At 38.7% G+C, this 548,396-nt stretch overlaps 33 protein-coding genes and 3 long non-coding RNA genes across 81 annotated transcripts in view; 11 read left to right on the top strand and 25 right to left on the bottom strand.

The window, feature by feature from the left end:
* Positions 1-3,706: 3,706 nt before the first annotated feature.
* Positions 3,707-12,906, bottom strand: LOC112572777 (DNA repair protein RAD52 homolog). The gene is made up of 11 exons (XM_025252649.1): positions 12,599-12,906; positions 11,056-11,157; positions 9,933-10,026; positions 9,462-9,529; positions 8,873-8,991; positions 8,401-8,476; positions 7,492-7,994; positions 7,140-7,249; positions 5,245-5,454; positions 4,109-4,186; positions 3,707-3,851 (listed from the first exon to the last, which is right to left on the bottom strand). Exons 1-11 carry the CDS (start codon positions 12,629-12,631, stop codon positions 3,799-3,801), a joined length of 1,446 nt encoding a protein of 481 aa, XP_025108434.1. The 5' UTR covers positions 12,632-12,906; the 3' UTR covers positions 3,707-3,798.
* A 24-nt stretch (positions 12,907-12,930) lies between these two features.
* Positions 12,931-51,323, top strand: LOC112572775 (ELKS/Rab6-interacting/CAST family member 1-like). Its single transcript, XM_025252645.1, has 18 exons — positions 12,931-14,335; positions 20,279-20,518; positions 20,839-20,985; positions 24,249-24,344; positions 24,682-24,828; positions 25,077-25,244; positions 25,735-25,902; positions 26,498-26,640; positions 30,895-31,018; positions 31,231-31,344; positions 31,990-32,216; positions 33,635-33,770; positions 34,093-34,224; positions 34,525-34,685; positions 35,396-35,543; positions 35,817-35,945; positions 48,048-48,221; positions 49,443-51,323. Exons 1-18 carry the CDS (start codon positions 13,298-13,300, stop codon positions 49,608-49,610), a joined length of 3,660 nt encoding a protein of 1,219 aa, XP_025108430.1. The 5' UTR covers positions 12,931-13,297; the 3' UTR covers positions 49,611-51,323.
* A 3,138-nt stretch (positions 51,324-54,461) lies between these two features.
* LOC112572716 (paired box protein Pax-6-like) lies at positions 54,462-80,489 on the bottom strand. 5 transcript variants are annotated; one of them, XM_025252526.1, is made up of 5 exons: positions 80,087-80,489; positions 64,021-64,074; positions 63,372-63,598; positions 62,195-63,095; positions 54,462-55,639 (listed from the first exon to the last, which is right to left on the bottom strand). In XM_025252526.1, the coding sequence occupies exons 2-5, from the start codon at positions 64,031-64,033 to the stop codon at positions 55,191-55,193; spliced, it is 1,590 nt and encodes a 529-aa protein (XP_025108311.1). In that variant the 5' UTR covers positions 64,034-64,074; positions 80,087-80,489; the 3' UTR covers positions 54,462-55,190. The 5 variants fall into 5 exon arrangements, with proteins under 5 accessions (XP_025108311.1, XP_025108312.1, XP_025108310.1 ...); XM_025252527.1 differs by having other exon boundaries at positions 80,300-80,489; XM_025252525.1 differs by lacking the exon at positions 80,087-80,489 and adding an exon at positions 77,854-78,709.
* Positions 80,490-100,702: 20,213 nt separating this feature from the next.
* Positions 100,703-115,531, bottom strand: LOC112571672 (poly [ADP-ribose] polymerase 3-like). 2 transcript variants are annotated; one of them, XM_025250857.1, is made up of 12 exons: positions 115,406-115,531; positions 113,260-113,469; positions 112,800-112,931; positions 112,355-112,549; positions 111,840-112,013; positions 111,040-111,213; positions 110,464-110,532; positions 109,456-109,548; positions 109,005-109,097; positions 108,346-108,523; positions 107,956-108,099; positions 100,703-107,542 (listed from the first exon to the last, which is right to left on the bottom strand). In XM_025250857.1, the coding sequence occupies exons 2-12, from the start codon at positions 113,446-113,448 to the stop codon at positions 107,379-107,381; spliced, it is 1,605 nt and encodes a 534-aa protein (XP_025106642.1). In that variant the 5' UTR covers positions 113,449-113,469; positions 115,406-115,531; the 3' UTR covers positions 100,703-107,378. The 2 variants fall into 2 exon arrangements, with proteins under 2 accessions (XP_025106642.1, XP_025106641.1); XM_025250856.1 differs by lacking the exon at positions 115,406-115,531 and adding an exon at positions 114,913-115,105.
* A 990-nt stretch (positions 115,532-116,521) lies between these two features.
* LOC112571673 (poly [ADP-ribose] polymerase 3-like) lies at positions 116,522-123,686 on the bottom strand. Of its 3 annotated transcripts, none has more exons than XM_025250859.1 (11): positions 123,524-123,686; positions 123,187-123,332; positions 122,594-122,738; positions 122,176-122,322; positions 121,317-121,490; positions 121,034-121,099; positions 119,148-119,240; positions 118,589-118,681; positions 117,924-118,101; positions 117,460-117,603; positions 116,522-116,998 (listed from the first exon to the last, which is right to left on the bottom strand). In XM_025250859.1, the coding sequence occupies exons 3-11, from the start codon at positions 122,603-122,605 to the stop codon at positions 116,835-116,837; spliced, it is 1,071 nt and encodes a 356-aa protein (XP_025106644.1). In that variant the 5' UTR covers positions 122,606-122,738; positions 123,187-123,332; positions 123,524-123,686; the 3' UTR covers positions 116,522-116,834. The 3 variants fall into 3 exon arrangements, with proteins under 3 accessions (XP_025106644.1, XP_025106645.1, XP_025106643.1); XM_025250860.1 differs by having other exon boundaries at positions 123,552-123,652; XM_025250858.1 differs by lacking the exon at positions 123,524-123,686 and having other exon boundaries at positions 123,187-123,512.
* Positions 123,687-125,567: 1,881 nt separating this feature from the next.
* On the bottom strand, positions 125,568-145,229 carry LOC112572324 (copine-8-like). 6 transcript variants are annotated; one of them, XM_025251938.1, is made up of 21 exons: positions 145,025-145,229; positions 143,430-143,520; positions 142,822-142,900; positions 142,226-142,329; positions 141,489-141,528; positions 140,099-140,175; positions 139,776-139,801; positions 139,534-139,562; positions 139,030-139,133; positions 138,640-138,744; positions 138,316-138,357; positions 137,954-138,029; positions 137,658-137,711; positions 137,231-137,292; positions 136,438-136,590; positions 135,312-135,384; positions 134,501-134,628; positions 133,645-133,747; positions 133,379-133,436; positions 132,858-132,934; positions 125,568-132,585 (listed from the first exon to the last, which is right to left on the bottom strand). In XM_025251938.1, exons 2-21 carry the CDS (start codon positions 143,507-143,509, stop codon positions 132,421-132,423), a joined length of 1,635 nt encoding a protein of 544 aa, XP_025107723.1. In that variant the 5' UTR covers positions 143,510-143,520; positions 145,025-145,229; the 3' UTR covers positions 125,568-132,420. The 6 variants fall into 6 exon arrangements, with proteins under 6 accessions (XP_025107723.1, XP_025107727.1, XP_025107724.1 ...); XM_025251942.1 differs by having other exon boundaries at positions 143,430-143,517; XM_025251939.1 differs by lacking the exon at positions 145,025-145,229 and adding an exon at positions 144,831-145,009.
* Positions 145,230-147,972: 2,743 nt separating this feature from the next.
* LOC112571511 (gelsolin-like protein 2) lies at positions 147,973-160,983 on the top strand. Of its 2 annotated transcripts, XM_025250524.1 has the most exons (15): positions 147,973-148,060; positions 151,481-151,548; positions 151,855-151,935; positions 152,781-152,854; positions 153,050-153,124; positions 153,476-153,547; positions 154,014-154,144; positions 154,437-154,551; positions 154,757-154,864; positions 155,097-155,180; positions 155,432-155,520; positions 155,711-155,783; positions 156,385-156,480; positions 157,316-157,455; positions 158,261-160,983. In XM_025250524.1, exons 2-14 carry the CDS (start codon positions 151,533-151,535, stop codon positions 157,409-157,411), a joined length of 1,110 nt encoding a protein of 369 aa, XP_025106309.1. In that variant the 5' UTR covers positions 147,973-148,060; positions 151,481-151,532; the 3' UTR covers positions 157,412-157,455; positions 158,261-160,983. The 2 variants fall into 2 exon arrangements, with proteins under 2 accessions (XP_025106309.1, XP_025106308.1); XM_025250523.1 differs by lacking the exon at positions 157,316-157,455 and having other exon boundaries at positions 147,974-148,060.
* A 784-nt stretch (positions 160,984-161,767) lies between these two features.
* On the bottom strand, positions 161,768-177,657 carry LOC112571512 (gelsolin-like protein 2). 2 transcript variants are annotated; one of them, XM_025250525.1, is made up of 11 exons: positions 177,502-177,657; positions 173,422-173,550; positions 172,916-173,064; positions 172,178-172,249; positions 169,172-169,299; positions 168,423-168,531; positions 167,581-167,691; positions 166,936-167,016; positions 165,825-165,986; positions 165,424-165,519; positions 161,768-163,105 (listed from the first exon to the last, which is right to left on the bottom strand). In XM_025250525.1, exons 2-11 carry the CDS (start codon positions 173,507-173,509, stop codon positions 163,007-163,009), a joined length of 1,095 nt encoding a protein of 364 aa, XP_025106310.1. In that variant the 5' UTR covers positions 173,510-173,550; positions 177,502-177,657; the 3' UTR covers positions 161,768-163,006. The 2 variants fall into 2 exon arrangements, with proteins under 2 accessions (XP_025106310.1, XP_025106311.1); XM_025250526.1 differs by having other exon boundaries at positions 173,422-173,527; positions 177,502-177,652.
* A 3,096-nt stretch (positions 177,658-180,753) lies between these two features.
* Positions 180,754-202,627, bottom strand: LOC112571852 (gelsolin-like protein 2). Its single transcript, XM_025251190.1, has 14 exons — positions 202,324-202,627; positions 191,999-192,048; positions 191,379-191,459; positions 190,888-190,961; positions 190,205-190,279; positions 186,751-186,822; positions 186,312-186,439; positions 185,674-185,782; positions 185,178-185,288; positions 184,736-184,822; positions 184,411-184,520; positions 184,167-184,248; positions 183,928-184,023; positions 180,754-183,697 (listed from the first exon to the last, which is right to left on the bottom strand). Exons 2-14 carry the CDS (start codon positions 192,003-192,005, stop codon positions 183,599-183,601), a joined length of 1,131 nt encoding a protein of 376 aa, XP_025106975.1. The 5' UTR covers positions 192,006-192,048; positions 202,324-202,627; the 3' UTR covers positions 180,754-183,598.
* A 550-nt stretch (positions 202,628-203,177) lies between these two features.
* Positions 203,178-206,988, top strand: LOC112572401. Its single transcript, XR_003100984.1, has 2 exons — positions 203,178-204,633; positions 205,965-206,988. It is a non-coding gene; the product is annotated as an uncharacterized LOC112572401 (long non-coding RNA).
* A 404-nt stretch (positions 206,989-207,392) lies between these two features.
* LOC112572400 lies at positions 207,393-211,116 on the bottom strand. Of its 3 annotated transcripts, none has more exons than XM_025252065.1 (5): positions 210,613-211,116; positions 209,288-210,272; positions 208,894-209,087; positions 208,060-208,557; positions 207,393-207,757 (listed from the first exon to the last, which is right to left on the bottom strand). In XM_025252065.1, exons 1-5 carry the CDS (start codon positions 210,636-210,638, stop codon positions 207,658-207,660), a joined length of 1,803 nt encoding a protein of 600 aa, XP_025107850.1. In that variant the 5' UTR covers positions 210,639-211,116; the 3' UTR covers positions 207,393-207,657. The 3 variants fall into 3 exon arrangements, with proteins under 3 accessions (XP_025107850.1, XP_025107851.1, XP_025107852.1); XM_025252066.1 differs by having other exon boundaries at positions 210,907-211,116; XM_025252067.1 differs by having other exon boundaries at positions 211,013-211,116.
* Positions 211,117-212,860: 1,744 nt separating this feature from the next.
* Positions 212,861-217,434, bottom strand: LOC112572399. Of its 2 annotated transcripts, XM_025252063.1 has the most exons (6): positions 217,033-217,433; positions 215,844-216,767; positions 215,526-215,719; positions 214,751-215,224; positions 214,114-214,472; positions 212,861-213,901 (listed from the first exon to the last, which is right to left on the bottom strand). In XM_025252063.1, the coding sequence occupies exons 1-6, from the start codon at positions 217,039-217,041 to the stop codon at positions 213,270-213,272; spliced, it is 2,592 nt and encodes an 863-aa protein (XP_025107848.1). In that variant the 5' UTR covers positions 217,042-217,433; the 3' UTR covers positions 212,861-213,269. The 2 variants fall into 2 exon arrangements, with proteins under 2 accessions (XP_025107848.1, XP_025107849.1); XM_025252064.1 differs by lacking the exon at positions 215,526-215,719 and having other exon boundaries at positions 214,751-214,923; positions 217,033-217,434.
* Positions 217,435-218,119: 685 nt separating this feature from the next.
* Positions 218,120-231,633, top strand: LOC112571542 (inner nuclear membrane protein Man1-like). The gene is made up of 14 exons (XM_025250581.1): positions 218,120-219,084; positions 220,537-220,595; positions 220,789-220,867; positions 221,089-221,195; positions 222,599-222,651; positions 223,488-223,630; positions 223,910-224,011; positions 224,891-224,999; positions 225,278-225,398; positions 225,765-225,801; positions 226,882-226,969; positions 227,460-227,565; positions 227,974-228,052; positions 228,337-231,633. Exons 1-14 carry the CDS (start codon positions 218,160-218,162, stop codon positions 228,486-228,488), a joined length of 2,160 nt encoding a protein of 719 aa, XP_025106366.1. The 5' UTR covers positions 218,120-218,159; the 3' UTR covers positions 228,489-231,633.
* A 493-nt stretch (positions 231,634-232,126) lies between these two features.
* Positions 232,127-242,839, bottom strand: LOC112571545 (pyruvate dehydrogenase E1 component subunit beta, mitochondrial-like). The gene is made up of 12 exons (XM_025250589.1): positions 242,706-242,839; positions 242,530-242,598; positions 240,512-240,622; positions 239,478-239,540; positions 238,996-239,031; positions 238,742-238,804; positions 238,437-238,481; positions 237,744-237,921; positions 237,324-237,434; positions 235,290-235,381; positions 233,984-234,125; positions 232,127-233,778 (listed from the first exon to the last, which is right to left on the bottom strand). The coding sequence occupies exons 1-12, from the start codon at positions 242,736-242,738 to the stop codon at positions 233,630-233,632; spliced, it is 1,092 nt and encodes a 363-aa protein (XP_025106374.1). The 5' UTR covers positions 242,739-242,839; the 3' UTR covers positions 232,127-233,629.
* Positions 242,840-243,593: 754 nt separating this feature from the next.
* Positions 243,594-247,015, bottom strand: LOC112571546 (putative ankyrin repeat protein RF_0381). The gene is made up of 5 exons (XM_025250590.1): positions 246,841-247,015; positions 246,289-246,440; positions 245,759-245,955; positions 245,385-245,493; positions 243,594-244,815 (listed from the first exon to the last, which is right to left on the bottom strand). Exons 1-5 carry the CDS (start codon positions 246,974-246,976, stop codon positions 244,411-244,413), a joined length of 999 nt encoding a protein of 332 aa, XP_025106375.1. The 5' UTR covers positions 246,977-247,015; the 3' UTR covers positions 243,594-244,410.
* A 334-nt stretch (positions 247,016-247,349) lies between these two features.
* Positions 247,350-260,202, top strand: LOC112571544 (isocitrate dehydrogenase [NAD] subunit gamma, mitochondrial-like). Of its 7 annotated transcripts, XR_003100846.1 has the most exons (16): positions 247,350-247,407; positions 247,951-248,031; positions 248,660-248,757; positions 248,939-249,054; positions 249,487-249,544; positions 250,694-250,826; positions 251,606-251,739; positions 252,263-252,365; positions 254,618-254,764; positions 255,461-255,555; positions 255,713-255,773; positions 256,399-256,487; positions 256,797-256,813; positions 257,903-257,926; positions 259,271-259,310; positions 259,490-260,202. XR_003100846.1 is itself a non-coding variant. In XM_025250585.1 (15 exons), the coding sequence occupies exons 1-13, from the start codon at positions 247,369-247,371 to the stop codon at positions 256,801-256,803; spliced, it is 1,161 nt and encodes a 386-aa protein (XP_025106370.1). In that variant the 5' UTR covers positions 247,350-247,368; the 3' UTR covers positions 256,804-256,813; positions 257,903-257,926; positions 259,490-260,202. The 7 variants fall into 7 exon arrangements, 5 of the variants coding, with proteins under 5 accessions (XP_025106370.1, XP_025106373.1, XP_025106369.1 ...); XR_003100847.1 differs by lacking the exon at positions 256,797-256,813 and having other exon boundaries at positions 259,274-259,310; XM_025250585.1 differs by lacking the exon at positions 259,271-259,310.
* On the bottom strand, positions 260,080-267,484 carry LOC112571543 (DNA/RNA-binding protein KIN17-like). The gene is made up of 10 exons (XM_025250582.1): positions 267,256-267,484; positions 265,260-265,354; positions 264,682-264,848; positions 264,018-264,251; positions 263,726-263,768; positions 263,292-263,448; positions 262,889-263,011; positions 261,585-261,684; positions 261,297-261,397; positions 260,080-260,608 (listed from the first exon to the last, which is right to left on the bottom strand). The coding sequence occupies exons 1-10, from the start codon at positions 267,373-267,375 to the stop codon at positions 260,540-260,542; spliced, it is 1,209 nt and encodes a 402-aa protein (XP_025106367.1). The 5' UTR covers positions 267,376-267,484; the 3' UTR covers positions 260,080-260,539.
* A 41-nt stretch (positions 267,485-267,525) lies between these two features.
* Positions 267,526-275,943, top strand: LOC112571529 (deaminated glutathione amidase-like). 2 transcript variants are annotated; one of them, XM_025250563.1, is made up of 10 exons: positions 267,526-267,964; positions 268,289-268,444; positions 269,320-269,526; positions 269,726-269,938; positions 270,456-270,627; positions 271,227-271,346; positions 272,613-272,788; positions 272,972-273,040; positions 273,750-273,864; positions 274,466-275,943. In XM_025250563.1, the coding sequence occupies exons 1-9, from the start codon at positions 267,722-267,724 to the stop codon at positions 273,855-273,857; spliced, it is 1,464 nt and encodes a 487-aa protein (XP_025106348.1). In that variant the 5' UTR covers positions 267,526-267,721; the 3' UTR covers positions 273,858-273,864; positions 274,466-275,943. The 2 variants fall into 2 exon arrangements, with proteins under 2 accessions (XP_025106348.1, XP_025106347.1); XM_025250562.1 differs by lacking the exon at positions 274,466-275,943 and having other exon boundaries at positions 273,750-274,162.
* Positions 275,944-276,183: 240 nt separating this feature from the next.
* On the bottom strand, positions 276,184-278,760 carry LOC112571534 (3-beta-hydroxysteroid-Delta(8),Delta(7)-isomerase-like). Its single transcript, XM_025250574.1, has 3 exons — positions 278,375-278,760; positions 277,776-277,812; positions 276,184-277,224 (listed from the first exon to the last, which is right to left on the bottom strand). The coding sequence occupies exons 1-3, from the start codon at positions 278,667-278,669 to the stop codon at positions 276,867-276,869; spliced, it is 690 nt and encodes a 229-aa protein (XP_025106359.1). The 5' UTR covers positions 278,670-278,760; the 3' UTR covers positions 276,184-276,866.
* A 1,741-nt stretch (positions 278,761-280,501) lies between these two features.
* LOC112571530 lies at positions 280,502-285,932 on the bottom strand. 3 transcript variants are annotated; one of them, XM_025250565.1, is made up of 3 exons: positions 285,796-285,932; positions 283,984-284,080; positions 280,502-283,294 (listed from the first exon to the last, which is right to left on the bottom strand). In XM_025250565.1, exons 2-3 carry the CDS (start codon positions 284,074-284,076, stop codon positions 282,440-282,442), a joined length of 948 nt encoding a protein of 315 aa, XP_025106350.1. In that variant the 5' UTR covers positions 284,077-284,080; positions 285,796-285,932; the 3' UTR covers positions 280,502-282,439. The 3 variants fall into 3 exon arrangements, with proteins under 3 accessions (XP_025106350.1, XP_025106351.1, XP_025106349.1); XM_025250566.1 differs by lacking the exon at positions 285,796-285,932 and adding an exon at positions 285,223-285,349; XM_025250564.1 differs by lacking the exon at positions 285,796-285,932 and adding an exon at positions 284,769-284,895.
* On the top strand, positions 285,377-289,554 carry LOC112571541. The gene is made up of 2 exons (XR_003100845.1): positions 285,377-285,504; positions 285,802-289,554. It is a non-coding gene; the product is annotated as an uncharacterized LOC112571541 (long non-coding RNA).
* On the bottom strand, positions 288,812-296,398 carry LOC112571533 (protein rolling stone-like). Of its 3 annotated transcripts, none has more exons than XM_025250571.1 (4): positions 296,260-296,390; positions 292,880-292,998; positions 292,444-292,545; positions 288,812-292,185 (listed from the first exon to the last, which is right to left on the bottom strand). In XM_025250571.1, exons 2-4 carry the CDS (start codon positions 292,883-292,885, stop codon positions 291,364-291,366), a joined length of 930 nt encoding a protein of 309 aa, XP_025106356.1. In that variant the 5' UTR covers positions 292,886-292,998; positions 296,260-296,390; the 3' UTR covers positions 288,812-291,363. The 3 variants fall into 3 exon arrangements, with proteins under 3 accessions (XP_025106356.1, XP_025106357.1, XP_025106358.1); XM_025250572.1 differs by having other exon boundaries at positions 292,939-292,998; XM_025250573.1 differs by lacking the exon at positions 292,880-292,998 and having other exon boundaries at positions 296,260-296,398.
* Positions 296,399-296,737: 339 nt separating this feature from the next.
* Positions 296,738-346,449, top strand: LOC112571522 (tubulin glycylase 3C-like). 10 transcript variants are annotated; one of them, XR_003100839.1, is made up of 21 exons: positions 305,053-307,169; positions 307,890-307,964; positions 310,331-310,532; positions 311,151-311,261; positions 311,731-311,864; positions 311,967-312,198; positions 312,526-312,581; positions 313,518-313,541; positions 314,898-315,026; positions 315,214-315,328; positions 317,361-317,702; positions 318,077-318,216; positions 318,590-318,648; positions 319,011-319,162; positions 319,400-319,495; positions 322,197-322,455; positions 325,914-326,019; positions 329,233-329,380; positions 329,742-330,602; positions 339,066-341,229; positions 341,304-346,449. XR_003100839.1 is itself a non-coding variant. In XM_025250552.1 (21 exons), the coding sequence occupies exons 1-21, from the start codon at positions 306,573-306,575 to the stop codon at positions 339,072-339,074; spliced, it is 3,969 nt and encodes a 1,322-aa protein (XP_025106337.1). In that variant the 5' UTR covers positions 305,053-306,572; the 3' UTR covers positions 339,075-339,208. The 10 variants fall into 10 exon arrangements, 8 of the variants coding, with proteins under 8 accessions (XP_025106338.1, XP_025106339.1, XP_025106337.1 ...); XR_003100840.1 differs by having other exon boundaries at positions 339,066-341,517; positions 341,590-346,449; XM_025250552.1 differs by lacking the exon at positions 341,304-346,449 and adding an exon at positions 336,443-336,564 and having other exon boundaries at positions 339,066-339,208.
* On the bottom strand, positions 297,598-300,388 carry LOC112571536. 3 transcript variants are annotated; one of them, XR_003100843.1, is made up of 3 exons: positions 299,810-300,388; positions 298,597-299,467; positions 297,598-298,307 (listed from the first exon to the last, which is right to left on the bottom strand). XR_003100843.1 is itself a non-coding variant. In XM_025250576.1 (3 exons), exons 1-3 carry the CDS (start codon positions 300,038-300,040, stop codon positions 298,762-298,764), a joined length of 492 nt encoding a protein of 163 aa, XP_025106361.1. In that variant the 5' UTR covers positions 300,041-300,388; the 3' UTR covers positions 297,598-298,761. The 3 variants fall into 3 exon arrangements, 1 of the variants encoding a protein (XP_025106361.1); XR_003100842.1 differs by having other exon boundaries at positions 297,598-299,149; positions 299,347-299,467; XM_025250576.1 differs by having other exon boundaries at positions 297,598-298,838; positions 298,966-299,149.
* A 4,582-nt stretch (positions 346,450-351,031) lies between the features above and the next one.
* Positions 351,032-357,563, bottom strand: LOC112571540. Its single transcript, XR_003100844.1, has 4 exons — positions 357,423-357,563; positions 355,228-355,269; positions 353,292-353,360; positions 351,032-352,865 (listed from the first exon to the last, which is right to left on the bottom strand). It is a non-coding gene; the product is annotated as an uncharacterized LOC112571540 (long non-coding RNA).
* Positions 357,564-373,053: 15,490 nt separating this feature from the next.
* Positions 373,054-408,823, bottom strand: LOC112572132 (DDB1- and CUL4-associated factor 1-like). Its single transcript, XM_025251682.1, has 11 exons — positions 408,777-408,823; positions 408,589-408,733; positions 407,782-408,006; positions 407,411-407,501; positions 406,403-406,504; positions 406,066-406,142; positions 405,462-405,551; positions 399,499-399,772; positions 395,876-398,227; positions 394,031-394,130; positions 373,054-373,331 (listed from the first exon to the last, which is right to left on the bottom strand). Exons 1-8 carry the CDS (start codon positions 408,821-408,823, stop codon positions 399,629-399,631), a joined length of 921 nt encoding a protein of 306 aa, XP_025107467.1. The 3' UTR covers positions 373,054-373,331; positions 394,031-394,130; positions 395,876-398,227; positions 399,499-399,628.
* On the bottom strand, positions 408,589-412,019 carry LOC112571538 (DDB1- and CUL4-associated factor 1-like). Of its 2 annotated transcripts, XM_025250578.1 has the most exons (6): positions 411,428-412,019; positions 411,177-411,238; positions 410,654-410,711; positions 409,691-409,762; positions 408,882-409,043; positions 408,589-408,670 (listed from the first exon to the last, which is right to left on the bottom strand). In XM_025250578.1, exons 1-5 carry the CDS (start codon positions 411,497-411,499, stop codon positions 408,900-408,902), a joined length of 408 nt encoding a protein of 135 aa, XP_025106363.1. In that variant the 5' UTR covers positions 411,500-412,019; the 3' UTR covers positions 408,589-408,670; positions 408,882-408,899. The 2 variants fall into 2 exon arrangements, with proteins under 2 accessions (XP_025106363.1, XP_025106362.1); XM_025250577.1 differs by having other exon boundaries at positions 408,609-409,043.
* Positions 412,020-418,460: 6,441 nt separating this feature from the next.
* Positions 418,461-447,924, bottom strand: LOC112571521 (DDB1- and CUL4-associated factor 1-like). Of its 2 annotated transcripts, XM_025250546.1 has the most exons (38): positions 447,299-447,924; positions 446,834-446,910; positions 443,862-443,935; positions 443,399-443,521; positions 440,667-440,804; positions 439,927-440,185; positions 438,518-438,739; positions 437,886-438,019; positions 437,365-437,466; positions 436,923-437,081; positions 436,224-436,264; positions 435,670-435,808; positions 435,087-435,302; positions 433,268-433,437; positions 432,935-433,054; positions 432,688-432,790; positions 432,376-432,495; positions 431,944-432,015; positions 431,432-431,513; positions 430,954-431,090; positions 430,493-430,574; positions 430,070-430,185; positions 429,055-429,243; positions 428,597-428,787; positions 428,276-428,351; positions 427,347-427,408; positions 427,120-427,183; positions 426,402-426,473; positions 425,668-425,807; positions 425,336-425,417; positions 424,542-424,775; positions 424,172-424,262; positions 423,613-423,714; positions 423,265-423,341; positions 422,664-422,753; positions 421,135-421,261; positions 419,706-419,753; positions 418,461-419,098 (listed from the first exon to the last, which is right to left on the bottom strand). In XM_025250546.1, exons 1-38 carry the CDS (start codon positions 447,391-447,393, stop codon positions 418,950-418,952), a joined length of 4,575 nt encoding a protein of 1,524 aa, XP_025106331.1. In that variant the 5' UTR covers positions 447,394-447,924; the 3' UTR covers positions 418,461-418,949. The 2 variants fall into 2 exon arrangements, with proteins under 2 accessions (XP_025106331.1, XP_025106332.1); XM_025250547.1 differs by lacking the exon at positions 419,706-419,753.
* A 1,692-nt stretch (positions 447,925-449,616) lies between these two features.
* On the bottom strand, positions 449,617-458,611 carry LOC112571532 (glyoxylate/hydroxypyruvate reductase A-like). Of its 3 annotated transcripts, none has more exons than XM_025250568.1 (10): positions 457,576-458,606; positions 457,169-457,297; positions 456,841-456,878; positions 456,441-456,580; positions 455,335-455,411; positions 454,996-455,083; positions 454,014-454,134; positions 453,261-453,328; positions 452,677-452,803; positions 449,617-452,013 (listed from the first exon to the last, which is right to left on the bottom strand). In XM_025250568.1, the coding sequence occupies exons 1-10, from the start codon at positions 457,688-457,690 to the stop codon at positions 451,927-451,929; spliced, it is 990 nt and encodes a 329-aa protein (XP_025106353.1). In that variant the 5' UTR covers positions 457,691-458,606; the 3' UTR covers positions 449,617-451,926. The 3 variants fall into 3 exon arrangements, with proteins under 3 accessions (XP_025106353.1, XP_025106352.1, XP_025106355.1); XM_025250567.1 differs by having other exon boundaries at positions 457,169-457,300; positions 457,576-458,598; XM_025250570.1 differs by lacking the exon at positions 456,841-456,878 and having other exon boundaries at positions 456,441-456,576; positions 457,169-457,300; positions 457,576-458,611.
* An 880-nt stretch (positions 458,612-459,491) lies between these two features.
* On the bottom strand, positions 459,492-463,855 carry LOC112571539 (ragulator complex protein LAMTOR5-like). Its single transcript, XM_025250579.1, has 4 exons — positions 463,698-463,855; positions 463,073-463,134; positions 462,635-462,752; positions 459,492-461,906 (listed from the first exon to the last, which is right to left on the bottom strand). Exons 1-4 carry the CDS (start codon positions 463,835-463,837, stop codon positions 461,852-461,854), a joined length of 375 nt encoding a protein of 124 aa, XP_025106364.1. The 5' UTR covers positions 463,838-463,855; the 3' UTR covers positions 459,492-461,851.
* On the top strand, positions 463,841-493,480 carry LOC112571527 (beta-TrCP-like). Of its 2 annotated transcripts, XR_003100841.1 has the most exons (14): positions 463,841-463,954; positions 465,025-466,099; positions 473,493-473,558; positions 474,090-474,234; positions 474,738-474,898; positions 475,604-475,694; positions 476,188-476,252; positions 476,497-476,622; positions 476,828-477,006; positions 477,538-477,616; positions 478,062-478,255; positions 478,954-479,011; positions 479,424-479,639; positions 480,693-493,480. XR_003100841.1 is itself a non-coding variant. In XM_025250560.1 (13 exons), the coding sequence occupies exons 2-13, from the start codon at positions 465,284-465,286 to the stop codon at positions 479,565-479,567; spliced, it is 2,124 nt and encodes a 707-aa protein (XP_025106345.1). In that variant the 5' UTR covers positions 463,841-463,954; positions 465,025-465,283; the 3' UTR covers positions 479,568-493,480. The 2 variants fall into 2 exon arrangements, 1 of the variants encoding a protein (XP_025106345.1); XM_025250560.1 differs by having other exon boundaries at positions 479,424-493,480.
* LOC112571535 (ADP-ribosylation factor-like protein 6) lies at positions 493,340-497,577 on the bottom strand. The gene has a single exon (XM_025250575.1). The coding sequence runs from the start codon at positions 497,293-497,295 to the stop codon at positions 496,723-496,725; it is 573 nt and encodes a 190-aa protein (XP_025106360.1). The 5' UTR covers positions 497,296-497,577; the 3' UTR covers positions 493,340-496,722.
* Positions 497,578-497,628: 51 nt separating this feature from the next.
* Positions 497,629-516,677, top strand: LOC112571525 (transcription initiation factor TFIID subunit 3-like). Its single transcript, XM_025250557.1, has 10 exons — positions 497,629-497,952; positions 500,798-500,970; positions 501,331-501,576; positions 502,033-502,183; positions 503,481-505,254; positions 506,572-506,706; positions 507,230-507,384; positions 508,512-509,694; positions 509,882-509,985; positions 510,505-516,677. Exons 2-10 carry the CDS (start codon positions 500,799-500,801, stop codon positions 510,638-510,640), a joined length of 4,056 nt encoding a protein of 1,351 aa, XP_025106342.1. The 5' UTR covers positions 497,629-497,952; position 500,798; the 3' UTR covers positions 510,641-516,677.
* Positions 516,365-536,704, bottom strand: LOC112571526 (importin-9-like). Of its 2 annotated transcripts, none has more exons than XM_025250558.1 (25): positions 536,511-536,704; positions 535,314-535,462; positions 534,433-534,634; positions 533,981-534,069; positions 532,933-533,019; positions 531,781-531,900; positions 531,545-531,645; positions 530,419-530,477; positions 529,032-529,183; positions 528,666-528,764; positions 526,980-527,086; positions 525,174-525,313; positions 524,424-524,502; positions 524,000-524,228; positions 523,408-523,486; positions 522,424-522,572; positions 521,738-521,863; positions 521,182-521,254; positions 520,401-520,603; positions 519,941-520,107; positions 519,535-519,674; positions 519,092-519,225; positions 518,393-518,501; positions 517,113-517,186; positions 516,365-516,960 (listed from the first exon to the last, which is right to left on the bottom strand). In XM_025250558.1, the coding sequence occupies exons 1-25, from the start codon at positions 536,644-536,646 to the stop codon at positions 516,844-516,846; spliced, it is 3,120 nt and encodes a 1,039-aa protein (XP_025106343.1). In that variant the 5' UTR covers positions 536,647-536,704; the 3' UTR covers positions 516,365-516,843. The 2 variants fall into 2 exon arrangements, with proteins under 2 accessions (XP_025106343.1, XP_025106344.1); XM_025250559.1 differs by having other exon boundaries at positions 518,393-518,498; positions 536,511-536,699.
* A 118-nt stretch (positions 536,705-536,822) lies between these two features.
* On the top strand, positions 536,823-543,335 carry LOC112571528 (dolichyl-diphosphooligosaccharide--protein glycosyltransferase subunit 1-like). The gene is made up of 10 exons (XM_025250561.1): positions 536,823-537,188; positions 537,648-537,706; positions 538,224-538,533; positions 539,341-539,547; positions 539,877-540,069; positions 540,210-540,309; positions 540,477-540,615; positions 541,181-541,300; positions 541,554-541,799; positions 542,616-543,335. The coding sequence occupies exons 1-10, from the start codon at positions 536,940-536,942 to the stop codon at positions 542,796-542,798; spliced, it is 1,806 nt and encodes a 601-aa protein (XP_025106346.1). The 5' UTR covers positions 536,823-536,939; the 3' UTR covers positions 542,799-543,335.
* Positions 543,336-543,420: 85 nt separating this feature from the next.
* The window catches only part of LOC112571520, a 24,692-nt gene continuing 19,716 nt past the window's right edge, over positions 543,421-548,396 (bottom strand). Inside the window, exon 8 of the mRNA XM_025250545.1 lies at positions 543,421-548,396. This exon is cut by the window's right edge and continues 13,186 nt beyond it. Within this exon, the coding sequence (XP_025106330.1) occupies positions 547,255-548,396 (1,142 nt within the window). The 3' untranslated portion in view covers positions 543,421-547,254.

Raw genomic sequence — 548,396 nt, 5'->3', positions numbered from 1 at the left:
TACTCTCCCCAACCCCACCCTATATTTGTGTGCGAGATGATAATGATAGGTGGCAAGGGGAGACTAATTGTTCTGCTGTATTATCTCTGAGAGAGATACACAACGAATGTGCACAGAGAACAAATTTCTTACGTGTGTGTGTGTGATGATGATTCTGGTTCGTGGGATACTGCTTATTCTCAATAAATCATTCCCTCTGCCACCAGAGATTGTTTCGAGTACTCGATGTGCTTATTTCTCTTTATACTACAGACTGGTTAGCTTGTGGACTCGGGCTAAAGTTTGCACCTATGTCCATTTGTTAATTCGAATGTGCAGCATATAACTGCTAGCGAGTGCTTCACATATTTTCTGAAAAGCGCCTCTTCAATTGTCAGATAGCCAGTCCGTCACTGGTACTGTAGTATCTGTATAGGGGCCTAATGAACGGAAAGATGTTGACTCTTGGTGAATGACCTGTAGTTGCACTTCCGACAAAGGGCGTTGTTCAGTGCGCGTGTCTAGAACGGATGATGTACAGCAATAAGTGCAGTCGACACCTCAAGACACGAATTTCTGTTTCTTTCCAGGGGCAGCTGGGGAAACATGTAAAACATACAAAAATATTGATAGATTTTGGCAGCTAGCGGGCATATTGCCATGTGATAATATTGTTTTGCGGGTGCTTGCGTGTCTGCAAGAAAATTTTTGCGCTAGAGGAATTTTTCAAAATTAATAAACCGTAATTCATGTGCGCGCTGAATCAGTTGAAGTTCGCATGTGTACTTCACACACACACACATACACACACACGTGTGTGTATATCATAATCACATCCGGAAATGTAAATATGGTAACCAAAGAAAATGAACCACTCAGAACACGTAATATTACAATACAAAAACTGTTAATTCTAGTATTGCTTCAAGTCAGTCAGTTGTGGCTTGACCGGTACCTGTCATTGGGGGGATCACAAGGAGAGACGCAGCAGCTGACAGGGCCCGCCATTCCAACCTATTGTGGGCGAAAGTCAGCAGACGACCAGTCCAGTCTTTGATGTTCGTAAGTCAGTTCTTTCTCTGACCACCGCGGGGTCGACTACCCTCCAAGGTGCCTTGAAGGACAGTCTTCAACATGGGGTCGTGCCGGGTCACATGCCAAAGACCAGCTTACGTCGCCTGACCTTTGAAAGTAGAGAGAATACGGGATACAGTTATTTTTATATGAATGTTTGAGTATTCTTGGCATGGCGATCGGTGTATCATTAGTGTTTACTGCAAGCAACACGCCTCTTAATAACAAAGTTATGTTATAGCATTTCAAATAATCGAACCGGGGAGTTGCGCATCAGTTACAGCGCGTATGGACGCCACTGACGAACTAATCACAACACAATATTTAATGAGCAGTCGTGTAGCAACAAAAGTGGATAGTGGGTACCGGTATACCACCATCGTTTCTCATGCAATTTGATAACCTAAGTTGATTGCCAAAGAATAGTTGATTTATACTTGCTTTCGTCGAATGGATACTGCTGTATTATTTGAATAAATATGTGGAATACGATGTGTATCATACATTTAGTGCACATTTATGCACCATGCATTATTTGAGCCGATGTTGATTGCAATGTTTTTTGGCCTACATATTTATTAGTCTATATCCCCCCTACCCTGCAGAAAGTCATACAAACACTCGAGACCTGCCAAAGGGTGTAGCTAGTAGAGTGGAGTAGGGGGAAGTATAATGAGATAGCCAGAGGTGTTTATCTGGCTGGCGATGTCTGTTGAAGTTCTGCATGTTGCGTGTTGGCCATGGAAGACAGCACGCAGTTCGCTGGAACATTTTGACTACGCAGTTTCCTTGAAGGGCTTAAAGGTCTTTCCGCAACAATTAACACTTTGCCTCAATGAAGAACGAGCACGAACGCACGCACTCGTACGCCGGGGATGGGGTGGGGAAGAAGATAACTCATTATATTCGCCTTGCACCTGGTATGATTAAAAATGTAAGAAAAACTGAAGGTTTCTTGGAACAGCTGCTGGATCAGATCTTTCAAGCGAGAGAAGAATGGAATGTAGAACTCGCGCCCTCAAGGAACGGGCGTAGGCAACAATCCCCAGCTCCCCAATCCCCCGCACCCCTCCTTCCAGTCTCCTCGAAGATTAGACCTCTTTCATTTCAAAGCGAGCTTCAATAACAACGCCCTGCCTACAAACATGCCTCACACAGCGTGACCTTAACATTTATCTTTTATTTGCGTCTTCAGTTGTTCTTGCAGCCAAGGAAAACAGAACACTGATCACAGAACTTTTGGAGTTCATTTTGTGATTTGCATATTCACCAGGTTTTTAATCCTAACAGAAAGCCTACACAATAACATCGTGTGTTTTCATACCACTTCACGGATCCTCATGTCAAAGAAAGCGCCTACTGTTCAGGATAACATTTCAATACGCGGTTTCCTGCCCCTGTCCTACAATCGGCTGTTTGACCACAGACGTGTATAAGTTCCTGGTTTGTTGTCAGACCAGACGCTCAGATGTTAGAAAATGCCAAGAGCAAGTGAATGAATACACGTACGTCGCTCATGACGATGGTGCTACCACATAATACTACCCCGATCTGTAAGAAGTCGTACCAAAAATAGCACGGGCAAAAGTTCAAAGTGAACTAGTCTACAGAAACAGAATTAAGTTTCATGTGGTATTTCCGGTGTAACCACATCATCACGTCAATGAACAACTCGAAATGTATAAATGATGTGACTGTCTAGTATCCATAGCTCATTTCCCTTGACTTCAACTGCATCACCTCCTTGTAGCAAGTTGTTTGAAATAGGAATCCCAAATTCTCATGACAACGTGATAACTAGTACCCTTTTCGTAAAAAACACCACGGATTGTCACCAATGTCTTACAACGATCACCCAAAATGATGGTGGTCTGCAGTTTCTCTCAGGCCGGACGATCTGATTTACATCACTTCATGCATGACTTGGTAAAGATAAACAAGTAACTATTTTGCCAGCTGCTCATATCTTTTGTTCCTGATTGTCAAAAAATAAAGGCACAACCTCACACTGGTTTTTCAGGTCATTAACCTGCCCTGTTACCATATTCATGTCTTTTTGTGAAGCCATGTGCTAACAATACTGGTTGAACATAACAGATTACATTAACAGTTGGTAACTTCTCCTTCCTAAAAATTGTCTCCCCATTCCTGTGAGGTGTTAGGGACCTTTTTTTCCAAGGTCAACATTTTCTCTCATTTGCTGTCTTCCCCAAAAATCTCAGGAACCAGGTACCTGCTAAAACAGCTGGATTGACTCAGGGAAGATCACAGTGCCATACAGGCATCAAACCATTGCACCTCCCTGCATTCTCATCTGCTGTTAGTGAACCCATGCATGGGCCTTCATTTTACTTTTATCTGTATCTGGCCAATATATCACTACAAAAATCAGCTGAGGATTCTCATGATGCACTGAACTGCCTTTGTATTATATAACTAGCTTCAGAAGCCTTAATGGAACAAACATGTTCATCCTTTGGAATTTTTTTAAAAAGTTTTTGTTTTAAAAATGTGAGATCTCTGATTTGGGGTCATATCTACTGAAATTAGCCACAGCTAAGTAAGAACAATTAAAAACTGAACTTGTAATGTTCTTCTGTCAATAGTGCACCCATAAGAAAAAAAGAGATAAAATGTAAACATAACATTTTTAAAAAGTTTAAGTACTTCCCCTTTATTATGGCATTTACAATTTCAAAAATTTCAGCATGCATTTCATCTAATACCAAACTGACGTTTGATAGGTTATGATACATCTCCAAGTCGTCTTCTTTTAGCAACATCTAGATTACTTTCATCTGAAACAAAAGGAACACAACCGTGTGAGGTTATAATACTCTATAACTAAGCTGAATAATTATGCATTTTGGAAACTTTTAAACAGATGTTTTAGAAAATGGAAAGAGGACAAACTGTATCTGTTTTACCTAAACTTTATTGTCTTTTTTTTTATAAAGATCTTTTTTGAGTTCACATCTACATTTAGCCTCATAAGTGGTTCACTTTTTTATGGATTAAAAACAATAAGCAATGGAGTAATGCAGTGAAGATTTACCATCCAGTTTCTTCTTGGTTCCATCTTCAGCTTTGTCTCCCACATTAGAACTTTGGGCTTGCGTCAAAATAAAATCATCTGCAAAGAATAATAAAGAGGATCTTATAATGTGCATGTCCCTATTAAAAAGAAGGCTCGATGCTCTTTAGAAGGGCAAATAACAAAGGCATAAAATTCATTTAACACATAGATCAAGAAATGTCAGCAAATAAAAACACAACACAGACATAAACACAAAGCAGAATAACTGCATATTAAGCAAGCCAAGTCAGATAAGCATAAAAAAAAAGGACTGGTATGAGTGGAAAAAGGTGAGTTTCATGTGGCGCATGGAACTGACAGAAAGTATTGACCAGACATAGTGTGGACAAACTCAAGACTCCAACCACGGACATGTATAGGTGGACTGCTGTCTGTCTGCTGAGACCAGCCCTTAGCCTCTTGCAAATTTCTCCGGTGTTAGTCTTTGCGAGACTAAACAATGAATGTGACTAAAGAAGATGATTTGTATACACCAGCCTCATTCTAGTAAAGTTAAAACATGGCTAAAGCTTTTGTACATACACCTGCCTTGTTTTAGTAGTTGGAACTGAAAAAAAATCATCTGCAAGCAGTCCAGTTATAGAAAGAAGAGAAAGAAGTTCATGCTCCAACTGGTAACTCGTTCCAACAGCAACAGTGACTTGAGACTTCAAAACACATGGCTGTTAAATTCTGGCTAACACAATTATATGTGGCATAGTAATTAAAACCAGTCATGAAAAAGATGAAGCAATTGCAGAAAAAAGATCAGAGTTAAATCTATGGTGCTGACACACAGCAAGGCAATTGCAAGATGATGCAGATATGCCACTAGTCAACAAAGTGGTCCATGTAAAAACGCAGGCACAGAAATACAATCCAGAAGATAGTAAGCAGCATTACAGATACACTGATAAACACCAGACACACAGCTCAACGTAGATCTACAGGAAAAGATGTAATGAGAGTGGTCATCCTCTAGCCAGTTAGGGAAAAAGATATCACTCAAATCAAGCAGGGAGAATTTAACTGGACTCTGCCCTGTAACTAATTTCCTGTAGCATTAGTTTCCCTTGCACTATTTATTTAATAACAGATGCACATCCACTGCTCACCAAACTCATCTTCTCCAATTATAAAGCCGTCAACATTTCTATTTTCAACCTCCAAGCATTTTTTCCCTGTGCTTGACTGCTGGCATTTTTTATACTCTGATGCTGGTGTCGAGGTGGCCTTGGGAAGTCCTGGTAAGGTCATATCAACAGAATGTGGAGGCAAACTAGTTGTACTCACACACTTGCGAAAACGAGGGCTCTGTCTTTGACCTGCAGAAAACATTCAAAAAATTAATTAAAATAGCAAGTTATATTATCTGCATTCACTCAAATCTATCCAACAACAATTTAAGTTTTATTACAACTAAAAACTAAAACTAAAAAGGCTCATATAATATTTAAAACATCTATAATCAAACAGTTTGTTTTGCAGGTACAAAACTTAGAGATCTAGAGATAGGTTAAGAGCAGGCAGCAGATCTACTATTATATTTAAAACATTTAAGCTGTATGCTGGTTGTTGGCATCTAGCTAGTACGACTGTGCGGCTTGCTCCAATGGTTTATATATATATACACTAGAACTATGCCACATCATGTAATAGTAACATGACTGAAAAGCAAAAAAAAAAAAACAAAAAACAAACAAACAAAAAAAAAAACCCCACAACCACCTTAGCTCTGCGCAGAGTGTGATCTTGCTCATGATGGTGCATTATAAGTTCCCATTATTATTATTAACAGAAGAGCATTGAAAATTTTATTTTACCAACTCTTTATATTTATTTTAACAGAAACGACCGATAACTGAGTTTTTTTGTGGTAGTTTTCATCGGATGAAGGTAAATCCGCTTTAGTCAATTGTCACTATCGAATGGGACTGTCTCCCTTGAAAGGCTATACCCATTTTCAAATGTTACCATTCCTTGCCATAAATATCACTTTTATATTTGGCTTTGTCATTCTTCACTTCTTGAAGTCATGGCCAAAAAATTATATACTTTTCATCTGTAAGATACAGCATATTAAAAGAAAGTCTGCTTTGTTAACATTGTAAGAGGATGATGATGCCCATGCAAACACAACAGTCAAATCGGCAGGGGAAGTTATTCTGAAGCCATGATTCAATTTCTGGATCATACAGAAAAGCAAACAAGCACTTTCAATTTTTTTTTTAAATATATATATACTTCAAACATTTAGCATAATCAATTCTCAGCATATATTTTTAGCTTTTCCCTGACTTCTGATGAATTTTTCAAATACTGACTTTACCATGGACTGAGAATCATTTTTCAAAGTATACTGACTTTTCAAATTTTTCCTGACCCATACAGACCCTGTACCCTTGAGACGACGGATTTTCAAACACTTGTTTGTGTTTGTCACCACTCCTGCATTAGGGCCTAGGTTAAGATCTCTCTTCAGGACACTTTTTGTTTGTGACACCTGTTTTCAGGCCTGGCCATCTCAGGTTATTTCCATCTCCTGCCTCTTCCCTCATAGTGCGAAATCACCTTGAGGTGAAAGTATTTTCCTGCTTAACAAACTTTTTCTGATTGTGGGCTGAGGTGTAAGTCATTGAGGGTTATTGCAGCCACATGGCAGTCTTGGATAAGGGCAGTCTGTTCTGTTCATGTCGTCATTTCATTTTTCCATTATAGTTCCATCTCTCCATTCGTTTACCTTTAAAATCTCACATGTTCAGTTATAATTTTCAGTCAGGAACTTTTGTATGGTTTTACTCTTTATGCCAATGTGTGTGGATGTTGGAAGTTGAATTTGAATTTGGGAACAGGGTTTTTGTCTGATGTTTTGCCAGTATTTTTAAGGCAAGTAATAAAGTAGTGTTAAGACGCATCTCCTGGCCATTTTATTAAACATGCTCACAAAGTGGTGCTCCTTGATAGGAAAAAGTAAGCATAGGTTACATATTAAAAATAAAATACTATTTACCATGATGGATTTTCTCTCCATGATTCTTAGTATGTTCTAAAAACTCTTGCTGGCGAAGCTGCTTGCGCAGTAGCCGCTGTTGGCGTTCTTGTTCCACACACTGTTCCAAGCTGAAAAAAAAGAGTAGTGCTTTTCAAGACAAATGTATCTGGTACAAGTGTATACTGTGCTTGCACTGATGAACGAAAATACTATAATGAGAAATGTATTTAAATATCTACATTCCTGGCATTAGATTATTTGAAAATGAAAAATGCAAATGTTGAGTCACTAATGTCATCAGGTAGTAAAGGAAAGTAGGAAATAGGTTTGTGATTAGAAATGAAAATTATTCAAAGTGTTTTGCCGTCACCTTTCAACAACCAGTTGTTCTGTGCTTTGTATATGCCCATTTCCTGGCTTGTCTTGCACACTCTTCCTATGTGGATCTGCACTGAGCAAACTATCAGTATCTATTGAAATAGCCACGGCAGGTTGTGGGCACATTGTACCAGGCACTCTGTTTTCAGGGCTTGAAGTATTATCGGCAGAGTCAGCATTTTTTCCCCTTAAGCTATTGTTTAAAGGTCTTTCCATAACTCTAGTTTTAATGTTGGGAGGACTGAGTGGCCTTTCATTTTCCTTTGTCACAGAAGAAACATTTGTGTCATTTTTGTTGGCTGTCTCAAGCAGGATCTGTCCAGGTTCTGGTCTGTCTGTCTGAGCTGTCATGGCAACCTGCAGTGTTCTAGAAACAAAAGGGTTGCACTGAAGTGAATTGAACAAAGCTCTAGACTTCACAGATCTGCGTGCACGCTCTGTCTTGTCTTCTTGAATTGTTCGCCTCATGTCTGCCACACTGTACACCTCTGGTGGCTAAGCAAAACCATACACAAAGATGTTACTATAGCCATCCCACAGCAGATAGCTCTTAACCAAAGGACTATAGTTTACAGCAAGATAAAGCATACAAATCCCCAAAAGATGTCATACATGCTCTGTCCCTCAGGGACATATACATGAATCCCCACTAAAATATTATTTGTAAATCGACTGTTAAACCAAAATATCACAGGCTTTCAATAATTTGTTTTAATAAAATGCTATGCTGGATGTGTCCGTTATGAAATGTGACAAGGCAGACTTTTTGAGGCGCATGTTTTTTTATTTTGTTTTCTTTCCCATTTATTAAGTTTCATTAACATTTTTATTGCAATGTTTGTTTATTTTAATAAATAATACAATTATATTATCATCATCATCATAACGCATAAAAACTTACTGGTTTGGGAGCTTGACTGATGCATTTCAGATAGTCCTTGTCCCCTAGGCAGTTTCCAAGACTGTTTCCAAAACACCTGTAAATATTGTACATAATCTGTCAATGCAGATGACAATATCTTGCTCATCATGTTCCTCTCTCCCTATAACCCCTACACACACACACAAAATAAAAACATGCATATAAATGCATCCATCAATGTACCTACATCTGCATGATTTTCTTGTCTCTTTATCTGCCTCATCTACATGCACTCTATCATATATGTACTACAACTACTGTTGACATAAAAAATTTTCTATTTACTACTATTACTACAATGTTAAAAAAAGCACTTTTTGAAATGTTGAAACTCTTTGCGTAAAGCAGGTAAGGAAGTAAAGCTGATTGATATATTCCTATGTGCATGAATTTTCTTTTTCAGTAGATTTGAAAAGGAAGTTAAAAACAGAATGATGGACAGATATCTTACTTAAGAGCTCTCTTAAGTCCATCAGTGACAGCCTCTTTCCGAGCCTTCTCTAGTGACAAAGCCTTGGATTTCATCCCTTCACTGACCCCATAGCCAACATCTTCATGATAAACTCCATCCTTCAATCAATTCACAAGAGTGATGACAGCACATTCCAACCCAATTGTAGCACATATAATTTAAAGAAAACTGATATAACTGGTCACAATTATATCTTTGTTGATTTACATTTTCTGTAGCTCAATTTAAAAAAAAGCATGTCAAAAGATTAGATAAACATGTACAATTCTGTGTTTGGGGGGTACATATTGTGGCAAAAAAAAGGGGCTGTTTCAGTCGTAGAGTGACATGTGAACATGTTTGTGTGGGTGAATGCAATGTGTTGTAATGTTTTTTCATAGACTGCTCTAATGCGAAATTAAAATTTTTATTGCAACATATGTTCTAATGGACAGTAAATTAATACTATTTAGAAAAAACAGCTGTTTAGAAAAAAGACACAATGACAAAAAGTGTCAAAATGCTACAATATATAAGATGGATGATAAATATAATTATACTTCAATACACCTTTGTATTGTGTTCTCACCTTCAGTTGTACTTTAACTAGTGCACTGACTCCCACATAGTATTTACCATTGATGTGGTCCACAAAATCTGAGGATAAACAATATTCCAACAAATCAAAAATCAAGATCTGAAGATATTGCTTTATTAGTTGAGAACTATGCAAAAATTATAAAGTAAATAAAATCATGTAATATATCTGCAACTAAACCATATTGGTGGTACCCTGACTAAATTTACCAGATCTTCAATTAAAGTAGGTTTGGCTTTACCTCTAATGGGTTGTTCAATTTTGATACTTCAAGTATGCTGTATGATGTGTTCTCCATCAGTCACAATTTATGGCAATGCATGCCTGCACAGGGTTTAGAATAATAGGATAACCTTCAAATAAGTTGCATTTGCTATCCATCTCTGGCATCTAAGGAAACAACAAACAGTTTGGATTTATTTGTCTTGTAAGCAGATGCTATATGTTACCAATACTGCTCACCAACTGTTTGCTGTGTCACTGAGTGTGACCATCCATTGAAACCAAATGTTTCATTGGCCAAACTGATGAGACGCCAGCCCTCAATATATGCTAGCTGAAACAGCAATCAAACATAAAACTGGGGAAAACTAAGGAATTTCTTTAAAGAAATGCAATAGACAAAAAGATAAAACTATGTAAAATGAACATAAGGTTTTGTTTTGTTTTAAATACATTCTGAAAAATTATATAAATGGTAATAACACAAAAAAAACCCAACAAACCCATAGTGTTGCAGAGTCAGCAAATCACTTGATCAAGCATCAATGTTGTGTCTCATATAACTTATTCTTCAGTTGTCAATCTATTCAAAACTGCTTCATAATGCACTTAACTGGTGTCTGTTAACAGCCCTTAACAAATGTAACCTTGCACAAGTTGATTTGGTCTCAGACGTTTATGGGTGGATAGTTGTCTACCCTATCACCTTCCCTGAATTTCTATTCAAAAATCTCTAGGAGGTAAAGTGCTTAGTGCAAGGTCACTGACATTCATTTCTGCTATATACATGTGCAACAGTAAATGTGGCTAACAAACATTCAATTTTCAGTCAAATATACACTTTTTAACATCATAAATTTATTTTTAAACAAGGAAAATGTATTTATGTACAGCTAAAGGCCAAAATTCCACATAAAAGATAACAGAAAAAAAAAATGTATGACAGAACTTGAGAGGCTACACCGAAGCCCCTATCAATTTCCATGCCAACATCTGCTGTTATCTTTCAGGGTGGAATCATATGTCTTATGGCCAGCATCAGACAACTTGCTAAATGACACTAAAAATAGGTAAACAACTGAAAAAAAGGGGGGGGGGGCAAGTCTGTCCCACATTCCTCTTCTTAATCTTCTCAGCTGAAGATCTGAGCCTTCAATCTTACATTCATGTGACACAAAGTCGCTTTTGATGTTGTAATCATAGATAAATCATTATGATTTAGGTTAGAGTGGAAACAGCAAGAACAAAAAAGAACAACCAAACAAAACCAAGCAAAGAAAAAGTGGCAAAATCATAATGAAAGCCAGTTTTTGCACTGAAGCCGTTGTGCAAACGTCATGCATTAGAAGACTGATAAATATACCTTCACTCCAGCAGCACCAGTTCGTTGACTGATAAATTCTGGGCCCAGCCGTTGACGCAACACTTGCTGCACGGCTTCATGCTCTTCAATGCTGAACCCTTCCTGTGAATATAATGCTCAAAGTTTGTTCAAGGTGTTCTTTATTATACAGCTTTTGAAAAAAAATGTACATTTCTAACATCCTAATAATCTACAAACAGTCTAAACAGAGGAATTCTGCTCTATATTGATCCTACAAAGGTAATTTTGAACTAGACAAAGCTGGCAAAGTTAAGCAATCTTAACAATGTTTTCCACCTAGTTCAAAACAAATTGTGTTAAACGTTAAAAACATCCAATTATACTATTAAAGATTATACTGATCCAGTTGATAAAAGGTAGCATAAAGGATGACTGTCACATGGAAAAGCAGATTATGCAAACCCCATATTGCCATCACAAAGATGTTAAAAAATTACTGAACTAAAAAACTTTGAAACCCTTTCAGGAATCCTTGCATCGAAAATGCTTTCACTTGTTCATTCTGAAATACGGTTTTTGGAAAAGCATCTATCCATGCATTAATATAACCAGGAAAAAAACTGAAATGACTTTTTTAAGTGTAGTCTGGGTCAGGATGTGCTGGATATCAGCAGACATTTGAAATGGATGTTAAGAGATTTTATGCTGATATTTGTAACATTTGTTAATGCCGGTCTTCATAATTTTGTTTTTTTGACTTCTTCTCAAAGAATTGTACTACTGTCTGCAATCTCATCCTTATATTTAACATGAATTACCATAAATTTCAGTTTATTTAATGTACCTGTATATAAGCTGCACACACTAAATATTTTTTCAAATCTCTACTTTTTTTTTCATTAAACTCCACTGGTTTATAAGCCACAAATAATTATATAGAACTTGAAAGCTGCATCATAATAATTTCATCTTGTTTTGGCAGCTGATCTGAATGCTTCAATTGCATGTGTCTTTAGTTGAAAATGTGAACATTTAACACTTTGACATTTCCACCCATTGAAAAATTAACTGAAATCTGAAAAATCCGCAAACAATTAAGCCACAAGCTGGGGGAAAAAGCGTGGCTTATAGTAAAAAGTTGAAGTTATTAAACTGACAAAACAGAGGTAATTAGTGCACTGAAAACATCAACCCATCTCACAATAAAAGCCTAACTAGTTTTTGTGACCAATATTTTTGGTAGGATCTTAAAAGAGCGGGTAGAAGAAATGAATAATTATTGTCTGTTAGTGTTTTTCACGGTACTAGCAACTAAGGCTAGATGTTCTCTTTTTACGACTTTAGGGTTCAGCACTTATAATACTACTGGAACTAACAAAATGTTTGGAGGAACTGTAGGTAATGATGCATGTTGTTACGGACGCCACAAAATATACCATAGGTAATCGGGAATAAAAACAACCCTATAGCCTTAACCCGAACCCAATCCTAATTCTAGCTCCTCTTCCCAGTTTGTAACAAATGTCGCAGGCATCATGGACTATCCTAAAGTAAACTTGTACCAGAATGAGTTATGGCATACCTGGCCAAAAACTGTAACACACTTTTCTGTCATTTTAACTGTATCTCGGTCACCTTTAATGAAAGTTTTCAAAACTCGCGCGAATGCAGGTCATTCGGCAAAAGAGTTAAGCGGCACATCTACAGTGAAACCGATCCGTTCAGCAGGTCTGTAGCGCAGAGATAAAATAAACAATCTGTTGTTCAATGAGCAGACTAGATGTTCACCTAGAAGACTTAGCTTCGTTTTTTCCTTTTCTGTCTTGAGCACATTATTGTCGCAGTTATGAATGGCGTCACTAGTCTATGGCTGCCGGAAGAACTCGGGGACAAACCGGAAATAGATGTCGCAGCGAGGATGCTAATGTCTGCTTGAAGGGAGGGCGGCTGTAGTCGGTGGCAGTGGATTACTAAAATGCTAGCAGCAAGACTTTAAGAGTGGGAAGTTTTCGGCATTGAGAGAATTGACCTCAGTGTTTGTTTCGTGAGTACAAAATGACGAAGAATTTATAATGAAGGAAAATGGTGAAGTGATCAGTGTAGACTACACCAAAGATGGTGCTGCGCATGCTGGAAGTGTGTCTGCTAGTGCTAAGAATGGACGATTGACATTTGCCAAGGAGACCCCCATTTTTTTTTAGGATGACATCTTTGTGACAGTAAGATAATTATTCGAATGTAAAGATTTCTTAGGTATGTTTCTTGTTTATTAGTAGGTCTTATGCCTGAATTCAAACTGAAAAAAATGTTTAGCAAAAGTCGGTCGTCGAGCCGGCACAAAATGGAGACGGACACTGGGGAGTCTGGGATCAGCAAGTTGAATGGAGGAGGACCCATTCCAGGAACCAGCCCAGAACACCATAGCCAGAGCGGATCATTCTCGCGTCATGGCTCCCGATCTTCGCTCTCTGGTGGCAGTGGTAATGGCAGCAAGTCCAGTTCTCTGGAGCGGAGAGGTCGCATAGCATCTGATGGTGCTGTCAGTGGTTTAGAAGACAGTGGTCGGTCAAGTATGACAAGCCCTCTTAACCTTCCCATGGAGCATCTTCAGTCATTTAATGCTACATATGGTGGTGGACAGCGCACTTACTTGGAAAGTCTATCTATTCCTCGCCAGCTGACTAGCCAGATATCATCCAAAAACCCAGTCATTAGTCCCACTCACCATGCCAGAAGTCACATAGGACATGGACATCATGGACGTGCAAGTAGTGCCAGCAGTTTATCTACCACTGCCTTGCGTGACCGATCACTTGATCGTTTGGAACGTGACCATATTTATTCAGGTGACAGATCCTTAGATCGACATTTAGATCGCATGCAGCTGTCCATTGCCATGGATAGCCAAAGGGATAGAAGTGCAAAAACATACAGCCGTGACCGTTCCCTAGATCGTGAGTATCCACATATGGGGGCAAGGTCACTTGAGCGAGATCACAGTTCAGTTGCACGATCACGATCCTCTGACCGTGGTGGCGACTATCCTGTTTCATCATACCTCACATCAAGTCCATCACCTCAAGATTACAGAAATAATTTCATTTTCGAGCTTCAAGTGCAAGTGACAGAGCTGCATCAAGAATGTGCTAAACTACAGAAGGAGGTAGAGATTACACGAGACAAACTGAGTTCAAGCATGAACAGTATTAAAACATTCTGGAGTCCAGAACTTAAAAAAGAGCGATCAATGAGGAAAGAGGAGACTGCAAAGTGTAATATGTTTAATGAGCAGCTGAAAGTAACTCAAGCAGAGTTGAAGGTAAGTCACTGTTACATTTAATATAACCTTTTAGCTTTTACTTTTCAGTGCATCCTTATGCTGCTAGAAGTTAAAGGCCTACCTAAGTGCACCTCCCCCATATGACTGAGCTATTATAGAAAGAAATTCCAAATAATGCAGTTATGCAAATCAAGCCTTAAAATATCAACATTTACCATTACACTGAAAAATATTGTTAAACTAAGGTGTTAAGGGAGCCAGTGAGCACTGATGTATGAGGGAGAGATTGGTGTGGTGGAGGGGAAGGAGACAATAAATAATAAGACACAAGACTTTTTGATAAAACTATGAAGTACTGAGCACATATGCTTCTAGCAAAATTTTAACTGAAAACATAGAGGTCACATAAAATTACCAATACTTTAATTTAATTGACCAAATTAACTAGACTGGGTAATATCAAGCATATGTATAAACAAGAAGTATACTTTCTGTTCTGTTTCTCATTGCAACCTATCGTTCTATTCTGTTTCTTATCCCAAATCATTTACTGGTGGCTAAACATGGGTTTTGTTGGTTATTAGCCAGTCTTTGTAATACTTATGCTTTTACATTGTGCTCAGAGAGTTAAGTAAAAAAAAAAAAGAAGCCATGTCCAACTTGGCCAGCTTATACAGTGGCATGCATACATTGTCAAACCTTTTAATTTCTCATTTGTGTTCTTTATTAGAGAACATGAAGGAAAATGTGATCTTTCTAGCCTTATGCATCATTTAGGTGAAGAGTGTATTCTTGCAGTTTATGTGTGCATGCAACGCCTGTAAAATCTTGCTAACCTTAGTTTTAGACTGGAACAGTGATCATTTAAGCACATTGATGGAGCTGAATAATACATCCCCACTATATACAATCAATCACTTATTTGCATTTTCTGAGTTTATAGATGCCTGTATGTGTAGTCAATGACCATTGTGATGTCAGCATATTCCCAGTTCTTATTATTTGTGCACCAGCCATCATTTCTTCACACAGCTTGGGAATAAGGAAATACTCTTTGGTAATCTGTTTAGTGTTTGTTGGCTTTACTTCCTACTCTTTTTTGTTCTATAATCACTCCCTTTGTATGCAAAATGTAAAGATAAGTATAAATTCCAAATAGTTATGTAAAAAAAAGAAGGCTTTGCAATACAAACATTGACTGTGAAATTAAGCACAGGCATTAGTGTATTTTGCCATGGTACTGTATTTCTTGCATGAGACTGAGTGTGCAGGAAATTAATGTTAATAATAATCAACAGAACAAACACTGGCTGCCAGATTGGACTGAATTGTGGATTGTGATGTGGAGCTTTGAAGTGCAGAGTGAATCACCCACCACATGTCAGCCTTAGGACAGCCAATAACCTTATTGATCCTATTCAGTCCTGGGTCTTGAATTTTTCTAGTCCTGCAGAATTCTTGGTCTGGATATATGGATAGTGGTGTGAAAAAATGGTGGGAAAATAAGGAGATCTATTAGCTGGCTCCTGTAGTCTGCCAGACGAACATTTGCATTGGTTATTCAAATTGCCAAGCATTCACAGGAAGTTACAACATGATGAGGGGAGACACCATAAACCACAACTGCAAGCTCTTACATGTTGTGGCCCAAAACGTTTGTCTCTATAAAGTGCTAATTCAAATACCATATACTTGGAAAAAAGATAACTATTTCTGGTCTTGCCTGGGGACAAAACTTCCAGGAGGGCATTTCAGACTGACAATTTCCAAATCACCATAATCGTGACCATTGTATTTCTTGTTTATCTAGAAATAATTAAAAATTAGTGCCTTCATGCACCAAATAATTATCACATCAAAATATAATTATTTGGCAATTCCTCTATATATATATCAATTTTCTTAAGACTCATCAAGTATTTTATTTTCATGTCTGTAGTCATCCACAGCTCCATGTCCTAATTACTAATGTTGCAGCCAGCTTGTACAGGGCAGGTAGTGGTGCTAATGTGTGTTTTGGTACTAGATTTATCATCAGAAGGTAAAGCTAGAAGAAGAGATTGGTCCTTAACTTTCATAGGCTGTGCCCAAGGTGTGAATCATTTTTCACTGCCCCTGTGGCCACTAGGCTGTGAAACTCGGTGTTGCACTATGCTGTGTGTATGCATACAGGGCCGCCGAGAGCCAGCCCGGGCCCCGGGACAGACGACCTCTCCGGGCCCCTTGTACTTGTAATCGTAAATTATTTTCCCAGTATATAATGTTTGTTTACAATTCGAATCTCAATATCTACACTCAAACTCAACTTCTGCATGTGTAATGCTTGGGTGTTCTGTCCTTAGACCTTTCTTTAAAAGAAAAAGAAAAGGAGAAGAAGAAAAAAAATCCACTGACCAAGGCCGGGCCCCCTTGACAGCCACGGGCCCGGGTACACCACACCCCCCTGTCCCCCCCTCTCGTCAGGCCTGTATGCATAGAAAAGGGAGGTAGATACTGGTGAAGAATTTGCAGTAAAATGATGTCGCCAGCATATCTTCTATGCATTTTCGCTCAGATAGAAGATTCTAGTTTCAGTGGGACAGAGTCCTGACCTTGACAGTTCCAGGTATTGATTTAACCCAAACTTCAACTCCCAAAATGAGGAAAAGGCCAACAAGCAGAGTGCAACTAGCATGCTCAGCGTACACAAAATAAATTTGATTAATTTTTGTGACTTGTTATATTACATGTATAAAGTGACACCTTTGTGCCCTCGTAAGGTGAATTTAAAAAGAGATGTTTTTGTATGCAAGAGCATGTATGCATCAACATGCATGCATGTAAATCAGTCTTCAGAAAAAAGGAAAAGAATTTTTTTTTCTATATTTGAAGCTTTCAGATTACCTTTGGTGGTGATATTCAACAGTAGTGTTATTTCCTCGTTTAACAAAATTTTTCTCTTCCCTCCCACTTGCTTGTCATGTGGGTGTCATGTTTCGTTACCATCTCAGGTGTAATAGCAAGATTAAGTATACAAAGTGAAACCTGTTTGTAGTTTTACAAACAAAGACTTTGTTAGATTTATGTCTAAAACTTCAGTTTCTTTTTCAAGTCAGTCAGATGTTTGACTCTAATGGCTGATACCGGCCCCCTATACATCTACAGGCTTTCGAGCAAAAACTACTGAATTGGAAAACCTGAAACAAGATTAAATTTTACACTTGCTTGCTTGTGGAAATTGTCACTAGCATCACTTTCAAAAATGGGGATTTGTTGGGAGGTGAGAGAGGAACTGTCATGACAAAAAAGTTGTAGGCTTATATTTGTTTCAGAAGTATAGCTGCATTCACCACTTTAGGTGGATCTGTGCCAAGCTTTCATGTAGAGGGGGTGGGGGGGGAATTGGTGTTTTACGCCGTGTCAGCAACTGAGGCTATAGGATTTCCCCATTTTCTTTCTCTATTGTCTTCATTAATTTACTTACAAAATGTCTTTTCTCTAAATTACAAAAGTATTTAGAATTTTTTTCTCCTTCGAAAATCCATTTTGCTTCCGATCGTATCCTCAATCCTTCAACTCTATGTTCCCTAATATTCTGTAGTTCATTTTGCATGTAAAACTTTATTATTAGTAGAGTTGCTGTAGCATGGTATGCAGTTACATTGCAGTCAGATTCAGAGCAGAAGATTTCTGGATTAAAGGGCTGTGACAGAAAAACTCTCCTTATCACCCAGAAGGAATGAAAACCTGCTTTATCAGGAAGAGTAAAAGGAAAAGAGTGATTGGGTTCTGCCTTCCACATACCATGTCCTAGACTGGTGAACCACTTACAGTTCACTGCCTGTTAGCCCACGTGATAGTGGGATCTTTACCATTATACAGCATATATAATACAATAACTTTGTCATGTTTATAATTTAGTTTATTGGTGCCACCACCTCCACCACTACTATTCCACATACTACAGTGACAAATAACAGCTGCAATTGGTAGTACATGTATAACTAAGCTGTAGTGACCATCTATGTTGAAGGCATTCACCTAGAAAACATTATGAACTCATTGTTTTGCTACTATTATTATTCTTATGTCTGTGTGTTTATATTGTATTCGCCTTGAGTCTGACTGATGCTGGAGAAAGACACTATACAAATGTGCTATTTATTATTATACATACAAATGATAGACATCAGGTGTAACTCGATGCTGAACTGAGATTAGTACATGGCTGTTGTTATAAAAGTTCAGCTAAGAGCTGGAAACTAACCTCTCCTTCAAGTGCATCTGAAGCATGAACAGCTTTCTGGTATACAAAGTTTATCAAACAGGATGCTAATTAAGATGCAGAAGGATCTTTAATGACCCATTAATGACCACAGTGCTTGCTGTATGAGAAAGGAAGAGCTGGCATGCATGAACATATTTTCTTACTATCTTAAATCTCAGTGTGAATTTATGGTAGTCTGGCAAATAAAACTGGAGTTTGCTTTCTAGTTATTCAGATGCCCAGTCAGATTGCTGATATTTGTTTTTAAAAAATTTACGGAAGAGAAGAAAACCTGAAACAAACATTCATCATTCTGCCCTTACTGAACACCAAGCCCGTTCTTAGCCCACATGGGCCCAATGACACCACTGTCTTCCTCAAAAGTTACAGGGAAAGGATTAATGGGAGATATGACTCTCTTTATGCTTAAAAGATAAAGCATGCAATACATCATTAATTTGGAGCCTAGTTACCATATTAATCAAAAGTGTAGGGCCTTAGCCAGGTACCTCTTCTGCCTGCCCCTAAGCACCATTGCTTTCCCAATTTCGGGCCATCACTTTTTAATGGAGCATAAAAAGACAGCAACCTATTTTCAGTGGACATGTCATTTGTATTAGATCTGTTGGCTATGATAATCTATTTATATATTTTCCAGATCATGAGCTCCTTTCTTTTTCTGCTTCTTTCTTTTTCTTTTTTTTTTCTTTCTCTTTCTGTTTTGTCTAATTGTTGTCTTTTTCTCTTACACACTAAAAGACTGCTGATTTATTCTCATTTGCTTATTTTTGGTCACACTCAGAGGCAAGCTTTTGAGATAAAAAGGATCAACAGGTCCAATCACATTGTAAAACTTGGTGTAGAGGAGTAGTGGCCTCAACCTCAGTTCCTGTGATGCTTCATTCTTTTGTGCTCTTTCCTGGGGTGGAAAATTATCACCTTGTCTAATCTCGACAGGTAATGGTAGCTGTCTGGTATCTTGGTGATCTATACAAAGCCTTGATGATGGTCTTCATCTCTGCTAGTCTTTGTTTTCAGTTTCATCCTACCTGGCTTCGGCTCCTAATTTTGCGGTTCTGTCAGCTTGCTCGTTGCTTTCAACACCACAGTGTGAGGGTATCCCCTGCAGTACTGTGTTTAGGTAATTGGTATTTATCAGTGCTGTTGTCAGCTTAGGTAGTTGATTATTTTGAGGATCTTTTAGGACAGACAGGGCATCTGTTAGGGACACCACTTGTAAATCTATGCTTGCTTAGCTGTTGACACTGGCCACTGCACAGATCAGGGCTTCAATTGACTTTGTAGTCTGTGCATTGAAAGCCTGTTGGAATGGCTATTATCTGCCTGTGTCCATCAGGGTACTGGATTTATACCCCAGCTCTTCCATTTCAGATGTCGTCCATTGCTGACTGATCTTTGTAAGCTTGTATTCAATCTTCTTGGGAGTACTTTTCTAATGATAAGCAGAGGGGACCTGGTTCTCTACTTCTGCAGGCACTTGTAATTACTTGACCCTTAATCAAGGTGCAGTCTCGCAGTTCCTTCATACAGTTTTCAAGATTTTCTCATTGCCATCAGCTATCCAGGGAAGGATCATTTTGGGTTGTGCCTCTGGTTTCATTCTCCACACATGCCCTAGCTATTACATTCATCTTTTTTGGAGTGAGATATTAAGTTAAATGTCATGTGGGGCGAATTTTTCCCTGCCTTCATTTTTTTATTTTTTATTTTAACAGAGACACCGTGAATTGATCCATGAGCTGCAGTCCAAGATGGGAACAGGTGAAGGAGTGGAGATAATTGCTGCAGCAACTGTTGCGGAACTGGAAACTGTAAAACGAGAGAAAGACAGCCAATGCAAGGAGCTTCACATTCTGCGCCGTACTGTTGATGAACTGGAAATTCGTATAGAGACACAAAAGCAGACGCTTGCTGCTCGTGATGCAAGCATTAAGACGCTGTTAGATATGTTGCAGGTAGGAAAATGCATTGTTATTCCTGCTGATAAATAAGTTTTATTTACAATGAAAATTGGGTCATTTTTTTATCTTTAGTTGGTCTTTGTTGTTACATATTTATGATGCTTTTTCTATTTTCTGATAAACAAATAGGTGGGCTGGTTCAACATAGGTATGCTTATATTTAATTAATTATTAATGAATTACTCTGTATGAAGTAATTTATAGCCGACTGTAAAGAAAGTAAAAGTCAGATACAAGAGGATATCTTTTAGATTATGTCTAGTAAAACTGTAAACAATGATGTTCTTAATACCTTGCTTTTGTGTGCTTCTCAGGGTAAAGGCATGGCTGTTGGGCAGCTGGATGTTGAAAGACAAGAGTTGGAGTCCCTCCGTGCTCAGACCATCATAGATGGATCCAAGATCCGACAGCTGGAGGCTGCTGTTGACCTCAAGGAAGCTGAGATCCTCAAGCTTGCTAAGGTCAAAAGGGTTCTGTGTTATTGTTGATTGTAATCAAGATTGTCTGTGGTAATCATGATATTGTAGAGGTTATCATTAGTGATAATACAGGGACCGATATTCGTCTGCCAGTTAGGAGTTGGAAGCATATATACATAGATGTCTAAAAGTGTACTTGTACTTGCAATTACATATGTATGGCAGCTTGAACCTAATACTGATGGTGATTACTCCCTTTTTTAAACATAGTTCCAGTATTGATATGAGTGAACCAGTCTTGTGTGATGCACTCCCAGTGTCAACCGACTTATAACATATGAGTAGGATATTGTGAATGCTAGAATACACATTCTGAAAAAAAAGGCAAGATTAAATAAGAAAAGAATCTCAGTCTGTTCTGAGACTTTTTGTGATGGTGTAGGTGATGGTGGTGGTGGTGGTGGTGGTGTGGGAGGGGGGGACCTGGAAATGAGCGCAGTTCCAGTCCAGAGATGATGCTAATTCAACAACTGCTTGTTCTCCTGATTACACCGCTTTACAACACACGGTGGTACACACCATGATAAACAATACAACCACTGAACAAACAGCACCCTGATGCATCATAATCCTCCCAACTCTTGTGCCTCGGAGCACTGGCAAGAACACTGATTTTTTTTTTTTTCTCTTTTGAGAACCGCAACTTCTCATGTCAGCTTTGGCATTGAAGTTTTGGTCTCATAGTCCTTGGTGTTTCTAATTCATTGACTAGCTCCTTGCATCAAGGTTCTCTAATCCAAACATCTGGCTTTCTCCTGAGTCTTTGCCCTCCTGGATCATATCTTAGTCCCAAAGAAAAGTCCCTTGGCATTGAAAGATAGCTGTAGATGTGTTGACTGTCAACCAAATACTCTGTTGTAAGTGCAAACAAACTAAGAAGTGTCCAGAAAGTTCTTGTTCCTTTACTTAAACTTAATAAATTCACACACATGACATACAACCAGAGATGTCACTGGATGAACATAAAACCCATATCCTTCAACCAGTCATCAACTAGCCAAAATGAACAATGAGGGAGATCGCACTCCACTGACAAGTGACCTGCCCAAGTCCCACCTACAGGTGGTAGGAGGGAGAAAAATCTTTGATCACTGTGCTATGGGGTTAAGTCCTGCTGGTCAGGTTTGACAAACCTCGGATGTCCCCCCCCCCACCAGTCGCAACTATTGCGCCAGGTCTCTGCCCTAGACAACATTCACACCTCAAATTGTGGCAGTTTCCCCCTCTCCCCCTCCCCTCATCAACAGGATGCTTTTCATGCTTGGCTTGCTCTGGGTGCTTGTCTAACTTACATAAATGCCCAAGCCTATACACAGGGCCTTTATAATTACTAAAGAGTACTCTGGTGTTGGAGGTGTGGTCATTTTTAGTCTAAACTTTAACTGTGGGCAGTGTTAATGCCCCATTTAAAGTTACCACATGACTGTGTACTTTTCCTGTTTGAAAGTAGTAAAATAAGGTAGCCAAATTCTGTGTTGGAGACAGGTCATTAGGTGTCTATTACAACAAAGATTTACATTACAAAAAGCAATAAAAGATGACTTCAAAACTCAGTAGAACTTGAATTCTGTGCCTCTTGTGAAATATTTTTAAGTATTTTGCATGTTGCTGATGGTGTAGGGATATTTGTTTTCAAGTACAGTACATACTTCATGGCAAACTTCATGACTGCTGATCTCAGTTTTATCGTCTTACCCTCTTTGACTTAGATTTACAACAAGAATTCAAAGAGAAAATTCCATGCTGAATGTAAGATTTTATGCAAATGCTCTTTGAGATTTTGAGAGAAATTATAATTGGCTCCGTTGTAGGTTTGTAGTTGTAGATGCTTGAACACAATATTTTTTTCATCAACCGAACAACATTGGGATGTTCCAGACTAACTGCACTGTCAAGGATGATTGAGAATGTCTTAAGAATCAAATGTCCATTACAGACAATAACATTTTGACTTTTTTTCCAAAACCCTACCCCCACAAGGTATTGGCATATTCTCAATTTGCTTGAATATGTGTAGTGCTCAAATAGAAGGAAAAAAACACTTCCTCTAAAATGGCTGAGTTACTCAGTGAATAAAGGAGTAAACTGCATGCAAGAAATCTTTTAATCTAGTCTTTCTAGGGGCTTTAAATCGGTTTTGACTGTGGTGTATTGTAAATGTCTTTGTGGCACTTTTTAAACTAATCTGCCTTTTGTCATCATGATTAGGCAGAAAAGAGAAGGTGCTAAATTATAAGAGGTTCTTTTGGCACAGAGTTGTAATTTCACTTTGTTGCCACTTTCCCCCCTCTTACAGGCCTTTTGATGAAATAGATTGATGTGCTATCTGATGGTTCGGACTTTGACCTTCCTGCTTCTTATTACATAATTTTCTTTTTTACTAATTAATTTTCTTTTTCAACTGATCATGTTGCTATGTGTTGCAGGTAATAGTAGCATCTGTAAAGGACAAATTATAAAGAATAAGCAAAGTTGGAATAGCTCACCACATTTTTAGGGACATTATTAGTTATCACATCCTCATTATGCAACAGGGAAAAAATGTCATCTCTCACTTTTTATGTCTGTGTATATATATATATCTGTTGTACTGTAAATCTTGAACATGGAATAAGGTTTAAAGTTAATGTTTTGATTTTAGAATGAACATAACAGCTGATAGAAGCAATTTCATACTCCATAAATTATGTTTGTGCTTGTCCATAATTCTTTTGAAAACTGAATGAAAGAAGAATTTATTTTTTAAAGCTACAAATTTTATATAAACCTTCTATAAAATTTTGTGGTTGCTGTGTGATTGTTGCAAATTTCAGCTTAATCACAAACATCTGTCTCAAAAGATGAAGGTGCAGTCAATGTGATGTCAGGTTTTTGTGATGTCATTGCACAAAGCACTCTAATTTGCATAACATGATAATGCTTGTGATACATTATCATCATTACAGTTGTGTTTCAATTTTCTTGTCAATTTCTTTTTACATTCTCTTGATAAACAACTCACTACGTATAGCTAGCAACAAAGTGATAGCTACATCATCCAACCACTTATTTCACTTACTGTGTATATTATAGATATGACTGCAGTCATTTTTATACTTATTCCAAGATTCACCTGTTGTATTGTAAATAATAGTGCACAAAAATGTATGAACTGGATAGTCCTTTATGAGAAATAATTTTTTTTGCCTTATTTAAGTGGAGTATAAAGAGTAAAATATTTATTTTAAAATTTTTCATATTTTAAGGAATCAGAATATCTGAGAGAAAATATGAGCACATCTTTGGATATACCACAGTCTGCTATCAGCAGTCATACAATCACTGCCATGCTTGAGGCCAAGGCAAGTGCTGTTGATGAATATTGGTGTCTAAGGCTACAATCAATAATTGTTTCTTAAAATTGTTTTGTCATTTAGCCTTTGTACCTCATTGTGGAAATATTTTCAAGGTTCAGTCAAAAGTTTGGTAAGAAACTAAATAGCAGCCTGTTATAAACACTAGTTATATGCACACATAATTTCATTAACTGGTTCTTTAGCTGGTTTCTAATCTGCAGCTAATCATATAATTTATATTACAAACTAATGAAAAGATTCCAATAAATGTAAGCATTTTACTGTTTTGCAGTATGTCAGTGTTTGGCTCTAACCTGCAGGAATGTACATTTTCTTGATGTAGGATTTGCAAATAGCAGGATTACAACATGAAGTGCAGACTCTAGAAGAGAAACTGCTGAAGTCAAAGGAAGATCTGAGCTTAGACGATAGGCATGACTCTGCCTCAAAGGATAGTTCTATAGGAAGGGACAAGCAACTACGAGCAGAGGTAATTATGAGAAATAGGAATGGTAGCATAAATTTCTGAGACATTCACAAATTGATGTTATATTTTATTGCACCTTTGAGGTGAAAGATAATTTGATTTGCTGGGTTCCCCCCACACACACACCAATTTTATTTCAAAAACTGCAAGTGAAATTTGTACAATTATTTATGATTGTGAAAAAGTATATCTATTTATACTATTTTACAAAGTTTCAACTACTGTTAATTTTTAAATAAATTATAATGTAGATTCAGAACCTGAGAGAAAAACTAGGACAGCGTGAGCGGGAGCTTGCGAGTTTGCGGCTGCAGGAGGAGACAGTGCATCGTCAGCATCAAGAGACTTTGCACCATGTCACAGTTCTGAAAGAGCAGCTGAGCGCCAAAGACAAGCAGATTGCGATGCTCCAAGCAGATGTGAGTCAGCAGTGTGTAGTAGTTCCTTTCTCTTCTTTTTTTTTTTTTTTTGGAATAGTTTGTGTATGAAATGCCTCAGCACTTGATATGTGATTGTGTATCTCATCTGCAGTACACAAACTTTTTTCCGAAAGAATCTTTGCTTTATTGCACTTACATTTCAGGTTTTCTAAAATCCTTTTGTTTGTTAAGCAGTCCATCCAAACTTAATTTTAAAAATCCAAGTCCTACACTGAAGATACCAGTAAGAGAAAACATCCATTTTTGTGGTGGTAGATTTAAAGGGAAGTATATGTTTAATATATCTAGTAAGCTTATGTGGTGAACAAATATAACTTTTTGGCACTTTTTAGCTCTGACCCCCTTTTAGAGATGTCACAAGAGCTGACCCACAGCATACATTTCAATTTGGAATTTGTGGTGTTTCTTTCATGCTAGGCATAAACGCAATTATATTTTAGACAGGAACCATACGTTTTATATTGTGCAGATTGAAGGCTTTCAAGAGCGGCTTAAAAACAAAGATGGCACCATAGAGCGCAAGAATAAAGAGTCACAGGCAGTGGCTGCAGAGAAGCGGCGACTGGAAGCAGAAGTGGTGGAGCTGAAGGAGCAGCTGGACACCAAGGAGTGCAAGATCACCATCCTTCAGACAAAGGTTACACCCTCTCTTATTTTTTTACTGTTAGTGTATCATAAAATTCATTAAAAATTAAAATTAAAATATGCTAAGCATGTAGTGATGATAGTATTTTATGGATCTGACCTTATACATGCATGTGTACTGATGTGGGTTATAATAGATATAGCTAGAGACCTGTATGCCTCACCAAAAGGTGTATAATTGCAAAAGTTTAAATGAATAACCAGCTTGATTACATTATAGTATGGATGCATTTACTATTCCCATCTATTTAAAGATGTTTTTCATGTTTTCTATGTTTTTATATTCCCTCTCTTTAGTTAAAGGCTACTGCCTACACTGAATCAAGTCTAAAGTCTTTTACTGTCAGCAGATTTCATTCAGTTTATGGAAGCCTATCTTTGTTTCCAGTTATTTTGATGGCAATCATCCATTTGTCTGGGCTATTTGCTTTCTTTATTTTTGTTCTTTGTTCCGATCAAGTGTGTGAGATGTGTGGTGAGAACACCTGCTTACTAAGTATGATACTGCTTTGTAAAGATCTTCATAGCATTATTATTATCATTGTCATGAGTTTTATCAAGATGACTTAAAGCAAGTGTCTGTGCAGGTGGAGAGTCAGGAGGACTTAGTTCGAGAGAAGGAGGAGCAGTTGGTCCAGGTTAAATCTCGCCTTACTTTCACAGACTCCACAGATAGTGCCATCTCCAGTCTGGAAGAATCAATTACAGAGAAGGATCGACAGATAGAAAGGTTTATTGCCCTTTTTCTTGAACCCTTTTCTGTTGGGCGTCTTCTTTCATTTTCAGTCAGAGTTGCTTTTACTTTTAGTGAAATAGAGACCAGAGCGCAGCCTTAAATTTGCCACCTGTTTGTGACAGTGGATGAGGAGTAGATGTGATCTGAGGTGTATCAGACTTGGTGACTCCTTTGCTGTCAGCGCCAGTCTTTGTGCTTTGTTCTTTTTTCTCTCATTTCTCACTTTTTTTTTTTTGTAGCTTATGTATAAGGTAAAAGGAATAGGCAGAGAACAACACTGGTCCACTTTTTTAAGATCCCAATCCTTTCCTTCCACCTGCTAACTTCCCCTGATATAATCAGGTACCTGTTTTCACTAAGCAGCTACTGAGTGGCATGGAGGGAGATTTTGAACCAGCAACATTCTGCGCCAAAGTGAAGTACACTAACCATCCGACTACAGAGTTTCTCACCCCTGCCCCTTATATTAGCAATATTTTTACAGTGGTGTAGGAACCAGGGAGGCAGCCGGTTCCTCCAAAAAGATGCTGAAGAGTCAACAATGTGAACGTTGTTCACCATTAGCATGGAGTTTCCCCCCCTTCAAGACCAAGCATCTTCCTACGCCATTGTTTTATTTAAATGTCATTTACTTTTTAATCTCTTCATAACCAAAGACCTTAGATTCACAAGTGCTAAATTTATGATTCTGTGTAAAGCCATCCAAGTTCTATTGTCACTCCATGTTGTGTTGCTTGATCCTTCATCCCATTATTGTGCTAGCACTAGTTAAAAGCTTTATTTAATAGCAATAGTAATGAGTATTATTTAATCCTTGTTTATTGGTTGTATTTTTGTGGTGCTCTTTATTCATTGGTTTTGTTCTGTTAAAGTGCCTTGAGGAAATCTGATATGTGAAAGACCGTGAACAATCTTAGATAACATGAAAAGTCTGAGGACAGGATTGGCAAAAGTGCAAAAGACATCTTTTTTTGGGGCTATGACATCTTTAACTATGTCTCAGTTAAATCATCAAGCTTTTGTGTTTGTTCAAGAGTTTTCTAAAGTTAGGTTGAGTGTAATCAGATTGTAACTATTTTAATACTTTTTTTTTCATCCTTGTTTTAGCTTAATAACACCACCACATGCTATTATTTCTGTCTGTACACAGACTGAAGATATCGGTGTATAAAACAGGGGAGCTGCTAGAGAGGTACACTATATCCACTCCAATTAATGCCCAGACTGTTATCAGTAAAGTTGTTACAGGCAGCAAATTTTCAGGTTTTTCTAATGCTAAAATAGACTTTGGCTAGTCACTTCAAGTATATATAGATAATGAGTGATTATTGAAAAAGATATATCGTGACAACTACAGTGATGAAATGAGAAAAGAACTTGTGAATAAGTGCAAAACTATTTTATATTATTGATATTATTAAAGCAACAAAAAAATGCTTGAACAATCAAAATTGATTCATCTTTGGCAATATCAGTGACAAATAAGTTGCATTTGTTGACAAGTGCTACTAAATTGCTAAGACAGTTTATTTTCAAAACTTTAGTTAGGTTAGATAAGCTCAGTCATTTCATGGTGCCACACAGTGTAAGGCATGCAACTTAGAGCTTTGTGTATATTTCAAGGTGTGGGGACTCTTTGGAGTTAGTTTAGTTTAGTTTAATCCTTGTTGCTCCTTTGAGGAGCATAGGACTGCAACAACACCTCGCCAGCGGACCCTTCAGTTGGGCACAGGTGGTTCCGATGTCCTTTGCCTCGCTCTCTGCTGTTCTTTTCCAAGTCTGCTTTGGTCTCCCAACTCTCTTCTTCTCCTGAGGGTTCAGTCAAATGCCTGCTTGGCAATGGTGTCAGCTGGTTTGCACAGGGTGTGTCCTATCCAGCCCCATTTACACTTTTTGATGTCTTGGCTAGTGACATTCTGGTTGTTTTTTTTCCACAGGCAGCTGTTGGAGATCTTTTCAGGCCTTCTTATTCCCAGAATATGGCGTAAGCATCAGTTGGTAAAGGTCTGCAGTTTGTTATTGATGGTAGTTGTCACTCTCCAGGTTTCAGAACCCTACAGTAGGACTACTTTCACATCAGTGTTGAAGATGGGGGTCTTACTTCTAAAGGATAATGCGCGGGAGTTTCAGATGGGGCATAGGCTGTTGAAAGCATGCCTGGCCTTGTTGGTGCGGCTTTTAATGTCATCATCCGCTCCACCGATCTTGTTGACAATACTCCCCAGATACATGAAGGGGTCTGTTTCCAGGATGTTCTCTCCTTGGAGGCATGCTGTAAATTTTTTTATTTCTCTTCCATCCTACTATAAATCTTCTTTTGAAAAAAAACAAAAAATACTGTTGTTCGAAAAATTGACTTACATGTATTCTGCTGAAGATCTGTTGATAAAATATATTAATCTGTATTTTATGAAACAAATATTTTAATCACTGATTATAACAGATGGGCATTCATTGCAAGCATGTTCCTGATTTTGGTACTATTGTTTTTGGTAACTAAACTTTCTTTGCATGCAAAGCACAAGATCATTGTCATCCACATTTTTCTTTTCACAAATATGTTCTTATATTTCACTATAATGACCATAGTTCATAAAGAGAATGTATATTAATGATATTTATAAAATAAATAATTTTAGCTTTTTCTAAAGTAATATTATATTCTTCTAGTGTTATTTAGGCTATCATTAGTGTATCAGACCATAATAAAAAATAATCTAAAGAAAAGATCTTTTGTTTGTTTGGTTGGTTAGTTGTTATGCTCTAGATTTTGTGATTTTCTGCTTTTTAAGCCATCAGCAAAAGAGGAAGTAGATCTGCTAGATGCTTGTAGTTAACATCTATCTAGTTACAGCTAGTATAGGGCAGCTTACAGGCAGCTATGATCATGTTGTGAATGCTTTTCTTAGAATGGTTTGTTTTCGGTATGATGTGGTGGGACTGGCATGTATAAAGTTGAGAATGTTTATCTTGTTTGTCAGACTGACTTGCCTGATTTGCGCTGTTAGAAGTTGCTAAATCTTTCCTTCCCAGTGGAAAGAACAGCATGTGTTTTTCAAGGTTGATTTTTTAACCTCTGAACCCTGGGCCTTTAGCAGGGTAACCTTAGGTCAACTTTTTCACTGTTCTAAAAAAATGCTTATTTTAATTTGAAAATTAAAAACATGATTTAAAAATTATTTTGCATGTAGCATAAAACAATATTTGCAAAAACCCTGTTATTGATACAAATAATATTGCTACTCATCAGATTCAAATGAGTTTCTTCTATCCTTTGACTCACTTAAATAATCAACTATAGTTTTTCATTTTCACATTACAATTTATCAACTTTGTGAATCTCATGACAAAACTAAAAGCCATTTTACATTTAGAATGAGTAATCCAGCTGTCACACACAGAACACGTATTCTCCATATCTAGTATGCTGACATGCTGGGTAATGCTGACAAATGGTCAGGCCAGAAAGCCAGTATTTAAACTAGACTCATTTGTGGGAATCTAGTTTTCTGGCCTTCGAGGGACGAAGATTTTAGAAGTTTTAAATAATGGATTTATGTCATCCAGCTCTTTGCCTTCTTTAAGACGAAGAATCCTGCAGTATTTTTTAATTTAAGTTTATAATGAACACTATAGTGCTGTGTGTGTCTAGAGATTTTTAACAAATACCTCTTGTGTTTTTGGCCTAGTCTTCATTCTGACCAAATGTACATTGTATGATAATTCTTTACATGACTTTTGCTCTATCATCCAGATTTGGGATCGCTGCTCAGTAATTTTGTCTGCATCATCTAAATCTCAGCAAAAGATCTTGAAATTTTTCAAGTTTATTATTATCAAAATTCAGGTTTCGTGGAGTAATTCTGTGACATTTTTGGCCTGCCTAACAGTCTTGCACTGTCCATTACATGACGAGGCTACATTAAACATATGCATAGTTCTTTATTATTGCACGTAATGTTTTAAAATCTGCTTCTGAATTCTACCATGAATGCAGAGGTGATTCTAATTCAGACTTTGTCATATTCTGCTATGTTTTACTATTGAACTGAAGTCTGCAGAAAGTGTCACCATCTTTTGATGGAACAGTGGGACTTTTTTTTTTTCCTGAAAATACAGCAGGTTTCTGTTTACCCCTTGTTTGGCAACAATCTTTACAAGCATTCTTGGTTTTTCAGGATGAGCATAGCTCCTCAATACAGAGTATCGTATCACATTAAAGATAGGCTTTCTTTTGCTGCTGTGCAGGCTTCGTGAAATGCGGGAACAAGCAGACCGTGACCATCAGGAAGAGCTGAATGTATATGTGAAGACTACCCAGGATCTGAAGACACAGATGGAAGCTATGCATGTAGAGCTCACAGCCAAGCAGGTCTGTCTCCCTCATATTCTTTTGTCAGTTGGCAGCATGACCTAGCAAATAGTGACCAAACATGTTTGTAATACACAGTGCAGTAAATATTTTCACGAATCATGTTAAATTCATATTTAAATTTTAAATACTAGATACCTTACTCTGTCTTTTAACACCGGAAATGACATGCATAAATGTGCTTATATGTGCGTGTGGGTGTGGTTTAACAGACTGAGCTGTGTGAACTTAGAGAAGAGGCAGCAGAATTGAGAGCAGAAAACTTCCGAGCCAACAATAAGATGAGGCAATTGGAAGCAGCAGCAAAGGAGTACCACAGTAAAATGGTGAGTAGAATGTTTGTCACTTGAGTTTGTGTGTGTCCATTATACTTTTCAATTAGTTTGGGAACATGTTCAAACAAAGACAATAATGATATGAAAATCTTGTATATTTTAGCATGTTACTCTTATAGAAATGTTCTAACCTTGAATGATATTTAAATATAAATGTAATATATTTTATACATTTAATCAAGGTAATCACAGATATAAAAATGATAATGAAATAGATATAAATGTGACAGAAAAACAAAATATTTTCCTATAACTTTAGTTCATTATTTTTTGTTTAGCTGCATTTGTGTGTCATCATTATTGCCCCTTAAAGCAACAGTAATCAGAATTACATAATAAAATATTCAGCTGTAGGGCGTCAAAGCCATTATTAAAAATAAAGAAACTATGAAAGTTGGGCACATTCGAACTTAAGGGGTGCACCATTGGAGATGTAAGAGTCTTAGAAGTAAGAGAAACTCTTGGAGCAACATTAATACTGCAGTCATAGGGGAGAAGCTTTGGAATTGTGGTGGGTGTTGAAGACTTTCATCCAAACTAGCATGATGTCCTGTAATTTCTGTGAAAAACTTTTAGTAACATGACCTTTAAGACAGCACTCTGTTTTTCATTACCTGTTGGGGATTTGTTTCTCAGTTTCAGGAAGCAAAGACAATGCTGACAGCAGAAGTACAGACAGAGGCAACAAGGGAGGTACCAGTTAGCACTGAGCAACATTCATCTTTGCCAGCAGACACTGTTGTGGCTGGAGAGGGTGTTAATGCAGAAGCAGTAGTGGATTCTATAGAGAGCTTGCAGAAGAAACTTAGAGAAATGGAAGAAGATAAAAAGGAAAAGGAAGCACAGATTGCAGAAATGCAAGAGTAAGAATAAGAGAATGTTTCTTTCTCTTCTCTCTTTTTTTATTTTTTAAGTATATATATATATGTATGTACATTTACATGTACTTGTGAAAGTATATTGCAAGTTTGCACCTGCAAATGATTTGGTACTTGCATTAACTAGATTAGTATAGTTTGCCTTGGCAATATTAAGTTAGATTTAGAAGGGATTGTGCCCTCCTGCCAACTCCTATCTCTATTTCTTCCCTCAGCAAAACTAGAGATGCCACTGAGAGATCAAATCATCCCATATCATCTTGTAACAAGTTGTTTTCTTTAATGTCTTAAAACATCTTTTCATACTTTTCAGATATATACAATAATTAAATATTCTAAAAGATATGTAATTTAAATAATAAATACCTTTATTTTGTAATTTAAACTTTTTATAATGCAAGTCAATTTTCACATTAGCTGATTGCTGTCTTTTGCATATCATCTTAAAAACTTAATTTTGGACAACATTCAAATTGAAGAAAATATTCCGTTGGATGCTTAGATTAGCTGACACAATTTGAAACTGCATGGCAAATTAATTTCAAAAGGTATTGTGGTTCATTTCCTTCTCCTACATTAGCCCTATTCAACATATATATATATACTGATCTGTATATCACTAGCGAATGAGCACTACCTGTAATTGCCCTTGTCGGTTAATAAAGTTGTATCGTATTCAGATATAACTTTACTGTATAAAATTTTTAAAATATTAGATGCAAAGCATGAAAATACCCCACATTATCAGACTACAAACAAATGGAATACATAGAAACAATACTATGCTATAAAGAGACATGGGATTCAGATAGTACTTACCTTTGTGTTGTCAGCTTCTCACAACAAAAATTAATGTTCAAACTGGTAACCAGTAGCCTTATCTACCATTAAACATGGCATCTAGCAGAGTATTTTTTTTAATCCTTTAAGTAGAAGAAAATTTGTGGATGCATATTTGATGCAACTGTTAACAATTGCTATTCCTAGCAGATTAATCCTTCTCAAACTATGATTCCCCCCCCCCACTTTACTCTTTTCATCTGTTTATGTACAATAGCTGCATTCTTGTAACCTGATTCTGTGTAAATAGTGTGAAACATACCGGTGTCGATGGTACATGTATGTGCTGAACATGTAGAATCAGCCGTCACATCAGATTTTATTTTTTGGGCTTGTGCAAAAGAAATTTCTTCACATCAATATATTCTGAAATGTGATTAAATAAGTGTATGCACACTGTGCTAAAATTATCAATCTAATGTTACACAATGAAAAAGAAAATTGTGATTAAGTAATTATTTCATTATGTATAGTTGTCCCGACAACTTCAAATAAATTAGTAGTTGTGTACTGCTACTGTTTTGTTTTGTGCAGTAATTGTCACTTGTATATGGTGATTACAGTGTGATAAAAGAATACAGACAGAAGGTGGGAACACTGAAGAGAAACCAACAGACAGAGAAGAAGAAAAATGCTCAGCTGCTTGAAGAGGCACGAAAGCGAGAGGACACTTTCACAGATGATGCCTCTCAGCTCTCTGTAAGTATCATGACAAATCTTTCCCCATGCAGCTATTTCCTTGTTTATATACTGGCTAAAATCACTAGGAGAATGTTTGTAGCATTAATTTTAGATGTGCTGACCTATGTCTTCTAAAAACTGCCTCAAAAAAGGATTAAAAATGTAAAAAGATTAAGAATATTTCTGAAATATAATGTGGAATCTGCTTGAAATATTTCTGTTTGATTAGAATGACATTACCATCTTTTTGATTAAAAAATTGTATGGTTGAATAGTCAGTGGCTAACATTACAAAATTGATACAGTGTGACCTGTAAACACAATGAATGTATACCTTCAGATACAGATCAAACAGAAAAATGAGCGTATAGAGGAACTAGAAGAAGCACTGAGGGAAAGCGTCCGAATAACAGCTCAGCGTGAAATGGATATGGCAGAACTGCAAGCACAGATTGATGCCTCTAAAACTGCTGTAAGTCTTTTTCACATAGATTTATTCTTTTATTTCCCTGTATGTTTAAGGTTGCAAAAGTGTTTTAACTATTTTATTATTATTAAATTATTTTCATGTCAGTTATGATCTGTGACATTTAGATTTACAGTTTATCTGGTGGGTCTCCTTCCCTCTCTCTCACACACACTTTCTTGGTTTTTAAAGATGCCCTAATCGATTGTAGATGATCCAAATATCTGCTTGATGTTTACGCTCCAAATGCTTTTGTTTGGGCTCTTGAGGAAAAAAAGATTGTTTGACATCTGCTTTTTAATACAGATGGAAGAAATGAGGAAGGAAGTAGAAGCAATGCAGGCTTCATCTAGAGACTACAGTAGTAAACTGGCAACACTGACTCGTCAGTTGGAGGACCGTGATAACAAGCTTCGTCGCATGAGTGCAGAAAGACAAAAACATCTAGAGGAAGTTTATGAGATGAAGTGAGTGATACAGTTATCATGATTAATGCTTGGTTTTTAGTGCATAGTATAAGTTTTGTGTTTCTGTTCATCATTTGTTCAAATAAAGAGATTTTAATTTACTAGATTTATACAATCAAATGTTTAACAATTTAAACATCAGTTTTAGAGACATAAATTTAAATTTTGAAAGTTTAATAATTATTATTGATTTTGTTGTTGCTTGTCTGTGTTCCATATTTCTGATATGTAACATAGTAATAATAATAAAAAAACCGTGCTATTTATTTAGTGGATACTTGTGCTTGTGAGGAGCGTGTTTTTAGCGCTTGAGACAAGAACGAGACATGGGCAACATACAAAGGATGGAAAGATAAACAATAGTACTGATGACTAATAAAAGACAAACACAGAAATATAGGAATCGGATGACAAAAACTTAGAGGGTGGGGGTTGAAGATGAACTAGCTTTGTGTGGACTGTTGTTAGTAGTAGTGTTCAAGGAAGAGGTGTGTTTTTAGTGTACATTTAAAGGATTTAATGGTAGGTAAGTGACAGATATGGTTCCATTGTTTTGCTGCACAGTAACTAAAAATCCTGTGACTATATGTTGTTCTGGTGATTTTCTTATCTTCTTATTTTCCATACTTTCTATAATTCTTGTTGCATAAGATCATTTATTTGGCAGCAGTTTTGTCATATTAAACACACTTGAACCACTGTCTTTACAGACAAGAAGCTGTGCAGGCAGCCATTAGTGAGAAAGATGCCACAATTGCTCTCCTGGAGATGACCAGCACGAAGAAGCAGCGTAACCTGGAAGAGATTGAACGCTTGACCCATGAAAAACACAGCCTGCAGAGCAACTTGAGAGAAGTGGTGAGTTGAGTAGTTCATGCTTTGATGACTATCTTAAACAGTTTATAGGAGACTTTATAATTGCTTTATTTGTTTGTGTGTTATAGTTTCATTCTCATTTACATTTATTTGGGAGGTCATTATTTGAACCCATCTTCTTTGCTCCACAAACTCTTGTCCTTTGCACCACCACCACCACCACCAAAAGCAATTTACTACGTCTCACCGTTTTTTCACTTTCTTTGTAATGAGATTTTCTACAGTTAAGATGATGAACTGCATTTTTATCTTCAGACTCAAAACTTGATGAAGCTCAGGGAATCTGCTAAAGACAAGGGAGGAAATTCCAGTAGCAGCAGCAGTAGCAGCAGTAAGGGCAAGAAGACGGTAGCCCAGCGGTTACGCAATGCTCCCCCAGAACAGGTAGATCATTACATCCTCACTGCACATGACCCTTCACTGATGGACTCTTAGCATCTATAGCTGTGCTACCCTAAAATGTCACTAGTAACCATGGTAATGTAAGTTGTATCTGTGACAGAGGTTGTAGGCGCAAAAAAAAAATTGATAATGTTGCTGTTCATTAGTTTTGTTTTCTTAATCACGTAGGATGCTAGCAATGACATTTTAATCAATTACTCGCTGGTAAATGAAAAAGACACCAAAGAAATCATCAAATTATTACTTTACAAAACAGGAGAGGGTAGTCTTCATTTCTTTTAGGTAGAAATAGGAAAATGTAGAGATGTGTGATAAAGTGTTTGTCTGGTCGATCAGTACTAATTATTCAGCAAATGCTGCAGTGCTACTAGGACTTGCCTTTCGACCCCTGACAATAAAAATGTTGGGAAGACATCTACTAGTCAAAAGATGCCAGGGCATTAGCATGTTGTTTTTAAGTTACCTGTTTGATATTTTATTTGCAACTTGTGTTCTGTAGAATCTGTGAAGGCTTTTTACCCTAGAGTCAGAGGGTCTGAAGCCATAAAACAATCGCAAGAAGAAAATCTCCACATAATACAGATTGTTCCATAAATATTTTTATGACATAATAAAAAAAGCAGGGATGTTGAATGTAATTTCCCAGTATTTTTGTATTGTTGTGGTTTCTGTGATGAAACTTTTGTTAATTTTTTGGTGTTATATGGCATTGATGTATAATTATCTCCCTTTATCAGTTAAAGTGTAAATGTTTGTTATATCAACTGTGTTATTGTTTATCTTTCACTATTATTTGATTAGACTGTATTTGCTCCCATCACTGTCATTGTCATTGTTACTATAGATTGGATGTATTCTTTTCTTTTTACCATTATCATCTGAGCTGACTGATCAAAGGAAGTGGAAGGCTAGTTTCTAGAATGCTGAATGTCTTGACTCCAGCATAGAAATCAACACAGCCTGCAGCTTAGTGTATATCTGTTGCCTAGGGACATTTGCAGACATGGTAGGATGATAATACTGCAACATAGCAGCAATTCACAGATTTAAAAATATATTGGTTGAAGATTTCATGTGACGTTTAATGTGATGTGTAGTTTTATTATATATATACACACACAAGCCTATGAGATAGGTTTCTGACTTTGGGTTATTAGGCTAGTACCATTTCGCTAGTGTGCTTTGCTTTAGAGCAGAAGGCTATGAGGGTAATTGTGATTATAATAATTATAGTATTTGTAAAGCACCGCCTCTTCCAAGAGTTCTTCAAGGTGCATGTGTACAAGAACTCGTTCATGCTCATGAAGAATCCTTCCAGCAGCGCATAGAAACATGTCAGGGAAGGATGGAAAAGTGCATTAGACTCGAGAGAGATTACTGTGAAGAGGAAACCATGTAGTTTGTTTGGCATTGAAATAAATTTTTTGTGACACCAGTCCCATTACTATTAAGACACTTTGGATAACTACTCACCTCCTGACCTCCTCCTCTCCCTCCAGTTGTGTGTTCCGCAAGATTTGTGCATGAGGGTCTAGCTGGCAAAATGTGCTTGCCACACACATGAGCTAAATTCCATGCATGTTGAGTAGCAGTAGGGTTTAACTGGAAAAATGTGCTCACCACAGACTATGTTGTACTCCTGCATAAAACAGAGTAATAGATTGGATATTAACACAAGCAGGGATGGCAGGGGCATGTAGTTGGCAATATGCAGTTATTGTCACACATACGCTTCTTATCCAGATGTACATCATCTACAAGACCAAGTTTGCTTACTATTTCATGTAGAGTCTCCATGGGTAAATCTTAGTTTGAAAAACTCCAGTGCTTTTGCTATTTTCAGTATTTACTGGAGTCAGAACAAGGAGACTAACAAAAATTTCCCTCTCAATTTTTTTTACCTCTGAGAAACAGTTGACATGTATTTTTCAAGTGTAAGCTATTTGTACTTTTCGGAAATTTCCCGTGAAGTTTGCTACAACATGTTACTTCAGCCTACTGTTAAGTACAATCACTTATCTGTCTTAACACATACCCAAAGAAAAATATTCATTTTTTCCCCTAATGTTCTGGCATTTATATTTTTCATGACATCTAGTTTGTCAGCAGCTAAGGACTGCAGTGCCATACAAATACTTACTAGGGTAATGTACTTGGAAAATATTTTGTTTATTATAATCTTCATTTTAACCATGGCTTGTTTTTCTGGCAGTCAAATGTATTGCTATCAAGCATATCTGCAGACATAAACATTACCTTATTTGTAATATGTTTCTATTTCTGTGCAAATGTGATACTTTGTCAAGGCTACTTTTAGCTTTTTTTGTATTATTTTAGTATATTTTAAAAGTTTTTGCCAGACACATATGACATTATTTTCAGATGGCTACTTCTGCAGTTTTAGTTTGCAAGAGCATGTGCTTTTCCAGCTGGGGCTATATGTTCCTTATTCTCAAAAATACCAAATATTGCATTTAAACATTGCTTATACTTTTGTGGTAAATGTGATATATTATATGTGTTGTGCTTTGTATGTATGTGTTATGTGCATTTTGTGAAAACGGAAATGCTGAAAAGTTTTTAATAAAAAAGGTTTGTCTCTCTTATCACCATTTATTTTTCAAGGAAGTATCCGTTTTCTCTAAAAGACTTTTGTTTTTATCAGTATTGATCCAGAACTGGTTCTTGAGTAAGAACTACCAGTTACATAATCTTTCTTTCCTTCTCCTCCTTGCCCCCACCCATCACCCAGCAAGTCTTAAATTGTGCTGGCCGCTGGTCACATGAGAGGTTTCCATTGATGTCCAGTAAGAAGCAGTTTCCTGTAGTCTTCTGTGGTAAAAAGATTGCCTTTTGATGTCATTCTGCCAGCTTGAGCACAGTGGATATTTTGGATCTTTCCCGGCCTACATAACACTTTTTGCAATAACCCATGAATATTTTGTGTTTGGAGACAAATTCACATACGGAAAAGACGGGCTGTGCACTTGAACAAAACCACAGAGTGGAATTTGACTTTAGAATGGGAGAAGGTACTAAATTGTTACTACGTAAGCATCCAAGACCATTTACTTGAAAGTATTCCAACATCTGACACCTGGAAATTAGCTACATATAGAGTTTACAATTAAGGACCATGTTAATTTGACTAATTTTAGAATTACTTGCATGCCATTTCCGTACTGCATGTACTACAATATTATAAAGCTGTCAGCTTCAGAAAAAAAAGCAAAACCAGATTTAACCATGCAACGACGTGCATTAACATATTTCTTTACATATTTAGAGTGATGTTTCCTGTCAATCTACAAAGAAAACTTATTTCTGGAAGAATTTCCAGGAGCACAGCAGACATAGTCTGGCTACATGTTTCTATGTTAGTCTGTTTTCTTCATCTGCATTTACCATCTCCAAAGGTAAAGTGTGTGGGCTTTATTTTATTAATTTTTGTTAGCCAACATTTTCCTGTTGTACTTTCATAGTCATCCTTCCCTGTATCAGCTAGCAGATTCAGGTAGGGGGCATAATATTAACAGAGAAGGGTATACAGGGTATGGTCATCTTCTCCATGTGGGAATTTTGTGGGTTCTCATCATGTTTTTTTGTTACTAGTGTGTATTAGTAAATTTATGGTCTAAATGTTGAACTGCAGAATTTAAATTAACTTAAGCATATTTTTTGCATTAAAAAAATTTTTTTAAGCATAAAATCAACATTTTTAGAGCATGTGTGACAGTGTCACTAATTAGCTTCTAACTGATCCCTAACTCCCTAGTGTTTCATTCATGTATATCCATAGAAAATTTAATCCTTTAAAAAAATTTTGCACTTGTTGAGTTGTCCTCTATGACATGAAAGTTGTTTTAGTTACCTTTACCTATAAAGGTTTCTTGGGAAGATACATTTTCCTGATAAACCAACATTTTGTTATAATTGACTCCAGGCTTAATCTGTTATGCCATTCTGCACTGACAGTTCAAGATCTGAGCAGTAGTTGCAACTATCTTTTTGCTTTGAAAAAGAAAAGTCACGTATTTCTGTCTTACATTCACTTATCCTAATGCTGTAGCTTACCATTTATTAAACTGCATTCTCACCACATTCTTTGGCTGATATCACCTTGATCATAATAATAACATGCTTCTATTGTAACAAGCAAACATATCATCCATGCAAAAGAATTAAGCAGTCTTCCTTCAGATGAAAAATCGTAAACAGAAAAAAATTTTAACTGTGAATTGTATGGATATATTAGTGCACACTATGTATGCTAGAATGTTTTAAAAATGAGAAACTTCCAAGAAACCAGTTTACTTTTGTGCATTAATAAAAGAAAAAAAATGTTAGAGAGAAAACTGGTTCTACATAAACAGCCCAAACAAACATCACAGCAGTAGTAGTAGACTAGATGGTCTATAAGATAGCAGAACTATTTTCGCAAGATTACAATTGACACCTTTATGCATTGTTTTGTATAAAACTCTTGATATTAAAATTAATAATTTTCTGTATTTTTTAATTCATAAAACATTCTTCTATGATGGTGCTCAGGTGCAACTTTCATAGCTTGACATTTAAGTCTAAATTGATGTTTCTCATGTTTATCCAAAGCATTATACTAGGTTAAAATGTTTACTAGCATTCGAAAGCAGATATAAGCCAACGTGCATATACTTGTCTTACCGTTCAGGAACCATTAAGATCACACCTAGCAAGTCTTGGCTAATCTTACAGTCCACTGATAATGCTATTACAAGTTTTAGCTTGAAAGAGTTACCAACCATTTTTATTGTTTTATAAATTAAGCATGATACCCTGAATGAGAAAACTGATTTTTAAACCAACTGGAAATGAAAGGTGTGTTTGTGGCATTAAATGCCAGAGTTAAAGCCAAAAAATATTTTGGCACTTTTCAGTGAAATAAATGGATCAAGTTGTGCAAAAGGGACATCAAATGTCAGATGCTAGGAAAGATTATCTTAGACACTTTAGATTTTTGCAAAACATGATCTCCATTCGTCAGCTTAACGATAATGCGCAATTTTTGGCTATCTGGTGGGTAGAATTGTAGATATTGTACAGCTTGCTTAACTCTTTGGTGACCATAGAACTAGATGCTTTGTTCAGATTTGCTTGCTTTTATTGAAAACATTTGAAATAAGAATAATAAGCCCTATCATGCATGTCTGTCTGAAGTTGCTATATATATGTATCTGGTGTTGCCAGTCTCTATGTTTCAGTCAGATTTTGTTTTTTTCCATACACTATAGAGACTCACAAATAAATTAAACACCTTGCTTGTACTTCAATTTAAACATGTAATTTTTAACAGTACTTAGATTATTGAGTTACTATTCCTGGTCCTGTGCATCATTTGTATATACCTTTTGTAAAGAATTATAAAATTTGGTTATTTCTTAGGTTGGATTTGTTCTTGCATATTAAATGTTTCCATCATCTCTTTGCCATCTTTTTCTGGCCATCTCGTTTGTGGGCAAATTTGCATTTGCTAAAGGAATGAGTATGAAGTTTTAAAGATTGTGAATGTATTTATGCCATGGATGAATCCTGTGTGAACACCATGCAAGAAATTCAAAATGCTATTTTACATTTTTAAAATTATATATTCAGTACATTTTTAAAAGCAGATTTGGAGGAATTTGGGTTTGTTGGAGCAGGGGAAGTGTGTGTGGGATGTACATGCATAAGCATGCATGCAGGGCGTAGCAACCAGGGGGCAAGGGGGGTAGCACCCACATGAAAAAATACTGAAGAGGCAAGATTGTGAACATTTTTCACTGTCAGCAAGGAGTTTGCCCTCCAAAAGCCAAGCATCTTGCTATGCCAATGGCATGTTCACACACCTGTATGCATGGTGAGATTAGAGATGGATATAAATGAATGAGGAAGAGGAAATCGTGTGTGTGTGCGTGCACATGCATGTGCGGAGAAAAATATTTTCAATTAAATGTTATCTGTATTACTTGTATCTTCTATGTATCAACCATGAATTAAATTTTCATTTGTAAATTTTGTAAATCTTATATTCATAAAATATAACTGTGATTGTCTTTCATGGCCAAGAAGTTATTAAATCTACAATGTAATGTGGATTTTTAATTTGCTTGCATGCCAGAATATACTTGCCACAAATCTTCCAAAGAAACTACATGTACACTGTTTTATTGGAATCTGTTGCAAGCTTACAAATGTAAACAACAATCACAATGGAGGCTTCTTAACAAATCATGGATTTAACAGTTAAATAGAATTTGCCACTGCCTTTTATCAATTTTTTTTTCTTTTTCTCTGTACTGTAGCCATGTGCTAGTAGATTTTGTGCTGGTGTACAATTTTTAAGTACACAAATGTAGGGAACTGGTTAGAATCTGTGTTAAGTTGTTTATCTTTCATTTTCTGGTCCATTTTGGCATTCAATAAATCCTTTCAGACAAAATCTTTTTCTATCTTGATATGTCTTTTATTTCATCTTACCTACAATGGGTAAAATGTGATTGCAACATTCCTTTTGGCAGGAAATTAACAACCAAGTATGTGAATGATGTACATGCTTGCATCAGAGCTGGCACTATTTGTTCAGAATAGTTACTTTGAAAAATGTCCTTTTAATATCAGATGCTTTGTTTCATAAATGAATTCTAACACTAAAAATAAAACTATAAACCCATAAAAATGAAACATTCAAATCAGAACATTTTATCCACATAAGCCTCCCTGACCTTGGCATCAGCAAGTTCAGAGTTTTTACTTTTTCAGTTCAGAGATTTCTGTTCTGCAGTTGTTTTCTGTGTGTGTGTGTGTGTGTTGAAAGGGGGATTTGTGTGCATTTATGCTTAAGTTTTAAACCCTATATAGCCAGCTGAGAAAAGAGCAAATCTGCTTCTCTGTGGCTATAAAATGCACTAACGAACTTAGCTGTGACAATGTTTCTGTAGTAGAATTTATTTTTGTACACCCCTATTCGTAGCCCCAGTTTTTAATTTATCCTTAGTATTGTATGTACCCTTTCTATAACTTTTGCTTTGTGCTTAATGTTTTGTGCTGCCTTGTAATCAACCTTTTTGTGAGATGTCAGAGTGTGAAATGATGGTATGGATTTTAGAGCTTGCATCATCATTCATCATCACCTAATACTACAGTTTATCTTTTAAATTACAGTATTATTCTGTCATGTTTAAAACAATTGTTTCTTTGGTATTGTCATTTTGTTATTTTGGGAGGAGACGAGGAAGTGGCTCATCTTGTTAAGTTTGGCTTCATTTGTAAGCCATGATGATGATGATTACCTTCCAAGAGATCAGCATAAATATAATTTAAATAATATAATAAAAATTATACAGCCTTTGGTCGGTCAGAATGCGTAGACCATTCGTATAGCAGGACTGTTTGTTTCTCTAGTCCTCTGTGTGTGAGTGTAGGTACAAATTTTGCAAGTCAAGAGTTAAGATTCTGCGATAGCTTTTAGGGTCATCGTTCAAAGTCAGGTTCATTTGTAATTTGTCTCAGCAGTAGAAAATATGTTAGAGCTGCAAAAGATTAAGGGTTCTATGGGATTCAATTTAGCAGACTTACACTGAACAACACCAAGCAGCATATGTGGAGGTTAACACATTTATTCCATCAGCTAATGCAAAATATAACTGCAGTGTCAAAGAAAGTTGAAAGTTGCCTTCCTCATTCACTTTTCAGGAAGTTCCACCAAACTTCTAAGTATGTATATGTTTGTAAAATGAACTAATGTTTTTGCTGTGTACTATTCCAGCATCAATAGACGCAAGTGTGCAAAGCACAGATCAGTTCTAGCAGTTTGCAATAGCAAGTGAAGTAGATGGGAAAATTATCATGCCATCAAAGATTCCAGAAATAACTTCTCTACAAAAGTTTTATTTATTTTTATTTTATTTCGGGTCATTAGGGGGTGAGGTGTTAGAGACCTCACTTTTATCAGGGCCAGCTTTGTGTGGGTGTGGTGCTGCCTTACCTTCCCCAACGCTCTATGGAGTCAGGTACCCATTCCCACCAGCAGGATTGACTAATCAGGCATTGAACCAGCACACTCTTAGTTTGGATGCCAGGGCTCTAACCACTCAGCTATCCACTTCCCCTTATTTTAACCTCCACCAAAGATATAAACCCCATGCTGTGCTGTTGGGAAGGTGCTGTAGCCAGTCAGTTATTGTGCTCAACTTTGGAGCAAAAAAAGTCGCCCATCCTAGCTTCACCTGGGCTGTCAAAACTCTACATGTCCACCCAGCATATAGAGATGTGTCCACCCAGCATATAGAGATGAATTTGTAAGGGAAGGATTGGTAAAAGGAGAGGATTTGTATACTAATCCTAACCCTGTGGTCAAGCCACAAGACCAAGATACTGCTGATAATATACAAGTAGTCTACACATTAAAAACTATCTTCTAGTACCAGTTTATCTGTAGCTCCTGACCCAATCAAGTATCCTCTAGTTCTCTTTCTCTCTCACCACACACACACAAGTGTGTATGTAGAGCTAAATTGAGTGTAAACTAAAGCTAAAGAGTGTAAAATTTTAATCTGAAATGCTGCAGAGAGTTGCGTTGTGTAATTTCTGCCTTGAGGTATGGCTTTTTCTGGATTCCTCCAACTTAGGTGTTCACATTGGTTACCATTTTCTAAAACTCCATCTTAAGTCATGTTCCAAAAATAGATATTTTGTGTACATGTTCACCTTCTACAAATCATTATCAACACAAGATGCATTCATACAATAAGGATACAATGACACTGGAACAATCAGCTTTGAGAACTTATAAGGACCAACAAGAATTAATAAAGACAGCGATGAAAAACGTGCATTTTAAAGACCTACCTGAATGGTTTGTATTTTGGGCAGATATCGGTAGATACAGGTGATATAAACCTAGCCTGCAATTTTCAGCCTCCAAATCCCATCCGTTAATGGATTATCCGCTACCTAAGTACGCGATTCGCACCAGTGATCAACGAGCGCCGCTAACAGTGTACTACGTCACGTTGGTACATCATTCACAACATTGCCTGCAGTCGACACCAATCACAGCGACAGTTGGGATTATTCGGAATTGAAAGTCTGCATCTATCGTGCTAAGTAAAAGTTTTCACGAAAAATGCAGACTGACAGCGTCCGAATAATTCGAACTGTTGCTGTGATTGGTGTTGACTGCAGGCCATGTTGTGAATGATGTACCAACGTGACGTAATACACTGTGTGACGTTGACTGCAGGCAATGTTATAAATGATGTACCAACGTGACGTAGTACACTGCTAGCGGCGCTCGTTGATCGCAGGTACGAATCGTATCGGATAATTAACGGATAGGTTTTGAAGGTTGAAATTTACGTTAGGTTTATATCGCCTATATCTACTGATATGTGGAAAAAAACACAAACCGTTCAGGTTGGTCTTAAAGTGAAAAGGGATATTGTAAAATTACAGTGTGGCAATACCAACCTGTTATAGTCAACACAATTTAAAAACAATTCAGGAGTGACTACAGTTTTAGTATTTTGTGACTGACTGTAAACAAGTGGTAGAACCCCACTGACATCGATGTACCAGTTTGAGAGTTTGGTAAAAAGTGGGCCATTAACGGTCATGGCAGTCACAGCCTAAGTCTTCTTGAAACAGTCAAACGATGTAAGCTGGTCTTTGGCCATGTCACCCAGCACAACACCTTGTAGAAAACTATCCTTCAAGCCACCTAGGAGGGTAGTCGACGCCGCTTTGGCCAGAGGAACAACTGGCTTACGAAAGTCAAAGACTGGACTGGTCGTCTGCACAGGACCTGCTATCACCCACAATAGACAAGAGTGGCGGACCCTGTCTATCCACTGTCTATGTGCTCCCTCTAACAGGTTCCAGTCAAGGGATGACTGCCTTGAGTCCCAGCACACTTAACTAAGTCACCATGGTGGCCCTTTTCTGAAACCTGTTCTTCGTGTAACTATCTTTTGAAAAGAGTGTCATGTACATAGGAAGCTAAGCTTGCAGTCTGCTGAAAAATAATTTAACTATGTGCCTAGTTTCAGAAGTATGCTTTCATTGTTTTGCAGATGTTTGTCTGTCCATGGTGGTTTCAGATTTTGTATCACTGATGTTTTATTGCTGAAAACTGACTTGTGTTGTTGAGTGGTGTTATGTGGCCTTCAGATATACCTGGTGTGAATAATTGGCATGTCTAGTATTGCTAAGTGGTGTTATGTGACCTGCAGTTATACCTGGTGTGAAATCCTCCTGTCTGGTTTGATTCCTCTTCCTACTTGGTTGTTAATTTGCAGCTTTTTCTGTTTTGGATGGTAGCATGTCTGGCACTCACTAATCATATTAAGTTGCTTTTTAGTTGGTGTTCTAGGTTGTGCAGTTGATGCCTTTGCATCCTAAATGCAGGATTTAAATATTTTGGCAAAGTTTTTAAGCTGGTCAAGTGTTGTATGAACATACAACCAGCTGTAATATATATATTCCTCCATAAATCTCCATCTGATTTTTTAATGCATTTCATTTCTATGCAGGATCAAATCAATTTACTGGTTCAAATCACTGGTTACTGATGTACAAACTATACTAAAACATGAAAGTACTCAAAAAATTAAAACCTGTCTGAACTTGTATAAACCTTGTAGTACACACCCAGCTGATATAAAAAGACATTTCAGAACCTGTAAATCTCATATATGGGATGTGTTTAACGTGTGGTCTTTGGGCTTCAGGTTTAAAGTTACAAATAGTTGGTGGACTAAAATATACTTGATTGCAGGTAACCTTTGAATCTTAAGGCATAAAAATGTGTTTGTGTTATCTTGTGCATTTTCTGGACAGGATTCCACATTACTTTCCAGATTTCCAAAGGGATCTGTGACATAAAAATGGTTGGGAAATTCATTTTTGTTGGTTAATTCTGAGGCCATCTGTGGCTAAAAGCTTACATCACTGCTGCTTGCAAGCACTGACATCTTTGTGCTTGTTACTTGCCTCTTTTGCAACAAGCTGATTTTTAATCCTTCAGTAAACTGCACACTTCAGTTAAGCAGAACATTAGAAAAAATGTGAAGAATGGCATTGCATAGCCAATACAGAAGAATAAGGAAATAGGATGTTACATTTAAGCAGATTGATGGCTCTGAGAAACTAAACATTCAACTGAAGTTAATTATTTAAAATTAACTTAAATAAATCTAGAAATGTTTTACAGAAAGCAAAAGAAAAAAGGTTTTAAAACTCTTGAAAGAAAGCCAGAGATAAGGAAACAGATCAGTGATTTAATTCTTAGCTGTTGCCATAGAAATAAAAAATAGACTAAAGAAGACCCAAGCATAACTTTGAATTCACTGTCCACACGATATTTGATAGCAGTTCTTTCTTCTTTTATGAAGCGGACAGTTCAATGATCATTATTTGATCTTAAAAGTCTGCTGGTGAAATTGTTTTTGCTAGTAAGTGGGTAGAGATACTATTTTCTCAAATCTGGATGCATATCCCATGACTGCTCGCATTACCATGCATAGAAAGAAGTCAGCAATACAGACAGCAGGGTTGCATATGAACACACATTGTCAAGACTACAATCAGAAGGAAAGAGTATGCTAATTAGATATGTCTGTGGGAAATGTGACCTCACGAATGCGACTTTTTTTCTAAGGAAGTTAGTGTCTGTAGGTGTGTATTTTGAGAATGGAAAGGAGGGGTAGGAACAGTCACCACAATTTAGGGAGTATTGCGCTTATATTCAGTCATTTAAAAAAAATTGCACCCCACTAGGCCTTTACACACTACATCCGGGGTATGACTACCTGCTATGCAATGTGTCACTGGGCAGTGACCAAAGGCAGAAAAAGGTCTCTGGTCAAAAGCCGAAGCCAGAACATCTTCAGATGTGGATTACATAAGCGAACCCTTGGCCTTATCAGCAAAGCACCATTAGTACACAGAAACTTAACAATTCAAACCCATGTCAAGATGTGAGAAATTAAAAGGTCCAAATTAGCGCCTGGATATGGCATCTGCTGTAGCCATGACACACGTGCCGCCAACTGTGTGCACTGCCGACAGGTTCTGCGCGTGATCCGCAAGCTGGAGCACAGCAAGAAGCGCCTGCACACGCTGGTGGAGAAGCTGGAGGCCGTCTGCAGCGACACCGACCCCACTCTGCTGCAAGGAGTGCCTTCTCCCGTGCTCGGCCCTTCAGTGGATTTCGCCAACCTGAGGTCCCAGTCTCTAGAGCAGGTCAGTTCTCATTAACTGGTGTAATACTTCTAATAAATAATCGTCAAGTATAGTTGGCGGTCATCTGGGCTGAGGCTGGATATCCACAGGAACGGGTGTGTGTGTTAAAATAAAGTGCGTGAGAGAGAGAGAGAAAAGAATAAGTGATGGCTCAACGGTTAGTGTTTGTCAGCAAGGACTGGGTGCATATCTATATCTAGACTTCAATAGGTGACCATCAGTACTTTGTATTAGCCAAGAAGAAGAGTGCTAGGCTAGTGTTGGAAGGACAAGAGATTAGACGACCATCAGTCCGCATCAATTAAACCCGACTGAAGAAAGATTGTTGTGATTGCTAGACCAGCACCTTGTATTGGTGTAGCTTTGCGGTCTCCTGTAAGAAGGGCATCCACAATCCTGGGGCCGTAGTTATGAAACGAGGGTACCCTGATGCCCTGGAGCAACATGGGAAAGTCAGGGACCAGCATCTCGTTTCCGAAGTTATAAAGCGGTGTCCAGACCCCACCGGTTGTTTTACTAATGGAGTCGTAGTTATAAACAGTGTTGTCCATAGGAATGGGAATCCCATGGGAAACGTCCCATGGGATGGGATGGGATGGGACAGCACACATTTGTATTTCCCATGGTAGTCGATACTTGATATTGCAAAATAAATTTACTGTTATTTCATTCATCAAGGATTTAAATCTTTCCTCTGAATCATCTATTGTATGTGAAGTAGCAGGAATTATAGAACAAAAGCCGAAAAGTGGTTTTCAGTGTTGTCCATAGGATTGTTAATACCATGGGAATCCCATGGGAAACATCCCGTGGGATGGGACGGGATGGGACAGGCATAAATTGCCATGGGATGGGATGGGACGGGATAGAAAAATATGTCCCATGGACAACCCTGGTTATAAAGCAGGGGTTCATGGGCCATATTCTAAGAAACACGAAGCTGGATGTTGCTGTATAACTAGGGAAAGCAGAGTTGCCCATTTTGCTCTGGGGAAACTACTAACTCTCGCTTCACAACTACGGTCCCAGAATTCCCCTAAAGAGCTTTATGCCATGCTGCATGAGAACACCAGCTATATCCCGTTCCTTAAGTACAGAGGTGTGACAGGGGAAAAAAAGGATAAAAATATAGAACAAGAGAAACAAAACTGGTCACGTGATCTAGCGATGACGCATTGAAAGGCGTTTTGCAGATTAGCACTTGACTGTTGTCGTCTGCAGCTGCTGTTGGAGGCGTTGAGATCGGAGGATGAGTGCCGCTCACTGCAAGGCCGGGCCAACTTCCTGTTGCAGCGCCTGGGGACACGCGCGCCGGAGCTGCTGCAGGCCTTCCTCGCCATCCTCGACTCGTCCGACACGGACAGCTGCACGAGTTGTCAAAGCAACTGATCCCGTGATCACACGGTGGCTGGCGAGATTTTTAAATTGGATAATATATATATAACATGTTATCTTTTTGCTCTGTGGTGTCATGTACAACCTATTGTTCTCTTATGTCTCTGGTCTTTCGTCATGTACCTGCTGTTGTTGATTTGAAAGATGGCGTGTTATGCTGGATCGATTCAAAGTACTTGTATTTCTGTTGATACATTACATCAAAAGGCTACAAACACTTAAAGTATAGATGTTTACTGCGCCATTCCTTCTCGACGTTAAGGTTACATCTCCTCTTAAAACCTCGCACTTTGTTTTGAGGAAAGGAGGGTAGAAAAATTCTGTCTGCAACGAACACCTGATATATCATTCACAGACACCAAACCAGGTTTTTGTTCCAGATGGTCTGGCGAGTTTTTGACCTAACATCTCACTTAAATCAGGACATGTGATCCTGGATTAATTGCCAATAAAAATAAAAAAAAGAACTGTTTAAACAATGCTAAGCATCGCGAAAAAGAAAGAAAGGGAGGTTGGGTGGCAAACCCTCTTTGAAATCTGACTTTCAATCTTTTATGAAAATTGGCATTCCTGGCGTCAGCAAGACTGCTGCAGCAGCTGTCGTGTCCAAAAGAGAGAATGAGACATGATCTAGTTCCATTTGTTTGTCGACAAAGTTCTCTCTGAGCAAAATTACACAGGTGCACTAATTGTCTAGTCCAGTAAGGACTCTGCTGACTTCGTCTGCTCAACCAGTGGTGATGGGCACATTGAACACCTAACGCGAACATCAGCGTGGAAGAAGAGGGATGTGCAATTACTTATAGTTACCTCCAGTGCCCTGGACATGGCAACTACTTACCATCATGGCTCCATCACCAGGCTATCGGAGCTTTACTTGTACCTTCTCGCGCCTTTAAAGTGAGCCTTTAAACTTTTGCGCCGCCGGACAGTTAAAGACCATCTCAGGACAAAAGTTAGGTTTTTGTAGTTGCTGGTCATTTTCTGTTAGAGATCTCCATTGCTTCCTCAATCCGTTGCAGAGATCGCTTTGCGAGATGTGCATCATGCACCGAGATGTTTTCTCACTGCTGACTGATGATTCTGTCAACTTCATATCCATCATTTTACACGATTCTGTTCCGTTTATATTCTAGGTAGAATCTGCTAATTCAAGTTTTAAGCGAGTTTCGAACTAGCTTCCATGCTTATTCTTTTTGTTGCTAATTTAGGTTCTGTTCATAGAAATAATGTCTGCCTCACTCCCCTCCCAAGTATCTCTCTTTCACGCACTTACACACACAATCCTCTCCTTATCTTCTTAATAAATTTTTGTTGGATTTTTTAATATATATATATACAAATGCAAATTTAGTATTACAGCATTTTCTGGGTTTTTTTAAGCCTTTCGTCGCTTATCTGTTCAACGACAGCAGAAATAGAAAAATTGTGATTGATTTAAAGTACTGATTCGTCAAATAATCAGTTATATAGTAGAAAGTGTATATATATATTATTTCTCTGTTTTCTAACTGATCGAAATCTTGACTTGGGTGGATAAATGCCTCTTGTCTTGTTCTCACCTACGATGACGAGGGTGAGGTTTCAGTCCGACGTGGATATGTTTGTTTTCCATTGCACTTTTTTGTTCTGACACAACCAAACTTCTATCCCAGATGTAGTTTCCCAATGTATGCTGTACATGATGTAAAAATGGTACTATTTTAATTTTGTCTTGTATTTTCAATGAGGTAAGGTTAATTAAATGGCAGTTTTATGCATGTATGTGCACGTGCGTTTGTGTGTGTGTGTGAGAGAGAGAGAGAGCGTTCTCTACTCATTTGTACATGTGAGTGAGACTTTGCGTGTGCATCTGCGTATGTATGTGTGTATGTATGCGTGGAGGAAGAGAGAGAGGGAGAGATGGTTCTTTCCGCAAGTGAAGAACGATTTATGTCTCTACTCATATCTACCACACGAGATCGCAAGAAGCAGTTAGTGTTGCCATGACACTCGATACAAGCAGCAACGTTTACCACGTCCTCGCTCTGTAACCGTTTCCCTGTCAACTTGTCCATGAACCCACCTACCTAAGTAGACAGAATGTACAAAGGGAATGAGTTCGCTGTCACATATTTCCAAAGACTTCTTGCAAATGAAGACGTTGCCATAGTTACCACGTGGCTTGGTTCTTGACGGCACCACGCGATGTAATTGCTTTGTGCAGCGACATCGTAGTATCGTGGGTTTTTGTTTTCCTGCAAGGGTAGAATACGTCTGGTAGCTACTGTTTTGTAGATATATCATGAGGTTGTATGGTTCAGTAATGCCTTATAATGTTATTGTACTCATTGCTGGAAACCAGTAGAGTACATTACTGGAATATAGTAGAGTGACAGTGACCTATACTGTACATTCAGTGCCGTGATAGCCTGGTACTAATCTCTTTATTGCATAATGCGCTCTTGTTAGGTTTAGTAACCATTTTTTCTGTACTGTACAGCAATTCCTTGAGAATGATCTCGATTTGTATGCTGATTTAAAATTTTTGAAATATAGTTGTGACAATAGTATTGATTTGTGCAAAGTTAATGTGATGTTGGCCCATGTTATTGAAATGTTACTGATGGCCCATGTTATAGTTTAATGTTGGTCATTTTATTGATAATGTGATTATGATTGCCTATATACTGATAGTGCGTATCGCATGTGTCATCGTGACTGGTTGCAGCATAGCTTGATGTGGCGTGATTCAAAAACCTAAGGTAGGACCCCCCAAAAAAATATACTTAAGGATTTCATAGTGGCTGATCTTGGCTAGAGCTGAGGCTTCTCACAAAAAGTTGGTGGCAAATGTTTACAATCCTGTCATAACCGGTGTTAGTGAGGAACAGGTCAAGTAGTGACAAAAAACGGAAGTCACAGCGCATCAGGTCTGCGCAGCTATACTGCTCAAGACATTTTGCCTCGTCCTCACGATCGCCGGTGTACAAGAAGCATTCGGTGTGTGCCAGCCCATCTTTCGACAAAGTTACAAGCGATGGCGGTGTCAGGCAAAGCAGAAAGTTTCCAGAATATCCTGGCATGTGAGGGAAATGCTGCCATTTGCCGAATCTCATCGATCTGAACAGTATTATTGATATAATATTTCCTAACCCTCCTCCCGGTGATAGCGTACAAAACTCACATCCATCTTATAAAAGTAAACCTCTTTGATCTTCAGAAACTGTTGTTTTAAACAAACAGCCACCGTTTTTAAATTACTGTAATAATCGTGTTTAAGAAAAGGTTGTATAAAACGATCCTTTTCATTCTAGATAACGACAGAACAGCAGCGATCCAACCTTTTTTCCAATGTAGCATTAGTGTAATAATTAGTGGAAGTAAATCAAAGCAGTTTAGTGCCACAGCGTTTGCTAAGTTAAACTTAGAGCGAGAGTTGATGGTGGTGATAAGATGGTGATAAGAGATGACTTGTTAAGCACAATGTCTTTTACCTGCACAACTTACCTTTCTGGCTAAAACTTGTTTCTGTCCATGAAAGTAACGATTCCTTTACCTTCTACGGGTCACTTACAAGGTAAATTTACCTGCCAGAGTTTGTAACGTGCTTGTTTTCAAATGTGTTATAAGAGAGTGTAGAAAGTTTAAAACAAAGTTTGGAAGAAAAACTGTATTTCGAGTCAATTTATAGTATGAGACTGGTCAAATGTATGTTTGTGTGAGCGCGCGCGTGTGTGTTTCTGTGTGTGCATGTGTGTGTGTGTGTGTGTGCATCTGGAATACGAGAAGCTAGTATATGCAGGTGGCATGGAGGGGGGTCAGTATCTGAAATTAAAAACTCATGCATATACCTACAGTTCGGTAATGACCACGGATATCTGTTATGTAAACTGTCATTCTTGTACAGACTGTAGCTCTCAGTCTCCTGAACAGAAGAGCTCCGTGTTCACAGCATCTGTACCGCCAGAAACATTTGATCTGATGGCGGTGTCAATCTTGTCTTTGCAACGACCAGTGTCCCAACTGTTATAAGTCTAGTCTGGGGAGGGATGGGCCAAGTTTTGCTTCTGATGACAGAGTCAAAGCTCAGTGAAAGATACTATTTCAAAACCTTAATGAGAATACCTCGCTTTCATTTTCGCAAACAGCACTATTTGTTCACAGAAAGAAGTAATCGTGACGTGGTGTGTGCACAAATGCGCCTAATTAACATAAGGTCCCAGCTCTCCCATTGGCTAAGGCCTTGACAGCGCGAACCGTAGCCAGGTACAATGCTGACGTCTGTGTAGCTGACCTCATTCCGCGCATGATGATTTTGTTGGCGTGTATGCAGAGAAAGGAGGCCGGTATTTACCTGGATGTACTTGTACTGAGCTGTACCCAGTCATAGGGAAAACAGTCTGCACCCCATAATATCTTTAAAATCTAACCCGACTACAAAATGGTTATCCAATGAAGCGCTGAAATCTTTATGAGAGGCTTTGTCCTAAAAGATGAGCGAAAATCCCTCGCGTGCAAGACGCAGTCGTTGGAACAGTGCAGTTCTTGCCTGGTTGGTTGGGAGGAGATCAAGAGGTCACAAAGACAAGCTCGCTATGGGCAACAATGACTTGCGATATATGAAAGGTTATTTTTTCAAAAAAAAGAAGAAAAATACAAGAGCATTTTTGTTACCAATTAGTGACAGCGCTTTGTTCGGTTGAGTATGAGTTTGAGTTTGACTCAGCCACTAGCTGCTGGTCATGGAGATAAGTAGCCTGTCTAAACTTGATTGCTCAACTATCAACATGATGCCACTTCGCAAGAAAGGAAGCCTCAGGCGGTGAATAACTGGACACGAAAGTTTCACAAACACTTTGGAGAGTCATATTCGCCGAATTTATTATTATTATTATTGTCAGCCTAGATACAGACGAAATGCTAGCGATATTTTCAAAATGATGAAAGCTAGTTCCAAAATGTTTGTAAACACACAGTAAGTGGAGCGTGGAAATAGACTTGATATTGCACTTATAGATATCATACAGATACGGTAAGGACTCTCTCACACACGCACACACACCAATCACTAATCGTCTTTGTCTTTGTGACATCTGTAACAAATCAAAAATAAAAACAAAACACAAATTCCCTAACCAGTAAATGCACGGTGTGGAATTGTTGTCGAAGCAGTTATCTCTTTTTCGCTTATTTCTCGCTGCCTAGGGAGAGACATAGTGATGGCATGATCTTACTGAACTGAACTGCTAGCCTCGGAGTTGGAGGGGGGATTTAGGGGCGGGGGCGGAACCATTCCTTATGTACTAACAGGTTACATATATCATCACATCACGCGCGGCTGCTTGCTCGTCATCGTCCTCATAGCTGTGATACTGGGAAATCTTCGCAAATACTAGTCTGTGACCATAAACCTCTGTGGTCAAAGCCTCCTTGAGGGATCATCTTTTTGAAGGGTTGTTTGGGAACTGTCTTCTTATCAAGGAAGTATAAATGTTTTTAGGGGTAATCTGTTTTGTTTATCAACTGTTACTTCTCCCTCTCTGTGCCTATAATGTACAACAAATAATACATGCAACTGTACAAGCTGCATGATCACGTGGGTGGAACAGGTCCAATCGCACTGCGGAAAGCTCCGAGTTGAAGAGGACAAATGGGAGCTCGGAACCGTGGGGAGCAGAGCGACTGAAAGCCCCTGGAAAATGGAGGGAATGGGGGCGGGGCTAAACCCAAGCCGTGGCCATCGCCGAGGCCGAGCGCTCCAAGAGGTCCGCCGTAAAGGTGTGGGTGGAGCAGCTTGGCCTCGTGGGCGGAGCGTGAGGGCGTGAGTGACAGGTGCTGACTTTCCCCGGTTTCCTTCGCAGCGAGCCAGATGGACGGAGGTCGCTGGAACGCGAAAACGCTTGCTGCAGACGAGACGATGATGTCGTCCCTTGCCTCCCCTGCGCCGAGAGTCTCATGTCTTCCCCTGTCATCAATTCTGGCGCAAATGTCGCTCGCTTTAGGTCTTTTCCTGCCTTTCTCTCCGTTTTTGTCTGCGTTATCTGCAATAACAAAAATTCTGAAAGTAATTTACTCCCAACAAGTATCCGACACAGTAACTTGACACAACGAACGAAGGTCTCATCCTTCCCCCGTTTGACTCTCTCCACCCATGCACCCACCGACTCCAACTCCCTTCCCCTCTCGCTCCTGACTGCCCGGATATCTGTAGAAGGCGAGTAAATGAGGACGAGAAGGAATGAATTATCAGCGTATGAATTAATCACCTTGTGGATTACGACAGAATGGTGTCAGGATCTTGATCGATGCTAGCATTTTCCTGTTCGGAGGAAGTGTCTGCTGGGTGGCGTCCTCAAACTATGGTCGAGTCTAGTGATTGAGTGTGTTCTGCGACTGATCTTCCCCTCCCCCAAGTAAAATTCCTCAGTTCTCAGTGTCTCTTTCCTTTTGGGTAGTAAAAGGTGCATCTTAAATGCGCAGTGTGTGTCCTCGTGTGTGTGCTCGTGCATGTGCATGCGCACTAAGCATGCCTTCATCTTTGGGATGACTGACACACACTGAAAGACGACGCCTTTATAAAATCATTTCAGACCTTTAATTCATACTGTCAGTATTTCTGCACTACTACACTAATCTCATTACAGTGGAACCTCGGTTAACGAACTTAATCCGTTCTGGAAAGCTGTTCGTTATCCGAAATGTTCGTTATCCGAGACAATTTTTTCCATAAGAAATAAAGGAAATAGATTTAATTGGTTCCCAGCCCCTGTTGACTCGCTAATATTTGAAAGTTACAGGCTATATCGGTATTTGTTTTAACGAGAACAGTTATAATACAATATAAATGGAGTTAAATAAACATAAAAACATTAACGAAAGCATTTAAACATCAGAAAACTTGCCGTTTTGACGGCGTGGTTGGAAGCAGGTGAGGGAAGGAAGGGGTGGAATTACTGCTTGGATTCCCCCTCCATGAGCACACGTGACATTATAAAATCGGGGGAGACTTCCCTTTTCTGTAGCTTTGAGGTTGAAGGAAAAAACTTGTCCAGTGTCTGCTCCTTCTGCATTTTTTTAAAAACTCTTCGGTAATACGACATCACATATCCGACAGACGCATGCCACCTTCATACTTTGAAATCATTTCCTTTTTCATTTCATTTGTTGGCCGCTTCCTTGTCATTACCTCACTACTATTAATTGCTCTTAATCTTCTTTGGAGCCATTATTGAGGATTATCTTACTAAAATAAAGCACAAAAATCACTAAATAAGGATGCCCATCGATAAGGAACGACCGATCGTAACTGTGTCTCGAGCGCGAATGATGACATGCTGGTCGGTCACGTGTGGTTCACGTGGCTGTTCGTTATCCGAAATTTTGTTCGCTATCCGAGACAAACTTTTAACGAAATTTTTGTTCGTTAACCGAAATATTCGCTATCCGAGGCGTTCGCTAACCGAGGTTCCACTGTATATAGTTTATTTAACACATGGGATTTAATATTCTGAGGGGCTTTAAATACTGGGAATATTTTCTCCGAGAAGCCGACCTCACATGTTCCATTCAATAAACACTTTCTGGCTGCGGATATGACGTCATCATGCTCCGGATGGCACAGACGTGCATTTTACGAAGATACATCTCCACCTGTAGGCAATAAGACATAAACCATGTCGCTGTTATTTCTGTGCAAGTGATGTGCATCTTGCAAGTATGTCTGCAAGGCGAAAAATAATGCCGACCCTACTGCCTGCAGGCACCCGTGATTGACATGGGCAGTTGCCAAATTAGCGTTTGGCGGGTATAAGAGAAACTCGTCAAAGCTCCAAATATACGATCACATGCTCACGTCTCGTTCAACAAGAAAACAAAATTCCATGCCGTTTATAGGTTTCCTAACTGTTTTCTATCATGTGTATTGATGAGAATATCTAGTAAACAGATGGAAGGCAACATCTGCTGCTAATGGCGTTTTCCTGTGAGTTGCCAGATCGAGTATTCTCTCTTCTGTGACTGTAGCTAATTCTGTCACTTTTTTTTTTTTCTTGTTATGACGAGACCTGGGGCTAAGGAGACGACTGGACGGCGATGCCTCTAGAGTCATTAACAGATTCATATCAGCAGATGTTTTTTTGCAGAAAACAAATTGTGTGAGCTGGCAGCGTTAATGACGACTGTCGACAGGCATTGTCACACCCCGCTGGCCAAAAAGCTATAAGTTGATTTCTTGAAGAAAAGTCAGGCTTCTAAAGCTCTATAAATGGGCAGATAAGTCTGGAGTTATGGTTTTTGGCTTGCCACATGTCAGTGGTAGGTAATGTCAAGACACTTTCTTATGCCAGCCACAAACAATCTCTCTCTCTCTCTGTTTCTCTCTCTTACAAGTACATAGAATATACATTCTTAAGGCGCCTCATGTCCAGACACAGTATGCTACAAGACGATCTAAAGATTGTTAAATGGTCAAAAGTTAAAAAGGTTTCTCCACCACCCAACATGCAAGATACTCTTAGACCACACTCACTTCCGCAGTCACTAAATATAATAATAGTAATAAAATAATTTTTAAAGAACACACAGTTGCGAAACAAACGTTGTTTCAACTGTAAAATGTCACAATACTGTCAACATGAGTCCTCATTCTGGACACACAGCTCCAGTCTGTTTGTTTCCTTAGATATTAGAAATCTCGCTACACTCAGTTCCACTGGAGAAGAGATGGGAGGACTGCCTGTATTCAATGGGAACTATTCATTCTTTCACATCCATACCTATATTTATTAGTAATTATTTAAGAGTATTAACTATTTAAAAAAAATTAGTGTTTGCAGATACTTTGTATTATGTAAACAAATTAAAAGCAATTAAAAATTGTATGAATTGTCTTCTTTTCTGTAAACATCCTTCACTCATTTTAATGCAATTGTGAAATTTGAAGAAATAAATCAAATTTGATTTAAAACAAACCGAGGAGTTAAATATTATATTTCTCGTCTTTGCGGCGCCATTCTTGACAAAGTTCATCTTGCATTGCACCGTGGTTATTTGTAGTGGTCATTAAGTACTAATTAGTGTGCAGGTGGTTAATGGAGTCATTGAAAGAGATTTTCTCGAAAGAGTGATCCACCGAGGGCGAACATATGGTGTCTTTGCTCGGGTAACGGAGCTCTACAAAAGTCATGGGTCAACCAGGGAGTGTCTCCCGACCTGCTGCGAACGTCCAAGGAAACCACCTTGCTCTCTGAGCACGTGCGGCTCGTGCTAGGGGAACGGTCAGACCTGGACAAAATGCGATCGCCTCAATGTGTTCGGTTAGGAACAGGTCTGAGACAGATTTATGGGAGAGCTGTACTAGCCTGGTGCTCGTTCAGAAATGAAGGAAATATTTTTTAAGAGCAGGCAAGAGTGGGTAGAGATATACGAGGAGTAAAGGAATATTTAAATGCAATTTTTTCTTTGAACCTGGTAGAGCCTACATGCATATTTATATTCTGGCATGAAATAAGATAAAGCAGATACAAAGTGTGTATGAAGGAAGAGATAGAATTTGGGGGATTACAAATTACTTTGCAGTGCCTCCCTATGAGTAATTATAGAATAAAATTAGTCACTTAAAGATTGGAACCTTTGATTCCTCGCGCTTTCTCTTTCTTCTCTCTCGTCGATTTCTCTCTCATTCAGTTTTTCACGGGCACAGAGTTGAGTGCAAAAAAATTTTAGCTTTAGATTGTAAGGTGTGACGAGATTGCAGTTCACCTGTATACTTTTCACGTTGCCGCGAAAGAGCGTCTTTCACATTTACGGGTGTTTACCTTTTTATGTCAAAAGAACACTTTATTTAATTTGAATGATAGTAATGTTTGAATATAGAATTAATGCCACGAAAAGCATGGAGATTCCAGTCTTTTATTTTGTTTCTCGATAGCGATTGTGTCTGAGACGCTGATCTGAAAGTAATAGACAGACCCTAGCTGGCTCTGCTTGAAGCCCACTAGTCGCCATATTTGAACTTACAAGGTGCTGCTGTCACAGTATTTGCAATTCATTGCCACTGTATTTTTCTCTCTCTCTCTCTCTCTCTCTCTCTCTCTCTCTCTCTCTCTCTCTCTCTCTCTCTCTCTCTCTCTCTCTCTCTCTCTCTCTCTCTCTCTCTCTCTCTCTCTCTCTCTCTCTCTCTCTCTTCTCTCTCTCTCTCTCTCTCTCTCTCTCTCTCTCTCTCTCTCTCTCTCTCTCTCTCTCTCTCCTCTCTTTTCAGCTGTCAACGTTGTAAACTTTTTATTTTCTTGAACGGTTTTACTACATTAATTTCAAAACTAACAAGGAAGGCGTCCATCTTCGTTCCATGCTGGTTTATATGACATTACGAGTGGCAAGATGGCTGCGTGGTGGCTTCAGCAAGCTCCCTTACAGTCCGTTCTATCCAGTAGTTTTAGATTAGATATCTCAATTTATTAGCACTCTCTTTCTTTCTCTCTGTTTCTTTTCTTCCTTTCTTCTCCGTTTCTTTCTTTTACTCTTCGCGACACGGCAGGTGCGTGGCGACGCTGTCTGATAACAAGAAGTTTGTAACTATCCGCCTGCTGCTCAATAATTCATCGCGCAGCGATCAGGTCAGCCGTTGCCAAGGCCAACCCATGTCGGAAGGCGACCGACAGCCACCTATGTGTCTCTGTGTCCGGCCTGGACACGCCAGGGCCGGCAACCCGGAGGTTCGTCTCACTTTGGAAAAATAACTCCTCCGCGGTCTGCTGCATGTTTGTGTGGTTTGTCGGTCGGACGACCCCCTTGGACAATGACGGCAAGACCGATGGCAAGATAAGTGGAAAGTAGTGGTGAGGTAAGTGAAACGTGATGGTAAGAAATGGAAATTGAAATCAAGCTCGGTGGCCGCACAATTTGTAAGAGCCACAGCTGATTTAAACACACATTACCACAATTACTAAGCGGAACAAATAGTTATTGAGAGTTGAAATCTTAAGTGGATGGCTGACCAGAATGGTCGGAGGATAATATAGATTACCCTACCCCTTTTACTTACCAGAATAGTACTTGTGTGTTAGTAGACTTCTTGCGCTTGTAGTTGGATATAGTGAATTTATTAAATGGTCAGAGCTCTGATTTTAGTACTCGTTCGATGAACATAATTAGAATGAGAGAATGAGTGTACAGCTGGCAAGATGCAAGCAGTCTCACTCACAGTTCTAAATAAAAGATACAGTCGTGATGTTCATTAAACTCTACCCCCTTCCACCACCACCACCTCACCGTGCATTCACCGCAGCAATGATTGTTCCATTTATCTCCATTTTCCTCTTCCCCTTCTGTCCCTCGACCCCCATTGTCTTTATTATCGTCTTTCTACTCTACCTACCCATTTATCTCCTCTTCCAGATTGTTATCTTCTCATCTTCCGCCCCTCTTTTTTCATCTTTTTATTTTCCATATCCGTCTCCCGGTCTGTTGTGACACAATATTGACTGGCCATTATCAATTGTCTCATATTTTCCTCTAACCTTCAGTCAAGAAAGTACATGCCTGTGTTTATACAGCAAACATACCTGGCAACATTTCGCCTTCAATAATTCAGCACTAAGGTTGCGAAAAATGCCCGGCGGTCGATAAAGAACACCGCAGTTTCCAAATCGCTTCGGAAGGCGAGCTGCAGACTGGAATCTGTCACGAACGTTAGCGAAGCGTCTTGTTTACCCTCGGGCCGTTTAAAGCCGAATTTGATAGGCTCCACAACCGCAACCGAGCGCCGGCGCAGTGAACGGAATCATGGCGGCAGTTCCGGCGTGTGATCAGAGCGGCTTGACGATTGCACCTGCGCGGGCGTCCTTCGGCCGTCGACGGCCTCGGCCACCTCATTTCCGGTCTTCTTGCTTCGCCCCGGCCGTGCGCAGCCGCCACCTTCCACTTCCGCTTCTCGCCCCCGACACGTGAATGTCTTTCCTCCGAGAAGACGAGAAACAGTCTGTCATGCAGCAGCGACAAGGTGGGGCTCGCAGACGTGTCGCACATCAATTTTTGTCGCCTGCCATTATCCGCGCCCTTTTGTTTCGTTTTACCGGTTTTTCTTTCTTAATTTGTTACAGAATACAGAGGTGTCTAAAGAGCTTTCTAACGGCACTTCTGTCTTCTGCAGTATTTATTTCTTTGCAGCCTCCTGTCCTGACTATTTCTCTGAAATTCTCTTCCTCGATATCCCAGCCAGACTACCACGCTTCTTATTACAGAATAGATAAAAGAGTGTAGTGGAGGGGGTTGAACTGCTACTTTCTAATTCTCTCTCCCTCTCTCTCACACACATTGTTGTAAAACGCTAGTTGTTTAAAAAAAAAACAACAACAACACAGAAATAAACAGGGGCTGAAATGGTTCAACTCATGTTCTTACGGAAGGCAGGGTCCAGCCCTTTCGCATCCTTCCATTCGCTTACCTTGCGCCCCACTGAAGCATAAAAGATACAGACACAAAGAAAAACAAATCAAACAAACAATTCAAAGCAACAAGTAGTTAGGAAAAAAAGGAGATGAGGGAGAAAAGGGAGAGATTGAAATGCCAGGACATGGTGATCGTGCCGACTGTCTCACCTGCTTCGTGGCTGGCGTTCTTCCGTTTCAGCCTGTATGCAGCGCCTTCTTTTGTTTCCCTCGTGTGTCCTGGGTTTTTCAACTCTTGATCATCTGTCTTCTCGTTCTGCTTGTCGTCTCGGGGACTGGCTGGCGCGGAGCGCGAGTTACCTTCTCTGTCCGAGGCCTGAGCGTCATTGCCTGGAGGAGTGGCCTCCCGTTCTCGCTTTACATCCACGTCTTGGCGCTTTACGTTCTTCGAGTCTTCGTCGACTTTTTGTCTCTCCAAAGGTCCGCCGTGCCTCGATTCCATGCTGTTGCTGTCGGAGTCTACTGCTGCGATGCCAGACTGTTCCGATTCCAGAACGAGGGGCTGCACAAGGCGGGGAAAGGACAGTCCAGGAATGGACAGGTTGAGTGGGTACCAGGCACCCGGATAGCTGGCCATGCTCAGCAGCCCCGGCACGCTGGCAGCACAGACGGGCCCCCCTGGAGGGCTCCCCACGGGGTCGGTTGACAAGATGTTGGGGTGAGCATGCGGCAGGGGAACCCCACCGTCGACAGCGCCGTCCCGAGGTAAGGGAAGGCGACTCTCGGACATCCCCAGCATCCCAGGCAGGCCCACGGGCATGCCAGGAAGTGACGTCACGGCGCCTCCGAGTCCGACGCCCATACTGAACTGACGGCCCAGGAAGTCCAGGCCCAGAGGGGAAGGGAAATGGGCTTCGCCGGGGTAGGTGGCGCTGGTGGAGCAAGAACTGGCGTTGCGGAGGATGCGGTTGATGCTGCTGACGCTGGGGATGGAGGCGGAGTCGCACACGCCCTGTGCCAGCAGCTGCTCCCGGATCTCCCAGGCAAAAATGGATGGCGACTGCTGCTTGAGGTCCAGAATCTTACGCACCACCTGTGGTGTCGCCACTTGCTGCCAGAGACATGAAGATCATGGTCAGGGTAATTGTGCCAGGGAGAGGATTGACAAGAACAGATGAAGAAGAAAAAGAAACCCAAAGTAAAACATACACGCATACATCGATACAAACACACAAATATACAAACAAGCAAAACTACAAGAGTACTAACATGAAAAGTAGAAGCAACACTAGTCCCAAAATATTACTAAAGAAGAAGACGAACAGCACACGATGTAAGTATAAGAACGATGTATTACATATCAATAGCCTTTTTGTGGGTCACTCACCCTCACTTTGGGTTTGTTGCCGCCTATGGAACCCGGCTTGATCGAACCAGTCTCGTAGAATCTCGTGAGAATCTTGCTCACGCAGCCGTGTGACACAAGGAGCTGTCGCGAGATGTCACAGGGTCGCACCCCCAGCTGGGCCAGCTCCACGATCCTCCTCCGTACGTTCTCTGGGAGGGGCCTGCCGTTGACGAACACTCCTCCAAGCTGGTTAACCCCAGTCTGACCTACAAAACCAATATGTCGGTGTCCACTTGTTATGTCCATCTAACCAGTATGAAATTAGTGTTATTGACAACTGGAAATAAGCACAGGGCTTCTGCTAAGGCTAAATTCTTTGGGGTCCCAGGGAGCCCTTCTTCAGATTTTTAAGGGGTCCCTGTTCTTCGCCCAAATTTGAATGGGACCCCATTGACGAAAATTGAAGGGGTCCTCCGAACTTTTAATGCGTACAGAACGCAATTTTTTGCGTAAGCAGAAGCCCTGAAGCATAAGCGGCCGTCTTTTTCATAACATCCCCTCTTCCCACCCGGGCGCTGATTTATTTTTTTTATTTATTTATTTTATTTTTTTATTTTTTTTTTGTAAACGTCTCTGTGAAGAGAAGTCACGAGAGACTCAGGTTGCTAGGATACGCTGTTACACCTACCTGTGTGCGGCATGGCGGCCTCCTGATTTGGGCTTTTCAGCACCTGGACTGATCCTGAAATGGAGTAGAAAGAATATTATGCTACACTGCACATCAAATTATCTTCTGGAACACTCAGAATGTATATGTTCCGCGTTAAACAAAGTTTTAATCGTATACTGTAATTGAAACACTTTAAGTAAAGGGTTTATGTGTTTCATCTGAGGATTTGAAAATTAAAATGTCCGTGCTTTTGTTTGAGATCATGTTTTAATGAATTTTTTTTTTTTCTTAGGCCCTTCGCCCCGCATGGGGCATAGGCTATCTACTCTCTTCTTGTTGATCTCCACAACCACCTACTGGTCAAACTTCCCAGAGTTTAAAATAATGTGATTCGTGGTGTCTCCTGTAGTCGACAAGCGGACTATGTTACACCCCTCTTCCACCAGCTCCACTTAACTGCCAGCTCGAGCTCGCATTAACTACGAGATCGCCACATTGTGCTGCTGCTGTGTCTTCATCGCCTGTGTGAGCTAATGATTCCTTAACCACCTGAGTCAGATTCTTCTTCTGCTCGTGTTGCCACTCTCACTCTTTTAGATACCATTATACAACACTTGGAAGCTTCTGGCGTCTTGTTCATGGATGTTTCAAGATCTTTATCACGGTGTAGCCACACCTTGTAAAGTGCCTACTAGGTCTTTAAGTAAACATCGAGTTGAGTTCTACGGATAAGATCATGAAGCACCGACCACATAGGGTGGGTCTCAGAACTCCACCGACAGGTACTGTAGGGTCTGGCTCCTCTAAAAGGGTAGATTTCTCAATAAAAGAATGATTTTGTCAGACAGGCAAATCCTCAACACGGGTACGCCTCAGGGGTGTGAGCTTTCCCCATTCTATTCTCTGTATACACAAATGAAATCACCATTAACAACTCTTTTCTCGAACTTGTTTGTAAGGTATGTAGATGACATAGCTCTTGTGTCCTGCCTCAAAGACGAGCAGTTCCTGGCACAGCCTGCTTGGTGGAACTGGAGGGCTGGATTGACCGCAGCCTTCTGGAGCTGAACGTTTTAAAAACGGAGGAGATGGCCTTTTGCACTACCCCTCTCTCCCCACCAATTCGAATCAAAGGGCAGCAGGTGCCAGTTTAAGTACCTTGGTACAGTGATAGACGGAAGTGATCCCACACACCAAGTGTACAGACAGGCCCAGCAAAGTCTGCACCTTTTGAGGAAACTCCTCTGCTTCTTCAACATCAGCTCTGGGGTGCTGGAGATTGTTTACAAGTCTCTTGTTGAGAGCATTCTCGTCTTTAACATTGCTGCCCGGTATCATCACCTTCTCATCAAAGACAAGGCAAGGCCAGCCAGGGTCATCCACCAGGCAAATAAAGTTACAAGAACACAACAGCTGCCACTTTCTGACTTGTACTTTCATGCAGTCAGAAAGATGGCAGATAATCCCACTTCAGACCAATCACAACCTCTCCATCCACAATTTCAGTTGATGCCCTCGGGCAGGCCTTATAAAGTGCCACGAGCAAGAAAAGCTGACTGCCACAGGTCCTTGCCAGCAGCCATCACCCTCCTGCTTCAAAGGCACAAGGACTCGTAGGCCTATCTTATATTACCTGGCATCCTCCTCAGGAGGTTTATGTGTATGCGCGTGTGTGTTGAATGTCATATGTAGATATGTATGTCATATGTAGATATGTATGTTTGTAGCGATTGTAAGCCAAAGAAAAATATCTGTCTTGGACTCTGCCTTGTACAGACAATAAAGTTTTATTTGATTTTATAAAACTCGTCTTCACACGAGGAAATGAGCTCTGTAAACTCCAACATCATCATCGTAGTCGTCGTGCTCTCTGTCTCCTTCTCTCTCTCTCTCTCACACACACACATCAAAGTGCAGTACTACAGTGTTTTCTACCTTTGTCCTAACCTTTAAAAAGCAGTGGACTAGTGACCGACCTAAAAGTAAACTTCAGGAGGGAGCAGGTGACGCATATATCTGCTGTTACAAACGGAGGCCTACAACGATTCATAATGTCTTCGAACAACGAAACACCGAGGACATTTCCGACAATAACAAAGACAGCAACGCATTCAAGTTTACCGATGTATGAAAGAGAGTTTCAATTAAAAAATGTCTTCTGCTGTGTGACTGCTACAAACAGCTCCCTCCAGTCACGCTGCGAACACATTCTCACCTGATTCTCTCCCTGCTCCCTTCCCGAAAACCCTCAGTCCAGAAAACTGAAATCGACAGAGAAATCAATGACGAGACGACATTTCTTAGATATCTGGGAATTGGATCTTTCTTCAGGGCTACAAAATAAAATAAAGCTGTACTGACATTATTACACCAGGATCTGCGCACAATGAGAAACAATTTGGGTTCGCGAGTAGTGTCGCTATAAAAAAAAATGAGCAGCTTCGTCCGGGGAAGTCACTCTGGTTACTTGAAATCATCGGAGCAGACGAGAAAACTCCATTCACCTTTTCCGATGACCGGAATTTTGAACGTCTGACCCTCCTTCAACATTAGGGTAACTCTGTGTGAAAAATTGTGATTTCTGTCTTAACAATGCACGTCTCTTTAATGTGAGTGTTCGTAATTGTAATAATTACTAACCTCGAAATGGAAAAAAAGGGTGGGTGTGTTGAATGGTTTTGAGGTGAAGTTAGTCAGCTGCCCATTTTCAGGTTGTCTAAATCGGTTATCATCTTCCGAATGAACAAGAGAAAAAAGGAGGCAGATGTCAAGATAAAGTACTTGAATATTCTGATTCATGTTTTGTCAACAGACCAAATCATTCAGAAGTGCACATTAAACGGCTTTGTGAAACAGTTACTTTTCTTTTCACCTTCTAGACGAGCGAACTGAAATTCTTTTCTTCTTTTCTTCTTTTTCTTTTGAATTGAATGCATTACATTTCTAGAAATCTGGATTTGGGTAGAGATAATAATGATAGTAACTTTATGGCGTAATTCATTTCAGAATCAAGAGTGTCTCGCTTGAGAGACTCGGACAGGAAAGGTTGTTTCTTTTCACTCACCTCTCCACCGGCGACAATTAAGAAAATGAAACTGCACTGCACAGACCACGCAGAAAGCATCTGCCACTGTTAGTGAATTTGTCAAATAGTTTCCAGGAGAACAGATTTCAAAGAAAATATGGAGACGATACCTAGTGGATTCGGAACTAGAGGCTGATCGTCCAGATAATGAAAGAGCATGTGCGCGTGACGAGTCCGAAGATATGATAGCTTCTAAGAGACCGCCTTGCTACAGCCAACAGAAAACAAGACAAAACGAGAACAAGGAAAGAACAGAAAATTCACTGAAAGGAAAAATACAATTTTTTAAAAAAACGAGTGGGCAGAGAACTAACAACGTAGAGAGTAATACAGGATATAGGGAGGGAAGCGGAAGGAATGTAAAAAGAAAAATAAATGACACAATGCATTAATAAATGAAAGAAAAAGATAAAACAGAGAGATAGAGAGGGAGAGAGAGATAAAGAGAATGATACTTGAATGGTGATAATAATGACGAAGGAATAAAAAGGAAAAGAAGGAAGGGAGACAAATATATGAATGAATGAAGAAAGAAGAAAAGAGAGTACGAGGTCGACATGATGATCATAACTACGATCACAGCGGACTTTGATTCGGCCAATGAAGCAAAGGGATTACTGTGTTGGACTCCCTCAAGCATAAATGTTAATGATTTTCACATGCTGGCGAGACCACATTCCTGGGTAAGTCTGCTGTGTTCTTCTGAAGGCGAATTCACACACCCGTGCAATGTCATTTTCTAAGTGTTATCATACTTGCTTCAGGAAGCATGTATCTATAAAAGGCGAAGAGATCACTCGGTTCGCCGTGGTCACAGGGGTTTGGCGGATGGGGAGAGGAGGGTGGTCGTTAAAATGCTGCCGATAATATTTCTGCCTTTGACGCAGAAATGAGAGCAGTTTTATTGCTGTCCCACTTGTCGGCCAGATCATCAAGGGTCTTATCAGGGCAACGCATCTGTCGGGATTGGGGCCACAAGACTGACAGACCGGGGGCACGATAAAACCTCGGTGATGTAATGTCGTGGACAGGGAGGAAAAAGTGGGTGGGTTAATGATAATCCACAGCTTCTCGTGGTGTCTGCGCGTGTCCATCGTTTTACGGCAGAAGACAATCGGATTTGAAAGGCGGGTGTTAAATTATGGAGCTATCTGGTCAAGGCACGTTTTGTGGTTACTGGAAAGAATGGAAGGAGAAATGTCCACAAGACGCAAACGTGTTGCCGAATCCACGATCTCCAACGGTCAGAGGCGGGAGGGAAAACATTTCATGGGGTCTGTTGGAAGAAAAGCTCCAGTCATTGTCATTCACTGGTAAGTCTTGATCATCGAAGCACTAGAGAAGATAACGATATGGTGTGTCTGTGTGTCCGTCCAGGTGATCCTGTTGAAACTGTATGAACTCGCATAAACCATGCACTTGGAAACATGCATCACTCTCACACTTTTCTTCTCATTCACTCTCTCACATTTTCTCTCTTCCTTCCCTTTGTTCCCCCTCCCCCCTCTCTCTCTTTTATTTTCTCTCCAGATTCTCACGCGCCGCACGTGCCTGCGATCAGCACGCATCATCACAGTTGTCTCACTCTAATGCCATGTTTGACTCTCGCCGAGTGGGCGTCACCGCCCAGGACACACCCTGTTCTCTGTAATGGCTCTACGACATCCGGTGGTCTCCCCACAGAGTGGAAAGGTCGACAGACTCAAGAAAGGGACAAGAACACACATGCGCGCGCGCCTAGAAGACGCGGGTGTCAAAGGGGGAGCAGAAGAAAAAGAGCAGATGACGACCAGCAGATGAACCTGCGACTGACCCCGCTAAATCTTCTGACAACATAAATCTCTGAGAAAATCACCGGCTTCTGTCGCCCTAAAAAGCTGCCAACACTGAGAGGTTGTCGATGGCGTTGGTGCCAGAACGTCTCCGCTGTTCTGTCTATGGTCAGCCGACCTCTTCTGCGCGATTTTATAACAGAAGACTGCAAAAGTGTTAGGCTGGGATTGTTTATCAAAGCTAACACAGGCCAGCTTTAATATCAAAAATATTCTTTATTCAATCTTAAGTTGGTTTGTGTCACATCTTTTCTTTAAATGATGTGTCAGAAAAGCGTCAGAGGAAAGAAAATTGTGGAAAACCGTGAAAACAGTTTGATAAATAAAAGAGTAAAAAGTCGAGAACCAAGATTCAGAAATAAATCTTATATTTTTACCTTTCTCGTAGATCTTTAAGACCTTCCTACGACCGCACAACCACGGCTTTCAACCTCCTGTATGCCCACAAACATAAATACTGCTTAAGACACGGAAAGTTTACGACATCACCACATAACATGGGTTCCAGAAGAGCGCTCCGGTAAAACGCTAAGGGTTCGCTAATGGAGTGGCACAATACCGGGTACAAATTAAAAACACATAAACCAACGTCTGGGATCTATTGGCCTCTGTACCATTGACCCTTATTTCCCCTCTAACACACCCGGAATAGAGAAAGCCCTCTGTTTGGAGTTTGCACCTTTGCGATTTTCCTTGCCATGCCAAAAAACGTTTGCTCAAAGGCTTTTTGAAAATTGCTCCCAGGTGTAAAAACGCCAAGCAGAGAAATATACCCGGTTCAAACCAGACTGCTTTCCACCCGTGCGCTATATTTAACAGATGTTAAGAATACTTTGTTAAAGAGCGAACTCATTTCTTGGTGACGTAAGGGCCGGGAAACATTTCTATTAAAAAGATTGATTCTACAAACAATTTTAATGCTGTGTGATGAAAAGGCATTCGGCTAAACACCTACTGAGTGCCAGGCATGGGCTCTGATTTGCTCTTCTGATTTTACACGTGTGCTAGTTATCAGGAAACTTGAGTACACTGTAAGAGAAGGGGATGGTGCCTTCGTGACATTTTCTTGGTGTTCAGAATAAGTGAACATTGTATTCTTTCCAACCAACTTCAGCCTTTGTCCATAGTCTCGCATCCACAGGTTTCTCACCTAACTCCGCATGCGTGGCTGTTGTTACAGCAACTTCTTGTGCATGGCCGCGCTTTTCTACTGTCGAGTGATAGAATACCTCTGAAATAATTTCCTGATCTATGGTATTAGAACTCTTGAAAAATGCTGGAGGCTGCATGTGAAAAGTTATTTACTTATATCTTGCTTCAGGCCACACAGCAGACCTCATGGACAAGTCGAATTGTGGAGGCGTTGTACATTTGTGTGTATGGAGAAGTGGGAGATTGGATGTGGCGGGGGAGGGGGGAAAAAGGATATCACAGAGCATGTGACATGCACTCATAAGTTCGGAGTTGCCAGCCGTGCTCCACAACTTTTATTGCCGTTTAATCGGGTACGTCATGCGTTAGCCGGGTACTTCAGTTAATAGAGAGCAAAGGTGCCTCTTCGGTGTCCCAGGACAGTTTTGTTATTCATGTAATACGCCATTGGCATGGCCACCCGCCGCTGCCACCACCACACCACCACACCACCATCAGCACCACGAAGAACATTCTTCTAGACGAGGCAAGCGTCACGGAGGACATTTGGGGATCTTAAATCATACCCTCTTGAAACCGTTTACCGCAAGTCTCACAAGGCTACGATCCGCTTTGAAGAAGAAAGCTAGTCGATTAACACCCAGCCAAACACGCTCACGTCAAGGGGTCTGTTGTGCGAGATGGCAATTTGTGAAGGTTTATGAGCGTGCACCTCTCCCGCCTCGTGCGAACGCTGACGGGAACGGGAAATAACTCTCTCGTCATGTCGTCTGCTTTTAGCCACGGTGCATACGTAATGGCGGCCACTGGAGCGAGCGAAAAGTTCGTGTAGCGTTCGGCGTGGCGGGGTCGCCTACAGCGCTTGCACACGATGAGAGGCGTTCAGCCCAAGCTGACTGGGGCCACAGGAAGACGGTGAGAAAACCCAAGCGACAAAATGGTAGAGGTCGGAAGAGGGAGCTTGGACTGTTAAAGTGCAGTCAGCCACACTATTAATAATTTTAAATTCATTCTGGCTGACAGCTGGGCGTTAGTATTCAGCCAGTGCGACTCTGTTTCCGCTTAGGTAACCACCATCCGCCCTTTTGCACGCACGCACGCGCGCGCCCACACACATATGCAACAACACCACCACCACCAATATGAAATCAACATTCACAGCACACATGAAGAAAGAAGAAGATACAAGGCTCCTTGTTGATGTCTACAGATCCAAACGTTTGCCTTCACCGAAGAAAGATCAAAACATCATAAACATTCTCACCCGTACGAATCTCTCTGTCTCCCCTTCCCGCGCTACCTTGTCACGGTCCATGATTCTGAAGTGTATCGGGCGTTCTGCAAAACTCCACTTCACAGGCCCGCTTCCACTATCGGTGTGCAAATCTCCGTGTCCACCCCGCGGGGCGCGCTGAAAAGGAGCAGACAACCGTGTCTTCTCCGAGGCGGTGACAGTGTTACGAGGTTTCCGCAGCACTACGGAGCACACGGTGAGGGCAGCAGTCAGGAATGGAAGTCAAAAGTTTGACTCGTTGACTGCAAGACCACTCGTCAAAACTTTCGGCACTACGCAGTCCATGGGCAAGGCAGCATTGTGGAACCGTTTGTCTGACACTTGTCCCTGCAGGCAGAGTGGTCAAGCCTTGGACCTGTCTTCACCTTTAAAAGAGTCAAACGTCGACCAGTTATTTTCCCAGCTTCGAGCAGTTAAAAGGTGTAATGTCATGGCTGCTCCAAGTTCAAGCAGGCAAAACTTAGACCTTGCTGCTCATTGTCTATCGCTTCCATTCCATTACATTTAAGTCATGTCGATGCTGCATCAGAGGTCGCTTGACGTCCACACCATCGCTACAGTTTCTGGAGGTCAACCTCGTAGTGCGAAGAAGCAGTAGCTCAGCTTATTGCCCTCGTTTTGTACTCTCATAAATATCTCTGCTTTAAAAAAAAAAAGTTACGGCTCCACCAGTCTTAAGCAGCTACCGTTTGAAGTATAATACTGTCGTTCCCTATCAAAAGCCAGTACTGTACACATGACAAATTTCCGCCTTTGATTGCAAAGTTTGCATGGTTAGATTATTCTGATAGCTAAAGTGTCCATTTGCCTCGGCTGCTGAGTGCTCTCGAGCACAATGAAAGAACGAGCAGTGAGACGGGCAGGGGCAGAGGGGGGAAGCTAGTGCGGGGGATGGTGGTAGTAGCGGCGGTGAACAAGTTGCGTTCTAGATCACAGCGGATGCACACTCCGTGACGGCGGACAAAGATGTGCAAAGAACCCCCATCCTCGGTTTTGTCTCGTTGGATGTTTGAGCAAAGGAGTCACGCTACAACCTATTAAATATAATTTTAGCCTGTTACCAAAATATTTTTTCATGAAAGAAAACCATTAGTGACAAAATGTTCAAGCATCTGTTTTGAAAGAAGTTGTGAACTTTTTTTTAAATAAAAGCAAATTAAAAAAAAAACAAGCAATCCCTTTTTAAACATGCCGCTATATCCAAGCCACTCATATCAATGACATATTCACTCGCGAGTGATACACCCTCGACAACTTTGTTCGACAAAGACTTTTCATTTCTGTGAGTCGCTTTCAGTATCAGGTACATTCGTCACATTTGGCGAAAAAAAAAACAACAACCAACAACACAAAACTATTAGAAGTGTGAACTTTTTTTTAAATAAAAGCAAATTAAAAAAAAAAACAAGCAATCCCTTTTTAAACATGCCGCTATATCCAAGCCACTCATATCAATGACATATTCACTCGCGAGTGATACACCCTCGACAACTTTGTTCGACAAAGACTTTTCATTTCTGTGAGTCGCTTTCAGTATCAGGTACATTCGTCACATTTGGCGAAAAAAAAAAAAACAACCAACAACACAAAACTATTAGAAGTTCTGAAAATTAATTTGTCGAAGACTGCTGTCTCCGCTTTCTGCCTTTTGCTAAAAAGTCGGCTTTGTTTCGCTTCTTTTCCACCGAGAGCAGGGTATCAGATGGTGTAAGAACCAATGTTTTAGCCTCGTAGCCGCGACGCAACAGGCGGACGCATGCGCAGTGCGAGTGAAATCAGTCTAGATTGCTTTGTGATTTTGAGTCGTGCTTTTTTTTTTAAATTTCTCTTCTTACGTCGTTGTTCAATTCTTTGAGGTACACGGACGAATAAATTCTGTGGAAAGTGATATCAGCGGAGTGTCTTAATGAAATTGTTGAGCAGATTTTTTGTTTTTACTTTAGTTTTTCTTTTTTGCGGGAGTGTGTTTGGTTGTCGATCTCTGTCAAAGCGCTGCAAAGGCCACGCTACGCAGACAGTTAACCAGATGGAAAATACAGAGAGGGGAAGAAGAAGAAAAGAAAAAAAAAGGAGGCAAGAAAGAACTTTTGCTCGGAAAGCAATATAATTTGTCACTGAAATCGATAGCATCGCTGTTTCTGCCTCCTCCTTGTAATTATTGGGCAGGTCTAAAGTTACACGAAGGTTTTTCTGCCACGGTAATGATCTAAGTGATTTTTTTTTGGCGAGGGACTCTAATTTCATGATGGCCAGCCAGTCCGTGATAGCGGGGGATTCTTTTACACCTGTAATGCGCCGACAAACGTCAAGAGACGTCATCTGTCACCTGTCACATTCGATACGACCTAACGGTTCACTCGGCGTCTCCCGGGGTCGTAATATAGACAGAAGCTCGGCGACTTGACTGACCTGGCGTTTGATGAAGACAGCAGGAAAAAAAAAAAAATTGTCTTGCCTGCTGAAGGAAAAGGCTCTCAGGTGACAGATGCTTTCCACCTAAAGGTGTAGGGGGAGGAAACCAGTAGCCATTGAATACTTCCTTTCCGATTTTAATCTTTTGTACCAGCGATGTGCGAGAAAAGTGAGACAGAGAGGTCTCTCGGCAAGTAACAAAAAATAATTTTTTACTTCCCGCCCTTATCAAAGTCATCAGCCGCGCAATCAGCGTTAAGGATATTTCTGCTGAATGCACCCATCCACCCTTTAGGAGAGGGTTGGAGAAAGAAGGTAATTGTTTATATTTCATTAAGATGACAAAGTTGTGTGATTCCGCAAAATAACCCTTTTTTTTTTCATTTACGAAAGTGACTGTAATTCCAGATCAAGATCCCTTTCGCGTATTGTAAAGAAACTGCATCTTACACGCTGCAAAGACCAATCCACTCTAGTCCAATGAGGTCCATCAAAGACAGTGAAGTGAAACAGCAGACGAGCACAGCAGAGAGCGTTAATTTGTTTTAAGACTGACTGTAGACATCAAGTATACCAAAAAGACAGGCAACGAGTATTCATATCCTCACAGGGTAGCCCCCCTCCCCACGGTTATAATATCTAAGTATGAAGTCAACAAAGAAGGTGAGACTAGCAACAAGGATTTGTTGTAGACATCAAATATATCAAGAAAGTATGACCGACAACGAGCAGAGACCCACAAGTCAGGATGTAGGGATATAATCAAAAGGGTCTACATAACTACTGTCAAAAGTAATGTATGGAAGGAATGAGCAATGACTCAAAACACAAGTGGGGGAACGGAGAGCTGAGTGGTTAGACTAGACCGTTGGCGTCCGAAATGAAAGGCGCCGCGGTTCGATACCCGTGTAACGTAGTTCACTTTCCCTTTATTCGAAAGAGGGTTGGGGAAGGTAAGGGAGCGGAGATGGGCACCGCCATCGTGTAAAGCTGACCCCGAGAAAAGTGAAGTCTCTGAGAAAAGTCATGGAAATACCTTTTACCTAAACATTCTTCGTCTCATTCTTCCTCTCTGTATCTTCTCTCTATCCCTCTCTCTTTCTCGTTATCTCTTTTTTCCTCTCTCTCTCTCTTCCCCCTTTTTGTCAGTAGCTACAGCACGTATGGTGGCAGCTTATTGACCTTACTCTTGCACTGAACACATTTAACAGCACTTTAAAGCGAGTTGGTCTGGACTGAAAGAAAATATTGAGAAAGAAACGAGACTGAATTATGTAGAATGTAACCAAGAGGAGATACTTTGTCGTAGGTTACACCATGGTCATCCAATCATCTGGTTAACATCAAGTTATCTGTAAAGCCACAACAGATTCCTAAAGTTTGGGATTTATTCTCTCCTCTCCCATTCGCTCTCTTCAGTTATATTAAAATATCAGTTAATATTAGTAAAGATTAATAACATCATGTAATGTTTCATATTAATTAGTAAGAGATTCATTAGCCTGTAAGCTCTACATCACTTTCAGACAGTTTTTGCGTAAAGATGTGGTAAAGAGGCAAATATACATGCAGGATGAAAGAGTAAAAGAACCACATGACTGCGAAAATATAACTGTCACAAAACTGTTCGAGACACAACACAAAACTCTGTGCGCGCGCGACACACACACACACAGACAAAACAACAACCAAAAAACCTTAATGAAACTGTGAAAAGTGTCAGCAAAAGTGCACGAAAAAAGTCAAGATAACCAGCAGAAGTCCAAACCCCTAAAAATTGCGACACCGTCAGGTGATAATGACTAGACAGCGATTTAAAAGCATATGAAATGCAAATCACAGTAACTGCTGTCATCTTATTGTCAAAACACTCCGGCAGACTGTTTATACACACATTTCTGCTCTTTTTTCCTCTCTCTCCATGAGCGGCTACTTTTGTGTAGATTTTGTGAACAGGTTTGCACAGTCGCCCGTTTTAATTAAAATGTCATAACCGGGCCGGTAAGGGCACTAATGAATTCAAAACTATTCAAGCTAATGGCGGGAATATCGGGGGGTTGTGGTAGTCATGTGACGATGTGACAAGAAGGTTCGCCACGTTGACACACCCCTGGGTCCCATGTAGGCCCATAAACCAGCGGGTTTCTGCTAGCTGCGGGCGTAAACAGACATGGTAGCTGGGCTTGCTAACGACTTGTCTTGAGTAGCACAAATGGTTGGACCTCACGACTCCGTGACTTCCACGATTTGTTTTTAATTAGGATACTATCTGTGGGTCCACTTTGCCATGATAGAACGGCTCGGAGAGAAGCACATTTTCTTACGATCATGGAAATGACAATAATTGTGTCTCATTATTTGCTGGTTTTGGCACAAAGTTGCTGCAGCTGTTGAATAGAGCAGTGAACAAATGCCATTGATGCTGACTGAAATACATTATTAATAAAATTAATATAAAAATAAGTGGGATTTATAATGAACGTTTTTTAATGTTGCAAGAATAAATGAATGTTTACAGATGGTTAATTCTTTGTTTTAAATACTAAAAACATTCAAATTCCTGAAAAGCAAAGCAAGTAGAAGATTTCACTGATTATGGACTAATGGAACAATCTAGAGGACCAAGAAGGTCCAACAATTTGCATGAGCATTTAGAAAATCATTTGCCACATATGTGAGATAACAGGAGGATCAGTTATAAAAGAATAAACTCTATTCTTGCTAGGGCCTACTGGCTTCAATGGCCGTCCTGACCACAGCCAAAAAGAAGGTGATTTGAATCGATAGTTCTGGAAGATGACTAACAGCCACGCAATCGCCAGTGCCAGGGATTCCACATTTTTGTCAGAACTTTCTGCATATCAAAAAGTAAGCCATCGGACACCAGTTTCATTACTTTGTTCCCCAGTCTACAGCGGCATTGTGAGAAGCATTCCATAGGGAGTAAAAGATTGTAGGGTAAATAGTTTTTCGGATTTTCAATCACATGACTTCCTCATCCATCTCTAATGTGCAATGCGCCCATCAATGCAAACTACAATGATTGAGCGCGCGCGCACGCACACACACAGATATGAAAGAAAAAAGGAAGAGCAACCAAAAAAATGTACAAGGGGACCCCGTTCTTCAGATTTAAAATTGAAATTTAAAATTTTACATTCTCTTGTCATTCGAAAATATTCCGTATCGAGTCATTGATTGTGAATTAAGAACCTTTATCTGATGACAGATGTGTAATTTGAAACAAATAGTTCTTTGTCGTAATTCGCAAAAGCGCTAGGCCTCTCGAATGGACATCTTTCAAGAATGATATCCACTGAAGTGGAGCTGGTGGAACTGGTACTCTCTCATTTTCTCACCTTGAGTGTGCGTGTGGAGAGAGATAGACAAAGAAGTGAAAGAGGAAGGCGAAAGTGAACAGGGAAAGAGAAAAGAAAGGAAGAGAAGAAAATAAGCTAGCGCTGAGAAAATGTTGCAAGGCCAGCTCCTATCTGACACAATCTTCCCAACATCAAAATATGAGTAAACTGCATACAATAATATCGGAAAATATAACTCTGGTTACAGATAAATAATGCTCACATGGTAATCAATTTTCAATAAGAGTTTAAACAATATTTATTTTACTTTTCAAAGCCCCATCCTGCTTTTTTTTTCTTTCTATTTTCCTCTTGCAAGCTTCACTCATTCCGCCACCTCCCCCAAACCTTCTCCTTCTCCCCTCCTCTAAGTGACAGATGGTGTAATGAGCTGAACAACCGCTCATTGCTCATGTGTTTCTTCTGCTCACATTCCTTTATCAGCATTATTATCACCTTTACATTTCACTACAGTATCTCATTCGGGCATTATTTAGTTCAGATTTTCTTGTTGTTATGCTTCATTGATCTGTTCGAGAAGTGTCTCTCAACATTTCGTCCTCACATTTTCTCAATATTAAAAATAAAATGTTTATTTTAACGTTTCTCCGATTGTTTAGTTTAAATTGCAGTGCATTTTCCGTACTTAGATGCTGACAATTAATGTCGCATGTCTCACATCAAACTGGTATTAACTCCAGTTATAAAGTTACTTACTGTCTGGGAGACTTGTCGACTTTTAAACACTTGGTGGAAATGTTCACTTGAAGACCTTTTCCTCGCTTTGTTCCTTTTTTTTTTTTTTTCGTCGCTGCTCTAGCAAGTAGGCTGGCTGTCACGCTTCGTGGTCGCCAGGAGAGCAGCTGCGAATGCAGTGCAGCAGACGACACGAACCGGGTACGCAGACGCACTGCCGCTGAGCGTAATCAGTGGCCGGAACCAGGCGTACGGGTGAAATAGTCACTGTCCATGATTTGTCGCCAATGACATAGCCTGGGAAAAGGGTGGGGCAGTGACAGGAAAGGAGAGTGGGTGGCGAGGGGCAGCCTCGCACGTGCCTGTCACACTTAACACCTGCTCACGCGCACGCTCAATACCTCTCAGCCAATGAGAACGCGTCTTACATGAGCGAAACGGAAATTGAGAGGACGTCCGGATGAAGATTAGCCACATTGAGCCGCCAGTCCGCGCTCATGAATGTTTGAAAAGCAGATCTCGTGAGAGGCCCCAGCGACATGACGTGAATCTCGGCAAGCAGACGACAGTGGCACATGGGCGGGAAGAATGGGCGGAGCTAGAGACCATGTCGGATCTCCGCCCAGTGCGCACACCGTTTTACTTTCAGTTTTTTTATTTGTTTGTTTTTTTACTAGACAAACTTTATCGAATTCTTTCTAAAATATCGACTAGGCTTTGTTCCAAGCCAACGAAATTTAAAAGTTCAATTAGTCTTTTTTAAAGTGTGATAGTAAATCTACCTCAAAACCTGCTTTACGGCTTGGAAAAGAAGCTACTGGTCTACTACGCAAAAAGATGTACGTTTACTCAGACAAGCGTGAGCACAAATCTCCTTTCTTCCCATAGTACATCACACCACTGACAATAAATGCACCGATGAAATAAGTAAAAACTGTCATAGCGCAATGCGGACTATAGGATTTCGCTTTGCTTTCTACCCACACCCACACCGTAACTATGAAATAAGAAAGGAGGTGAGAAAAACGGCCGATGACATAAGACGATTTTCAGTTAAGCACGAACAGAATGCACACATCAAGCGAAAGACAGAAAAACTACAGCAAAACTACTCGTGTATGGTGTTGCACAAACCGTAACTGGACACCTACGTCAAGGTTCTGGTCGGCAACAACAATAAAAACAAGATAAAAAGTAAAGGTTATCGAATTTCTTACATTGACGGAGATGCCTTTTGATTAACTGTCACCCGGAAGGATACGGGGATACAAGTTATTAACCACATAAGCTAGTTAGTTAAAATAATAACTAAAAAAAAACTAGCGGTGAAATTATGGTAATCAGAAAACAAACTATGAGAAAAACATATTTACAATGTTGTCATGAAAACGAATCTCCACTGGTAAAATACAATTCTTTACACAGCATCCAGGAGGACGTGTCAGTAAGATCGTTCGTGGTTCACTGTTGCCACCCGCCAACAAGGTTCACGAGTCAGTTAAAGAACAGTACCGACTAATCTTTTGTTAACGAGTGAACCACTTTTTTCACATATAAACAGATGAGTATTCGAACTGCTTCATTAAAAAGCTTATAAAAACGCAAAATACGATAAACAAAATTCATACAGAAGATCACTATTTAGTTTGCATGAGTATACAAATAAAGACAAAATATCGAACATAGGCATCTAAGCAAATGTTTCACATTCTCTTTGGAATTCTAATTACCTTTTTTTTTTTTCAAAAAGCCCAGTTTTAACAAAACAAACACCCATTTGATACAATAAATCAACACGTGACAAAATAAGTACAAGAAGAGAAAACGAAGAACACAAAAGCAAAAAACATCTTTTTTTCAAAACTAGAGATTGCAAAAGAACGTAAACTCATGGCACTTCATTTAGGTAAAGTTTTATTCTGTATTCTGTCTTCTTTTCTCCTGCAGGTTCACTCATCCCCACCCTCACTTTCTCTATTCCCCACCTCCACCTACATGATGATGATTGATGGATGATGATGATGACGATGATGATGAGACGTATTTATACATTCTAACTACTAATATCACTGAAGGCAACACAATCATAAATCCAGTCATTGCGAGGTCTTGTAAAATGAGGGTCTGGCCTGAGCTGAGATAGGAGCAGGTGAGACTGCGATGTTTGAAGGCTCATATTACGATAAAAGAGATCATATTCTGTGAATTAAAGTCATGTAGCTGATTAAACATACTCATTTGAAAATAACTTTACCTGCGATATTCTTGAATAGAAACCAGGAAACTCCAAATAACTGTTGACATTCTGGCAGGCACAACAGTGTGATGCGATATGCCTTAAAAACTTGTTTCGTGCGCCAGAAGATTGGCGTTCATGTACAGACCAGATGGCTTCCATGCTGGACTCCTAAGAAACTACTGAAAAGCAATATAAGCGTGTCTGGTTTGACTTTATGATACCGCTCACCATCCTTCAGCGTCCGCCATAAAAATCAGCGAGAAGATCGACGAAAGAACTTTTTGGTTAAAACAAAAACTGTTGACAGACGCAACTCAGGAAATGCCACTGTTGCCCATATTGTCGTCTGCTGCATCAATCCAGCTCACCACCCCAAGCTTTCAACGACAAGTACAGGCTATGGAGTGAACTGATCTGACCAGCCAGCAAACTGCCATGACGTCAAATTGATAGATAACAGAATTGACGTCACGCTAAACAGAAACCTGTGATGTCATGTTTAGCAGAGTTCTGCGTCATAGTTTTTGGTGTGTGTGTGGGGGGGGGGGGGGGGCAGAGGAGGGGAGAGAAGGGGAAAGAATGTGTCTGTGTGAGAGAAAGAGTTATATTATCTTTTTTATATCATGTATATGTATATTTATTATATAATATGTATATTGATAACGAGCACTAGTTTAAATTGCCCCTGGGGGTTAGTAAAATTGTATTGTGCTGGGTTGTGTTGTATTGTAGTGTAGTGTATTGTATTGTATTGTACTTTTTGGCCCACTCTGTGTGTGTTTATATATATATATGAATGGTAGGGAAAATAAATACATTGTAATCGTATCCTATTTTTTTAATTATTTGGATATGATGGTCTTCTTAGTCTTTTTTAACCAAGTACCTTCATTGGTATTTCTTGAAAAAAATATTAACCGAAACTTTTAAAATGTAAGGTTCTTAAAAACCGAGTAAAAAATATTCTGAGGGCAAGGAGCGAGAAACAGAAAATCAGCGGGCGAAATTTCGTTCTTAACCGGCCCTTTAAACACACTCCTGTCGTACGCCGCACCTTTAAACACGCTCATCTTGTAGGTCGATGCAATGAATGGAGCGGTCGTTGAAGACTATCGACTTGGCGCTTAAACACGCGGGCAGGCGGCCTTTAGCCTGCAGAAGACAGCCCCAAGAAGTACCGGTCCGCTTTTCCTGTTGTCGCGCGCCGGCATCACAGAGCCACGCGGTTGCACGTGCCGTGCCAAAAGCGCAGCGGCGGCGGCAAAGTATGTGACCGGCGCGCGCAACTTGGCTGACGGGAAATTGCCTCCATTGTCACTCGCCATGACGGGAAATGCGATTTGTGCACGACGCAAGCGACTCTGGCCGCGACGCAAGGGGTCCCCGTTGACGGACGAAGAAGTCGCCAGGGAGCTTTGCACGTTCTTGGAGGGAAGAGGATGGCGCGGGTATTTTGCTCGTGCTAGCAGGATAGCAGGAAAGGAAACTGGCCGGCAGTTTTGTCTCCACCCCCCGCTACCACCACCACCACAACCCAATCAGACCTTCCGCGGTTTGTTCTTGCTGGTTGACTCTCGGATGCAGAGGTCAGAAACCTCCGCTTCAAACTGAAAAATGCCTGCGATTAGGAGACACAGGCTATCTTTACAGCAAGCGTTTTTATAGCATGGCAGGTTAGGGTATGCAGGTTGTATTTACATCATCCTATGTACAGTATGCCAGATTATAACAGACAATTTTTACATCATGCTATCTACCGCGTGCCAGATTAGGACAAACAGGCATCTTTTGCTTTACATTACATGTACAACATGCCAGACCATCACGTGATGTACATGCCAGACTATCTGGTTCTACATACAGCATGGTCTAATCTCTAGGGTTGGTTCCATAAACTAGTTTTGTTTTCCAAAAGTGATAGCTTTTCTGATAAAGAAGATGGTATGAAGGAATAAATTGAAGACATAAAAGCGTTAGATACATCTCATGTATGCCTGGTTTTCTAACCATATATTGATGCTATGATGATATTTGTTTGTTGTGATTTTAAAGTGATTTTAAAGTGAACGTGATTAGTACTTAGAAGACGATTTCAAGAGGACCTAAAATGAAGTTAGAGTTCTTGTTACCTAACCCTATACCGAGCACATGGGCTCAGATCTTGTTCTGCACCACATCCGGGGAACATCCTTCCTTTCCAACCCAATGTCGTCCCTTTTCAGTCCCATGATTCTTAGCCTCCCCTCCTTGCGTCTTGAGCAATTATTATGACATCCTCCCACACCGACCGCACGATCACAACCTCAAATTTGTGCCGCAGCGTCTGCTCCAGATGATAACAGCTAGTGAGTTCACAGATTCTGGCCTGGGGGAAGGGGGTTACTTTACCAACCGAGAATGAACTGACAATTTTTAGGGAAGGAGAGCGAAAGAAGGAACAGGAAAAATTCATCTCCGGCGTTTTTCCTGCAATGTTTTTCTTGGGCCAATCACTGGCTGACTTTACTGCGGCTTGAAGCGCGATCGCCGAGAAGGAAGTTTTGATTGTCTTCGGAGTCGGTGCTGGAAGCAGGAGCAAGAGAGGGAAGGACAGGAAGTGCCTTGTCCCTCGCGTTTTGTTAGAACACACAGAGTCCGGGAAGTGTGGGCTACTCAGGTTTCACAATGAAAAAAAAGATAATAACATAAAATTGAATAAAACAAGAACACCCCCTTTCTTTCCCAAAGTGTGTGTGTGTGTGTTTTCTATTTACCTTTCTTGTAGTTGTTTTGACATTAAAACCCCTTTATCCTTCTAGACACAGTCCTAAGTACCCTCTACCTTGGTCATGTCCGAGGTTTAAAAATGAGACCTCTGCAAAGTCTTGAAAGTCAGGGACGTATCCTGAAGTATGACGTGGTGGCAAGAGGTGCTTTAAGTCACGTGCTATTTATTTATTGGCTAAGTATCTTTCAATAAATATTTAACAGAATTTTATCCATGTTTTACGCAGACCGAATCAATGAAAATTACATATTGCTTTTCGAGAAAAGGATATCTTTATGTACGATAAACAAACTTCTCGGTTATGGGGATTTTTTTTTTTTCAGTGTGTGTGTATGTGTTTTTTTTTTTTTTTTTTTTTTTTTGGGGGGGGGGGGGATTTTACTTTAGATCTTTCACTGAAAGTAAAAGTGTTCTTTAAACCACACATGAAACTGGACCCATTGTCGACGAGCACTTAAAGACGAGCACTTAACATTTCCGAGCTGGTGAGAATAGCCAAAGGTGAAACGAGTGTGGGAACGGTTATGAACAAAAAATAGGAAACAAAACGACAAGATGGAAGTAGGAGATGGAGGACTTTATATAGAAGCGAGACTCAAAAGATTCCTAACCTCTATCCTCTCTCCTCTTCTTTTCAGCTGAATGACTACAGGATAGACTGCATTAACAATTCATGGCGCCACTTTTGCAAACTCATTAACGCGTGTCAGGCCCACCAAGACAGACTACAACAGATTTGTCTCCCCCACACCCCTCGCTCCCGACCCTGAAGTTTTTTTTTTCTTTCTTTCTTTCTCACCTTCTGAGATGAAAGGGGATGGTGGAACCTGTTCATTAAATTCACACTTCACATCCAGCTTATTTGGCTCTCAATGTGGTGTCTGTGTTTAGTTTTCAGGGTGGGGTGGGGTGGCGTGGGGTAGGACGAACAACCATGTTGTCAGGCGGCAGTTACAGTCTCTTGTTGCTTAATTCATTTTTTTCTGACTGAAGCCAGACGGCGCTGGCGCTGGCGCTGTGAAAACTGCTCGTGCAAAGCACGTGCGGGCAAAAGTGATGGAGAAAAGCGCAGTGTGCGGTGGGAGAGAAACGCAAGGAGTGCTCAGCACCGGTCAAGGAAACGGCCTCTCAGCAGTTGAAGAGTTAATTGTGTGATTTCTGTGTTTTCCGTTCTAAGCTGAGCAGGTTCCAGTGAGGCGACGACAAGGGAGGTGCTTTTCTGTCCCAGCACGTGCACTGAGCAAACTGATCTCAGCTGAACTCGGTCACATGATCTCGCTTATTAAGCACAGTTGGCTTCACTTCGTACCATTTGTACGGCCATTGGAGACCGCCGGCGTTTAGAGTGAGAAACGACAACCGGGCACGTGAGAACTCAGCAGAGACGACAGCAGCAACAACAACAACGACGACGACGACGACGACTGATAACTTTTCCTCCTTGTTGTAATAGGCCATGACGAAGAATGGCATGGAGGTATGGGGACGACATACTCGTCCACAAATGATGGGATACTAATCGTTCTTTGCCTTCTCCAGCAAAACGGTCGTTACTCGGGTAATAGGTAAGGCCCAAAATAATGGGCAGACAACTTTCAAGACTGACGTGGCCTTTCATTCGTGAATCCTAAATAATGGCGGAAACCCAGGCGAAAGGCTAGCTAGTGTTGATAGAAATATCGTCTGGTCTAGGCCCAGTCAGGGATAAGGGCTTATTGAGGATGATGATCACGCTGTTTTTTGTTGGTTGTTGTTGTCGTCGTCGTTGTTTGTTTGTTTTTTTTTTCACATGATAACATACAGAAACGCAACTCAAACGCATACAAACGAGCTCATGAAAACACTTGCGATTGTGTCTTCACTGAAAAATCTTTATCAGGGTTTTGTTTGTCCTCCGTCGAACTGACGGGAACTGTGGAGTGGGGTGGGGGATTAGGACAAGAAGACTGGGCAGAGGGAGTGGTCTATGGGGGGAAGTTGACATTAATTACAGGCCTGTCGCATACTTTTGCTTGCAACTGGAGTTTTAGTGACAAGAGAGGGTGAAAAAACCCTGTAGTTGAACACATAGTGTAGTTCTTTTCTAATTCTCATGTTAGTCTGTGTTTCCCGCATACAAAGCCCTTAGGGACACGTCTGAAACTAATCGATAGACACGGACTGGCTCTGCCTGAAGTCGACATGCCGCCATATTGGTACTCGTAAGGAGAGACTGTATTTTGGAATGCCTTGCTACTGTATTATCGTATATTTCATAAATTGTCATCAGTGCATGCTAATTATCTTTTTCAACTTCTGTAGCTCTTGTATTTTACAACTAAAGAAGTATGTGTCGATCTGTTTCTATCATTACGAGTAGTAAGATGACTGGGTGATGGCTTCATCAAATTCTAGTACAGAGCCTAGAGAGAATTGCGACTCTGAAAGGCTTGTATTTCTTAAACTAAGTGCGAATTATTGACTCAAAATTGGCAACATTGTATATTTTAATGAATGAAGCGTAGAATGGAAAAACATGCTCTCTGGCTTTCTTTTAAAGGTGAACCACGGACGTATGTATACAGGTGGACTGATGTCTGTCTGCCGAGACCAATGTTTAGCCTCGCGAAGTTCTCCGCTGTTAGTCTCGGCTAAACAATGAATGTGACTAAACGGGAAGCTTTGTAAACACCTGCCTCATTTTAGTAGTTAATCTGAAATGCGAATAAACCGGAAGCGTTGTACAAACCTGCCTCGTTTTTGTTGTTTATCTGCAATGTGACTAAACCGGAAGTTTGCTACACACCTGCCTCGTTTTAGTAGTTAACTTGAAAAAATCGTCTGCCAGCAGTCCAGTAATACAAGTCCGTGGCTGAACTGTTTAAAATTTAACAGGTGAGCGTGACAATGACGCGCGGGCTTTGATTGCTTATCAATTAAAAATTAAATTTAAATATCCCTTACACTTATCACTTGGCACCGTGTTCAGTTGTCTTTACAAAAAGAGTACAACACAAAGATATAAAATGGGAGGATGAGGATATGATGGTCTAAAAGGACGATAGGTGGACTTGATTGTCCATTCAACCTTGCCTTGCTGTTTCACGATTGAAAATTTGATCTGCAAGAGAATGTGTGTCCTTTTGTTTTGTTTGTTGTTTTTGTTTGTTTTTTTGTTTTGTTTTGTTTGTTGTTTGTTTGTTTGTTTGTTTGTTTGTTTGTTTCGGGCACGCTGTTCTTTCTCTGCACGTGGCATCTGTTAACAGGGCTGGCTGCTTGCCGTAATATAGCCTTAGTTGCTGACACGGCGTAAAACACCAATTCCCCCCCCCCCTTTGTTTGTTTGTTGGTTGTTTTTTTTTTAATACAGAGCTGCTTAAAGCACCTGGAAGTGAACACGGACTTCATTGGGTTGATTTCCCGCGAATCACATGACCGAGTCAACAGTTGATTAAAAGGGAAAGTTGTAGTAAGACCAACACATCTCATTTCTGCTTATTTGCTGATGCTCGGCTGTTTGTGTGAGTTATCTCAAATTATTTTATTTTCTCGCTAAATAAAAAGTTTTATTGCATTTGCTTCATGTCGGGATTATTCGCCTCTCTAAACCTGGTTAAAGAGCCTCGGCGACGAACATGGAACTCAGTTCCGCCTGTTAGCGAGAAAGAATTGGCGCTGTACCCCGCGTTTGATCATGATCGTGATGGGAAGGAGGAGAGATCGGACAAAGTGCTCTGGGAAACTATCGTCTGGTCGTTGATTTTTGCAGCTGATTGGCTGTGCTCTCGTGTCAAAAGAGACAAAAAAGTCTCGTGAGCCCTCACGCAGAAAAAGAAACGAGGAAAGTGTTCGTTTTAAAATGGAGAACCAGATAGCCAGGAAAGCTGGGACTTTTTATTAATTTGTGGGACAACAAAACAAGGATTCGACCAGTTCTAGTCGGCACAACGCCCTTTGCGAGCAGTCACTTTTGATGCTTCTGTTATAGGTTTGGAATAATTATAATGAATGGTCTAATTAATTATAGAGAACCTATGAAAACAAAATGAGTGTGGTTCACAGACTGCCACTTAAGCCGTCCATTATCCACAGAAACACGAGAGTGCGCGCACCACACACACACAAGCTTGATGATTTTTGCAATAATACTTTTCTTATAGCATTCTTGTCTATCCTGTTTAATGCACTTCTGCAGTGCTTGTGAAAATTTGTTCTTGATTACCAAGACATTTTAATGGATATTCACTGAATTTTTCTTGTATATGTTGTTGTTATTGTTGTTTGTTGTTTGTTTGTTGGTTGGTTGTTGTAATTGTTGTTTTGAGCAAGACATGTGACATTTTGTCTCCGCCTACCCTCTTTTTGTTTCGTGAGGGTTTTTATTTTTGTTTTGCTTATTTTTTGTTGGGATTATCTGGGTGGAGTGAGGGGTCGGACGATAGTACAATCTAAGGTCAACAGTTTTTCTTTTGTTTTCCCCCATCCGCTGACCGCGCTGGACAAAGGACATAACTCTCAGACACGGGACTACCAGCCGGTCCACGGACAAGGGTGGTCCGTGCCTCGGTCTTTCATGTGACCAGCGGTGGACAGGCGGCAGATGTTTTCAGCGCCAGATCGCTATCGGAACCACCCTCCACGGTCAGTTGACACTGGAAAATACTGTCAATATATTTAGCGCTTTTACATCGCAGACGAGACTGGGCGGCAATGAGAGTGGCAGCTACAAATTTAGCCGTTCTGCTTTTCTTTCATTCCTAAAGCTTTATGTGTCTCCCTCCCTCCACACCCTCAGTGTCCATAAAGTGTCGCGTGCTGTTACTTTTTTAATGGCTTTGCCTCCACCCGTGTGGGTGGCAGATGTACCCGTCCGGCTCCATTTTTGCTTTGCTCGACTCAGTGTGTAGAAAACGCCAGGGAGTGCATAGTCACGTGACTTGTAACATTGCTAGGGAGATCACATCCTTCACTGTGCAGGCTGAAGCTTTCCTTTTACCAAATAATCCATCTGCAGCAACCACAAGTAGCCGCCACAAACTGTATGACCACTTTTAGTTTCGTATACAACAATTTACTTGCTTTCCTTTATGTCACCGAGTACAATAAGTGGAGAGACACATTTAAAATCAGAGTGACCCACACATAAGCTTTTTTCACATTAGCTTCCGTACGGCTTCACCAAAGTAAAGTACCATTGGAGGAATAGCTCATTTGTAGAGCTCTCTACCACAACACTGTGGAACTGCAAGTCAGTGGCAAATAACAGGAAGAAGTAGCTGGACATGGGCAATAAACAAGAAAAACCCAAGGACTGAACCCCGAGGCAATCCATATTGCTAACCAGCAGACTCTGATGCGAAACTATGTGCACTAACAGATTGGGTGTAAACAGACAGATAGGAGAGAAGTTAACACCACCAGTCAGGCCAAAAGTCAAACTAAGGAGCAGAACTACAAAGTTATAGTTAGGCGAACCTCTGGCGAAGCAAATGGAAGCATACAGAGATTTTGAATGATCTCGTTTGCTTGCTTGAAGTAGGAATCGTGACAAGAGTTTCCACAGATTTTTTTTATTTGTTTATGGATAAAGTGCAGAGGACAACAAGATAAGAAAGAATTGTAGTCAAGATCTGATTGAACAGTTCATCGGCAAGGGTGTTTGAAGGTACGAACGAAAAAAGCTGACATTTTTTAGTTTCCATATTTTATTTTTATAGCTAGTACCACTATTGAACGATCCTTTTAGATATATAGTCATTAATGTAACATAAAATTTTACAGTTTTCAAGAAAGCTAGTCAAAAACAAAAAATACCTAAAGTTGTTTCGTAAAGTTTTCTCAAAGTTGATTAAAGGACCATCCGCGGTAAATCAATGCAAAATCATGCAAAATATTATGGAAAATTCTGGATAATACAATGTAGTTTAACAGAGGCTTGCCAGACAACTGCAGTCTTCAAGGAACAGAGAAGTGAGTATTGTATTATGCTGATCTGTGGCTACTGCATCGGTGACAAGAGCTCTTCAGGGGACATTGAGAGATCACAATGTCATCATTCAACTTTGAGACCTATAGATCCCTCGTCTTGTGCAGTTGTCAAACTCACCCAACCAGAACCTTCTCGTAATATTATAATATTGCTAATGGAGTCGTATCAAGTTTTTATTACACTGTAATTACAATCTCTGTGAAGTAGTAAGAGAGTCCGTGGCTAGACAAGGATCTTGGAAGATTGATAACAAGCTGCTGGATACATTCTTATTGGCAATCGTTGCTCCAGATGTTCCTCTCCAAAATGAAAATACTGATGAGATATCATAATGCTGGACCAACGCCTCTGGAAACTAAGGTGGGTTTTATTTAAGGGGTAAGGGGAGGCGGGGGTCACATGATCAGAAGTCGTGATGTCGTCACCGCCAGACGAAGCCCCAGTCGTTAGCTGCATGCAGTGCAACCTTAGACGGCTTGAAGCAGTTAATGAGCTGCAGCAGGAGTGAAATGCAAAGAAAGAGTGAAAATTCGTCTCGAGACTTTTGTGATGCAAAATTTGCACCGAAGCCGATAGTTTGCCTAGAACTTTCGGGAGGTCTGAGTGAAAAATCGATGGTGTTAAAAAAAAAAAACACCAACGGTTTCTATACATCGGAGAACAGCAAGAGTTGCATTGTAAGAGCATGAAGGAGTCGAGCATGGAGCTTAATGAGCTCTGATCCAAGTCTTGAGTAATCGAGAACTTGACCACCCCCTCCCGCCAGTCACTTCATGGAGGAGAAAGCAGAAACTAGAGAGAGAAAGAATGGGAGGGAATAAGATGAGGGACAAGGAAGGCAGGAAACTCAGGTTGCGAGTTGTCGGCCGCTTTTTCTCCACCCGTAATGTAATCGAAATGTACGAATGTGTTCCTTAGTTTCACAACAGCGTGCCCTCTCAAGCTGAAGAAAGCTAAAGACGAACAGTTGAAAGACATTATCGCAGTCTGCATGGAATAAAGGAAATAGCCTTTTCTCTTTCTCGTTGCTTTTTTGCTTCATGAGAGCCTTCGTATTCACGAGGGGCGAAGGAACTGTTTTGCGGCACTTGATTCTCAAAAAGCGACAGTAATGAGTTTCTGGAGAAACTTCATCTGTTCGTAATTTGGATGTAGTATTACCGGTAAAGGATCATGAATTCGAAATTGTCATAAAGAAGCTGGCATTTAGCTAATAAGGCTTGCAACATGGTCACTCAAGTGTCAATTTTCTTCATTTTTTTTCATCCTCCGTGGGTGTTGAACAAGCTACAGCAAGTTGTTGCTGGTCCCTCAGGCTTTAACTTAATCCTCGTTCAACTATTATAAATAGGCAGAGATAGGTGATCTACAATCTCTCTCTCTATTCTTTTTCTCAATGTCCCCCGGTGTTTTTATTGTGTCTTTTTCCTGTTGTAATCAGACAGATGTCGAAAAATGTTATTCCTTTGTAATTTGAAGCTGTTTGGAAGAACAGAGGAGAGAAAGAGAGGGACGATAAGGAGGACGGTGAGAGATGTCTTTGTCAAAGATACATGACAAGTATTCAGTAGTCGAGACAGGACAAGTATTAAATATTTAATGCACAAGTACATGTACTCAGTACCTGAAACACAAGTATTCAGTATTTCACTATTTAGCACTAACATTCAGCATTTGACACATGACACCGTGCTAACTTCTGTAGAAAGACTCATTTTTCCTCATTAATTTCGTCGTCGTCGTCGTCTTCTTCTTGCTTTATCTCATCGTTTCTCTTTTTTTTTTTTTATAGTACTTTAAAATTGATATTTGTAATCGAATGTCTGTTGTTCAGTCAAGTGTGTACAACTCTTTTAACTCTTCAGTATGAATTTTTATGCTAGGAACAGTGTTGTCAGAACCTGGGACACCTATAAAACCTATGTAAGATGGAAAATAAAAAGGAAAAAAAGTTTATGCCTCCTGTGACAGAGTTCAAGGCACTATTCTCATTTACCTGCTGTCACATCTCTCCGCTCTTTTTCAGTGTTCAGCAGGCACCTTTCTGATGATAAGGCTACGGGTACATCCTGGTTTTCTGCTTGGGTACACGACCACCTGATCGGATCTGGGCTTTGATGTCTATGAAGCCGAGGGGACTGAGTCGGCATGCTTCTGATCCCGTGCTGTTTATGGGGGTAGGTGACAGTGTCTCCCAACAGGTATGGTTGGTAGCAGAACCATCGTGCAAGCTTCTGGCCAGGCTTCCCCACCTTTCGTGTTTTGTATACCTCCCTCCTGCCGTTTTATAGTTTAGTAATGCCTCTGCTGTCAACAATAGCTTCCATGAAGGTGAGCGAGGAAGAGTTTCTACAGGTACGAGGATCGCGAGTGAAGCTTAATCATGGAGTATGCGGGGTGTGGTGAGAGTACACAGTACCCAGGGGATTAGTGCGTCTGACTTTATAACCTTTCAGAGCAGAATGCTGGAACTCACCCATCACTCTACGCTTTGCATGTACATATAGATATCTCATTTTTCAAGAAAGTATGAAGGCGAAGGGAAGTAGAGGGTTGGGGCCCGCCTTAGGCACGCGGTGAACGTTCACAACTACCACGAGGCTTTGACCCTGTCTGAGGTCAGTAGCGCGTGTACAACTATTCCACCCACGCGAAGATACGAACCAAGATAGCAGAATTATTGAGCCACTTCGCTGGCTTCACTTCAAGATGTGCGCAGAGAAATTGTATGAATCGTGTTTGTGTCTACCCTGCCAGTAGACATAAAAATTCTATTCCCTCTTTAACTTGCCATTATTTTCACTTGTTTCATGATGAAAGGGAGTAGAGTGTAAGCATTTAATTTCGTTTTACTCTTTAAAAAACAATCCTATAGGTACTTGGTTGATCTTTTGAACCACTAATTAACGTGATAAACGGGAATCATAGTGTAGACAAAACCTCTAAGGACCAATCCAGTGAACAGGTGTCCGATCCTGGAGGTAGTTCTTATCCGGATAAATGAGGTCAAACGCTTAAACAACTTTGGTAAAGTTTGTACATGGCGTTGATATAAAACTTTACTAAGTTTGATCAAACGTTCACCTATATTTTTCTGGTTAAGAACGGCTTTAAGAGACCTGTCACGGGATCTGAACCTGGTAACTTGTGGTCCTGGTAACTTGTGCAGAAGTGTATGTGTGTAGGGGGAAGGGGAAGAAGGAGGGGGAACAATCAAACCTGTCGCACCTTCAAGCACCCCCCAGTCATGCGGTGTAAAAAGTTGAATTTTGTACCAACATTGCACAAATATAATATAAACATAACGATGTCATAACTGCGGTATTTTTAGCTATTGTGTGCACCAGTGTTTGAAAATATTTTCTAAATTGGTTTTTGTAGATTAATTCCCCCCAAATGATTCAGTGCAGTCAAGCGAGAGTTTTTATCAAATATACATTACAGAGAGTCAGCGGTTTTCTTAAAACAGAAGCAATAACTATGTGTTACAATCGCAATCACGATGATTGCTCTGTTGTTGCCCGTAAAGTGCTGAAAAGACAAATGAAGGCCCTGCAATGAAAGGCGAAAAGACAAAACAAAAAGAAGGAAAAAGATCGCAAAGAAAAATGTAAAAGTAAGGAGAAAAAAGCCAAAGCTTTAGCCGTTCAACCTGGCGGCTTGATTAAACTTAAAAACGTTTGACAAAGTTTGATCTTCGTGGCGCCAAGGCGAGTCTTGCCATCCCCATATTCCCCACCTTCCCTTCTCACTTTGTGAATATCTGCACTCATTGTTTGCTGGCTTGTCGATCTGTCTTTAGCGCCGTGACAGGTTTTTCATCATGATTGGAGACAACTACTAGTGAACTACTGCTGAGAGAAAGGGAATGGCGGCAGTAGGAAGTGGGCGCAGTCATGCATATCGTAGTCACAGCAGTCAGGCACAAGGGAAGCTTTAGATATCCTATTCGAATCAGTCAAAGGGTTGCCAAAACGCATAAAATGGAATAAAAGGCAGAAAAAGGTATGCTCTGATAAGCTAGCTTTTCTAAACAAACCGCCACAACCTGTGATTTTCAGGTAAACTGCTAGGCATGTGTGTGTGTGTTTTGACGAGTACAAATTCTGCACCGAATGACTGCCCAGCCTTAATTCCAGAAAACCTTTGTCCTTAGCCTCATCCATCCCTTGGTACCAAGCGCGTGTGTGGGAGAAGGATGGGTTGAAAGGCCGAAGGTCGCAGGTCGAATGAAGCTCAGGTGGCGCTTCACTTCAGCTAGCAAATTGCGATCCCATTTGGCAAAGTGAATGGTTTTCACAATCTGGAACAGCCGCCAACCCCATCGAGGAAAAGGTGAACAACAAAGGAGAGCTTGATGCCGGTAGCTTGTCATTCTGTTGGCTACACCAGATTGTTGTTTACTGTTCTTTTGTTGGGTACTTGTTGAAGGTAATCTATGTACCATATAATCTCCCTGTTTGTTTGAATCATATTGAGGTTATGATCATGTCTTTGTTGATTAAAGTTGGAAATAATACTCGGAGACTAACCACACAGTAGACAGATCTTGTCATTCTCTTCACACCTTTGCGGTTCGGTGGCGCAACGGTTAGCGCCTGTCACCAGTTCAGTGAAAGTTGGCTATCGTGGGTTCGGTTCTCGTCTTGGGCATGCTGTTCTTTCTCTGCATGTGGCATCTGCTTACAGGGATGCCTGCCTTGCCGTGATATAGCCTTAGTTTCTGGCTCGGCGTTAAACACCAATTCCTCCCTTTCTCTTCACACCTCCTCATCTTGATGATCATCAACTCCACCGTCGCATCATCATTATCACCATTGTTTGAGAAAGCAGTTAGCTCCTGATTCATGAGACATTGATGAGTTAACACACCGGGCCCCTGTGTGTTGATTGCAGTCGTCATTCAACCTTTGCTCACATCGTGATAACACAACAGTGGTCTGAATCACGGTCAGTAGCCAGTGTTCCGACAGTTAATGAGCAAAAAAAAAAAACTTAACAGGACTGTCAAAAAGTTGGGGAAGGGGTGTGAGCGTTGTTTAAAAAAAAAAAAGTTTAGGTCGCTCCTGATCTATTTGATGTCGTTGGAGAATGAGATGTTAGCGACCTCAATTTTCTCAGTATGCATCTGCTTTCCTCTTTCCCCTCTTGACCTTTTATCATCCCAGCATGTGTCCCGAGCAGATTAGAGGACGTTCGCTGCGAACCGGCGCACCTCCGGATTCTCCCGAAGAAAGCGGGATTTTAACCGCTACCTACCCTAACGACTTTACCCAGCGTGGTTAGGCTAACCGACAGGATAAACGTGAATCGTCATGGAGCTTTGCGGAGAATGAAGATGTCAAGACGGTGAGGCTTGACAGGTCGGCCCCGGTCGTGATGTCGAACCTTCGGGTGAGGATAAAAGGTCATTGCCTACCCTCGTTTGAACGGTCCTCTCCGTGTGCGCGCCGCTTGTGTTGGAGGTGAGAGTAGGTGGCGTCGTCGTCCAACAGCCACTTTTGCGCACGCTCCTTCACAGCCGCGACCCATAATGGTCGTCAGAAGTGCAGCGCATTGAGAGCCACCATCCAGAACGGCAGTCAAAGCTTGAAGCGTAAACACTTATCTCGGGGCTTTGATGGCGGCTCGCTGCCCACACGTCCGAGCTGAAAGGCCTGCGAGGGGCGCCGAGCCTTGCGGATCAGCCGTCCGGAAAGAGAAGCCTGTTACATGGGTTGCTTATGATGTGGTGGGCACAAAGGAACTCCAGGCAGAGGCGGCTTAATAGCCTTTTAACATCCTCCCCGCGACATTTAGCTCTGTAATGCGTGCGGCTGCCATTGCTGTCTGCACTTAGGGTTTTTTTCTTTCTTTCTTTAAACTTTGGTCCGTCATGGAACGGCGAATAGTTTGAATTTAAAGACGAAAAGTCTTCTTTTTCTTCTCTCCCCTGTGTGTGTGTGTGCGCGCGCTAGTGAGTGCAGCTCACTGTGTCTATCGCTAGTTTCTCTCAGGAGTTTTTCCTACAGCCACTTTCTCTGCGCATTGTCAACTCAAACCTTTCGGAAGAAACAGCAATTGGAGAATCAATAATCTCGCCAGACGCCATTTGCAAGGTTGCGTGAAAACAGGACCGTCCATCAAGGTGCGCAATCGAGACCAGGCTGGTCATGTGACTGCAGCCATCTGCGCCCCGGCCGCCGTTTTTCACCTTCGGGACGGGGTGCACACGAAAATCGAACACGGAGCTTGTCAAATCGCCAGTCCACCTCATTAACATTTGAGGTCTCGCTTTGGACGAGTGAACCCACCCAGAAAAAGGAACATGAGCGCGAGGGAGGGTTGTCAGACACGGAGGAAAAAAAAACAACTCTTCTGATTCTGAGGGCGACGCCTGACAACCCAATCTCAGGCTTCATCTTGCTACCCGACCAAAGTTACCGGACCAAAGCCCCCTTTTCTTGCGCAGTAACGAACGTCAGTAAATTACACACTGCTAATTGTCCATTCATCCGGTCCCAGCTTTGTGAATTAATAATACATGGTGCCTGGCTTCAGTTCCGCTGTTTTATCAAGTTCGTGCCTGGCTCTGTCTCCTGCCGTTGCCGATGCTCGAGAAACATCCTTCCTAAGGTCTCCATGAGAACCAGCCATTTTCTTCATTTGTTCGTACGAGGCTGGAAATGGCACAGAACATGTCGCTAAAGAGTCCGCACTTGCTCGTGGAACGAAGTGCAGCTGCCATCTTGTGACGTCTGGTAGAGTTTATGTAGACTGCACATGACGAGGATGGCAACGTGCGGATGGCTGTCCACATATCGGCTTGTGATTTGCTGAACGATTGCGGAGAACGAAGGTGGTCTTTTTCGCATGCTCATGGCCGTGGGTGGGGAAAGTGGGAGGGGAACGACCGGGCCATCCATTAAATGAGGCGATAATGTAAACAAAGAAATGGACTCTGTTCTTCCTTTTTCTTTTTTTAAGACGCTGCACTCACTTACCATTTCCAACGAAACTGTCTTTGGGAGAAAAAAATCCAATGAAAACAGGCGCAAAAACACACGCAAGATCCGAGGGCTTCGATCTTCTCACTGCTGCACGTGCACGTCACGTGACTGTCACACTATCCTCGTAATTAACACCAGGCCCTCCTTCTCCTGATAGTCTTTTTATTATTATTATTTTTCCTCCCATGCCTTCTTTTCGTCGTTTATTCGCCGTTTCTTTCCGTTGGTTGCTATCGGGTGGAGGGGGAAGGGGAAAGGTTAGGGGGGCAGAGCAGGCAGGTCTTTGGTGACGTTTACAGACTGTCATCATCGCCATTGTGGAAGTGACGTTCGGCCTGGGACGACTGACGAGCCCGTAATCTGTCATGATGTCTGCAGTGGGAACAGTGACACGTGCACCATGACTGGTAAGCCAACCGCACAACGTGCACCATCATCCTGGGAGGGGTGGGGAAGGACAAGGGGCGTTCTCGCCTCTCTCTGGGAGCGGACTAGGTTTCCTCGGCATCGACATGCTAAGATCGCGCTGGGTATCTTTCTTACAAGATTCCCCGAGTCCTAGCTTTAGAAAAGAAAGACGATAACAAAAGATAGAGGAAACAGTCGCCTGAAAGATTATCGTGGTTAGAATTTTGGTCTTACTCAACATTTGGCATCGACAAAACACGAGAAAAAAACGATATCTTGACAGAAAAGACTGATGGACATTTCCACCACACCCACTTCAGTAGAGGACAGTCGGAATACTTCCCCCGTCCATTCATCTGCCGTCTTGTTTCACCAACGTCATCGAGCGACACCAAACTTCATTCAAGGAATTGTCTTTTCGTTCGACAGTGTCTGCCTTTTATTACAATACAGTTAAGTGTCTACGCCACCTTTACAGATACATACATTTAATTAACCCTTGGTATTTTTGTCTAAATAAGGAGGCTAAGGGCTGGTAACTTGATTCCCCCTACCCCACATGTAGTTAACTCCCCGTAAAGGGAAATAGAGGGCGCCGGCTGTTGGATCACCACGGTGCGTCACGCCCGCAGACTCGCCGGCAAACTCTGGGAAATTATAGTAATTAATCACCTCTTTTGTACTTAAACGAATTTTTAGTCTGCCGTCGTCCACGCTCGCCTTTCGCAGTGATTCACTGATATTTTCAGATGAATATGTGATTAAAGATGATTATCTCAACCATGAAGTTGGCTAGAACCTCCAAACGGGAAGCTCCCAACGGCTGCTGGCGACTTGTGGTGGGGCTGGAAGCCAAGAGACGCAATCTGCGGCTTCGCCACTGCAATCACACGCAGCAGTCAATTTATTTCTCGTTGGCTCCTAAAAACTGAGCTGTCATTAGAACCGAATGGACAATTAGTTTAAAGTTGGAATAGAAGTGAAGGTGATAACTGTTCCATTATGAAGAGGAGTTCCGGTTTGTAGCGTCTCCGTGAATGCTCTCACTTGGACGAGCTTGCCTGTCCTCTCTCGTGAGACTCGTCTAAGTCTCGTGCTTTCACGATAAAGCATTTGACTTCACAATGACGATTTAGCCGAGTACTCAGAAAAGAATTGTAAAATTGAGTAAAGGGTCTTTATAGATATGTCTGTTTACCACGGGGGTCTTTCCTAGGAGGAAGGGGATTACGCTTTATAGCTTCAACTACGCATATCTAATAATATTATACTTGGATAAAACAAGAAAAACGAAAACAGTGTGGACTTGTTTGGGGTTGACCAGTTAGGGTGTTGGGAGAAGAGAAGCAGACATCTGATGGCTCTCTCGTGATGCGAACGGACTGAAAGTTCACACATGGCTCCTTCCGTCTCTTTTGCACCTTTACGAAGTGCAGTGTGTGAGCGCAGGAACCTTTGATGCTGTAAGGCTCCCATTTCGCTTTGTTCTTTCCCAAGCCATCAAGAGCGCTGTTGTGAATAAGAATCATGTTTCAGCCAGGTAAAAAAAAACCCGTTTTCTGTTTTCTATAGGTCGAACAGAGATGCAAATCACAGGTCTCTTTCGCAAAAAAGAAATTAAGTGAATGTGCGCATGCATGCACGCGCGCGTTCGAAAAAAGTAGAAGAGGTGTATGTGTGTGTGTGTGTGTGATATAATGATAACTTTAGGCTGAAGTATAATAATTTGCTGAGCATTATCTCATTGCTCCTATTATCATTGGTATTAAAACCTCTTTTTTTAAAACAGAATTTACAGCTGATATATATTCCAGATCGTGTGTAATATAGATTAAAAGGTAGTTCCGGTCGTAGACGACTGTGATGTCGAAAACCGCTCTTTTCGTGGAGGTGGATTTGATCGTCAGGGCGGTGCCCTTCTCAGCTTCCCCCGTTATCGTACCTTCTTTCCTTCTGAACGCCGCGATGTGAGGTATATCCAGATGGAGGCGAAAAAAAAAAAATAGAAAAGAGAAGGATCGCTGCATGAGGTCTGCCACTGCTGTCATCCATGTTCCAGTCTGCTGTTCTCCCGAAGGCGATATCTGCGCATGCGTTTAGGTTACCCCAACCTCTCCATCATGTTTCAAGAAGAACGACACCATCTCAGGTTAACACACGTTTGACCAGGTCTGCAAGGCTGTTGGCCACGTCATGACAAAAATAAAACAACACCCTTCCACCCACTCACTCCTCCCCAAATCCTCCGCCCCGGGTGCCAAGACAGCCGTCGAAGTTCCAGTTGTTTTAGCACGCCAAGCACGTGCACGTGCGAACCGGAACCGCTTCCCTCACTTTTGTCGCGCCTCATGGAAAATTAATGGATGCAAAAGGTAGGCTGAGTGTAATCATAACAGATTAAGGGCAAAAGCCCCGGCGACCTCTCTCTCAGGTCCCGTGTTTGCATGAAGCTCGCACAGTGGAGTATGAGCCGGAGGGCCTTTGCCCCTTTGCAGCGCAAAGGCGAGCGCGTTAGAGAAAAAAGATCATGGAGTTCGATTAATCACGGCAGTGAAAAGGGAAGGGGGTGGCCAGGTAACTTGCATTATTAACTAGCTTCCTTTTTTTCTATTTATTTTTCTTTCTCGATTTGTTTGCCACAGCTAGCCGAGAGCTATATTTTCATCTTCAAGAGCAACTCTGACAGAAAGAGTCGACAACCTTTCTGATGGTTTGTCAATTTCCTGTCTTTTCTCACTTGATACCAAAGTTTATTCACGAACCACAATACACAGCATATTTCCAATAATTATAACATTTTAATACTCATGCATCTCATACAAACAAGACATATAAGCAGCGTTATACATGGGTTGAATGCATAGAATGTATAGTTTACACATAAAAAACAAAATAAGTTAAGATATACTATTTTACGAATATTTTTAAGTTGTCCAAGCCACTGGAAAAATTATCTATAGACCGGAAAGTTGTATCATGTAGTACTTGTCTCTTGCTCATGTTAGTCTCTCTCTCTTTATCACTCTCTCCCTCTCTACCTCACCCCTAAACCATCTCCCCAGTATTTATGAAATGAGTGTGCCAGTGGCTTGTCTCCTAGACAGCGTGGAATGTCGGTGTTGGTTCGTGAGCTAGAATCTTTAGCACGCAATTTATCTCTGAAGGTAGCCCCTGTTTATAAGGGCTATCTCTCAGTTATAGCTCTAAACTCGGCATAAACTCCAACCAGCCAACAGCAGGTCGCTTTCCACTTACTCAAGTTGTAGGCCATCTTTCCACAAAGCATTTCAGAGAACGTCAGATCAAGGGAAGAAACTCAGTCTTTTCAGATATATTTTCTTCATGAATTTTCTCCCTTCGATCACTATTTGACTTTTTGAAAGCCGCGACATCCTAGTGGTGTCGGAACCGGAGAAGAAGTGGGGAGAGTGGCTGCCACGCCCTCCAAAAAAAAAAAAAAAAAAAAAATACCGAGGAATAAGAATGTGAATAGGATTAGGAATAGAATTTGTAAAGCACATTTCCCCCGTGTTGAGCTGAATGTACACTTATACGTATACTCGGTATGATGCGAACCGGTGGTATAGTAAAGATGCAACATACTTTCCAGTCTACTTAAAGCCTCTCTTTCAGAAATACCTATTGCAATGGGTTTATCTGAACTGTTGTTTTCTCTACCTTCTCATCTCTGCGTTCCTGACAATGCTCACTGTGCATGGGTGTTTGTGATTGTCTGTGATGCCCTTTCCTGTCAAACGTCTTCAATACCCACTGCCCTTTGTATCTTGTAAAGCACGTTGAGCTAGTCTCCCTATGGGGAAAAGTGCTTTAAAAATCATATTATAATTGGCAGCAACAGTGCATTTTTTTTACTAAACAGGGTACTTCAAGGATCATATACTGTCACTTTGTGTGTAAAAAAAAATATTGAGTATACAGGTAAAGCTATAAAAATATTTCCTTTTCAAACACGTTAGTGAATCTTTATTCATTTTTATATGCATGATAATTGTTTAAAGAGAAAAAAACTCATTAAACGGACTTGACGGAATCTTGCGTGACTGTCGACGGCTCGTCCCTTCTCCAGTGTTTTATTGTGGATGTCACTACTTAAATGTATGTATAAAAAGGTAAATAAAGCAAAGAACACAAGAAGACAAAAGAATCCTGCACACTAGTAAGAGAAAACTGTGAGATGCACTGGTGAGTTACTGGCAGCTCTACCCGTGTGGACTAGTAAAGTCCTTGTCGAATGAGGTGTCGGTTAAAATAATTGGAGATACCAAACAGTTTCACATGTTACAGCTATAACAATCATCTAGCTGTTCGGCCTTCTTTTACTTTTATTCTTTTTTATTTATTATATTTTTTTGTTTTGTTTTTGTTTTTAAACTGCTTCCCACTCAGTGACTGCGTTTGTGCGCGCGATAACAGACATGCACACCTCGTAAATCCACACTCTGATCCACACTGTTCGCTCACATAAATAACAAAATCTGTACAGAAAATTTATGTTTAATCATAATAATAATTATAATACTTGTGGCACACAGAACTATTTCACTATAGGCTCACGCGGTTAGCATTTTCACGAGAGGAAAAAAAAACAACAGCACTTTAGGAGATCATCAGTCATTTCAGCTGGACTGCTGCATTCTCGATTTTGTCACAAGTGAGATCAGTCTTCAACATAGATATTACAAACAATTGCACTTCATGGTTATTATAGTCACAACCTTGAAGCTGCCATTTGTCTCGAACCACTCAGGACCTCAGGTATATCTGCCGCCCGGCGAACTGACGAAGCAAGCGACTGCTTGATTTTATGGCTCGATGTTATTTCCCATTATTGCTGCATAAGGTCGTTTTTGTATAAGAGTTGTTACATCTTCGTGGAAATCTTTCGCTTTAGTTGTTTTTTATTTCTTCGTAGTATTCGTCCTTATCCTTCAGACAAAGCATTTCAGTGACGAGGCGAAACGTTTAGTGCAGGTGAACTCGTCTAGTATTAAAGCACTTGCTACTAAGCGAGGGGAAAAATCAAACTTCGCTCGGTATCTTTTGTCAAAGGTTGTTGTTGCGGCAGCAGATTCACGTCTGTAATTTTAGTCCTTTTGTTTTAATCGGCCTGTGTTAGCCTGTGGGCGTGAAAGTATTGTACTGACGGGTGTTTTGTCACATTTGGTTCTGTTTTCAGTTTCTGAATTTCAAGTTTTGGATTAGCAGCCGAGTGAAAATTTGGCACATTAAACAGCTCTTGCAATTTGACACAGATTATCCTAACAAGCCTGCAGTTACATTATGAAGTTAAGAGTGAACAATAAAAGTTCATTAACATTAAGACACAAAGCTCTATAATATTTATAGTAAGAAGACCTGTAATATTTACTCAAAAAATCATCTAATTCCATCACCTCAGAATTATCGTTCCGAACAAGAACAGAATCAACCACTCGTATGCATCCACACTTGTACATGCAAATACACGTAAAAATATGGAAAGATGGAGGGATCCTTCTACTTATTCTACACAACAAGGTATTAACAATTAATCTTGTCTAAATATTTAAAAGGGATTTTATTTGTAAAAGGACGATTTCAAGGACAATGTCAAAAAACAGTATTAAAAAAATGGACATCAAATCTCTGTAAACTGTCACACACCGATGCTTATGCTTAACTAGACTGCTAAAGAGTCAAATACATTTTTTTTAAAGGACGGTCAGACAGACAGAAGACAGACTGATAAAATTTACGTGTTAAATCTGACATTAAAAACTCATCTTTACAAAGCCAAGTGTTTTCTATTATTATTAACCGTGTCTAACACATAACTGTGTAGAGTAAGAATATCCAAAAAAACGACAGAAGAATAAGAGCTGCGCGTACTTAGTTATGTTAATAGACAAATAGATTAACACATCAATACCATAGCAGATAAATACCCACAAAACTTCACGCATTCATTTATTGCCAAAAATGCACATCATTCTGTCAGAAATCCTATCTGTGCTTAGATTGGTCATCCCAGCATTATGCTTGACCATTTGATGTTCATGACGAGTTCAAATAGCCAGAAAGATACGGATAATTCGAGGGTGAAAGCACCTTGAAAACCAAAAGCTGAAGAATACTTAAAAAGATTTCGTGTGATAAGAGACAAAAAAGACAATAAAATTAAGAAAAATATAAATAACAACGTAGTTACAATAAATTAGCAACTCGAAACCAAGTCGATGTTTTACTGTTTCAAAGAAAGTGTAGAGGAAGGGTTGATATCTATTTTTATTTGAAAGAATCAAGCGTAATTCTCAAAATTCTCTACTTCCACTATTTATATTTTTTTAAAAGTTAACAAATGTGTAGGATCAAATTTATCATTCACAAAAATCACCCAGTGGGAACCATACTCCGAACCGAAAACGAAACATTACTTGTAACTTAAAGATGCAGAGCAACAAGATATATATATATAGATGTGTATTTGTGAAGATACGGCGTGTACACTATTAGAGGTTAAACTCTTGAGAGACGCATTTAGAGCACAACACAAAAGACAATACACAAAACGTGAAAGCAGACAAGACAACGAGCATACAGAGTCTAGACTAATTATCACGCACCGTTACACCAATAAATAAGCTACGTGACTACTACGTCACCCCCTCCCCCGATGGCAATGGTCAATGAATGAATGAGTAGTCTCCTGAACAATGGTGAAGACAGATTGCTTACGAGTACAGTTCACTGATTCATGAATACAGAACATAGATTAATCAGTCCTAATACGCTCCGAATACACAGTACAAAATGTTACGGTTATACATACTCAGGAACACTAAATAGATACATTATTACGGATACGGAATAGAGACCAAAAAAACTGACATCCTCTCTCGCTCACACACACACCACACACGGTAGGCCGAAAAGGCCAAAGCAAACCTTCGCCGTCTACTTTCTTAAGTCGTGTGCAGGTCGCCATCAGTACAGCACAAAGCTGTTAGTGTGTTTCTGGCTAGAACAGAGCCCTACTACCAGAAATTATACTTGTAAACAGAACTCACCGATCAAGCGGAAAGACGACAATGTGTAATGACGGAGACCGTCCGTTTAAAATATTTTGATAAAGACCACAAACGTGACAAGTTTCATTTTTATTTTAAATACACTACAGTATCCTTTTCATACCAATTCTCATAAACAATCTTTTGTCACCACATTAAAACATTTCTTCTCTGCTCAGATGCATCTTTAAAAAACAAAGTTTAAGAAAGTATTTCACGGTTGCGGGTGTGGTGCCCAGCACTACATCAAAAATTGGACTGACTGCAAAACAAAACAGAAAAGTCACATAAAAACTGTCTCTTGAAAGCTAACAAAGAGAATATTAATTTTGCAGTTTCTCACAATTTATCCGCGAGCTCATAGTTAGGATGCTACTGCTGTCCAGCGCCCACAATAACGAAGCTGCATGCAACATCCAGGACCCATGAGTAAGTAATTGGTCTTCATTGCCGTGGACACCGCGATCTAATATGCATGTCAGACACGTCCATCAAGATGTAGCTTTTCAGTAGAGGCGTCACAGACTTTGCATCCGACTGCATGAAGTCTAACGTCATTACAACGAGTCACTGACGATCATCGCGTCTATAAAATGCTCAGACGCCACGACCAAAAGTACCATGAAACAATGTACGCAGCGCCAAAGTCTAACCAAATCCACGGACATTGATGTCGGTGGCCCAAACAATATCGTTAGCGCTAGGGCTAACCAAGACAATGTTACTCACAAACCAATGCGTAGCGATTGGGCTAACCGAGAAACTTATCTTTCTGAGCAGACGACAGGCAGATCAATTTAAAGGAAGATGATGTAAGCGTGAGCTGCAAGCTCGATGACATAAGATTACCAAGCGCATCGAATGGGGTTTTTATGACGTGAAAGCAGATGGATACGGGGACCATGATGATGACCAAGTTCTTCCCCCCCTTGTTTATATCAAGGTAACAGGTAATATCGTTTCTGGGATCGACTTCCGATCGAATTTTTGTATGTTTTTCTAATTTCAAATTGTTTGCTGTAGTTTTATGATGCGAAACTATTATAGTCTACAATTTAATGAAACTGAAAGACAACGAATTTTATACTTAAAATAATCGATAACCACAGACAACCCCTCTAACAGGAAAAAGGTACTTATATTCGCTGTCAACTGCCTTTGTAGAGAAAAGATGAACGCGGTCTCCGTGTAATGGTACACTGATCTGTCTACTGAGAATGATAAACCATATGATACAAAACAAGAAATATGTTAGCAGAAGAGGGATTAATGGAGGATACTGACAAAAATGTATGTGTACAGGTGAAGATGGAATTGGTAATGTTCAAGAAAAGACAAGACCAAAGATAAAACCAATCATCAGCTTTACTCCGACATGAAATTTTTAAAAAGGAAAAAAAAAACATAACAAAAATTATATTTTCAATTAGCAAGTTTTGAAGAAAATTCAGTAAGAACTCACCTTTCAGCAATTGTCTCAGTTTAAAAACTCGACAATCATTTTTCTATTTCGGAGGGTAGACTAAGGCTCCCATATATTTTCATCATTTTGCTTGTTCAACACAATTTTTTAAAAAAAGCCACTGTTTTAACTATCCAGTTCTACACTTTGTTCACAGAATCTTGAAAGCAACCGAGTCACATTTTCTTCCATTATATCATGTAAGAATAAAGCTGAATACGGTTACGAAGTCAGAGAACACTGGACTTTGTAGGGGGTGGGAAGTGAAAGAGAGAGTAATGGCACAAGAAAGAGGACATGTTACACTAGTGTAGTATTTTTTAAAAATGCACAAGGGGGGTAACTACCAAAAAAACTCCTGATCACAGATCCTCCGATGAGCCAGTTGCCTTCCTTGTTTCAGGGAAGTGCGACTGAAGATCCAAAGGCCAAGTAAAACTCCAGCCTATGCATTCATATCACAGTTCTGCTATTGATTTCAACACAATCTACAGGACCCCATAGAGCACAAAGAATCTGCTACCTATGCAAACAGTGCTATAAAAGCTTTGCAACAGTGACACAATACAAGTAATGACAAAGTACTGTTAACAAAACAGAATTAAAAGCAATAGCATCAACCCAAGTACAAAGAAGTATATATCTCCCCCTTACTAAAAAGTTTTAATTTCTCTGAAACTTGCATGCTGTGTTATACTAATATACCGATAGTTTTGATACTAATCTTCACTATGTTTGCTCACGCATATAAAATCTAATGAAAAAAAAAAACTTGTTCACTCCTGCTATCTGCTGCAATTGAGAAGGATGCTTTTAAATAAACATTAACACTACTCATTGTGTTTCCATATTTTGTAGCCTTCTCTACTACAATGACTAAAAAAAGTCAAAATGTGCTGCATGATTTCATGTGCATAGTCATCTATGTAAGTACTAAGGGGCAGTAAAAATGAATAAACAGCTATATTCATCCTGATATATTAGAAGATATACACTTCTTTGCTCTTTATATTGGATATAATATTTTTGGAATTATATCCATATACTCAGTAAATTTTTTATATTCACGTCAAAAACATTTTCTATGAAAAATGCTCTTAAACCATTATATGAACTTCACTTGTCTACACATGATAAAGCACAGCAGGTGCACACTACTCCATGCACATGCAGGCAAAGACAGGGAATATGTATAATTGTTGCAAATATGTTATTCAGAATGCCTAAATAACTTACCAGTAAACCCACATTAAATGAAAACAAACTGACAATTGGTAAACTTAAATAAAAGCACAAGACAAAAAGACAATAAGAAGAGAGTCCAGGTTCCCACTGCATGATTTAAAAATAGTAATGTGATTTTTACATTTTCTGTCAGTGCAAAAAAGGATTCCATTAGAAACTATTCTTTGGAATAAAAAGCGCCAAGATATGCCCTAAGAGTAAAGAAATTCCTTTGCACTGGAAAAGGTGGACTTGTCTTATTATAATTTTACAAGGCAGAATACAAGATACAATTAAAACTCTGATTGCACAAGGTGGCATTTATAAAATATATGCTCAGTCATGGATGTTTACAATGGAATGATCTTCAACCATCAAACTTGAAAAATGTATATTGAAAGAACAATTTACATAAAAAAGGAGAGAAAAAGGACTCTGTTTTTTTAGAAAGCTTTCTTGACATGAATAAAAAAAGGCAATTAAAATTAAATCCACTATTCTCATATATTATGTAATAATCTTACATACTATATATGTGCAAATTACATTCAAACATGATTCATGTTAAAACATTATGTCTCAGACTCTATAAATAGTCCTTTGCATCAAAAGAAAATTTGTTTTTCACTTTGTCTTTAAATATATAATGAGCGTATGCCTTCCAGGAATAAACACAAAGTGAATTTCATTGTATGTTTATACATTCTAAAGCGATACATAGTACTTATATATTCCATTGTGAAAAAGTTTCTAAGATGTCTCTTTATAGATAATATAAGTAATGTTTTTCTTGTTTTCAAGTAAGCTTCATTCAAGATATGATGCTTGCAAATAGGTCATCGTTTTATTTTGCTTCATATAACTTCTCCTTTTTTTCTCGTTTATGATAATGCAGAAGTATAAAACTAAAATTATGCATTCAAAAATATTAATTCAGTAAATTGCTTTTCTACAAGAAAATTTTTCTTTTTTTTAGGTATTATCAATGTAAAATATGTTAAATTATATTCAACAATGCCAGCTGTAGTGTGAATCAAATTAGCAGTCTTCATTGATCTTTAGGCACAAATTGCATTGAAAAATATTTTTAAAATCCAAGGCTTAAAAAACATCAAAATAAAAAACACACATTTGCTAACATTGATACTAAATCCTATTGATGTAATAATCTAAAAGAATGCATGCAAACACAGATTTAAATAGATAATGCAGACACAGAAATCAATGAGAGAGCAAAAAGCCAAGGCAGAAGTAAAAGTTGAGGAAGGCATTGTTGAAGTAAGCAAATTACTTGAAACATAAAAATCCAAAATTAAAAATGTGTCTCATGAAAACATATGTTCCAATGCTTTCTATAAATGATATGATATAAGAGAAAGCGTTCTGTAAATTGCAGTGTATGGAATGCATGAAAAGGCACAACTAAAAGTCTAAGAGCAGTAGGTACCTAATGCGGTTTTGACTCTCTTTATAGATAAGGTACTCGCTCTGGTAAAAACTACTGCTCTTGCCTGTTTGCTTGGGTTTAGCCTGTGGCACCACAACTGGCTTCCCATCAAGGGTTAATGTCACGTCATATGCTGAATCTGCAAAATCATATAGTGAAAAAGCATGGAGCTTGTCAGATAATCTAACAAATGCAGTGATTATACATACTAAGGAATGGACTGATTGACACTAGAGCTCTAGGAGCTGTGACTTCATGGTCCAGCTGCAGTAATTTTACTTATGTGCATGTTAAGCAGATCAGTTCAGCTACAATATGATTTAGTATTCATAATTTATATATTATTTTACTAAAAGTGCTTCATTTTCTTTTCTAAACAATTCATGATTATAATTACTTTCAAAGATTTCAAGTTCCTGAATGCTCAAATGTCTTCCTCTTCTCACCTGTTGGTCTCTCTCTCCCTTATTTTAGAATATTCTTTTGCCCTTGGCAGTCATAATCATAATAAAAAGAAAATTATAAAAAATTTAAATGCTATTTAGCTCTAACCTGGTTCCTGTGTGCCACATGCCAGCACACTGTCATACCCTTTGGGTGGAGTTGTAAGATTGGGGTTGTCACTGTAAATACAGTGCTGCTTGCCTATGGCTACTTCATTCAAAAACATGATGCCCTTCTTGCCAGCTGGACTCACTGCAGACAAAAACATAACAGTAAAGTGAAAAGATAAGTGAGTACTTGAGTGTCTGCCATTATGTGTGTGCACATGCATTTGAGTGTGTGTGCATTGTGATAACTTGCTCATAACTGAATGTGCATAAGTGTTTGGATTACTTCAGCACATAAATTAAAACAGTCTACAAATTATGCTTGCATGTTCAATTATCAATGAAAGATAAAACACTTTTTTTAAGTCATAATCACAAATAAGGTACACACCATATCCTGCAGACTTGTCATTTTCTGATGCAAAGTAAATCCCCCGGCCCACTCGACCTCCACTGTGAGGCATGATGCGCAAGCCTGTCTTCAAAATGGCTGCTACTACTGCCACATTAGTACCATGCCACAAAAGCTTACGCTCCTTAATGTTATCATGAGCTTTGAAATGTTCTGCCTGATGAACAAAGTCAAGGAATACATGGTTTAAAGGGTGTTACTGATGAGACTGTTGATGTGAGAAATTTGAGGCTTGGATATTGCTATGGTCAGGAAGCACTGCATCTTTTGTACAACTTCATGAATTCCACAGTCATGTTTAATTGCACACTTTCTACACAATTTAATCATGGCTCTATCTAAAGCCAATATGCATGCAGCCTTTATGGTGGACATGAAACACTTGCATGCACTGACTAAACACACACCAAATCTAAAACTGTAAAGAGTTCATATTAAAGACCTTCAAAGTTCAGGTTTAGGTAAAATTGACTTCAGTTAAAAATGTAATCTTAGAGAATTAGACTATATATAATAAGTATAGCATTGTGATGAATGATCATAATATTCATAACAGCTGGGATGATTTTCATACATGGCAACACTCACAAACCTAAACACAATACACCACCTTTGAGCAAGTAGAGCTTTTGACTCACCTCTCCTTCACGATCAACTTGCCAAATCTCTCGAAGGACAAGATTCCGCCAAGAACTAGTGGGTTTTGTCTCCTTGAAGTATTTTTCAAGGATCTAGTTAAAGAGTTAAAAATAAGATTGGATCAGTGTACTAAAAGGAGATTGTTGGGTGTCCAAGAGATTTTACAGTGATTCAAAGACAAAAATAGCAAATTGTGGATGATTTTGGGTGGTATGGTTTTAATCATTCCATGATGTAAAGGACCAATTTTTATAAAATGTCAAGGATAAGAAGGCCTCTGTGGCAAGTTTTTATTCATTTTGAAGAAGGCTAATGCTAAATAATTCACTATAGTAAAATTGGGTGGGTGGCGGGAGCTATGAATGGTTTTTTAATATAGATGATAATGCAATTATATATTTTCTGAAAAGCAGATGAACACCACATAAATACTTATTCACACACACACACCTTGTAATCTTTTGACTTTTTATCAACCAGTGTCAGTGTGCACTTGAGTAATCCATAATTCACATCCAGCGGATTAGGCACTTCATTTGTAGTCTGTCAGAAAAGCAACAATGCTCTCAAAATGTGCAAAAATACTTAAAAGCTTCCAAAAATATTTCTGTTCACTAAACAGAATTCTCTAACTGCTAAACATTTTGGAAACAAACCATACACAGTAACTCCTATTTCCTGAAGAGTATAGGAAAATTTGTCAAAGGAAAATAAGTTAAATCTTAGCACAATCCCTTCAGAATTCTCACACGAATGGTAAACCATTTACCAGCTGAAATAAATTATTTTTCTGCTGTGATTTTTACAATACATTACAACAGAATATTTTGTAAATAAGTCCTGTTGGCCTAAACCTGATCTATGATTTGTTCTTTTCCTTAAACCTTACCAAACAGATCATTTGATCATTATCTACTTTTCATCACACCGTGTGCATAGTGGCATCTTGGCATTAATTTCATGATGTTATTGCTTCCATAAGTTTAACATTGAAAAAAAGGGAACAAGGTCCTAAAGCCTAGAGATGAAAGGGACAGTAAATGTAGCTGGTTCACTGAACCTAGAGCAAAAGATTAAGTGGACTTTGAACCAAGAATTTTCTGTTCTACAGACAGAAACACAAACTACCAGCCTTATTTTATGTTACACTTCCTTAATTTTTATCTTTACAATATTCTAGTACAGGTTCAGTTTAAAAATACATTTAATAAGCTTTGACCAATTAGTATACCAAATGTTACTAAATGCATTAATCTGACATTATGACAGCAGTGAATCTTACTGCTCAACATCAGATAATCTGGGTAGTAAATGCTGTCAAATACACTCCTCAAAGTAATTCCTTAACATATCTGAATCACTTCCCTCATCAATGTTGTTGCTGCAACCGTATCATCACTGTCTTTATCATCATCACTCTTTTCCTCAAAACAAAAAAACTACCATAAAATTGTTTACCTTACTGACATTGGTGTTCTCTTTCTTCTCATTCTTCATGCTCTGAGCTATTTCTATATCTCCCAAGACCTGTATAGGAGAAAAATCCTTGCCAGTTAAGATCAACAAAAATGGCAGTAAAATAATGTGATAATTTGATTTGTGTTTACAATATTAAGGTGTTCCACTAAAAAAAAATAAATAAATGATGAAAGTACATTGACTAAATTAACTGTATGCATGTTCCCTTATAAAAAAAAATACATGCACCTGTGCATACTTGTGTACTGTGTACTTGCATATATACTCTGGACTTAAACATATCTCTTTCGGAAATACCTACTATAGCTGGTCCATCCTGTTGTCCTTTCTTCCCCACACTCCTATCTCTTCGCTCCTTCGTTCTTGTATTGCTAACCAGTGCATGCTCATGTATGCATAATGTGCTTGTTTGTACTCAGTTGTGACAACGACATTACACAGCCTCTTTCCCCACTGCCCCTGGTCTCTTGTGAAGCACATCAAGCACACTTCCATGTGAGGAAATGCGCAATATATAAATCCTAGTGCCACGCACACACATTCACACATTCTTACCCCTAGCATATCATATTTTTGCTGGACCATCTCTTGGTTATCAATCACAGGTGGCAGCCGGCGACCGAAGTTGTGTGGAATGGCAGTAAAAAATTCAGATGATAGTTTCTCAAGTGTTGGCTTTGTGCTCTTTTTCTTCACTGCTTCTTCCAACCTTTCCAGAATCTCAAAACCCTGTAAAAAATGTTTTATCACAACAAGATTGTTTACTGAAAAATATCCTGACATCCTTTCACATGGCTTACAGTCTTACACACAGTTTATATTTTCCCCATTTAAAACCAGTGTGAAATGACAGAAACAGAAAATTGTGAAGAATGAGCAGCTGATGTCAATGACAGCAAACAACAGTTTAAGGATGACATAAGAGTTGTCATGGAAACTTGTTTCTCCTGAATAAGTCATGTGTGTGCATGAACTGAAATATGTTTGCATATGCTTGTGTGCACACTTGCAGGCTCAAGAGTGTGCAGTTTAATTCTTGGTATTTTCAAATGAAACATCCAAAGAAACTTTTGCAAAATCAATTTATAATGAGATATTGTGAATATAATCTTAATATTGAGGTATCCTATAATTTGTAGCATATAAACATTTAGTACACAGTTTTATTAGACTTATTAGATAAGATAAGACTATTCCTCCAAGAGGGCAATTAGAGGAAGCACTATACAGAAGCACAACAAAACAATGCTGCAACATATCCATATCTGCAAATAAAATAATAATGCTAATAGAAAAGTTTAACATTCTCCAACGAATTAAAAAAATATTGTCTGGAAAAAATAAAAGGTACCTACTTTTGCTATTTGTGTCTTGCTTAGCTTTCCCAAAGGCATCTTCTTGACATCTATGTCAAAGCGCTGCATGGTCTCTCGGAACATGTCATTGTCAAAGATGAGTTTCACAAGCTCCTGTGTGACTGGATCCAGTGAGCACTTGGAAACCTTCTGATCAGTTTGGAGCGAAAGACCCTGCAATAGAATGACATAAGTGTACATAGAACATTAAATAAACTCGCTCCATCTACAAAAATACTTCGCAAACATGCTCTAGCAGCTTAGCATTACTTGCCGAGAACTGTGATATGCTAAATGATTTATAGGTATCTATACTCTTACATCTCACACTAAATATTGTCAAAAGGCTAAACAAAATTATTCATTTGACACTTATGTGCAAAAAACAAAGTATGATCCCTCTCTTCCCCCTACCCTCTAGTGATCACTAATGCATTGCAGTTACCATAACCAGAATCTAAATAAAGCAGGAAACAAAAAAAATATTGGAACTAAAAGATGTGTGTAGGCCATACAGCATCAACAGTGTCTTCTCCAGCATCATCCTCTCCAGCCATTTCAATCAAAGTGTATTTGCCAGGTATGGACTTAAATGTGTCTCTGTTAGCCCACTTGTTTTTTGTTTTATCTGTGAACTTCTTCTCAAAGTCTTTAACAGCATCATTTGCACTTGCAAAGGGACCTTTCATGGCATTTTGTCCTGGCTCACCCTGAAATAAAATGATAGATTTATAACTGATTTTAAAAAACGTGTAATGGTCACATTTGCACTGTATTTTATCACTATCATCATCGTTATCATCATTACTATCCTTCAAATTAGGAAAAAAAGGCATAATGAGATATACTGTTTAGTCCAGTGTGTGTGCATGTACATTGATAGATGCATCTGTTTTTATAAGAACGTGAGTTATTAATTCGAAGAGATTCTAAAAATGCATTTAAAAGGGCTGTAATTACCACACGACCCCATCGGTTCCACGAAAAATAAGATGTAGATGCATTATTTTTCAGCACTTGGATGACATAAAATTTATTGTTGTTTTGGCCAATATTGGTCTGATTCAGCATTGCATCATAGTCCAGGTACACCTTAAAAAAGAGGTCATAAGCAAAGGAAGAATGAGTGCCTTACAAAATAATGTTTTAGAAGTGAAAACAATGAGACAACAGAAGAAAAAGGCATACTAAATTAATTAATTGTTGCCACTACCCTCATCACTATCATCTTTTTCTTTTGCTTCTTCTCACATTTATGCACACACTGTTTTGTGCCTTTAAATCAAGCTGCCCTGAATTGCCTTCTGGGAGAAATAAAGTGTTACATACATGCATTGTTGTCATTCTCTCTCTCACACACACACACATGCACTAATGCTTAATAATCCGAAGTGAAAACTCAGTGACCCCCTTCACCAACCTCATAATCAGTGGCATCAGGTATGAAAGAGTCAGGCCTGTATTTCCTACTGACAGCTTTGTCTGCAGCTTTGAGAGCATTGATTTTGTCCTGTGTTGTGGCTGGCTTGCCAATCTCTGTTTCTTCAGCCTTACGCTTTTTTGCTGCTTTTCCACCATTCTTAGCCGCAGCCTTACGTTTAGGTGGCATTGTGGAAGTGAGTATCCACCACTGCAAAAAAAAAGTTAATGTACACAGATTTAAAGACTGGCACAGACATTAACTTTGAAGTATAAGAACTATCTTGCTCTTTCCTGAATAATGAATAAGTTTTGAAATGACATGAAGGATTGATGTGAGAGATTATCACATTCAGTTTCATATAATTCATTAAACAAATTCTTTTTGTATCACAATGCCACATATGGCAGTACCTTAAGTTGTTATTTCAGAAGCATGATATCATTATAAAACTAATCAGTATTTGGGAAACATTCCAAGGGATTAAGGAAGATTAAGATAATCCATGCCTGGCACACTCATCACTCAGCTGTCAATTTCCCTGGAAGAGGAAAGCCAATTTCAGTTTGTAGTCTGACTTAAGTCAGGCTAAAAAAAAAGCCTATGAATGTTCACATCTCTATAATATCAGTTATTGTTTACACCTTTTAAACAAGGAAAGCCAATGAATATTCTGTACTTATGTGAAGTCACTAATAGCATTAGTGACTTCACAGTTAATCTCACAATATTCATAGAAAAAAAAGTACCTTAGACCATGCAGTGCTGTCTGTGTGGGTGGAAAGGCCCTAAACTGAATAAGCTTTTTTTTCAAACATTAACTCATTCAAAACAATTGAAACCTAATCAATCAACCTGCTTGATTTAAAAAGAAATAGAACAAAAATGCTTAAGATTTTAACGTTTATGCAGCTGTATAAGCTTCATTTCCCTATAATGTCTGAAAGGTTAACCACAGCTCTAAGTTTAGGTCAGTGTCTGTAACAGATTACTTAATTATGCGCAGCTACAAAGGATTAATTTATGTTTGTTGGATAGAATGAGCAAAGTATATGTATATGTATAGACTGCACTATGGCTTGTGGTTTTTTTAATCAGAAAAATTTGCACTTACTAATGACCATGAGCATCTATGTGGCAAAAACTGAGAGTAATGAACTAATAGTAGCACTGGCCTGACAACAAAAAGACAAGCATGCATATAACACACACACTCTCTCACACACACTGAGGCGGTAACACATAATACGCCTGATCTATTCCAATATCGTTAAGGAATGCAAACATTTCATCATCACTGTTTGCCCGTCGCCATGTTAGCAACAGATTCTGCTAAAAGCAGGCCAAGCAACCGGTACCTCATCCGACAGCCGTCTGCACGCGATCGTTATCGACAGGCTGGCACATTATCATGCTTGGATTTTCCAACCCTTGCAAAGATAAAATATATCGCATGTGAAAATCATCCATGTTACGGCATTCGTTATTTCATTCCAATCTGCCATGAAACGAGCAAAGAAGGTCGTTGAAAATTCTTGGTTGCAACCTGTGGTACGTGGTAGCAGCTTGATGCGGAAACAGGACATGGGAAATCGTCTGCACGTACCAATACTTTACATGTCGATCACGAATGTCACTTTAATTTTTACTTACATGCACATTATTCTTGCATTATCTGTCCATGACTGAAGTTGATCCTTTGCTCTGACTTTTACTGACCCATTTTCATCCAATTCAAAGGCACATGCGCACAATAATTGGCGCTTGCATACTAAACTCAAGGGCTGCCGGCGCAGGATACCGCATGCCACCATCGATGCAAAGGGAGGTAACACAATCAAGACACGCCCACTTTATAAAGGGGGTCACTGTGTCAAACTCTGATTATGCATTTTACATTCAGATCAGGCTGATTTATCTTGTTTAAAGTAATCCACATAGACCGTATGGCATTTTTCTTGCCCTGCTGTCATAAAAATACATCACTCTAACTCACCATGCTGGTTTAAATCTACGTAAACGGATACCATGATTGAAAGACTTATCTCCCGTGAACGAAAGATTATCTTCTGTCGGAAGTTTTGATTGCTTTGGAGTATAACTACTGCTTTTATGAACTACTTCTCATTACATTAAAGAAAATTACCTCCGGCGAAGATTACGCTGAAACGTCTCTGAAAATGGAACCTTAAATATTCTCATATATCTGCTACAGGTCACAATTAAGTCCAAGAGATTTTATCCACGCTAGCGGAAAGATAACCTCAGATCGGTTGGACATGTTTGTACAAGACCCTCAAGGGTTTTTTTTTTTTTCTTTTGAAGCCAATGAAACGGACCTATGTGACGTAGTTTGTTATAGTTACATGAGTAACTAAAAGCTGCATTGCGTGTCAAATTGTCTGCTCCGCGAAGGAGAATATTTGTTAGCTAGTCAGAAAGAGGGCAGTCACTTTTGATATTTTCGTCAATTTCGACAAGGATCAGGCACATGTACAATCGGTGTGTGTGTGTAAGAGAGAGGATGGAGTAAGTGAACATCCGTCTGTTAATCGATCTGTCCATAGGCCTACAGTAATGTTACAAGCATAGCAATATCATGCATTTGTTAAATAATTTTTAAATTTTTTTTATTTATTTATTCTGAAACAATTATGGAAAGCAAAACAGGCATGCCATACAATCAACACCTACATTGAAGATCTGTATCTTCATCTCTCCATGTTTTTCAAATCCAAAGCTTTCAAAGTTTTTTTATGACTTGTGAACAGAACAGCACACAGCAGTACGTGCCTGTGTGATTTGATTTTTGTTTTCAGAGCTCTCAGCCATTCTTCCTTGTAACTGAGATGCATGAAGCTTCGTTTTGGAAAGTCAGAAGAGCTGAGCATTAATAAAATTCATATAGAAGCCATGACTATAACTGTCATCTCTGTTACTGTACTGATCTGCTTCAGAATATGCTAAAAATAAATGAACAAATTTTGTACAGATGTGAACCTTCCAGATAAGACTATACCTCTATACAATGACCCAATGTGATGTTATATACATTCTATGAGTGATAAATGAATTCTATACATAATGACAAAACTTACTGGAGAGTCCTATAAACAAGGTTGCTGCATTTTTTGTAAACTTAAAGAATTATTCAATAAACGGTCATCTAGTTATATTGCCTCTCAGTTATACTTTTATGACCTGTCACCAAAGGGAAGTATAAAAGTAAAAATGTTACAGCAGACACTCAAACTTCTAGTAACATGAGAAAATTTGTTTTATTGGAGTGACTCAACCATGATGTGCACTTCCTGGCTGAGGGCTCTGGCAACTATATTCACAGAAGGATTAAATCTAAGCACATCTGTATTTGTGCTTAATGTAAAAGTATAAAGATGTGGTAAAAATTCAAGAGGTTTGTGCACACAGATACTCCTAGTAATGGAGGAATTTTATAATAATCATTTCACAACATCTTGGTAAGTTTAACTGATGTGTAGGTGAACTCAAATGCAGAGCAGAAGTTTGCAGGCTGATCATTTAAGTATGATGATCAAATGCAAACAACAGCATGTCTAGAAGTCTATGAGAAGCAAATATCTTATTCTTGTCTGACTCTCTTTGTAGATAAGGTACTCGCTCTGGTAAAAAACACTGTGGTTGCCTGTGGGTCGAGGCTTAGCCTGTGGCACCACAACTTGTTTGCCATCAAGTGTAATTACTGTGTCAAATGCTGGGTCTGCAAAGCCACATAGCAAAAGATATATAAATATATAGCATAATAATTTCAATAGTGCTTGAGACTCAGCAGGCTATACAGAAGGCTTATCAAATAACTATCAAAAGATTTTTAAAAAAGGGATTGATTGATGACACTGCAGAACAGCAGTCTATAGCTGTAATCAACAGTATTGTCATCTCCATGATTATTAAACATTCCTCAGCCTCAAAATTAGACCCAGTAATTTGAATTAAAGAATAAACTTTGTCAAATTCATGTATAATTAACTAGCCAAGAAGCCAAATCACAACAAACTCTCATTTTCTCAATACAAGAAATTCAAGAATTTTTCATTATCCAAGTCTGACAATTATAATAAAAATGTAATTTATCATTATAATTTATTAGATAAAAGTTCACTGATAAAATACTGCCTCTATCATTATTTAATAGGTGAAAGAAAATACATGAACTCTCACCTGGTTCCTGAATGCCACATGCCAGCACACTGTCATATCCTTCAGGTGGATGCATAAGGTTCCTGCTTTCTTTGTAAATTTTCCACTGCTTGCCTATTGCTACTTCAGTAAGAAACATGAGACCTTTGTTGCCAAATGGGCGCACTGCAGACAAAATATCAGAGCTATAGGGGTAATGTGCATGGGTACCTGGCCGTACAGGACGGCAGTGCTGGCTGTGCTACTGTGTCCACTTGGGGATAGATGTTGGGGCTGGGTGTCATCCCTTCCTTCTCTCGTGGTCCCCTCCTCCCCCTCCCCTGGACCCAAAACAAACCAGCATGCCAATCAGTGCTACTTGTCCACGCTACCGACCAGTTGGCCTTCAGCTAGCATCTTAGCCAGCCTCTACCTCACTAAGTCATCCAAATAAATTAAAAGCAAACCTTTACTATTAAGTTTCTAAACAAACTGCAGGTGCACACCATATCCTGAAGACTTGTCACTCTCTGATACAAAATGAATACTTCTGCCCCCTCGGCCAGAACTGTGGGTCTTGATACAAAAGCCATTCTTTAAAATGGCTGCCACCAGTGCCATATCAGTACCATACCACAGCAGCTTGCGGTCCATGATCCCATCATGAGCAAGGAAACGTTCTTCCTGAAAATCAAAATCAAGGCCCATCTTGTATCACTCTTACAAAAATCAATCTATAGAGGTAAATGCTAGACAAAGGTTTAATTGCAAATATGGATGCTTAAGAGCACTACAATGGTGAAGATTTGTCACAAACAACTATTATTCAAATTGTTCTAAAAAAAAGTAATAATAATGTGTTCTTGGATTTTAGCAAATATTTTTCAAGCCCAGACCAGCAGCAGAAGAAGAAATTAGGTGGTGAAAACCATTCTTTCAAACATACTTGTCCCTCACAACTGAATATCTAAGCACAGCATAATCTCAAAAAACTATAATCTGTGTATTACAAAATAAAATCCAGCTGTTAGAAATGAAAGGACAGCAGAAGTTTAACAGTGCTCAAAGCTGCACTGTTTCCTTATCAGTTTAAAATATATTTCTTTGGTCATAAAGCAACACACATCTTGGGTTTTTCTTTGTGTCCATCATAAAGAAACTTTTACTTCACCTCTCCTTCACGGTCCACTTTCCAAATCTCTTGAAGCACGAGATTTTGCCATGAATTGGTAGGTTTGGTCTCATTAAAGTATCTCTCAATGATCTGGAAATTCACAAATTAAACATATTTAAAATGACATAAATCAATAAACAGAATGTAATGTCTGGCTTTATTTATCAATTCCCCTTGAAATAAACACCTAATGAACTTCGTATGATATGAACACAAAAAAATGTGTAAGAAAAATATTTATGATCATTTTTTACAATCCCAAAAAGCAAGTTATAGATGAAAATGTATAGATTATTAAATTCCAGTGAAGAACAGGTCTGGAAACAGTTTTTCAAGTTTCTAATTGGTTCCAGAGTTAGAAAAATTAAACTGTAGTAAGTTTTCCTCCAGCAGCTTTTATGCAAGTTTGTATAGATGGGGCATATTATAATGAAGTAATGTATAATGTATAATTATATAGTTGACAAAGACACACATTTATGATTTTTTACACACATGGACATACGTGCACACACATGAACACACAAAATTTTTTTTGTTTCTCTCTCACACATACCTTGTACTCATCTGTCTTTTTATCAAGCGTTGTTATTGCGCACTTAAGACATCTGTACTGCATATCCAAAGGATGAAGTTGCTCTTCTGTGGTCTGCAACAACACCAACAGTTACAGAATCAAGTACAAGCAATCACATCTTACTTTTAAAAAAATAAAAGTATGCTTTATGTACTAATAGCATGATGTTTTTGGCGCTACCACTTTATAGGTCAGTTGATTTATGTTCATTTCCTTGATATGAACTGGTCACTTGTAAGATAAGAAAACTCCAGCAGCTGACAATGGTTTTTGCACTTGGCAATTGTCAATAAGCCGATCCAGTCCACTCTTTTACTTTTTGTCAGCCAATTCTTTCCTTGTCACTTTGGCCTTGCTAAATGAATCACTAAAGGATGGTCTTCAGTGTCTGCACAGATTATTGTGTTACGTCATATATGATCAACCTGATTACTCTTGTGCCATTTTACTGTTGCCAGAAAGGGGCCTTGGGACATCTCTTTATGATAATGACAATAATAATACTTTTTTAAAATAGAAGATATCTCTCAAATATATAGCTCAGTTTATGTATCTTACCCAAAAAGTGGATAAATGTAACATAATATAAGCAGACATGCATGTGTACTCACCGAAGCAGAGAAATAGAAATGATGAGGTTACACACAATTCACACCACACACTCACTCACATGTACTCATGTATGATGAGGTTGCACATGAACACATACACATGCATGTACTAACACGTACACCTGATCAACGTACAGAGTTTCCACTAAAATACTTTGCAGATGTAATCTGGTGACAAAACTGTGTCATGTCATACTAAGATTTGCCAGATGTTTGTTGCATGTAAAAATAATAACAATTAACCTCATACAAGAATTCTACAATGACCAGACCTCTTATCTGAAACCAAATAAAACCTACTAACAAAACATCCCCAGATGCAGCACAATATGGACTGAAGGTAGAATCTGCACCGAAATGCTGCGATCCCTTCAGACAAAATAGCTAGAACGATCGAAATGCAAGCATGTTTCATATCTAAATGTTCCACGACAGTGATGACAAGGTGTCAAGGTACATATCACAACTCTCAAGAAGGAATGAGACAAATGTATCATTCATCAAAACACTTTCAAACGATTCAAACAGATACATTATCTGACATCACCAGATCATCTATACCTATTGTATATACCAGCCTCATAAATGTAATTTTCATCATTTCTTCCACTGTTGTAGAGAATAAAGACTGTATAATTTGTTTCTAAAAGGAATTTATAACATATATATATTTATACTGTCAGAATGGTAATTTTCTATAATCTTTGTATTTATGTGCAGATGAATAAACAAACATTTATGTTCATTCTAAGTCTGTGAAACAAATTTTGAAAGGTGCTATAAATCCTAAGAAAAATAAAATCATTATGGGTGAAATACATTTTACTTGCAAGAAGATTCAAAACTGATAAATGAAAACGTTAGATCAGTGGGAATGCAAACCATGAACAGTTACCCATTTCACAAATGGCCCAGAAAAAAAAAGAAAATATGATAATCTTCTCTTCTGAAATGCCTTCACATAAAACACTTCTCAGTAAATCATCGGTAACTTTTATTATATGTATGCAGAAGAAAATGAAAAGTTTAGTAAATTTCTCTCAACTCGATCTCAGTTTACTAATGATTTGGTATGTACAGTTTTTGTAAATGTAAAGTATACATGCTCTTACTACATGATACTGCATAAAATTCAGATATCATTCTTCCAATGAGTGATGAAAGCCTTACTGATCTGTTTCTCAAACTGATTCATTAACATGGAGACTGTTGTTATATTCATTATTTTAACCATTTTAAGAAAAAGCACCCTACCTGCCTGGCTTGCTGTTCTGGCTTCTCATTCAATATACTTTGGGCTATTTGTATATCTTCCAGATCCTTCAGGCAAATAAAATTAGTATGACTTCTGATGTACACAACAAGCTTTGAAAATATATTTTAATAGAACATTTAGACAGCATGAAAATATGAAAGCTGAAGCCATTTAGAAAAGTATGACTATGAGTGCTAAGAGTCCTTGAGGACAAAAGCTTGTACAACACACACACATACAAATATCTAACATATTCATTAGCATATAAACAAACTGCTTTACCCCGAGTGTATCATATTCTTTTTGAAAAAACACTGTGTTGTTTATGACAGGCTTCTTTCTGGTACCAAAGTTGCGGGGAATGACATCATAAAACTCAGATGACAGGATTGATAGTTCCTCAAGTGTATCTTTCCTTTCCAGTGCCTCTTTCAACTTGTCTAAAATCTTAAAGCCCTGAAAATATTTTTGATATCAAGTTTTATACCAACACAATTGGTGACTCTTATCTTAAACTGATATTTTTCACTTTTCCAATTCTATTTTTGATTAAGTTCTACATGGAGCCTGAAAGGGGAAATGTTACATTTTAATTTGCAGTAATAGCCATCTGATAATGGCTGAAAAGCACGGGGTTTCTTTTAGCACCTCTTTCACTTTGCTCCGTGTTTGTGTGTATGTGCTTTTGCATACAAGTCTGCATATGTGTGTCTGGGTGTGTACGAGGGTCCTTCAAAAAGTTCTAAGCCTCATCCAGAAAGAACCATGGCTGAACATTTTTGTTGGAAACGATGAGGTCATATTTGCTGTGGAGGAGATTTGGAGGACCAGGATGTCACCTTCTTCTGTGATGGGATTGCAATCCTTGAGCATCATTGGACCAAGTGCATTGCTGTCAAGAAGGACTATATAGAAAAACTGTGAAAAACTGTCATGTTTCTGCAACTCCTTCTGAGTGAGGCTTAGAACGTTTAGATACGCAAAGAATGTGTGGATTCACATATATGTATACAGGTAAGTTGTTGCATGTTTTTCATTATTTTATTCAAACTCCCAATAATTAATTTCTAATATTTCATTAAAAAAATTAGCAAAACATTATTTTGACTACCATTGATAAACTCAAATTAAAGACATCTACCTTTTCAATATCTTTTCTATTCAGCTTTTCGAAAGACATTTTGTTGAGATCAATGTCAAAGCGCCTCATTGCATCTTCAAACATGTCTTTGTCAAAGATGAGCTCTATAAGTGCTTGCGTGGCAGGATTCAGTGTGCACGTTGTGAGCTGTTGGAAAATGTTTATGAATGTCTTTTAATTAAAAGACTTAAAATATGTTTTAAAATTTTTAAAGTTCAAAATATACCATATATGCAATCTATGATACCTTATAAAATATTTATGTATTTCACATTTATATAACTTGAAGCAGACTGTTGCACTACATTAAAACAGTTCTAAGAAGGTGACAGAAAGAAATTAACTCATGTCAAAATCTAGTGATGTGTGGAGAATGAACAGAATTAACAAATATTTTCTGTGAGACATGAAAACTAGCCTGATCAGTCATTTTTCCAGAAAAAGAAAGTTATTTCAATCCACTTGGCCTTTTGTTGTATTATTTAGGTATCTCTTCTCAGGTCTCTGAAGGTGTTATCTGCAATTCCAGGTAGGGCTCCTTTAATGTTTTCTTCTGGCTTGTCCTAGAATTATGAATGCATTTTATAATTGCATTTTTAATGTTTACAATAACTATTGTAACTTACTAGCTAATGTTTAATCCCATAATTATAGTTAAAAACCAATGAATCATATCTGCAATGGTCACGAGAAACTGTAACTGGAGAGTCTTCATAAAGCCTTTGAAGATAAAAATCAAGACAGATTCAATGAAAGGTATAGAACCCAAGTGTTCAAAAAAGCATTTATGGTCATGACTTGGAGAGCAGGTTTGATGGTTTTCTTACATTTTTACATGTGTCAACAAGGCATAAATTAACTATTCTTTATTTTTCTCTGCTTGCATAATGTAAAATGCCCGCAACATGACACCCAAAACAAAACGAAAAAAAAAACCCACTAAAAGGTAACCAAACAGTGACAGCCTGGAAGCCTGTATTATATGCTGCGATGACACATATATATATATACCTTAATTGTTATCAGTGAACAGCCTGGTGCATCCACATCCTCACACTGTGTCTCAACGTACTTCATGAGAGGAATGGTTAGAATTCAAAGTTTCTTGCTGGGGCAAGACAATTCTCACTCTTGCGACCAACTGCACCAGGAAGTAGCTTTAAAAAAAACAATAATTAAGGTGACGCAGCAGGTGAGTAGTGCGAAAATCCAGAGTTGTATATGACTGCTAACAGGCGTAATATATCACATATGGACCGCTTCCGGCACTGATAGAAGGTTGAATTATTAGTAAACAACTATTTATCGTACATACGCAGTAGTTTTATCTGCTAACCGTTGACGTTACCTTATCAGAAAAGGGAAGCAAAATTCACCCGCTGTGATGATCTTAACGTGAAGCCTGACTGAGACAACTGAGATATGAAAGTGCAGATACAGTACATTCGGTATGAACAGCATCCATAAATCACAATGCTGAGGTCCACGTTTACGGTCATATATCAACAATTAGAGCCCGGATCCCCGTCAGTATGATTGTCTGATGGGTGTGTGCGCGCGGGTGAGAGAAAGCGGGTGGATGGCTCAGTTTCTTGGCGAGCAAGCAAATATATAAGGGTATCTCTGCAATTAAAGAAGTCAGCCTTTTAAAGAAGATAGAATATTGAAAGAAAAGCTTGCCAAAGATGAGATCTATAAACTCAGGACAACCTGATCCTCAGTGTACTGGTGATTTGCGCTTAACCACCATGACAGCTTGCACCCTTCCGTCTACGATGGCGTTGAAACCAAAACGCTGGACTAAATTTCGTCTATCCCTGGAAGTTCAGGATTTAAACTTGTATTGAAATGTGGTAAGCTATCTATATTTGTTTGTGTAGTACAGTGGTTCTTAACCGGGGTTCGATGAGTCGGTCTCAGGTGTTCGGCGGAGCCTCCGCCACGGAGGTCAAGACACACCCGCAATTAGTGATGACACTAAAGAAGGGTTCGGTGAATGTGCATATGAAACTTGTGGGTTCGGTACCTCAAACACTGGTGTAGTGCATGTATGCGTGCACAGGTGCATATATAAGCGTTTGTGCAAAGGATTGTATGCGATAACTCGATCATTACAAATTATCTTCTTTTCATCCCTTAACTGGCACCGGAGATTCCAGTCATAGGAGTCACAATGCAACACAGAAGTATGAACTCATGCCAGTATGCCGGTCTATCTTGACCCGAGTGAGAAGGTCCCCCAGTAGACAGCTGGTCCACTTCTTCACGGTAGTCACCTGTTGTTTTGTTTGTTTGTTTGTTTGTTTTTTCTTTGGCTTGCCATGGCGTCGGCGTGTTCAGAGAAACCTTCGAGGATCGTCTTCGGCAAGGTGTCATGTCGGACGACATGACCAAACACAATAGTTTCTGAGTTCGAGCATCATGGGGGTAACTACACTGCGGACGAAGTTGTTCGTCTTTTGCTCCCTGTAGATCCCCGAAGCAATTACTTTCAAACGCTTGGATCCGTCGCTTGGATTTTGTGAGCAGGGCCTATGCAACGAGAGACTTGCAAATCCTGAATTTGGTGCGAAAGCTGACACGTTTGCTATCCAGAATGTTATTAAGCCTGGCCATCTCTGGTGTTGCTGATCCCGAGATGATTGTGCCCCACACACCTATATCAATCTTTGAGGTGGTTGTACCCAGGTATTTAGAGGATTGCACCTGCTGTAATCGATGTCAATATTTTCTTGGTATACAGTACTAGTGTGTAGATACACAATCACAGTTGCTTCAATAATTATAAATAGCTGTTTGCATAATATTTATCCATTTATGCTGTCTAACTACATGAAATTACTGGAAGAAAAAAATAACTTTCTAATTTCTAATTGCACATTAGTTGTCAATGCCACACAGTAATGAACTGTGGTTCATAAATAGTGGTGAACTCCACATTCATGTCATCTGGTAAGTACATGATGAAAGGAGATTTTGCCACCAAAATTAGCATTTTTCTAGGACCACACCTTCTTTAATACTTAAACATTGTACAATTATTAAAGTATACATGAATTTATATAAAGAGTAATAAAATTATTAGTATTATAGTCCTACCATGAGTAAATCAGGCAAGACAAAAATAAAAACTGTTATGACTCTCAGGTCACTGAGTGGTAGTGCAACTGGATAATGTTGTTGAACAACAGATCGATGAAACAGTTGTTAGTAAGTTACACTTAACTTTCTGATCTAATAAATAATGTATTAATGGGGTGGTTAATGGTTAAGTTTGCCTTGATGTAACTTCAAACCATCTCTAACAAAAATATCCAGGCTACTTGTAGTGTTTTCTTTAGTATAAACTACAATCACTTTCGCTTTTCAATGAAACATTTTAAAACACTGTGTATTTTGAACAGTGTTTAATAGTTGAACACACATGTTAATTAGTGATGTAACAGCATTCAGTACAATTAAATTGACAGTGAGAAAAAACATACAACAAATAATTATTAGTATGCATAAGAGACTGAGTAAAAGAACAATGAGTTATAAATATGAAGAGAGGGAAAATGTGAGAAGCACGATTTTATAGGAAAATGTGTATTATGAGTAACAATTTTCATGGATATATTACTGTATATATATACACATAATAAAAGATCCATGATAAAAAAAGCTGAATGCATGAAAACAAGACATTTTAATCTACATAATTTTTATGGATAATGACAACTCCAGAAAAGTTGTAAAGTCATATGTAATAATGTAGCAAACTGGAGGTTTAATAACTGGAATGAGTGTAGAAAAAGTGCTTCACATTTATAAGCATTGATGTATGCATGTGTGTATGTTTAAGTACTGGTGGAATTCCACAGCACATCCAATGGGAAAGCTGGGAGTAAATATAAATTATGTTTTCATTTCATTTCATTTTTAGATTAAAATAATTTAATTGTGTGTGAATGATTCACATTAGTTTGCTGTAATTATTTGCCCCATAAATGATAGTTATGTGAGATAAACACACAAAATACTGAGCATATTTATGTATTAAAGGTAAACATCAATCTTGTATTTATGAATGCTTATATAGAATAAGTGATGTGTCAGGATGTGAAATTCTCACATTTTATAAACAAAGAAGACAATACTTCGAATTTCAGTGATAATCATAAGCACAAAATTGTATAGGCATGGGACTTAAAATAGTTACTGTCCCAGTAACCCCTAATAAATCCTATAAATAGATTGGTATTTTGTTCCCTGGGTAAAACCTTTTTATCACATAAGCAAAATAGTATTTTCACAAATAAATAAAAATGTAGTAAATCACTAGAAATGTATATAAGTAACAACACAGCTTCTCAATGCCTTCTGAAAATATTACTGACAAACTGAAAACAGTTACATCATCCTTTTAAGTAAAATTATTTCCACCAACATCCATTCTGTTTTCTGTACGTGTCCTCTGATAATTTTGTGAGCTCTTTCTCACAAATGCAAATAAAAACTACAATTGTTTTACAGAAAAAAATTTGTAAATCTAAACATTAGTCAACTATTAATGAAATGTCTCATAAAGTGTCCTGATGGTGTGGTGAAAGCAGTTTCACAAAAACACAGATTAGCCCTAATTAAGGTAACATTGTGTCATCATATTTTTGGCAACCAATATTTTTCAGAAAAATAATTTTTACCCTAAGAACAGGTGGCAAGAGATTGTGAAAAAATACCATGAGATCACTCTTCTATGGATGAGAAGCAGCTTGGCACAGGAAAAATATGTATAATTTATGCATTTGAGTACAAATACTGACGTAAACTGACCATTATGCAGAATGGGAGCAGCATATGAGATACTAGTCAAACACAGCAAAGTAGAAGACAACTCTTCTTGCATGAGGTTAATGTCTTTAACAAACCTGTAATTCTTGGTCAAGGAATGTTATGCTGCTCCTGTTGCGGCTCAGTTTTGTAATACTGTTTACAAATTATACTATTATGGCAAGAACACACTGACCACTGAGCATTTGTTTCATAAATGGTTCTGTAACTTGACATTAACTACATCAAACTAGCTAGACTGTTGACAGTTGAACAGCTGACAATAGGTGCATGTCCACATCATGAATGTGTTACTAAAAAAATGTCATCAGTATGGTAACTTTCTAATAATAACCAAAAATATCAGAGGCAATGCAGCACCTTTGACATGAATGGTGCAGAGAATCATACAATCAATGTGTCTTTTGCTAGCAATGCGCTGTATCACCAACTAAAAAGCATTTGTGGTGGTCGCAGAAACAATATTCTTAGCTATGATAGATCATGAGCAAACTGGACAAAATCTGAGAACAGAAAGGATACATCTCTGTGTAAAAGTGTCAATAATGATAGTTTCTTCCTCATGATAGCATAAACAGAATTAATAATTATATAAAGCTGTGGCATATATTCATTTTTGATATGTGAGTAATGAATTATAGCAAAAATGTAGTGGAATGTTGTACTATGATATAATTTCCTGCAGGGCTATAACAAGTCAAACTGGGCAAATTAGAAATATTCATTTTTTTGTAACTGTGACTGGACTGCAGATAACTATGAAAAATGTAAAGGTTAAAAAAAATGTGCGTATGTAACAATCGTTCAAACAAATTTAAGAACAGTATCACTGTATAACATCAGCAGCTGACTTTACTAAATGGCCAGCAACCCATAATGAAATTCATCACAAGATGACTATTTCAATATGCTCATTCAACTATATTGCTTACATTATTTGTCTATTGATAAAACTGGTATCAACCAATGGAATAGTGGCAAAAATGGGTTGCCTTTTCAAAGCAGTCACTAGGCAGTTATAATTCCATTCCAATATCCACTACCACTACAGGGTACAACTTACAATAATATAACAGTGTCTTCTGAGGTAAAACGGCATCTATTGATTCTTATCCCTTTTCCAGTCACCCAACTGAAGCAGGCTATATAAAAGGGAACAAATTTAATAAGCATTTGCCTACAGATATTATAAAATACAGGATTATGTAAAGTACATCTATTTTATATGCTACAGACTTCTGCAAGCTTGAGATCTTTTATTAAAAAACAATGCAAACAAAGCAACAATTCCCCCTTTATAAATATAGGGTAAATAACAACTTTCCCATAAGGGCTGATGTTCGTTTGTTAAGTTGGAGTTGAAATTAAGCCCATTTTTTTTTCAGCTTAACTTCGCAAAATCACTGTTGGCTGATATACATGTGAGCTCTTACAATAAACCTTAAGTCACCAGTCACTTCATTAAGTTAGATTTGAAATGACTACTTGCCACTTAAGAATGGCAGTTTCAGACTCATTTTCAAACCTTACATTCACACCACTCCTACCCTGCCAACTTACAAATGAAAAAAATCTTGGAAATGGAAAGGTAAAATACACATTAAACCCTTTACGGTTTGCAAAACATAGACTTGCCTGGCTATTACATTCAGCTGCAAGTGCATCATAAATAAATACAGCTAAAACATGACCAGTTTAGCCATAAAGACAAAAACAATATTTAACTGAACAAATATGTGTAAAAGTAAATTCAGTTGCGTTCTAATATTAACAAGTAGATTTTTAAAAAAACCACTTGCATTCTGAGGATAAAACAAAATACAGATAGATTCAGATAGTCCTAGAATTTGAGGATTAAACAAAAACAGCTGGGGAAAAAACCCCAAATAATCTTAAATTTACATGCAATCAATTGAGAGGAAGAAAAATTAGCAACTGAACAAATAAAGCTAGAAGTAAATACCAGCAAATCCTGAGGTTGAACATTTATACCTGTAAGAAAATGTTAAAGTATTCCACAACAAGAGGTAAAAATTACAATAACAAGCAAATGCCACAACATAAGGGCTAAACAAAAACAGCTGGGAAAAACCTCAAAACAATGTTTATGTGGAATGAATTGAGAAGAAACAAAATTCAGCAACTGACCCAATATAACTGGAAGTAAAAAACCAGCAGATGCTGAGGTCGAAAAATTAACACCCGTAAGCAAATGCTAGAATATTTTACAATAGGAGGTAAAAATTACAATCACAGGCAAATGCCACAACAGGAAGTAAATGTTGGAGTGCTCTAAAATTGTAAAGAAAAAAAAATCCAGCTATTATCAGCAAAAACACTTAGGAATTGAATTTACAATGTTTCTGCCTTTAACAAGTTTTCTTCACTTGTCTTTCTACAGCAGTGGGAGTTTCTTTGGAAGGTATGCCTGCTCTGTTGTGATGTTATCTTGAGACTTCGAGGGCTAAACAGGATAGGCTGAGATAAGCTATGTATTAAGAACAGGGCGACAGGAAGGATTAATGTCATGCCCCTCTCCTCCTTCCATGTGTAAAGCATTTCACAGGCAAGGACATAAGTTTTGCTGTAAAAATAAAAAAGCCTAAAAAATGAGAGGTTACTTCTTTTAAAAGATGATGTCACCATCCATGGAGGCTTCCTCTGCAAAACAGTGTTGTATCCTTATATCAGAATGACAAGAATGATCTTGTTCTCTTTCAAAAAAAAGTTTCACATCTCTTAGTAGTGTTGACAATGAATGAACATGGGCACGAAAGTAAAGATGGTGTTCAGAAGGCATGTTCTATTTTATCCAGAATACATAAAAATGAAAAGATATCATAGAAATATATCAACATTTTATAATTTAAAGAGATTAAAAATATTGTGAAAAGTTTGTAATATTTCTGCATTGTATTTTCAAAAGTTTTAAGATTGTCTGTTTAATGTTGGTTTTATCTTCCATGGCAACATTATAACTTTCAAACTGGACAAATCCGCTGCAATGATGGCTGTAGAAAGTTTTTTTTAAATGCAAAATAAAGGCATTAGAAGACATTAGTCTGTAAAACTCTAAAGCAGATATCTGAAACTGCCTTTCAAGAAGGAAACATAATTTACAAAATACCATCTTGTTAGCAACTTGTCTACACAAGTTCATATTCCTGAAAATAGCTAGTTTGATCACCATTACCCTTAAAAAGTTTCCTGACAAATCATCAGAATGATAAATAAGATCAATATTTTTCATCAAACTGGCAATTTTCAGGATCTCAACATGATAAAACATGTACAAAATTTTCTGTGACTCAAACTTCCAATATAATGTCAGAGTGCTTGTTAAGATAAAATTAAAGTCTGGTGATGAAATGCATTTTGATTTAAAAAATGGATCTTTGGTATTGAAATAGTGTCATAATAAAACACATAAAGTCAAAATGCTGAACCACTTTTAAAATACAGCTTCATTTTTAAAATGCACACCATTACATAACAATAAGCATCATAGCTCACAACAATGTAAGACCATTGCCAATACTGTCTGCAAAAAGTAGTTGTCTCCTTCAAATAAGCAGCATTCTTCTTTGAGGCTCTTCAAACAAAGAGGCTCTGGTCATGCAAATTCATCTACCCACAAATGTGGAACCCGCAATTTAAAAAATACAAATATAGAAGCAGTTGGCACCAAGTCTGAGAGGCCCTGCTTCCAAGTATAAAGCAGCCTGAGCAAAATATGGCAATGTGCCCTCCAAGCTTCTGCACGGAAAGTGTCAGTCCTCATGCACAATCCACAAAATTGAATTCTAGCATGAAAAAGACTATTCAAATGCCACAAAATAACAGGTCCTAATGAACCTTCATTGCACATTACTTCCAAAAAACTCTTACATCTAAAAAGATAAAAGCAAATATGTGTCACCACAAGAGAAATAATGAAAAATCTGCTACCATAAAATAAAAGAGTAAAAGAGCACACAACAAAGGCTTTAAGAGAAATAATCTCTTCTTGTGTACAAACAACTTTTCATGAAAAATGATCCATAAAATTTGTAAGTTAAATGTTTGCAGGGATGTTCATTTCTACGGGCTACCAAAAAGCTACGGGCAAAAAAGTTTACAGGAATAATGTGCATCAACAAACTTGAACTGTTAGTAAGGCTGATTGGAATATGCACTTTATCTGTAACCAGGGACACAAGGCTTTATTATCTTTAGTTTACCAAGAACAATTCTGTCTCAACTGTCACTTGGTATCAAGGATAAATCTGGCTCAGTTTTCCTTACAATAATGGGAAATGCTGGGCACAAGAATCATGATAACCCATTTAGATTAATAGGCAAGTAATTTTTTCCACAGAATCACATTAATGTTTCCATTAGCATGCACCAATAATCACCTGTACAAATGGTGACTGAAGCAAATATTGACACATTTCTACTGTCATTCTAATTTTTAAAGGTTAGTAAACAATTTTCTTCCATTAACTGGGCTGTGCTCAGTACCCACAATTTCCCCCAAATCCCCAAAGAAAACATGTTCCTTTTGATCAGGAGATACAAGCAGGGGCTTGAAACAGTGATATGTGACAATGACATGCCTAATTAACAAATGGTTCCTGCAAAAATAAAGACTAGCTGGAATATAAATTTTCAAAATTTTCATTTTATTATCTTTAAGCCAGTGGGGAGTGGCGGTCAATGAATTTGCCAAAGAGAAAAGAACCCCATAATACATAAAACTAAGCAAGAAACATGGTAAAAATACTGCTGACATTAAGAATCTTAGTGTGGTTCATTCATGAGTTGCTGTGGTTCTGGGAGCTGACTTTCACAAAGGCTCACTGAGACCTGAGAGCTTATCTGGAAAAGCTAAAAAATGGTCTTGGCAGTCTGCCTGCTATCCATTTCATGTCTACGGTTCCAGCCATTCTATCGGCTGTAGCTCTGTGTAACCAAGGTTTGGTACACTTTCGATGTCAAGGTTGTTAACCTCTTTCTATACAGGGTTATATAGGCTTAAACCTCAAGAATGGAAGCTATTTACTTACAAAAATTTTGGGAACAATACCCAGTCCTTTGGAAAATGTGCACACTCTAAGGCCTTTAAGCTTGGACAGATATAAAAAGGCAAACCCACTCTAACATTTCTACACATCTTGGCATGCTGTGCTTGGCATCAAACATCTCAAAATATGCATGGTACTTGTAACAAACCATTGTGTTGTCTGCAGCAATAAAAGCTAAAGTCACTTATGGCTCTAGAAGTGGCAGTGAAAACAGCATGCATGACAAGATTTATGGTTTTTGTCCTTGAATATTCTAGTCATCATAATAAGATGCCAGTCTTAACATTGTCAGTAAGTTTTGATTAGTTACCCTTTCAATGTGCTATTTCCAGACTTTGGCCAAGTATTATGGTGCAGCTGTGGCAGGGACTTTGGCACGAATGTCATACTTCCGCATGTATTCCAACACTTGATCTGGAATTTTAGCCAAAACCTCCTTAGCCAGTGCTGCCTTTGAGGACTCGATATTGTTGCCAAAGCGACCTCCCAGAAAATCGCGGAAAGGAACAAACTGAAATGACATCGAACATTCTATCATGCAATAATACTTTGCCACAACAATTGTTTTGTGTTAATTAGATAATTAATTGATCACCAAAGATTTCTCATAAACAGCCACTCATCTGTTACAAGAATACTAATCTGTACTCTTCTAAATACAGTTGTACTCATTCTTATATGGCATCTGTTTACAGGGCTGGCTGGTTTACCATGATACAGCCAATTTCTCTTTCCTTGCACTCATTCACATAAACTTATTTGTGCATACACAAAAGATCTAACCTGTACAATATCTCTCTCAGCTCCACGGCCATTACTGTCAGTCAACAAGCAATTGTCACTGTCAAGAATCTCCATTGCTATTGTAAAACATAAAAAACCCCAGAATTATAATCATCATATAATCATATAATTATAATCATCATCATCATCAGAAAAATTATGTCATAATAACCATCTTATTTATGGGCACCTTATTCACTAAAATTTTTATATGCACATAATGAAGTCTTAAAATGATGGAAAACAGAAGAAATCAATAACAGCATTAATTGTAATATGACCTTAATGCATGAATTAACCAAAAAAAATCAGCTAATGCATATTGTTTTATACAGCATGTTACTTGTTAGTCTTTTATTTTTATTTCTTCAGTCTCTTGAAAATGTAAGATGCTTTGTTTACAACACATGCACAAACTTGAACAAATGTTTACTCTTTTTCTCACAAGTGGATTCTTATGATTAAAATTAGGCAACTCATTATAAGAAACTTATTGAATTCCTTGAAGAGCTGTAACTTACCATCAAACTCTGCATTTCCAACACCAACAATTATAATTGACATTGGCAAACTGGATGCCTGCAAAAATCAGTCAAATCCCGAATTGTGCTTCATATTTAGGAGGAAAAAACTTAAAAATAATAAGTATATCCTTCAAAGTGCCCTATTTTTTCTCATTATAATGCAAGCTATTTTTTCCCTTAAGTTCTCAGTCCGTTTACTAACACACTTTTGCAAATATTATGCTAGGTAGTTTTATATCAACGGGTAACATAAATCAGGTTACCATGACAATAGCATTTTTGGTCTGCTGCATATCTGTGATTTCTCCATCTGTAATGATGAGGAGAGTGAAATAGGTGGATCCATCACGAGCTTCAGAAGCATATCTAAAGAGGAGAAATGCATAAAATGTATCATAAGAGTAAACAACCATCATTAAAATCAATATTAGACAGCAAAAGATCTACAATTAAGCAGGGATTCACAACCACCAAGAAATGTATATTGATTTTTAGAAAAATCTGGATATCAAAAGATAAAACTCAATGACATGATCAGATTAAATTTTCCATCATCTCCAGATTCTTGTGAAGCTAAGAAGAATATGGAGTAGTGTAAACAGCACCAAGTTTACAGTAATAAGCACCAATTTATAGCAACCAGCACCATGTTACAGCAACTATCATTAAGTCAACAAGAACCAGCACCAAGATGACAGGAACCAGCATCCAGTCCCAGGATGAAAGGATTCAAGTACCAAGCAAAGAGTGCCCAGCACCAAGACAAAAAAGACTCCCTGGCACCAAGCTAATAAATACAGGCCAAGGAAAGTAAGAGGCAATGACCTGTACAATGAAATACCTCTACCTGTGTATAGATATTTACATGTATATATATACACACATATATAACTGCATGCATGTGTGTAATGCTGAGTTTATGAAGCGCCTATGCCTATGTTTCTGCAAAAGGAGAAACCAAATCAATATTTGTACCAACAAATTTGTATAAGAAACTTTTCATTATCAGATTACACATTTCCAAACTTTTAAATACTGCCAATTTGAGATCCTGTTGCCATTCAAACAACTAATTTCTTACACATCAGAAGACAGAAAAAAAAAATCACAAATTCTGACCTGGAAAGAAGGTTAATTACAGGAGAGAAATTCGTTGGACTGTGTAGCTGAATTCGTGACAAAGCCGCCTGATATGCTTGCAATATTCCATCTACACCTTGAACACAGGGGTTCTGAGGGTTGAAATTCTGAAAAATGCAGAGATGAAAATTGTCAAATCCTTCATAATGCATATAGAGTAGGTACCTAACATTTTCTTACCGATCATTATTAATATAAAAATGGTTTTTCATAGCGCAAAACAATAATCTCTTCATCTAATAACTAGTCATTTATTGCCTTTAGTGCATGTATTATCCATTCATCTTCAGGAATATTGATGCAAATAATCATCTTCATTTATCTAAGGTGCCATTCCAGGCACTTAAAGACCAACTGATACAATCCTCAAAGTGAAACCTTGAAAATTTATCTAGCCATGTAATTTACACCTCATTAAGACGCTAGACATGTTGTTCCGCTATAGTTGCCAGGGCATCATTGGGTCAATTTGTAAGTTTTTACAATCATCATGACTTAAAAAATTTTGCACTCTAATCCAAAGGTAATGGGAGGTTATCACCTAAACAACAACCTAGTTTAAGGTTTTAAGACTGATTCTTCTAAATATATATATTACACTTTAAATGCCAACAGCTCATTAAGAAAACCTTATGTTTATATATAGTAGTCTACTCACTCCTACAGTGGAAAGTCAGTTTGAACACTTGCAAACAGGAAATCCTTTCACTAACAATTGACAAAGCACAAAGAAATGTGTTTTCATGGTTTTTTTTGTGTTTTATCTGAACTTTAAAATAAATCATCTTACCACAGCAAAATCATGCGAAACCTGACCATCTGGTAGCTTTGCTCCAAACCCCAAGACAGGGAACATCTTCTTGCTACACAATCAAAAATATTTTCTTTCTCAGAAGGTTAATGACCTGACATCCAATCCAGCAGCTGGAAATAAGACTCATGGAAAAAGTAAAAAGGTAAAGTCCCATAGCCAAACAGGAAGTGAAATGTAAGTTGTTTACTGAGTCCAGGACATAGCATTTGGCATGCAGTGCTAACCTCTCATTCTGCCAATCTTTCCTCAAAGAGGAATGCTGTTAGTGGGTAGTATTCTAGTCAATGACCCAAGTAAGCATTGAATCAGACTCCTGCTCTGATGTTAAGCTCATGCTGACTTAAGGTTCTATTGTGGTGTAATATTTTTTTCAAAGGAGGGGGGAGAGCTTGCTTTAAAAAAGACTTTTTAAAATATCTGAGTAAATAACACCACTTTGTTAATAAGATACATGCCAATGAATATCACCATGCACAAGAAAGGGTCAAACCTTTAACAAGTGGCCATGGTTAAACCTAATTAAAATGTGGTCCCAGTTCTCCCTTAAGATAAAGCCTTGACTATAGACATTTATGATATCTGTATTTTGACCTCTTTTTGTGACTGGTGATGTTTGTAGGATGTATCTTGAGAACGGAGATATATTTTACTCAGATTTTGGGAAAGAACACTGAAAAATTGACAGAGGTCTTTGAATGAGAATAAGGAAGACCTCCATTCCATCAAAATACTGCAGAAGTCATTTAATTTTGACAGTTGGACCAATCACCCTTAAAGCAATTTATTGTAGCTGACACCGATTCATCTAAGAGGCCATATTAGTAACAGATTAACCACCAATCAACAATACAGAAAATCTGAACCATGAAAAAAAAACCCAGTCATTTGAAATCATTCAACTGAAGGAAGTCTTTATCAAAACAACTAAAAGCTTGTCCAATACCAAGCAAAACAAATTTTATTTAAAGACAATCTGTTTATAAGAATGCAGGCATTGTAGAAAATAATACAATTAATGCAATACTACTAATATATTAACATAACAATAAAAGGACCAGATTTTAACCCATTTATTTTATCAATGTTTCAAAGGTCCCATTACCTATTATAGTCCTGTATGATTTCACCAATAGCTTTGATGGCAGCTACATATTGGTTTGGCTGCTGGGGATGAATGTAGTGCAAGGAACTTGGATGGGTTGGGTTACCATTGGATGCTGTGAAGTCGATTGCCACCATGAACTGCATCTGCAAACTGTTGTACTGAAGTCATAGTAAATAATATAATGTTGATGATGGATGATGAAGAATAATGATTGATGGATGGATGATGGATGGTGATTGATGATGATGGACAATTGATGGATGAAGATAATAATTTACAGAAAGAATGGAGTGAACAACAGACTGGAACTGTTTTTTTTTACACTGAGCCAGCAACAAAGGCTAAATCACAACAAAGCAGCCTGCTTTGATAAATGAACTGACAGTCACAAAAAGAGAGAAAGAAGAAACAAGATTTTCTATATAGAAAAGGTTCAGTAGCACAACGATTAAGCATGTCACCATAACAGAAGATTGTGGTATTATTATCTCAGCTATGGAATCACTAATTTTTTTTAGGATGCTTCCTGTTTAGAGGCCCAGAGTACTTCAGTATGACATACTCTTAGTCGCTATCTCACCACAAAATAACAACAATTAACTTTCCAATCTTTTCACTCTATAATCTAGCTGCACTAAACCTGTAACATAATACATCTTACTAACTAAAGCTTGTATTCGGGTACATGAGTGTAAAAAGTCTTAAATGCAACAATCAAAATGCAGTTAGTATCTAAAGAATAATAATAAAGTGATCTAAAGCTCTTTTACAAAGGAAAATATTACCTTACCCTCCTTTAATGTAATCCAAGAATGACTGATGCTGCTGAATTGTACATCTCAGGACTTGTATCTGAGATTATACAGAAAAATTGGGTTCCTGTTAATCCAATACAGATGACAATGTGGGTCTATTCATAACTATAAGTGAACTTCTAAACATTTTCCATAGGATGTTTTCAATGGTAATTGCTCAAACATTCAAGGAATGAATAAATTTAGAATATAAATATAAGAATATTGAATGTATCAATCAAAATCCTATGGTCATTTAGGCTATTCCTAAATAACAAGAAGTTGCATTTGCCTTTAAAAATAAAATAATTAGATCAGCAATTTCATCAACTTTTACAATTCCTTTTTTCCTTCTTAATCTTCAATTTTAGTGTTTGTTTATAATTCTATTCTAAGCATTTTTTTAAAAAAAAACTGTCTCACCTGTCCAGAATCTTTGTAATTCTTCTTCTTGGCCTGCTTTTTAGGGTTAATGACCTGGGACAAAAAGTATTCCTACAATGAATGGCTAACAATTAAATGTACTTCTGTGTATCTATGTAATCACCATAGTTCTTTCAAAGATCACAATCTTTTCATTTTAGGGATGATTTTTAACATCACAAACTAAATTTCACATCGGATGATTGTTATTACTAGCCACATACACACCAAGTAAATTTTAAAATGTGTACTGATTTAATTTAGTCAACCAAGAAAACCAACAACAAAATTTTTACCGGAAATATGTTAGCCTCCACTGCTCCTCTTGAAAGTTCGTTCAGAGTTGTGGAAAATGCTCCAATAAAGTCATGACTGAAACAAAGTCAACTAAGGAAATGTTTGTTTGTTGTTAACAAACATGGGTGTTACATAAAGGACAAAATCCTTCAAAATAATGCATTTTTCTTGTTTGTGATTTGCATAATTTTTATAAAAAGTTTCTATACATGAAGCTGTGGAACAGAGCTTTAAAACTTTGTGAATGTGGCATAGGTTTTATAAAGTAACTAAAATTATTAACAGCTTTGTACAGAATGACATTGTCTCATAAGCATAAGGAAGGATTTATCTCTCTCACAAAATTTATTGAAATACTGACCTGCCATCACTATCCCAGTCATAACACTCAATTTGTATGGACCTGATAACAAACAAATTGTCTATGAGGTGAGCAGTCTGCTAACTCTTTATGCCATCTGTATTAAAGAATAATTACTCAATTTTATTTTCTTTTTGTACTTCATGCACAAGATCCCACATCTAATCTTTATATACATTTCACACAGATTCAAACACAAACTATTTTACCAAGCTTGGTTGCACTATTTGCCTATTTACCTATCCAAGTAATGCATGAAATGACTTCTACTTATACATTACTTTAGAAGGTTAACATGTATCAGTTTGAAAGGAAACGTCGTACCTATTATAATCTCCATTACACAAAGTTTGTACAGAGATGGTGACGGGTCTCCAGGTTGGGTTGAGGTTGTTCTTAATCACCTCTGTCTTTTGAACCGCAGTGCAACTGTGTGCAGAACAGTTTTCACAGCCTTCAATTCAGATGAAATGATAATGTTGTGTATATGTGTTAGTGAGTCTGTGGGTATAGATTTGTGTGGGCATACATCTGAACAAGTGCATGAGTAAGCTCAGCAAATTTTGTTGTTCAAAAATTATAAACTTGGGAGGAAAAAATCTTGTTTCAAAACAACAGGAGGGCATTTACAAGATCAACTGCATATTTACATTTGTCATGACAAAAATTTTTGAAATTAGGATACTTTACAGAAATTTTAGCAAATTCTCTCACCTCTGATCATCATTAACCCGATGAAGGCGAAGAAAGGGGTCTGACTTGCCAAAAAAATCTTTTTTATCTAAGTTAGAGGCCTTGAACTGTAATGTGACCTCATCCTGCAATGCAGATCTCTGACCTTATATTTATTAAGAGTTAAAAAGAATCAGCATATACTGTATTATAAGGATGTATCCTGTTATGAGACAACAAACTATCATATTTATACATGCAATGAAAACTGTGACTGTCTTTTACTTAATGGTCTGTATGCTGGCAATCCTTAATTTTCATTCCTTTTCTCATCATTTTCTTTTGTACATCTGTGTGAGTGAGTGAGTGTGTGTTTCATTTGTGAGTAAAGCATACTTTAAAGAAGTACTTTGTAAAGAAACAAGCATACTTGCTTTTCTTTTTCGTTGAACTTACTTATATCTGTTATTGTCATTGTTTATGTACTTTTTATGTCCATTAACTGCAACATGGTCAAAAGTTGATAATGTAAAAAAAAAAAGTTACCTTTGATGCATTGACCTCCTTGAATCGTACTGCAAGACATCAAACAAAATAGTGTTCAAAGCAGTACATTATAGATAAAAATCCTGCCTCTTAAATGCCTGAAATATTTAAGTTTAGATGCTATTCAACTAACAGACAACATATGTAAATATTATTAACACATTTCCTTGATACAAACAGTATTATTTCCACTATTTCCTTACATCCAGAAGTACTGCGAGATGATGAAAAAAAATACTTACCAATTATATTTCCTTGAGCACGGCCTCTGCAAAGCATGAATATTGACTACTAGTCAGAAAATATTTTCTGAGTACAACCTATTTACCTGTAAACATTTCAAAGAGAATATAAAATTTGTCATAAGATACAATTCTCTTAAGTTTCTTCATGAGTTTATCACAGGTATGAAGGGGAAAAGTAATATAGAAAAATGTTCTTAAATTACTTGTGCCATCATTTCAAAACCACTAAAATATATTGACAAATATTCCACAAATATGCTTGCTATAAAATAACCACAGTCTCTGTCAACAGACTTTAACAGTAATATCTGATCACTCACTCAAGTGGCTTTTCCATCATTGATTCTGGGGAACTGACAAGCTGACCAACAGAGCATTTGTACCTGCCAAGCAAGGCCTGTGGAAAAATAATGTCAAACATGATAAAAATTACATCTGTGACTAGTCATCAGGAACTAATGGACAATTCTTCCATATTTATAGTACAGATGACAAATGAACACAATAATGAATTTTTCAGGCATTTCTGTAAAATCCTTGTGCAGTGTAAATTTGTTGTAACTTCTGCATATTAAATTTAAACATTCTGTTGAGTAAAACAAGCAAGGTGAGGATGGAACAACAAAGACCCTCACTGCTCTGTTCCAAAGAGTCTGGGAACTGCAGTGCCAAAACTGTAGAACAATAAGCCTAACTATCCATCCATGCAAAGTCATATTGAAAGTAATACAGAATCAGATCAGCATTACCACTGAGGAATTTCTAGCGGAAGAACAGGCTGGCTCAGATCATGTAGAAGTACAGTTGAGTAGATCTGTAACTGTAGAGAAGCACCTTCAGCATAAGCAGGACCACTATCAAAACTTCATAGACTTTTAAGAAGCTTCTGACAGAGTCTGGCCTGAGGGGCTATGGCACATGATGCAAAATTTCAACATGAAAGAGGGTCTTGTCCAAGTCATCAAGTGCTGATATATAAGATATCAACAAGTGCAGTACTGCTGAATAAACAAATGGGAGCTTTTTTTCGCACAGCACCAAAGGTGCCACCTTTCACCTGTGCTATTCAACAACTATCTGGAGAACACCTTGTGTGAAACCCTCCATAACCATCTCACTTCCATTTCCACCAGTGGAAGGCCCATTCGCAACCTATAAAAAAGCAGATAGCTACATAAATGGAGTATGGATCAAAAAGGTAAGCAGCTTTAAGTACTTGGGATCTACCCTCTCCAAGGATGGCAGTTCCATGACAGATATCCTCGTCAGAATCACAACAACAGCAAAGACTATAGACTACACAGGGTCAGGCACAGCCATAATATCAGGTTTACAACAAAGTTCAATCTGTACAAGTCCCTTACAATGACTTTGTACAAAGCACGGTACAAAGCGGTCTGGTAGGGTTAAGAGACAAAGTTAATAATTATGTTACTAAACAAAGACATCCACATTTTCTTACCAGAAAATGATTTATGTGTACAGATAAGAAGCAAAAAGAAGCACTTAAATGTTTTGCTGATCAGATGGACAGAGGTGTATTATGCTTGGGTGTAATGATTTTATTTGTGCATTTGTCTGTGCATGCATCAGTGTGTGTGTGTGTAAACGCTTTAAGCTCTCCTGTCAGGAGAGGAGGTATGTGCACCACAAATATTTATTATTATTATCATCATTACACTGACAATCAACTCTGATTGCAGCTCTTACCTGTTCTTGCAGCTGTTGGTTAGAACTGTCCACATCATATCTGCAATACAAATAATATACCAGTGGTACAGCAAGACAGAGTATAATAAATGAGTGTTAATTATCTATGTTCAACAGAAATGTAAAGAGTTCAGACTTTATTCTCACGCTGCAATGTCTTCCTCATTTGTTTACCTACTCAATATGCTCATCTCATATTAATCATTTTAAAACATCTTGGAATTTAAAAAGATGAATCTTTAATCAGTTATATCTTCTAATGTTCTAAAATATGAAATAGAAAAATGGATATCACACAGGCCACCAAGTACTGATACATACGGTCTAGACCCCCTGTTTTCAAACTGTGGTAAGCGTACCACCACCGGTACGAAAATGTATGACAGGTTGTAGGCAAGCACAATGACTAAGTCTAGACTAGTATATATATTCGTAGGGAGTAGTATTGGGAGGTGGTACTCGGTCAATTCCAATTTTTGAAAGGTGGTACTTATCTGGAAAAGTTTGAAAACCAGGGATCTAGACAACCAAAAATTAAGGAAACAAAAATAAATCTTAATGTCCTCACATTTTAGAAGATTGCAAGATTATTGCACAACATCATAAAAACAGCCAACTGGTTCATGTATATACTTTATAATCCTGTTTTTACCATGGTAAAATACTGTTACTATTTCTCAATCTCTCTCTCTATATATATATTATTATATATAATATATATAATTCTGGAGACTCACAATGTAAACATAAGTAATTGTCGCTCCTCAAAATAAAAATCTATGACGAACTTCTTCTGAAAATCTGGATCCAACGTGTTTCTGATTATTTCAGTCCGACCAGCCTGTTGAACACACATTCATGGATGTCATTCAGCCTTGCTTAATATTTAATTGATTTGTTAATCTCAAAACAATTACATCAAATACAATTCTTGTTAACATTTACTTTGCTTTCTTTTTTCATATTGCAAACAATGATGTTAGTACCTGAAATGGATTGATATTTATTTAATACACTGTGTATTAACATATAAAGGAAAGACTTTATAACAAGCATAGGTAAACTTTTCATTTTAAAATCCTTAATACAATCAACCCCACTTAAAGAGATTGTATGAAGTTCTGATCTATGTGTGCATGTATTTATTTGCATGTAATTAACATAAGACAAATAGAATTAATGCTCTTTCTTTCAACAGATTCTAGAGAAAAAAAAGAAACAAACACACACACACACACACACATGCACCCATGCATGCACTAATTCATCTTGCATGGTCATGCATTTTAAAATATTTTTTGTTCTTTCAAAAGAAATACCCTTTATCAAGTACCTCTTTCCACTGATGAGTTTTGATATCAGACACAGAAAAGACACACATAAGTCCAGTTTTAGACATGTCCTTTACATTCCTGGATGATCAAAAATGAAAACAAAATTAACACAGAACAAGTTTTGTAATGTCTTTACACAATTCCAAATGCTTGTATGTCTGTTTCTCCCTCCCCCCCCCTCTCTCTCTCTCACACACACAAATACACACACAATAGTGTGCAAATAAACAGACACCCTACTGCATACATGCTTGAATGCCGCACTGTACTGAGGAAAGCACATCTACATAAATGAATACAAGCCTCTGGTTTCATATACACTCTTTTCTCTTATTCATTCTCTCTCTCTTTCACTCACACACGCACAATGTCAAAGAAATGTAGCCTTGACATAGCCAGTACTTCTGTGACATTACAAATTTGACCTCTTTCTGTGTAAGGTAATGTTAGTAGTCAAGTAAACATAAGGAGACTGTTCACTCAGAATTCAAGCAATGGAAGTTCATACCTAGCTTTGCACAGATGTTCCGGAAAAAAATACTATTACAGATCAGTTATCCCATAAGCACTTTAAACGAAAATATACAAACTTAATGAAGCTACAAACCTGCAAGAAACATGTATTTCTATTTTTGAGGAATGCATGTTGGCTGTCCCTTTCTGAAATGGTGGATCTTGCATTGCCATCCTGCTGTCTGCTAAAAACCAAAGACAAAGCTTGTTAAATTATCATAACTAGTTCTAAATGCTCACTCCAGATCGAGAGCCTCACTGTTGATCTCAAAAGAATCTAGGAGCTACAGAAGAAATGATATCTTATGATCTCAAACATCTCATGCATAGATCCCTAGTGTAGATGTCTTCAACAGAATCAAAGAACCACTGAATCACAGAAAGACTTCATTATCAGTATTAATAAGAGAAACTTGAAACAGCATGAGCATATTTCAAGATCAGTTGGCCTTGTAAAAACTCTTCTAATAAGGGACAATCCCAGAGAGAACAAGAGTCAGAAAAAGAAAGAGATGTGAAGATAACATAAAAGAGTGGATTGGTTTGCTGTCTGCAAAAGTGAGATGAAAATTTAGAATAAATATGAACATTCAGATTGCAAGCATATATACCATGGAAATGTGTTAGGCATTAAAAACTCATAAATACAAAAAAGGAAATAATTTAAAATTTGCTAAGGGGTATGTGGTTGTTTATTTAGATGGCAAACAAGTTGTCACAACTCAAAATTATTAGAATTATATATATTTTTGAATTTTCCAGCTATGTTTGATAATGAAAATCTCTCCTTAAACTTATATGCTCAAATAAAGCATGCTAAAAAAACACTCAAAAGATAAAGCTTCACAAAACATAAAATTGGCACAGCATTACATTAATTTGTAGTTAGCAAGAAAAAAGTGTCATGCATTAAAAATTTTAGTTTTAATTAAAATAAAAGCAGTAATGAAATCTCTACGAATTCATAGCTACAAGTTTCAGCAGTTTCCAATAATATGAGTGTTAATTACCACCAGCCCACTCACTGAACTCGAAAATTCCCTTGCTTCGTCGCCTCAACTTCAAAATAAAATTATAAATTGGCCTTTTTTTAAAGTACGAACATGCATCCAGCGACCACAGCCTTGACTTCTGCACACAACAGACTACGTGAGAAGCGAGACACAGCTGTAGAGCACGCGATAAATAATTTACTAGCGGAAGCTGAGACTCAATTCGATCCCAGAGCGGCTGAAAAGCTGCTGGTAATTGTCGACACCCTGTCGAGTCTGGTTAGTCTGATTAGTAAGCTCTGCGTCTTTAAGAAATGGCTAAAAATCCTGACAGCCTTATCTCGCGATCGATCTCACGCACGATTCTGGTTAATTACCTCCGATCACGCTGCTGCTCCTTACTTTATTATTTATACCAACGATAACTTATCGGATAGGCTGTTCTGATCAAGTGATTGGGCAACACAAGCAACGCAATCACACAAAGAAAACATCTAACATGCCTCTTGACAAATATGCTGTTTGCAAATATCAGCTTTTACTTTTAGCTGCATCCAATGCTGCCGCAATGATTGAATCATTGATTTACATGCATTATTAACATGTAGAGACGATTTGTTGACTATGCTTTTCAGTTCATCGCTTTCGCTAGTGCGATCAACATGCCATGGCACTTCACAAAATACAGTGACTGTACCTGCGAAACGAAACCTCGATAAATGAATGATGATATTATGATGTTCAGCGTCTAAAGAGAAATCAGAATCAACCGAAGAAACATTTTGGATCCTCTTTGAAATATGTGAATTATCGATCAAAACTGTAGATCTAATTACACATATTCTCGATATGGTTTCGCGTAAAAGCAGTCTGCTACAGGAAGCAAAATGTGTTCCACTGAAGAAGAGTCAATCTAAGGGGAAAAACTCTTCACATAATTTTTAGTGAATGAAAAGTTGTATGCCTTGTTGCATTCATTGCGCGACTTTCTGATTTTTTTTTCTCTCTCTTTCTCAGCTGATCGACTCATTTTATTGTTTCCACAGATATTTAGACAATATTGCATAATGATGACTGGAACCAATCGTTCATGAAGTCTAAGATGTTGAAATAAATTTGTATGCCATGAAGGATGGTAAGTTTGAACAAACTTCATTGTCAAGAGTAAAATTATATACGAGTCGGAATATAGTGACTGCATGGGTGTGACACTGTAATATGATGTACGTGTATTCCAGACACGCAGAATGCAGCAAAATCGTCTCTGACCTCGCGCACATTATACATAGTGAGAACAGGAGACTGAGTAAGATAAACCAACTTATTTTCCGTGAACCTCCAACTGGAATCAGTCAAAAGGCAATTAACAGACCATCAACTGCTGTCTCGATCTTTTATAGTTGTGCACCACGACCAATAATTCGCGCAGACCAGCATAATGATAAAGATGACAGACAGTGGACAGTGAGTACACACCATTGTCAGGGAGCTAAGAATAGTCATTCAAGGATTTAAATTGTAACTTGGTTCGATTCGCTGCTGAAGGACAGCAAAGTTTTTTGTCTTGTCCATTTGATTACACCTTTAGAAAGACTGAGTAGAAATTTAAATTATTTTAAAAAATTTAATGTCACAGCAGATAGTTTCCAAGCAACTGAATTGCACCGGTTCCATATTAAAAGGTCACCCGCATAACACAGATGATCATTGACTGACCACACGAAGGTTCTGAGTTTGACTTTGCCTGATTTTATTATTTATTTTTGTCGTTGTTTACTGTTTTAGATGGGAAATGTTCCTGTCCCTATTTTTTTCCCCTAACACAGGAAGACAGCTCCTAAAAAGCAAAAGAGGGTGTGGGGTAGCAGGTGAAATGGGAAAGAAAATATTCAGCAAATAATGAGCAGACTGCAAGTCCATTCGAAACAGCGCGAAAAGAAAATCAACAGAATACATGAATTAATTATTAGATGGGTAAGGGAATAGAGAAGACTCAGAATGTACAATAACGGAAAATTTAGACCATTTGATCGTTGTTGCTTAACTCTTCTACAAAAGTTTTCGATTTTTTGGCATGCTTACACATGAGAATAAAGAGATCGTCAGATGTTTCTGTATAAGAGAGAGAGACTGCGTGTGATTGTATGTTTGGGTTTATGCATGTGTAAGGGAATGTGTGTGCGTGCGCACGAGCGCGACGTGTGTGTGTGTGAGAGAGAGAGAGAGCGGGCTCCTGTGATGTTCAAACAGATAACATTTATAATTTGTTGAAACTGATTTTCTGTGTGCTCTAGTAGTGTATGTAGTCAGCAAAGGTCACAACGGCTGCAACAGATATAGTGAAAAGTAAGCACGTGATTAGAAAGATTTTCCTTCTACGGTAATTTCGCGCTGGCTTGAGAGAACAATTAAGGTTTAATGTGTTTGTTCTTTGAACCATGTCATTTGCTCCACGTTAGTCACGCAGACACGTTCACTGTTCTTCCTTTCTTCCATGTACATTCTTTTTGCATCACCTTTATTTTAAACCTCGTTTTCTTAATGCGTCATGAAGAGGAAATGTGTGATGAAGGGACCTCACGATCGTCACTGGCAAATACTTACTGTGGCTTGACCACTGCCTCTGTCCCTCACGCCAACGTGTTCTTTCTCACGCTCGGTCAACACGAGCAAAACACCGGCTGGTTGGAACATCACACCTTTGGTCTGTGTGTGTGTGCAGAACACCAGACAGGAAAGTGCGCGTGTAGAGAGACTTTCCTAAGATGAACACACTTCAAGCTTAATTTATTAATTGTTTGTTATGTATAATTAAGTCGATCATTGGTCGGTCACAGCACTGGCGCCCTTCTGAAGTTTGCATTGTGAACATACCTTAGCGTGCATAACGTGTGTATGTATTTACTTTGTGCATGTTGTAAAAGTGAGCGTGTCTGTTATATACGAATGTGTGTGCATGGTTGTTGATGATTTAGTCAGCTATGCATGATTTATTTTATGTAAAGCGCTATTAAAAAATCTTTGGAAAGGCGCGCGCTATAAAGCTTCATTATTATTATTTAGTGAAGCGTCCCCGGTGTGTATAGTCATCATTTTCTCAGATGAATTGATAAAACTGATAACATCATACATCCTCTGGATATATTAAGTCTATACATATATATCTGATCAGCTCCTGCAGAACCATTATAGAATCGTGGCTAAAGGATTATAATTATAATTGGCATCTTGATTCTCTCCTGTGATCGTTTACATTTTGACCGAGGCAGTGATCGATTGCATCTTTCGATCAAAGAAAAAGAAATGCGATGATACTTTTGACATACACAGTAGCACGTATACTGTGGTCTTCTGCATTCCTAGATCGACATTCCTCTCTCTCTCCCTGTCGATCGTCATTACTTTTTTTCGACTGCTTGGGGAAAACAAGTTCAACCATGCGTAGCTGAGGCGAGGAGCTGCTGTTGACTGCATTAACTGATAATTTCCAACATTGCTTATCAATCTATCAGATGGTCTCACCAAGGACCTATATTCGGTAGTTACATTAGAGAAGATAGATATCTTTGCTCTGGTTACACTTCACTTGCTCAGCGCCGACATCAACGCTTGAGGCGTGACCTGTAGCCTGCCAGAACCAATCAGATCAGCCCTCGTCCATATATGGTAGCACCAGGGTCAGCACACATCCGGAAGTTATTTTGCACACAAGCATCCACCGAGTACGCTGCAGGTAGGGATTGTTTTTCTGTCTCATTTTCACTTCTGTGCAATTAAGCGATTGTTTTTATGTTTTCAAAATAATGACAGTTGTCATGTGACGATAAAGATTAATTTTACAACCATATTGAAATGCTGTGGAAGAAGGCGATGTGAAAACAAACATTGACGGTCTTTGTTTTTCGCGTCTGGTCTGTGTACTTACAGGAGACACACCCTCGAGCCTATACTTGAGTATACCCGCGAAGTTACTTCTTTTTTGTCATGAGCACCCTCTTCGGGAAGAGCTCGTGAAAAAATAGAAATGAAGAGCATAAAATGCGACATTACACACATATTTTTAATATTTATTTAGCATTATTATAGTCTTTTTAATTTGTTTGTCATGCATGACTGGTTAGAAGCGGTCCGTCACTGTTTTTCTCCGCATAAGTAGCGGTTTTCTCAACTGCTGCGTTCATGGCTGCTGTTCATGGGTTCCCCTAGATTCTTGAAAACCTGTGCAGTGAACAGTTTGCGAATGGCAGTGCAGCAGCGCATATGTCTTGCACAAACTGTCGATCAGTCGATTTTCCACCCGTCCTTGTATCGTGTGGAGAATGTTGACGTGGCTCCCTTCCGTGCACTTTACAAGATTTTCTTAATTACTTACGCATCCTGTAGAGAAAGAAGTTGCAAGATAAAAATGCATATATCAGTGAAGTTCAACGATCGAAGTGTCATACTGGAGGCGACGTATATACCATGTACATTGTACAGCTATACTAGTGCAGTAGCACGAAACGTGTAGTACACATCTGTGGTATTAGTCATCGATTGTACGTGCGCACACTGCTGGAAATGCCAATGGGGCGTACACTTGGAAAACCCATGCAGATGATAATGTGACAGAGATGCAGTTAAAGTCGTGTGACATAGCAGTTACAGTCACAAGGGAGTGGTCGTAGACAGAAAGAAGAGAATTAAGAATAAACGGGTCGTGATAATTAATGTTTGGACGAATTAATGCAGGTTAGCGGAACAACAGGTTTCCGTCTTTTACATCTACATTCACACAAATCAGAATAAATGACACAGGTATAACACGTTAATGCAGTTTTAAGGGTTTTTAAACACATTCTTGTGTTGTACATATGCAAATTAGCACTCCCACACGTACAGCTGCACGTTCAGTCCTCTTGTCCATGATCATCAGATATCATAGGCGCAGCATCTTGAATTTCAAATTTCAGTAAATGAATCTCAGGCACATAGTAAATGTATCCATGAAAAAAACTAGCCTGAAATACTAATTCATCATATTTAACATTAACAGGATGGAAGTTTTACTAGCTGTCTAAAGGTATAGGGTTTTGTCACTAAGGCCAGTACCTTTAAAATGTTGACTCTGCATTAGAGTGATACTTTCATGCAAAAGCTCATACCAGATTTTCCTCCATTTTGTTTTTTTTAAAAAGGGCAGTTGAGGCAGGAAAAATCATTGGTTTTTTTTTATATTAGCAGCATGCTCTTCCTTCTTTAGGTCATGTTAACCCTAGACTGAAGTAGGGTTAAAAAAAACACCAAACTATTGGTGATATAAAAATAGTATTTTAAAAACAGTGCAAGTACATATATATCTCTGCATGTAAGTACACATCAAGTTTATGCTAACAGTAACAGTATACAAAATTCAAAATGCGCTCTCTTTATATGTGCACACACACCAAGTTACGCATGGCTGTCCATGCATGTCTACTTAATGTATTTTCAGACAAACACATTTGCACAAACATACTTGGAGGTGAGTGGATGACTCATGTGAAAACCAAATTCAATTTTGACAAGTGAAATCATTATGTGAAGACAAGGAACAAAGGGTATCACTTCCTTCCTCACATCTTTCTTGCAAACATTGTATCCAGCGAGCTTTTATATAGTACGAATGCCCTTGGCTAAGTACATTCAAGTTTGTTGATCTATGAGTCATAAACACATTCCCAACTCTCTCTGGTCAGTTGTTTTCTTAGTGACTGGCTTTGTAAGAATGTGTGTGTGCATGCATGCATGCATTTGAGTGTATGCACAAATTTAAATGTGTACATGTACATTTTATAGGTCTGTGTGTACACACATGCACTGACTGTACAAACTTGCTTCACTGTTTGTGCAATGATGTCACTGCAGAAATAGCCAAACATAAAAGGTTGTGTTTTCTATTGCAACTTCTGTGTGTGTGTGTTATAAACCAAGCATTCTAACTGTAGCCCTGTGATAAAAATTTTTTTATTTAGAACTTAATTTCTGTTCATTCTGAAACAAAAACTTTGATATCACAGAATTCGGTATTGCAGATGCTGCAGCATTTAAAAGTAGTACTTCCTTTTAGTATTAGATGCATCAGAAAGGGGGAATAAAAGCCTATATTTAGAGACTTGGGTAGTTAAATGATGAGAAGTTTACAGTGAGCAAAATCTGAGACATACCTTCTTTCCCCACACTCAAATTTCGTCCATAGAAACAGTTTGAAATGGAACCAAACAGCCTATACAAGCTGATAAAGCTACTTGAATCAGCATCACTAGCAGCATCTAAGGAAGCAACCATTTCATGGCCAGCTTTCTAATTCTTTTTTTTGCTTATTTTACCTCTCGTAAATAAAGAATTGTCATTGTCATTTTCAATGTGGCTGTTTTGAAACATGCTTTGACATATGTCTAGACAACTCCCCTGGCTACCTGCCATCTACAGGTAAACACAAGGACTAATTGGGTGCATTTTGTTTTAATGAATGGGTAAAACTGAGTACTATTTCTCAAAATATGGGTTAGTACACCCCTTCTGTTCTCAAGATCACTATGCACAGAAAAAGGTCAAAACTATAATGACAGATAACACCTGGTCCCAGCTGTCCCACCGACAGGGAGGCAGTCAGTGTAAATGTGTCCGCATATGATCCTAACTTGTTGGTCTTTTTCTGTGCATGGTGATGTGTCTAGATGAGTATGAAGAAAGGGATGTATTCATTCATATTTGGGGAAATAGTACCTTACGCCAAGTATTACCCAATCATTAGAAAATATTTTGGCTCCGCTAGGTCTTGAATAGGGAAGTTACAAATCAGCAGGTTGACATGGTGCACACTGTCCATTAAGGCCTTTGGGTTATAATGCCTTGCCTTTTCACCTTTTTCAATAGCTTATACAACTTATAATCATAGTGCCCTGCTAGTATATGATTGCAGATATGAAGAAACTAACTAAAAATAAGGTCTAAAACAATGAATATAAATTTACAAATATTAGACAAATTATTTCACAATTTATTATGTCCATAATGGAAAAAAGTTATTTAATGGTGGTTATTTTTGTGGGATCAATCATGATTGAAGCAAATGAACTTAACATTTTTTCTGTAATATAAAATATATGCAATTATTTTAAAATCTTCTCAGGTCAGTCTCTTGAGATATTTAGTCCTGCTGAAATACAATAAAACTCATCACCATGTCTGGAAGTCGAGGTGAGTCATACATAAGCAACATTAAACAGAAATATTGATTTAGCTTTTGTTATATAATACTGTTAATGGAATGTTAGTTTATACTTAACAGATTTAGCAACCTTTATGAAAAGTCTAAAACAAAACTCTTGCAAGGTAATCTTTGTTTCCAGAAAGAAAATTTTTTCTTAAAACATAGTTAAAATTGTTTATATGAAGGAGGATTTAACTTGGTGGAAGGTCTTGAGGAAATAAAGATTTTTTTATGTTTTTAATGTATTAATTTAATAATGTTTAGGTAAGATAGAATATGTTAATTTTTTTCAGGTCTGAGAAAAGCTGCAAAGTATGACTGGAAGCAGACTAACCTTGCCAACTTTGGCTCTGACATTGACAAAAAAGTGAAGAGTAAGTGCTATATAATCAAGTGATATGTTATAAAAGTGAAAAAAACCTAGATCTGTGGTGTTCACATTGGATATTGTTCAATATTGTAAATATCTGTACAGATAAAAATGTTTTGGCATGATGCATAGACCATATGGTTTAAAAGTGTCCTCAACAGTAGAAGTAAGATAGAAAGCATGTGTACACTTTATAACTTGGATGTCTACAATGATCAATTTCTGTGTATCTTTTACCCATTGAATAAATCAATATCCCATCCTGCAAGAGAGGCGGTAAGAGTAAGGGTCCCAAGTAAGGGAAGAGAAACCAACATGCGGGCTACCTGTTATGGGATCCTAAAATGACGGAATTTGAATGTAACTGTTAGACCCATGGACCTGTATTGGTGGATTGCTGTCTTGTCTGCCAAGACCAGCGCTTAGCTTCTTGCGAAGACTTTAGAAGACTTCAGTACTTGAATAAAATGTAGAAAAAACTGCATTTAGACGTAACCAGACCATCCAGATGGATCAACAATTGAATGTAGCTATATATCCTATGGTCTGCTGCAGACACAAGACAGCAGGTTTTCAATATCAAAATTCTAAACCAATGATTTCCAGAATAATAACCACAAAAGTAAATTAAAAAATTATTGACTATTTCATTAAAAAATATTGGGAATAGAGGGGTTAATCAACAATTTTTAAGATCATTTATAGGCACTTTAATGAACAATTAAACATATGGTACCAGTCTGACTTAAGTGCAGTAAATAAAACGTCAGACAGAAGGAGGTGTGCTTGTGTATAAATGTGTTTTTGCTTTGCCATAATAGCAAGGGTTTCTGTTTTTGTCATCAACAGAGGAGTCTGCCAAAACTGAGCCTGCATGGCAAGGAGCTGGCAGAGCACCTGGTCTTCAAATCTGGCGGATTGAGGTGTGAAAACTCTTCTTTCATGCAGAATTTAGAAAAATTATTTTAATTTTCCAAGATATGTGCGTGTTTGTTTGTTTTCATACATATTGTGCATTAAATATGACAAATGCAAAGAATGGGTGCATGCAGACATAGGTATTTGCCTGAATAGTACTTTCATAGGCACAGTGATTCACAACCATGCTTATATTGCAGCAATTCAAAGTGAAAGATGTGCCAAAGGAAGATTATGGAGAATTCTTCAGTGGAGACTCCTACATTATTCTGAATGTTAGTAAATAAGTACTTCTCTTCGCTGTTACATCTCTTTATCATCACCTGCTTTCAGTTTCTCTACATTCCTACCAGTTCTTTGCTTTATTACAACCATTTCTCACCATCTGTATAGGATTTTGGTCTAGGTCTCTTCCAACACCCCACACTCACATTCCAATTCATTAACGCTATTGCTTAACTTGCATCCTTTTTCTTAGTTTAACTTTTCAGTAAACATTTTTTTCAGAGCACTTTCTCAATTCTTACTGAAGGGACATTGTAGTAATGAATAACAGAAAGAAACTTAAAGTACTACAAATGTTCAAGATTCTTCTCTCTTAATTGACTATAATTTATATTTTGCAGACTTACAAAGATAAGGATAGTGATGAACTGCACTATGATGTTTACTTCTGGATTGGAAAGTACAGCTCTACGGTAAGCAATGGCAATTGGTTTGCAATGTCCCTGTTTCTTGTTTTTGACAGAAAAACCCCCAAAGCAAACAAAAACAACAACAGGCTCATGATCTGGCATTTATATAAGTAGCAACCATCCTAAAGTCAGTCCAGCATTTCATTTTTGACAGAGCATGCTGGGAATGTTTGAGGTAAAGTGACCTGGCCAATCACATTTCTCTGTTAGTAATATTTATAAATCAGTGCAAACAAACAAGAAGCTATTCACCACTTTTCCACACATAATCATAAGTTTAATATGTGATATGGTGCTTCAATGTGTTTATGATTTTCAGATTTACCCAAGTTGCCAATCAGGCCAGGTTTTTTCCCCCTATCTTCTCTTACATTTCTTCTCATATAATTATCCCTTTTTTAGACTTGTGCTTATTAGCTTGCTGTGGATGGCATAATAGCATACAATAGTATTTCTGGTGCATTGTTAGGATGAGTATGGTACAGCAGCCTACAAGACAGTGGAGCTTGATACTTTCCTTGACGACAAGCCTGTTCAACATCGTGAAGTTCAAGGTCATGAGAGTGATTTGTTTAAGAGTTACTTTCCCAAGGGAATGGTGTAAGTATGTTAAAATGTTTGTCCCCAGAAACAAAGAAATAAGTTTTGTTAATTAAATCAATATGCTGTCATTTAGGAAAATGTACTTTGGATACTTATTAAGTCAGGATTAATTGTTAGCAAAAGGTCAGGACTAACTCTAAGTGTCCTTTGCCGACAGATTAACTGAGTATTTCTCCTCACAGTAGTGATTGAGTCCTCCTTTGTTAGAGGTTACAGGTATTTTATATTTATTTCAGTTTGGTTTTTTTTCAAAATTTATGAACTAAAATAGAATGATGTGTGTTTATAGGATAATGGAGGGTGGTGTCAACAGTGGTTTTGTGCGGGTGGCAGACAAGGCTGAGTATATTCCCAGACTGACACTTGTTTCACGTGACAAGAACAAGAAGGTGGTATTGAAAGAGGTAAGCCACCAAAACATTCTTGCACTTATTTCTCACTCATTTACTGCATCTTTGGAGCCAATACACATCATTTAGAACTGCTCTAGTTCTTTTTGGATATGTTTAATTGTTTCTCTAGTATTTTTGTTTTTAACTTATTATCCTGATTAGCTCTTAGCATGTCAGTCATTTATGGTCGCATTAGAGACATGTTTTATTTTGGCAGGTTCCCAGAAGGCTACCACTCAACTCAGATGATGTCTACGTTCTAGATGCTGGTGACATTCTCTACCAGTGGAATGGAAACAAGTCAAGCCCATTTGAGCGTAATAAGGTGACCACATACGATAAATGAAGAACAATAAAGACCAGTATCTCATATTTTGCTTAAACTGCACACTTTTGCAAGTATTTGTGGAAAATCATACTGCCAGCAAAAAAAAAAAGCAGAAAAAAACCATTGAGTTTTTAAGTACTGATGTCAGTAAGCTTAGTTTCAAAAGTTTGAAAATGTGGATAAAAATGTGTATTGCTGAAAAGATGTAGCAAATTACGTCTTTCTGCAGGCAAGTGACTTTATTTGCCAAATCAAATCTAAGCGTGGTGAAGTTTCTTCAGTGGTTTTAGAAGAGGATAGCACTTCGGACAGTGTAAGTTGTTCATATTTTTACGTCATTTATGAATTATATGTAAGATGTAATTTTTGACAAATAATTTTATTTCCAACATTTTAAATATATTTCTAAAATCTTGTAATGCAGGATAGCTTTTTCAGACTATGTTGATACAGTTATGTATTGTAATATTAAGTCAATGTGCACATTCTTTATTTATTAATCTACTTAATTCTTCCTCTGGTCAGCTGCATCTTACATTGATATTGATCTACCAAATGTTGTAGCACCCTTTCTTTGGTTATCTGAATGAAGACCCTGATGATGATGACGACTCTGATAATGAAGACCCCACAGCAGATAACAAGCTTTATAGGTGAGAAATCCTTGATATTGTTTATGTTGCTTGTTTTTCAAGCTGATTACACCTTGAAAAAAAAATCCTAAATATATTTTGACATGGAGCAAATTAAACCTTGTGTTAGTAAGTAGTGAGAAATGCTGATTAAAAAGCAAAAGCCGTATGTAAATGACAACCAAAAACCATGTTTGTTGTTTTGTTATAGAGTCAACACTGATACCCGTGACTATGAACTGGTGAAGGAAGGGGGCGTAACTCAGGATGATTTCAAGAGTGATGTAAGCTGCTTTTGAAATTATTTGGAACACACCATCATTAAAACAGAGAAACTTGTACTGATGTTATTCTGCTAGCACATTAAATTGAACAAAAAAAATATTAAATTGAAAAGAAAAATTATTGCTGAAGAGAAAATGGTGGCTGTTGTACAAGTTATTTATCAGTAAGGCTAAGCAGCACACACACACACATATATATGTTGTCTGAATATATATATATGTATAAAGTTTATGAATTATACTTAAAATTTTTTGCATGCACGTGTGTGTGTGGGTGTGTGTGTGAGAGAGAATTAGAGAGAATGGGGGAAACTGCATATGTTTACAGCGTTCAGTTCATTTATTATGATCATATCTAAGCTTTACCAGATTGTTTTCTGATGCCATAATGCAAACTGCCTATAGATTTTAAACATATAGAGTTATTCTATTGCATTCTATTTTCCGTTGCAATGATAAACACTGCTTGTATGAAGATTTACATTGTTTTGAAGATTTCAAAGATTTCCAAATGCAGTAACACAGACTCCCAGTAAAGTTAAAATACATGGTTAGCAGACAAAGATGGCCGGTGCATGGTGCTCTTTCATTTGTGTTTCAGGATGTTTTCATCTTTGATAATGGTCAGGCAGTATTTGTGTGGATTGGTGCAAATGCTTCACCTGATGAGAAAAAGAATGGCCTGCCCCTAGCACATGTATGTAGTCATCTATGGAGTTTTATTCCTCTATCTCTACTCTCTTTATGTGATGGTGAATTCCAGCGTACTTATCTTTTAGGCAGATGATCTACAAAGCTCTAATAGTTTATTGAATAAGACCAGTTTATGTCAATGGTTGGCTTTACTAGCAGTGAAATATTAAGCTATAGTCTTCTTCAGGGCAGTGATTTTATTAACCTTCAGTCTGTTCCCTTTGGTTATAAAATGTTATGACAGATGACCATTTCCAACAAAGGTTTGTTTTGTGATAGCTTGGGTTTGTTTTTTTTAAGTTCTTGTCTTCTTGACTTTGACTTGGACCACCAGACCATCTGTATATGGCTTATCTCGCTCTTACTCTGCTCATTAGATCTGAATAAATTTACATTTCATAAGAGATAACAAGGACACAATAACACTTTTTCTAGTGTTTTTAATGATTGGAAAGATGCAACAATGGAATGAATATATTGTTTTATAATAGAAAACCTTTGCTTCGCTACTCATTACATACAATAAATTTGTTTTACTAAAATATAAAGTAAATTTGTCAGTTTCTAGACCCTTCCTAATAATTGTTTTAGTTTTTTAGGAAAATATTTGCTAAAGTAAAACCATTAGACATGGATTACAATCTAAATGCGGTAGCTTTGTAATGTTTTAATTGACATCCTCATGAATAGCTATTTCTTTCTTTCTCTTATGTGTTCTTCCATTGTAATCTTAATTGCATCTTGTCAAAATAGCTGTATCATTGGTATCTAAGCTGCTGTGAGATAAATCATGACTGGTTCGAGTGTGCATGCTCAGTTCATTCTCTTGCCTTGGGCAGAACTATATTTCCAGCACTGGCCAGCCATGGCGCCCCTTGGTTGTGCTGCGGGAAGGAACCAAGTGTGAAACCTTTGCCGCTGCTCTCCGCGGTTAATGTGCCTACCAACAGCCTTTCTCATTTCAAAAGTTTGCCTCAGTGTGAGGAAACCCCAACTCTTTTTCACCTTATAATGTTATCAACATGCATGACAATGCTAGCTGTATTTTGGTATCAGCGCATGCTGCTTTCCAGTTTGTGTATGAGTTCTGTGCTCGCGAACTGCTTTTTTTGTTGCAGTTCATTTGCAGAATTTTCACGCCACTTTGTTCTTCTCTTCATCGTATCCCATTGTTGTTTTCCATGTTCTTACATGCCTGCCATTTCTATTGTGCAAGCAGAGGGGTTTGGTTTCTCCCTGCATAGTCTTTTTGATGTTGACCATCTTTCTAGTTGCTCTGGTCTTTCCCTGAGTATGTCTCCAGAGTTGTGATATTGGTGTATCAGCATTTACATTGTATTTAGGTGCTGGATAACTAATGCCTTTACTAAATGTTCCTGCTGGCCTACTGATCAGAAGCAGTTAGTGCAGCACTAGCTTCTTTTTGTCTGTGATATATGTAATACGTGATGTGTTCTTAAACCCTGATCCCCCAAAATTTTATATTAAAGCATTTAATGTTTTATTTTCAGCAGTGCTTTTGATTATGCCCTGCATTATGTGTAATGTCTACTACATGTGTATATATATCTACTATATGCATATGTCTACTACATGTGTGTATGTATGCAGATGAGCATAAGAAGATAGCAAGAGTGAGAAAGGTCAAACATGAACATATGCATGCACATGCACCTGTACTTGTGCATGCACAAACACACAAACTCTCACTCTACAATCACTATTAATATGTAGTGTATAATACTGCCTTAATACTGAGCTTTGAGTTTTTTTGATGTACGCAGAACTACGTCAGTAAATCTGGTAAACCATGGCGACCCCTCACTGTGATCAAGGAAGGCTCCAGAAGCGAAGCCTTTGAAAAGGCCCTTAAAGCATAAGCTAACATCTGTGGCTCCCATATCAAGGAAAATGTCTCTCTGTGCATCTGTTAGTATCAACTTAGTAGATCTCTTATTGCTGAGTAAATAAAGTAAGCTTGAGTTATAGGTGCTTTGTGCTCTTATTTGCAGCAGTGCTGCTATATCAGTAATAGTTTAGTTTATGATCAAAGCTTTGCTCATATATTAGATGTATTGTTGCATAGTAGATTGTGTACATTAAAAAGAAAACATTTTTGTTTTCATTACGGCCATGAATAGGAATTCTGGTGAACAAATACTTGCATTTGTTAGCTTAAAATATGCCACATGATGAGTGATGATATTTTTTATTCTACAGGAATAAGATACCAATATTTGATAATATCAATTATTTCATGTTCCGATAAAACATCAAGAAGTAGAATTTGTCTGTCTATGCTTTTTTATGATTAATTTAGGATAGAATTAAGTGCTGAAAATTAAATCCCATCTTTTAGACAGATTAAAATTGTTCTGAAGACAAGCAAAGGCTCTTTCTTTTGGAATTTGACTTATCTTGATTTGCCCAAGAGATTTTAAGCAAAAGTACAAGAACTAATTATGTAAGATTTTTTGGTAACAAAGTGCTGGTGCTTTATACTATACTTTCTGTTGCTAAATTGTTTTTGTTTTGTAATAGCAATTTATACTTGGTAATGGATGATACTTTAACTATTTTTTGCATAGCTTGCTCACTTCATAATTCAAGGAAAAAGGTTTTTTTTTTCTTCTAACAGAACAGTTTGTTTAATGAAGGTCCGTGATACTGATAATATGCAACCTGCATGTTGAGCCAGCTGCACTGACTGGTATTTAGGGTTTCTCTGCAGTGACATTAATTGTGCCTTGTAATGTATTGCCTGGTCTTCAAAATTGTTTTTTAATAGACCCAATGTTTTTTCCATAACCACCTTTTGAAAGCAATGAAATTTCATGGTAATTTCTCCAAGTATTGAATTAATTTATTTTTAAGTAGTAGTTATTATTCGTCAGAATGCATGACTATTTTGTAATGGAAACTTTGTTAAAAGTCACTTCAAAATGTTGCTAGATTGGTTAAAAAAAACTACTTTTCAACATTGTTGGACTCAGCATAAGACTGCCCAAGACATGATCATTCCACCTTCTTTGAATTTGTCTTTGCCTGTCATGGCCTACAGCGCAAAGTCCTACCCCATTTTATGTTAAGGAGTAGGAAATTGTGATTCCTGAATGTGAGTGAAAACTTGACATTTCTAGAATTTGTTGTTCTTCAGTATTTTTAAACAGGTTGTTTGAACTGGTGGTTATGTTGTTTTTCCTTTTCTTTTGCTGTAATGTGTTTACAGGGATTTGTCTCATTTTCCACCAAGTTTCTGGTCATTTCAAAAATATTTTACATTTTTAAATATGTTTTTGTTTAATATGCTTAAATAGTGAGTTGTGAAGTGTATTTTGATATTTTTTATAGTTGCTGATGTTATAGGTCAGGACATTAAATTCTTTTTCTATTAAGAATACTAAGCAAATGTATTAAAGAGGTGGTGAAGATTTAATAAACAAAAATCATAAGAAAATTTAGCTCAGTTTTAAATTTTTTAAATAACTAATTTTTTTAACATCAAATATAAAATGTAAAAATATTATGCCAAGCATGTTGATAAAGGCAGAGTTTAGATCTTTAAAGGACATAACCATACAATCAGTGGATTCCTTGACATATGAACTTATTTAATTCAAATGTCTTAGGAAAGTAGACATAGAAATAGCAAAAGTCAAATTTGAATTCTATTTTTATGTAGCGAGGAATGACGAAAGATCACTACAAAAGTATAGCGTCAGGTGCAGTAACAACAGTTTGCTTTAATAACACTTTAGATTATACACCAGCTGAAAGTATTTATGACCATTTTTTACATGGTCTGCTAATAATGATATCAAGTCTTTATTTTTATCTTGAATACTCAAAAGAAAATTACAAGCTATGTTATACCTAACCGAACTTTTTTTCATATGATGACATGCAGCATACATATTTCACAAGCTAAGGATTTAATTAAAACTTAGAGTTGGCCCTAAGTCATTAACTAGTTAGATTTTTGACTTTTTATGTTGATTCTGGAGAGGTCACCAAAATACACAGCAATGAAGGTGAAAGACGCGATGTCTCTGGCATCAAGTGATGAGAAATGACAGGTTGATCCATTATATTCTCCTCCATGACATTGAAAGACAATTATTACCAGTGTAGTTAATGACAGAATTCTGATTGAGCTAACAGGTTTTTAGTAGGCACAAAAAGAGACTATTGCGCACAACAAAAATGCTGCACATTTCCAGGAACTTGGATGATGAGCAGTAGATCTACCACAGAATCAGCCTTTATAATGTATCAAAGCAGAATTTGTGCAATAGATAAAAGAAACTAAAACAATCTCTAGATAAATTTAACTAAAAAAAAAAGTTTTGCCAGGCTTTATTTTGCTCTGTAGAAGGTGACATAGTATTGTTGCAGTCGCCGACAGTCTTCACTTATTTTATACTTAACAAATGTCTGCTTGTTTAATTCACTGATCTGTATACAGCTTTTCCACACTATTTTAGTCAATAAAGTCTATAAACTTTGTCATGAATCTTATTGATAAGTCTGAAGAGTGGATGTGATAAAATTGAAAGTCTGGTAAACTGAACAGTCATTAAGGCTGTGTAGTGGCTTAAAGCATTCGCCACAAAAATAAGTTCTTTGTTTGGATCCCGGCTCCAACACGCCTCTTTTTGTTCACAGATCTGACCAACTGCAATTTTCTTCAAAGTTTCCTCCATCCCTCTGTGGGTGTGCATGCAAGTGAGCATGTGTGCATGAATATATATATATGGTTTCTTTTCTAAAAATGTGTGCTTCCTCTGTGTGAGTGCGTTTTTAATGTCTGCATTTTTTTGGTGTTAAAAGACACTCCTGCTGCCATCACCTCTACGTCCTCTAGGCCAGTCATCAGATGGAAGAGATTTAACAGATCCTTATTTTCATTCTCAGGCACCACTGTTTGAATTTCTGCTGCTTTCTCATCAAACTGTCTCATTCAAAGCTTTCAGGCCAAAAAACCTGAACTCTCTAAGAAATATCATGAATAAACCAGCATACTATTCCACTCACACTTAGTTTTTCATCCATGCTCTTAGTTCATGTGTCGTCTGTATGCTGTTGTTTCTTGTATAGTTCACTGTTTTTTATGTGCAGAACATTGAGCCTGCATCCACAAGGCAAAATATACTTTATAAATTCTATTATTATTATATTTCATACTTTCAGAATACATGCAGTCTGCCATCACTTACTGCAAAATCAAGTCTTACCAAAGTAAATGAAGTACTTTAACATTCATGGCATTCACTAATACAATCCATTAACAATTCCTCAGATAAAGCCTTTATTTTACATTTTCAGGGTCTCAGGAAAACCTAGCTAGGTTTTCAAATCAAAATAAAAAGGTCACATAATTGTTGAGGCAAACATTGCCTGGAAAGGGTGTGTATGTGTTTTCAATGAGAGTTTGTGAAGGTGGTAGTAGAGGAAAGCTAAAAAATAAAGCAGAATCTCACATGCTGACAAGAGCTGCATAAAGATGATTAAATTTCCAGTAAAGCACTTTACAAACAGCAGATGCAATCTTTCTCTGTCCGTTTCTAAGCAAGTAGACAATTGTAAAAACAAGTTGCTCATGTTATTAAACTGATGAAGGAGGTGGAATATGATGACTGAATGAATACAATGATTTGATTATGCATTAAATGTGCTGTTTCCAGCAATTTGTTCGGTGTGTTGACTGTGGTCATATTTTATAGCTTAAATTATTTTCCATTCTAAAGAACTGAAAGTACCAAAAACATTTTTAAAATAATAAAAAAATAATTGTAGCTTGCATGATTCTCATTCTGACTAGCCTAAAATGTGGTTTGTGCAAGCTTATTTGTATATGCTTCTTCAACAGGTAGTATTAACATGGACCAGATGGAAACAAGAAGAACAACAGCGGAAGTCCTACGCTTATGTGAAGCACTGGACCATTGATCCATTCTAATATCTGAGCACTATTTGTACATTATTACAGATTCCTCTATTGGCTGACTTTGTGATTTATTCTACTTGTCTCACATTCATTTTCTATATGTTTAAACTTTTTTTCAATTTTTGTGTTTACGTTGATTAGCTGAACTGCTGTATGCTGCTTTTAGCTAAGAATATTATGAGGTATTGTGCAATAATATGTTTATCTACAGAAAGCATGTGAACGAGATTATTAATTTTTTAAAAAAGACTTGAAAGGCAGATTGTATTTTACCTATGTTAAACAACAATGGCATCTTTGTTTGATATGCCTCTATCACCAACAAGATTTTCAAACATTCAGTTCACAGAAATAATTGTTTTCAAATATTTCCTTTAGGGTAAAGAATATAAATGCTTTAAAAATATATATGTATATATTATAGTCCATTACATACAGAAAGAAGATCTCACGTAAGTTGTACTCTATTTGAGTTAAATGTAATTTTTGTAATGTCTGTCAACCGTTACACTATGAATAAATCTGTACCAATACATTTGCTGAATGGATTTCAATAGGTCCTCCAAAGAGGCTCTGTGCGTTGTTACGAGGAAAGAGCCGACACAAAGGCTGGAGCTTGACGGCCATTCTCCGACACGCAAGAGACAGGAAGCATCGGGTGGTCTGTACCCATCAAGTATCTCTGAAACATGAAAAAGTTTGATTAAAAACCATCCACATGTTGAACATTGGAAAGAAAAAAATATGAAATGTATTAGAGCATATAGTTTGCTCTTTATCGTTTCAAGTAAATCACTCGGTGGTTAACAAAACTTTGTGCAATAAGTCAAGGGACATGATTTTCAGCCTGCAAACTATTACAAGCCTGCTGCACCAACATGGCCAAGCCTAATGGTACTCTTTCAAGAGCATGCTTTAACACCTAAATGACACTCTTTCCTTGGTTCCTTAATTTGTTATTGTTCCAAGGAAAACGCTCTTAAACAACCATTGGCACGTTCAGGCGTTGATGAATGTGATATTCCCAACATGCTTCTCTTTATTCTCTTTATGCCCGTTTTGAGAAACATGACTTCTCTCACAATGTTTCCACGCTAAAACAGTCTCTTGTCTCTGAGTATGTGTTGTGTGAAGTCCTCTGTCAAAGATCTCATTAATAAGGCTCCAGGTCCAGACGGCATCTGTGGACGCACCCTTCATTACTGTGCCAATGAACTAAGTGGAGTTTGACAACATCTATTCCAGCTCTTTGTAGTCTCTGGTCACATTCCTGATATTTGAAAACTTTCGCACATTAATTGTCCCACCACTCACTAGGCCCAGTCAACCCAACAACTTCAGACCAGTCGCTCTTGCGTCCATCATGTAAATCACTTGAGAAAATTGTAAGTTCACTAAGGAGCGATTGAAGTTGTGACTGCTGCTTGACCCACTGCAGTTTCCTACAGAGCTGGAGGAGGTGATGATGCTAATTAGCTTAAGCTGTTTATAATAAATACGATGTACAAACATCTAGGAAAAAACCCAGAGCTTATGCCAGACTTCTCTGATTTTTCTTCTGTTTTGAATGCTGTGCAACTTCACTTGTTTGCAGAGATCGAGTCTAGTTTCAAACTTTCATCCATCCCACCAACTAACTCTCTGGAACCTGGACTTTGTAACAAACAGGCTGCAGAGAGTTTATGTTAATGGTCTTCTGTTAGATCCTAGTGTTGTCACCTGTACAGGTTCCCCTCAAGGCTACTGATTGTCTTCTCTACTATTCATATTGTAAACTAATATAGTTGTAGATAACAAGTTTAAATGGAACATCAACACTGATATCCTCCTTATGAGCCAGCAACTTCTTTACCTCCTAAACGGAAACTCAATCAAATCTTTCTCTGTCAGCAGTCCTCACTCGGTTCTATCAGTCCTTCATTGAAAGTCTCATCACTTTTTCTTTCATCGCTTAAATTGGTTCCACGGCCTCTCCCTAGGGAACAGGGGCAGTCTTGTCTCCCTTGTTAATATCTGTTCCAAGATCAGGAATCAGGCAGAGGGACTTGGCAGCCTTTTGTCATCAACAAATCCATAGGAAGTCCTGCGTCCTCTCTATTCCTGATCATGTGCTGGGATATGTGTTTTCACTCTTGTGGTCTGACTGTATGTACGCGATGCCTGTAGGCAGAACCAATCGTCTCCGCAGCTCATTCATTCCACATGCCATTTCCTTGATCAAATTTACTGGCCATCATCTTGTACTAGCCTGAGGTGACCTAAGGTCACTACTGTTGCTGGGAATGTGTGTGTGTATATAATGTATATGTTCACTAGTCTGTGTGAGAGAAATTATTTCAACATATTTCCAATATATATATTGCTAGTACGTGTACTATCTGGAATTGCCCTTGTGGATTAAGAAATTTGTATTGTACTTCCCTTGCTCTTTGACATGATGGTTTTTCTGCAGTGCAACAAATAAAGGGAAGTAATTTCCCGCCTAATTGACACTCTTCTTTCCGTTGTTACATCCCTTGCAATGTAGCCTCATGTAAATCGACAGCGACAGAAAAGTGTCAAATCAAGGGAAGTAGTATAGCTGCACCTAAATGATAACATTCTTTTCTTTGTCAGTTCCCTTTTTCTGTAACTTGAAGGTATTCCGTGCTTTTTGTTCTAAGCAAATCGATGATAAAAACAGAGCTCAAAAATCAAGGGAAGTAATTTTGCTATGACTTAATGACTTTTCTTTGTTATTTCCCTTGGACTGTAGTTAGCAGCAGATAGCCTGAATATACAGTATTGCGAAACGCAATAACAAGAAAGAAACATTGTTTGCTTAAAAAGTAATCGTCTTAGAATACCGTATTTATGTATGTCTTAAGCAGGATATAGAGAGGCTATTTTTTAACAGTCTGCTAAACTGTTTCCTTTGTGTTATATCAGAGTTGGTAAAGGGGCGTGTACAACACGTGAACACCGTTATATATCGTAAAAGTAGAGCAAATAGCAGCTTACGTGTGCATACACCATGGCATTTTTTCTCTCAGCTTCTGTCGTATCGCATCCTATCCACACAAAGAGCTCACTCTTTGTGTCAAAAATGAAAACATCCTAGAAAGCAGATAAAAATTGTTGTTATTTGGCGTCATCCAGAACGGAATTAATACAAATTGTAACAACAAACATACTGAGTGGGAATTTTTGTGTGGAAAGGGGATGAAATGTTTATAATCTAGGACTGAACGTAAGCAAATCACACACATACAGCAGCAAAGATGGTAAGGACTATCCAATTAAATGACATGTCTGGAACTGAAAGAAATAGAGCATCGTCGAGACATATCCAAGAACAAAACAAATCTATATATTAAAATTAAAACGGAAAACGTTACAGTGATGGAGAGAGACAGACGTACATTGCTGTCAAAGTCCGATCTGGATACGTTTCCCCGTTTCTCCAGTTTAAATGACATGGTGCCTGAGGCGTCCGACAGTCTGTACAGCTCCGGGGTTTTGTCTGCTGCCAGGAACTCTTCCTCTGTCTCGTTCTCCTTGTCCAGGTACCGGTCAAATTCCCTCTGCCATGAGATCGATGCGACATATTAAGATACATTGTTCTGTCACGGAACAGTCTGTGCCTCCACGTTTTTAGGTTATTTTAACCCCTTTGCTACTTATGAACTGCAAAAGGTATATAACATGTAATGAAGAATGAATGAGAATGTCAGCGGGAAAAGGGTTAAACGTGACACAGAGTATTTGGTGAACACTGTTCAGCTGTAGAATTTTCGGCGGGAACGAGGTTGGAAAAGTACCCAGGCACTTTAAAAAAAATTAAATTTGTATAGCGCTAGAATGGTTAACTAACATGAATGAGCTGAGTGGCTGCCATACGGGAGACTTCCAAAGAGGGGCACAACATGCGCTCTGTTGGTGCGCCTTCGCTGCTGCTGCGTCTCATCATGTCCTTCCCCGCCCTCCCACCCCACAACAACCGGTCTCATTTAGAGAAACTAGAGCGGGTATAACGTCTCTGGAGAAACACACGCGGCTATGGTGGCGCAAAAACGTTTCAAAATGAGAGAGAGCTCTTTAACTATCATTAGACTTATGGTTACAAACCTACAAGAACCCACAAAATATATGCACGTGTCTTAAACGTTTTACCAGCTGCTTCAACCATAATGAAATATTAAACTGCACAGAAGGCAACGACAATGTTATGGCTTGTGTGGTCATTAAAAAGAGAAAAGTCGAAGTGGAGTGTTGTCCTAGTCACTGCTGTGTCAAACCCAATAGTGTCATCGTGCTGGTGGTGGCCATCTGATCCACCGGTTTCAGTTTTAGTTCTTGTCGTTTTATCTCGTGATAGACATGACTTTCAGCCTGCAAACTATTAGAAGCCTGCTGCACCAACATGATCAAGCTTAAGGGTATGCCTTCTCTTTCGAAAGCACGCTTTAAACGTTATAATAGGCAGTTGAACGGACAGACATACGCACTGAACCAGTAAACAAGGAAACTTACCGCATCGCTGCCCTCGTCTACTGTCTCCACTTTCGGCTTTCCTCCCCGCTCGCTGGCCAGCTGCTTGCTGTAGCTCAAAGCCTTCATAACGATCAAACAGTTATTATTACATGATTTGAGACATATGATGTACTGCATTGTAGCACTTTTAAATAGCAAACGCAAGACTGAATGGTCCAGTCTTGTTCTTTCCGTCCACAAGACGACCCCACGTACACTCAAATTTTTGGCATTGTGCTGTACTTTTTAAAAAAATCACAGAGCTGTATGCTTCACAGGAAAATCATCATCAATCATCAATCGTTGCATAATCAGCAAACCTACTTTTGTTACGTCACAGAACATGACCTTTGGACCTTTTTTTTCTAAAGCCCAGATGAGAACTGTAGTATTTCAAGGTTTGTGGCAGATCACCAATCATGCTTAAACAAAGTTTTACTTTCGTCACTCAGATTTTGGAAATTAGTCTTCGCTAATGAGTTAAGACTCTACTTATTTTAATATAATTGCTCTCTCAGGTAAGTCTTTCAATTTTAAGAGCAACTTGACTGACTGCTTGATGTTGACTGTCTTGCTATATGCCACATCTATAGTGTGTTACAGTGATATCGGGTGAAAAGGCGAAATATGAAGCCCGCTACTGACCTGGAACCTTTCGTCTTTGTTACTGCCTCTGCCGTTCCACTGGATGAGCCTCAATCCCAGGTCCAGAATGTATACATCAGTAGAGTCTATCCGGGACCGACATCGGGGTACCTGTTTACAGAACGCGTCAGAACTGTGTTTAGGATAAGCATAGTGCTAACACTTTGTAGTTTGCTAATATAGCGCTAACACTTATTTTGCTATCATAGTGCTAACACTAAATAATAGTAGTAAAGTTAATATACAGCGATTTATCAAACTCATACAGGTCTTATTTGAGGCGTGAGCGGTCTCGGGTTGCCTCTTAGTTCAGCACCGTTAGGTTTCCGTAAAGTTTGAGTGATTGGGTTACTCGAGGATAATGCTCATGACAAAGCACCTGACTGCACGATACACGCAAAGGGCTGAGTAATACAGCAATAAAACTGGAGGATATATAGCTCATGTAGGGCACTGGATGGATGGAGGTTACGTTTGCCATAGGTTAGTCACCCACAGGTGCAGGGTATCTCTCGCTGACTCCCCGAACTATACCCCAAGAGGACAAACAGTATGTCTTTGGTGTTTGGCTGTCTGTAGATCGGAAAGAAACAGTATTTGCTGAAACTAAGGGGGTTAACTTTCGTTGCTATCAGACCCTTCTGGGAAAATGAGACTAATTTAACAATCAGCATATGGCTTCTCCTGGACAAAACCGTTGGGGTGTTCAGGTATATTGTGACGTCAGTCTCCAGGAATGCTGACAGGCCTTTTCAGTTTAGCTGGCACGTATCCGTGAACGGGTGACAGCCTCAGTGTATGTGTATTGTGTTGCTAGCCAAATGAGCTGATATCCAACTGACCTCCCTGACTCTGACTCCATGTTTGTCACCATGGAAATGTAGAAGTCGTGGTCTGTACTCTTCTGGCTTCACCTTCCGGAAGCCGCTGTCGGCGCCTCCCTCCAAAATTCTGTAAAGAACGAAAACAGAAAACTGTCTGACTTGAACATTAACTCCTAGTTCCCTTGTTTTAGAGATTAAAAACTACTTTTTAACGCAGCTGAATACACTAGAAGGACATCATTGGCTTGCGTGAGTTTAGCTAGGCCAGACAGCCAGAACAGGAAGGAGATAACTATTTTTGGATCGTTATGATAATTGATAAATGTTGGTTTTTTTTACTGTAGCCACTATGTTCGCTTTTTGCATCTCTAGTCTAATTTTAATAGCAAGTATTAACACCTAGCCCAGAAAGTAGTTAATGAATGGACTAAAAGGAGGTGAGCAGTGGGAGTAGGTGGGAGAGAAAGAAAGAAAGAGGGATGTGTATCCCCTTCCCTCAACAACAACAACAACAACAACAACAACAACAACAACAAAAACTTTGTGAAGACGTTCTCACCCTTCTACACTAACAAGCCTTAAGGGAAAAAGCAGAACCTGATTCAGCTGCAGACGTAAACAACTTTCAGCACAAGACACTTAATTTAAAGAACTTAAAGAACTCATTTGTGATAACACTTTGTGAAATAATAAAGAATTAGGCACAAGCAACTTCTACTTTGAAATAATTTTTAAGATGAACCAACCATGAATAAGCCTGCACTTACGTGACGGTCGGAAAGTAGGACCGGAAGAGAGCCGACTCGTGGTCCTGCACCTCGCGGTGCTGGATGGGAACGTCGTTGAGGTAGGTGTCGAGCTCCACTGTCTTGTACGCCGCCGTTCCGTACTCGTCCTAACGACAGGAGCAAACAGTTGTGATGAAAGCACCACCCGCATGCAGTGGTGGACAAACATCACAATATGTTGGTACTGGATGATGCTTGAACTATTTTTTGCATTGCCTTTTCATTTTATAATGCAAGGACAAGGTGATTTTTCTTCTCACAGAACAGTTTGTTTTCAGGTTGATACTGAGAATATTCTGCACCCAGCATATCTGGTTTCTCTACAGTGACATTAATTGTGCCTTGCAATGTATTGTCCACATCTTTTTTTAAATTGACCAAGCGTTTGTTCCATAAACACATTTTTGATAACAGTGAAATGTCATGGAAATTTCTCCGAGTACTGAATTGTCATTGTAAGGGCAGGTAAAGGGAGGACGGGGGTAGAGCTGTCCCTGTGTTCTTACCCTTCTGCCGCAGAAAGGGTGGAAATCGTGGGTCCTCGGATTTTTTGGGGCCTCACGTGTGTTGTGTGAGATGAATTAATTTATTTGTTATTAGCTATGTAGTTATCATCAGCCAGAATGCATATTTTGTAGTGAAAACTTTGTGCAGACCGGCATTGGTGAATGCGTTTGACATGCATTGGGAGGTGAAGGGCAGATTGATGCAGCACTTGACTACTGCAAGGAAGCAAACCTTGTCTGTCAGCCTCTGCCTCTAGACAATGTCCACGACGATCAGTAGGAATGAAGTTACCAACAAAGGTCAGCAAGTATTGGTCAAGGGAAACAATGGTGATGAACAGGAAAAAGGTAATACCACCAGGGTCCAAGTACGTGCATACTAAGGAAGTTAGTTCTGCGTGATCCTGGTGAGCAGACATTTCAGAATGGTACTTTAGGCACTGTAAATCTGTCATGAAGGAGGAAATTCTTGCACACTTCTCATTCCAGTAGTCCTTCATTATTTATGACCTGATATTTTGTGATTATGAAACAACATTTTCACAGGGACTGAGACCTCGCGTGTCATTATGGCCTGACAGTTTCATTGGCAATATTCGTGTGTGTGTGTGTGTGTGCTTAATTATTTAATTTAAAACATTTAATTATCGATCAGTTAGAGTGTTCTCCCATACTCGGTGAAGTAGGTGTAGGAAAGAACAAGGACTCTTGGTTATTATGTGCGTCGAAACAAACTGAGAATGTAGCTAAGTGAAGGGAATGTGTGGGTTGCTCCACAGCCTGACAGATCATAAACAAGCCTTCGTGGTCGAGTATAGGGCCGTGTTACACTTCGTGTTGGCCATGCGTCTTTGACAGGTCTTTATGAGGAAACTGAAAAAAATGGACTGGACTTAGTGTATTGTCAACTTTTTCATATCCATATACCGGGCAACGAGCAAAAAAAAAAATGTTAATTCAATGGGAGCATCAATCCACGCCCTCAGTAAACCTCGAAGTGAAACTTAAACTAAAAGGAGCGTGCTTTGTTTCAGAAAAGAACTTGGGCTGGGTTGTATATGACTTCGGATTTTTATTTATTTATTTATTTATTTATTTATTTATTTTATTTTTTTATTTTTTTGCTATGAAAGTGAAAGGGAAGTAACAGCTAAACAAACGTAAAAATGAAACCGTAGAAAAAAAAAACATATCCCTTTCGCACGCATTCACAGAGGGAAAAGGAAGCGCAGCTGCGGAATAATTAACATACACTGGCAGTTTGTACTTCCTTTCCACCTGTTTCGAGTCACGTGACGTATTCCCCCCCCCCTTTTTTTATAGCAATATTCTAGATCAGACCACGTGTATAGGTGGACTGCTGTCTGTCTGCCGAGACCAACACTTAGCCTCTTGCGAAGTTCTCCGCTGTTAGTCTCAGCGAGCCGTAACAAAGAATGTGACTAAACCGGAAGCTTTGTGCAAACCTGCCTCGTTTTAGTCGTTAACCGGAAAAAAATCGTCTACCAGCATTCCAGTAATACAAGTTCGTGATCAGGCTTACAGTCGGCCTACATTTCTGATAAACAGGAAAAGATTACACTTGCTATAGGCTCAAAGGCTTTATAGACATCGCACCCACTAACATCCCCACAGGATAAACAGGAACTCGAATTAGCAAAAGATTTCATCTGTAATGACATTTGAAATCTTCAACATACTGAGGTCCACTGAGCCGGCATAGCAGCGCTGACTTATCTAAGATACACAGGAAAATTATTAACTCTTGTTCACCAAATGGATAGGGAAGTAATTCAAACTTTCCGTCTCTCACCAGCAGCCATAAATCAATGTCTATGTTCAGTGTCTGAGGCCTCAAAAAACAATTCCATAAAGATAGTGTAGTTTTGAGCAAGTTAAGTTTCTAGTTGATTCACTACCTGAGTCATTGTTAACTGATATCCTCCTCGGCTCATAGCTTTTCTAGGTTGTCTTACATGGAAACCGGACTAACAGGATATGTCTCAGGTGGTAAACCATTTCATAGAAATGACTGAGACCGTCACCACCTGTCACTTCTGGGAAACGACCGTTCGCGTGAAAACCTCGACTGCAGGGGAAAATAAAGGAATAAAATAGCCTAGATGTTTGAGAAGTGGGCAACCATTTTGCCTCCGAACTATATCGCCATAATCACACGGCTCTGCCACCTGTGTTTCAACAGTCAGCTTTCCCTGTATATAATTCACTGGCTTCTTATGAAAACAAGACTGTTATCATTAAAGCCAGAATGGATGAAATTTTAGTTTACACGATCTTCAAGCTTAATTTTAAAAATTGTGTGACTCAAAGTTTTTTGCCTCTCGTTGTCTTTTCTGCCATTAAAAATGTCACTTTTTATATGCAATATTATAACTTTACACAGAATTAAATAACATGGAAATATGTAAACTAAAAAAATTGAAAACAGGAAAGATAATCGTATGATATCTGGGCTAACCTGAGTGCTGTACTTTCCAATCCAGAAATGAACATCGTACAGAAGTTGATCGGAACCTTCTTCTTGGTAAGTCTGATGACAGAAATTCAGAGATTTCAAAACAGACATGAGCAAACAAGTGAAAAAAGTAGATTGTACGGTCTTTAAGGGTCAAGTTGGATGCAATTGTTTCTAGTCTGGGTAAAGCTCAAAATCTCAATGTACTGTTCTCGAGATACATACAAACACCACCAGACACAGAAAGGTCAAGCTATTGACGGCACGCATAAGACACAGATACACATACATGTACATATAAGTAATATATAAATATATTATACCAGCTCTCCTTCTTGTAGAGTAATTGTAATGCAATACTACTAACTATAATACAGTACAGCATGCTGAAAGAAATGTGGCAAAGTGTAGCATTTATTTTGAATGTGTCTAACGGAACGATTCGATAAAACTTCCCTTCCCTGTAAAAAAAAAATTAATATGCTTCTTCTTTTTTTTACACAAAGGGAAATTAAGGCACACAGAGAGAGAGAGAGAGAGAGGAACCAGCAAGTAGAAAAGAACTAGGCATTGAAGCTTTGATCACATTACAAGCTCTTGCCAAAAAAGTGCAGCAATCCTGGTAAATTTCCCAAATATGGTTGAAAGAAGAGTTTCTTTGTTATTGACTTCGGAAATGTACACAGATTGGAAAAAACAAAGACTTCTTAAAAGAACACAAATACTTGGAGGTACCCTTACATTTAAGATGATGTAGGAATCTCCATTATAGAACTTGCCATACTCGCTCTTTGGCCACTCAGTCACTTTGAACTTGACGATGCGCCAAATCTGTAGACCAAACTCCTGTCCTGCTTTCCGCCAGGCAGGCTCACACTCGGCCGACTCCTCTGAAAACACACAGTCTCACAAGTTAACAACAGCAGCTACCCTCAAATACTGGGGAAAAATAAGTAAAATAAAATTCAGATTTATTTAATGCATACTTTCACTGTACTGTACACTCAATACGTTTTACAAACATTGCATATCATTGACCAAAGACCATAAATATTGATACAGTCTTTATGTATATTCGTATGTTTAATTCAAATCATTTCAAGATGTGACAGAAAACAAAATTTGTAACGTTCCTTTAAGGAAAGAGCTAGAGAAAACATTATTTATTGTCAAGTCTGAAATCAGGAAGACGAGGAGACGAAAACAAAACACAAAAACCAGCTAGCACGAAGGTTTTGGCAACTCACTTTTCACTTGATTTTCGACGTCTGATCCAAACAGTGCGAGGTTCGAATCCTTCCAGTCGTACTGTTTAGGCTTGATGAGACCTTCCATGTCTTGTGTCTGCGACAGCTGAAGTTTCAAATTCTGTTATCCTAAAACAGGGCAAAATGAGTCAGAAATTAAAATGGTAAATTACAACTGTGCATATTGGCGGTGGACATAGAGAAGACAGTGGATCTTGGTCAGAAAGATAGAGAGACAGAGAAAATGAGACAGTCAACACGTGAAAAAGATCTTACGTATCGTACTCACAGAAATATATACACTTCTTTGAAAGATTATACAAATAACCATATTGACATGAGAGACACCCAGTCAGTCGTATGTGAGAATATCAACATATACTGTTTACATATTCTCTCTTTGAGTGGGTTTGTGTGTTGTTTATTTATATATTGTGTGTGCACGCGCGCGTTTCCATAATCTATCCATCCCCCTTTTCCCTCTGCTGACATTCTGCCCTTATGTGAAAACATTTCTCCCTTTTTATCGCCCACTTCTTTGTGTCAATTATGATGATGATGGTGGTGCGACATGATTGTTTTATCTGCTCTCTGGCTGCCTGCCTACCTGCCTCCATGCTTGTCTACCCGTGCACCTCCCCCCAACCTTTTTATTTTAATGAGGCAACTGCAGTGCAACACCACTCTTGTAGACTTCCCTGCACTAAAACACTTACATGAATGAAGAGGGAACAAAATCAACATGGCAGTGACGCAGGATATGTATGTATGTAATCGATGGTGTGATGGAAGCTGTGTGGTATGCACGCAAGCTTTGCATGAATCCGATTATACACCGGGTGATCAAAGCACTGGCAATCTCCGATTTGAAAAAAACACTAGAGATCTTGAGAGGGAATTACAGAATCCAAAATAGCTTTAGCTCTTTCCTGTCTTTCCTGTGTTTTGTGTATGTAATATATGAGCAGTCTCTGGTCTGGACAGCAGACATCGAGGAGTACCATTAAAGGAGAAAGCGAGGCGGGCTACAAGTCGGACCTACATTTTGCTTCGTAGAAAACTTTTGGTTTGCAACTGAAGACGGATGGGAAATTTGAGAAATTAAAGATGATACCACAGATAGCGAAGTATCATCATTTCAGCCGGAAAAGAATGAGCCTGGTCATGTAAGCTCATTCTGTTTGTTACATGATAAGCGACTAAGCCTTACATCTCATTTTTGTGTGTGAGAGAGAGATTCAAATTTCTTCCTTCTTCCTGCGAGCATGAGCTCGTGCAATGCTTGTGTAAGAAACACGAAATGGAGAGAGCGAAAGAAAGAAGAGGAATAATGAAAGAACCTGGCTAAACCATGGACACATTTGAAATGAGTGTTAATGTATGTGGATAAATCGTTGAAGAGGGTTACAAAGTTGAAGAAAGATAATGCGGCGGTCTTCCATTTATATATATATACCTTTATGAGAGAATAAATAGTACATTAAGAGGTTATTTAGACCCGTGTGACAAAAATTAAAGAAGGAAAATTTAAGGCATTGTTTTTTTTATGAAACTAGATTTTTACACGTTTATTTGATTACAAAAATAAATGTTCCATAAAAGTTAAAAATTAGTTTTGCTTCCCACAATTGAATAACGATCTTCATTTCTATACGAGATATGCTTGACAAAGCGAGAAACATAGTCTGTTCTATTGATTGTGTGATTGCTGATAAGGGTTTACGAACATCCTCGAGACCTGACACCATTACAAATCCCGGCAATCTGTGTTTTATTACAGGTAGGCGGTGTGAATAAAGGACACGACATCATGGAGCCATTGCTGGGTGTAAGGTGTTGCCTCTTTGTAGTGACAGCAATCGGCTATGACACCTTTTGTTGAGGTTTTAAGACTGAAAAGACAGATTACAAAACTATCATTTCATGTACCCATCCCGTTTCTGAGAAAAGGGGTGTGACTGACTCAGACCCAACACGGACTTTCAAAATTTTGTAAAAGCAGTGAACAATTTTATCAGATGTTTCGCTATTATCAGGCTTTTCTTTGATTACATTGACAAGCAGTCGATTTTGTCCCTTTAAAAGGGTCAGCTGGGCCTCATCTCAAGTAGTTTAGACACAGATAATCAAGAAAGATACAATGCTGCTTGAGAACGTGCTTCAGAGCTGCAAAGGTAGTTTCCCCATCTGTGGTAAACCGATCGCCCCAAGGAACTACGGATACCAAGCCTCAAATTTCGCAGGTTGAGGGGTGACTGAAGTAATGAAAGATGACCCAGGGATTACACTTCATCGATGCCTCCAGTTACCGACTTCGCAGTTTGGAATTGCGCACGAGAGGTCATCAAAATAGGCCTCGTGTCCAGAGGTGCACACATCCTTGTAGAATCTTTAGGTCCTCAGTCTCTTGAATAGTCTGCCTAAGTACATAATGTCCCGGCATTGCACGTTTTCAAGAACTGCTTTTTCCATAGAAACGCATTTAGCAGACTAGGATCTCGATCTCCTCCTTGTTTTCGGCTAAGATCTCTCCACGAGGGAAGTGTTCCTCGGAAGGTAAAACCTCAACAGGCCTACTGCTTTACAATTACTATAAGCTAACTTACCCAACATTTTACCCCTACGCTCGACAAATCTTGTTCCATGGCAAGTAACATAAGAAATACAATGTTCAAACAACCTTTGAATTCTGGTGACACACCCCGACCACGATGGGCGTCACTGCCATTGACAAGAACAATAACAAAAATGTCCTGCTATCGTTTGAGCCAGTGAGGAAATTAACTAACGATTGATAACGGACTTTCAGTTCAAACGTTTAAAAGATTCTCCTTCCCTCTCTGTGCAGTCAGTCTGATTTAACCGGTATGATCCAATATCTCACGAATGATTTTTTTTCCCTTTTTCTAAGTGTACAAATGTATGGAAGAGTTCACGAGTGACAGTATTTCTTTACTTTTGGGTTGACCTTGTTCAGAACTTGTACTTGTGTGTTGATGTCATAAATTTATGTGCGTTTAAAGACAGAAGTCAAGTGGGAATGACAGAGTGTGTGTGTGTGTGTTTTCAGTAGGAAGTACTGACGAGTCTAGTTTTACAACCGTAGTCACCTTTGAAATATTACAGGTGGACGGGTGGATTACAGCCTATCAGTGACTTCATGAGCTTCCACCTAGGAGTTACCAACGGCGGCCATTTCCCACAAAACTGAAATACGTTTACTTGTTCTTTAATAACATTGATTATTTAACACTAGATATTTTAGTTCTTTTGTGGGGTGGGGAGGAGAGAGAGATAGTTGGGAGCTGGGGGTTGAGAGCGAAAGGAACCCTAAGCTTACAGCAACAACAATCAGAACTATTTAACTGCCAAGAATTAAGGTCAATCGTAGAGGACAACTACAACATTTACCGCCAAGCAGATAAGGCTACTTGAGTGCAAAACTATACTGTTAGAGATAAAGGTATACTGTCGCTGTTCAAGAAATAACATTCAATTCTCAGAGGGCGCAGACACAGGTTGAGGAGAGTCGGTCATTTTAAGGCAAATCTTTCCAATGAGGCTGTGCTTCTCCTTATAAAGGTCTTCGTTAATGGACATTTACTAATATGGAAATATCACATACTGTGACTATGTCTGATGGCCACTAAACCAACTGACATATTCATATGTCTGCCAGGGCCTCTAAGAACAAAATTCCTTGTGTAGGAAAAGAGTCTTCTGCATCAACATGCCAACATTCATGTGTTTGCATGTTCCAGACTAGCTCTCCAGTTCACTGGTATGTATTGACAAATATTTTACACCTAGGCATACAACCAGTTAGGTAACGGCTTTTTTGCAGGCTTGAGGAAACAATGCCTCCAGGATCAATCCACCAGCATCAGCCTCTTTGAACGATCCTCTCGTAACTCAACGTTTTTAGCGGAAATTCTTAAAATTTAATTTTTAACGGAAGCTCTTATTTATTACATCTAATAATTGTAATCCTTTTCCCAACAATCGAACAAAGGAAAGAGACAGGACATTCAGTTATCAAACTATTTTTAAAACAAATTAAGCAATTGATGTGCATCCTACCTTAGCAAGCGCTGTGTCGTCTGCTTCCCAACTGTGCCAGTGCGCGGCGCGTGGGTCGCGGCAGGACTTTTATACTGTGTGTCTTCCGGATTGTGTAACATGCAGCCAGCAATGCAGACGACCTGTCCCAAAAGCTCTCTCCAACTGACTGCTCGGTTGTCGCCAGGCAGTTAACCTGTCATCATCGATAACTGCACGCAGCGAGTCAGCCGGTCGTTGCTGGCAATGACAAAAGCGTATGTAGTGACATTTCTCCCCGAGACTACTTGCATTGGTATTGCAGACTTCATTGAAAACATACAGGCGCGTGCACACACACACACGCGCGCACACACACACACACACCGATCGATAGGTAAGTGCTGTTCACGCACATGCATAATATACCTACACTATATAAAATCTCGCACATTGTGTTTCTATCCCTTCTACTTGTCTTTCTACATATCGTGCACAAACACTGACAAATACTATTCGCACACATGCAGACAAGCAGGCCTGACGAGAGTGGGGGACAGGGGGGTCTGGTGTACCCGGGCCCGCGGCTGTCAAGGGGGCCCGGCCTTGGTCAGTAAATTTTTTTTCTTCTCCTTTTCTTTTTCTTTTAAAGAAAGGTCTAAGGACAGAACACCCAAGCATTACACATGCAGAAGTTGAGTTTGAGTGTAGATATTGAGATTCGAATTGTAAATATACATTATATACTGGGAAAATAATTTACGATTACAAGTACAAGGGGCCCGGAGAGGTCTGTCCCGGGGCCCGGGCTGGCTCTCGGCGGCCCTGCAGACAAGCATACACTACACAGATATGCACGCACATTCTCTCTCTCACGAAAGAGATATTCAAACATGTTTTACGGTCTGATGACAAGATATTGCAGATTGGTAGGTACTATTCACATATATGCATCTATACATATACTACACACAACTACACAAATTCTCTCTAGCACACACAGAAACTCTCTCTGTCTCTCTCTCACACACATCCCTTGCTGGGTGTAAAGCAGGAAAGATGAGCATGATCTTTCCTGCTTGCCTTGTGATCGAGTGGGGTGTCGCTTTTATACTGTTTTAAATGTCGTTAGCTATTTATATGCACTTAATGTTGTAAAGTGAAAATAGTCGACAAGTGAAAGGGGAAAACATGCGAGGTTATCATTTGCCACTCCCATTTTAAAAAAAGAAAAACAAACAAACCCCTCGTTAGTCTCATTATTCTTGTTCTGTATTGATAGAATGTTGTTTATGCACTCTACATGTTCCTAGGGGAGTGTGACTAGGTGAGTGCAAGTTGCACCCGGTTTGAAAATCTATGTGATACTTCTCTCCAATTAATGTGGGAAGTAGAGCAAGGCAGATATAAAAGCTCGACGATCTTTTCACACAAACTTGATAAAAGTCTGGTGGTGTGCAGCTGGAGACCAGGCGTTCCCTACTATCTTGTACTTATTTCAGTTTAGTTTAGAATGCAGTTTAGTGTTGTTGTCATTTAGTACATGGACAGACAAACTGAATGGTCGTTGAACACCAGTCATATGAAAATCTGACAAATAGCCACATATTCAACGATGTGTGTTTGGTTAGCCTAGTTTGCTGTCAGCCAGGCGAATTTCAAAATGTTGACGAAGATTGGCAAAGTTGTGTGTGAAGGTAACAGGAAATGAATACTTTTTGCTTTGTATTTTTTTTTTTTTGGGGGGGAGGGGCACTTTTGTGACACTTAAGCTTTGTTCAAGATAAAGATCAAACTTGCTTATCAATGCTTTGTTAGTACAACTGCCAATACAATGGGATTTGAGGCCACTTCAACACTTTGCCCGGCTAAGAATGGCCTTTAGTAAAAGAGAAGATAAAAGTAGACTCCGTCCCACTCTCTTATTATTTATCCCTACCCTTAAATTACAACAAAAAAATTGCATGCGTGGTGTACGAACATCACAATTTTTTTCCTCATATTATTTTGCTTGAACACACCAGCAAAAGTTTAGGAAGAAGAAAACAAAAACACTAACAATAAACAAGCCGCGAGAAATGTACACCTACAAAACATGGCCGACTATATATACCTTGTCAAAAATAATATTTCTGCAAAATTTGGTTAGGATTGAACAAACTGCGTGCTCTGCGTTGGGTCAACTAAAGTAGACAGAAAAAACTGCTTGCTATGCTTTGATTAATTATATAATTATTATTTATCATTGTCGTCGTCTACACACACACACAGACACGCTCGGGCGGTGATGCAGCACTGCAGTAAGCCGTGCGGCACGAGGACGCGCAGCATGCACGAGATCGCCACCATTTGTCTGCACGTGCACGCTGTCGCCACTGTCCCTCAGCTTGCACGACACGTGAGCAAGTGAGCTGAGCGGTAACGACATTTGATGAGAATCCGCTTACAACGGTCTATTATTGGTATCAGCGCCCAGTAAGCCATCGGTAATGTAATACGAGCGGTGGACCTTAGAAACACCTGCCGCTCTGTAATTAAAAAAAAAAAAATGTGACGAGTCACTAAAGAGCCAGCAGGAGCTACTCCAAAAATCACCTGTGAATGTTTTAGCGATGTTTGTTTGGGAAAAGAGTGGACGGGGAACAAGGGGTGGTGGTTGTCATACAGTTCTTCTATTTCTTCTCTCGGCCCAGAATTTGCGTAAACATAGATCATGGGGCCCTCTGAAAAATTCTTGTTCTCAAATGATGGTCATGCACGAATTCCAGGTATGCTTGTCCGGGAAAGTTTTTTTAAAATTATTTTTACTTTTTACTTTTTAACATTCTTCGGATTGTTCGTTGTAGAAAAAACACAATAAAGAGCTACTGTTATTAATTTAACCGAAACTAAATGGAAGACACGAGTAACCATCACTCGCGCTGCACGTCATTTACGATCTAGTGGTTGTCTCCCTTGCACAGGGTGTAAGAGTTGTCCCTTGGGTGAAGCGTTTCCCGGTTTATTTCCCATGACAAAAAATAAGGGAATAGAGACAGAGGCGATAGGAAATATATTGTGTGTGTCACAGTGTGTGTGTGATTTTGCATGCTTGGTCGTGTTTGAGAGTAAAAGAGGGTGAGAGGTATGGCTGAGAAAGCTAAAAAGATATTAGGAATGGAGAAATTAAGAATTCGTTCAAGCTCGCTCAAGTGAAAGAGAGAGTGGAGGAAGGAGGATGGAGGGAAGTAATAAAAGAGATAGAGAAGGCCGTAGGACAAACAATTTATGACAGGACGAAAGACACGCAGTAACGACCTTTTAAAAATACTTTAATAGTACATGTGAAACAAAACATGCTTGATTCTTTTGCAGTTATATATATATTCCGTAGTAAGCAATCATTTCAAAAATCTTTCTAAATTCACTGTATATTTTATGGTGATATATCTGGTTGTCTCCTCGCATTGCCACGACAGTATGAGAAAGCCATCTAACTCTACTATCCTGGTGCCCATGTGCACTATAAATAAAATAAACTTTCAAAATTCACTACTTTCAAAATTGACTGTTCAGAAATAAAATGTAATACGTTTAAGAACAGAACATTACACGTTTGAAAAAATATTAAATGATTGAAAAGTAGATTGTTACAGTCTTTAAAGATAACATTTGTAGAAAAGATGTTTTAGAAAAAAAGCAGAAAATGAAGAAGCAAGTTCTCACAATTTCATCAGTATCCAACAGTTCTTTTACAACCTACTCGTCAACACCTAGATTAGCTACATGGCAGCTATTTGAAACATAGTTTGTGGAGAGCATTCTCTACACTTTATATAATTATGCTCAGTTTTTCATAAAATCGTTAGATACAAAATAACAGTTTTGAAACATCCATTACTAAGAGACAGAATAAAATCAGCATGTTAGTGCTTGGGACAAATGTTCCTCAAAGAATTTAATTCAGATTTTTGAAGGCAGATCAACAAATAACTGGATGTAAAGTTTCTGATGGCAGATCTCTGCAAGGCCCTTCAAGAGAGATTCATACTGATACTGAGATGAAGATTTCTGACAATGGCAGACCCACAAAAGGGAAAAGTCAAGAAATATAAGAAAATCTTCCTATTCCATTCAGTCACATGTCCTGAGTTCATCTCAGGGTGGTGTGCTCTAAACACACCACTTACAACTTTTAGGTGCTGAATGCTTGTGGATACATGAAAGCTCCACTCTTTATATCTTCAGTGTAAATGTTTGGCTTTCCTTCTGGCATCTCCCTTTAAGATCTTTATACACAATCCATAAACATTTGCGAAAAATATCTGAGATCCCGTGGTTAAAGGCCACAATACTCAAGAAAAATATGAATAATTTTGAAAAAATCTTTAGCCTGTCGTTCATTTAAAGTTAGTAAGTAACTATCATTTAGCATAATTTTCAGAAACATGTAAGGCAGGTAGGTATATGGAAGTATGAGACTGAACAGATAAAACCACTAGTGAAGATATGGTTATATTGTGTACAAGAAAAATAAAAACAGCACAACAAAATAACAATTGTGAGTTGTACTTGAAATTCGTGTCCATCAGGCTTTAAGTGAAATCACCAAAAGTTTCAACTGTTGCTTAGTTCTTTTCTTACACAAGAACAAGGAGCAGTTTACAGTTATAGTCACAGAACCAGAGCCTAGAGCTTTGATGGCTAAAAGCAGAGTTGCAGATGGTGTAGAACATAATCTTCGAAAGTAGCAAATAAATACTTTAATGTTCCTGAGCTGTGTGCACAACAATGTTAAAAACGGTTGAATTAAAAATAAAAGAAGAAACCTAATTTAAAGGACCTCCAGTTGATAGATGGTTATTAATTTTAACAAAAACAATCATGAAACAAAGAAAGAGAATCTACTCTTCGGTGAGAGTCTGTTTCACAATACTGCAAACAGTGTTAAACAAACAGCCTGGGCTTCCTGAAGTCCATTTAAATCACAGTCAAGTGCTTGTAAAAAGCACTAATCGCTTTTCTAGCAGCAAAGATAATACTAGACATTCTAAATGGATTAACACTTCTAGGAATTTTTCATTCGAGAAATGATCATGCTACTTTTTGTAACTTTAGAGACATCCGAAACCTGTAAATGGCAATTTGAAGTAATGGGAAAAAAATACGGCAGTGGATAAGGTGTTCTGGAGGTATAACCTATTTAATTTGAACATCCATAATACAGCATGCACTTTGTTGTAGCACGCTACAGTGCCATCAGGACTGAAAGGGTTAAACAGAACAAAAGTATTATGTACCCAAATTTACAAAGTCGAAAATTTCGCAAGGAAGAGGGCATTTGACAGAGGGGGCACCAGTCACACATCGCTTCAGCAAACATCTCTTGAAGTACCTCGACCACTGCTGCATTTCAGGATGACATATACCTCCAGCATCTGAGCACAGCAAGCTGGAGGTAAGCCAACAGAAAGCAGCCATTTGCATTTTCTCTTGCTTGCATCTAAAGCATGTCTCTGATTAGTATATACATAGTGATGTGAATTTTAAAAGTAATAAGAAGGATAGCCATTGTTTACATAAACCTTTCTCCTGCTATGTTTCCAGCCCTATCCAGCTAAATACAACTCTGCGGACCCAGACACGCGGAGATCCTTGAGACAGTACAGGTGGGGAGAAAAAAGGTTAAGATTAAATAGGTATTATCATGCATTGCTCATTTTTTTTTTCTTTTTCGCACGTGCTTTTTCTACCTGCCCATTTCTCCACATTTTCGCAATGTAATGTACAGTGGTACGAAACACGCCTAGGATGTCGGAATTATCATTCTCGTGATTTTTTTTTTAAAGTTTTCTGCGATTTATCACTTCTATCACTTATTGTCTACAACACAGAGAAAACAGTGAAAGTGCGACAATGCTTCAATTTTTAAGAACCCCTCGCAGATGATAGATATAGGTGTAAAGTGGATGGTTGTAACAGAGGAGATAGCTACAAAATGCGTCACGTGACTGCAGCTGCAATGTCATGTAATGGCGTAGTAGTGCCTAAAGATGTTGGTATTGTTTCTGTCATGTTGCTGGCCCTGCAGGCGTCTCTGAGGCGAGGCAGGCACAGATGGCATCAGACGAGACTTGGGTGACGAGCCAGGTGAGTGGCATTAGTACGCGGTGATGGCGGTTTGAAAAGCTTTGCTCTCCATGCCTTCCTTCAAGCAGGTGACAGGTAAGAAAGGGTGTGGGCTCTTCATCAGGTAATTCTGGACACACACAGAGCCCGTTTCCACGATGGTCACAATCATTATCATCACAATTAACGCCGTCGACAAAGACAAGAATAAGCAAATAAGGCAGGCACTGATAAGTATTCCAATACCCTATTTTAACTTAGGCCAAGAAAACCATGAGCTATTCCTGATTAATTTCTCTCCCCTTCACGCGCGCGCTCACGTGCTGCACACACAAACACGCACACGTACGTGCTACTTACATGAGCATATGTCAGACCGTTGCCTTTCTCAGTCTCTGAAGCATTTTTGCCGATCCAGACAAAGAGATCCTTCAAGGTGTCGAGAATGAACACATCCTGCACCACAAAGAAAGAAGTGGCGGCTAGAGTTATGAACTGTGAGGAAGACAGACTTCTGAGATCATAGAAGTCTGAGGTGATAAACAATTCAGTATGGGGAAAAAATCGTTAGTAAAAAAAGCAGGGCGAAGGTCACTCACATTGCTCTTGAAATCCTTTTTGCTGATATCATGTCCCTCTTTGGTCTTGGAGAACGCCAGTTGGCCTCCGCTGTCAGTGAGTCTGTGTGAATGAGGACAGATAAACAGAAATGGTAATAGAGGCAGGGGAGAGAACATCGAACATGCGGTCAGATGGCAACATGAAGATTGAATCTTTTTAAAATAGATATTTTCAAGTTACAAAACAAAGACAGACACAGACCTAATCTCACTTTTCTTTTACCTGTACAAAGAAGGGGGCCCCGTCACGATGGTGGGAGTCTTGACCTCGTCGTCGTCATCATCATCATCGACCTTCATATCCGCTTCGTCCACAGCCTTGAAGAACTTTTGCTTTAAGACAAAATCAATCAATCCATCAATTAATGAATCAACCGATTCATTACTCCACCAACCTCTAACAAAAAGACAATGCAAACATAATTGTTAACTTAAATTATCCAGAGAACCGACCAATAAACATCAGCTGATTAGTTAGTCTGTTATTCACGAATGTTGATTGTCTGTTGTGTCTGTTTATGACGTATTGTCAGTAGACAACAGCATACCACTAGCTCATCGTCGTCTTCTTCGTCAACAATCTCAGAACGGCATTTGGGACGTTGAGACTTGAGATCCCTCAAGAGTTGTGATGCCTGCAACACCAGAGAACACAGGGTATAGCAGGGTATAGCAGAAATCAACAAATAACTTGCTCGACTTGAAAAACATTTTTTAAAGGGAGTGCACCTCTGTTTTTCTTAGTTTAAGTGCATTGGTGTGAATGCCGGAATGGTGGCAATGTTTTGGTAAAAGGTGGGAGTTATCTTTTCACTTTGTCCAACTAATTATATATTAATTAATTAATGACATTTTACGATATTTTACCAGGCTGGATAGGGACTGAACAAAGAAAGGCCTGCACGTGCTTCCGAGAACAGCGTGAGTAGTAACTGAAGCAATATTAACAACAGAGGAAAAACAGAAAGAAAGAAAAGAGAAATAGCTTACTTTATATTTTTCATCTTTGTTGCACGTTTTTCCATTGAACTGGTAGAGACAGGTGCCATCGTCCAGGATGAACACATCGTCCGAGGTGATCTTAGATTTCTTCAATGTGATCTGTAAACAAATACACACATATTCGTCCATCCAACTATCAATAGGTACATGAGAGGAGTTGGTTTACACCTTGTAAAACACCAGCCTCGGAGCTTCTTCGCATTATTTTAGTCATTAAATGATATTGTTAATGTGTTATAGTTCTGATTATAAGAAAACGCATTTTATGATATTTTTGTTTGTTCACTGAATCCCTCATTCGCTCACACTCACTCAAATGTCCCACTTTGCATACCTTGGAGTAGTAATCACACATGTCTATGACAATAGGAGGTAGAAAAACCGCTCCTATGAGACCTAATGTCTAAGAAAACCAAAACTTATCTGTCCTTATCACAAACTTATCTGTCCCTAAATTATTCTATCACTGCAGTACTCGCATTACCTCCTTTGCCTCCACTTGTTTCCCCTTGCCCTTGATCTGCAGGAGGCGTGGTCTGTAGTTCTCGGGTGTCACGTGACGGAAGCCGCTGTCCACACCTCCCTTCCAGTAACTTAACACATGCACATGAACAAGCAATAAGGTGCACGAAAAAAAAAAAACCCACAAGCATTAATACTCACACACACACACAGTCTTTCATAAACTAATAACTACATTTATAAATTCTTGAAGATTAGATATGATAAGCTCAATCATCAAATATGAAATCTGCGGCACTTTGTCATGAGCCCTAAATGTTTAAATTCATTGTAAATTATGATAAAATTTAAAACCGAAGCCCAGTGAACGACCTATTTGTATCGATATCATGAGGTATTGCACCAAATACATTTATGCCCGTTTTTCCGATGAACATCTTGTCAATAATACTTCTTTGTTGATTTTCTGTTCTTTGTTTCTTACTCAAGACTGAAATCGAAATAAGCTAATTATATCTTTTTTTATCCAATATAATGTATAAATCCACATAAAGCAATAAGATGGCGTGGACATACACAGGATACACACGAGCGCGTGCTCCTTGTGATATGTTTTTGCTTTTATATATATATATATTTATTTATTTATTGTGTACACACGTGATCTTGGGGAAGTAGGACTTGAAGAGATCACTTTCATAGCCCTGCACCTCGCGGTGCTGGACAGGGACATCGTCCAGCAGGGTGTCCAGCTCCACCGTCTTGTAGGCCGCCGTGCCATACTCGTCCTGTTTAACACACAATGTCTTCCCTCCTTAACCCTTCATTTGCTCTGTTTCTGTTCTTGCGTGTCTGTCTTGAACCATGGAGATATATGCCAGGCAAGAAGTAATAATATGACAGGGATATCAGAGGTGATCCCAAAAGAACGAAGAAAAACATACAAGGCAGACACTGGAAACAAACTGCTATTACTAAGAGATTGGCTAAGGAATCGTTTGCATTTAAATTAGTAACTTAGACAGTTTTTTCTCCTAAGTTAGATTATTTTCATGACTTTTTATGCGTGTGCTTAAGAAGAAAATGAAGATGGCTGTACCTGAGTGCTCTCTTTTCCAATCCAGAAGTGAACATCATACAGAAGCTTATCGCCCTGCTCGTCTTTGTAAGTCTGAAATGCACATCAGTCATCTAAACAATTTTAAAGACCAGGGCTGATGTGCACAAGCGAACTTAAATTTCTTACTTAAGTTGGCCGACTTAACCGCAAACTTTACTCAGCTGAGTTCGCTGCTGGCGAGAATTCTCATCGGTGTGCACAAGCGGACTCAGCTGCTTGCTTAGTTAAGAAATGGGTCAAGACAGTGACCTCTCGTCCTTTTCGGAATTGCCCGGGAATTCTCTCGCGTCACTGGCTATTTATAGACAAACAGCCAATCAACAATCGCTTTGTTCGTGTGTTATGCTTTTATGTTTGGTCTTGTTCAGTCTTTTCAACCACGATACTATCTTTTGAGATTGAGGTATTTGCCTGAAAAAATGGAAACAATTATCAAAAAAAGAAGAAAAAAAAGACCTACGTAAAAGACTGTATAAAATTAAACTACGATAGCAAGCTTGCTAAAATAAGAATGTTGTACAAAATACGGTTAAAGAGACAGTTAACTCCATTAGGGAGAGTAGCAATACTTATAAGTCCTTAATTTTATCAAAACTAGTACACCTTTGGTTACTACTACCTAACTCTCCAGACTTTGTTATAAATGACGTACAGAAATCTATCTTTAGGTTTGTATGGAATGGAAAAAAATGATATAATTAATAGAAAAATATCCAGGCTGGAGGCATGGGCATACCTGATGTTAAAACTTATATGAATGAGTTAAAATTATCATGGCTGCAGAAAATAAAGAAAAGTAACCACAACTGGAAAAAAATCTTCTGTCTACACATAAAATAATAGGTTATTTGGACAAACTGGGCCCTGCAGTTTGCCACTACATGTATATTAATGCAAAAAGCTTCTGGATGGATATACTAAAAGCATACAGGATTTTTGGAGAGAATATAGTGTGTGATAAACATGAAATTTTGTCAGAACCTATCTTTCGTAACGATAGAATAACAATTGGGAATAAGCCAATTCTGTATAGAAGATGGGTGGAGAAAGATGTATACTCAAACACTTGACAGATGAAAGAGGAAACTTTCTATCATATCAAGCTTTTAAAAATAATTATGATGTTAACATTGACTTTGTCTCTTTTAATGGTTGCATAAAGGCCATAAAAACATACATAAACTTAAATAGAAGGAATAAAACAGATTTATCTCCTTCTACATATGACACAAACAAAACTCTAAGAATAATTCGAACAATACAGAAAGGAGCAAGACCATATTATGATAAAATATTATCTAACGCATGTATACCAAACTGTTGCTTTCACTGGGATAAAAGGATAAATAGAAATGTTGATTGGCATGTTATATTTAAAGCAATGGCTAATATAAAAGATATTAAATTAAAACGGCTTCAAATCAGAGTGTTACATAGAATCTGGGCGACAAGAGTAATATTATTCCACATGGGACTAGAGGAGGATGATGTCTGCAGCCTTTGCAGAGATGATAAAGAAAATATTCAGCATATTTTTTTGGAAGTGTAAATTTGTTAATTTTTTTTGGAAAAACTTACAAAATTGTATATTAGACAAATGTGCAAATGCTCCTAAGATAACTTTTAGTGAACATTTGATTTTATTTGGATGCAATAATAACTTTGAGACAGATGGTCCACTTGATTTAATTTTATTGCTGGCAAAAGCATACATATATTCTTGTATATTTAAAAAAGTTATCCCCCAGTTAGAATTACCCTATATCCAAATATTGAAACACAGATACTGAATTGAAAAATTTAATGCATGTTTAGAATTAACTGAAGAAAAGTTCGCTAAACACTGGCTATCCTGTGAACATCTTGTTAACTAAACTAAATACTGATTATATACATTTATCTGATCTTGATTATCAAAAACTACATATGTCTTGGTATATATTAATATTGTGCTGTCATCCTATGACACATGGGCTCCAAGGTGCATTCTATGATGATTGCTTTATTTGTGTGGCTTCTCTGGGCAGATGTATGTATTCTTAAAATGTTTGTTAATTTATGTGTATATGTTTGTTTTTTATGTTGGTATATTGTAAAATATTGCTTGTTAGTTATGCATACATATATTGTTATGTATCTCTAAATAATCATGTATCCCTTATGTCTCCTCGTAGTCTGGATACCCTATACCTACTTGAAAATGTGTGTGAATAGACATGTTTTCCTTCCCTGATTTGGTATTTGTATACGTGAAGATAATATATGGGTGAGCTATGCCTCAGATGTAGCTAATGTCATAAATGTATAGATAAGTATAAGTTCAGTGTACAGTTGAAATGTGCGAACTGCCTGAAATATGTGTTATTTATTGATGTATGTTGAAAGCTATCAATATTTGTGTAGGCTACAACTAAAAGACAAACCATGCAGCCATGATAATTTTAACGCATTCATATAAGTTTTAACATCAGGTATGCCCATGCCTCCAGCCTGGATATTTTTCTATTAATTTTATAATTTTTTCCCATTCCATACAAACCTAAAGATAGATTTCTGTATGTCATTTATAACAAAGTCTGGAGGGTCAGGTAGTAGTAACCAAAGGTGTACTAGTTTTGATAAAATTAAGGACTTATAAGTATTGCTACTCTCCCTAATGGAGTTAATTAACTGTCTCTTTAATCATATTTTGTACAACATTCTTATTTTAGCAAGTTTGCTATCGTAGTTTAATTTTATACCGTCTTTTACGTAGGTCTTTTTTTTTTTTTTTTTTTGATAATTGTTTCCATTTTTTCAGGCAAATACCTCAATCTCAAAAGATAGTATCGTGGTTGAAAAGACTGAACAAGACCAAACATAAAAGCGTAACACACGAACAAAGCGATTGTTGATTGGCTGTTTGTCTATAAATAGCCAGTGACGCGAGAGAATTCCCGGGCAATTCCGAAAAGGACGAGAGGTCACTGTCTTGACCCATTTCTTAAGTAAGCAAGCAGTTGAGTCCGCTTGTGCACACCGATGAGAATTCTCGCCAGCAGCGAACTCAGCTGAGTAAAGTTTGCGGTTAAGTCGGCCAACTTAAGTAAGAAATTTAAGTTCGCTTGTGCACATCAGCCCAGATGCTTAAGTGATTATCCTGTACTACAGTCAAGCGATACTATTTCGTATATATGACCATAAGATGACAAGCATGCAACCTGCAAGCTCCAAAAGGTATTTGTATCATCCATGTGTACCTTTGGCTGAACAAATTCTCGGCTTTATCTCCCATTGTCTTTCAATAGATCGCATCAAGAGCATTAATAATGTGACAAATAAAGATAAACATTTGAGAAAGTTTGGTACATTTTTTACATGACAGTTATTTAAAACTTTGCCAAACTTGGTCAAACGTGTGTCCATATGTGTGAATAGCATCCAGCCAACTTACATTAAGAATAATATAAGAGTCACCGCTGTAGAATGATCCATAGTCATCAGTGGGCCATGTGGTAACCTTAAATTTCTGAAACAAAAAAATACAGATTTGAGCAACAAACAAACAAAATTACTGGATTGAGCTGGTCTCTGATGTTTGCAACCACTTCAACAGCATTTTCAACCAAACCGGTAAAATATAAATATATCACACCGATCCTTATACTAAAAGGACACAAAACTCTTAAGTAAACATCTAAGAAAGTTTACCAACAATTTTCAAAAAAAATCTGTACAGATAGTTGGGACGAAACTATTTTGCTTGGTACGATTGGAGTAGGTCTTGGTCATATATTTATGCCACTTGGTCCTGCAGCCTAGAATTTGGATAGAACTATTTTACTCTGCTTGTGTGTGATTTGGTATCAATTCACACTAAGTTATGAATCGAGAGGGACATTCACCCAGCCGTCAGTTATAGCTCTGATGACAAGAAATCCCTGTAGGATATTATTTTTTTATTTGTTCCCTGAATCCATCATTCGCTCACACGCCCTCAAATGTATCACTTTGCATACTCTGGAGTAGTGCATATCTTAAAGCCAAAAGCAGGTGAGATTTTTATGATGAAGTATATGCGCAGACATTAATTTATTATTAGCGTGCTCGCCCTTTTGAAACCATGGTAATACCTACGTTTATCCTCCATATCTGTATCCCGGGTTTCTTGCCGGCCTGTTTCCAGGCTGGTTCAGTCTCTGCTGAGGCCTCTGCCAACGGGAGGAAGTATTTTTGGTAAGAAATGTCTTTTAGTTAGCAAAATCTTGGTTTGGATACAAAACGGTTAAATGAAAACCGCGAAGAAGAAGAAATGGAGGAAAAGAAGGACAATCTTCACAATCAGCAGCAGCAACAGAGACAACTTTAAAGATGTGATACAGACCAATAGGCAGTGAGATAAGTGACATAAACATGCCATGTGCTCGTGCGCGCGCGCACATACACACACTCTCTCTCACACACACACCATGGGGATATACGTTCGTGTGCACACACTAGGACACAGAGAAAGAACACATGAAACAGCAGTGCAAAGTTCATTGCCTTTGAAATCCTTTTTTTGCTGAGTGAGTGGTAGAGCGACAGACGAAGCCCATGCACAACAAAGAAAGTAACTCAATACTTACTTTTTACTTTCCTATCCGTCTCGGACCCAACTAGAACCATATTGGAATCCTTCCAATCGTACTTCTTAGCCTTGACGAGCCCTGGAATACAAACAGGAAGTCGAGGGATTACAACAGAAACCCTATCCTTATCCCCCTTCCCCCTTAACATTGATTCTTGCTTATTGTTCGCTAGTGTGTGACAGGATTCGAGTCCAGAACATGGTTTCGGAATTGGTCCTCGGAGAAAAGGAAGTCCAAAGGCAAGGAACTCTAAAATCGCCTTGTTTGATCCCATCCTCCCCCCTCACGGCCACCACACAACGATCGACACTTTTCTTGTCCACAGGTAAATGTCTGAACATGCCGGCCATACATTCTAGTGTGTTCACCATGTATCTAACGGGACCTAATTCAGAAAATAATCTGAAGTAAATAATCATTCAAACAAGCTCCGAATCTTTTTCCATCCTTTCACCTTCAACTCTACCCCATCCATTTATTTCTAATCTCTTGGTGAGTCTTTTATTAGTCCATCAGTTTAATAAATGAGACGACATTTTAATGTCATTCACCTGATGTGTTTTATAATATCATTTATCTCCATAATTGTTTACATCGTAGGATTTAGGAAGATTTACCTGACATGGTTGTCTCGCGCCTCTTGCAGGTCTCTTCCGATTAGAAAATGCTGCACACATACAAAAAGGAAACAAATGAACAATGATGTGAAACTTATTATACATTTGCACATATTATTTCGGGAGTTTAGTCCCTGAAGAGCTGAGATTTTAGTGTTGAGACTAACTGTTGACCCCGAGGAAAAATCTGTCGAAAAAATGCGACTATCTTCTCGCCGTCCTACTAGGAAATGCGAACCAGCTAATGCTAGACTGTTAGATATGACAAAGAAATTGGGAATTTTTCAAACATAGTATGTACTACATTACTGTTGTACATTTGCCGCATGTGATACAAAATAACAGTGTTTATCAAGTTCTTCCTCTGTCTCTGCATTTGAAAAGGAAGCATGGTTAACACGTGTGCAGGTGCTATCAGTTCCAGGCAAGGTAGAAAATTTGTTTTGGACAAAATAAGATTCTTAGAGCTATCCCCCACAAGATCACCCTCGAAGGGTTATCTCTCTTGTCTCCTCAGCTCGTGAATCCAGATTATTTCAAGTGTCTGTCATCAGCAGTTGACTGCGAGAGCTGCAGTGAAAGAACTCAAGGTGCACGCTAGTCACACCCACGTTCGAGTCCCCTTCCCCAGCCCCTGCTTGCCATGACACCAACAGGTACGACAACTATTTGTACTCCCACACACCTCCTTCCTGTCCCATGAGTGTAAATATGTAGTGCTTGAAACTTAGTTGCACAGGATTGTTGGCCTACTCTGCAGGTAGTTTAGTTTAAATCTTTTCTTCTTTATTCATTTGATACTGCTAACTTCTTCAAAGCATCCGGTAAAGTATTGTTCGCAACAAACAGTGAACCAGCGGCAGGCTGTAAAACCATGGTCTTTGTGGAGAGAGAGAAGAGTGCAAAGAAACTGTTCTCCTCTCAAGTTCTATTTTTCACATAACAGTTTTATTTCTATTTCCTCTCTGAACTGTGGTGGCTAAATCGTTCTTGGCAGTTTAAAGGGACCCACAAGAACAATTCTAAAGCTGTTTTGTTGAATACCTTTCATCCCATACGGAAGGGGTTTTATGAGAGAGGATGATTTAGAGCTTTACAACCAATCAACCAATCATCAGTATGTAAATCTTTTAAGCTGTTAAATAGTTTGAAAACGGTCTTCTTGTGAGCGTGTGAAGCATTTTTCATAAATTCTTTAGGGGCCAGCCCTGGAAATGTGTGTATTCATTCACCACAGTGACCTAATCACTGGTGAGTTTTCACAGTATATGCAGAGTTTATTAAAACATAGGTGTTGTGCGAGTTTTTTAATAAAAAAATTCAAGCTTAATTTGTATTGCCGCTTCAATGTTGCTAACATAACACCACGGATTACTATTCATTCTCTCTTTCTCTCTCTCTCTTAAAGAAGTGGGGGATAGTTGGGGAGTGTTCGTGGCCTAGCTTGCGGCAACATTTGGCAGTGCTACATCAATGCCGGAAGCAGGCCACATTTAAGCGAGAAACTAAGAGTGATCCACACACACCACAGGCAATGTCCTCATGGCTGCACCAAGTGCTTTTCAAAACATATTTTAGAAAAAAAATCGTTATATATAGCACAAGATTAACCACTATAAAAACTGATCCAATAACCGAGTTTAGTTTGCAACATCACAAAAACAGTCAAATTTTGAGAACATTATTGCGATATACAGGAGCTGCACAACTCTAAAGCTTGGGGTAAAATTAAAACACAAAAAACATTCGCAAGGTGTGTACAACATGTTGATGCAGAATATATCAGGTGAAAAACAGGTAATTTAGAATTGTAGAAATATGTTCTGATAAAAAGTCTGTTTAGAAACATTGTATAACAAAAACAAAGATATTTGTCCTTGTAGATTCATCACCACCGCCATCGCCGCCTACCACCATCACCGCAACCCCCAAACGACTAACAGAGGCTCGCGAACACACTACAGAGATTTCTCAGTGGTACTGACTATCAAATATGTTGCCGACTAAGATGGCCCTTAAACATATTTAAACCACTTCTCTTTAAAGTATCCTAACAGAGACAAACGGCCGTACTACCGCTGAACTTTACTCCCGTTGAGTCCGTTAATTTTTATCTCCCCAGGATATGAGGTCTACTTTTTCTCGAGATATCAGACTTGTCTGGGTCATATAATAAATGACAAATAGCGGTAGCAATAACAAAAGGTATTTATAGTAATGGGGCTTTCTTTATTGAGAACAAAACAGACTTTATTTGTGTAAGAGTTTTGTTTTTTGTTTGTTGTGTTTTCGTTTGTTTGCATGTTTATTTTTTCGGGGCTGGTCCGGTGGTGGGTTTGGTGTTTTACGCCGTGCCAGCAACTATGGCTATATCACGGCAAGGCAGCCAGCCCTGTAAACAGGTGCCACCCGAGACGAGAGTTGAACCCAGGACAGCCAACCTTCACTGTATTGGTGACAGGCGCTAAAGGGGTAGAAATCAATACATTGAGGTTCGAGAATCTTGTGTTCCGATCTCGTCTCGGCATTTCTGTTCTTTCTCTACCTTTTTTTCTCCTGTGGTTGCTTTACCATTACATCATTCGTTGCTGGCTCGCTGTTAAAGCTAGTTTAAAAAAGAAGACGAAGCCGTGTAGGGAGAGGAACTTTAAAATGATAACAGGAGTTCGTGTTGCCTTTAATACTCCAGCCGTTCGCCTACATCACGTAGTGACATGAAGATCAGTACAAAAGTAATGAGACAAGTTCGAAATATATGACAGTCCTGTTACATTCTTGAAAAGCATGTCCCTTTGCTTTACTCCCATATGACTCAGACATACCCATTGTATCTCACAGTACCCTTATGCCCTGCTTTTTTCTTTTGCCCTTTCCGTGGCACGTAGAAGGTAAGTGTCTATAAGCATTTTTTTTTTTTGTCGTTGGGGAGTGAGGTGATGAGACCGCAGTTTTCTCGGAGCGAGCTTTATAGGAGGGCGGTGGTCATCTCGTCTCCCTCACTACTCTACTTCCCCTGTTCTGTTGACAGCTGACGACTTGAGGTTTGCTGTGCCACACGAGTATCGAACCAGCACAACTTTCAGATGACTCTAACCACTGTTTTCCGTTATCCGTTACACAGTTTGCTTTGTTTGACCTAAAGCTGGATTGCACCTTGCATAGAATTCTCATTCAGTTCTTGGAATGGATGACATTATCGAAGCGCCAGTCAATGACACTTTCTAACGATAAGATGAGCGTTAACGATGCTGTTTCGGTGGTTGGGGCAGTTGAGCTGAAACAAAATCCTACTCCAAGTCAGAGTGCGGAAGACCGTTATCGGATAAGAGACAAGAGATCCGGCAGGGCGAAGAAAAAAAATTTACATTGAGTACTCTGAAAAACAATATTTTAAAATATATAACACGAACCAGGAAGGTAGTAGGGCTAGTCTAGGGTCTGCCGGTGATCAGTACAGTAGTTGTAAATTCCGTTTCAAATGTATTGAAAGAAGAACCATAAAAGGCTTCAGTCACCCTAGGGGGCAAGAAGCAGAAAAAAAAAACAGATAAAAGGTTTGCCATCCAATTCGGTCATGCCCTCGTGTCAGAAAAGATAGCAGGTAAATGAATGCTGTTTGGTAAATAAGGTAGGGAACATGGTTTCTGCTGTATGAACATCAATAGCTCTGTGGGCAAAGAAGATTTACAGCCATTGAATCTTTATTCCTCTCCTCTCCTCTCATTTGTTTCCCGTTCTATTTCTATTTTCAATACACATAAAGAGACACATTGACCGTGTGAGTGAGTTGGTGAAGGTGGAACAGGAAGCAGGAGTGAGTAGCTAGTAAGTCTGAGATATTTATTTTCAAATTCGGTACACTATTCGATTTAGATATCTCAGGGAAAAAAAGTGTGTTTCTGTCTTTATGTCTTTGTTTCTACTTCTCCATCCCCCCAAAAAGAATCAAATTAGCATACATCATGGGTTGCTTGTGATCCTGCGCCACACAATGACACAATACTGCTACATCACTTGCCTGAGGCATATCAACAGAATGCAAACTGAAGACCGAGGCTATTACACTCAAAAGCCCATAAAAGTTCAAGCTGAAATGCTCATACACCGCACCCGCACAGCCACCCGACCCCGCCCACTACACACGCCCACACGTTGAAGGTGGACATGGAGAAATAAATTAACTCACGATGAAAGGGCGTTTACCAACTCCTGCGACAGGCTGGAATGTCATGTCATAGCAATGATAAACCGAGCAACAGTTCGAAAAATCAGTTTGAATAAGCAGTTAGACCCAGATACAAAATTTTAAAAATAAAAGTGGTTTAGGAGTAGTAACTCTTGCAATAAGAACTATTAACATGTGTGGGTCCAGGAAGGATGTTCCTGCTTAATATATTTTGAAACGCGGGTAAATGGGAAAACAGCTTTACCCTGGTGCCACCATTACTCCTGTTAACTTGTCACCATGGTAACGTAAATTTGCCGTGTTTGATTTTAGCGGCCACCCAGCGGTTAGGCGCATTAATAATTTCTGTCGGGTGTTTCTGTCTGTAGCCCACGGAATTACAGGCATTGTAGTCATCTAACCCGTGAACTGAAGCTATTGCGAAACATTCCCTTTCCCTACCTGTACAAGGAACACATATTCCCCAGAACACCTTTTCCCCAACTGCAAGGCTGAGATTAGGACGGTACATAAACTATATACGGTTTGGATATCTCTTCTTTTTATTGCCATCTACTGCAGTGTTTCGGCAACAAAGCTTGTGGACAATAAATAATTGTGCCCATTCCTATCACTACTGTTTTGATCAGTTGGAAGACAATCAACTGTTAGAGAATATTCGGCGGGAGTGATGAACTGTTTGATGGTGCTTTTTTTCTCAACAGAACAGACACGGACACAATCATAATATAACAAAGTTTTGCAGTGCTGTCTATCACCAGAAGCGATCTGTCATAAAATGGTCTTTTCGTTTCACATCCATCTTTTCCTTTCAGGTCTTGACAGGAGTGTGTATTGACTGACTGCTCTTAGGGAACACGCATGATTTCCTCTTTGAAAAGAAAGAAGGAAACAGTGTTATGGAAATTCCTTGTTCAGCGGAAATGCAGGGGTTTATCTAAAGAACTATGTACATGGCCATGGGCTAGTCAGAGCACAAAGCAAGACAAGCTAAAGAAGTCAACTGCAGGTTGAAATAATGAAAAATATAAATAAATAGCTTCAATGTAAAAATGAGGAAAAACTGAAGGTTGCTAATTATCTATCTTTTTGCACACGAACGGAAAGACAAACAAACAGGCAAACAGGGAGGAATCTGCTACTTGAATGACCTATCATTAAAGCACAGGACCGATCAACTCCACTATTTGAGCTCGACACCAAGCAATGTGCGACCGGTAGCAGACGAGCACGCGACATTCGAGCTTCGTGGAGTGGGCTCGGTGTGAGCACTACAGACTGAACAGGAGGGTCAGGCTGAGAAATGTACAGATGAGAAGGTCGATCGCGAGAGCTGCAACAGCTCGTCATGTGCTAATCATCGTCAATGACTGCTTATCAGCCACCAGTGTAAGCAAACTTCCTGCCCGCATTTTACATGCTTCGGCCTTTGAGAGTGACTCACTACAACATCAATAGGCCGCTACCTGTCAGGTCAGCCGCCATGATGTCAACGAGCACGGCAACTCGGGGCAAAGCGAACCAGCTGTTGCAGATTGGCAAAAGAGTTTGCACACATACACACAGACTCACAAACACGCAAACAGTCGCACGCATGACTCTCAAATCGAACGCATGCGCAATAGAAACAAATGCGTGTACGCACCGCAGAACCAGGTAAAGAGAGATATACACATTCTTCTGTGTGATCGCGCGGAATCTCGGTGAGAGAAACAAGCTGGCAGAGACAAATGACCATATCTTAAATTTTATGAACAAAGCAAAAGCCGATATCGCAGATGGCGCGTGGTCACAAGGCGATGGTAAATTAACCTCTTGTCTGTCTAAACGGTCGATCCCTGACACGCTGATAACACCAGGGCAAGAAAGACAGAATAAATATCAGAAACAAATACTGGAACGACAAAGCGACCTACAAATATTCCAACATACCTGCTGTACTGACAGCTAAGCCTTCGTCTGACAACGGTGAGTTTCCATGGAGACGAAACGCAGTGATGCAGCTTGGGAAACGTTGCATAGGATATGGACTAATCGACCTTCGCAGGTGCGCTCAAGAAAAGCTTGCCTGACCTAAAGGAGAAGAGTCCATTGACTTATGGGAGAACAGTCCCTGGGCTGACCCTCGAATAAAAATGGTTTATTGAAAAAGTTTACAGTCTGCAACTGTCAATGGATGGTTTAGGTTAAAATGGTTATCATCCTCTGATCATTCTCTGCATCTGAAAAGGCTTGTTGTAGTTTCTATGACTATATTTCACTAATCTGTGCTTGGCTTGCTTTATTACTTTTGTACTCTACTGTATCTTTATCTTTATAAAAGTAATGCCACGCTTTTTTATGAGAAATTTTTACACCAGAATGCAACCCTCACCCATTCCTTCCTTAAAGCAGGGAAGCTGTTTTATTCATCAGTCTTTGGCAGAAAATATTATTCTTGCTAGTGGTGCTAGTGGTTGAGACTTCGAGCTGCCTTATTGGACTACGTCTTTGGAAAAGATTGTCTGAAATACCCTAAGACAACACATTAGAAACAATTAGAAGGCAAGAAAAGCAGCTTGAAGGAAGGGTAACTTGCTATTCCGCCACTCTGTTAACTTTTTGCTACATCGCGACAGAACACCGAACATAGAATGACGATGTTGACAAGATAACCTTTCTGAGCTTGGAAAATAAAGGACAGAGCACGTGCACTCTCACAGAAATCAAAGAAAATTACATTATTTTATTTAGCTGTGGACGATCCAGCACCGTGAAACAAAGCAATTTGTTGGGAGCTATGATGGTGGTGAGTGGTTGCGTGGGTGTAGGTGGGAAGCGGCATTAGTGTTGATGGGCGTGTAGATAATATAGGAATTTTGAACAAGAAATTCAAAAGTTACTGAAACAGGAAGTGTTCACATGTAGGTTTGTAACTTAAAATGAAAAAGACAGTGCCCACATGTGATCTTGCAATATCAAGAAACAGGACACTGCCAACGCGCAGTATAATAAAAAGGACACTCCCCAAAGGTGGCTTTGCAATGATAAAAGAGAGATACAATGCCCAAACTTAAGTTTGCAAAATAACGAAACAGGACACTTCCTACTCGCAATTTTGAAACAAACAAACAAAAGAACCGTATTGACGAGTAGGTCTGCAATAAAGAGAGCAGGTGTGCAGTATCAAAGATACAACACGTGTCTACGAATAGTTTTGCGATATAAAGGACTAAGATGGTACCCATAAACATTTTTGCAATATAAAGAAACACTACTGTACCCAGGTGCGATTTTGCGATATATCGGAACATGTATCGTCAGCAAAGTGATTTCATTACACCTAAAGTCGTCCATTGTTCTGCCTAGAGACGAAGACATCTGACAGGTGGGCACCCCGAAAAGAAGGATGCATCACTCGTGGTAGGAGATAACACCGAGACAAGATAAATTCCCCACAATATGAGATATTTCTTGCAGAAAAAAACGAAGGTGACAGTAGAGGCTACGAACTAAAAATACAGAAGTGCACATTAACCTGTAAGCCGGCGGCTTTTATTGGCTTTGCGCAAAATAACTTACGGCTGAATGTGTTTGTTCATGCATGCTTGAACATGCAAAAATCGTTTGCACAATTTAAAAATGTTTATTACTTAAAAATTAGCTTGATTCGGTTGAATTTATTACTTCAGATGGTAAACTTGAGAAGTTATTTCTCACTTAACCCGATATGCTCTCCCTTGCTCAGGAGGAACGTGCTAAGCTCTCACGCGGGTTAAAAATCCTCATGTCGAGTTTTGGGCTGTGTGGATGAGATATTATATTATTATACACGTGTCGGGCTTATTAGCCGAGGGGGGTGTGTTGCAATCATGGCGAGGTGCTGGGCGTTGCCATCGTCTGCTGTGTGTTTGCTGTAGAGAGCTGCTGACAGGAGAGGTCAAGTGCGTTCATGCTTTCTTGTAGGCGAGCGCGTTTGTGGTGACATGTCAACCTGCGCGTGCAAGCGTGGATATACTGTTGATGTACAGACATGTGAGTGTGAGAGAGAGCTTATGTGTGTGTGTGAGAGGGGAGGGGATTAAAGCTAGGTAAATGATATCCCTGTACGTGTGTGTCAAAAAAATAATTCCTTTATAGTGGTGCAACCAGCCTTTTCACTTCCTAAGTTTCAGTTACGGGATATTTAGGAGAAAATGCATGGGCTTTTCCCATACCATGCATTTTGTTCCTTGTCAGTCGCATAAAAAATCTTTGCCTGACAACCTTCCAACAGATGTATTTTTCCACTTCCCTCTCTGTCTCGTGCACTAGCAGACAAACACGTGCCCACCACTACTCACATACACACATTTAGCCATGGCCATCCAACTCACCAACCTCAGTGCACCATCTGAAATCTTCACACACTTTAATCACTGCACACCAGGCTATGTCAATTGGCCTAAGAAAGCTGAATTGAGCAGCAAACCTTTTTGTTTTCTAAATCAATTTGCACGATACAATTCGTATCATACAACAGCATTTTTTTCTCAGATGATTCACAGAAATAAATATGCTAAATTTTTTGGTGCCCTCATGTAGCCGCTGAATAAATGGGTTTCATGAGTGTTCGTATCTCCTTTCCGCACATAAAGAGTCAGAAAATTTCTACGCACGAGTGAAGATACTAAACTCTTTTGTGAACAGAAAAAAATGCAAAACTTTTTATTCAGTCTTTCCTAGGTTTTTCTAAGGACTCTGTTAATAGCAACCAGGAAGTTTTAGGGTATTCATGGTTATAGACCAATCTTCTTGTCCACCTTTAGAACACGTGATTCCGATACATGACTTTTCCCAGCCTGCCTATTATAGGTAAAAAAAAAAAAATCCTTTCTTTTATATTTGCTTGTATCATTCGACCGTTCCTTCTACAAGACCAACACAGTTACAATGCAAAGTATCATCGTCTGCACACCTATCTTCCTGTGCAACTTTTCTCAAAGCGTGTGTGTAGGCCAGGTTGATGATATTATTATCACATGTTCTTAACAGTAGACCAGTTAAGTCTGTTAACCTCTCTAACTACCCCCTAAGTCTCTAACAGCCGCGCCCTGCTACGCAATTCTTCTGAAGCTGAGGTGTTGTCGAGGGTGTGGATCTGGTTTATCTGAAGGTAGATAAGGTGAAGGAAAGAAGTAGATCAATTAATGAAACAATTTTTTTTTCTTTCTTTGTTTCTTCTTCTTCTTCTTCTTCTTCTTCTTCTTCTTCTTCTTCTTCTTCTTCTTCTTCTTCTTCTTCTTCCTCTACTTCTTCTTCTTTTTTTTTTTTTTACTTCTACTTCTTGTACCTTCTTCTATTTCTTTTACTTCTAATTTTTTTCTCCAAAAGACTCTTCATTTACTTTGAATAGCAGAAAGCCACGATAGAGTTTAAGGCTGAGAAAAAAATCTGTCATCAATTTTGTTGCTTCTTCGTGTCACATCATAAAGCGATAAGAAAAAAAAACTCTAAACTTGTCCCCTCCAAAAGCAAACTGTGTTATTCACATGCCTCGCCCTGTATCTATACAAGACTTTGGTACATTGCACAATATTTGATAAGAGACTGAAAGCGCTTTTTTTTTTTTAAACCTTAATCAGCGATAGACTGGCAGCAGCTAATTAACGACTGTTGGCATCACGTGGCTGTAATGACAATATAACACACTGTCACAGTGTAACACACTCGTTCAACTAGCCTCCAGCGCTGTTCTAATGCCATCATGAGCGACTGAGGCCTGACAGACTCATCAAACATGACACATCATATCGACCGGGACTGTGGCTTGAGAGAAAAAAAAAATCAACCGAAGCTGGTATTGACGCAGTCAGAAGTGTGACAGAGGTGGCCATAGTGACACAGCGGTTGTAACTTCCCTCTTGGCTGACGACAAGGTATCCGAGCGATGAACGGACCACCACACTTGCTGCATTCGCACACTGATTAATTAAAAGACCAACCGGTGTAGCCTCCTAACCTCTTTCATTCGAGACTACAACCTGTACAAACGCACTTTTACAAGGAGAAAATTTCTTAGTTATTCAAACAAAGTGTCTTCCGGAAGATTTTTCTCGAACACTAGTAGATGTTTCGTTAATATAATATCCAAAAACTTTGGAGAAACGAAGCCACTTACCGGCAAAAGTGCAGCACAGTCAGCGGTGCAGACGACAAATCAGCCAGGTAATGCGATCACGAGTGCGAGGCGGAAGTAAAGGTGGACTGGCTGGAAAAATAGACCTCACGGATATTTCTTCCGCCTACGGACCAGAGGGAGCAGGAGTTGAACCTGTACTTTCCAGTCTCTCGTCTGCGCCCTGGTGGTTCAGAAGCCACACATCGTCTGCTCAGTCTCTGCTTTCAAGCTGAAGTGGCAGCGGTCCGAGAGAAAGATATCTCTACACCAGAGCGATGTGTGCAGAAGGAGGTCACCCGCTCGGCTAAAGGCTCCTTCAATAATTTTAAAAGCCTTAAAAGGCGTGTCTCCGCCGAGGTGGTTAAAATAAATCTTTGCTTGTGTTATCTTTCGGGGAAACATGCTGTCAAACTTTTATTTCGTCGGTCTTATTGGTTGTTAGCTGAGGTCGTTAGAGTTGACCCTTGGATAATATTTTGATGTAGTTTTTCTCGTCCAGCGGAAGCTCAGATGCTGTTAAGTATATAGGATTTGATGTAGTTTGAATGTGGTTTTAATCATTGCAATCGTGATTAATGTCAGATAATGAATGAGTGTTTTTTGCGTCCATCTTGCATAGTCACATTCCCCGCCTACATCCACCCCCGCCTCTCTCTCTCTTTACTCGGGTGTCTATTTACATGCACACCCAAACAAAAACAAATAACTGCAACACTCGCTCCTCGCTCAATACAACACGATCAATTATTTCAAGTTTAAGGTAGGTCACACTTTTTAAAAACCGTTTGATCGATCTCGAACTGAGCCATTACATGTACATTAACTCATACAACAGTAACTGCTAAGCTGAACAATAAATCTGGGGATTAATTATTTCCCATACAATTTTAAGTATCTACTTTCCTGATTGGAAATGTGTATGTGCGTTAATTAATGTTGTGTTTATTATCGTGCTCTTATTGTTCCGCAAGTAATAACGAACACATGACACGGAGAATAGAAAGAGATTAAAAGGACAGAGGAAGACTGAAAGATCAGAAGAGCGTGTTTGTGTGGACTAGGCTCGTCTGATCATGATTTATTTATTGCCATGCTTTTTGCTGACTATTGATTTTTGTTGTCTAACCATTAGCTATTCATTGTTCTCAGAAAATCGTTTGCCCCGATATGCTTATCCGTGCTCTGTGATCCCAGTTATCATTGATGTAACCCCAAAAGTAACAAAGCATTTTTTTAATTATTGATTTATTTGAAGTTGTTTGCTCTCCACAAAGGTGGAAACACACAAAGCTACAGCTAGGATTACCGATTGAATAATATGCAATAATGTGATGCAGTTATTGAACTCCTTATGGACGACACAAAATAATAAAATCACACAAACTCCGCCATTACATTTTACTCTTGTTCCACAATAAGTTTAAAACAGACCGGTACAACAAAACTTTTTTTTAACAAACTCAGGTAACAACGAGACTGTCTAACCTTGCTGACTTCCATTAGTCAAACAGCATGAAGTAGTCTTTGCAAGAAAGTACTTCGCAGTATCTTTCCCTGCTACATGACTATAGCTATCCTAAATACATGACTATAGCTATCCTAACAATACCGCGGTGGGCATATCTCTCCCAACACCAATACTTATACTGGATCCGCGTTTCTAAAGTTCAGGAAGTAAAAAGTACCTAAAGAGTCAGTCACACCACCCTGAAATACCCTTACTAAATTTTGCCTAATGGTGACACAGGATACCGGCGTATTAAGAGAGATTAACAACTGACTGAGCAGTTGACCGTTTATGCGCCATAGTGTGTTCCTTATACGCCGTGTTAGCACACCTCAGGCAGGTGGGTCCTTTGGGCGGACAGTGCCACTCCCTACCACCCTACCTTTCAAAACCTGTTCTGCGACTCTTTCTCCCTTTAACTCCTGTTCCCTCACCCACTTAAAAAAAAAAAAAATGTTCAGCAAACGGATATTCATAGCCGAGAATTCGTCTGTAGTGTGCAAACTTCTTACTGCTAAAGGGACCTGTGAATTTCGGTGACGAAGGAAGTGGAGAAAGGCTACAAACTCTAATTAATATGCAAAGCAGTTTGAACGAACGAATGAACCGAGAATACCAAAAGCCCAAAGGAAAGTAGAGTGTAGTCACTGAAGTGCAACTGTCCCGGCGACTGGAAGGAATAACGACATAAATAGGGAGAGAAGCAGCAGATAAACCTGATTCAGTCCATGATAATAATGATATACAAGCTACATCACTAAATTGACGAGGTGTTAATGCCACAAACTCCATACAGAAGCCAGGTAACACAACCTTGTGAGGTTAAAGTATGAATCGGAGAGTGGGTGCAGTGCGAGACTATACACGCGCAAAGTACGAGCGTTTATATTTATAGATGTGTGTTAATTTGATGTCATCGCGTTTTCTGGACAAAGGCAGGGAGTTCAAATCCCGGCCTGTCTATATCGGACTTTGATTGTCTCGCTTCATACATTAGGTCCATTTTTGTACTCGGGTGATTGCTTCTTTACGAATGCCTGTTAAAGATGGGTACAATTTTTCGCACTCACATGATAAGCTGAAAAGTACACTTGTAAATTTTTCTTAAACAATTACAATAAGTAAAAATAAGTTAATGAAGTAAAAATAAAGTTAACGTTAAAAATTATAAATTAATTATAATCTATACAGCATACATAACAATTAATCAATAATTTTTTTATACAAAACAACACGAATTTAAATACGAGGTCTACAATTGCACTAAAGATTCACGAAAAAGATTAAGAATACACTTCAAAAACAAAGTGATGTCTATATCTGCACGAAAATATAATATTTATGATATTTCTTGCTTTTTTCCCCGGTTGCATGATTGCATGTAAAATGTTTACAAAGAAATGATGTGGTTTTACTTGCACGTAAGATGAGAATTATACTTGATTATAAAAGATGAAAACTTCAATTGCACTAGAAGTAAATACATCAAAAATAATATTTAAGTTTGCACATGGTACTGTGTTTACAAAACTATAATCCCATGTAAGATATCAGAAGCATATACTTGCTCGTAAAAGAAACAACAAGTAAACCTTGAGGATAAATTATACGGCTGGAAGAGGGGGGATGGGAGCTCATAAATATTTTGCTGTCATGTCTTACAAGATACAAGATACAAGACATCTTTATTGTCTATGGTGGCAAGAGACATAGACATTTTTCTTTGTTGGGAGCTCCGAAAAAAAACCCATACTAGTAGGTCTCCATGCTTTTCATAGACACCAGCATTGTATATTTACACGGTATTTTACCGGCTCCAAAACCAGTTAATATGTAATATATTGCTGATAAAATGAAGGCTTCGGTTTCCCTTTGAAGTGTTGTTTTTTGTAAACATCCGGACTTGTCGTATTGAGTCGTCAGTCCACCAGGGCACATACAAACTTACATGCATAGTAAATTTTCATATTTAAAAGGCAAGTCAACATGTGAGCTGATTTTACAAGACGTATTATCACTCGACTCCACAACATGTTGACTTGTGTGAGTTGTCAGCAATTCGTGTCGGCTTGCGAGATAATTTCTCCAGATGACTTGTAAATTGTTTTCACAACTGTCTATGTCGAATTACGAGGTGGGGACGCCCGTGTCACATCAACCACGATGGCCTGGACGACACAGCGCGAGATGGCGTACAAGCAGCCCATGTCATCCAATGGAAACTTGTCGGTATCCATGCCCTCCCTCAGACTCGGCAGCCACACCACCACCTTCCTCTCCATACCCGACACGTCACCCATGTGTGAGAACGTCACCTTATCCGTGACGGCGGTGGCCGTGTCTTCGACATCACTCTCCAGCCATCCGGTCCTTCGCCATGCTCCTCACCACGCGCACCTCCATTCCCACCTCGCGCATGCCCAAGACTACTTCATTCACGTGACCTGACTCTGGGTCGTCTTTCACGTCATGGCTGTTTGTCAACACGAAGACGTCACGAAAGTCTAACGGTTCGGGTCCGCCTGATGGACTTTCCTCTCGAGGGCGTCGCTGGTGTTGTCGTGGGAGTCGCTGCTGCCGCTAAAGTGCTGCTGCTGCTGCTGCTGCTGATGTCAAGTCTCCAGCTGTGGTGCAGCTCGTGACATCGTCATCAGGGTGGTCACCGTCGCTGTCTCTGACGACAGGGTTCGACTCGCAGGGTTGCGATGGACATGGTGCTGGCGTCGCAACACTAGCCATGGTACTAGGTCTTGGAAGGCCAGACGTCGGCCAGTTTTTTTCTGTTAGGATCAAAGAACATGCGTTTCCCTCTGTGTGTCAATACAATAAAGAACGACATGAAAGTTTGAGGCAATATTTTACAACACACTAGAGTACTTGCAAAAAGTATTTAATCTTGTTCACTTTTCACAATATAAGAACTATGAGAATAATGAAAGTGATATAAAGTATGTTATTAACGTATAAAAAACTTGCTTGAAAACAGTTAATATGCCGGTCAGATAATTAGCCACCGACTAGACAAGTGACTTTGTTAATGCTACAAAAGTATTATAGGGCAATTTTTGTATTTAGATTGTCTTAAATGATTTCACAGTTCTGAATATTTTTCAGTGCTTTGCTGTTGTTATGAAATTTAGAGCCTGACTGATGATGACTTTAAAAAAAAAAAAAACTTACAGAACCCAACAATTATGCAGAGTCTCTTCAAATGTGAGCCAGGGGAGATAACAAACTCTAAACAACTTTTTATTTCCCTTGACAACATGAAAGAGGATAGCTTAGTAGCTAGAGCAGAGACTTTCGAGCTAAGGCGTGTCCACTAGCCGCTTTGATAGCCCATGACAAGCTGACCAAACTGTGGAACGGGTACCTGCTCCCTGGGAAGGTTGGGAAGAGTAATGAAGGTACAGAATATGGACTGGCCCTGAGTGCAGTCTCACTCTTTAACGGCTGTGCGACTGTCTCCTTGCTTAGAAAATTAGCAACTATAGAAAAATGCTGACGGAGAATAGAATTTGGGTAGGACATACAGACATAAACTTGCTAGTCGCTGACATACCCGCAACACCCACTCCAAGTTCTCGGAGTTTGTCGCCGATGTTTCGCCCACACTGCCTGCAGTCGGTGGGCCAAGTGCCCTGGTGACCTTCGCCCCCATGTCGCAGATGTATGACATTGGTCCGTCGCATGGTGACGGTACACCCGCGCTGGAGTAAGGGTACACATCTTTCAAGCCACTGAAACCTTTCTGGACCTCTTTCTGCACCAGTGGGGAGGACCTCAGAGGGTCTGTTATCATTTCTTCTTTCAATATCGGGTTTGCCTCATGCCAGCCTCGCCTTAGAACTGCTGACCAGAAATGGAGATGAAGGAACCCGCTCCTTCAACTCTTCGACGAAGACACGATAACGTTTTGCCTTGTCTCTGCTCAAGAAAGAAAACATATTAGGATTCTCTTTGATTGCAATGCGCTTACATATAACTTTTCATTCTAGTGTTGACTATTCTCGATCTCACAGTGTAGGTTGTTATATCGCGGTTTTGCATGTACGTACAATTATTTTGTCTATACTCCTGTTTCTGGTAAGGAACAAAGCGCAAGGAGAAAAAAGGTACTAGCAATATACATCACTTTTGTAAAAGACAAAAGAAAGATATTTTTGTCATTGTTTGATAAACCGACTTACTAACTGAACAATCGAATAAACTAAAAACATGAGCTGTACCCGTCACCACTGCCGTATTCGTCAGCGACGATGATGTGAAGATGGCCGTTCTCAGCTTTTTCCTCCAGCGTCTTCACGATCGCCCTCATGTTGGTGGCCTCATAGAAGTCCAGAAAATGCGGCACGACGCGATCTATTGCAGCGGATGACCCGCCATGGGACTCAGGGTGAGTCGGGTGGAACGACCGTTGCAGATGGTTACAAATGAGGCGTGAGACGCCGTAGTTGGCCGGGCGCGTGCTGACCACGTGCACCGTGTGACCCTCCTGTAGCCACTGCAAGCCGCGAAGCGTCAGCACCACCGTCTTGCCCGTGCCGGGTGGCCCCGTCAGCAAAACAAGGGGATCTCTGGAAGACAGCAGCTCCAACTGGCGGTAGGTGAGAACCAGGGAGGTCAGGCGCTCGCCGAGTTCCGAGACGGCTTGACCCAGAGTTCGAATCTCAAGACGAGGCCGCGTTATACAGCGGACAAAAACGGTTGTGGCGGGTCCGCAAAACCTGCGATAGGACTGTACACGTCAGAGATATTCTTACAGCCCTCTCTGGCTGTACTGTTGTTTCTGTGTCTGCTTTCATAACTTATGAAAGACATAGTGAGTAATGAGTAATGAATGATTAAAAAAATCTATTATACAGCGCATTTTTCAGATAATTTAAAGCGCTTACACAGCCACACACGTTAGGCAAGGAATCCAATTTACTTTACATTCATTCAAACTCACACACACACAGGGTGGAGGAAATCGGAGTACCAGAGAAAACTACCGACAATAAGCCCTACCAACATATATGACATCCAGAAAGTGGAGTATTAGAGCCATTAGATTGGCTCACCTTGCAAATATCTCGTCGTACTGAGATTCTCCTAAAGAACAGTTGTTCCCGCCTGGCATTCGGAGATCCCACCACTTACACATCCTGTCCATTCGCAAGGAAGTTGTGGTCTCCTTCATCTCGTCTTCACACAGACAGAGCTCCACAGCACGTTTTGCAGAGGCGGGATTCAAACCCAGGCCTTTGCACAGCGCCTGCCAATAATTTTCATTTCAAATCACGACTACTTCCAGACTTCTACAAGCTTGTCTGCATTACACAGAGCAAGACAGTGAAAACACAAAGCGACTGAACTCCCATCACCACCAACTACGATCAGAAATAGCTAAAGCAAGAAACTTGTTCAACTATTGCTCTCCTAACTCTGTTAACATTTTGTGAACTGGTAACTCACCTTCAGTGTCTTCTTATTTTCCTCTTTTTCCAGAATCTCCAGCAGACGACACCTTTTAACGCTGGGCAGAATCATGGTCATTTTTATAGGCGGCTTGAACTCCAGGTCACTCAGAAGGTGATTCAACAGGTTCTCGGACTTTTTCATCTGCTCGGCCGCTTTCTGGACTTTATTGATCACGTCGCTCTCTCGTCTATCTTTCTTGGCCTTGTCATCGTCTTCATCTTGCCCCCCTCCGCTCCAAGACCCCACGGACTTGATTTCGCCGGCTAGTATTCCACGGTGGCGGTGAATCACCAAAACATCGAAATCTCCCCCTCGTCCGTTTCTGAAGTGCTTCTTGTCACGCGCCCGTGGAAACCGCATCTCTTCGTTGACTTGAGCAGCCGCCGCGTAGTGCTCCTCGTTCAAGTAGTCGAGGAAATCGAGTTCCGACAGGATCAAGCAAGCTTTATGTTCCTCAGTTCCAGAAGTGTTGGAACGACTAGTCTGATCGCCGCTGGAGAAGAATTCCATCAGACATCGCAAAACCTGCTCCTGTGCATCCTCACTTCGCATGTCGGAGTCGTGAGCTCTCAGCAAGGACGGCTCGGCCTGATCCGACATCCCGGACCACACTCTGCCAGCTGTCGGGGTGGTGTCCCCGCCACGGTCCATAGGTATGCTCCCTGAAAAGGGGTGTGGCTCTAGAGACTGACAGTCGCCTTCAACGGGAACGTGAAGCCCGTTGTAAGATGAAAGAGGTACGAGAACCCGCTGTTCAGCCACATTTTTCATTTCATAAGGAACTCGCTTGAAGAAGACAGGAGGCACGCAGTAAGGCCGCGTATGGCGATCTGGGTAGAAACGCTGGATCGTCTGTCGCCAGAACTCACGGAGTTCCTTTTTGCTCAGCGATGCTGGCTCCCCTGACTCTTCTTCTTTTGCAGGTGGTCGTTCACTTTCCATCGTACTTAGTTTATTCTTTCCACGTAAAGGGTGAGGGCTAAATAAAAAAGTATTTTCTTGCTTATTTTGCGTCTCGTTAATAAAGAATAATCATTGTTATTAAGTTCATTTGAATCATGTTTAAACTTTCACCTAGATTACCTACAGCGTTTCAGTTATAATTGCATATTAAAATCAGCTTTAATTATTCGCACATAAGAACGAAAACAAATTTAAACAGCTTTGTTACGGGTTGAGGGTGGGGTCAATGAGCTCAGCAGATGTCGGCGCTTATTTCGCAGCACGTGCAACAAGGACACATCATGTCTTACTGTCGTCTACTGTGAGTGAACATTTTTTTACTAGCGTCCTGTGGTCTCGATCGTTTCTGCACTTACCTCATAAATTCAGCAGAAATGCACATACACAGGCCTTTGTGCACACGGCATTTACATTAGACAAGAGTGAAGTCGAAACTTTGGTCTACGAACTACATGAGAATCCTGAGCATATATCGATTCGAGCTCTCATCTAATGGCAAAAAAAAAAAATAAATAAAAAAAAAAAATAAAATAAAATCGAAAAGCTATAAGCTATTATCACACAGCTTTGTTTTCCATCGAGACCATTTTGTTGGTGGTGAAGGTGTATATAAATAAACGTGCAGACAATGGTGGAGCACCTTGACTCACCGTGTCGTCCCTTTGTCAGCTTTGATGGCAGCGCTTCGGGGAATTTCAGTTGCTAATTATAGAAAGAAATGAATCATACAGACCAACACATTGCAATATATCACACCTTCATAGCTTCACTGACTTTCAGGCTGATGACGGAGAGTAATTGTCCGTTAATGACCTTTTCTCGTCGTATCAGTTCCAAAGTCGACCACAGCCCGTCAAAGATCTTTTTGTTTACGTGTTTCTACCTTTGTGTTGCTCCGCGTGGGTTTTCATCAGCGCTATAAATAGCTTCCAGCGCCATAACAATCACGCAAGTAACAATAATGCATTACAGTAACGGGATCAGGGATCATTGACAACTAACACTTAGCTATGGATATGTCTTTAAAGAGGAAGCTGCTTTTGGTATAGATGGTGTAGGTTTGTTTGTACGCTTTGTTCTGTTTCTCGCGTTGGCACTGAAAGGAGTAGTCTTCTCCTGTCTAAACTGTTACCAGTGTTATTTACTACCGGAAATTAAGTTTGTTTGCACTTGCAGGTAGGGCTTTGAACTGGTCAGCGCATGCAAAGTCTTGTTGATTTGTCTGTGTTACTGGGCATACTTTTGTTACTTTTGTTTACATGCACGCGCGTGCACACACAGAGGTACTCTCTTATCTCCCCTCCTCTTTCGATCTACTTTCGGGTAGCGTGACGACAGTTACCCACTGATCGATCCACGAACTTGTATTACTGGACTGCTGGCAGACGATTTTGTCTAGTTAACTTAAACGAGGCATGAGACTTCAAAGCTTCCGGTTTAGTCATAGTCTTTGTTAAGGCTCGCCGAGACTAACAGCGGAGATCGACTTCGCAAGTGGCTAAGCGTTGGTCTCGGCAGACAGACAGCAGTCCACCTATACATGTCCGTGAATCGATCCACTATGTACAGAAAACACCTGTCACTTGCCACGTATACATTACGCTTCTAGTAATCACAGAGTCAGTTGTAAATTAGTTTTGAAAGCAAACCGTGCTGCTCTGCTGAATGAAGAGGATTCTTGGATTTTCCGTTAGATGTATTTATAGTGCCACGGAATGCTCTCATCGACTGCTATAAAAACCGGTTTCATCTGGAGCGACAGGTACAGTCCTCTTAAAAATAAAATGTATGTTGGGGTTAGAGAGAGGGGATCGTATTGAAGTGTTTGAGAGAGCTTCTGTGTGTCCATGTAAACATATGATATATGTATACATGTATAAGTGAATGTGGTTGTGTGTTCGTGTGTAAACGAGTGTCTGCTTGTGTGTTTGCATGTTTAGTTTATTTATGTGTTAGTGTATGTGTAAGCATGAACGTGTGTGTGTGTTATGTGTGTAAGAGTGCAATGAGTGTAGGTAAGAATGTGTGTCGTTGTGTGGGAAAACTGCTAGTGCGACATCTCAGCTGCACTGAGTACATTAGGAGACACAGCATGGAATGAAACACCCTGAAAAGTTTGAAAATGTCGCCACGGTTAAATATATACTTCTCAAAGTACGATGCAACTGCTGACTACCTATGGCATTTAATTGGGCCGTCCGCAAAATAAATATAAACACTTTAAGGAATTACCACTGGCTTTATTGATCAATCACCATCAACAAAAAATAAAAAATATTAAATTTTAAAATAGGATGTCAAGAAAAAGAACTTGAGGGCGAAAATGAGTTGGGTAAGAGAGAATAAAAGAATTAAGGAGGGGATAACTAAATTTATTTTAATGCAAACGGCACACTACTTCCTATAACACTACTGCCTATAAGACCCTAAAAGGCTTTGAAATGCAGCACGATCATACCACAACAACCATTATATTTTTAATTAGAAACGTACAATTATCTCATATGATGATTATTATCATCATCACAAATAAGTCTAAAAAAACACAACAAGATAAAATTAAGAGACCAGTACAATCAGAAGTTTATCCTCAGCTGCTACCTCTTTTTTTTTTTTACAAAACAGTTATTCGACAACAGATAATTTCATCTAAATATTTACAGTACATTCGTCTACAGACATAAATTTGTACTTTTCCCTTTCACTACTTTGCTTAAATAAGTGTATCTCCAGAAATCATGATGACACGAGGCAATACGCTGACTTCTTTGAATTAGGTGCACCAGAAAACACGAATACTTCAACGTGTGTTAGAAAGCAGGTCAAGTTCTTCGTCAATCAGAAGTCAGGTCGACTTCAAAAGAACCACCCTTTAAATGTAATGACTTTCTCTCGCCGGATATAGCTTTAGTTGCTGTCACGGCGTAAAACTAACAACGAGCCAACCTTCTTAAAGAACAACCTATCATCAAAAGGAACGTTGACTTGTTACATCTGGAACCACGTCGACCTGTCACGTGGGCGTCTCCGGAAGCACGTCCACCATGATGGCCTGGACGCTACAGCGCGAGACGGCGTACAAGCAGCCCATGTCTTCCTGCTTTCTGACCGATGCTTCATCTTCCACGCCCTCTGGCAGCCCCGGCAGCCACACCACCACCTTCCTCTCCAGACCCGACACGTCACCCATGTGTGAGAACGTCACCATATCAGTGACGGCGGTGGCCGTGTCTTCGACATCACGCTTCCAGCCATCCGGGTCCTTAGTCTTGCTCCGCACCACGCGCACCTCCATGCCCGCCTCGCGCATGCCCACTACTACGTCATTCACGTGACCTGATTCTGGGTCGTCTTGCAGATCGGAAGTGTTCGTCAAAACGAAGACGTCTCGAAAGTTTAATGGCTCGGGTCTCCTGACGACCTTTACTTTCGCAGGAGTCTCAGGTGTTGTGGGAGTTGCCGTTGTTGCCAACCTTGGTGTTGTCGGAGCTTCTAGATCCTTGACCGCAGTACTGCTGGTGTTCGTGGCGTCAGCCGCAAGATGGTCGATGTTCTCGTTGACGGGATGCATGGTAGAGGCTGTGCTGCTGTGGGGACGGGGCCCTTGCGTGACCATGTTTGGGACCGCTGAAGTTGGCCAGGCCTCTGTGAGGATGAGATTAGCTTTTCATTGCTGAAGACATATAATTTTCTTTTAACAATTACTGATTAAAATCTTTGTCAATAGAGAGAGAAAACAAGAACATACTCATATAAACCTAAATATCTGAATATGGATGGCACTGAAGCCAAGCTCGTAAGTACGTCTTGATACGATACCAAACTCAGCAACACCTGTATCTTACATAATTACATACCCTTGGCACCCACACCCAGTTCTCGGAGTTTCTCGCCGATGTCTCGACCACACTGCCTGCATTCAGTGGGCCAGCGACCCTGGTGACTTTTGCCCTCGTGTCGCAGACGTATGACCTCTGGTCCGTCCCACGGCGAGGGTACACCTTCACGAGAATAAGGGTACACGTCCCTCAGATTTCTAAAGCCCCGCTGGACCTCTCGTTGTACAACTGGGCTTGATCTCAGGGGCTCAGTTAGCTTTCCCACTTTCAGTACTTTTGATCTGCTGGCACGTCTGAGGACCGCTGCCCAGAAATGGAGATGAGGGACCCGCTTGTGTAATTCTTTCAGGAAGAACTGATAACAGCTTGCCATGTCGCTGTGCAGTAGAAAGAGAGATTACAGATAAGTTGTAAGCTGTCGCCCTCACACGAAGAGTGACCAGCACAGTCACATCATTGCTTTCGTGAAGTTAGAGATGATCATGAGGGGTATCTTTGAGGCAGATGGAGAAATGGATTGATAGTGAGAGGAAAATAGATGGGGACTAAAGAAGTTACAAAATATTTGCTTTAGTCTATATACACTACCATCATTTTGTGCTCAAGTTCATGAATGACTCTAGTATGACTTTAATGTAATAAACTGTTGCCAGACCTTTCATTGCCGCCGTATTCGTCAGATATGATGTAGAGATGATCGTTCTCAGCCTTTCCCTCCAGCGTCTTCACGACCGCCTCCCTGTCGCTCTTTCTACGAAAGTCCAGGTCGTGGAGCATGACGCGGGTTGTTGCAGTTGTTGAGGCTTCCTGGCAAGACCGCTGCAGCTGCTGAAAAATAAGTTTGGATATGCTAAAACTTTCAGGGCGCGTGCTGACCACGTGCACCGTGTGACCCTCCTGTAGCCACTGCAAGCCGCGAAGCGTCAGCACCACCGTCTTGCCCGTTCCGGGTGGCCCCGTCAGCAGAACAAGGGGATCTCTGGAAGACAGCAGCTCCAGTTGGCGGTAGGTGAGAACCAGGCATGCCAGGCGCTCGCCGAGTTCCGAGACGACTTGACCCAGAGTTCGAATCTCAAGACGAGGCCGTGTTATACAGCGGACAAAAACTGTTGTGGCGGGTCCGCAAAACCTGTGATAGGACTGTACACCTCTGAAACCTATTTACTCCTCTGTCCCACTGTGAGCGTGCGTGAGTGCGTGTCAGCAGGTTAGTGAATGGCCGAGAACTGTAATGTTTATTTTACGGACAATCGTGCTTTAAAAGGGGGACACATTCAAAACAAGGAATTAAGACTTGTTAGATTACATTATAAATTAGATAATTAGCAATGCGTTACAGCAAGGGAATCATTGACATCACTTGCAGGAATCTCTCTTTCTCTCTTGCTCTCAAAAACGAAAAAGTCTGCAGTTGCAACGTCTTCGATCACCTTGCCAGGAGGTTGTCGTACAGAGATTCTTTCAAACAATAGTCGCTACTGGCTGGCATTCGGCGATCCCACCATTGTCGCATCCTGTCCATTTGTAGCGAGAGGTCAGTCTCCTGTATTTCTTCTTCGCACAGGCACATCTCTACAGCCCTATCTGCGTTCGATGTTTCCAAGCCCAGACCTTTGCACAGTGCCTGCAACCCATTTTTAGATCATCATCGTCGTCGTCGTCGTCATCATCATCATCGTCGTCGTCCTCGTCGGCGTCGTCATCATCATCAATAGTAGAATAGTAGTAATAATATGTTACCTTCTTACCTTTAACGTCTTCTGGTTTTCTTTCCTTCCAAGAATTTCTTGCAGACGACACCTTTTAACACTGGGTAGAATCAAGGTCATTCTGAGGGGCGGCTTCGACTCCAGGTCACTCATAAGGTGATTCACCACATTCTTGGATTTTATGATCTGCTCAGCGGCTTTCTCGACTTTATGGATCACGTCGTCATCTCCTTGATCTCCTGACCTCCATGACCCCACGGACTTGATCTCGCCGGCTAGCATTCCGAGGTCACGGTGAATCACCAGAATGTCAAAATCACCCTTTCTCATGTATTTCTTGTCTTGCGGCCGTGGAAAACGAAGGTGCTCTATTGCTCTAACAGATTCTACATAGCTCTTTTCGCCCAGGTAATCTTGAAAGTTGAGCTCCGATATGACGAAAACACCCGGCTGTTTTTCAAAAAAATTCTTCAGACAATCCAGAACCTGCTCTTGAGCATTGTCACTTCGCATGTCGGAGCTGCTCACTTTTAGCAAAGACGGGTGGACCTGCTCTGACATTCCCGACCACACCCTGCCAGCTGTCGGGGTGGTGTCCTCGGGGATGTTATGGAAACAGTCTTGTCTGCAATCCGGCGACGTGGGTAGGGGACCTAATTGCAAAGCCTGACTGCTGTCTTTACAAGGGACGGGTGGCTCTTCGGAAGGCGACAAGGGAACAAGGACCCTCTGTTCAGCCACGTTTTTTTCTTCATAACGAACTCGCTTGAAGAACACAGGAGGCACGAAGTAAGCTCGTCCCTGCCGATCTGGGTAGAAATGCTGGATCGTCTGAAGCCAGAACTCAAGGAGTTCCTTTTTGCTCAGCGATGTTGGCACCCCGGACTCTTCTTCGCCTGCTGGTGGTTGATCGGTGTCCATGATGGTGCTGACTTTTTTTTTTCTTAAAACATCACCTGTTTTCTGTTTGGACCAGATCCCGTTTTAAAAAAAGTGTGAAAAGTGTAAGTATCCTACCTGCGCTGCTCGAGCACACATTGAAATTAGTAGCGATAGTGCGTTTTTGAAACGCCCTCTCGTAGCTGTCCACAAGAATTAAGTTTACTTACTTATTTTTTTAAAACCATGCGTTAATTATAAGAGCAAAGAATTATAGCCAGGTCATGATTATCGTGAAAACTTAGTCCTGTTTAACTTCTGATTTGCATTGTGTGATCTTTTTACTTACCACATACATTCAGCAGGAACGATCAGTAGCAGATTCAGGCTTTGCGCACGGGGCATCAAAGCAAAACGATAAATGGGAAATCAGCCTTTCAATCGACGACAGGCAGCGATTCTAGCTGTTCAGATCGATTCAAATACTCGTTTTTAGCTGACAGCATGTTTTTGTCTCTGAGAACCTGATCGAGAGCTCGCTATAGAGACCTTGTTTTCCCCACCTGAAATCACGTCTGTGAAATGTTTTCTGTCCATACCAGCGAGTCCCCACATGCAGTTACTAAGAATTCGATACACTGTTGATGCCCTTGAAGGAAGGGAAAAAAACAACAATTAATGGTATGACCGTATGGGAAATTTCAAATGGTTCTGTTCTGAGTACTCAGTTTTCGTTTCGCTTTCAGCACCCCTTGCAGGCACACACGCGTTTTGTTTCGCTCTCGCTATTTCGGTTTTATATGGCGTAAAGCTTGCTCTGGGAGTTTCTCCACTTCAAGTATTTATATCACTACGAATGGTCTTGTCAATCTTTGAGGGGTGGGGTGGGGGTCAGAAGTGCTGTATGTCGGAGGTTTTCTTTGGCTACTCCGGTTTCCTCCCTCTCCATTATCCCTCTCACCCTATGTGCCTCTAGGCAAAAGGTCTTTCCTGCCTAACTAACCAGGCATAACCAAACTGTCGATCTTACAACTGACAGTAGAGACAAGCCTGATCCACGGTTTGTGCATTTTCGACGGCCAATCCAGCAGGATGATTTACCAGGAGAGGTAAAAGAAGGAAGAAAGAGACAAATTAATGGACCTTTGCCATTCACACGTTTCAGTAGCATACGGAGCAGACGGCCAACAAGGCGAGAAGTAAAGAAGCACACCATTAGACACAAAAAATAACACAGGTGAACAAATAAACAGAGACATGAAGTTTGAATACATAAAAAGAAATTTTAATATAGTTTTTCTGTGATACTTCAAGCTGCAAAGTCCGTTTCTACGAAAGAAAAAAAAACAACAATAAACACACACATAAACTGCGTGTTTTTAACCTCCACAATTAGAAACCTAGCCAGAAGGGGCGTAACTCGAACTCTCCTCAAACGCATGCGTAATCCGCACATCCGGAGCAGAGTCTGAAAAGATGGCGGATTCTCTTACTGACGAAGAACTCGTGAAAGAGTTGCAAAGCTACGGAGAAAAAATTACCTTTCCATTTAAGGCTAACAGGCGAAATATTCTCATAAAGAAGCTAAACCATCTGAGGTCGCGCAATAAGTCATTATCAGATAAGGGAAAAGGCAAGCGAAATACGTCGGGACCACTACCAAACTTGGACGCCTTGAGCTCAGACGATAGCGATGCCGACGATGAAACGGGTACACAGGCTCCACTGAGTGCAACAGGTCAGAGTAGTAGTAATCATGGTTCTCTGGATCGCTCAGCTTCCAGCAAAATAACTGAGGTTGTCAATCGCTCACTTCGTCGACGTCCAAATGTATCGCCGACAGGAAGTGTGTCAGTTCGCCTCAGACCTTCAGAAGACATTCGCAGTGCCAGGAGACTGACAGGAAGACCTTCACTGTCCAGACGTGATGAAACTTTAGATACTAACGTTTCTTTGGTTAGTGATCCGTACCAGACCCCACGACTGTATCCAGATCTTTCGTCACTGAGTCCTGCCAGAGACTCGTTCCACAACGCTAGCAGGCAAAGCGACTTTAATTTCGAATCTTCGGATTCAGACCTTGACGGAAGCTCCTATGAAGTGGAAAATAAATCTGTTAACACTAGTTTCGGTCTTTTGAGAGGCAGGCGTACACCAGCCAGCAATCATGTCACGCCGGAAAGAAACTTTTCACAGTACAGTACTCTTTCCCCAGAAAACAGTTTTACATTAAGAGAAAGTGTGGCCGCACGTAAACGGCGGCGGCGATGCTATCCAGAGCATGTTTCACTTGGTCTAGTTGGCATTGCACTAGCATTTTTCATCATCATCACATTATGTTACTTTTTTGTCCGCAAAGAAACCTTCATCGGCTGGATCTTCGGCCATGGTGCTTCTCTTGGTAAATATTTTGTTTGTGGTGTTTTTTTGTCGTTCGTTAGTTATTTTAACTAAACAGAAAGTATAATAAATGCCATAAGTTTGGAACACATTTGATATAAGAGGGACAGCAGTCCACACTTCATTCATTCATCACTAAAGCTGGGTGGGGTTTCATATTTAGTCACGTGACCTAACAAGTACACTCTCATTTTAACCATTGCAAAGAAAATAAAACTGGTATAGCCCTGTCATCTGGATCATTACAAGCAGTTTGTTAACTGGAAACAGCCGTCAGTTGTCTCTTAAAACCAATACAAGGCAAATCTAAGCCGATTCCTCCCCTTTTCCTTCCTTCCACTCAATATGATGCACAGCGTCCAAGAATATCCAGAATTTTATCACCATTTTCCTCACTCAGATTACACTTCCAGCTACTCTTAATCATTGAGCACTCACATAGAGACTCTAAAAATACTTCTGATTGTTCCTTAACAGCAAGAATAAAGTCTTGCAACACTTCATTGAAAGTAAATTCTTCAGGAGAATAACGGCATGTAAACAGTTCCTTTTTTTTTTTTTTTTTTCCATTGCTATCTTTCACTGACTGACATCTTTTGTTGACCTGTTTTGGTGAGGGGTGTGTTCAGTAGTTGGTAGGCCTTTTTTATTGTTATCTCATGCCATTCCCTATTCTATGGCTTTCTGTAGGCCTTTCTGATATAGCAATTCACTGCTTTGTACTTGGAAGCTGTTCCAGAGTTGTTTTTCTTCATTTTTCGTATTTCCTTCACCTTTTGATGAAAGTACAGACCTTTGTCAAGTTGCTAGGGAGTGAGATGTTAGAGACCTCACAATTCTCAGGGCCAGTTTTACATGAGGGTGATGCCCGTCTTCTCTTCCTCTGTCTTATATATATAGGACTCATAATGTTCTTTCCTCTAATATACCACTGCTCATTTCTTCCTCAGGTAGGCTTGTAGCTTGCTCATGTGAGCCAATTTGCCACCTCTGTGCTGTGCATGTTGGTCTGGTCTTTTTTTCAGTTTGTATGCCTTAATTACTAAAGGAGAGTTCCTGTTGATGAGTTGTCAAACCAGAACATTGATCAGTTCTATTTTCTGGAATTTATGAAGTTTACAGCAGGTTAGGGCTTTACAGAAAGCTTGGTCCTTGATGTGAGTGTATTCACCAGTCAAACACTATCTTGCTTCATGTTCAGCAAAATCTAAAGGCATGATTGAATGATTGATACATTTTCAGTATACAACAGTAAGATAAGGCATTGTCATAAGTGTTCATAAGTGTGAAATAGGGAAAAGAGCTTTTATCATGCTTTGTGAAGTACTGGAGTCAGATCTGAAATAAAATATTTTTGACCTATCATAAGCATTGACCTAGTTTTGTTCCATAGCTTTTTTTTTTTATGTTGACCAGATGCAATTGTGTGGGGTATTTTTTATTTTTTTGGTAGCTCCCCAGAACACTCATCTTCTCTGTCCACCAGGAGTCCTGTCCATCAACTCTTCAACGGTAATGTTAGCATATTGTGATATAAATTGATATGAAACAACATGTATATTTTAAGTTTTTTTAAAATAAAGACTAAAATAAAATGTTTTCATCTTACAATCAAGATTTTTGACATAGCTTTTTAAAAAGTACAACTGACTCAGAGTGGAGTCTTTATGCAGATTAATCTAATTAAAATGTTTTCTTTTCACAGTATTGCTGTGACAGTAGAAGTTTTGAGAAGGCAAGAGTGGAAATCAGAGATCTGTTTACTGAACTTAGTTCAAGGAAAGGTAGGCTGCATTTAGACAAACTTATTTTCCTAAATGTAAAATGCCTCTTTGCTTTATAACATTCAGAAATGCATCTTTTACCTTCTTATCGCTTTCATTTTCTTCGACTTACTTTTGTTGCAGTAACTTTACCTCTATGAAGTAAATTTGTACCAACAATTTTTGGCAGCTCGAATATGTAATGAACATTTTTTATCTCTATTGTTGTTTATAAATTTTAGGTCAAGTGTTGTGTAATAATGCAGACAAAAGCATCCAGCGCTTCACTGAAAATCAGCTGCGGCAGCGTTTGGAAAGAGCAGCAGAAAATAAGGAGGAGGTAGATCAGGTATACCTCTTAACTCTTCCTTCCTAGGTTAGGAAATTTCAGACCTTTTAGTTCTCAGGCTCCAAATTGCAAAGAGAACAACAAAAATGCAAAAGCTGTCATACACAAAAAGGGAAAAAATAATTACTTGAAAGCCACTTTATCTAAAGTATAATAAAAAGTAACAGCTTAGTGGTCTAATGCATGAATGGGAGCTTTCTATTCTAGGGGTGGATTTCAATCTTGGACACCATTTTTAAGTTAGAACTGGGACAGAAAGTAAATTTCTTCAAAATTAAGAATGGCTGAAAATAAGGAATCATTAGGTCACAAACAAGTCAACAAGGCAACATAAACACTTATTGCATTTGTGACCCTTTCAGAAATGGATGTTGGTGCAGGTATAAACAGTAAAGCAGGCTTGCTGTTTCACTTTGAGTCAATAAGCAAATAAAGGGAATATTTGTTTAAAGAAAGAAAAGACAGTCAAGAATTTTGTTATGTGCTCAAAGTAGGTAATGATGACATTAATAGGTGAAGGAAATGACCTCAATAAGATAATGCTGCAAATAGAAATGTTAATGCATGGCTCCAAAAATCAATATTTATGGCAAAGGTAGTGAAGTCTTTTTTTCACCCTAGTTATTTTGGACAAATAAGCAAAATTTGTTTAAGATTTTTAGTAAAATTGCAAAGTTTGAGGCATAAAATTAATCATTACATTGTCAATATTGACATGAAATAATGTAAATTTAAACATAATTGGACAGGATTGCTGATAAAAGATAGGATCTGTTATAAACAGAAGACTTCTTATTCGTAACGGCCATGTATTTACTTCTAGGAGGTACAGTTTAATTTTCCTACGTATATCTAATACAAATTAAGCATGCTAGATGGGTTGTTAAATAGTGTATAGTGATTCTCTTTTGCACCATGTAGCTTATTTATAACTGACCCCTTTTTTAATGTTTCTTTTGTTTTAATTTATTTGACAAAGATTTTCTTGTTCACTTCTTTTTCACTGCACATAATGACAGTTGGTGATAGAGGGAGAAGACTCACTCAAAATTAGTATTGACTTGTGCAGTTTATTTGAAGAAAGAATCACATTTGACTCAGGAAAAAGAGGACTTTGGCAAAACACAGTCCAGAAGAGAAAGCTTATTGATAGCATGATAGCCAAGACCAGCTAACTTATCCACAAACACATTCAGCACAAAGTGATAGCATTGAAATTATGCACAAACTGTTTTTAGACAGGAAGACTAGCACAAAAATGAATCACTAAAATTTATACTCCAAGTGATGTTATGGGAAACCGATGCTTTATTTAAGGGGTCATTTTTATTGCAAAGAAATGAAAGTTGTACTTTGAAAAAGTACTTAGTAACCTTACATAAAGTATGGTTTAAATGTTGCAGTTGTTTGATTGCATTATTCATCACATCATTGCCAATCCTCACTGGAACCTAAGGTAAGATTTTATGCAGTGGCTATTTTTCTCCATAGAATTGGTATAAGGGCTGTAAATGGTTCATCCGTGTCCAGGGTGTGGAATATAGGAGGTTGACACCAGTCTTTTTTTTTTTCCCTTGTATGTCTGGTGCCCATCACTGTTTGTGGCCAGAGGGTCTTTTTCAGTCCGTGGCTTGTGACCCTTGCAACCAAGTACTTAAAAGTTTGACATGTTAGCCAAAACACTACAGACTTTAACTTTCAATATAGGAGCATAGATAACTGGTGCATGACATAGGCTGTACTCCCTCAAAAGATCAGATGTAATGCAAAACACCAGTTTGCATCAAATGTTTCAGAAAAACTGTGAGAGCATCAGTTGCAAGGGAAAGCACACAAAATTGGTTTAAAGTTCTTTCTCCAGTCACAGACTCTGTTGGTGGGGGGAAGTCATTTTAGCTGTCACTTCATGAAGGTTCCTCCATCCACCCTATTTTACATCCACACACATTGCTCAACATCAAACAGGTCTTTGGGGGATTTTTCAGTCCAGAAAAACAACATTTTAGAATAAAGAAAAGACTGAAGAAGAGCATGAAAAGGTTGCAAAGGGGGTTGTTCTCTTTCTTCTATTTTTATATACCTGAAAGTATCCTGTATTAATAAGAAGTCATAATTTTTTACTTCTCAGTCCAATTAGTTCAAACAAATTTCATTCAAAATATGTATTTTTCAATTTTGATAAGCAGCAGAATTTTTTCCAAGCACTTTTCACTTGAAACCATCATAGACACATGCTGTGCTCCCTCCCACCCCCACCTCCCAACCTCCACTGTTCTGTTATACTCTTTTCAGGCCTTTCAAAAAAGATGATCAGGTGGCAGAATTTGTCAAGGATGTGGATTATGTTGAATCAGCAGTGGCATCCATGGGATTTTTTTGCCGTCTTTGGCGGTCATTCTCGCATGTGATGTGGAGCATCTTTGTTCTATTTGCTGGTGAGTCCTGAAGCTTGCACTGTGTGTGTGTTTTACATACACATATTTTATGTAATATATCTTTTTATATGTTATTTATTAATTTTATTAATGCATGCACCATTTGTATAATAGAATGCCTTATGATTATGTAAACCATATTTCAACAAGTAGTCAGAACTTTTTTTGTGGGTTTCAAAATATATAATAAGATTTGGATAGCTGTTGATGAACCATCAATAACTGCAGCAGCTGTATCAACAGCATCGGTTGCTTCAATGATGGTACTTTTTCTTGCAGGAGTCAGTGGACTTATGCTGCTCTTTGTGATACTCTGGTGGCGCATCAAGGCAAAGGAAAAGGAAGAACAACAGGTGTTCACAATGGTGGAACAAATTATAGGTAAATCCCATGCATGGCTTTTAGATCGTGTTGCATCACATGCATGCAGCTCTGACTATTTACACCTGAATGGGATATGTGTGATATCTTTTGTTCAATATCAAGACATTGACCGCATACCACTGATTTTGTTGTTAGCATGAAAATTTCTGTTTATATCACGTACAACCACAATTTTCATATTTCCATGTTTTAGGCATTTATTATCAAGAAAGCAGCTAACAATAACTTTCTCCTTTTCTTAAATATACATTTGTGATAATTTAGAACCTAACAGTGATCTTTTCCACTTATCTCTTTACATTCATGTGTTTTGATAAAGGCAGCTGAGCGGCAAACAAATTGGCCCCCTCTCCCATTTTCACCACTAGTGTGTAGTGTGTACTGCATATACACTGAATAATTAATGAAATACCCTCATTGCTGCACTAATACTCTTTACTTTGCCTTTTAATGACTTTAGGTCAGATTTAGGCCTTTTTGATTGTTGTTTCAGAACCGGATATACTAGGGAGGTGTCTGATGTCATAACCCTTTCGAAATGCTCTGTTGAAATCTCTCTGTGCATGATATAGCAGTAGTGGTTCATTTTTTGTTTCTTGTATGTATGTGTGCGCGTACGTGCTTTTGTTCTAATGATCAGCTGAAATTTTGCAGGAATTCAAATAAGCTGTGTACATAATTGTGCACCTGTTAATTGTATTTAAAGCAGCCAAGAGTTGGTCAAATAACTATGTATAGATTGTATATGTTAAGTCTTTTGATCTGGACTTGCATTCTGTTTGCACTTGTTTGCCTTATCGGCAGTGAGTTCGTATGCATCTGATTACAGAATTACTGCAGTCAGTATCCAGAAAGGTGTTTGTTTGCTTTTGACAGATCTATTAAAAGAACAGCATGAGTTATCTCAGAAAGATGATGGTGCTGACCAGGCTGCAGGGCTTGCGGTGCAACATGTCAGAGATCAGCTTCTGCCTCCATCAAAGAGGTCAGCAGAAAATGCAGTATTTTCCCTTTCCTAGTTTTTCCTTCAACCATCATGAGGCGAATGGCCTGTAGGAAAGAGAGTGCATTGCTACTGCCTGTTAACAGTGTATTGTTAAAGCTTTATTTCTCTGGGTGTTATTTATATACATTTCATGTAAATCATTTTTCCTTTTCTTATTTTAAAAATGAGACCTGACATTTTTTGCTGTGACATTGCAAGTGCTGTCCATACATGTTCTTATAAGTTCTGTGGAAATTTCTTGTGGTTTTTGTTGCTAGAAAGGCTCTGCAACACATCTGGGATCAGGCAGTCAAATTTATTGAAGCCAATGAATCCCGGGTGCGCTTGGAAACACAAGTCATTGAGGGTGAAGAGTTTACTGTGTGGCGGTGGATTCAGGTATGCTGTGTGATGTTGATAACTGTTGTTAATTTTTTATTTCAATATGTACTAAAAGGATAAGTAAGTGCATTAATTTCCTTCATTTTCATGTTCTTCAACAAGAGCACAGCTGCAAGAGCTTAGGATTTAGTAAGCCACTTGTGTTCAGATGCAAGTGTAGAAAAATTTGGAATTCAAAAAACAAAATTTATTTCTGAAATACCAGGCTTAGTTCCCCGACCAACATATTTGCAGGCTTAGGTATCTTTGAGATGTATTTTTGTATGTTTATTTACATGCATAGTTAAAAGTTACTAGTGTGAAAAACAATATAATGTTGGACATCCTTGTAGGACACATCTAGATGACTGATTACAATTGCAGGCTACTCCCAATGGAGGCAAGGTTTGGCAAGGTCAAGGTAAGTCTTTTATTATGAGATTTGATTGAATTAGTTGATTGAAGGTAGGCATACAGCTTGCAAGATCATTGGGGGTTTTTTCAATTTATGATAAAACTGCTAAATGTTATCATATTCCTTCAAATTTTAAGCGTGGGCCATCCCTCTAGAAATTTAAATTAGATGGCTGCAGAACATTCCTTTTTCATTAAATTCTTATTTTAGTGAGGTGGGGTATATTTTGTTTATGTCACTGTTGTCAAAATATTTCCTAAAGTTTGTATCTGATTTTTATCAGATTTTGTTGATTTGCATGCTATTTTAGTAATTTAACCTTAGTCAGGCTTGTAGGTGCAAAGAAAACTGGTTTTTCACAGCAAAGAATTTTGGCAATTAATTGTGTACTTCTAAATTGTTTTCTAATGTATCAGTCAGTTTGAGAATGGTTCATTTCATTACAGGACTTGTGCAAAAGATATTTGCAAAATATCGTAGGGATATCTTTATTACTGTGAAGATGCAGTTTACCACCATTTATTTGGTGTAATTCATGTCATGTTATACCCTACATCATTAAAATATGAACTGCATTAAAAAAAGCTGTTCTGCAGCCACCTAGTTTAAATTTCTATAAAGAGTAATGGCCCATGGTTCTTCAATCAAATATATTTTGTGGTTTTGTCATAAATTGAAAAACACATGAAAATACTTTCTTGCAAGTTAATTGTATGCATTGGATCTTCCAAGTTGAAATGAAATGTGATACTGTAAATGTTTTTTCTAGATCATTAGATATAATCAATATATCTGTAGATATCATCAATTTCAGTGTTTGCAAATAATTGCTGTTGGCATGGTATGTATAAAAACATGCTGTAGCCACAGTTAGTGAGATAGGATGGAATATCATGTAGTCCAACAACCTGTTGATAGTACAGTGTCACTGATCCCTCAGCAGATATCATATATCAGATCGTTTAAAAAATCAAACTGGTCGCTAAGACATTTTTTTTTTTTTTTGGCATCATTAACCTTTTTTGTTGGTCATGAAAAAATGCTTATGCTGTACTTAAGTTTTATTTTTTTTATTTTGTTTTGCAGCATTTGGTGAGCACAATGATAACAACTCTACATCTGTCTATAGCCCAACTCCTTGCCTAAAAATCAGGAATATGTTTGACAGAGAAGTGTAAGTACAAACATATAAAATTATATAATCCCAACTTCAAAATCCCTCTGATTTTCATGTATAGTTTCAAGGGCTGAGGAAGGGAGGGGATTGTTTTGTTTTGTTCATGATGCAGAGTACTTGTGGGGCTTGTTTGATCTTTGGAAACCCAAATCTTTATTAGAATGAAAGCCTCTGTATCTGTCAGCCAGACTGCGGTCATGGCAAAATGGTTAATGCACTATTAGATCCATCCAGTTTTGCTTGTACTAGTGTAACAGATTTTGCATATTCTTGTGCCTTTATGGAGGCGGGAGGAGAAAAGAGCTCCCAACAAATCTTTAATGCTTGTTAGATTTTTTGGAAGCTCTTTTCCCCAACGAGATATATATAGGATAGACTTTTTTCCACAAGTTAAGCAAGTGAAAAAAATGGAGGCTTAAATTTTTGCTGTTGGAACATTGCAAAAATGAGAAGTAAGTTAAAGGAACAATATTTTCCTGCATACTAGGGAGAGTGATGAGAACTGGGAAGAGAATGTGAAAGATGCATTACTTGAAAAATGCCGTGACATCCGAAGTCTTGTTCACATCTATGTTGATAAATCATCCCGTGAGGTATGTTCATTCTTTCTCTCTTTGGCTAAAAGTTGTCAGCTCAAGGACTGACTGTGAAAAGCATGAAAGAGAGCATCATCGTTTTTGATGATGTATGCATTGCTCTGCTGATGGATATTTGCTTTGATCACAGTGTTAGGAAAAGGGCAGAAGAAGCATGAGGGAGCATTTAAATAAAGTTAATTCTGCTACTTTTTTCCTTGGTCATTTTCTTGATTTTTCTTTGCTGTCAGAACTGTCATGATGGTGGAAGTGAAAGTGATGCTATGTGAAACAGCAGTGTTTCACAAGTGTGACATTCATACATTCATGTGTGAGTAAAAGGTGAAGTGGGGTAGTATGTGTTGGTTCTGTGAAATGTTTTAAAGGGAAAATTGTAGAATACCTGTAAGTGTTATATGTGTGCAGGGTTGTGTCTATGTTAAATGCAACAGCAGAGAGACAGCAGGGAAAGTCAGACAAGCCTTGCATGGTTGGTGGTTTGATGGTGAGTTGGTTTAAATTAGTCAGCCGTTTGCTCACAGCTTTATTGCTCATGTTCATTTTGTTATACAGTGTCACAAATGTTTTGCTCAGGAGGTTTTGTAGATGTGGTAAGCAGAATCATGAATAGAATTCCACTGTATTTGTACAGAATTACTTTTTCCTTATCTGCCAAAGATACTGGGTAGCCTTTTCAGTCTCAATATATTATTGATTTCTTAACATTTTGTGCTTGTCCTCCATGTTTTCCCACCTGAGATGGTTGGCCAAAATTCTTATGTTTTCTAGGACGCTTAGTAACAGTGAAGCACTTAAAGGTGGAACACTACCACAATCGCTGGCCAGAAGCAAAGTTTGCATGGAGACCTCTTCAGCCTTCTACCAATCAGATGCGCTCACTTGCACAGCCGTACCATCGCTCCTCTCTTGAGATGACATAGTACCCACATTGTGGTGTTGGAACATGTGAGTCAAGGGCAGCGAAGTGACACAGGAAGAGGGACTAGCTCACCATTCACTAAGAGCAATTGTGGGTTGGGGTGGAAGAGGGGAATGAAGATGGTAACAATGATACTCAGTTTGCAGAATGCAGGTGGTGCTGGTCATATGGATGCAGTTGTTGAACTAATCATGATTGTGTTATAAATATGGGACAGGTGGAAGAGGGCTTAAGGGCTTTCTTTTCCTTTATAGACAAACGGAGAACTTGGCAGTGATACAAGTCTCCGTGACATCTACTGTCATCCTTCACAATACATGTATCAACATTTGAATTCACCTGGTGTTTTGTTTCCACACTACAGAATATATCAGATGTTTTTGGTTGGATATATTTTGTCTTTGAAGACTTGCAAAAGGAGGGCATAGGAGATGTATGGCTATAACTTTGGGGTTTTTGTTGTTGTTTTTTGGTTTTTTTTTGGAGGGTTTTTTTTTTTGTAGGATGGGTAGGTTGTGGTAGGGGAGGAAAGGTAATTGTGTAGTGGTGGAGAGATTTGCAATAGTGAGAAACTGCGATCGGTTGGTATGGAGCATTACTGAGATGTATGTATTCTTTATTCTCAGTTTTGTTCATATGTATTGCTCTGTGTACCTGCTACCTGTTTAAAAGTCATCTTTACATTGTACTCAAGTTAGTGGTTAGCCTTTGGCATGGAGTAAACTAGTGGAAGCATTTAGTCATGACTGCTTCCTGCTCTGCTTGATGGCTCCATATATGCAATAGCTACCCCTACACTCCTCGCAAAAGCCAAACATCAAAGAAATGCTTCATCTCTGTCAGATTGTGCAGATATATTAACCTATTACCATGTCAGAAGAATTATCTTTCACTGGAATAATAAACCTTAAACAACAATAATAATCCCCCTTCACTTCCTGTCAGAACCATCAAGATACAGTTGTTTCAGTCACTAGCTTTCATATTGCAGTCTGTTTACTTCCACTAATACTAATTGGTCTGGTACTGTCGCATGACTTACACCTGCTATTAGGAAAGTTTGCTAACGCAAAGTATCCTTTCCACCACTCCTTTGCTGCTACCTTTGCCTTGTCCCCCTTCCCCTGCCCCACCTCACACATATTTACAAAAGGAAAGGTACCATTTATTAATACCTTTATTGTGGTCCTTCATTTGGAAATATGGCACTGTAAATAACAACACATTCTCATTGCTTAACAAATTACTTCCTGTATCTTCTGTTGCTGCCAGTTCATTATGCTCACTGCACTTGCCATTTGAATACTAACAGCAGAGATATTATAACTTAATGATGGGTTGTCTTGTCTATTACAAGAAGCATTCACAGTTTGCTGAATTTTAGCGATCTTTGTGGAAGGAATTTTCAGTTTCACAAAGTATAAGTTTTGGTTAGTTAAAAGAAGCATCTTGTAGAAGTAGGTGGTCTGTTCTGCCCACCTTGGAGAAGTGTACCCAAACAAGCAAAAGAACAATCATGCCTCCTTGTTTGTTAAATATTCTAGAGACCAAAGCCCAGTTTCTCCAAAAAAATTCTCATGTCTTTTTTGTGATAGTTATGGCTCACCTGCTAGAATCTCGGGTTTTGTTGCATTTTTGATAAGTTATTTTTGTTTGTCCAGGATGCACTGATGCAAAATTTCAAATTATGGAAATGTTTTTGAATTTGAGACAGAGTACTTCAAAAGGGGGAAATAAAGTTCAGACAAAGAGTCTTTGTCGGTCGGAGATGGTGAGACTGAACTTTTATGGAGAAGTGGCTGTTCCACCAACAATGGCATGACAAGACATTAGGAATCAACCTTTTTTTTTTTTTTTTTTTTTGGTTAGTCCATTGATGATCTCTGAAGTAAAACGTATATTGTGGTTTGGAAATGTGCAGCATATGCAGGGAAGTCACAGTGTGCAGATGATTGTTGGAAGGGTTGGGGGAGCACCTGACAAGCAGAAAGACCTTTCGCCTGCCCTACCGTAAACCAGAAGAGTGCATTTCAGGGGAGTATTGGCTGGGGTGTTTTTCCTGCTGCTACCACATTAAACCTTAAATGATGAACTCCTAGTCTTCATCATTTTCACTATGATGGTCAAACTAAATGAAATTTCACCACTGTCTGGAGTGCTAGTTTATTCATGCTGAATGCAGATCATTTGTGCAAAAATGACTGGAAAAACTTCTGTGAAAATTTGGTAGTAGATGTAGAGACTTGAGCAGTAAAAGGTTAGAAGAAACAGCCTTTGAAACCAGTGGCTCATCTGCTCATGATCCGTCTGTTGGTCTTGCTATCAAGGACTAAAAATATTTGCCTGTTTTCATCACTCAACATGGACTAATTGTGTACCTTGCAAACACCAAGCATCAAAAATGCATGTGTCATCTGAATCTTTGTCATGCATAATGGTATCCCACTCCATTCAGATTCTGCGTCACATTAGCATTCTGATCGAGTCATTGGCTGATTACTGGCTTCACCACCACCACCTCTCTTTTAATTCCGTATAGGGTGACCATTTACTTTTGCATGTTTTAAGTATTATATATTAAATGTCAGCTTTCTCTCCCCTGCCCCTTCCACCCAAGCAATTAACAGTTCTTCACACAAAAACTGGTAATCCTGCTCGCTATGATTATTACTACTACGATTGGTGTGTATCTGCCTTTTAAAAATCCTTGTATCCTGCGTCGGTAAGTGCAAAGAGACACGCAATCGTATGTTATAAAAGATTTGGGGGACATTTTTTAACATATTTTCCCTATCACTGCAAGTGAACTTTTTAAAAACCTCAAAATTTGAGGATGATGTTCACGAATCTAATCAGCATTTAGCATCAGGCCGAAAAGTTGTTTGCTTGTGACAAGGAGAATACCTGTCCTTTCAGAAGCACCTAGTGGAGATAGCCGGAGTAATCAATGGCTGCGGACCTTATGGCATTTCTTTGTTCACTTGCAATCATGAGATGCATGTACATCTTTTTGTGTGCATAGTGTATGTGTGACCATCACCAGGTACAGAGGGGGTGACTGTTTTTTAACGTCACTGAAAAAACATTTTGCTACTTCTGTTTTTATTGTGTAAAATAATAAAATACACCCAGGTGTTCAGAAAGTATTAATGTCTTTACAAATTTTTTTGTCACTCTTAAAAAACTTTTTTTGTGTGCTTTTTGTCTTTTAATTTTGAGAGTGGAAAAAATGGGAGATGTGAATGGTTGCTGATGGTATTATTTGCACACTGATAGGTGCTTGTTGGCTTATTAGATTGTGTCTACACAGTCATCTGAAAAGACTCACTTAAATGACTTTCTTAAGTGGGCTATATTAGTCTTTTTCTGTAGCGAAAGCAGCTAAAAGGCAAAATGCTCATGGCAAGCAGTCTATAGTAACCCAATTAAGGCATGATGTGGTTTACCTGCTGCAAATGCAGAATATGGATTACAGGTAATGTACATAGGCTAAGTACCAGATAGTGTTGCTTCCTTTGTGCAAAACAAGCCAACATTGTCACTATGCTTGTGGTAAACGTCACTGTGACAATACTAGCTTGTTAAGCACATTTGTCATTTCACTCGACAGTCATCTCCATCATACATCACCAGCACCTGGAAATCTCAAATGTGCTTTATTTTTCTTTTAAATTGGACTATAACTCTTGCATCCAATCTGTAAGAAGTTACCAATAAAAATGTTCAGGAAGGCTGACTAAATCAAATGAAGAGAAAACTCTACACAAGCACTACTGTTGGAGTATTTTTATCCACTGAAACAGTACATCAGATGACAAAAATATACAAAAGTTAACTATTTCACAAATTATTCCACTTGCACTCAAAACAGTAGGAACTTCTCTCCCAAAAAATACATAATTACCCCTCTCTTCAAAAATACCCCACAAACAAGCAGGCAACTCAGAAAAAAAAATGTGCTTTACTTCAAATATCAAACTAAGGCCCCAGCTTCATCCATTCACCCAAAGTCACTGTGTTTATTAAAGTTCAGCTTTGACTAAAAGCTTTTATGCAAACTATTTCCTTCAGTTCCAGAGAGCGAACTAGAACCTGTCACCTCAATCTTTCCATTCAAGATGGTTTAATAGATTTAAACATTTCTTGTATCAGTTTGCCATGGGTAAAACATGACAAGAAAAAAAGATGCTTTTCTACCTGAAGAATCAACACTAGTTTTTTTAAATTAGCCCTATACATATGTTATGGAGCTGCTATATTCCTTGGAGCATTTCACTGGCAAGATGAATCAGCAATCTAAAGCACTTCTCTAGTTTGAGCTTGCCTGCTGTTTCAAATGACAAAGATTTTCTTCATAACAGGAAGTATCCTGAAACTTTTCCAAATATCAATCATTGCATAATCATATAAAACAAATTTCTTTACTTTCTAAGACAGTCTGGCATGTTGATTCATGTTCTTATCTGTTAACCATGCACACTGAACACATATCAGCTTCCCAAAGCATCAGATCATTCATATCCAAGAACAGTGTAACAACAAAGTGAACAAAAACAACCTGTAACACATAATTTCAAAAATGGGATTCCATGTATGAAACTTGGATAAACCATGATTTGCATCTTGTGCTTTGTGGTGTAGCATTACACTGATTGTGTTGTTAATTGTTCTCAATCATGATTAAGCAAAATGTACTTAATTAGATTGCTATGAACCAGCTCTGTACAATACACAATGCATCAAGCTAAAGAAGTTTTTAAATCAGAAAACTCTCCCAGAAGTTTCATTGACAAACAAGTGCTAGTGTCTACTGTTACCAGCAAATAAAAGTGAGTATTAGGGAAAAAATATTTTTAAGCACAAAATAACAATTTCTAGTGGTTAATGTGGCTTCAGTAATTGAGCTATTTTAATTTTGCATGTTTTGCCTCACTTCGACTGCAGGAAATTTACAGTGATATAACATGCATAGTTTTTTTAAATGCTGTTTTTATTCTTTCTCCACACATGGTAGTACAAAGGAAACCCCATGCATGTCATGCACTCAAGATTCTGATACCTGTACTCAAAAGATGGTTATGATTTTCATCTACCTTATCGGCTGCCTGCCAGCCACTATTTATCAGCTATAAGCACATAAGGTCAAGGAAGATTGAGCGATTTCTTCACAGCAGTGATGATATTGAAGACTTGAGGCAATGCTCGTTCTTCCAGTGATTTGGCATATGGCATGGGAACATCAGCACCGGTCACGCGTAGGACAGGGGCATCAAGGTAGTTGAATGCTGCACCTAGAAATCCCAGAAAGAAAAGTGATCAAGAACACACTGACATATGGAAGAGTGTAGCTGAAGTTAAGAGTGTCCAAATCTAGCAAAATCACAGGTTACAGAACACGAGAATCAAAATGTACAGACAACAGCCCAATCCAGCAGGCAATTCTTTACTTGCTTTCTGTGGTACATTTCTGGTAAACAAGAACAAAAAAGAACTCACTTTCCATGACTCGTGCACAGACCTCTGCACCAATGCCACACTGAGGCCAGCCTCCTTCTACAGTCACCAAGTGGTTTGTCTTCACCACTGATTTAATGATTGTTTCTTCATCCAGTGGACGCAGTGAACGAAGGTTCACAACCTGTTTCATAAAAAGCATCACTTACAGATGTGTACACACCATTTCTTCTGTTAAAGAATAATCTCAGATCTCAGACCTAATTAATAATGATCATTTATCATGCACATGCTTCCACATAATGGGTAGCTCATGGTGTTTACAAAGTAAAATAACCATAAAACCCTCATATACCATTGACTGGCCAATAAAGTACATTTTGTACATTACAACCCACAGCAACACTGCCATCATCACACCAAACACTACTCACCACTGACCAACCCACTGGCAAAAACACTGGCATATATAAAAGCATGTTACTTCTGTCGATAATCTGTATTTAATTTTCTAAAGCATCTGCAGTTATTACAGTTATGCGACAGGGCCAAGGTGAGAAACATCACAATCCCTGGGTTTCTTTTTGCAATGAGTGATTATTAAAGTTGAAGAATCAGAAAAAAACACAGACCTGAAAAACATAGAGATAACTCTAGATAATAAAACAGTAAAAGTAGGTAAAGACAAGAAAGCAGCAGATTACAAATCACAAATGCCTCAGGAAGAATGGGCATGTGTAGTATGATTTATGATTATGTACAATCAACACTGCAATCCAAACTGAATTGCCACTTTATATTACAAAATTGTTAAAAACCTTGAATTAAAGCTTTAAAGCATAATCAGTTATTTAAAAGTTTGAAAATAACCTTATTCTAAACTACAAACAAGTAAATTGTCAAGGCAAGAATAAATGTGGTACACCTGGCTATTTTTTTATTTTGATGCATTGTCAAGACGTGAAAGAAAATAACACACCACATGCAAAGTCCAAGATCTCTAAGTCACCCAAATGAAAAACACTTCAGAGATGGAAAAAATTCTTACTACATTTCAATGATTATAAATTAATTGTCCTAAATGTGCCAGAATATCATTAAAAACAAAATCGGTGTCAAGATGGCAACCATTTTATTTGAGAGTTGAACAAATGCAAAAATTGGCAACTTCTTAAAAATAAGACTGCTTTAGAATGCTAATAAGTTCAACATAAAGAGTATGAAAGAAAGGGAAAAAAAAAAAGAAAAACTACTGTCTTGATGATTGTAACATTCAAGAATACGAATCTTTCCTGGATAAAAACTAGTTTTTTTCTAACTAAATTTCTTGTAGCATTCTGTGGCTTACCTCACACTCAATGCCTTTCCCAGCTAGCTCTTTGGCAGCATCCAGACACTTGCCCACAGCAATTGAATGAGCAACTAAAGTGATGTGGGAACCTGCAAAAACAGCTGCCATCTAAAGAAAACAGAACATCAACCTGTGTGCTCTTCCATATGCCACCTGAATGAGGCTCCCAAGAATGCAGAGAGGCATAAAAGTGCATGTGAAAGTGCAAGACACTTAGACAAGCTTATTCACCTTTTCTGCAGGTTTGCTCTTTCTCAAGACAACTACTGCTCAAAAAAATTACAAACTTGTAGCAGTAAAATGTCTTTCTTTGAGCTCTTACACGATGGCAATTACCATGCGGAGTCCACCCTACTGGCTACCTAAATTCCAGCTGTCTGCTCCCAATTGGTCGGAACTGGCCAGTCAACAAAAAGCATAAAAACTCATCCAACTTCCCCAATCCCACTCTGCCTAGCCAGTGTTCATCTCTCCAGTTGAAACTGTGAAGAGATCCACAGAAGGCAGGAGGGAACTAGCTTTCATATCAATAGGTAAGTCATGAAAGAAAGAAATTTTGCTACCAAAAATAGTAACTCTTCTTTGTACTGTACCAGTTAACATGACCATGGAGAACAAGAGGTGGAGGGCATGGTTGTCTGAAAGAGGCTACTGCTCTTTAAGCAGAAAGTTTTAAGATTTCAACCATTCTTGAGAAGATGAAACAGGGTAAGTCAGATGAAAGATGCTGTGGGAAATATGTTGAACTGCCAACATGCTCCAGATTGAATCAAGAGAATTAGTGTGAGCTGCAATAAAACCTGGCAAACAAAAAATCAGAACGTCAGACCACTGCCTTAATGCAGTCAAGTAAGGTCAGAAGACAGGTATGAATCTCTGAAACTCAAGCAGCCAAGGCATCTACTATCAAAATGCAGGTCTTCCAAGTAATTAGTGTAACAGGGGCTTGAGACAAGGGCTCAATGGCAGGGGAGTTTAAGAAGTCAAGGTTAGTTGGTTGATTGTTGGAGTTTTATGCCATGCCAGAATTAAGGTTATGTCACAGCAAGGGGATATTAAAGGCAAGGACCTAATGTGTCATATACGTTTTAAATGAACAACAGCATTTGCATCCAGGTCCAACTCTTTATGGGCAGAAGGAAATGTATCAGAAAAGTTTTTGGTAACAAGAAGCAGAAACTGACATGCAAGTCAAAAGCCACTAACACATGCTGCATATGTGACAATGAATGCACCAACTTGCCTAGCTGGTCAACAGGGATAGGAGGGAGGTAGAATATGACAAGCACAACACCAAAGGGAAGCCATGGCATAGAAAATAAGAAAGGCTCACCACTAACTGGCTGAACATTAGAACCTATTGCTGCCTAATTATCCATCACTTTAAGCCCCATACCCAGAAAAAATGTAGTGGTACAGGTTGACATAGTAAGGCCCTGAGAGACAGGGTGTGGAGGGGGTAGAAGAGAAGAAGGTTCGAGCTGTTGGGAACACATACACCCAGTCTCTCAGCAGGTGCAGGGATGCAGAAAAGAACTTGTTACTTGCTGTAGGGGGACGAAGCATTTATGTCCATTTATCATACATTCTTGTCTTTCTCCATAGCTAAAGAATGTGCATCTTAACAAGCCAAAATGTCTGTTCCCAACAGTTTGTCCCTGACCATCAGCACGCATATGTCAGACTAGGAGCTAGTTCAGTGAACTCCACATACTCATGTTGTCCGGTACAGTATGAAGAAAAAACCCAAATACTTTGCATGGTTGTAGATCCTTTAGCTAGCAAAGCAGCATGAAATGGTGACTTATTCATCACTTGATTAGCACAGTGAAGATCATTTATAAGATCCTGCACATACTCCACATCTAATATTCTAATTCCTACTGAATCTAAATTTCTTGTTTATAATCTGACCTATGAACTGATAAGTGTAAGCACACACTCTAAATTTCAGTCTCTTTTCCAAAGAACAGACCACTGTTTTTCCACACTAGTTATTCAAAAGTGAGAGGGTAAAGTGAAATAACCTACCTTCTCTTTCAATCTTAGCCTTTCCGAAAGGAATGACGAAATCTTTGCTTAATGCTTCATCCGGAATTTCAAATGTGTGACCATATAAGATTTCATTCTCGAGACACACAACTGCACATAGCAAGGAAAAACAAATTAAGGAGACATAGAAAGATCAATATAACATGTACTAACAAAGGATAATCATTGAAAATATAAGTCTGTATCTTTTTTTCCAAGTCCCTTAATTCCATAATGGTCAGAGTGTATTTTGATAATTATTGGCATAATTATGTCGCATATAAATGACAGCTGACTTTAACAGCTGTCATTGATAGTACAAGATGACAGTTAACATTGATATTAGAGACAATAGATATTATCCCTTCTCTTAGTTCTTCAACTACAACAAATGATGTTTCGTATTGGGTGTCATCTTACCTGGATCAGGATCTCTGATTGCAGTCTTCAGCAACCCACGGCAGTCCTCAGCAGAGTAAGGTGACACAACCTTCAGGCCAGGGCAGCTACTGTACCAGGCACCAAAGCACTGTGAGTGTTGTGCTCCCACTCCTGATGCAGCTCCATTAGGCCCACGAAACACGATGGGAACAGGCACCTGAGCACAGTTCACCAAAACTATGATCACATTTTTGTTTTCAATTTTTAAGACTAAAGACTTTCTTTACTTTTAAAAGTTTATAGTCAAATAACCTTAACAAAATATAAACCATACAAATTTTGACACCCACAAATCACCTTCATCTTCAACACAATCAATCCTACATGCAACTATTGTCATTATGTGACCTTTGGCCAGTACATGTTAGCATAATAAAATTATAACAGTTAATCATAAATGTCTCGTGAGTTAACAAGGTAACTTATTCCAGCTGGTCAGTGTGACCATATTTCATCTCCTCAGCAAATCAGATCAAATAAAATGTTTCATTTTTTGGTCAGTTTAATTTTTGCAGTTTGTGTAATGACTGTAATCCTGAGTGGTTTCATAAACATGATAATATTATCTGAAAAAGTCGACCGTGTCATTTTTAATGACTAATTATTGGAGCATAAATTAGCTCTTAAAATGTATTCTTGTACCACAGACAACTGAAAATAATGGCCACTCACAGTGCCTGCAGACATATAGAATGTCTTGGCTGCAGAGTTTATTACCTGCACAATCAAAAGCACAGAGAAAATGGATATGGTTATAGCATCAGGTTGCATTAAGGGGGAAAAAAATTTTCTACATAACTAAAAGGGATTGTCACCGCTTGTGTTGTTTCAAATAAATAAAGATAATTCTTTTACCATCATATTTCAGTGCTAGGGGCTTTGATCTGAAGAACCCAAGTTAACCCAAGTTAAGATAATGTATATTAGGGCAGTTTCATCAAAGTCACCAAATAGGGCAAAGGTTAAAAAGCACTGACATGATCAATAGCTTGCATTGAGAAGTTGAAAGTCATGAACTCGCAAATGGGTCGCAGTCCAGCCTGAGACAAACCATACAAGGATAAGGTATTCAGATTAAAAGAATCAATGATATGCAAAGACAATAAATGCCTTTTTCATCACTAGTATTAATATTGCTACATAAAGAATAGCAACAAAGACAACAAGTGACCAAACTGACTAATGCCATTTTCAAAATATTCAGTTTCCAGTTAGTCTCTTTAGCACATACCATGGCAGCACCAACTGCAATTCCAGCAAATCCCATCTGCACAAATAAAGAGAGATCCACTCATGATTAACATGTTTTAGCACAGATATGCATCTGTAGTGGAAGGAAGAGATTGTTGCTGGAGACATTTCTTAGATTTGTAAAAATATATTTAAGTTGTATAAAGTACTGTGAGCCAGACTTTGGTTGGAGAAAAGTATTATTAAGTTTTCTGACAACTATTATTTGCTATATCTTACTATGCATATACATTTTGTGAAAGAATGTTCTTAAGTCAGAATAAGTCAAGTGGAATGTGACAAAAGCTGCTTATAATAACTTATGGGTTTCTCAGTATCATTCATACATGCTCACTTTAAGTTATAGAAATAGTAACATATATAAAGTTTAACCATACAACACACACTCACACTCTGCAGCTGATACTTACAAATGTAATACATTATGCTTTCAACTTGAAAAGTATAACCTGTTATGCTTACTTCTGTAATGGGTGTATCAATAACTCTTTTGTCACCCCACTTCTTCCACAGACCTCGAGTCACCTGAAGCAGATGCACAATAGCTAAAACACTGTGTTCAACATCACCTCAGCTAATACACTGAGCATTACTACTAAATGCCAGAAGCATCTGAAAAACATCTAAAAAGAGCCACTAAATCTAAAAAGGATATATATTCTATTCTACTGAATTCAGCCTATGACTATTTTGGTCAGTAGATTTTGAGAATTTTCCTTTTTTTAATTTTCTATAAAACACTGGTCTAACAGCAGTCAGTATTCCAACCTGGCAAACCAAAATGAGGCACACTGTTCACATCTACTGCGTGAAGGACTGGAGCAAAATCTTTTTGGAAAATAAATCTTTCATCAAACTTCTGACAGATTTATTTTGATAAAGAGAATTAAGTGAAAAGGCAAGGGAAATTGTTTCCACTCAATATTTTGGGTTGCAGAGCAATCATTTACTTACAATCTTGTCTAAAATACACCACTAGGGTGACACGTGAAGGCTGCCATGTTGGGGGGGGGGGTTGTTTTGTTTTGTTTTGTTTTTTGTTGAATGACATCATGCAACCTTTTTTGATGCTTATATTCACTTTCATTTTATTAAGTGCAGTTGTCAAAACACTGGCATCATGGATCCAGGAATCGTGGCATAGAATTTGGAACCTGGGTACAGTGAGAGAGCTGAGTAAAATGGAGAAGACTGGTGTGACGGAGAATACTTTTCTTATCAAATGATGCCACATACATCACAGTTTGTTTCCTTTCATTAAACAGTACAAAACCTGGTATCCCTTAAGAATTTTTGCGCAGTTGTGTTAAAGACACTACAGTTGATTTGAAACCCTGAACTGTAAATGGAAATGTTTCAAAATGTCAGTCTCTATCATTTAAGCCCAACTTGTCACTTCCATGCCTTTTCCTTTGAATGTATGGTGGTACTGGTGGTAGAAGTAGTGATAATGATAATTTGACAATCAATCAGTAATGAACTGTATGACCTCTCACCTTGTAGGCACCATCATACTGTGCAACCTCTTCCCCAAGAATGAACACCCTCTCATCTCTTTCCAACTCCTCATCCATAGCAGAATTAAGTGCATCTCTCACTGTCATTTGCTATGGAGGCAAAACATAAGACTGTAAAATCCATGGAAAGTGATTACTTTTTTTTTATGTGGTGAGGCAACACAGACATGCAGGCTATACAAATATCTGATGCTATATTAAAGATTTATCAGTAAGCTGATAGACATCAACAATTTAGACAAAACAGCTGATGACAACAAACCACAAAAAATCTTGCACGATGCTCTGGAAGGGCATATGCTCACAAAAAAGAATGAGAAATAATAAGGTGAGATCTTTATCCATTTCTAGCAGAATTAAAATTTGATAGATACATTGTCCTCATTGTATACTGAAAATCTAGAGTTTTTATTTGCAAACTAAAATTTACAAAACCAGGTTAGAAAATCATGGTTTTTATTTGTTTTAAATCGATATGGGGGAAACAGAAACAAAAACTTGGGGGGAAAATCAATCAACACAAGGTCTTTTGTTTATTCAAGAAAAATATCTTTGAGAATGCTAGCTTTTTCACAAAAGAGGTTGACTTGTTCCGTTCATACATAAAATCCTGCAAAATTCCTGTGTGCTTTATCATGTGTTTTGTTAGTATGTACTCCTATATTTTGGATCATAAAAGCAATCATTTTTGCAGGTTAAGGTACTTGTCTAAAATATCATAGTACTGAATCTTATGATGAATATAAAGAAAGATTTGCTCATATTATTAATAATATATATTTGATCCTGTAGGTAGAGCAAAAATGCTGGGTTTGCTCCAATTCATCTATAGCAGGGGTGGGCAATTAATTTTCGCAAGGGGCCGCATGAGAAATTGGGATGGTTTTAGAGGGCCGGACTAATATAGTTAACTCAGTTTTACCCAATACTGTATATATAGTATATATACAGGCGGGCAGGCCAGCAGGCGGGCCGGTCAGAGACAGGAGGCGGGCCGAATCCGGCCCGCGGGCCGGCCTTTGCCCAGGTCTGATCTATAGGATCAATTTGTCCACCTCATATAAACATTGTGTGTGCAGAGTATATAAGCCTACACTGAGACTAACTTGTATTTTAAAAAAGTGTATTTTGAATTTTTAATTGCTACTGAATTGTAGTCCCTCATTCAAAACAAGCAGACCAATTATCACCCAGACTGTGAAAGATGAACGTCATTATCTACCGCTGCTATACAAATTTATCATCTTTCCTTTTTATTAGTCCCTTTTTTCAGGTGCAAACGTTTACAGTGTGTAGTGAGCCACTGTTCTGATGCACCTTTATGCATAACACATGAGAAAACTATTTTGCCTTGGGAGACTGCTCTGCCATTAAAACTATTTTTATACATGTTTAGTTAAGGTTCAATTTGTTGGCTTCCTGGTTCATGTGATGGTTCACTGCACCCATTTTTTTTAAGTTTTCTGAAGCAGAATGTGTAGTTTGGGATAGGATGAATGTAAAATGGGTGGGCCTCTGTCTTTATGTCTTTCTTCAGCAAGTGGAGATAAGATTTATTGCTTTCTGTAATGACAGAAAATTACTGTGTAAATTATTTCAAAAGCAGAAGTATTGGTAACTGAAGTAACTTGCACAAGCGATTTTTTTAAATACAAAATATAAATTTTCCGTTTGTAATATTAGTATTACAAAGATAAATACTGAATCATCAACAGTTTTTTGTTGTTTTTTTGTGTATTTTCGATGTGGGGTTTTTTTTTTTGGGGGGGGGGAGCTGCATTTAAAGGGGAGGTAAGCAGATAACACCAACAGATCATGAGGAATAAGGTTATCAAGGTCATCGTCTCCAGGTTGCTTATTATTTGGAAAAAACAAATCGATGTACTAAATTTAAGAAGATTTATGTAAAAGAGCTCGTGGAGGCATTTCAAAAGTCATTTTATTTGCCTAACTTTGCATATGCAGACACATCGTGTAAACACTTTCATAGGCCTTACCTGCACCATCTTTGGTGAGGAAATGCTTAACTGACGTCTGATTGTGTTCCATGATGATAACTGCGCCAACTAAGACAGAAAAAAATCTTCAGCATAATGGAAGACCACCACAACTCTAAAGTTAAATATCGAAACTTTTCGTTCTTAAAAGGGTACTAAAATGCATGGAAACTTACTTTATGTACCCCGCGATATGACAAAGCTGCCATTCTGATTCAAGTGTGGTAACCGCTGTGGCAAAAGCATTTGATGTCCCCAGTAAGCTCCCTTTAATAGAATTCCCTGCGACCATGGATGCGTGTCAGACAAGTTCGTGCTGCGACCAAGGTCGTGTATATAAAAAAAGGATATTAGCTCGTGCTGCGACGTTGCTATTGGGAACCTACCAAGGGGTTATATAAAACCACCGACGTGTATAGTTACAAGTTCGTGATAAAACTTCGTGGAAGAATCTTGAAGAAGAAAGAGAAAACTTCCAAATGATAGACATGCGAGTGCTGCTTCTGGTTCACCAAGTTTCGTCTCCGTTGACATATATTTATATGTGTTCGTGATCGAGTGTGTTTAACTTTTGTCCTTTAATAACACTACTGTGCATTATCGTTCATGCATAATCGTTTTTAGTTAATACTACCAATCGGTCGTAGTTTGCGAGCGCAGTTTTACACTCGGGAACGAATTGTTGACAAATGACATGTGATGGTAATGCAGACCTGTCCAAGACCTAATTTAAAAATTAAAAGATGGGTGCAAGAAAGTCGCGCAAGAAAGAAGAATGATATGCTATGACATCTTGAATGTTTGGACTAGTCGCCCGTTTATTTTTATAGATGTTTCACATACACTGAGACATAAATACACATACATTTATTTTTCCCTTCACCTTGTCTTAAAATTTATACGTCCATCTTAGCGCAAAATAGGCAATGCCTTTTTGCAGTTTTGTAATTATTTAATATTTTATATATAAATTTAATAGTTAGGTGTGGTTCTTCCACTAAATTTGTTTATGAAAAATACAGTGACGAACATTTTTATCCAGTCACACATTATACACACTTGCAAAATGTAAAACAATTTAATGACCAGAATGTGGACACTAACACGGGCCCATCAAGCCCATTACAAAGAAACCAAACATAAATACTATCAACAGCAAAAATCACTGGTAACAAAATAATTTTCTGAAAAACGAAGAACTTAAATAAGAAATACTGCTGCTTTTGAAATAGGTTAAAAGAAGACATATGCCAATAATGATAACAACTGCTAGCAAAATGAAAATCCAATTTTGTATACACTACAGATGAACCCATCTTATTCAAGGAAATAATAAAAATACATCACATGAAAGCTGTTTAATAAATATCAGTATTATTGTTCATTAAATAAATTTGAATAATGTTCTTGTTCTCAGGCAGCAAAAATACCACCTTAGAAGGTTTTGGGAAGCTATGGAAAAATATTTAGGCAAGAACTTCATCAATTCACTACTTCAAATTTTTGTGTTTACTGCAGGCATCTGCATGTAGACAAAACTTTTTACAGCAACAAAACTCACCATCATTTCATCATGAACTGCCTAAATGGCTAGAAGTAATCACCAAATGTAACACAGAGTCTTTGGGCTTTTTGATTCTTAAATTGTTTTCTCATTTCTAAAGTTCTGTTTTGTCACAAAGCAACAATACTGATAACTTACCTCAGCAGCACATTTTCTAAGGTTTGAGTCTTTACATATATATATATTCCATTATCCTGTATTCTTATTATTTGTTGGTCGATCCAGAGAGTGCAACTTGTTTTTGGCTGTGATGCAGTGTGGTATAAATATTAAATTTGCTCTTTTTCAAGAAAAGGGGCACCTTTCAATCTTCTAGTTCATGACAATATGGAACTAGTGACTAGGAAATCTTTGAGGATTTGAGGAATTTCCAATTTGCTAGCCACTTGATAAAGTCTAATACCCAGCAGACATCTGACATGTAGCCGGCAGATGTGCTTGAGTGAAAGTGGATGACTTGCTCGATACCGAACATATTCTATAAGTTCAGGTTCTTCCTCCTCCATGCTCCAGAAAATGCTGTGCTGTACAGTGTCATCTCGACTTACATTGTACCCCTCTGAAAGGAGGCAGCGCACCATGTCGTAATGCTTGCTATGGCAGGCAGTGGCTAAAGGGGATATGTAGCAATGAGAGTTAATATTACACCCTGACAATGCCAGGAACTGCACAACATTCACTTTATTTGCAGCAGCAGCAGCTGCAATGGGAGTCTCACCCATCTGAAAATGAAAATCACAGTTTCTTCAGTTGCAACAGATTTTTTTTTTTTAGCTTTTACAATAATAATTTTATTTCTTGATTCAGACTTCCAAAACATAACAAGGACTTATTGAAACCCATGCAAGTTAAAGATTTTAATGCTGACTTCCGATTCCATCAGTTAATGATGATTAGATCAGCATTACCACTTTCAATATAAAAGAGCTGATATAGTGAATAAAAGAAGTTCTAAAAACAAAAGCTTGATAAGGATGTGTCATTTAACTTGTGTATAAATTTTTAACAGCAGGATCATTATCCTGTAAGGCTCTATTGTTTAATGATGATATCAGTTCTTCCAAATGAAATTAAAAGAAAAAATTACATTTTAAGATACAAGCAATAGATGTCTAAAAATAATGCATAACTGCTTAAATTTATTTCACTAGAAAAAGTTTATATTAATTTATGATGCATGGATAAGATTTATTGAAAGCTACATTCTGATGACCAATGATAGTTCAAATTTGAAGGATAAGAAGTTTCCTGTTTTGGTCACTGGGTATATTACTGACAAAAAAAAGTTTACCTTATTTCGTTTGTTGCAGTGACAGCCAGATGAGATAAGAGTTGCTATTATATCCAATGATGCTACTTGTGCAGCAAAGTGGAGGGCACTATCGCCTTCAGATGTCACCCTTTATGCACATAATGAATCAAGTAAAAGTAGCTGACAAAACTTTGATGCAGTTTTCTAACCTCTTCAAAGAATGATTTACTTTTATCTGCATGAAAATTACAAAACACAAAAAGATTAGTTGCCAGAAAAGAAACTTAGCAGAAGCAGCCACAATAGAATTAGGTATAAAAAAGAAATTTTATCTAATAAACATGAAGAAATCATGATTGGCATCACTTGCACAAGTATTTTCATCAGCCCTTTTATTGTTTACTAGTAGGTACCTATTGACATCAGCTCCTTTGTGCAGCAGGTAAGTGACTACATCTGCATATGATGACAAGACAGCCAACATCAAAGGTGTGTAGCCAATATGATTGCAGTGGTCTACATCAACACCATAATCAAGCAAAACAGAAAGCGTTTCAATATTTCCACTGTTAACACACTCGTGAATTGCTTCATCACCATCAGTGTTTACCTGTAAACAAATGGAAAAAAAACCCTAGGTTGCTGGAAAGTGAGGTGTTTGATACCTCACTTTTCTCAGGGCCAGCTTTATGTGAGGGCACTGCTTATCTCTCTCTCTTGCTGCCTTACCTTCCCCAGCCCTCTATGGTGTCGGGTACCCATTCTGAACAGCTGGGTTAACTCTGCCTACTCTGCATCACAGTAAACAAAAAAAATCATTCTCCCCAACACCTTTGGACTAATCATCCTATAAAGGCCTATAAAAATGCTAATATAATTTTCAACAAGAAAAGGTATTTTCATTCTGCAGCTGCTGAAGACATCATAAGAAACATGTGCTCACCACATTTACTTTGCTTCCAGACTGCAGAAGTAATCGAACAACATTTGCAGTGCCACTGGCACAAGCATGAGCTAAGGCCGTGCGACCTTCATGATCTCCAGTATTGAGATCAGCTCCTTTTTGGACCAATCTTTGCACAACTGACTGAAGACCTGAAAGTGGTTAAAATGATTTCCACCAATTAAGATTTTTTTTGTAAAGTGTAAATATAGTTTAAGTTAGTAGTTAGTGATAACAATGTTTACTTTTCCTTGATCCATCAGCCAACGGACTAGAAATGATAGTTTTATGCAATGACTGCATGCTTGTATAAATACTACTTCTCTATTTAAGTATTTAAAAATACATAAGAGCTATTATGGGGAAATGATTATTTCTAAAGCAAAAACTATGCCATTCAAATCCATAAGCTTAGTGCATGATTACAATCATAGGACACATATATTTCGATAAATATATATAGTCTTTCGAGAGTAAGCAGTAATGCATAATTTGTATTTTTATCATGTGAGTGGTACATGAGCTACTTTTTTTTTTACACTCAGTTATTACCTAGCTTGGATGCTAGGATGAGAGAGGTGACCTTATTTACTGAACCATTAATGTCAAATCCCGGATGTTCGATCAATTCCAGGGTCTTCTGAACATCCCTTTTTTTGATTGCTGACAAAACATACCTATGTATCATGCTGTTAATTGAATCCAGCTTTCAACGTGAATACATGTTGTGCGGACTAAAGAATTACAAAGAGCCTTTTGTGACCGAATAACAATATTAAATCTGCATGCTAGGATATTCACTAATGATCGAAGACGGATTTTGCCTCTGCGTCAGAATATGATCACGAATATCTCATGGAATGATTGAAGTGATCGCTATTATAGTTATAAAAGATTGCAACTTGGCAGCACGCTTTTGTATTCTTTCTCCTGTTCTTCAATTTTAAATCTGATACTTTACCAACTTTGTCTAATAATTTTCTCAATAAACGAGCAACAAAGGTCCACGAAATCGTTAGTGGACACCATTGTTTTGATTGACACCGGAAGTCGAACTTGGTTGTGGTGAAGGTCACAAATATGGCTTCGTCCACAGCAAGACGATTTTTACTGAATGCAGTAAGTCTAAGTTTTTCAGGTCATTTGTTCTATGCAAAGAAGACCAAGAAAACTTAGACTTGTTATAATTACGATTTACATCCAGATGTAATGACAGTGGAACGTTTATAGTTGTTTTGCACGCAACATCCGCAGAATTAAGCATCAATCCATCCACGGACGTTTAATACAAGTTCGAGATCCATCAGTAACCACATGGATCTGTCAGAAACGGATTTGTTCATGTGTCATACGAGCAAGAACCTTCACGAAACATTTTAGTTACAGTCTACAGCACGCTTTACGAGAGATGTTACCTTTTCCCTCTCATTTAATTTGTAGTTATTCCGGATTAAAATGAAACATGATTGTGAAAAAACGTCATGGATTGATCGCATGTGCATTGTCTACTTGCTTGACTCTATCAGGTGGCATATTTTTCAAATAATAACAAAGGTGAACCAGAAATTTGTTAATGTTTATGTTGCATGTAGTATGTTTGTGTGCAATAGGGTTAAAGTGATCGCTTTATGTAATATATATAAACTGTTTTTTTAATCATAGGTCTGCAAACAGAGCTTTTGGCCTCAAGCAGGAAGTGGCATCTATCATAGCTACTCTACAGCTGCAACAGCTCTGGAGCCGGTAATTTTTAAAGAGTTTTAAACAAAACTAAAAAATACAAAAGCAACCGTATCTCAAGAAAGAGTGATATCCTTTCACCTATTCAGCTAGAGAGGGCAAGTCTGTGTTGTAATATTGTCTTGACTGACATCTTCATTATGCCTGCCACTGTGTGTTTAGAATATGTTGCCCTTTTTATGTAGTTGGTGTTTGCTCCTTTTTGATAAGAGGATCTCACAGCTGAACCGATGCCACAGTACGTCTTGGTACCTTTTGACCTTCGTCGATTGTGGATTTCCATATGTGTTTGGAGCTCATTCATCATTCCAGTTTGATTGGTACTGCCTGTGAGGTGTACCACTTGGAACTGAGTCTGCTATGGATGTGTTTTCCTGCTTGTGTGCTATTTAGGTGGTGGATTGCTGTGTGTGGACACTATCATTTGGCATGGAGTACACAGTCTGTTATATTCTAATATCATTTTGTTATATTGACTTCTTTTGGCTGAATGCCACACTGCTCAGTCTTTATCATTGCTATTCATTTGTTATCATTTTATCATTTTAAAACACACATAACTCCCCACCCCTGCATACATAAAATTTGAAATAGTTTAAAACTTTAAAGTCTCAAAATATGTCTGTTTTAGAATTTATTTGCCAAGTATGGAGGACGCAACACAGTTACTATGTTGACAGGGGATGGAGTAGGTCCAGAACTTCTTGGACATTTGCAGGAGATTTTCAGGTACAGGTGTTTAGAGTAAAATTATGTTTAAGAGAAAAATTGTGTTTATCTTGTAAATGAGAATTAGATATTTTCTAGCTTGGATCATAACCTTAGCCAGAAGAACAGGATAGATAGCAAAGGAAGTAAAAAGATTTCTTATAAAAAAACAAATTGTTTTCTTCATTGATAAACTGTTAAGGTATGCTGGGGCTCCCATAGACTTCGAACGGGTGGATATAAATGCCTCTACAACAGATCCTGCAACTATGGAAAATGCACTGTTGTCTGTGCGCAGAAACGGAGTGGCTATAAAGGGTAAGTGGCATCCTGATTTTAGATTGTTTTCTTTTTTCCTCTCTCAAAGCATAAAGCTGCAAAAATAATGTCAAAAGTGACCAAAGTATTTCATTAATGCAACACTTTAAATCTTTAATGGTGACACTTTTAATACAAGGCTTGTTTAGAAAAAGTAAACCTGTCTAATAGATCTGAAGTATGAACATTCAAGTTTGATGCTATAATTGTGCAAGTATCTGTGTGTCAAAAACAGAGATGGGGTGATTTAGAGGTCTTTACCTTAGGGAAACTTTATCTGTGTCAAGATGATCAATCTGCAGAAGTCAGGAGAAATGAAAACTATGGAATATATCATTTTTCTTCGTTAAGGCAGACTCAAGATTTAGTTTTATACCTTATGATGCTGATAAGTTTTTACCCCGTAATTCTCATGAAATTTTCAATTTTCAGGAAACATTGAGACAAAATTTGATGATCCATCTTTTCGCTCTATGAATGTATCTTTAAGGTATGCTATTTTGTTGTTTTTTTTTTTTTCTTCTTTTTGGGGGGGCGGGGTAAAGAGAACATGCATACACACCCCCCTCCAACACACTCACTTTGACATATATACATTGATAAATACGTATTTTCCCTACAACAAAAATAGTTGCCTTTTTCAACCCTCTCTTTTAAAGTTCCTTATGCAGGAAGTTTCTGGGAATATAGACTATGGATTTTCCTCTTCTAGCCTTCCTCATTCAACAGGGATGCATATCTTTGGACTGCTGATGGTTTGCCAACACCAGTCCTTACCCTTCCATAAAGTTGTAGGCTGTCAGGTCTCAATGTCAACAGTATATTTAATATGTTTGTTGCTAGGTTACTATTTTTTTATTCTTTTTGGCAAAAGCCATCGACCTCCACATCCCACTTTTGATGAAGTCAGATAGGACTGTGGTTGGATGGCATTGAAAGTCAATGAGAAGTCAGCAAACAGCTGTGCATAGGCTTGTGGATTCTCCAGGTGTTTGAACAAAGTATGTAGTATATAAACTGAACACACGATGGAGCATAAAACAAGCTTTTGTACCTCTGTCAGCCCAAGAGCGAAGATCATCTGCTTTTCCTATTAATATTAATAGTTCAAGCAGAAGCACATTCAATCAGAAATTAACAGAAAACTCATCTGCAAGCAGAGCCCATGCTTGAACCAGATAGAGTTTGTCATTTGCACCATGTGGTTAATCAACCAATATTTGTGGACCATGGCACATGCTGCAAGAAGCACCTTCACGGTATAGTACCATGACTGCTAGCGGATATAGAGCTTTATCCTCTGACATAAATATGTGAAAAGGAGTTTCATAAGGCTGAAACTGTTAATGCTTTGAGGATTTACTGGCTGTTGACAAAAACATGTTTATGCAAGAACAAAGAAGCCTTTTTTATGAAAAAAAAACTGCTGAAAGAAACAACTGGTAAGATCTAGAGAGTGAGGCATTTGAGATGGGTTGAAGTAGGTTAGTAAAAGTAGCCATGCCTTTGTTGACTCTCAACTAGGCATCATGCTCCACAGTAACCATTTTGGCAAAGTCAGCGTGCGTGTGTCTGTGTAGATATATATGTCCATGTATTTATATGCATATGTTTACATTCTTCATTTTTTGCCTGCTAGAAAGAAACTTGACCTACATACCAACATTGTTTGCTGCAAGTCTTTCCCTGGAGTAGAGACCCGTCACACTTTTGTTGACATTGTCCTTATACGGGAGAACACTGAGGGGGAATATTCTTCTCTTGAGCATGAGGTAAAATTACAAGTAACATTTTCACTTCTTTATTTAGTATATAATATATAGCCAATTTTGTTTGTGTTAATTTTTTTTTTAAATTTCAGATCTGGTAGTGTGCAAGTGTGTGGGTGTGTTTGTGTTATTTGGTAAGGGAAGAACCTTTAGCATTATCATTGCCCATCTCTTGTGTCCCATCTCCCATCCCACCCCCACCTAGGGGTAGCCCAGAGCAATTTGTGATGCACTACATCCAGGTTACTTGAAACTGTACAATATATGAGCCCAAACAAAGTTGGTAGCAGACATACCTGAAGTGAAAATGAAGCATAATACACCCATTGAACCAAGAATGTTAATCAGAACGGAAAATGTTCTCAATCATGAGTAATATTAAACGCATAAGGCATTAAATCCCGAACACTACTCGAGTCACTGTTGTACACAGCCCTGATGAGAGAGCTGGGTCGTGACAGTGACTTAAAGTAATTGATCTGATATTTGTCAAGAAAACTAGAGTATATATAATAGATATATTATTTAAATTGTCCTACCTTGGTACTTGTCTTTTAAACACTTTGATACTCTTTTTAACTGAAAAATGAGCTGTCCTCTGGTTCTATCCCTCAGATTATTTTTTGCAATTGTTGCATCAAAGGACCATCCCTGTGAGAGAGAGTGTACATGCATGAGAGAGTGTGTGAATATATATTTCTGCATCTGTCACGGGCATGTAGATGAAGAAGACATTTTTGGTTGTATATTTTTAATATTTTGCTGCTTATGCATTGTTGCAGAATGTGCCAGGTGTTGTGGAAAGTCTCAAGATTATAACTTCAGCCAAGTCCAAGAGGATTGCACGCTATGCGTTTGAGTTTGCATCAAAACATGGCCGCAAGAAAGTGACAGCCATCCACAAAGCCAACATCATGTTAGTCTTGAATGTCTTACGACCCTGCTGCAATTGTCTTGATTCATTCTGCCTCATCTTTCCACCCACCCCACCCCCACCCATGTGTGTGTGTGTGGTTATAGTAGCTACCATAATAATAATAATAAAAAGAATAAGGACTTGAAATGCGGCCCTATGCTCCACTAGGGGCGAATAGGAACAAGAAGAACTTGCAAAGTATGTTATTACTTGAAGTGCACCATGCTTTAATACTATATTACTATATCAGGAAAGTAAACAGAAGATGTTGAGTAATGTGGACAATAGAATTCAAACAACAAGATGAAAGCATCATCTGACATCCCCAGTAGACAGCCAAATCAGGCACTCAGGATAGCATATTAAAATGAGAGGGATAGAGATCTATTGAAAAATCATGAAAAATATTTATAGAACAAGTGTATGTCAAGCAATGTAGCTATACATCATGATTGTTAAATACAATCTCATGTTGATTTGACTATATTTTAAAGTTAAGATTACTTTTTAAAAAATAAAACAGGAAACTTGCAGATGGGCTGTTTCTACAGTGCTGTAGAGATGTGGCCAAGGACTATCCCAACATCGAATTCAATGATATGATCATTGATAATGCCAGCATGCAGGTAACTAGTCATCACAGATAAGTTTGGCAAACAGTTGTCAGATCCATGATACACGTAGTCCTTAATTTATGACCTATACAACTTAAACCACAAAAATTTCATCATTATTCATGCAGTAAAAAACTGAAAAAATGTGGTCCATATGGTGCGATTTACTGGCCACATTGCCACCCTCCGTATCATCATTGAGCAGTCTATTGAGTTGCAGTCCTCCCTCTATATAACTTTTGTGGACTTGAAGGCATTCAACATTGTAGACAGGGATGTCATCTGGAGGCTGATGATCCACTATGGCATTCTACCTAAGCTCATAAACATCATTCAAGAGTTGTACGAAGACTCGTCCTGCCAAGTTATCCACAATGGCAAACTCACTAAACCTTTTGTAGTGAAGACTGGCGTACGACAGGGTTGCATATTTATCACCAACAATCTTCCTGATGGTCATAGACTAGATTATGTGCAAGACAACCCAAGACAACAACACCGGTATCCAGTGGACCTTCACCAAACAGCTAGAGGATCTGGACTTTGCAGATGACATCAGTCTCCTATTTCATCGGCAACAACATGCACAAACCAAACTAAGTAAACTAGCAGAGGAAGCAGAAAAGACTGGCTTAAAGGTCAACAGAAAGAAGACTGAAGTGATGAGAATCAACAACAAGCAGGAACTCCCAATCCAACTTCAAGGAGAGAACATCATGGAAACAGACTGGTTCACGTATCTGGGGAGCATTGTCAACAAGGATGGTGGAGCGGATGATAACATCAAAAGCCACATCAACAAAGCTAGGCATGCTTTCAACAGCCTACACTCCCAAGCATTATCCTTCAGCAGTAAGACTGTACTGTATGGTTCTGAAACCTGGAGAGTGACAAACACCATCAACAACAAGCTCCAGACCTTTACAAATGAATGCCTGCGCCATATTCTGGGAATAAGGTGGCCTGAAAAGATCTCCAACAGCAGCCTTTATATGCATCATTATTAAGAATGCCACTAGCCAAGACATCAAAAAGAGGTAATGGGGCTGGATAGGACACACACTGCACAAACCAGTTGATACCATTGCAAAGCTGGCACTTGACTGGAACCCTCAGGGGAAGAGGAGAGTTGGGAGACCAAAGCAAACTTGGAAAAGAACAGTAGAGAGTGAGGCAAAGGACATCGGAACCCCATGGGCCCAACTGAAGGGGGCTGCCCAAAACTGGGTTCATTGGTGAGGTGTTGTTGCGACCATGGGCTCCTCGAGGAGTAACGAGGACTAAACTAAACTAAACATGGTGTGATTTGGCAATACATGTGGCTACTCACATACACTCAAACACACATATCCAGCACACTTTCTGGCAGTTTGCATATCAATACCTGGTTTTAAGGTATATAAAGAGAGAAAAATGTTATTACTTGACAGGAGTGTTGCTGGTTTTGAACTGAATCTTTTATAGTGTAGCATTATGAAAACTTATGTGCATTCAAAAATATCAACAAGCACTGGCTGTCTACTACTGTGCCAAGCCTAAAGTGGATTACTCAAGAACTGTTTGAAGATTGGTTAATACACTGCTTCAGTCCCCAGATGCTCATTAAATTACCACAATTAATGTACATGTACAAAGGTATGATTGAAAATCGTAACATTTTTTACGCATATATGTACTGTAATATGTATAAAGAAAACCAACTTATGTCTTAATCAATTTACAACAGGTCAGTGAGAACGTAATCGGTTTTGCAATGTTGACCTCGGTACTTGGGGATAAGAGAACGAATAATATTCTTCTCCATTCTTCACTGTTTTTCTCATCACCATTTGTGCAATAATTTGCATATATTTGTTTGTCTCCGTCTTTGCTAGTAAACAAACATTCAAAGATATTTATTACACAGTTTTGCTACACTTGTAAGTGGTGTCTTAATTGAGTGATACTTCTTAGTCAAACAGCCATCGAAGGATCATTTTTAATTAGCCCATTTCTTTGTTCTAACCCATAACAAAATAATGAAACTGATTATTTTGAATCACATACTAGAAAGTATTAGTCAAATAAAGCATGGCTTCAGCTTTGCATTATGTGTCTCTCCCCACCCCCACCCCCCAACAACTGATTCTTTTTTGGGAGAAGTTGGGGTAGGGTGGGGACTTTTTCGACATAAGTAGAATGTAGGTGGTTGATGAAGAAAGGACTAAAAAAAGTAGTATATTTGTTCTTATTGTTCATATGGTCACTTTAATCATTGAATGCAGATGGTGTCCAGGCCACAACAGTTTGATGTGCTTGTCATGCCCAATCTGTATGGAAACATCCTTAGTAACATTGCTGCAGGTCTTGTTGGGGGTGCAGGCCTAGTTCCTGGCATGAATATTGGTGATTGCTATGCTGTCTTTGAAACAGTAAGTGTGTGAGCAAGAAAATTTGAGAACTTTTTTACCCTCATCACTTCACCCATGCTTATGTTCATTTTGATTGTCCATTCCTTCTGGCCATACAAAGATTAAGAAACTGACTTTGGCTACAAGCAGTTTTGCAGTGAAGCGCTGGTCCTCAGTACCTTTCCAAACTACCATGCCTGCATGACCTAATCCCACTGTAAGACAAAGATGTACAGACAGAGGTCTTTCTCCTGCCAAATTTCAACAAGAAGTGTAACTGTGCAGACTTGATTCTGCTTTCATGTTCAATAGTTACTTTCCTTGGATAAGGGCATATTAAAAAAAGATGTGCATGCAAAAAATGTAAAATCAAAAAAAAAAAAATAAACAACAATATTCAAAAAGACTAGAAAGTTTCAATTAAGTTAAAAAAAATGTTTAAACACACTTTTATTTGAAGTTTACTAAAATGGGTTTAATAATTTTTTCATTAGGTCTCAGGATTTTCTTTCGTGCATATAACTTAATATATAGAATTGTGAGTGGCACTCTTTCAGTGTTTCTAGTAGTGTTTTTTATAATTATTTGAAATCAAACACCCATGGAAACAGAGTAGGCATCTTATCTACTTTTGACTTCTGGTATATTCTAAGAAACACGTCTGTAGGTGCATTGATGGTGTTTGAGTATGTTGCATGTGTATGTGTGTGTGCACAGGGCACAAGAAACTCTGGTCGTTCTGTGAAAGGAAAGAATATTGCCAACCCTACAGGCATGCTTCTTGCAGGTTGTGACATGTTGGATTACCTTGGGTAAGTAATCAGTAATTTATGATTTGTGCATGGCTATTTCTTTTTCCACCCATTTCATGTGTAAATGCTAATTAGTAAAAAAATGTGTAAATTAGTGAAAAGAAGTAAGACTGCTCTTCTGCTAAAAGCAAATTATTGTATTTCCTGTTGGTTTCAGTAATCATCGACATGCTACTATAATCAGAGAATCTGTGATGTCCATTCTGTCTGATCCAGAGGTAAAAATCACTTTTGATTCTGCTGGATTTTTTTTATGTGCATGTGCATATGCAGATTCACCTGAATACACATAAGTGTATCTAGATTTAAACAACCTGGTAAAAGATATTGGAAATATTTGCTGCTGCTTCAAAGCTTAAGCACAACATAAACATAATACTGTAACATCTTTGCAGAATGCTACATTTTAGTAACACCATTGTCACACTCTTGGAATCTGGGTTTTTAAAGGTAGGGGTATGGAGAAAGCTAAATAAAACTGAACCACTTTACTGTGATGTCCTCTTCTATAACCACATAAATCTATTTTTAAAAATTTGTATATGGTTCATGCAATACCCTACAGGCCTGGTTGCTCAGCCTGACTGTGCGTGGATGACTCAGGATCTGTTTAAGTCTTTACAATTCAGGATTTCTAATACAACCTCAGAGAGAATGTAGTTTTTCAGCTATACATGCTCAACTTATCTTAAGAGTTGGGATTGTCATTGTAACTGGTCCATATTGATCTGCTTCAATCATTATTATATTTTAACTACCATAGCATCTATAAAGCCATCATCGTTTAACTGTTTATAGATTAAAAAAAAAACTATTGCATCGGTCATGTGGCATTTTTTTCAGTTCCAAACACCAGATCTTTGTGGAAAAGCCACAACCACAGATGTGGTAAAGGCTATTATTGAAGACATCAAGCCAAAAACAAGAACTTGGTGAGTGGGGCAATCTTTCTTTTGGTCAGATCTATCAAAATACTTTCCCACTTCCCAATGCATGGATTGTTGGTGACTATGCTGATTTTAATTTTTGAACATATTATGACTATTTTATTTTAAAACTAAGCTTTGAGAATTTTTTGGGATGAATTCAGGAAAGAAGCTGGGATCTAAATCTAATTGTTTGTGCATGTTGGGGTGACTATATGTGGACAAAATGCATGAACCATGGAGTTATTTCTAGTTTCTGCAGCATCTTACACTTGGTATAAGCAGATACTAAAATGTTCTGAGATGTTTTCACAGGCTTTAGACTGATTTTGGTGAGTTTGCGTGAAGCGTTGATAGCATTAACACAAAGCTGCCAGAGTCACCATTCCCATTAGTTCTTAAAATAACAAATGTTGCAACCTAAGGTCAGAAGATTGCATTGAAGATTTCCTTGATTTAAACTGTGCAGTAATGTGGGGTTCTGTATGGTGGATATTTGAGGGCTGAGACGGTGGGGAAGTTTGAATGAAAGTTTTCAGGCAAGCAAAAAGTTTTCCACTGAGACTGAGACTGCTGACTTATGGTGGCTTAGTTATGTATACATTTTGCATTGTTTTAAAAATTCTTATTGAGATTAACACACATTTTACGAGATAATTTATTTTCTAAGTAGGTGCATTATTATCAGATCTTCTGTTTTTTTGGATACATGATTTACTGAAGTTTACTGCATGAGGTTTTTCTCCAATTCCACTCTTGTACATTTCAAAGATGTTTTTACAAATTTTTCACTAATAATGTTTATTTAACAAAGAAATTTATTTTGTGGGGTATAATTTAATATGTATGCACAGACATTCTGTGTATGTACAACCGTGTATACATGCATACAAGAATGCCTGTGTATATGAAGAAAAGATTTTGAATTTGTGTGAGGTTCACTTGAATATTATCGTTCATGTGAAACTAATCTTAATAGATCATTCAACTTGTAGCTTATGGGGAGGTTCTTTTTTCAGTTTTAGTCTTTGACTTAACCACATTCACAATTACAATGAATGACTTTGCATTTTACACTTCTCACCTCTTTTGCTCATACATTTAGTTTATGATTACTACTTAATGACTAAATTTGACTTCTTTTAATGGCTGTAAAAGATTTGATGTTTCTTGAAGTCATTTGTATTTCATGTTCTATTCATCTTTTACATTAATTTTACTTTTAACTGACTTATTCACTTGCCTGGTTATATATATATTAACGTGACTGGATGCAGAATGCTGTTTTGAACGCTTTCTCTTTGCTTACAAACAACATTCCAATGTTATCATGAGAGGGGTGGACATTGCATGGTGTGTTTGCTATATGTTTTGATAACTTTGAGAGATATTTGAATTTTTGTTTAAATTTTGTTTCCTAGGATGTGATTTTGGACCTTTGAAGGGTAACTTACATAATTGTTATTTATATTATGTTCAGTAAATTACTGTGCATACTTTGGTGTCAAATGCTCTGCCATAATTTTCCTTTGTAAATTTCATATTGTTTTCCAGACTCACATCTTTCATTAGTATGCATGCTTATTGGTTGTTTTTATTTTTATTAACCATAATAATAGATGTAGTAGTTCATTCTACTAATCATTTTAACAGTTATGAATATGTAATGCAATAAAAAAAATAACACTATATGGTATTTAAAACTCCATGATTCTTAAAGGTAGATAAATAGCATATCTAGAGTAAAATGAAGCTAAACAACCATCTTTCTATATAACAGTTATTATTGTAAGGTTTCTGGTGGAATACCTCAAGAGGCTGATGTACAATGTTGCTTATGTAAAAATTTGTATAAGATGGCTGCTGGCAGTTCTAGTAGGAATGGCTGTTGAGAGTGAAAAAACTGGGTGTAACATTTCAGTTCTTAATTCAGTTCTTAGGCTAACCAGTTTTATAAAATTAAACTCAAATAATGCTTTAAAAAAAATTGCTGTGTATTTAGCATTGCCTTAATGGTTGATCATTTTAAATTGATATTTTGGGAAAACACAGATGTCAGTTGACCTAAATTCTGACCAAAAATAATGACCCGTTTAGAGATCTGCATGTCCTTAAGTAAAAGTCTCATAAATCATCATCAGCCAGCAGCTTTCATAAAGTTCAATTATCAACTTTTATCAAGGCTCAGTCAGTATCATTGGTTTAGGAATTGTATAGTGGTCCCCACATAGAGAGAAAGCCTATTAGTTTGTGCCGACGTTATATTTTTTGATGCATGTTTCTTGATGGTAGTGTTCTGAATTCTTCATAGAATGCAGTCTGGTGTACAGTTCTCTTCTTTTGCCAGTTATTGTATTTTGCTTAAGTTTAGCAGTAGTTTATTTCTCACAAATAACTCATAAGGATGCATGTTATGTTGTAAATACCTTCCTATTTGTTTACTTACTAATTTTGACATTTTTTAACGGCTACAAACTTATTTGCTGCTAATCATTAATATTCATTTAATCAGCCTATTTGATTATCTGTCGTTTAAGTAACAGTTAAAAAAAGAAGATTAGAACTGTTGTATGAATTCAAATGCCCATGCAGTGTTAGTGGCAATAGAAAGTGTTTTGTTATTTCATGTTTGTAGAAATTTTACTAAAATCATCAACAACCTTCCCACAGTTATAACAGATATCTGACTAGGAAAGCTGTTTGATTTGGTTTAATGCCTCTATAATTGCTGTTGAAAATGTGTGCATGGGAGTTATGACATTTATTTTTCACGCATGCTGTTCACACAGAAGAGGATAACCAGGAGTGATCTGATCTGCAGTGTAATGTGTAAGTATGACACTAAGGTGAATGCAGCAAGTGGTTGCTGTGAGCTGCATGCATTCTGTTTTATACCACCAGCCTTTTGCCTTGTCATCTTTGTGAATGGTTACAAAGTGTGACCTTATGTTGATATCATATTTCTCTTCTCTATATTGATCCTATTGTTATATTTTGTTTTGTTCTAGAAAAGAACACAAGTTTGGAGGATCTAAAATAAACCCTGATGGCAGAGTCAATGTATCAAGCTCAGAAAAGCAGACACTTCAGACAGCCTATGCAGTATAATACTATATAGTATAAGTATAATACCATCTGTACTTTCAGTCATGAACTGCTTACTCTCACAGTTGTTGAGACCAAATAGTAGTTTGTTTACATCTCATTTTGCAGCTTGAAGACATAGTCATGGCTCAGGCTACAAACATTTAACAATTCTCACTTCTTCTGTCTGGGTCTTTTATATTGAATGCTTCAGTTGCACAAGAGTCCTATAATCTGGATGTTCATCTGTATTATAGAAAGGGAAAGTGCAGAAATGTTACTATTTCATATTTGATACCCATGAAACTTCACAGCTAATTGAAGGTTATTGTAGAAACTTGCTGCTCTGTCTTCGTTCCAGTTGCCCATTATTGTGCAAGGAGTATGGCATGTGTGCATCTGCATGTATAAAAAAGTGTTTTCTGAGTATGTACAGATACTACCAGTGATATTATTTGTTCTCCGTTGTAGATTTATCTCAAGAGTGCACTATGTTGCAAACATACAAGAAAAATAAAAATGTATAAAGGCATTTATTGACTGAATCTGCTGCCTACCTACCTTTAAAATGTATTTTGTGATAATGCGTTATGACACAGTCTCTTAAGGTCTGTTTAATAAAGATTTAAAAATGTAATAACTGATTTAACTTAAGTTGATGTAAAATAAATTACAGTATTTTATGTTTGATGAGTGCAGTAAATGTTTTCTTCCTGGACTCCTTTCCATGTGATGGAACAGATAACATAAAAACAGCAAATACCTATCATTTTCCTTAATGGATATGGATGCAAATTATTTTGTATAAAACAGTGGTTAAAATACCCAATTGGTCAAGAATTAGTGATATATAGCTCAGATTCACACTATAAAACTGGTTGCTTGACTTGATGGCTTTGCAGTCCATACTGGGTTTGGTATTTGTGGTCAGTGTTACACTTTTCTTAGTCCCATAATATTGTTGATGTATCCTGTCAAGGAACATGCAACTTGCTGACATCTTCATACTGAACTCCTGTCACAACTCGTCCCTTCAACAAACCCTGAATTTAAAACAAAAGATGGTAAAAGTGATTTAATTCAGTACTGGAATATAAATTTTAAAATAGCACTGAATGAGCTAACACAGTGATGCCCAACCTTTTTCGGCCTGCGGGCCATATCCATTTCGGACAGCCGTGTCGCGGGCCACTTCACAGCAAAAATACATAAAAGAAAAAAAAAATAGAGCAGATACCATTTTTTATTAGAAACAAATTGTACTTACCATTAATTATGTAGTAATTAGTGGGATATTTGAAGTTGTTTTCCCGAAACCAACTTCTGAATGTCCGGCCTCATCGTAGAGACACCAAGTCGGAGCACTGAATCGAAATGTTCGTCCATCGAAAAAAAGATTGGGAAACGCCCCTACGTGGGGATAAATACTTCTTCTTCCCTTTTTTCGTTTCTTTTTTTTTCGTTTTTTTTTTTTTATTACTAACATGCCGATTTCCTGCACTGTGGGCAGACGTTTCGCGGGCCGTAGGTTGGGCATCTCTGAGCTAACACATTAACAGTAGTGAAATCACAAGAAAATAAGTATTTGTGAAAAATAATGGCTAACATGATGGTAAAAGAAGTGCAGATTTTGGCAAGACTGCAGACACAGTATGGTGTCAGTGATAATATATGTGATCAGTGCAGCAAAAGTTTGCACAATGGTAAACAGTAGACGATAAGCATGCTTACTTTGCTGAGTTTGATGGTGCAAGAATAATTCTTCTCATCGATGGCCTCCAGCACAGCTTCCTCTCCTCTGTAGGCTCCATTCACTACTAGCACAGTCTTGCCTACCCAAACAAATGCATGGCTGTTACTAATTATCTAAAAAATTTAATTATGTCAATTTCCTCAGCCAAACCCACAAGTAATTATCATTTTAACCAATCAGTTTCTAAGCAAATAATAACCAGTTAAAATGGTAACAGGACACGCTTAATTTTTTACTTGAAAGAAAAAGGTATTTGCTAGCAATACCAATGGCTGGTATAACTGTCTCCACGTGTGTCTGGTCAACCTTGAGGGTATCTCCTCCATTCAGCATCTTGATGATTCCTGTATACAAGTCTTGCACCTCCTACAGCATAGCAAAGACATTTTTTACACAACACAAGTAGATAAAGATATACATTCATGAACTTAAAAGATGTCAGACTTCTTTCCCCAGTCACATCCATCTTTTGGGATGGAGGACCTCCACCTTCAACAAGTTACTCCCCAGATGCATAAAACCACTTAAGTTTTCTGCCCTTACAGAGTCTATGCTACACAACTCTTCGAGCTTTATTTTTGTGTTTCAGTTAACCAAACGACCTTATCACACAAAAGCAGCCTGGCTCATAACGTTAAAGAATCTCTTAAACACTAGTTATGTTGGAAATTACATGAATAATCTGAAGGTGGATGCCATGCTGAAGCAGCTTGTCTATCTTGTTAATAAACAGTTCAAAGTACAATATAAAGTCTGCCATCTTGATGACCAGCATTTTGCCACTGAATAACCACGCACTAATATCCCTGGACTGCTGGCAGACGATTTTTTCCAGTTAATTGCTGAAACGAGGCATTAGACGACATAGCATCCAGTTTATTCACATTTCAGATTAACTACTAAAATGAGGCATGAGATGACATAGCTTCTGGTTTATTCAAATTCTTTGTTAAGGCTCACCGAGACTAACAGCGGATCACTTCATAAGAGGCCAAGAGTGAGTCTCAGCATACAGACATCAGTCCATAAATAAACGTCCATGGAATAACCAAAACACCTTCCCTTTCTTTAATCCTGTCCCCAAGTATATATCAAGCACAACCCTGACATATCTAACAGTAATAAAAATTATAACATTAACCATATGAATTAAGTAAACTACTGTCTTGGCAGATCATGTTACTTTTGGAAGTTTTTTTTTATGTTGTCCCATGGTTTAAAGCTCCTCTATTAATATCCGTATATCCTTTAATGCGTATATCATTAAAATGCATTTCCATCCTTGTCTCTAAATGATGATAATGATAGATTTCAGGACCCTCTATTATGAAAGTTCAAGACACAGTACAATACCAATGAATATCAAGGCATTTGAAAATAATGTGCTTTAATAAAATCTGGAAAACAAGTTTGCAAGATTAAGAAGATGAGAAAGAAACCCACAGCTATAAAAGATATTGTCACCCAATAGCTAAACTGGTGAAGCAAATTTTTATACCTGATATTTTTTTTGCACCCGAAAGACCTGTCTCTCAATGCGACATGAGTAAAAACAATGATCCACACTTACATGAACGTATGCCTTTTTGTTGAAGTACTTTTCTCCCAGGCGTTTGAGTGTAACCTTCACAACAATACCCTTGTGAAGCCACCAATCCTTGCGTTTCTCCTTTTCCTTTTTTTTCTCTTCAACCTTTCAAATATCAATTGTGTATCACAGTATGCATCATTTTAAAGAAAAATTATTGCTGCATAATAAAAGTGTAGACATTGCAAAAAATTTGCCAAACAGTGAAATGCTCGTTTCTATATGTTCTATTTAAGAAAGGGCTTTAGACAAATTCCGTTGAAATAAACCTCTTAAGTAAAATGGTTTTCCTGTTGAAATTTACACAAATCATATTTCTCATGAAGAATTGTTATGAGATTCGTTCTATATGGAATAAACCACAAAGACTGAGTTAAGTGCTTACTTCTATTATTTCTTCAAGAGCTGATTTAGCCTTTCTCTTCTCACCAGTTTTCTCTGAAGTCTTTTTGTCAGAAACTGTGGAAGGAGCAGCTGTAGAAATTTTACTTGTGGATGGCTGGGAGGAGATGGTAAGGGGATTATCAACTGTAACAGCTTTTCTGCAAAATTGGCAAGCAAAATAAGCATGTGTATATGTGAGAGTATATATATATACACACACACATATACAAACATAAATAAGGGAATGTAACATAAGCACTACCTATAGTGTTTACAAATGGCAAATTAAAAAATCTCATAAAATAAAAGAGTTTAGAGGTGACCAGTTAACAAATTTTAAAGTTAAGAAATTGTTGCTAAGTATTTTAGATATTTTTCAGTTGTAGAATGCCATAGAGTTTCAATGAGCTTTACAAAAATAAAATGTTTGCTTACTTCGCAATCTGTTCTTTTTTAGAAGCAGACATACTGAATGTAACTGAAAGAAAAATATACTGGTTAAAATTATTTTAAAGCACTAAAAAAAAAAAACCATCAATAGTTAAAGATTTATATTTTTTTACATCTTTCTCTGCATAACAAATTAAAAATATTTTTTTCCATAATTCCAAATATTAAGCATAATCTCTCAAACCAAACCTTTTTATGTTTTATGATGCCACATGAAATGAATTAAAAATCAATGACAAAGTTTAGTTTTTACCATGTAGTGGCTTAATAAACCTACCTTTCTCTCCATCATTTTGCCTCTTCAGCTCTGTGTGTTCAACTGGACCAAGATGCTTCTCCATCTCTGCAGCCCTCTCAATCTGTTTCTTAATGAACTCAGCAGTTCGCTCCTGATCATCTAGGTCCATTTTTTCTTTGGCACGAATGGCTTCTTGCTTTTTGATGGTTTCAGGGTCACGTTCAATGTATTTCACAAACCAGCCTTTTTCTGTATAATCAACTTCACATTTGCCTGGATAAGAGAAATGTATTTTTCTTTCCATGGACTCAAATCTGGTAAGAATCAAGATTATATTTTCTTTTGCTAGTAATCTTCAAACACAGTTAACAAAAGTGACCTCTGTCGTCATACTTGATAACTTGGGATTCACTAAACTTCTAAAAATGGAAAGGTTATATTTCAAAATAAATCACCAAATAATTTTTCTTCAGAATGTTCTTCTTTTATTAAAATGGCAAGGTCAAATGACCCTTTGACCCAACAACAACAACAAAAAATTTAACAGTTATCATAAGGTCTTTATATATTTACCATCGTTCTCTTATCCCTCAATCATAGACACTGGACAAAATGATGATATCCCTATTTGGTACTCTAGGACATTCAAGTTATTATATTTAAACTCACACAATCTTCTCCTTCATTAGTTAGTCCTAGTTACCTTCTCTTCCCAGCCACTTTACAAAGTCTGTAAGTGTTTCCCACATTGTGGAATTCATATGAATATGATGCCTGTCTGCGATATATTCCTGGTAAACAATGTTGGCATGAACACGCTTGGTGCCAAAGCGGCGATGTAACAGTTCTGTGTAGCCTTCTTCAAAATCTCTGTAAGACATAACATCTTCATGGTAATGCTGTATCAAAATCTTTATAAGTCACTGAAACAAATGTTCTTGTTGTTATTATCGATTTGAAAAAATATTAAACCTATTTGATATGAAAAGGCTTCATGATATTAGACAATAAAGGTAAAACTAAATATAAGATGATCTTGAAATATGATTTTCCTTTACTATATCTTTCAGTAAATATTACATAGCATTCTAATCCAAGATATGTATCAAGTGCCAAACTTTAGCACACTTCACTTTAACATTATTTGATTGAACAAATATGTATTCATTCATCAGCATCTGGATTAAAAATATTAATTGTAGATTTTCAAAACATTATGAGGGAGCAAACATTCAGTTGACAATCATTAATTGTACATTTTAACAGTATAAAACTACAAACTTTGAGAATGTATCCACATATTCATCTGGATTTTCAGCAAACAGCAGGAGCTGTCTCTGATGTGACTCTGACATCATATGGCATTTAAATCCATTCTGCAGAAATAGCAGAAAATTTACATTATTAGATATTTGTTTTTTCACCCAAGTGTTTGATGGGTACTTTAACACTCTCAGTATTCAACATGGTTGTATGAGAACAGAAGACTGCCATGTTCCCCCCACACAACAACTCAACACTTGCCTCCATGTTGGGCTTTCAACACCCAGTCTGCATCGTCTGCATCGTTTTTCAAACCTGTTTGTCAAACCAGCAGTTTCCCAAATGCAAGGAAAACAGGTACATGATCTGTTTTGGAAACAGTTTCCTCACTTGCGTGATGCCACACTGGCAAACTTGTTTCCAAAAAAGTAAAATTGTGCATGACAGCGCAGGCCTGTGGCTTTGGTGGCCATTTTGAAAAGCCAGTCTCCAAAATAGAGCAAGTTTTAAAACCCCAACACGATGGAAAACAGTTTCCCATAAGGTATGAGGAGTATGTCACACAGCAAACGGAAAAAAGGCTGTTTCAAGAAAACAGTGTTTGCCAAACCCCGTGTAGCAGCATCTTTAAACAGCAAGACGACGACAACATGTGTGTCGATATTACTCCAGTGGGCTACTGTCTGAAATTATTCCCCCATCTTACACGTGGAGGTAGCATTGCTATTATCTACAAATCATCACTTGAAGTACCTGTCCTTTACTACTGCTTTATCATTCCCACATGCATCTTTTGAATGTGTACAAGTCTACTACCAGAACCATAGAAGTCTGTATAATGAAGTCAAAGACTGGATGGGGACAAACAAATTTAAACTCAATGATGATAAAACAGAAGCACTCCTATGTTCCAGAAGAATAAATCCATCTTCACTAGTTTGATCACCAAGTCACATCAAGGTGGGCAAAACCAACATCACCTTTGTGTCCTCCATCAGGAATCTAGGATTCATTGTCACTGCAGACATAACTCTTGCTAAACAAGTTACAGCTGTCTGTCAGTCTGCCTATTAAGAGCTATGGAAGATCAGCGCCATTCGTCACATTCTGTCTACGCGCACTACCAACACTCTTGTCTATGTGTTTGTTTTATCCAGACTTGATTACTGCAACTCCTTGCTTGCTGGCTGCCCTGAATACCTTCTTTGCAAACTCCAGAAAGTACAGAACTCTACTGCATGTCTAGAGACAGGATTAAGTCACCCCTCTCCTTCATTTTCTACACTTGCTTCCCATCCATTCTCATATCCTGTATAAACTGTCTGTGCTGTTTTAATTTCTTTCCTGGCACGTGCCCTGATTATTTCTCTGAACTGCTCTTCCCTTATGTCCCAGCTAGACAACTTCGCTCCTTGTCTGATGATTATCTCCTTACCCTTCCTGTCACCAAAACAACTTATGGCCACAGGATTTTTAGTTACTGTGCAGAGAAACAATGGAACTCTAGCTAGCTCTCCCTTTCCATATCCCCCACCTACTCACCATTGAATCCTTTAAACGTGCACTGAAAACGCACCTTTTCTGTAAACATTACTCCTAACAACATTTCCCATAATGCTAGTCCTTTTTCACACCCTTCCTTTTGCAATATCACGTTACTCTCATCTCTTGTTTTTGTTATTTGGTTCCTCTTTTTGTTTTCTATATTTGATTTTATTCTTCGTTTAGTACGGTTGTTTATTCTTTTATAGCTCAAATGTAATGTGTTTATTTCCCTGACCCTCGTATGCTGTCTATGTTTCGTTATGCGTTAAGAGCATAATCCTTAGGATACAAATTTTGCATTTATTATTAATATTCTCCTTTCCTTGCTTGTTATAGTTCCAATAACCAATAGCAAAAGCTATACCTAACTACTGTTGACAATTACTACCACATTACAGCCCCATTAATTTCATACGACAATAAGTAATGATTCAAAAACTTTTTTTTTTTAAATCAAATGATGCCGAACCTCGTCACGACACTGTTTCTGGCACATTTGGCAGTACCATCGCAGTTTCTGGAGGCCTTTGGCTTTGATGCGATTTGCAATGGCCTTCGGAGTCAAAAAACCTGGCTTATCTTTTCCCATTTCTGTTGTGTATACATACAAACCCTCTGGTACGCTTCTTTCGCTCTATCAAACAAGTAGTAACTCCGACAAAATAAAGGATCACTTAGTCTATAGGTAATAGTTATGTCCCTTGCAAAACAGGAAACGGAAACGACTTTTTTTAAAAGGTCAAGGTTATATTTTTAAGAAGTCGATCAAAGGTCTATGTTGAAAGTGAAAGTGACCAAACATAAAGCAAGCATTAAACAGTAAATAGAAAAAATAACTTTCTTAAAAGTAATAATATAGATATCGTATACACTGTAAGCCGTTTTCTTCTATAAGGCTTCAATACTTAGAAAGTGTACGTCTTAACACAGTTTGCATGAAGCTTTTCTCCGCTTCTCACCTGTTTCGCAGCGGGTTGACTGTGAGGAGGAGAGTTGGGGTCTACCAAAAGCCTCTTTCACAGTTCACGTCAAATATGGCCAGTAATAGTTTTCCGCTATCCTCAGAAAAGATGAACCCTTTGGTCGGGGTCTGTCAAATGACGAGTACTGCTGACAAAGAGGCAAACTTTGCGGTCTGTCAAGCTTTGATACACAAGGCAAAAAAGCTTGGAGTTCAGGTAATAGTAAAACATCAAGAAACAAGAAAACAAATAAAAAAAGAGAAAAGAAACTATAGATTTTGAGAAAATCATACGCAGACCAAAGAATAATTAAGCTAGGAGTCTGTGTAGTCTTGTAGCTGAAGACAAATTTTAGAATGAGAAATTAAAATGTAACATATGTGAGTTAAAGAAACAGTTGTCATGACAGAACAATTTGTATCAAAATTGATTCATTTAAACATTTTCAGTTGTTTAATTGCATATTCTTTGTTTTGTTTTCATATTATACTTATGATAAATATGCATATACCAGAACTAAATTTGTATATATGTTGTCAGATGTTGTTCTTCCCTGAAGCGTGTGACTACATTGCTGATTCAAAATCACAGACGGTAGAAATGGCGGAGAGTTTAAATGGAGACATTATGAAACGGTACTGCAGAGCTGCTCAAGAAAGTGGTATTTGGCTTTCTATAGGTGGTTTCCACCAAAAGGTTTGAATCTTCAAATTAAAATCAATGTGCATGCATTAGAAGGGTCATTGAATAGCCAGAGTGTAGGCTTGTTTCCATGTACATACACGTGCATGTGTGTGTTCATATATATGCAAAAGTGCACAGTGATACTAATTTATGCAAAGTTTCAAAAACCACCTTTTAGTGCATCTGCATTTAAAAGTTTTAAAAGTTTATTATACCTTTAGTGTTAAAAAAAAAAAATGAGACCCTTCAACAGGTTGATCAATTTGTTTTTAAACACACAAACATGTGCATTGTATTAGCTGTATGCATGTTAGCAGCTTATATATTCTTAATTTATTGAAAAATATTCGTTTGACTATTAATAAATTATTAAATTATCTGTTTATTTGTTTAATGCATTTTCCCACCACCGAAAGCAGGCTCAAAGTACTTTGCATAAAACTCACTCATACATGAAGGTGATAGAGGACACACATTAAGCAGGCATCAAATGCAGCTTATAATCATTCACCAGCACAGACACACTCCCTCTTTCTCACAATGCATACACACATATATGCATAGGGTGAAAGAAACTGGATTACCGGGAAATGCTACCAATAGTCAGCCCTACAAAAGGATGTCAATTTCATAGGGCAGAGGACTGTAGATAAGATCTGAACCCATGACACCCATTTCTTCTTGTGGCAACAGGTACTTGAGCCACTGTACCACCAACTGTCCCTCTTGCTATGATTTCCATCAAAGTCATAGAACTACTCATAGAACTAAGTTTTTTGGATATGGCAGAAGCAGTCCAAAAATAAAGGATTTAGAATGTGGCAGGGAGTTAAACATGTTTATGTTTTATGTTTTTGATCACTTTTGATGAGGCATTATATTTTCAGGGTCCTGACAGTGACGTGAAACGTATTCACAACACTCATGTTTTGATTGATAATGAAGGAACTATCAGAGCCACATATGAGAAGGCACACTTATTTGATCTTGACCTTAAAGGTCGAGTGAGGTTGTGTGAAAGTGACTACACTGTGCCTGGCAAAAAGATTGTACCGCCTGTCATGACTCCTATTGGTCGAGTGGCTATGTCTACTGTATCCTTTAGATCTGTTTTTATTTTCAACTTTGCAAATAGGTTCAAGCAGACACATCTTGAATTTTAAGTAACCGATTCAAAATAATTTTAACAATAAGGTCTTTTTTCTGGTTTCATAAGGTTTTGTAATTTTTCTGCACAGTTTCCTTAGTCACTTTGGGATGAGCTTTCCAGATTACAACCTTAACACTGTGAAGTGCTATGATGTCCGATTTCCTGAACTGGCATTAGTGCTGACTCAGCAGGGAGCAGATATTTTGACTTTCCCATCAGCTTTCACACAAGCCACAGGAATGGCACACTGGGAGGTGTTAATGCGTGCTCGAGCCATTGAAAACCAGTGCTATGTGATAGCTGCAGCTCAGACTGGTAGACACAATGAAAAGAGGGTATCATATGGCCATGCTATGGTAAGAGATGCATTTCCCTTAACATTTACCACTCAAACACATTTGGTAGTGGGACTGCTGACTCTGTTTTAAGAGGAGTATATGAATGTACTTAACATCCCTTAAGGCCAACAAATTTTATCAGTAGAATGTAAGAAGAGATGAAATTTATCACTGAAATTTGAACTGTTATTATTTCTAAATCTTGATTATTTTACAATCTTTGCTTTTCTTTTAATACATGTAATGCACCATACTGCAAGTGTTTACCAAAATGTAGAATTTAACTTGCTGACTTCTTCTACTATTTTGCTTTAGCCAGACATGTTCTGCTTTGACTAAACTCTATTAATACTGAATGATTCACAAAGGCAAAAAGAAAGCTTAGACTTCGGGGCTTTAAAGCTTTAAGCATATGTACTTTATAGAACCAAACAGAGTGTGATAGGAAGTGTGAGGTTTATGTGAGGTGGAAGTGTTGAGAGTTTGGGAGTGGTGGCAATTTTTCAGTGTTAACCTTGCAGTGATTGAATGTCAGATTGTAGATCCCTGGGGCTGTGTCGTGGCACAATGTCAAGAAGGAACAAATGTGGCAGTGGCTGAGATCGACCTGGGTTACAGAGCTCGAATACAACAGGAAATGCCAGTTTGGCAGCATCGACGATTTGACTTGTATTCTCCAGTCACAGCCCTAAAATGTGATCTTACATGTATGTAAAATATAATTTTAGTTATATCGAAGTGTTGTTAGTTTACACCATTTTATTCCTCATCCCTGCAACACACATCGTTTGAAGATTTGCATTTCATGGTCAATTTTTGTTACCAAAAAAATCCTTTCTTGGAACTCTGGTGTAGTGGCAAACCTGGTGAAATAGCAAATATATTTATACATGAATGGCAGCAAACCTAATTTTCAGCATTTTTTCAAGTTGTGTCTACTGCAAATCACTCAGAAACAAATTAGGCAGTGTAAAAGGAGATCAAGACCATGCTCAAAGGGTACCCAGAAATTCATGACTAGTGTGTAGTACAGTGCATGAATTATCACCCTTCTTAAAATACGTTAGCTAGGTTGTGTTTATGGTGGGAATTGCAGCGGTTTTGCACAAGCTGCTTCTTTTTTCTGTCTTGTTGCACTTTGTTTTTGCCAGTAGTGAAGTAGCTCTGCAACTTCCTCTCTGTTATGTTGGCCTTTGACCTTTCTGTGGGATTTCCCTTTTATTTTTATTTAGATTACCATCTTAGAAATTACATCCATGCTGTAAACTTACTGTTAAGTTTGACATTTTTAATGTTTTTGTTGCAGATGACTTGGACAGGCAACCAGAATACCAATTTGGACATGTGAAAATAAGTTCTTCTTGTGTCTTTTCCCGTTCTGCTCTGTCTTATGCATTTGTCAACATCAAGCCAGTCGTGCCTGGCCGTATCTTTTCATGGACAAGTTTTTACGTTCCAAGTATTTCACTAAAGCTTATGGTTGTGTACTTCCCATCCTGCTTGAATATCAGAGTGATATAAAATTGTTCTGTGCATCTCAGTATTTTAAATGACAAAATCTGAGTTAAAAATTCAGTTCCATTTGTAAAATACAAGTCTGGTTTTTCAAAAGAGGTCAAGATCTTGTGAGGTCACCAGTGTTTGCTCACTGCTTCGGCAGATTCTTAGCATATGCTTGAAACTCTTGTACTGCTGAAGTCTTAAGGGATATCACATATGAATTCTGGTAAATCTTTGTCTTTAAACAAAAATTATAAATTTTACTAAGAAACTAACAAATGCTACAAGGTCTGTGGGCTTTCCACCAACTTTGAACTTAATTTCATGTTTTTCCAGTGTTAGTCCTTAAACAATATGTCAGTCTGAACATATTTTTTTTATGATCTTCTCTGCTATTGAAACAAAAAATTGTTTCAGGTGAGTTGCATGTTAGGTGAACGACTGCAGCCCATTGCATCACAAATGACACGAATAATAACATTTTTATCGTGGTGTGTTGAAGTGCTGTGATCAAAATATGTTCAGTCTCCAGCTAAATGATTATAAGACAAACCAAATATGTGCAGTGTCCGCAATTACATGAAGTGCAACGCTGAGGTGACAAGCGATGGTGGAGAATCATTGTAAATTTCGAACTATAAGCCACAACTTTTTTCCCCAGCTTTAAACACTGCGGCTAAAACAGCTATGCAGCTTGTTTGCAGATTTTGATAATTTTTTTCAATGTGCTCCATGTAAAAGTCTTAACTGTTAATGTTGTTACAGTGTTAACTGATCACATTTTTAAATCAAAGCCACATACATTAAAGCATTCTGAAGCACACACCTTCATCATGCCATCAAAATGCCTACGATGCAGCTTTAAAGTTGTATATATTTGTGGCTTATAAACCATTGCGGCTTATTTGTGAAAAAAGTAGAAATATGTATAGGTATGCTCAATAGACCAAATTTAATGTAGATCTGGCAAGATGGAAGAGTTTTTGTTCATAGCCAGAACTTGCTATGCCGCTTTTCAAGTCTGCATACCTATGACAAACTGTACCATGGCTGTAGGAGAGTATGGACACTTTTGATCTTTAGGTTTTTTCATTTCTTTTAAAAAAAAAATCTGGACAAAGCCTTCTCATAACTTACTAGCTGATCTGAATTATCACCAAATGAACTTGGTTTTCCCTTAACATTCCAACAGATATGCTTGTAGCATCTTTAAGAGCTGTAGAACGGCTGACTGATCTGACCCATGCTGAGGTTGCTGATCTCTTCTGTCTTGCACAGCGCGTGTCTGATGTTGCACAAAAACAGTTCAAAGCCTGTTCGGTCACATTGGCAGTACAAGATGGCATAGATGCTGGGCAGACTATAAAGGTGGGACTGACTTTAATTATCTGCAAATCCTTAATTGCTTCTGGATTGTTTGGATATATGAACATAAACATATTTTGTATTAATGTGACATATGTAACCATGGATGCAGTGTCACAAAACACCAGGAAGTAAGCACATTTTTTTCTTTTCTAAAGTGCCTCTAATTTTTTTTTTCTGTTATAGCATGTTCATGTTCACATCCTTCCCAGGAAACAAGATGACTTTAAACAAAACGATGATGTGTATCATCACGTAAGTCACTTTCTGCATCTTCACTTGATAAAATGTCTATGTGTATTTTGGATTTCACTTTACAAGAGAATAATGGCACATGCCATTTTTGTGATTATTTGGAGTATTTCTGATTTGTATTTCTGTACATTTAAGTATCAAGCAAAAGTGAAATTTTACTCTGGGAAGATTCTTTCTTCATTTACATAGTTAAATAAATCAATCATGTCAAAAAATGATATGATTGCATGTTTTTTAGTTATTAATTTTAATAGGCATGTCAGGATTCCATGTTTAAATTGTTCTTATTAAATAACAGAACTAATTTTTATAGTTTGTTTATAAAGTGTGCAAGCTTTCAACAGAGCCTTTGAGCCAGGCTGTCTTAATATGTTTTGTCCATGTCTTTAGTTCCAAAAATATATTTTTATAACTTAATGAGTCCACATACAAGTGCAGTGTCAATTATCAAAAAAGGAATTATGTTTAAAAAAAACAGACAGGTTTCCTAAGTAGTCATGGCAGCTTAAATTTGGAGTATTCTGTGTCATTTTCTTTTTGGACACTATTGAAATGCACCTTCCAAGAAGAAACAGGAGTCTGCAAGGTATAAACACAAAGGAAACAGCTATTGAAAAAAGAACATTATATGAGAAAATAAGCTAATACCTATCATTGTTATTCTTTTTCAAGAATCTTCCAAATTTTTTTTTATCTATATTGCTTTCAGCTGCAAATGCACGACAAAGATTTGAGTAATGGTACCCCAGGACTGCGAACACAAGAGGAGATGGCTGAGGAAGCTGCATTGATGAGAGAAGCATTCTCAAAATATTGATGCATTTGTGTGTATATAGTTAACTTATTGCAGGCATGAATAAAGATTTGCATTGAACATTACAGAAAAACATTTCTGGCATCAGTGTAGTAGAGAAAACCCTATAAATTGAAATTCTGACATTTCTCTTGTTCAATCCAATTAGGTATAACTATGATATTGTTGTACACGATCATTATTATGTACACAATTCGAGGGAAACGTTGCATTATGCTAACGACAATATTTTAGAAATATATGTAAGGGTAGAGCAGATAGAAGATGGTGTTTAGAAAATCAGGTGAAAACAAATCACATATTTAAAATACTTTTGTTGTTTTGCTATATTTTTAACAAACTATACTATAAAATGGTTTAAAAGCTGTGTGCTGCTGTGCAGATTAGAGGCTTTTTTAGTTGAATTTCAGAGCATTCATATTGCTTCCTTCTGGGTCTGGGAAAAAAGGTCTGTTTTGAAAAGTTTTTCCATGAAAAAGCAATTTAAGCATATGGAAATATTCCTTTATACATTATTGCACAATACAATCAAATAATGTTAAAATGCACTTATAAAGATATTCAAATTATGTAATTGTGTTTTAAAGTGTAATTTTTTTCCAAAATTTCAGTTGCACCCAGAAAAGAACTAGCACATACAAACTTGCTTGCAGTATTGCCTAGTAGGAGGTATACATGAATGCTGAATTTCAAATGCTAACCAAGAGACAGAAGAAAGCCAAATATGGTATACAGAGTCAGATATTATTCTTCTAATTTTAATATTAATGATGTGACAGGGCTTCTGCTAAGACTAAATTCTTTGGGGTCCAAGGGACCCCTTCTTCAGATTTTCAAGGGGTCCCTGTTCTTCGCCCAAATTTGAATGGGACCCCATTGACGAAAATTGAAGGGGTCCTCCGAACTTTTAATGCGTTACTGTACGCAATTTTTTGCGTAAGCAGAAGCCCTGATGTGATCTTAAGAAATTATGCTGTCTACATCTTTGATTTTAACTTCATGCTGTACACTTTCACCTCAATATGTTTATCCGACTCCATTTCTGTCTACTGTTCTATAATTTATAGATGTTACAGATGTAGATTAAAATACTGGGTGTATCCAGATTTCCAAGACTTGCCTGTTTAGGGTGTTTAATATTTAACCAGATGCATAGCTGATGCATTCTTTTGTGCATTTAACTTAAAACAATATGATATAAAGGAAATATCTTTTTACCATGCTATATCTGCTAGTGATATGATCTAATCTGTCATCTTTACATGGATTCTACCTCTGGCTTATTTCTCACATGCATGAAAACAAACAGCTTTTTTTAACTGTCTAAACTGCTTGTGATAACTTTTTTTTTTTTTTTTTTTTTTGGTATTTGTATTCTAATGGGAAATGTATGTTGTATTCCATGAGGAGTTCAAATAAAGTTCTAGTTGCAAAATGTTGATAAAATTGCCAGATGCACACCATCATTATTGCAAAGTTAGTTCTCTGTTTTGTAACAGCACAGTTAAAAGAAATCTAGTGTCATGTTCAACTACAGAAACTCAAGACTCCGTAAAAAATTACAAATACCCTAGATCAACAAAGTCATTCTGGCAGTAAAGCGTCATGTGAATTTTAGCACCAGTTCAGAAGACTTGAGTGCCCTGATTCCATGAAACAGTTCAAAGTGCTGGGAGGTGTTTAAAAGTAATTTGAAAGAGATGAGTCTAAAGATGCCACTTGATACCACTTAAGCCAGCTGAGTAGCAAGGGAAGTGTTCCAAGCAAAGGAACTGGTGTAGGCTGAGTATGTTGTAGGTTATGGGTAACCAGAGTGTATCAGCTGCTAAATGAAGTGTGTGGGATAGTCTGAATGTTGAGGCACATAATCAGGAACATAGCAGCTGAGGCATTTATAGCAAGAAACTGTCCATTTAAATATTTAACAGAGACTCAAAGAGAAAAATATTATTAAATAAAAAAGGCAAGATTGATTACAGTAATACTGGTTGTAACAGTGAACTTTGAGGGGCACTGTCAACCAAGCTATGGTGTATTGCCCACTATCCCATATAAATATACCTGAAATAAATTTTTCCACTTTGGGATTTATTAAAACCGAGAGCGCGCTGGTTCAATCATCCCAGCAGCAAACTTTCCCAGTCGCCCAGCTGAAGGGAATGGGTACCTGACTCCATAGAGTTGTTGTCATGTAAAAGCTGGCCCCGAGAAAGTGTCTAACACCTCACTCCCCAAACGACCTTAAGTTATGGACGACCTTTTTTTTTTTTATCCAGCATCAGTTTGTATAAAGACAGTATACTCAGGGTTCCTTAAACAAACATATAAAGACCATTGGAACATTGTTTTTAATCTTATTAAATATGTCTTTCCACAAGTTTCAAATAAAAAAATGCTGCTTTGTTAATTACCACTATGTTACTAACAATTTGTAAACATTTTTAGTAGAATATACAAAAACTAAGAACACATTCTGTTAAAAAAAAATCACATTAAAACAAAACTGTATTCTTTTAGAAAAGGTAAATCTTGTTACAATGTAAACCAAAAATTTTAAATATAAAAAAATAAAGACCCTGTTGTGTAATCAGTAAGTCAAAATATACTGAAAGTTCACTGCACATAAATTATTTTTTAAAACATGGAAAAATACTACGCAAAATCATAATTCAAGTTATTGTTAATACATTTGAAGTATATTAAAGATTTGGCAATAAATGAATGAACAATAACACAGGCACAACTTCTATGATTGTCATTATATAGCACAAATGCTTTGGATATTTTTGTTAAAGGATTTTAATCACTACCATCATGGTGAAAGAAAGTGCTTAATAAGAAATAAGTGCTGTATCTACATAAAGTTCTCAAAAGAATGGGTCACCTATGCAACTTATTCCCTTTCCACTACCTAAAGAGCCTGTAGCACCTATTTGTGTTGACTAATAAGATATACAAGTGAGCTTGTTTAGGTCTTGGCAATAAACAAGTGCCAAAAGTACAAAGCTTAAGTTATTTTAATTTTTTATTCTTATTCTGTTTAGACTCTGAATCATACTTTTCTTGACACTTGGCAAGTTGAAAGCAAGAATCAAATATCAAGCTGAGAGGAACTACAATCCAGATGCTGTTAAGGAAAACAAAATAGAACCAGAAGTACTGAGGATGTAGGTATTCTCCATGACTAAAGCCTTCAAATATTTCCGTCAGAAAATAAAGAACATCTCCGTATAGCTGGAAAAGAGAAAGAAGCAGCTGCAGAACATAACGATAAGAACCATGCTGCAAAAAGGAAAGTGCTGCTAGGAATGCCAAGGGCCCATCCACCATAGCTGTTATTCTCTCCATGCAGACTGTGAATGTGTCGGAGCTGGAAAATAAAAAGGTATGTAAACTACAGCACATGAAATAAATATGTTTCTCAACCTTTTACTTGTGATGTGCCCAGACAAAAAAGAAAGGCACATCTATATGCCCCCCCAGCCAGTTAATTTCACTAATACCGATATGAGAAACTTTATAAAAGTGTGATACTGTATATACATATAAACAAATTAGCATATTCTTACATTTTATAAAAAGTGGGCACATGCACATACCTGCTATTTATGTTAATATCAGGGCTTCTGCTAAGGCTAAATTCTTTGGGGTCCCAGGGACCCCTTCTTCAGATTTTTAAGGGGTCCCTGTTCTTCGCCCAACTTTGAATGGGACCCCATCGACGAAAATTGAAGGGGTCCTCCGAACTTTTAATGCGTACTGTACGCAATTTTTTGCGTAAGCAGAAGCCCTGAATATACAGTAAAATGAATTTCCCACAAGAATAAGGGTTTAATGCATTTATTTTTTTTATAAAATTTTGCTTAATTGTTGAGTATCTGCTTTAGCAAATGAAACAAAATAAAGATAGGATATTCTTACCTGATATAACGGCTGTCTCCCCTCCCATACTCCTTCCCTGAAAAATAAAGCAAAGTCAACAATATTACTGTGTTCCGTAAGATGTCTGTCTGACAGAATAACATGCTGCTTGTTTTTACAGTTTCTAAGAGTTTTCTTTTTTTAGCGCATAGAAGGATTCAGATGTATTTCTTACCGGAGTCCTGACTGTAGAAGCATCACACCAAAGTTAAACTAAATTTATAAATGTTTCATTGTAGACTTCCTTTTTTCATATATATCCGTGTATGTGTAGTTATGCATGACTTGGTTTTGTAAGAGTGGGCACTTCATAATAAATACTTTTTTTCTCAAATTTGTAGAAAGTGTTTAGGCACTAAATCATTTTGGTTTTTTATGATCTAAGACATATGCTAGTCCTGCAGTGAAACCTATATAACTGTTTAACTCTAGCGTGTGAGAAAGAATCCCTTTTGACTGTCCTAGCCTCAAAATGTTATGAGTCATAACTTATTTAAATTAACCTAGCACCCATCCTTCCCTTGTCTTGGGGTTGGTGTTCCGCTGATAGTGTTAAATTTGTGTCTTGATGACCCAGTACGGCTTTGGGATGTACTTACACATTTGTGCCAAGAAATCCATTTCTCCAACGAGGGTTGCATGAAAAAAGCTGAAATATCCTTCCAGTATGCCATGAATAAGACCACACGAAACAAACCAGCATATAACAATCCGTCGCGGCAGTGACAACCGCGGTTTCACTCGGCCCGACACCCACCATGTCGCCACAATGAAAACGCCGACGATTCCAAAAAAAACGCCCACGAGCTCAAATGCATTTTTGTCGTTTGGTTTGTAATGAGGTATTACCAGAGAACGTGGATAGTACGGGTGGGTAGCGTTTTTCACAGCCATTTTGCCTTTGTCACCGCGGATCGCCTGATCGTCCCTCGCCTGATGCCGTCGTAGGGGTCCCCGCGTACGACGCCAAGGGAGATCACTCGTTATACTACACTACCCCCCCACACACACACACGCTACCTCCCATGTCAGACACAAAATTGCAGACAAACATCTCAAAACTGCATTCTTCAACACATTTTCAAGAGTAAATTCTTCTGTTCTGTTTGGACTTGATTTCTTAGTGTTGGTGGTGGTGACGAATGCTAACAGGTAAATCGAGGCTGGCTGCATTTTTCTGTCTCCTGACAAGATTTCTTCACCTCGCCAACCACCCCATCTTGCGTATGGGGCGCCAATTACAAATTTAGAAGCATAGAAAATTACAAGAAATTCCCATCTTGGCGCCCCATACTAGCCATATCACGATATAGTGTTACACGAGTAAGTGTTATCTCAGTATAAAAGCTGGCTTGACAAAAATACATCTGTAGACGGAAGTTCCGAAGGAGAATTTTCCGCTAAAAATTCTCTCATTCGTCGGGTGCGTTGTCTAATCTCTACCTCTCGTTGTGGGTTTTTTTTTTTTTATTTATTTGTTTGGTGGTTTGTTTGTTTTTTTCATCCACTACGGACCCGCACTCAGCCGACCTTGGAATCCACAAAAGACCCTGCCTTCTCCCAGACAACAGTGTCTTTGGCGCTGCACGGTTCTTCATGTGTGTTATCTCTGCTATGTCACAGCTACACGGACGACAAATCTCGTTCGCTCAAAGGTATACGTTGACCTCATTCACACGACGAGGATATACGTACTACACGCTAGCACTCGTTCGGACTGACACGCTCACACAAGTAAATATAAGTTCAAAGACAGATTTATTTACATAATTTGCGCATACAACTATGTATATCTATTCTAAGCTATATACCTACCACGCGTACTAAAACCTAGCACTTAACTCCCTGGGGTGGGGAAAGATGGGGTTGAGTGACATGATCGAGGTAATTGGTACTTCTCTGTCACCAACTGCGTCAAGAAAGGCTTCGTGCTCGCCCCGGGACTTTTCAGCATGGTCTTTTCTACCATGATGACAGGTGCCTTCCGCGACTGCAAAAATGGGCTAGTGATCATGTAACAGGGTAAATTAGGGTTGTTTTCTCGATCTCACCACAATAACGAACCAGTACTCTCATGGGTTCCAAGTCCCAGTCGATAGTTTTGGCTAATGTTGAGCTAGATGGTCTGAACATGTTGGCCATAAGCCAGATAGTCGCCTGCCGAAGCAGCTGTTCTGTGGAGAGCTCTGGCAGGGTAAGCGATCAAATGGAGGGAGGGGAAGCGCTACAAAACAACCTCAAAGTCACCCTGAAAGACCCTGGCACCGATACTGTCAACTGAAAGGCCCTTGCCATCGACTGCCATCCTGGGGCAGCACCCTCACTCAGGTAGCCCACGTAGCTGAGGCCAGACGCGTCATGACAGCAAAACATAGATGCACAGCATTGAAGGACAGAATGTTCACCCACCTCTCACGTATGTTCTACATATCAGAGACTCTTCTGGTCCCGGCATGATCAGCCATCTTGTACACATCTGATCATCACCGACACTAAATCCTTATCTCTTTATTTTTAAGTCATGGTCATCATCAACTTTCGACGAACGAACGCCTTCTTTTTAAAATAAATCCAATTCGACAAACATTTCAGCATCGGGCAGTATATATTTATAAGTAATTATCACAAATATTCTTCGCACTTGCAACATCATTCCATTTTCTACATTTGCTCACACCACGGACGTTTAATACAAGTTCGTGCTCACACAAAACCTCTGAAGCTGATTATGGTACTGAAAAATTAATGGTTTATTACTTTTTCATATCTCATAAAAAGTCAAAATAACTTTCTTCCCCGAAGCTACTGTGTCCTTACAATACTCAAAAATCATTGCAAAATCAAGGGTGGCAAAAAAGCCAAAATTATGCGAAAGAAAACGGGAAAACAAAACGAAAAATACAATACATATAGCGATCCAAAAACGTCTCAGCATCAGCAAATATTTCATAAAGCTTCGAGAAGGGGCTGTCTTTGGCCAGAGAAACAAGAATGGAAATCCTTGTTATTGGATCTTATTATCGGAAATGTGTTAAGCCCACATAGTGGGAGTTAATCGAAGTATTGGTCAGTGGCTTCCTGCCCGTCCACTGTTAGTGCTGTTTTAGGTTCATAATTTGACTACACGACACAGCTCCTTCTGAATTCTTCCTTAAACTTATCCTCACTATTGATAACTATTAACTACGGTTTAAGTCATAATCTATTCAGCTACTTGAGTCTCAATCAATCTGGCCATAACATTATCTTAATAATAAACCTGGTCTGCAAATACCCGTGTCTGATCTCAGACAAAATGGAACTTATGAACGACAGCAGTCCCCTACTGAGATAACAAAGGCAAAACTTACAGAACTGGCAAATTTTATGGGAGGTAATTCTTTCTAAAACCTTTCTCTTTCTCTCTCTCGGGGATATACAGCGTGGAAAGTTACACAAAAGCATTCAAAATATGTACCAATCGGTTAATGCCCGTGTCAAATGTGGAGGCTACTTCACGGAGTGTACAAAGGGTGCTAAGCAAGGAGATGCGTAGCCCTATATTTTTCTCGCTTTTTATTAATGAGCTAGCTTTAGAAAGCATGAAAAATGGAAAACATGGGCAACTTTTTCATATGATTTTATGGAAATATTTATCACTTTATTTTCAGATGATACTGAATTGATGTCAAAAACATAGGATTATAGAATCAACTAAACACATTACATAAAGCATCAGAAACGCTTAGCCTAAATGTTAAGCTAAATAAGAGTAATTTTGTTGTTTTTTAGAAAAAGGTATTCTTAGCAACGAATGAAAAATGGCTTTATGGAAGTATAATGAATGTGATTAATACACATTAATATTTAGACCTTTATTTCTCCACTGGGCTAAGGTTTTCCCGTGCATCTGAAGACCTAACTGCTACGCCCAATAGAGAAGAATTTTGCATTATTAATACATTATACAAGATAAGCAACCATTCTGTGAATGGGTTATTACATATGCAAGTCAGATCAATCTAATGTTATAGAGTAGAAGTGTGGGGCCTAAGTGAAAAAGTTTGTATGGAAATTGAAAAAAGTGCATACATCTGAAGTGAAAAGATTTTGAGTGTGGGCACATGATGATATACGAAAAGTGGGTACATGTACATGTATCTTCCAAATGCTCACTTTTCTTTAACATATACATAAGTTGTGTGAGATACTGGATAAAAATAACAGATGGAGCAGCATAGACTGCCATGGAGAACTTTCAAAATGTTAGAACGACTGGACAATGATGGGAAGAAAACTGGGTATCTAAGATTAGCAGATTCCTTATTCTTTTTAGGTATGGTGTTGGAAGTGTTTGGCTAAATCGAGTATCGGAAGCATTTAAGTTTATTAAATGTTTAAAACAAAGGGCATCCCGGTTACACAAGCATGAGTGAAGGTCTTGTGGTGAGCGTGGTAAATATTGTGTATCATCTTGTTTTACCCTCTATGAACTTGGGCCAGAAGCCTGAATCATTAAAAAATACCACGTATATATATATCTTGGTAGTGGATTCTATCCGTCTCGAGGGATACGCATTGCGTCTTTACTAACGCTATTTTATGCTTTTATTACATTTACTTCTTTATTTTGCCAAGAGAAACAAATGGAGAGATGGGTATTGCGTGTTAACTCTTCGCACACTTTAATGCCAATTTTGATTCAACTCCGCTTGGTAGACGTAATGGAAGATGTACATTTTCAACCGAGACAGAAAAAAGAAGAAAATATGGACTGACGGCGTAAACACGGCGAAGACGAAAATTGCGAAGCCTATCGTCTTCCCAGGATTGTTCCAATTCAAAACGGAATAGACAACATTGTTGTGGTCGACAGCCCAATACAGCAAGGAAAACAATACGTAGATTATTCCATAAATTAGTGGGTAGATAATGTGCAGGAGTCGGCAGGGGATGGCCGTTAACATTTGTTCAGCGATTATGATGACAGAGTTGAACAGGTGCAGTTGTAGGGTGTCGGCGGAGGTCATGGTTGCGTTCTTCATGGTGGGGAAGACATAGGCGAAGAACAAGATGGTCACCATGACAGCAGAGGTGGACACGGTCGAAAATAGCGCCCACACGACGCACAGGTACCAGGGAGGCCTGCCCACAGCGGCGGCTAGAGGCGGCTCCGTCGGCACCTCCACGAATTTGTCTCGCGAATTGTCGTCAGTACCGCACTCGAAGTTCTCTCTCGGCACGCTTCCCGCCGCCGCGGGCTCAACGAACATGCTCACGTGCTTCTCCACGCTCGCCCTTCCCAGGGACGCGTAGCAGGTCCGGCCTTGACCCAGGCATCCGCATCGCACGTGCTCATAGAAAGCTGTCAGGAAGTGGAGGGTCAGGTAAATGGTTAGGAGACTGTAGGTCCAGTTCGTCAAGTATGTGCCCCAGGGCTGAGGGGCTTGATCGTGGTAAGCGGTGTAGATAAGCCAGAGGAAAGCGTATGCCATCGTCACGAAACGGTACGTTAAGTACAACCAGCTGGGGATTCGCCACTGCAATGAGGCCCAAAAAGACAACGAAATTTAATTCTCATCAAAATTTAGCAGGAATATTCATTTCGATTACAGCTTGGACATGAACACTGTTCGGTAGATATAGGTTTGATAAATTGAGGCATGTTTATTTTATTCATTCTAAGATGTTATCGGTGACTCCTAATGTAGAACTTCTACGCATAAGAAATTGAAACATACCACGAATAACAAACGCGGACAACATCTTATGAGGTGGTACCGGTGAGAACGAGAAAAAGTGTGAAAGAAAGAAAAGGAGGCACAGAAGGGAATGAGAGCGAGTGAGTTGTACATTGTGCACCTGTTTACCGAACATAAGCCAACAAAGGGACATCAAGAGTAGAGGTGTTTTCTTATTTTGATACAATGTCGCCGCGCATGAATAAGCTTGATTCAAATGAAGCAAAAGATGGAAAGCTGCCAATAACACCATAGCTGAAAGAGTGGCAATAGCGTAACTCAGCTAGAAGCGATATATAAGTGAGCCACTTACTTTTGCATGTTTGTTTAAAAAGCACGAGTCTAATGTACATATACTTCTTGTGAATACTGTATGTAAAAATATAATTACTACCTAACTCTTATTCATTTTTTCCTACTATTTTGTCTTCTCTACCTTGTGCCATGCATGCGAAAGCCTGGTAAGAAAGAGCAACTAGCTGTGGTACCTGAGAAGCAGTGAATCTCTCTTTCTGGATGCCACCGAATCCGAATTGCCTTAGGTGGAATTCACCACGGAGTGTTTTCAGACACGAAGCCATTGAACTGTAAAGAAGACAGAACATGCATATGCACTGGTTTGTCGCAACCAGCCTACTTAATAAGTGTGTGTGTATATATATATCATACGAATGATATTTTATATGGCAATTGTACCTAGGGTATGTAGCGCAGTAGTACATTTTAAGCAGTAATAAAGAGCGACAATTAAAACACTCTAGAATAAATGTGTACAAATGTAGACACATGAATGATGATGACGATCTTATTCAACGTATTTTTCCTCAGTGAAGATGACATGTAAAATGCATGAAATATTTAAATGACAAAGGCTGGACTGCCTGGACGGTGTAAGTAGTGTCTGCTTACTGACGTTGACTGTGGGCGAAGTTTGATGCTCAAGTACTTCAAAAAGTATTTTTGTCATTACTGGAGTTGTGTAGTTATAAGACTTTGCCACAAACATCAAATTAAACTATCATGGCGTAAAAGTTCACGTGTCATCCTGACATCTTTGACTTGACTATAGCACTCTAAATGTAACAGGCAATTTTTAAAACAATACTTTTAATGGAATGTATGTATTCAGTAAATCGTTATATGTTTCTGTTCTTACAACACGTACACGAACACACACAAAGAAACCGTTTTATCGAAACATTTGGTAACGTTGCTCAACTTATACCATCAATTGTTTTTTTCCTAGTCTTGATGCAACTGTTATGCCACTCACCATTGTGAGGGTCGGACAGCTATGTTCTCTGCCGTCTCACTTCCCTGACGCTGGAACATGTGTTACCACTCGGAGTCTCCGGACATCTACAGATAGTGCGGACTAAAACTGCTTCATATCTTTTGCAAGCTTCCATGTGCTACCTCAGTGAGATTTAAACAGACCTCTTCTCCAATTCACCTTTTTACCGCTCGAAGTCTACCAGTCCTTTTCTATGCCGAACCTCCAGGAATGCTTCATGAGCAGATTTTTCTGTCTTTTATGCCTGTTGATGTGTCTCTAGCCGGTTGCTAATATGTGTTTATACATTCTGTTGCTGTGTTTTCTATGTTTTCAATGTACTTGTAAAGCATATTGAGTCTACTGTACAGTGGAGAAATAAGCTATGTGAATCCGCATTATTGTTATCATCATCATCATAGAATTATTAATAATGCTCTAAAAGTATACTGACCTTTTGTAGACTCAGAAACAGTGCATAGTGTGAAAGACGAGGAAGGAAATGGCCAGTTCATGTATGTCACAGTGATATAGGGAGTCCCCGGATGTGAGTAACTGACACAGTTGACGCCGTCCTGCGATAGCGCTAGGGCGAAGCTCACTACTTCCGGCGAGGGAAAGAGGGAAAAAAGTGATTTCGTGCACGACCGCACGCGTTTCATTTCCATTTGTTCTCCACGAGAAACGTTGTTAGACATGTTTTCTGTCTTTTCCCAAGTCCTCAAGCTAACTAACGGTAGGTAACATATGGTTGTGCAGCTGATTTGATATCGTCGATCTAAGCGTGACCACGCTTATCAAAACACTACGACTCCTGATAACACCGATAAACGTCGACGACAACATTTGAACACATCAAATAGTTCATATGAATGTTTTTGATGTGACACGTTCAAAATGTTCTAGTTGTGTCAATAAATTGATTGTATTTAGCAGATTACAACACTTCAAACTGTTGGGACTGCTACAAATATATAGTGATGAATATAAATACACGTATCTCTAATGCTAGCAAATAACTGCTTACTTTCAGGGATTGCCTTTTGGAGTGGCAACTGGGGCAACCGTCTCAGGCCCGGCGATAGGAAATTCTTGTGGTGCTAGCTGTCTACATGCACTTTCGACTCTCGGCCCCGCATATGACGCTCGCGCAGGGCCCGGCATACTGCTAGGGCTGCCTCTGCTTTGTGATATATATATATCATCTTTTATTTTATGAACATCACCCAAACTGCGCAACCTTTCATCACGTGGTATATATTTGCAATTCGTCCTGTCTGAATGAGCATTTTATGATTCAAAATTCTAGAGTACGTCATTGTAAATAACAGCCTATCAGTAAACAAGACAGATATCCCTCAATTTTAAAAAGCTTATTCAAACGGTAATTGTAATAAGTATCAGCTGTTTAATATCACTAACCAAGTGTTGTATATACTGATTTTCCAGACAACGAGTTAGTTTAAGTGTAAATTGCTATACTGAACAAGTAATTACAGCTGATTAATCCCTATACCAGAAAGTCCCAGTTGATACAGAGTAATTTAATTGTAGTTTATTGTATTATATGCGATTTATATTTTGTTTTATAGTATAGATCCAACAGAAAGCGATACAATACACTTCAAAAATTAATATAAACCAAATAATTGAGCATTCTACCCATTGCTTAAATCTCCCCAAGCTACCCATATATAATTTTTGTAGGGGTGGATTTATTTAATTTAGAAATCATTTTGATGAATCGCAGATGCAACTTACTGACCTACTGAAGGGCACCACACTTCTCAACCATATAAAAGAACAGTGACAGTCATTCGATCAAATAATTTCGATTTGCATGTCATGTGGTAGCATCATTTTGCGACATCTTCTCACAACTGCACACGTATAGCTCTAGCAACTTTGTCATATAGTTTCATCTGTGTTTTAATGAGTGTATGATTGTAATTAAAATAAATACAAAAGTAATGAAACCAAATATAACATCCACTTTTTGACTAGCAAACGTAAACATGAGTAAATTCCTGGTCACGCATAAAAAAATTACTACTTTCGTCTTGTTAACAATTTTTAGCCTCCATCAATTTGCAAGTTGTTTTATCTATTTGTGAAAGTAGTCAAACCTTCCATGTTTGCTTATATGCTTGCATATTGCTTAAGTACACTGCAAAAAATGTAACAGCGATAAACAATTAATCGCCTTGTCGGACTGCACTAAGACAACTTGTAGCCAGATAAGGAGGAATCGCTTCCTGGTTGATGGGATACTGTTCGTCATATTGCAGACTGCCAGGTGTACCGGCACGACAGTTCACCAATCTTTGCCATGTTGTCTTTGGGCCTGGTCCCCGATAGCTCGTTTTTATCATGGTGAGTCGCCATGATACATGCCTTAGCTGCAATCCCTATCGACGGTGACAAGCTGTACGTCTAGTTTGGGTGTCCTCACCCCCGCTTTCACTGTTAATGTCACGCGTCCCCCGAGGTCGGTTTCCTTAGTGTCATTCACTACCATGGGGAAGAAATTAGGTGAATTGCCAGAGACAAACCTAGGGGCCCAGGTCCCTCCATCGCACCCCATGTGCAAGTGGTGCCGTCTCGGACTTTAATTGTGTTGGCGAGGGTCAGAAGGCCTCCTCCTTTTGCTGTTTATACTTTATAGGTTTGAGGCCCACCACCACATTCTCACTGCTGCCCCTGCATCACTACACGCAAGGCATCGCACTACCCCTGCTTCAGCCCCAAGGACTCCTTATCGTTATTATTGTTTATTCCAAGCAGTTTTGGTGATGAATTGCTTTTCGGTGTATCTTCAATCCACTGCGAAAACATCAAAGTCAAAACACTTTGCATTTGAAAATCTGTCCATGCTGATGCGCTGCTGCTTAGGCAAAGAACAAAAGAGAGGACCTACCGCACGTTATCGCGCGGCGATGCCGGTGTTTGTCGCGTCGGTGGCCAGGCCCCGTTCATCAGTTGTCGTCTACTCACCTCCCTTATCTACAGTTGTCCAGATTCTTCCCATTCCAGGCCCCTCATAAATTTCACGTACCGATCTTCCTCTTACTTCAGACCTTCCTGACCATTATGATTGCGACACATAATTCGTCATGCTTCTAACCATGCACGCAGTTCGTGAAAAATGTCTTATTACTCAAATTGTTATGATTTCTTGAATACAACACTCAAAGCACTTGGGATAGAGGTTTTTTTTTTAAAGTCTACCATTTTATATGTGAAAGAGATTACAAATAAGCAAAAACATGAGCAGTTTTAATATCAGATTTATTGTTATCACAAATGTGGTAATCTCATACATTTTCTTATTTGAAAAAAAAATCCCTGGAATCAAAACTTCTGGGGTTTCTTTAAAAAAGGCAGGAAGAGCTTTTGAAAAAGAAAAGTTTAGAAAGCATTCATTTGTTCATTTTGTACACTACATATATATGGATTTCAAGCAAAATTAAAACAGTAAACTATTAAAATGCTGTGAAGGTATAGCAAACAAATTCTTTGACAGGGTGCGTCATATCACCCTATCAAACCAATGAATATACTTGTAATTTAAGAACAAAAAAATAAGACTTAACACTTCATAAAAATTACTGTAAACAGCTTTTGTAAGCGAAGTATCTATAAAAGTCTTTATAATCTATAAAAGTCTTTATGCAGTTTAGAACTTTAAAAATTTCTATGCAATAATGAAAAGTCACCAGGATGTGGAAATTAAAACAAACATCAGTATCTTGTATCACTTTAAAACATAGCAAAAATGTAAAATGAGAAACATAAAAAAACCCCAGAAAAATGGCTAGAGAGGGACCTCTTCTAAATGTTCAAGCCATGCATCACCCTTTAAACCTTGACCTCACCTTTAAAATAGATCAGCTACTCATTGCAATTAATTACTGGACTGTGCTGTGCAGCTAACTTGCATGAAAACCAGCATAGTCCTGGAAACAATATATCTTCCTGTTTCTGCAAAATTTTATGTGACTTCAACAGGTCTGTTCCAGAAAAATCAAAACAATAAATTGCAAGTTTTACAAGAAATTACATGATACACATTTTCTTGTCTATGCATTTTTACAATCATACAAAGAATCATCAATACACCTGGGTACTTTGTCATAAATAAGAGTCACTGGCACTGCATAATCTCATTAAAAACCATTGCACAGAAAGTGTAATAAGTGGACTGACACACATATAGTGTTACCATTTGTTTTGGCTTATGAAACTTGTAAGCAGCAGATGTATTCAATATGTATATAAATGAAATAAACCAGGCAGTCAGAAATATTACATTCAACTTTTTCTAGTGTAAGAAATATTACATTAAGTATATTTGAACGAAAATACATTTGGTTCTCATTTTATCTCTAACACGTTTTGTTTTGTAAATTCATTTCTATTTTGTCACAGCTTATTGATTTACTGTATTTCCCTGTTTGTTTTTTTGACGTTTCAACACTTCTGGTACTTAAGAAAATTATCCACTTATAATTTGTTGCTCAAGGAACAGATTGCTACTGTTTTTCAAGCAGTTTTAACTCTTAGCTATCAGGATTTTGGAGGATAGTACAAAGTGAGCTTTCTTTTATGATTTTTCGGCAGACTTGACTTGCTCCTTGGTGTGAGATTTGCTCTTGTGGTCTGACTCCTAAAGACTTCATGTTCATGGAATGACAAAGAGCATGTCGATGTTTTCTATCAAACCTATGGCTTGGTAATGATGTCTCAACCCCTCCCCTCAAAAAAAAAAAAAAAAAAAAAAAAAAAATGAACACAAAATGGCAGGAAAAAGTAGTTATCCATCAACAGAATGCAATACTCTATAGCAATGCCATATGCATAGAAAGTGCAAAACACACAGTCCTCACATTTCCCATATTATGAAGTAGAAAGATACATTCCATGTGGACACAGTGGAAGTGTGTCACAGACCAGTCTGTGTCATACCCAAACTTGACACATACTGTTAAAATCCAAAAGGAAAGGACTGTACTACCAAAGCCAAACAGAAGGGGTTAAAACTAAGAATGTTACCAAATTACACTCATTAGAATGTGTACATTATTTTAATAGCAACAGAAAAAATTTTATTTTACAGAACTCGTAAAGGGAGTGAAAGAAGGGTGTCTAAATGTTGCATATGTTGTACATAAATGTTACTGAAGTCATTTGATTTTTTATTGAAGACACCTTTAAACCAAGGTTGTTTACAATATTTTTGATTCACCCCTGCATTGATTGTTGCAATTTGTTTTTTTTTGGTAGTCGATTTTTATGCTTACTTGCATTTTACCCTCCTGACTGATCGAGTTCCTCTTTCTCCTGGAGTTTCCGCACTATGTTGCAAATGTATTTTAAAAGTAGATGAAAGAACAGAGTGTTCCACGTTGTCCTGTCCAAAGTCCTTCATCCAGGAAACTTATCACGATCTGGACAGCCAAAAAAAAGGCAATCTGGTCTGTGACCCAAAGTGTCTGACCACTTTCAGCTCTGCTGGACAGGACTAAATGTTAAACCTTGTGAGCTCTACACATACAGCTAAAACAATGGAATGTTATTAGTCATGCCAGCAACGTGATGTACAATTGTAAGACATGTGAATCCTGAGTATCAAACATTATATGGTTTTAGTTAAGCTGAAAAGACAGCTTTATTAATTACCCTGATTATGCCATTTGAATAGAGTAAACAAGTGATGACTGAAAAAAAAATCTACTAAGGGGAAGTAATCAATAAATGTAAATTCGGAATATGTGTCATCCACTGTATCTGACATGTAATTTAAAATGTATTTTGGAATCATCCGAAGAATTAATTTCGTGATCTCATGAATGTAACTGTACATAAAACTATCCTTTCCATGTTTAACACTACGATGGCAGTTTAGAAATCCTAGAAATACCAGATTCAAAAGTCCTACTTGCTGAACAACAAAAGTTTTACTCTGATTAGCTTGTTTATACAGATTCACATGGTTATTAATATTTTAAAAATTAAGATCAAGGAAGAAAATATAAGTACTCTCTCTGTACTAATGCAGTACATTACAATTCATCACAGACAAACACAATCTAATGCCTGTTCTCTTGAAATTTGTAATCTTAACTGCTCCAGGATAAATGTTTATTTTATCCAAGTACAGACCATATGAGGCACTTGTGTAAAATTTTCTGGAATAACCACAAAAATTGCAAGGTGGCGTGCCAGAAATGTACAAGAAGTCTAAGAATAATACTTTAACAGGTTACATAATGAACTGCAACAATTCAAAATATTTAAATCCAAAATATTACTTATAAAAGTGCCAAAAAATTTATTTAACTACAGATTCACTTACTCTTCTTCTAGCAAGATGCAGCTTCTGTACCAGAATTATTGCAAAATGGTCTGTTCACAAAAAAGTAAAATTGGACAAACTGGATCTTCGTGAAACAAATGTAGATTTTGGAATGATTATCACCTTATCTTGTTTTATACAAGACTGGCTTATTTTTCTTTCTTAGCCAAAAACATGTGATCTGCACAGGAATTATAAAAGCTTCAGACTTAAACTTTTTGAACAAAAGTGAACTCTCATTTATAGATTTGCTCTGCGATAAAGCAAGTGGAAAACTGACATCTTCAGTCGGTACAGAAGGAAGAAAAAAGTATATATGATGGGAATGAAGACGAAGCCTATCAAAAATACAAAGCCCACAGTTGGTCCTGGCTTGTTCCAGTCTAGGATAGGGTACATGACATGACTGTGGTCAACTGCCCAGTAAATCAAACTGAAAAGAAGATACAATAACCCATAAAGTATGGGATACACAACATGGAGAAGTCTGCAAGGTATACCAGTTATAAAGTTCTCAAGAAGTATGATAACAGAGTTCAGCAAATGAAGCTGTACATTTTCTAAAGACATTACCGATGCTCCTTTCATTACTGGAAACAAAAAAGCGAAAAAAACAATAGTCACCATGACAGCACCAGTGGACACTGCTGAAAAAAGTACCCAGGTAATGCACATGTACCATGGTGGTCTATTAACGAAACTGACTGTGCCTACCAACAAAACTTCGGTCTCAGGTTCTTCACCAACAACACACTCATGCTCATGCTCCATTCTCTCGCTCTGCTCTGCAAAAATGCTTGTATGGTACTCAACATTCATTCTTCTACAGAAGCTGTACATGTAACGATCCTGACCACAGAAAGTGCAAACATAGTAATAGGAGACCACTAGGCAGTGGACAATCATGTACACTGTCAGCAATGTGTAGGTCCAGTTAGTCAGGTATGCACCCCAAATTTCAAGATTACTTCCATGAAAGTGAGATGTATACCCAAGCCAGAAGATGACATACACCATCAGCACAAAACGGTAGATCAGGTAGAAAACAAATGGTACCTGCCACTGCAAAAGCATATTTAAAGGGGTTTTTTGTTAAAAAACTTGCAACTTATGACCTCTGTATTATTTAAGATATAGTGAAACACTGTTTCACCAATAGATTATTAATCAAGAGAAATGCTTCTATGCAACTAACAAATAAAATAATTGTTACTACCTTTTTAATTAGTTAAATGAATAAAATTGCTGTATCTGCCACAAAAGAATATGTTATTATTTTAAATAAATTGCTGTTACCCTCAGAATAAATCTGCAACTTACTATTGGCATGCAGAATCTTTCCTTCTTCACACCACTGAAGCCAAAGTTACGGAGGCGAAATTCCTTACGCAGTGTTGCCACACAACCAGCCATCTCTAGATACTGAAAGAAAAATTTAAACAAAACTTATCTTCATTTATTATGCTAGAAGAGCTGCATGCTGTTGTCCTTAATATGATTTTCACAAAGGCACATAATTTAAAATATTTAGATCAAAACTCACATATTTATACAAAATGTATAAGTGCACAAGCAAAGTACTGTGTCCTGTTTTATACTTTGTCTCTATAATACTTTCATAATGGTACTTGCAAAACTATTGCAGGACTATGGTGCTCTACCCCCACCTCTCCTCATATATTTCCATTCCATGACAAGAAGTTGTATTTCATGTCTTACCCTCTTTAATGCCTTCCTCAAAAGAATCATAACTTACACACATTAAGATAATTTTACTATATTTGAACTCTCGGTCCACGTTGATTCACTGTTTACCTTTCACCAATGGAATGGACTGCTTATCAAAGATGCACAACTTGCTAGATAGCACAGCACCTTATTGACAAAACAGCAGTGTATGGAATAAAGACCAGTTATAAGGAGATAAACCTACAACCTATACGGCATCAATGCAAAATTACCAATCAACAAATACTTAAAACAATAATAAACTTCAAGTAGTTAAGCACCCTAGCCAAGATGTGCTATCAAAAACTGCTACACTGAAAAAACTTAAAAGTATCTCCTGAAACAACAACATCTCTCTTACCTTTTAAACCAGTAAATACTTCATACACTCATGATCTTTATCTCTATGACTGAATGTTCATGAGAGAAGTTTTCTAACTGAAGATCTAAAGTAAAGAAATGAGGGGACAGGTGTTTCTGGAAGATTCTGTGCATCACAATGACCATTCCATCCAGAAAAATCTGAACAAAAGAATCAAGCAGGGTTCTAGACCTTTAAAGTCCTCTGCCTATACTGAAGAAATGAAAGCTGCAATGTATAGGCCAAGTGGGAAGGTCAAAACGCCTTGTAAAGATCATCTCATATGGCAGCATGCTAAGAGGAGGAAAGAGGTGAGGTAAAAGTGATACCATATCCATGAATAGACACAGGCTACCCATTTTGCCATCTCTGTAAAAACAGTACAGAGTGGAAAAAGTTGGCAACAGGTTGCTAGCAATTCCACACAGATGCCTCTATAATCACTAAGAATAAGAAGACGATTAATTAGTCAGTAGTACAGGCAGTATATTTTCTGAGCAGGTGGCACAATCACTTCCTGTGGTGTACCCAAATTTTACTTACATAATTAAAATCTTTCAAACTTTGGAAATATAAAAACAGGTGCAATATGGAGAATTAATCAAGTTTAAATAAAGAATTGTCTACAAGGAAAAATAACTGCATAGGATATTTGCTTGAAATTTATTATTATTCTTTCAAGCTCTGCAGTTTAAACACAAATCTTTTAAGTATACATATGATGTTTCAATTCTATATAAGCTCCTAAAGTCTTGAAGAAACCAAAAGTTAACAAAAGAAAATCAACACATTTTGAGTTATTAGAAAGGTTACACCCATAATATAGAGGGGTTTGCTCAAAGTCTGTAAATGTAAGACCTAGTATTTTACAGATTTCTAGCTACCACAAAACTACAAACACTTAAAGAAGGTTAAGATGTACACATAAAAAGACACATATACTCAGATGTTTGAGAAAAAAAAGTACACCATCATTACTGTAAATCTTCAGGAAGGCAAATTAATACAAACTTCATCTTGTAATGGTATTATCTAAGCTGTAATCCCTGAAGTACACCAGAAGAGATTATAATCATGTTACTTATCAAGAACATGGGCTACAACTGCAGCATTGTTGAAAAAAAATGAACAAACTTGCAAAATCTTTAAATATTTAAGGAGTATGAATAAAACACCAACAAACTTCCTCTTAACTGTATAAGGGCTGTATAACTGTATAACCCAGTAAATAATTTCAGGGCTTAGGATTTTGTGACTGGCTAACAATTACTAGAGATTTCAGATTCCCAAAATTTTCTGACAAAGTTGACACCAAATATTCTATTAAACCTGCACCTAAATAAAAATTTCACCTGGTTAAAGTATGTAATGATTATTTTGTATCAGTTTGGATTGGGTATTGTATGGGAGAACCAATGGTAAGCAGGATTGGAACAGTAAGTCCATTGGAACAGTAAGACTATAGCAGCAGTAAATACTTCTCTGAAAATAGTACATTCAAATCAGAAATATTATCAAGCAATTACCTTTTAAATATTAAGCACATTTGGTAAGAGAGAGAAGTCTTAATTAAATTTAGATTATGGATAACAGTTCTGAAATTTCATAAATTTTGCTATTATCTTGAGCATCATCCTTCACAATATCCATTTTGCCCAAGCGATGAAACTGAACTATATTTTGCATTTGCCCTAAATAAGCTTACATAAACACCTCAAAAGTTAATGTACCTAAAAAGATTATAAACACCCTATGTCAGGGGTGGACAAAGTTTTCTTTTTGTGGGCTGGTCTCAAATTTCTAAGCTATGTGGCAGGCTGGCAAAATACCTAAACCCTACACCAGGTGACTATATTAGCGATAATGGAATGAACAACTAATGAGTACATAATGATGTTTACTAAAAAATGTATGGTATAAAGTGAACCTGTTTGAATTCACACACATTAAAACTTTAAAACCAGCCTTTCCTTTGGAGGCAGCCACCCCCGATGCTCTCTAACAACTCCATCAGACATGTCAGCTGTGATATTGTTAGCTTTGTACTTCGCCTGTGTTAAAATTTTATGGACTGCTGATTTCTAATGTTCAAATTAACCTAGGCTGAATTAAAAAAAAATTAAGACAAGTGCACTTCACATTTGGCAGAAGAGCCAGTCAAAAGACGTCCACAAGCCACATCCGTACCATGGGATGTACTAATTGTTCACCCCTGCCCTATGTACTTGAAATATTTATGGTAGAAAGCATAATCATAAATGGACTGGTGGCCTCTAAGCTACAGTTTAGTACAATTCTCTCAGCTGGTGGTTTTTAGGATGGTGGTTTTTATTTGTTGTTGTTTATCTTGCATGATTGTATTATTGTGAGTCAATTACATTTTTCACAGTCCTCTTTAAAGCTCTTATATCTAGGAGATGGTGTTAATGAAGATATGCATGGTTGTTACTGTTGTTTACTTACCTCCTGAAATACGCTCAGGCCCACTCAAAATTCAAACTCCAGTGCTTTAGCTTCCTCTCTCTCTCTCCCCGTCATACACGCATACGTGCGCGCGCGCGCACACACGCACACATGTATATATGCCTGAATACAACTACAGTAACATATATGCTTCTTCTCATATGTCAAAGTCATTACAGCCCAAAACAGAAAGCAGTTACAACTGCAGTGAAATATTTGTGGGTGACTCCTGATGCAATCAGTATATAATTACTGTCACGGCGAATAATCCTTTAATTGTTTCAAGTGTTTATTTTTCTATATGTGCGCGATTGTGTGTGTATTCAAATTATTATAACCATTTCTCATCCCAATGTAAGTTAGATAACAGAAGGAATAAATAAATAAAGCAAAATGTTGTCATAACAAACAACGTAAAGCTGTGTAACTGACCGCTGATAATACCGAATGTCGCAATATATAACGTGAAAGCTATAACAACTACACAATTAACCCAACTTACTTAAGCCTACCACGGATCAATAAATTGTTTTTATAGCCTGACTAACCAACACGAGGATAACAGATTTGTTTTACTTCCTTACCTTCACCAGTCATCCCCACACTGCGAGCGACCGATCGAGTAAACGTTTACTAGATTAAACCCGCGTCGAATGCAGACGACACTCAGGGTCACGAGACCGAAACTGTAAGCATCGCTGTTAGACAGGTCATGTGACTACGGCTGTCGAGTGTAGACAAGAGGTCACAAGCTGCAGTTTGCATTGTAGCAGATTTATTTCTCACACACGAAAGAAATAGTGCGAGCGAGCTGTTTTGAATGGTTCACATCTGAACTTTGCTTCCTTATGTGACGTCTGCGTTGGTAAGGGGAGGAAACTGTACGTGCACGCGCTTCTCTCTGTATAATTGTCTCCTGTGTGTATATGGACGATTTCGGAAAATTATGCATGCAGATGACCTTCACCCCACAAAAACTCCAGACCACTTCCGGTGTTGATGTTTACTGTTGATGCACGTAGCGTTCTTCGACCATACCGGCTCTTAAAAATAACAATGATGGTCGATTTTGCTGTGTACCTCAATGTACAGTTAAAGCCTACAAATGTCCAACATTATCCTTTCATGGAATTCCGAAAGATGAACAAATGAAGAAGATTTGGCTTGTAAGAATTCAGAGAGACGAAGGGCCACTCTTTCGGGTAAGCATGATCGAGGTTTCAAATTCCCTATCACTATTAGTCTTTTTCTTCTTTCGCAACATCACTTTTTTCCATGCCATCTGAATCATCGTTAATCTTTCTAATTGATTTAAAACTATGATTTCAGAATACCTATTGTGCTCGTAGTTTAAACTTACATCATGTGGCATAGCCATTTCGTATTACTGAAAACGCATTACATTGTATTATTAAAGTGCTGTTACATTAAAATGCTGCAGAATGTTCAAAAAGGCTGACATATACTACCAGTATTACAACTTATTTTGTAGTGAACCTATATCTTTGTTGCTGCTGCATGACTAATTAATTTTGAATCAATCGCATTCCTTTACACTTTACAATTTTAATATAAGGATTATTAGTTTCACAACATAGTCAACAGTGATTAAAAGTAATGATGTGAATATCACTTAAAAACGGCTTAAAGACAAAATCATACATGTGTTTTGGTAAATGTTTATGATAACATGACTATATTTTTTTTCCTCAGATCAGAAATTGGACAAGGGTTTGTAGCAGGCTTTTTGTGCCAGAAGATTTTCGCCCTTTGACCTTAAAAGGAAAACAAAGAAGACTTAAATCAGATGCTGTACCAAGTCTGTTTACATGGAAAAACTTCCAATGTGGAAAAGAAAGAAATCAGCCTGCAGTTCGCCATCCCATGTCACAAGCAAATGCCAACACAAATCAGAGGTAAACTTTTGTTGCATTGTATTAATGGATGATCTTGTCATGAAAACAGAGTGTGATTACTTAATCATTTTTCTGTATAAGGATATTGCATTCTATGTTTTTTGAAATTGGTATGCAACCGTGCTACAACTGTCTGAATTGTTTTGTCTTTTAATCTCATTTATTGTGAACTACCTGAATGCTTTACACAAGATGAGAATGTGTATTTTAAAGAAAAAAGTATTGATCAGTTCAGATGTGCATGGAGACTGCTGTCCAAATCACACATAGAAATACAAAGATAAATGCAAAGTGCTTTTATAAATCACATTTAATATCATCACTGTGAAAAAAATATGTAATAATATTAACACATTATAACAATAGAAATTGTGTCATCCTTCTTCAGACACTTTGACTATTAGCAAGTCTCAGGAAATATTTTCAGTTTACAACTCACAACTCAAATCGCTAAAAACACAAAACACTCCCATTCCTAGTGTATTCATGAGACGAAAAAAAAAAATCAGTATATCAAAATATCTTGCAAGTGATCTGTCACTTACTGAATTCAGTAGGTTCACTTCTGTTCATCTGATTGCAGAAATTACTGCAGGTTCACCCCTGTCAAATATTGCTAAGTGAATTGTGCAAAATTAGTCATTTCATGTGGTAAAATTTTTTCCTTTTCATCAGTGAAAACGTGGACACAGAGACTGCAACAGCAGACGCAGAGCCTGCAACAGAGGCTATTAATTATTATATGATGAGCAAGAGTAATTATCATGTATGACTACATAGATGTGTGTGTATCATTTATGACAACATAGATGTGTGTGTATATATATAATGCATGCTAAATTATTGCTCATTATACTCCGAATGCAAAAATTTGGAATTTATCTTTTGTATGCTCTTGTCAAGTATAAATGTTGACCGTCTCTTTTGTTAAAGCATAAAGTTCTCGTTATGCAGATCTTGTACAACACAAGAAATAAAATTCTTAATCAAACAACAGGAACTTACTATCTGTGGCAGCTTTTAAACTCTCAACAAGACTCTGTGGCAGCTTTTAAACTCTCAACAAGACAAAGGGCAGATGGAAACTCTGAACACAATGGATTGCACCTGTATGTATTGCAAATACTAGGGTCTGACTTCTTGTCAGACTTAAAGCTGTGGATTTTGATTTCATCCACTGCCTCCCCTCTTATCTTTTCTCCTCTGGAGATGTGCCATGTCTGGGGCAGTGATGTTTTTGCAGCATCCTGCAAATGAGAAACTGATGTAGATGATGGAATATTACACAGCAAACAAGTAATACCTGCTGGCAAATTTTTTTCTAAATTTTCTATTATTTTTAATATAAGAAACACTTGACAAAAAATATTTCACCTAAAAATAGTCTCAGATCATCCCTCTTCATTGTCAAGATGACCTCAGGAATGTAGTTTGTTCCTGTTATCTTAAAATGAGCAAGCTGGTACAGCAAGCCCACAATATGTCCACAGTGCCCACTCTGGCCATTAGCACATGTGTAGCATCCATCAGAGACTGCTTTAGTGACACTGACTGAGACCTGACAACCACAATAAAAAAATTTCAATTTAACAGTGCTTTCTTTGATGAAAACATTATCATAGAAATTTCAGAAAATTTTGCATTAGGAAAAGAAAGTTTATTTTTCACTCTCTCTCTCTCCCTCCTGTGAAATTATGTTTCACTATGCCTTTTAACAATTATTTTAGGGAGAAGAAAATTTTCACCGTCACTAACTTCAAGTGTGAGTGGAATTCCAGTTTTCGTGTATGATCTGTAGCATCGAGATGCTGCTTGACAACCATCGTTTTGGGATTCGGTGCAACTGTACTTTTTTTTTTCTTAAATCGGATAAGTCCTTGTGCAGAAAAAAAAAACAGAAAAAGCATCACAGGACCAGACACAAATGATAAAATACCTTATATAAAATAACAGTAAACAAGTTTTTTTAAAAAAAAGAAAAAAAGCCTGGATAGACGTCAGTTTACCGCAAATGTAAACAATGCACGTTTCGACTTCCACTACTTAAAATTAACTTTCTCTCATCAAACTACTTCAGTATATGTTTTAATATATTTCTGATGTAAGAATATATTTAATTTTTTGCAATTATATTTACGAGACTGACATAGTCAGTGGCACATTCAGACAAAAAGCTGGAATCACAATTGCACATTCACTCTGCAAAGTGTCTGCTTACCCCATACGTTGAATAATATTTCTCGGCGAAATAATTGTATCCACGCTCATGATTGCGTTTTGACGAGCTTCTGCAACTAAATTCTTCAATATCTCTGAACGAAATATCGGGTACGCATTGCATATTTCGACAGGACACAGATGGGGTAAACGACTCGGCCATGGTAGCGAAGTGTAAACAGGAAGTAGCGGTGGTTTCTTGTTTCTGCGCATCTCTTTCCGCGCATCTCATTACGAAAAGGTCCTAGGTTAGTATCTATAAAGATATACAACTCTAGCAAGCCCTTTAATTCTAACCATCACTGTGAACCGTACACACAACGACCTATAGATCTGCACCTGCTTTCAGTTACAGGGTCTCACAATATTTCAGACTGAGAAACTCGATCGAAAACCACTCCGTGTCGAAAACCGTGTCAAAAATTTGATTGTGAAATTGTTGTTGTTGTACAGTCTGAGTACTTTTTCAAACAGTTCCCAGAATTGGGCTTTTTCTCCTGTTTCTCATTCGTTCTGTTTCAGAGTTTCATGCATTCAAAAGTCAGGATTAAAAACTACTTTACGCCAATATTTCGCAGAATTAAAGCCTCTCGTAGAGCTATGGACCTATAGTTATAGCAGTTTTGGCGCATACTTCTCAATGGTTCTTTCTCTTGTCTTTAATAATTCGTAACCAAGACGTCCATGAACTGGATGGATAGGTGAGGACAGTTTCACTTAACCCCTCCACAAAAACTATGAACAGGAATTTCTTTATAAATAATAAAGCATTTTATATTATTCCTGATAATATATATGTTCTTTGCCCACTTATCCTTGACTGACACACTCTCTCTACGAGTCTACAAAAAAATATTAGTTGATTGTTATGTCACAGAACTGAAACGGTTACATATCTAGCAGTGAGATATTTACTGTATACAGACTTCCTAAATTTGATATTACATTTGTACCCGTATTTTGACTGTATTTCTAAGAAAGACTTACAAGACATTCTGATTCGGTTGAAAACTCGTGCCTCTGAAATTCACACATAAAAATAAATATTATATTCTTCACGCCCATCTCTTTAAACAACATAGACCTCGATGATGTAATACACTTTTTATTTGGGTGCACTTCGTTGAATGATCTGTGGGTAATATGTTTACCCCAACAATATAGAAATACTTGCCACAATGTACTTAAACATCTTTTGAAAGACATTGTTTGAAAACTGTTGGTAGATTCATGCACTACAAACTAAAACGACGACGAGAAATAGTTAACGGTAGATGTAATATAATAATATACATGCGTACAGGAGTATGTTCATGGTGACAGCTTCCTTTTCACCAGATGGTTGCACACTTATTCATCACTTCTTTGACACTCTGTAATGTCCAGCACATACAGGTGTGTTTTCTTCTTTGGAGAGCAGCTTGAATTTGGTGGTGTAGACACTTCTTTTTCTGGAAGCAGCTACTCTGGCAGAGCACCCCGATCGAGGCCTCCCTCCTCCTCTGCCGGAGGAGAAACTATCTTGCTTGAACTCTGGGAGTCACGTGTCTCTGTTTCTGCCGTGATGTAAATGACGCGAGATTTTTTGTTGCCAACGTCTGCTGTGTCCTTTCTCTTTTTCTGGCCGACCCTAGTCTTGAATCTCTGGAACATACGCTGCACCCCTCCGCCTGTTTGAAGTAAAGTAATCAGAGGAAAGTCAAATGTCGAGACCTTCTCACAGCTACCATCGCCCCAGTCGTCAGTGTTGTTGTGAGAGACTTCTTCTTCTTCGTCGTCGTCGAGGTCGAACCAGGCGTCTTCATCGCTGTCGTCGTTGTTGCTGATGTCTTTCAAAGTCATCCTCTTTCTCTGCCTCTGCCTATGCTTCTTGTGTGATTTGCCTTGTTCTGCGTACTTGCCGTCGTCCCCTTCTGTAAGGATCACGTGCTGTTTGATGTACTTGGGATTGTGGGATAGGGAACTACGCCAAGGACATGGGTAGAAGACCTCGTACCGGACCTCACCTTCCAGGAGGTCCTTGTCTGCAGGCTCTTCTTCACCTGTCGCTTGCAAGTCACTGGGCGTGGGTTCGACCGTCTGGTCTCTATCCTTCTTCTGCGCTTGCAGTCGCTGCTTTCGCTGTTCCCGGCGCCTGGCTCGGTTCGACAAACCGTCAGAGGAAGGAAAGGCAAAGCTGAAGTAGCGGCCATCCCGTGGATGGATGGTCGTCACGCCACCCGTGTGCGTGCTGCAAAAGGTCACACAGTTGGCGTGCCGCTTCAGCTTGTGCCGCTCTAGCAACGACACCGTCAGTGTGGGGTCGGCGACGTCCTCGCTGGTGATCTGGCGTTTGAGCGCCGACGGCAGCAGCCAACGGGCCTGCTTGTTCAAGGACAAGGCCACGTCGATGGCTACGTTTGGGCAGTGGACCTTCTCGTGCTTCGCCGATTCTTGAGTCGCCTCCTTCACAACAGAAGGGGACAACTTGGCCAGCAATCTGGAGTGGACGCGAGAGATGATGCAGGCCTCATTGAAGTAGCGACGACTGTAGCGGGTGTTCGAGGAGCGTAAGGTGTTTCCTGAGTGAACACCGTACCGGGCAGACTTGTGCACCATGGCGGCCTCTCTCGGTGACTGTCAGCTTACAACTACTGATTTTGTGGTGGCCAGTAGAAGAGGAGGTTCAGTAGGCGACGACAACGAAGCAAACCTGCCGGGGGTTAAAATGTGTGTTGTCTTCTTGGTACAGCTAGATAACTATATACATCTAGGAATACTTGCGACTGCGTTGTGCAACACTCATTGTTCTATTTTGATAGCCCAAAGACTCAAAAGGAGGCTGATGACCTGGTTGCAACACTTTTTTATATGCTAAATGTGATAATGAATTGAGGTCAAGATGTAGACTTTACCGTTACCCACTTCTGTATTCTTTCGCCGTGTTGTTGCAATGACAGTTCCGTGTCAAAACAGACGTATTTAATTCAAGCACATGCTCTTTCTCTCTCTCTTGTGTGTGTGTGAGACAGCGAGAGAGATGAATAAAAAGTACGCGCATATGTACAAACACAGGTATTCACAAAATATCTTTTTTTTTAAAAAAAAAGAGAAGAAGAGCCTTCACGCAGCCAAACAACCCAGCCCATTAAAAAACATGTAATGGTTACCATTAGGTTGAGATGCCGGTCCACTACTAAGCATATCTATATAAAAATATAATTAAAGAGATGCATGTGTCTTTCCATTACATATATTGGTGTTAACATATTTGTATTTCATCTGATTTTCTACATACGGAAAGACCAAAGACAATCACTTTAATTAATCTTGCCCGCCGTTTCACACCTAGTGTGCTCATTCTGGACCTCAGGCGGGCCAGTCCACGGTCTTTCTGGGCTGGTTTCCCTCCAGACCCTGTTGTGCATGATGCAAATCATAAATACGAGAGTAAACTGTCAGCCTCTTCCCTTCATCCCTGTCATGGCTGTATCAGGTGTAAGAAATCAATTCGCGCATGGCGATGTCGTCATGTTTGGATACCGTTGCTTCCAGCGCTCAGTCCAGTACACAGACTGGCGAAGAGCAGCAGAGCAAGGTTGCTGACAATACCCGTCCAATGTGCCAATAGAAGAACTAATTATTTATCGAGGTGAGCGGAAATCTTTTGAACACTGTCTTTATCTCTGAGATGGTTTATCTTCGCGAAAAAAACATTTGTATTCTTGAAGATAACGATGTGAACTCAGCAGACCTGATCAGATAGACGGACAGGTGACAGACTGTAGACGAAACAACACGGGGGTGGGGAGGGGGTGTAGACACGATACAGGAGGCTGAACCATGTGTCAAAAATACAAATGTAAAGATCTTTAATGGACTGCTGATTCAAGTCACGTGATCCAGCAAGTCCCAGTGTTGGCTCGAAAAACTCACCGCTGCCTTTTTAATTTTCTCGTGCGCTACAGCAGATATGTGCAAGATTTGCTCGAATTCTACCTGTAAACACACAGGTTTTAATAACTTTCTTGGAAAAAAGCTTCTGGCGTAAACAACGTGTCATAAAGTTAGGCAAAGTTTTTTACTGCCCAAGCACTGAGCGCAAGCAGAGTATCCTCCCGCGGAGTACTTGACCTACACCCGGGTGGACAGAGCTGGAGGGGTTGGAGTGGTTAGACACCACTCCACCGTAATAAAAATGTCAGTAAAACATTCTTGATAGAGCAGTTCAGACAAGATTATCCGCATCCACAGGTAGCGATGAAAGGTTCGGTTTCTGTGGTAAATATTTAAAACGGGTCGATCCACTTGTGCTCAAAATATGAATTCTTTGCTAAAGGAATATGTCGAGAGTTTTGTGTCTTCCATATTTGCTAAGATAACATTAAAAAAAAACAGGTTTGTCGAAGTGTGTCAATGGTAAAATTGCATAAGAGATTTTGTTTCATGTATGAAATATAAATACTGCGCTACATTCTTTAATCTATATTAATTGCCGCCACGTTTCAACAAGGCCTCAGTGAAAATTACATCTTTCACATGAACTCCTTGCCGTGAAGAAATTCGCTATTTAGTGCTTTTTCTTCTTTTTCTGTGGTTATTATTATTATTGTTGTTATTATTATTGTTATTATTATCTTCTATACAACTGAGTTTTGTAAAACTATTAACTCCACTGGTATCCTTTGTGTATCGTGGGGAGATTAGACACGGCGGCTGATGTCTTGGTGACAATAAGAGCATGTGACGAATGGGTCTCTCCATACCCTCGACCCAATATCTGCGGTTGCCCTCTTGATGAGATGCCAGAGCATTTTCGAGTGTAATCTCTCAGTACTGGCTGGTCGACTGGCAACGTGATGAAGTCGCCAAATAACTTGACCCTCCGCTTCTGGATTTGTTGGTGAACTGGCGTGAACCATTGTTCAGATTTTGTTTTTGAACATATCCCTTCAAGTCTTTTTACCTGCCAGTCTCAGACATCTTATTTTATGTGTTATTCTTCTTTCCTGTGACTTGATCAGTTCATAGATCAGGAACTATGTTATGGTAGGGAGGAATACTACGTTGATTAGCTGTGCCTTATTTTACAGTGGTATGGTGGTGTGTCCAGGGCCGTGCTTAGGGGCAGGCGGACGAGGCATCTGCCTAGGGCCCCGCGCTTCAAGGGGCCCCGCGCTTTTGATTGTAACCTATTGACGAACGTTACAAATAAATTACTCGTAAGCTTATGTTGTAATGTGTATGCAGTGTGCTGTCAATGATAAAAGACGAGATATCCCTGAGGACAAAAGTGACTTTAGATCCCAACTAAAACCGTGTGATCGTGGCGTGAGGGTCCCGCACATGCCCTTTGCCTCGGGCCCCGCGGGGGCTAAGAACGGGCCTGGGTATGTCTAAGGAGTGGGGCCAGGCAACTGGTAGCTGACAGTGTTTTCTTTTGAATGCAGTCTATATCTTTCAGTTCATCTTGTCATACTTTGTGAAAATGCTGCCTAAATACTTAAACTACGATGTTTGTTTGCGGGCATGTCATTAATGTTGATCTCCAAAGGGCCTGATGTTTTACTGACTGTCATGAGTTCAATCTTGTCCATGCTGGTTCCCATGTCATACAACTTGTACGCTATATTTACATTGGTTATATCTCCTACAGTTTTACCAGTCCCCTGCTGGGAAAACTCGATCCCACCTTTGCCCTCATGTAACTAATTGCTCCAATCAACTTAAACATCATCAAACACTCTACACTGTGCTTATTTCAAACAACTTGCATTATCAAAGCAAAAGACAGGTTCCTCGATGAGATCATACCTGTCCGGAGAAGACATTTCAATGCCTGACGATGAATTGCGCGAGTAATCATTTCCCTTGGATGTATAGCACGCGCACAGGCATTCTTCTGTCATTCCTTTTTAAGTCACTCTCCGAGTCACCGAGCAGACAAGCAAGAGAACACGAGAGATAATCAAGTAATGTTTATTTTTCTCTTAACGTAATTACAGAAAGAACCGTATGTTTCTGTAAGGCCCGTCGACCGTGTATAAGCACTTTAATACAGCGGCACGCGTCGATCAGTATCGACAATTGATCTGATACATAAATTCTGAAGCTTAAATATTACTGTAAGAATAAATAAAATGTGTAATTGATAATACTTGTGATTACTGTGACGGAACATGAGGATGAGTTTATGAGAATTTAAGAAAATTAAATTTTTAATAAGTTATGTATATGTACTAAATTACGATCAATTGTTTAGATAAAAACAGCTTTATTACATCGAAATGTACTCTATGCGCTTACTATTGTTTTGAATGCTGATTAAAAATTATTTGGCTAAGTACTTTTGAATCAGCGGTTTATCATGTTTGAAAAAAAGATTCAGTATACATGTACATTTACTTGAGTTCTTGCCCACCCCGCAAAGGTTTTGCTGTCCTTCGCAACGCTTTCCGTACCGAACGTCACTCGTTAGTTTCCGCTCATCTACGGAAAGAAATCCAAACTAAATTATTTTGATCATGAATACACTAATCCATTTATTGAGCCATAAAAATTCTAAACTTTCTTCGTTCGAGTGTATATTGGTTAGTATAAAATTTATCTTACAAAGGTTACTTATCATACTGATTTTTAAAGCGAGACTTCTGCGGGGCCGCTAGTTCAATATGGCGATTCCATGACGACGGGGCCTCGACAAGGGTCTTTTGTTCCGGCGTAAATGGGGTCTGCGATAACCGCCCGACCTCCCGATAGAGCGTTGTGTGTGTTTTCACAATGAAATGGGGAGAGGCATGTTGCATGCGGATCAGGACCTTACATTTGCTAAAGAGATCAGTGAGTCAAGTAAACGGACTGCACTTGGGAAATCGGTGCACTTGGATACGAAGCGCGTCACCAGTCTCCGTCCTAACACTAAGAGCAATAAACTGACCCTAGAGCCGATCACTGCCGCGGTCTCAACAAATAGCAAAATTATTGACGAGAAAAGCCATCCAAGTTCGTCCCTGAAAGATGTCTTCGAACTAGAAAGGCCAGCGTCTCGCCGGATTCTTCCAAGTCTGACACTAGACAATGGACACGATGATGCGTTGATGGACGACGTGTCAGGAAATGGTACCAAACATTTAGCAGTTACAAGCAAGGATGAGTCGAATTTCAAGAAGAATAATAGTAAAGTAGAAAGAAAAAAAAACCCGAAAGCATTCACTAGCGCAATGAGTAAACATACATACATGCCTCCACGTACTGTTCATCTTGATGAAAACGTGTTCACATTCCGCCCGAAAGTCAGCTCAGCAAGTAACAAAATAGCCGAAAGCCTGGGGACAGACTTCATGTCACGGCAACAAATGCACATTGAAAAACAGAGGAAACTTGTAAGTCTCATTTTTTTCAAAGTACCCTTTTCTTTCCAGTGTTCAACTTGTCATTATCATATATACTGTAAAAAAGAAAGTGCATAGATTGTTGTCTTGCCACATCTAATATCCACCTTATGCACACAGACACAGATAAAGCGAAGTCATGCATGAACACGGATCATAAGAGAACATGCACAATGCATTCACAGTGACTTTGTGACACAGCATAATTATTTGTATGTGTGTGTCTATATATATATTACATGGTGACCTAGGTAAAATTGTTACTGCCGTTCTCTAAGGCCAAGTCACTTAATGAGTGAAAAATAACAGAGTACTGGTCAGGGAAAAAGGTGATAGTGGTAATTTGATTAGATTTCACAAGAAATCTGTTACCAGTCTGTCTGAGCTTGAGCTTTGAAAATAATTAAGATGGAATCTGCACAATCTGAGATATGCAGATAATATTTTGGAAGATTTGTGACATGCCTTGGAATGCTCTTAAAGATTTGTCATTGTCTCTAAGAAGAACTTTTGTTACATGTCTTTGAATAAGCAATTGAATTTCCTTGGTTTAGAAAACTAAGTTTGACGTCCATGGATAAATAGTGATTATCACATAACACAGTTCTTAACAAATTATTATTATTATTGAAAGATATTTTTGGAGAATTGTTCTAGTATTGAGCTTATCATTTCTAGTAACAATAAATTCACATTTGTATGTTTGTGTAGTTAGAACAGTCATCTCAGTATACACGGTTTTCTCTGTCACTTCCCCAATCACAGAGGCAACAAGAAGCAAAAGAGGTAATTTTTGTTGCAGTACTGATGCTGCCAGATATTCCTTCTTTACTTTGATGCCATGTTGTAGTGTTTATAAAAAAAAAATAATTATAAAAAAATCTGCTTTATTATTAGTAATATTATATTTGCAATACAAATTGTCATTTGTTTGTTATACTAGAGCAGCTTGATTCTGCTCACTTTATTGATAATGCTATAGCTTTTTTGATCCTAAGATTTGCTATCTTTTAAAAGTCAGTGTAAATTTAATCTTTTTACTCATTTAAATTTGATAAGTCATTGTTGCAGTATTTCCAAGTTTTACACCAAAATGTGAACACTGGCCCTGACCAGGGCTTAACTCCTGCTGCCCACATCAACATAACTTGCAGGGGAACCATATGTACAATAATCACCCGTTGATTACTCAGTTTTCACTGTGCGGCTTATGAGCCCCCACCCCTCCTGTTCCTTGAATACAAGACTCAAGGACATGTGATTTAACGTACAAAAACAAAGATTTAATAGGAAAAACATGCGATTCAATCAAAAGACTCATCTAGAGGGTGTCCCAGTACTATCTGTACTAAACGTACTCCCACTATTACAGTTGTTAAAACTACCATTTGCTCTCACATGGTTATGTGGATAAACTTAGCTCTTAGCAGTTACAGCTGTTCTTGTATTTAGGGTCCACACTTCTGATTAGCTGGAGATCAGTACTCCAGTCAGTAGTCATGGCATACTGATGACTTTCCCTCGAAGTGTTTGTACAACTGTCGGTCATTTCTTCCCACTTGATCTTCCAACCACATCAGAGGGGGATGACTGCACTCCTGGCAACACAGATTCCAGCCCTGTCTCAGTCTGACACATATGGTGTCTTCAACAACTGCAGTACCACATACAGCCACCAAACACACACCACCTTCATGTGAAGTTTTCCGGTCCCTTGGAGTGTGGTCGAACCCAGCAGACATTCCCCTCCTTTGAGAATAGCCCTTTGATTTCCATGGCAACAGCAGGCAGTCCTGACAGTTCACTGACTTGCCCCCTTGTGTCAAGGTCCTCTAACCCAGCGTCCTTCCTCCCTCTTGGCTTAAGACTCAGTCTCGAGGTAAAAGTGAAGTTGGCGTTGAAGAAAGCTGAAGTTGTTTCAACTGCTGACTGGTTGCTTTGTTCATGCTGATATCATGTCAAGAAGTGTCTTGCAAGGTTCTTGTTTCCTATTTTTCTTTGCACATTCGCACAGACATATAAAACTATAGGGTGCCATTGGTTAACTCACCAACCAATCATCAGGTAGTCAACACTGTTGAGAGTGAGACCACCCATACTGACCCTGCCTACAAGTGGCATGGTGGACAGGTGACTAATCCACCCTCCCTGTGACAACCTACAAGCTCCTGACAGACAGGTTTGGAAGACCCCTGAGGTGTCACTGTCTCCGTAGATGTCATTGACGCCTCTGCCAGCTGGTCACTTTGGCTGCTGTAACCGCTTAAGGCTGTTTACCTCATACAACATCTCTATGTTTCTACCCAATGCAACACCTCTACGCTGGCACATACACCCCCCTTTCTTGTGTGAGGGGTCTCAGGCTTGTGAACAAGCCACCCAAGATCCTAATTGGGGTGATTGTTACTTCCTTTTTAAAGTTACCAGCTGACAATGATTTTGAATATCTTCATGATAGCCTATTAATTTTGCTCAAACACTTTTTGAAATAATAGTCTAGTAGTCTTTAGACTTAAGGGCAACAGTTGAAAATGTGTGGTATGGTATTGGTTGTGTTGATAGGGGTATTATCATTCCTTAAGAGTTGAACTTTAATGTTCAACAGGAAAGAATGGTTTGACCCTGGGGAGAGAGTGAAGATACTTTGCTTGGGTCAGATGGAAACAATTAGTGAATAGGGTAGTGGAATCACATGTGTTTCATACCATGTTCAAGTCAAACTATTATTTCCTGCCCTAAGGTATAAGTTTGACCTTTGAGCTCAATAGTAAAAATGTGCATGGTAATATCAAAGTAGATGTTAATTGTGAAGAAAGGCTAAAATAATTATGATTGCTGTGTCATGTAATTTGTTTTGTCTCAAACACGCTTTCTCCATATATGCTAAAATTAGAGTTTACTGTCTTAAGTAGGTTCTTGGAAGGTAAGTTTCTTGTCTGCTGCATACAAAGAACAATGCATATTTTCCCCAATACCATTATTTTGTGGAATCTCAGTTGAGAAATACTGGCCTAAACTGTGTGATTAGTTCCTTTTAACAATAACTTAAATGAGCACTGTTGGTTTCTGCATGAGTGCTAAGCTTTCATGGCTGTTAGTATCTTCATTAAAAGGCTTCTTACTGCATAACCACTCTTGCACTATAATTACAGTCAGAGAACAAAAACAGCAGTGCCCAGAAAAGGAACTTTGATGCTGATAATGGTGAGAAGAAGGATCATTTAAGTGCTAGGAAAGAAAGAAGTAATAAAGAGGCAGCAGATCAAGAAGACATTGCGCTGCCTTCTCAGCCACTGTTAATGGATGCAGCTTCCTTGAACACACCATCAACAGAATCACAGCCTCTGCATGGTGGTATGGCTTCTTCATGTTTTAACTGCTGTTTTTGCAAGAATCCTTGCTCAGGATGAATCATTTGCTAGGGCATGCATTGGATCTGTTCTTGACATTTTACTTTTTTTTTTTGGCTTTCAAAGGGAAAACTTAAAATTGTATTTTGCTTGTTAACACACCTTGCAATACAAGAATTATAGTTATAGAATAATATGAAGTATATTGGAATGATTTTAGTATTGGCTGGGATGCTGTGTTTTGAAACAGTTTATACTGTTAAATTAGAAGGTAAAAGTTTATTCTGTTGAGCTGTAAGTATTGCACTTGCTATCATTTTAGAATGCAAACACTGCGTTTACTCATACATTGTCACCATGATGTGTGCTAGTACTGCTTGTGGCAGAACAGGGCATGAATATTTGGTTAATTGATGCCCTTGGTTAGATTTAATGACCTGACCCATTGGTTTAGCTTTCTAGAGTTAGTATATACTACCGTATTATGTCAGCAAGCACTCTCAAAATATGCAGTAGAGGAGGTACTGTACCTTGTTTTACTATTTTCGTTAACTTAGTATTGTCTGTTTCTAGGAAATTTGGGATTTAGCTTACGTCAATGATTTTTCTGGCCCATATGCAGTTAGTGCAGGAGATGAGGCAGTGACAAAAAAGAAGAAGCAGACAGCATGGTTTCCTGGCTCTGAGTCGCTTCCAAAACGAAAGCTTACTCCTGAATGTGCAACTGATAAAGGTTCTTTCTTGGTGTATCATTTTCTGAAAGTTCTGAAAAGTTTCAAAAACTAGGATTTTTGTCATGTCATTTAGTATTTTTCTGATGTTTGATCACACTGGAGGCCTGGAGAATATATGCCTATTTGAAGAATAATTGACATTCAAGAATCTATAGCTTCCTCATATTAAGGATCTGTTTGTGGTGATGGCAGAAGCCAGATTATTGATAATGAAATTTAATATAATGAAATAGAAGAGAAGGTAATAGAAAAAAATGTTCTGAAGAGAGTTATCTCAAAATTAGCATAGACGCTTTTTTCTGTAAAAAATAATCTATAGGAAATGCTTGGAAACATCAACTTTTATTTTTTTACTGTTATAAAGGTCTGCAGTAGTTTCATTGTAGCTTAAATTTATTTCATATGTTGTATGATTTATTTCAATGCTTGAAAGCAACTATAGTAATATAGATGCATCTCTGTGAACAGAAAATGAACTATCCAGATCCCTCACACGCAGTAAAACCATACCTATGCTTAACCAGCCAAGATTGAAAAGTCATCCACTGAGCGATGGGGAACGGCTTCGTGCAGCCAAAGAAATGGTTGATAAAGCTATAAAGGTGAGTTTGACAGGTGAGAAGCAGTGCAGTGGTCATATATGAGCTGCTATAGTTTCTTATTTGTTTATACAAGGTTTTTTGGTACTTGTTTTTGTCTTCCAGTGTCATAAAGTGTTTACCATTCAAGGAGGATACTCTAGCATTCGTCACAGCCTTCGAGAACGAGGATGGGTTGAGAAGTTCTACAAGATTCCTTCATTATCTCAGAAGACTTCCAAACCCACACACCAAACCAGTTCTGATGATGATGATGACGACGACGACAATGAGAATGATGGCAATGATGATGGTGATGATGATACTGATGATGATGATGACGATGATGATGATGACAGTGAGTTTCTTTGTAATGAGCATGATTGTTTTGATGTGTTAAGCATGTTTACATTTCTGTCTTAGAACCAGTTTAACTAGGGTGAGGGGGGGATTGGTGTTTTACGCCGTGGCCTCAACTGAGGCTATATTACGCCGTGGCCTCAACTGAGGCTATATTATGGCACGGCAGCCAGCCCGAGACGAGAAATGAACTCTGGGCAGCCAGCCTTCACTATATTGGTGACAGGCGCTAACCGTTGCGCCACTGGACCGCTTTCAGTTTAACTAGGAAGAACTTTGTAGATATAGAGCAGAAAAATTGCTGAATATCATGATAATGTTGCAGATGACCAGCCCCAAATACCACCGTGGGAAGAAGAAGATGGTTTCTATGGGATCATGGTGAGTTATTTCAGACTTAGCTGCCACTAGAGAATATTTTTCTGCTTTAAATGTTAACAGTATTTGGTTCTCTTACTTAAAGCATAGCTGGCTCTGTTTGCAGGTTCATCATATCTTTTTGCTGTAATGACCAATCTGTTCCATGTGGGTATCCTCTGTCTGCTAGATGATTTGCCATATACTGTTGCCATATTCCTAAAAATTATTGCAGATGAAACTGTATAAGTAGACAATTAGGTCTCCTTAGTGGCTACCTGAGGTACTGGTTTCTAAATTAGAAAGTTTACACGAGCTTCTACTGAAGCACTTGCCCTTGTAGAACTATAGGTTGTACATTTTGCTGGAAACTGTAAAGACTGGAAGAGAGAACATGAGGTAGTGGCTATAGCCAAAGTCCATGTTTATTAGTAAGGATATTTAAATACAGATAGTTAAGTCATGATATTAAAGTAAGGATTTAGAAGTTCCAGTACAATATCCAGATGAACTGTTTCATCATGAACATTTTGCTGCCTAAAGTGATTAAGGTCAGAGTTAAATTTACAAGGTTGAGATGTTTTGCTGCTTCTCAACATGACCATTTTTTTTCAAGAGATATGTCTAAATTAAAAGTATTGCTCATGGTAAAAATGGGTAATGGGTATGGGCACAGCTTTTCTCATTGCCTACTTCAAAACAGTATTTTCATTTTCACAAATGTTTCATGCAAACATTGTCTTATTTCTGTTACTAAAAACTAGCTGTGCTTTTTGTTTTCGAGAGTACTGATATTCTTGATCTGGGTAAACATTCTACAGAACGCTATAGGGTATAATATCGGTTGTGTTCTGGTGTTTGTCATCCGATAAGATCTGAGATATTATGCATCAAAAGTATTCAGTCTGATAATCTTATCAGGTCTGATGTATCATGCATTAAAATTATTCAATATTTCAGAACAGAGCAGATTTAATTCGTATGGTAAGAAACTTTAACTAAAGCACACTCACCTCAATAATCTTATTTCGTCCAGTAGCTTCTTTTCTTTTTATGGGTGTTGCACAATTTTGTCAGAAAAAAAATTTGAGTATCCATACATTCTATTATTGATAGCTTTGGAGGTACCTTTCTTTCTTAAATGCTTTCTGCATAGTGCTTAAATACTTACCTTTCTGATCAAATTCACAAACAATGCACTGATGCTAAGACTACCAAAACACATTATTAGGTCAAATTTGTTTCTTTGTTGGTAACAAGTTTTCTGGGTTGTAAAATCTTAAATTCTTAAGTTTTTGTGCTAGTAAAGAGTTATTTCAGTTGTAGCTTTAAAATAGTTGGTACATATCTAGGACAGAATTAGTGATGCAAATTCTTCCCCTACCCCATGTATTGTGAAGAGGCCATCTCAAACTCAAGAAGTTCATGTGATGCATAACATATTATGCTCACATTTTCACAAGTGTTGGTACTTGTTCACAGTTGTGACATGAATAAGTGGTTGTATTTAATTGATGAGAACATTTCAAGTAGTTTTTGATAGAAAAAATATGTAAGATTAAATGTTCACATGCAGTGACTATTTTTAGTAGCTATTTTTGCGCTTTATTTATTTTATTTATTTTATTTATTTATTTTTTGTTAAGCATTTGCTTCATGCTTACCTTGGCATTTTTAATGGATGGAAGAGTGATTTTAAATCTTGCTCCACGTATCTTAGTTGTTTTGTTCACAGAAAAAATGAGTCACGCATCGTGGTTCTTTTTATTTTTTGTTAATGTATCCTATATCATATGATTAGGATCAAAACTGGATGTCAGAGTTTGCTTCAAAGATTAACAGGCCATGGTATTATTTAAAAGACCATTTCCATCTCTGCAGCTAGTATCTGGTTTTTTCCACAAGGAGAAATTATTTGTGAGCTGTGTCACACAAAGTTTGATAAGGGTGAAAATGGTGTGCACTTAAGTTCAGAGTAAATATTAGATGAAGCATACAGGCTTGTGCATTCTGTTGCTTATTGAGCTGAAAAAGCATATTTATTGTCTGAATAAATCATGAAATCAAAGTCAGTGGCAGTTTTTCAGTATTGCACATCATTTATACATATATTTTTCCTTATATTTTATTCATGTTTTTGCATATCTTTTGTATGTTATACCCATATTACTGGATATTCTTTTACAATGAATATTTTAAAAACAAAAGTTAAGTTATTCCAAATTTTGGAATAACTTAACTTTTGTTTTTAAAATAGTCTAGTGTTACTATTATGCATACTGCAAGATACATTTTGTACCAAAACTCTTTCAGCTGACAACTTGGCTCTTCTTTTTGCAGTCTCGAATGCTCAAGAACGTCAGTCCATCATTATTTTGGGTGCTCAAACGTGATGCCATTGACCACCGCTATTTGAACAAAGACCAGTTGGTCAATCACTACAGCAAGGCTGGTTCTTTCACAACAAAGGTATCAGCTGCTGCAAAGTTTGCAACTAAGAATAGTTTATGATATGCCTTTACTTTATAGGCTTTACTCTGAGGCTAAAGCATAAATATAATAGAAAGCTTAGGAGCAGACATAATGTCTCAAAATTAAAAAAAAATATTTTTGACAAAGCAGTGTAGATAATTCCTATTTTGTTTGTATTTGAAAGGTTGGGCTGTGCACAAACATAAGGAATGTGCCGTGGTTTGAACCAGTGGATCCCGACCAGTTTTTCCTTCGCTGCTATCGTCTTAGTCATGATGAAGAAAAACAATCATTTATCGGTAAGAATTCCTTTTTGCCTAGTTTTGCTAATGCATATTAAAGGTAGAATAATAGTTTGGAAAGAAATTTGTTCACTGACCCTTTTTTCCCTGGACTTCCCTATACACATACACTAGGATGCTGCAGTTTCGCAGGATATTGAAAAACCTCTGCTTACTTAACTTTAGCTGAAACAAAAATGATTCAACTTAATTTTTAAAAGGCATTTTTTTTTTTTGTATTCTTGTAGTAGTTAAAAGGGGCAGGTAAAAAAAGTAAAGGTGGAAGAGGGAGTAAAGTGTTTAGCCCACACTTATTTCATTTATCTTGGGGACAACTTTTGTGAAGGCAATGCTCATCTCACTGCCTTACCTTCCTTAACCCTCAAGAGAGTCAGGTACTCACTTAACAGCTGGATGACTGGTGGAAGTTTGCTGCATCCCACTAGAATTGAAACAGCTAGAGAACACGCCTTTGAGCATACATGCCACTGGTCTAACCACTAGGCTGCTTAGCAAAAGAATATTTTGGTCTATTGGCTTGTTGCAAAAGTCATGATGCATTTTTGCAATATATGGTGCTAGTTTATTTTTGGAAGTACTAGAGTCATTCGCATCTATGTTATTGTATGTCATTTGACAGCTAGCTTCATTTTTTTTTTTAAATTGAGTGATTTAGTTGAATTTTGGAGATTTTACAACAAGTTGAAGATGGAAGACCAAGCTGTGCATTTTCTTCATATTTTACTGTTTTACTTCCTTAAAGGAAAGAATGTTCGTCAACCTTGTGAAAAGTTGCATGAAGTTTAAGGTTGCAATACTCTACAAGAATGTTAGTGCCAAAAATGGTTCATGGAGTATCGTGCTGGTGATTTCAATCGCAAAGACACTCCTCAGTTTTGGAGGTTGATGATGTCATAATAAAGGCATCAATTGAGTCAAACCCACACAACATGACATCAGAGATTGTAGAAACATTGAGCATTCATCACTCAAATGTTTACAACCACCTGAATAAACTGCAGGCTTGATATTTGGGTTCCTCATGAACTGAAAGACATTTATTTGACAGTGTGTATAAACAATTGTGATTTGCTCATTAAACATGAGAAAAACGATTCTCTTTTTGAAGCCTGATAACTGGATTGTTTACAACAAGGTGGAACACAAATATGGTCTTGGTCCTGACGTGACGATTCACTTCTAATGATATCGAAAGCAAGCATTCCTCAGAGGAAGGTTATGCTCTTACTGTTGTGGGATTTTAAAAGGTGCTATGTTGTTTTGAGCTCCTACCAAGGAACCAAACAATTTGAATGTGTACTGTCGACAGTTGCACAGTTTCAACGAATCTGCTGTCTAGAAACATCCATTAATCATAAAAGAGTTGTGTTCCATCACGTCATCATGAGACCACACACAAGTTTGATCACACGTCAAAAGTCATTGGAGCTTGGATGAAATGTGTTGCTACACCCATCATACTCGCCTCCTGGCCTTACACTGCCAGACTTCGACTTCTTTTGCTGTCTTCAAAACTCCTTTCGGGCTATAACACTCAGTTTAGAGTAGGCTCTAAGTCAGCACCTTGTTCATTTTTTTGCCAATAAAGACATTTCCTCTGTGAATGAGGAATTATGAATATAACTGAATGATTGATGGCAAAAGGTTATTGAACAAAATGGGCAATATATCATTGATTGACCTTTGTTCTTTACATAAATAAGTGCCCTGAGGAAAACAGCGAAAAATATGTCAAAACTTTTCCTACAAACACAATAGTTTCTATGATGTCATTGTGCACAGACTATAGCAGCTAACTTTGTTCAAGCATGAAATAGTTAATTCACTACTTTGTAACCCCAGATTTTGAATAATGAGATTCTGCACTTAAATATTTATCCATTTAGCATAATATGTTTCTTGCATTGCCATTTTAGCGGTCCTATTGTCTTACATAATAATCGTTGCTTATGTTTGTGTGCATGCAATGTGTGTGTGTGACCCATGCATGCATGTGCATGTGTGTGTGCCCATGTATGTCTTTCAACAGATGACTTCCGTCATACTGCGTGCATGAACATCCTTAAAATCGTGAACAAGGAAACAAAGAATGGATACTTAAATGAAGTGGAGAGAGAGGATAAGAACGAAGATGGTACCACATCGGGAGCCAACACCTCAGCTAACAAAGATCCATGCAGTAAGGAATCAGTTTGTCAGAACACAGAGCATGCTTGTTCGCAAGCAACCTCTAGTGCTGACAATAGTTATGCATGTGTACAGAACAGTGATGCAACTTTAGAGGACACCACACCAGTTGATGGCAATGGGGAACAAAAGACAGCCAACACTGAGAGTACCACCCAGTTCTCTGACCCAGCAGTACTTGGCAGTAAGTCCAAATACTTAATACAGAATAGCAAAGTTTAAAAGCTTAGCCACAAGATGACAGCCAAGACTCACTTCTGTGTCAGGTTGCAGTCAAGGGATTCTTCATTGTGACCCAAGTATTGAGGTCCCATTACTTCCATTTTTCTGTTTCAGTTGCATAATGGCAAGGCTGTTAACTCCTACCAAGGATCAGCAGCTTTTTTCACTTGAAAAGATCACTGTTGCGAAAATGGGATTTTTTTCCACTTTTCTTTTGTCTAAGGTGAAAGTAAAAAAAACCGCAGATTTTTTTTTTTTTTTTAATTTTCGTGTTATATGCTGGCTTCTTTGGTAAGAGCCTATTTTAAGAGTGGTTCTCTGCTAATCTGCTTCCAGCTTCAAGGTTATTCAGACAAAATAGAAACCGAATAAAGAAAAGAAACCCTGTCCCATCCAGAATTTTGGAGCTGGCCATCCAGGAGTGTGAGAGATTCTTAGGAGAGCGAGAGCATGAAGACATTGACAGACCTGTTCAGGTGTGTCTGTATCTTCTAATTCAATCAGAGCGCATTGATTTTTTTTTTTTTGGTGTATTATGGCACACTTGTTAAAGGATAAAAAGGAAACAGAGTTGTTGCAAGTTGCTCTTGTAAACCAAATGGAGATTAAATACACAAGATGCTGGTAAGACTTTAAGGTCTTCAGCATGATTCATGCCATTCATGCAGACTGAAAGGGATTGTTAATAAAATTAGTACATGTATCAATCAATGATTGCGCTCCAGTAACAGATGTGATATGATAAGCAGCATGCATAAATTCCAATTGCAGAGCATGAAACCTTTACAGGAGATGATGTTACCCTTATGAAGGAAGATGTAACATAGTTTGTTAACATTGATGTTCCAGGATGAGTTGTCAGAGTCCCAGTGGGAGGACTTTATAAAGTGGTATTATGTGATGGCTCAGTGAGTACTTTACCCAAAACTAAAAGTCTTTGTAAATAAGATGTTCTGTGTTGCTTAAAAAAGTATTTTGGTATGATGAATTGGTAATGAAGGATCTATAGTTGCTGGTTTGGTCTCATTGAAATAGAATGTTCCAGACACAGAAGTCTGCCACAATTCTACCTCCAGTAATTAGTCCTCTCCAACATGAGTCTTTTGCAGCCCTATGCTCCTCGAGGAATAACAAGGACTAAACTAAAAACTAAACATGAGTCTTTGTGTTAGTAGTATTTTTGGCACGAAGGTCTTCATAGTCGCTATAAATTAGTATGTCACCATGAGTTGGATTACTATGTCCATTCTGTCATGTGTTCTGTTGACAGTGAAGATGGAATGATTCCAGCGATATCCCAGAGGACGCTGACATGTGTCGAAAGTCTTATCAACCGGCTCCGGACAAAATGCCCACAGTTTGAAATGGATGGCACACACAATGTTTGGATTGTTAAACCAGGGGCAAAGTCCCGTGGGAGAGGTGAGTAATTGTTGCATAGCATGTTGGTTGCTAATCGTAGGTCTAACTTTGGGGTGTTTAGGTACAAGATCTTAAAGTATTTTGGGATCCGGAGTTAAGGTTAGAGTTCAATAACTGCAGTCAGTGATGTTAAGTTGTACATGTGGAAATTAATCACTGTGGAACTGTTATAAGAGCAGTCTGGTTATCTAAAATGTAAGCAGTACACTTTCCCTTAGACTTGTGTTTCCTGTGCAGGTATCTTTTGCTATAACCGCTTAGAGGAGATGCTCAAACTGGTCAATTCGCAGGTAGTGAAGAAAGATGGGAAGTATGTTGTCCAGAAGTACATGGGTAAGCTACTTCTTTGACCCTTTGATGGGAAGTTTTCTTTGGTTTTGGTAGACAAATGTGTAATGGAATAATATACTACACAGTGTATTTGTACATGCATAGTAGAGATAACACTATAAGCATAGTCTTAGGATGCTAGACCCCCTTCAACATAGTGTCTGCTTTCTTATTACCTGCAGCTACAAGTGTGACCTTACAACCAAGCTAACTCTTTTTGCGAACTCTCTGTCTCCAAGGATTAGACTGTACATGAACCCAAGTCCTGGCCCATGCATCACATGGTGTAATGTACATGCTGACAACAGATATGGCTAGCAATGTTGACTTGGCACTTTGGATGGCAAGTGCCTATCCTTTGGCTTTCTTGTTCCTCAGACTGCTGCTCAAGGTGGTTAAGTCACAGCATCTACCAAATGCTCCACCTCCCTAAGAAAGAAATATTATCCATGATATTTACCACGTAGTTGTGCATTTAACCATCGCAGCAGTACAGCATACCTCCTACTTTATATCAGCAACTTTTGTACACACCAGTTTTTTCAATGACTTCACTATAAGCATACAAATAAAACAATACACCTATATCATCTACACTGTTTCTATATGCCTGCTGCTGTGACTGCTGTTTTTAGGAACCAGTCCTGAGTATCATTTGTACACCAAAATCTTCAGCACAACTTGCAATTTGTTTGCTGTTGATTGTCCTGCACATGGAATATTGGCTGCCGCTGGTTTTTCATAGTCTTTCATGAACTCAAACTTGTACCCATTCCTATCATAGAGTGGTTGCACAAAGCCTGTTACAAAACTTGCACTGCAGAACTTCTACTGCATCATCTGGCAGTACTTTCCCTTATTCCACCACCTTTATCCACATGTTTTGGAGCTGGCAGCTCCATGCAGTGATGTCTTCTCTGTCCTGCTGCCTGTCAAGTTAGAAATCTGCCAGTCTGTCCTTGCTGTCTCTCATAGTGCCTTAAGTAGAGTGCAACAGGGCCATCCACTCTAGCTGTAGTATGTAGTACAAAAGAGCATTGTCATTAATCCAGTCTCACCTCACAGCAGCTAATGCACAGCCTTCAGGGTTGCAAACTAGTTTTATGCTGTGTCTGCAGGTGTATATAGTTCTCTTTAAGCATCCATAATTCATGTAAAGCCTTACTATATCCTCATGTGTTGTATAACACTGAACATCAAAATGAAGTGCACCAGTCCTGTGAACCCTCTCTTTTGCAAACTGGTTTGTGTTCTCTTTGTGCATACCAAGTTTGTGTGGGTGTGAGCCACATGGCTGCATATTCACTTCTGGAGGTTCTCTTTACTGTCTGCTTTCAGCACTTCTCTGGGTTGTGTTCGCTGTCACTAGCATATGATGCTCACTGTCTATTATCAGCTCCATTTCTGAATGTCTGTTACTTCTTTACACAGAAACAGCTCTGATTTCATTTGGAGCAGAGTGCTTTCTTACCAAGCAGCAGTCACACATAGTATTTTACCACAGGAAAGCAATCATCATGTGACCGTCAAAGACGAAATGAGTGTTAAGTTGGAAATTTGAGATTTGCCAAATTGCATATTTTTAAAAAAGTACAGGTTCTGAACTTTCTGTAGATACACAAGTTGTTCTTCTAGCCTTAACATTGAGTGAGTTATAAACGTTTGAAGTGTGACACTACGGTGGCGGCTATTTTGAGAAAAGTGGGTTCAAAGATTAGCGTCAAGATGGCCGACCAGGTTTGTTTACTCCTAAACTTTTGCAGACAAATCTTGTGATAGGTTAATAATTAAATCGTTCTTTAAAGATGTTGAACATACAGACTCCGGGCTTTCTTGCAAAGTATAACACGATGATAAGGTTATGACAGGAAACAGTATCGAAACAGTGTTTGAATTTCGTCTGAAATCAGTACGGATCTCAGTAGGTCAACTCGATTAAAACGTATTTTAAGTCGATTTCTAACTATTATTTTAACATAGTAGTGTATTTTCCGATAGTTTAATAACCAAGGAATCCATTTTTAAAGTCAAACTGCATAAAATTGACCCCTATCACCTTTCGGGGCCTCTAGCACAAAACTGCTCCGCGCAGACTCATTTCATCGTGGAGGGTCACATATGGTAAGGACAGGCAGACAGGTGGACAGCAAAAATGTAACCAGGTAACCTACAACACCTGCTGGAGATAGCACTACAAGCATATCCTTTGGGTGTTAAAATCTTTAATATGGTGACAGCTTGTTTATTCTTAGCAACGAATAATATAACCATGCAGTCAAGCAAGGAAAACTTTTCCAGAAAACTCTGTCTCTAAGGCTATGACTGTGTGCAGTCTGAAAATGATTACAGATTTTGTCTGAAAATGCTTACAGATGGTGAAGGTGGGATCCACCTCTTGGAGGTTGGGTTCCTCCTCTCCAATCCTCACCTTTATCTCCTCTGGACCAAATCAAACATATGCCAAACTGAGCTGCTGACCATATGGCCTTCAGCTAGCCTCTACCACGCATGCATACCACACCTGGACATATGTGCTGCACACACACACCCACCTGACACACACACACTACACCCACACACTCACCCACATGCCACACACACATACATATATACACAGAGTCAGGATTGCTTTATATAATGCAAGAAATCAATTTTGATCAACGAAGAGTCTTAGAAGGCTTTGCAACTTCTCTGCCTTTTTCAGAACGTCCTTTGTTGATCTACAACACTAAGTTTGACATCCGGCAGTGGTTCTTGGTGACTGACTGGAGTCCATTGACAGTTTGGTTTTACCAAGAATCCTACCTGCGGTTCTGCTCACGGCAGTTCACTCTGGAAAACTTTGACCAGTCCATCCACCTCTCCAACAATGCCATCCAAAAGTATTGCCGTAATGGTCCCCGCTCCAAGTTGTTGCCTGATGAAAACATGTGGACACATGAGCAATTCAAGGACTACTTAAGGCAACAGTTTTATCAGATCATAGTCTTTGATCTTCCCACATGACATGACCGTAGGAGATAATAGGCTACATTTTTCTTTTTAGCTATCAAAAGCTGACTCTCTGAAAGTGAGACAGCATGTGTTTGGTGTGCTGAGCACTCTACTGGACAAGTGATTAAAAGCCCTCAGAAAGGTGACAGTAAAGCCAATGCAGCAGTTTTTTTTCAATGGTCACAGTGGTGTTTTCCACATGTTTTGCTGTCTTCTCTTGGGCCACATGATGTGCCAGTCTGTGTGCTGTACAGTGATAACAAAGCAACGTAGTGGGCTTATTATTGAGATGGAAAGATTATTGGCGCTTTGGTTGGAAGACCAAAATCAATGCCGTATCCCTGTGAGTTTTATGGTTATTCAGGAGAAGGCTAGGCGACTGTTTGAGGCGTTGAAAAGAGAAAAGGGGTAAGGAAGTGAAAGTGAAGAATTTGTTGCGAGTAGGGGTTGCTTTATGAGGCTTAAGGATCGTGCCCATTTCCATAACATTAAAGTGCAAGGTGAAGCTGCTAGTGCTGATGAGAAAGCAGCAACTGAGTTTCCTAATGCATTGGCTAAGATAATTGAGGAGGGTGGTTACTGTTCTCAACAAGTGTTCAATGTGGATGAGACAGGCTTGTTGTGGAAACGTCTGCCTAACCTAACACTGTTTATTACTGTTACTGCACTTACATTACAGTATTTCATTATTAAACGTACTGTACTACAATATTTTACTGTACTTATGTTTATTGATAACTATGCAGGGTACTCTGTTAGGATAGGTGTTTGGATAGGCTAAATGTTTGTAGTACTGTACTGTTATTATGATGGTACAGTACTATATGAACGTATGATCCGACTTACGTCGAAATTCGGTTTACGACGCCGCGTTAAGAACGGATCCCCGTCGTAAGTCGAGGACTACCTGTATTATCTGTGCGATTTGACTCTACCTTTGGAAGGCTCTATTTGAGAGACCTTTACTCAGACTTCTCCTATGGCACTTTTGGGCATGACCTCAATGGTGCAACATGCAAAAACTTGATCAGCTGGGAGGTCATTTTGCTTCCCACCTAATTTCTGTTTTCTTTTAGTCATGTCATCTGGTAAGGTCAAAAGACAAACTTTTATTGTAAATTTTTTGTTCAAGACTTTACCAGATGACATGATGTTGCACACCTCTGGACCTCACCATGTTTTGTTGGGTCGAAGACTTGTCGGAAAAAAACTGCTGTATTGACTGTGCTGTCACCATTATAGTTGTCTGAGATCTCATCTGACCAGTGAAGTGCCCGCAGACCAGGCACTTGCTAGCTGACTATCAGTCAACTATTGATGGTTATTCATCAATTTATCATCCCTTGTTATTTAGATGAGCACATGGACAGAATTAGCAGCTGACAAGGCCTGCCAAAGCTCCTTAAAGACATTCAAATCTAAGCATGGGATTATTCTAAAAACAAATACACCAGCCGCAACAAAACTATATCTATCAGCATGTGTCACAACTTCCTTGAATAAAACTAGTGCACGATAAGAACAATTCCAAGGTGGCTATGGGGGGGCAGATGATGAGTAGAGATTATCTCCTTACCCGGGTGTTGCTGCTTGGGCAAAGAGCAAAAGAAGGTCAGATAATGACCTGCCAGCCAATGTGTTATTGCACGGTGATGCTTGTACATTGCCGGAGATCATCTGATCGTCCCTCTTAAGGTGAAGGTGGTTGTTGAAGTCCTCCCCTTCCAGGTGGGATTAACTTTCTTCCCTACCTCCTTCCCGCCCATCCACCCACATGCTAACCTCCTCTTTTTTTATCCTCCTCCTGCACCAATCTTTCTGTGATAAATTTATAAGCCTAACTATTTGCGGGACAGCAATTTTTAAAATGTTTTGCAATAATGTGTTCTATTTGGCTGGCTGCAATAGTATTGAAGGCTAATATAGTATCAAGCATCTACTGTAGTTTTTTGTTTGGTGATGGAGAAATGGAAAAAGAAATGTCAGTATCCTTAAGTAACCCTTGAAAAAGCACCCTTGACCTTTCACTTATAGACTGCAGCGCCAAGGTTAGGCCCCCATCCTCTCAATTCACAGAGTGAGTGGCCACACATCAGTAACTTACCTACCTCTTCACGGTCAGTTCCAACTTACTTGCAGTGCCCGCTCCCCCTCTCCTCATCCTTTAGTGGCACATAATTCCAGCAATCTCATTGCACAAACGTTCTTCTAGACATTCATGTGCGATAAATCCTCAATGTTCAGTGGCTGTCCAATACCAAGCGCATCCAGTGAGAATATGATACCACTTACAATGCTTCCCACCTGAGACCCCCATTAGTCCATCAAATGTCCCAGTTGTCTTTAAAAATCTGAATACCGTACGCTGATTCGGCGTTCTTTGACGGTGACGACACCATCATCGGCATGTGTCCCGCTTTCGCCCCAGAAACGTCTGGTCACCTTACTTGAAGGAAGCTGATGCCAGGCAGGTCTGACGAGTGGGGAGGACGGAGGGGGGGGGGGTGAGGGGGGGTGTACCCATGCCTGCAGTTGTGAAGGGGGCCCAGGCCTTGGTCGGTGGATTTTTTTCCTTTTTCTTTTCCTTTTCTTTGTCTTTTAAAGTAAAGTTCTGAGGAAAGAACACCCAAGCATTACACAAGCAGATGTTGAGCTTCAAGTCTGTATAGTATACAATTTCCAGGCCTAAGGTAAGTCAGCCACCGGGACACGTGCCAATGATGGTGTCGTCACCGTCAAAGAACGCCGAATCAGCATACGGCATTCCGATTTTTAAAGACAACTGGGACATTTGATGGACTTGCCAGAAAGCCAGAAAGCTGGACACTAGGCGTCTCGCCCGATGAGCAGGAGGGACACAAGGTCAAAAGCGGGACTGTCCCGCCTAATGCGGGATGTCTGGTCACCTTACTTCAAGGGAACTTTGAAAGACAGTCTTTGACAGAATGTCATGCCAGGCCACAATGGAACCAGTTTACACCCCTTGACTGTGCGGGAAAGGGTTTTTTGCTTCATGCAATCATTGATTTTATGTTCCCATTCAATATTTAAGAAGCAAATGTAGCCTTTTATCTCCTATGGTCATGTCATCTAGTAAGTCTCAAAGAAAGAGGATTAACATAAACATTTGGTATTGCAGGAGTTCACTTTTTTTGTGTAAACATCTTTTATCAGTAAATACATGCATGTTCCTCCATCAGTCATCTTAAAGCATTAGAAGAACTCAGGTGCTGGTATTTTAGTTAAGTAATTTAATGATGAAAATAAAGCAGCATTTTGACTTGACCAGGGTATGCAAAACAAAACTATTTTGATGCTGATTTCTCTGCTGCCCTTTCTTTAAATAGAACAATGATCACTGTTTCTTCTATAAAAGATGCTAGAATGTATTGCTCTAATGGGAGTCTTGATGGTGCATTCTTTTCAGCAAAAAGAAAATGCCACATGCCTGGGATGAAATCATATACCCAGGGATGAAACAGGCCATCATCTGCTCTCTTCTCTGTGCTCAGGACTTGGTGGAGTGCCGCAAGGTATGAAGTAAACTGCTAAGTGCAAATGCCTGCATCTGTATTTCATGCTTACTTTCTTGTACCGAAGCACATAATTCCTAATTATCATTTAAGAGTGTAATGTAAGAGATTATCATGTTAATGTTATTGATGAGTGAAACATGCATGAGGTGTAGGCTTCCAGTGTTGGGTTCTAGAACTTCAGAAAAATCCCCCTTCAGATATTTGCATAGTTCTTATAGGATTGATTTGCCATCCACAATGATGACACACATTTTAGGTATTTTTACATTTCTTTATTATTTTATGAATTTTCAGTAAAAATTTATGAATGCCCACACACCCCATACACTTATGATCTGGTGTCATTCAGCAATGCAGTTAGAAGTTTTAATATGAATCTAGGGTGTCCAGTCACTTAATCCCCAGACACTTCATCCCCAACACTTAATCCCCTAGACTTTTAATCCCTAAGCACTTAATCCCCGACACTTCATCCCCGACACTTCATACCCAGACACTTAATCCTTTATAAATCAAGTGCAAGCTATAATATATTGTTGGATGCAGTTAGAGTTAGGTTGCCTAATGCAGCCCTAGAGACTATAGTAACAGACTTTGAGAAAGCTGCGATGACCGCTTTTCGAGAGACGTTTCAGTCATGTAGAGTAACAGGCTGTTACTGTCACTTAAGTCAAGCGGTATTACGCAAAGTCACTGAACTGAGTATGACAAGTGACTATGACGAAGACGACAAGTTACGTGGAATGGTCAGATGCCTCCCAGCACTTGCCTATGTACGTGAAGAAGACATTGTCGATTCCTTCGAATTGCTTGCAGAGTCAATGCCACAACATGATTGCGTGCCGGAACTTTTATCCTACTTCGAGCATACATATATACCTTATATATTGTTAAAGAACATTAAATTTACAAGCTTATATGAACTTTAACTAATGTTGTAGATGTTCAAATGACGTTGAAGTTAATAACATGATTTGAATTTTAATTTCAATTAAATTTTTCGCTGACTTCATAATTTTTTTAGTTAAGGATTTAGTTTAGGGATTAAGTGTCTGGGGGTTAAGTGCTTAGGGATTAAAAGTCTAGGGGTTAAGTGTCGGGGATGAAGTGTCTGGGGATTAAGTGACTGGGAACCGAATCTAGATCTTGTTTGTGCTTCCATATCTCAAACCACTGAAGTTGATGTCATGTTTTGTGACATTTTTTTTATTAGGTGTCCTCTAGATTCCTAGCTGGTTATCTTTGGAGTATTTGAGACTAAATTGTTAGTGTAAGAAGACTTGCTTACAGTCCTTCTTCTTGAATAATTTGTACTTGTCACGAGGATCATTGGTGTGCTACTCCTTGATGTTTTTAGTCATTCCCAATCGGAACCTTAGTCTGTGGTTCATTTGGAATTAAAAGATTCATTCACAGAAGCTGACAGACATACAATGCAGACTGGAAGAACTAAACCTATGGAGGTGTGCTTGTCTTGGTCAGAAATAACATCCCAGCAAAACATAATAGATGCTGGAAGACATGCAGAAATCACAGGGGTAGAAATTTCAGTTCATGATCAATAGATTACAATCTACAATCTCTACTGCACACAATGAAAGGATAGATGCAGCACAAAGTTCCTGATCCAATTTGAGAACAGACTGACCATTCACCCAATGCACAAAAGAATACCAGAGCCAGTATAATTTCGATTGAAGAAGAGCAGCATATTTAAAGAAACAGACTAGAAAGACAGGACTCTTCCACCAAGCTAACAAAACTCCCAGTTACAGCAGCCTGAAACAGAGATCACTTTCCAAGGACCAAAATCAACATCCCTGACTTCTTTGAAAAAGGTACTTAAACAGATCTGTAAAGGAATGCAATCACCTTGGAAAATATCAACCAAGCATACTCAAATGTATACACAGATAGCTGAAGAGGCCACGAGAAAGTGGAGTCACAATCCAGCTAAGAGAGTGAAAAGCACTCCAGAATGCAGTCCTGACAGGCAAGTGTCCCAACTACAGACTCACTTTACAGACTAGACAGAAAAGAACAGGTGACCATCTGAGACCAAGCATTGGTCACTCCTGAAACAGAACATCATTTGTACACCAAGTTCTGCATGGGAAAATCCTCAGAGTGCCCCTGCAGCACAGTCCCAGTTACAGAAGTCCTCTTCCTGCAGAGCTGTCTAACACACTGAAGCCTATAAACACGTCCTGACACAGCGCTGAAGGAAAAGAACTTCAGATCCTTGTGATGTCTGCAGCCACGTGTACAGCATAGTTTGAGGGTTCGCAGAGTTCCCTTCTGAGCATTTAAAGTAGAGGACATTCATGAGTTTGTTTTGTGATCTAAGTTGTAGTTCTTAATTTGTTGACACATCAGAAATATTTTGTGGTCCTACTTTTGGAGTCAGCATGAGACATACATAGACCATTTAAATTATTAAAGATCAGCAGCTCCTTGTTACTTAGTACTATTTTATTTATATTATCAAATACTTATTTTGTGTTTTAACACTCATTCTTACTTAGTACTATCTTATTAATAATATCAACTTAAATACTTATTTTGTTTGTTTCAACACAAGAGCCCAGTAGCAAGGATCTATGATAGGTTCTCTTGGTAGATTGTCATTTCCTTTTCCACTTTGAACCTAATTCAGTCATGGCCTGGATTTTGGTGCATAGTCTATTCAGTTAAAGGGCTTTTCCAAGATTGAGGAAAAATCATCTAACTGAGAGCTTTACTCAATCATTAGAAAAAAAATTATGCACCCTACTAGTGCTTTAAGACATGCAATGACATTGATCCTTGACCTGGGTTCAGACTGGGAATAATCACCAGATTTAGATATGGTTGAACCATGTATTACTGGACTACTTGCAGAGACTTGTTTCCAGTTACTACTAAAACAAGGCTGGTGTATACAAAACTTCCAGTTTAGTCACATTCATTGTTTAGGCTCGCTGAGACTAACAGCAGAGAACTTTACAAGAGGCTAAGTGTTGGTCTCGGCAGACAGACAGTAGTCCACCTGTAATTGCCCATAGTTTAACCAGGTTCTTCTCCCATCCACTATTAATATGCTGCATGCCATTCATTGTTATCTCTTGATTTTCCCCAGTTTGCGAATATTCACAGTTGGATGTACTGAGTAATTGTCATGCTTGTTTGATCACTCACGTTGTGAAAAAAATATTATGGTGACTCTTTCAGTCCTCATTTGAGCTATATGGAGCAGACTTCATGCTGACAGAAGATTTTCAGCCATGGCTTATCGAGATCAACTCTAGCCCTTCCATGGAAGCATCAACTTCAGTCACAGCTAAATTGTGCCATAAGGTCCTGGATGACACCATCAAGGGTGGGTGGCTATATTATATGCCTTTACCTCACTTCAAGAAGATAGCTGCATGAAGTGCGATGATAGTGTAGATGACAGTGGCTACTGCCTGTTATATTACGTGGGACACAGCAGCTCTACAGACACCATAGATCAATCTCTGCATTCATTACCTTTTGTTTACAATTGGATATACTATCAAAGTTATCACTAGTGCTTGTCCACATTCCAGTTTTGTTTTAGGTAGGAAATATTTTACTCGGAGTTTTTTGTTTTTAAAGTAAAATTAAAAGGTCTAGTTTTGGTACAGAAAAGGGAGAATGAATTATTCTTGTCATGTTGTTTTGGATAATTGTTTTATTGCAATTTTTTCTTTCAACAGTGGTTATCGACCGTCGGTCTGACAAAAACTGCGATGTTGGTAGCTTTGAGCTTGCCTATAAGCAGCCCTTGGTGACTGTTCCCCCGTACATTGGCATGTCAATGTGTGTGGAGGGTCAAGGAATACGGAAGCAGGGGGGTGTTACAATTCGTAAAAATATAGAAAACTATCCAACAGAACCTTTGTTTACCTCGAAGAGCTTCCGTCCACTCAACATAGAGAAAGGAGAAGAATGTTTGACCAAAAAAGGTTCATCTACGCCACTTGGATGTAGTTCTACTGGGAATAGAATTGGAACAGCCACAAGGAAAGACACATCTGACAATCCAGGTCCCACACACCATCTAGCTAGATCTGTAGCCTTTGAGAATGCTAGCAAGAACAGATCAGACAACGTGAACTGGCCAGTTCGTGGTGAAGGAAAATCTTTCAAAACAGGACGAACTTACAACTCTGACAATCCAAATCCCACACACCATCTAGCTAGATCTGTAGTCTTTGAGAATGCTAGCAAGAACAGATCAGACATCGTGAACTTGCCGGTTCGGGGTGATGGAAAATCTTTCAAAACAGGACGAACTTACAACTCTGGTGACATTGGTCAATCTGATCACATGGAGACTGCCAGGATGTCCCCTGAAAAAAGAACACTAAGCGCTGAGATAACGTCTGTGTCCAAACCTGCCTGCGTATCCAGCCCGCTGTTTAATGATTTGGGCAACAAGCGTTTTGTGTCACGGACATCTGTGTCCTCCAACTATCCCACCCCTGGATCTCAAAATACCACCAGCACAGTGCGGTCATCATTGGCTGTAAACAATGTGGAGAACACAGTCCTGAGGATGTTCAAACCTAGCAAAGGTAATGAATACCAGTACAGGCTTATTTCCTTTCCCTCAATGAAAAAGGTCATCACGAGAAGGGAAAAAGGCAGAAGCAGACGATGACAAGCAGGATAGGCTAGTCCAATGCTTGAGTGGCAGTCAGTATGTCTTTACTGTCCCACAGGTCCCCTATGCTTGCATCAGTTTAGAGATGGCTCCCAACTCTTCAAAATTTTCAGAATCTGTAACGTCACCAAAGCCTTGGTACCACCATCCCAAGAGGATGTCCTCAGCATAGAATAGCTTGAGAGTGAGATCATGCTTAACTCTTAAAGGATTTTTGAAACTTAGTTGTTCTCTTTTCTTATAATTGCCCATCCCCTATTAACAGTTTCATTTTTCGAGACTAGCAGGCAATTACATTTGTGATGACATTGTTTTATGGACTGAATCAGACCCATGTAGGTTAAAGAGCCTGTGCTGGTTAAGGCAGGATATTAATATAGAGTTCAAGAGTCGGGAATGTACCATCAATATTAGTGAGGTCCCCTATTTTTATAACTTTTACATCCAACCATTTCTTAATATATACAACTTTTCTGTTTCAAATAATATTAAATAGAGTTGAGATCTAACTTTTTAGTACTCCTTCCTGATATAGTTTACAACTTACAGCTTTTTTATTTTTGTAAGCTTACCTTTCCAAAGAAAATAATTTCTTAGCAATTTGTTATATCAAGTTCAAGGGTGGTGGTGGTGGTGGAGTCAAGTAAGGTATTCAGCAGGTAAACTATTAAACTGCTTTAAGCTATTACAAGGGATTTCACTAAAATTATCTTCCCAAGGGGTGTTAAATGCCTCAGTGCGTGACCCTGTAAAATTGTTATTCATTTCCTGTATTTTGCGAAGAAAATTAAAGTTAACAATTTCCTTCTATATTAACAGAAAATTCAGAAGAATTTTAAAAATTCACAGATCCCATTGGAAATTTCAGTTTCTCATGTATCTGGTACGGCAGTTTTTCATGCTACCTATCCAGACCATTTGAATCTTGTCATTGTAAAATTTTAACCCAGAGATATCAGAGAATCTATCTAGAGTGTTAGTAGCTTCATTCAAAGATTTTTTTGTTGCAGTCTAGAAAACATGTAGCATTATCTGCAAATAATGCCACCAACACTTCTTCCTCCTTTACCTTTATTCCCTGTATATTATGATTTTTTTCCCTTATCGTTAGTGAAAGTACCTCTGCTCAGATAAAGTATAAATAATGTGAGATTGGATCACCCTGCAGCCTCTTTTCAAACTAAGCTAACCTGAGTATTGCCTGCGGAAGTATATACATGAAACCATTTTATAATAGACTGGAAAGCCAGACAACTTAAGAGATTTTTCATTAAATAGCCAGACACAGAATTAAACGCTTTCTCAACATCTACAGTAAACAATAATCCAGGGATACTGTTAGCATGTACAAAGTAAAGTACATCATCATAAGTCATTCTAATATTATCACCATAAAGCCACCTTTCATAAATCGTCTGTGACATTCATCACCCACCACCAGTAACACACATAGTCGTTTAGCGATGCATGCTGATGCAATCTTATAGGCTACATTCAACAGAGAAATTGGCCTCCAATTTTGAATAAACTGCTTTGGTTTCTAGTCTTTAGGGAGACAAGTAATTATGCCTTATCTTTGTGAGGCTGATAACTGACCTTTTTCAAAACCTTCATTAATTGATCTAACAAGAAAAGATTCGATGTCCACAAAGAAGAATTTAAAAAATGTATCAGTAAAACCATTTGGGCCAGGGCTTTGATCACTTTTCATATTTTTTAGTGCTGAACCAACCTCCTGCAATGTATTAAGGCCCTCCAAAGATTCTGATGCTTCAGTGGTTACCACAGGAACATCATATAGCAGGCTACTTAGTTCCGCATTTTCTGCTGGTTAAATTTGTACAGTTCTTCATAAAAATGTTGGCCCTTCCTTAAAATTTCATCCTGATCCAGAATAATGTTTCCATTACCCCTGTCCAAGTAACTCATGGATTTAATGACAAAATTTATATTCTCCAAATTGCAGAAGTACTTCCTAGTTTGGGGGGGGGGGCATTTGTCCTTCTAGGACCTATTTTACTCGAGATCTCGCAGTCACACCTTCAATTTTTTGATTTCTTAATTCTTGCAACTCTTAAAGTTTCAGTTTCAGTTAAACTCTGAGATATTATTTCCAATCTTGGTATATTATTTACCATGTTATATAATTCAGCTGAAATTAAGAAATAGTCTAAATGACCTTGTCTTGTACTTGAACTTGCAAGTATAGGCATGCTTATCAGGATATAATTCTCTCATGCATATATCTACAAGGTCAAACTTTATTATGGTGTATGTAATTGTCTTACGAGTATCAGGCTGAGTGTTAATGCTGGTATAGTTCCTAACATCTAGTTGTCTGTTTAGTGGGAAGTTCCAGTCTCCTGCAGCTATAGCATAATCATTTTCCATCCTCCCAATCTGTCAGGTTTATATCCACCACTGGTTTGCTAATGTCAAACCTTTATTTAAGATTTCAATATCCAGGATAAGAAAATACCCATTAAGATCTCTTATAACATTGTGTAGTTTATATTCAAAGTTGTTATTAAACAATACTGCAACACCATTTTTATTTGAATTATCCCCTGCCAACCACATGTCAAAACCCCAGGCTGGTAGTTTTTTCAGCAGTCTCTCTCAGAAGCTCTTTTTTTTACACTCATGTGATTGATGCACCACTAGTAACAAAATTATTGCCTGAAATTTTTAAAAGATACCAACCATAATCAGCTCGCAGGCATATAATTTTTCGCAGAGCTGTTTTTCCATTATGTTGGGCAGCATGGAGTTTAGGTTCTTGAGGTGGTTTACTTCTATTAGTGGATGAAAAGGAGATACAGACTATTTCATCGTCATTTTCCTGTTGTTTTTTGGCATCCAAAATGTACATCATCAGTGATATTAGACTACTTTTATCATTTCTTGCTTTCCTGACCCACCCTGTCTTTCCAGACTTTAAGATTATGTGCCATCAGTTCATTTACAGCAAGTGTTCTCATTTTATTTTTAATTAAAAAAATTGTTTTCAATCCCTCTCGTCCCCACTTCCCCTGAAAACATGTGAAATAATATGAAAACTGTCTCCATTGTTTGTGTTATATTAATCATGTCATACTTTTGTTCCTTATATGTTTGTTTTTCTTCCACCTGAAGTCTACTTGCCATTTGAAAGGCCATTTTATGTTGAAATCATATATGTTAATATCATTGTTTTATATTTGATGACAATATTTTTGATGGTTTATGGTTTGATGCTTTACTCAGTCATTAGAAATTCGATAATTGGTAGTTTTTTAAAAAGCTGTTGGAATTCTCTCAACAGTCATTTTCTGTCAATTGTACTAGTGAATGTCAGCAAGAACTTCAAAACATTTTTTAAAATGATTTCTGGTAAATATCTTAGTCATTGTATTTGTTCCTTTAAAATAAGAAGATAGGATTTCAAAAAATGGGCCTGCCAAAAGCATAACATTTTTCCAATTTTGGTAAATACTTGAGAATTTTATGGTATGATCAGGTTTGTATAATATAGTGACATGTGTATACTTCTTTTGGAAAAACACTTTAGAATCTTGAAAACCAAACTGCAGTATGTACATATATGTACATATATGCTCAGCGTGTGTGCGTGCGCTTTGGCAGAGAGGGGATGGGAGGGGGGGAAGAGGAGTAAATATTGGTAGAGAGAAGGATAAGTGTCTACTTGTGTTTTGAACTGAAGCTTCAACGTGCATATCAGACTGACTTCATTACCCTCTTCCATTCACAACAGTTTAAGTTAGCAGCTTTAATTAATGAGTTCAAATTCTCCTGTCTTACCTCTTTGTCCTTTAGTCTGTGAGCTTTCTTCTTGAGATTTTGCCAGCTTGAGTGCTCTGCTCAACCAACATAATTGGTGATTTTATGTCAGAAAGCAGCCCAGTCGCACAAAAAAAAGATGGAAATGTTAAAATGTGTGTTTAGATATTATGACAGACTCCAGTGCACTTTCAGTTTATGTATAAATACATTCTTATGCACCTGCTATGTTTCCAACAGCCTGACTGTCAGAAATAAGTCACAGATTAAACAAAAGAAAACAAATTGTGCAAATGATTGTTCTCTAGAAACAACATTTTTGTAAATTCTTTCATCAATATTCATTTCTAAAACTTGAAAGCCTGATGAAAATGAATGTACAACTGATCTTCTCTGACTACCTCTACACATATAAGGAAGCCCATATGCTCACGTTTGCTTTTCTCCTTACTGTGGCTTTGATCCCTTACTTTTTCCCTGAACTTTACCTTTGCCCTTTCCACAGTGTCCCACAAGTATCATTCTAGCTCAGGGGTGAGTTCTTTCACCTTGTCCCACTTGTATAGTGCATAGACATTCCATGTACCAATGGCAGTTCTTCCTTTCAGATTTATTGGTGGTGGTTTGCATATAGTAGCATACTTTTTTGCTGTCTCCTCTCTGAAACTTGCATGGTCATTGTTGATTCAGGCCTGGATCTGTCTGACATGATATGTTTTCTGAATTGTCTAGCTATCTGACATGGTATTCTACATTGTCTAGCTATCTGGCAGGATATGCTTTCTGCATTGTCTAGCTATGGTCCTGTCACATGTCTTGTACACTTGATGTTGTCTTTCTCCTCTCCAAGAAAGGCCACAGCAATGGATCACTTTAAAGGCGGGCACTTGGCCCCAGCTAATACTTTCATCATGGAAATCCTTCACCAGGCAATGTCCTGTTAGCATCCTGATTTGCTTAACCTTCATCTTTCCCAGACTTGCCCACTATATGCAGTGGGACCATTTACCCCATATGGAAAACTCAAAGCTTTAAGATTCTTAGCCTTCTCTCTACAGAACTCTGGAAGTAGAGAGAGACTAAACATTGCCTAATTAATAGTAACTTTGACAGTTTAAAAATATTACTTTGGAATGTTAGAATTTTTGAAAAGCTGCTTACTCAGAAGAGTTCAGCCTAACAAAAATTTTTATTTAATATTAACGTTATCTTGACTTAGAGCAATAACCATGTCAGAATTGTACCTCAACACTGGCTGATGAAGGAATTTTTCTTCTTATCCCAGTTGTCTTTTGCTCAACAGCAAACAGATGTAAATACTGTCATGTGGAAGGCCTAGTGGATGTTCAACTTTTTTATTTAAATTCTCTAGCACTAGCAGATGTTTTACTTTTTTATATTTTTTGAGAAACATTTTTTTTAGGGAATTACTGTCATTCTTGAGCCTTTTCTTAACTGAATTTGGCATAAAATGTTTTAAAATGCAGAGAGGAATTACTCTTTGGGTTATCATGACTTATGTGTCATTTGCATTAGGTTCACATGTGTGTGTGAGCTTTAGTATGTAGACTCTTGGCCTTGTGCAGGATGTACAATTATATCTGTTCTGCTATCTTGCCCTTATTCTGGTTGAATATTTGTGTTAAAGAATGGTTGTGCTCAGTAGATAAGCAAGAGAATAAAAGTCGTAGAATCTTTGGATGTATATTATTTATTTTAAACAAAATTAATGAAATTATGCTATTTGCAAAACAGTAGATTTCAGTGACACATTTATACTTTCCTTTCAAGTGCAGTATTGATGGTGTGAGTTAGCATCGTTAGAAGGAGCAAATCTAAGTCATTTGGAATAGTGAAATGGTGGGCAGCAGCAGTTTGTATATACTATATAGTTTTTAAGTGGACAGAAATTTGTACTTTTACTGAAATGAGTTTTAATGGCTTTTTTGTGATGAATTTTCCCTTGCTTAGGCAGAAGACATCATAGGAAGCCGGCCTATTTTGGAGGCCTTCGTTACACCCATAACAGCGTGCCCCACAAACTCTCACCATATGCCCCAGCATCATCAGTACGCAAACTGCCTCCTGTAAAGGTGCATGTCATAAATGCTCACCTGGATTCATCACCCTCCGTGCAGAATACAACTAACCAGGTAGCCCAGTTTGATCTGCAATGGTATCACCAATACTGTCCTACATCTCTCTCTGCTCCTGGACATGTCATTGCCCAAACCCAGGTTTCTGGAAGCTCCCAGACCTTGATGCCTGCTCCTGCATATAGAGCCAGCCAACACTGGCTTGCTGTTGTGCATGGCATGGAACTATCCTCCAATGCGGCGGGTTAGGGTTAGCACTAATATTGCTGCTCTTTTCTCTTCCTTCATCAGCAGCTGATGAAGTGAGTGAGTGCAGGTTAACCACGCTTGCCTTGCTATGCTTCCTTTGATTGACCTCATCCAATGACCAGTGACTATGTTTTGTTTATTTGCTTCTTTGTTAACAAAAAAATCCTTCCATTTAAGCTAAATATTGTTTAGACATGTACTAACACATGAGGATGAGAACAAAATGTTATTTATCAGCAAACAGCTAGTCTTGCTACTGTTCTTTCAAAATATGACTCCTGTGTTTTATGATACTTAGATTTCCTGAAAGTATATTTCTGAGTCCATTCTTATGTTTTGTATATGTTTAGACCATATGACTGCTCTGTTGTCTCAAACTACCAGCAAGCATTTGTCCAAAGAAATCAAATGCTTCCTCCCTTCATATCATTCCAAGCAATGGCAAATACAAGAGAGTGGCAATGAGGATCTTTGGACATTTTATCCTGAAAGTACCTTGCAGTTCAAACTGTAGCTGTCAGGCATTCATTTCATTGTTCACCAGGGTGTAGGAGAAAACACACTTTTATCTCACATTGACTTCTTGTTCTCTCTTTTTCTAATGCTTATAGCTTTTTGGTGGTGGTAGTGGTGGATAAATTTAACCCTCACAGAAAAAGTATGCAGCACGTGTAAACAGTTGTTTTGTCTCCAAAAATGGCTTTTTCGTTAAATACTAGTTGTGGACAGCTTCTGTATCCAGTCTGCTTTATTATCACTGCCTGATGATGCAGCTGCCACCTTACTGCATATGGTGTCTGCACATCTTATATTAGAGTATGCATAAATGTAATTAACGAAGTAGCTTATCTCTCACTTCATATTTTGAGTGACCGAAGACTTCATTCAAAACCTTAACCTTGTGAGTCACAATCACAGTACTTCAAAATATGCTTTGCTTTTGATGTAGTCCATGTCACTTTCCAAAACTCACATATTTGGTTACCAAAAATAGGCCTCAGGTTCGCAAAAACTTTAAAAGATCAAACAGTTTATTACCATTCTTTGATTGTATAGCACTTTTTCTGATGTGATTTGGGTTCTCTCCCTACTATAGTTAACTTCCATTTATTTTTCATAAAGAAGTCTCCAGAAAATAGAGATAACATCTTACCAGCTACTCTCCAAGCTACTGTTTAGGATGTGCTGAGCTGTGAATTTAGGTGTTCAGAGTATGTGAATGTTTATGCTTACACACACACACCAGTGAAAGTTCATTTGTAGCCAAAGATTGCAGCATTGAAAAAAATATTGAATCCCTAAATAGTCCTCAACTTCCAACCTCTTGCACAAGATTAATTCACCCTTTAATTCCAGGTTAGTAAAGTGTAAAATGTTTTCTACTGTGGAAAGTCTTTATTGTCAATATTGTTGTTGTCATCATTTTCTTCTTAGAGGATCATGTTCTGTTCTTTGAACCAAATATTTCATGATCCATATCTCCTGTTCTTTTTCTTTTCTTATTTGGAATTTCGTTTTTAAGATGCCCTAGAAAGGTTAAGACTTTAAGTTCTAATCTTATTCATGCATTTATCTTATCACTATGCATTAGTTTTCTTGCAGAATTAATGCTTCTTTGTGTCACTTTTGTAAGATTCTGCCTGTACACATTCAATTGTTATCACATTGCTAACCCTATCACCCTAACCCTAGTGCCTTTTTTAAAATGTGAATTGCTTGATAACATATTGAAATAGTACAGCTAAGGACATTCTTTATTTGAGGTTTTTATCCCAAGAAAAATTGACTGTTGCTCATAAAGTAGAATAATTGATTATTTCTCATGAAAATCAAAAAAAACCCTAAAAACTAAAGTAAGCCTTTTCAGTAATTGATGTTTCATTTCTGAATTGCATTTAAATGAAATTATACAAATCTCTGTAATATCTGGCTTATGGATCAGTAAAATAAATGTAGAGTCCTTGAGTGCTTTTACTAACAATAGCTGCATTTGTGAATGTCACTTATAGACTTTCCAACACTACGTCTAAAACCCTGACCAAATGCTGGTATATGACAACATTATCATCTGTCTGCAGTGATGGTGTAATGCTACACAATGTATTTTCTATGTTGCTTGTCCTTTATAAGAACATGTTGCTGTCAGTATACATGCATGTATATGTTTTGTGTATGTGTGTGTGTTTCTAATGTTCTAATTCTCCATCTGAGCATTATCCCTCATTTGTTCCTTCTTTCTCTCTGTTTAGGTCGTGTGAGTATAAACTGCACTTGGTCACGCACATGCACCGAGTGTGGTAGTGGCATGAACCTGAGGCTAGAGAATAGAAATCCACACTGCCGTTGCCAGAAGGATTCTGTCATCACATCTAAGAAAGAAGAATATGGCATCCCTGCTATCAGAAGTCTGCCACCACGGCCAATATTTATACAAACTCGCAGCCGAGTCAATGCTTTCAGCAGTTCATCTTCTCAACATCTCATACGATCTCCTTCCCATGCAGTGTGTCCTGCTGCAAGTCATCCTGCTTTAGGTACATCACCCAAGAGCATGGAGACCAGTAAATCTATAAGCTTCAAGGAAAAACTACTTGCAAAATACCTACATGGAGGATCTGCTTCTTTACCATTAATGTTGCCTGTACACGTAGGTTCTGTAGCTTTTCGTGACCTTCCAAAGTTTGTGCAGGACTGCATCAGTCCTAAGTCCCTGGATAACAGAAGGAAGGGATCTGTCTCATCACGCTTGCCGACTGATAGAGGAGGTCAACGCAGTGAAGTACCAGAAGTGAAACCAATGAGAGGATCATTCATAATTAACCCCTGCTCAGTGGGCCACATCCCTGTATCCACAGAGACTCACGGACACTCAAGGTAGAAGACAAGCTACCAGTTCTTTTGGCTTCCTTCATGGTGCCTAACTCCACCCTTAGCACCTCTTATCTCACCAAATTGTCAGAGGTTGGTTAGCAGGTCTAGGATTACAAGTCAGACAGCAGAAATTTATAGCTCTTTTGCGTTCATTATATGTCTTATTTGTCCATGATCACCACAGTTCTGCTTACTTGTTGGTGACAGTTCTGGAGACAATGAGCAAGGCTGTATGGAACAAAAGAAGTGGGTTTCTCAGTCTCCAGGTCTTGATTGCTGGCCTCTTTTTGCTGGTGATGCTTCTGACAATTATTTGTAGGCTGGATGCTGCCTTCTTCCACTGCACCTCTCAGTCTTCAAATGTTACTTTCTTTATTTGCTTTATTTCCATCCTGTTTGCCATTGCAGCTTCAAAAAGTGTATCTTTATGAAACCTCCTGCAGTTGCAAGCATATTTTGATGAGTATTTGCTCAATATGATCTACATATAATCAGATTGTTGAGCAGAATAGATCATTGTCAGTTCTGGGAAGAACGTTTGAAATGTCAACAATAAAAATAATACTGATGCAGAAGTATCTATTATACTTCATTCTTTCTAGCATTTATGTAGTATGCTCAATGGATGTTTGAAGCTTTAGATAGCAAGATGTATTATGATATTTTGAATATTTATACTCTGCTTTTACATTTTATTATAGTCATTCGGTCAATTAAAGCCATCATACAAAGAATAAAGATGATGTATACTTTACTTACAATGCCTTTGCATGTGTCTTTTCTGCACTTGAGGGTGGTGATCCTCATTGTCATGGTGCATAGTGTTTCAATGGTGGTTTCAGGTGGGTCAATGTACTTATTTTGAAAGTACTATAGGTTATGTGTATGAAGATGCTAACAATGTTCCCATGCTCAATAATGTATAGTCATTGTAGATGTGGTTTTGTCTGTTTGTAAAAGGGGTGTTCAAAGTTATGTTTATGAAGATGTTTAAAATATTAGAGAGTTTGCACACTGTCCTGCTAAAAAATCAAGCTGACTGCAAAGGCAGTGAGATTTTGACAGATGTGTCAGCATGTATATAAAATTGATTGTACTTTGAGTGAAATGCACTTTGCATGAAAAGTTCATCAAGTGCATTTTGTTACAGACTTCAACAAAAAAGAAAACATAGGCACTGTATATTATGAGTCAGGAATATTTGCAATTCAGCGTCATTAAGGCAGACAAATTTGTCAGGTCTGGAGAAGCCAAACCAGGTAATCCCTTACAGTGAAACCAAAGCTTTGCTCAAGCACCACTTCAGATGCCAGTGGATAAATAAGCACGACCTGCTATCAGACAGCCAGATGCTAAATCTGAAGCGCCACTAACATCATTGCTGCCTGCACACTGGACATTGCCAGCTTTGTGCAGATGTGTACCACCTGGGCTGTCATACACTGAAAACTGCTTATATGAGGTGGGCTTACAGACCCCTCAGCATGTCCTGCAGCACAGTGCACTACACAGATGGACAGAGTTGTTACCACAGGAGCCATAGTGGAAACAAAAACTGGAGCACCAAAGGAAACAGAATAAACAGCCCAGCGACAATTGTCATCTTCCTCAGCAAGAAAGATGAGCATAGTTTGCTGTATTCTGGAAAGATGACCATAGCTGTATTCTAAAAGGAAAGAGGAGAGATATAGAACTTTCAAAACATGTAATAACTACGTTGAGGAAGAAGTTCTCTGAAAGACCCAAAGAAACCTTGTATGACCAGTTCCATTGAATTTTTTATTTCCACCAAGAGAAGGTTCGACATTCAGTTAAGAATAGCGTTTATATGTGTAATTGCATTGCTGTAGACTGCTTGCATATGTTGCTGATGTTTATCTCTGATGACATTGTCTCGGCTAGATTTTTGAGGCACCATATGGCTGTGATTACTGTGAACTCTGCCTCTGTTTATATTGCTTGTGTGATCATGCTGTCTTCTTTCACCAACATATTTGTCAAATGCATACAACACAGCTCTTTTTCTTTTAGCAGCTGCCAATTTTGTCAGCTAATTTGCTTTCCAACACTATTGTGATTACTGTCAACTGCTTTTGGTTAATATGAGCCCAGCTGTCTTTAATACACTTTGTTTGCAGCATAACTGTATGCAGTACTATATTCCACCATCTAAGAATGTGAGTATTGCTTACTTTGTCAGCAATACACTTTTAGACCAGTGCCAACTGCCTTCAGTGCACAAATTGGGGAAAACTGCTAGCTTTTATCTCCAGTATGCCAGTAACAAATGCTAACCAAATCACAGTTTTGTTACCTCTGCTTATTTTGTCTTGTTCCATTGGCTGTGACCACTTTTGTGTCCCCAGTGAAATGTATCACCTTTTTCTCACAGGCCATGTCATGTATGCTCACAATACGGTCTTCCTTTTCTGCTTCTGTTACTTGCTGTTGTGTGTGTAAGAGAGAGAAAGAGAAAGATGTGCATGTATGATGATGCTAGAAACGATACAGCTGTTGAGATTTGGCAACTTGTTCTCACTCATTGTGTTGTGCCCAGTAGCAGCATGGCATTGTTTTTTTCTATAACTTTCATTTATGCTGCTGTCATTGGTGAACTGATTATTTGAACTGGTGGTGACACTGGAAAGTGCAGAATTAAACAGAATAGCAGATGAGGTTTTTCTCATGTTTGTCGTAGAGTTGATCATTGACATTTTAGAGGTGTTTACATGTTGAAGTGTTGAAGTTTTTTTTTTTCCTTTCAAGGTGAGTCCATATGGATTTAACCAATTTTCTTATTAGTAATGCAATATTAATTTCACATAAGTGATTCTTCATTTTTTGTATTTGTTTGAAAGTATTTCAAAGAATCTGTACAAGAGAATGACCTCACAAATGTACTGTACTTTTTGTATCCATAATACATAATCTGTAGTTATTTGGTTTTTTTTTCTGTGTACTTACAGATGCAACTTATTTTGCTAAAAGAATATAATATTGTTTTTAAGAATTGCTGTGATATGTATTTTATGATCAGGTATTGGAGGAAAAGTTCATTACGGTACCTTCATCTCAGTATAAGATTAATATTGCAATTATTATTATGTGCAACATTTGTTCCACTGTGGCAATGTGGATCAACAACAAGCAAGAAGCTCCACTCCAACTACTGGGGTAATCCCGGTAATGTATTACAGAGACTGCATGTATCACTTCACCTACCTTGGCAGCAGAATCAGCAAAGATAGGGGTAGAGATGAAGATGTAAGAAACTGCAGACTTGCATTCCACACTCTGAGACCCATCTGGAACTCCAAGGATTTATCTCTGCACAACATGATTCACATCTTCAATACCAACATAAAGCCAGTCCTTCTGTACAGATCCGTGACATGGCATGTGACAAACACCATCACCAGCAGGATTCAGATTATTCATCAAAAGAGGTCTGCCACATCCTTAGCATCAGATGGCCTGAGAAGATCTCCAATGCAGACTTGTGGGAGAGAACTAGCCAAACACCTGCCAGCCAAGACATCAAGAAGCGTAACTGGGGATGGATTGGTTACACCCTGTGAAAGCCATCGGACAATTTAACAAATTCTGGGTTGAGAGACGCAGATAAACAAGTAGGAGATGTCCAACTGAAGGACACCCAGAACTGGATTTGCTGAATAGTCTGGTTGTGGCCATGCTCCACTGGGGGCAAACAGCAGGGCTAAGAAGAAGCACAATACTAAAGCACTTGTCCACAAGACAGTGAGGAAATAGGGATTATATGTTATAAATTAATCTTGCACAAATAATTTCTCACTGAATGTGACATCTCTTTCAGGTCAGGACTTTTTTTGCTACAGAAATTTTGTATGCAGACTCAGCCTTAAATACCAGCAACCAAAACATTTATTTATTAATCTGCACCATGAAACCAAATGCTGATCAGTACTGCTCTTTATCTTCTATTACAAAGTTGCACCCAGTGCCATGACTCATTTGCATACTACTCTAAATGTCTTCCAGCATAGTGAAGTCCCCTACTCTGTCCCAGGAAACCATGTCTTCCACTCCAGTACCATAGAAAAGACTGCTTCCTTTTAACACAGTATCTTTCCTATTCCATTACTGAAAACTGCTCATCCCTAAATTGTATCAACACATTGCCCAGCATTTTACAAGTTTTCATTGCTTACTCCCAAACCACACTTATCTATTATACTATATTCCACACCAGTATAAATCACTTATTTATGTACATCGCTGTATAGTTCCATGCACATTTTGAATCATCCAATTATACCACCAATCCCCACAGCTTTGTTCTGTGCCACTTAAAGTTTCCCAGTTTATAAAGGCATTTTCTCTGAGGTATCATTTGCTTGTTGCAAATAGTTTTTATCACAGCACATAGTAAATATAGCAACCTGAAAATCTTATTGTTATAAGTACTGGGCATAGAGCGAGTAATTATAAGCTTTTAAATGTCTTAGACTATTTCTTCTCACAGTTGGCATCTACATTTAAGTTATATATATTTTTAAATTGTTTTTTAGCACTGCATGTATTGTAAGAATTTAACATGTGGTTTCCGACTGTGGTTATTTAAAAATAGTTAAAGAAAATGACCTTATAAATGGTATTTCAGTTGTATGAGTGAGTTGCATTTATTTTAATTCTGTTTTAACAACAAACTGAATGACCAAGAAATACTTGACTTCATGTGGTTTTATTACTTTTATATAATTATTATATTAATTTATAATTTATATAATGCACGTTTATGTTCAAATTGGAGTATTATTTCAACTATTGCTTTAATTTCTATGTGCTTTTTTAAAACAAGAACAGATTCTTAAAAATAAGATGGTACCATATGGCTGTTGGAGTTGTGCATATCCGTCAAATGTAGGTCTTCAGTTCTATTTGTTGCATATCAAGTCTGCTACCAGAACAGTCAAAGTGATGCGAAAGCTCAATTGATAATGCTTGACTGTAGTTCTCTGCATGCATTAAAATGTACTAAAATGTCGATTGAATTATTTGATGGTGTTATTTTTATTTTCACTTAGCCTCATTGAGATTAGCTGTTAATCCTACATCTGATCATGGTTTGCTGACATAAATGCACTCATGAGTATAGTAAATATTCATATTTTCTGGTTGAGCCATATTCAGTTGCAATGAACAAAAATGTCACTTTATTTAATTTGTGTCATTTTAACATGGTTCAGTAAAATGTATGCAAATGATGAATTTAGTTGCTTTGGAAAAGTATATGAGTGATAAAGACATGCACAAATTGCTTCAGCTATATTAGTACATGTCTGCTTGTTTTCAGAAAACACCAATTAAGGAATGTTTTAGATAACATTTCAGGTTTTAGTATTTCACATTTACATGGAAATTGTTATATTTTGTTAAAAATATTGTATCATATGTAGTCATTAATTTACACCATTGGCTGTTTTTTTTATCTAGACAAGTGTCTAAATTTCACTTTTGATAGTAGAATCCGGGGCCATAGTTATGAACCAGATGTACCTATGTACTCGAGGTTTGCCTTACCTCAGCTCAATACTAGCAGGCCTGTTAAGAAATCTGTAGCCATACTTGTGGACCATCCAAAAGACAGGGACCTCAGGATTATCGGCCACCCTAAGCTGCTGTTGTTTCCAATAAATTCAGACATTTCTGCTTTATAGCTAAGCCCAAAGTAACCTTGTACCTGTTTCATAACTAGGGCCTCTGGAGTATTTTAGGGGCAAGATGGAGAGAGTGAACATTGAATACTAATTTTATTCAGTCCTCTGCCCCTAAATACAATATTATATCATGGCGCTTTTTTTAATATTTTAGATTTTCCAAGAATAAATAATGGTTTAAAGCATATGTGTTCTGAAATTTAGTTTGTAATGTGAAGAACTGTTATGACTTCTCTTTTAGCTTTCAGCAAAGGATATAAAAGCACTTATTTTGCTCATGATGTCCTGTTGGAATATATATGATGCATGATTTGGTTTTTGGCGATGGCATTTCAGAGAGACGCATCCTTCTTGAAATGTTCAGAAAAGTTCAATTCTTTAATTCTTGTAATGATGATCTTCATTCTTTTTAAATAACTGTTTTACTTTTTTCCCCATTATGAGGTAAGCACATCTAAACATACGCATAGCAAAGAAGGTATGCTCATGCACACAAACCGTTCATCTGCCATTTTGTGCTGTTCATTGCTGCTCTCTACATTAGACATCATTAGATCCACCAACAGCATAGTACAAACACCATCAGATTCATAAGTAGCATAGTAGCTTAGTATAGACACCCTCAGATGTATCAAAAGTACACTCCAATCATGTTCTCCTTGGTTCCTTCAGATCATCATATCTGATTCATACAGCATAAGCCACGTGAATATTCTCTGTAAATAAAAGTTTACTATCAAAGTATCATTATCAGAAGAACTACATGTTGTTACTTTTACATCCAACATCCCATAAATTTGATTGCAGAGACAAATTAGAAAATGATAAGATGGCATTTATTTCTGAAGAATATGCATCATTCTCTGTGCTAGAAAAAAGTATGACATTCTAAACCAGGCAAATCACAAGCTACATCAAGTCTTCTTAGTTTAACTCCTTTTTTAGTCTTTTCTTGTAAGGATGTTTACTGTGTACAGTAGTTATGTTCTTGGGGGTGTTTATTGTGCATATTATAGTTATCTCCATTCTTTGAAGCATATAAAATAAAAGAAGTACAAATCAACATCAGTATGAATCCAAATGTGATAAATGTGTGAAAATTCTGATTAAAGATTTTACTCAGTAACACTAAAACATTTTCCTCGTCATCTGCTTGCACTGAGCAAAAAAAGAAGGTATTAATTAAAAATGAAAATTAAAGTGGAAAGAACAGGCCTGGACCCTTGGAGGTGGAGTAGGTAGGTGTTATATATAATTCACTTTGTGGTGGCTCTTCTCCTAAACAAAATGCAAACTCTGGATAATCATTGCTCTGTGTGTGTGTGTGTGTACTATACATGCATATTTCTATAGCCTTTATGAATCATAAACAGCACTCAAAAAGACAGAAAAAAGCATCATTATAAACCATAACAGAAAACCTGTGAAGCAATAGCTGATGGTACCTTGTGCAGTCTTGAATGGAGTTCAATGCAAGTTTGGGAGAGATCATATTCTTTTTTGTGCCTGTTGGTGACTATAGAGATCAGTTCTCAAAGCATGAATTCTCACACAATGTGTCATCAATGTTATCAACAATATCTGTGATAATAACTTTATGATTTGTATTAATTCCCATGCACTTACACATCATTCTTTGACTTTAAAAAACCCACCACTGACAAGGAAAATGTTTTACAACAGCACAATAAAACTCAACTAGATTCCTCCCTGAATAGAAAACTTGCTGCATTGATGGATGTAATAGAGGTATGGCCGGTTGACAACTACAACAAAAATGTCCATCATCAGCAAAAGCTGAATCTAAAACTTCTTGTGTCAGCAACAGCTGGAATTTAACCATGCACGTTGCTCACATTTGCCATGGTGTTGCTTGTGTTAATTCTTTGTTGCATGGTTGACTGTTGGTTTGTTTGGAGTCTTTCACACACAGCATGCTGAGCTCGCCTTCACCAGGGAAAGTGCATTCTACGAATTCTATTATTATTATGAATTATTATTCTATATTATTTTTAGACCTTTCCATCTGCCTGGTGTACACCTAAACAACAAATATTTTAGTACATGGCAGCTAAAAAAATACTGTACAATGAACATATAAAATAAGGACACATCTAAAAATATGAACACTTGGGATGTTTTAAACATGAGCACTTGTCCTAAAATAATTGCATGCACTTTGACCCCTTTGTCAATTGTTTTATGAAATTTGTTTTCCAGAGAATATGCCAATATATCTTATTTATTGTCGAAAGCACTCACACAAACACTTAAATGAAGTCTCCTTTTGGCTAATTACTAAAATATTTAACGTATGAAGTATGTCGTTTCTTCACATTTTTCACGATGAGGCTACAAGAAAATATGATTTGTTTTCTTTGTACATACCCAAAAAGACATGAGAAAATAAAAAACAAAAATGTAACAGTTCCATCATCTGATATAGTGCATAGATACAAATATATACATGCATATTATTCGAGATTCAAAGGGCTTTAAGAATCTGTTTTAACAAGCAATTGCAATTTTACAAAGGCACTATAGAAAGCTGTGTGTGGAACCCTGTTAAAAATTTACATATTTGCAGACATTTTAGACGCATTGTCATTTAACTTCTGCCTGCTAAATGTTTTTATATTGTTGCTGCTTCAACCTGATTTATTGTTGCTCTATTATTGCTCACTTCAAAGCAAAGCAACGGAAAATCTTTTTTAAAAAGTAATGTAAATAAAGTATTTGTCAACAATAGTTCCCTTTTCATAATCATAGAAAAGTCTAACATGCCTGATCCCTGGAACGCAAAAGAAAGAAGCCACAATATCATGAGTTAATGAGTCAACTGTGCAAAATGCCTTCAAGACAACCAAAGACTCTGGCCTTAAAGACTCTTATCCTTCTCTAACAGAAAATGTAAAAGCTCTTGGTTTGCTGCACACTCATGTAATAAAAACAGTGCAACCAATGACATAAAACCTTAAATCTCTTCTAATCAGAGGATTATCACAAAATATGTAAGCTAAATGCCAAGAAACCACAAATTAAAAGTGTCAAAATTGCTGCTTATCCAACAAATATGAAACTTGTACCATCATGGGCTTTGCCTCAGCAAATATCCAAACAACAGCAAAGGAACTGCTCCAAACTCTTGAAAAGAATTTGCAGTGAAGGGCTAGATATGGGAATTATTTGTCCTAGATTATGTGCTGTCTAATCAAAACAATCATGTCATAATCTCTTTGAAATTACTGTTATTTTATAATATACTTTTATGCAGTTCACCTCTTTCCCTTCATTTCACAGTAGTAATAAAAAAAAGTAATTCCCACTGAAAATAAGATTTAGCTGAGCTGCAATGTCTAAGAAAAATATCTTTCGAAATGGGATTTATGACTTAGCTTTTCCATCACATGCAGTGAAAAATCTTCACTTTTATTAAAAATAAAATCAACCAAATTCTATCTCCTTTTTCATGACAAATAGAGAGTAATGTGTGTAACAGAAAATAAAATCTCAATAATTCAACAGCAAAATGGAAGAACTTGTCAGCAATGTCTAACAACACCAGTAACTAATACTGGAGTTACAGCATAAAGCTGATAAAAATTATAAAACACACACACACAGACCCCTCATCACTTTTCATAGTTTGATAGAAAGAGATTAAGAGAAAGAGTAAATGCAGACATTACATAGAGAAAAAATTTTGAAAAACAAAAACATGATCAAATCCCATGAGCAGGAACAGTCCCACAATCATCAGATTAATGAAGAAATCAAAACCACTGTAGAATAGAAATGATTAGCAAAAAGGCTGTATTTTTTCCCAAGCTAAAAATATTGAATAAATATAGTGTGAGGTATTCCCATGATAAGTACCCCTAACATATGTTTCCCTGCAGTATAATCTTTTCGTAGTTCTAAAATACTCAGATCAGCAATACTAATAGACCAGATATGACTTTTAAGGTCTCACATTCTGCATTAGGGCATGAGGTACACTATAACTGTGCACTCATGGACAAAGGGAAGGTGGGGATTGTCAACTGTAAAGTTGTTACAGCCAAGAAAGAACACAGAATTTAGTTACCACTCAGGTAGTTTTCCTCTTCAAAATCAAATGTTAAAAAAAAGAAAATTTCTTTTCCCCAAAACTGATGCTAAACTGACAGGAAAATGTGATCCCATCATCTTTGTGGACTTCATATCAAGCTCTCCTACTTGCTTCAAACTCCTCTCCAAATCTCAATTCCTTTGACATCCTCAGAATATAAGGGGTAAGTGAACAACATTACTGGTACTTATATTTTGCATTGATTGCAAGATTAATTAATTTTAAGATAGTAAAAGACACGAGGTAAAGACTTAAAATATGAAAACTATCACATATTTCATCTTAAAATCAAGCCATTGTATCTCATGGAAGGAAAAATAATATGAACAATAAATGTGAAACATTCAAGAGTATGACATTGAGGTAGTTTCTATGCCTGCTGTTGCTGGTGCAGTTACGGTAACAATGATGTGCGTACAGTTGTGCACTGATGACCAGTGGATGAGGCAAATACAATAACAAATTTAAGAACAAACAGATCATGGGCTGATTTTATACACACATGCATGCAAACATGCACAGACACACATGAACAGACAAAATTAGAAATGGCAGCTAACAGCCTTTCTGAGAGATTGTGATTGTGTGTTTGCATGCATGTGTTTGAGAAAGAACCCCCCTTCTCAAAATTAATGATGCTCAAAAATGACAAAATTTGTTCCCATCAAGTAAAACATTATATATATAATTAAATAATGAAATGAGGATGCAAATGATATTATCAAAGAAAATTATGAAAAAAATATCAGAAAATTGATCTATGATCCATAAGAACCCATGAAAATGAGAGGATGGAGATAGAGATAAACTGTATGCGGCCTGCAAGGCATTTCTCAACACTCTCAGCTCCAGCATGTTTTAGGTCAAAAGGTCATCTCCTTCTGTTTTGCAACAAAGAATTTCCAAGAATTAACTGACAGTTCCACTAAGACAGCATCTCCACTTTATGGAGATAAGCTCACAGAAAGTCATTACTGGCACCTATGCCAGCAAGCATCACCACTAAAGGGAGCAAACTGGATGAAGTCAACACTTTCAAATACCTTGGATCCACCCTAACAAAGGATGACAGATCAACACTAGAAGTCCTCTAGACTTGCTCAGACAGCAGTGACAATAACTAAACTCAACAAAATACCAAAATTCAGCAACATAAATTTCCTAACCTAGCTAAAACTCGACAAAAATGTAGTCTTTTTCATCCTTCTGCACAGCTGAGAAAGCTGGACCCTGACGGTGGACTTCAAGATGCAGACTGAAGTCTTCAAGACAAAGAGCTTCTAGAGCAGAGGTCTCAAACACGCGGCCCGCGGGCCGAATGCGGCCCGCGAACATTTTTGTGCGGCCCTCGGCCACGTCCGCGGTGTATATGTATGTTGTGCTTGGTGATTAACTCCCGCAGTGAAAATTACCCGTTATTAGTGACAGAGACAACGTCAACTTATTTTAATAAACTAAACTGCCTGTGCATGTAATAAACTACAGTAAATGTAATTAATAATTATAAAAACTTTATTTTAGCATTTAACTGCAGTGACAGTAGTGTTCGTAAAATTTAATGAAAAAACATTTTCTTTTCGTGGTGCGGCCCGCTGACTGGCTGTTACTTTCCACTGCGGCCCACATGCTAATATGAGTTTGAGACCACTGTTCTAGAGACTACTGAACATTTATATGCACTTGATACATGACTACTATCTTCTTGTGGAGGGAACTGGTCACTATGTCTGATCTCTAAAAGCTTTTCCCACAATAAAGAAGTGGAAGCTGTCGTGGTTTGGCCAAGTGATATGCCACAACAGTCTTACCAAGATTGTCATGCTGAAAAGTGCAAAAACTGATCCAAAAACATCACAGAGCAAATGCAATACCTTAATTTTGCTGCATCATGACAGAGAATCTTTCAGCAAGTTTATTTCTCGTTACCACACAACTCCAACAACCATCTAAGTCAAGAAACTATGCTGATAGTTATGATTCTTTTCTTAAATTACTGTCTGTCATTCAGAATATTGTTGATTGGTATTTCATTCTCTTTTTCAGCTTTTGCTTTTGTTCTGAAGCTCTGGTTGAGTTGCCTTAGATATATAATGAGAACTTCTTTTAATTAAAAAATAGGCATAAAACTGAGAAAACTCGTTTTAACATCCTTACCATTTTTATGTAAAAATTTGATCAGTAAAGTATCCATAGGCTAAAATAAAGCGAGATGTCCACTAAACAACTATAAAAATGAAGTTCCAATTTACAGTAACATGATTTCCTTAAATGGCACCACAAACACATACTTTAATCATCAGCATTACAAAAAACAAAATGAGGCTATAATGTTCAGAAAGTTTAACTGACCCTGAAGAGAACACATTAGGTCCTGAATACAACAACGGTCATCATGACAACTGTGGTCACTGCACAATAATGAAATAGTGGTCAGAATTACACAATAAACTGCCAGTGTCCAGTGAGTTAACAGATGAGGTCATGAACTAGAACATGCTTTTTGACCACTTGTGTCAAAGTACAGCAGTGCTGTTACCTGAGCACTTTTGTGTCATCAAATGGCAATGTTGAACGTACACAGAAATATCTCCAGAAATGTCACATGGTGTACACATCACCTAGTGACTTCAAATAAAATTTCCAGTTTCTTCATAGCAATTAAGCATTGCAACACACTGTTAATGTGTCCATGTACACACATTGTAGTATGAATTTCCTTTGCTGGTCATCACACCAACATTACATATCTAGCATTGTTTTAACATAATTCAAGACAGTTTGTGTTGCAGACTCACAGAACTCTGTGAACACACAAAGAATTTAAAAACACAGGTTTGCATAGCTACTAAATGGTTATATGCTTTCAACCAGCTGCTATATATCATCTGAGCTGTGGATGATGTTTGTTCAGGATTGTTTTGAGATGAAATAAAGTATATTTTAAAAGTTAGAATATTTCTTGAGATTCTTGAAAATATTCATTTGCAAGCAAATTTTCTCTCTGCCTTTAGATACTAATAACAAACTCACAGGTTTTAAACAAAATGAACTCACCATGTTTCACATGTTCTAAATGGTGAGGTAGGGGCGGTGAACAAGATGTCACTAGTTTCACAAGTCACCTGTTCATATTCAGCAGGGAATGCTTATACAAAGATGGAAGCATTCCAATAACTTTCTGCAGATTTAGCCACTTTCATGGCTAAACAAATTTGTCAGACATGCTTCTTGTTGCATTCATATTGAAAAGACAGCATGTTGCGATATAAATCACAAACTTTTGTTTTCTTTGCGAAGTGACTAGCTTCACTTCTTTTTCTAGCAGGTGCCTATCTTGCTTCTGATGTTCTTGGATCAGGCTGTGAGCCCTGTGGCATTATGGGGAAAAAAAACACACCAATATCAGAGTTTTTCACACCCTCCTATTTTGTTCTGCATAAATGTCAGGTCAAACAGAAAATGCAGCCTGCTTCCAAACCAGAAGCTAGAAGGATGAAAAAAGTAAGCATTTAGCTAAATTCCTGAATGCTTTGACAGAGGTCTCTTGTGTACTCTCTCTCCCCCTTCCCTCTATAAATTTATGTACATGTAAGTGGATGGACCTTAGTAGGTGATATCTTTTGTGTGTACGCCTTTCTCTCATACCCCACCTTATCTCTCTACCCCCACCAAACATACCCCTTGCCACTCCCCCCACCCGCACACATAGCATCATTAGGGGATGCATCTAACCTGTTATTTACAAAATGCAAATATTGTATTGAAACCAAAAAGTCCCATTCAACCTCATGTACCTGTCTTTTCCATGATGTTACTGGCACCGGCTGGGGCAATCCTGACGTTTCTGCTTCCAGCACATGTTCCTAAACAAAAATGCCTGCTTTTTTCAAAAATGATGAAAAAACAGAACTTACAGTAAAACAAAAATTTGTCAAACATATCCCTATACAATTCACAGCACACACACACGCGCGTCACAGGGGTACTCAAAAATTTCTAATTTTAAACACATTTAGGTCTTTAGTTGAAATTTAATGCTTGAGAACTGCTTAAAAGTAAATTCTTTAAAACATTTCTAAATTTGCTTCTACAAACTAATTTTAAGGTTTAGACGCACAAGTGAGCTTAGGACTTTTCTCTGGAGAACTGATCCAAGGGAGGCCACAATGCAAACTGTTTGTAAACTGCTAGCAGAGTTATCTGCCATCATTATGGTGTTCATGACCAATGTACTCAGAACTGCGATATTGCCGCTGACTGAAGTGCGTGACATTTTCATGGACAAAAGATGTACTCTACCAAATCTTGTAAGGATCGGAGAATCGATGTACATAAAAGACAAAAAGAGATACAATATCGCTCTCTCTCTCTCACACACACACACAAATTAGCCAATCATCATCATCAGCTATCGAAGGTGCTGAGGACAAAAACAAGCTCCCGCCAAGCCGAACTTCAGTCCGTGATGAACATCGTCCTCCATTTAAGTATCAGCGATCAGATGGAGTTCGACTGCAACCTGTTTTCCTGGCGCCATGCACGTATATATAGCTTTTGTTTCAATCTGAGATGTCGCGCGACAGAAGCTCGAGGACCCCTGGCTTCAGTCTATTATTAGAGTCTCGTGCGTGTGCCAACGTGAGAACTCGCGTGCTACTAGGTGGTGCAAGGGTACCATTTCCTGTACTTTAAAAACAAGCGTGTAAACTTGATCATATGTACATGCATGTGTGTGTGTGCGAGTGAGAGAGCAGGAAATCAGTTATGTCTTGGTGGTTCCCACAAAACTATTTCTGCGTCCAGACATGGTGATCGGTGTTGCCACGCAGACCGACGCTCATAAGTACATCTTCGAGAGCTCGTGCATCCAGAAAGATTCAGATGACGATACTATCGGTCGTCTCTGGCAGCCATGGCGACCAGTTCTTGAGGAGAGTTAAGTCAAATGTACGTGTGTGTATGTTCAAATATGTGACTTGCCGTATAGGTCTCCTGACCGGAAGAATGTTTTTTTGGGGATGTTAATTGTACTACGTATCAGATCAGGGAATGGGCAAACTAAGCGCCCAAGAACCCAAAATACCACGACCATGCCGCCTCTGGTTATTTTAGGTGTTTAGCCAGTTGGTTCTAAAAAGAATGTGACGGTTGGACTGTCTACACGCCCACTACGACCCGCAGCACGCGTGAACACTTGAAAGTGAACTCTGACTTCATCCACATGCTTCACGTGTCGAGAAGGGTTCTGAGATACTCTGTGTGTGTGTGGCCTGCACCAGTCTGCGGGCCTCTGTGTGTGTGTGAGAGAGAGAGTGAAAGACATATCTAAGACCTATACACGTCGTCCACCTTCACACTGCCATTTGGATGTAACTTACAGATTATAATTACCTTCGATGTGCTTTCATTCCACATAGTTTAGAGAGTTAACGAAAGAACTAGAAACAGTTAATTAAATATCAGCATGCACTCACATACTATTTTAGGCTTTCTCTCATATATATATAAAAACAATCGCGCGCGCACGCTCACACACGTACGCCCGCACACATCAAACATTCGAGAAAATGAGTTCTATTGAATTTTTTACCTACTTTTCAGTAGCCATACCTATTGAAAAAAGAATATCTAGAAACTTGTAGAACATTTTAGTATTATGCTAATATATATATACTTATACAGTTTAGTTTTATAATAATAGAGATATTTTGTAATAAGAGATATACTCACACTTTTACTCAGTCTACCCTTCCTGCTCTGAAGACTTTCCCGCTGTGAAAAAGAAAAGTGACCATGTTACATTGCTAACTGAGAAGTATAGCTAACTACGTAAACCTACTTTCTTGTTCACTTTTGTAAACTTTCAATATCAGCACTAACTCCGATCCTGTTCGTACAATAGATAAGATTTAAAATATTTTCCAGTTTGCGTACTTCAAAAGGGATCTTACGTCTGAAATTCCATAAATTTTTATCATACGTACACACATTGTCATTCCGTTTCACTTCACAGTTGTATGTGAGATAACTTGCCTCATCTTATTCACTGTATTGTTACAGAAACGTAATCTAGTATGACTGCTCTACTCAGAGTACACTACAATAGAACGCAACAGCTTAACAGTAGGTTTAAATTAAGCAAATAAAGACAACAGAACAAGTCAGGCAACAAACTCCAGGAGTACACCTCTTTCACACGTCGTTAGTTGCCTGAAACCTGTCGTAATCAGCAAGAGGGTTGCATCTATGAATACATGTCTAAAAGGTGCCCGACAAAAAGACTTATGAGTTGCATATAACTTTTTCACAATGAAATACAAAATGGGTTCTTGGTCGTGCATCAATTTGTAAGTTAATCTTCACCAATAAATGCAAACCTGGTGACACTGATCTTCTACAATAGAATATGTGGCCCTGTGCTCATCGAGGAGTAAAAAAGAATAAACTAAACAATAGAATATGGACGGCTAGTCTTGCCACGAATATTCATGCTATTTGGTGGTTGATTGCTAAGCTACTTAACTGTCGGTTGGCTAAACAGGAATGTGTTTTACCTAAAGGCGTTTTCGCTCCAGAGAGACGGGAAGATGGAAGTGGGAGGGGAGAAGCGGAGTAGCAGTGACCCCCCAGCCCTTCCCCACGACGGCCAGCGCTGCCAATAGATGTCACATATAGAGAGTATCTCAAATCAAGATGAACCCAGGACCAGCTTTTAAGTGAAGGTGACAAGCGAGAGTTTTACTACAAATATTAGTTGGCGCCCCAGGGGCCGTAGTTACGAAGCGAGGATAAATCTTGCCCTGGTGCAATATGGGGAACTCAACGCCAAGCGTCTTGTTCCCGAAGTGGTAAAGCAATGTACAGAACCCGCATATGTTGTTTTACCCCCGAAGCCGTAATTATGATTCGGGGGCAAAGGTGGCCTGGAGTAAAGAAACATGAAGTAGTGTCTGCAGGGTCTGGACACCACCTAATAACTTCGGAACAAGACGTTTCCTCTCGAGTCCCGACTTGGCCAGGGAAAACGATTTACCCTCGCCCCAACATGGGTGTCTACCGCCCGCTCTCTCCTCAGACTTATTGACAAACTCCAGATAGCTCACGTGGCTGGCGCGAAACCAGAGGCACACTAGTTTACAGTTTATGCACGAGCATAAGCAAATCTGCCTAATAAACTATTTTCAGCAGAAATTTATCGAAATGTTTGCTGAAAACATGTGTATATACAGTTAGAATGCCGATATTGCTCTAGAAGAGTCACGAACCCTACTGTTGTCAAGCTAACAATGTGCCATTCCACTTAACACACAAGTCAGGAGTGTACATGGATACGTTTTACGTGAAAGCCTCACCAACAGGAGATCTAAGACCTCAGTCAGGGGCGTGAAAGCATGAGTTTGACCTCTTTCTGTGCATGGTGATATTTGTATGTGTATCTCGAAAATGGGGAGGGAATATTCACTCAGATTTCCGGAAATCGTTTCTTGTCCTGATTCACTAGAAAAACGCTGTGCCACAATATGCCTTTAAAAGCTTTAAAAAAAAAGTTTTATTTTGCTTTTGATGAGTTATGGTTTGGTATGTATGAGCTATAGTTTAATGAGTTCTCCCTCGATCATGCCATGTGTGAAATTTCATTCAGAAAGGAATGTTCTTTAGCGAGTCGTGTGATTTATAAAAACATAAATAGCTGTACCAACTACATAGTTATTATTCTTAAAGTATTTATCATAAAACTTATTTGTACCACAAACAGCTTTTTTACACCTACGCTGATTTTTTCAAACACACAATTTCATATGCACCATTTGACAGCAGAGAGAGAAAGAAAACATAAAGCAACATCGTGACAACGTTTTATAGGTCAGATACGATGACCCCTTCTGGCTATAATTATATGGTTGTGTCGGTTATGCTGATATTACTGAATCATTATTTGTAGAACAACTGATTCGCCCTTCCGTCTTCCGGCTGTCTGCCCCACGACAGACCGCAAGGGTCTGTTAATCGTCCACTGGTCAGAGCAAAGGTCTTCACCGGTTCGCACAAAGGCAGGAAACGACACGAATCCGGAAAGAAGGGAAGAGCACTTCAACGACGTTGCTCAGATGTCGAGAGTTGCCTCCCTTTTTCGCTCTCGCGAGGAAAGGATCAAAATTGGAATAAACGGTTCGCGTACGGTTCACACCCAAAGCTGTGTCACGCAAGGCCAAACGCATCCATGAGCTCAGAGAATGAAACTACTACTACCCTGCTATAAAACCTTCCTTCGTACAGGTACCTGAGGCCAGTGTGTGTGTATATGTATGTAAAGTAGATACGAGGAGTGTGAGGTTTTTTGTCATAACCACCTTGCGCACAATCCTGAGAAACTCGCTTCAGATGTTTCTGGCTGGAGGTCGCCCAGTGCTGCAAGGTTGGTTGCTTGACGAACAAGAAAGATAATCAAGCGAGATAAATAAGCAGCCTGAACGTCAAGAGTTATCGGGGATGGTTTAGCCGACTTTGCAAAGGCGGCGTCTTTTGGTCGTAAAGCTGTTATTACATTGACAGGAAGCAGCCAAACACTTAACCCTTTAGCTGTTGCTGCGAGACAGTCAGGACACGCGGGTTCAAGGGTTCAAAGCTTGATTCTGGCCGGGATTTTACCCTCCCCCACTCGTCCTGTCTGCTACCACCCCACGAATGAGAAAGTAGGTCGGCGGCGTACCGCTCAGCTTACACCTGAGACTCTGAAGGCACAAGGAGAAGAAGGGAGTAGAGAAGGAAAAGGAAAAGGACGCGCGCACACACACATTCCCACACACACACACGCATGTGGAGAAAGTTCTGAGAATTGGCTGTGTGAGGAGCCAACGGAGGCGAATTGGATGGTAGTTCTCATCTGAAAATGCCAGCCCGAAAATTGCGCAAGCTGTTTGACATCAGCAGGCACTTGAGACCGCATGTGAACGGTTAACATTTTCTCCTCGAAAGGGAAAAAAAAGTGTGTCAGCGTAAATGGGCAAAATATCTCGAAGCAAGAAATTTCCCTTGAGTGTTTAGCATTTCTTTTCTGTATAATAAATTTACTGAACCGTTAACAAAACGACTTTAAAAAAAAAAAGCAATGTCTGTAGACTATTCTTTCATTCCCTCGTGCATAAGAGATGGCATATAAAAAAGAGAGGCAAAGAGTGGGATAGGGAGTGAATGGGCTTTCGCCTGGTTTTCTGTACTTGGTTAGTAAAGAAATTTCATTTACGTTGGTACAGGAGTGTTGGTGTGCCTGCATGCACCTAAATCGGTGCGTGTGGACATGTTCAGATGTATGCAATTAGTTCAAGTACACTTTGATGATTGAAGCATGCAAATAGTGCTTGGCTCCCTTTAGCAAAGTAAGAATGCAAACTATACCACTCGTTGCTCTTCCATGCGAGAGAGAGAGCAGAAGGGATCGAAAACAGAAAGGATGAAGGTCAGTCGGGGGACAAGGGAAGGGAGAGAAGCGAGAGGAGGGAGGAATGCCAGCTCATTGTTACGACCATCTACTGTAAATGACTTCCTGTCATGAGCTGTCAAGACGGTTTTATTTTACTTTTTTAAAAAAATAGGTTCAAATTCCACTGCTTCGGTTGCAGCAACACACCCGCGCTACCATGAAAGGTATGCGCGTGGGCGTGAGAGAAAAATCCTCGAGCAGACACCAAAAATAGTTTGAAAAAAAATCCATTCAGCAGAAAAGCTTCCCCCATCCGACCAACTGTTCCCATGTGTGCTATTTACTTGCAAACTTTACGTTTTTTCCAACAGATGCTTTTTTAAGTGATGCGTGTGCTTTCTGTAGTGGGTGGAAAAGGATGTGTGTGCGCGCGCGCGTGAATGCCTTGTGTGTCTGGGTACGTGTTTGTCTCCGTCTGTGATTTTCGACGCTTATTTCTTACTACTGATTAGTGCTTGTGATGTTGAGTCTCTGATTTCTAATCGACTGTGAAGAGAACAGTAAGAACGTATCTGGTGTATGCATATATGTATGCAGGCTTTCGTATATAGTGATTGTGTAAAATATTTTTACCTGTCTAAATCTCTGTTGGTTTATGAAACAGTTGAGTGTTAAAACAGTATAGTTCACGTGTGAGGTGTTGATTCCATAAATCTGGAATAGTGCGTTTCTTTCCTTCATTCATTCCTTATTTATTCGTTCACTCGTTCGTTCATTCATTCTAAAAGTACTCATGCACAGCGCTAAGGCTGCTGGACCTGTCCTACTTCTTGTCCATTGGTGCAGAGCCTTGCGCAACGGTGTCAGCTCTGGAAAATCCCGTCACATCATGACCCTTGATTGACAGGTAGCGCGGGTGGGTGGGGAAACCACGTTGCACGCGCGTGTTGAAGTAGGCGTTGTCATTCCTTACATGGATGAGATCTTATCCCTTCCCTATCACGTTTGCCGTTTCCATTCAGTTCGCCCTTCAGCGTGCATACTCTCTCATTGACATGTCCTGCTGACACTTGTTTAGCTACGAACTGAATACCTTCACACTGTTGATGTGATCCCACTGCTTACTATCCCCTCCCTCGCACGCAAGCACGAGAACGCGCGAACTACAGAAAGATTATCTAAAAACGGACGAGTCCTTCTGGGAAATTTGTACGACCCCCCTTACCAACGCTGATTAGAAGTGAATTTGAAGTTGTTTACACTCTGACTTAACAGTTTCTGGTAAATTAGGAAAGGGGAAAGCATGGTGAGACCAAATAGAAACACAGTTGAGCAAATCTTTAACTGTCACATCCCGTCAGAGAAGCATCCTCAGTATCACACCAATAAGCTTGATAAGTTATAAAAGGCTTCTGACATAGTCTTGCACATGGGGCTTGGCGTGTAATGTAAAAATTCAACATCGAAGAGGATTTCGTCCAAGTCAGCTAAGCTCTCTATATTAGCTCAACAAGTGCAGTACAAATGGGAGTTTTATTTCACAAGTGGTGTCCGTCAAGGATGCTCCCTATCACATGTGCTATTTTACTTTTTTTTTTTTTTTTTTTCTTTTTTGAGAACATCATGCGTGAAATCCTCCACGACCATCACACTTCCATTTCCAGAGGCGGAAGGCCGATTTGCAACCTTGTCGACAACATCGAACTGACGGAAAACCGCAAGACTTTACCAACAGACTGACAGACAGTTTGAACACATTTGAGATGGAGACCAACACTGACGATAGTAAAGTCATGGTCACTGGAAACGGCAAAGCAGCTATACCTACATGAATGGAGTACGGCTTGAAGAAGTAAGATGCTTTAAGTACTTGGGACACACCCTTTCCAAAGACGACAACTGCAAGACAAAGATTTGCATCTGGATCGCGACAGCAACAGCGGCAATGGCTAGACTGGACAGGGTCTGGTGCCGCCATGACATCAGGTTTTCTAGGAAGTACGATCTGTACAAGGCCCTCATAGTACCCATCCTGCTTTACGGATATGAAACGTGGACGGAGAGAAGGATCTAGACCAGTGGTTCTTAACCGGGGTTCGATCGAACCCTAGGGGTTCGGTGAGTCGGTCTCAGGGGTTCGGCGGAGCCTCCGCCACGGAGGTCAAGACATACCCGCAATTCGTGATGACACTAAAGAAGGGTTCGGTGAATGTGCATATGAAACTAAAGAAGGGTTCAGTGAATGTGCATATGAAACTTGTGGGTTCGGTTCTTCAAAAAAGGTTAAGAACCACTGATCTAGACATTCGGATTCCCGCTTAACAAGCCCTGATGTCTCACCCTGACCCAACGTCTCCTTATGGTCTGCGCATGCCTATCAAGATGTGGACGAAGTTTCACATACGTATGGAGATCTGTTTCGATTTCGACTGGACAAGAACTAAGCTGCAAAAATGTTAAAAACAAAACAGGTTTACAAAATCTATCGTAAGCATAATACAAGAAGTTTCAGACCACAATCACTAATTGCAGACGGTCATGAACTGTGACGTTAAGCGCATGCGCAGACCATATGGAGACGTTGGGTCGGGGGAAGACATCAGGACTTGTTACACCCGAGGAGGCTTCTCCGATTCTCGTACAGAAAGCATGGTCGCCACAAAATGCCCTCAATCGCAGTACAGTACTTGCAGCAGTCAAGCGGCCTAAGCTAAGCTGGTGTGATTTAGTCACATGACCCAGCACGAAGCTGTGTTGAAGACTGTCCACAAAGTACCTTGGAGGATGAAAGAACTGGCGTGAATGAATGGATGTTCATCGTGTGCAGAACCTGCTCTCTATCGCCCAAGACAACGTGAGTGGCGGGCTTTGTCAGCTGCCACGTCTACCTAAGGTCCTAAGCGGTTCCCCAGCGACCGGTACCACAAAAAGATGAATGATTGTCGCAGCGAACGTCCCCTAGTCGACCTAGATGGGGACGTTAATACAGCGAGGGATACGAGATGGGCACCGCCCTCACACAAAGCATGAAAAGATCTCCAACAAGAACTCTTCAACGACCAAACAGGGGACTACTTTGCCTTATATCTATTGAATAAATGTTCAGATATATTTCCTATCATTTCCCTCCCTCTCTCAATATAAATTATACGCCCGCAAACATACAGACATTAAACAGAATACATTAATGCATTCACACGCTATTATTATTTCTAAATATATCACATATATAAAATCACTAAATGACACGCGAGATAGAAAGTGTAGTAATTCTTTTAAAGACATTCGACTCAGAAACGTTTCTTTCCGACATTTTTTTTTTCAAGTTATTGCCAAGCTGACACCGACACGGATAGAGAAAAGAGAGAAGAGAAGAAAAAGAGAGCAAAGAATGAGAAAAAGAGAAGACAAAGGAGAAGACAAATGTCAAGAAAGTAGAAAATTGTAGCAGCGCCGATTGTACACTTCGCAGATAAACGGACGCAGAACGCACCATTGCCAAAAACGTTACAACAAGGAAGTTCACATTTTTATTACAGTTACATTTTACATTGAAACCAAAAGGCGGGTCTTTTCTGAGAAAGTTCACTTCAGTGTTCAGGTAAACACACCGGACGTCATCTCTATGCCAATGTCCTGTGCCGTGCCATGTCAAACATTGTTAAATCTCCGTGTATCAACCCGTGATGTCTCTCTTTCAATCACACACTCTCCTTCCTCCTTCTCCCCACCCTTATCTCTCGTGCCAAAATGACAGTTATGTTTTCTAGAAACTGCACTTTCAGTTTAGTTTAGCATGTAACACGAGTTAGGCTTTCTATATTTTAGAAGTCGATAGGGATAGGTCACGTCTGGAAAAATTCCTGGATGTCACGCTTGGACTAATTTTATTAATTTTAACATTTATGTTTGTGCTTCCTAAATGTTTATGTGCGTGCGTGCGCATGCCAGCGGTGTTGTTTGACAAAGTACTCTGTGACCCCGACTTCGTCCCCAGTCTACCCCGCCCCCTTACCTCCCTTTTTCCGATTACACAGAACTAGAAGTTCTAGACTAGCCAAAGATATTCATCCACGTACCTAGCTGAAGGTAATTCTTCCCTCGCGACCTAACTTGCCCTTGTTTTCTCTGACAGTGTCTCGACCCGAAAGTCTAGGGTCAGCACGCATTACCTGTTAGGTTTCAGCTAACATGGAGAGCTGGGATAACTAGGATGAGTTAACACGCATACACATCAGAGAGATTGAGAGACGATGGTGCATTCCTCCCACCCTACTTCCGTCACGTGCTGACAATGCACAACTCCCCCTCCTCCCACCACTACCACCACCAACCTTCCTTCAACCGAGTGCCTACTTAACCTTGGCATTGATTCATTGTAAAAAGGCTTACAAAGAGTCAGGACCTGGTGAGGTGGGTGGATTATAAACATGCGAGGTGAGCGAAACAATAAGAATGTTCGTGCCTGAAGCGAACTGCTCTCGTGTACAGGTCACGACATCGAAACGCTACGCTGTCACGGACGTCTCACCTGGCGGGGGACGGGTATAAGGGTACAAGTGTTTTTCTGTCTCTGAAACCTTTGCCGCTACAGGTCATGTGGAAGTGCATAAAGGTTCACAGCAGTGAATTATCCTTCAAATGACTTCGCTGATAATACAAGATAACTGTAACCCAAATCTGCGTGAATAACCCCTCCCACGCATCTTTCAAACACTTTATCTCAAACGAATAGCGCACACTCATGTCAACTATTCATTATCATCAACCTTGTCGTCATTGTTTTCGTAGTCGTCATCATTATTATCATCATCAATTCCCACTATCCATTTTCGAGATACAGACCTATACAGATGACTATGACGAGAAATTTAACACACAACAAGCATGCAAGTATGTATTGCACTGAGATCACCCACATGACCAGTCTGTCCCAAAGAACAGAAAAAGGCGCTGAGCGGACCTCAACCGAAAATGTAGCATGTCCGTCTGTTCTCCTGTACCTTGCTTCCCTCTGGCTTTACTAACCCTCCCGTCTGCACTGGTGAGTCTTGTTTCCGACTCATTTCTTCTCTCGCTGGCGTCCTCTAGCTCATCCTCAATTTGCTTAAAACGAATTTTGGTAACCATTTTCTCAAAGCCAAGCCATTATTTTCATCCTTGCACTTGTGAATACTGGAGAGAACATTAAATAAACAAAAACAACGGACTAAACACCAACGAAACAAGACTCTAGATTAACGGCGATGAGCTGCACTCGAGATGAAGAACATCTTGTCCTGTGAACACCAAAGACATCGAAATGAACAATTTATTTATTTTTATTTAGTAGACACCAGAGGACGGTTAGTTGATATCTTTTCCCGAGTCTCTCTCTGCGCCGATCAGCATGGACATTTGAACATCGTGTGACATATCGAAATACACAGCAGGACAATGACCTGCACGCACTAAAGAATGACGGATAACTTGCAAAGCACAAACTAGCCTGGGCTAAAGTTGTTATGCAAAGTGATATTCTCATGTTACCGTTGGCAGACAAAATAAAAAATCATAGTTTCCTGAAAAATATGAATAAAGGTACATTATTTTATATTTGTAACTTTTTCGCAATTTTCCGTTTGTTAAAAATGGAAGTCTCACAGACAATACTTCTGCCGTGATGAGCAATTTTATGAAGAAAAAAAGAGAAAGATTTCATTTAACAGCTCTCCTGTGGACGATCAACTGGTCGCCGACAATGCCAGATTAATTCTCTTTGGGAATTTATTCAGACAAAAGAAAGACGACAGTGATTCGGCTGAACTCCCGGTCCAAATAAACCAATAATCCATCAACAGTTCCCCTACTTTTTTCGTTTTTCTGCTGGCTTCTGAAGACCCTCGCTCACCTTAAATCATGGAAAACACTATTCCTTTGGTGACCCAGAAGCCCAAACATTGATACCTGTTTACGAAAATGGGAACGGTCGTGCAAACCCAGTGACAAGAGAGAAGGCGACAGTGAAAGTCAGATGAAAACACTTTCCTTTGGATCAGCTTTATGGTGAGGACGGTGCCCGTCTCCTCTCCCTTGCTGCAGTACCTTCTCCAAACCTCTAAAAGTCAGGTACTCGTAACATAGCATAGGATTAAATAAGGGGAAGTAACGCTGCGTCAGACGGGTATCGAACCAGGTAGTGTGCACACCTTCAGGTTCGGACGTCCTTGCTCTAGGCTATCAGACAATCCTTCTGGTGATGTCATGCAGTCAAAATTTGCTTGCATAACGAAGCTGTCGCGTCCACCCACTTGATGGAATGCTGTGGGTGCACTTACATTCCTCTGATATACAGCCTTCTCGTCTGATTTTCCTCTCTTCCTCGCGTTTTCTTGTCCCTGACACTTGCATTCTCTCTGGCGTTTTTCATACATTATAGCCCACAAATACCTTTTACGGGAGTAATATTCCCTGCACACTCTGAATATAAAAATCTTTCTCACTCCCATATAAAAGCAATAAATCTGTAAAGGAGAGAGGACAGGGGCAATAAGTGGGGCATCAACCCCAACCCCAGTTTGTGCCCAGCGAGTATGTAATCGCGCAGATGTTCAACAGGGGAACACTCTTGGACCACGTTTGGGTCACAACAAATACAGAAGCTAAATTCGACAAAACAAGCACAAACCGCTCAAAACACATTAACACAGAAGCACAAGCTGCTCAAAACTAGTACGGAAACGCAAATCACTCAAAAGAAATAAAGAAGTACAAATCGCTCAAAACGAACACTAAATGTTGTATCTAGTGCAGTTAGATTGTTCTACAACATTCAGGTACTTGCATAAAACACAACAAAAGCTTGTAGAGTTGGTTATCGGGGTAGGGGGGGGTAATCTTACCCAAGAAAGCGAATCGCTATTTGTTGACATCGTTAGATATGCTGGGAGACTGACAGAGATAGGTCAAGCAATCTAGGTTTGGTCACAAAGTTAAGCAGAAGTGCAAACAGGCACGCAGGCATGCAGACTCATGACATACAACCGTGTGTTCTGTCTCTCTGTTACTATTTTTGGACGGAGAGTGTCGCTCAGCCAAACGCTGTTACTTTGTCGACATTCATCATCTAAAGCTTCTCTGCATTCCGCTCTCACGGTTTTTTTTTTTAAACCACCACACATGACCAAACCATAACAAGAGGTAGGAAAGACAGACGGCTAAACCTGAACTTTTATCAACAGGGCTCGGTAGCAAGAAATAGTAACCATCTACTCACCAACAGTGCTGCTTTGACCTTGGAAGGAAGCTTGTTTTTGCTGCCCCTGGGACGACCCCTGGACCTCTTCGGTCTCGGTTCTCCAAACTGAAAAATACATTGGAAGAATTTGCGTGTTGAAATTCCCTGTTGTTGTTGTTGTTGTTGTTATTATTATAATAACACAATGCTATTTTTTCACTTGCTCACCGGCTCCTTATCTCTCCTGTAAACTTCTACATGACTTTGGAGAATAGGTTCGAAGCCGGGTCCTGAAATATTCTCTTGTCCATTCAACTAGCAGACAGGTCACCTGAGGACCGGTAAACGGAGGAAAAGAGAGGATACGGTTTCCTAGGCCTGGTGAACCACTTTCAGATGTTGCCAAGATCACAGCAAGCTTTACCTTTAATGCTGAACTTGTGACAAGAGCTGCAGTATTTCAGAAACCTACATACGGTGTTAACTGTAGACATAGGGCTTCGTTTACCGATTTTCCCGATTAAGATTTGACTTTTCCAGAAAAATTCAACAAAATATACATTTTCCCCTTCTAGATGTTATACTTTGATAATGTGAATGCAGTTGACTTTATCGCAGTAATAAATGTTCGGGTTTAAAATCCTGTAGTTATGGAAAGATAATTCTTCTCAAACTACGGCTGATACGAGGCTGGCCGCTTCATGTTAGAGGAATTATTTACACAGTAAGAATTACTGCCTCTAAAATATCTTAATCAGGTCTTCCTCGCTTCGCGACATTATTGCAGCAACACGATAGGCTTAAAAAATTGAAATGAACAAGATATTTGCTTAATGAAGAAGATTAAAAAGTGAATATAGATGAATACACAAAAAATTGCTGGCAACTCTATACAAAAAATAAATAAGGTGAGACCTATACAACAGAGTGGAACACAGACATACTGAAATAGAAAGACTGACATACAGCGATGTACACAGACTGAAATAAAGACTGATATATCAAGGGCTAAAATGCAGATTGATATTGAAACAGATTAAAATGCAGACCGACAGTAACTACGCACACACAACACAGATAGGCACCAAAGACACTATAAGCGACACACACACACAGTACGTGTATGTAAGTGGTTCACTGTGGTCAAGATGGGCACCTAAAATGTGGAGTCTCCTCCTACTGGCAGATGGCAGGGGAGACTATCGAGCCACAGGCCCGAGCAGGCCTTGAACCACCGACCTTTCGCTCCGCCGCCGAGCGTACGATAGCCACCTCCTCCCTGGGCGATGTTCACCTTTCCCAGGTCTAAGCCCACTGGGCAAAGACCACGGTCTTACTTTGTGAAGGTAGCCTTCCAGACCCTGGCTCAGCCGAGCCTCGAACCTATGTCAAGGCTACTGAGAGCGGTGGGGATGTGGGAGAAAGGGGGAGGGAGAGGAGAGGCAGCGAGCAGACGCGTGCTCTGCTTTGTTCCCTCCAGCCGCCTTAATGACGGCATCAGGCAGTACCGACACTTTTCCCACGGCTGGCTTAACATGATACTGTCAAGAAAGAAGTGCTTAAAAAAAAAAAAAAGTCGCCAGGTTCGTGTCTCGTTGATATAACGTGCGACAGTGGGCGGAGTGAGAGTCGGCCTCACAGCGGGCTCGTGCAGCACACACACACGTACACACACGCCAGCATACAAGTATTGCATACGCTACGCTTGGCTGATCAGAAAGAATGCAGTGAAACATTCTTCTCACTAAAGGGAAAATTATAATTTTCATTTCTCATCTGACAAGACTGCTTGTGCGAAAGGAAACAAGGTTAAAGACAATCCTAAGCCATGAGTTTCTTCTTCTTCTTGATGATGATGATGATGATGATGATGATGATGACGACGACAATAATATATTTAAATAATACAATTTGAAAAACGTATACCCCGTGTGGAGGCGAGTTCACTGCATGAGTGTATGGTGTACGAAAGATTACAAACAAATCATAAACACAAACATCAACAACTAGACGACAGAAATAGTTTATTGGCTCTTTAAGAACGTTGAACATGGAAAGGGAAGAGAGATGTGAATTGTGTGTGTGTGTGGGGTGGGGAAGGTTGGGGGATGGAAGAAGAAGCGTCTGTCGAATTCCTCTTGTCTGATGCGTGACACGGGGAGAAGATCAAAGAGACCGGCTTGGGTGGTAGGGTGTCAGTAGCTCGTACAGGTGTGCTGGGATGAGACCGTGAAGACATGGGTAGCACAGTGTGGTGGTCTGGTAATTAATGTTAATTTGCAGCCAGTGTAGCTCGCGGAGGAGTAGTGTAGTTTTCGTCTGAGGAAGAATAGTTGTGAGCCCTGTGAAGCTTGTCTAGTAAGCCATTCGGAAGGCAGACGAGCAGAAAGGTGCGGTTACCGGGACAACACAAATACAGACACTGAGCTTTCTGGTGGCGGAAACTGACAGAAAGCTTCTGATTCTGCAAAATTCTAGGAACTTTGACTTGCTGACTGCATTCATGTGACATTCTTGAGACAACGATGCATCTACGCTAGCACTGAGATGCATGTGAAAGATAAATGTTTACCCCCATAGAAATAGTAAATAATGGCACGCATATCAGTCTAGTTTATTAGGACAGTTTCGTTGCCATTCCTTTAATTTTAAATACGAGCATTTATTAATTTCTTAAAATTTCAAGTCCATTGCGCATCGAACGAAAATGCCAATTTGTTTTTTTTCATCCTTTTGACTATTGGTAAAGATGGAGCCGAAGTGCATGATACAAGACTTTCTAAGGGACAGACGCATATATAGCAAATAACTCTACTCCTTTCCTTTCTGATGAGTTTGCCTTAGCAGAAACCCGGATTTGACGCAAAGAGACATCTATACTCGGACACAGGGTCCCACTGCTCTTGTGAAACCTCCCTCAAACATTAATTAGCTCTAATTTGTTTGCCGTCTGTCTAATCTGTTGGTTGTTAAAGTGCCATCTCTTTCAATGGCTGGGTTGAGCTCACGACACTATGCTATTTCCCAAATTATGAGAGAATTACGCTCCTCCACCCTCTCTCCATTCCTTTTGTTCTCGAGATACAAACCTAGACATCTGGAGGTCAAAATCGTAAGGTCGTGAACGTACCCGGATGACCTCGTTAACATATAGTCCTGGTTCAATCTTGACGATGAAGTGGATCCATGGACAGTGAAGATTTTAAAATGCAGGCCTTTTTTGTGCATGTGGTCCTTAAAGACTCGCCTTTCGGGAACCACGAAAGGTTAATTAATTACTCAGTCGCTCGGGTAGGAAGCAGTACCTTGCACTGAGCTCGGACAGGACGTCTGAGGATGGTGACCGCTGAACCAGTAGTTTTATATTTTTAGCACCTGTTTACTTTTATTTTTCACGAAATAACTCAATTAGGCTGTTGTTGCACTTGCAAAAAAACAAACAAAGTTTTTGCTTTCGTTCTTTTAGTTATTTTTATCTGTTCCCTGCACCAAAATAGTCAACCAGTGAAAAAGGCAAACCGCCAACCTCTGCATGACAGATCCCGTAACTTTCGATGCATATGAACAGCACACAAAACCCACCCAAACAATGAATATTAATTGACTCAATCGCATTAACGAGCAATTACCGGAAATACACGCGTGCGCGTGTAGGATAAACATTTTCTCAAATCGCAGCTACTTCTGGCTGTGTGTCTATTTATTGTACAGAAATGTAGGCACGAGGACTCAAAATTCATAATTCTAGTGTATGTGTGTGTATATATATATATACTAGATATTATATAAAATTGTATGTTTATGATGTAATATATATATAAATTTCAATTCCCGATAGAAGAAGTATATTGTATCTTTTATCACGAGTTTCTTCCCCTTTCTGGGAGCGCCGTCTTTATAGGAAGGAAGAAAAAAAAAGAACAAAGGAGCAAAAGGAAAAGAAAGAAAATAATTTAAAAAAGAGAAATCCCTGGATCCCGCTTTCCTAATGTTTGTATAATGTTTTTTTGCCGTTATTTCACGCAGGGTATATCATGTTGTGGCAAATGTGACATCTGCGCTAGTGACGTCCAAGTGAAGTCTGGCTTGTGCCTCGCGCGGCTGGTGGAGGATCGAGTTGCACGTGATACAGGAAGCGACGTGCATGCACATAGCGAACCTACTCTCGCAGCTGTTCCTTGAAGTTGTGTAGTTTCTTTCTTTCAATGAACGCGACAATGGACATTGCAGACGTGGAAAACACAGCTACAACAGTCAGGATGTTGGGGGGAAACTGTAGCGTGCAGATGGTGGTCCCGCCAATGTCTTCAACAAAAAGTCCCACCGGCAACGCAAACAGCGTATACCTAACGGAAATATCCCGTCATCCCGTGACAAAACAGGTGGTACCCCTGCGTACAGGTGTTCGTAAATGAATGGATAAAAGTCTTTCACCTGGCTTATGAACACACACACATATGCCTGTGACACAGTTTTATATGTCAATCATAATTAAAGCATTTCCTTGACATTAGGGATAAAGATCCCGATATTGTTAACACATATATAAATAGCGTGCATTTTTTTCTGTAACTGGCAGAAATATTTATATCGGGTGGGGAGCCTAAAAACCAAGTATCTGAAAACCTTCAATAGTTTTAACTGGGGCTCTGAAACCCCTTCTATTTTATGTATAAGATACACTGATCCAGAACTTTCTAACTGTACAGCTAAATATTAGGTTCTTGAGTCCTTCCGCCGTTGTGAGCACACTGGAGGTGGCATACTAAGCCAACATTATCCTAACCATGGAAGCCACCGTGCAGGTGCCTCACCTGGAGCGTCAAAAGCAGCGGAAGTGGAAGGGTGCAAAGGGGTTATGAACAGAAGAGCGATAACTGATAACCTTCTACAGCCACTCAGGTTGTCTTCTCGCTTTTTTAATTCTGTTATCAGTCAAGTGGTTTACGAAAGAAGGCGGTAGGCGGGAAGGGACAACTGGCGTTTTACGCCGAGCCAGCAGCTAAGACTATGGTAAAGTAGGCAGGTCTTTAAAGAAATGCAGAGGTAGATATGGGTATTTACATACAGCGCCTCCAGTCTGCCTTGATGGTGGGGATAAGGCATTGAATAAACAGACGACGACGACGACGACGACGATGATGATGATGATGATGATGATGATGATGATGATGATGATGATGAAAAATGTAACCAAAATGCGACCTGAACCCAAGATATCTGCGAAAAAGCACTTATGGCGTAAGCTCAATATTCTTAAAAAAAAATCATCACACCTGGTACTTCTTACCATGGTTTTCACTCACATTAGTAAGCAACTGTCCTTCCCACCCCAACCATCATTTAAAAAAAAAACTGTACACACACTCGAAAGGCATGTTCGTCACATATCTGGGATGTCTAGAGTAGACCATCAACTGTCTGACGAGGTTATCAGAATACATCAAGCACAGCGGCGATCGTTGGCAAATCAAACTAACGACCGCAGCGCCCTGGATGCCTCTGGGCCCTAAGAGTATGGGACAGCCAAGAGTCACATAGTCACCACGCTTTCATCTTGGACAAAGAAAAGAAAAAAAAAATAATCAAGATGTCTAGGGCCGACAAGTCTCGATTATCCCATAATTATTTATGAAAGGATTCCTGAAGTGCGCAGAAACACACTGCGCCCATGGCCTTATCATCAGATGTTTTAAGGATTACAACGTTGGGTTATTTAAAGCATCTCATTTTTAGATTATTGTAAATATCAAATAGTTAGATTGCCGACTGGGTTACATCGTTAGAGTACATACAAGCGTTATTTACAACGGTAAAAAGCCAGCTCGTCAGACCACATCAGGTTATTTTTAAGCATTACATTGTTAGATTATCTGAAATATCACCACCTCAGATTATTTAAACTATTGCTTCGTTATTTTAAGAACTAAACACCGTTAGGTTATTTTAAACATCACAGAGTTAGACTGCATCGTTTGGTTATTTTAAATAGAACATTGTCGGTTAAATTTTAACCATCACACCGCTAGATTACACGAAGCATCACCTCACTGAGCTAAATGGCATTTTGTCTTTATTGTAAACATAAACATAATAAACATTCCTGAGGATTATCTTAAGTGTGCAAGCCAGAACGTCTGCGCATGTCATTCCAGCATATGCTCGCACCACACACACAAACACATCTACAAGCACTTGCATGCACACGCCAGTACAAGCACACACACAAATACTCCCGCACACACACATACAAACACACTGACGGACATACACGCAAGCATACAAGGCAGCGCAGATGCAGTGCATACCGCCCAAGGGCGGAGAGTGTGCGTGCACTTTTTCACATCGTGACCCACTGACCTGTTCCGCTCTGGGTTTGGGTTTCCTCGGTCGCCCTCGCTTCCGCTTCTCAGGCTCGCCGCCGGCCGCTGGTGTCTCCGTTTGTGACGTAGAGGCAGACGCGGCGGCGAAGGAGGTCCCCACCACTGCTGCTGCTGCTTGCAGCGACGACGTCTGCTGCTTCCCCTCCGACATCCTTACGCCCTCGCGCCGCGCGCGCTACCTGCTGGGATAGCCCTGACTTTCTGGCACAGTCTTGAACGCAACTCTTTGGCGCCTTGCGAGAAGTCGTGAGCTCTGTTCACAAACACCGTTGCTTGCTGCAAGTTTCATCAGATGGTTGTGACCTCTGGACACCATGCAATAGAGCGCCGACTGAACCCACGAACTCAGCTGCCATCGGGCCTGTAGAACCTTAAAGAACTAAATGTCCAGATCCGTTCTTTCAGGACAGTGAGTCGAAGTCCAACATTTCTGTCCTCAAGGCAAAACAGTTAGGTGTCTCAAGCAGTAACGAAAGAGCAAGAAGAACACATGGAACGGTAAGCCTTCGTTTGTCCGACAAAAGTTTTTTTTTTTAATCTACTTCGACTTTCTTTGTTCTTTGCCAGAAAATGCGTGGCGTCCGTTGTCCTGGCAGGAACACATGTCCATGACTTGTTGGAGTCGGAAGGAAGTGAGCAATAAGTGGTTCCGCAAAAAGAAGTGAACAGCTGATAAACTTGACGTGGCTGCTGTTGAACTTTCAAGGACGGACAGTGCAGTTCAGAAAGTTCATGACTTATCCAGTTTCGTCCATCCGGAAGGTTAAGTTGCATCGGGCGAGATGTGTTGTTCAGATTGTCCCTTAGGTCAAAGCTGTTAAAAACAAACACACAAACACATGAAAATGTGAATCGATTTTCTAAAAAAAACGATCTTATTACTTTTATAAGTCAACGTGATGATGACGGAGGATGGAGGAGAAGGAGGATAAGGATGATGATGATTGATTGATTGATGATTGATTGATGATGATGATCTTCACCATCAACGCAGGCTTAAAGAGCTTTGCAAAAAACAAGATGTAAAATAATAGCTGTTAGGGTCACAAGGTCGTCATTTCTGGAACCGAGGAATTATGAGTATAAAGCATTCGAGAAACTCCATGGAGCAAGATGCAGACGGACGACCAAAATCTAAACATGTAGCGGAAAATTACTAAGGTCGGGAGGAGGGAAAATGTGAATATCGTGGTCCGGAGATAAAAACAAAAAGTTATAATTGCAAAGAAATGGAGACAAGTAATCATTTGACAGGTGGAAACGACTTGGAGCAGTCATAGAACAATTTTTTTAAAGCAGAGATATTCGGACTAATGTAATTCACAAGGTAACAGGAGACACAACGTGAGGTAGATACAGAGAACGGACTAAAAAGGACAAGAACAGTCTCGAGCCAGCAATACTATGATGCAACAATAACAAATCCTTAGTTTAGCCTGAAGCAGAGGGCAATCTTTATGTTGTACAATCTCTGAAGTCAGTTAAGCGCAGGGATATCACTTTCATCGTGTCGGCATGGGCAGCCTGAAGCATCCTGATGAACTATCTCAATCACTATCACTTGATCAAACCATTTAAACAAACCAGATGATTTCAGCACAAGAAACCTATTGGATATGGGACGGGGCATGTCGGATAAGAACACCTCCCCCTTCCCGTACGTTGAAGCTTAAAATATAACAAACGCGCTGACGTGCGCGCACGCACGTACACAACCGTATTCTTAATTAACTACCAAAGCAGAGATGGTTGCTGAATTTAATGTGACTATTTATCATAGTCATCACTTACAAGCAAATAAGGTTCCTTCTCGCCTGTTTGCCAATAAATTTGACAGACTCAAGGTCTTCCTACTTGACTTCGATACGAGAAAAATTCATTATCTCTTAAAGACAAATTTCTAACTTAATTTGGAGTCGGGAACCAAAAAATAAGGAAGAAAAAAACCACACACCTGCTGCAGCGCCAATGGCGACCTGTTCAAAACACGATATGATAGATGAAAGAGCTGTAGAAGGAGTCCAAGAAAGGTTCAGGGGACCTGGAATGTAAGCTTATCTTTGTTTTGCTCGCTACCTCATGTCTCAAGGAGCGTGCGTAAGCAAATAAAGGAGCTCCATCATTTTTTGAGAAGTCTGTACATGAACAGGCTGAAAATAATGAAATTCTTCTTGCAGGCCGGAAGCAAAGTTAGGATTCTAAACCACCTGTCAGTCTTAACCTCCACGTTCCCGCCGCACACTACCGCCATCTTAGCACGAACGTCTATTACTGGACTGCAGGCAGACAATTTTTTTTCCATCAACTGCTAAAACGAGGCATGATACTACAAAGCTTCCGGTTTATTCACATTTCAGATTAACTACTAAAACGAGGAATGAGACTACAAAGCTTCCGGTTTAGTCACATTCTTTGTTTAGGCTCGCCGAGACTAACAGCGGATCACCTCGCAAGAGGCTAAGCGTTGGTCTTGGCAGACAGACAGCAGTCCACCTATACACATCTATGATCTTAGTCTGTAACTAGACTGTTGACACACTGTTGCATATTAAGACCACGTGACCTTTAACAGCCGTAGGTGAATGAACGAAATCCACGTTAAGAGACTTCTGTTGCTTTAATATCGCAACAAAACGAGTCGTCGAGATAAATAAATAAACAAAGGAAACCGTTAGAACAACGTTTAGCCGCTGGGGTACTGAGAATCATTTGTTGAAATCTAGAGAAACTGATGAATAAATAAGACCCCCGTTGGATGACCTTGGTGACCTAACCTAAAGAGCGAGAAGACTGCTAGATGTCACTCAAGGCCCACGTCTGCTATCTCGACTTCACAGGGCTGCCCGAGTCGTAAATCTGGCTTGATGAGTCATCGCAATCTTGACTTCTCGCCGATAACGGCTACCTCAACTTCAAAGAAACAACTGCTATGACGTCAGGGAGGACTGCTGACAGCGACCTCGACAAGACGAGTGCTATCTCGACCTCGATGAGCAGATTGCACACGACGGCTTCAAAGCGCTTCTCCTATCAAGGGGCAAAGGCGGTCGAGGTGTTAGCAGAAAGGGCGCTACGCCAGTTCCAGTGATCTGACCCTTTTCGTAATCCTTCCCTTCCCCCTCCCCCCTTTAAAAAAAAATATTATTATAGGTCGTGACCTCAATTCCTGCATGTTTACAAAAATAGGCTTGTAGACTGGGATTAACCTAGTTAGCGTCTGCTTGAAGTTCTTCCGGGGGCTTTGGCCTTTCGTGACGGCGGTAGTTAGAATGGATGCCAATCCAAGTGCTGCAAGTGTTCTCAAGGAAAACAAAATCACAGCACAGTCATCATGATCATTATGATCATCGTCATCGTCATCATCCCTCCCTTAACTGGCACCAGCTGGACACGGAGCAAGCTGGTATCAAGCTGATACCCGATTAGACCCACCAGCAGCGAATTTTCGCCTGTCGGGCTGGACTTGTTCCATCTTTAACAGGAAAGACATTGAGAGAGATTCCTTCACATTCGCCAACCGATTTTGTTCTCTGCTTACCTCCACGATGTCCTCTCTCTGCTTACCCCTGAAGGACCGTCTCCTTTCTTGCAACATAGTCTAACCAAGACAGTTTTCGTCGCTTGGCGAACAGTGCTTCCTGAGGACCCACCAGGATGGCGACTGCGCTGCGTGAGAATCGACATTTTTTGCACTGGCAGTGAAGTATCCTGTAGCTTCGAACTTAATTTCTTGTTTACCTCGTGTTCGCAATTAACTTCTGCTGCGCGTGTCTGTCTTCTGAGGCGAGAAGACTTCAGGCTAACCATGGGCAGGTCTACTCAAAGAATGGAGAAACATTCCAAAGCGGAAGAGGAGGAAAAGACGGCGGGGAAGAAAATAGAAGAGTCTGGCTAGTTGCCCTAAATTCATTGCCAAAACAAATATGTTTCACCGTGGACGGTTAACGAGTTTGTGACATAGCCGCCATTCCGCTCTTGAAACGCATTGGATGAATCTATCAGCTGACAAAATAGTCTGAACTTCTCTCCTTCTCCGTAGAAGAACGAGGTGAACAAACTTCGCAGCTTCTTCTATTCCGTGTTGTAAGACAGGGTTAGGAGATTGCAGCCCACCCAACTGGGACAATAATCTCTAGAGGCCGTAATCATGAAGCGGAAGTAAAGCTACCTCCGAGATAGCTCATAAACAGCAGTACAGTAATGACCTCTAGGCGCACAAATAAGGTGCAGAGTTGGGAAGTTGCCAGGTAATCTCTAGGTCTTCGAATTGCGTCTGGTCCGTGACTAACCCCACCCCCATCCCGAGAGCAGGGGTACTAGCAGGCCTCCCGGCAAAAGGTGATAGCTAGCAGTCAGATGTTTATAGCACGAGGAACAGAGCTGATAGCAGAGAAAGAGGCGGGTACAGCTGGATTAAGGGGTGATAACACGGGAGGCAGGAGGGAGACGGCAGAGAAAGGGGTGTAAAGTGTGAGAATAGTGCAAGAGCGTGGTCATGGACTGTGGATAGGACAGACGCTGCTGGAGGTGCGACCGCAGCTCTGTAAAGTGAGGTCACAGGTCACAGAAGACCAGCTCTGCTCGGGCATTGTGTACACGATCGCGTCTGAAGAAGGCGGCGAGTTTCATACTAGCTGCCCTCGATAAGGGTAGGTAAGCAGTGTACGTAGTGTGGAGTGGTCTGGTACCAAGCCGTGAACAGCTGTGACAACACCTTCAGGAAAGCGAACGCGTGGAATGGCAGAGAATGGTTCAGGCACCCCTACACCACCAACCCCTTCTTCCCCGCACTCTCCCTCATCCATGCTTCTTTTACTGTTTTCACCCCTGACACCATGGTCCAGCAATCTCTACTACCCAGCCTTCTGGACCAGTCTCTGTTGTTCTCGCCGGTGACACGAGATTTCACGTAAACTCACGCAAGCTCACTTTGCTGTTCGCGTGTGTGCGCGAGGCTCAGAGAAATGAACACAGCGATACGGACGGACGGAACGGACAGGCAGAATCCAAGCACTCCCTCGTGCATGACTTGCTTAACCAAAGGAGTTTCTGTCGTCAAGGAACTCATTCTAATCAGATAGAGAAAGAAAAAAAAATGTTTCAACTTTCAAAAAAAAAAAAATTACAAAAATTGTTTAACAAAAGTTTCAATCGTCAATCAACAAATAAAAATTTTAACAAATGTATGAAACTATTAATAAATGTTATGTTTTTCATATTTTATTTTGGACAGACCACAAGAAAAACTTACAATCGGCAAGAAACTGGCTTTAATTTTAAAAAGAACTGGAGAAAACAAACTTAGAACTTTCAACCGTCTAAAAACCAATTTCAGTTAAACCTATGTGTGTGTGCATTATCTATGAAGAAGTCTGAGCTTTAAAGTAAGTACAATAATAACGACAGAGATAGTCAAGAACACAGTGACCAGCAGACGGATAGACAGACCAGCAGGCAGTAAAAATACTAAACAAACCCACAAGACGAACGAAAAAAGTTGAAGTTGAAGTGGAGTGTTTTCCGTCCCCAGCCTACAAGTACCTGACAATGTCAAGATGAGTCCAAACTGATTTTTCGGACAACTCTCTAACGCTGCTGTCGCGGTGATGGCACTATGGCAGTGCCTGGAAACCAAGGCAACAGGATGAACATTAGCAACTGTCTCTCGTGCACCGTCACTCGTAGGCGCAGTGCCTACAATTACAGCTCGCTCGCTCACGTGTGTTATTTTTTCAAGAAGCCCGCGACACAAAAATATTTTGTTAGTGTTCTACAAACAGCCAAAAGCCGAATATCTGTAATATAGTCCAAGGTGAGAATATCCCATTGGTGAATAAACCAGTTACAGGACGTTCGGATCCCCCCTAGTCCCCCAAAGTGTTTTATTGAATTTAACTGTTCTTTAAAATATTGTTTTATTAATATCGTTTTCATTAAAATGTCTTAGTTGAAAGCTCGGTTAGCTACTAAATTGTTTTCTGATTACCAATATGTTCAAAGAAAATCAAAACATACTAAATAATTCATTACACATCCCATTCCCCGGTACAATTGTACATCTCATTCTCCGGTACAAGTGTACATCCCATTCCCCAGTATAGTTGTACATCTCATTCTCCGGTATAATTGTACATCCCATTCTGCAGTATAATTTAGTCTGCAGCTTGCTGCTGAAGACTGTGCTTGTGCTTCACAACCATTAGCCCCCTACGTGTTACTGAGGTAAGGACGATAATTAATGAGGAATCATTAATAACATGCAGCGAGTTATCAGGACCAGCTGGCAGACGTTCACAGCAACATTCTTTTATGTTCGTAAAAATCTGGGCTACTTTCTTCAAGTGCCTCCTAGTGATCGTCAGTTACAAAGAAATGAAGCATCATACTGCAAAACTTCATCCAAGCGAGTACTCTTCGTTCACGTAAATAAACCTTCGCGATAACACCCTACCCCAAACAACAACAATAATAACAACAACCAGCATTTTTTTACCAACTAATTACAACTTACAATTTAAAAAACGAAACAAGCAAGCAAGTAAAAACTTGAAGATTACTGTGGAGTGGACGGAGGGACAGAATGTGAAGCAAGATTTGTTTATAAACAAAAATACAAAATAGAATCCAGATTTTTTTTCTCTTCTTATGTCTCTCCTCCTTCACCTAGATAAACCACCATCCAAACGTCCCTCCTTATATATCAGCTTATGATGCACTGACAGGACAGCATCTGTCCACGCTCTGATTCACGCTAGTGCTGTCGAACACATCTAAGACAGTTCACAGTATCAAGTTTATTATCAAAGATATCATCTCTCTGTTATCTACAACACAATTTCGGGTTTTTCCTCTATGGGCGTTACTTTTTTCTGAATATATTTGTGTCAAGTAGCCCAAGGCTACAGACGACAGTCAGTGAGGTCGTGGCAAGGAAGGTTCATGACCCGAGGTCCACAAATCAGTTCACTGGCTGACTGGGTGAGCGAGTTATTGATACTTTTGGACACGGATACCCTTCTCCCCGTTTTCCATATAAACTGTCATGTATTGATAGAATAAAACATAAATATAGTTATGCAGACGGTAAGGAATCAATGCGGGTGAGCGAGTCTATCGGCTTGTTGATGTCTTCGAGCAGACTGATTCGGCGATGTTGTCGTTGATGTATTTCGTGGTGTGCGTTGGCAAGTCGTCAGAAGTAACCTAAGTGGAGTGAGGACACCACCCCTACCCACTGCGCACCACCTTCCCCTCAACAACTTACAAGCAGCTGCACATGGTGCTTAGTGCTGCTCTCAACCGTCTGGGAGTAACATCTACTTGGCTTGTATTGAAAGGACATCCCCATCTTAGCTCCAGGTGAAGATTGTCGCCATGACTTTTGCACACATCGATGAGGAGAGGCTTCATGATGAACAATTCCTCGCAAAAACAACAACAACAAAAAGCAACCGACCAATCAAACACTTTCTTCGTCGTGCTGAAAAGACGTTCCAGCATGACCAAACGATTCCTTCCCCCCTATCCCCCCTCCCCCCCAAAAAAAAAAAATATTAAACATATGATGCATGCTGGTTATGTTATAGTAAGCTGTTGTAAACACTCGATGTTGCAATAAACAACAAACTGTGCGGCCTGAGTAAAGACAAACATCGGTGCGCTTTTAATTTTAAATTAAAGGACTGGATTTACTTCACTACACGAGGCTTAATCTGGGCGATTACCCCTTAGCTGTTGTATGCCACAAGGATAATGAATACAGCTCATTTTGTGTGAAAACAATAATAACCTATTCTGCTACTAGCCGAACTTGAAACTTAATTTCATGTTTGACCTTTGTTAGCGATTATGCCAGTCCAACCAGTATTTTTCTAGCTGTTCACCCCCAAACTATTAATTTTCTGTAACCTTCACACACAACTTTTCAGGTCCTGCTCAAACGTGTGTCGGGGTTAGAAGGGCGTTTAGAACTGTGACCAAAGGGTAGTTGAAGATGTGTGGGGCTGTAGTCATGAAAGACGGCTACTTCCTTCCTCTTGGGATTGTTTTTCCAACAACGCTAGCACGTCCTTTGTAGGTGTAATTGTGGATCGTACACAAAACAGAGACATCTAGAGACTAGCCAACCTACCTGGTGTGCACCTGCATGGAGTTACATCACGCAGGTGTAAAGTTAACCCTGAACAGTGGCGTAACCAGTACAGGGGGGGGCAGGAATATCCTTTTGCGAGACGTAATTCCTACAAAGAGCAAAGAACTGAATAAAGAGCCGTTACGACCCTTGCATGTCACAGATCAAAACCAGCTCCTTCCGAAATCGTTCAAACTTTATCATAAAACAGTTAAAATTATCAACCCTTCCGGTTAGTTTGTGGGAATTCCCCTTTTTATTTTTAGCGCAGACCTCACTGAGCTTGCGCGTGACCACGAACTTATATCCCCTGGACAGCTGGCAGACGATTTTTTTTTCTTTTTTTTCACTTAACTGCTAGATCGAGGCTCCATACCAGTAAGCTTCCGGTTTATTCACATTTTCGATTAATTACTAAAACGAGGTATTAAACGACATAGCTTCCGGTTTATTCACGTTCTTTGTTATGGCTCGCCGAGACTAACAGCGGATCACTTTGTAATAGGCCAAGAGTGAGTCTCGGCAGACAGACAGCAGTCCATCAATACACGTCCGTGGGATGTCAAACCCTGAGCATCATTACCTTACATCAACTTTATGGAGAAATCTGTTTTAAACTCCCTTTGGGTAAATAGGTTTGCTTCTCATACATTCATATCTGTGTGTTTTTTCTTTTTTGATGTGATGTGCCGTCAGCTTTGGAATTGATTTCGACACGATTTGAGAAGCTCTGAACCTTTTCCTGATTTCATTTGCCCTGGAAATGCTCACCAAATGGTTTAATAATAATAATAGGCTTTTTTCTTCGGTAATTTTCCAAGAGTGTAAAATCCTTTGCATATAATGCAATACCTGTTTTCTAGCCACGATCAAATGAGTCATACCTTTCATCCATTTTTTTCCCCTAGCCCACTCGGACATTTGGGCATTAAGACCTGTCTCTCCAAGCTATCCACTCGGATTTCAGCTTTGGGAAAGGCATCACCCGTTAACTCTAAATTATACAGCACGAAAATATTGCATTATATCTAAAAGTTTCTCTAAAAGAATTACAGCGAAGAAGCTGCAGGTGATGGTCCAGATGCACAAGATATACGATCTTTCATTGCACACGTTATAAAGCTCGCGCACGAAAGCACGCGCACACAACACACAAACAAGCAAGCTATTCACGGGGACGCCGAGAGTACTGTGAAAATGTTCAGAATTGGTATGTCTGGCCCAGGAAGGAAATTCACCCTTGTAGTGGACCCTAGGACTTCTGACTAGTCGGAGTTATTCACTTCCAAGTGAAACTATCCACATCCCTAAGAAAACGTTATTTGGTTGTATTTCTTTATCTACTTCTTCTTTACCTACTACAAATTAACATCGCGGCTGAAAGTTTCCAAAATAAACTTTCGTTTCATTATAAGAAACCTAGTCCTAACCTAACTCATACCAACAATGTTTAACCTTTTTCTGTATTTCTGTATTCGTCGTTAACATTTTATAGGTTTAGTTCTTGTAGAGTTTGATTACCGAGACCTTTGAAGTATACAATAACCAAAGACAGCAAATCATGGTAATTGAAGCCAAGTTGAGCAGATTAGTTATCACGATCATTACCATGATTTCCAACGATTTTATGTAGTAAATATTTGACCTTTGGAAAAATGGCAGCTGTTAAAAAAAAAAAAAAAAAAAAAAAAATTCACTCAGCAGGTTCATAATATATTCCGGAAAGCTTGACTAGCAAGCATCGGGTGGTACATGATGACGTCACGACCTGTTTCAAATACTTGGCGCTGAAGCCCCTCTTACATACACGACCTATCCTATTATGAAATGAACCCATTTATTTGAAAAAAAAAAACACCACCTGGTTGGCTCTTTCAAAGTTGACAAAAAGTATGTAAAATAATATACACTTGACTTGATAAAAATCGCATCCACTTGGAAACTTTGCTCTCTACAACTCAACTCGGCACTAATATCAAGGAGCATGAAGGAAACTAAGTAACTGTACAACTTGGCTATTAATTTTTAAAAGAAAAAAGTACACTTCTTAAAAAAAACTATTCCACCGATCCAAATAAAATTTCCAAACCAGTAATCTATTTAGAAAATTCCGAGGCACCACTCAGAACAAGTCCTTTAGGAACAGAAACAGAAGGAGGCGTTCACCTCACTACAAGAGTGTCCTGTTTCAATGACAGATATTTGTGGAGCTGTGAGTTTTGCCTATACAGCTATTCATGTATAATCCAAACCCAGCATTCCTATCACAGATGCATGCCTAGCGTAGCATGCACACATAACAGGTCGACATCAAAGGATCCTGCACACCTCTCATCGCCCTAAACAATATTCTCTTTTCCCGTAAAGGAAGCTGGTTGCGTTTCTATTATTTTACTACATGCATATTGTCAACTCAATAAAAAAAAAAATGCTAGCACAAGCTGGTTATGTTAGCTTGCCTGGTACCACGGCATAACACCACCATGTGTACTATAAGTCAACACACCTACCATCACAACATCCCTAGAAGACCTATCGTGCCGTAAGTCTTATCATGATACACCGTCACCTGGTTTACCTGGAGGCAGTTAGCCTAAACTAACGACAGTATACTTAGTACAGCTAACTACAGTACTGTGCTGACAGTTGCTATGTTCGACCATCCCAGGGGCCGAGAGCATGACACGGTGGTAAGGCTACCTCGGAGATGGTTGTTGACAGCGGCAACCTTCTGGCGCAAACAGGTCAACTTCACAAGTAACCTGGGACCGGAGTGATGAAGCGAGGGTAATGCGTTGCCCGGGGCAACATGGGAAGCTCAATGACAACAAAGCGTCTTGTTACCGAAGTTATAAAGATGTGTCCAGACGCCGCAAATATTATTTTACCCCGGAGCCGTATTTATAAAGCAGAGACAGAAGTGTCCTAGGGTAAAGAAATATGAAGTAGCTTCTGTCTGTGGCTTCGAAACTTCGACCCCTGGATGTTACCCTCCCTGGAGGGAGGGGATCCTTGTTAAAAACAGAAGGCAAAAACAACCTCGCTACGCACTCTTGCCCAAAGCTTCACTCCCATGGGTGTTGCGTGACTTGAAAACACCGTGAAACCTACACCTGATGCAAGTTTCTGAGAAAAACTGGTGAGTACAAACTGGAGTGGCAGTGGAGGTGGGTTGCGAGGTAAAGATCAAGGGTTTCCCATTTAACATTCCATCTGCAGGTCTGAATGGATCTCCAGTATGTCCGTGACTTGCACGCCTTGTCAGCTCTGCACCTTGAACTAATTTTTCACCCTGGACATTTACAATTGGACATGCTTGAAAAAACAAGCCTCCGCACCACATTCTTTGATGTAGCTATGGATATGCCAGCGCGCGAGACAAGAATATTTTTTGACGGAAGCCTCATCAAAGTCGTCAACAGAAAAAAGAAAAGTCGAAGAAATCCTAATAAGTAAAAATAATTTTGACGGAAATTTCGACCCTTTTATTGTAAACTTTTTGTATTATTAACAGCTGGAGGTATTACAATAACACTTTGTAAGTCTTCAGAACGAAACTACCAATGCGTCAAAGAGAATGCAGGCAAAGAGAGAAAAGAGCAAGAAACTAGACGGATACATATCCAGCAATGATGTAAACTACTCAGAAAAAAGCGACGACAGGCATCACAGCACTCAGTAGTTTTACATCACAGCCCCCAGCAGTTCTACATCACAGCTCTCAGTAGTTTTACAAAAGGAAGAAAAGCCTCTGACAGACTGAGGAAAAATATAAACTGATCCTGTATATCAAGAGAATTAATTCCTTTGTGTTTCGTCTGTTCAAACTGGACATGTTTTGTCAGTTGAGACTTTGGGTAACACACACACACACAGCAGCCTGTGATCTTGCATGTAACGCCTGCAGGACTATGGTTATGAGCTTGTTACAAAGCACGTGTCCGGGAATTATAATACGCTCCGATTTTTATGTTATACAATCTTTGCTGTAAGCCAGTTTCAGTGTCTAGCCAAGCCTGCGGTCAAATGTGAAATAATATTTCGTGACTTTCTAATCACGCCATCGCCTCCAAATTAGCGTCTTTCTTCTCTGTTGTAAATCATACTATCTTCGCATCTCTGCTTCTTCGTATCTATCTTCGTATCTACGTATCTTCGTATCTTTGCCTGGCTGTGCTGTCCTAGTCACATTATCTTACCCTTACGGAAGACTTGCCAAGCTTGTAAGCCTGAAAGACGGAAAGACTTGGTGAGTTTGCAAGTCAGAGAGTTAGATAAACAATTCAAGAGTCGAGTTGCTAGGCCGAGGACAAGAACCTTGGCTTTCATTCCCAATAAGAAGAGGCTTGACCCTGATGCGACAATACAAAAAGGCTGACCAGCCTGTGTGAAAACTGACTGCACACTTGTGAAGCATGCGAAACTATTCGTGAGAAATGTAGCTTCTATCAAAATATCTAATGCAAAGAGAGTAAAGAACATAAGTACACCAAAGAATAAGATTACCTATATAGCAAAATACATAGTGAATGCAAGTAAAATTAGAGTAAAAACAACTTCAGCGGGTACATGTTGAACAGCTAATTGCACAAGATTGCGCGTTTGAGTAGGGTATAATGGGTATACAAATATGTAAATATAAGAGTATTACACATGGTTCTACGTGTACTCATATATTTGCAATTCTTAAAGAGATGAAGCTATGTCCCACCAGTCTGAGTATAAATACATGATGATCATGTACAAATGTTTGATTAATGATTGTCATAGATAATTCACGGATTCGAACGTAATGAAAATGTTCGTTTTTATACGTTGGGGATTTTTTACAATCCTGCTTTACCTCATATAATGATTGAATCTCTCCCATGTCATTTTCGAAGTGTGCGCATGCATACGTGTGTGTGTGTGTATGTTTGAAACGTTTAATTGCTCTGAAATACTCCCATTGCATGTTACTATGTCTACTGCCATTCTCCAAAAAATGATGGAACTGCGAAGAAACTGTACACAAAGCTTGATGTCACACCACACTGCAGGTTCTGTTAAATAGGATAATAAATATTATCCACTTGGTTTTGTAATAAAACAGATTAACCAGGTGCCAAAGAAGGTAAAAAATAAACTGTTAAATAAGATCATACGATAACACGAAGACCTGCTTTCTGTTTTATCGCGACAATTACATGGATGATAATGAAGATGACAACAAGAGGAAAGGAATAGCTTTTTTACCCTGTTACCGTTTTGCGTTCTCAAGAAATAAATGGAATCGGAAATTTCGACCTTTGTCATTAAAACGCATAATACCTTATGTTGGCTTGAAAGAAAGAAAGAATAAATAAGTGAAAGAAAGAAAAACTACTTGAAAAATTGTTCTAAAAGCTGGTTTAAAGAACTCTTATGTGGTACTGTTTATAGGATTTCCTGCGCCATCTATGGACGGATCGACTTGATCTCTTCTAAGCAGCTTTCTCCCACACCCCACCCTCCACTCCATCCCACCACCCTCTCTCTCTCTCATTCTTTTGCACTGTTCTCTTGCATGAGCGAGTTTCGCGCCCATTTCTCTCAACGCGATTTTCGGTGCGAACCTTCTTCATGCAGGCGTCGCCGACTTTCAGTGCAAACACTGGTGTTGGTTTCGTGTCCAAAATTCAGCATTTCGGTGACACTGTATTTCCTATCTAATTGCTCTAATGGCATTTGTTATAAAGTACTCTTGCTTCACATTTCATTAATACTTAAAGGCCAACCCGAGTCAATCTGAAACTAAGCTTACAGTTCCGGACAGTAGGCCTGCCATAAATTTATCACAAAAATGTGCTGTGAATTTTCAACTTTTCACTCAGATTTTGGGAAAAATATCTTGTAAAAAAACAATCGCTTAAACATCATTTTGTACTCAGGCTAGCCTCAAATATTTCTACTCTCTCCCATGTTCGACCGTAAGCTGTGGGCTGTAGCGCTAGGTCGCTCTTTAGCTCCAGACAGACAGCGATTGCCTCATTCGTGTGCCTACTTCTTCTACTACTTCTCAATAAAATGATACGGGAAAGCAGGAGCGGTCACTATCGTTCGTGTGCTGATGCCACTGATAATTGTTGACAAAAACTACTCCCTCACAGCGCCACCACCACCTCCTCCTCCTCCGACTCCCTGGAGCAGACAATTGTTGGAGCACGCTTCAGAAAGATAAGAAATATGTGACGAGTATTCAAGCAATTAAAAAGTTAACACAGTCTGGTACCTATACCACACCTGGGTCTCCTGGACCTGTCATGTATACTACAACTGGGTCTACTGGGTCTGGTACCTATACCACAGCTGGGTCTCCTGGACCTGTCATGTATACTACAACTGGGTCTACTGGGTCTGGTACCTATACCACAGATGGGTCAACTGGAAGTAGGGGAGAGGGGAGGCGGATGAAGTGCTACACCGATATTGAACCGGCAACCAAAAACTCTCTGTATCTCCATCAACTATTTATCTCCCTGAAGCATTGGCAGTTTAAAGTATTGCATAACCATCAGAAGTGAATAACAAATTCCATTGATACCTCGCGTAAATTACCAAAACGTTTAGTTTAATCTTTACATAGTTTAATCTTTACATTATATATACAGTATATATATATGTTTATATGAATTTGTAGAGCGCATTTCTCCGTGTCGAAGGAAGCTCAGTGGGCTGTGCACGAAAAACTCAAGCGACACGTTTTAAAATTTATGATCTGATTTTGTGTCTCGTCGGCACAGCAGGAACTGGTGGGGAATGATGAAAAAGCACCTGTACACAGAGTTAAACGGAAGGAGGATGGAGTAAAGCACTTGCACATCTAGTCAACACGTGGTTAAAGCATCCGCACACTAATAAAAAAAAAAGGTAAACAGAAAACGAGGTAGAGTTATTGCTTATTGTAACACAAATTATATAGATGAGTCATTAGAAACTGTTTGATGTAAATATGGCAAAAGAACGGGCATAAAAAAACTCTTGCACCAACATGATAAAATTCATTCAAGAAAAAAAAAAACAATAGTTTTCAAAAGACTGGTGCGTCATACAGTATAGGTGACATGAAGATTCAACTGACAAGTTGTGAGTTGTTCACTTGGTAACTCACTCGATATAATAAATCTAACAAAAAATAATAAACGCCGTGTCATAAGTAATAAACATACATAATATACGGGACCTTACAAACATAAAATGTAAGGACTGTAGAAAAGCTGCAATGTGTTTTACGCGTGCAGTTCATGTGCATGCCCAATAATCATAATGTGTGGCTTTATAATGAGAAAAGACCACGGTTAGTCTGCGTGCGTTGCTTAACCCGAAAATGGCTAGGGAAATTGAAAGAGGACTGAAAGAGGGAGAAAAGAAGTGTTTTTTGGAGATTTGAGTCAGCAATATCATTGACTCAACAGATGTTTTGATAGTGAGTGGTCCATGTGAGGAGCATCTCAACAATGATTGAAAAAAAAAACAATCCAAACCAACACCCCACGCACGCACACACAAAGAGGTAAGCAGACAGAAGCAAGCCAGCACACTAAACTGAAGCAGCCACGTGGAACCTCTCCTAACAATATGTCGGGTGTACATACACATTGTCCGATGTCAACATAAGGCGAGACAAAATACCACAAAGCTTTAACGAGAAACAAAACAAAAACAATCTCCCACCTGTTATTCCATATTCCTTCTCTCCAGTTCCAGCCACCTCTCCCTCACCCGTCTCCACCCACCCAAGACTCCGGCCTCCGACTCCTATACCCTTGTCCCTTGCGTGGCGGCTAACCACAAAAAGCTCGGAAATCGTCGGGCTAGTCACGAACAACTGCGAAATCTGCCATGTAGGTAAAAGTTCACTCAAGGACACATTCCTACAACGAACGCAGTCTTTCCCAATGGTGTGTTCCGGTACAGGGCAAAGCCCAGCGTGAAGAGTGAAAACATGCTGACTCAACTCTCACTCAAGTCTCTGCACATTGACACTGCCTGAAAAAAAAAAAAGACGAGGAGTATCGGAGTGATGGATAGTAGTGAGTGATAGGTGGGGTGGGGGTGGGAGCGGGAGGCAGGATGGTGGTGATGGGAAATGAGATGAATGCGAGAGTGGACAACAGCGTCAGGATGCTGACCTCTCAGTGTGGTCGATCGAAGCAGATGACTGAAGAAGAAAAGCGGCTTCCGACGTGTGTGTCGCCCAGTTGCTGGCTCTGCCGGGGTTGAAAAAAAAAAAAAAGAAAAAAAAAAAAAAGGCACAGGTCGACGCCGAGGTCGAAGGTCGCCCGCCCTTCGGGGTCGTACACGCACACACTCCGTCGCAGAGTCCACGAATTTCTCCCCCTCCTCCCCTACCCCTGTCTCGAGGTGTGTGTGCACTCGACTACCACCACAACACCACCACCACAACCACGGCGCAGGCCGCACGGTCGTCGCCGTCGCAGCAGCAGCCTGTCCGTGTCCGTCCGACCAAATTCAGTAACCGTCTCGCGCGTAAACAAACACACAAGCACGTGTGCGTCCGCGCTGGCAAACACAACAAGCTGCAAGACAGACGTATGCGTTTTGAGCCAGGCGAGCAAAGCGTTAAGTCTACTGGTGTCGCTCGAAACCTCCACTTGCCTGCCTCTGTTTGGTAGGTCAGCAGTGCAGACTTCGACGTGCTTTGTGTGGGTGTGAGGGTGTGTGTATGTGCGTGTTTCTGTGTGATGGTGCGCGAGTGGATTTCGCACACTGAATCACCGACTTCCACTACCCACCCACCCCTTGTCATGCAGTCAGCCCTAAATACCATCCACTGATAGCCGCTCGACCCAGTGGCCAAACACTTCTCTTTCTCCCTCCTCTCTCTTTCTTTCTCTTCGTTCAAACCTACCACGTTACGAATGACGACGAAGAAGAAAGCTCCCCAGACATCCAGCCAGAACTTTGCCGACGTGCTTGACCGATCCAGAGTGTAGACCGACATCGCTGGGTGTCGTCTGCACTGCTGTACAGTGAATGGTGTCCCCCTAGGTGGGGGGGTGGGGTTGCAGATATGCGGGAGGGCACACCAGACTGGCCCGCCCACGACGGGAATGAATGAACAGGGTTAGTAATGATCAGCTGCTCGCAAAAACAAACCCTAGGCGGCGTTCATCTATATTTAGAACGCTCGCTCGCGGCGGGCGCTCGCTGGCTGGGTGACGAGGGAGCAACTAAGCGCTCGCCCAGAGCGCTACTCGGAGACAGCTGGCAGTTCTCGGCCAAGACTTGAATTTTTTTTTACCTCCTTGTCTCATCGCGTCCTATTCTGAATGGAGAATGGATTACTGGGTTCAATAGGTCATATCTGGCGGACATGCACAGAAACTTGGCGTTTCCCTGGTACGACAGGCCGAGTGGTTCCCGGATATTTTGCGTGGAGGAGGTCTAGAAACCAATCCTGGTGCCTGACAGAGCGTCCCAATTATATTGTCAACTATATACTTTCTCAGCTAAAATATAAAATTGAACGTGTTGCCTTCGTATCAAAACCAAAACATCTATCCCCCGTCTCCTAACACACCCACACACAAAATATTATGCTAGCGAGAGAGACAGCGCACGCGCGCGCGTTGTAAGTTCATATTTTCTAGAACACACACATATGCAAGCGCGAATAAAATGAAACTTACTAGAAAAAGCGATGGTTGTGCAAACATTTTGCTGATTGGGAAGATCAGATCCTGTAAGTTCATGTCCATTAGATTTCACTTTCATTTAGTCACATTTCTTGTACAACGCCTCGTTTTGCTCTCCTTCATTTCAGTTGAAATGTCAAATGGTTCCTAGCAAAACATCTGTAAACAACGCTGTGAGTTTGTTTCAGACAGTGTTACGACTATTCAGAATACAAACACTCGAATGAACTGGAACTGGCAACCACAGGATAGTGGAGAAGGTGAGGACGGAAGAAAGATATCGCAAATATTCGACGCATTGTTAAATAGAAACATCTGATCCGACAAGTCAATAAATCAGACCTGGTCACTTCCTAATTTCCCCAGTCCCCTCCTTCTTGACTTACCCATCTCATCCCCCCCCCCCTCAAAGCACCTCTCTCCCACACCCACACCCCTTTTTTTGTACTCATTCGTTCTTCCGGTCCCTCTCCGGGCAGAGTTTCGTCTGCCCCCTATTCACACTGCCCCTGCACCCCCTACCCATCATTCACTGCGCGTTTTCTTTCTCAACCTCTTGCTCGTTTCCCTCCTCGCCACCCCGCGCGTCTCCCGCCATCAAGAAATAGCATTCGGCGAGCACAGCGCCTCACCTTGTCGGAGAAAGATTTATGAATGGCCGGCCGTGATCAGCGTGGGACTCTCGCCACCCATGGTGTCTGATACGGGTGGGCATATCTCCACATTCCACCCTTGAGCACATTCTTTCTCTCTCTACCCGTTCTGTTCACGAGGTCCCCACTGCGGAAGAGGAGGGGGTAGGAACAAACGCAGGGTGGGGGGTGTTGGGTTCAGTCAGTGAAGATCTCGGCGCATGCGCATTGAATGGCTGGCCCCTGACCACCAGCGGAAAGGACGATAAGGCCGACGATACTGAGGGAAACGCCTGAGAAGGCAGGTTGGGGGTAAGGGGAAATGCACATCTCATCCCAGTGGTTTCTAGAACAATTCAATCAAGAACGTACCCCATCCATACTGGTGCATGAAGGTCATGGGTGGGACAGGAGAGGGAGGGCAAGAGTTGGGTGGTGAGAAACAGATTGGTTCATGGTTGTTGCTTGGAAGTGGCTCACTACTTCTGAGTCCGCGTGTGAGCGCGCGACAGAGAGAGAAATCCCAACAAGAGAGAGAAAGCGTGTAAATGTGCATGCGTGTGTGCGTGAATGCTAACTGTATTGTGAGGTCTCCTTTCTGTAGTACCGTGGAGAGCACATCCGTATACACCAATCGAAAGGAGAGGGTGAGGCAGAGAGAGGGGAGGGAGGACTGTTGCAGGCAGGTCAGGAGGAGGGAACTGATAGCAAAGGGAGGTGTGAGGGAAGTGCGCGACGGGAGAAGAAAGGGGCGGAATTTCAAGTGAAAAGGGGGTGGCAACCGGATGGAGTTATCCACGGATCGGCTTTCGTTCACCTTCGCTCCCAGACGGCCCAGCAATGCCGACAATGTTCATTCATAACGCACCGCGAAGTTTCACCAACGCTCGTGCGCCCACCCGGTTAAGTCGTTCCGCTGATCTTTCTAGTTCTTATTGTCCACCCAGGTCTGAAACAGGGGCAGATGAGTAAACGTCAGGTACTTTCACCTCGTCCACCCTCGTTAAACTGTGCCTCCCTCCCGATACCCACAACAGGCCACGGATTTCCCGCCTTCTTAGTCAGCATCGTCTTCAAATTCTTTTTCTTTTCCTTTCCCTTTTCTTCTTGTGTTGCTCCTTTTTTTTTTTTTTTTTTTTTGGCCTTCGGTGTCCCGTACAGTACTGACTACAAGTCCGTTATCTCCCAAAGTCTCTCTTAATTCGGACGCTTCTTACTGAGCTCGCCACCTCCACCATTGTCAACACATCGTGTTTTTATCGACTCTCATTCTCCTGTGTCATCGATCTGTCAACTGAATGAACGGATTGTCTAAAATCTGTAGTCGGAGTTTAGAAAAACAAGCAGTGTCATTAGAAGTGGAGGCAAGAAAGGTATGCTTTCATCGTGTTGTGAAAAAGATCCCCCATAAACATCGCATAAAATGTTTAGAGAAATGTTTCATTGAATAGTGGTTTGAATCATTGAATAGTGGTTTGAATGTTGCGGAACACCCGACGGAATCTGTGCAAAAGTCTCCTTTTTTAGGTGAAAGCATCATCATCAACAACTCCGCAGACACAAGAAATCTGACCATCAGGTCTGAGTGAATCGTAAAAATTGGGGCAACCCTCTGTCGACTTGGAAGCCCTCAGGCCATCAGGCCGTGACAAACAACGACCTTGCTGCCACAGGAAGTTGATGAGAGCCACACACGACTGATCCAGGATACTGGCTTGTGGGGCGACGGCTCCTAGAGTTTCATCCCCGTGTCGATGCCAATCAAAGGTCATGTATTGGCCTAGTCGATCAAGAACGCGTTCATACACTCGTTACTCGCTCTACTCGCCGTAAGCTTTGGAAGTAGAGTTCAGTGTCATGGGCAGGGACATCCATCGTTTGTCAACTCCAACCAAGGGGAAGATGGGGAGGGAGGTAAGGGGACGGAAAGAAAGAATGACAATTCTTTACTAACGGTGACAGAATTTTTTAACAATGGTAATATAAGAAGCAAAGAGAGATTTTCTTTACTGTCCGTATGAAGGAAAAATATCAGTTTAACTACGAAAGTACATATGCTACAATAATAAAATGTATGAAACAGTATCAGAAAAGGAAAATGTTGAAAGAAAATGTTTTGTGTAGTAGAATTGCGTTTACATGCTCCAATTTATTTCTGAGGGAGGAGAGCGCTACATAGGCACAATTTATATGTAGGTCACAAAAAAGTTCATAAAGGTCAGGCACTCTACACAGGAACTGGCTTTGATTACAAATGCGGAAATACGCTGTTGGAAATGCAGACTAGTTTCTCCGTGAATAGAGGCTGTGTCTGTTTAAGCCAATAAGGCCATGAATTAAAGATGAGCAAATACAGAAGATGGCATGGCAAGACTGATACGTACTCAATCCTCTCCAATCACTAACACTTAGTGAAAGCTGTTTCCCCTTTTCAAAAGGATAGACCGGGATTTTCTGTATCAGCTTGTGTCAGTGTAGATGAGAGGATTATCGCTGTTGATGTCAAGTGTTAAAATATCTACGTCCTTTCCCGCATATTCATTACCTAGTTTAGAGGTTTGCATGACTGAACAAGAACACAAGTGTGCAATGAAGTCCTTCGAGGAGAAAAGAATTTCTGTAAAGCGACTTCTAGATTCATGCAAATCCATGCAAATCCATGAAACTGCGAGACAGAAAGGAAGCGATACAATGGGGTATAGTCATTGATCATTGGCTACCAGGCCGTTAATGTAGCATGGAATAATTAAAGAGTATCTTCAGCCTCCAACACCGAGTCGCCTTAAAACTCTGTCCAGTTCCAAGCGAACGAGCATATCTCTCACCCCATTGTTCACTGAGCGTGAATTGATAATCAACTTTCATTGAAACATCGTTTGGGTTCCTTTGGTTGGTTTGTGTGCGTGTGTGTGTAAATTCATTCAGAGACAAATTCAATCTTATATTGAAAATATGTCTACTAGTAAGAAAGTTGTGTCTAAAAATTTCTTCGTAAGATAACAAAATCAAATGTTCTGATGGAAGACTTTATAGACTAATTTTAAGTTTACCAAATCAACTTTAGGCTACTCACCTAGTTATTTCCCAACTTCATAGCATCGCTGGATCGGTGGTCACTCAACTGACTGACCGCAAACGGGTCTATTGCGCAGTGAGGGCAAAGGTCACGCTTCCTGTCATAAAAATAGCCTATACAGACTGTTACTATAATTATAATTTCTATCTTTGCTACTATCTGTTCTACGAGCTGCCCACTCTCCATCTTTTCTCCATACTCTTGGCGTTTTCGGTACAGATGTATAACAATGGTACTGAATATAGAACACTTGTGTAAATCTTTGAATAGCTCAGTAACAAAAAGCGCTTTGGGAAGAAGTAAATATATGCTTATGTTGAGTATTTAGTGCATAGCAAACAAACAACTAATCGGACAAGAAACCAATATTTGCAACTGTAATTTTAAATATTCTGATATAAGATCCCTTTGTTGATAATATGGAACAGTATAAAAATATACGAAACAATGTATAAGATTAAATATTAAACAGGAGCATCCAAGCTCTTTCGAATCTGAATTAATCTTAAATATACGATGGGAACAATCACATCTTCAGCACCCCACAACTCTGTTCCATCTGTTTTGTAGCCGTGTTCCCATCTCTATACGCACTCCTCCTTGTCCAGAACAACACTCCTACCCACTGTGCACCCAACTTGAAAGGGAACTGGCGACCAAACAGTTTGTAAGTGCAGTGGGATGGCAGCGAGTCGGTGGTCGGTCCCAGCCGTAACGTGAAAAGGAAGACTATGTAGTGTTTGATATCCTGGTGGAAACATATTTTTTTGTTGAAAGAATCAGTGCTAAGCAACCCTTTTTCTCCTAATAACTGAGTAAAGTTCAGTACAAGATAGCATTTCCCCAAATCTGGGTAGACGCACCCTTCTGCTCTCGAGATAAATTCATCCCAACATGTCCATGCACAGAAAGCGATCAAGAAGGCATAGATTACATGTATACATGCACACGTTTATATTGTGAAAGCCTCAAACAATAGGACAGCTATATGACCGTCCATCCCCTCTGTGTACCTTCATTTTCACTAGGTCTGAAGGGCAGGTGTGTCTTTTATCCATATATTTAGCATAGCTTGAGTGACTCGCCACTGTCGGCTTGTAGCCTTATATTTAATTATATCTTCAGTGACCCCTCTCCCCCAATCTTTTCAGTACCTTGTAGCCTTATATTCAGTATATAGCAATGTATGTGGCTTTTTTAAAAAACATGATATTCGTTATTTGTGGAGTGAGTCGGCAATGAGTGGCTTGTAGCCAAATACGAAGACGGTCCATCCTCTTTGGCCATATACTTAGTAGGCAACTTGATTGGCGGGTAGGGCAGACGAAATTCTTCAAATTCCTCACCTGACGGCGCGCGATGCTCTCGGCTCTTGTTCGCACGTGACACGGATACCTGTACGCCCAGGTCCTTTGCGCCACTTGTTTGTGCTAAAGGTGACATGCGGGCACTCACTGGCTTCTCCGGCGAGTAGCATACTAAACGAGCAGAATCAGCAAAACAAAACAAGTGCGCCAACAGCAAACAGAGAACATGTTGCAGGCCAGCACAGAAATACTCGAGTTTATTAGGTGAGGAGGATTTCGTTGTAGCGTCTACAGAACTGTAGTCGTCAGGGTTAGATCGCAGCTGCATTCCCTGGTATGAGACAGTAACTTTATTTGTTACTTTGAGTGCAGTGGGTAACTCACTGGTGCAAGACCGCAGCTGTATTCGTTGGTACGAGACCGTAACTGTTGCGGATAACTCAGTTGTGTTCATTGGAATGAGACAGTAACTGTATTTGTAGTGGGTAACTCAACTGTGTTCATTGGTATGAGACCACAACTGTTTTTTACTCACTCGTTGGTCCAAGACCGTAGCTGTATTCGTTGTTATGAGACTGTAACCAAAGAGGATACCTCTTCGCTGTAATAAGCAAGTCGTTGGCGTCTGACTGAAGCTGTATTCGCTGGTATAAAACTGCAACTGACGGTCATCGAATGATAAAACATTTGTTCTTGTGAGCAGACTATTACAACACTTCAAAATGACGGGATGCTGCGAAATCCCCTATTTCTAACAAAACCCCGGTTATCATAATTATCAAGTAAAGGATTAGACATTGTTGATACTTGTCAACCTTAAATAAGTTGTAGTAAGTGAACTCTTACTATGATTATCTTTCAATAGGAAGTATTAAAAGAACATGATAGTATCCAAGTGATCTTAATATACTTCAGAAGAGCTTCACTTATCCATCGAATAAATTATTCAGAGAGAAAAAGTGTGTCGAGAAAGAGTTCATTATTGCACAATCGCATTTTTCTTTCACAGTTCTGACTATCCCTCCCTTCTCTTCATACGTCGTGCAAGCACGTGTCTGAATGTGTCAGTGGAGGAAGAGAGAGAAAGGAGGGGCAGGAGGGCCGGGTGAGCAAGCTGTGAACTACAGAGAATGTGGTGCACTTCCTCTTTTTCTGGAAGTGCATGGGGTATGTACAGACTGGATGCGAAGGGAAAGATTTCAGTTCGAAGGACTCAAACATGTGGTCCCTTCTGGGAGACGCAAGGAGGTCGATGACAGGGCGAGTGGGGGTAACCACTTCCGCTCCTTCCAGTTTCTCCGGGCGAGAGCGTGTGAACTGGGGCTCTCTTTCCGGGAGTGCGTGCGGCTGCACGGGGGGGAAAGAGGGTGGAGTTGGGAGGGGAGAATGACGTACAATCACGGACGGCAACGTAACACTCAACACGTCATCAGGGCCAACCGGAAAACAATACCCGGCGATCATCGCTCCTTCTCAACCCTCTCATTGTCGGCGCGCTTCACCATATCGATGACTTTGTAGATGATACAGGAAATAAACAGCTAAAGCCAACTGGCAACAACTGCACCTTTCTGTCTGAAACATACTGAAAGACGACACATTATCTTTTTATTAGCGACTATTGACGATGTTTCGTAAATTTTCTTTTTCTGAACTCGATCTGTGTAAAGTGTTCCAATGAGAGAGGGATCCTCAACGTGAATTTATTGAATCCATGTGTATGTGTGGTTAAACCCATGCAGATCTCTTCTACTGTGAGAAAATGCGCTCTATAAATCTTTATCATTGTAAAAATCAAAATTTCAAGTATGCAGCATGGGTGACGAAAATATTAGTTTAAAAAACCTCTTATTATCCTTTGCCACTGTCTTTTTTTTTGGGGGGTGGGGGTGGGAAATCACAGAGAAATAATAATAAAATATCTCTTGGGTGTATATTCAAGAAATGGCTATTTTCAAACCCAAATCTATACACCTAAGATAAAATATGTGAACTAGGATAAAAGACAGAGGAAAAGAGAGAAAGAAAATCAGATTTGGTGGTCTTGGAAAGCATAACACTCTGGAAGTTTTGTAAGGTATGTTGTCTTCAATACAATAAAGATGAACCACTAAAACATGACGTCCCCCTCCACTGCACATGAATCTGCATAATTCACACTTACTTTCTAAAGGAAGGGCTATCGCCATGACATATCTATACCTTCATTGCTGACACAATGTAAAACCAACTGACCAACCAGAAACTGGTATTTCATAATGCCTTCATTGTTTAACTGAAATATTTATATACATTTCTCATGTTCTCACCAACTCAAAAATTTATTTCATATATAATTTATAATTCAGATTACCAGGGAATCTCTGTTTACAATCATGTGAGTACATTATTATAGTTGTCATCCTATACATTATAGGTGTGTAAAGGCAATAAGATTACAAGGAAAAAAAATTATTTCCATTTTTCCCTGAAGTTTCTACAACAGACATCCATTTCTCTCACAGAACAAAGAAAATATATTTTACATTCAAATGTGGAAACCTTAGATGTTCTTGGTGCAAAAACAACTTCTTCATCAGAGTCTTGGGGGCCTCACATTTTTTTTGGTAGAATTTCCTGGCTTACGGGAATAAGGCAGATACTTATGAATCTTTTGAATACCTGTTTGAAAGCATTGAATATCTACCCTCAAGAGTGACAGGTTACAACAAACTCCCACAATCCCTTCACAACAAATCTACACCAGAGCAAAAAGCATGTCATCATCCAAATCATTATTGTCATTATCTTCCTGATCATCATCTTCATCACTGTTGATAGGCATGAACTCAGTCGTACCACCATTACCATCATCCTCATTGTCATCCTCATTGCCTTTCATCATCATCTGTTGAAAAAAGCACATGCAACACAACATATTAATTATTTTTGTTGTGCCCTCACAGTTTCTAAACTATTTATAAAGATCTTTACATATCCCTGTAAAGATGGGGTTGTGTAAATTCTTGAACACAGCAGAAACATAACAATAAATCTACTTTTAGCTAGTTAGGTAAACATTCATTCTGCATTCTTGAATATAACAGAAAGGAAACAATTTCAAACAAAACCAAAAGGCAGAAAAAAATATGATAATAGAGAAAAAGTTGATCTCCAATAGGGTGATGTTACTACTGTGATAATTAGTGCTAGAACAAGAAGTTCAGTGTAAGGATTACTCATTCTTGTTGGATGCAGAAAACTGGAAACAAAAGATTTCAATAAAATCATCTGCACTTAACAGTGCCAACAATTGTCTTATGCTCAGTTTCTGATTGCACGCCAAACCTGTATTCACGCACATTAGAAGCTGTCCACATCATATTAACAAAAACGCCATCAGCAAAGGTAAATTTTGAATAAACATGTTCTTTTAAGCAAATGGTAGTCAAAGATAACTCTATCGTTCTAGGCCCACTAAAATCCTATCAACATGCAAACTGTTAACATCAACACAATTCTCAACATTAGAAATACCAAGTGCCATGGCAACAACAACTTCCACAGCTTCACCACCTGCCCCTTCTGGACGATAAATAAACGAAACAGTTCAGTTCACTCTGCCTTGGATTTATTCCATAAATAGACATGCAATAACCAATTCAGTTGATAAGTGCACAGATAAGTAAACTGCAATAAATTTTGACTTGTACTGGCCCATAAAGATCCTGTTGATCAGCAAAGCTGACACGAGCTTTTCTAAAGAAGGGAAGGACTGTGCTACCACAGGAAGGTACCAAAGGCTGAAAAGAGCATTCCCATGCTCTAAGTGAACAGAGCTTTCATTAAGTATGGAAATGCAAAAATATCTGAACTGGTGAGCATGCAGGGGTTGATGTGCTCATAAGACATGTATCATCACGGCCTCTGAATCATACTGTTATAACCTTAGGACTAACCACAGTTGTTTGTTTAAAATCTATTTCCTTCATGAACTTCCTAAAGTATTCCCATTACCTTTTTGATAAATATTTACAACTAAAATCATACCACTTTAAGCCATCTGCTTTTAAAAAAGGGAAAAAGATGGAAAACATCCCCAAAAAACCTTATGATACACAGGTAATAGCAAGTACCGAAGACTATGATCTACAAATGTCACAAAGAGTGAACAATTACCTTCATTACCATCCAAATCATTTAGTGATGCAATCTTCTGAATCTTCTGAGTATCTGTCTGAAAGCACTGGATATCTAACCTCAAGAGTGACAGGTTACAACAAACTCCCACAATCCCTTCACAACAAATCTATGCCATAGCAAAAAGCATGTCATCCAAATCATCGTTGTCATTTTCTTCCTCCTCCTCCTCCTCCTCATCATCATCATCATCTTCACTGTGGCTGGGCCTGTACTCAATCATCCTTCTTCTCATCATTGCTTTCATCATCATCTGTAGCAAGAAAAACAAATGTAACATAACATATTGATTATTTCTGTCTTGCCCTCACAGTTCATATACTGAACTAGTGTTTTCAAAGATCTTCAAATATTCCTGTCAAGATGTAGTTGTGCAAATTCTTGACCGCAGCAGAAACATAATTTCAACGGAACTTTTTCAAACGTGAGGGAAAAAGCAATAGGCAGGAAAAAAGTGATAAAAGAGAAAAAGTTGATGTCCAATAGGTTGATGTTAATACTACGAAAACTAGTGCTAGAACAAGATGTAAGGAGCACACATTCTTGTTGAATGCAGAAAAAACTGGAAACAAAAGATTTCAATCAGCAGGGGTTGATGTGCTCATAAGACATGTATCACCATGGCCTCTGAATCATGCTGCTATTACCTCAGGACTAACCACAGGTTTGTTTTTTTTAAATTTATTTCATTCATAAGCTTCCTAAAGTATTCATGCTACCTTTTTTGATAAATTTCTACAACTAAAATTATCCCACTTTAAGGTGTCTGGGGAAAACATCTCCAAAAGGCCAGGGATACTCAAGGCTTATGATAAGACTGTGGCGACGGTCAAACTTTTCAAAAATATATTTAGTTACAATTACAGAGCAAGAGAGCAATACAAGAGAAATAAAGGATTTGTTTCTCAATTAATTACTACTTATTAGCACTATTTCGGTTGCCGATGTTTATAAAAATCGAAAAAATCCAGTGAAATCGACCCTTGTGTCCTTCCGATGAGTAACCGCGATAGCTTCCCGAGATGGTGACATCAATCAGAGAGTTACAGGAAGTGTCTGTGGTCATTGCGAAGATTTGACGTCATGATCAGTGGTGTCTTGTGAGTTTATTTAGGTTTTAAAGTGAACTTTTCACACAAAAAATTATTGAAAACAGTCTGTTTCACTTGGTAAGCAGTCTTGGTCATATGTCATAAGGTCACGTGACGGAAAACAAGACTTCGTCTAAGTAAACAAAAGAGTCCTATGTAATTTTTCTTCTTAAACACAGGTCAGGTCAGGTCAGGTCAGTCCCATGCCCGGTCCGGGCGTAGGGGGGACCGTCCGGCAGCAGCAACAGACAGAATTTTCCACCCGGTCCTGTCTTGAGCAGATGAGAGCAGGTCTGGCATCTCGCGTTCGGTCCATTCTTTAATGTTGGTGACCCAGCTTTTCCTCGGACGACCACGACGACGGCTCCCTTCGAGGGTTCCTTGTAGGATCGTCTTGGACAGGGTGTTGTGGCGGGTGACGTGACCGAACCAGGCGAGCTTGCGCCGCTTCACTGTTGCCAGAAGGGGCTCATGTGGGCCCACGAGGGAGGTTACGGTGCTCCGTACGTATGCGTTGGTCTTGTGTTCGCGGTACGAGATGCGGAGCAGCCTTCTCAAGCACTTGTTCTCAAAGGCCTGGAGCTTCTTTTCCGTTGCGGCAAGCAGCGTCCAAGTCTCGCAGCCGTAGAGTAGGATTGACACTACGAGGGACTTGTACAGCCTGTGCTTGGTACTGAAGCTGATTGAGTTGCTTCGCCAGATCCTATCCAGCCTGGACATTGCGGATGTTGCCATACCAATCCTGATACGGATCTCTGCTGTACAGCAACCATCTCTAGTCAGGGTGGCACCCAAATACTTGAAGCTGTTGACCTCCTCCAGTTTCTGGCCGTTCATGACGATGTTGCTGCTGCTGTCGGTGGTGGAAATAATCATTACTTTGCTTTTTTCTGAGCTTATTTCCATGCCATAGGCCCCCGCTCGCCTGGAGAGTCTGTCCGTCAAATCCTGAAGTTCGTTGTTACTGCCTGCCATGAGGTCAATGTCATCTGCAAAGCGGAGGTTGCACAGGGGTCTGCCACCAATGGAGATTGAGGTAAGGTGGTTGTGGAGGGTGTCCTGCATGATTTTTCAAGGAAGATGTTAAAAAGGATGGGAGAGAGTAGGCACCCTTGACGGACCCCGATCGTCATCGCGAAGAACTCGCCTAGGTGGTTGTTGAGTAGTACCGCGCTGGAGGCGTTCTTGTAGAGTGCTGCTACCATCTGGATCAGTCCCTCCTCTATGTTGAATGATCTCATGACCTGCCAGAGTCCATCGTGCCAGACACGATCAAAAGCTTTTTTGAAGTCGATGAAGTTATGGTATAGTTGACGTTGATGCTCCAGGTGTTTTTCTATCATAACACGGCAGTTAAAGATCTGTTCTACCGTGCTTCTTCCAGCCCTGAAGCCAGCCTGTTCTTCTGCCAGCAGTTCCTCTGCAATAGGTTTTAAGCGGTTGAGGATGATTCTGAGCATTACTTTGCTTGGGTGACTTATCAGACTGATGGTTCTGTAGTTCTGGCACTGCCGCAGGTTCCCTTTCTTAGGGAGTGGGATGATGATAGACTGAGCCCATTCTTTTGGCCATTTCTTTTCTTCCCATATCTTTTGACACAGTGTGGTGAAGGCCTTGGTTGTTGCATCTCCTCCATGCTTCAGCAGCTCAGCAGGTACGTTGTCCACACCAGGTGACTTTCCTCCCTTCAGACTGTGCATAGCTTCTCTCACCTCATCAGTGAGGACTGGCAGGTCTTCAGCCTCTCTTGTCCCAGTCTGGTGATGCTGGAGAATGCTGGTGTCTGGCTCGATCTTGTAGTTGTACAAGTCTTGGCAATATTCAGTCCAACGACTTAGTACAGCAGCGTTTTCCGTAAGGAGCTGTCCGGCGCTGTCTTCGATGACTGTGGCTGGTCGCTGCTGAGTCTTGGTGAGGGCCTTCAGTATTTCATATGCCTTCTTGCTGTCTCCGCTAGCCATGCCTATTTCCACGCTGCAACACTGGTCTTCGATCCAATCTTCTTTTGCCTCCTTCATCCTTGTTCTGATCTGCTGGTTGACAAGTCTGTACTTGTCTGCTGACGTCGGGTCTCGACCTCTCCCTTTCTTCAAGGCTCTCCTTTCGTCGCAAAGATCAAGGATGTCGTCTGTCACCCAGGGTTGTTTGCGCTTCCTCTGCTTCCCCAGCACTTCGTCTGCAGTAGAGAGTAGCACCTCTTTGATACTTCCAGCAAGGGCGTCTATGTCGCAGTCTATAGTAGCCAGGGCTGCAAATTTGCCCCCCACCTGGGCCTGGAAGATCCTCTCTGTGTCCGGATCTTTGAGCTTCTCAAGGTTGAATCGGATGCGAGGGCTCTTATTGTTGTCACGTCTCAACTTCAGTTTCAACTTGAGGCTAGTGAGGACGAGGTTGTGGTCGCTGCCTATGTCAGCGCCAGGAAAGGACCTCGTTTGTGCTTTGTTGATGCTTGATTTGAAACGCTGAGGCAGCAAGATGAAGTCAATCTGGTTATGGACCAGACCTCCCGGCGAATGCCACGTTACAGTTCTTGACTTCTTGTGCGGGTGGAGGGTATTGGCAATGGTGAGACGGTGACTCTGAGCGAATTCTAGTAGCCGTAGGCCTCTTGCGTTGGTGTTGCCTAGGCCAAACTTGCCGACTGTTCCTGCCCATTGTTGGTAAGCGTCAGGGCCGATCGTAGCATTCCAGTCGCCAAGGACAAGCAAGATGTCTTTCTTCGGAGTTTTCTTGATGATGTTGTCCAGCTCCTCGTAGAATTCCTCAACCTCTTCATCTTCGTGTTCTGATGTTGGGGCGTACACTTGCATAATGGTAATGTTGTGCGGTCGAGCAGAGATTCGGATGGAGATAAGTCTGCTAGAGACTGGGTGCAGCTGATGACAGTTCCAGCCACCTCCTTCCTGACAATGAAAGCGACACCACGTTCATGCTTGATTGCGTCTCCGCTGAACCAGAGCTTGTGGCCTTCATCTGTAGTTGACTCCCCGAAACCAGTCCATCGGACTTCCGCAAGTCCCACTATGTCCCAGCGGTAACGCTGTAACTCGTGTGTGAGTTCTTTCACTTTGCCGCATTGAAAGAGTGTGCGAACATTCCATGTTCCGATAGTAGTCCCTTGTGTAGGCAGCTTGATTGTAGACTTGGGTGTAGACTTGGTTCCAGTAGCACACTTGTCGCCCCCTCCCTGGAGACCACCAGAGGGGTGCGCGTCGTTGGTGATCCGGGCCTCGACCGATCCGGCATGTTGCTTCTATTCTGTTTCGCTACCATTAGTCCTTTCAGTGGGCTTTGGCGAACTTGGTGGCGCCCATCTCCTCTCCAAGTATTTTATTGACGTGCATAAGAACACGTCAGCCCCTCACAGCGTTTGGCCCGCCAGCAGAAGCGGTTACCGGGGTGTGGCTAGGTTAAGGACCTGGAGCCAGCTGTGAGAGTTGATTGCCATGTGAGGACCAGTGCTTCCGTCTGTCCCAAGGGACATTGCTACCGGAAAGTCAAAGGTGCTTCCTCTACATAGACACCCCGGACACTTTCATAAAGGAGAGAAAATGACACATGACAAAATGACGTAAAATAAAGTGACGTCAGAACTAAATGACGGTCCTCCAGCCAAAGGTCAGCGTCTACACGCAATACAAGCACAGTCCGCAGGCCAAAGATCAAACATGTCATATGAGCTGAAATGCATTCTATAGCAAACATAGCTGCACAGAACACATCCAACAGACGACATCAGTCCTATTGAACGACGAATGACCCCAGCACACACAAAAAGTTCACCGATCCAACGGACATGAAGCTCACTGAACCGCGCCGCCGATCGCCAAGGCTGAAGGTGGACAAAGAATTACGACGAATTGCAGTCACCAAAGCAAAGAGGCACTACACTCTACACACACGATGGCAGGCCCATCAAAAATTATACATAAGCACAAGTCCAACACCAGGAGGATGTTAGATAAAACAAAAAAGACGACAGAGCTCTTCCCCTTCCAGCCAGTTGGCCAGGGGACATCACTCTAAATCACTCTTAAACACAACATGCTACAAAACCTTCAACTTTTCCCATAAGAACAGACGTGAAAATAGACGAGCTTCAAGTGGATCATACTCTTTATACGATTCTAAGCAGTTTTATTTTGCCTTTAGAATCCCTTTAAGATACAGAGGTACTGAAGACTATGATCTACAAATGTAACAAAGAGGAGGCTCCCACTACCTTCATAACCATCAGAATCTACCTTCTTCTCGTCAAATGAAAAATGAATACTTTCAAAGTAATGTGGCACATGGATACCTGTGTATGAGCAAGAAAAAAATATATCTCTTGCTAAGTTTATGTTATGCAATAGCAGAGCAATTGGAATGAAGCAGACATATGGTTCATGGCCACAGAATGGGACTGTTTAGTGCACAGTGTTAGTTAAATTAGCATATTGGAGTGTGTGAAGACTTGTTCACCTCGATTAGCTTTTTCCCTGTGGTGTGTGAAGATACACCTCTGGCTATTTTCTGACTGTGTTCTACAAGCTTTTAAAAATATACAGATCACACCACAGGTAAATGGAAATTAAACATACTGTTTTACAAAAAAAATTTCTTCAAAGCAGCATCTCCAAACACACACACACTACTGCCTAGACAAAAAATGTGGTCAAATCCCCAGGGCCGTGGCTGAATCGACTGTTGTCTGTGGTTGTGATCAAATGGGCAAATGGTCAAATCATTGGCCCCAATACACTATGCTATATTTACTCTTCTTGGAGCACAATAACAACTTAATTTTGCCAAACTTTTCAAAAGTTCTTCCAGATTACGATGATCAAGACAGATATTAAAGCCTCTCACCCCATCATCTTCTTCATCCTGCAGTTTGCCAGTCTGATAGAGATGGCAGATGCTCTTCTTACTGCCACCGTCTGTAAACTGGGTGTTTTGCTATCAAGGAAATGAACAAACATTTCATACATATACCATTATCATCCGTACCTCCCTTACTAGGAAAAATGTAAAGTCAAGCCCCCGCCCTTCCCCTCCAAACACTGATTTTGCAAAGAGCGGATAAGAGTCAGGAATTACAATTAAATCCCTTTAATCAGCAAATTATTGTTGGACAAAGAAGGATGAAAGCATTAAACTGTTCAAATGAATGAGACAACAGATGGAAAATTGATGACAGCAATTGGACTATCAGTGGTCACTTGAAGGTGTCTACTGAATGATCAATTGTAAACTTGTAACAGTTACGTTACTAGATGATCTGTGGCAAATTGATAGTATCTACTGGATGATGGGTGACAAATTAATGACAATCCTAGAAGATGATCTGGACAGATTTATGAGATTTACCATATTTTAATAAACTAAATCCTATTACTATTGGATCTATTGAATCTCTACTGAGTAATAAAGAAATCAAGCATTTCCAAAAGGCACAGAAATTTTAATTTACCTCAATAACAGCTAGGCAGAAATCAGACTTGTCAATACATAGGTCAAAGATACTTGGTGTCTTGAGATCCATGGTGCCTGCAAACACAAGGCATACCTCAGACCTCAACATGTGTAGAGAACTAAAAAGTCATGTCATTTCATTTGTCTTTCACATGCAAAATAAGCTAACAATTCTGATAGTATGCGGTCTAATAAAAAAAAAAAATTTTAATTGCAAAATATTTACATTAAAAAAAAATTATAACAGACTTCGTAGTGTGTAAGGACACATGCACGTGTTACACATGCTCACATAAAAAAAAAAAGATCGTCCATTATCTCCCCTGACAACTCACCAATGCTGCTATAGTCTGTGGCATTAAAAGTCTTCAGAGTGGAGCTAAACTGTATTCGCAGTTCTTCAAAATTTGTTTCCATTTCATCCTCAATGCGATTGGCTGTTAACAAATCATGCAACACTTTTAAAAAGAAAATGTTCTTCAATGCTTACCAGACAACATATCTGGGGCTCAGGCGCTACAGCTGCTGCTCTTTAACCAAATGAATTATTGCCCCTAGTCAGTGGGGTTCGCAATCCTGACCACTAGGGGTGCCAATGTACCCAGATACATCCGTCTTTGACCACTATATAAGGCAAAAGCTCAGCAGTCTTTTCCACTCCTCACTGACCAGGGGCAGTAATTTGGTAAAACAGCAGCTGGGTTGTCTGATGATCGTCTTCTTACTCTCCCTGTCATCAGAGCAACAACATATGGACATAGGATGTTCAGTTACAGTGAAAAAATGGAACTCTTCTCCCTTTCCATATCTGCCACCTATCCTTTAAATGTGGTAAAAATGCACCCCTTCTATAAACATTACACCTTACACCCTTGCACACAATGCTAGTCTTTTTTCATACCCTATCCTCTTGCAATATTAATTTAGCCTCAGTTCTTGTTTTTGTTATTTGGTTCCTCTTTGTGTTTTCCGTATTAGGTTTTATTCTTCATTAGCACTGCTGTTTATTCTTTTATGGTTCAAATATTGCTTGTCTTTTTTCCTGTCCCTCGTATGCTGTCCATGTTTCGTTCTTGTACTCAAGTGCTGAAAGCATGCTCCTTAGGAGTGTGAGTATGCAGTTTATAAATTTTGCATTTATTATTAATATACTGGAAAGATCCAGTACTTATGCTACTGAAGTCGAAGGCTTTCTAGCAGTAGCGATATGATCCACCACATCACTAGAGATATGTGACAGTACCTAAAACATACAACCACAAGTAAAAGAAAACATCTTGGCCAAGGAACAAAAATAGCTTTCCATTAAAAAAAAAAAGCAAAGTAATTGTAAGCTGGCTCACCAAAATTGACATCCCCAGCATGGTTGAACTTGATCTGACACTGGTCCAGAGCAGGAACTGTATGCAGCAGTTTGAATGTCTGCTGATCCCACTAACAATTGTTAAGGGATAAGCAGCAGTTAAAACCTCTGGGCTTAAATGAAAGTTTTTACAAGTTCTTGGACCTACAATGGGACTATACTGATCAGAAGAGACAAAAGGGCAGGCAAATATATATATATTTTGCTGCTCCACATTGAGCAGAGAGAGAGAGCGAATGACCCAAGAGGAACATGGGGTTGAGTGACAAAGATAGGGACAAGCAGAAAAGTCTTATCAGAAGCAGCATGAATATCTAAGGCAGCTTCTCCTGCTTCATAATTTAAGGATATGATTTCTGAGTTAATGATAATATCTTGCCCCATGGGGTGGAAGACACCACTGATGAATCGGTTAAACTTGTGAAGTAGCTTTTGGCTGCGCACATCCCAAAGCACCCCATCATTCAAGACCAGCTCATCTGTTGGAGAGAATGTAGCTGCATTGGCATAGTAATTGTTGGTTTTCTCTGGATCAAAAAGTTTCATCAGCTTCGTACCTGTCATTACGTCGTATATCTGTGACAAAAGACAACAAAACAGATTAAATGCCAAAGAAGAAAAGACAGCTTTCTGACTGAGTCATTTTCTCTGTTTCAAATGAACTGAACAAAATTATCATTCTCACATTTCACCTTTACCATCACCACAACCACTACCTTATTATCCAGTCATCTCTGGTAGGAACACATTGAAGGCACTGACAGAAAACCTGCATGCAGTGCATGATAACTACAAAACACACTTTGCATTTTTATACCAGCAGCCAGCTGTCACAAGAAATAACAATGGATGGGACAGAACAAGGAACCCCATAAAGATCAATTATGATGCTTCAAAAAGCTTGAAAGTAAACATTTGCAGCACCTAGTTATCTACTGCTCCTGTTCCCACGACCACCAAAAATTTGAAGACAGACTTGGATACCGAACTAGACTATCTTTAAACCAAATGCTTTTTAGTATTTAGAGTTAGCAACAAGTTAAAAAAAGGCCACCAGTAAATATGGTATAGATGCTGACAACAATTATAATAAATGTGTCAGCAGAAGTTTGACAAAAAAATTAAATGAAAATATTTAAAAAAGAAATGACTACCCACATGTGCAACATCATCCTTTGTTCCCACGATGCGGTCTTGCGTTAATTTGCTGAATTCTAAAAGATGTTCATCAAATGTGCATCTATGGAAAAAGTAATCTACAGATATAAAAACAGTTTTTAAAATTTCAGGTATATTTTTAATACTTTAATTACAGATATCTGTTATAGATAAACAAGGACTTTCACCTTTCTACAGGTGTACAAGCAGATTTGATTTCAAGTAAACAATTCATTAATTCAATGAAAGCGGATGAAATGTAACTTTTTGTGCTCTATCACATGTGGTTTTACCAGGCCTAAGATCAAAAGTCACTTGTAGGTCAGCATTTCACCAATTGTCCACATTGCCGAGTCTTCACTGATGCCCCAAGATGACGTTAACAACAGCTTCCCATCCTGTGATGGTTCCAGGTGGATGATGGATGAGTTGTGACAATTCAAGCTACTTGCCTCCTGTGATAAGAAACTCAGTCAACAAAGTAATGGATGTCATTATGGAACTTCACTCATTCTCTCCCACTTTACATCCCATGTAAAATTAAAATTTTGAGAGTAAATTCTCTTTCTTTGAGACTTACCAGATGACATGACCATAGGAGCTAAAAGGTTACACTAGCTCTTTAACCACTGAAAGGTTGTCTCCCTGACAGTAAGCTAGCAAATCTCTTATGGTCATGTCATCTGGTACAGTCAAAGAAAAAATGTGGGTGTTTATAAAAGTGTAAAGATTAGTTTTCTTCCTACTATTAGTTGTTTATTTCTTTAAAGTAAATTTGAGACTAAAGCTGAGGTGGGGTAGCTGAAGCTTGCAATCTTTTTAAATATACCAGTAACCTCCTCGTTTGCTCCCTGATGAATGGATTTATGAAGCAAGGGCAGTGACCATATTAGCACAACATAGCAGTCATCATCAAAGTAATTATCTAATTAAGGGACATTGACCCATGCCACCCATATGCAATGTACACCATCATTAAAAGTACATCATCACATCATCCACAAATGCACATCTCCATTATGCCCACACTTTTCATGGTGCAACAAACTCCAGTCAACTGACAAACAATCTGACAAAACTTCCTGGGATATAAAATGCTCACCTCTCCAGTGGACATGTTTATCAGCTTGAGGTCACCAGAAAATGTCCCCAGCACCAGAAACTTCTCATCTGCCTACAATGAACATCAAGACCAGTTCATGCTAATGGTGTAATGACAATGTACAAAATGATGGCAAAAATACCCTTTTCCTGAGACTTATTTGGAACTCATAAAACGAAGTTTTGAAGTACTTATTATTGAAATGTGCTACTACAGACACTGACCTTACTTAAAATTGTGAGTGACTATATTATCACCTCCAGCTATACATCCACAATTTCAATAAATAATGCAATCAAGCCTGAAAAGTTGGTATCTATAATTACCAACTTAGAATTGAAGAAACACCATTAGTTAATGGTGACTGACCTGCTGAAGCTACATTAAGGTGGCTATTCATTCTTATTTCGCAGATACAGTAGATTAGTTTATTCCTTATTACTCCTCGAGGAGCATAGGGCCACAACAACACACCAGTGGACCCGGTTTTGGGCAGCATCTCACAGTTGGGCCCATGTGGTTCTAACATCTTTTGCCTCGCTCTACACTGTTCTTTACCAAGTCTGCTTTGGTCTCCCAACTCTCTTCTTCCCCTGAGGGTTCCAGTCAAGTGCCTGCTTGGCAATGGTGTCAGCTGGTTTGCACAGGGTGTGTCCTAACCCCATTTGCCCTTTTTGATGTCTTGGCTAGTGGTATGTTAACTAATTGGTTAGTTGTGTTTTTCTGGACAAAAGCCACAAAGAGCTTTTAAGATGTAATGCCTTTTTCCTTTTTTATTAGTGAGCGTGTGTAGCAGGCAGTGATAGTGTATGAGTGGCAATGTGAGGCTGGAAAAATGGTTACTACTTACCAGTTCATTTTGTTTCACGGACTAATGGCACTGAAGATTGTTTAAAAGACAAAACAATTTTTGTGTATGTGCACATCACCATAAAGACAATGATTAAAGTTGCTATTACTCACACTGAAACAGCAACTAGCAAATCCATCTTTGTCTTGATATGTCTGAAAGGGAAGAAATCTGGAAAAGAAAACATTTTTCCTGGATGATTCACTTGGACAAGATGGTGACTGTAGATCAAGACATCTATTCTCAACACTCTACTAGAATGATTACTGCACTACAGAAGTCTACATCTGCACATCTATCCAGAAGTCAAATCATTAAAACAATGTTTTCTGTAGGTGATGGGGGAAACTGCTTTATAATTACAAGCTGCCTTGTTGCAACACCCTAAAACCCAGCCTTTTGGCCAAATACTTTATGCTTTATTTCAAGAAAAAATGTATTACCGATATGCATATGTTAAAACAACTACATCTATGTTAAAACAACATAAAGATGGGAAAGTTTTGTCATGCCCTTTCTGTCATCAGAATCTTATTTTAAAAATACAATGACAGCCTTGTACCACCTGGAATAGTTTAGCTAAGAAACAACAATAGAAAATGCTAATGCCCTTTAATGCTATCAAACAGTGCATACCTGTTATAGATAAATTTTCTGTTAAGTTTTGCTTCCTCAGCTCCTCCAAATCGTGGACCCAGCTGCACAATATACCAACCATCCACATGTATTAAATAATATGGTTTTTGGTCAAAATGACCAGTGACTCAATGAACAAGCAGTCTGTCCCAAAATGTACTTAATTTATTTCATGTGATTTCTGCCAAAAATTGAGATACAGGGTACAGAGTCATTTCAATCAAAAATCATACTGTTCTGGCTATACTGACCTCCCACTTGAGTCGAATCAACCCTGCCATGAACACATCATAAGACCTCAACATCCCAATATCAAAAGTCATATCATAAAGGCCCAGGCTAAATGAATGCTCAAGCAGTAACACATGTTTCCTTTTAACTAAATGTCTGCATATACATTTACATTATGAACATTTATATACTAACACACAAACTTCTATACTAAAGAATAATGATGACATTGGCTTTCAAAAAACCCACAAGAAAAAAACAATGATTTAAGAAAAAAAAAAATCAAGGTATGCACAGTTGTATAATTTGTTCTCTGAATGTGGACTGCCAAGCAGCCATTTTTGTTTAATAAGATGGTAGCTAAACCTGCTCAAACAATGCATGGCTTAGACCCATGGCCCGTGTGAACGCGAGCGAGGTTTGTGTACTCTCCACGTGTGTAGTCGTGACACGGCAGCAGAGAAAGAACGCACGAGAAGGTCGATCGGCGGAACACCGATTGAAAAGACACTTTAGTTAGAAAGTAAAGCAGGGTCTTTTGTGGACTCCAAGGTCGGCTGAGTTCGGGTGCGAGTGATGGATAGGTTAAAAAAAAGAACACAACGAGAGGCAGGTAAAAACTAGACGACGCACCCGACTAACGAGAGCCAGGAAAATTCTCCTTGGGAACTTCCGTCCTCTTCCCTGGAACAACAAAGAGGAATGGACTGATTTGGCGCTAAGCGAAAGGTGTCGGTCAGTCCGGTTACACAAGTTTCAAATTTTCTTTTTACATCATATCTTTTTCAAGAAGCCACTCCCACCTCCATTTATTGCCAGTATGATCGATTCTGAGGGCTGCGGAAAAGTCTTCTTTGCTGTCTTTGTTAAAGATTCGCATTTTCAACAACATAAAATAATAAAAGTTTTGTTTGGATGATAAAAGTAAATGATGGTTTATAGATTTCATGACAATGCAGTCAGATGGAGTACACAGATAAATGATACATATCATGTACTCAATGAAGCCAATGTATTGTTAAAAGAATTGTGTTGACATTCATCTGGCCATGCTGCAGTTGGAACATTTCATGTATAGCGCATGAAAGTGCAGAATGAACTGGTGAGTCAAACAGCAGTGTGATGAAAAGAGGGAGCATTAGATGCAGATGATAGTTTATTCCTTTTGCTTCCTTGAGAAGCATAGGGCCGCAACAACACCTAACAAGTGGACCCGGTTTTGGGCAGCCCCCTTCATTTGGGCCCATGTGGTTCCAATGTCCTTTGCCTCACTTTCTACTGTTCTTTTCCACCTGCAGATGATAAGACCTAGTTTATTTGACTAAGCCTTATGTTTTCATCTGTCTAATGTCACACTTGGATTATTGGGGAGGGAGAGAGAAACTAAGTATGTCAACAGCATCTTTATGCCATTTAAAGCCTGCTGTTTTCCAATAATACTCTGTCATGTGAGGGTTCAGGCATTATTGGCAGCTTTTATGGAAGATTAAAGATTAAACACTGACTACATGTTATTCTGCTGTCAGTCACCTGTGATGATGGTACTTTTGGCACCTGTCATCAAGTGGGCAAATATGCAGCCTGAGTTTTTAACAGTAGTTCAAACTGAATAAATAAAAAAGAAATAAATTACATCATGTGAGGAAAAAAATTTTTTTGAAGATTTTTCTGTTTTCTTGGCACATTCCTTCAGATCAAAAATAGTATCTACATGTATATATTTATTGTACAGCTTGAAATGAGTGTGTCATAATTGAGGGACAATTTGTATGTCTTGCAAAGAACTTTCAATTGGAACAGTGAAGGAACATTTTTTTTACTTCGAATATTTACAAGTGTATTTATTATATGAAGTACTATAAGGGGCAGTAAGATCTCTCTAAATTAGTTGAAAGAAAAACTCAAATCTTATATTGAAAGTTAAGAAAGTTATTATTGCATGTCTGTAAAAATTTCGGCGTAAGATTAAAAGAAAAAAATTCTGATGGAAGTCTTTATAGAATAATTTTAAGTTCCAGAACGTTTCTGATCAAACTTATTATTGGTTTACCAAAGTAACTTTAGTCTACTCACCTATAGTTATTGCCCAAATAGCATCGCTGGATCGGTGGTCACTCAGCTGACTGACCGCAATTAAACGGGTCTATTGCGCAGTGAGGGCAAAGGTCACGTATCTTGTCATACAATAGCCTACAGACTATTACAATAATTTTAATTTTTATCTTTGCTATCTGTTCTACGAGCTGCCCACTCTCCATCGACTTTTCTCCATGCTCTTGGCGTTTTTCTAACAACGGTACTATAAACATAATAATATTAAATCTTTGAATAGCTCTGTAACAAAAAAAAAAAAATAAATAAATAAATAAAGAACGCTTTGGGAAGAAGTAAACAAATATATGCTTATGTTGAGTATTTTGCGCATAATAAACAAACAACAATTAGAAACCTATCTATTTTTGCAACTATAATTTTAAACTGTAGAGGGAGCGCTTGGTTAGGGCAGCGTGTACCGCTGACAGTGCTTAAGTTCCCTCCACCCCACGTACACCTCCTTCAGCCTATCCCCCCATACTTTTACAATTAATTGGTCGCGCGAGCACCCATACTCTCCAGTATATATAAATAGCAGGCAAAATTAGGCGTTCGATGGGTAGTGTACGTAGTGGCTAAAACACTCGATCGCTTGTCTCCACTGCAGTGAGCTGCTGATCAGGGTTCAGATCTCGTCTCTGGACACTGTATGAGACACTTGTCCACAGGGATGGGAGTCGGGGGTTTTCCCCGGGTACTCTGGTTTCTTCCCTGTCCCCTCTTTGTGCGAAATCGCATCAAGGTGGTAGCATAATTCCTACTAAATAAACCAACCAATAAAAGAAAATGAATAGGCTGAAAAACTAGGTATAGAGCTGGCAGTAAAGCAAGAAACAATTTAAACCTTGAAGTCACCACCCTAACCATCCCAGCAGAAAGAAGAATGGCCACAAAACCAGCAATAAAAATAAGGTGGGATGGCAAGAGAAATACAAAAATGAAGGTAAAGGTCTATGGGAGACTGATAGACGACCCAGTAGTAGCCTATAGTCACACTCACCAAAATAGAATGAGGCTTAGGGGAGAATATATCTAACATGGCAAAAAGACCGTCCTTCATGTGCCCATGTGGAGATGGACTTTAGACCCTACATGTGCTGTTGGAGTGCAAAGAAAATAAGAACTAAAACATTTTTTCGATAAAAACAGACTGGCATTAAACTTTAATAACTGCCTCAACCCACCTAAAGAACGAGAACTATGGCATACTATACTTTGATTGCTATCATCAAATAATAGCAACTCTACACTATAAAATAAGCGAAGGCTTAATTTAACACTGGACAACTTAAACATTTATATAGCAGAAAAAAAACCAGAAAAGCCAAATAATCTAGAATAAAACAATACGGGAATCAATATAGTTCACCACTATGGTCTCGTATAAGATGCTTGCACCCATTTCCGAAAGGTGAGTGGTCCTGCTTGGAAGAAAGCAACATTTGTAGAGAGCATACTCAGTTTACTCACACTCATAATGTGAATGCTCTTGGCGCGTAATTAAAAAAAAAAGACATGGGCACAAACGATCGAGGGACAGAACAAACATGAACTACGGAAGAATAAATAACACTACCGATCATGATGAATAAAAAAAGGAAACCAAAAAAAAAAAAAAACCAACCCCCAAACAAATAGTGTACAGAAAACGCAGAGAGGAACCAAGTAACAAGGACTGAGAGTATCGTGATTTTGCAAAAGGAAGACGAGCAAGAAAATAGCAATAATCGGAAAAGAGGGAAGGGTGTGACAAAGGACTAGGATAGTGTGGACTGTTGTTAGGAGAAAAGCCTAAGAGGTGCATTTTCAGTGCAGATTAAAAAGATTCAATTGTGAGTAGGTGGTGGATGTAGAAAGGGTGCGAGTTCCATCGTTTTGCTGCACAATAAAAAAAGACTGTGATCATGATTATGCTGTTCTGACGCCCCTCTTCATGTGATTTGGCGGACAAACGAGTGAAGATTGCTTTCTTCTTCTCTTCTTCCGTTTTATTATCGTTGAGTATAAGTTCGTTTGTTACCGTCCAGTCTTTGACGTTGTTAATACAGACTTCTGTGGAGCTAGTAGCAGAACGAGACTCAGCCGGCGGAGCAGTACAGCTGCGTGTCATCAGCATATAATTGAGAAGAGAAACTTGGCGAGACGAAATGAGCATGATGAAAGTAGTTTTGTGTACAAAATGAACAGAACTGGGTCGAGTACTGAACCTTGGAGGACCCCATAAGAAAGTGGAGCAGGGCGAGATGTTTGACCATCAACAAACGCAGTCTGCGTACTATCAGTGAGATAGGAGTTGAACCACGCTAGTGCAGGTACAGAAATTCTGTAGAGGGTGTGCAGTCTATGAAGGAGCCGAGAGTGTCAAATGGTGTCCATGGTGTCAAATGCAGTAGACAGGTCCAGTAAGTTAAGGCAGAAACATCACCACTGTCAAGGGCATGTAATGTCGATGGTCACTTTACTTAACTCCATAAATTTCATATATTCATATACATGCACGTGTGTTTGAGGGAGGGGGATCCATACAGAAACTTGCACTGTGAGAAGATTTGCTCTAAAAATCTTATTGTCATCGTAAAAATCAACTTTTCAAGTATGATCATTTTTGTCACGAGGGCAAGCGGCATTCAAACATCAGCTGATGCCTGAGTAGTGTCTCAAGATGTGGCAGTGTCTGGTGTTAGTGGATACTTGTGGTGACCGCGATCAACATGAGGAAATCCTAAACATCGAGTCTGCGACTATAACCTGCATCCAGAATTACTTGATTGTGAGCTACGTGGTCAGGTGCAAAGAACGCCGCTAGCTGGACGGCAGTCAACTAAAATGTTTATAAAACATTAGGTGGATCTTCAACGTCATTTGCTGGCGACATTTTTCTTAAGACACTCCTAAACTGGTCATTTTACTGAAAACGGTTGTACTCAGACGTAACTGTAAGGTCGTAAAAGAGAAAACGAGAGTGAAGAAAGAGATAAGCGGGAAAGGGAAGAGTAGTAATTATATAAGTCATTACGATAATACACGCGGTGAAATTGAATGCCAAATATAAACCCAAAAATCTAGGGCAGAAAAAATTGCTTTATATCATAAGAAACGATAAGAAAATGTGTATACCTGCCTGAGACTATTTCACGATTTCTAAACTCAAAAAAAAAAGGTGAACCAGACTTTTGAGGGTTTCGCCGCCACACACTATATTATATATAATACGGTGCAACAGCACCTTAATATTTGCTAAATTAATATCGCGTTTGCATAGTAGCTGCCTAATTTGAAAAGTGGAAGAACACAATTAAAATTGCATTCAAACACTCACTCTTCCCTAAGTGGGGAATTCTTTTTTCAGGTCTCGATCATGAGGTCTGTTTCAAGGAAAAGGAGGCCGAGCACCGATATAAAACTAAAGAGCAGTAGGACCTAGTCGATCGGCATTTATGAACTACTTTTTTAAAAAACCTCTCAGTTTCAGATGAAAATGTTTGTAAAAACAAGTCCTGTCTATGTGCTTACTTGACGGTATATAAAAACGTAAACAGTGTTGAGCCGATGAGAAGACGTGCATAGACCTCCCACCGTTGGAAGGTCAGTCCTGAAAGGGAAGTGAGGTCAAGTACAAGACCACACATTTCTATATTCAGAGTATAGAAATCTTATGTACAAGATGCTTAACCAAAGCAAGCAGGCGAAAATCTTTCTCACTGGTATGCGGTCACCGGAGCTTTTCGTATGACAACATGCGGACTGCACGTCAGGAGAGAAAAAAAAAATTTTCGTACAATACCTCCTGTGTATGCGATGCATTACGAAAGAATATTATGGCCGGTCTTGCAAAGAAATTATATAAACTTTTTACATAAGTAACACAATACTAAATGCTAGCAGTTACCTTGCAGCCTACCATCCAGGGGAATTTGAAGAGGATTGAAAAATTAAGTCTCTAAAAATGGACGTATAGGGTTTGATACATTTTTGTTTACATTTGACACATTCAAAAATAGAAACTAAGAAATAAATTGGTTTGGCGATATATACGAGCATGCAGTGGTTGTCCTTCTAAAGTATACGAAGTGGTTGTGCACAGGTCAAAGCAAATGCATTGTTCGAACGAATGCATTCTGTGTAAAATTCTGTTCAGTTTTTGAATAGACTGATCAAGAAAAATACTCAAATGCCTGAATTATTGGAAAGAATTTCTTCTACTGTAATGGCAATAAAATATGTACTTCACACACCACACCGTTTCTTTCCGAATACTGACTAGATAGCTGTTCTCTAAGAATTCCTGTCCAGTAATCCTATCAAGTTACAACAGTTACCTTTACCGGTTCAACCTCCCCACTCCCTGGCAGTTCATGCCAAAGAATACTTTAAACCACAGCACCTTAATTAAGACGGAAATGCCCACATGTGAAACTTGCATAGGGGTCATTGAAAGAAACATTTTCTCTCTTGAATATCACACCTCTCTCATTAATATTTTTGTAAGAATCATTCTTTTATGGTGCCCCTTTAAACTTAGCTGTTGACAGAGTTTCCACGAAATAAGACAAAAAATAATATAGACTTGAACATGATCTGAGCCAATTCCAATAAAAACAACATAATAATGCCATGTCCACTCTTAGGGTCGCAGGAAATAGGACATAGTGGCCAGAAGATGACTAACAATGGATGGCAAAAAGACCCAAGAAACCTCTGCTTAACCTTTGCCATTGTTATTATATTGGTAAGGGGAGAGGGGCGGAAGCACAGAGAAATACTAAATAATGAAAGATCTCTAGGGAATGTATTCAAAAAATGGCTATTTTAAACCGAAATCTTTACCACCTAAAATTAAATATATGTACTAGGACAAAAAATTGAATAGTCTGGAAGACAGAGGAAGAGATTGATACTGAAAGAGAGAAAGAAAGACAATCAGATATGGACGTTTTGGAAACCATAACACTCTGGAAGTATTTCATAATGCCTTCATTATTTAACTAATATGCATTCTTCTCATGTTTACACCAACTCAAAAATTTATTTCATATATAATTTATAATTCAGATTACCAGGGAAACTCTGTTTACTGTACAATTATTTGAGTACATTATTATAGTTGTCATCCTATACATTATAGGTGTGTAAAGGCAATAAGATTACAATGAAAAAAAATTATTTTCATTTTTCCCTGAAGTTTCTACAACAGACATTCATTTCTTCTCACAGCACAAAATAATTATATTTTACATTAAAGTGTGGAAACCTTAGATGTTCTTGATGCAAAAACAATCATGTCTCCATCAGAGTGCTGGGGGTCTTGCATTTTTATGTAGAATTTCCTGGCCTACAAGAACAAGGTAGATACTTATGAATCTTCTAAGTATCTGTTTGAAAGCACTGAATATCTACCCTTGAGAGTGACAGGTTACAACAAAGTCCTACAATCCTTTCAAAATAAATCTACACTAGAGCAAAAAGCATGTCATCATCCAAATCATCATTGTCATTATCTTCTTGATCATCATCTTCATCACTGTTGCTGGGTGTGAACTCAATCTGACCACCATTACCATCATCCTCATTGTCATCTTCATTGCCTTCATCATCATCTGTAGCAAGAAAAACACATGTAACACAACATATTAATTATTTTTGTTATGCCCTCACAGTTTATAAACTATTTATAAAAGATCTTTACATATCTGTGTCAAGATGGAGTTGTGCAAATTCTTGAACACAGCAAAAACATAAAGATAAATCTACTTTTAGCTGGTTTGGTAAACATTCATTCTGCAGACTGAATGTAAGAGCAAGTGAAAAATTTCAAACAAAAGCAATAGGCAAGTAAAAAGTGATAATAGAGAAAAAGTTGGTATTCAATAGGTTGATGTTAATACTATAAAAATTAGTGCTAGAGCAAGAAGTTCAGTGTAAGGATTCTTGGATGCAGAAAACTGGAAACAAAAGATTTCAATAAAATCATCTGCACTTAACAGTGCCAAGAGGTGGCTTTTGCTCAGTTTCTGCATGCAGGTCAAACTTGTATTCATGCACATTAGAAGCCGTCCACATCATATCAACAAAAACACCATCAGCAAAGACAAATTTTGAATAAACATGTTCTTTTAAATAAATAAAGTTAACCCTATCATTCTAGGCCCACTAAAATCCTATCAACATGCAAACTGTTAACACCAACACAATGCTCAACAATACCAAGTGCCATGGCGACAACAACTTGCACTGCTTCACCACCTGCCCCTTCTGGATAAGGATAAATAAACGAGACAGTTCAATTCACTCTGCTTTGGATTTATTCCAGAAATGGACATGCAATAACCAGTTCAGTCACCAGTTTGTCAATGGCAGTATCTGATAAGTCAGGGGTGGGCAAATAGCGGCCCGCCAAGTGGTTCTCTGCGGCCCGCAGAAGCCCTTTGGCAACACAAAAAAAATATTACCGAAAACCGAGTTCCAAAGAAGATTTGTGGATTTTAAGGAGATGGAATCAAAATTCAACATATTATCATGTCCTTTTTCTGTTCATGTTGATGATGCATCTGATGAATTACAACTTGAACTGATACACCTTCAATCAGATCATGCATTGAGGGAAAGGTTTTATTCCCTGTCACTGGTTGAGTTTTATAAGTGCCTCTCCAACAAATCATTTCCTTGTTTAAGAGTATTTGCTGCCCAGCTATTTTCAATATTTGGTTCAAGTTACATCTGTGAGCAAAGTTTTTCCTGCATGAATATAAACAAGTCAAAGAACAGGTCATTGCTTTCAGATGCAAACTTGCAGTCAGTTATGAGAGTATCTACCAGTAATTTTGAGCCAAATTTTAAAAGAATTGTTCAGCAAAATTGTATTCAAAATCATTTTTCTCATTAAATTGTGTGTGCTTAATTGTTCATTCTGGTTTTATATTTATTCCCACAGTGTTACATATTTCATGTGCTCATTATTAAATAAATGCGTTTGTTTACAATTTGGCGATTTTACGTCGTTTTTGTATTCAATTACAAGGTGCGGCCCTAGGACTAGTCATGACCCAGCAATGCGGCCCTCGCAACAAAAAAGTTTGCCCACCCCTGTGATAAGTGATAAGAAAGGGGGACAAGTACACTGCAATAAATTTTCACCGACTTGGAATGGCCCCTGAAGATCTTGTTGATCAGCAAAGGGAATGTCAAGGACAAGTCTCTGTCTGACCCAAACCTGACATGAGCTCTTCTATAGAAGAAGGGAAGGACTGTGCTACCAAATGTAGGCACCAAAGGTTTAAAAGAACATTCTCACGCTCTAAGTGACAAGAGCTTTCACTAAGTATGGAAATACAAAAATATGTAGTGAGCAATCAGGGGATATTGATGTGCTCATAAGACGTATATCACGGTGGCCTCTGAATCACGACTGCTATAACCTCTGGACAAACCACAAGTTAAGAAAATCTGTTTCATTCATGAACCTTCTAAAGTACTCACGCTAATTTTATAACTAAAATCATCCCATATTAAGCTGTCTGCTTTTAAAAATGGGGAAAACATAGAAAACATACCCAAATGGCCTTATGATACACAAGTAATAACAAGTACTCAAGACTGTGATCTACAAATATCACAAAGAGAATTCTCCCACTACCTTCATTACCATCCGAATCGTTTAATGATGCAAAATCCAAGAAACTGGGATCCTCTTCATCTTCTTCTTCTTCTTCCTCCTCCTCTTCTTCCTCTTCAACATTTTCCCCCTCATCTTCATCCTCCTGCTGAGTGGGAGAAAGAAAAAATGAGACCTGGGTTACCAATAATAATAAATTAATGTCAACGAACTCAACTAGGTCATAAAGTAAAATAACCTACAGACTTTTAGTCTAGTGCAAAATCAGGAATATAATACAGTCACCAATCGATTCAACCATGTACAAATCAACCTGTCCACGACCCTTAGCTGATCCATCCAATATCCCAGTGTCAGTTTGACCACTAGCTTAGTTTATTCCTTATTACTCCTCAGGGAGCACAGGGAGCACAAGGCCACAACACCACCTCATCAGCAGACCCAGTTTTGGGCAGCCCCCCTCAAGTTGGGCCCATGTGGTTCCAGCATCCTTTGCCTCGCTCTCTTTTGTTCTTTTCCAAGTCAGCTTTGGTCTCCAAACTCTTGTCTTCCCCTGAGGGTTCCAGTCAAGTGGCTGCTTGGCCATGGTGTCAGCTGGTTTGTGCAGGATGTGTCCTATTCAGCCCCATTTCCACTTTTTGATGTCTTGGCTAGTGGGATTCTGGTTGGTTCTTTTCCACAGGCTGCTGTTGGAGATCATTTTCTATCTATTCCTCTTCGTGCATCAGGTTGCACATACGGCCTTAACCAGAGTCCGCCACTGATGTCGATTGGCTGAAGCCCGCTCCAGGTTACTCCATGTCCAGCCCTTTCCTTTCATTTCCCTTTCCACTGCTCTTCTGCAAGTTTCCTTTGGGAGGCCTCGTTTTCTTCAGCCATCTGGAGTCCATCGTAGGGCGACTCTGGAGAGGTCTGCTGTCTGTTGGCGGAGCACATGGCCAATCCATCGCCAAAGCCTTTGTTGAACCTGCGTGGTGATGGAATCGGTTCCAGTTCTTCGGTGGCGTTCTTTGTTGGTAATGGTGTTTGGCCAAAAGATGTTAAGTATGCGCCTGAGGTATCTGTTCTGGAAGACTTCAAGTCTGTTACACAACCTTATATAGCGGTCAAAGGCGAATGAATGATTACATTGGTGTCCCAAGTGGTCAGGACTGCTAACCCCACTGACTAGGGGCAGTAATTTGTATGGTTAGTGAGCAGCTGTAGTGCCTGAGCTCTTAATAGTCAGGTTGTCTGATGAGCATAGAAGGAAGTCTTAGTTTTTTCAAAAAACAAAACTATTTGAAGTTTTGCATGATTTGATAACACCACTTGTGTTGATGAACACACACACACACAGAGTATTGCCTTGATGATTATGTGGTCAAATCACCAGGGCTATGGTTGAATCGACTGTTGACTAGTTGTGGTCAAATCAATTGGCCTTGATGCATTATGCTATATGTACTCCTCTTGCAGAACAGTAACAGCTCAATTTTTTCAAATAAGAAATTTCTTTTTAAAGTGCTTCCAGATTACCATCATTAGGACAGATATTAAAAGACTCTCACCCCATCATCTTCTTCATCCCGCAGTTTGCCAATCTGATAAAGACGGCAGATGCTCTCTTCATTGCCACCCTCTGTAAACTGGGTATTTTGCTATCAAGGAATAAACAAATATTTGATACACATACCATTGTCAAGACCTCATTTATTAGGAAAAACAGGTGAAGTCAAACCCCCTCCCACCTAATCCGAAAAATACTAATTTTGAAAAGAGCCGACAAGGAATTACAAATCCCTTTAATCACCAAATTATTGCTGGGCAAAAATGAAGGATGAAAGGATTAAAAAGATGGAAAATTGATGACAGCAACTGGATGATCAGTGGTCATTTTAAGGTGGCTACTGAATAATCAATTACAAACTGATAACAGTTACTAGATGATCTGTGGCAAATTGATAATATGACTGATAATAGTATCTACTGGATACTAATGGTGACTAATTACCATCCTAAAATATGATCTGGACAGATTTATGAGATTCACCATATTTTAATAAACTAGATCCTATCACTATTGGATGTGTTAAAATTTTCACTGAATAATAATGTTAAAAAAAATAAATAAATAAAGCCATTCCACAATACACAAAAATTTGAATTTACCTCAATAACAGCTAGGCAGAAATCAGATTTGTCAGTGCAAAGGTCAAAGATACTCCGTGTCTTGAGATCCATGGTGCCTGCAAACACGGCATACCTCAGACCTCAATATGTGGAGAGCTACAAAGTCATGTCATTTCATTTGCCTTCCACATGCAAAATAAACTAACAATTCGGATAGTATGCAGTCTATAATTTTTTACAATTAAAATAAGCCCCAGCAGAATATTAACCCCCATCTCTCTCTTTTAAATCAACAGATTAAGGAAGTAGTGTGTGCAGACACATGCAGGTGTTACACAAAAATAAGCCTGGAAATAAAATTGCCTATTATCTTTCCTGACAACTCACCTATGCTGCTATAGTCTGTGGCATCAAAAGTCCTTAGAGTGGAGCTAAACTGTGTTCGCAGTGCTTCAAAAGTTGTATCCATTTCATCATCAACACGAGTGGCTGTTATCAAATCATGCAAAACTTCAATTAGTTTTGTTTTTTGAAAAAACTAAGACTTCCTTCTATGCTCATCAGACAACCTGACTATTAAGAGCTCAGGCACTACAGCTGCTCACTAACCATACAAATTACTGCCCCTAGTCAGTGGGGTTAGCAGTCCTGACCACTTGGGACACCAATGTAATCAGATACATTCGCCTTTGACAGCTATATAAGGCTGTGTAAAAAACTCAGCCATCTTTTTCATCCCTCATTGACCTGGGGCAGTAAATTGTTTGGTAAAACAGCAGTTGTAGACCTCAAGCTTCTTGTAACTGGGTGTCTGATAAATATAAAAACTCCGCTTTGACAGGACCTAAAATATACCACCACAGTAAAAAGCAAACATCTTCCACATGGAACAAGAACAGCTTTCCATTAAAAAAAAAAAATACAAAGAAATTGTAGGGTGGCTCACCAAAAATGACATCCCCAGCATGGTTGAACTTGATCTGACACTGGTCCAGAGCAGGAACTGTGTGCAGCAGTTTGAATGTCCGTTGATCCCACTAACACTGGTTAAGGGCTAAGAAGCAGTTAAAACCTCTGGGCTTAAGTGACAGTTTTTACAAGTCCTTGGACCTACAATGAGACTATGCTGACCAGAATAAACAAAAGGGCAGGCAAATATATTTGAGCTCATCAGTATTGGTGCACACTGAGCAGAAAGAGAGAGCAAAAGAGCCAAGAGGCACATGGGGCTGAGCGATAAAGATAGGGACAAGCAGAAAAGCAGAAGCAACATGAGTAGCAAAGGCAGCTTCTCCTGCTTCATAATTAAAGGATACGACTTCCGAGTTAATGATAATCTCCTGCCCCATAGGATGGAAGACACCACTGATGTACTGGTTAAACTTGTCAAACTTGTGAAGTGGCTTTCGGCTGCGCACATCCCAAAGCACCCCATCATTCAAGACCAACTCATCTGTTGGAGAGAATGTAGCTGCATTGGCACGGTAATTGTTGGCCTTGTCTGAATCAAAGAGTTTCATCAGCTTGGTACCAGTTGTCACGTCATATATCTGTGACAAGAGATAACAAAACAGATTAAATGCCAAAGATTTCAAGCAAAAGACAGCTTTCTGACTGAATCATCATCTATGTTTTAGATGAACTGAACAAAATTATCATTCTCACTTTTCACCTTCACCATCACCACAACCACCACCTTATTATCCAGTCATCTCTGGTAGGAACACATTGAAGGAATGGACAGAAAACCTGCATGCAGTGATAACTACAAAACACACTTTGCATTTTTATACCAGCAGCCAGCTGTCACAAGAAATAACAATGGATGGGACAGAACAAGGAAGCCCACAAAGAACAATTACGATGCTTCAGAAAGCTTGTAAGTAAACGTTCGAAGCACCTAGTTATTCACTGCCCCTGTTTCCTCTACCACCTAAAATTCTTTAAACCAAACGCTTTTGAGTATTTAGAGTTAGGAATATAAAATAAAGAGCCACCACGTTTTATCCCAGTAAATATTAGATGCTGACAAAAATAAAAATGTCAGCAGAAGTTCAACCAAAAAAAAAAAAATTAAACGAAAATAAGTATAAAAGAAATGACTACCCACGTGTGCAACATCATCCTTTGTTCCCACAATGCGGTCTTGCGTTAATTTGCTGAATTCTAAAAGATGTTCATCAAATGTGAATCTAAGGAAAGAGAAATCCACAGATATGAAAGCAGTTTTTAAAATTTAAGGTATATTTTTAATACTTTAATAATTTTAAATATTTGTTAGAGATAAGCAAGGATTTTCATCTTTCTATAGGTGTACATGCAGCTTTGGTTTCAAGTGAACAATTCATTAATTCAATGCAAGTGGATGATGCATAACTTCTCTGCTCACCTCACATATGATTTTACCAGGCCTACGATAAAAAATCTTAAGACCATACTCACTTGCAGGTCAGTGTTTCACCAATTGTCCACATGGCCGAGTCTTGACTAATGCCCCAAGATGATGTCAGCAACAGCTTTCCATCCCGTGAAGGTTCCAGGTGGATGATGGGAGCATTGTGACAACTCAAGCTCCCTGCCTCCTGCAATAAGGATTTTAGTAAACAAAGTAATGGATGTCATTAGGGAAATTCACTCATTCTCTCCCACATTACATGTAAATACAAAATAAATGACATGACCATAGAAGCTAAAGGATTGCCCTAGCTCTTTAACCATTAAAAGTTATCTCCTTGAGCAAATCTCCTATGGCCATGTCATCTGGTACAGTCAAAGAAGAAAACGTGGGTATTTATAAGAGTGTAAAGGTTAGTTTTTTTCCTACCATGAATTTTCCCCCTCTTTAAACTAAGACTCAACACTGTGGTGGCATAGCTGAAGCTTGCATTCTTTCAAATATACCAGTAACCTCCTCAAGTTTGCTCCCTAATGAATGGATTTATGAAGTCAGGGCAGTGACCTTATTAGTAAAACATAGCAGTCATTATCAAAGTAATAATCTAATTAAGGGACTTTGACCCATGCCACCCATATGCAATGTACACCATCATTAAAAGTACATCATCACATCATCCACAATTGCACATCTCCATTATGCCCACATTTTTCATGGTGCAACAAACTCCAGTCAACTGCCAAACAATCTGACAAAACTTTCTGGGATATAAAATGCTCACCTCTCCAGTGGACATGTTCATCAGCTTGAGGTCACCAGAAAATGTCCCCAGCACCAGAAACTTCTCATCTGCCTACAATGAACATCAAGACCAGTTCATGCTAATGGTGTAATGACAATGTACAAAATGATGGCAAAAATACCCTTTTCCTGAGACTCATGAAATGTGCTAATACATTCAGAAACTGACCTTACTTAAAATTGTGAGTGACTATATTATCACCTCCAGCTATACATCGAAATATTCAACAAATAATGTGATCAAATCCTGGAAAGTTAGTTTCTTAGAATTGTAGAAACAATATTAGTTAACAATGACTGAAGTGAACTGCTGAAGCTACATTAAGGTGGCAACTGATTCTTATTTTGCAGAGAGATAAACAATAAAAATAATTGCTTTTATGGATTCCTCTACTACCTGGAATAACCTGAGACTGGCACTAACTGGCTGGTTGTGTTTTTCTTGAAAAAAACCATAAAGAGCTTTTAAGATATAATGCCTCTTTCTTTATTATTAGTGTGTGTAGCAGGAAGGGACTGTAATTTATGAGTAGATTTTGGGAGGGAGGCTGCATTGCAAGGCTGGAAAAAAAGGTTACTACTTATTGGCTGATTTTGTTTCATTGACTAGTGGCACTGGAGATTTTTTAAAAGACAATGATTTTTGTGTATGTGCCCATAAGCATTAAAAAAAAGGACTAAAAGCTACTATTACTCACACTGAAACAGCAACTAGCAAATCCATCATCTTCTTTGTCTCGATACGTCTGGAAGGGAAGAAATCTGGAGAAGAAAACATTTTTCCTCAATGGTTCACTCAGGCAAGATGGTGACTGGCACTAACTGGTTATGATTTTCTGACCAAAAGGCACAATCCTGTGCCACCTAGAATGGTTTAGCTAAAGAAACAGTGATTGGAAATGCTCTTAATGCTATCAGTGCATACCTGTTATAGATAAATTTTCTGTTAAGTTTTGCTCCCTCAGGTCCTCCAAATCTAGGATTGAGCTGCAGAATATACCAAACATATATTAAATGATATGGTCTTGGGTCAAAATGTCTGGTGACTCAATGAACAAGCAGCCTTAAGATGTACTTAAGAGAAAAACTATGGTATGCACAGCTGTCAAATTTGTTCTCTGAATGTGTACTGCCAAACAGCCATTTTTGTTTAGTAAGATCTTAGCCGAGGTTGCTAAAACAATGCATAGCTCTGTTGGTAATATTTGATGTTAATAGCTACTTCTGTCACTGGAGGTCTGAATCGACTTCACTTTTGGTGTTGGGATTTGGTTCTTACAATGTTGATTCAGGCGAGTAGTAGATATGACTAGAGCGATATGGTATGTGTCAAAATGACCAGTGACTCAAGCAGTCACTTTCAAAATGTACTTAATATATTTTACATAACTTCTGCAGAAAATTGTAAAAGAGAACAAGCCAAATGTCAGCCAGAAGCAATTTATTTTAATATAGACTTGATATTTTTCAACTCAAAATTTCTGCAAAAACAGTTAAAAAAGAGCATAAACTGTTGGTCAGAAAGCTATCTGTAATAGAGATAATGTTTATATAGCATCTGTGAACATTTTTTGGGTCATAACTAGAAGAGGTCATAATAGGGAAGGTCTTGATGAGGAGGTTTTACTGTACACAGGAAGATTACACAAAAATGCTAGTAAATCCCATGCTGAATGACAATTTGACAATCTGATGCCTCATCCTAGATAGATGTATGCCAAACCCCATCTCCAAGCAAATTTTAATAGTAATCTAATAAAACATGCTACAAATTACAATAATTGCACAGTTTGCAGATAAAAAGATGAACCAATAAAGTAATTTTAAAATAAACAAAAATAATAATATACTTACTGCACGATTCATAAGGCGGGAGGTAACTGAAAGGGGAGCACAAATGCGCCCTAATGGTTCTGGACATCTGTGAGGACTGAACATAAAAGCTGGATAATAATAGCAATAATGCTAGAAGCTGTTGGAAAAGTAATGTCTGCATTATAACACTGTTGATTCATACACTTCAAGTCACCTAACATAAAGATTGATTTATTTCCAAAAGTGTACTTCAACTATAAGAGATAAAGGTAGCACCATATAGCAAGTTTTCAATCACAAAAGAGAAAAAAAAAGCACACACAAGAAACATGCACACATACACGTGTATCTCTCTCTTACGTGAAAAGGGACATGGGCGGACAAGTTGAAACAGGATTGCGACACAAGGCATGCTGTTTTCGAAGGTACTCTGTGACAATTTTGTCAAGTGAGGGATTGTACTCTCGTCCTCCTTGCATGTTTGAAAACTTGGATCTGTAACTGGTACTGGGCCCACCTTCTCGCAAAAACCTGCTTCGTGATGTCGATGGCTGGCACGCAGATGAAATTAAAAAAAGAAGACAAAAACAAAATGACAGTATGACCAGAACACTAGTATTCTGCGACTTTGAACTTTAAAGAAAAAAGATCACTTAAAAATTTTACATCACTTTGCAAACACAGCAAGGTATTTTTAGGATGTTAACTTTTTTCATGGAGGTTATGGGGTGGGTGGGAGAGTTGGAAGCATATTTATTAAAATAGCAGCATTATAGAAAATTTGTGTTTCCAAAAACTGTTCACAGCTCAACATTTACCTTGCTTTGGCTTGGGGAATGTGACATGTGCGGGCGGTGCAGCGAGAACCGAATGGGTCCTGGGGTGTGAACAATGGTAGCGGATGTGGAACAATGTTCTGATGGGGTAGATGCAAATGACCCTAAGTGGGCAGCTACTGTTGGTGTGGACATACTGTGACTTGGCATGGGTTGACTCAACTGACGAGCCTGAAAAAGTAAAGGCATAGGTTATCAGACTGTTACACCATCATATCTGAAGAAAAAAAAAAAAAATATAAGTTTAAAAGATGCAGAAAATTATCAAATCCTTCCATTCTGACAAGGCATCTTGCAAATCTGAAAGAAATCAGGTTCCTCAAATGGGCTTTTAAAAAGTATTTTTGGATACTTGGTTATATAAGAATTGCTTTACTGACTTCTAGTATGGTAACAAGTTTTCATCCATTTCACCTGGGTAGTTCCAAATCTCTTTGCCTCATCTACAGTTTTCAGCAGATAAAGATTTGACTCAATAGCTTTTACAATTTCTAGCTCTACCAAGTCAACAGAAATTGGCAGGCTTACAATACTCCAAACTTCCATTGTAAATCTGGGAAGGTAATGAATTTACCAATGGTGGAAAATGATGATGATTTATGCACCACTTACTGTTGAAGTCCTCCTCTGGGTCCCTATTCGGGACTTCTAAAGCTAGCTGCATGAGCTCTTATGACTAGATGTCATATTTTCAGAAGCAGAAAGGGAGTTTGGGAAAGAGCCATCCTGTTAACCAGCTCAAGGATGTAACTCCACTCAGAAATGTTCAGGTAAAGCAATGACAGTGTTAAGACCCATTTGCATGCATCACACTTTTATTTGGAAAAAATTAAAACATACTGCATACAACTTGCTTTGGAAGCCTACTGCTAGTGGGTGTAGGATGCCTTTGCAACACTGCCAATGAGTTAAAACTGAACATTTCATTAGAATAGAATCTATTCAGGGTTATAAAGATGTAGAAATTAGTCAGATGAATGAGAATAAATCCCTTTACCAATTTGGGTGTTGCTGGGGAGTAAATATGAGGGCTGGCTGGGTGGGGAAGAGGAGGAGTTGAACACCGTGGAAGACCTGCCTCTCGCTGGAGAGCCAATGCAGCCTCCTTCAATCCTACAGGCAAAAGAATTGTTCATCTTCATTAGTCGTTCAAATTTATTCATTTACTCCCTTTACTACATTAACTTAATCAGCCACTTGTTCATCTTTAACAAGAAAATCTATTCAAACAGAAACCACTTCTGTAAATGGTGTGACTGCTTACAGAAAAAGTTAAAAAGACCATCACACTGAGAACAGATTACTTCTAATTGTTCCTTGTAGGCAAGCAAACTGCTGCATGTAGATGTCAACATCATAAAACAGCACACAAAAAAAAACCAAAAAAACAAAAAAAACTGTAAGTGTAATACACACTTACCTTTGCTAAACAGATGGTCATGGATGAGTTGCAGCAACTCTTTCTCTCGGTAGATAATCTTTGTCTGGGCTACAATGTCTGCCTAGAACACCATATTAACACTGAGATAGCCATGATTCAAACGGAAAAAACCCTGAACATTTTAAATTAAAACAATTCAAGTAGAAGGTGGATCTATTTTTACTCCCTTCAGTCGAAATGAAAAGAAATAGTGTCCCAGTTAGCACTTCATAGTAACGATGATTAATATGAGCATTAAAAACGGTGGGGAGTAAGTGTCTAGTTCTGCTCAGGTGTAATCAGCAGGCCACTTTATTTTCAAAAAGCAATCATACAAGAATGGAAAAAAAAACTTAACAAAACAGCAACAGAATGTATTCTTGATAGCCAATAAGCTGATGGTGGTCGTGATCATCTCCTGTTTCTATTTTCACCCTTGTCTTCCCCCTTACTTTACTTACTTTGCGGATATCCTCCAGCGAGGCATCAATAGTACTAGACTGTTTTCCAGACACTCTCTCCAGCAGCTGACTGGCATATTTGCAGAACTTGACATGCTCCTGTCGTCTGTCCTGAAGGACTGGCTCTTTCATCAGACCTGTGGTGCAAAAAATGCAAGTGAAACACTGCCAAGAGAACACTGTCCTACTATGAACGAGGAGACAGTTGTCCCAGAGGAAATAAGTTTTTCTCTGCTTTGCACAATGTTTGAATTTCTTGTTTTGCATTATTTGAATGTCCAAATTTGGGTGAACCCTAACCACATTTGGGCCAATGTAATACACAACTGCTATGGGTATCATTCAGGTAGTTTTACTTTATGCAACAGTCTCAATGGCACATTGAAAACCCTGATGTCACATCCACATTGGGTTTTTTTTTAGGGTGGGGTGGGGTGGTGTTTAAAAGTCTGTGTAGGGATACACGAAAAACACTTACTCTGCAACTGTCCCATGCTAAAGACAGGCAACTTGCTCAGAATCTGCTTCACTGTCTCACTCCTTGATAATCCCACCAATGCCTACAAAATCAGCCAAGTTGTTAACAGCAACCACCTTTTCTGTCATTTCCCTTTCATTCAAGATCACTACCATGCACTATTATTTTTCCCATAAAACAATGCCCCTTAGGAGTCAATAAAGCAACTTATTTACCACAGTTGATAATATAAAAAACATTCATTTAAAGCATCAGACTATTCATAACTTTTATTAACAAATATTGTTAAATACTTTTCATCGAATACCAAGCATAAAAAAGAAATGTCATTGAAGAAATTCTTTGGCAATGTGACTATTTTGTTTTGTTTGAAAAGTTCCTTACATGAAATGTTAACATAAACTTACAAATGTGTTTGTATCATTGATGGTAATAGACTGAAAACTGACAGTGACAGTAGTCAATGAAAAAAGTCACCATTTGTGTTGCTAAAGAAAAGTTTCACATCTCACCCTGCATGCTAAGGCTCTTATTGTGTCAGCTTCTGTTATAGGTGTCTTGACCGACAGTAGTTTTAGCAAGACCTAAAGCATAACAACACACAATGCTCAGCACAAATCTGAACACCTATTTATTACTTTTATATTTTTCAATCAACTTGCTTTTTACTGTTTGTGTTTTAAAATAAAAAGGTAATTTATACTGGAAGCAACTTTGTGTCTCTAACACCCTTCAAGCACAAGCACCTCATACTCATGGATACAGATTATAGAGGATACTGTGTTAATATGAGTATTTTTCTTTAATGTTTAAAACTTCTTACATGCAAAACATTTCTTGACAAACTATATGAAACTTCTTCCAAGAACTATTATTTAAATTTGTTCATAGTTGCCAATAGACTGCAACATATTTCAGTGCTCAGATTCTTTGCAAAGACATACCATGATACCATTGTTGGTTCGAACACCATTCCACATACGACCAAGCACATCTTCACCAAGGCGAACATTGACCTTCTTTTTGGATCCTGCACCCATAAAGCGCCCCACACCACCTCCAAGCTGTAAACATTTTTTTAAATAATTTGTTAGTGATATCACATAGAGCAGAAAATGTCTTCATGATAACATCATGTACCAACTGCTATGGCAAGCTCCAAATATACGTCAACTTCACATCTCATCCTACACTTTGACAGCACATCTACAAACTAACAAGTACGTTGCAACACGATAATCCACAAAGGTACTTACTCGTTCAATAGGTCCGCAAACACAGTTAATGAGAACATTAAGGGCAGCCTTTTGAACTTCAGCATCAGCTAAGACCTCACCCTCTGCCAAACCAGTCAAAACACTAAAAAGAAAATTGAGAAACAAGACATTTACTAAAAATCCTCAAATTAAGACATGAGTGAATGGAATGCCTTCCAACAGTTCTAAAAACAAATAAAAATAAATAAAAATTAGGAACTAGCCATATCAAGACAAGAAGTCAAACCTCATGGCTGGTGTTGAGACATTGTCTGGCATATTTATGTTGTTCAACAGGAGCAGCTGTGACTTGGGTGTTACGGTCAGAACTGTGATCACGTCCAAGGCACTTTTGATTGTCTCTGGCCTACACACACATAAACAGTATACCATAAAAGTAAAGACAAAATACATAAAAACCCCATAGTAATTACCCTGCATCTGAGTATGTGTGGGTTTGTTGTGAAAGACATGCCATGTAAGAATGGACAAATACATAAAACATGATTTCAATACCATAACAAAGACACACCATATTTAACAATATTTTATTTTTAACAGCTTCAAAAGTACAACTGACTTTCCTTGGTAGTTCGCCCACTCTGGAGCCATGGCCACTAGTTGCACAAGTAGCATCAGACCACCAAGCTTGTGAAAGGTGGCCTCTGGTTGCCATAGCAACCTCACAGGTAACAGTTCCATCAAGAGTTCAATGTTCTCAGCAATAATTGGAGGCGTCAGCTTTTGTGGCTGCATAAAAGACGGAAAATAAAATTTTGAAAGTAAATTATCTCTCTTCAAGACATACTAGATGACATGACCATAGGAGATAAAGGGTTACACTAGCTCTTAAACCACTGAAAGTTGTTGTCTCCCTGACAGTGAACTAGCACATGCCTACTAATCTTGTGAGCAACTGCCCTTTAACAGCTATAGAGGCATACACAAGCCCAATACAGCAATTTTTTTCAATGAACACTCCACCCAAACAGCGAGGTCGCAAGGGTCTCAACGTCGTCTCATCTAGCATGTCTCAAAGAAGGAGAAATTACTGTCAAAATTATATTTCTTCTTTGACTGTACTAGATGACACGACAATAGAAGAATAGAAATGAGGAAGAGGGAAGTAGAAATCCATCTATGAAAATAAGAACATGGCCTGTTGTGCCTTAGGAGCAGTGTGTAAGAGAAAGTCTATCAAATAAAACTTACCCAAAGTAGAATTAGAATGTTAGCTTATTGTGGACATCATGTCTGACAAGGTGACGTCACGACAGCAGGAATGGCTAGTCATAATTGGTTGCATGTTAAGGGCACACATATGAAATAATCTGGATGACTAAAGTTTAAAATTTCACAGTGCAAACCGACATCCCATAGGCCCAGCTGTTGAAAAGCAGACAACAGCATTGCTTTATAGCCTTTAATGGTGATGGGAGCTAGTTTTCTTTCGTGAAAGAATAAGATGCATGAAATCTTACAGGGTCGGATGTTGGGAAAGTTGCCAGCTGGAGAAAACTTGTCACTTGTGCTGATAAACAACTTACAATGTAGGGCCAGCAAGCAGTTGCCATTCTGTCCACTGCTTCAGTAGAGAAACTCTGGCAACAGCCGCTCTGACAATACCCAGGTGTGCAGCTCAGCTTCTCTGGTGCTGGGTGAAAACGTGGAAGCCTGGGTTGCATAAGCAGCCCAGAAAGGTGAGGCAAAGCATTGTCTACCAGATCTGACATTCAATAATTCCCATCTCATCGAAGATACAAGAAGCACCATGTCCTGAAGCTTGGTCAGAATGTGAGGCAGAAGGATCAACAGAGGGAAGGCATAAGCCAACTTTCCACCCTAGGAAATGGAGAGGAAATCAACTGTAATGCCTGAGGATCTGGCACAGGATGTGAAGGTTCATCTTCATTGGTGCTAGAGGAAAAAGCAAAAGCCTTGGTTGCTTGAGCAAGCAACGAAGGGGAGGAAGAACCTGAGGCACTTCAAGCCCCAGGTCTACCAGATCTGTCATCCAAACTGTCTACCATCTAACAGCAGCTATAATGGTTAAAAAGCTAGTGTAACCCTTTCTCTCTTATGGTCATGTCATCTGGTACAGTCAAAGAAGAATAAGCAGCAGTGTAAATACTTCAAACAAAGGATAAAACTCACACCACTAGAAACTAGCAGAGCCTGCAGTGTCCTGCATGCCATTCATAAGGCAGAAAAGAGAAAAACAGTAAGGAGAGCCAAATCTCTTGCTATATCACTCTTTACATTGTCAATGATTTCTTCACAAAAAATAATGTTGAGACAACTTTCTTGCTGTGTCATTCTTTAGTCTGTCAGAGACTTAACGTTATGAAAAGCTGAAGCAGTCTTTAAATACAAAATGGCCTCAACAGTATCCAGTTTACCTTATATGCAGGAGTTTCCTGCAAAGGGGAGCTTCCATCATTACGAGTATGTGAACGCCGCACCTCATCAGCTTTAATGGCTAAATGGGCTTCAAAATACTTCTTGAGAGCTCCACATACATGGCGTGCTGCCTGCCTCATGGCAAACACAGTGTCTTCACTCAGTAATGCAGCATCGCTGGACTCCTCCACATTAAGAATTTCCAAGGTGCTGATCTGGAATGAAAAAGGAAAGGTGTAATATCAGACTACAATAACCAAGAAAGAAATGCCTCCGCTCCATAACATTTGGTGCTAGAAATCACAAAGGCATCAACACCTCAGTGAATACATTTTTAGTTGTCTGTATATCAATGTTTTTATATGTTACCTAATTTTATGTAGAAAATAGGGAAAATTGTACCAGTACAAAACTCTGCAAAGAACACATGTAACTGCTTTTAAAAAACCAACCTCACTTAACAGCCATATGCAAATAAAATTACTCCTGGAAAATGTGCAACTCAGCAGAATCATCTGTAAACACACACACACTTTATGCCAGGTAAAATGTTGTTAGCACTGAATTTCACTGGTTTCTCACCACATTAAACAGTCGACGGAGACCATCACGCTGATCAAACAGGTCCAACATGACTCGAAATGGAAAGACTTGGCTGAAGAACATGCAGGCGTGGCAGCGACTTGAGTCGTGAGAACACTCCATCAGCCACAAGACGTACCTGGCAATGCATTGTACCATTGCTTATGCAAAGCCTAAACTCACTTTGTCAAATGTCAAACAATGTTAGAAATTTGTGCAAGCAAACGCATCAATACTGGCTTCAATTAATTATAAAATATTTCCAAGAGTGCCCTTCACACTTTATATTTGAAATTATATGCATTAAAGAAAATCCCAAGACCAAAGGAAAAAAAATTATTTTACCTTTTTTAGTAAAATTTAAATCAAACTGTTAAACAAATTTTTTCAAAATTATTTAATTGTATGATTGATTTCATAAGTTATTTTATGAATGGGGTGCTCTTCTACTAATTCTGACACCAAAATTTTTCTACGGTGCATACTAAGTATATTAAAATATATTTTACGAATCTACTTTTGGCTTGCCATAAGAGACTGTTGGGAATACTCACCCTACAAGGTCTGAAAGAATGTGTTCAGGTAGAAGACACACCTAAAACCAAATAATTTAGACCATTTGTACATGCAGTCTGGATAAAACGAAACATAACCCCCTCTACTAAATTCAATAAAAGTTTTATAACTGATGCATATATGAAATCTGTATGCTAATAAGCATGCAGCTACATCATATCTGATGTCAGTCTTTCCCTGACCTTTTTATCTGTTTGATGTTTAAGTTCATGCCCTTCTCAAATGGACAAAGATGGCCAAATGTTGGATCAAGTTTACCAAAATTTTTGGTCATGTGAAACATTTGATGGCATTTTTCAAGAACATTTAGTGACGGTTTGATCAGTTTGCTGTTTGAAAGTATGCCTGGAATTTTGTATGTTGATTCTGGTATCTTACTGATAGCTCCTATTTTGTCTGCTGATATTTATTCTTCTGTCTTGGGTATAGTTGCATTGTTAAGCTCATGATGTGTTGTTTTTTCAATAGTGTTGTCCTTTTTTAAAGTGATTATCTACAGATTGTTAGAGCTGAGAGTAAACTTGGTCCTTAAATCATGCACTTTATAAAATTATTATTAACGTTTGCTATAAATATTCACATACCATGCAGGCAGTCATCTTTTTGTGCACTTAGGAACTCTTCCTGTCACACACATGCATGTGGACCTCCCCCAACTTCAAAGCTTATTAACTCACCCTCTCCATGGCATCTTCAAAGTAGGACAGGTAGTACAGGCAGAGAGCCACACCCGTGGCAGCAATGGAGGGACGATAAACCTGAAGCAGCCGCTGCAGCCCCCCATGTGACAGGAATTCAATGGCAAACTTCTTGTGGCACAGCAGTGTTGCCAAATACTGAAGTCAAAACAGCGATAACGTCAGAACCTCACTCCTGACTTACAATGAAGGTAACCACCAATGCCAATGCAACAAAAGTGTTTAAACAGACAAAGATGGTGACTCCTCAAATTTTATACTGCACCAGACCTGAGACTGCTTCTACTTTAGCAGTTTCTGATTAACCAATATGTTGGGCTTATGTTAAAAATAATTTTAGCAAGGCTTTTTTTTATGGTAACATATTTTAAAATGCATGCAACACCTCTATGACTCATCTAAGGCAAAACAAATGTTGAACCTTGAGAGCTTCAAAAGCCAAGCGGACGTCTGAGTTGTCCCTCAAGTTTATGTAGTAGAAGATTAGGTCCATGGAATGGTGCTCAAAGACACAGCTCAGGAGCTATTAGAGAAATGAACAAACATTACCAAATAAAATTGATATAAACGATTGTTTGGCATTTTTCAAACTGCATTTTGAACAGAAAATGTAACAAGAACATATCTGATATGGGATTTTTCTATATTACCTATTTTTATTACCAGAATTTCTGTTTTTTGCCTCAAAATTTTCCTTTTAAGAAAATTGAATACTGAAATGAGAAACAAAGCCCCACAGAAAAGGTTAAAGAAATGCCATCAAAAGGGTCTAGAACAAGGAAGAAAAAAAGAAAGGAGAAACTTAAGGATCCACTTCTGCAGTTCACAACGATACATTACCACACTTCTCTGATCATGTTACCACAGAGCAGTCTTGACATTTCAACACAGCACTAATCTCAACATACTGAAAAACAACTCTTGAACTCAACATCTACCAACCTCCTGGTAATCTCCCATGGGAATGAGATACTGAAGGATGAGCCGCTGTTTCATGGTGGTGGGAAGGGGTGGCTTCAGCGAGTACGAGCCAATCACAAGCGGCTCCATCTCAGCCCAGCTGCTGTTGCTGCATTCTGTATCCATGAAAAATCAAGCATAAAATCATAAGATTAGATACCACAATCCCTGTTCAAGTCAGTCATATTTTGCTTTACAAAGTATACCTCCTAGGCAGGACAGTCTGCCCAGATGACCATCAATTTAACAGAGGGAGTTTATCTGAAGTAGTTGATAGACTTTCCCTTATTCTTGCAAATATCCATGTTTGGCTTTACTGCCTAGACAAAAAAATCCATAAATCAAGTAAAAAAAAAACCACCCCACAAAATAAAAAAAATAAAGACTGAAATACTTTCCTGAAAATTTCTCATAAAAGCTGTGAGTTAATGAGAAAGACTGCTAAAAGTGTACTCTATACAATAAGTGCACGAATATATAACTGCAATATGTAATATATAGGTGTAGGTGTGTGAAAAAGCATGTATGCATCTGTAGACAAGCAAAAGTACGCAATCATACTCATGTGTCGTGTGTCTGTGAAGGGTTCATGAGGTGTAGACATCTGTTCTCACCTCCAAAACTCTCAACTCTGGTCCGAGATTGCTTGGCAGCACTATGGTACTCTGCTGCAAGACCAGGGGATAAAGATCTCTTCAGGGTCGATCGATATGAGGTATCTTCTGATGACAGTGTTTTTGGAGACATAGATGAAGGTGTCATGGCAGGGTTTGGCAAAACCGGTGGAATCAATGAAACTAAAGGTGATGATAGTGCAGACTTCACTATCAGTGTATCTGAAAATGACAGTAATAAGACATGAGCATACATACAATCTTTTCTTAAAAAAGAATTATTTTAGACTACAGGAAAAGGCTCCATGTTCTGGTGGTTAGTGCATTTGACCAAAACAGGTCCCTACATCAACACCTGGGCATGTGACTAGTAAACTTTCTTGTTTGTCTCATTCCTGGATTTACATTGACTTTGCTATCTCCTGCTGCCTTATGCTTTTTTGCTGCTGCAATTACCTTTGTTTTCCATTGTTCCATGTCATTTCCAGCTGTAGATCACTAACAGTCTCCTAAGCCTATTGTCCAAGAATTTTCCCATGATGAATTACATGTACTCCATTTCTCTTTTCTCATTTTCTTAACTTTTTTCCTTGATCTAAGTACTACACACTCTTTACATTTGCGCATCTAGAAGCCTTAGTTCTCATCGCTACATTTTCTGCTATATGTGTAGATTTTGGATCCATGTGTGTGCGGGATGTCAAATGCACTCTTGATAAGAAGAATATTCATTTTGCTTTTTACTCCTTGGATTTTTAACCACTTGTCAAAGATACTACTTCAGCTCCAGAATTTAGTAGCTTTTGTTATTGTATTTTGCTGTTTTTGTTAATTGCTTTAAGACTGCCTTTATGGTGGAGAAAGATGCTAGAAAAATCACATTATCATCAAACTCCATTGACCCCTTCAGCATAATTTATCACCTTAGATTAAATTTATTCGTAAAAGATAAAAGGAATGGGTTGGCTTTTGTCTTCCACATGTCATACCATACACATGGTGAACTATTTACAGTTCACCACCCACACAGCCACAAGGCTACGGGATCGTTTAACTTTAAAATGCAAAAGATACATTAGCTTTTTTTACTTTAAAGTAAACAAAATAAATAATAACCTAAAATTAATATTTTGACTGACTTCACTACAATACTGAAATCCCTCTTACACTGCTTATGGTAAAATCTGATGTGGTTCAATCTACTACCTGTGGTAAAATATCACTACACAAGTACTTAATCAGCAATTTTTATAACTGTAAATAATATAATGTAGTTATATAATGGTCTTTTTTAGTCCTGATTGGTAGCAGCATCAAATAAATCAACCTAAATGGTAGTCCACCTTTCCACTCTAAAACATAAAACTTCACAAAAAGAACTTTTTCTAAACATAAGACATAAAGTTCACCTGCTGTGTCATTTTTGGTAGGTGTTTTCCCATCTGTTACGGCTTCTGAGGTACCACATTTAATTTCAGACTTGCCAATGTCCATGGATTCATCTATAATCTCCACTGCTGGTTCACCCATTTCTTTCTCACTGGCATTCCCATTTGTGATAGCTGCAAAGTGTCTTACACTGCTGTCTGGCAAAATCTTCTTCTGCAACTTTTCTTCTTTCTCCTGAAGAGATCTTAACTCATGCAAGCGCTGCAGCATCAGTGGAACCTAATCAACCATAGATGAGTCAGAACAAAAGTGAGTCATTGTAGAGTCAAAAATTTGAATTCATTCTACCCCTCTACAATTCAATATGCATGGTCAATGTGTCCGAGTTTTAGAGTCTAAACACCATGTACACATTCCGTGGCTTTGTGACATGAGGCGATTGGATAAACAATAAAAGTCCTGCTAAGAAATGCACTAAGAAAATATAATATTATCTGATGGAATGGTTCCATTTGTAAGATTGGATTTTGTTCTTTTTTGGAGGGTTGGGAGGAAGGGCAAACAAATGATAGCATGAATAAAGGCTATTAGTACAGAGAAATTTAAGTATGCATATCAATATCAGCAGTGCATAGAGAGTAAACTCTGTGTGTGTGTGTGTGCATGCATGCATGCAAATGCCTATATCTAAAAAGACATGCTAAAGTACAAAATTAAGCACTTTTGGTACAATAAAGAGTAGGCTGGAATGCAGACTGACCAATCGAGTATTTTGTTCCTTGAAGTTAGCAGCAACATCCTGGATCTCCATTGCACCTCCTAATAGTCCTGTGGCATAGGATCTTAACGGGTCCTCCGCTATCTCTGCCCAGCTGATCAGGCGAGCTACCAATCCCTCCTGTGCAAGGGACACTATTATATTCAATTCAGCCAAAATCATCCTAGCCATGAAAGATAAATGATTATGAGGTCTCATTCTCTGCTAAAATGTATTGATTCACATTATTGGCTTGCAAATAATAATAATATTAATAATAATTAGCACATTTATATAGCTTGTTTCTCTACTATAGAGCAGACTTAATGTGCTGTACACAAATAAAAAAAATGACAATGTAATAGAGTAAAAAGAACATACACATCATATGTGCATCATTTGCAGTCGAGAAAAATAATAATAAAGTACACAGAATACACAGAAAAATGCAGTCAGTCAGCAGGGACCTGTCAGTTGGGGGAGCACATGGATGGACAGGGCAGATGACAGGCCTCTCCACTCTTGCCCATTATGGGAGATGTAGAGCAGGTCATTCATGTACAGGATGACCTGTCCAGTGTTTGACATTCATAAACCACTTCTCTCTTTGGCCATCACAGTGTCGACTACTCTCCAAGGTGCCTTGGAGAACAGTCTTTGACAAGGTGCCATGCCAGTTTACTTGGCCAAAGACCACTTTATGTTGCCTGACTGTTGAAAGTAGAGGTTCCTGGTGTCTTATGAGTGCAGCAATTGTGTTTTGTACAAAGTCATTGGTTCTGTTTTTTGTATGAGATCTGAAGCAGCCTCCTCAGGCACTTGTTCCCAAATGCCTGGATTCTCCTTTTCATTTCGGTGAGCAGAGTCCACGTGTCACATTCGAAGAGAAGAATTGGCCAGAGATTTGTACAGCTTGGATGAATGTAAAATAACATGCAAACGCTAGATTTATAGAATGGCAAATGGGATGAAGAAACATCCAAAGTAATTGCTCCCAGCTTGGTCTATTCAGTTGAAAAACTGAAACTGAGGCCTCGAGGCCACAAATCCCCTAATCCACAGCACAGTTCCAGTCACTGGATGTACCAAATAAATATGTCTTTATTATTTTTCCGGAGTCCCTGCAAAACTTGTTCAGGTCATTGCAATGCTGTACAGCGATTTCAAATCCCAGGTTGTCTGTGACATGGAGCTCACAGACCCCTTCAACGTCAGTACCGGGGTGAAGCAGGGCTGCATTCTGTCGCCGTTCCTCTTCATCCTGGCCATGGACTGGATCATGAAGACTTCCACCGACAGTGAGAGGAGAGGGATCAGATGGACCATGACTATGACAGCAACAACAGCGCTGGAAGACTTAGACTTTGCTGATGACATTGCCCTGCTGTCACACCGCCACCAAGACATGCAGGAAAAAACAAAGGCCTTCTCAGAAACAGCTGGAAACCTTGGCTTGAAGGTCAGCACAAAGAAAACGAAAAGTATGAGAGTGAGCGCCAGAGTCCAAGACAGCATCAAACTAAATGGAGAAGAGATTGAGGAAGCTGACAGTTTCTCCTATCTTGGGTCCAAAATGTCAAACACCGGGGATGCGGAGGTGGAGATTCGAGCCCGACTGGCGAAAGCCAGCCAGGCCTTCGCCTCACTCAGGAGCACATGGAAGGCAAAAAACATCAGCCAGAAGATCAAGCTGAGAATCTTCAAGTCAAATGTGATCAGCACCCTCCTTTATGGATCAGAATCTTGGAAGATGACCAAAACCATCAGTAACAAGCTTGACGTCTTCCAAAACAGATGCCTCAGGCGCATACTTAACATCTTTTGGCCAAACACCATCACCAACGAAGAACTCCACCGAAGAACTGAAACCGAGTCCATCACCACGCAGGTTCAACGAAGGCGTTGGCGATGGATTGGACATGTGCTCCGCCAGCAGACAGCAGACCTCTTCAGAGTCGCCCTACGATGGACTCCAGACGGCCGAAGAAAACGAGGCCGCCCAAAGGAAACTTGGAGAAGAACAGTGGAAAGGGAGATGAAGGGAAAGGGCTGGACATGGGGTCACCTAGAGCGGGTTTCAGCCGATCGACATCGGTGGCGGACTCTGGTTGAGGCCTTATGTGCAACCTGATGCACGAAGAGGAATAGATAGATAGATATTATTTTTCCTGTTCACAGAGTAGCTTACAAAAATGCTTCTTGAAGAACGGTAATATCCAATAAGCTCACAAGCCAGGGAAGCAGTGCAAATCCACCAATATAATATTTACAAAATACTTTGCAGTGTTATCATCCAAAGTCACAAATCCAGAGGTTATTTATATATTGTGATCTGATGCTTTTTGAATTATTGAAGACCACTAGCAGCTTCCGCAGAAAAGAATAATATCACAGATTACTAGTGTTTTTGGGGGGGTTTTGTTTTGTTTTCTGGATCAACAAATCACCAATAGTTGCAACTGGTAAATGGAGGGCTGTTGCATCTGTTCACAGATTTTGTATTGCAGATCTACAAATTCATTAGGAATCTGTGATAAAAGCAGATCAATTTAGAAAGTCTAGATAAAAAGTAGGTTGCTGTATAACCTTTATACCTTGGAAAAATTATGTACTATGTACCAGATAGCTTACATATAATACAGGGCTAAAAAGTCATGTTTGCAGGAAAGCTAGAATGACAACAAGAAGCAAGAGCTCAAGCCACCTCTAAAAACAATCTTAGCTATTAAGCTTACCGTTTCCTGAAATACAACAGACGTCTCTAGACCTGGTAATACATCCAGAAGAAGACGACAGGAAGCCATATGTAGAGGTGACTGCTCAGATTCCCGCCCACTCATGACGTATTCACCAACCAACTAAACAGAAAGCAAGAATGTGTGATGAAGGGATGGAAGTGCATGGGAGGTGGTGGGGGGAGGAGGATGGGCAGTAACCTACACAACTGAAATGATGCATGATGATCTCTTAACACGACTATTTTCATGTCACAAAACAAGCATTTTCATGCAGACAAATAAATTCATGCTATCCAAAATGACATGCACTGAATGAAAATGGTTATTTAAATTACTAGTTTAAGGTAGCTAATACAGAAAGCTGAAACACATAATAAGTATTTATTAACTACTGCTTCTTGATATTACCTAACAATCTTAATGCCTACTGGCAAAGCGTAATACTGTTCAGAATACAAACCTTATTCATAAACTCCTCATTTCGAAACATAGTCTTCATTAGCTGACCAAGAACACAGGTAGGATTGGCTCTCCCTAAACAGAGTGAATGTTTTTGACATTACTATACAAAATAATAGAATTAGCACTTTGTATCCCATAGAACAGAATGCGGGAATCTGATGAGGTGCGAAGGTTTTGGGCAGGAGTGTGGACAGACAAGACTTTAGTAAAAAATAGAGTTGAGGGCTTGTAGTCTATTCTAGCTTTAACTGGTAGCCAATGAAGAGAGCGTAGAAGTGGTATAACATAATCAGATTTGAGAGTCCAGAAAATGAGTTCTGGGGGGGGGGGGGTTGGTGTTTTACGCCGTGCCAGCAACTGAGGCTATATTACAGCAAGCAGCCAGCCCTGTAACCAGATGCCACGTGCAGAGAAAGAACAGCGTGCCCGAGACGAGAAATGAACTCTGGGCAGCCAACCTTCACTGTATTGGTGACAGGCGCTAACCGTTGAAAATGAGTTCTGGACTTTCTGAAGCTTATCAATGAGGTACCATGGACAGCCAGCAAGAAGAGAGTTGCAGTAGTCTAGTTTAGATAAAAACTCCGCATGGAAACCCCCCCCAGGTAACTTGCCGGTCCCAAGTTCGGATGAAGGAGGAGGGTTGGGCGTGAGGCTAGCAACCCCACCCTGTAAAAAAAAAAAAAAAAGTTGTACAGAAACCGTAAATGCATGAAAAGCACAAGAGCCTGGATGGGAAGATCCCTCCTCGGAAGGGCCTATGACACATGCTGGCGAAAGCCCTCGGAAGTCAGCTTGCCGACCCATCTCCTCACAGCCAAGACAAAAACGGGATAGGGAACTAGAACATCAGAACCCTATATGAGAGAGGAAAATCAGCTCAGGTAGCATGGGAAATGAAGAACTATGACAAGCTTGTCGGCCTGTGTCAGACAAGGTGGAATGGCATTGGCCAAACCAGACTTTCATCAGGGGAGACTATCATCTACTCTGGACATGAAGACTCTGACCACACACAAGGAGTAGCAGTACTGATGACACCAGAGGCTGCAAGAGCACTAATAGCATGGGAATCAGCTTCCCCACGACTCATGTCAGCAAGGTTCAACTCCAAAAGAAGAAAAATCGCCATCATGCAGTGATATGCACCTACCAACGTAGCGAAAGAAGAGGAAAAGGAAGACTTATACAATTCCCTACAAGCACTGGTTAATCATACTCCAAAACAAGGCCTAAAGATCATAATGGGCGACCTTGAGGGAATACCTAGGGAGCTGCACATGTGCAAACCAACTCGTAATACATGCGCGGGTTTTCCCCAACAATTGGAAGAGGACTATTTAACGTCTTTTCACATCACTCTTGACAAAAAGCTGAAATACGCTGCATTTTGTGTGTATGGTATATAAAGTATTATGCTCTATTAAAATCCATTTGATACGTTACCGTGATTTTCAGGTTTTTTTTGGCAAATAGTATTTGAGAAGGCATCAAAATCAGTGTTGATGACAGTGACAAGCATCTTAAACTGACTGAAAAGAACCAAGTGTTTGTAAGAAACGCTCGTGAGTATAGCAGTACGAAGTCCTTAAACTGTAGATAAAATAACAACACTGGTACTGCATACCTTTGTTTATTTGTACTGTTACAATTCAGCTGAAATAGGTTACACATTTATATTTTTGTCATTGTCAGCAATAGAAGGGAAGAGAGATGAAGATAATTTACTGCCATGTAAAAAAACCGAGAAAGGCAAACTGGACAAATATACTAACTAGCCTGATGCATGTTGACTCGACTAATGCATTGCAGAACATTTATTAGAAGCAGCATAAAAATATACTGCTCCTTCTTACATAAAACATTTGTGTACAGGTACTTCCTAATTTTTATTATTTGTGCAGATATGCCTTCAAAGACTGTCACTAATGACAGCGTAACTTGTGTCAAAACTAAGCAACTGTCACTGGATGGTTTATATTTTATATTTTTTTCAGTTTCTTGTGAGTCAGTTAATAATCAGGTAAACCGTTCTTTGGGAGACGCCTCCTAGCTCAGCACACACACACACAGACCACAGACACACCACACACACACATTTTAAAATGCACCCGTTGCATCAAAAACGAAGGGCAAGACACACTTGTAATGTCGATTTGACATTGTACCCCTGATTAGCAACTATTAAGTCTTCTCGTATATCATCGACGATCTCCAGGATGTCATTACATCGAAATCTTACTTGTTAATTAGATAGAGTGCTAAATCATCCCATGAATCAATGGGATTAGTTTGATCGTGAAATAATGTTTCTGCGAAAATTTCTTTCCGCTTCATGCAGCATCAAGTATGCAGCAGCCATCTTTAGTGAGCCCCACGCAAGTTAGAGGCGGGGAAGGCCTCTACACTTAAAGGTGGAATCACCCACTAGTGCAGCCGCAACGCGACACATGACTCGACCTTGGCTGCACATACAGGCTGGGGGAACCTCTCATGGGCCCTAGGTGCCCAAGCGGTGTGATGTAATTTCGGCCACAGAACCTTGGGGTATACCTAACCCAATAGAGACTGGTGAAGACACGCAGCCATCCACTATAACTGAGTCCTATCTGAGAGATATGACTGAAACTAGTCAAGTGGGGAAGCTGAGATGTCACAGAAAGTACTGAATCTATGAGTGAGAGTAGGTGATTTATAGTATCAAAGGCAGCAGACAGACTAATATGGTGAAAAATCAAATTTTCATAGTTAAGATAGGATAAAAGTTGCTTGAGAACTACTTTCTCGAGGATCTGGGTCTCAAAACCCTTTATAAATAGGTAGCAGTTATTGGGGGATGGATAGATCAATAAATGGAAATAATTTATAATTATGTAAAATATTTCAGTTAACTGTCTTTACCTTCCTCAGACTGCCTTATCATCATCAATTTATTACAAGAATACAATTTTTTTTCTTTCATTCCCTCACCTGGATGTCTGTCATCCATTGGATCTGGATCTGATTTATAATATTCCTCAGTCTCCTTTTCCAGAATATCTGCCAAGCTGCACAAGTATCAAAATTGTCAAACAAAATACAGAATTTACTCGTGGATATTAAAAACATCATTTAAGTCTAGAGATCACAGGGTAAGCTTTAAGTTTAATACTGTGTTCTATCGGTGATTCCCTAAACGTTGCAGTGACTATACAGCACAGTTCTAAGTACGAGTCATTCCTGATGTTTATCGTCACTGCAAAAGCCTTATCTTTATTGGAAACAGGACATAAGACTGTAAACTAAATAGTCAGTAATAATCTCTCTCTCATTGTATATGTCCTGATCGCTGATTCCTACAATTTTATTTTAAAACCTAATCAGGAGTTAACGTATATCAAAATAAACACACAGAGCACGTGCTCAGCAAAAGCAGACGACAAATCTGATACCAACCTGTTAAGCGTTAGGACGACGTCAGTGCCTATTTGATTCCGCCCCCATTCTTCTAAAAGCGAGTTAAACCTGAGCTGATTGTCTGTTGTTGCCATGGTTGTCGAACTATAAACCTTATGTTTTAATCACCGGAGAATAATCCAAACTTAAACGCCAAGTTTGCACTTCTGAAACAGATTGGCTCCAACGTGAAAGTAGTCAGCGTGAAGCCATCCAAATAAACTGTAGTCAAATAAAGAAAAGCAAATTTTCATCAAATCTCCTTAGAAGTGTCACAGCTGCATTCTATGCTAGATCTGAGGTTTATAAGTCGCACATCACCTCAGCTCACACTTCTACTATGTGAAACGCCGCCGCCATATTCAAAAACCCCATACTTATCCGTTACACCTACCTTCCATGGTTTCGCATTAAGCATTTTGTTTTTTTCGTAGAACAATCAGATTGACATAGAATTGTTTTAAATTTATTAACAACAACACAGGAAATATATGGGAATTAACCTGAAAATTAAGCTGCTCATTGTAAAATCAAAATATTGTTTGGTAATGTCCCCTTGACGGAAGCGTTTGCGTTTGTTTTATCCTGGTAGCTAGCTTTGTATGTAAGAGGCTGAATTTAGCACCCGCGCACAGCGTTCGTGTACGTGGAAGATTAAATTGTTTTTGGCATGCTAACCCTTGTCGATTAACATGCGTTTGCTTTCCACCCAAGCTTTCAAACACAGCAGTGTATGTCTGCAAGAAACAAACCCGCAACGATGAAAATACCTTTCACGTTTGTTTTTAATAATAAATATCTTGAACAATTTAATTCAATGCTATTTCAAGTACCTTCCAATGGCACAACTCTCAGGGTAAGATCATTAGACTATCAGCACCTTCCAACGAAAAGGCAAAGGTCGTTCTGAATCTTTATTATGTCATTGGGGAGTGTGGTAATAATGATGATGTGTACAATGTGTATGCGCTATAAGCCTATATAGAATAACTTATTATTATGATGAGACTTCTGACCAAAATTCAAACTCCCAATGCTAAATCACTCACGTTTTCAGATCCCACTTAGCAAATTTTCCTTATTTTTGTCATTTGGAGCTACAGTGATTTATGCATGCTTGTATATGATCGTAAACGATGATAAGCAGGATATATTTTCCACTTTTGTAAAAGCAATTCCATACAAACTTAACCCACACCCAAACATTCAAATATTTTTAATAATCATGATGATGTACAAATTATTAGTATTGACAAAATTAAGCTGGACCTTCACTAAGAAGCTAAAATTCCTCTTTTTGCAAGCCAATGGATTTGACAAGTGAGGTCCTAATTAGCCCTCACTGGTTTAGTACTTAACCCCATGAATTCTCTGATTTTTCACTGACATGTATTACAAAGCTGTTGACTTAAAAGTACATCATTTTCATAGACTACAGATTACATATTTTTACAAGTATTGCTATCGCTTTATGACCTGTACATAGGTCTGTGCTTTATAGTTTGAGACAAAAAAAAAAAAAAAAAAAGATCGTAACAGTATTAAAGTAACCATTGTATCTGGTGTGCCTAGGGTGATGTCACTTTGTCTGATGTGCTATGGGCATTCACTATGCTCACACACTTATCCCTCTTGTAAAATAACCCTGGCACACAGAATTGTGTGCATTTTCTGTCAAAATCTCATGTGCCTCGCATTGTCTAAGTGCTGGTCAGCTTAGAAAATACACAAGCATGAAAGTATTGAGCAAGACAATTTTGAAGTTCCTGAGTCTTGTGCTTTCCACACAATACTTACCTAGGACCATAAGACAGAAGCGTGTAAAAATAAAATGTCGCAATCAGATAGCCTGACTACTAAAGGAGTACCCATCATGATTCAATGACATCTGACCCTCTGCCAAGACATAGGGCGCGAGACTGAGGATCAAGAATCAACATCTTGAGGTGGAGCCATGGGCTGTCCAAAGGTACTGGTGCTACTTGGTGAGGAACATGTGAGATACTGGGCTGTGACTATACAGACAGAAGCACCCTGTGACAACAGGCTCGCATCACAGAAGAGACATGAAACTGCCACCCAAGGAGTAGCTACATACTTCTATAGCACAGGCAAATTCTGCAGCTGGGGCAGACTCAACAAACACATACCTGTAGCTTCGTCAGAGCTTCAACTCTATGAGGAACTCACAGAAGAGAAAGCTCTGAGTTGTATGTAAAGAGTGTTTAAGCATGGACTTATACCACTTTATACACATCTGAGGCTTCAACCTTTTGTTGTGTCCATTCCTGAATGATTTACTTTTCACAAAATTGGTCTTAGACATCAGACATTTTTATTCATTTGCCACTTGAGGGGTATGGAGAAATTGAATTATATGCAATTAGCAGTTCACCCATACAATGTTCTCATATAAAGCTTGAATAAATGAATATAGAGCTTGGATAAAAGTAAATGTATGACAGTGTTTTGTAAGAAAGGAAAAGTTGATACTCAGAATGGCAAAGATGTCAGTAATTGTTTTTGTACTGCATCAATAGGACCAGACAGTACTTATCAAAGCTATCAGAAATAATCTGCATAAATTGGATATGATTTTTTGGTGCATGCATTTTTTTGTGGAACAGAAGATATTTCACTGCATTTGCTCTGCATAACATTTTTAATTTGAACCATTAGTAACATAGCAGGTGAAATAAAAGATGTTTTGATGCAAAATGTATTAAACCAGACATAGTCTCAAACCCTTCTAAAGCTCATTCCTTGTTACTCCTTGAGCAGTATAGGGCTGCAACAACACCTTACCAGCAGATCCAGTTTAGGACAGCACCCTCAGTTGGGCCTATGTGGTTCTGACATCCTTTGCCTCACTCTATTGTTTTTTTTCAAGTCTGCTTTGGCCTCCAAACTCTCCTCTTTCTCCTGAGGGTTCCAGTCAAGTGCCTGCCTGGCAATGGTGGCAGCTGGTTTATGAAGGGTGTGTCCTATCCAGCCCCATTTGTGCTTTTGATGTCTTGGCTAGTGGCATTCTGGTTGTTTTTTTTCCGCAGGCTGCTGTTGCAGATCTTTTCAGCCCATCTTATTCCCAGAACATGGCGAAGGCATCGGTTGGTAAAGGTCTGTAGCTTGTTGTTCATGGTGTTTGTCACTCTCCAGGTTTCAGAACCATACAGTAGGACTTTTCACATTGGTGTTGAAGATGCGGGTCTTACTGTTTAAGGGTAATGTTCGGGAGTTCCCAGATCCAGATGGGGGATAGGTTGTTGAAAGCATGCCTGGCATAGTTGATGCTGCTTTTGATGTCATTGTCCGCTCCACCGTCCTTGTTGACAATGCTTCCCAGATAGGTGAAGTGGTCTGTTTCTAGGATGTTCTCTTCTTGAAGTTGAATTGGGAGTTCCTGCTTGTTGATTTTCATCACTTTAATCTTCTTTCTGTCAACCTTTAAGCCTGTCTTCTCCACTTCCTCTTAGATAATTCAGTTTGGTTTGTGCAAGCTGCTGCCTATGAGATAGGAGACTAATGTCATCTGAAAACTCCAGGTCCTCTAGCAGTTTGGTGAAGGTCCACTGGATACCGGTGTTGTCTTGGGTCATCCTGTGCATAATCCATTCTATGACCATCAGGAAGGTTGTTGGTGATAATATACAACCCTATCTTACATCGGTCTTCATCATGAAAGGTTTAGTGATTTGCCATTTGGCAGGAAGAGTCCTCATACAACCCCTTGATAATGTTTATAAGCTTAGGCGCAATACCATAATGGATCACCAGCCTCCAGACGATGTCCCTGTCTACACCGTCAAAGGCCTTCCCAAAGTCCACAAAAGGTATATAAAGGGAGGACTGCCATCAACAGACTGCTCAATGATGATATCAAAGGTGGCAATGTGGTCAGTGCATGATCTATCCTGGCAAAAACCCTACTTGTTCTGGTGTCAGTCTCTTGTTGGGTGGCTTCTCCAGTTTCTGACCCTTCTATAGTCTTGTAAAACTTAAGACTGGACTAAGGGTATCAATCTGCATAATGTTTGAAACACACAAACACAAAATTGTCACAATGCTAATTTATAAGAATGTAAATTTTAACTTGCATATGAGGATTCAACAGAACAATGGCTGTTTATAAAGTAACAAGTAAGCCTTTCCTAATCCAACAAAAACTGATTTTTAAAGACTTAGCAGTAGACAGCTTATGCTTTCATTTTATGTTTCATTTGCATCAGGAAATGAGATTGAAATTTATTTTAGAGACTTTTGCTGTATACTGTACTGTTGGCATATAGATGCAGTGAAATTCACTGATACTGTATAATTGAGCTTAATCAGCACAGGTATCTATCTTTTTGCTCCTTTGCACCTTATGCATTCTGATATGTCTGAAACGGCAATCATATGAAGTACATTTGTCTCGCTTGGTTTACAGTGAATAATATTCATGACTTGAAAATTTTTTAAAACTTCAACTTAAAGGCCTATCTGTGGCATTGTGAGTTCTTCGCATATAATAATATTCCTCAGATTACATGAAGATCAGAACTAAATGCATCAAGTTGCCCTGAAACTTAAGGCAGTGCCCAAGAACAAAACCAGACTGAAGGCAATAACTCCAAAATGTTCGATATGATTCAATATCCCTTTTCCCAATCCACGACATATTTTAATGGTTTCTTTGCCTCGTACAGACGGAAGTTGCTGATAAATGCATCAGCTACCTGAAATAGTATAAATCAAACCATATTTTACTAATAAGTCTTGATTTTTATTCTTTTGAGAATGTTTACATTTTAGTCTAATCCAGGGATGCCCAACCTACGGCCCGCGGACCATATCCGGCCTGCGACGCGGTGCCATCCGGCCCGCGAAACTTCTGCCCACAGTGCAGGAAATCGGCATGTTAGTAATAAAAAAAATATTATTAAAAAAACGAAAAAAAAAAAAAAAAAAAAACCGAAAAAAGGGAAGAAGAAGTATTTATCCCCACGTAGGGGCGTTTCCCAATCTTTTTTTCAATTGACGAACATTTCGATTCAGCGCTCCGACTTGGTGTCTCTACGATGAGGCTGGACATTCAGAAGTTGGTTTCGGGAAAACAACTTCAAATATCCCACTAATTAATACATAATTAATGGTAAGTACAACTTGTTTCTAATAAAAAATGGTATCTGCTCTATTTTTTTTTTCTTTTTTGTATTTTTGCGGTGAAGTGGCCCGCAACACGGCTGTCCGAAATGGATATGGCCCGCGACACGGCTGTCCGAAATGGATATGGCCCGCAGGCCGAAAAAGGTTGGGCATCACTGGTTTAATCTTTTAGGTAGTGTCAGCACATTTTTATTTAAAATATTTCTATATATTAGAACAAAACAAAATATTACCTTGGTACTAAAAGGTCCTGAAACATGTGGGGTAATTAGTACACCATCAAGTGACCAAAGAACGCTGTTGGAAGGCAATGGCTCTTTAACAAACACATCTAGCACTGCACCACCTAACCAGCCCTCACTGTCCAAGCAAGAAGAATAGTACCAGCATTTTAGAAAAATTCAATGAGTGAACAAGAAATAACTACATAATTTAAAATCTGAGCCTGCTGTCAAAAAGAAAAAGTGGTCGTGTGCTTTGAGTTTTGTTGCATTACTCAAAAATTGAATGAAGCATTATTTTTTGGTTCAACTAAAACCTTAATATTTCAGAAAATGTTGTCTATATAACACCACTTCTCAGCATAAGGCATGAACAGCTTAAACAAACAATATTAATATACATTAGGTGTATTATAAATGCCAGTCACCTTTATTGTATATTAATATTATCAATAATATAAAAATTTTAATGTGTTGTAGCTTTAAATACATTCTCTCAAGAAATGCATTAATACAATTATTTGTATGAAATTTAGTTCACTGAAAATTGTTTTTGCATTCATACTTTACACTAAAACTGTGAAAAACTTGTCAACCTTATTGCATGGACTAGACTTTCTTCACTGATAATGGTTCCCCTACCAATGTTTATCAGCACGCTTTTCTGCAAAATAAAATAAACATAGGGACTAAATATTTTGAGGCAAACAAATACATCAAATGTTCTACATTAATTACATTTTGTACTATTTGGGAACGTGGTGGTGAAGCCCACATGAAAAGGTGGGATTCTGATGGTAAGAAGTTGCAGATGGGCAGGTCAGCCCATATGCTGTGGTCAGGAAGTCATTCCATGGTGTGCTTATTCATTTGTACATGGCAGCTCATGTGAGTGCCACTTGCAAAACCCACCAGGGCCCTTTGATGGACTTCATCCTGTAAGGCCCATTTTTAAGCTTACTTAAAACCCAGATAGGGTTCACATGTTTTTGATGCTGGGCACTGCATGAGGTCACAAATGCTACTTTTGAGAACAGGTAAAGTTTCTATACCTGAGTGTATGTGCACAGAGGCACATGTGAATACACACAGCCCTAAATGAAGAAGAATGCATTTATTGTTCAAACATTTGCCTTCCTTTGTAAGTTGCAAGTATAGAGATGTAAAAACCAGTTTCTTGATACAAAATATGATGTTATTAAAGTTACTATTAATAATGTTCTTTTATAAATGATTACTTCATTAAATAAAACTCATCAATCTGGATTTTTTAGAAGCTGCTCATCAGTTACTAGCAATTTTAGAAGCCAAACCAGGAAAAGCAATTAAGTTGAAAGTTTCATACAAACCTTCATTTGACACTCCTTGAGAACATCACCAGACAAAAGATTATGGGTTTCAGCGGTATCAGGAAGTATGTTACAGATGTAATCTGAGTTACTTAATAATTCTTTCAAGTCCTCATAAGTCCTGTGATGAAGGCAAAACAATAATGCATATAAATGCTTATAATTAATTAGTTTATAGCTTATTTACTCTGATATACATCGCTTATGTGGTAGGTATTAAGTGTTTAGTAAAAATCAAACTCGATTGCCAGGAAACTCCCCAGGTTACCTGCCAGTCCCAAGCCCGTATGAAGGAGGAGGGTTGGGCATGGGGCTAGCATTGTAAAAAGACCTTAATTGCTACAGAAACCACAAATACAACACAAGCACAACAAGAGCCTGGACAGGAAGATCCCTCTTCGGAAGGGCCTATGAAAAATTTTTGCGAAAGCCCTCAGCAGCTGACCCATCTTCTCACAGCCAAGGCAAAACCAGGATAGGGACCTCGAACATCAGAACCCTATACGAGGAAAATGAGCTCAGGTAGCAAAGGAAATGAAGAACTATGACTTGGACTGTGTGAGACAAGGTGGAATGGCAGCGGCCAAACCGGACTTTTCTTTTTTTTTTAAATGCGGCCCTATGCTCCACTGGGGGAGTCATTAGGAACAAGAGAAGAGAGAAGAATCAGCGAAGTAATTTAATGAGGACACTGAGAATAATGAAGCATAACTAAGTACTTGAAAAAATATAAAAAGAAAATTAATGCCAAAGGTTTCATTACTGCATGTGCTGTTATCATGAAATATTTTGGCTTCCAGCTAGATTTAAACCTTCCACCAATTAAGAAAAGGCACTGTACATTTGGTTAGTTATATGATTTGGGGTAAACAAACTAAAAGATTTTATCTTGAAATAAATACATGCTAAGCTTTATATGATGTAATACTACAAAAGTCAAAGAGCTTGTATTGTATTTCTGTCTTTGATAAATAATATTTACCTTAAGTAATCAACATAAGGCGCTGACATTTTTTTGGTGCGAGACAAGGCCCAAACTGTCATACCCATCTCTTTACACATTCGTGCCACTGCAAATATGGCCAAGTTTCATACATAAAATACAAAATTTATACAAAAAGTACTTATTAAATAAAAATCTATCATTTTAATAAAGGAGTTTTAAGACAGTTTGATGTATCATGTATGACAGTTTATAAACCTTAATTTCAAACAACTATTATTTTTGTGAGTTGTATGTTATCAGACTGGTAGCTGCCAGTCCCAGTATCAAGCAAATAACAAGATTTTAATCATTAAAAAAAAACATTTTATTCTGCACCTTCTGATCCAATTGACCCTAAGCCAAGGATCCCAATAGTCAATGAAGTTAAAGGCCGGATGTTGGAGAATTCTGCCCTGTAATGCAAAATGCAAAATAAAAAAAATTACACAATAAGACTAAAAATGTTGACATATCAACAATGATTATGTCAATCTACAAACAACTGTAGCATGCTTCTTAAGTACATCACTTTCAAAAGCAACTTGTAAAAACTGGCATAATGAAGGTGCTTTGATGAACCAGAATAATGCTGTCTTTAGGAAAGTGAATGTATTATATGTTGGGTAATGAATGAGAAGTGGATAGTCATGTAATTTGAGCATTGGTGACCGAACCAGGAGATGGCCAGTTTGATACCTGTCTGGTGCAGTGAACTTTCTCCAGTTAAAAACAAGAATTCATCTAATTCCCAAGTTATGTTCGACTGCCTTACTGGCTCAGAGAAAACTGGAGTCTCTAACCTCCCCAACGGCCTGAAAAGGTCAGGGGCGACTTTTACTTTTATCCTTTTTAACCTAATTTTTTCAAGGTAGGGAGATGACATAGATCAAGCCACCTATTTCAATTCTGCTAGTTAGGTTTTAGTCTTTAGTTCTGGACTTTAGACAGTGCTTCAACTTAAAAAAGAACCTTCTAAGTTACATAAAACCATATTCTAAATTCAAAAACATAGAAACACTTTTGGTCTGCTGATTGAACGAAATGAACTGAAGTTTTTAAGTTTTGAACTTTAAATTAGTGTAGAAAATCTATGATTCCTCCATTGCATACATCAATTTATTGCATTTTGTACAAAACAAGGATTCTAAGAACTCTTTTTTTCAGTGTCATCTCAAGCTAGGCTAGTTCCTCCAACTGTCACATACGGATGATTATCCACGTGGCATCCCAAGCCCAAGAGATCCACTACAGATCCGAAGAACAAATTCTCGGGAAGCACAAATAATAGAAAGAACTGCCCAATTGATCAAGGACTTATAATTTCAATAAAATACTCATGATAGTCAAACATTTGACTGAAACAAAAAAAGATGCCAGATACCTCCTTTTCAGTGACTATAACCCTTTCATAAAGCCAAATATAAGATTTTTTTATCACTTACCTGGACCATTCTTTCTGCTTCTGTTTAAGAAGCAATTCTTGGAAGTGATGCTCTCTTGATATGATGTGTCCTAGAACATATTCACCCATCAGCTGACCAAAGCCTTCTCCTGTGCGGGTCAAGCAACATCCAAGCTCTAGCTTAACGAAGAACAATGAAATAAAAATGTTCATTGAAAGCAAAAAGCAAAAAGTCTGGAAAATATTAACACACTTGTTGTAATTATAAAATGTTTTTCCAATCAGATTTGACAGCTTTATATATAATACTCATGTTGGTAAGATGAAACTTTATACTGATTGCTATCCACAATGGTGGTTTTAATGAAAGAATCTGCAGATGCACACAGATTGTCCAAAACGAAGATATATAAAAGTAGATATTATAATTTATGCTCTACCTTATTGGAGTGTATAACATTTCTTAAACTGTCTATACCTGAAATGAAAAATATATGTCAAAAAGATAGTTAAGAAACATTTCTCACCTCTTTTTTTTTTCTCAAAGTATAATAATAAATACGTACAACACTGACAACTGCTAACTGTAAGACTTAAAAAAATTGTAATAAGGAAGTGTGCAAGAAATGTTGAGCAGGCTAAAAAGTAGTCAACATATTCACCTTTGAAATTAGCATTAATGAAACAAACATTCACCAGAAGCTGGATTTAAAAGTTATGTTCTTGACGATGTAATTCTTTAGAATTTGATATACTGTGAAATATTACCTGCCCATGTGACCTGAACCCATTTGAATTTGTGTGGTATTTTCAGACTCAAACATTCCACAAAAAACGGCGGATCACACAGAAGAATCTCCGCATTTTCAATATACTCAATCATTTCTTTTGTAATCCCTGCTGCAAAACAACAACTATATATTATGACCAACATTAACTGATTAACTGCTGCATCAAAGAAAGATATATATATATGAGAGAATCGTTCTTATAACTTATGCTATAGTGAAATATATGATGATTTCATCAGATGTAAAACTTCAATTTGTTTACTGTTTGGGTACCTCGACATCCTTGCAAAACTATGGAATAGGCTATACTTCTCTAAATTACAAATACTAAAAAGGTGGGTATACTTGTGTTAAAACAATTTCATAAAAGTGCAAATATTTCACCTGTAGCGTCATACTGAAGATTCAACACGTTTATGTGTGGCAGAGTGACTTTCACCCGTTTTTCCAAGTTCGCACCATCACCAGATGCAATAAGGACACGAATATTATTTGCCATGTTTGTTCCTATCGCACGTGATTTATTCCCCTTTATGTAAAGGCGAAGCTGCTCCAATTCAGGACCACGGACCTACATTCTATATTCCCTGCATGAATGTAGGTCCCTGATTATAGGGCGCGTTTGTCACGGTCTTGCAGAATAAGCATTTTAACATGTGGGCCAACGTTATTTATATAAATAGAATTCACTCGCACAACGTTTAGCTATTATTTCGCCCCACGCAGAAGTCAATTCGTTTCCAGCTAGGTCCATTTTGTCCCAAGAACGAGAAGTCAAATATCGTCCCAAGCCTAAAAGACGAATCGATCACCGACGAAACATATTGTAGCTATTTACGTCAAATATTACCAAAAGTCGGTATGGCCATACTTTTAAAAAAGATAAATGGTGAAGATGTTAGAATATTTAGAAAACTCTGATTTATGTTAATTTGGATTCATTCTACAGTTCGATCTCTCACAAATACACACATGCCATGGTCGAGTACGCCGAGCCAGCAACAATAAGGCTGTTAGCCCTAGCCCTGTAAACAGATGCCAAATGCAGACAAAACAGCGTGCCCGAGACGAGATCTGAACCCAGAGCAGCCAACCCTCACGTGTATTGGTGACGGGTGCTCGATCACAGTTGCGCCCCCTGGACCGTGTGAGCTCAAGAAGGACGAGTACATCAAAATTCACTTTGTGTAGGATTGATAGACAAATGGATGTGTATCGATAACATTCTATACTTTAAATTTTTCTTTTCATCTCTGTCCTTTATACTCTGCAATCTGCTACACATCCTGTTATCAGCTATGTTTAAGTGTGCCAGCATGCATGCATAATTGGATAAAGCAAAGCATGCATATAGTAGAGCCTTATTTAAAATGGAGATTTGTGCTATATCATCTATTATTATTAACTATATATATCTCAATGTGAATACATATCATTATTAAGTTTATGTATCTCATTACTGGGACACACACATAGCAAACAGAGTTAATGATCCAGCCCCAAGCTGTGGAATGACCTACTAGATTATCCACTTACTATATTAATGAGGCCTGTGCTACAAAAGCCAGATCCCCAAGCAAATTTTCAAGCAGGAGCCTTGTACAAGTTTACAGTGACTTAAGCATTTCATGACAGATACCTGGCCTACCCACAACGCAATGTGCTAGGAGCTATGGCCTATAGGATGGTGGATGGACCTTTGTACCCAAGCCTGGGGGACAGGAAATGACCTGCATTGCTAGCTTTAAGTCATCCACTGGGAAAAAGATCTGACTAAACAGTTGCTGAATGCAGAAGAAAAAAAAATGTGACCATACTTTTAGAAAAAGAGACAGTCTAGCAAAGTGTAAAGGTCTAGTGGAGAATATCTTCTCAATATGCAAAGTTCAGTAAAAATACTATTTCTCAAAATCTGGGTGAATTTTCATTCTATTCACAAAATACAAGCCTATGAACATCATTGTGCACAGAAAAAGACTAAATTCATGATGTCATGCTTGTCCACAGATACGCTTATAATTAACATATAATTCTAGCTGTCTCATTGACAGAAGCCTTGACAAAGTAAATGCATCCATACAGGTTTGGGATGTCTGTGTTGATCTCTTTCTGTGCATGGAGATTTTATATGCATTTCATCAGGAAATGGAAAAAAGGTGGTTGCAATATTCACCCACATCTTCAGAAATAGTAACTAACACACCCTACTAGACCTTTAAATATACAGCAACAACAGATATCTCATATATAACTATACTTATTAACCAACCAACTATATCATTTATCATCACTATAAATTATTTTTTCAGTCTGCACTTTTTTTAATATCAAATTTTGAACAGCTCATCTGGTATATTTGCATATTAAGGTGATGATAATACTAGTGTTGAGAATGAAATATATCACACAGTACAATAAATAAGAGAAAAACCTAATATTTAAAAGTTATCAAAACCATGCATATCAAAAAGCAAAAGATTAAAATGTACTTAACAAAACTGTAGTAGTAACAAAATGTGAATTATAATAAAGGAGATGAACCAATCAGAGAAACAAAAACACTATAATCAATTTGCTGTCCATCTCTTTAATTAGTCAATGAAAAGCCATGTGTATACGTTTGTACCTCTATAAAGGTAACTTATTTTTTCTGTAATTTTACTTTGTTGAGCAACATATATACACAACTAGTTCATTTCAAAACTCATAACTATCATGTGGAAATTTTAAATAGAAATGGCAATGTTCCCCTCCCACAGTCCCACCCCACCCCTACCGTTGGTGAGTTGCTTATGAGGTCTAAAAACTCAGACACTAAATTTGGTCTGAAAAGTGGACTCACTTCTAACATTTTCTGAATTAAAAATCTAACAATCCACCCAAGAGGTCTTGCAAAACACATTGCATTGACAGTCAGAAAAGGTCATTTAGTAACTTTGACCTTATTGACAACTTTTTTTACCTTTAGCCTCAGACAGCTACAGTAGTCTGCCATTATGCTGAAACAGTCCACTTTCCCAGGTGACAAAGTTCGCTATTAACTTTGAGCATGCGTGAGAAGACAACTTTTCCATCCCACTGGTGCCTATAAGTTTTTCCTCCAATGAGACGTACATGAGGCAGAAATTATACCTTTATAACTTAGTTATGGAAGTATTGCATGATGGTAATGTAGCACTAGTTTACTGTCAAAACATGCCATGCTTAAATGACAAAATTTTGGTAATGCTTAAGAGTTTATATTTGAGCTTATGATAGCAGCAGCAATTGAAAATAACTTAAACATCATAAGTTTATACTGTTGTGGATGAACATCTGCTAGTTTTTTGTTCGTGAGAATGAAAGGTTATGTATTTGGAACACATCTGAATAAAACTTTTCCGTTTTCTTTTTAAACATAGAAAATATGATCAATTTCATATTTGGAAAGCAGTATGCAGAGTGGTTAGAACACTGGCATCCAAACCCAGAGGTTCCATACCTGTTGACCTTTACCTTTTTATGATGAATTTAGCAATTATTTGTCCTAATCTTATATCTTACATGCAACATCATATATCTTACCAAAGAAAAAAGACAGTAATCTTGCATGAGACAGTGCTTGCATTAGACATATATTTAAAGATAATGATACCAATTGAGTTTGTAAAGCATATTTCCTCATCTGGATGTGAAAATGTGCTTCACACAAAAAACTACCAATGAACTTAAATGTCAACTGTACAAGAAATATAAGTATCTGCAAACAATGACACAATTACACATATGAACTAGTTGGACTGATGCAAAACTAACAAACAAATCCCAACAAAAGAAAGCTAAGGAGTGATCAGAATAGTCTGCTTGAACAGTAAAAATATTTTTGATAAAGATGGATTTTTGAGGGTGGATTTAAAGGCTTTGATTACAGACACTGCTGAGAGACAGTTGGGCCGAGAAAGAAAAGGGGCCTTTACTTTCTCTCATCTGATGTGTGGCCAGAAAAGAAAGCAACACAAACTGAAGATATCAACTTGGGTGATATTTAACAGAAACTAAACCTTTCTGTGTACATCTTTTGCACAATAATTTAATGCTTAGTACCTAACAGGGCAAGCACTAATAGAGAAATGTTTATGTGATCAAATGTAACGCATTTCACAACTGCATCAGCCCTCAAGCTTATGGTACATGCCATAAAACCCAAACAATCCCCACACAATTTCTCAATCCAGTAAAAAAAAATCTGTTACAGGCTGAGCACAAGCAGTGTTCATCTATACATGTTTAGAGTGATTTATACCACATTTTAATGACTAGAACTGTAGCAGCAGTTAACTGATGCCAGCCTTTATACCAGGCTTGGACTTCCACCTGGTTACAGTCACATTAAATAAGACATTGCTAGGAACTCTGTAGAACATTCAGACATCTCTCTACCATAGGTGAACAAAGGATCTTTCAAGGCATTTTTATACACTTGAATAGTGTCAAATATACCATGGGCAAGGTGAAAGTCTTCAGTCTCCCTTAAAATGCACGAAAGAGGTTTCATTGTAAATATTTACAAATGATGCATTAAAGTTAATGACTCATAGAGATGTTCAAAATTATCATGAAAAATAGCAAAATTTACAAAGTGAATCACACAATTTTTTTAATATCACAAAGTCCACAAAACTTAGGATTTTATTATTGCTGTTGTAAAGCCCTCCTCTTGCTTGATTAACATCTTCCTGAAAACAATAAAATTACATCTCTACAGGACAAAATGACATCGCAGGACAAAAAAAAATAGCCATAAAAATTAAAGAGTATTTTATGGAACAGATATTTTTAAACCTCAAAATTGGGTAGCCTAATTTCTATCAACATAGAAATTCATTCCCTTTAGCAAAAGTTTACAAATTTTACATGCTTTATCTGATATATATTTAGCATTGAGCATTTATGAAAAACTATTATCCACAAGTCTTGATCTTAATATAGCAACAATTTATTCCACCCCTGAAGAATGAAGAATATTTCTTACATCTATTACAGGAATTAGTAAATTTCACATAACATAGCAAATCACTAAGCTTTATCGTTAAATGTAAAAGGGAAAAAAAGACAACGCTACAAAGATACATCACACAAATACTAAAACAGTAAACTCATTAATTTCTGTCATGTCAGCAAGTCAGTGTTGACTTTGGAAAATTAATTTTAATGTAAAAGATAGCAGGTTCTTGGATACCACTAGAAAATAAAAGATATTTTTAATGACTCCTGGTTTTCAGATTTTTAAAACAGGTTTTTTTACAGTGGAGATCATAGAACTTTCTAACCACTGCAAGTTAGAAAATCTTGCAGAATCTATAAAAGTCTCTGAAACATTTAATTCTTTAACAAAAATTGTGTTTTAAATAACTCTTTATTTACTTGTGTTTCTGCCATAAAACAGTACAACTGAAAATATTACCCGTTTTGTGATTCTATGACAATAACAGGACTGCTGAATGTCTGGCCATTCAGAGTTGCTGCATGATGTGCGATAGCAGCAACTGGGCCTGAGACATACTTGGACACATTTCCTTTAGCTGCAGAAGATAAAATCAGGAATAAACAATAGAAGACAATATATTGTTTATCTCAGCGGGGAATAAATAATGCAAATGATATGCTTTGTTCTTTTCAGTACAATCATTTTTAGCATCAAAATATTCCTCTGAAGTCATGCCGCAGCTTTGTAAAATTTAAAGGTAGGGAAAAGATTATGATTGAGTCTAATTCATCACAATCATGTGGTTGTGGCTCTCTCTCTCTCTCTCTCAGTGATTTAATATTTAACAGTGTTAACTTCTGAACTGTCAGGTGTCACAATGGTGCTGTTATACTGTGTAGTAATTTAGATACATACCTGAAAGGCATAGGCCATGCTGGTCAACACATATAGCACCATTCACCCCAGGCATTCTGCAACTAAAATAAAAAAAATTTGTTGGATGTAAATATTTTGTGGCTTATATATATACAGAGATCTGAAAAAAAAAACCATACACTTGAACTTCATGGTTTTAATTTTCTCCTTTTAATTTTTTCAACGGTGCTAGTAGTAGTGATAATACACCCAATGTTTCTAAAGTGCAACACATAATTTGCTACTTTCTTTCGATCAACATACACGAAAACTCAAGGAATCAATAAAGTATATTGTCTCACTAAAAAGGTCACGGACTGACGTATTACATTTCGTTTTCATTTTATGAACACAAGATCAGATTCCTTTCTCATCGAACATATGTCACACGGTGCTTCATTTTTTTTCTGCTTCTATATTTTAGAGCATTCTACTGTCGTACTTCTTAGATGCCGAGGTTATTAATTACTCAGTGTAACGTAAGTTCTACTCAACTAAGTAGTGTCTAATGCTAGTGGTTTGGAACGATGGAAGCAGTACACAAAGCAAAAGGGGTGGGTCTCGTGATGAAATTTACTTTGACATTTTACTTTGAACAAAATTGTTCTTTGGAAAACATCTTTACCAGTCCTCTAAGTGTTTTTCAAGGGATTTCTCCATGCTATGAAATTGTCGAACAAAATGCAGAGTCGAAAACGTTCCACACAGGTTTACTGCAATATTAACATGGAAGAAAGACTGCTTTGAAAATGTACGATTCTGCATAATCTGTCATCTTCAAATGGTTCGTTTAGATGGGTGCGGCGGATGTGGAAGAGTTATTCGCCGTCTAAAGGCTTTTACCGTTGGCATTTGCAGTCAACAACTTGTTGGGAGAAACAGGTGGGTTTTGTTGTCGTATATATAACAGAGATAAACACCCTAAGGCACATTTTAAAACTGCTGTAGTAGCGTTATAGATTTAGTTTGTGTTTCTGTTCAAAGCGCGTATTACATGTCAATGTCATTAGACGAGTCAAATACACGTACTTGTGTTTTGGGGATTCGTAATGTGTAAAAAGTAGAGATTTGTACAACAAGTGGTGAGTATTTGTGGATGCTGCAGAAGTACCTTTTTTGAATTATTTGTGTTTGACGGAAACCATACATTGCAGCTGTTGCACACAATGTACGCTTTATGAACAGATTAATGCTAACGTCTAAACGTAAATAGTAAATTAGCATCCAAGTTTCAAGCTAGGTCTAACCATGAATTTGTGTCCCTATACAGGTCCGTGGTCTAACTGGATTTAAAGCTAGTGAGCATTGAAAATGTGAATCTGATTTACATAGCAGAAATCTATTCGAACCTATTGAAAAAACATTTAATTCAAATGGAAAGGGCATTGGGATATAGTTGTAATATTTCTTAAACAAGAGATTTGCTAAAGACGTGTGATTTATAGGTTCCTCTATTCCTTGTATTTCCAGGAGGGTAATGTTTTTGTAAAAAAGAAATATCTTATCCATTTATGATAAGATTTCATGACAAGCTACAGTACAGACACTAACTTATAGCATAAATAGCCTGCTTCAGTACTATTTCTCAAACAGACCATGAATATGAAAATAAGGTTGTACCAGAAAGAATTTGAAAATTATTACAGTCATTAAAATTTTAACATTTTCACCAGCTTATTGGAGAAGTATGCATGTCAGCATACTTTTATGGATTAATATTTGAAATGCAGTATCATCCTTTCCATCCTCTGCTACCTTTACTGCATATTTTGCACAATACCTCTGGATTTGTTTAGTTTGTGATGATGAATTTAGTAGGCCAGAAACTTGTTCATTTTATTTATTAATTGATTTAACACTTTTGTGTGTCATTATTTTTTTATTGTTAATAGAAATCAATAATTCCATTTTTAATAAACTAACGTTTTGAATTATCATTATATTGATTTCAGATTGCACTTTCATTCACTGGATGATGTGGTTTTCAAGTGGGTTTCTTTTTGAATGATGAATTTAGAGACTATTGTCTCACAGGTATTGCCCACCTGAAAGAGGCAGAGATTTAAAAAGAAAAGCTTAACTAGTTCAGGAATCTGAAAGAGCAGTTTGTAAGGCTTTTGTAATTTTCAGCAAGGGACTCTACAGGGGACATAAAACTACTGCTGCAAGGGCAGTAGTTATTGTTTGTTTTTAGACTTTGAGTTTGAGTTAATGAGTGAGGAAGACATCTTCCGCCTTCTGGGGCTTGCATACTCCAGCCCCTCAGCCAGCGACCTCAGTGAAGGTGTATCAGACATGAGTCTGTCTACTTCCCCAGGGAGTGATGGACCACAACACTTACTCAACACCAGAGTTGTGTCCAATGGTCATGCAGACCATGGCACTGAAGGAGGGAGCTCTGGCAGTGGGGGTGGAAGTGAAAGTGCCCCAAAACCACGCAGGAAGACAATTGCTCGCCAACTCTCTTCCAACCCTTACCTCACGAGTGCTTCTTCAATTGAGGATCACATGAGTTTGACACCAGCCTCGTCTTTTGCTTTTGGGGAGAATGCACCTTATGAAGATCCCAAAATCCCCATGCGTGCCTCATCTTTTCCTGTTGCTGGGGAGGTGTTGGAAAACTATTCTTACCAGCAACATCAATTAAACCAAATCCGCAACCTCAGCCACATAGAACAACCTGGGGAACTGAATCAGTATTACACTAATGTTGTCAATGGCAATAACACTCTTCCAAGAGGAATAAATTCTTGGGGACACTTTTCCAAGAGCTGTCACAATCGGTACAAGTATCGACGTAGTGATTATTCAAGTGATAGTGAGGAGGATGCTCTCTCTCCAAACCCCTCCCAGCTTCCTCACAAACTTAGTGCAGGCTTCTCTGGACAAGCGCCACATACCTGCCTCTCTGATCTGCAACATGTTACAACTGTCATTAACCGTAAAAAAAGTGCCATGGACATAAAGAAAGATCATAACCATTATTCAGAAGGAGTTCGCCCAAGTGTGTTCAAGGAGAGATTTGCAGTAAGTTGTTTTATATTATATTAAAATACCAGACTTAAAACTGTTTGCTGAACATTTTGCTGTGCTTTTGTTATGATGTGTGACAGAAATTTATATTTGGTGACTTTTCGGAGAAATTTTCTATTTCATTTATAAAGATTCCACTCTTCTAGTCAGATAATGTGCATAATGGGTTCTAAACTAACAAACAAAAATAACCGTCTGTGAAGACACTGTTATTCTCTTATCTTAATCTGTTTGTGGAAAATACAGGAAAATCTTGTTACAGACAAGCAAATATTGTTCTTCATTTAAAAATATTTTAACAATGGATTCTTGCCTGAAGTCTATTCCTCGCTCTTGCTCACACACAGGTGAGTGAGAAGTAGGGAGAGAGGTGAGACATTAAAACAATTATGAACGGACTGACTTTTTTCTCAGTGAATTAATGAAACGGCTTGGCAGCATTTTGGGCCTATCTATGTTTGAGCAGTAGTATGCTATAAGTATTATATTTTCAACCATTTATCAGCAGCGCTGTCTGATACAAATCTTAGCATTGCAGACAGTAAAAACTGCATTTACAACTGCATTCTGAAGAATGCTGTTGAATGATTTGTCCTATTCAGAAATTAATCTCTTATTTTGTGTGCCTTTGTGTAGCTTTTTTTAAAAAATGTTCTTCTTGGTTGGTCTTTGTGGGTTAGCTTTTATAGTGCCTTCAGTATTTGGGTATGTTTTAGTTTAGTTTTGTTTATTCCTTGTTACTCAAAGAGCATAGGCCTGCAACAACACCTTGCCAGCGGACCTGTTTTGGGCAGACCCCCTCAGTTGGACCCATGTGGTTCCAAAATCCTTTGCCTCACTGTCTGCTGTTCTTTTCCAAGTTTACCTTGCCCTCCCAACTCTCCTCTTTCCCTGAGGGTTCCAGTTAAGTTCCTGCTTGGCAATGGTGTCAGCTGGTTTGCATTGGGTGTATCCAATCCATTTGTGCTTTTTAATGTCTTGACTAGTGTTATTCTTGTTGGTTCTTTCTGCTGGCTGCTGTTGGAGATTTTTTTCAGGCCATCTTATTCCCAGAATATGGTGTTGGTAAATGTCTGGAGCTTGTTGTTGACGGTGTTTGTCACTCTCCAGGTTTCAGAACCATACAGTAGGACTGCCTTCACATTGTTGTTGAAGATGTGGGTCTTACTGCAGAAGGATGATGCTCGGGAGTTCCAGATGAAGCGTAGGCTGTCAAAAGCATGCTTGGCCTTGTTGATGCTGCTTTTTGATGTCATAGTCTGCTCTACCATTGTTGTTGACGATGCTCCCCAGATACGTAAAGCGGTCTATTTCCAGGATGTTCTTTCCTTGAAGTTGAATTGGGAGTTCCTGCTTGTTGTTGATTCTCATCACTTTAATCTTCTTTCTGTCAACCTTTAAGCCAGTCTTCACCACTTCCTCTTAGATTCAGTTTGGTTTGTGCATGCTGCTGCCGATGAAATAGGAGACTGATATCATCTGCAAAGTCCAGGTCCTCTAGCAGTTTGGTGAAGGTCCACTGGATACCGGTGTTGTTGTCTTAGGTCATCCTGTGCATAATCCAGTCTATGACCATCAGGAAGATTTTTGGATAATATGCAACATTGTCTTACACCAGTCTTCATTACGATAGGCTTAGTAGTTTGCCATTGTGAACAACTTAGCTGGACAAGTCTTCGTACAACCCTTGGATAATGCTTATGAGCTTAGGTGGAATACCATAGTGGATCAACAGCCTCCAGATGACGTCCCTGTCGATGCTGTCAAAAGCTTTCTCAAAGTCCATAAAACTCCTTGTGTTTTCTTTCCCTCTTCCCTAGAACCTCTGTACGGGTTGTCTTCCATACACTCTTGAGTGTTGACTAGTGTTCAGTAGTGTTGACTACTGATTCTTCTGTCAGTCCTGAAAGGGCCTCATACTTATTCTTGGCTTCATAGTTACAAATTTCCCTTGTCTCCTTGTTCTTGAGGTACTGAGTATTAAACTTGTGTTGTGGTCTGCCTGCTGGATCAGTGAAGGACTTCAGCTTAATCTTGAAGATTGCCACTAGGAGCTGGTGGTCTGAAGCAGCATCTGCATCTCTTCTCACTTAGATATCTTGAAGACTCCTCTTCCACTTTTGAGAAACCATTACATAGTTTTCTGTCTGGTCATCAGGGGAAGTTGAAGTTGTCTTATGTATATTTTTGTGTGGGAACACAGTCCCACCTGTGACGTGGTCATTTAAAGTGCAGAAGTCAGTGAAGAGCTCCCTATTTTCATTGCAGGTACCATGTGGGCATGTGGTAACCTAAAATTCTTTGATGTGTTGATTGTTTTATGCCTTTGTCATGAGCATATACCCTTTTTATCCTAGGCAGAATGTGAGATCTAGACTTAGCTTGAAATTTAAAGTAAGGTTAATTTACTATCTGGTCTTGAGCTTCTTCCTTCTTTTTTTTTTTAATCATGGTTTTTTTTTTAGCCTGGCTTATATGGATTATCTGCTGACAACAGGAAAAGGTTTGGAATAGCATTTCTACTTCTGTTTTAGCAGGATTTTCGTTGAGGAAAAAAAGAAGAAGCAAATGACTTCCTATTACATTTTTAGCATTCGGTAGCCTGATAAAAGAAACTGAGCTTGTTATCTTGCCATTATACTGTTCAATTGCCTGTGCTAGCATGAGGGGGGTGTGTGTGTGTTAGGGGTGGATGCATCATTGTCATTCTTGTCTTTGTTATTTTTGTTTCTAACTTAATATTTTCCGATAAAAGTAATTCCAAAGGGTCTGTATTCTTTAGCATTAGCAACACCCACTTTATTTTTCCTCCTGTCCGCATGCGTACTTGTATCTGCAGGTGGGAGCTTCTAGAGCTTAGATATAAAGGATATAAGTAGTAGTATTATTACTCATATTTTTATATTTAAGCTTTACAAATTTGCCTCACAGGTACAAAAGTCAATACTAAATTTCTTTTTTAAGCTTTAGTACTTGGTGAGATTTTCTCCTGCATGGTTAGCTATTATTATGTACAACAGTGACTGATAGATGTGTTGTTTTGTTTTTGTTTTATTTTTGGGGGGGGAGAGGGGTGGAAGAAGACAGATGCTATTGCTGCTGAATATCTCAACCTGTGTTTTGTGCTGTTTCTTTTTGTTTGATACCATGTAGCTGCTATACTTACATTTATATTTATTCATTGTCCTGACATTAATCGATGGTAATGCCTCACCGTGATCTCTCTATTTCATTATTAAATGAAAGGACTGTTTCAGAAATGCCTATCAAGTTTTATCTTATTTAAGACAAAATATCAAGGAAACTTAAGCTGAGAGGTTATGGTCTAATAAATAATTTTAAAATACTGTACAATAAGGGGAAAGAAAGTTTCCATTTAATATTTGGTGTGCTGTTGGAAGCTGGGTCTAGGAAATGTTCCCATCTCAAACTTTGACATTTTAGCCAGCCTATGGTTTAATTTTTTCTTCAGGAATGGGACATTTGTGAATCAATGAAATGATGAGTATGTCTTGGGAAGTGTCAGGCTTGCACTAAGCATTCTTCTGAATTGATCGTTAGCTAGTGGCATTTGTGTTATCAAGACAGAAGTTCAGAAAAAAGGGGAATAACCTATTCTTTCAGTAGATGTGTTAATTGAGCTTATGTCTTGTGGTCTTCTGTTTGTACTGAAGCTGACTGGACTCTATCTTTTTTTCAGATCAGCAAATTGCTGAACAATAGAACATACATTTACTGGTTTTGTACATCAGAATATTACATTATCTCAAATGCTTGAAAGGGAACACAAGATGTATTTGTAGCAGTAATTGGGTAAGTAGTGGGTAGTCATATGGAGTGTAGGTGGATGCTGTAACATATGGATATTTTTCACATTCTAATTTTCTGGTTTGTGTTCCTCCACTATGTTAGCATGGTAACTAGTAAATGCTTGGATTAGCTACATCTCTTGAGTTCCACTAAGATCAAAGTAAACAGATTTGTCTTAAATATAGCAGTGTGCATACATGCATCTACACAGGGAGTGTTCATTTTTATGAGTCACATATTTAGTAATTGTTTGAGGTAGGGTGTGTACATGCAGAGAGACTTTTACAAATATGGAAATCTTCACCGTTTGTTCATTTCTATGCTTGTTTCAATGGATCCATAGCTACATTAGCACCAGCATTTCAGACTATTTAATATTATGTCTGATAAGCTATAGATTGTTGTGGATTTGTTCCATGTACCATTATGTTTTGCTCCTAAATTTACATTCTCAGAGCAGCCTGCTGTGATGCTGCCCTGTACTGCCAACCTTTTGTTTTAAAAGTAATAATGATATAGGGATTATTCCACCATCAAAGGTTAGCTCAAAGTGCTTGACAAAAAAAGATAAACAAACAGAATAATAGGAACACGGATGCATGCATCTTATGCATTTTAATGCTTTTCTGCAATTTACTGTAACCAGTGAACATGTTTCCACAAAGAATATACTTCTTCTTGTTCTTAATCACCCTCAGTGCAGCATATGTCTGCAAAAGAATATGCTAGCTGGCCTAAATATTGACCTGATTTCAGTGACTTGGGAATATATATTAGTTTCATACTTTTGCAGGAAAAACAGTAATTCAGTAATGATTTTTACATTTTTAAGTGTTAGCAGCATGAAAAGTAGAGTGTGAGCCTTTCTGAGACTTCATTAGTAGTTTTCTTGCCAAGATTTATTGTCAGCACTAGAGCACTTTCATAATGAAGACTGGTGTAAGACATGGGTTTCATATTATCACCTGATGGTCATAGACTGGATTATGCACGAGACAACCCAAGACAACAACACCAGTATTTTTGTTTTTTCAAAATAAAATAATATACTCTTTAGGACAGACACTAACAATATTAACGATAACATATTTTGTAAGACACTAACAGTAACATAAGATATTGATATCTGAGTTACACTTCCTTTCCTTCTTTCTAATGTCATATGAGGCAGTTAGCCCAGTCATATATAGGCTGTACATTTAATTCACTTTAACTTAAAGTAACAGCACAGAAAATTTGCAACAAAAGTGATAGTTTTCCTTTATCTGATCAACATAACTAATTGACATTAATGATCAGATGCAGACTATTTATATAAATATATAATGCACAATTTTGAATTGAAAGTTGCTGCTTGGTGCAGATTTGTAATTTTAATGTCATTTATTAGGCTCTTAATTGAATGCAGAAACAACATGGACAAATAAAAATCATAAAAAATATTGAAAGGAGGATAGTAAAAAGCTACTTCTATTCTGTTTGAAACAAAAAAGCCCAAAATTTAAAACTTTGTATAAAAGTTTCCTCTGACCAAAAAAAAAAAAAAAAGAAAGAAAAAGTTCATGGGAGTTATTTAAAGAAGATAATGCTTTTGAGGTTCCTGCTGGAAGTAGTATTATGCAGTCAGGTATTTTATTGAAAACAAGGATGCAGGAAAAATGGATAAGTTACACATCCTGTTTTGCCTTGAGAAGAATCATTTAGAATAATTTTTTCTGAAGTACACATTCCCCCCACTCTCTGTAGTTATAGAAGAATGTGGTTAAAAGGGGCTTCTTTGTGCAGAAACATTCCTTTAACCTTTTAATGTTTAAAAACCGTTTAACCAAATATGTTTTTTTTCTATGGAAAGATGTGCATAAATTATACAAATTAATCCTAAACTTTAGAGAGATATGACAAAATCTTACATGTATCAGCAAGCTGCTAAACCTTTCCCTCCCTTAGTTCAGTTGTATTGTAATAGTCTCTGTAAGAGTATGATGAGAAATCCACACCACCATCAAACTGTTAAAATAATAATGCATATATACACACATCTCTATCTATTGGAGCTATTAATGATTTCCTCACCACTTTCAAGATTAACTAAGCATAACCAGGAAAAAAGATATGCTGCTGTTTCCAGCAGCACAGAAAGAATGAAAGAACAATGAGCATATATTGAAAATATCATGTTGTGTTCACAGTTCTGTTATTTTCCTGACTGCCTACAGTGCACTTTTTACAGTGTTGATATTCATGGTTTCTGCATTAGTTTATTACTGGTATAAATGCCCCTTATTATTATTAGGAATAGGGAGATTTGATGGCCTCAGCCCCAGTGTCTGTCGACCATTTTGTAGGGTTTGGGTGAAGATAAAGGTGTTTAGAAAAACACGCATGGGGGGGAGGGGGGGAATTGGTGTTTTACGTTGTGTCAGCAACTAAGGCTATATTACGGCAAGCAGCCAGCCCTGTAAACAGATGCCACATGCAGAGAAAGAACAGCGTGCCCGAGACGAGAAATGAACTCTGGGCAGCCAACCTTCACTGTATTGGTGACAGGCGCTAACCGTTGCGCCACCGGACCGCTCTAACACACATGGGTACAGAAAGCTTCGCTGTTATGCCCATTAACATAGGTCTACAGCATTCAGCTTTCAAGTGATCAGGGAATTTAAAAAAAAAAAATGCCTCAGTGCTAAGAAGCCTCAATCCATCCCCCCACCCACCCACAAGTCTGAAATGTTTCAGACATTAAGATTGTTCATGTGGCTTGTACACATCTCTGCTAATTATACATTGGTGTCATTAGTTTATTAGCAAATGCCAGTTTGTATACATGCATATGTGCTTTCCCAATTCTAGGGGATTGTTTCCAGAAAAATAAACCATTTTTTAAATTATTATTTCCATTTACTTGGAAGATTTCTCATGTTCTTTTCTGTGTTTCAAGACATGCTATGCACGTAGCATCCAAAAGTCCTTTCTAAAAATATTTTGCAATGTTTAAAACAAGTAATTTAATGGATGCAGAATAATGTTGTTAGCTGCTTAATGCAGATTGTGGATATTTAATATCAGCTTATTGATTCATTATCCTTAATTCTTAAGCAGTAGAAATTTTTTTTGTGTGGCATTCTAGTTATTATTATGACATCCACATTAAAGCATTCATAGAAACCCAAGGGTATGGTGTCATAAAACCATCTTGAAAGTAGAACATTACTTTAAACCTTTTACCTGTTTTCTGTTTGTTTTTTTCTCCTCTTTTCTGATGGTTTTAGCATATATTCATGATCTTTTAAAAACAAGTTGAAACCAGAAGAAATATGAGCATAAGGGCAAAGCAGTCCAGACAAAGCAGTTATCGTTTTCATCATTGAGATAGTCTGATCCATACAAATATTGGGGGATATCTAATCCCTTGCTGTTAATGCCACTGTCTCATCACCTTGACGTTGTGCACTTACTCACATGCATTTCTGTTTATAAGGGAGACTCAGTATTAGCTTCTGAATGATTTCAAAAGTGTCAGCACTGTGTGCAGGATAGAAGATATCTTTGTTTATTCTTTCACTTTTAACAATTTCAGATGATGAAAAGGTGGTTTTCAGAATGCAGTCATGAGCAAAAAAACATTGTCTTAAAAGGGTTACTGGTGAGTATTTTACTAATGATTACATTTACATTCCATTTAGTTAGTATTCATAAACTTTGCAGATTCTCACATGCGTTCTCTGTGCTTGGATCAGACAACTAGAAAAAGGTCAGGCAAGTTGGGCAACAAAACAGTATACACATTGTGCAAAAAAAATTGTGAACTAGTACTAGTTACCATCTGGATTAATTTTCATAAATTATTACTTTTCCTTTGTTTCATCCAGACACTGATGTTCCATCTATTGGTTTCTGGAATTGTGTTTACTAAAAGGAGTGTGTGTAACTAGCTGTTCTGTACAGTAAAAAAAAGTCATAGTCATTATTGTCATAGATGTTAGCATCATTGAGACAGAGGTCTTTCAAATGAATTCTCTGATTGGATGCAACTTATTATTTTCAGTTCTGCTATATATTTTAAAGTGGATATTTATATATATATTTAAATTTAGCCATAGGAATATCTTTTAGAAACATTCTACTTGTGTACAATAATGTTTTTTTCATTTGTACTTCATTTTCTCTTATGCAGAGTGTATGTGACTTGCCACAGCTACATCTCTTGTCAGTTCGCATGGAGACGAACCTTCACAGGGGCTGCCCTCCAAATTGTCAGGATTTTCTGACTTGGCTGCCCACCCCTCTTGCTGCCAAAATTATGACATACCTTGACCCAGGTGAGCAGCTTTGTGGGACTTGTGGTAAAAACGTGTTAACTATTGGCTGTCCTAATTAGCATTCCAAACCACACCCACCAAGTTGTAGTGACATCATTAGGGCAACTTTATGATTACTGTGTCTAATTTATTGCAAGATACCAATTTCTTAAATCTAAGTGAAAACATTGTTCCTTTTGTAGATGTATACTTTCAGCATCACAGTTTTTACCAGATTTTTTAAATTAGACCTTATTTTACCCAGTGTCACAAAAGCAGACTTTGGGAAATGCTTCATTAGTGTATATTTGAAGTTCTTTGCAGTGGCTGTGGCCTTCTGTGATATCAGTTGTGCCTTTCTCCAAAAATCTGAAAAATCTTAGCACATTTTTATTATAAATGAATGACAGCTGTGTTCTTAGTAAAGGGTTAAATCCACCTGTCAGGATTTTGCATACCTTACTTTTATTTTGCATGCTCCTTGTGAAGTATCTTTGAGCTGTACATCTTTTGTGTGTTGACAGTGAGCTTGTGCCAGGCAGCACAAGTGTGTAAGCATTGGCAGCAGCTAGCAGAAGAGCCGTCTTTGTGGCGGCGGTTTTGCTGCCAAGCTAAATGGCGTCTGTCGAAGGCAGCAGAACACAAGCAAGTAATCAGCCACATGTCTGCAGAGGGAAGCATTCAAGTAAAATAAAATTTTATTTCTATTTTTCATCTTTTAATGGAGTTAGGTTGTTTTTTTGGTGGGAATTCATTGCTTGAATATTTTGTACTGAAAACGTTTGCTTAAATAAAAGAAGAAATGATTACAAAATAAAACTTTATGAAAATTTTAAGCTTTTGTACCCTTGGTAAGAATTGAGCTGTTTTAGCGGTATGTGGTGAAGCCTGCTTTTATAGGAATATCTACAAGTGAAGAAAGTCTATATCTGAACACATTTTTCTTGAAAAATAAAAAAGATCTTCAAATAAATGATGGTGAGGATGTTAGGATTGAATTATAGCTGATGATTATAATAGAGGAGGGGATGGTGGTGGGGGAGACTAGTATTGCCCATTGCTCGTCATGATGGATGATACTACTGAACCAGGAATGTTTAACGAACAAGACATTGTTAACTTTTTTTCATGACTGGCATCTACTTCATGTTCGAATGATGTTTCGAAGGGTAGAAATAAGAAGTTACAGCATAGACAGGATCCATGAAAATGTGAATAGCCTGAGGCAAAGGCTTTGTAGCTTGCTGCAAGCTTGTTTGTATAAATTGTACTTTATTTGCTATATTTGTCTTCTATGCATTATTTGAATATTGGCAACATTACATGCACGGTGGCATTTAACTAAACAGTGCATAGCATAAAATATCAAAGAAATGTCATAATTCTGCAGTGGAAGCAAGTGTTTGCTGAGAGGTTCAGATTGCGTAACAACTGGCTTGCAGGCAGATGCACTGTTCGAACTTTTGAAGGCCACACCCAAGGTGAGCCCCATTCTGCACTTGATGTTTGCAAGATGCTTTTTGAGCAGTTAGTTACTGTGGTTTACTTGTAAACATAGTTTAAGAAAGAGACAGTAAAGAAAAGAATATTTTGTAGAACAGTTTTCTGAAAAAACATTTAATTAAGGAGTTAGTTCTATGTCATTTTGATGAAATGTGCTTTCTTTGCTAGAGAAAATTTCTACTTAAAAAGGAAAATGCAATTTATTAAATTAATATTAAAGGGTGAAAGTCATATATGTGCAGATATGTTGGCTGCTTTAATGTATGTATTTCTATGTAACAAAGATTTGGGGCAGGTGTGGATATACATGCATGTAGACATGTTCAGATACTCGTGTGCAGGTACAAGTGTTGCAGACATGACCGAGTCTTTTATCAATAAAGTTAATAACAGTTGAAATTATGATATTTCGATATTTGAATAAATTTTCAAAAGGAAAACATGCACTTAAATATTTTTTTTTTGTCTCAGGAATTTCCTGTGTGCAATTTGATGATAATAGAATTGTCAGTGGATCTTCAGACAAAACTATTAAGGTGAGAAATAACATTTTCTGGTTACATCTCATGTGATTGTACATTGAAAGTTTGTAGTGTTCTGCTAAGGTGTTTTCCCATTTTGGATAACTTATGAATGTTATAAATATGCAGTGAGGTGTAACCTCTTGGATAATATAACTTTGTAGCCAATAGAGAATGTATCTTTGAAAGAGTCTAAATTATTCTTTTTTAAACGCATAAAGATATACACAGTATAAATATTTATATATCATTTGAATAGGTTTGGAACATTCGCACAAATGCTCAGTGGTCAGTGCAGACACTGGTTGGACACAGTGGCACGGTTCGATGTTTACATTTGGAAGGAAATCGGCTAGTCAGTGGATCAAGTGACAAGACCATCAAGGTCTGGACCTTAACACATTAAAGTCAGCAGTTTTATCTCGAAAAACTTGATCATTATGTTGTAATCTTTTGATATTTTTATGAGTTTTATGAAATAAAAATAGATCAATTCTGAAAGAAAATAACTATCAATAAGTGATGGTGATTGGGAAGAATTTGACTGGGAGAAATGCACTCATAATCTTTTAGCTATATTTATTATTCAGGTATGGGACTTGTCAACCCAAGACAGCTGGTCAAGCATTGCCTGTAAAGTGACCATGATTGGACATAGAGACACCGTGCGTTGCCTGCAAGTAGATGATGATAAGGTTATCAGTGGCTCATATGACATGACGCTGAAAATCTGGGATCTTCGCACTGGCCAGTGTCGTAAAACTCTAGTGTAAGTGTTGTGAGGCAGGTTGATTTTGCTGATCTGCGTTGGTAACAAAATAGGAAATCTCTGTTGCAGCATGAGTTAGAAAGAATGGAAACTGAATGAAAATTTTTTTTAAATAATCTATTAAGTCCACAAATCTGTTTTAGTGTCCTGGCTAATCCATAAATATGATTTGTCAGATGCTTTCAGGGATCAGAATTTATGGCATTCATTGTTAGCTATGCAAAAATGCAATGCTTTTATCTTCCTGTTTAAAAACACTTGTTCCTTTTATTAAAAAGCAGCCCTCTTTAAAAGAAAGTTTCCTTTTTATGGTGGAAGATTATATTGGGAAAAAGAGTATCCTTTGTGTCTGAGCAAGTCCCTACAAAAGAAAGTAAATAGCCGGATGTATTTTGCTTCAGAGATGATGGGCTTTGGACATTTTAATTTTAACTAGATTTCTTAATTTAATCATTCAGCTTAGGAGAGCAGCAAAAGAGATGAATAATAGTTTTCTGCTTTTGTAGCATTAATTTGTATCATTTGTAACAGGGGCCATCAGGCACCTGTGCTGTGTGTCTACTTCAATGACACGAAGATTGTCTCAGGGTCAGGAGACAAAACAATAAAGGTATTTTTTTCCCTTCTTTCTTTTGTAGTATTTTTAGGTATTTCTTTCATTATGGTTAAGTAAAATGTTTTTTATGATGGTTTGCTTTTCTCTAATTTTGTTTTAGGAAATAAACATTAGAAAGCCATGCCACTTTCAAGTGACATGAACCTTGATATTAATCCCAAGTGTTACTTGAACTTGGAATTTTATGTAAAAACCATTTACTGAGAAGAGTACTTGGACTTTAAATTGCATCTAGGGTGAAATAAGGTTACCCTGAGTAATGCTCAGGGTTAATTGTTTTTATATGAAATTCTGAGCCTGAGTAATGCTTGGGGTTAATGGCAAGGGGTTAATCTTTTATGTTTCACTTAAGCTTTCACTTAATCTTTTAACCTTTTTCAGCCTAGAATATTCAAAAATTTGTGGCTGAAGATTTATACTAAATTATTGTGTTTGTCAGCTGTGGAACTATGAAGGAACGTGCACAAGAACTCTAGCAGGCCATCAGGATGCTGTTACATGCTTACAGTTTGACTCCACACGAATTGTCAGTGGTTCACTTGACTGTACCCTCAAGTTTTGGGACATTCATACTGGAGATTGCATTAACACTATTGACTGGAAGGTAGCAGAAGGTCATACAGGAGTTGTGAGGTAATGAAAATTGTCTGCACCCTAACCTTAGGTGTAGGTAGACATGGACATTTGTTTGCATGCATGCCTCTATGTGCTTTTATAGATTTTCATGCAAGTCTTCCTGTGCAATGTTGATGAAATATTTTTAAAACAAACAATGAAATCATTGCAAACTTATTTACCAACTTGAAATTAAAACCAGTTTTTACTTTAGCCCTGACTTCTGTGTTAGTGTCACTTAGGTCAGTGGTTCTCAAAGTATTTCGGACCGTGGACCACTTTACTTAAGTAAAAAAATATGGCGGACTACCAAGTCCTAAAAATCAGTCTGTGCCATGAATTTCATATTTAAATTGCCGCATTTGTTTCATTAAAATTCAAAACTAAATGTCCTTTTGTGACAGTAGTATAGTAATAAGTTGACATAAAACTACCTACCTTGTTCTTTGTAATTAAAGCGTTAATGCGAGAAATACATCACTTTAAACATCACTTTACTGACATATGACGACTGTCAGCCGCGGACCACCTGACTTATGCCCACGGACCACTAGTGGTCTGCGGACCACACTTGAGAACCACTGACTTAGGTTTATGCCAAAACCTTCTAGCCTTTCACTTCATTCATTTTTTTTTTTCTTTTTTTCTTTATTGGTCCTTTTTTTTCATTGTTGACTTTCTTGTGATTCTAGAATTATTTCATACTTTGGTAACAGATGTCTTCAGGCAGACAGTTGGCGTGTTGTCAGCGCGGCTGATGATAAGACCCTTAAGGTAAGGATACATTTGTAGGCATGTGTAGATGCATATATATGTGATTGTTTGCATTATGTACTAGTTGTGAATGTATTATGCTCCTGGCTATGTAGGCATGCTGATTAATGAAGTTGGAAAAAGGTGTAATTTATGCATCTTAACTTCTGGTTTTAGCTAAATTCAGATATTTTTAGTATCATTATTTGCTGCTCATCATCGTTTTTGCCAAATGGCAATGTCAACAGAAAAATCTCACATTAACATTTTTCAGATCAGCTTATATTTATACGGAATAAACAATACTTTCTTTGTAGATTGTAGTATTGATTCTTTGTGTTAATCTTTTAATTCTTTTCATGTCTTTTGTAGACTTTAGATTATCATAAATGTTGACTTTTTGTAGGATCTAGTAATAATTTTTGTGTCACAGGTGTGGTCTCTGGAGACTGGAGAGCGACTGGTTACATTAAGAAACCACTCAGATGGAGTAACTTGCCTGCAGTACAATGATTTTATCATCGTTTCTGGGTCTTACGACAAAACTGTCAAACTCTGGGACTTCAGCTGTTGTTGACAGCTCATACTTTGGCTAAGCCAACCAATGTTGTGGACATAGAGTAAACTGGGTGTGCACATCTCTTTGCAGGTGAACCAGTTTAATTGCTTCCAATCCCTATTGTGATGATACAGAGCAGACCTTAGATGCCCCTGACACAGTCATTGAGGATGCGGAGACTGTACTTTTGCCTAGATTTATCAGTGTTGTGAGATGCAGGCTTACTTTGTTTTCCTTTTGGGTATGTGCCCTCTCATCCTATTTCGCAGATCCTGCCTTCAGTTTTATTTTGTGTCAGTTGTCTGACCCATTCCTGAAACAGCTGTAAAGTAGGTAATGTTTGGGAATATTTGGTGTTAAAAAAATTCATGCATATATTTTTTTTTTTTCGTAATGAAGCATGGAAGTTCATAGGTTAAATGTGAACACTTGGGTTTTTTGTGGAATTTTAAAGTTAGGCTTGCATGATCTCTAGGATGAGGAAATGTCTTGAAACATCTGTCAAGTGCATTCCATTGTTCCTGCTTTTCTGTAATTTCCCTTGCTTTGAAAGTGATCATAGCCCCCCACAAAAGTGACTGCCCCTATTTAAATCTTGACATTTTTTTTATCACATTGACATGATTGCTCCTTTTCTTCTGGGGTAAGTGTTTAAGTATAAGCATTTAAATTAAGCATAAAAAGGAAGAAGTTCTTGCAAAGGTGTGTTTTGATCCCACCACATTAAAGGAGACATTTCTTTACCTTGTGAAAATAAGCAGAAGTTGGGGACAAGTCTGAACAAGTTGATATTATATTAATATAAGCAAATATTTTGTCTCCTTGTGAGTATGACATTGTATATCGAGGAATAATAATCTCAGAGTGAAGCTACACAGGTCCATAGTAGATACACCTTGTCAGAATGATTGTGGGATATAGACTGATTAATTTGTGTATATGTGTGTGTATGTGCACGTGCGCATGTGTTTGTATTTGCATTGTATGAGACAGATTTCCGTAAGCTTTTCCTATGTTGCTGGTCTTGTATCTTACATGGTTGTTTTTACCACATATACTTTAGCTCATCCAAGGCATTATGTTTCATTATGATGTTTTGGGATTTCTAACTTTACAATGAGCTCTTTTTGTTGATCATTACAGTGCTAGCCTGTCCAGTGATGTGTTTATGCTCAGCAAGCCACATTCATTGGACTACTTGCCCACTTGGATTAGATCACTATACCAAATCATTTACTCAGGAACCACTGGCTTGATTTTGATATCTATTTTAGTGCATTGTTGAGACTGTTGTTGCTGATTTGTTTTACATCACATTAGTGAACAACTCTTGGATTATGCTTTTTTTTAATGTTGTGTGGCTACATCATTTTACGTTATGACACGATTCTGCATTTATATTCATTAAGTGTTTACTCCAGTGAGACAAAACTCGACATCAGATCAATGGGACAGAATGTCACCAAGAAAAGCTTAGGCATATCCAAATAAGTTGTAAACCATTTTGATTTCTGGAATTGATGCAGAGTGATGAAATCCAAACAACAAAAAAAAAATTACTGCATAATGAGCAAAATTGCATCACCATGAAGTTTAGAATATATTCATTTTAGGCTGGCTTTGTTTGTCTCATTTTAAAGAGTTTTCACTGAATTAGCAATTTATGTGCCTTTTTTCCTGCTTTCTCAACACCCACTTGTCATTATGCCTAGTTTGGTGTCAGTGCATCTGCTGAAGTATTGTTTACACAATTGTCTTGAGCTTGCAGTTTTTATCTGATATATCCAGCAGTCATTGTCAGACCACTTGATCCCAGAAGAATATGAGATCCCACTGATTCCCCCAACCCCACCCTCCAAAAAAACCCCAAAAACATAAAAAAGCAAGAAATATTGTTTAAGTATGGATGCACACACGCCCACATGCATGCACACACCCTTTTGACCCAGAAAAAAACTATTGACTCGTCAATCATTTTGTTAATTCATTTAATGTTTACCTTAAAATTATATCGAACAAGATTTTTTTTTCCCCAAAGCAGTGGTTTAGGAACCAGGGGAGCAAGGAAGGGCAGCACCCCTCAAAAAAAAAATATACTGAGGAGGCAAGAATGTGAATGTCATTCAGTCATCATGGAGTTTACCTTGCCTCACCCCCACTCCCACCTCAATGCTGAACATCTTCCTATGCCACTGCAAACATGATAGTAATAAACACAAGATTTATATAGTCCATAACTCACACTTGTGAGGAGCATGCACTTAGTCCTTGAGACAAGAATAGATTACAAAGGGCTGAAGGATAAATAACAGTGGTGATTATATAGAATATAGACATCATTATTTTCATTTTCTGAACATCATGTGCAAATAATAGTTAGAAACTTTACTGATATCTTAGAAAATCCATTATTCTACATTTGTAAACATTTTTGACCAAGAGTTTTGCCATTTTAACATTAGCATGAAATCAAGATTTTGCTTCCTAATAACTCCAAAACAAAAACTTGCTGATTTAAAGAAATTAAATGTTAAAGAAGATTATGAGATTAAGTAGTTGTTATTATCCTTATTGCCTATTTTGAGCATAAGATTTCAACACAGCCTCTCCCAGCATACGGTCTTTGAAAGGTGAAGTTGTTAGTGTAAAAATACTATATTTTAAAATTAAAAAAAACAAAACAAGTGCGCCTCTTGCACACAGCCATGCACACAATGCTAAAAAATAAAACAGCTTTATGTTCTTAGTCTTCAGCTTTATTTTGGATAAATAAACTATCATGTAAGAATGAAGTGACTGATACATTATTTCCAAAAAAGCAGGCATATATGCTAAAGCATATTGTACAGATTAAACCAAAAAAACAACAGAGAACTTGAAAGGTGGGTTAACGAGAACCAGATGTCTTCCATGCATAAAAGATATATGCATTTTCTACAGACTGCATAATCACAATCTTCAGGAGGGATTTGAATTCTTTTTAGCAGCTTTGAAGGCAAGGTTGTTTTTTGAACATGGTTGTCATCAGAATTATTCCTTGGATAGGTTTTGCTTCTTCTACTTCCGCTTTCAACATCTGTGCAGTGAGATCCTCTTGTCAGGGGATGCCACAAAGCTGGAAGAGATCATTTCCTAACCTCCAGAATTGGGTGTGAAGGTCCACTCCATTTGGCCATAGCTCCTGATGCTTTACCTTGGAGTTTGCTTTGGGTGGTCGTATTCTCACTGGACTGAGCCTGCATGCAAGGGGAGTGGAGACAGCTTTTTCATTTTCTACCCCTGTGTGGGGACTTAAAGATTACTTCTTTTGTTTATATCGGCCATTTTTAGACTGGGGCAGAATTCATCCAGAATTAGATGCAGCCCCAGTTTTCCATTTCTTTCCGTTGATAACTTTCTGTAGCCTATAGGTCACTGCTGGTGTGTTTGGACAAAGTCCACATTGCCAGTCATCCCCATGCAGGCTGTTGGAGAATTACTTGGAGATGAATTATGTGATGTTATTTCTGAACATCAGCAACAATGTAGGGACACCCTCATGTAGTGTAATTTTCTTGCTGTGGAATCTATCATGTTGACTACTCTTGCAGCTCTTTTAAGCAGCATGGCAGATCCACCTACAGATGTTGCACACTCTTGAAGTAGACCCTGAATGTCTTTTTCTCTTCTTGCAAAGAGTTATTAAAGACATTGTCAATTAGGAAATTAATTGCTGCCCTGACCCTCCTGTTTAAGCCTTGGTGTAAGTCAAAGGAAGTAAAGAAAGCTTCATACACACACCCTTTAAAGTGCTTATTTTCATTCTGCCTATGGCAATACTAATATTTAGATGGATTAAGTGTTTTTGGAAAAAAGATATGATCATTAGCAAAACTAATAGCTGTTGATTTTGTCCCTGAATAAAAAATGTTACGTCGTTAAGTGAATTAGCAGTGTTCACATTTGGGTCAAATATTGCCCTTTTTTGTGGGCACACATGTAGTGTGCATTATATATGTGTGTGTGTGGATGCATCAAAACTTTTCAATTGTAAGATTTTAGGTAAGCTTTGCATATAGAACTGTTAAATATTCCTTAAGAAACACTCATTTTCTTATAGTGCAAAGTGGATTAGATAACAGTGGGAAATTAATGTAGTAAATGCATCCCATTATACTTTAAGTATGTCAAACAATTTAACAATAAATTATGGAGTAATTATTTTGAAAAATCTAAGAAGCAAATGTCTAATTCTTGTTTAGTATATTCCACAAAACCATGTAAGAGTTTTGTTCAGATTTCTTAAACCTTCCTAACAGTATATGTTTTAGGGTGGAAGAAGAGAAAGGAGCAAAGAGGGGTGCGGAGGTGGGAAAACTGGCACAAGTTCATGTGCATTCTCCATTTCTGATGCATTAGATCCTCATTTTTGTGCCATAATGGTGTGTGCATAATTTGTGGCAATATGCCACGTGTCAGATGACTCAATGGGCTTTTCAAAATAAATACTGGCACAGAGGTAGGGACCCCTGAGATCATTCAAAACAAACTTTAAGAGCAGAACACATATAGACTGGCTGAATACTGAGATTTCCCAGTACTGAAACTGGCAACTAATTGTTGACTTTATCTAAATGAAATTCACATTGTTCCTTTTTTCTGTGAAATGCTTTTCAATGCTCTATCTTTCCTTTCTTTTTTTCTTGAGCACCCAGTCGTGTGTGCAAGTTTATATATATACACACACATATTACTGAAAGCACAGTTAGTATCATGGTGGTAAGCATTCCACGATTGTTCTTCCTGTCATCATCCTTGAAGAAGTGAAAGACATATTGAAGGTCTTAAAATGGTCAAGAAAGAGGTTTTCTTGAACTACTACATATTATGTAACATATTGGAGAAATTGCAGGAATTATCATAACTTATTTTGGAGATTTATTGCTAATTAAGCAGTAGGAAAGGACAATTTCATGTTCCATTAAGTAATATCTATACACTATATTAGTATTTGTCTATAATTATAAAATAAGTGAAAGGTATCAAAAACTGTAAAATGGGATCAAGACAAACAAAAAGCAAAACGAACATTTAAGAATTAGATCAAGACAGTTCCTGGCTCAGTCAAAGTAACATGATTTAACCAAGAAACAAAACAAAACAAACAAAAAAGCATGGCATCTTAGGTAAACCATAAATCATTCATTCTATAGTTAAGTAGAAAATGTTATCAGGGTGTTGTTGACTCCAAAGGGAGTTTATCTTGTGCTGATGATAGTGGGTAGGAGGTGATATAAGCAATAAAATCTGATAGTTTGAAAAATTATATTGCATATGTGGGTGCATGCCAGACCAGAAATCTCCAAAATCCTGAATCATGAAAAGGAGTTCATGCTTGAGCATTGGTCAATTGCTAACCAACTACCAGGGAATCTGAATCCACCTTAAGACATTTAGTGTGATTGCAGCAACCTGCAAGGAAGCAGAACCAAAATATCTTTCTCATAATATAAAGCTCCAAGGAAAATTGGTTGTAAAATCCATAGATTAAATTGGGAATTAAGATCAAATAAGACCTAGTATGCAAGATACAAAAATTTGAAGGACTTTCATCTCTTACAAAAATTATTTATGAGAAGTATAAGTGTTGACAAGAAAGACTATTTCCTGGGGTCTTTTATCCTTCCAGCTCTGCTGGGAACTTTGCCAGAAGTGTTTCTTTTTCTACTCTTCATTGGCTTATGACATGGGTAAAATATCTTGTATCAAGCAGCTTCTGAATTGACCGACAGGTTTTATGTTCTCATACATTGACATTGTGGAAGCGAAGATGGAAGGAAGGCATTTTCCTTGATTTGTTTTCATAGTGTTATCAAATTACTTTATGCATCACCTGTGCTTGAACAGAACCCATTCAGCATAGAAATTAAAAAATGTTCACAAACACTTATGGCTCAGGTGAGATGCATTTAGGACAATGTGAACAATCCTTCCAAGATAGACCCACCTGTCTTGTGGATCAAGGCTGTGGTTAATGAGTAGCAGAGTTTAATTTTATCCCAACTTATTTTGAAATATGTGATTTTAGAAAAGAGATCTACTGCAGCAGAACAGAAAATTCGCTATGCAGTTCATATAGCTGTGTAGATTTTTTTTGTGGGGGAAAACTGTTAAACCTTATGAAAGAAGTTGGGTCAGCATAGGCAGATTTTTTTTTACGCTATGAAAAATGGCTTGGCTTGTCTTCACCTGTATATAAAGATAGCTTTTATATTACATTGATTGCAATTATTGTGACACTTAAGCATTCCTATGTACCTGAAAGAATATTTTGCTGTTGCAATGTAAAGAGTTAAAGTACACCAAAATTTGGCAAGGCTTGCAATCTGGCTGTGATTATCCTGTTTACTATGGTTGTAAAAGGGTGTGGAAATATGCAGTTTCCTGTGATTGATGGTTTTTGTTCTTTTTTGCTAAAACTGCTGGCTAGTGTCATATAATGCACCTCAGGCCAATGTTCTATACTATTTTCACCAGGAGAAATATGGAATCAATTTTCTGCATAATTCATCTGTTCTAACATCATTATAATTCATCTGTACCAACATCATTATAAAGCATTTGGCATGTACTGCTTGCTTTTTGAAGGCAAAAGCAAGACAAACTAAAATGCTTGGCATCAAATGAGACAGGGATAAATTTGTGTTGTTGGTGAAAATTCATAAACAAGCGAAAGCGATGGCTTTAGCATGCAGATTTGAAGTGGGAGATTGGATTCATGCAAAATCCAGCAGTTTGTTTAGTCATTGGGAACTTCCTTTGTTTTCCTAAATAGGAACATGATCTGATTGTCATTTAAGCAACACATTGCTGAGCAGATTAAAAAAAAAAGAAATTAGGGAAGAAACATCAGCTGTTACAACTAAAACTTTTATAATAATATTAAATTATATTTAGTCTGTTCATTACATTTGTATGAACTCATCTTTTCAAATTTTGTTTGAGGAGGGGTGTACAAAGAATTCATAGATTTGTTCAAGTACTATTTACTGAAGAATTTTTGTGAGACTTTTCCCTCTTATCTCTTGAGCAAGTGCCTATATCTGTTGGGCTAAAGTGATTTACTAAAGATTAAATGAATTAACATGAAGAAATGTGGCAAGATTAATGGACAAATATTATTTTGTGTGGACAAACATTCTTTTCTTGCACTTGTCATAAAATTTTTTAGGGTTCAGCAGGTTTATTTTTCGTAAAATAGATATGTATAAGAAGCAAATGTTTTGTATCTGTTAAAAGAAACTATAAACTGATTAAAATTCACTTTTCCTGAATTTCGGAACAGTTCAATCTCTTGTGGCCGTAGTCTGGATCACCGCAAGAACAAATTTGAACAAATAGTATAGAGTTGTGTGACTTGGTTCTATTTTGTAACTGCAAAATTACAAACCTTCCATACATTTGACCATAATGAATGTTTCTTACTACTCTCTTTCCTTGCCTTTTCCCATCTCAGCATTTGTGCTACAGTGCCAGAGGGGCCAGCATGCTCATGCTACATGTGTGGGTGTTATCTGTCTTCTCTTTTGTGTAATATACCATACCTTTCCTTCTGAAAAAGACAATAATTGTGAAAAGGTGACACTTTATTTCTGTCCACATATCTTCCCCTTCCCCCGATTAGACTCAGTTTGTTGCACAGCAAAAATTCAAATGTTCCAAGGTTCTCAGAGGGAATGCCATCTTGCCAGGTGGAGAGAACATCCAAACTGAATGTATGCTCCAGCATAAGGCTGTCACAAAAGATTTTATTAATATTTAATAATGAAGGTGGAAACTTCTCATGAGAAGTTAAAATATAATTATGACTTCAGCGTGCGTTTTGAGTCCAGAATATACATGATTTCCATTTGAATATTGTCACCATCATGTTAAGAAGAAAATAATTGGCCATGTTTTTCTTGTGCCTAGCACTTGGAGATGTTTTCTTTACATAGAGATTCCATGGAGTAGGTCATAAGGGCAGTAAACTATTAAGTGGTTCACCATATCGACTAGGACAAAGCATGGCAAAGGCAGAGCCAAACCTTCTCCTGCTTGTAACTGCCATGATAAATCAGCTGCTGGATGTCTGGGTGATTTGTTTTTCTATTTTCGGCCACCTTCTGTTTCAAAATGTCTGGACTGACTGTAGAACTTGGATAATGTTCAGCCTTCGAAAATAGGAATGGAGTTCTTTGTAGTTAAATCAACATTCCTTTTAGCTTTCTTTAGAAATGTTTTGCATGTTTGGAATGCAATGAAAGATCTTTTCCCCTGAAAATGTCCAAGGATAGCTTCTTATAGTTTATGAACATGAATATTTTGCTGTCATAGGCACATGAGCCAGGCTTGCCTGCTGATACTCTAGGTAGCCTGATAACATTCTTGCTGTCTGAATTATATAGGAAGCATAATAACTGATGGTTTAGTATGCTGCACATTCATTATTAGATTTGTTGCTGATGTCTTTTTTTTGTTAAAATTCATGCTATGGCTTTCATTATTTGGTTCAGAAAAAAAATATTTTAAGGATAACAACTAGGTTTTATTGATTGTGCAGGTCATGCTTGATATAAATTAATATTTATGCATAATAAACCATCAAATTACTTGTTAGGCACTGTGGTCTTTGCGGCATTCTTGCTGTCTGCTGCTATGGTTATGGTGATAAAAAAACAGTTGCATAATTAAGTTAATGAATAAGCTCACTTTTTTGCTTTTACATATCATTAAGTCATTTCATGTCCTTTTGACTAGTTAGTTAATCCCCCAGCCATCTTGATCGTAGGCTAACTTTGTTTCATATCTTGCCCACTCCTTTCCTCTCCTCCTCAATAGTTCATTATCATGTTTCCAGTGGGTGCCTTTTTCTTTCTCATATATAGTAGTTCCCATCTGAAGCCATTTTATGGATGCCTGATCTTGTTTATCAGTGGGATGTGGCTTGGCTACCACCATCATCTTTGTTTCACATCTTTTGTAGTGTTGTTGATGCCTGTGCATCTGCTCACTTCTTTGCTCATAACTCAATAATTTTGAAAGTTTGAATGAGGCATCATCCTTCAAAGCCTCAGAGCCAGCTCTTGATCTTGTTGGTTCTCCAGGTTTCTAAGGCATAATGTAAAGACTGAGTGCACATTTGATCTGTAAGTTTTCCATTTGAACATGATCTCTAGATGTTCTGCAGCTTGTTGAAAGCTTGTGCTGCAAGAGTTATTCTGGTTGAGATCTCGTTTTTAATGTTGCTTTATGGGTGCCAAGATACTTGAAGTCCTGCACTTCTTCCAAATCCGCACCACGTACCTTTGTTTTCAATTTGCTCTTGTTTTTTACTTTCATCACCTTGGTCTTGTCAGAATGAATCTTGTGTCTGGTCTTCTTCTCCTGGATATCTTTCTGGGTGTGTAAATGCAGAGACTTGTCATCTGCAAAGTTGCAGTGTTCTGATCTGGCTATTAGTTCCATGCTGTTTGTGTCCAGTGTCTCTCCTCATTATACAATCAGTAACAACAGACAAGAGGAGAGGAGATTACACATCCCTATCTGACTCTTGACTTCACATGAAAACACTAGCTTTGGTGCCCTTCCTGACTTATACAACACTGATTGCTGGCTTACATGTTTTTCAGGATGATGGTTACTTTTGGTGGAAATGTGTATGCTTCTAGTACAAAGGGGATGGATGCTATCAAATGCTTGTTCAAAGTCGATGTAATATATGTTAAAGCAGGGAATTCCATTCAAGTAAATTCTCCACCATGATGCATATGATGAAGATCTGGTTGTGCATTCTGCCTGTTATTCTCTTGTGATCCTCTCAATGGCTTATCTCGTATTCTGTAGGGTGGCCCAGTGGTGCAGGCATTAGTGCCTGTCACCAATACAGAGAAGGTTGTATGTCCTGGGTCAACTCTTGTCTTGAGCACACTGCTCTTTCCCTATATGTGATATATTCTTTACAGGACTGTGCTGTGATATAGCCTTAGTTGCTGGATCAATATAAAACACCAATTTTCCCCCTCATACTCTTAAAAACTCTGGTACTGATAGTAGATCAATTCCTTTCCAGTTTCCTCACACTGGATGGTCACTTTTCTTAGATAACTTCACAACGATGCCTTTCTTCCATGTTTCTGGAACCATGCTTTGTTGAAGAGTTCTTTTTGCGCCATGGTGCCAGTAGTGGGTCTCCTTTAGAATATCTGCAGTTTTCACCAAGTGTCCTCTTTCCTTCTATCTCTTGCTGTGTGTCCACATTTCATTTCGATGTTGAAGCCTGTATCTTCTGTCATTGCTTCTTTATTTGGGTCTGGTCTATTTAATATATCTTTGACGTGAAAATTCTCCGTTTGTTGAGTTTATCTTCCTCTTTCATAAGAACTTTGCCATTCCTGTCCTTCACTACCATTATCTCACCGGTAAATCCTCCAGTGAAGGTCTTGGTGATTTTTTTCAGCTGCCGAATGTGCTCTTTTTGCTAAATTGTCTGTGGATTGTCTTTTATCCTTGCAAACACTCCTCTTCACAGCGATGTTGTTTACTATGCAGTCTTCTCTTCCTTGCTCCCTGGCAGTGGATGTTGCCTTTTTGCCCTATTGTCTTTAATGAGCTGCCAGGTGCTTTTAAGAACCAGTCCTTCTCTCTCTCTTTTTATTTGTAGCCCAGCTCATCTTTGGTGGGATTGAAGAATGCCTTCTGTACATGATCACAGAGGGTTTTGATGTCATCTTTAGGCATGTCTTCCAAGGCCTGAAACCTGTTGGTCAGCTCCCCAAAGAACCGGGTCTTCACTGTTGAGTCTTTCAATTTGCTTGAAGCAAAGAGTTGTTCATTGTTCATCTTTCTTGTCATCTTTAACTTGTAACTTGAACAAGACAATGGTTGCTGCTGGCAATCGCCCATCTCGGTACTGACATTTCTCATGGGACCCCGTCTATGTCAGTGGCAGTGTGGTCGTTTTGATTACTGGTTCTCCTGTATGGTGATGGCCAAGTCATCTTGTAAATGGGATTATGCTGTAAGACAGTGTCACCAATCACCAGTCCATTTTCTAGACACCTTTCCAAGAATCGCTGTCCATTGCCAGTTCTCCTTGTCCCATGCAGGATTCGCATCCTACCTTCACATTAGTCACTCATCACAATGAGCATGTCATGTGGTATTTTGTTTATCTGGTCTTGCAGGTTGCTGTAGACAAGTCTTTCTCCTTCTCTGTGCCTTGTTCTGTTGGCACATAGTTCTGTGAAATGGTAATCTTTGTGTACCTGGAGAAGAACCTTACTTCGATGATCTGAATGCTAACCAGCTTCCACCCTAAATACTTCCCCTTTTTTGTTCATGATGATCCCTACTTCCTCTTTGTGTTGACCATTTGTGCATCCTTAGTAACACACTGTCTCTTCTCAACTGATGGTGAGGTTGCTTGAGTCTTACCACACTAGCTTCACTTGCCCACATGTTCCAGTCTGCCACTCTCACTTGTTTGGGTTTTTCCAAGCATTCAATGGAGAATAGACTTTTTTCTATATATATTTTTCACTCTTCATACAAGGCATTGCTGCCTCAATTCTCATCACCCAATGTTTGATGACTTTCTAATGAATTTATCAGCATTTCTATAACCTCTTTTTTTCTGCATGTTCCTAGCCCTATGCACAATTCCTCCCCCCCCCCCTTTTCTCATTGTAGACTTGGGACTAGTCAGTGGTGAAGTTTCTTGGCTAGGAATAGGACCAAAAAATATGGCATTTATGCATAATTTAAAATTCAAGATACATAAATGCTATAAAATTAAAACTAAACTGTATTATGCATGAAAGGTTTTAGGTCTTTTACAAGATTTAAAAGCTGTTAATGAGTCCCATATCTGGCATATCATATTATTCTTTTCTGATCATTTAAGTAAATAGCATTTTTGATTGAAATCATTAGACTTGCAAAATGCCTTTGATACTGTTGAGCATTTTATACTTTTAAACCGACTTTAGAACTCTTTTTGGCTTTTATGCTGTTGCCTGATTTTTGTCCGATCTAATGTGTACTCAGATGCTCTTTTGATATGTGAGGGACTGTACGTCTTGGGATCTGTTCTTTTTGTGCTGTATACTTCTTCTCAGTCTGACATTATCACTTGCCATGCCATGTGACATCGGTGTTTTACTGATGGTACACAGCTTTAGCAATCAACTCTGCTTGCTGAAGTTGATGTACTGATGATGTGGATACAGGAATGTATTAGTTAGTTAGTTATGCCCTTCGCCCCTCCTGGTGCATAGGCCATCGACGACCGCCCTCCAACGCCTCCTGTCCTGGGCTACCGTCACCAGCTGACCCCATCCAAATCCGGTGAGCTTGGTGTCGGCGGCGAGGTCCCGTCTCCAGGTGTTTCTCGGCCTTCCTCGCTTTCTCTTTCCCTGGGGGTTCCATGTCCACGTGCCCATGGAAAGTGTTTTCCTGGTCGATAGAAGGGTGGTCGGTGTTGTAGCTTCCGAAGATCGGCTTTCACCGCAACACGTCATACTCCCTCTAGGTGAAGGCCCTTCCTCTTCCAGGACTGTTGGCCATTGTTTTGCTGTTGTCGATGTTTTTGTAGCAAGGGTTTGTTTTACGGGGTGGGGGTGCTAGCCCCACGCCCAACCCTCCTCCTTTTCCAGCCGGGCTTGGGACCGTCCTTGGCGGAGTTTACAGGAATGTATGGCGGATGTAAAGACTTGAATGACCTAAAACAGACTGCAACTAAAGGAAAGAATTGTTGCAATGTCCTGAGAAATTTCTTGGTCACCATTCTCTTCTCATTCTTATGCCAGAAAAAGTTCTCTATTCATTTTTCTGCTTTTTTTTCACAGTTTAGGTGTCATTCTTGATTAGACTTTGAATTTCTGGCATCATACTGCTCACCTTTGAAAGATTAGTTCAGGATATCATTATCTCACCACTGATGTAGCCAAAATGCTAGATTGACTGTTGTTAGCCTTCAAAACAACACTTGTTTATGTATAGATATCTAGAGCTGAACATATAATATCCATCATCTTGTTCACTGCCTGTTACTCATCATATAGCTTATCCTTACTGTTTGTTCCGATTCCTCTTTGGGTCTTTTATACTTTTCTTCTAACACCAGGCTTTTTTTTTCCTACCCACCCCTCTCAACCTTGAACAAAATTACCTGTTAGCCTACTCAAATTCCTTGACCTCCTTTAAATCTAAACTTAAGATTAATTTTTTTTATCATATGCTGTGATTGTGGAATGTTCATGTTTGTAATATGTGTGTGCACATGCATGCATGTCTCTACAGGATTAGGTCTGTATTGGTGTTTCTCCTATGTGTGAAGCGCTCAGAATATTTTTTGCTAAAAGTATGATATAAATATTCATCATTATTATCAATAAGTGACATGACAAAGATAAGTATTTTTAAAAAAATCAGTCAGTCCATCAGTAATCAAAGCCACATCACAGTTTTAGACAATTGTACAATTGTGGTGTGTATTTAGTGACTGTCTTTAAAATGGCATGTATACTTTGTGATTTGCAATTTTTTAAAATTTTCAGGAGACAGCATAACATCAGAAATTTCAGGTGTTTAAAGGAGTGCTTTGCTATATACGTCTGTTGGAAGTTTTTGTTTTTGGTTTGGCTTGAGTTTTGCTTGTTCAGGGGGTGCATTCTTGCTTACCTTAGTCTTAAATCCTATGGTTGTGACAAACCCTAGCATACTTATTTGCTGCTAGTCATTGTATTAAAACACATACTGAGATTTCTGTACAGTTTTTCATCTGTATAGCAACTTAGCAATTTTTGTTTATTGACCCAGTTGTTATACATTTGCACACATGGATATGATACAGACTGTGGTTTACATTTTGATATTCATCATTACCAGTCAGTTAAATAATTGTGATCAACTATCTGCCTTCATTTGTACAGCGTGTTTGTGTGTGTGGTATAACTGCTTAGATGCATGTACCTCCTTATGAATGAGAGCAGAGAATAAGAAAAATCACTTCATTATCTCCAAACTAATCTGACCGCTTCCACACATCTTTAGAACCAATTTGCTTGGGGTGAAATGGAAAGCCATTAGCAGCAGCACACATCATTCCTTCAATATTACCCAAGAACAAAGAACAAAAACAACTCCCCAAAAACCCCAGTCTTGACTGAGTTGCTTATCATTAGTTCATATTTTGTGCATGGTAAAAATGTGTGGTATATTTCATGTACATAGCTTTAAACCATAACTATGTACCTGGAGTATACCACACATGCACTAAAGAAAATTCTACTGGACCATGTTATGGCAAGAAAACCATGAAACAAAGTGTAAAGGGCTAGGCCTAAGATTTTGTGTAGAATCAAGGATATGTCATAAAGGGTGTAACAATGGTTACCTAAAGAACATAAAAAGAAAAATAATGAAAGATGCTGTTGCATGATACTGTAGAGCAGACCATACCAGTTGTAAAGAAATGAAAAGTACATAAGCAGAAACCAAGGAAGGAAGAGGTGTAATTCCATGTCAGAGATAATAGGCTGTTGACTGAATGCTGGACTCATGGCACTAATGGTACATCAACAACAGTACACATACATACACATAAGTAAGATAAATCTTTGAGAAGAAGCTACTTCTGCGGAAGACAAAAGAGAAAAAGACTTCCAATGAGATAAAGAATCCAATGCATTCATTCAAAATTATAAACAAGCATTCATTGTCTTTCCAAGAAAGTTAATCGCATTTAAAAATTATCTTAATACAAATTAATGACCCTTATACTAACATAAGTCTTCATCACTATAAATAAGCTGTTATTATTACTGAATGTGGCTGGTTAACTGAAAATTAACCCCTTACCCCTGAGATTTTGTATCTCAAAATAGTTTTTTTTATGTAAGACCACACATTAAGTACAAGCAATTATATCCTTTGGTTCTTCAGACAGAACAGACAAGTCGTCCGTCAACAAACACCGTTCACTGCTGCATAACTGAATCTCACACTGTTAAATGACAGTAGATGTAGAAAGACCATGTAGCACTCCATTGAAAACCAACTAAATAGCACACTACAACAATAAAAATGGTAAATCTAAATACAATTCTCAATAAGTCTAAACAGGTATGGTAATATATCACAATTCAAATAATTCTTCACCAAAAAAGTTCACTGAGACTTGCAGTCAACTACGAAAAAAAGATCCTTTCTTTCAGGTCTTGCCTGAAAGTCTGCATGCTGCACAAAGAATCTACCCATCTACTTACCCCCTCCCCACACCACAAAGACCAATCCAAAGACTGGAATGATTTTGCTATTGAAATAATAAAAGACCTTGTTCTTACATGTCCCATTTGACATTAAACTTTTCTGATGATAAAGGAAATAAAAATAATCATATGGTGATAATAATGTGAAATCCTTCATAACATTAAAAATTTTTGGTACAGTACTCCCCATTCAGCAATTAAAAAAAAACCAAACCCCAGAATAGTTACCCTTTATGCTATAACACTTTAAAAATGAACTATTTCAATTAAAAAAATTCTGCATCAAAGTGTTTGAATCAAGCCTGACAAATTTTGTGACAGTCCACTTCATCATTACTAAAAAGAAGTAACAAAAAAAAAAAAAAACCAACCCTCAAGTTGTTACACATCTTCACTGGCAAACAACATGAAAGAGCAGTAACCCTGATAATGTACAATTTACAATTGGGAAGCTAAACAAGAAAATATTTACCTATTAACTTGATAACGACAGAAATTCATGCATCAGCATTTTACATAATATCAATTTGTATGTACTTCACAAAGTATAAGGCTCTTAATCTGATATGTCTGTTAGAGTAAGCATTTTCAAACATGGAAAATTCTGATGGAGACAAAGCATGCCTTTCATAAGATAAATGGATAAAAGTATAAGTGAAAAGTGAGAAATCTTACATGATTCTAACATCTCTAATTCAGCTATAGCACCAAGAGTTGAAGAAAAATAAAAATCTAGACACAATTTCTGAACATCTGGGGCCTAATGTATTAAGCAGGAGACAATGGTCAAAGTCTGGGACAAGATAAATGTCCTCTGTTACTGGTGGAAACTAAAAGATATAAACTGGCAGAATGGCATTTTCCCTATTATTTGGCCCAAGATAAGAAAAAATGTGATGATGAAACATTCTTTATACCATAAAACCTTCCATCATTGACATGAAACTTTTTACAGTCCTGGAATGTCTTGCCTGGATCATACATTAAGCTGGTAGTTTTTCTAACTCAATCAAAATGTTTTGTCACTGAAGAGATGAATATTAACAATTACACAACCTGATATTTTGAGTTAAACATTCTTAATAATCTTTGTTTTCAAACCAGCCAACAGGGTAGCATAGAAGCACTGGCTATAACAGATCCATTCTTAATCTGTTTAAATTTTAAAAACTGGCCATTCTTTTTATGAATTAAAATATTATTTGCAAAATATGAAAGATACCTCTCGTTGATGTCAAGTTCTTAAGAGTAACACTAAATAAGGTGGCAACTGATGTTGAGAAGTTGACACTGAGGCAATCAAAAAGACTTATTTGAATAAGTTCACATAAACAAAACTTTAAAAAGATAATTTTGTAGTGCCTACTTTATTAATAATTTTTCCCTTTCTTAAGACAAAACCATTTATTTCAAGCTAGAGTGAGCCCATGTTCTTATAAATCATTAACATGCCAACACACTTTTGTGCAAAAATGACTGTTTGGCCTTTGTATTTGCATGCTTTTTATGATGGCTTTAATAAATGACATTTATATAACTCCATTTTATAAAATATTTCTATGAGTATAAAATTATATAAAAACAGTAGTCCTGTTTAATGTGTCTTTCCTCTCTGATAAATTTCTTCCTGAAATGTTGGCCTTTGTTTTTCTACCCAAGGAGCCAGCATTTTTCTTGTACTAGGAGAAGATAATAGCAAGAAGCATTCTGAAGTGTTAAGGTATAAGAACTAAAGAACCAAAATGTTTAAATGATTATAAATGAAGCTACATTAGATATGGTATGAACAGCAAACTTGGCCTGCGTGCAATTAAAGTGCGTGTTTTCAACTGTCACAGAAAAAAAAACAGTAAGATTTAGCAGTACCTATACTAATATCCTTTTTATTTCTTCCGACTGACTATAAGATCCTTGATTTGGTCAGTGAGCCAGTCCACTCCTTCACTGAGACCTTCACCTGTGACCGCATTACTTGCACATATATGCCAGGGTTTGTCTCTTAGGTTTTCCAGGCCCATAAGACTGGAACATTTCACGCTCGAAACGGACTCTCTCAGATCCATCTTGTTGGCAAAGAAAAGGATGGGTATTCGGCGGTTTTTCAGGTCCGGATGTTGAAGGAGTGCATCGAGTTCATCTTTGGCTACCACCATGCGAAGTTTGTCGCTACTGTCGATCACAAAGATGATGCCGTGACATTCTCGATAATAATGTTCCCATAGGTTCCGGTAACGTCCTTGGCCAGACATGTCAAAGGCTGTGAACGCCAGCGACTTGGACTTGAACCGCTCGACATTAAAACCCACTGTAGGTACGATGTCATGGTTCTTCGCGTCATTTGGTTTGAAATGGTTTATTATAGTGGACTTACCGGAGTTGTCAAGTCCTACAACAAGTACATTTACTTCACGCTTTTTCACTCCAAGCCACTGCGCCAATGTATCGAAAAACCCCATTTGATTGTAAGAACTCTACAATTAAGCCTTTTTTATTTGTAGTTTTCACTAAGCTTGAAAGGCTTCACAAAACGTTCTAGAGAGTTCTAGGTATACCTGACTCTAAAGGTACACTGATTTCAGTTTAAAACACACTGCCGACGTAAGATGCAAAAACATGTGAACGAAATCCTCGAATTTTTTTTTTTTGTAGAAGCACGAATCCACTTGATGGTGAGAAAGAACCAAGAGACTCCCTTCAGCGTCGGTATCAACCGACTGGCGTGTTTTCATTCGAGACCAACAAAAATGTCCCAGCATGCATTACGGCTGCGCATGCGCAAAGCGAAGAAAGGGAAACAATCAGGAATACCTTCACGGCAGACCTTAGCAGCTTGACTGTGTATTTTGATGCGTTTATTTATGTTTGGTTCGCCATCAGCAAATGGTTTCCAACATTAGAAGTGCTTACAATAGTTTTACACAGAGGCAGCATTCGTGGTCAGCAACAACCCTGTAAAAGTGGGAATAATGTGTCGTTAGTTGCTGTGTGCAGGGTGCTGCTGTAGCCAGGGCGCTCAATTTGAGATTATCAATTTCTTCCTAAATCAATGTGCGTAAGGAGAGAGAGGTTTATTTACAACCTGCATTCCAGGAGCTGGACCAGCCATAACAAAGGTAATTTTCAGTAACTACTATTTTTCCAAAGTAGCTTGCTTGAAACGAAAATGTCATGTTATACAAGATAGATTTGGGCAGTGATGACATTGAGCGGTGCATCGAGGACTGTTGTCATGGGAGTCTGCTTTGTGTCGTATAGTTTTACAAACACATATTTTCATGCAAAATAAATTGAATCAAATATATCCTTCATCTTAGAATTCTAATTTCTATGGTGACATTCTTCACTTGGTGGAATCTTACATATATTAATGATTTTAATCCCCTGCTGGCAACTAACCATAGACTGCACCGTGTAGTGCATGTAACACATGAAGCAGATTTTGGATTCCACGCCTCATCACAGTCTTCACGAGAACGAAATAACAAATTTCCTTGATAGGCTATTTTCAGGGTCAATCATCCACCCCAGTGCAAATAGAAAGAAGCCGATAAAATTGTTTTCAAATATGAGTTAGAGCAATCAGGTGTATGTTACAGAATGAATAAATCATTTCTGCCCATTTCCCAGGCTGTATTCAATAACCTTGTCCCTTCTTTCTGAACAGAAGTAAATACATACGTGACCTTACATTTTCAAGCACTGCAGGGACAAATTTTAATGACAGATAATGTTGGCAACTTCAGATCTCGGATGTACATTTGAGTTAAATTATTGTTGAAATACAATATAAAAGGTCAGGTATTCCAAATAAATGAAAGTTGATAAATGGCCAAGTAGAGGCTGCAGCTGTTAACAAAGAATACTTAAGCCATATAACAGAAATAATAATAATAATATATGCAAAATTTGTAAAGCGCATACTCACACTCCTAAGGAGTATGCTCTTAATGCTTAAGAACAAGAATGAAACATGGACAGCATACAAGGGACAGGAAAACGAACAAATAACATATGAGATAAAAGAATCAACAGCCATACTACATGAAGAATAAAATGAAATATAGAAAACTTAAAGAGGAACCAAATAACAAAAACAAGAGCTGAGATTAACATGATATTGCAAAACGAAGGGTGTGAAAAAGGACTAGCATTATGGGAAAGGTTGTTAGGAGTAATGTTTACAGAAGAGGTGTATTTTCAGTGCACATTTAAAAGATTCAATAGTGGGTAGGTGGCAGATATGGAAAGAGAGTTCCATTGTTTTGCTGCTAAATAATTAAAAAACCCTGTGGCCGTATGTTGTTGTTTTGTTGACAGAAAGAGTAAGGAGACGATCATCAGATGAGGAGTGGAGTTGTCTAGATGGGACGTAAGGGAAGAGCAGTTCAGAGAAATAATCAGGGCAGTTACTAGCAAAGAAATTAAAACAGAGCACCACAGTTTGTACTGGATGCGAGAACGGATGGGAAGCCAGTGCAGAAAATGAAGGACAGGAGTGGCGTGGTTCCGTTTCCTAGCTCTAAGCACCAGATGTGCAGCAGAGTTCTGTACTTTCTGGAGTTTGTGAAGAAGGTATTCAGGGCATGGATAAAACAAACGCACAGTCAAGAGCGTTGGTAGCGTGACAGAATGTGACGGGTCGCGCTGATCTTGCATAGTTCATAATAGGCAGACTGACAGACAGCTGTAACTTGTTTAGCAAGAGTCATGTCTTAAATTTGTATAGAAATGTCTTATTGCAGCAGTTGATTGAATTGAAGAAGCAGAAATATGGGAAGCAAACTCCTGATGACATTAGTGACTACACACAAAAGCATTTTGTTTAAATGGTTTAGTTGCATTAGAGACAAACATTGGAAGCTTGTTTTGGAAGCTATTTCAGGATTTGTTTATTATGTCTTCAGCAACAACTTCACACTTTTTAATGACTCTGCTCCCTTAGAGTTTTAGAGTTTGGGTTTATGAAAAGAGTTTTGTATTAAAGTATTTAGTAAACAAGCTGCTTTTGAAATATTAATAAAAAAAATATTTTTACCTTCAACATGATTTTATCTTTATGCGGACTTTTTTCTTATTTTATAATTCCATTTCATGGATTGTTAAATTTTATCTATAAAGTAACTAACTGTCTGTTAACACTCCAATTTAGAGAAACGCACCAGGTAAAAATTGTTTGGAACATACTCATTTCAAAGAGGTTTACACTTTTGTAAATTATTAACAAGTCTTTCTTGTCTGTATATGACAGTATTTTAATATTCATAAATTGTTTTACGTCTCCATGAGTAACACAATTTTTAAGCATTTTTTGTGAAAATTAGTAATTTTTTATATAGAAAATACTGTTTTTGGTGAATCTATCAAGTGCACCTATCAGTAAAGCAGGAACCTGCATGTTCTTGATCTAAATGCCATTATGAGTGGCTGACTCCATTACTTGCATTATGGGTACACATGATGCATGACAGGGATTGTCAACCTTTTGAATATATTAGATACTCAAGTGTTAATTCATATATACTTGCATCAAAGAGGTATGAATGAACACGTACTTTTGTACGCATGCAGCTACTAACACGAACACCATCCCAATTACATTTATGCACCTTCTTTTTTGTTAATAAAATTTTCTTTTCATACATATGAAATAGGGGCACCTGGTAGTGTAGTGGTTAAAACACTCTCTTGTCACCACTGCAGTAAGTGGATCAGGGTTCAGATCTCGTCTCAGGATACTGTATGTGACACCTGTTCGCAGGGCTGGGCTCGAGGGTTTTCTCCAGGTACTCCAGTTCCCCCCCCCCCTTTCCCTCTTCCCCCATAGTGTGAAATAGCCACAAGGTGGAAGCACTTTTCTACTAAATCAACCAATCAACATATGAAAAAATGTATCATGATTTATGCATAGAAGGGGAATAGTCATTATTCATACTTTTTGCCTCTAATCTTGATTTTTAGGATGGCTAGTTCCAGTGACTATTGCCGCAGCATTCTTCGGGTTTCTGTAGCCCAGATTTGTCAGAATTTGGGGTGGAATGCTACCCAGACGTCCACACTTGAACTACTCACTGATGTGTTGGAACGGTATCTTCTTGAGTTGGGCAAGGTGTCCCATCGCTACTGTGAGCAGTGTAAGTATGCATATCCTCTAGCTGTTTTTTGTCCACATTTGCATGTGTGTGCACACCTGCAGACAGGTGCATGTAGATAATTATTCTGGAATACATGTATTCAGGCACGAATGCTTAAATGTGCAACAATGATAGAATAATTACAATTAAATGTTACTAGAGTGAGAGAAATATGTTTGCATGCAGTCTTGTACAAACTCATATTTATATTTTATTTATATTGTATTTATTCGAAGTGAGGTGGGTGTTCAGTGTGCTGAAGATTTATGAAGGTCCTTTTTTTCTTAAAACTGAAGCTCTAGCATGTTTCCTTCATAATCATAGGTCACAGAGCTGTTTAATTCATGCATTGTATGACAGTTGGTAGGACTGAACCAAACCTTGATGATCTGGGATTGACATTTCGACACTTGGGCATAAACCTAGGAGAACTGGAAGATTATGTCCGCCATGTTGATCCTGTGCCTTTTGCTCATGAGGTTGTGGCTTTTCCTGCTCCCAAGAAGAATAATCTTCGCTTTCCTAACCCACGCAGCCGTGAGATTCTGCAACATCGTGATGAACATGTGCATGATCATCTTCCCTACATGTTTTCAGGCATGGAAGGTTGGTAATTATCATTTTAGTACAGATGACAGTTGGCCCAGTTCCATAGTATATAGAAACCATAGTGCAAGGGCCACTGGGAGGCTCTATAGTTAGTGTGCTTGATTTTCAAACCAGTAGGTTGAAGGCTTATTGAAGCCAGTAACTGATAACTTCTGTACCTGATCTTTTCAGAAGGTGGAAGAAAAAAAAGGTTAAGTCTGCCTTTCACATGCTATGACACTGTGAACCACTTTGAATTCACTTCATATATGGCCATTAGAAATGAAACTTTACCTTTTCCTTCTATAGCCATTAAAACCAATGTGAATGTAGCATAATGATAAAAAAATTGAAGAATTTAATAAAGTTTCCTGCTCATGGAATTAAATTAGTTTTAGATAATTACTGGCTTAAGGGGAATACCTTTACATCTTACATCTTTAATAACTGTCTGCAACACTTTTGCCGACACAGATGAGGTTCCTGAAGAACGAACATCGTCTCCAGCCCCTCCTTCCCAGCCCCTTACCCAAGACAACACTTCTATGGATACCAGCAGTCCTTCCTGCACAGAAAAAAGACCAGCATCTGCATCCTTGGATGGGCCTCCAAGCAAGCGATCAAGGTATCTTCATGGTTCGCAGGGTCCTTACTTATCCTTACAATTCCTCACACAATTTCTTACATTTTCTCTGTGACCCTTACAAGTCCTTATATTATAAAATATTACCACAGATTTATTTTTCATGCCTCTTATACATCCACTGCTATTTTAATCACACGGCTGCCAAGTCTCGTTGACAATGAGAACTTGCGTTTCGTGAGATTTTAGTCTTGACAGATGACAACATTTCTTTGTCTTCTTGACAATTCAAAAAATGCCGGGAAAGTGTTCTTTTCAGGAGAACTAGCTAAAGGAAGAAAAATATAAAGATTGGTTGATAAAAGATTCTAAAGATAAACATTGTGCACGATGTGCTGCCTGAGGAATATCCTTGAATTTTTCATCAATGGGCGAAATTGTTTTGAAGAAGCACATGCTTACTGATAAACACAAAAAGCGAATGAAAGTATTTCTGGAAGATACACGCGTTCATGTTACGGATTACTTTCGTAATCAAGAACCTCCCTAGCCCACTTAAAATCAGACAGCACCGACCAGCTCTTCTGATCCTCCAAGCCTTTGCATTCCTTGTAGTTACCTTAATTTAAAAAAAAAAACCCAAAAAACATTTGGTCTACACATCTGTACTACACTAGTTGCCCCTCCGTATTCGCAAAAAAAAACCCACACTCTTCTTTCAAAAGGCCTTCAGAAACTTTTCTCTTTCTTGAACCAGAGCCCTGATCTTCTAGTACTTTGCATAGCTCTATTTCTCTCTCTCTCCCCTTTTGAGTGTGTGTGTGAGAGAGAGAGAGACATGAACTGACTCTTATATTGCACAAAAGAATGGCTTTCAGGTCTTGCAATTATTGTTACTTAGATTTCTAGAAAACTTGGAATATTAAAATTAATGGTGTATGTTATCAGCACGCTAAAGAGACTTTTAAGTTACCTAAATATGGCAGATAGGCATCAAAATTAACTCTTTGATTATTTATTACTGGAATAGTAATACATGTATTTCAGAACATAGAGAAGACCAAAGATTCATAAATAATACCTCTTTCCGACCGTACATGAGAAAAACTTAAGCATTGATGACTGTCACTTAAGTCCTTACAAGGTCCTTACTTAGCACCATCCCTGATCCCTGGGAACCCTGATCTTTAAATCTTAAACCATCACTTATTTTCACTCATTAATTATTTTTGGTCTTCAGTCTGATGCTTTGTCATTCTTTAAAGTTAATAGCCTTACTAATAGAATTGGTTTCAGGAAGTTAACATGCATTAAGTTTGTGCTGGTTCGTTTTTTTCAGGATGATGGTGTCAAATCTGCCTGAAGAAGCAGGTCATTCACAGTATGAGATGACAAGTGTTGCAATGACTAATGGTGGCTTTCTGACCCCAATACGAGGTCAGGGCCGACTGCCTGATTCTCGAACTCCTCCACCCACTATCCGCCATGCTATTACCTTCACGGAAGGTCCTGGTGGGGCCAGCAAGAATCTGGATGGTTCTGAAGCCAACAAAGAAAATAACGCACTAGAGCCATCAACCAAAGAACCTGTACGTGTCAATATTGTGACTGGAAAAGAGCCGACAGTCTCCAGCATTAGTGGTGCCAGTGGTGTTGGAGCAAACAGCAGCAGCAGTGGAAAAGCAGATGTAGCAAAATCAAAAGTAAAGAAAGATGGTGTGAAGGTCAAGAAGACCAAGAAACCTGCAAGTGCAACCATGCCAATGCAAGGGGCAGGAATCCACAAATCTGTAGCTGAAGGTGCTCTTCAACAGACCCTCATTGTTCCAACCCCTCCTCTGAAAAAATTCAAGATTCCTAAAATCAAGGAGGGAAAATCTAAAGGAGAGAAGGTTAAATCAAGTACCAAGAAGAAAGTGCCAAGTCTACCACCATCAGATAAACAGGAGGATGGACTTGAGCCAAGCCGATTGAAAGAACTGCTGTTGTCGCCCAACAAAATGAGTGCTTTGAACAGTGGGCAGGGTGGCTCTTCTTCTGAACAGTTGTCCAAAACAGTCATGGATTTGAACGAATCTGTGCCGTCCCCCAATTCTACTCAGGGTCTCATGCAAGCATTTCCACCAACAGACATATTTGACAGTCATTCCTCCCGAGAGAACTCACCTGAACGACTTGTCATTGCAGAAGCAGAAGGAAGAGCGCAGGAAAAGGAGGAAGAACGTCAGGTGCGTTTGAAGAACATTGAGGACAGCATCAATGCTGTTATCAGGGACTCAATGGCTGTGAAGAATGAACAGACAGAGGTGTCTGGTTCCAAGGTACCCAAGGCAAAGAAAATGGTGTCTACTAAAGGAGAGAAGAAAGAGAAAGTGAAGAAGCAGAAAAGCAAAGGAAAATTCAAAAGTGTGGAGTTTATTGCAGATGATGTATTGAAACGTGAAGCAGCAGATGCTGCTGCTTTGGATAAGTCCATGAATGACACTATAGATTCTGTCATCAGACAGAGCATTGAGCAGTCATCCCAGAAGGAATCTTTGGCTTCTTCTGTGCAGCCACCTGCAGTAGCAGCTGAGCATGTGGCCATAGACAAGAAAGTGCCCAAAAAGGTCAGCAAAAAGAAGCCGGACAAAGACAAGTCTCCAACGGTCAAGAAGAAGCTGAAGGCTAAGCTCCAGACAAAGACAGGCAAAGGAGGGGAGCTTGCATCACCACCATTGGAACCCAAACCATTTGTCTCAGATAAATATAGCACAGAAGAGCTGCAGGTGTATGAGTTTGCTGACAGCCCTCAAGAAATGCCTCCAACACGGCGGCCATCTCAGGCAGCCTCTCCCCCACCTCCTGCTCAATCCCATCCCCCAGTGACCTCTCCACATCCACCACCACCACCCTTGATACCACCTCCTCCACCTCATGTGGCTCCTGCATTGACAGACGTGAAATCTACTATCAAGGCTCAGAATGAAGAGGCTGGTCTGGTAACCTCCCCTCTGGCCTCATCAGCCAGTGCTATTGACATTCTTCAAGTGAAGCCTTTGAAAATTGAGATTCCCAAGGAGAAAGAGCGACCTGAGGAGAAGAACAGGGACAAAGACAGAGAGAGGTCAAAGGTAAAATCTTGAACAATTATATTTGAGTGTGTATTTTTTCGTAGAGTAAAATGTCTAGCAACAGAAGAGAGAATGAAATGAAGTGGTTTACCAAATCCAGGTCATAACCTGCAGAAGATGAAGTCCAGATGTCTTCTAACATGGCATTTTACTTACCTCTGATAAATCAGCAACCTACTGGGTGGGCTGGGGCCTTCGGTGAAGTTGTGAACACTAATCATTAGAGCAGGGGTGGGCAATTAATTTTCCCAAGGGGCCGGATGAGAAACTGGGATGGTTCTAGAGGGCCGGATGAGAAACTGGGATGGTTCTAGAGGGCCGGATGAGAAACTGGGATGGTTCTAGAGGGCCGGACTAATATAGTTAACTCAGTTTTACCCAATACTGTATATATAGTATATTTACTGGTGGGCGGCCGGCGGACGGGCCGGTCAGAGACAGGAGGCGGGCCGGATCCGGCCCGCGGGCCGGTGTTTGCCCAGGTCTGCATTAGAGTAAAGCACATGTTTGTACACATTGTTAAAATGATTCTGTGAGAGCCAATGTATTCTGTGTGTTTTGGAACTTTGAGACTCTGGTACAGGTACACTTTTATTTGCAGATTTTTTTTCTTTTACTATACCCAGTTTCTTTATGGTCTGGGCTTTCTTTTTATGGTCCTGCACATTTATTTGTGCATGTGTATGTTTACTTTATATTAGGCTAGCTTTCAACCAGTTCTTTTGGCCATTCCTTGTTATTAATCCTTTTAGTCAAAAAATGAATGATTTTTGTGAAGTGTTTTACTTTAAATAAAGACCAGAGTAAGTCTTATGAAAAGCAGTTTATTTAATGCTGCAGTTTGCAATTCTCTTTTCAACCTTGGAATTATAAAAACGTAAATTAATACAAAATGAAAATAAAAAGGATTCTTATTATGCGATGGTAGAATAGCATCCATCAGACTCTTTTGGAGCTTATCCCCGAATTGTCCTGTGAGATAAATAAAGTGTTAAATTTAATTACAATGAGTGTACTTAGTTTACACTTTGTGGCTAACAGTCACACCCCAAGTTTCGCTGGGACTGTTGAGCGTGCACTGCACATGCAGTGATTGGTTAGTGAAATACCCTCACTGTTGACTTTTAAGAAAGAGGTTTCTAGTGCTGTCCAGAAAGGTTGATGTTACTGATTTGTGTTGTACTGAAAGCTTGTGCTAACTTCTTCATGTGTATCAAAAAAAAGAAGTTGTGATCACATTGAAAACTGTTGTTTAAAGAAACAATTAGATTTGCAGGTGAACATTTCGAAATTTCAAGTTTGATATTATTCCAAAAGGAACGAGACCACAGGAAAGACAAGAAAGAGAGAAGAAAAGACAAAGAAAAGAAGAAAAAGAATAAAGACAAGGACCGTGATAAGGAGAGGAAAGAACGCCATGGGCATAAAGAGGAAAAGAACAAAGAGGACAAGGTATGGTTTAGACTGGCCTTTGTGTGCTAGGAGAAGATTTGTGAACAATCATTCATGATCTGTAGCATGTGTAAGTAGATCGGAAAGTGTATAGTTTTTTAATATGCAGAAGTGTGAATTTTGATATTTTGTGTAGGGCATGTTGGATTTTTCCTATTTCCTTTTTGGGTTTGGTTGTAATCAGCTTGGCAATTTGTGGGTCTCATGTAGCATATTTGCAGCTCTGGCATTTACATGCTGTGATGTTGACATAAATGAGTGTGGGTAGTCACACACTTATTATAAAATGTTGGTGCTACTAATAAGATATGTAGATCCTGATGCAAAATCAGGAGCCTTGCATGCACCTGGATCTTTTATTAAAATTTTTATAACTTACGTAATACATTTTGTTTCAAATGCTTAACAGAGCTGGCTGTCTATTTGAAGAAATATTTGAAAATCAGGAATGCATGAAAAATAATGTGGGCTTGTTTATAGGGGCAGATTTATTTTTGGTACAATTCTTGTTTATTTGTTTCAGGTGGGAGGCAACTTGAAAATTAAGATCAAGTTTGGCAGTGACTCTTTAGGTACCTCTTCCTCTGTGATGGTGACTGAGAACAAAGCATCACCCATCGATGCTGCTTTGAAGCAGGAGCCTATGCCTTCACCACAGCGGCCAGAAATTCTGAAATTGTGAGTACTAAAGAATGTTGGTTGATTACAGGAGACATAACAGGAATAGACATGTGCATGCAGATACTTATGCAGCCTGCAGCCTCAAGTATGCAGTATTACAAAAAAAATTAATAGAAGTGCCATGATTTAATCTCCTATCGCTTTTAGTTCATTTTCATAATTTTTTTTCCTAGAAAACTGCTTGAAATTTGTGTATGCCTAAGTATCTGCATGAGATGCATTGTGATGTTGACAATGAACTACAGGTAGTCCTCGAGTTACGTCGTTTCGTGGTTACGACGCTGTAATTGACGCTCATTCCGACTTACGAGGTTTAGCGTCGTAAGTCGAACTGTACGTGATCCTCATTCCACGTGCGGCGGAAGTCATAAGGCAATCTGAGATGGGGAAACAGCAACAAAAATTGGCAGGTCATTAGGACTTAGTTGTTCGACTGTCGCTACGATTATCAAGGATAAAGATCGCATCCTTGAACACGTGAAAGGATCTGCTCCTATGAAAGCGACAGTGATAACAAAGCGTAGTGTACTGTACAGTATTTTACTGTACTTATGTTTATTGATAATTATGTAGGTTGTTGTGTTAGGATAGGTGTTTGGATAGGCTAAGTGTTTGCAGTACTGTACTGTTTTTATGTTACAGTACTGTATGAATGTATGATCCGACTTACGTCGAAATTCGGTTTACAACGCCGCATTAAGAACGGATCACCGTCGTAAGTCGAGGACTACCTGTACAAGCATTGTTTTCTGTTGTTTTTTGTGAGTGTGTGCACAAGGCCTGGTGACTTTCCTGTTTAGTATGTACAAAGCACGTGAGCGAGAATTAAGCAAGGGGGAAAAATGGACAGTTTCAAAACTTAAAAGATCTTTCAATTTTTTTTTATAACCAGAATATACTAAGGAGTGTTTATTTTGGCATTGTAATATCTGGTCCACTTATGAAACAAATCAGCAAGTGGAATGATAAGTCCTACAGTTCTATAGTGCATGCGCCATGTAGGAAGGTACTTCCCTTTTCGGTCTGAAGAACCATTGGTCACAGAAGTAACAAGAAATTTACTTTTTAGATTTTCTGGTTGTTGCGAGATCATGTCTTAAATGTGCAGTGTTCATGTGTTAAAGGGTCATACGGCGAGACTCAGGTGACACCAGTTCAAGTCAGAAAAAGTCAGGAGGCACACAGAATTCTTCTAAACTCTCCAATCCTACACCACCCTCCATGGTTCCTGTCAAGACTGAGCCTGTGTCCTCACCATCATTGCCACAGGTTACATCGCCATCGCACTGGTCTCCACTTTCAAAGACAAAGAGTCCACCATCTCGTGGCAGAAGCAGCAGTCCTTTTCATGGAAGCCCTATGCGGGTGTCAGAGGAAAAGAAGACTGTATCAAAGTCTGTCAGAGGAAGATCACCTGTCCGGACTCATCAATCCTCTCCCAGAGAAACATTTTCTTCATCACCCTTTTGTTCGCCAGGGCCAGGTGAGAAAAAGAAGGCATATGCCCATGTGCATTCACCTCCACCTCCCACTCCATCTCCACCCCCGAAGTCTCCTTCCCCCATGCCCAGAACTCCCTCCCCTGCTAGACGCAGGCATTCAAGTTCACCAGTTTCTGTGTCATCTCCTTTACAACATTCCCCCTCCCCAGCTCCTAAATCTCCTACGCCAACCCCGAAGACCCCATCATTGTCGCCAGCCTATCCTCCCTCTTCTCCGTTTCATCCAGATCATTCCCCTCCACAAGGACGGGCACGCTCTCCAGCAGCTCGATGTTTGTTTGGAGTTCCTGAAAAAGACAGCTCATCCCAACCATCTCCACTTTCTGTTGACGTTTTTAACAAAGAATCTGCACCTGACCTTGAAACAGACTCACAGCATGAACTTTTTGGTAAACAAAAAGGAAAGCCAGGTCGGCCCAGGTCCAAGTCACCCAGAGCAAAGTCTCCCAAAGGGCCAAAATCACCCAAAATATCGGGCACAAAGACAAGCAAACCATCCAAGTCCAGTGGTGGCAAGGGACGTGGGCGACCTCCAAAAGTCAAAACTGTTTCCAAGGTATCATCAGAGACTGTTACAGTGGAAAGCAGCCTGACTGAGGTCTCCTCTAAACCTGTGGGTGCTGTAAAAGCAGAATTGATGAATGAAAAAGTGCCAGCTCCAGGACCTCCATCGCCACTTTTCACTCCAGATTCACCCGAGCAACAGGAAGAAACAACTTTGACCTCTGATAAGACAAAAGGAGGATCACATGGTTCACAGTCAAGGCAGAGGACGGTTGAAGCTGAGACCCTGGGATTTTTCATCGTAAGTAACTTTTTTGTTTTGAGCAGTTTGTAAAATACTCATCCGGTAGGAACAGAATCATGGAAACATTTAATTTCTAATATTTTTTTTCAGTTCTCGTTTGATTTGTTTTGTTTTATTTGATTCTTTTTGATCCCTGCTGACATTGCCACATTCATAACCAAAAATGTTTTCTTTACCTACTTAGGACCCAACCACAGGCACAAAGATATGGGTGTGTCCTGCATGTAAGATGCAGGATGATGGTAGCCCTATGATCGGCTGTGATACTTGTGATGACTGGTATCATTGGTGAGTTGATGTCGATAGATATGTATGTGTCAATGCACATGTTTATATGCATATGTTGTTGCACAAGCTTCTTTGTTGATACTAAGAACTGAGTTAAGTGCATGGTATATATTGAAGAAAGTTGATTCTTGTCTCTGACGGTTTTATTTCATAGAGATAGAGATTGAAGGGAGGAGAAAGTGAGAGAGTGAGGATGAGAGTTAAAGAACATTTTAGCTGTAGTTAAGATTCTTCTCATCAGCATGTGCTTAACTGCTATAATTTGTCAGGAAAAAAGTGAGGCTGAACCAGCCACTTTAGCTTGCAATGTAGCTTTGGTGAGCCAGATGTGTTATAGCTAGGATGGAAACAAAGTTCTAGTTTTCACAGTTTTTAGAGTCCTACTGCTAAAGCTTATTGAATAGAAATACTACAGCAGCAGGGATATAGTTACTTAGTCAAATATTCTTTGGTAATCCTTCGTACTTCAGAAACAGCAGTGTGTGATCACTGTATATAACATCTGCACCATTTGTCCAGGGTCTGTGTCAACATCGAACAAGAGCCTCCTGAAGAAGAATCATGGTACTGTCCACGCTGCAGTGCCAAATCACGTGCTAAACCAAAGATGTTAAAACCAAAAGGCAAGCGAGGCCGGAAGAAAAAAATCCACTGAGGTTAACCCTATTTGGTGAAATCTGTTGCAGCTTTTGCCATGCAGAGGAGTGTGAAACAGGCCCAGCAACAATGTTTAACAGATTAAAAAATCTCTAAATCTCGCTTAGGGTGTGAGATGCGGTTAAACATACAGGCTTGGCTTCTATGCCAGGCATTCTCAGAGGATCAGAAATTCAGAGGTGTCATGAATTTCTGGAACTTGCTGTGAAGGTTGTCAACCAGCCCTCATTACATATTTGTTAAACTGGTTTTGAACATTAGAATCTGTTTTTGATTTTCAGACATTTCTGTGTACTCATCATTATCCAGAATATGAAGCCCTTGGTTTTAGACAAGAAATTCCATTTCTGAGACATAGGCAGGGTGCAGAGTTCTGTAATTTTGAATTTTGTAATTCAGCTAAAATGTGTTCCAAGACAAAATGAGCTAGGAGCTCTGGCTAGCAGAATCCAGTCTCAAGACCAAACTAGGGGAATGCCAACAATCTAAAAAGAAAGACTAATTTCTTTGAGGTCAGTGGACTGTATAGCATGGCCAATCATTTACTGAATGCTGAAGAAGGAAAAGGTGAACAACACGGGAGAGATAAGAAAATTGCATGAAAGGTGGAAAATGTTAATCCAGAAAACATTTTCAGATATTTGTTGAAAGAAGAAAGTTTTTCAGCATTGATATCTGGTCTTTGGATATGTATTTTGACTGTTTTTTTTTTCTGTGGGCAACATCTAAGTGAAATTCAGCATGCTTTTTTATTTTAATGAGATGAAGGTAAAAGTTCCTGTTGTGCTTTGATAATTATAGTACTGAACCCTTTTCTTCGTTTTGTCTGTGATGAGGTTTCAGTTTCATTTTAATTCTAATGTAGTGTAAGTAGACCAGTTTTTTTCTGTGCTGGCACTTGGCAGAAGAATTTGAGTCATTGTCAGTAAGAAGGAAAGATGTTAGACATGCATATTAGTCAATAGTTGCAGGAGAACATCTCTGACACCTATCACCTTGACACTTGATTTCTTTGCTGAAAGCATCATGAAATACAGAGGTATACATTTGCGAATTGTCTGCAGCTTTTCAGAAAAATGTTAGCCATCTGAGTACCAAGTCTCTATTAGATTTGTCAAGTTCCCTCTGTGTCCAGTGCATTAATACTCTGTAAGGGAAAGGTTTATTCAGAAATAGCTTTCTCATCATGGGACAAAACAAAGACTAAGGCAAGCATCATGGACAAAATCATTTTAAATCCAAGAAGCAGTTGTTCTGTGCTGAGGTAATCATGAAATTAATTTGGTAAATAGTGTATAGCAAAGTTTTTCATTTTTATTTGGAGTCCAGTTTAAAGCCTCTTTTATTGACTTTGATAAAGTGATAACATCTTTTTCACAGGGTTGTAGATATAGTGCTTTTCTAAAATAAAACATCCAGGAAAAAGGGATGGTGATTTTTTTTTGTGGGTTTTACAGGATTGCTAAGAACAGCAGATGTTTTCTTTTTTCACATGTGCATATGTTTATGTCTTTCAGTCAGTTGACCTGGTGAAATGCTGTTATTGATGTTGTGACCAAAGAATGTGCTTTTGGATGCATTTCAAAGCTGCTTTGAGCCACCCATTCTTTATCTCACAGCACACTTACTGTAGTAAAGGCCTATTACATAAATGGTTTCTCACATAGGGAAGACTTGGAAAGACTGGTAGCATCATTGATACTAAAAATGCCACACCTGCAATTGGGAAAGACCCAAGAGCTAGGTGCTAGCTCCATGAAATGCACAGCATGCTCAGGCCAGGAAATAGTCAGCTGTGTCAGGCAGCTCGCTTTTGGGTAGACACGCAGGGAAATCCCGTCCATGTCCAGAGATAATGGTGGTGGCCTCCCTGGAACATTTACTGCTCATTTCTTGTAAGCATCGTGGTAAACAGGTTTATCTGGTGGCATCTGTGACTTCAAAACAAAAACAATACGTGTCTGAGGCTTCTTTTGCTTTCAGGCAGTAATGTGGTTGGTTGCTTGCTAAAAAAACATTTTGAAGTTAGTTCACGTGGCAGCAAGTAATCTGTCTTTCCACTCTTCCCCTTTCCATGCTGTCGGTCAATTTGTGATGTTGTACAGATATTTTTATACTAGCACTGCCAAAGTTTTGGGAGGATGTTGATGCTAATGTTCGAAAGATTCAAGATTTGTTATGTATTTAGAGGTTTATTTTGTAAACATGGTATGTTTTGCATCCAAGTGATTTTGGTAATTGTACACAAGATGACGTGGCTTGATTTTATTTTTAAATGAAAGCCCAAGCCCTGTACCAGAATGCCATCTGTGGCTTTGTAAATTGCTCTTGCGTGGTGAATACTGTTTCTTTCAAAGGCAGTCACTTTCTGCCAAGTTCTTATCCAAAATAATTCTAGATTGTAAGGCTTAGCATTCAAATGTTACAAATTTAATAGTAGTTTGAAAGAGGAGTGATGTGGAGGTTCAGAGGAAAAGAGCAGAATTTGCAAGTGAATTGTTGGCAAGCCATGCACAAAACCAGATTTACAAATGAGTAGGCCTGTTATGTGTAATTATTTGAAAACTGACATCAGATGAAAGACTGAACACTGGAATGAATGAAAAATGGTCATTTTTTCTGCTTAATTTAAAAAAAAACTATCATATTGGTTGACTACGAGATATTGTTGAACACTATTTTAAGCAACATAACACGCAGGACTTGGCACGGCAAGTGGGGCAAACTGTTCACATGCCATTATGGTTTCTTTGACTGGAAGTTTGTGATGTTAATACACTTGGCGAGTTTTTGGTGACAAGTTTTGCAGCTTAATTAGCTTGCTAAGAGTTGGGTGTCACAAATGTTACCACTTTGTGTCCAGAGGTTGAAGGCTGTAATTTTTTGTTCAAAGTGGTTACCTTAGCATGACTGATGTATGTTGTTTGGTGTAAATTGCATGTCAGCTTGTCAGGATTGTTTTCCTGGGGTGTTTGCACATATTTAGATGGTTTAATATGTGTATGTTATATATGCCAAATTGAGACTTCATTCCCTCCAGTGTAAATGATCTTGATGTGAGCATATTTTAGCAGCAAGGATGCAGTTAATTTCTCCTGTCGTTCTGATTAAATGACTGGTATAATGGTATTGTTTTGTGTACATTGTGCCCATGCATAATCTTGTAGAACATCTATTTCAATTGTAGCCATTGTGGATAGAACAGCATGCTTGGAAAAAAAGTGCTTTCAAGTTTCTTTAGCCAACTATGGGCTAGTGTCATGTTGCAGACGAACTTTGGGAGTGAGATAGGGGAGGGTGAATGTGGTCGCCCCATTTTCCCCAGAGTAAACAAAAATAGAAAACTTTAACAAAATATTGCTGCTGATCTTCAGGTTGCTTGGAATTATAGCAGCATATCATGTAATTTGATAACATTTTCTAACCCAGAACCATCTTGTCAAAGATGGGGTTTGGTGTTGTCCATGCTACCTTAGAGATCACAATTTATAACTCTTTTTCTTTTTTTTGGTGGGGGGTAGGGGTAAACTCTGTGGGCAAGAAAATTTCCAGAGCTTATTTAAACTCCTCTACCACTATTTTTTTTTTTGTCTTTTTAGTTTGCATTAAACATTCACCTCCCAATGAAAAAAAAACCTGATTTCTCACCCCCCCCCACCCCTTCATTGTCCATTTACATCTCTTGCTGTTGGTCTTTCATAAATGTCACAATTGAATTTGACATACATTTTGCATTGCACTGCGTTTTTGTCCCCAAGGCAGCGAGATTTTTTTCTGAAATTTTTTTTCTATATCCTATCTTACATAATTTTACTAATGTGAAAAACAGAAGAAAAGTGGTTGATGAGTGCAAAGTACCTCACTATTGTGGTGTGGTATTTAGTTAGCTAATTTGATGTAGGTGCTCCTGTTTGTGCCGCTTTTAATTTGATGGCTGGTGTACATGAAGTGTTGCAGGATGGTGCCTCCAGATCTTGAGATGTACAGATGTTTGATGATTCACCAGGCATCCAGTGTAATGGTGATGTCTTGCTACAAAAATAGGAGCCAACTGTAAATAGGGTTAGGACTAATGTCCAGGAGCAGAAAATTCTTTTATGTGCATAGTGTCAGAATTTTTTTAATGCTGTTTCATGCCAGAGCTTTGATATTAAGGCCGCTCATAACCAGTTAAGGGTTCACATAAAAAAGTGTTGTTGATCACCAGTCATAAAATCTGTGTTGGGCTTATTACCCAATAAGATCAGATTAATTTTTGTTTACATAGAAATGGAAAAGGAAAAAAGCTACAGATGAAATGAGAATGTTTTACATCAGGGGTGCCAACCTACAGCCGAGTCACATCTGGCCCACTTGTTTTAACCAGACACAACAGTTCATTTTTAACATGATGATTCTGGCAAAACTGCCATGTCCTGATCTGTGAGATTTCGCTGTAGTAGAGCCAGGATTTAGAGATGGCATTGCAGTCATGATGTCACCCTGTAATCTTTGGATTTATGTTTATTAGGTATTTAGTGTGGCACTTCAAACTATTGTAAAGAAAAAAAAAGGTCAAAAAGGTGTCAACAACTGCAGACACTGGGGATTTCTTATGACTGATAGATGGGAGACTTCAGGTATTTAAAATAAAATCACTTAAAAAGTAGAGTGTGGAAAGAAGACAGCAGCTAGCTTATAGCTTTTTTTCTTTCATTGTATACTTGATCATGTATACATGAGAAAGGTGGTCATCACCAGAATACTTGCATTTGAAACCAGGAAGGACAATTGCTGGTTCCTTGAAAAAGTGCAATCTATACTTCCACTTAAATTGTTTTGAAGGCCTTTGTGGTAAGAACACAGTGTACTGTGTTGCACCTCTGCCACAGACAACACTGGATGGCCACAAAGAATAGTGGTCATACCAAATTAAGATCCAATTTCAGTGGGTGAGGCATTGCTGTGCATTTAGATTTTTGTTCACCTAGCGGAGGTGCTGTGTGATGTGATTTGCAGCTTACCTAGCATGAGATGTGTGTTTTATTGGTACTTTTAATTGTAATAGCCAGTTTCCTGCATTTATTTGAGACAGTTTGAAGGCAGCTACTTCTTCCGTTTTTTTCTTTTCTTTATTTTAAATATGTATGTATTCAGGGCAGTAGGCTTGTGTGTGGGAGTGTGAAAGTTCAGATCGTGATGAAATATACTTCTTTGTAGATAGCTTGAGATGTTGTAGATTAACACTGCTGTGCCTCTAAACTTTCAGCTTCTGAAGCAGGGGATGGTGTCTGGAAAGATATCGATGAAACTTCAAAAAAGAAAACTCAATTCTTAATTGCAGTTTTTCTGCTTGGGTAAAAAGGTGTATTTTTTAGGTCGACAACATGACAGCTCTGTTTGCCTGTGAAGTACTGATAAGCCCAATGGAGAATCAGTTGGTGGCTAATTCCCAATGTGTAACTAGTCATCTCATAGCTGTCTAATGAAGCGAGGTTCAGGGGCACAGTAGGTCCTGTGGAACTGCACTAAGAAGCTTGTGATTTTAGTTTTCTTCCCTCTTGTTTCCTGAATGTCACAGGTGATTTTGTTGTTAACTTGTGTGAATAAAGCACCATTGTCAGTTTGGCTTTTTAAAAAAATCTTTAAAGATATTCAGGAAAATGCTCACTTGACAATTTTAAGATCACACATTTATCCTTCAGTCAGCTTCATTCACTCACATAGAACACAAAAGTTTAAAAACTTTAACAACATGCATTTCAACTTTTCACCAACGATTTGACAACCCAACAGTGACTCATTTCACTCACTCAGCTGACAGGATTCAGACACTTTCACTACCAACAACCCATCGTTACTCAAGTACTTCAGCTTAAGACCCGAAAAATACTTACCTGTCACTCATCAGTTAAAAAATAAATTAAAACAACAGTTAAAAACATGTTGCACTTCTCAGTTAAACACTTTGCTTCTTTGGATTCAAGAGCTACTATTAAAGTTAAAAACAGATTATTAGAAGGTTGTTATAATTTATACTCCTTTGGCCACTGGGGGGGGGGGGAAAAAAAAAAAAGACCACAATGCCACAGGAAGAAAAGAATGCAGACTGGAAACACTCTTCCTCTTGCAAAATACTGTGTCCAATTGTAGACGCAGATGATAAATGCAAACTTGGATGGGTTTATGACGGGAGGAGTAAAGAAGAGACAAGAGACTTGGTCAGAGGTTGATATTGATGGCACGAAGCACCTGAGTTTCAGCAGCATTGTGGTGGGCACTGAACATGCTGTAGCAGACTTGTGTTGACAGTGTCTGAAGAAATTCTGTCAGGTATGCCTGCCATCAAAATCATTGAATAATGATAACACAGTTTGACCAAATTAAAAAAAAAAAAAACCAACCATAAACAAGCATGCATATATGTATGATAAGATCTGTAGCAGGTAAACAGCAAAGACAAGTCCTTCATAGAATAAGATGTGCCATACCTGCAGGTCTACTTGGTTGACTGGATCACTAGCTGTATCTGGGTCATCATCTTCATCCTCATCAAGACCAAATCCTGATGTATAAATAAAACATTGCAAGCATATATATTTTAAATGCTTGATGCTAAAGAAACTGCAATAAGATGCGTATTGCATGCATATATTAAAATAGTACTACATGCAGATTGTCTGAAATAGACCTATACTAAAGTCATCTTTCCACCATCACGTTAGTTTAAAGAATGTCAAACATCAGGATACATAGTATGTGAACATGATTTTGCTTTCTTCGTATTTAATAATCTCCCCTTCACACAATTTTACTCTTCACATTTCATTTTCTTGCTCATGAGTAGATTTAGTTTTATGACTAACCATGCTCAAGGGAACTGAAAATGAGTTAATCATAAATAATATTTAATATTTAATATGCCAACATGCCTTACATCTTTTCTCAAGGTGATTAAAAAAAAAGTGTGTGTGTGGGGGCAAGTGTTGTCCCCTAATGTTTTTTTAAAATATATATAAATAGGTTGTATGGGAGCAAGATGGAGATCTCTTTTCTAGGGGCCAGCTTTATGTGAGGGTGGTGCCTTCTATGGCAGAGGTGGGGAACTTTTTTCAGCTATGGTTCATTTGAATATTCATAGGCCATACAAAATTATCAACTTAAAATTAGCCTACTAGACTTGAAGCCTTAGTTTGGCCAGAGTGTGATAACATTTTTGTAATATGTACAATCTCAGCCTGGCACTGATGATCTTCCAAGTCATCGCAATACAGGCAGACAGTTTGCAGGAAGTCAAGGAGAAACGTATGTCTGTCTCATGTCCCATCACGAACTTGCCTGTGTCCTGTCATGGACATTCCTTGCTTGTTCCTCAAAATTAATATAACAATACAAATTTATGTTTCTGCAAAAAAAGCTTCTAGATTTATATATCAAGTTCCATCTTAGCAGGGCCAAAACAAATGATTTTGCGGGCCTTATATGACATGTGGTCCAGATATTCCCACCCTTGCGCTATGGAGTGAAGTATGAAATCCAGTCAGCTGGGTCATCTGGAGGAAGTTTGCAGTGCTACATGGGTATCGAACCAGCACACCTTTTGGTTTGAATGCCGGTGCTCTAATGACTCAAGTATCCACTTCCCCGAGGCTACAGACCAGTATATCTCACCTGCCATAATCAGCTTTGATAACACACACTATAGCACAAGCAAAAGAAGAAAGAAAAAAAAACCCATAAAGGGAAGAAGGTAAAACTGTTTACTACAAACCTTGATAACTGCCAACAAAATCATCCAACAGACTTGACAGTGATTGTCCGGCAACATCCTCTTCACATTCCAGCTCATCATTATCTTCACCCTCATCACACTCGTTCTGCTGATAAGAAGTATTTAGTGCTAAGCCTGGTGACGGACGAGCAATAATATATCCTAATCATTTTGAACTTTTTTCGAGAGAAATTAAGACTCAACTTTGATATGCATTCCTAGCCTCTTTAGTCAAAGATCTAATATGCTGTTGGTGACCAAGGACTGTTTCTTTTTCCTTTCTTGCCTTATCACTTCTTCGGTTATTGACAATAGTACCTCTGGTTGAACCAAAGGTATTTATAATTTTGAATTTACTCTGATGGTTGAAATGTGATTGATTTTGGCATCATTGTATATTTATGTTTGTGTTTCACCCCCACTGTGTTCAGCTTTCTGCAAGGAGTTTCCATACTACATATTTGGTGTGTTTCAAATATATTTTGAAGACAGATTGGCATTGAAACTGTTAAAAGGGTGTGCTCATGGTGTCCTATCCAAAGAATCAAATTCATCATGACCTAGACCCAAAAAGGTAATCATTTTTTAAAGAATGCGCTGTTCTCAGCTGAGTGGCACTACTCATAACAGCATAATAAGCAATATTGCCAATAAGCAATCATCATTTTCATATATTTTACATCATTTTCTACCACTAACATCATCATCGTCATCTTCCTCCTCAGCATCCTCTTCCCTCCGTGCAATTGCTGCCTCCAGCTGGTTGGAGAGCTCATTGATAAGCAGTTTGTACATTTTGACTAACACTGGGATCATAGTCCACTGATCAGGATCTAGGCAAATAAACATGAATAAATATGCAGGACCAGCATTTAGATACCGCTTTTGCAGTTGTTGCAATAGTTAAGAGCCAATGATGCAGACATGCCCACACATGCATCACTTTCTCTCTTGCTTTTGAACTGTCACTAAATTCATGATGTTACATACATTTATAAATACACCAATATAATTATTACAAAGCATACATTGCCTATTAACATTTCCTTTTTAAGTGTTTCATACACATTTTTGCTTATCATCTTTATTAACAAAGAACTGAGATTGTGTCATTGCAAAAGCAGAAATGTATGTGCACTTACTTGTGACAGATTTTGAACGTGTTTTGACTTGCTCTTGTGAGTCTGATTGCACAATAAGCTCTCCTGGTACAGTTATGTTCTGCAGGCGTGGATCATTCGTCATTATGGCATGTCGGAGAAGTTTTGCAAGTGCAAGGGAACTGCAGACAATACATGAAAGCTTCTACAGCCATTTCCTAAACAAACACAATAGCAATCAGTCCCACAGCAGCTTCATGAACACCACTATAGCAAACAGTCCTACAGCTGCCTTGCTGGCACAAAAGACTTGTGCTTTCACAGACCTTGTTCTTTTTTTATGTATAAAAAGTATTTTTTTTTAAAAATGTGTGCACTTAATTAAAACAAAATAACAATTAATCATGTGCATTGCACCACAGATTACCACTGAAGGAAATGAACTGACCTGACTTTGCGTTCATAACTGCCATAGAAAAGATGTTGGCGAGAGCACCACTCTAGCAAGACAAACTCCAGGGCTGGTTTGCCTGTAGGTCCTGGAACACTGGTAAGAAACTCCAGAACTGCTTCCAACTGAATGTTCAGTAGGTGTGCGAAGATCATCAATAGGCTCTGAAGAGACAAGAGCTGGTGAAAAGGAGGCTTTACGGACTGGTATTTATTAATCATTTTATTTTCACAAGTGCAAAAGGGATTTTATTACCTCAATCTGTTATTCCTCAGACAAAAATGTTTTCTTGTATAAATAATGGTTTGATAAACAAATGATAAATGTTTAAAAAAATCATAATACAGAAAACATAAAGGGAAGCAGCTTCAGAAATTCTGATAGAAAAACCTGTCCAAAAGGACAAAAGTAAATGGTTTTCTGTTACGACAAAATACAAGAGAAAGCTTGGCATTACCTGCATGACTGATAAAGATTCTGCCTGCTGCATTTTACTTAGCACACTTCGCAGCATAAGGTCAAGACTATCCCCCAGTGAAGCCCCACAACGACTGATGACCACAGCAACCAGCCGGCCTACAAATGCTGCTGTATGCTCAGAGGTCTTTGGATCTAGTAGTTTGTTGATTACTTGCACCAGGTAATGTACACCATTGTTGCCTATCAATTATTTTTACAAAAAAGTCCAGCTGATGATAGCAAATCTTGTAAAAGCATCTGAGACAATACAGTTAAGTGACACTCAACTGTGAATGAAACCTTAATCAGAAAAACAGTTAACAGAATAAGACATTGCTTATCCTCTGACAGTTGTATTTTTATGTACCCATTTTGCATAGAAGGCATGCTGTTACTGTTCTGAAGAATGCCCCACCACTTTTAATCTTCTTTGAGATATTTTTCATCACCCACAGAAATTATTGCAATATATGTACCGATGCCTTTCAGTAATACTGGAGCAATGGGTCTAACAACTGTCCTCTCTCTACAACCCATCTAGCTTCATTCCAGAACAGGAAACATTTCTGAAATAGCCTTTCACACACTGCTGTACAACAAGTTTATATTTCCACCAAAGAAGACTAATTGTTTTGCTTTGTTTAACCACACCTATCCAAATGACTGCAAGACTTTGACCCTGAAACGAGATCAAAGTGGAAATAGCTGCGTACATTATATAGTTCTTCAACACCACACTAAAGGGATACCAGTGAAATCTAAACAAAAAGATGACCTACCAAAGTCGTCCCTGAATGCAACAAGTTGTTCCATTGCCACTGAAGCATAAGCACGCATACACTCTCCACCACTCTGGAAAAAAATAAAATTTTTCATTCTTTTGGAGCCGCAAAGCATAAACAAACTTTCTACTCCCATAAACATATCAACACAATGTCCAAATTCCCACAAACATATAAATAGGATGTCCTACCAGGTAAGCATTAGAAATCACCCAGTGTGTGTTGCGTTCATGTACACATTCCTGCATTCATATTGATGCAATTGCGCATCCAATGCCTATCCTGAAAAGGTGTGTGATTGTGTACCTGTTAGAATACTGCATTCAGCTTGACTTTGGTGGTGGGAATAAAGTGTTACATAAATGCATTGTGTAAGCGTAACACTGTGTCTGTTCATTCTACTTTCCACAAAATCTACAGGAATAAAACTGCCTTATTAACACTATCCACTCAAAAAGAAAGAAATAGAAGACTAAACATAACTGCCAATAATAAACCCAAACATTTCCTATACAAATAAAATCTACCTGAAAAAAAAAAATCATCAACGCACCTGCATTGTGCTGCTATCATCTGTTTTCACAACACAGTGAACTGCTGGAAGAAAAGATGACATCGCTGCTTCTGAAAGGGGCAGAGGACTTGCTCTTATCACTGTGGCTAAAAGATCCAGTGATACCTGTAACAGAAGTTAACAATAATTTTGACTCTCTGTCAGCTTTTATATCTTGGCAGTAGACCAAAGCATCATTTACCTAGATACTAAGACTGCCCAAAGTTGACAAGGACACAGTCTATTTCCACCTATGAAACAATCTTGCAGTCAAACATTGATCCTTCCATTTAAACTTGTTTGCATGTACAATTTTTGGATATGTAAGGTTTAACTGAAAGAAACTCGACATGTTTAAAGTTGTTACACTAGTTTACATAAAAAGACTGATGATCAGAACATGAAGCTAATTTTACAAATCTGTTTCCTGAGATTCAATTACCAGACAACACAACTACAGAGCTTATTTTAACTAATCCTATCCCTACACTTTACATGAAAAAGAACATAAACCCAGCATTTACCAGTTTGAGATACAGGTCTACTATATCATTCCAAGTTGTGATAGTCTACGAAAATGGCAAAGTTAGAGATCTACAATGATCTGACAATATTACATCAGTCTGCATTTGATGACAAATTCCCTGTAAAATCTAAAGACACTGAACTACCAGATGTATACTTACTGAGGCAAGTCCAGGGGAGATTTTCTCAGAAGGTGCTGTCAGCACACTGGAAAGAGTGGGCAAAATTCGAGCTTGGATTGTCTGGGAACAGGAGGGGTTTGATACAAGCTCTTTTATCAAGTCTAGTACCAGTGACACCAAAAATGGATCTGCAAAGATGGTAAGGGCCATTGTCAGAGAGAAGAGAATACTGGTCAAAGATGTGAACAGAGACAACTTCTATGAAACATCAATGTTCTCTCATGTCTACTTCAAAGCTCCATAGTCTGGTTAGTGCTTTAAGATGTGAAGGTCAGGGATCTGAGGCCTTGTTTCTGGCTAAAATTACCCTCTCTCCCTCATTTCCCCAGCACATGGGTTTTACAACAAGATAGAGAGAGAGAAGGTTGGGCTCTGCCTTCCAAATGCTGTAGATATAGTGAACCCCACAGTTCACTGCCACTATGGCTGCTATGCTATGGCACCCTTTAACATGTATGTCACGAGTTGGTTTATTTCAAATTGCCAAACCAGTAGCTTTAGAAGAATTTATTTATAATAAAATGGAACCCCTAGAAGTATTTATCCATATATTTTGCTGTACCTTCTGCTGAAGGTCACTGGGTTATTACTGTAATCTGGCAATTCATATGCAATGTTATCTCTAGCATTACTGAATAGAAAGTCCTCACTTAATACTGTTTCATGATAATGTTGATGAGAAAAGAAAAAACCCAAACTGATTCCTGGATGAAATATGTTCTCCCCATGTCTGTGTGGTACTCATGTTTTCCCTACATATTTTGGATTTTAGAAATTTGGGGATTTTTTTCTGATCAGCAACATATCATATAAACTCTATATATGGTAAAACTGGTTTTGTTACAGGTCATGTTGCTTTAAGTCACAGTTTCCAAGAACCTACCAACAACAACATTAGCTGTTGAATAAGCTATTTGGCATAAGAATCACCCAGCCATCCCAAACACAGACATTACTGTTTACCTCCAGCATGTCTGAGGAAAATAGCTACAGCCAGAGGTCCAATCTTGTTTTCATGGGAGGCTGTGAAAGCAGCATCAACCTGATAAAAAATAATCTGTAGATTGTATTTATTACTAACAGGACTTCAATCTCTGTTAGAAGCATCGCAACAATTTACCCCAAGGTTGTGCAAATGTAGGTACATGCATGTTAACATTGCAACTCTGTTCAGAGTCTAATAGAAATAGAACAAGAGATCGAAATGAGAGACAACTACAAAGACTTGTAATGCTCAGAAACTGCAATGATACCCTCACATTTACCACATCTAAATTACTAATATTGCATTGCTCCTACCATCAATCTCGAATATTGGTTGATAAGCCACTTGTCAATACTTTCAGATACTCAATTTCTGCTGCAGAACTTTGCATCTGTTATTTTGTCTGAATCTCAGTTATGAAGACAGAAGACATGACATTTTTATGCAACCTTTAGGAATTGCCTGTAAATCTAACAGCAGTTTTACACAGAAAATACCATACAATTATTTTTTAAATTATATAAAAAAATTCGAGCATACAAAAACATTTATCACAATGTAGTTACTTACTGTAACAACTACAGACAAAGTTTCCAAACACAGCCCCAGCACTTCTGTTGAGAACTGTGTTGCCACAGCAACTAAGCCATCAAGAATGTTTTCCAGATATGGTGCCAGAAGCTGTATGTTGCCTGTTCCTTTTAAGTGATCACAGAAACCAAACACTGCTCGTACTGCACTGATTCTTACTGTTGGTGGCTGTGTTGGGTGGAGTCCTCCTACTGTTGCCTGCAAAAATCTGAAATGAAATATAGATCATTATGTCATACAAATGTCAATTCTAAAATGAAAATTTATGTTCTTGAATTTACCTGTTACATGAAGAATGTTATATGTAGAAAGATAGATACACATAAAAATGTGTAATGCTGTATCAATCTTAACTAAATTTCAACTGGCAAGCATTAAGATAAACAAGTAACAAAACACGAACCTGCTAATTAATTCTGTGTTCATGGCTTCGGTGTAGCGACTGGCTGTCCACAAGCATCGACCAATCAAAAATGGAGATGCTGAAATACACATCAACATGATGATGTCCATGAGAAATAATGAGTGAAAATGGGGGTTGGGTCCAAAAATGATTTGTGAACTTAAATTTTATGCTCATCATATGCTTGACCAAACATCCAGTAATGCTGTTATGAAGGCGACAAGCAAACTACACAAACAGTGAAAGTGAGAATGAGAGAAAAGTCCAGAGACTTGCCAATATACACAATTCACTCGATAGTGATAGGTGGTAGTTAACTGAATGGTCCAAATATGTGTGTGAGATGCCACATTAATAGCTTGCATATATGGTTCACCAGCCTGAACTGTTTAGTGGGGACAAATGCTGGGTCTTGGGGTCAATTGTGAAATCATTAACAATTTAGTGTAAGAGTATTGCATACAAGCATCAGTGTCAGCGTGGGTGGTGAAGTTGAGAGTGTTATCAGCCACATGTGGCTGCTTTGACACCTCCACCCATCCTGTATAACTATTTCCCAGTGGATATTAGATTCTCAAAAAAGTTGCAGGGGCAATTTTACTATTAATATTCTTTCACTTGCACTGGAAAAAAATGTCAATATGCAACATTAATAAATAAAAAAAAGGTCGAAACATTAAAAATATTGGAACAGATTTATCAGAATGAATCAAAAGCCACAAGAAGAATATATGAATGACTGACACTTACCTGAGAAGTTCATGTCATCGAGAACAACAGACTGTAAAAAACCTGTGAGGTAGAACTGCACTTTGCCTTTTTGTATGGCTTCCAACACCATCTGCTGTACTGAACCCATGGCCAACATGCAGGACTCGTGCAGCTTCCACCTGAAAGCATTCATGTTTACACAACTAACAACTGCACCATGTGTATAGCAGAAAAATGATGTCTAAATAATGCATGCTGATTTAGAATTAAAACTGTTTAAGTGCAAACATGGTGCTCTGAAATATATCAGAATCTAAGAACAAACATGAGAAGAATACAGCATGATAACCAAAGCAGGTGGTTCAAGACATATCAATCAGCCAGATCAAAAATGTTTATGCTGCTATATGTTTTTATAGTGATGTTTCCAACCACCAAAGGTAAAGTGTTTTACTTAACATGTGCACATGCACACACATTTAGAGTGGGCATCACATAAACATGCATGCATACACAGCTATGTCACTTGCTACTTTTCTTTGTCTTAACAGCTTGGGAGATAAAAGATCTGGAACTGACAAGATTTACTCTCTTCCTTCTCTTCTATGTATATCTCCTTGTCTTTAAAACTTACAGAATGCTTTAGACAGCATAAAAAAATACTGTGACAATTGGAACCTGACAATTAACCAAGACAAAACTAAAATAGTGATATTTTATAGAGAGTAAAATAAGAAAGAAACCAACATTTATATTATAGTGGTGAGAAACTTGAAATAGATTATTTTCTCTAACTTGTCCTGAAACTGAATTATAATAACAAATTTCTTGGAGCATGGAGCCTCAAATCATATTTGCTCTATTAAAAAAAAAAGTAAACAGTTACAGCTACCACTAGATATACAACTTGGTATGTCTTAAAGAATTGTCTTTCCAAAACTTTTGTTTGTGAAATATGGGCATCAAGACATAGTGATATTGTGTTAAATTACTGCTACGATTTTACAAAATGATTTTCAAAGTAAGAAAGTCCACCCTATCTTGTATAGTGCTTGGAGAGTGTGGTCGCTTCCCTGTTAGTCTTATTTAAAGTAAAATGCTCAGTTTTTGGTTAAAATTGACAAATAAAAATAATAGCAATAAAGTATCAAGTGTTGTATATATAATGCTCTTAAGAAATAGTAAAGAATACACAATGTGTGTAGAGATTGAGAGAGAAAACAAGTGGTTATCGTTTGTTTACAGGTGTTTATATGCTTTAATTTACTTGACTTGTGCAGGTATGCATGAAGAGGGTGGAAGAAGGAAAGAATGAGTGAATTTTTGTTTTTATTTTGCTTTTTTTGTTGTTGTGAGAGATAGTATACATATATATTACAAGATAGGAATAAGTGTGTGAATATTTTTAATATCTCAATACCCCTTATAGGATGACAGAAAAGAAATCTTGAATCTTGTCAAGAGAATCGTTGTTCTAACTTAAATGGAAAACTGGTAGGACATAATGGCACGGTCAAGCTACTAATGACATCACATAGTCAAAGTGCTGCTTGGGTTCCTTTTGTTTGATTAATATAGCCAGAATCAAGCTCTTTACATCTAACAAGCTTTCTCCACATTTAATCTAAGACTACACTAATTCTTTGTCCAGGTATTTGTACTGATACTATCCATAGCAGATAAGCCCTGCACACTTCTGCATTATTTGAAATGGTCAAAATAAAACACTGCAATCAGCAGTTATTTCACCATCAACAAAAAACCTGATTAAATAAAAAATTACTGGATTTAGTATATGAATTTATCAACAGTTTTATAATAATGTTAAATATGAAAGACACGCACCAGTGTTCATTTCCGGTGTTTTTATTTGCATCTGATTCTTGCAGATGGCGTGTGACTGACTGGCACAATGCTGGTGCACATTCCTTGCGAAATTCGCTGCACAAAGACTAAAACAAACAGTTTTTTCCACACTTGCTTGAAATATTATTTTAAGTTTGCTGCGATCAAAGATTTGAGAAGGCATAAATAAATAAAAAAGTTTATTCAAGTACTCCAAAATTGTATCTAGCTTTTTCCCAAGTTACAAATGCCCTCTGGGATTAACTCTTACTGGTTTGGGGGTTTATGGTGCTCTGCTCATTGTGTTGCAAAATCTCGCTCATCAAATGTAAGCGTATGGTAAAATTAAACAAATGAAGAACAGAAACTGAAATATCTTTGACTGAATTATAAATAATAAATGATTTAGGTTGCAACACAACAGCTGTCTTTGCAAATGCAAGGTGATAATGTAGTCTTGATAATATCAATAGATATCAAACTTAAGTGACTATATTTTCAAGGTATAAAAAGTAGAAATAAAAGCAAAAGCTAAAAAGCAAAATATATAGCATTGAACATTTTTTTAATAGTAATTTTTGGTATAATTAACAAAGTAAATTATTAATGAAGTAGCATGAGGAGAATTGTCTTCTGATTCCAACTAATTATTTTCTAATATTTCACAAATAGAAATTTATTTAATTTTTTACGGGATATTTAAATTTTGTTAAGTTACTAACTTTTTTGTTAGTCTTTTCTGCACATAGTGATATAATACAAGAGACGCATCTGAAATCTTGACGACACTAAATATTATAACAAAATCACCCTCTGAAAAAGCATTCTCAAGTTAATACAAATTCTTAAAACATAACCACGATGAAAATGAATTTGTGAAAAACATTCTGTTTGAGACAGTAATGTTCTAATCATAACAAAAAATTAGTTTACATTTCTTTGTCATGATTAGGGGTTGCATGGTTTGGACGAATAATTTCATTATCTTCATCTTCCTCATTATTATCTTTGTCAGAAATGAAAAAGGACTAAATGCAAATTTTCAGCTTTAGTCTCAGAATAAGATATTGCTTGACAAATCGAAAACAATAGGCTGCTTGCAACCCATGTGTACACATTGTGATGGCAAAAAGGGAATAAAGTCCCATGATCCTTTTGCTTTACTCAAATATTTTGAAAACTTTGTACTTGATTACAATCATATACATTTTATTTATTTTTAAGCACTCCTAAAGCAATAAATTTAAATGTTAAGTAAAAAAAAAAAAAAACCCCAACAAACAAACAAAAACTGAGTGGCATTTTATAGTGGGTATGGTTTGAGATACATAATTTGGAAATCATTGGGTGAACATGGAATAAAATGTTCATTCCAAAAGGCATGCTATGATGTGAGTATTCTTTTTCCTATTTTAACTGACAAATGACCAACCCTGTTAACTCTCATTGGATCCCTCCTTTCATTTCTCTCTTTCAAATTCCTGGGACCACGCCTGTGAGACTTCAAGTTTTTCTTCAGTGATAAAGAGGACTGTTTTCTGAGAAAAATCCTCTTAAGGAAACATGCACCAACATGCCCTTATGATCTAGTTCTAGTATAAGAGACTACAATGACTGTAGAGTTTCTGACCAGAATGTTGACAGTACACTATCCTGAACTATTAAGCAGCACATTGTTCTACCTACCAGAAGCAAGTCTTGTGCAGAGATGCGTACAGAGTATGAGAAGCTGTCTTCATCTTCATCCTCAACAAACTGGTCAGGGTTCACTGACCAGAGGCGAATCTGGAAAATAAAACCAAAGGACATAAAATTTATACAGATAAACCCTGAAATACAGAAATGAACAAATGTAAAGGTGCTTTACAAATACTGTACTCAAATCCTAAGTTTAGCATGCACAAAATAGCACCACTTAACTTCAAATGATTTTAAGATGCACTATTGCAAATCCTATTTTTCTGCATGTGGTTATGTTGAGTTTATTTAATCAAGAAAACACAAGTTTCCATGTGTCTGGGATCTGGAGGTGTATCATGAAGAAGAACAAACCTGATCCTCTGTCATCTGCATATAGATGATGATGTAATAGATGATCTGGTCAATGGTACTCTTTACAGTGCTGCGATACCTGGATGTATCAATGAGGGCGTGGACAAACTCAAAGACACTGTACACAAGGTTCTCAAATCCCAGCACTTCACCTTAAAAACATGTGAATCAAGCATGCCAACTACTGAATGAGCACAGATGAGATCAAATATACATTACAAAAAAAAAGAAAAAAAAAAAAAAAAAAAAAAAAAAAAAAAAAAAAAAGAAAAGAAAGGCAAATGGAGACGAAAGAAACCCCAACCAACTGGATTTATTGACCAGACAAACCGTTCAACATAATACAGTGAACTGAACTTATCTGACATTCCACTTTCTCTTCAAACTGAAAGTTACATGCACGCATGAGCATGTGTGCACATTAAGTTAAGTATTGAAAAATATTTGACATAAAAAAAAATAATTTTTTTTATGCTCTATTTAGGAGATAAAAAATAGAGCATAAAAAAACGAAGATGGACGTACCCATCAATTTCCAGCCTTATTTGAAATTTTTTACATTTTGCGAAGCCACAAAATGTGGGTATAGTTTCAAATGCAAGAATTGTTGAGAGATTGTTCAGTCTGGCAGGACTTATCATGACAAAAGCTGCGCACTAGGGTGACAGACAGCAACTTCGAGGCCAAAGTTCTGGTCAAATTCAATTCCATGAAGGACTAAAAGAATATAGATTTGTTTTAAACCCTCACATTTTCTCCTGTGCATTGAAAGAGACCAAAACCAAAAAAATTATTTTAATACATGGCCTGAATAAATAGAACAGCTAGAATCCTATACTGACTGGGTGCATCTATAAATTAAAATGTCAGAAATATTGGACATTTTCTACAATCTTGGGAATATCTTGGAATGAACTTAACCTAGTTGTTAGAAAAAAAAATGAATTTGTGCATTTTGGTACACCTTTAAGATATTTTATTGTGAAATGACAGGCTAGTATCAGTAAATTTGTTCAAGCTAGTGAAAGGATAACAGGCACAATCAAAAAGTTGCATGTTATTGCAATTTCTAAGAAATTAACAACTAATGTCACTTTTCATCTTATCTTGTTATGTATGGAAATGTTGAGACATGATATAATGATGATGATGACAGTGTAGTTTAGCATTCCATTGTGAAAAGTCTAAAAATTCCAAGTTTCTTTTTTAATAACCCTTAGGGAGCATTTTGAATAAATTTAATGGCAAGGCTCTCTATACCCCATTAGATACAAATAATACAGACACAAAGGTTAATGACAAGACAAAATAAAAAAAATTACCACTTCCTACCTCTCACAACCTATAATACACACACATAGGTAAACTAGGAGTGAAATCTGCTCACCATCTGAGTCCACAGGATCATCAGCATCTTCTACATTGTTCACAACTGTCCGAACATAGCTGTATACAGTTAAGTTAACAACTCTGCCCAGATTAATCCAACACAATGTTATGATTTTTTTTTTAAGAGCTTCCATAAATTTCAGTTTATTGTATAGATGGGGGACCATGTGCTCGCTATTTCCTTAATCTAGTGTGCATAAGCCCAAGATGCATGCTAGATTACTCTTCGCTGATTTTAGTTCTGCATTCAATACAGTCTAACCATACCTTATGGCTTTGAGACTGATTTCTGATTTTGATCTTCCATATCAACTGGTTTTCTGGTTAGCGGATTTTTTGACTTGCAGACAGCAGAGGGTGTATGTAAATAGTAATTATTCTGATACTGTTGTTACAAGCACCAGACCCCACAAGGTTGTTCTCTATCACCCCTGTTGTAATGACTTAACAAATTTTGTACAGTGATGCGACGAGAACTCTCTGGAGTTAAGTGTTGACAAAACAAAAGAAGTAAATATAGACTTCAAGAGAATCAAAGAAGATTTTGTTGCTCCCAGTGTGATACACAGTAAACCTGTTGAAACTGTTGACTCTTTCAGGTACCTCAGAACTACTTTTGATTGCGAGCTCTAATGGAATTTAAGCACTGAACACATTGTTAAACATGGCCAACAAAGAATGTACCTTCTGCGTAAGCTTAATAGTTTTTCAGCTAGTCAAGCAATCTTAGGCTGTTTCTACCAGTTGTTTACTGAGAGTATTTTATCTTTTATATTTGATTGCTGGTTTCACAATCTCTCTGTCCATGATAGGAATAGTCTGAGCAGTATTGTCCACATCTTTTCTAAGATAATTGGTATCAAACAGAGGCATTTAGCTTCTTTCTGCGATCAACAAATAGTACGGAATTGAAGCATTTTGTCAATAACTGAACATATACTAATGAGAGAACATAAGCAAGGTGCATTGGTGTTTAAGCCACAGGGTTAAAAGCTGAGCAAAAAAATGTTGCACCTTAATAATCTGAAATTTACAATACTGTTTCAAAAAAAGAACAAAACACACAGAACAATTTACAGCCTAAAAATATTTTAAACAGAAATATTCTTCATTATCAAGGATACAATTCTGCACTCTGAGTAAAAATGTTCCAGATAGAAGGAAGTATTTGCGGGAGGTAGCCAGACATTTGCTTTGGAAAACCCTTCAGCAATGTTGTCAGTGCCTGTGGAATACCCAACAAAAATTGCCAATTATAAGACATAACAACTGATGTTGCAAACACACACAAGTGGGAAAAACGTAAAGTTCAAAGCTGACACCAGAAACTCCATTTATAGTATTCATAGCAGTCAAGTACCTTGATAATTTCACGCCTGAGACCACTGTCTGATGAAGGTCCATCAGGAACCTTTAGACCTTGAAGGAAGGCCTCAACAAATTGTGGAAGGACAGGAAATAGTAGATGCCTTCCTGAAGACTGAAAATGGACATTTTTTTTCAAAATAAAAAGTGTATAACAAATGAAGGCAAGATTAACGTCCCATAGCTATTTAACTCATAAACTAATAAACTAATTAGACTTAAAAAAAAAAAAAAAAAAAACCCAAAAAGGCCAAAACAAAATAATTTCCAATCTGGGATTCAGCTTTCCTCTATTTAGTAGTGGGCTGACCACCTCAACCCAGTGTGTCTCCAAAAGGTGAAAGTGAAATAGGCCCCAGATATCTGTGAAATAAGCCTAGAAAAAGCAGTTATAAATAAAATAAATCGAGGGGAAAACAACAGTTTGTGTTTGGCGCCATGCCAGCAACTAGGGCTATATCACAGCAAGGGAAAACAATAAAAGTCTTGACAAAGTTGACACTGTTTTAAGGCATTTTAGAATATCTGCAGGCACAAATTTACTCCTTGTTACCCACCAGAGGCCATATTCATACAGTAAGTCATCGTCCCGTGCAAATTAAGGGCAAGCATCTCGTCTCCCTAGTTATAAAGTTGTGTCAGACTCTGCCGATGATGCTTTACACCTAGGATTCTGTGGCAATGATGTTCTGGGGTAAAGCAACATCTGCAGGGCCTGGACAGTGTAAACTGACTACAGGTAGTCCTCGACTTACGACGTTGATCCGTTCTAACGTGGCGTCGTAAACCGAATTTCGACGTAAGTCGGATCATACGTTCATACAGTACTGTACCATAATAACAGTACAGTACTGCAAACACAGTACTGCAGTACACTGAACTCTATGATTTCCGCCGCAAATCGCTAGACCTCATAAGTCGGAATGAGCGTCGTAACCACAAAACTACGTAACTCGAGACCGTCGTAACCCGAGGACTACCTGTATAGGAATAAGATGTTCTTCCTTGATTTCCGCAGTTTGCTCACAGGTAATAACTTACTTGCTTTATGAATGTGACCCCAGAAGTTAGCAAAGCACCTAGGGCCACAAACTGCACAATACATTAAATTACACTAATGATGCTGACTTCAAACTGAGTTTAGTACCTTCTTCACCTCCTCCATGACAGATATCATCCCTGCAAAGATATTAAATATGTGAACTGCTCTGGATCTTGTCCTCACACTGTATACCTGAAACACATAACTGACACTGGGCAAAGCAAGCATTTTGACCATTTCTGATTTACAGGGAGACATTTGTTGGAGTGGACCTGGTACTGTTTGTACTACTGTTAAGCAAGGCAGAAAAAAGTGTCTTTTATAAATTAAAAACACGATGGTAAATATGTTTCTTTGTCTACTATGTCATATCTCCGACATAAAATGGTGGTCCTAATTAGAATAAGAGACAAGTTAAAAGATTCCAAAGCACTTTCTTATGTCTTGTGTCCCCTTGATGTTCGTTACTTTTTTGGTAATCTTATGTATCGATGTTCGAAATATGCTGAGGGAAGAAAGACTCTTGCAGTCTTAGTCATCCTCTGGGAAAAGGTCCACAATTTTATAAATTTCTATGGTCATACTGATAGTAATAAAGCCTTTTCATTCTTTTGTAATCACTGGTTACATGACATATTTACACACCAGTGCTGACATGATCAACTGTGCAATTTAGATGGCTTCTGTAAATTCACTCTAGGTATAGTTTTACAGCTTTACAAGAAAAATCTAGGTAAACTTTGGGTACATTATTTTTAATAATAATAACAAAAACAGTCATGATATAGCACATTTCTCCACTGTTTAGCAGACTCAATGCACTTTACAAATGTTGTCAAAAGTAAGAGAAAAGTCTGGGGCATTTCTGAATTTCAAGTTTTTTGAGTTCATGTTTTATGTGAGATGGTACATATGAACCCCAACAGTGAAGTATAAACTGATGATAAATTGTGCATGTTTGCTCTATTGTTTGACGTGTTTTATATTATATGTTTTATACATTTAATATTTTTTCCATTACTGTTAGCATTATATCAGGAACTATAAGAACAATAAGTTTTTAAGATGTGTAAAAATAAATTATACATATAATACCATTACACACATTTTTACACGGTTATGAGATCATAAAAAATGTAAATTTTATACCTACCTCTGCACCCAAATAAATCTTGTACAGTTCTGGTAAAATAATTGGAGAAACCTGACTCATCTGTGTATCAGTAATGTCCTGAGAAAATTCTGAAACAACCGTTTTCAGAATTAAAAGATTCTAAGTCCATAAGCATGCTACTCACAGCCTTCACTGCGAATCATGACTATAAGAAACCAAGTGTTAATATAACTGTTTATTCCTTCCCAACAAAGGGCATTTTTTTCTATTTTCAAAAGTATGCAAGGATAGTATTTAATATGATAGTCACTTGTAAGGTCTGCCATGTAATGAGTAACATGCACTACGTCATCCACAGAAAAAAAAAAAAGAGCTTTCTGTCAAAATCTCTCATAATCACTGACTCTAAAAACTGACCATCCAACCAGTTTGAGAAATTGGCATCTTTTACTAATTCCTTAAAGGAAAAAGTCATCCAGTTGCAAGACTACCTGACAGCACACGCATTGCCCCATGCACAGGATCAGGTAGACCACTGGTCAGTGCTTGCATTAGGAGTGGGAAGAGATCAGGCCAGTGCTCTGGCCAGTCCCAGTGTGCAATGGCTGATATGGCATAAGCCACGCTTGATCGTACTTTGCTGATGGATTCGGACAGTCCCACAGGCAGTAACTGTCGGATCTGTTCCTTGGCCTGTCAAATAACAAGAATACACAAATCTGTGTCCATGCACCTCACCAATGATAATTTAACATTATACAGCTCTTATTAGTATTAATGTCTTGAAAAAGAATGGACAACACATTTAAACTGGAAAAGCTGGTGCTCTTTTCCCTTCTGTCTGAGACGGCGCTCGATAGGCCCCTAAGAATGCAATGTAATTTTAGTGACTCATATTGTGATCTCATAATAATGCTTAACCAATAATAATAATAATAAATTTGTGTCGTGCACAACATTAGGGTTATGCTCTGTGCTAATAAGTTACATGAACAAAATAAATGGTAGAGATCAACTGTTAGTCTTTTAAATAACTGTGAGTGTTCCCTTTCAAAGTGTTTGTTGACATCTACATCCGTCTAGAAACTAATGCTACATGCACTACCAACAAACTTTTTTGCAAATGCAAACCAGCTGTGTGCTCAAATAGCACTGTTACTTGTCATCATGCATGCCTATGGAATTTTGTTAAGTTCTCTATTCATTGCATTCTCTGTGTAATGAAAAATGTTGCTTGTGTAGCTGCATGATTCATGCTGTATTACCACAACATCATATGTGATGCATGTTGATTGAATAAAGTCTGACAACAACAGTGATGTTCCTACATTGTTGACAGAAGTCAAAAAAACAAAACAAAACAAAAACTTACTGCAATAGTTGTTTCAGGTGGATGAAACTTTCCTGATTGCTCTGACCAATGGCCTTGGACATACTGCTTTAAAAGAACTGAAGCAAGTTGACGAATAGCCAATGGTCCTGTAGGGTCAACAGTTATCTCAGCAAGAAAAACACCAAATTCTGAAATGGAAAAAAAAAAAAAAAAACCCAACTAATTTCATAGTTGTAAGGGCCCAACACTATTGATTAAAACCGTGGGGATTGTGCCGTCGAGGGCCCTGCACATGCCATATGCCTTGGGCACGTGGGGACTAAGAACGGGCCTGGTTATGCAAATTCACACCATTGTCCCACCCTCAGTAAATTATGCATGATTACTCCTATGGAAAAACAATAGACTGTAAATGGCTGTTGTATTTTTTTCTGGAACAGCTTTAATGATTATTTTATCTGTTATAAGGTGTTATTTAGGGCTCTAGATTTAAAATATCTACAATGCAGGGCATACTTGGACATCCTTTTGAGTGAAAAACCAACTGAGACTTAGAGAAAGAGTTGGAGTATAAGACAGGGAATGAGTGAAAGAGAGAAAGACTGAACAAAAGAGAGAAAAACAGCCAGCAGTGCAATGTTTATCTTCCCCTTACTCCAAACTTGTCTGGATCAACGCTGCCACAGCAGTGAAATGGGACAATGTCGAAGAAAAAAGCGAGGTCTGGTCTTGTCAGGTATTTTTTAAATTGCATTTTACATCAGAAATGGGACAATGTCGAAGAAAAAAGCGAGGTCTGGTCTTGTCAGGTATTTTTTAATTGCATTTTACATCAGGTATTAACATGTTAATTATAATTATTTATATAGTCAGTCAATAATACCAATGACATAATATTTCAGAATAGTTTATGAGAGGTAGAAGGGCGTTTCCCAAGCCTACACTTCAAAAGCCAATGAATAAAATTATCGTCTGCTACACTTCAACATACAATGAATATTCTCCTGATCTAGTTTGTAAATTATCAGTGTATCAAAGAGATTAAGCACTAGCTACCGATGTAAATTCAAGTCATTTTATTTACTATTATTCCAAAATATACTGTTGCAATCCACAAGAAAAACGTGCAGATCTATTTTTGACGAAAACTATAATTTAAGCCATTTGGACAATAACATGTGGTCTGAAAAAAACAACAACATAAGATACAATAAAGGAAACGATTTTCTAAAATACCTTCAGTAACTTCAAGAGCTTTGATCTGATCTTCACCATTCGACCTCGTGGCGTGGTCCGGCGAAAGTATTGCTGAAAGACTTTCGTAAATAGTTTCTTTCAGTGATTGATTTCGATCTCCACTAGCTCCCGCCATTTTGCAAAACTTTGGTTCGAATGAAAACACAAAATAGTAAAAAAAGTAAAATCTACATTTAGTAAAAGTTAATGTGAAGTAGCATGTCCAGTATGTTATGTATCAACTTATTAATTTAATAAGGTATGTTCTTGCAAACTTGATTTTTATTTTCCGTTGCAATCAATTACACTACCCGGTGCCAACACATCGTGCGAAAACGAGGCTCGGCGTCCGCTCGTGTCGAACACTGATTCGTTCGTCTTCTGAGTCTACCGGCATTGCAATCCAGCTTCATCTGCTAAAAGTACACCATGAAGTGGAGTGCGTTTTATATACTAACATTACCTTTTTTTGTTTCTGTTTTTTGCAAAGTTAATCAAGACACAATTGACAACAATATAATTGTTACGCAAATGGACAGGAAGATAGATATTGCTTCCCACTTAGTGAAAACTTACACGTCGATCACAATCGAAAATAGGGGTTCCTCTACCGTGAGATCATTCCTATATGTGGTTGATCCTTCTCTGCAGACAAAGCTTTCGTTTATTGGAGCTGTGGTAAGTACTGCCAGATTGTGTCTTAAATTCATTTATAAATAAGGTCACATCTGACACTGTCCTTATGAAGACAGCATACCAGCAGACGACGGGTTAGGATTGTCAGTTTATTCGTGTCAGGATTATTGTGTTGGAGTTTGAACATTGAAAATAAGTAAAGCATTATAGCTTAGAGACGTATACTGTATTTTCAAGCTTTGACTTACGTAAATACTGTTAATGTTAGCCAAATGACAAGCATGTCGGTTGCAAATTTATTATGGGGCGTGGACTTAGTCGAAGCAGGCATTAGAAGTAACGAAGTACCCAAATAACGAAGAGAAATGCTTTGTAGACATAACAAGAGGAAAAAGTAGTGATATGTAGGAATAAGTTTAGAAAATATCATTCATAACTTACATCAAAATGAGTGAAAAGTGAGATTGTGTACAAAGCTGTTTTCTTTCTTTTCATCACCAGACTAAAGACAATAAAGATGACAGGCTGAAAGTACAGCAGACAACCGTTTCAGGTCATGAGTAAGTAAAGGCTAAGGAAAGCGTTGAGAATGACCATTGATATTAGACCATATCTGGGGGGTGTGTGTGTGATCGAAAAAAATGGCACCCTAGCATAATGCATGTTTAATCCTTGTCTCTTACAAGCAGACAGTTGTCTTGGTGTCTGATCCTAATTGGTATCAGAGATCTTGACTGAGTATCGATTGGGCACAAGGGCTCATAGAATTGTTTTGTATTATATAATATTGTATTTTAACATTAGTTTGTTTAGGAGAGATGCATATGTGTGTGTGTGTATCTAATATACATATCTACTAATGTTGCAACTAATCAACATGTGACATGTTCATTTGTAAGTGTTCTTGTATGAGTCAAAAATAAATTTTTGTGCTTTATATAGACAATAAAGATTGATTAATTTTCTTTTTACTCACAGGAATAGAAACAGAGACAAGAAGAAAAATATGAACATAGCAGAAAATGATATACTGTTACATTTGGTATAATAAATATCTTTTTGTTTTCCTAACTGCAGTGACAAGAAATTCTGGAGGGTGACACTTCCATCTGGTTTGGATGCAGGTCGAAGTGTAACTGTTGATGTGGAGGCTATTTTTGCTCATGCATTGACCCCCTACCCTTCACAAATAACTCAGGCGGAGAAGCAGAGTGTGGTTTTTGATGGAAATCTTTACTTTTACACACCGTACCAAACAGTCTCACAGAAAACTACTGTTGTAACTTCTTCTGCTGTGGTGGAGTCTTACACAAAGACTAAGCCTGTCTCCATTTCTGACAATGTCATCACCTATGGACCATTTGAAAACAGATTACCATTCAGTGAAGTGAGTGCTTCTATTAGACTTTAGTTAAAATGGTTTAAGACCTTTTTTTCTCACAAACTGACTTTTATGTTCTCAGTTCAAATTTTTAGATAGCAGTGTAAGTTGGGAACCATAGCAGAGTGTAGTACAGTTGAAACTCCTGATTAAGTTTTAATCCCTGTTAATCCACTACTAATCAGGTCTTACCTGAAAAGGGTCTTAATCAGGGCATCAGCCAGTCTGCTTTCATTGCACAAACCATGACTTCAAACACATAAAGTTCTTAAAATATATCATTCTGCACATTGAGAATATTTAACTCTTGTTTAATTTCCTTTTCATTATAAATTGGGTAATCTGTGTCTGATACTTTTTTCTCAAATGCACTTTTTCCATCTCAGATTCAGTTTGTACAATATGCTTCATACCTGATATTGTTGCATTTTATTTTATAGGAGAACTAGCTCTCCATGTAAGAGATCATATATCTTGGTGGACAAAAGTGCTCTCTTAAATTACACCAAATGTGTAGGTTTTGAAGACACAATTTCTGGGAAAAAAGTCACAATAAAGAGCAAATAGCTGGTTACAAGAATCTTTTGTAAATATGTGACTTCTGGCTATGATGAAGGACTATTGACTGATGTGGACTGGTAAGACATAACTGTGAACAAGTAGTCTCTCACAGACTCTGTATTTGCTTGTTGTGTGCTCACAGCTGCTGCTGGAGAATGCTTTGACAATGCTTTACTGCTATCTGTCATATTCCTGTGATGGTACACATTAATGGTGAATAGTTTTTGCTGTTTTCTTTGTGTGTGACAACAGGCACCGCTAAGGGTTCATGAGGAGAACAACGCAGCTTTCTTGACAGTCACCTACCTTGAACGTATTGTAGAGGTTTCCCACTGGGGCAACATTGCTGTGGAGGAGCATGTGGACTTGAGACATTCTGGAGCTACACTGAAGGGGCCATTTTCTCGCTTTGACTACCAGAGGAATCAGGATGGTGTTTCTTCTGTCAAATCATTCAAGGTGAGAAACAAATTTTGTAAAGCATTTTGTCTTGTTCTTTTGAAATCTTGTAGCTTCTAGATAAACAGCATCGAGGAAAGAATCCTTTCTTACCCCTTCCCCCTACTTTTTTTTTCACTAGGATTATTTTACATTATCTTATTTTGTAGTCATCCCTTGATGATTAGTTGCCACCTCCACAAATTTTGATGACCAGTCTCTTCATTCTTTGGAGAGGTGAAAACAAAAATCTCCTTATAGACATGTATTTAGTCATGTTTATAAAACTGTAGAGTTTCATTGTTGTTCACAGAGGCTCCATCTAATTTGTAATGTCTTTTTCATTTTAGACTATATTGCCTGCATCTGCTCGTGATGTGTACTACCGAGATGAAATTGGAAATATTTCTACAAGTCACATGCGAGAGCTGGATGATTCTGTTGAACTTGAGTTACGACCTCGCTTTCCACTCTTTGGGGGATGGAAGACCCATTACTACATTGGGTACAATGTTCCCAGCTATGAATATCTCTACAATAAGGGTAGGGATGTCCTTTAGCTGCAGTTCATTTCATTGCTTAATTATTTCCTTGTGAAGTACAATGTTTACAACGTACTTTGTACAAAAGCAATTCCAAATTTGTTTCTTTGTTTTTTGAATGACATTCTTTTCTACTTTCAGGAGACCACTATGCCTTGAAAATGCGGTTTGTTGACCATTTGTATGATGATATGGTCATCGATGAAGCCGTAATTAAGGTCATTCTGCCAGAAGGAAGCAAGTAAGTGATGATTTTAGTTATGAACTGCCACCTTTCCACTCCAGCTCCCCACCAAAAAAAAAAAAAAAAAAAATCAAGGTCACTTTTGCTTTAACTTGTATTTTATGCTGTAAAAATGCATTTTACTTTCTGTTTGAATTTCTATTAATTCACATTCTTACCCTCAGAGACATGAAGGTACGAACGCCATTTGATGTAATACGTGAGGAAGATGATGTTCATTACACTTACTTGGATACAACGGGTCGTCCAGTTATTGTGATGAGAAAGTTCAACCTTGTGGAGCAACACATCCAAGATTTTGAGGTAAAATATTTGATGCAAGTTGAAACGATTGTTATCGTATACAAATTATAATACTGATATCTATCATCCATACAGCTATTTGAGTTTTATATAACATTTTAGGTGGAGTCTAATATAGGGTTAGGGGTGCAAATGTATTTTATGTTCCAAGCCTTCCCTTTCTCTTGTTTGATTTTTAGACATCAGGAAAGTGCTAAAAATCTTTAATTTATCAAATGAAAAAACAGATTTGATCCGATAATTTGGCAATCAAAATTTTGTTTCCCTTATAATCACTGTATATTACTGTGATGTGTAGAAAAATACTAGCAAAAAAGTAATGTTTCATCTTTGCTAGAAGCAGAGACACACTACTTTAAAGTTGCAAAGTTGTGTTTCTCATATTTTGAGAATTTTTTGTTTGCATTCGACTTTAAATAGCTGCCGAGTCATTCAGTCAAGTGTTGTCTTCTAATTGTAACAGACAAAATTTCTTATGAGTTTTTAGTCTTTTCAATTAATCTGGGTTGTTGAAATGGCTGAAGACTTAAGCATGCTTATGGGATATCCTTACATCTTTGTGCAGCTGCACTACACATTCCAGCGCTTCATGCTTCTTCAGGAGCCACTTCTGGTTGTTGGAGCTTTCTATCTCCTATTCCTTGCTGTTATTGTTTATGTCCGCCTTGACTTTTCCATCACAAAGGTAAGGTGATACATATTTAAAGATCTATTACACATTACTGTACATTCTGCAGATTACTTGCTTATTTTGTTTTTAAGGCAAACACTTTGCATATTGCTTAAAAATTGAAAAGTAATTGGGGTACTTTTGAGATTTTAGGGATAAAAACACCATACAATTTTACAGACTATTAGGAGGTCTTGACAACACTTATCATTGTCATTGAATGCAGCAGGAAGAGCTGATGTTAGCATTTTTTTTTTATCACTCACAGGATGAAGCTAAAGAGAGTCGCTTGCGAGTGGCTAGCTTGGTGGAGGAAGTGCAGAGTGTTCAAGACAGACGTAGTGCTCTTTACCAAAGCTATGATGATGCAATCAACCGATTCAAAACGAGCAAAGACAGTGGTGCATTCTTGGCCAGCCGCAAGAAGGTAGATGCTGATTATCGTCAGCTGACTACCCAGATCCACAGCCTTCAGCAGCAGCTGAAGACTGAAGCCCCAGAGATTGCTGACAAGGTAGTGTGGTTTTAATGTTTCTAAATATTACTCTTGAAAATGTTTTCTTGCTGTATACTAGAACACCTTCATGGTCTAGAGAAGAAAAAAAAAATTGTCATTAACCAAAAACAGTTACTGAAGTGTGAAGAATTTAAAGTAGGTATTTCCTGTTTTGAACTTTTTAAAAATGAGCATGGTCATATAAAGTTCACCTGATAAATATTCATATATATTATATTACATATTATAATGATTAATTTACATTTCCAGTTTTTAGTGCACAAGTTACTGTTAATACATGAACTGCTAATAAACAGTCTGAAAGAATATAAAGTATTATGCTCCTAGTGGAAAAAAGTGCTATCTTTGCTCCAAGAGTATCTTTGGCTCTCAGTGTCTGCCATTTTCTTTCAGGTTGATAGTATTTTCTTTATGTGCTCAATATGTGCCACCTGATTTCCACCGTTGTTGGCTGAAATGATCCAAAAAGTATTAATTAAGCGCTGTAGATGGTCGGAGAGGTGATGGGGAAGAGATACTGAGGTAAACTCTTTTCCATGATGGTTGGTGTGCGCCAGGGGGCGTCACAAGTAAAAGGTTGAGAACCACTGTGTTAAGGGATTAGTCACAATATTACAGCAATAGATGACTGTAGTGAATGGTGTATATATATAATAACCTTTGGTCAGGTGCTGAAATCATCAATGTGTTTTTGTATTAAAACTTTGAGGTGCATTTTTAATCTTTTAAATTTTACAGCGTAGTACAATTCTCCTGAATTTTTTTACACACCTTTATTTTTTTTTAATCATGTCTATACACCTTTATTTTCAGGTGGCTGAACTGCAGCGACTGGACAGTCAGTACAAGGAGCAGATAGCCCTGGCCATATCCCTGGCTGAAAAGCTGGTTGCCAACAAGATCTCTCGCCAGCAGTACCTTGATTCAGAGGGGGGTGTAGCTACAAAGCGTGAGGAAATCTACCAGAAGATGGAGGGTGTGAGAGCCACGTTTTAAGTGCATCCACAGAAGATCCATCACCTGCATCTGTCTGGCAATATTTGTTATTCCAAGAAAGAAAAATGTCTAGGGTGCAGAATAAGTTTAAAGGGGTTATAGTACCAGATTGCACATCCTGTCCAATTTTACACTGACAATGCTCAGTACTCCCCCTCATCCCTTTCGCAGGAAAAATTAGTGTAGGCTATTGTCTTTTTTTTTTAAAGATCTGAATCTGATTTTGTTCATACTACTGAAAACTCTTCTCTGCCTTTTTTTTCTTAATAATAATCTAAGATTTCTATTTTCACTACTTTTTGCTTACCAGAGGTTTTTTTTTGTTCTGTTATAAATTAAAGCAGATAACTTGAGCACAGGCTAACTTCATGGCATTGAAAGTAGCACATGGTTTTCAGAAATAATTTTTTTTAAGCAGTAAGTTTTTGTACTATTTTGGAGTTAAATCAAGGGTTTTAACATCATGACAGTTTTGTGCCATAATCCCATCATATTTGTGTTTATGTAAACCTGTTGAAGTAAATGTCTCTTATAGTATCAGTTTGTCAGTGTTTTTGCTTTACAACCTGTAATCCATATATCAAAGCCAAATGCTTCAAGCATTCCATAAAAACCGGATAAAAATCTTATAATGCATTTTATTATCTGTTTTGCAAAGTATGCAAATCCATTTTTACAACACTGTCACACTTAAAAGGGTTTAAAGTTCTTGTATAGATAAAACACATTCATTCAAATAAACCTGCTCGCATAACAAATGTAAACATAAGCCTGCTCTTCAAATGTATGTCAAATCTACCAGCTGCCATGGAAAGTCCACTGAAGAGCTGACTAGGCAATATGATGGTCATTCCAGAATATGCAGTACTTGCTCAAAGTTGATGACATTGTGGATAAACTGTTGATTTGGGGCCATGACATAAAAGGATGCAGGCATGCATATAAACAGCATTAACAGTTTATGGGGAGGGGGGGTAAACATAAATGCATCCGACAAGATCACCCTTCAGAACAACACTGCAGAACTAAAGCCTGAAATACTGTCTTCCAGTGCAGTCATTCTTGAAATCATTGGAAAACCAAGTGCGTCCATTGATGAAAACAGATTTGTAGGCCATCTTCACTTATGCTTCAGCAAATTATAAGAGCTTAAATTATGATAACAAGCTACTCCTTAAAGAAACATTTTGAAAAGTAGGAAATGTTCATGGTTCAAATAAATAAATGTCAGCAGGTTTAATTTTCTTCTCTCCCACCTCCCCCCACTCCCAAACACATCTTCAAAACTATACAATGAACATGCCACGAATACTGAACACCTACAGCAAGTGTTTCCCAAAGTCTGTAGCTGGCTATTACTAAGAAAGGTACAGTAACTGCATTTTTATACATCTGAAACATTTTGTACAGTGCTTATCTTTTGATGCACATATTTTGTTCAAGTTGGTGTACTTGTGATTTCTGCTTTAAAAATGCCAAATAGGTAAGAAAGTTATGTACATACCATTGGAGAATAGTGTCCTAGATAATATGCATCTATTTCTGGATCTTACTAAAATTCCACCTATTTTGTGTTGGCAAAAAATTACTCATCCTAAGTTCGTCAAATGACATTTAACTATTTTAGCTGTCTTGTACATTTTAGTGTAAAAGATAAGAAGGTAATCCTGGATATGACTGTACAATGGATAATAAGGTTTGAAGAGAAAACAGCAGTGACCAATGTTTTGTTTGCCAGTGTAGGGAACTGTCACACAAGACTAATGGCACTTTTAGTAGGTGCTCTTGCCATTTAAAGTATTCTTACACATGACATCCCACCAAGTGAGTCCTTTTCTCTTTTATGCAAGTACACAAGAGCATGCACATCCACACAGACACTGGGTACTAACAATAAACATCCATACTTGGGGCTAAAGAAAAGTTTTAAATTTCCTAACTACCAGGAAAATGAAGGAAAAAAAAAAAAGCAAAAGTTATAAAAACATTACTTACATCTGTTGGGGCTTCATTTTTTGAATTCAACAGGTTAAACTATGTACAGGGTGATAGCAATGACACAAAGTTTCAGTAACATACTAAAGGAAAATAAACTTGCTGTGACAAAATAAAGATTGAACAAATCAGGGTAAGGCATACCTGCGAATAAATACCAAAAAAAGGAAAATTCTCTTGGCTATTATGTCCAAGAATACTGGTTCTGCAATTCACAGGTGCATTTAAACAAAAAGATGAACATTTTCCAAAAGTCTGACCATAGTTATTGCTAGTTCTGAATTTCAAACAAGGCCCTTTCAGCATTTGCATATTTGTGTTGACTCAATTGCTTAAAGGGATTAAATACAAATAAGGGTGCTGGTAGTAGGTATGCGATTATATAAAATAGTTTAAGAAGGGATGCAAAAGAACTGATGGTAACATGAAGCAGAATATGGCAATGGGGGAAAAAAACTAAAATTACATCCTCTCTTGACCCCATAGGTGCAGAAAGGATATAAAAACACTCAAAATGCATCTGCATTTCTACATTCAAAGCTATCAGATCTATTTCTTTTTGCACGTCCAAACTGAACATTTTTGTTCCCATGAAATAGCATATTCTGTAACCCGCTTGACCTAGGCTATATTCCGCACAATTCCAACTACTATCACGTTAATGTGGTGTGACCAAAAGCCCCATGAGGGCAGAGATAACGTTCAAATCTTAACAGTCACCCTCATCCCATAGCATTTTCTATAAATAGAGAAAAATGGAGATTTGAATTTTGCAAGTATGTACATAACTTATTTTGTCAATTTATTTGATAAAAGTCTTCAGAAAAATAGACACTACACAAATATCATAAAAGAAGAAAGGGGACTAAATGAAGACTATCATGGCTGAGAAGCTGGGTTAAGAATGGTTTAAATCTATTTCAAGCCTACACTGCTAATGGCATGTAAGAGGAACAACTTTCATTTAGAAACCCTTTCCAAACAGAAACTCCATGAGTGTGTCCTCGTAAAGCAAGCTCTTAATCCGCAAATGACAACTCAAGTGTGTGCTCACCCGGAAAGTTAGCATGACACTATGTTGTTGACTATCTATGCTTTCCAGGATTCAGCCTTAACTAAGAGATGGCTAAGGTGGCTGTGGTAGAAAAATGTAAATGATGAAACTTAGATTAAGATAAAATTAAGAACTAGAAGATGAATTACTGCCTTGACTGTATTTTACAAAGCGAGAAAAGGAATGTCTAATTTCAAGGCAAAATAGCCTTAAATAATATATAAAAAAAAGACACAAATCAAATAGGGAAATATTTTACACTTTATGCATACGTTTGCTTTGAAGAGTGCATAAAATATGAAACAAGGAGGTTTTAATGCCTGTAATATACATATAAGTGCAGGAAAAAATTTATACATAGATATGCAAATGCAATTTCTGCAAGCATGCACATCGTATACACATGCCAGCACATGCACATCATGAAGTATCTGTGATGCTTTGAACACTTTTGTTCCATTTACCTACTGCACACAGAAATGAGTACATAATATTTCTTTGTGTTGAAAAGGGGTGACTGGGAGGTTTGCAACAAAACAAAAAACATGTTTCAAAACATGAAAGTGGCCCAATGGCTTACTCAGCCTCTGAAACTTAAGCCATCAAATATATCTATTGACAAAATATACTAATGGCAATGATTATACATAGTCTTTTAGTATTCTAATGCTTATGCAATGAAGTGTAGGTATGTTGTGTCAATAACACCCCAACTGAAAACAGTCAAATCATTAAAACATTTAGTCTGTAGTGGAACTACACGTTCTATGTTGAAAGTTTTATGTAATACCAGAAATAACGCAAAGCTGTCATCAGTATTAAGTCAGCAAAGTAATCATTTGATTCATTTCTTTTACTCATTAATTAGTAGGTTTCTTGCTTTATTAATTGGCAAACTAAAATTATGATTGTGAAAGTATTTACGAACAATGCCAACCTATTTTATATAAACTATTTCAATAAACACTTGTTTTCAAGATAGACCAAGGCACCAAGAAATAATGAAGACACTATAAACATTTTGGGCATCAACATAGAATAACTTTTTTTTTGGTCTTAATTAACTTTTGCTGCACAAAACTATATTGTTGCAGCATTTCTGATCTTGATGTCCATCCAAGACAGAGAGTTGCTGTTCTTAACTACACAGTAAAGCATAATGTGTGGATGTGGAATGAAATGTTCTTTCAGCACCTTAAGTTTACTAGAATTTATAAAATATACTAGAAATGAAGTCAAGACCCCACTGAGACAGAAACATGAAGACTTTCTTTAAACATTCAACCGCACTCTTGCATTTTGCATGTGATGTACTGAACATCATCTACAATGTCTGAATGCATAATAAAGTTTTGAAACTCATTTATAATCACATCCTACAGAACAGAATATGGCAGGGCCAAGGGCTTATTTAGTCTGAGTTCGGCCACGAGCCAGCTTGAATGCAAATGGGAACCGCTGCTCAGGCACTCCCTTGCGAGATGAAGGTGCAATGCAGCGATTCATGAGCCATTTCTGGTCAGTCGTCTTTACTGCAGCTTTCTTCGATGATGAGGCTTGGTATTCTTCTGCAGAGATACGCGTGTGCACTGTATGGGGTGAAGGGTCACGATCATGTGAGCGGGTGCGGCGAGCATTGCTCTGAGCTGGCACCACAGGCTCCACTCTGATAACCTCCACCTGGTGAACATGTGAAAGTGTGGTGCGAGGCTTCTTGATAATGGGCATGGTGATGGGCATGGTGGTGCTTAGCGAAGGTTTAGGACGCCGTCGCACCATCGCTCTCAAGGGTTCTCCTGATGCCTCGGTGTTCCTGCGGTGAGAGCGCACCTGTGCCGTCGGGGTAGGTACATGCGATGCAGCTGTCAGCCTCCTTGAGTGCACCTCTGCCTGCAGCTGTGCTATGTCCACTCGATCTTTCCTCAGTAATTCTGGGGTCACCTGCTCCACCTTGTCTTTGCGCAACTGAGATGATGAGGAGCCTGCACTTTCAGGCATGACCCTTGTTACTCCTGATCGCAGTGCTTTGGCTGGAGAAATAATCTCAGTGTTTGGCTGTCGCACACTTCCACGATGTTCCATAGGCATGCTTTCCTTGGCCCACACCTCGTTTATCACACTATCCGAAAATGTGGTGAAAGAGCTTTCTTTGACTTGTGCTTTGAGGCTCACATCTCCACTGATTTGCCTAGTTCGGTGTACTCTGGCACCGCTGCTGGACGAGTCTAAACTGCTGTCAGCAGAGGGTACCTTGATGTCTTTATTTCCCAAGTCCATTCTACATTCTTTGTTCACTAGCGGCTCAATTCCACTATTACCATCACTTCCTGCAACACTTTCAGTCCTAACATCCACATCAGAACCATTTTTTTTCAGACGCAGAGATCTTGCACTAGCTGCAGGACTTGAGAATCCAGATTTTTCCTTATTTAGCACACTGCTGCCATGATTATCCAAAAGAGGGCTGCTTTCTTTGCTGCGCAGCAACCTGATGCTGCTTTGAGAGTCTTGATCTGCACTGTTTTCTTTGCTGCTCAGTAATTTCCCTT

This window comes from Pomacea canaliculata, linkage group LG9 (assembly GCF_003073045.1).
Source record: "Pomacea canaliculata isolate SZHN2017 linkage group LG9, ASM307304v1, whole genome shotgun sequence".
Classification (NCBI taxonomy): domain Eukaryota; kingdom Metazoa; phylum Mollusca; class Gastropoda; order Architaenioglossa; family Ampullariidae; genus Pomacea; species Pomacea canaliculata.
This window is presented reverse-complemented; position numbering and strand designations above follow the sequence as displayed.

Bases quoted from the DNA above. Each gene is read 5' to 3' on its own strand.
- LOC112572400 (XM_025252065.1), bottom strand. From the start codon at position 210,638: ATGTGCATTTCTGCTGAATTTATGAG. The intron at 210,273-210,612 runs GTAAGTGCAGAA...TTTTTTATTTAG, and splicing joins ATTTCTGCTGAATTTATGAG to CCCTCACCCTTTACGTGGAA. The intron at 208,558-208,893 runs GTGAGCCAATCT...GTCCTATCGCAG, and splicing joins TACGACGAGATATTTGCAAG to GTTTTGCGGACCCGCCACAA.
- LOC112571526 (XM_025250558.1), bottom strand. From the start codon at position 536,646: ATGGCGGGAGCTAGTGGAGATCGAAATCAATCACTGAAAGAAACTATT. The intron at 521,864-522,423 runs GTAAGTATACAT...CTTCTGTTACAG, and splicing joins TCTCCCCTGGACTTGCCTCA to GTATCACTGGATCTTTTAGC. The intron at 519,226-519,534 runs GTAAGTGCACAT...TTATTTGCCTAG, and splicing joins ACGTTCAAAATCTGTCACAA to ATCCTGATCAGTGGACTATG.
- LOC112572775 (XM_025252645.1), top strand. From the start codon at position 13,298: ATGCCTGAATTCAAACTGAAAAAAATGTTTAGCAAAAGTCGGTCGTCG. The intron at 25,903-26,497 runs GTTACACCCTCT...GTGTCTGTGCAG, and splicing joins TCACCATCCTTCAGACAAAG to GTGGAGAGTCAGGAGGACTT. The intron at 33,771-34,092 runs GTAAGTATCATG...GTATACCTTCAG, and splicing joins ATGATGCCTCTCAGCTCTCT to ATACAGATCAAACAGAAAAA.
- LOC112571543 (XM_025250582.1), bottom strand. From the start codon at position 267,375: ATGGGAAAAGATAAGCCAGGTTTTTTGACTCCGAAGGCCATTGCAAAT. The intron at 264,252-264,681 runs GTAACTAGGACT...TCTCTTATCCAG, and splicing joins AAAGTGGCTGGGAAGAGAAG to GCAAATGTGAAGTTGATTAT. The intron at 263,012-263,291 runs GTAAGCACTTAA...GATATTTGAAAG, and splicing joins CTCTTGAAGAAATAATAGAA to GTTGAAGAGAAAAAAAAGGA.
- LOC112571527 (XM_025250560.1), top strand. From the start codon at position 465,284: ATGAGTGAGGAAGACATCTTCCGCCTTCTGGGGCTTGCATACTCCAGC. The intron at 475,695-476,187 runs GTGAGCCCCATT...TTTTTGTCTCAG, and splicing joins TTTTGAAGGCCACACCCAAG to GAATTTCCTGTGTGCAATTT. The intron at 476,623-476,827 runs GTCTGGACCTTA...TTTATTATTCAG, and splicing joins CAAGTGACAAGACCATCAAG to GTATGGGACTTGTCAACCCA.
- LOC112571528 (XM_025250561.1), top strand. From the start codon at position 536,940: ATGAAGTGGAGTGCGTTTTATATACTAACATTACCTTTTTTTGTTTCT. The intron at 540,070-540,209 runs GTAGGGATGTCC...TTCTACTTTCAG, and splicing joins TGAATATCTCTACAATAAGG to GAGACCACTATGCCTTGAAA. The intron at 540,616-541,180 runs GTAAAATATTTG...ATCTTTGTGCAG, and splicing joins AACACATCCAAGATTTTGAG to CTGCACTACACATTCCAGCG.
- LOC112571544 (XM_025250584.1), top strand. From the start codon at position 247,369: ATGGCTTCGTCCACAGCAAGACGATTTTTACTGAATGCA. The intron at 248,758-248,938 runs GTACAGGTGTTT...TAAACTGTTAAG, and splicing joins CATTTGCAGGAGATTTTCAG to GTATGCTGGGGCTCCCATAG. The intron at 255,556-255,712 runs GTAAGTAATCAG...TGTTGGTTTCAG, and splicing joins GACATGTTGGATTACCTTGG to TAATCATCGACATGCTACTA.
- LOC112571545 (XM_025250589.1), bottom strand. From the start codon at position 242,738: ATGGCAGCTTTGTCATATCGCGGGGTACATAAA. The intron at 240,623-242,529 runs GTAAGGCCTATG...TTGCCTCCATAG, and splicing joins CCTCACCAAAGATGGTGCAG to CAAATGACAGTGAGAGATGC. The intron at 237,435-237,743 runs GTAAGATGACAC...TGCTATGTGCAG, and splicing joins AATCAGAGATCCTGATCCAG to TTGTGTGTCTCGAGAATGAA.
- LOC112571538 (XM_025250578.1), bottom strand. From the start codon at position 411,499: ATGACTTTTGATATTGGGATGTTGAGGTCTTATGATGTGTTCATGGCA. The intron at 411,239-411,427 runs GTCAGTATAGCC...TATATTGTGCAG, and splicing joins TGATTCGACTCAAGTGGGAG to CTGGGTCCACGATTTGGAGG. The intron at 410,712-411,176 runs GTATGCACTGTT...TTTCTTTTCCAG, and splicing joins AGAAAATTTATCTATAACAG to ATTTCTTCCCTTTCAGACAT.
- LOC112571535 (XM_025250575.1), bottom strand. From the start codon at position 497,295: ATGGGGTTTTTCGATACATTGGCGCAGTGGCTTGGAGTGAAAAAGCGT.
- LOC112571525 (XM_025250557.1), top strand. From the start codon at position 500,799: ATGGCTAGTTCCAGTGACTATTGCCGCAGCATTCTTCGGGTTTCTGTA. The intron at 501,577-502,032 runs GTTGGTAATTAT...TTGCCGACACAG, and splicing joins CATGTTTTCAGGCATGGAAG to ATGAGGTTCCTGAAGAACGA. The intron at 507,385-508,511 runs GTGAGTACTAAA...CATGTGTTAAAG, and splicing joins CGGCCAGAAATTCTGAAATT to GGTCATACGGCGAGACTCAG.
- LOC112571539 (XM_025250579.1), bottom strand. From the start codon at position 463,837: ATGCAGAATCGTACATTTTCAAAGCAGTCTTTCTTCCATGTTAATATT. The intron at 462,753-463,072 runs GTATGTATCTAA...TATCTTCTGCAG, and splicing joins GCATGGCCTATGCCTTTCAG to CTAAAGGAAATGTGTCCAAG. The intron at 461,907-462,634 runs GTAATATTTTCA...TATTGTTTTCAG, and splicing joins GTCATAGAATCACAAAACGG to GAAGATGTTAATCAAGCAAG.
- LOC112572132 (XM_025251682.1), bottom strand. From the start codon at position 408,823: ATGAATTGTTTACTTGAAATCAAATCTGCTTGTACACCTGTAGAAAG. The intron at 407,502-407,781 runs ATATCCTTAAAT...AACAATTGTTAG, and splicing joins TTATCATTAACTCAGAAATC to TGGGATCAGCAGACATTCAA. The intron at 399,773-405,461 runs GTGAGAGGCTTT...TTCTTGCTACAG, and splicing joins AGGATGAAGAAGATGATGGG to ATGATGATGAAAGCAATGAT.
- LOC112571542 (XM_025250581.1), top strand. From the start codon at position 218,160: ATGGCGGATTCTCTTACTGACGAAGAACTCGTGAAAGAGTTGCAAAGC. The intron at 221,196-222,598 runs GTATACCTCTTA...TAAATGTTGCAG, and splicing joins ATAAGGAGGAGGTAGATCAG to TTGTTTGATTGCATTATTCA. The intron at 226,970-227,459 runs GTAAGTACAAAC...CCTGCATACTAG, and splicing joins AATATGTTTGACAGAGAAGT to GGAGAGTGATGAGAACTGGG.
- LOC112571536 (XM_025250576.1), bottom strand. From the start codon at position 300,040: ATGAGATGCGCGGAAAGAGATGCGCAGAAACAAGAAACCACCGCTACT. The intron at 299,150-299,809 runs GTAAGCAGACAC...TGTGGTTGTCAG, and splicing joins AATATTATTCAACGTATGGG to GTCTCAGTCAGTGTCACTAA. The intron at 298,839-298,965 runs GTGAAATATTTT...TCTCATTTGCAG, and splicing joins TGATCTGAGACTATTTTTAG to GATGCTGCAAAAACATCACT.
- LOC112571533 (XM_025250571.1), bottom strand. The intron at 292,186-292,443 runs GTAAGTTGCAGA...ATGCTTTTGCAG, and splicing joins AAAGATTCTGCATGCCAATA to TGGCAGGTACCATTTGTTTT.
- LOC112571532 (XM_025250567.1), bottom strand. From the start codon at position 457,690: ATGGCAAATAATATTCGTGTCCTTATTGCATCTGGTGATGGTGCGAAC. The intron at 455,412-456,440 runs GTAAGTGATAAA...TTTGCATTACAG, and splicing joins AAGCAGAAAGAATGGTCCAG to GGCAGAATTCTCCAACATCC. The intron at 453,329-454,013 runs GTTTGTATGAAA...TTTATTTTGCAG, and splicing joins TCAAGGAGTGTCAAATGAAG to AAAAGCGTGCTGATAAACAT.
- LOC112571512 (XM_025250525.1), bottom strand. From the start codon at position 173,509: ATGGAAGGTCTCATCAAGCCTAAACAGTACGACTGGAAGGATTCGAAC. The intron at 173,065-173,421 runs GTGAGTTGCCAA...GTGTGTTTTCAG, and splicing joins CGTCGAAAATCAAGTGAAAA to AGGAGTCGGCCGAGTGTGAG. The intron at 168,532-169,171 runs GTAAGTGCAGGC...CGTTCTTTACAG, and splicing joins TCCTACTTTCCGACCGTCAC to AATTTTGGAGGGAGGCGCCG.
- LOC112572324 (XM_025251938.1), bottom strand. From the start codon at position 143,509: ATGGCAATGCAAGATCCACCATTTCAGAAAGGGACAGCCAACATGCAT. The intron at 139,134-139,533 runs GTAACTTTTTTT...TCTGCATTGCAG, and splicing joins AGGAGGTCAATGCATCAAAG to GATGAGGTCACATTACAGTT. The intron at 133,437-133,644 runs GTAACCTGATTT...TGATTTTTGCAG, and splicing joins CCAAAAATGCTATTGTCATG to GCATCCAGTTTGCCAATGTC.
- LOC112571672 (XM_025250857.1), bottom strand. From the start codon at position 113,448: ATGCCACCTAAACGTAAGGCTGCGGCTAAGAATGGTGGAAAAGCAGCA. The intron at 109,098-109,455 runs GTGTGTGTGTGT...CTCTTTAACTAG, and splicing joins AAAAGTCAAAAGATTACAAG to ATCCTTGAAAAATACTTCAA. The intron at 108,524-109,004 runs GTGAGTCAAAAG...TTTGTTCATCAG, and splicing joins AAGTTGATCGTGAAGGAGAG to GCAGAACATTTCAAAGCTCA.
- LOC112571852 (XM_025251190.1), bottom strand. The intron at 185,783-186,311 runs GTGTGTACACAA...GCATGTGTTAAG, and splicing joins TCCTACTTCCCCAAGATCAC to TTACTGGAAGGGAGGTGTGG. The intron at 184,521-184,735 runs GTATGCTGTTGT...TTTGTCTTAAAG, and splicing joins AAGACGACGATGAGCTAGTG to CAAAAGTTCTTCAAGGCTGT.
- LOC112572399 (XM_025252063.1), bottom strand. The intron at 214,473-214,750 runs GTCTGGCAACAG...TCTACTGCACAG, and splicing joins GAATACGGCGGCAATGAAAG to CGACATGGCAAGCTGTTATC. The intron at 213,902-214,113 runs GTATGTAATTAT...TCATCCTCACAG, and splicing joins ACTGGGTGTGGGTGCCAAGG to AGGCCTGGCCAACTTCAGCG.
- LOC112571522 (XM_025250548.1), top strand. From the start codon at position 306,573: ATGGGGAGAGGCATGTTGCATGCGGATCAGGACCTTACATTTGCTAAA. The intron at 311,262-311,730 runs GTTCTTTCTTGG...CTCTGTGAACAG, and splicing joins TGAATGTGCAACTGATAAAG to AAAATGAACTATCCAGATCC. The intron at 326,020-329,232 runs GTATGAAGTAAA...TGACTCTTTCAG, and splicing joins ACTTGGTGGAGTGCCGCAAG to TCCTCATTTGAGCTATATGG.
- LOC112572777 (XM_025252649.1), bottom strand. From the start codon at position 12,631: ATGACAGAAAAGTGTGTTACAGTTTTTGGCCAG. The intron at 5,455-7,139 runs GTAAATAGTATT...TGTTTTCTGCAG, and splicing joins TGGAGAGAAAATCCATCATG to GTCAAAGACAGAGCCCTCGT. The intron at 4,187-5,244 runs GTGAGCAGTGGA...TATTCTTTGCAG, and splicing joins AATTGGAGAAGATGAGTTTG to ATGATTTTATTTTGACGCAA.
- LOC112571673 (XM_025250859.1), bottom strand. The intron at 121,491-122,175 runs GTAGATGTCTTT...AAATATTTTCAG, and splicing joins ATAGAAAAGATATTGAAAAG to GGCTTTAAGATTTTAGACAA. The intron at 117,604-117,923 runs GTGTGCACCTGC...TTTTGTCTGCAG, and splicing joins TGACAAGTCTTCAGGATATG to TGCGCCCATTTGGCAACAAA.
- LOC112572716 (XM_025252526.1), bottom strand. The intron at 63,096-63,371 runs GTGAGTGACCCA...TGTCTCTGGCAG, and splicing joins GCAACAAACCCAAAGTGAGG to CAAGTGGCGACACCACAGGT. The intron at 55,640-62,194 runs GTGAGACAGTCG...TTGTTATTGCAG, and splicing joins GAACGCCAGCCACGAAGCAG to ATAACGCAGACAAAAACGGA.
- LOC112571529 (XM_025250563.1), top strand. From the start codon at position 267,722: ATGAAGCTTTTCTCCGCTTCTCACCTGTTTCGCAGCGGGTTGACTGTG. The intron at 267,965-268,288 runs GTAATAGTAAAA...ATATGTTGTCAG, and splicing joins CAAAAAAGCTTGGAGTTCAG to ATGTTGTTCTTCCCTGAAGC. The intron at 269,939-270,455 runs GTAAGAGATGCA...ATTGAATGTCAG, and splicing joins TATCATATGGCCATGCTATG to ATTGTAGATCCCTGGGGCTG.
- LOC112571534 (XM_025250574.1), bottom strand. From the start codon at position 278,669: ATGGCTGTGAAAAACGCTACCCACCCGTACTATCCACGTTCTCTGGTA. The intron at 277,813-278,374 runs GTAAGTACATCC...TTTATTTTTCAG, and splicing joins GGATTTCTTGGCACAAATGT to GGAAGGAGTATGGGAGGGGA. The intron at 277,225-277,775 runs GTAAGAATATCC...TTTATTTTCCAG, and splicing joins GGAGACAGCCGTTATATCAG to CTCCGACACATTCACAGTCT.
- LOC112571511 (XM_025250524.1), top strand. The intron at 152,855-153,049 runs GTGTGAAAACTC...CTTATATTGCAG, and splicing joins TTCAAATCTGGCGGATTGAG to CAATTCAAAGTGAAAGATGT. The intron at 153,125-153,475 runs GTTAGTAAATAA...TATATTTTGCAG, and splicing joins ACTCCTACATTATTCTGAAT to ACTTACAAAGATAAGGATAG.
- LOC112571546 (XM_025250590.1), bottom strand. From the start codon at position 246,976: ATGATACATAGGTATGTTTTGTCAGCAATCAAAAAAAGGGATGTTCAG. The intron at 245,956-246,288 runs GTGAGCACATGT...ATTTGTTTACAG, and splicing joins CTGGAAGCAAAGTAAATGTG to GTAAACACTGATGGTGATGA. The intron at 244,816-245,384 runs GTAAACTTTTTT...TTTCATTTTCAG, and splicing joins ACTGCAACAAACGAAATAAG to ATGGGTGAGACTCCCATTGC.
- LOC112571530 (XM_025250564.1), bottom strand. From the start codon at position 284,827: ATGTTCCAGCGTCAGGGAAGTGAGACGGCAGAGAACATAGCTGTCCGA. The intron at 284,081-284,768 runs GTGAGTGGCATA...TCTTCTTTACAG, and splicing joins GCTGTCCGACCCTCACAATG to TTCAATGGCTTCGTGTCTGA. The intron at 283,295-283,983 runs GTACCACAGCTA...GCCTCATTGCAG, and splicing joins AGAGATTCACTGCTTCTCAG to TGGCGAATCCCCAGCTGGTT.
- LOC112571521 (XM_025250546.1), bottom strand. From the start codon at position 447,393: ATGGCAACAACAGACAATCAGCTCAGGTTTAACTCGCTTTTAGAAGAA. The intron at 429,244-430,069 runs GTAAAGGGATTT...TTACTTTTTCAG, and splicing joins CCCCAGCAACACCCAAATTG to GCTCGTCAGTTGAGTCAACC. The intron at 422,754-423,264 runs GTAAATTCAAAT...ATTCCTTGATAG, and splicing joins TCTGCCTAGCTGTTATTGAG to CAAAATACCCAGTTTACAGA.